This window comes from Lacerta agilis, chromosome 12, assembly GCF_009819535.1.
Source record: "Lacerta agilis isolate rLacAgi1 chromosome 12, rLacAgi1.pri, whole genome shotgun sequence".
Taxonomy (NCBI): Eukaryota; Metazoa; Chordata; class Lepidosauria; order Squamata; family Lacertidae; genus Lacerta; species Lacerta agilis.
The window spans coordinates 50,412,765-50,971,248 of NC_046323.1; the positions used below are offsets into that span (position 1 = coordinate 50,412,765).

Consider the following 558,484-nt stretch of genomic DNA (forward strand, 5'->3'; position numbering starts at 1 on the left):
GAACACGATCCGTTCCGAGGTGCCGTTCGCACCCCGAAAAGTCCGCAACCAGAGCGGTGCTTTTGCGCATGCGCGAAGCGCAATAGAGCACTTCTGTGCATGCGCGAAGCACGTAGAACGCTTCTGCATGTGCATGCATGGAGAAACCTGTTCTTAACCTGAAAAAATGCAACATGAAGCGTTCGCAAGAAGAGGCATGACTGTATTATATTATTTATTTCTTTTTCTTTCCCCTCCTCTCTTTCTCTTCCTTTCCTCTTCTTTCCCTCTTTTATCCTTTGTCTTTTTAAGTATTGTTTATTATTATTAGACTAGTTGGGTTTCCATTGTATCATGTTGAAAATCCCCCCCTCTCTCTCTCACACACACACACACACACTGTTGCTTCTCCCCCCCCCCAAAAAAGTCCAGCCACATACATTATTATTCAGAAATCGGGCAAATGTCCTGGAAAACCAGCAGCGGAGGTTAAATAGTGCCAAAAAATGCCTTTTAAAAAGCTCCGAAACTCAAAAATTCCTCAATAACTTTGGGGTTTGTCAGGGGGAAAAAAGCTCAACAATTTGGGGGGGGGGGTTCCCTAAAAAATGCTCAGCTACTTTCAGTGTGTCCTGGTGTTTCCTTTTTAAAATATAGCAACCCTAGTGTGTGCTCGCTGTGCTGCCCCCAGTCAGATTACTAGTATGCCCCCCACCCACAAAGGACACCAGCCACCCTAGCCCCAGATAGATTTCTGCATTCCATATTAAACTCCCATTCAACAAACAGGCTATTATAGGGGTTGGGGTGGGGGCACAGTGCAGCCCTGGTTAGAAGACAGTCAAAACGTCCTCCAGGCCACCTACTACGCAAATGGGGAGGGGGCTCCCACACAGCTTCCATGCTGACTCAGTTGCAAGCCCTGCACACCCCTGGGCTTCCTCTTAGGTTAAATGTGCAGGACACGCTCTTGCAGCCTTAAGAGGGACTGAGCTTTCCGATTCAAGCACGAAATAAGAGGAAGGAGCCAGGGCCGGATTTTGGTTTGATGCGGCCCTAAGCTACTGAAGGTAATGGGGCCCTTTGTATGTCCAGCTGTCCTTTGTCAACAACAAATTCTCGCTGTTTTGTTTGTGTTGAATATATGCTATATGGTAATTTACGGACCTAACGGGTATCTCAAGCCATTTGCACATAACAAAATACGTATTTTATCAAAGTAGTAATGTACGGAAGTGAGAGCTGGACCATAAAGAAGACTGATCGCCAAAGAATTGATGCTTTTGAATTATGGTGCTGGAGGAGACTCTTGAGAGTCCCATGGACTGCAAGAATATCAAACCTATCCATTCTTGAGGAAATCAGCCCTGAGTGCTCACTAGAAGGACAGATCCTGAAGTTGAGGCTCCAGTACTTTGGCCACCTCATGAGAAGAGAAGACTCCCTAGAAAAGACCCTGATGTTGGGAAAGATGGAGGGCACAAGGAGAAGGGGACGACAGAGGACGAGATGGTTGGACAGTGTTCTCGAAGCTACTAACATGAGTTTGGCCAAACTGTGGGAGGCAGTGAAGGTGCCTGGCGTGCTCTGGTCCATGGGGTCATGAAGAGTCGGACACGACTGAACGACTGAACAACAACAACAACAATTGTTGAACTGAACTACAATTAAGAAGAAGCACATTAATAGTGAAATAATTATTAAGTTCTAACTTAAAATGATTGGGGGCCCATTATTTACATCATAGGAGCCTACACAACACAAAACACACTTGCTGTATGTAGGTTTTATTTTATTTGTTTTTTCATCTTATACTCTGGAAAAGTACAGGGTTATTTTTTTCTTTAAATTTTTTTGGGGGGTCCCCAAACAGAGTGGGGCCCCAAGCTAATATCTTGTTTAGCTTATACATAAATCCGACACTGGAAGGAGCAGCCACCCCTGTGCAGGCCGGCTATTTGGTTGGGTGGGAGCGCGCCTTGCAAAAGTCCCTTTAAATTGAAAAGGTCCGCGCGCGCAGGCGCACCGGAGGCGGCGCCTCCAATCAGCTGGTCCCGGGTTCTGGCATTGGCAGCGCGCTGCCAGGCTGGCCTGCCTCTTCCTCCGGGGCTGACAGGGCGATGGGGGGGCCGGAGTGAAGCAGCAGCCAAAGGGGCGGGCGGCGGGAGGGGAGGAGGAGGAGCGGCGGTGGCAGCAAGCTAGCCAGAGGCAGCCGCGGCGGCGGAGGAGAGACGAGAGCGCAGGGCCCCCCCGCTGCAGCCGAGCAGAAGGAACCACTGCAGAGGAAAAGGGGGAAGGAAAAAAAAAAAAAACAGGGAGGAGGAGAAACACACCTTTAAAAAAGAAGAAAAAGAAAGATCTAATCTGTCACATTCCAACATTTTCATGGAGATCACAACCCCCCTGCAAGGAGAGGAGCACCGGGGCTCAATTGACCTGAGACCCTCGCATCAAAATGGTACAGGATGCGATACTTCATTTCTCTCTCGCTCCCTTTCTCTTTCTCTCTCTCTCTCTCTTTCTGCCTTGTTTCATTATTTATTTTGGGCCGAAACAGTTGCTCTCCTTTGCCAGGGCGTTGCAAACTTGCCTCGATCGTTGCAATTATTCTGTGTCTCTTTCTCCCCAGCTGCCAACACCCCCCCCCCTTTCTTACTTCTGTGTGTCCACATTGCAAAGCGCAGATGTGTGTGCGTGCGTGCAAGCCAAGGTGGATCAGAAGGGGGGGGGTAGGGCTCTTTTTAATTTTATTTGCATGCATAATTATATATCTCCCCTGCATATATAGGCTTTCTCCTTTTTTTGCAAGTGGGGGGAGATGTGCAGAGATGCTGGAAGAGCATACAATAGCTGTCTTGTTGCATGCGAAGAGTTAAAATTCCTTCATAGCTGGGCCGACGTTGTGGCAATGGATTAGCTCACCCCCCAAATGCAATCGTTACAAGTTGACGGGGGCCGCTTGCAGTCGTATAGCCATCGGAAGCCTCCCCGGCTTGTTTTGCCTTTCTGGTGAACTCGGAATGACATTCGTGTTTAGATGAATTGTCTAGGAGCTTTCAGGCAAAGTGTGGGTTCCGATGGGGTGGTGTCGGTTTAGGAAGAGAGAGAGAGAGAGAGAGAGGGAAAAAAACCCCATCTGCTTGGAGGTATTGAATTGCAAGAGGGTCTCTATCGGATTTGTGACAGTTTCCTCTCCCAGCTCCCCTTTTATCTAGCGAGTCTGCTCAAGTTTGCATCGGTTTTCGAGGGGGATCCCGCCCCCTCCCCCATGCGACACTTCTCCCTTTTCTGCTTTTGCGGAAATGAAGGTGTGTTTCTGCACTGGAAAGGTGGGAGACCTTGCGTTTGCAATGGCGAGAAGGTGCCAGCTTAAAAGAGGGAGGGCTGGAGCCTTATAACACACACACACACACACACACACACGGCTCAAGGGCAGGGAGGGACAAGATCAGGAATATACATTTTATTGGAAGTGACACAATCTGGATGCTTGGGATGAAGGGCGCTGAAAGGGTTATTTGGCCATGAGAAGCCTTGGGTTGCAACGAAGGCCTACAGTCCTTCAGCAGTGCAGATCTTCCCAAGGGAGAAATCTTACCATGGGTAGGATCCGGAACCGAAAAGTTGTATATGGATTTCTGGGTTTCGGTTGTGTGTGTGTAAGTTCTACATCTGGTTTGCAAATGGGGATGTTGGTGATGGGGGTTTTTTTTTTGGTGTGGAAAAGCTGTAATCCAAAACTCAGATCTTCAATCTTTGCATAGTTTGGCCTGCAGGGTACAGCTTGTTCCTCTCGCAAACACTTGTTCACTCCACAATTGCAGCACTGTCAAGCTGGCTGGCATGTGTGAATGGACCATCGCAGGTCAGGCTAAATTCTTAGGTCATCTGATGTCACTCGAAATGGCGTCCCATCTGGCTAGTGGTTTAACCTCCTGGATTCAGCTTTCTAAGGTGCTAAAGACACGCCTTTTTCCTGCCCTGGCCTTGTGACACTTGAGGTGTGTGTTTTCAGGACCTGTTCCCGTGACTGTGATATGTTTTACCTGGTTTTAATTCAGGCTTTCAAACTGTTCCAACCCGCTCTGGGACCCGCTGGTGAAGGAATAATGGGAATAGGAATAACGGGTGGGATTCGGCTAGCTAGTCCTGTAAGCAGAAACTCACAGAAAGGCTTCTGTGTGAGCAGGGCTTCCCCTCACCTGTAATTGACTTGGGGGGTAAAGGTAAAGGTAAAGGGACCCCTGACCATTTAGGTCCAGTCGTGGACGACTCTAGGGTTGCAGCACTCATCTCGCTTTACTGGCCGAGGGAGCCGGCGTGCAGCTTCCGGATCATGTGGCCAGCATGACTAAGCCTCTTCTGGCGAACCAGAGCAGCGCACAGAAATGCCGTTTACCTTCCCGCCGGAGCGGTCCCTATTTATCTACTTGCACTTTGATGTGCTTTCAAACTCCTAGGTTGGCAGGAGCAGGGACCGAGCAACGGGAGCTCACCCCGTCGTGGGGATTTGAACCGCCAACCTTGTGATCGGCAAGCCCTAGGCTCTGTACAGCATATGGAGAGAGGACAGATGTTGAAATTCAGTAGGTGAAACCAAGTGAAGATGCCTGGGCGCCAGGATGGTGCCTGACACCTCCACGCTCTGGAGGTGCATGCCTGGGGAGCATTGGATCTTGGCTCCCCCCCCCACTAATACTCCATCCTGTAGAATTCCATCCGTTCTATTTTATCTGCACCATCAGGAATGAATTTCAGGAACTGAAATGCTTTTTCTGTGCAGCCTGAGCAGGAGCAGTGAACAATGTTATAATTAATTCCTGTGGCTTGTCTTCACCCCACTCACCGTTATGAATGGTCTGTGTCACCGTTAAGAAAAAGGCAGGAATAGGCCAATATATATGTGGGCAGTTCCTGGATAAAAGTGACTTTTCTTCTTTTAAGTTCTCAGAGTTCTTAACCTGGCTCAGGGTTGTCCTCTGAACTAGCCAGGTGTTTAATTGAGAAACAATCAGTCCATCATTTGAAAAATAAGACTTTAGAGCTGTCTTTCCCCCAAATGGCAACTAGACATTCCATGTTGGCAGCCATATCATTGGCTTAAGGTAAAAAGGTAAAGGACCCCTGGACGGTTGAGTCCAGTCAAAAGCGAGTATGGGGTTGCGGCGCTCATCTTGCTTTCAGGCCGAGGGAGTCGGCGTTTGTCCACAGACAGCTTTCCGGGTCATGTGGCCAGCATGACTAAACCGCTTCTGGCGCAGCGGAACACTGCGACGGAAAGCAGAGCGCACGGTAACGCCGTTTACCTTCCCGCCACAGTGGTACCTATTTATCTACTTGCAGTGGTGTGCTTTTGAACTGCTGGGTTGGCAGGAGCTGGGACAGAGCGACCGGAGATCACCCCGTCATGGGGATTCAAACCTCTGACCATCCGATCAGCAAGCCCAAGAGGCTCAGTGGTTTAGACCATAGCGCTACCCGCGTCCCCTAGCTTATAAATCCAAGTTTCTAACACGGAGGAGATGGGGGTTTGGTTCATCTAGATGGAAACATCAGCATAATATGACATTGAATTTCTCATCATCATCATCATCATCATCATCATTATTATAATAATGTGTGCTTGTGAATCAGCCTGTAGTTGTAGAGCAGGGGTGAGAACTTCAGGCACAGGGGCTGATCTGCTTCATCCCCCAAGCTGTGTCCTTGGACTTTGATAATGCCTCTTGCTTGTCTGGACGGGAAGTGAAAGAGATGTGTGAAAAACTAGCTTACTGTAACAAAGGTAAATTTTAAATTTGCTGCCCCGCCAACTTCTGCATCTGGCCCTGCCCGCCACTGCCATGTGGCCCTTGAAACATTGCCTGGGAAGGAATGTGGCCCTCTGGGTGAAACAGGTTCCCCACACATGCTGTAGAATCATGGATCCGGGAAGTATCTGAGTGTCTATCCATGATGGAACTTTCCTTGGCTATGAAATGGAAACTCCCTCTGCAGAGATAGCATATATTTGAATATATGGAGATACTGGAGGCCAAACAATAGGAAAGTGTTCTTGCCTCCCTTCCTAGGTTCAACACTGGCATGCAAAAAAGTGGGGGTGGGAGTGGCCAGGGCCCCTGTGCCTGTACTCACTGTGGGATTGAATCCAACAGCTGGAAAGTTAGCGATGGGGAAGATCGCCACCTGTTAGGTCCCTGCCTGACACACCATGGTTAACAGGAATTATGTCGGGAAAACAGGTGGCAATCCTAGAATCATAGAATCCTAGAGTTGGAAGAGACCACAAGGGCCATCCAGTCCAACCCCCTGCCAAGCAGGAAACACCATCAAAGCATTCCTGACAGATGGCTGTCAAGCCTCCACTTAAAGACCTCCAAAGAAGGAGACTCCACCACACTCCTTGGCAGCAAATCCCACTGTCGAACAGGAAGTTCTTCCAGTTCCTTACTGTCAGGAAGTTCTTCCTAATGTTTAGGTGGAATCTTCTTTCTTGTAGTTTGAATCCATTGCCCCGTGTCCGCTTCTCTGGAGCAGCAGAAAACAACCTTTCACCCTCCTCTATATGACATCCTTTTATATATTTGAACATGGCTGTCATATCACCCCTTAACCTTCTCTTCTCCAGGCTAAACATACCCAGCTCCCGAAGCCGTTCCTCCTAAGGCATCGTTTCCAGGCCTTTGACCATTTTGGTTGCCCTCCTCTGGACACGTTCCAGCTTATCAGTATCCTTCTTGAACTGTGGTGCCCAGTAACAGAAAACAAGGGTTGTCTATGCAGCATTAAGATTTAGGGGAAAAAATAGTCAAAACTAAATAAAAAAATCCTTCCAGTAGCACCTTAGAGACCAACTAAGTTTGTTCTTGGTATGAGCTTTTGTGTGCATGCACACTTCTTCACATGGCAGACCAACACAGCTACATACCTGTAACTAAAAAAAATAGTGGTTACGGTGGATAACAGTCTTAGCGCAATCCAGCTGTGGTTTTTCAGGGGGAAACTGATTGAAGCCATGATAGGTCATATTGTGTGGGAGCTGACTTTTAGAACCCTAAACGGCCTTGGCCCTATATACCTGAAGGTGCATCTCCACCCCCATCGTTCAGCCCGGACACTGAGGTCCAGCTCTGAAGTCCTTTTGGCGGTTCCCTCACTGCAAGAAGTGAAGTTACAGGGAACCAGGCCAAGGGCCTTCTCGGTAGTAGCACCCATTCTGTGGAATGCCCTCCCATCAGATGTCAAGGGGATAAATAATTATACAGTACAACTTTTAGAAGACACCTTAAGGCAGCCCTGTACATGGAAGCTTTTAATGTCTGATGTTTTATTTCTCGCCTAGAAGATAAAACCTGTAAGGAAGGTCTGAAAGATCAGGGAAGAAGAAGAAGATTGGGCTGGCGATGAAGCTTATCCATCACATTTGCCTAGGATAGGAAAAGCAGAAGATACAAACAAGACTTGGGCATTTCTCCTTCTCCAGTGCTTAACTTTGCTCTGCCTCTACTCAGCTAGATTTTTAGGAAGACTAGGACATCTCCTTCTCTTCAAGCCGCTATTGGACAGACATCTGTTAGGGATGCTTTATGGGCCTTGACTTGGAAGAGATGAGGACTATTCGTATTGAGATGGAACCCCCATGGACACTACAGTGGTACCTCTGGTTATGAACGGGATCCGTTCCGGAGCCCCGTCCGTAACCTGAAAGGTCCGCAACTCGAAGTGCCGCGTCTGCGCATGTGCGTGATGTGATTTGGTGCTTCTGCGCATGCGCGTGATGCCATTTTGTGTGTCTGCGCATGCGCGAACTGCCGAACCCGGAAGTAACCCGTTCTGGCACTTCCGGGTTCGGCAAGTTCGTAACCCGTGATGAACGCAACATGCAGTGTTGGTAACACAAGGTATGACTGTAATGGAAAATTTCCGACCAGTGTAAATAAGTTTGGATGAGGGATTTTCTTCAGCACCGTAGCAGGGGAAGGAATTGCTTTTAACTTCCCCCTCTGACTGCTGGGGTCCCAATAATTATCAGGGGGCCCCTCCCAATCTGATGCTATTTGCAGTTTTTTTTTAATGTGCACATTCAATCAAGTTTACTTTCCATTGTAAAATGGATCCTCTGTATAGGAGGTGCAACAGTTGTGAGGGAAAACCAGCCTAAAGAAATAAGATTTAAGACCCTAAATGGCCTGGGACCAAGATGCCTCGGGTGAGTCTCAGATGTAGTTGGACTCCAGCCAGGATGGCCAGGGACAATGGGAGTTATAGTCCAACCTCATCTTGGAGAGGACCATTGCTAGGTTCTTAAAAACAACAACCCACCTTAGAGAGACCACTAAGTCCTGAGTGTAAATTACTTAACCGCATCACTGATTTTCAGATCTGGGTCTGAGGTGCGCCAGGAACAAAGACCCATTGAACGAGTCACTAGTCAGGAGCAAGGATGTAGAACCACATCAGAGTTCAGGAACACCTTTTTGGCTCAAGCAACGCTCAGTTCGTACAGGAAGCCCTCTTATCCTACTTCCTGTCTTGGAAGATCCAGTCGCCAACCTGGGTGGGTGGAATCAGCCCAGGACCTGAAGGTCCTGAGAAGCTACCTCTTGTCATTCAGTGGTTTGTCATGTAGGGTAAAGGTAAAGGGACCCCTGACTATTAGGTCCAGTCACGGATGACTCTGGGGTTGCGGCAATCATCTCACTTTACTGGCCGAGGGAGCCGGCGTACAACTTCTGGGTCATGTGGCCAGCATGACTAAGCCGCTTCTGGCAAACCAGAGCAGCGCACGAAAACGCCGTTTACTTTCCCGCCGGAGCGGTCCCTATTTATCTACTTGCACTTTGACGTGCTTTCGAGCTGCTAGGTGGGTCATGTAGGGTAGTTGTCCACAAATCCTAGTAGCTTATTGCAAGTGTATATAATATATGCAGGTAAAAGTATAGCATATGGGGGAAGAGCTTCAGGGCTGAATGTGGTCCTCTGGGTTTCTCGGGCCTCTGGGCATGTCCACACACCATGTTGTTTGCCCTCCTTGAGTGCTTTGGCCTGGCTGGGATGTGTCCAACTGTGATCATGGCTCTTCCTTGCTGGGATAGAGAGCTGCATAGGATCCACAAATGTATATGGCTAGAAAAGTAGCCTACTGGGCAAAGGTTAGAGTTCCATGCATTGCTATGCCCACTTTTGTCTCTACCTGTGCCTACTGTGGACACATGGCCCTTGGAAGTTTGCCTGTAAAAGGATGAGGCCCTCGATGTAGATTCCCCACCCTTGACATAGCATATGAATCCAACAAGCAAGCAGTTGTATTGTTGAGGCCTGGTCATCAAGAGAGCCAAGATTGGCTGCCGTTCTCCATTGAATGCACAACCAATGGTGAATCCAGGTATGTGACATACCCATTTAGGTCTCTGTTATGTACTGAGCTGAATCCTAGAACAATAGGATCCAGAATGCAGCAGTCTGATTGGTCCACAGGAGCCACCCAATCCAGCTCCAGGTGGAAGTGAATCAGCGACTTGATTGGCCTGCAAGAGCAGCCAATCAGGCTCCTGGAGGAAGTGAATCCGCAACCTGATTGTCCTACAGGAGTAGCCCGGAATTAGCCAATCACGTGGGGCCCATTGTGTAAATAATGTATATATAGCAGACGTTTTGGGGAAAGACTCATTCCTTGCTACTATGAGCTGAATAAAGAGCATGAAGTTCACACTTGACTCCGAGTATATTTCAGTCTCATTCGGAGAGTCTGATTAGGCTGAATCCCCAAGCCTTGTTTGTGGTCAGAAATGGCATGTGTTTATTGGGCTGTGTGGGAATTTGAGCATATAGAACAAGGGCCTGCCTTCAAAACTATGGCTGGGGACGACTTCTCATCATCGCATGCTCTTTTGGGTTGGCTTTGAGTGTCCTTAGAAGGAGAGCAACAGATTGGCAATGTTTAGGTTTGATTGATAGGGAGGCTTCTTTTAGTCTACTCATCCCTGTTTCACTGAGCATCCGTTGCTCGAAAAGCAAGACTTTGCCAATACTGGCTTGCTTCTTCATTAGGCCTGATGTGGAATAATGTGGTATTTTATTTCCTGGCTTTGTTGTTGTTGTTGTTGTTTGTGGGGTGCAGTTGCTTCTTGGCTAGGAAGTAGAGGGGTGTTTTTGGCCCTGGCAAAACGGCTTCCCTCTTTGGGTTTTCCCTTTTTCTTTCGGTATGTCGGTCAAAAGGTGCCAAATGTGTCTGTCCATTCAGAGCGAGAGTCAAGCATTGCAGGAAACATGTCTGTCCACTGGGATGGCTGTTTCATACCCCCCACCCCCAGTTCTTTGGCATCCTTTCCAGGTCAGATCTGATTGGCTGCCCTATAACACGATGTCATCCTGTCCACTAAGTGATCCCTGATTGGCTAGGAGCACTGTCTCGAGGAGGAAGGCCATCCCACTTTTCAAAAGCTGCAGAAAATAAGGGATTTGGGGGAGCAGGCAGAAAATAAGGGATTTGGGGGAGCATTTTTTGAATGTGTGTCCCCCCCCCCTAAATCTGAAAGAGCTCCAAATGAGTGAGCGGTAATGCAACCTACTAAAAATGCCAACAAAAAGCATTTGGTGAACACCAAACAATTACTTGCTTCATTGTGGGCGCCAGCTATAACCAACAGAGCATTTATGCTGAATCTCACATTTAATTTTAGCAATAAAGGAGTTCTGTACTCTGTGGAACGAGGCATTAAGCTACGGCTGCCCTCTTCCTTTCGCTTGGGAGATAGAGAAAATGTGATTGTCCTGCTTAGCAATTACGTAGTGTTCAAAGCAGAGTCCAGACATGATCTAGTAATCGTTACACCTGCCCTGTTAGGTTAGTATTGTCCCTATATTGCAGGGGAGGGGACTTCCTCGATTCACAACCCCTTCTTTCCCATGCCATCCCCCCCACCCCCAGATTTATTTCTTACAGGCTTGACAAGAGCTTGTATACCCCTTTGCGACTCCTGCTAGGACTGGAGGACCCAAGGCCGTGGGCAGAAGTGGCAAGGGGAGTTCCAGTAGCGCCGTTGTGGATGCACGAGCACATCAAGGGAGGATGGCGGCTGCCTGCATGGTAGAGACAGTGTGGCCTAGTGGCAAGAGCATTGCACTAAGATCTGGGAGACCAGGGTTTGAAGGACCTCTACTGGGCCACGAAGCTCACTGCCTCTCAGCCTAAGCTGCTGTGTTGATTAAATGAGGAGCAGGAGAGCTGTCTCGGCCTCCTTCAGAGAAAAGGTTGTTGTTGTTGTTCAGTCGTTCAGTCGTGCCCGACTCTTCGTGACCCCATGGACCAGAGCACTCCAGGCACGCCTATCCTTCACTGCCTCTCGCAGTTTGGCCAAACTCATGTTAGTAGCTTCGAGAACACTGTCCAACCATCTCATCCTCTGTCGTCCCCTTCTCCTTGTGCCCTGCATCTTTCCCAACATCAGGGTCTTTTCTAGGGATTCTTCTCTTCTCATGAGGTGGCCAAAGTACTGGAGCCTCAACTTCAGGACCTGTCTTTCTAGTGAGCACTCAGGGCTGATTTCTTTGAGAATGGATAGGTTTGATCTTCTTGCAGTCCATGGGACACTCAAGAGTCTCCTCCAGCACCATAATTCAAAAGCATCAATTCTTCGGCGATCAGCCTTCTTGATGGTCCAGCTCTCACTTCCGTACATTACTACTGGGAAAACCATAGCTTTAACTATACGGACCTTTGTCGGCAAGGTGATGTCTTTGCTTTTTAAGATGCTGTCTAGGTTTGTCATTGCTTTTCTCCCAAGAAGCAGGCGTCTTCTAATTTCGTGACTGCTGTCACCATCTGCAGTGATCATGGAACCCAAGAAAGTGAAATCTCTCACTGCCTCCATTTCTTCCCCTTCTATTTGCCAGGAGGTGATGGGACCAGTGGCCATGATCTTAGTTTTTTTGATGTTGAGCTTCAGACCATATTTTGCGCTCTCCTCTTTCACTCTCATTAAAAGGTTCTTTAATTCATCCTCACTTTCTGCCATCAAGAGAAAAGGTGGGATGCCGTAAATAAACAGCCTGTGTGTTTGCTATTGTGCCAACACATGGAGACCAGCTCTGCGACAAATTGTAGAGGCGACTGCTTCTGTGGTGCAGAGGTGCATTTAGGAAGTGTGTGTGTGTGTGTGTGTGTGCTGTACAGCCGCTGCTTTGATGGTGAGTCAAAAAGAGTTGTTGCGCTTCTGCATATTCCATCCAACTCCCAATCAAGTGACAGCTTTGTGTTTGCACAGGGATTTTCTCTTCCCGAGGCAGGCAAGCTAAAGTGCAGAATTCTGTGTTCTTCAAGGTCCCCGGGTGTTACTGGACTACAACTCCCACGATCCCCCAGCCAGCTTACCCAGTGGTCAGGGGGATGATGGGAACTGTAGTTGAACAGCGTCCGGGGGACCCAAGGTTCACCCAGACAGTCTCCCCTGGTGCTAAGTTAGGCACTCGGACCAGAGGTCTCTCAGGAAAAAAAAGCTGGAGTAACTCTGTGCATGCTCTGATGACTCGACCCTGGGGTGCCATACCTTTTGATAACAAACAGTGATCATCTTGGGCGTTCTCCTCTGAGCAACCCACCCCCCCCATCAGCCATGCTGGTAGGCTTCTTTCCAGCTGCCACTCAGACCTAACTTTTGCAAACAGTGGATAATATCGTAGGTGTGTTTCTGGACTGTACCACTCCCAAGTTACAAGTGCTGTTGAGCAATTCCATGTGGGAAGGAGGTCCCCATGTGCAGAAAACCAACATGTCAGGATAAAGACGGGGCTAGGCCCCTTCTTCCAGATACGCTTCTTTTCTATGCTCAGGGGGAAATTTTTTTTTTTCATTTGGCAGTGTGAACAATCTATTAACTACCTAACAATATATTAACTATCTAACTAATCACCCAGGGAAACGCTGGGTGAGATCCCATGGACAGTAATACTAAAAGGTAAGGGAGCTCATGATGGTTGGGAGTTTGTTAAAAGGGAGATATTAAAAGCACAACTTGAGGCAATACCAGTGAGACGGAAACATGGAAGGTGCCTAAAGAAGCCAGGGTGGCTATCTAAAGAACTTTTAACTGAGTTAAGATTTAAAAGGGATATGTACAAAAAATGGAAAAAGTTTGAGGCAGAAGAATGGAGTGTGGGCTAGGTGAAAGTCTGTTGAGACACTGCATGCCACTCTATGTCATATAGAGGAGGGAGAAAGGTTGTTTTCTGCTGCTCCAGAGAAGCGGACACGGAGCAATGGATTCAAACTACAAGAAAGAAGATTCCACCTAAACATTAGGAAGAACTTCCTGACAGTGAGAGCTGTTCGACAGTGGAATTTGCTGCCAAGGAGTGTGGTGGAGTCTCCTTCTTTGGAGGTCTTTAAGCGGAGGCTTGACAGCCATCTGTCAGGAATGCTTTGATGGTGTTTCCTGCTTGGCAGGGGGTTGGACTGGATGGCCCTTGTGGTCTCTTCCAACTCTATGATTCTAACCTGGTGGCTTAGAAACAGGTCTTTTACTTCATCTGCTGTTATGCGAGGAGCAGGCCTTCATGGTCGTATTGTGGAAGCTGAGTGCACACACAGAATAAAATAAAAAATAAAAAAAATCCTTCCAGTAGCACCTTAGAGACCAACTAAGTTTGTTCTTGGTATGAGTTTTCGTGTGAAGAAGTGTGCAAGCACACGAAAGCTCATACCAAGAACAAACTTAGTTGTTCTATAAGGTGCTACTGGAAGGATTTTTTTTATTATTTTTTATTTTGTTTAGACTACGGCAGACCAACATGGCTACCTACCTGCACACACAGATACACACACCCCTACTGAGGTCCCAGCTGCTGGTGGAGTAGTAGTAGAAATTGCACCCTTCTTCCAGAGTAGCAGTTACATTGGAGACCTCTTTTCAGGCTAAAGAAAAAGGAAAAAAAAAAGGTTTGCAGTGCCTCTGGACTCCGGCGTCTTTTGCAACTGTTCCTTCCAGCCCCCAGAGCAGGCCTTGCATTCCAAGCATAACCCTGGCACTCGCATCAAACCGGTGGGAGTCTCTGGCGTTTGCCAAGCCTACAAGGCTGGGCCCCGTGAGGCTAACATGCTTTTCAGGGCAAACCGTGGGATTAACGGCACTTGGAGAATGCAAGCGGGCCTTTGCTCCTGCGGTTCTGCCTGTGTGTGCGTGGCGACGAGCAAAAAGCCCTGTTATGTAAAAAGGGAATTTTTTTTATTTTTTATTTAAGTAATCTGGGCTCTCTAGGAAAGCTGTTCCGAATGGCGGAACCCTGATCCACCGATCTCACGATGATGGTGCAAAGCTCTCCTCGCTCTCTGCCTTCTCTCTCTCTCCTCTGCTCTTTTAATAATAAGTGTGCCATTATGCGATTGCCGGAGACGTGGCATTGTGCCCTTAATAACGCAGCTAGTAATTTGAGCACTTTTCTGGAAATGGCAGTCAAGTGCCAGGCTTTTGAAGGAGGGGAGGGCAATCGTCATTTTTGCTCGAATTAGCGCGGCGCTGAGCTCGGGAGCGCGAGAGATTGCCGCTGTCAGGGACGGGCCGAGGAGAGCCCAAAGCAGAGCCGCAGAGCTGCAAGGGAACATGGCTAGGCAGCCCTGGGTTCAAGGCATCGTGCAGAAACGGGGCTGCCCAAAGTCGATTTTGCTGGAGCAGTGGCTTCTTCCTGGAGAGAGCAAAAGGCAAGCAGGAACGGAGACCTAAACTACTCTGGTTCCTTTTGACTGGATCCTTATAAGTTTTGGACTCTTAACTTTGGCACATTAAAAACCCGTTCCCCGCCTCCCCCTGAATTCTTGGAGGCTCAGTTGGCCCCCGGAGTGCCTTCCATCAGCTTGGGCTGGTGGCCCAGCTTCACCCTTACCTAGACAGGGCCAGCCTAACTACTGTTGTCTATGCTCTGGCAAACTCCAGGTTAGATTACTGTAATGCGTTATACGTAGGGCTGCCTCTGAAGACAGTTTGGAAACTTTAGCTAGTGCAGAATTCAGCGGCTAGGTTGCTTACGCTTACCAGGGCAAGACGGTTTGAGCATATTGCACTGATCCTGGTTCCACTGCATTGGCTACCAATTAGTAGCCCAATTCAGAGTCCTGGTTTTGACCTAAAGGTAAAGGTACAGGGACCCCTGACCATTAGGTCCAGTCGCGGACAACTCTGGGGTTGCGGCGCTCATCTCGCTTTATTGGCCGAGGGAGCCGGCGTACAGCTTCCGGGTCATGTGGCCAGCATGACAAAGCCGCTTCTGGCGAACCAGAGCAGTGCACGGAAACGCCGTTGACCTTCCCACCGGAGCGGTACCTATTTATCTACTTGCACTTTGACGTGCTTTTGAACTGCTAGGTTGGCAGGAGCAGGGACCGAACAACGGGAGCTCACCCCGTCACAGGGATTTGAACCGCCGACCTTCCGATCGGAAAGCCCTAGGCTCAGTGTTTTAGACCACAGTGGTTTTGACCTATAAAGTCTTAAACGACTCAGAACTGCAATACCTCAATAACTGCCTCTTTCCCTATGAACCTACTTGGACCCTGAGATCATCCTCTGAGGTCCTTCTTCATGTGCCTCCTCCACAAGAGGTCCGGAGGGCAGCAACACAAGAATGGGCCTTTTTTTGCAGTGGCTCCCCGTTTGTGGAATGCTCTCCCCCGGAAAAGTCCGTCTGACGCCTTCATTATACACCTTTAGGTGCCAGGCAAAAATGTTCCTTTCCAACCAGGCTTTGGGCTGATTGACATCTGATGCCCTTTTAAATGTATTGTGGAAGGAGGGGGTTATTGGGGACAGTGGACCCTTCATATACGAACTTAATTCGTTCTGGCGGTCCTTATGTACCCTGAAAAGTCCGCAACATGAGGCGCCGCTTCTGTGCACACGTGTGGCACACAGAACACTTCTGTGAATGTGCGAAGCTTGCAGAGCCCTTCTGTGCATGTGCGCATGGCGAAACCCAGAAGTGTATATACTTCTGGGTTTGCCACGTTCGCAACCTGAAGGTAACTTAACCCGAGGGTCCACTGTATTGTGGAAGGAGGGGGCAATAATAAATAAATAAATAAATAATAAAATCTTTATTACGGTCCAGAGACCCAACAATTCATTATAAAACAGTACACAGTTTTGACAGCCCGCCTTCAGGTTGTATAAGCATTATGTACAGACTTAGGAAGAGAGATCATTAGTTCTTGCCACCACCGATAGAAACTTCGCCACTGCTAATGTTCTATCATTTATCCGGTCTTCCAGTAGGAACCTGACATAGTAAGCCTCTGATTTTCCCGGGAAAAGTCTTAACAGGGGTAATATCAGTTCAGCCCCTGGAGTCATCTTGTGATCTTTCAAGACCGAGTGGGGATTTGAAACCCAATGTCCCCTGAATCCTTTGCTCCAGTCACTATATCACACTGACTCTCAAGGGAAATGTACTCTGTGCAAGCTCAGAGGCATGGCTTCATTTAAAAAATTGAGCTAAGCTACTAAGGAACTCTGCCCCCATGATTGATGGAACTTTTCAAACCCAAAGGTGGCAACTGTTATTTGTAGGTTCTTGGCTGCCTAGCTGACTTCTCCGATGAGAAAAACAGGAGTTTGGGCCGTGCTGTGACTGAGCTGATAAGGTTTTTGTTTGAAAGATCCCGGCTTGTCATACCATACATCTGCGGCAACAGGATACAAGGCAAACCCTCTTTCCCTGTGAACTCAATGTGTCAAAACATTAGGCGTTCTTCAAATGTTTTTCATTGAATGCTTCGCTGCAATTTCCCCCACAGCTCTGAAGGATGAAGGCCCTGTCACTTCTACGTTTGCTTGTCTGCATGGGAAAAGAAAATGGTGTGAGGTATTTTGGGGGGGCGGGGCGGGGGAAGGGCAGGTTTCAGTTCTTTCCCCTGTGAGTTGTCATCTCTCTCTTCTAATCCAGATTACATTTACGAGTGCAAGTCACCCAATAAAAGGAGTGGAGGGAAACTAGACTTAAAAACTTGACCTAGTATTCTGGCGTGACAAAAGTGTTGAGCTTGAGCCGGGAAGAGATGAGTTCGAATTCTCAGTTGGCCAAGAGTTGCCTCAGGTTACCGACACTGGGTCTGTTCAGATGTTATGCCTGACTGGTTTGATGTTTCACAAACGGGCCCTGAGGAGCTTCAGCCTTGTAACTCCTCCTTCATCTCAGGAGCCAAAGTTCTGGGCTTCTGACTTTCGTTTGTGGCAACCTGGTTTCCAGGCACGTCCGAATGGGCAAACCACGCTTTGCCCTCGCCTACAATTTTCCGGTGCGTGGTTGCATCCTACTCCAAAATGGTGGAAGCACCTAGAGGAGGGGGAACGGACAGCCTCCTTCGGGCTGGTTCACGTAACACTAAACCAGGCATAGGGAACCTTCGGCTCTCCAGATGTTTTGGCCTACAACTCCCATGATCCCTAGCTAACAGGACCAGTGGTCAGGGATGATGGGAATTGTAGTCCAAAACATCTGGAGAGCCGAAGGTTCCCTATGCCTGCACTAAACCATGGTTTGGCATTATGTCTCGCTAGGCCTCGTTTCCGCCTCCCGGGAATGTATCTTTGAGCTCTGGCAACGCCTCTTGTCAGCGAGGGGTGTGGCCTGAGGAGGGCTATGAGGGCTGGGCAGAGGGTCCTGAGGGCCACATTTGGCCCCTGGCCCTGAGTCTCCCCATTTCTGGTTCGCAGCTACCTATTAGGTGGAGAAGGCGATTGCAATTTGAGGCCGGTTTTTTTGGCGGCTACCTCCTTTTCTCCATCCTGTCTGGGTTCTGTCCTCCGTCTGGTTCCCCCCCCTTCCTTTTTCGCTCCTGCCATGTCCCCCTTTTAGAAAGAAAAGAAGTCCGCCCCCCCCCGCCAAAGCACTTTGTACATAGTGAACTCGCTGCAACCCCTCATGCATCTCCCCCTCGTAAAAACCCTGTTGACGGAGACGGGATGAGGCTGGCCAGCCCTGCCTCAAAAATCTCTTCACGCTGACCTTCACTCGGCCTCAGCGGAGAACCTGGACCGCAGCCGACCCTGGATAAGCAAGGCTGGCTGCTCTCCCTCGCAGGCCCCTCCAAGGCCTCTGGGCTTTGGGGGGACGCCAAGAGGAGAGCTGCAGGCCTCTGGTGTCTTCCTTCGGAGTTGGTGGGCCGCAGAAAGGGAGAGTTTTACAGAGTGCATAAAAGCTGGGCACGTTAGGTCCCCTTTTAAAGGAGAGCCTTTCGCCTTTCCTGGGTCAGTTCCTGCAATACGTTGGGAGGAAGGCGGGCAGCCTGCGTGGCGCTGTTGGGTGGGTGGGTATGTGGCAGCCCAACGAGTCCATTTCTGCTCCTTGTTTTTGCAATCCAACATTCAGTTCTCCATATCTAGTTTGAGATTTATATCTACAGTGGTACCCCGGGTTACGTACTTAATCCGTTCCGGGTTACAGTACGTAACCCGAAAAGGACGCAACCCGAACAATTCGTTCTGCGCATGTGCAGACCGAAAAACCCTGCCAAAAACGCTCTGCGCATGCGCGAATTGCGCGCGCACCGGGTTGCGCTTCTGGGTTAGCAGAGTTTGTAACCCGAAAAGTACGCAACCTGAAGCGTACTACATAACCTGAGGTACGACTGTATAGCTATCTATCTGTCTATCTATGTATATGCCTACGCCTCATGAAAAACCGCCAGCATTTTAGTGTGGAATTCTCCTAGCAGACACGCGCCTGTATGCCATTTGGCATAACGGACAATTTATTTTCTCCTCAAAGCAATTTCCCTCAATATGGTCATTTTTGGTAGGCTCTTTTCAACCCGATCAGATGAGCGGGGTACTCTGCTTTCAGATTTGGGTGTGGCTGCGGACAGAGCAGCCAGCAGTGGTGCATTTGGGGCTTTCAAATTTCAACAGCGCCCTGTGCGTTCGTACCCATAATGACTAGGAAGTTGCATTATTTGGGGTTATGTATTCTGAGATCTCGCTGACACCCAGAGCGGAACTCTTGCTTCGTGAGAATCTCAGCTTGTGCCTTCTTAATATGAGTCTGGTTCTCGTGGCCTACCAGCGGTACTGCCTGGAGGAATCTCAGAAGTTTGTGTGTGTGTGACTACTAGATTTCCTGGGATCGGGGTGGGGGGGGAGAGAGAGAGATTTCACTGCCCTCCAAAGTTCTCTGTCGTTCTCTGAACCTGGCAAAAGAATGTGTAATCGGTACATGTACCTGAAGAAGTGTGCATGCACACAAAAGCTCCTACCAATAACAAACTTAGATGGTCTCTAAGGTGCTTCTGGAAGGAATTTTTTTATTTTGTTTCGATTACGGCAGACCAACGCGGCTACCTACCTGTATCCGGTACATTTTAAGCAGACTTGCTTAATTTGCATCATGTATACAGACTGCACACCACCTTTTTTCTTTTTTCTTTTTGGCTGTTAAATTAAAACTACCTTCTCCTACAGAAGTAATCTCCCCAAATAACTGGTTTGCTCAGCGTGAGCAAGGATCAAAGCCTCATTGCTGGCGATGGTTCAGATACCCATGTTCTTAATTTATTCGAGCAAAATTAAGCAAGAAATTCCTGAACAGTTACCACAGATAATCTCTCCCCCAAAACAACAACAGCAGCAGCAGCAGCAGCAACAACAACAACCACAGGTTGCTGTGACTTCTTTCTTGTTAACTGTATAACGGCAGATGGTCTGAAATAGCCCAGAAATATGTAATAGCTAGGTCTGTGCTGTTGATTTTGGGGGATGGTGAGCAGTTTTCACTGCTCTCCCTTAGACACCCCATAACATTACCTCTCCATTTTTATTTTGGCTTTTGTATCGCATCTTTCAGCTGATCGCCGAAGAATTGATGCTTTTGAATTATGGTGCTGGAGGAGACTCTTGAGAGTCCCATGGACTGCAAGAAGATCAAACCTATCCATTCTCAAAGAAATCAGCCCTGAGTGCTCACTACAAGGACAGATCCTGAAGTTGAGGCTCCAGTACTTTGGCCACCTCATGAGAAGAGAAGACTCCCTAGAAAAGACCCTGATGTTGGGAAAGATGGAGGGCACAAGGAGAGGGGGACGACAGAGGATGAGATGGTTGGACAGTGTTCTCGAAGCTACTAACATGAGTTTGGCCAAACTGTGAGAGGCGGTGAGGGATAGGCGTGCCTGGTGTGCTCTGGTCCACGGGGTCACGGGGAGTCGGACACGACTGAACGACTGAACAACAACAACAATCGCATCTTTTAGTCTGCAAGAAATGGACCCGTTTGCCATGACACGAACAAGCTGCTGTAAGCCCTGAATATATGTACAAAGCCATGAGCAAGTTGAGTCCAGGGTACTTTAAGGACTTATGTTCCAAGCTCCATCATTGATATCATCCGAAGAAGCACTGTTAGTTGTTCCCCATGTTACAGAAGCCCTATTGTCTTCCGCTAAAAGTAAGGCATTTAGTGTCGCCAGTTCCATGCTGTGGAACTCTCTTCCAGCAGAGATGCAGCGGGCACCCTCACTTTTGATTTTCCAGCATCTCTCGGGAAAAAAATGTTTTTGTGCTGACAGAACTAAGTGGTTGTGGTTTTTTTTTTTTTAAATGTCCCTCGAGTAGCCAGTCATTTTAATGATTGTTCTGTACTGATTTTAATGGGATTTTTCTGTTTGGTTTTTGAATCGCTATACACCACTCTGATATAGTTAATAAATGAATAAGTTGACAGAAATGAGCAACGCAATGCCAATAAACAGAGAGTGCAGCATCAGCTAAAAACAAAACAAAAGATAAAGCAGGCTTCCTCAACCTCGGCCCTCCAGATGTTTTTGGCCTACAACTCCCATGATCCCTAGCCAGCAGGACTAGTGGTAAGGGATGATGGGAACTGTAGTCTCAAAACATCTGGAGGACCAAGGGTGAGGAAGCCTGAGATTAAATAACCCTACAATTATAAAATTATAAAAAATTATAAAAAGTACAAGACACCTGCTTCTTGGGAGAAAAGCAATGACAAACCTAGACAGCATCTTAAAAAGCAGAGACATCACCTGGTTTTCCCAGTAGTGATGTATGGAAGTGAGAGCTGGACCATAAAGAAAGCTGATCGCTGAAGAATGGATACTTTTGAATTATGGTGCTGGAGGAGACTCTTGAGAGTCCCATGGACTGCAAGAAGATCAAACCTATCCATTCTGAAGGAAATCAGCCCTGAGTGCTCACTGGAAGGACAGATCCTGAAGCTGAGGCTCCGATACTTTGGCCACCTCATGAGAAGAGAAGACTCCCTGGAAAAGACCCTGATGTTGGGAAAGATGGAGGCACAAGGATAAGGGGACGACAGAGGACGAGATGGTCGGACAGTGTTTTCGAAGCTACCAACATGAGTCTGACCAAACTGCGGGAGGCAGTGGAAGACAGGAGTGCCTGGCGTGCTCTGGTCCATGGGGTCACGAAGAGTCGGACATGACTAAACGACTAAACAACAACAACACCATTCAGCAGAACAGATTGAAACAGGAACCCAAGTCAACCTCATGCTTGATGATGCTGAAAAGCCTGGGCAGATGAAAAAAGGGCCTTCATCTGGTGCCCCAGTGGGTGCCTGGGAGGGTGTTCCCCAGGTGGGTGGTTATCGTGCCTGAGAATGGCCCCTCTCTGGTCGTCGTCTTCCTGACTTGAGATGGCTGGGGGAGAAGGGGAACATGGCAAAATGCCTCAAATGAAGAATGCAAAGTTTGGGTAGACTCAACTGATTGAAGGCAGCTTTTTGGCACAAAGGCTACCCACTTGCCCCCAAAGTGTGAGCAGTGCAGTTAAGCTGCAGCCCTTTTCAGTCTCCACCCCCCTCATTTGAATGGAAGGAGACAGCTTTGCAAGCATCCCATCACACCTGCATTGGCATGTCTGCGAGAGGGGTGCTTGGTGTATTCTCACAGGCTTTCCCCATTATTTGGATACCTGATCATGCAAGGCAGCCTATGTACGAATGGCGAGTGTCCGCTTTGCAGCAGTCCAACTACAGCTCCCATCCACCCCAGCGAGCATAGTCAGTGGCCAGGGATGATGGGAGTTGTAGTTCAGCAACATCTGGAGGGCCAGAGGTTGCCCATACCTGGTCTACACTTAACTGTCAGTGGCTGTCTTGGGTTTCAGAGAGTGGGCATTCTCTGAGCTACATAGAGATGCCTGGACTTGAACCTGGGACCTTCCCCATGCAGATCAGATACTCTGCCACTGAGCTATGGCCCCCAATAATTTATATTTTTGTGGATTTTTCATTAGAACCGTCAGTTTCACTGGTTCCAGCTGTTAATAATAATTTTATTATTTGTAGCTAACCCATTCGACTGGGTTGCCCCAGTCAATCTGGGCGGCTCCCAACAGATATAAAAACATAATCAAACACCAAAAACTTCCCTAAACAGGGCTGCCTTCAGATGTCTTCTAAAAGTTGTATAGTTTTTTTTTTATCTCCTTGACATCTCATGGGAGGGCGTTCCACAGGGAGGGTGCCACTACCGAGAAGACCCTCTGTCTGGTTTCCTGTAATCTCACAGTGAGGGAACCGCCAGAAGGCCCTCGGAGCTGGACCTCAGTGTCCAGGCAGAACGATGGGGGTGGAGACGCTCCTTCAGGTACACTGAGCTGAAGCCGTTTAGGGCTTTAAAGGTCAGCACCAACACTTTGAATTGTGCAACAGTCGTGTGCTTGACTTCTGCTTGCTTTCGCACCTCTTTGCAAAGGAGATGCCAGGATGTACTTTGTACTTTCTGTAATGCAAACCCCTTTGAGTAAAGAACCAGTGTGGTGTAGTGGTTAAGAGCGGTAGACTTGTAATCTGGGGGACCGGGTTCGCGTCTCCGCTCCTCCACATGCAGCTGCTGGGTGACCTTGGGCTAGTCACACTTCTCTGAAGTCTCTCAGCCCCACTCACCTCACAGAGTGTTTGTTGTGGGGGAGGAAGGGAAAGGAGAATGTTAGCCGCTTTGAGACTCCTTCGGGTAGTGATAAGGTGGGATATCAAATCCAAACTCTTCTTCTTCTTCTTCTACTTCTCCTCTCCCTCCGTTCAGTGGCTGGCTGTGAATATGCAGGCAGGGTGTGGGGGCGACTTCAGCTTACAAGTTTGTGCTCCTGTCACTCTGTTCAGCTGTTCAGCTGTGACAATGGCCTTCTCTGGGAACGAGAGAGGGTGGGAGGGAAGTCTCGGGGATCAGAGTGACCTTGAATGCCTCTTGGGAGCGGCGCAAGGCAGCACCAGCAGGATTACCAGCAGGATTTTGCACCCGAGCGGGGCTTCCTCCTCCTTCTGTGACAAGCTCCATCATGGGCTGCTCTTGTGCCCCAGAGGGATGCAGGGAAGCGCTTGGATCAGCTATGATTAATTCCACTCTCTAGGGGGAAGCGTTTGCTGAGACAGCACAGTCAAAGACCTGGAATGGGGTCTTCAGTCACGCCTCGTCAGGCTCGGAGCCATATATATAGCGTGCTTCAAAGCAGCAGAATCTCTTGCACGAGCAAAATGCCGTTAGGGTGCGTGTGTTTCAGGGGTGGTGCAAGAACGAGGGTTGCGATATTGCAAGGACTCATTTCCGCGGCACAGTGGGGAATCTTAGTGGGGGACGTAGCTTAGTGGTGGAGGGTCTGTTTCACTGCCAGGAGGTCCCAGGTCCTGAATCGAATCCTGCCTGAAATGCTGGAGAGCTGCTGCCAGCCAGTGTGGGCAACATGGAGCTAGTGGTAAGGCTGTGTTCCTACTGCCCACCCTAGCATCATGGGTTCTTTATCCTCATTTACTTGGACCCTTTAGTAGCCTGTTTCCCCTCCTCTAACTAAGGAAGTACCCAAAGCCGCTTAACAAGAGCAGAAATGACTAAATAATAAATGCAGAAAATAACGCAAGCAGCAATTAAAACTAATAGAGCCAGTGTGGTGTAGTGGTTAAGAGCGGTAGACTCATAATCTGGTGAACCGGGTTCGCGTCTCCGCTCCTCCACATGCAGCTGCTGGGTGACCTTGGGCTAGTCACACGTCTCTGAAGTCTCTCAGCCCCACTCACCTCACAGAGTGTTTGTTGTGGGGGAGGAAGGGAAAGGAGAATGTGAGCCGCTTTGAGACTCCTTTGGGTAGTGATAAAGCGGGATATCAAATCCAAACTCCTCTTCTTCTTCTAATAAAAGCTGGGAAGAGTCTAGGGAGTCTTTGCACATGCTATAGTGAGGGGCAGATGGGGCTCATCCACCAGGGAAGGGGGCCCATCTAGGAGAAGGAAAACTCTCATCCTAAACCTCTGCTGCCTTGTGGGGTATCTTGGGAGAAGAAAAGCCCAAGGAGGAAACCCTACACAAATCCAGAGTGGATCCCCTAAAGAAGTTGGATCACACCTTGTATGCCTCCTTCCGGCATCTCCTGTAGCCAAGCTGGTGCCCAGTGTCTTGCTCTGCAAGGCCGAGGGGGGGGGGTCTTGTTGCCTGGGCAGCCCAGGACCTCCAGACACACTGTCCGAGTTTGCGCCCCAGGGAGGTCGCTTCGGTGCTCCTAACACAGAGGTTTGACTTCACCCCCGCAGGCACGCTCCATTGTCTCTTGAGACAGGCAGAGGCCAGCAACAACAGCAGTTCAATGTGTGTGCATTGATCAGAGCTGGGGGCCGTATGGCTTTCTGGGTATTGTGGGACCACAACTCTCACCACCTCTGACCATTGTTTATGCCGGCTGGGTCTGATGAGAGATGGAGTCCAACAGCATCTGGAGGGCCACACGTTCCTTAGCTGCGTGGCATTCGATGGATAAGTTAGGTTCTTTTACAACCTTGTCCTGATATATTTCCCCCTTGCTGGTTTTCTGAAGGGTGCTGCAGAGACGGAAGAAAAGCAAACGGAGCCGTAAGAATTGCCTTTCCCCTGTTGCTTAAACCCACAAAGTGCCTTTGCCTGTGAAAGCTACACCTAACGGTTGCCAGAATAGCTTGGTTGGTTAGAGCATGGTGGTGATAATGTCAAGGTTGCAGGTTCAATCCCTGTAAGGAGCAACGGCATACTCCTGCATTGCAAGGGGTTGGTCTAGATGGCACCTTAGGGCCCCTTCCTACTCTACAATTCTATGAGCATGAACTATTGCAGCCAATAGAGTGTGGATTTGCCTACTCTGTTCGGACCAGCAGATTCACTTGCCCACCCAGAATTTGCTCCTGAGGAGCAAGTTCTTTAGTTTCAGCCTGGCCGCAGGCTCCTTTTGCACATTAGTGGGTCACCGCGACCCTCTCTGCTATTTAATCTGGCTCGTTTTCATAATAGTGTGCTGGCAAGGGGCACCTGCGTTCCCCCCACCCCACCCCCAGATGGCTTTAATAACTCTCTTTCTCCCTCTCTACGCTGTCTGGTTGATCAGCTCAGGATCTTTCTCCCCGAAGCATTTAAAAAGCAAGCGGAGCTGCCCGGCGCTAGATTGTGCAATTAAAAACATCAACGCAAAAAGAGAATATAGCGTCCCCTAGTCTCGTTCCAACGCAGCTCAGCTGCAAAACTGTCGACTGCGGAATCAAGTCAGACTGAGGGAGGGAAGAATAAACTCCAAAGAGGCAGTAGAGAGAGAATGTGTGTGTGTCTGCATGTTCAGATCAGGGTCGGATTATGCAATGATTTTTTTTTTTGAGGAAGGCAGCTGCCAAGGAAGAGAGCGCCAAAAACCCACTCGCTCAGCTATGGTCGATTATTTTGCTGTCGTTCCAAAGAAGCTCAGAAGGCAGCTCGGGGCTTATTTCTGTAACGAAGTTTCAGCCGTTTATTTATCTTTCTTGTTCTCCGGAGGCAACCACCCAGGGGGGGAGGCTTCTCTGCCCGCCCTCACCTCCCAGGCCACATAACACACCAGCCTTGCACCTTTCTCGATTCTGTTTGGCAGACTGAAATGTGTCCTTGAATCCTGATCTCGACTCTTGTCTTCCCTGGATAGAAAGCGTGTGTGTGTGTGTGTGTGTGTGTGTGTGTGTGTGTAGAAACTAGAATTCTATACAAAGGCAATGTTTGCATTCGTCGCTCCATCCGCTTTTGCCTGTAGCATGTGGCCCCTAGAAGACCTCCTCAAAAGGAATGCGGCCCTCAGGCTCTCAAGCTTCCCTTCCCTCGTTATGCAATGAAGAACATTCGTCCTGATATCCTTTCGTTGCAGTGTTACATCCTCCCATTGATCATTTGTTCACATTCATTGCATTTCCCCATTACTTGCCTAACTGCAAACCACCTTTTCTATAGTTGTTCAGTGAGTTGTTGTTGTTTTGCACTGGAAGGCTTTAGTCTACCCTAACTGTGCAACCCCAGATTTGTGGGGGACGGGACTGAATCCCTCGTGCAAAATACTGTCGGTCTGCAGGCAACCGATGATGCCTTGGCTCCATCTGCCCCCCCCCCCCCGTCTGCAATCGAAACCCTGGAGAGCTTCTTTCTTTTGAGCAGATTTACGGCTCTGCATCAAATAACTTTTTCATCCCAGAGCGGCTGAGCTTTGCCAGTTGCAAGTTGCAACCAAGAGCTTCTTCAATGTGACTTTTAAAGTTTTGGAGGTGATATTTTGCCCCTGGCAATAATTTATTATTATTGTTAAAGCCCACTAGAGTGTGCGCCTTAACTCATCCTAATGAGGTCTCTTAATGAAGCAAACGAGTCGCCGTTTTTTAATGGGCTGTAATTACCTTGGAGAAGGTGTGCAAGGATCTTCTGAGTGATAGCTGACAGGATCCCTGTGTGACGGTCAGTGGTGCAGCTGTGTGTGTGTGTGTTTGCTAATCTCAGGTGTGATTCTCCCTCCCCCTTGCCTCCCCCCCTGGGAAATCTGGGTCCATTCAAGATAAGATAGGGGTGGGGAGCCTGCAGCCAGCAGACCTAATTTGGCTGACCCCCAATTTATTTATTTACTGCATTTCTCTACAGTTTCCAAGACACTATGCAAGAGGCGGTGTGGTTTAAGCATGGTGGTAATAATAATAATAATAATAATAATAATAATAATAATAATAATAATAATTTAATACCATACCCATCTGTCTGGGTTTCCTCAGCCAATCTGGGCGACTTACAGCAAAATATTAAGATATACCGGTAGTCATTCATCAAATATTAAAAGCTTCCCTAAGCAAGGCTGCCTTCAAATGTCTTCTAAAAGTCAGATAGTTTTTTAGCTCCTTGACATCTGATGGGAGGGAGTTCCACAGGACAGGCGCCACTACCGAGAAGGCCCTCTGCCTGGTTCCCTGTAACTTCATTTCTCACAGTAAGGGAACCGCCAGAAGGCCCTCAGTGTCCGGGCTGAACAATGGGGGTGGAGACGCTCCTTCAGGTCTACTGGGAAGAGGCCGTTTAGGATTTTAAAGGTCAGCATCAACACTTTGAATTGTGCCTGGAAACGTACTCGGAGCCAATGTAGGACTTTCAAGACTGATGTTATGTGGTCTTGGCGGCCACTCCCAGTCACCAAATGTATGGTGTGGTCACCGCTGTGGTCATTGTGGCTAGTACCCATTTATAGCGTGGTATAGTGGACTACAGTGTCAGGCAGGGACCTGGGAGACCAGGGTTGAAACCCTCACAAAGCGCCCTGGGTGACCTCTGGCCAGTCACGATATCTCAGCCTCACCCGCCTCGCAGGGTTGTTGTGAAGATGAAATGGAGTGAACGGGGCAGAAGGGTGTTCCCCACTTTGAGCTCAGTGGTTTGTGGGACCTGTACCGGCCAGGAGGCAAGAAATGGAGGAGGGGGAAGCTTCGGAGATGGAGGAAGAGGCAGGCCAGGCAAGTGAAGGGCCAGGGGCTTTCTCTCCCTCCCCTGCACCACTCTCCCCCAGAACCAGGAGGGGATGAAGAGGGATGATTGAAGAGAGGACGTTTCCACGCAGGCATAGTCTCCGGCTGCAAGCATGCAGCCCGTTGGGGGAAGGTACATGAACTGGTGGAGTGATCCCATGCTGCTGGAACTTCTCCAGACCCTAAGATTGGTGGGGTTAGTGAGGAAATGTCTGTAGAACCACTTGAAAATGATTTACAGGTGATATTTAACTCCAAGCAGACTTGCTAAGATGTACAGTGGTACCTTGGTTTACAACCATAATCCGTTCCGGAGGTCTGTTTGTAAACCAAAACAGGTTGTAACCCAAGGTACCACTGTACATCTTAGCAAGTCTGCTTGGAGTTAAATATCACCTGTAAATCACCAATGGGGCCTCCCCCAAAAAATGGTTCATAAACCCCCCAAAATGTGTTGTAATCCAAAAACAGGTTACAAACCAGGACACGCACTTCCGGGTTTGACGTGTTTGTAATCCAAAACGTATGCAAACCAAGACATATGCAAACCAAGGTACCACTGTATAAGGCTGAATCAGATAAGTGCTGGAGATGTAATGAGGTTGAGGGTATGTTCTTTCATATGTGGTGGACCTGTAAAAGGGTAAAACAGTATTGGGAAATAATTTATAATGAATTGAAAAAAATGTTTAAAAGCACCTTTCCCCCCCCAAAAAAACCCAGAGTCCTTTTTGTTGGGGATAATTCAGATGGGAATTCCCAGGTGTCAAAAAATGTTATTTATGTATGCCACTATGGCGGCCCGTGTTTCGTTAGCCCATAAATGGAAAACGAGCGAGGTGGAACATATGCAGCTTGCGGATCAAACTTATAGAATGAGAGAACAAGAAGAACATACGTTTAAAGAAGACTGGAAAATGTTTCTTGAATATATGGGGAATAATTGTGTACAGTTGTTGGGAGCATTAAGATAAATTCAACAGCATAAATAAGTTTTGATGGAAGTAACAATGGAATACTGAATGATTTAGTGTGCAGGGATTTATGCTATGCAAAATGAACCATGGGAAGAGAAGAAGGGAAGTCAATGATATTTTAAGGTTGTCTGAATAAATATTCTAAATTGTAAAACCGAAAATTTAATAAAAATGAGAGAGAGAGAGAGAGAGAGAGAGAATGTCCAATTGCCCTAATAAGCAAGCCTGCTCCGTTCCTGGTTGTATCTCAGATATCTTGGTGGGGACGTAAGGATGGAAGCCACCTGAACTATCTTGGGCTCCATCCGTTCCAAGGGGAAGAAGAAGGTGGAGTCCCACCAACACCTGGTGCTTCCTAACCTTCCTCTCATTTCCTCCCACAGCTGATAGTCGAAAAGACAACTGACTACCCGGCCGCCGAGTACTCTCTGGTGGAGGATGTAGCCCTCCATTTCACATGTTTGATGGACAGACTGAACGAGCAGCGCCTCTTTCAACCGGACCTGTGCGACGTGGACATTGTCCTACTGCAGCAGAGGAACGTCTTCCCGGCTCACAAGGGTGTCCTCGCCGCCTACAGCCACTTCTTCCACTCCCTCTTCACCCAGAACAAGCAGCTGCAGCGGGTGGAGCTCTCCCTGGAGGCCTTGACCTCCCAGGGCCTCCAGCAGATCCTCAACTTCATCTACACCTCCAAGCTCCTGGTCAATGCCTGCAACGTGCAGGACGTCCTGAACGCGGCCGCCGTCCTGCAGATGAGCGATATCGCGTCCTCCTGCCAGGAGCTGATCAGTACCAGGTCCCTCGGCTTAGCCATGGCCAGCAACATGGCGCTGCCTCCGGATAGCTGCGGCAAGGGTGTCCCGTCTCAGTACTACTGCAACATCAAGCAGGAGATGGATCCGGCGCCGCACCCCAAGATCTACGCCCGGGAAGGGAACGACCCCTACTCTGTGCGGGTTGAGGACGGTGCGGCATGCGGGGGCAACCAGAACCTCCCCGCCGTGGCTGGAAAGAAGTATTACAAGGAGGAGAAAGATGCCGGCCCGCCCATCTGCAAGGTGGAGGGCGAAGAGCCCGATGTGGCCCTGGGCAGCCAAAGCTCTTACAACCGGGGAGAGCAGATCATCGTGGAGGTCAACCTCAACAATCAAACCCTCAACGTCTCAAAAGGGACGGAGGGGAAGTCTCCGGCCGCCGACCAGACGGCCGGCATCGCCGCGGTGATTGGGCGGCCCGAAGGGGAAGGGCATGGCGTGGACGAGGATGGCGAGGAGGAAGAGAATGGGGAAGGAGAGGAGGAAGAGGATGATGGCGAGGTGGGGGAGGAGGAGGAAGAGGAGGAGCACAGCGAGGAGGAAGAGCTGGAAGAGACCACCGAGGAGGAGGAAGAGGAGGAGGAAGAAGACAGCGAGGAGGTGGCGGAGATCAAGAGGGAGAGGTCCGGGCCGCCCCATAAGGCCAGCAGGCCCTCCAAGGCCGCCCAGGCCGCCGTGTCCACCACGTCCCAGGAGGCGGTTGCCGTGGCAATGGAGGACGAGGAAGTGGAGGAAGCGGAGGAAGAAGGGGAAGACCAGAGAGGCAGGAAGAGGAAGAAGGAGCCGGACGGGGTGGGCCAGAAGGTGAAGCTCGAGGAGAAGCAGCACTACCCCTGCAAGAAGTGCCCCCGGGTTTTCAACAACCGCTGGTACCTGGAGAAGCACATGAACGTCACCCACAGCCGCATGCAGATCTGCGACAAGTGTGGCAAGCGGTTTTTGCTGGAGAGCGAACTGCTGCTGCACCACCAGACAGACTGCGAGAAGAACATCCAGGTGAGAGGGAGCCCACCACCCCTCGAGGCACTACTTTTCAGCCAAGCCGCCCTTCGCAGGCTTTGGCGCATGGGGCCATGTGAAACTAGAACGGACGGGAGTCCTTACATAGGAAGCTGCTACACGCTAAGACAGACCCACTGACTGGCCTCAGCCGTCCTGGGTTTCAGGCAGGGGAATCTCCCATCCCTGGAGAAACAAATAATAATAGTTATTTATTTATACCCTGCCCCAGTCACTCTGGGCAGCTTCCAGTGCCTATTAAAAAGATACTAAAACATCAAGCGTCAATAGTAACAATCTGATCCAATATATTACAAAAAATCACAATAACTTTAAAACAAACAAGTTATATCAAATGAAGTAATATTCAATAATCCATTAAAATCTAATAGTAAGCAGTAAAATTAAACATCAGCAAATGAGGGTTAAACAGTTTACACATCAGTTAAACTAAAGAATTACTACTCTGGGTGGCGCTGTGGGTTAAACCACAGAGCCTAGGGCTTGCCAATCAGAAGGTCGGCGGTTCGAATCCCCATGGCGGGGTGAGCTCCCGTTGTTCATTCCCAGCTCCTGCCAACCTAGCAGTTCGAAAACATGCAGTGCAAGTAGATAAATAGGTACCACTCCAACGGGAAGGTAAACAGCGTTTCCATGCGCTGCTCTGGTTCGCCAGAAGTGGCTTAGTCATGCTGGCCACATGACCCAGAAGCTGTACGCCAGCTCCCTCGGCCAGTAATGCGAGATGAGCGCCGCAACCCCAGAGTCATCCACGACTGGACCTAATGGTCAGGGGTCCCCTAACCTTTACCTTTAACCAGTAAGAATAACAGCAAATCGCAATGCATAACATACCACAAACATACAAAATCACGATTGAATCTGGGACCCGTTCTCGGTGCAAAGCACCATTTATGAGCCACTCCCTTCGAAGCTCCTTGACGTGGTAACTCACATTGCAATAAAAACGTATATAAAGCAACTGCGGGATAGCTCTGTCGGTAGAACACGAGACTCTTAATCTTAGGGTCGTAAGTTCGAGCCCCATGTTGGGTGAAGGATTGCTGCATGGCAGGGAGTTAGAGATCAGTGCCAGATTTACGTATAATCTAAAAAAGCTATAGCTTAGGGCCCCACTCTCTTGGGGCCCCCTAAAAAAATTAAAGGGAAAAAACCTGGATGTACATTTCCAAAATATAAGGTAAAAAAAACAAATGTTCAATACGACAAACAACAGTTTGTTGTTGACAAAGGACAGCTGGACATAAAAAGGGCCCCATTACCTCCAGTAGCTTAGGGCCTCATCAAACCTAAATCCTGCCTTGTAGATGATCTTCATGGTCCCTTCCAACTCTAAGAATTGCACACACGTTTTTGCTAGGCTCAGGTCCTCCTGACTCTTCCCCATCTCCTTTGCAGTGTATCACTTGCGGGAAAGCCTTCAAGAAGCTGTGGTCTCTCCATGAGCACAACAAGATCGTCCATGGCTACGCAGAGAAGAAGTTCTCCTGCGAGATCTGCGAGAAGAAGTTCTACACGATGGCGCACGTCCGGAAGCACATGGTCGGTGAGTGGAGCCGGGGAGGGGGTGCCGCTTGCGCAGTAGCAGGTATGCTAACTCCTGAGGAGCACCCAGCACCAGGGTCGAGAGGCTCTCTCTCGCGAGGAGCGCTACGAAACGGTGGTTTGCCTCTGACATCATCAGAGAGCGCCACCCTACCAGCTTGCTTCCAGGGCCACTGGGCCGGGGTCGCCTCCGCCTCCTCGTCCTCCATGGCTGCCGCGATGTTCCGGAGCCTGCTAGTGTTCGCGGGCAGGTCCCGCGAGGCGACTCCTTCTACCGCCGCCCCCTTGCCCGTCCCGCTGCCACCCCACCCTCCTGAGGCCGGCGCCACGCTGGAGGCCCAGTTCAGCTGCCCCATTTGCCTGGAGGTCTATCAGTGCCTCATGGGCATCACCCCCTGCAGGCAAACATTCTGTGGGGAATGCCTGCAGCCATACCTCCAAGTACTGTCTCCTCTGTGCCCACTGTGCCGCATGCCCTTTGACCCCAAAAAGGTGGAGAAGGCCTCCAGCGTAGAGAAGCACCAAGCTGCGTTTCAGCGCTGTGCAGATGGCCCACCTTCTCAGGTGCAAATCAGGTTGCCAGACTTTGCCCTATGAAACCGTTCCAAGACTGGCTTCATCTTACATTCTAACAATTTCACATAATCCCTTTTCAGTGTTTGCTTTTAGTTCAGTCCAGACACCCACCCACCCACCCACCCACACCCAACCTGGTGGCCTGCAGATGTTTTTGGACTACAACTCCCATCATCCCTAGCTATCGAGACCAGTGGTCAGGGATGATGGGAGTTGTAGTCTGAAAAACAGATGGAGACCAAAGGTTGGGAAAATCTGGTTTGGATTACCTTTGGCGAAACACTTTAGGGGTCTTTTGTTTGAGCAATGGCACTCTTGCTGAGCTGTACCACTCCAGATTGCAGAAAGGAGAGAGAAAGAGACCACACTTTACTGCTCACTTGTCTACCATATTTACTCAAATCTAATACTCACCTTTTGTGGCCAAATTACGTTGCGAAAATTAAGGTGCGAATTAGATTCCTTGGTGCGTTAGACTCTAGTAAATAACGGTGTTGCCCACAGATAGAAAGCTACTTCTAGCCTTAATTTTTACTGTACTGTGGCCAGTATTGCTTTTCTTTGCAGTCCTTGCTGTATTTTCAGTTGTGGATCCTGTATCGCTTATGACATTGTTAAAACCATTTTTTTAAATAAAAACAACAACAACAACATTTTCTTGTAACAGTCAGGAAGAACATTTCTAGCACGTGGTTTCTCAAACTTGGGTCTCCAGCTGTTTTTGGACTACAACTCCCATCATCCCTATGTAGTAGACCCAAGTTTTGGAAACACTGTATATTCTCCTCCCTGACCTGCTAGTTTTCTAAGTGCAAGTTTTGGAGGCTGATCAGATTTTGCGCCCGCTCAGCAGCTTGCACGGCCGGACACTGCCAGCTCTTAGTTCCAGCGGGAGCTGAACCCGTACGATTTTGCTGGCTGTGTGTTTTGGCTCATTCCTAACCATACAGATTTACCTGGTAACCGTGATTCTCCCCTGCTTTGCAGCTCACACCAAGGACATGCCGTTCACCTGTGAAACGTGTGGGAAGTCGTTCAAGCGAAGTATGTCTTTGAAGGTGCACTCTCTGCAGCACTCGGGGGAGAAGCCTTTCAAATGTGAGGTGAGAACCAGGTTTCAGCCCCTCTTCTCTCCTTCTGCTTTCCAATTTGCAGCGTGAACTTGGACTGATGGATCTGTATTCAAGTCCTCTTCTTCTGCAGCCCGTAGCCATCCTGCTTCCACGCAGCAAGTTTGAGTGTTGGAAAATTCCTGCGTGAATCTGGGCAGGCTGCATTTTCTTAGTCTGGGCTTCCTCAACCTCGGCCCTCCAGATGTTTTTGGCCTACAACTCCCATGATCCCTAGCTAGCAGGACCAGTGGTCAGGGATAATGGGAAGTGTAGTCTCAAAACATCTGGAGGGCCGAGGTTGAGGAAGCCTGTCTTAGTCCAGCCTACCCAGGGCCATCTTAATCATATCCGGCGCCGTGGTGCAAAACTCCCCCCTATTTCCCAGAGTTGTCGACCTTTTTTTAGGGAGGGCGGCACTGCTGGCGGGGCTGGAGGAGGCGGACAGCAGCTAGAGGGCGGCTCCTCCTGTGGGGAAGAGGCGGAGGCTGGACGCAGCACCTCCCGGCTCAGCTTGCTGCTTCATGTCTCGGTGGCCACGGCATGGCAGAAGTGGGCAAGGGCAGTGAGCTGATGCTGGGAGGCACCGCGTCCAGCCTCTGCCTCTTCCCTGGCGCCCTCCAGAACCTGGTACCCTGGCGCCCCGCGCCACTAGCCTCTATGGGTAAGATGCCCCTGAACTTACCTCGCAGGGTTGCTTTGTGGGTAAGATGCCATGGGAAGGTTAGGAGCATAATACGTCATTTTTAGCTCCTGGGAGGAAAGGCTGCTGAATGAAATGAACCTTTTGGTTTAATACAACAGAGATCTTTCTGCCATGCAAACTTCCTGCCTTTTCTTACCTCATACCTCCATCCTCTTCCTTTCCAGAACTGCAACGAGAGGTTCCAATACAAGTACCAACTCCGCTCTCACATGAGCATCCACATCGGTCACAAGCAGTTCATGTGCCAGTGGTGCGGAAAGGACTTCAACATGAAGCAGTACTTTGATGAGCACATGAAAACGCACACAGGTAAGGGATCCATGGCTCGGGGTGGACGAACCAGCCAGGTTTCCGTTTCTTGCTTTCCCAGTCTTAAGTCCAGCCCCATTTCCACAGCTGCGCACAGTACTGACTGACCAGTGCCTGTAACGCCACAAACCTACCTCTTCTGTCCTGTCCCATATTCCGAGCGGTTTCGCAAAGCATTTCTTTAAAATTGTGAATCCTTTCCTGTTCCAACAGGTTTTGGGGGGAAATTGGCTGCTTTTAATTAAAGGGCTGGTGCTTTATTACAATTATTTTCAACAGATTTTATATATGCATGTAGTTTTAATTCTATCCATGTTTGGTTGTTATTTAATGATTCCCCCCCCCTTATGTTTAGCAGTTCTAATTTTTAATTCTAAGCTGCCTTAAGTCTCCTCTCAGGGGAAAATGTGGTAGGTAATTATATATATCTTCATTATCACTTTATTTGTACGCTGCCTCAAAGAAAGAAATGGGCCCAAAGAAGCTTGCAACAGTGAGAAGAATACATAAGCATCCACTATAATTTCCAAACAGCAACCACAACAAAACCTCAACCTCAAGAAACCATGACTGAATTCTGGAAAGCTGGAGGCCTTGTGGGTTGGTGGGTCCTGTCTCCCAGAATCATCCCCACAACAAACCCGTGAGAGAGATTATTCTGAGAAGTGGTGACCCAGTAAGCTTCATGGGCAAGTGGGGATTCGAACCCTGGTCTCCCGGGTCATTTTGCCTTTTTAAGTTGCGAACTACCCTGTGATCTTTGGAGGAACGGCATTAGTATACAAATTTAGTCAATAATCAGAACAAAGATAAAATAGTCCTGCACTCTAACCACTTTACTAAACCGGCTCTACCATTCATTGATTATATATAATTATATTAAATTAGCCAACTTTGAACAAGTTTCTAGGACTCGGCTTTCCCAAAGGGCCACTGCCCCATTGGCATCACACACACACACACACACACACACACACACACCATTCCTTTTAATCCCAGAGTGTCAGTTTGCATTTCTTAGTACAGAAAGTACATCTGGTGTGTTGAGATCTTTCCTATTCTACTTAATTCAAGAGGGTTCTGGAAGCTTCTCTGTGAGAAAGGAAGAAGCAAACGGTTCTTGATGTTTGTGTTATTCCTTCAGATAAACTGAGTACAGCTGGCATAAACCACTTCTCTTATCTCTTTCAGTCAAGGTCATGCTAACTACAAAAGTAGGGCCAGAAGGAGTCTCTCTCTCTCTCTCTCTTTCTCTTTCTATTTCTTTCGCTTCTGGCATGGTGTTCTGTACATCAGGCATGTCCAGAGTCCGTTTAGGGGCCTAATCCGGCCCACCGGTCGTCTTAATCCAGCCTTTATTTATCCAGCAGTTTATTTCCTGGGGTAAAATCCTAAGAAAAACCTCAACAACTTCAATCCTAAAAAAGGTTAACAGGTTCGGTTGGCTCTTTGGTCGGCCCTCATGGCCATTCACTTCATCAAATCTGGCCCTCTTTGAAAAAAAAGTTTGGGCACCACTGCTGTACATAGTATGCTTAGGGTTAAGGTTTAGACTTATTATAAGTTATTTTAAGTTTAAGTTAAGTCTGCTGCAACTGGACAGGGCCAATCTTGAATGTATTGGATTTGTGACCATTTTGCTCATCTGCCTTCAGTAGCAGTAATGCTCTGCTGGATGAAATAGTATTGCCTCTGGTCTATTTTTTGGGAATCCTGCAACGTGTTTAAGTTGTTCCTCTGCTAACTTTACGTTGGAGTTCTGCTCCGGATCAATATTGTCAGGGATTGCCCGGCTCCTTGCGAAGAGAGGGAGAGGGGAGGCCCTACTTAGGAGGAGAGCCGGGGGGCAAGGGTATTCCTTGGGAGGAGCGAGGGGAGAGAGGTCCTTCTCTCGAGGAGGAGGGGGGACAGGAGGACTACTCGAGAGGAAGGGCTGGTTGGAGGTCCTGCTCAGGAGGAGGGCAGGGGAAGAAGTCCTCCTCGGGAGGAGGACTGGGAGAGCAGCTCTTCATGAGAGGAGGGCTCTCTACGCTACAGGGAACCCCAGCCTCTTCTGTCGACGGACTCCTCCTCCTCTTCTAGCCTCTCACCTGAGCTCTCTCCAAGGGAGGAGGAGGAGGTGCAGAGGCTTGGAGACTCTGGGCAAAGACCCAGCACCGTCAGCCAGAGAGGATCTGAGGAAGAACTGCCGCTTCCGGTGCAAGCACAGCATTGGGGGGTCAGGAGGCACCGCAGACATCGTTTTAGGGTGCCGAGACTTTGGTGTTGGGCAGGAAACCGGAGAGGGGCACTTCCGGATTCTGCAAGTGACTGAGCGGTCATGTTTTGAACTAGCTCTGCACCATAAATAGTAATGCACCATAAATAGTCTTAGCTACTGAAGGCTCTGTCGTTACTCATGAGCAACACTTGGGAAGATCCTGACAAATATCGAGTAGGATTTCAATGATGCAGCCTCTCCCGCCATCTTTCTTCTCCCTTTTCCCCAGGCGAGAAGCCATACATCTGCGAGATCTGTGGGAAGAGCTTCACCAGCCGGCCCAACATGAAGCGCCACCGCCGGACGCACACGGGGGAGAAGCCCTACCCTTGCGACGTCTGCGGGCAGCGCTTCCGCTTCTCCAACATGCTCAAGGCCCACAAGGAGAAGTGTTTCCGGGTGAGCAACCCCGTGGCCTCGGACCCCAACGGCAACAACGCCATCGGCCTCGCCGCTCCCCAGGCCGCCGGCTTGCCTCACCTGACCACGGGCGCCCCGCTGCACGGCACACCACATTCCCAGGCGCTCCCTTTGCCCCTCATGCATGTGCACGCACAGAGCATCCCCCCTCCACCGCTCTTGCCGCCGCCGCCGCCTCTCTTCCCAGGCAGCAGAGTGAACTTGAACAACTAGGCCCTGCCCGAGCCGTTGAGCGTGCGGGTGCAGAACCGGCCTGTAATTCAGTAAGTGCCCAGCAGGTGTCAGTCACGAACGCCATTGGCAGCCGTTGGTTTGGGTTTTTCTTCTTTAACAGGGCCTGGTCTTTTGCCTCCAGCTTGAAGAGGTTGAGGTTCTCAACTCTGAGCAGGAGGACCAACCAAGCCATCTTTGCTGCTTGAGTTGCATAGAATTTGAAGATTACATTATGCTTTCTTCACGTGTGTAAGGCTGTAGACCAAATGCCGCTGCCGTCCTTTTTTGCTCTGAAGATCTTGGGATGCGCTAAAGGCTGTTCAACAGACCTTGTTGGTTTTGATGGCTCGAATGGGAGCATTCTCCACGTCTGGTGGAGAGGAGAGGTTGAGCACATAACAAGAATCAGCCTATCTAGTCTAACATCCTGTTCTCACAATGGCCAACCAGATGCCCTAAGGTGAAGCCCCTGAGCAGTACTCTCTCCCCCATCTGCCATTCCCAACAATCACTTTGCAGAGGCATATTGGTGTCCCTCCCTGGAAGTGTTTATGTTTCCTTTGAACCTGTGGCCTTCTGGGTGTTGCTGGACAACCACCTCCCTTCACTCCTGACCCACTATGGGCCATCAGCACTTGGAGGGCCTGAAGGTCCCTTGTCCCCCACCTTGGAGCTTGTTTGGGGCTGAGAAGCTTTTGTGCAAGCCAATGAGCTTGGAAGAGATCCATTGCAGCTTCTCGTTTCTCTCTCTAAAGGAATGGGGGAAAGTGAAACCTCCTCTTGCAGTTGAGCTGCGGGGAAATAGCAAGTCTGGGGTGTGGTTGGTGCCATGATTTGTGGAAGTGGCTGGATGTTGTGTCCCAGCTTTCCATTCCTTAAGAGCCCAGGAAGCTGCCTCCATACCAAAACAAGATTGCCTACACTGACTGGCAGCAGCTCCCTAGAATTTCAGGCGGGGAGTCTCTCCCAGCCCCACCAGGAGATGCCTTGGGGGATTGAACCCGGGACCGTCTGCTTGCAAAGCAGATGCTCTAACCACTGAGCCTACAGCCCTTCCCTTCCTCCATCTTTTGGTATCGGCGTGACTTGTGACTTCTCGTTCTCTGTCGCTCGAGGGACCCGTTCCTCCCCGCACATTGGGAGAGAGGAGGCTGAACCTCGTTGGTGGTCCGTGAAATTGCACCAGAGGAGAAGCCTTCTCTTGATTTCCCTCTAGGTCCACAGACCCCCCTCTCACCCTTGCCGGTTTACATGGCTTTAAGCAGTCTCTATGGTAGAGTCTTTGTGTACCCGAGAAACGGAAATACGGACACAGGGGCAAACCGGCACTTGATCTACAGCCTTCTGTTAATTCCAGTAATTTGTCAGTGGGCTAATGCACTAAGCAAACTCCGTTAGGGTCATACCTGCCTACTTTCTCCTCTGCCAAATGCTTCTGAGCTGGCCTGGGGAAGGATCTCTGGCCTTTTTTTTTGGTAACATAAAGAATTTATTATTTTAACCTTTTTGCACTTTATTAATCCATCATAGTAGCTCTTCCTCGTTTGGATGCTGGTATGGTATTCCGGACTCTGTTGCAGGCTAATGAAATTAGCAGGCCAGTTCGCCCACGTGCCACTGCTAAGCCGGTTCTGTTCATTTCAAAGACAAGACGCCTCGTTCGAGCCCTACGGAAAACAGGCAGAACCTGAGCAGCCGCAGCGCATGGGCGGATTTGCCCCACCGGCGTTCAAAACAAACAAACAAACAAAAAACCCACATGCTCACGGACGGGTCCGTGTGCGATGGGCAACTTATGAGTCTCGTTGGGTATTTGATTCGGCGATTTCCCCTCCTTTGCCTGAAACTTCACGGCTCCTCTTCAACTAAGACGCCCAGACCACTTTGCCTCTCTACGTATTTGGGGGTTGTGTGTGTGTGTGTGTGTGTGTGCGTGCGTGTGTGTGTGTCTTTAGTGTGAACTGAAACAGGGCTGGTCCCTGGAACAACAGCCATAACAAACGGACAGGAAAAGATGGAGCGAGAAAGTTGTGGCTTGGAGGGTGGGGTGGGGGAAAAGGTCGAGACGGTGCAATAATTGCTAGGTGTGTCGGGACAAAACCCTTTGGGAAGAAGACGTTGTGGGCCTCTTCGTAAGAGAGACTTCCCATTTTGACTGTCCGTGGCAACCTCTCCAAGAGACTTTACAGAGTGATGGTTAGCGTTGGGGAGAGGGGGTGTATTTCCTGCAACACCCCCCCCCCCCGGAAAAATACCCCAACAACCTCGTATCAGTTTGGATAAAGAGAAAAAGGCAATGTAACATGACTCCACATGCCTCAGAGGTAATATTCTGAACGCGTTGCTTTTTACAGCGTTTGAAACCCGTCGCCCAAATCTGCCAAGAACGAAGCGAAACTGAAAAGACGCGTGAATCGGGGACTCTTCTCTTTTAGCGTTACAAACAGAAAATATTTACAACGAAGCACTTTATTCTATATAGATCTGGAGGGGGTGGGGTGGGGAGGGGAGGGGTGGGGAGGGTGATCAGAGTTCTGAGAACGTCGGTTTTTAAAAAAAGAAAGGAGCGGGGTCAGAAACGTTCTGCAAAATATATTGCAAACTTCCGTTTTAACAGTCGTGTGAATAACCTGCATATGCTTTTACTTTGTAACTTGCAAGGGAAGCAGCACTCCGTGGCCAATGACCGCAGCCACTTCTTGCGTTTCTCCTGCTTATCCTCAAATTGAAGGGGGAGGGGGAGGAGACACAGAGCAGCTTTGGCACCGTTGTCCAGTGGCGTTTAGTTCCCCTTGGGATTGGTAGGGCCGAAGGTGGGGAGCCCATCAGTAGGTGGCGCCAGAGCCAGCAGCAGGAAGAGCAAATTCTCACTAGGCTGCCACCTTCTCCCACCCTGCTGAGTTGTATGAGGGCAAAACTGAGCCTGAGAGGGAGGAGGCAGGGCCATTGTCTCTCCCCACACCTCTTTTGGCCACGTAATACTAGTCTGTGCATGTATGGAAGGTGTCATTGGCTGCAAAGGATCCGTGTGTGTTAGGGGCAAGCTTAATCGTTCCCCGGATACCTATCCCCCCCTGGCCCCCTGCTTCTCAGATGTAGCTGGGATCACAAATGGAGACCAACTGCATTGCTGGCAGGAATTGAAGCTGGGGGGGGGGGAGAGAGAATAGGTAGAGGGAGCGTGCCCAGTTTTCTCCCCTTAAAATCAAACCACCTGTATGTAGGTAACATGGAGTATTGTTCCAGAAGCTTCCAGAGAGTTGTGTTGAATTTGCGGCCGTAGCCCCCCAGAGAGGAGGACCCTTAGAAGTGCCAGGGACCATTGATGGTCCCATCACACCCCCAATTATCCAGAAGTGAGTCGTTCTCCGAATAAACCAGGAGACCCCACCCACCCAAAGTTTTGGGTCTCACCATTGCCGTAAAAATGGCTCCCGTTGCCCACATGCAAGCCATTCCTTCTCGGCTTCATCCCTCTCATTCCCTCCCCTCTCAATACGGGGATAATCATACTGACCTACCTTGCAGGGTTGTTGGAAGGGAAGCAGAGCGCTTCAGGCCGCCTTTCAGAGCTGCGATCCCACATCGCAGGGAAGACACTTTTAACCTTTCCTTGGTTGGTGGGTGGGTGGGTTTGTTTTCATCAATATAGTTCACACCCCCCATTTATCACAGGTGAGGAGCTTCCAGCCTGCTGGCCAATCTCAGCCAGCCAGGGTTTCAGTTTGGTGCATGAGGCCGTTCACATGAAACCATATCAACTTATCCATCAGATGACATTACCTCAGTGGGCAGTTGACGTCAGATGGCGGGTGGGTTCAGTGGGTGCTGTCAATCCCTGCAGAGGACGGGCTTCAGCTGATTCGTAAGCAGGGGTTCAATCCTATTTTTGGCTGCCCCCCCCCCCGGGAACTGCCTTCTGCAATCGCTCCCTGCAGAATATCCCATCAGCGGCCGAGCAGCGAGTTCATTCCTGCTTGGCCACTATCTCCCCGCACCCCTGTGGACCATTTGGCAGGTCTTTTGAACCTCCCACCAGCCAATCACTGCGACAGCATCCGACCAAAATGCAGGTGTTCCCACCCACCTGTCGAAAGTTGGCCCATGGTGGTTTGGGGAAATAAAGAGCTGGCCCGTTCTATGTAAGGCAAAAACATTGCTGGGAAAAGTGGCATCCCGGAGGTTGGACTCTCCAAAGTCCAATGCCTGGACGTCTTAAGCTGTGGTTCTGCAGGAGTATTCACGAGATCCTTAGCTTTTCAAAAGCGCTGTTCCAAAAACAAGTCAGGCACATGGATGCCTGCTTTGTTGCAGCTCGGGTTACCCACCCAGAGCCCAGAATTACTTACGCCAGGAGTGAGATGCCCGTTTCTTCCTCCAGGTGCAGTAGGACTGCAACTCCCATCATCCCTTGCCATGGGCTGAGGATGATGGGAGCTGGAGTCCAACCAAACCTGGAAGGGCCGCTGATTCCTCAACCCTACTCTGCCCTGACTGGGAGCAGCTTTTGCAGGGTCACAGGTAGGTCTCCTGCTAACCAGTGATCCTTTAAACTTGGCATGCCATTGGCGGGTCGAGCCCGGGATCTTCTGAAGCCCAAGCAGATGTTCTACAGGTAGATGTGCAGGTAGCATCTGCTGGAAGTCTCCAAAACCAGGGATATGGCTGAATAGGACCTTTTTTGGTGGCGAGGCAGGATCCCTACTGAGTGTGCCTGTGTGGTGCCTGCGCTTCAGAGAACCATAATTGTAGAGTTGGAAGGGACCCCCGAGGGTCATCCAGTCCAACCCCCTGAAATGCAGGAATCTCAACACGCAGTCCGCCATTTTTTTTTCCTCGTTCCAGTTCAGGCGCCTGCCTAACTATTTCCTGTGTGAATCTGTTTTGATCCTGGAAAGGGGAAGGAGGGTTTTCCACATCCTTTCTAGGCTCCTGTGAATGAATGGATGATTGTGTACAGGACGCAGGTATGCCTTTTCTCCTCCTGATTTAGGGAGGAGGCTGGACACTTGGACAATGCTGCATTGTAACACTCTTTTTATCCCTGGCATACCAAAAGGACGTGTGTATCGCAAAGAACGTCAGTTCAGGGAGTCGGGCATGTTTAGCCTGCAAAAGAGGAGACCGAGAGGAGATAATATAGCCACCTTCAAATATATCAAGGGCTATGGAAGAGAGAATGAGCTTGTTTTCTCCTGCTCCGGAGGGTAGGACCCAAACCAAGGGCTTCAGGTGACAAGAAAGGAGATTCTGACTAAACATCTGGCAGTGAGAGCCAGTGTGGTGTAGTGGTTGAGAGTGGTAGACTTGTAATCTGGTGAACCGGGTTCGCGTCTCCGCTCCTCCACATGCAGCTGCTGGGTGACCTTGGGCTAGTCACACTTCTCTGAAGTCTCTCAGCCCCACTCACCCCATAGAGTGTTTGTTGTGGGGGAGGAAGGGAAAGGAGAATGTTAGCTGCTTTGAGACTCCTTCAGGTAGTGAAAAGCGGGATATCAAATCCAAACTCTTCTTCTTCTTCTTCTTCTTCTTCTTCTTCTTCTTCTTCTTCTTCTTCTTCTTCTTCTTCTTCTTCGACAGCGGACTCCCACGAAAGGTGGTGGACTCTCCTTCCTCGGAGGTTTTTAAGCAGAGGTTAGGTGGCCTTCTGCCATGGATGCTTTAGTTGAGATTCCTGCATTTGCAGGGGGTGGGCTGGATGCCCCTCGGGGGCCCCTCCCAACTCTGTGAAGAGTCCTCTTGGATCAGGTCAAAGGCCCATCTAGTCCAGGATCGTGTTCTCACGGTGGCCAACAAGATGCTTGCCCAAAGCTTCCAAGCAGGACCCGATCGCAACACCTCTCTCCCGCTTTGTGACTTCCAACAACCTCCGTTCAGAGACCCCTGGCAGTGTCGGCAGAGCATAGCTGCCATGTCTAGTAGCTCTCGGTAGCCCTTTCCTCCATCAGTTTGCCCAATCCCTCCTTCAAGGCCATCTAAGGCCATTATTGCCTCTTGTGAAGCCCCTAGTCCAGGGGTGCCAACTCCCAAGAGACTGTGATCTACTCACGGAGTTAAAGACTGGCAGTGATCTACCCCCTTTTTGAGGGGTCCAGGTCAAAGTTGTTGAGCTGTTTTTAGGGAAGAGGAAGGCCCGGTTTTTTGGGGTGCAGGGCAATAATGTTAAGCTTTTTTAGGGGAGCCAAACTTGATGAGCTTCTTTGGGGGGAGCCAGCGATCTACCACAGGTGATCTACTGATAGGTCATGATCTACCTGTTGGGCATGCCTGCCCTAGTCTAATAACCTTTGTGTGGGGTAAAGAAGCACTTTGTCTCTCCTGAATCCTGACCGCAGCGTGAGGCAGAGAGCATGCTAGGAAATCCTTCCCCAGGAGATGCGAAAGGAGGTTTTCTACCAGTCAACAAAAGTTTGAAGTAAAGATTCGAAGGATTAGAAGGATTAGAGGCTTCCTATGAATACATTATTTGAGGCGTTTTAGAGCTGCTTGCTAGCTAGAGGTAAAGGCATTTCCACAGGGGATGGGGGGGGCAGGTTGGCCCCATCTCTCCTGCAACATTACAGAAAAGACAGGTGAGCTTGAGTGCAAAACTTCCTGACAGTGAGAGCTGTTCGGCAGTGGAATTTGCTGCCAAGGAGTGTGGTGGAGTCTCCTTCTTTGGAGGTCTTTAAGCGGAGGCTTGACAGCCATCTGTCAGGAATGCTTTGATGGTGTTTCCTGCTTGGCAGGGGTTGGACTGGATGGCCCCTGTGGTCTCTTCCAACTCTATGATTCTATGAAAACATCCTTCAGAACTTTGGCTGACTACAAAATTGAGCCTGTTTCCGCCCCCCGCCATATCGTACCGGCCTGCTAACTTTCTTAAGGTTTCACTATGAAAAGCTCCTTGGTAACAGCTCCTTTACTACGACAGGCTCCTAGGTAACAATGTCGTTTTTTGTTTTTTTTAGGGAAATGGAAATGAGCATTGAGGGTCTCTGATCTGTCATGTGAACCGTAAACATTCCTAATGCTTTTTTTATTTTTTAAAAAATATATAAACATATTATTTAGGCCCTGCTTCTTCCGATTAATATCAAACACTCAATGGACAGTGGGACCTTGCTTAAACGTCACCAAAATGTTCTGTTTTGTTAAGGAACATTTTTTGGGGGGTGGGTGGGTGTGGGGTGGGGAGGAATTGGAGAGCTGTTTCCAAATCTTACACCTAAATAAAACGGAACTTTCTTGATCTGAGTATGCATGCCCTTCTTTTTCCAGGAGGAAAATCTCTGTGTGTGTGTCTAGTTGTTCGCGAACCTCAGCATCTATTGTCGAGATGTTCTGGGGAAAGTTGGGAATATAAGACGGAACAAACGATTTGAGTCTGAGGTTACTGGATCACATGGTTTGACCTGAGGGTTTAGCTACCCCAGGAGAAAGAGAGGGGAATCTGTGGGAGAAGGGGCAGGGTCAAGAGGGCCGGTGCCTTCCCATATCCAGAACATCTTCCAATTGTTCCATCTTCCCTGGGCTACCAGACAAAGAGCCGCAGAGCTGAGGGGACCCTGGAGATTGTGGGGTGGTGGGCAGGGCAGCTAGTAGGAGGCAGAACCAAAGAATCAATGGGGGCGCAGAAAACCTGTTCCCTACTTCCTCTCTTGCAAGGATACAGTGGGCACTTAAGCAAGTGTCAGATTCTGTCACGCCCAGCCACTTAGCCAGGTACCGTATTTTTCACTCCATAGGGCGCACCGGACCACAGGGCACACCTCGTTTTTAGAGGAGGAAACAAGAAAAAAAAAAATTCTGGTTTTCCTCCTCTAAAAGCTCTGTTTTTTTGAGGATCAACTAAAAGTTTTGCAGCTTTTTTGCAAAGGGAAAAGCCCTGGTTTTTTGAGGATCAGCTAAAAGTTTTGCAGCTTTTTTGCAAAGGGAAAAGCCCTGGTTTTTTGAGGATCAGCTAAAAGTTTTGCAGCTTTTTTTTTGCAAAGGGGGGAAAGCAAAGCTCCTTTTGCAAAGGGGGAAAAGCAAAGAGGAAAGCCCCATTTTTATGGGGTTCAGCTCACATTTCTGCAGCTTCTAAAGGAAAGGGAGCCTTTTCTACAGTTTCCAGACAGACAATCTAATCAGCCAGTCACATGTCCTGGGGAAACAAACAACCTCCCTCTGCAGCACATTCAACAAAGGAGGGCGGGGCTGAAAGGGAGCCGGGACTCTTATCTCTCTCCCGATCTCTTGCTGATCAGCTGCTGCACGGGGTCCTTTCAACACCCCCTTTTCTCTTTGTAAAATAAAAGGCATGATCCTCTTTTGGCCCCCGGGCAATTCAGCTCCAGGGACCAGCATTCGCTCCATAAGACGCACAGATATTTCCCCTTACTTTTTAGGAGGGAAAATGTGTGTCTTATGGAGCAAAAAATACGGTAAGTCATCTACAGATTTCAGATTCCTAGGCATCGACACCAAATACCTAGATATACCTGAGGTTTTTTTTTTACCTCCTGTCCATCTGTCTGGGTAGAAGCAGAAAAGACTCCGGGAGTCCCTCAGTAATAGGAAATTGGTGACTATTTCTTCAGGGTACAGAGAACAGCTGGGCTAACGTAGCTTTGGGTTTCGGCAAGATTGCAAGGTCTCGCTTCCCTTCCCTGAGCGAGTCATCTTCTCCGTAGCTGCTGCTCCCTCCCAGGTCAGTAGATCAAAGAGGGCGAAGTTGTGCTAAGATTTAGGGAACCGCCTACCAGCTCCTGCCGAACTTGATTGGTTCTCTGCTTGCACAAATTTCCTTCCACAAATTTCTTGCAAGAATGCCAGCCCGTCCATTATGGCCTTTCATTATCCCAGTGCTCATTAGCGAAACCGAGTAAATAAGACAGGAAGCAGCAAATGTAGCAGTTTTTCAAAATGTTTTAGCTAACCAAAAAGGAAAACAAAAATGACACCCATCAAAACTGACTTACAAAAGAAAGAGAATTTTGGGGAGGCAGGGAGAGAAAGAGATCTTGGTAGCAAGAAGTTAAAAGTGATGTTGGGGTGAAATCACATCTTTGTTAATCGCAGAACGTTGAGCCGCACGGGCAGAAACGTGGCACCTGACGCGTACTGGATCTCTCGGAGAACACCTTCCCACTTCTTCCCTTCTTCGTCGTACCTGGGAAAGTCAGGAACAGAATTGGATGAGACCAGGGTGGGGTGAATGGACCTACAGTTCTTATATTAACTGGTGTAAAATGCACAGGTGCCAGTACATTTGGTTACCGATTTTCATAAATCCTATGCACTTGATCCCTTGATTGTAAAAGAAACGGGGGGCGGGGGGGACGCTCACAGTGCTTTACAAAAAAGATAATAAAATCCAGAAAAATTCACAACCGTACTTGAAGACATTCAAAAGTTAAAATACTGAAACTAAAGTTGCCTTGACTTTCGAAGCACCCCCTGGGTAAGGTAGAGTTAAAGGGACCCCTGACCATTAGGTCCAGTCACGGATGACTCTGGGGTTGCGGTGTTTATCTCGCTTTACTGGCCGAGGGAGCCAACGTACAGCTTCCGGGTCATGTGGCCAGCATGACTAAGCCGCTTCTGGCGAACCAGAGCAGCGCACGGAAACGCTGTTGACCTTTCCGCCAGAGCAGTACCTATTTATCTACTTGCACTTTGACGTGCTTTCAAACTGCTAGGTGGGCAGGAGCTGGGACCAAGCAATGGGAGCTCACCCCGTCGCAGGGATTCGAACCACCGACCTTCTGATCAGCAAGCCCTAGGCTCTTGCGTCCCACAAGCACCTGGGTAGGCTTGTCTAAACAGGAATGGTTTTAGCAGGCACCAAAAAAGAGTGCAGCGACAGAGCCTGCTTGATATCACAAGGCAGGGAGTTCCCAAGTTCCACACTAAAATTCTATTACATCCCTCCATGTTTTTTTTTGAAATGTATTGGGACTGGTGCTTTTTAATTTGTGCATAACGGACCTGGAGAAAAGATGTAAGACCGTGTGGTTCTCTGTTCTGCCCTGTATTTAGTCCATGCGGCAGCGGAACTGATCCCATCACACTGCTGCTCGTCTGCCGCTCAAAACAACATTATTGTTCTCTGTGGCGGAATTATGCAATTTATGCATAATTGCATAAGTTACGTTGCCATTTTAGATTCTTCCACCCCATTTGCAAAGGAAACCCAGTGCAGGTGCGGAAGGGGGTGCAATCAGTTACGTATCTTTGTTGGAATACTCTGACAGCCCCAATCTGCCATGAAGTAGCTGAGTTTTCAGGCAACCTCAAATTCTAGCGAGACGAGAAATCAGGGTCAGACTCGACGGCCCCCGAAAAGAGCTCTCCAAATGGGGAGCGGGGAGATGGTTGATGCAGCGGCAAAGGAGGGCTGCACTATAAAATCAATGATCCACATTGGGGCAAAACCAAGGACTCCCTCATAAAGCTGCATAAAATTAATCTGTGGAATTCCTTGCCACAAGATGGCCACGGTGGCTGTAAAAGGGGATCAAGCGCTTCCATGGAGATAGTGTTTCTATCAATGGCAACTCATCATCGTGGCTCTGTGGCATCATTTGCTGTTCAGAGCTAGTAGGGATAGCTCAGTTGGTTAGAGCGTGGTGCTGATAGCGCCAAGGTTGCAGGTTCGATCCCTGTAAGGGACAGCTGAATATTCCTGCATTGGAGGGGGTTGGGCTAGATGATCCTCAGGACCCCTTCCAACTCTACAATTCTATGGTTCTATGTAGCACAGCTGAAAGTCATCTCTTGGTATAATAGGCACTAGCATAAAAACCCACAATCACAACAAAACACCTTTCATAAATGAGAAATCTCCAGCATTTGCTTTCCTCCCATGAATGCCAGCAAGGCTGAACATCATGTCAGCATGTCTTACCTCCAAACGTCATTGAGCTCTGTTGGCACCAGTTCCCCCGACTCTGTCTCCACGGTGGCAAATCCTCCAATCAGGTAGAGAGTACCTGCCAAGCTGACCAGGCTGACTGAGCTACGCTCCTGGGGGAATTCCGGCAAGGGTTCCCACCTGAAACGGCACAGAAAACCAGGTGAGCATGAGGATGCAGGCCTCTCTGCCTGCACGTTCCCTGGCTGACATCCCTATATGCATAAGAGCACTAGATATGGGGCATGCAATGGGGCACAGGCACAAAGAAATGGGCACCAAACTACTACTACCACTCTGGTCCAGTTTCCTTCCACCGAGACTCTCCTCTGGACAGGGAATTCTGGGTGGGGTTGAACTATCCTGTCTAGTCCTAATGCAGAAACACAGCAGAGGTACCTGGCCAAAGGTTTGTATATCTGCTGCATCTCTGTATGAGTGGTTGCGCAGAGCAGGCCTCTTTCTATCTGTAAGCATCTCACAGATCAGTGACTCACACAGAGTGCAACGGGGAACCTCCTCTGTATGATAATTCTGATTCTTGCACACTTTGCAGATAAACGTCTGCAGCAGAGGAATTTTAGCAGTGGTGGTGAGAAACGTGCTTCGGGGTTCAATAGTTCTGAGAAATCCTGGTCAGGAGGGGAGGGTTCGAAAAAAAAGATTCTAATTACAAGAAAGGAGATTCCAGCTAAACATTTGGAAACACTTCCTGAGGGTAAGAACGATTCGACAGTGGAACAAACTAAATTGGAAGGTGGTGGACTCCTTCATTGGAAGTTTATAAACGGAGATTGGATGGGATTCTTGAGCTGTGATTCCTGCATTGCGGGGGGTTGGACTAGATGACCGTTGGGGGTCCCTTCCAACTCTACAGTTCTGTGATTCTTTGTGCTGCCAGGCAAGGCACTTACTTATTGGCTGCAATGTCATAAACTTCCACCGAGCTGGTCAAGCCGGAATCGGTCACTCCGGCCACCACGTAAATTTTCCCGTTGTGTAACGTCGTCCCGAAGAGTGATCGCGCTGTTTTCATGGGAGCCAATTCCTTCCACTCAAACTTCTTTGGGTTGTAGACAAGGAGTGTTTTCAGGCACTTCCTGGCGTAGAAGGGGCAGGGGTGAGATTTGTTTAGTTTATTTACCTTTTTTTATAATCCCACCTCTCTCCCAAGCTGAGGTTCAAGGCGGTTTACGACGTTTAAAAACAACATTATAAAATACAGAGCGATAAAAAACAAACTGTTTAAAAGCAATAGTTAAAATGCACCAAAACACATTTGGAACCAGTGATTAAAATGCAGTCTTCCCTGAGAGCAGCCCAGTGGTCAGAACCATCTTTCGGCTGAGTTTCCAAAGGCCTGTCTGAACAGGGAGGTCTTAGTCTGCTGGCAGAGGGAGGACTAGGAGGGAGCCAGTCTTCAGGCGCGGAGGAAGCCTCCTCGCTACCCGGGGCGGTGAACGGAGGCACCCCCTGGGGCGGGGCGTCCTGATGTCACGACGCAACGTCAGGACGGAGTGAGCATGCGCCAAATCCGGCGCATGCTCACTCCGCCGCTGGGCCGTCGCCGCCACTCCTGCGGCAAACTTGTGAGCCTTTTTGTCCGCGAAAAGCAGCACGGCCTTACGCCCGCCACTTGCGCTCAGCAGCCCCACGAGCCACCGATAGCTCAGCGGCTGGCAAGGTCGCCGCAGGAGCAGTGGTGGCGGCCCACAAGCCATCCGTAGCGGCACTGATGGGCGGGCCCCGGGCGGGCCGGGAGGTGGCGCAGCCTCGTTCTGTGGCTTGCTTGCAGGCGCCGAGCAGGTTTGCAATTTGAGGCTGCCTCGCTCCGCGGCTTGCTCGGGACCCGCCGGTGGAGCGGGGCAGGGAGGGGCGGGGCTGGCCCAAGTGTCACCCCCCCTCTCCCCTGGAACCCGGGGTGCCCCGCTCCCTACGCCCCGCCCTCCCTACGCCACTGCCAGTCTTAACTTCTCCAGGGAGCAAATTCCACTAAATGGGAGCAGCCACAGAAAAGGCCCTCTCTCCTGTCACCACCAGCTGTGCTTCTGATAGTGAATGGACCGAGACAAGGTGCAGCACATCCGGACACCTCCATCTGCCCCAGCTGCAACAAAACAGGTCTCTCCCGTATCGGTCTCCATAGCCGCAGCAGGCGCTGTAACTGTCCCAGCAATTTGACTGCACCCCCCAAAGGCTCACTCCTCCATTGTCTCCCGACACAGACGGACGCCAGCCAACCAGATGTGAACAGCTCCTCTTGTGTCAAATTCTGTGCCATTTTTCTTGGAAAAGAGGTGCCGGAACTCACCAAGAACACGCCTAAGATTTCAGACTAAAACTGCAGAGTGCAAAGAAAGGAGGACCTTTTTTCTGACCCACTGCTTCCAGCTACTCTCTGAAGACTGGAGAAGAGGCCCTCTTGAGAATATTAGGGGGGTGGGGTGGGCGGGGGAATGACTACTAGAGCATGTGAAAAATAAACATGATATTTTAGCTGCAGTTCATTCAGTTTCAGCTTTGTATTCTTGCTATTTTAAAATAATAATCCCGCCTAGACATTCCGTTGTTGCGCCCATAACCTCGGTTCAAGGTGCTATTTAGCTGCTAGCTTTCATATCTCCGTTTCTATCACTGCTCTCACTTACTTGTCATTTCCTTTGCCTCCGATGGCGTAGATGAGGTCATTCTGGGATACCACGCTGTGGCCATAGACTGGGTAAGGAAGGGAGTCCGCATCGCCCCATTTAAAGGACCTGATGGACAGAAGAGTGATATTATTTCAGCCAGCCTTCAGCCAGTGTGGTGTAGTGGTTAAGAGCGGTAGACTCGTAATCCGGGGAACCGGGTTCGCGTCTCCGCTCCTCCACATGCAGCTGCTGGGTGACCTTGGGCTAGTCACACTTCTCTGAAGTCTCTCAGCCCCACTCACCTCACAGAGTGTTTGTTGTGGGGGAGGAAGGGAAAGGAGAATGTTAGCCGCTTTGAGACTCCTTAGGGTAGTGATAAAGTGGGATATCAAATCCAAACTCCTCTTCGTCTTCTTCCTCCCCAGGCCCCCAACCCTGCCCCACCACTCCCCCGTATGAAAATAACATCCAGAAATGTGTTGCATTAGGGGAAATTGCATGGCAAAAATTGTGTATATTGCACCAAAAAACCATATAAATTAGGAGAAAACAATGGTTAATTTTCATTTAAAAAGATTTGCAAACTAACGTCGAGAACTGAAGGAAAGGAGCCGTGTTGGTCTGCCATAGTCAAAACAAAATATAAAATTAAAAAATAATAATCTAAAAATCCTTCCAGGAGCACCTTAGAGACCAACTAAGTTTGTTATACCAAGAACAAAAAAAGGTATCTGAAGAAGTGTGCATGCACACGAAAGCTCATACCAAGTACAAACTTAGTTGGTCTCTAAGGTGCTACTGGAAGGATTTTTTGATTTTATATTTTGTTTTGAAGGAAAGGAGACACTGAGGAAAGTCTGACATATTTGCTTCTTTGTCTTCCCAGGAAAGTGGCTGTAGGATCGCAGCCTCAGACTTCCCTTCACCCTTCTTTTCTGCATTTCTTTGCCCCTTTCACAGCAGCATACGAAAACTTCTTCCCACTTCCATGAATGTCTTTTTAGGCACCAAGCAAATATCTCCCTATTTCCCCAGGCTTTTCACCTCAGACGTGCTTAAATAAATAAATTAATAAATCTACTGCAATCATTTCTACTGCTGCCTTTTGCTGTGATTAACTCTTTTAATGGATGGCTTTTGTTATCTATTTGCTGCACGATCTGAATTCTCTGGGTGGCTCACGAGGAACAAATTAAATGCAAACGTAGTATGGAACCATAAAAGTGGCGACACGATTAAAGCATAATTAGAAAGTAAGTTATGGGCTGTTATCTGCTGCTGCAAACTACCCAGACGTTGTTTTGTTTTTAATGTTTGTGTGTTATGGAAATGTTTTAAATAAATAAAGATGCTAATCCCAATGTTGACAAATTATTACCCCGAGGCCCTTTTTGATTTCGACAGGCACAACTGAGGCCGATTCGACCTTCATTTTCATATAATCATAGAACTGTAGAGAAGGAAATGATTCTGAGGTTCATAGTCCAACCCCCTGCGACGCAGAATCTCAACTAAACTATCTTTGACAGGTGCCCATCCAAACTCTCCTTAAAAAGGTCCAAGACGCACCGCCTCCCTAGGGAGACTGTTCCACTGTTGAACAGCTCTCACTATCAAAAAGTTCTTCCTAAAGTTTAGCCGGAATCTCCTTTCTGGTAACTTGAATCCATTGGTTCGGGTCCTAGCCTCCAGAGCAGGAGAAAGCAAGCTTGCTTTATCCTCCATTTGATAGCCCTTGAGATATTTGAAGATGGCTCTCCTATCTCCTCTCAGTCTCCTCTTTTCCAGGCTAAACATACCCAACTCCCTCAACCGTTCTTCATAAGGCCCTTGGTCATCTTGGTTGCCCTCCTCTGCACACGTTGCAGCTCGTCAACATCCTCCTTAAATTGTGGCGCCCACAGTTTTGCCTGTCAAAATTTGAACAATGGCCTCAGGGTAATAACGTGGACTGTCCCTCACGAAAATCTGCTTAGGAGTCTGTATTGGCTGGCTCAAGTTTTAGGCCCCAGCCTGAAATGAACGACTTTGTTTCGCACTCACAGCCGATCATAGCACAGGACCGAGTCCAAGGTCTCTTCTCCTTCCTTCAGCTCTTTCCCGCCAACCACAAAGATGGAGTTTTCGGCCTCGCCGAGGCCAAACAGGCAGCGCGGAGATGGGAGGGGAGGCATCCCGAGCCAGTCTGAGTCCAAGTGGTCATACTGCAGAGAAGCAATAAGGCAGAGAAGCATCATGGCAGAACTGAGGACCACATTCCCACCTGCACAACCTTCTAAGGGCCGCATGTCCATGGTAGGCAGGGCCAGAGGCAAAAACAGATTTGATTAGAGTTTGGATTTGATATCCCGCTTTATCACTAGCCAAAGGAGTCTCAAAGCGGCTCACATTCTCCTTTCCCTTCCTCCCCCACAACAAACACTCTGTGAGGTGAGTGAGGCTGAGAGACTTCAAAGAAGTGTGACTAGCCCAAGGTCAACCAGCAGCTGCATGTGGAGGAGCGGAGACGCGAACCCGGTTCACCAGATTACGAGTTTACCGCTCTTAACCACTACACCACACTGGATCTTGTTTCTGCACACCCCTTTATCCTCCATCCAGGAAGCCAAGAGGTACCACCAGAGAGAAGAGGACACTTTCCAGCCAGACCAAAACACTCAAGCAGGATGAGGCATGGCTGTGGCCTGGGGAGAGTCCAAAAGGACTGATAGAAAGGCCTGGAAGGTCACATTTGGACCCTGGGCTTGAAGTCTCTCACTCCTGCTATACAGGAAGAAGAAGAAGACTCCTAAGACCGTGGACCTGTATCATACCCCTCAGCCATCTGGATTTGAGCGGGACATCCTGGAATTACAGAAGCCAACCTTTGCTTCTGATTGGATCCCAGAATGTCCCGTGTTTTTGGCCTCTCATGCTCACCCAAGTCAGAGTTTGGGCCAAAAAACATGAGCATCCCAATTTTGATCAGTGGGATGTTGGAGGGGATGCTGTATATATTTACTCAGAAGTACATCACACTGCATTGACTAGAGTTTACGGCCAGACGCTTCAGGTTACAGATGCCTCAGGTTACAGACTCCGCTAACCCAGAAATAGTACCTCAGGTTAAGAACTTTACCTCAGGATGAGAACAGAAATCGCGTGGCGGCGGCGTGGCAGCAGCGGGAGGCCCCATCAGCTAAAGTGGAACCTCAGGTTAAGAACAGTTTCAGGTTAAGAACAGACCTCAGGAACGAATTAAGTTCTTAACCCGAGGTATCACTTTACCATTTTAAGCAGTCATAGCTTCCGGCAAAGAATTTTGGGCACAGTCATTCATTAAGGGTGCTAAGAGTTGTTAAGAGACCTTCTTGGCCCCCTCGCCAAGATGTGACTGGAATACTGAGCAGAAGCACTTCATACTGCAACCTTTTGTTGCAGGTCCCACTTGTGTTCGGATAAAAGGGAAGCTGGACCCCTGGCTATGTGGATCTCCTGCCTCATCTAGCCGGACAACCGTTAGATTTTGAACAAAGCAACAACTATCTAGGTAATGCAATGCAAGGCGATGCAGTGCCATTGTTCTGAACTTGCCACCGTCCCTGCTGTGCCACAAACTTAAAACAGGGCGCCAGGCCAGTATGAACCAGGGCACATCTGAAACTGGACCCAAACCATCCTGGAGTTGGCTCTGCACTCTAAGGGAAACCTAGCACTGCATGACTCTTGGCCCGGGAGCAGCAAGTTGTGTGCATCATTCACAAGCCAGGAGAAAGAAAACGACAGGTGGTACCTGCAAGAAATAGGAGTTCATGGGATCCTCTTTATTGTCCTCGTTGTAGTAAATTCCACCTGCTATGAAGATCTGGTTCTCGCGGGTGACCAGGCTGACGTGGTTCTTTGGGATCTGAGCGGAGACGGAGGCGAAAAAGCACTCGTTGGCCCCCGGATCGTAAGCCACGGCCCCTGAGTCACTGACCATGAAAATAAGGTCTTGTAGAAACATCCCAAAGCGCATTGTGTCGTTCAAGATCCCTGGGAGAGCCTCCTCCTCTTCCTCTTCCTCTCCTGCTTCTTGCTCTACCTCTCCGTTGATGACATTGTCGCCAGATTTCTTCTCCCCCTTTTTCTTCCCCGTCGTCTTTCTCACCACCGTCAACTTCCCGTCATGGGCATCCTTGACCATCTGGAGCTTCTTGAGGAGCTCTGGGCTGGATTTGACCAAGGCGTGCTTCTCCACCTGGTCCTTGAAGTAACCTTTGTCCATGAGTCGGAAGCGGATGCTCTCAAAGACCACGGGGAGCGCCTTCGCCCGGGCCTCGTGGTCCTTGGCTGTGGCCCACTTCATCACCACCTCGAAGACGGTCTCCTCCTTCTCTACGTTGAGCGAGTCGGTGGAGATGATGGCGATGAGCTCGTCGGGAGAGAGCTGGCTGAACTCCTCGTCCCGGGAGATGAGGGCGAAGCGGTCACTTATGAAATCCCTCGCCGCTATGGCTAGGCGTGCACAGTCCAGCATCAAGCCCAGCCTGAAAATGGCCAGGCAGTTGCTGAGGCAAAGTCTCTTTTGCAGGAAGGAGACGCAGACGGTGAAGATGGAAGGGATCTGGAACATGTTGGCCACCGTGAAGATGTCCTGGACATTCTGCTCGGTGATGTCTAGTTCCGAAGTGTAGATGTAGTGAAGGATCTTCCCCATGACTTCTGGATCGACGTCCTCCAAGTCGATCTCCTTTTTCTTGCTTTCCTCCATGTCCGAGAGGAACATAGCCCTGAAGTAGGGGCTGCAGGCGGCAAGGACCAGGCGGTGGCACGGGAATTCTTTCCCTTTGACTTTCAAGACGCAGTCGAGGAACTTGTTGTGGTCTAGCATGTCTTTCAGACCATCCTGGAGGAGGGTTTGCTGGTAGAGACGCAACTCCTCGGCTTGTTCCATCGGCAAGGCCATGACTCCGGTTGCTTCCTCCTCCTCCTCCTCGGCCTTCTCTTCCCACACTCCTTTGAACCTGTGAGCGTCCGAGGTCCCCCTTTTCTTTGCTCCCAGATGGAGCTCAGAGAATATGAGAGTCTTGCTGCCACTGCAGCTGGCTGTGTGGCTCAGTTTCCACAGCAAGAGGGGCCTTTTATATATAGCTACAGCATTACGGAGCTTAGGGAATCCATTCGGCAGCATATGTAAGCCGATCACCTTTTAATATGACAAACTGGCCTGCCGGGGAGGGGTGGCTGTTGTTGGTGGGTGGGGTGGCACGAGGGGGGCTGGGTAACAGCTGTAAGTGTAATTCTAGACCCATGGCAGACGCTTTCGTGATTCACTATCGGGGAAGCCTTTCCCTGAAGGACTTTCGGCAGAAAAGCTGCTGACCGGCTGCCTTAGTAACGGTGTGTGAAACAGATTCTGCCTTGGAGTGACTCGATGTTCCTAAAATCAAGCTCAGGAGCCGTGGGGATAGTCTTGACTGCACACACACACACACACACACACACACACACACACCATATCCCTGGTCTCCTTTGCTAAATCCGGAGCAAAGATTAATGCTCTAAAAATATACTGCAAAGTCAGAGTTGAGTAAACAGCAAAGAAATGCATCTGACGTTCGGTGCGAAAGGAGGAAATCCGTCCAAGTCACAAATGCTCCTCGTGCTTGCTTCCCCCAGGGATGGTTTATCTGATTTTATTTATTCACATGTACATCGTTGTTTGCACCGTGTTCCCTCAAGTGATCGGCTGTTCCAGAGACAGCCGTACGCAGGATTCGTTTCCTCGCCAGGAGCAAGTGCGGTTGTGTTACGGGGCCCTTCGCAACAAACTTTATGTTTACAAGTGAGCAGATGGGGAAACAGGCAAGCTGCTAGTCCCTAAGCAACACCGGTAAGGTGAGGGCCCATCACACCAAGCCAGAAACCTTTTAGCAGCCTATTCCAGACAGCTTCGAACGGAGGCTGAGTTTCATTGTGTTCAGATTTCATTCCCCATCCTGCTCCTGGCTTCACATTTCCCCCACACAGAACACTGAGATCATAAGCCCTATTTCTGACATTTCCACCATACTAGCAGGACTTGACTGCTCATTTGTCACAAAATGTTGCAGTATGAAGTGCTTCTGCTCAGTATCCCGGTCATCCAGCCATGCCCTGCCTCAGGATACTCCACTCCATTAGCCGTCCCTCCTGCTTTTACATGCCCTGCCCCCCAAATAGCCAGTCAGTATTCCCTTTTTGTATTTCTGCGGACTTTGAGGGTATCCGCAAAGCTGCAGGTATATCCCTCTTGCTTGTCGGTGGTACCATTTTGGATCCATAAGTGCTGGCAACACTTTCTGTCTGGGTGTCAGAAATATGTGGAATGATTGTTAGGGGCCAAGCTGAAGAAGAAGAAGAAGAAGAAGAAGAGGAGGAGGAGGAGGAGGAGGAGGAGGAGGAGTTTGGATTTGATATCCCGCTTTTCACTACCCGAAGGAGTCTCAAAGCGGCTCACATTCTCCTTTCCCTTCCTCCCCCACAACAAACACTCTGTGAGGTGAGTGGGGCTGAGAGACTTCAGAGAAGTGTGACTAGCCCAAGGTCACCCAGCAGCTGCATGTGGAGGAGCGGGGACGCGAACCCGATTCACCAGATTACGAGTCTATCATTCTTAACCACTACACCACGCTGGCTCCCACAGAGAAGCTAAAGGAAGAAAGTCCAGCTGAGACTATATATATATCGCTTTGTCCCAAGCATTCACAGCGGCCTATATATAGCTTATTCAATATCAAACTCAGGCATGGTTCTCGTTTGGGTCCTGGGCTCCCATCCTACTTCACCCAAACCTACCTCACAAGGCTGTTGTGAAGATCACGGGGAGGATGAACTCTCAGCGCTGCCTTGAGCTCCGTAGAGCAAAGGGAAGGTGTAAATCCAAGAATACCATAAAGATTTGTGGATTTGAGTGTCCGAAATGCTGAAAACCCAGCCAAATTTTTAAAGCTCGGGTAATACCGTTCCACTAATAGCTTAGGATATCTTTCAGCTTTTATGGCATTAATTAACGGGGAACTTTACTAGGCATTTACATATTGCATGATGATGGTGGTGGTGATTATGTGTAGTACAATATGCTGATAACACCCGTCCCTGTTGGGCAGTCAGGATTCAAGGCTGACAGCTGACATGGTAGATAGCTAAATAAGATGGTTATTTTTAAAATCCCAGGGGCTTGGGGTTTTTTTTTTTTTTTTAAAGCTGGATCTCAAAAGATGTTTCGCAAGGAAATTAAATATACGTACACACCTCCCTCAGACTTGGGGACCTTATTTCAGTGGAGTGGATTTAGGTGTCCTTGACCACACAGTATTATTTATTTTATTGCAGTTATATCTCACATTTTTTCCCTCCAAAAGGGTTCTCCCCCTCCCCATTCAAACCCCACAACAGCCCTGCGAGGTAGGATAAGGTGAGAGGCAGTGACTGCCCTCCAATGTTGCCCAGCGAGCTTCGTGGCCAAGTGAGGATTTGAACCCTGTTCTCCCAGGACACCTTAGGTGGGTTAATCCACAGAGCCTAGGGCTTGCTGATCAGAAGGTCAGTGGTTCGAATCCCCGCGACGAAGTGAGCTCCCGTTGCTCAGTCCCAACTCCTGCCAACCTAGCAGTTCGAAAGCACATCAAAGTGCAAGTAGATAAACAGGTACCGCTCCAGCGGGAAGGTAAACGGCGTTTCCATGTGCTGCTCTGGTTTCACCAGAAGTGGCTTTGTCATGCTGGCCACATGACCCGGAAGCTGTACGCCGGGTCCCTCGGCCAGTAACGCGAGATGAGTGCCGCAACCCCAGAGTCGGACACGACTGGACCTAATGGTCAGGGGTCCCTTTACCTCCCAGGTCCTAGTCCAACACTTTAACCACTGCACCACATTGGCTCTCAGTAAACAGATGTCCTGATTAGTCCCACTTACAAGTGTAGTCTGGGGCAACAGCTAGAATTCATAATCCAGTCTGTCCTCCCCTTGCCTTTTTTTTTCTTTTTGGCAAACAAAGGGTTAGCAGTTCTTTCCAGAGCAGCGCATTGTCCCGGCTCCGAGCCATGTTCTTAATCCTCTCTGTGGATTATATTTTCCCATCTGCATTAATTTGCCCCTTTGCAAGGGGACTTAACATCTGATGAGCTCTTTAATCTTTCAAATGTCCCTGTCAGCCCATCAGCTGCAAGGATGGCAAATGAATGTGTGAGATCCACATTGCGCAGCCACGAGGGTGTGATGGGACTCTTTCACTACACTTTGTCGATTAACCACAGTTCAGTGCCTTCTCAGTAGTGGCTCCTCCTAGACTTTGGAACTCTCTGCCTAGAGAAACCAGACTGGCTCCCTCCTTGCTGTCTTTCCGCCACCTGCTGAAGAATTTGTTCCCACATGCTTTTGGGAAGCAACTGTGTTCAATGAAAGGGCTGGCGCCATGTTGTTTTTATTACAATTATCCATTTGATTATAATAGATCTTTTATATTTATGCTCTGCGTGGGGGGCTACCTTTGAAGGTGACCCAGAAACTGCAACTAATCCAGAATGCGGCAGCTAGACTGGTGACTGGGAGCGGCCGCCGAGAACATATAATACCAGTCCTGAAAGATCTACATTGGCTCCCAGTACGTTTCTGAGCACAATTCAAAGTGTTGGTGCTGACCTTGAAAGCCCTAAACAGCCTCGGCCCAGTATACCTGAAGGAGTGTCTCCACCCCCATCGTTCAGCCTGGACACTGAGGTCCTCCTCCGAGGGCCTTCTGGCAGTTCCTTCACTGTGATAAGTGAAGTAACAGGGAACCAGGCAGAGGGCCTTCTTGATGGTGGCCCCTGCCCTGTGGAACAGCCACCGACCAGATGTCAAGGAAGTAAACAACTATCTGACTTTTAGAAGACATCTGAAAGCAACCCTGTTTAGGGAAGTTGTTAATGTTTGATGTTTTATTGTATTTTTAATATTTTGTTGGAAGCCGCCCAGAGCGGCTGGGGAAACCCAGTCAGATGGGTGGGGTAATTATTATTATTATTATTATTATTATTATTATTATTATTATTATTATTATTACATGGTTTTAATTATATTAATTTTTAATTGTTTTTTAATCATTGGTTCCCCTGCCCCTATGTTTTAACTGTTCTGAAAGGGAAAAAGGGCAGGGAATGAATGAATGAATGAATGAATGAATGATAAAAAGCAATGTAATAGTGCTATAGCAGAACCCTCTACTGTGGTTAGTCTTACCCATGGCTAGCAGAAACAAACCAGTTTTACATCTCGTGGTTCGAAGTCGGAGCGTTTCGATAAACCACAATTAGTTCCTAATTAGCTGGGCTAACCCCAACGAAGACCTTTCATCTCTGTTGCCGAGAAGAGGCTGCAACCATGTGAAATGGAAGACTTGCCCACCCAGCCCTTCATTCTGCCTGTCCAGCAAGCTGCACTTCCCTCTGATGGTATCTAACTTTAGATCCTTCTGTAGCATTCCAGAAAGCCCAGCTCCTGGTTTAAATTTAGCAGTATTGTGGAGGGACGGCTAGTTCTTCTGGAACGGGGCATGGAATCCGTTCGTCATCGTCGGGCTTTTATCGATGCGTCATGGCGGAGGGCACCAAGTGGTCCCATGATTTCAACACCAGGGACTGGCTGACCCAGTTTCCCTGATGGGGGAAATGACCATTTGACTCTGAAGATTTGGGGGAAAGGGCAGCGCAGCCTTCGGTGTCATCATCTTCATGGTGAAGGCAGCGATTTAGGAGAGGTTGTTTTTTGTTTTGTTTTTAAGAGGAGAACATGAACTTAGGAGTGTTCTTTATAATTAGTGGTGGGTGGAAGGCAAGGGAGACCGACAGTAGGTGGCATCAAAGCCAAGGACAGACAGTGGCAAATTATCTCTTCCACCCCTCATGGGTCAAGTCTGACAGATGAGCGGAAGTGTGTGAGAGCTTTCTTCCTACTCCCCCCCCCCCAAAAAAAAACAATACTTCTTTGCAATGTTATTTTTCTAGAAAAAGAGGAGCACATCCCCTGTTCTCTTATAATGGCAATGACTCCCACCTGAGCACTGCTGGAGCCGAGTTCTGGCTGAAAAAAAGTTTCCTGCTTGGCAGGGGGTTGGACTGGATGGCCCTTGTGGTCTCTTCCACAAGGAGTTTCCTGCTTGGCAGGGGGTTGGACTGGATGGCCCTTGTGGTCTCTTCCACAAGGAGTTTCCTGCTTGGCAGGGGGTTGGACTGGATGGCCCTTGTGGTCTCTTCCACAAGGAGTTTCCTGCTTGGCAGGGGGTTGGACTGGATGGCCCTTGTGGTCTCTTCCACAAGGAGTTTCCTGCTTGGCAAGGGGTTGGACTGGATGTCCCTTGTGGTCTCTTCCACAAGGAGTTTCCTGCTTGGCAAGGGGTTGGACTGGATGTCCCTTGTGGTCTCTTCCACAAGGAGTTTCCTGCTTGGCAGGGGGTTGGACTGGATGGCCCTTGTGGTCTCTTCCACAAGGAGTTTCCTGCTTGGCAGGGGGTTGGACTGGATGTCCCTTGTGGTCTCTTCCACAAGGAGTTTCCTGCTTGGCAGGGGGTTGGACTGGATGGCCCTTGTGGTCTCTTTCAACTCTATGATTCTATGAAAAGCCCGGAATCTTCGTTCGATAAGAACATAAAAATAGCCTGCTGGATCAACCTGGAGGCCCATCTAGTTCAGCATCCTCATCACACAGTAGCTAACCCGATGCCTCTATGGGAAGCCCCAGTGGCATTGCGTCCTTTGCTGGTGCCCGGGACAGGGCACGGAGGGTGAACAAAACCCGTTGTACCAGCCCAGCCCTCGCCGCTGATGCTACCAGGAAGGCACAGGGCATAGAGGGTTTATCGGGCCATGCTGTGCCTCCATACCCTCCAACATTTCTCCTATGAAAACAGGGCCGTCCCCTTTCATAATGATAAGTTTACTGTTTATACCCTACATATCTGACTGGGTTGCCCCAGCCACTCTGGGCGGCTTCCAACATATATAAAAACATAATAAAGCATTAAACATTAAAAAAAAAACCTTCCCTCCACAGGATTGCCTTCAGACGGCTCAGGGGTCGGATAACTCCACACCCTCCAACATTTCTCTGATGGAAATAGAAACGTCCTAAGGAAAAGCAGGACATTCCGGGATCAAATCAGAAACTGGGACGGCTTCTCTAAATCAGGGATGCCCCTGGAATATAGGGGCACTTGGAGGGCCTGCTGGCCAGGAGGCCATTCAGCAAAGGGACCTGGAGCGTGGTGGCAAAGCTAGGCCAGGCTTCGGGGCCAGAGACCCCCGGCAACAGACAAGGTGGGATGCTTAGTTTGCATCACCTCAAAATCATGTTCCTGGGGCTATGGCTATACCCCTGGGAAGCCCACGAGCTGAACCTGAATACAACAGGTCACTCTTTCCTCTATATTACCTACTATTTAATGGTTTATGACAATATGCAACCTTCCCACAGAGCCAGAAGCTGGCCATAGATTAGAGGCACTCACCAAGAATGGCGAGTTCTGAATCACGGCACGCTCACAACATAGCGGCTCTTTACAGAAATAACTTGGCAGCCCTTGTGTTTGAGTCTTATAGAAAATATCTTTTTTAATTTAAATGGGGGAAAGGAGTTTATTACACAGGTGAGCTTGTACGTGGCTACAGGAGATATTCGTGGCAGCATACAGGCGCTCAGGGCTGAGGGGTCAGGCACTTCGGCCTAGCGTGTCAAAAAGCCGCGGCGGCCATTTTGAGGGCTGGCCTCTCTCCTCCTCCTTTACTCTGTCTTGTCCTTGTCTCCTTTCTCCTCCTGGAGAGCCAGGAAACGTTCTCTCTCCTTGATCAGCTGCACACCGCAGTAAGTGATGAACCAGATGGATAATGTGCTGAGGGGGAAACCTGAGGAGGGGAGCAAAGGAGAAGAGATCAACATGGCCACAGGGCAGATATTTCATAGCTGGCCAGATAGCGTCTGTTGAGGAACGGGAATGTCATGAGAGACCAAGCATATTTGGGCCACAGTTTTTAGACTGGTTTAGCTGTCATTCCCTCTCTGCACATGCTCACGTGCACCCTCTACCCTTGGCCCAAAAGGCATGCTCAGAGTTCAAGGACAAATTCCAGATAGGCAAAAACACTAGGGATGTGATGCAGGGACAGTGAGAGGTGTGGCTGGGAGGAAGTCCTGAGGGACAGACAGAGAGGTTTTTTGGAGGGGGCACATTTGGACCCTGAGCCTGAGGTTCCCCACCCCTCCCCTTCTATTAGCCCTACCTTTCTCACACTTGGGCCCCCAGGTGTTGTTGGACTACAAATCCCATCAACCCTAGCTACCAGGACCAGTGGTCAAGGATGATGGGAGTTGTAGTCCAACAACATCTTGGGGCCCAAGGTTGAGGAAGGCTGTGCTAGCCTGAGGTCCCTCATACTCTTAACCCAGTTCTGAGGCAGAGTTTTATGGGGAGGATGGAAGGGCCTAGGACACCCCACACAGGGACCAAGGACAGAAGGAGTAGTGTATGCTACTGGAGAGAAGTAAGGAGGGCAAGAGGCCGAGGAGCCTCAGAAACAGCAGAAGCTCAATTCCAAATATCGATCTGCGTCTCTAGTGGGTTTGTCATGTAAGCTGGCTAAAGGTTACGACCATGGAAAATATGGCTTTCAGCCCATCGAAAGGGGTTGGGCCCACTCTGCCGGAGGAACTTTACCTGTTTGGAGAATTCTCGTGGCAACAAGAATGGCGAATTCGAGGCTATTGAGGGCAAGGATGTTGTATAGAACGATAGCCCAGAAGTTCGCTGCACCAAAGAAGCCCCTGATCCGCCGAGACATTGCCTCCGACATTCCGGCCTGCCCAGGGGAAGAGACTTGTGTGAGAGTTTCTCGTGGGCATAAGTTTAAGGGTTAACACACACCCATAACAAGTATATCCACTTATAAACGTCATCTCCAACTCCTCGAAAGATTCCATCAATGGTGTCTCCGAAAAACGTTACACATCACTTGGGAAGACATGTGATCTAATGCCAGTGTACTGGAAGAAGCAAAGATCACCAGTGTGGAAGCGATGATTCTTCAACACCAACTTCGTTGGACTGGTCATGTTGTGCGGACGCCCGATTATCGTCTTCCAAAGCAACTACTCTAATCCGAACTTAAAAATGGAAAGTGTAATGCTGGTGGTCAACAAAAGAGGTTTAAAGACCCTCTCAAGGCAAATCTTAAAAAAAAAAAGTAGTATAAACACCGCCAACTGGGAAACACTGGTGTGCGAGTGCTCCAATTGGAGAAAAGCCTTTACCAAAGGTGTCATGGGCTTCAAAGACACTTGAACTCAAGACAAAAGGGAGAAATGTGCTAAAGGGAAGGCACGCTTGGCAAACCCTCATCATGATCAACTCCCGCCCAGAAACCTATGTCCCCACTGTGGAAGGACGTGTGGATCCAGGATTGGCCTCCACAGTCACTTACAGACTTGTGTTTATGGAAGACAATCTTACTCGGCTACGAGTGATCGCCAGAGAAGAAAAAGATAAGTGCATGCCGTAACTCCAGTAAAAGATCCATAACCTCTCTGCAATGTGTCTACGAACATACGCTAGTGCTGGCTGCACACATGTAACACAATAACATCTGGAGGGATCCACACCCACAGCCCAGCAGGCCTTAAGGGTCTAGAAATGCGTTAAGGACCAACGCTAATACCTCTATAGCGGCAAACGGCTTCAGCTGAAAGAACTGCTGCACCCACAGCTCGAAATTGAGGCCGAAGCAGTTGCAAATGGACCAGATGTAAACTATTTCGCAAGGACCAAGCCAGAGGGTGGTCACTAGAAAGGTGGCGATGGTGGCCACCAGCTCCTTCAAGATGTTGTCGTGATTGCCCCCGATATAATCGTAGACGTACCTAGGAGTCAAAGCGCATACACACACACACACAGTGAGAAGGCTGGCTCGAATTTGCATGTCCCCAAGATGGAGCAAGCTTCTTTTCTGCTGCTCCAGAGGGTAGAACCTGAACTTGACAATTCTATAGAATCATAGAATCCTAGAGTTGGAAGAGACCACAAGGGCCATCCAGTCCAACCCCCTGCCAAGCAGGAAACACCATCAAAGCATTCCTGACAGATGGCTGCCAAGCCTCCGCTTAAAGACCTCCAAAGGAGACTCCACCACACTCCTTGGCAGCAAATTCCACTGTCGAACAGCCCTTACTGTCAGGAAGTTCTTCCTAATATTTAGGTGGAATCTTCTTTCTTATAGTTTGCATCCATTGCCCCGTGTCCGCTTCTCTGGAGCAGCAGAAAACAACCTTTCTCCCTCCTCTATATAACATCCTTTTATATATTTGAACATGGCTATCATATCACCCCTTAACCTTCTCTTCTCCAGGCTAAACATACCCAGCTCCCTAAGCCGTTCCTCCTAAGGCATCGTTTCCAGGCCTTTGACCATTTTGGTTGCCCTCCTCTGGACACGTTCCAGCTTGTCAGTATCCTTCTTGAACTGTGGTGCCCAGAACTGGACACAGTATTCCAGGTGAGGTCTGACCAGAGCGGAATACAGTGGTGCTATTACTTCCCTTGATCTAGACGCTATACTCCTATTGATGCAGCCCAGAATTGCATTGGCTTTTTTAGCTGCTGCATCACACTGTTGACTCATGTCAAGTTTATGGTCTACCAAGACTCCTAGATCCTTTTCACATGTACTGCTCTCAAGCCAGGTGTCACCCATCCTGTATTTGTGCCTTTCATTTTTTTTTTTTTGCCCAAGTGTAGTACTTTACATTTCTCCCTGTTATGATTCGATAAGGTGGAAATGGTGGGCACTAGATGAATATTTGCTTATTTCTCCACCACCGACTGTGAATAGTTTCTTATGAGAGCAGGGAATCTCCCAGGGACCCCAAGAAACATTAAGCGCCATCGCCGGAGAGGAAACTTACTTGCATAGCCAGTCGTTAATCCCTCTGTCGAAGTGCCTGAGAGACAAATGCAAAATTTCATTAAAAAACAGGGCACATGCCTGCTGCAAAGTGCTCTAAGCCATGCACTGTTGCCAAGGTCCCCGTGGGTGAAGTAACACAACCAGTTTTTATTTTATTTACCAATTTATAATTCACGCTTTCATAAAAAATAAATAAAAAATCCAGGCGCTACACAGCATGCAAGAATAACATCAGCAAAAGGCCTCTGTAAAAACATCGTTGAAAAGCTCAATAAAGACTGATTGGTTAAGAAAGAGAAACTTCATATTTCAAAGGCCCGTCTAAGCAATATATGCTGCAAGGAATCTTTCACTGTTCTCAAGTGTGCCTTTAAATGCTGCCTCCTCCACAGTTCAAGGTCCTTTCAAAGCCAGTCAGAAGAATATAAAAATACCGGAGACAATGAAAAACCCAACAATGCCATAGAAGCAAACAGTGGATTTAGAGTTGGTGGGGGAAAGAGATTTTTATTTTCAAGAGGCAAGCTTTGAACTGCCCCTCTTAGAAACAAGGTGTGTGTGTGTGTATGTTCATGCAAGGAGTTCAAACATCTATTTATTTTTCTGATGGCCAATGGCTTTGTTTTATTGACCGTACCTGCTGCATTTTCATTGTCTTCTTGTTTAAATTATTTTTTGGGGGGGTGGAAATAGTTTTACATTTTCCAAAGTGTTTGGATTCCCATTGAAAGCAAAGAGCACAAGCTCAGTCAGTAGAGAATGAGGCTCTTATTCTCGGGGTCCTGGGTTCAAGCGACACATTGGGCGGGATTCCTATGTTGCAAGGGGTAACCTACAATTCTATGATTCTGTACAAGAGGTTGAACTGGACACTTAGTGGGCCGCAATCACAAGAACACAGGGAGCTGCCTTACACCAAGTCAGGCCATTGACCTCAGGATCACTTACACCAACTGGCAGCAACTCTGCAGGGGTTCGGGCAGGAAGTCGCTCCCAGACCTTCCTGGAGATGCCAGGGATCAAACCTGGAACCTTCTGCATGAAAAGCTCTGCCCCTGAGCTACTACAGCTGCTTCCCATAGAGGAAATTGCCTTATGACAAGTCAGGCCGTTCCTCCCTTCAGCTTAGCATTGTCTTCTCTCCCGCAGGCTGCTAGGAAGTCCAAATTGGCCGGCCAGCCATTTTCCCCAAACCTGTCCATCACTGACGGTGTCAGCTGACAGGTGAGAGGACAGAGTTTAACCCTGTGTTGGTTGCACTGCTCTGTCCTCAGCAGGGAATGGGATTGTGCCATCTAGACAGCAGGATTTCATCTCCACCCTTAAGCGAAGTCCTTCTTCTCCTTTAAGCAGGCGAGCCGTGGGAAGACGTGGGACTTCCCCATCGCCACTACTACAAAACGTCTGGCTGGAGTGAGCCAGCAGGAAATCACACCGCACAAGTGAATTTAACTCTTTATTAGCAAAAACAGGATCTGCGCAGGAGTGTCAGGCCTAAGGAGCACAGCAGCTCATTTCCGGCAGGTCTTGCCCCCACGAAGCGGTTCCTAAGGCTGAAAATCTCCCTCCACCTCTCTACAGCTGCCTAAGTCCTCTCCTCTTCAGGGGTTTCCCAAGCAATTGGAGACTGTGAAGATGTTGGTGGGTATACTCACGTTTCTGCAAAGACGTAGAGCATGGTGATGCATTTGGGCGGCTGAGGGGGGTCCAGGTGATCCAGTCTGGCGATGGTGTTGATGACCCCAAACATCACCGCGGCTTTTACCCAGTCGTAGACCAGGTTGGAGTAAGCCAGGCCAGCTGCGGGACAGAAGAGGAAGGAAAGGGGCAGCAGGTTGACATGCAAGGAAGCTGGCAAGGGCACAGGACTACGTGCAGCATTTTGGGGAACAGCTGTCTGCTTTAGATGCAGAAGGTCCCAGGTTCGACCCTCAGCATCTCCAGGTAAGACAGAGGAAGACTCCCTATATGAAAACTGCCTGTCAGTGTAGACAGGACTGAACTATATGGGTCAATGCCCTGACTCAGTACAGTGGTGCCCCGCTAGACGAATGCCTCGTTAGACAAAAAACTTGCTAGACGAAGGCATTCATCTAGCGGAAGGCTGCCTCGCAAGACGAATTTGTCTATGGGGCTGCCTCGCAAGACGAATTTGTCTATGGGGCTGCCTCGCAAGACGAATTTGTCTATGGGGCTGCCTCGCAAGACGAATTTGTCTATGGGGCTGCCTCGCAAGACGAATTTTTTTTTTCGTCTAGCGAAAACTGCGGTTTGCATTGCCGCTTCGCTAGACGAAAAAACCGCTAGACGAAAATATTCGCAGAACGAATTATTTTCGTCTAGTGGGGTACCACTGTATAAAGCAACTTTCCTTGTTCCTATGGATGAACAAAACCATCCATTACAGTCAGCGTTTCATGTTTTTCCAATGTTAAATCCAGTTCTCCACATCTGCTCAGAAATGTAAGATATTTTGTTGTTGTTGTTTTGAAAAAATCGTCCTGAAAAGCCATCTGCATTTTAATGCAAATTTCTCCTAATGTTCACATCTTTGTATGCAATTTTGACTAATATACACGCTTTTCTTTGCACGCTACTGTCAGTAATGTATGCATTTTTGCACATGTTATTTGGCGTGAGGACTGCACTGCAAAATTCGGAGAAGTGCAAATTTCAGAGCAGAATTTTGCTTTGCTTTGCTGATTAGTTTGAGAAGTGGGAATTGGCGTCTCATTAAAACGCAAACCGCTTTCAACATCTGTCCCCATCCCTGCATTCTACTGGAATGTCTCCTGTGAAAGTAATCTTAAGAGCACGTGGGAATGATCTACGTGGAAAACACTCCGGAAAGAAAATAAGAAAAGGGCTCCCTTTACTCCCCGAGAACAGAACTGAGTACTCACTCACCCAACGCCCAATCTGAGAGGTGGTTGACAAACTTCATGTCCGAAGGAAGGGTCAGAATATAGAAGAAGTGGAAAAAGGCATCCACTGCCATGATGGCCACAAGATGGACGAAAGCATGGACACAGATGTGCCACATCTCATAGTCTTTGCGCCGCATCTCACTGATGTGCACCTGTGGTCAAGGAAAAAGGGGGAGATGAAAGGACATGTGTTTTGTTCATGGACCCAGAGAGAACATCACGTAGCATGGGTGACAGTATTGGGGGGAAGAGGGTTGCCCAACAGCCCCCCATCCAAGAAAGGAGCAGCAAACTATAAGCAATTAACATCACTAGCAGGGTTATCTGAAAATTTGTAAGAAGAAACTGTTACCTATTCAGGATAAATAATGAAATAATTTAGGTAATGATATACCAAAAACAGGGATGCGGGTGGCGCTGTGGGTTAAACCACAGAGCCTAGGGCTTGCCGATCAGAAGGTCAGCAGTTCGAATCCCTGCGATGGAGTGAGCTCCCGTTGTTCGGTCCCTGCTCCTGCCAACCTAGCAGTTCGAAAGCATGTCAAAGCGCAAGTAGATAAAGAGGTACCACTCTGGCGGGAAGGTAAACGGCGTTTCCGTGCACTGCTCTGGTTCTCCAGAAGCAGCTTAGTCATGCTGGCCACATGACCCAGAAACTGTACGCCGGTTCACTTGGCCAATAAAGCGAGATGAGTGCCGCAAACCCAGAGTCGTCTGCGACTGGACCTAACGGTCAGGGATCCCTTTACCTTTATACCAAGAACAGGAAAGGAAGGGAAATGCAGAGAGGTAAAATTTAAGTTTGTAAACCCTTAGGCGGGAGGGAGGGAAGTTGTAAAGGCTCAGTAGAGCCAAAGAGATCTGATACGAAGATATGATGTTATGTAATGTGATTATATGTAAAATGAATAAAAATCATGAAAGAAAGAAAAAACAAAATCGAAAATTCTTTCTAGTAGCACCTTAGAGACCAACTGAGTTTGTTCCTGGTATGAGCTTTCGTGTGCATGCACACTTCTTCAGATACACTGAAACAGAAGTCACCAGATCCTTAAATATAGTGGGGGAGTGGGGAGGGGTATTACTCAGAAGGGTGGTGGGAATGGGTGATAGGCTGATAAGTGTGGAAAACCTGTTGACGACTCTAAACGGCTGCAATTAGTCTTGCAGGGAAAGGCAAGGGGTGAGATGGCTAAAGATGGCTTTGTTATGTATAATGAGATAAGAATCCAATGTCTTTGTTCAAACCAGGTTTCTCCATGGTTTTAAGTTTGGTGATTAGTTGCAATTCAGCCACTTCTCTTTCCAGTCTATTTCTGAAATGTCTTTGTATTAAGACAGCTACTTTGAGATCTTTTATAGAATGTCCTGGGAGATTGAAGTGTTCTCCTACTGGTTTCTCTGTCTTGTGATTCCTGATATCAGATTTATGTCCATTTATCCTTTGGCGTAGGGTTTGGCCTGTTTGTCCAATATAGAGAGCTGAAGGGCACTGTTGGCATTTGATTGCATACACAATGTTGGAAGATGAGCAATTAAATAGTCCTGAGATGGTGTGTTTGATGTTGTTGGGACCAGTAATGGTGTTATCCGGGTTTATGTGGCAGCAAAGTTGGCATCTGGGTTTATTGCAGGCTCTGGTACCAGTGTCCATGTTGAGTCCAGTTTTTATATTATTGTGGGTGAGGAGCTGTTTGAGATTGGGTGGCTGTTTGTATGCGATGAAGGGTCTTCCTCCCAGAGCTTGAGAAAGAGAACTGTCATTGTCTAGGAGAGGTTGTAGATCTCTGATGATGCGTTGTACTGTTTTAACTTGGGAGCTGTATGTGATGACTAGTGGTGTTCTGTTATTTTCTTTTTTGGGTCTGTCTTGCAGCAAGTTCTCTCTGGGTATCAGTCTGGCTCTGTCGATCTGTTGTTTAACTTCATCAGGTGGATATTTTAGTTCTAAAAAGGTTTGCTGTAGATCTCTTAGGTGAGAGTCTCTGTCTGTAGAGTTGGAACAGATGCGGCTGTAACGTAGGGCCTGGCTATATACAATGGATTGTTTGGTATGGTGTCTATGTGTCCATCCTGTATTTTTATAGTAGTGTCCAAAAAGTGTATTTCTTGCATAGATTGGTTCATAGTTAGGTTGATGGTGGGGTGAAAGTCATTGAATGTCTTGTGGAAGGTGTCCAGGGTCTGTTGACCATGTGTCCAGATAATAAAAATATCATCAATGTAACGCAGGTACAAGAGAGGTTTGAGTGGGTAGGACACCACCTTATACTGTAAACCAACTGACCGACAAACATATCTACATGCTTCTAGCTACCATCCCAAACATACCAAACAATCCATTGTATATAGCCAGGCCCTACGTTACAGCCGCATCTGTTCCAACTCTACAGACAGAGACTCTCACCTAAGAGATCTACAGCAAACCTTTTTAGAACTAAAATATCCACCTGATGAAGTTAAACAACAGATCGACAGAGCCAGACTGATACCCAGAGAGAACTTGCTGCAAGACAGACCCAAAAAAGAAAATAACAGAACACCACTAGTCATCACATACAGCTCCCAAGTTAAAACAGTACAACGCATCATCAGAGATCTACAACCTCTCCTAGACAATGACAGTTCTCTTTCTCAAGCTCTGGGAGGAAGACCCTTCATCGCATACAAACAGCCACCCAATCTCAAACAGCTCCTCACCCACAATAATACAAAAACTGGACTCAACATGGACACTGGTACCAGAGCCTGCAATAAACCCAGATGCCAACTTTGCTGCCACATAAACCCGGATAACACCATTACTGGTCCCAACAACATCAAACACACCATCTCAGGACTATTTAATTGCTCATCTTCCAACATTGTGTATGCAATCAAATGCCAACAGTGCCCTTCAGCTCTCTATATTGGACAAACAGGCCAAACCCTACGCCAAAGGATAAATGGACATAAATCTGATATCAGGAATCACAAGACAGAGAAACCAGTAGGAGAACACTTCAATCTCCCAGGACATTCTATAAAAGATCTCAAAGTAGCTGTCTTAATACAAAGACATTTCAGAAATAGACTGGAAAGAGAAGTGGCTGAATTGCAACTAATCACCAAACTTAAAACCATGGAGAAACCTGGTTTGAACAAAGACATTGGATTCTTATCTCATTATACATAACAAAGCCATCTTTAGCCATCTCACCCCTTGCCTTTCCCTGCAAGACTAATTGCAGCCGTTTAGAGTCGTCAACAGGTTTTCCACACTTATCAGCCTATCACCCATTCCCACCACCCTTCTGAGTAATACCCCTCCCCACTCCCCCACTATATTTAAGGATCTGGTGACTTCTGTTTCAGTGTATCTGAAGAAGTGTGCATGCACACGAAAGCTCATACCAGGAACAAACTCAGTTGGTCTCTAAGGTGCTACTAGAAAGAATTTTCGATTTTGTTTTGACTATGGCAGACCAACACGGCTACCCACCTGTAACTGAAAGAAAGAAAGAAAGAGCATGACAGCAAATCCAGCCCACCTGGTCATAGAACCGGTCAAAGGTCATGACAGGTCCGAAGAAAAAGAAGGGGAGGTAGAAATTGTATTTCAGGAGGGCGAAGATGGAATAGTTGCCTTCCTTCCTCTCGCAGTTCTCCAGGGCAAAACTCATGCAGCGCATGATGCTGAAGCAGGTTCCTCCGTAAAAGAGAACATCTTGAAGATCAAAAGTTCCTGTTACAAACCCATTCTGGACAAAAGAGAATAGTTACCACATATACCAAGGAAAGGAGGTTGCTTCAGAGTTTCGTCTGGTGCACAGAAACCTCTCGGTTCGCCCTGCGCACTAGATCTTCCAGGCAGCCCTGACCTGAACATATTTTTGAACAAGCTATATTATAATATATCGCTTATTAACACCATCCCATTGGTGGGTTGAGCAGACAAGACCAAGAGTCAGTCCAACAGTCAAGAAGGCGGTTTCTGCCTGAGCTGTAGAGAGAAGTGACAGGCAGATGGGGCTTGTCAACCTGGGAAGGGAGCCCATCTAGGAGAAGGAAAACTCTGATCCTGAACCTCGGCTGCCCTGTGGTTATACTCATTCTCAAGAAAGAAGAAGAAGAAGAAGAGTTTGGATTTGATATCCCGCTTTTCACTACCCAAAGGAGTCTCAAAGCGGCTCACATTCTCCTTTCCCTTCCTCCCCCACAACAAACACTCTGTGAGGTGAGTGGGGCTGAGAGACTTCAGAGAAGTGTGACTAGCCCAAGGTCACCCAGCAGCTGCATGTGGAGAAGCAGAGACGCGAACCCGGTTCACCAGATTATGAGTCTACCGCTCCTACCCACTACACCACACTGGCTCTCAGGAGGTGGAGCGGCTCTGTGTTTGGTGTGGAGAAAATAATCTGGCTCTTGATACAGCCAAGACCAAGGAACTGGTGGCGGATTACAGGGGGGGGGGAAGGCGGATATTCAGCCCCTGTATATCGGCGGGGACCAGGTGGAGAGGGTGGCTGTATTCAAGTTTTGGGGAGTGACTATCGAGCAGGGTACGACTCAGAGCACAAATACTACTTCTCTGGTAAAGAAGGCCCAGCAGAGTGGGTTCCAACTCCCCTTGGCCCCAGCCAGCATGACCAATGGTCAGGGATGATGGGAGCCCAAGAACATTTGGAGGCCACCACGTTGACCATGTGTGGTCTGGTCCCGAGGACTCGGCCAGCCAAGTCCCTCTTTGGCAGGTGAGGTAGCTGCACACCGACATACCTGCCAGGTGCTGAGCGGCTCCACCTTGAAGGAAGCCAGACTGCAAAGACCCGCCATGAAGCACAGCCACTTCTGTTTAACCAGCGAGACGGTGTAGATGACGAAGCAGTGGGACAGGACAATCATCAGGTAAGTGCTGCCCATTGTTCCCAGCACGGCCAGTAGCCCGTACGCCATGTAGACCACAGACCTGTGCTGTGAGAGAACGAAATAACCTTTTGTCTACTTTTATCGCAGGCCTTTGTGGTCCGTTCTCTTCTGTTCGGGGTTCATAGAGCTAGAATACCTTCCTCCGCAGACCGTACGTTTAAGCAGCACCTTCAGATCTCACCTCACGTTCCTGGCTGTGCGGATGCCTCCCTTCCCATGGGGAGTTTCCCTTTCTCCCAAAAAACAGATTTCCAAGGGAGGAAACCACACATTTCTGGAGATGGAGGAGAAATTTGGCTTGGTCCGCACTGGAATGCAGTCCGACCTTGTTTTCACTCCCCCAAAACAACTGTCCTTCAAAAGTTGCCCTTCTCCAGGTTTTCCATCCATAAAATTTATGCAAAATCAAGTGTACATATTAGTGAAAATAGTGTGCAAAAATGCAGGCTGAAGAAGCCCCCCCAACACTTCCAGTAAATCTGAAAGAGCGTCACCACCCCCATCGTTCAGCCTGGACACCGAAGTCCAGCTCTGGGGGCCTTCTGGCATTTCCCTCACTGCAAGAAGCAAAGTTACAGGGAACCAGGCAGAGGGCCTTCTCGGTTGTGGTGCCCGCCCTGTGGAATGCCCTCCCATCAGATGTCAAGAAAATAAAGAACTATCTGACTTAGAAGACATCTGAAGGCAGCCCTGTTTAGGGAAGTTTTTAATGTTTGATGTTTTATCATGTTTTTAATATTCTGTTGGAAGCCGCCCAGAATACCAGGTTGCACACCTAGAATTCTGGGATAAAGAAGCACAGCTTTTTCATTTGTCCTGGTTCCCCTCAACCTCTGCTTCAGGGGTCTGGAATCTTTGCCCCCTCCCAGATAATGCTCAGCTGCAGCTCCTATCTGCCCCATCCAACATGGGGGTGCTGGGAGTTGTAGTTCAGCAACATCTAGGAAGCCAGAGGTTCCGCACACCTGCTCTGATTTCTGTAACATCTTTCCTGGTGGAGAGTTCTGGAGAACTTGGGGGGCCTGCCACACTTTGGGGACATTGCTGTAGGCCCTTCCATTGCCCAGCCATGAGCATTTGTGGTTTGTGGTTTTCCGCATGGACCAGAATGGCTACATTTTGCATGCCTTGAAGTAATACAGGAGAATCTGTACACAGCAAGAATGCATCATGTCAAAGTCGGGGCTTCCGGTGCAATCTCAACCATTTCTACTCAGAAATAAACCCCATTCCATTCACAGGGGCTTTCTCCCTGGTAAGTTGAGTTAGGATTGCAGCCTTATCCCCCAGGATCTTTCTAGCCCCTTGGCTGCCCAGGGCAGGAAGCCAAGAGGCACCCCTGGGGGCAGGGCATTGCAGCGCATGCGTGCATCATGACGCACGTGATGCCCCGCCCCCGGGGGGGTCAGGCGGCGGCTTCGGGAGACTCCCAAAGCAGCCACCCGGTGGCAACACCCATTTGTGCTGCGGCTGCTCGTGCCTGCGCGAGCAGCCGCCGCACGAAGGGGTGCCGGGTGGCGGATTCGGGAGTCTCTGCAGCCCGCACAGACACCCTAAGCCGCTGCCCGGGCTCCCTTGGTGGAGTGCAAGTCAGGACAGGGAGAGGGATGGGCCAGCGTGGAGGGGTGTCACCCCTCCTTGCTGGCTCGCCCCTCTCCATGCCCTGGCTCTGCAAGCCAGCCAGCGGCGGAGCTCAGCATAGAGGCAAGGGGCGGGCCAGCCTCCATGCCGTGGCGAAAAAAGCTGCTGGAAGGGGGAGACTATTTTCGGCACTGCCGGGGCGGAGCTGCAGGGGTGGCCAGCGAGGGGGGGTGACACCCGTCCTTGCTGGCCACCCCTGCGGCTCCACTCCGGCAGTGCCGAAAATTGCCTTTTAAAAAAATTAAATTTATTTTTTTTAAAGCCCAGGGGCGGGGCCACCGCCTGAAGTGTCACCCCCAGCAGGTTGCTGCCCGGGGCTCCCCGCCCCCCTTGCTATGCCCCTGCCCCCCCCCACCTCAGATTGCTTACTATATGACTAGTTTCTAGGTGTATTCAGTGCAATGATCCTCAGGTCTATTTCTGTGACTGATCACATTGCTTGTTCAATGCTGCTAAAGTAAATTTATTTTGGCAGCTCGGAATTAATTCACTAGGTAGCTCTGGTGTGTGTGTTTGTATGCGTGCCTATTTAACTATCACAGGAGAGTTTAAGCTGACCCGTTTTGATCCATATGTTCAACACATTTAGACAGGCTTGAGTCAACATTATTATATTTACATGAATATATTTATATGTTGTTTCCCTAGAATCCAAAATTGATTCTAACCCTTGCCTTAAAAAAAAAATTCAGCTTCTTACTTCCATCTTTCTTTTAATTTCCACGGATGTGTCTTCATATAATTTTTGTTGACCTTGGTCACGATCCAGCCACAGGTGAAACACTTCTCAGTCCCACTGATTTGTCTGGGACAGACATAAGCAGGCACTGAACTCTTTCACTGATATTAAGGGGACTTAAAAGTGCTTAGGGCTTTGTTTGGGTTGAGTTCCATAGATCTGAACCAATTTGCTCCAGTTGTTTGTAACAAAAACCTACCAGCAGGTGGTGCAGTAAGCGTTACTTAACGTTAAAGGGCCAGAGTATGGTACTTGCTTACTTGAGGAGTCGTCATGGAACAGATCTTGGCGAAGAGGATATGCCCGGATAGGGCAAAGATGATGAAGTTTCTGAAGGAAGAAAACCACATGGCCCATTCAAAGTCAGCTGCATCCTGCAAGGACAGAGAACTAAACCAGTAAGATCACAGAAGCTCAGATTTTTCTGCTTTCCCAAGCGCTGCCTCCTCACACACAATCAACACGGCAGCCTGTTTGCCGGAGAAAAACTTGACCCAACTTTCTGGATGATCCCAGATAGGTGTTTATTGCGGGATCGGTGCTGGTTATCGACACACGTTTTTTCTGGGCATTCACACGGCATCACCAGCATCAAAATTTGATCCTCTCTAACCCACCCGTCCTGTCCATTTTCTCTTGATTTACCCTTTCCATGGAAAATTTGATGTAAAAAGACAAACACGCCTTGTTGCCAGCTACCCATTTGTGGTATCTGATTGGCCAGTTTGAATTATTAAGCCCTTCCTTGTCTGGAAGAAGCAACCGCATCCCTGGTTGCTGTGGAGCCGCATGGAAATATGCAAACAAGGGTTCAAACGGCAGGCAAAACTGAGTGCATTGCTTAATAGGGCCAGCCCAATCATTAGGCAGAGTGGGGTCGCTGCCCCAGGCAGATCTGGCGGCAGCAGTGAACCACCAACTCATGTTTTTAATATTCTGTTGTTGGCTGGGGAAAACCAGCCAGATGGGCGGGGTATAAATAACATTATTATTATTATTATTATTATTATTATTATTATTATTATTATTATTATGCGCCAGGGGGTGTGGAAAGACCTCCCACTGGTACATGATTTTATACTGTTGTACCTGCATATTTAGGGACACAGGTGGTGCTGTGGTCTAAACCACTGAGCCTAGGGCTTGCCGATCAGAAGGTTGGCAGTTCGAATCCCCACAACGGGATGAGCTCCCGTTGTTCGGTCCCAGCTCCTGCCCACCTAGCAGTTCGAAAGCACGTCAAAGTGTAAGTAGATAAATAGGTACCTGCTCCGGCGGGAAGGTAAACGGTGTTTCCGTTCACTGCTCTGGTTCGCCAGAAGCGGCTTAGTCATGCTGGCCACATGACCCGGAAGTTGTCTGCGGACAAACACCGGTTCCCTCGGCCTATAGAGTGAGATGAGCACCGCAACCCCAGAGTCGTCTGTGACTGGACCTAACGGTCAGGGGTACCTTTACTTTTACCTGCATATTTATCAATACCAGTATCGTAGGTTCCAAGCGTGTGGGGCTGTGTGTGCTCCAGCCCCCACAATACTCCCCATGAAACGGCCACACATGCCACAGGGGCAAGTGCACCCGATGTCAGCACACCCAACAGCAGAGCACATGCTTCGACCAAGCGTGCCCCCAAGGGAGCATGCTACGCCCGGCCTGGCCGGGCACACTGGCCAACCGAGGAGATGACCAGCAATGCTGCTGCAACTTTCTTTCCTCTCTCCACCTCCTGGGTCAGACAGACGTGACACAAGAGTGGAGCTGAGGCTGGGGTGAGGGATCTGGCTGCTCCCCCGTGGGGGCAGCTAACTGCAGGAGAGGTTCGGCAGCACTGTTGTGTCTGCCTCTCCTCCACTCTGCCCACCCTTCAATGAGGAAGTTCGTGGGGGGGGGCGCCTACTCACACTCCCTCTGAAAAATGCGCCCTGGACACAATGGGCATGCTGACGACAGGCGCATGCATGCGTATCATCCTGGGCACCCACTGTCCCGGGGCCAAGCCAGCAGGCCTGGCCAGTATTCACGGCCCTCCATGCTGGGTCTTGGGATGTTTTTCAGTGAAAGGCAGCAATGCTGCTTTTGAAGAAGAGCGAAGTGAAGCTATCATCTGTAGTAGCTGTGGCCCATAGCTCTAGGGAAGTTCTTGATTTCGTAGGTGCCCTGGCCCATAGATCTAGGGAAGTTATTGATTTCATAGATCTGTAGTCGTGGCAGGACTATAGAGCTAGATTCATGAGGCAGGATCCTGCACCCAATCATATTTTGCAGACACACCCAGATGCACTTACCCATATGTCTCCCAGTCTTCACCTCTGCCTACACAATTCACACATACTACTACATGCACATCCCTCCTCCATGCACATTCACTGAACAGCCCCTCCAACAGCTCTGGAGGCAACGGCAAATTTTGGCAAATTTTACGCAGGTATGAATATTCATTGCAGCCTGGACCGGCCCAGCTCCCTTCTAAGCAGCCAAAGATTGCCCAGAAAATTGCACCGCTCACCATTTTCCTGCCAAAGTAATGCCATCCTGGTTTAATGTTCTCTCGGAAAGCTTTTCGGTTCATGCTTTCTGAAAGAGAAAATGTGTTACCTTTTGGGGAAAGCACTGGGTTGCATCGAGGAAACACCCTGGCTCGGCCTCTGCCAATCTAGTGCCCTCCAGGCATTCTGAACTATGACCCTCCATCAACCCCAGGCAACTGCGTCAATCACCTGGCATCCTCCTGGCCAGAGTTACTGCACCATACCAGGAAGGAGGGGAGGGGAGAGGCAAGGCAGTGGCAAGGTTGGTGCAAACACCTTGGCAGGATCACCAGATTGGCTCCGCTGCCGTGTTTGCACTATGCCAGTCTCTCCACTGCACCCTTCCCTTTCTCCATGTTGGTATGCTGCAGCAACTCAGCCGGATGGTATACTGCGATGACTCAGTGACTCGCCGCACTGTCCCCTGCCCTTATTTGGTTACCGGGGAAAAGAGCCACGTCCACAATCCATTAAGGTTATTTTGTAGTACACAACTGCATGCTCTGGTACCTGGCATAGACAAAGGGTGGAGCCAGGGGTAAGTCAGGGGGTGGAGCCACACAGGTACGAAAAACAAAGTGTCACATCGCCATGTTGCTACGGCAACACACCATCAACTCCAACTCAACTTGGCTCAACAGAGGCGACGGGGTGGCGGGGAATGAGCCCCGCACAGAGGCCTGCACCCCCATGTGCAATATCTGTGCAATGGCGCGCTGGGGCTGAGCTTAGGAACCCTCCACACTACTGCACATGCCCTGGCGACTCCAGGGAGCCTGCGCAGGTGCCAAAATGCTGACCTTTACTCCAAGCGTTATGGAGCAACTTCAAAACTTCAGGGAATTTGGCCGAAGGCTTGGCTTTTGCTCAACAGGCTCTGTCCTTCCGTTTTACCCTCTTAATCCTCCTTCCCAAATGCAGCCAAACTTTAAGTTGGCGTGACAGCGCTGCCGTCCCAGCCTCCCTGTATCATTGCACCACTGTCTGTGTTAAATCCCAAGGCTTGTGTATTAGCACAGTGTGCTAATAGCACAGTGTAACTAATTATACAATGAAAACTATTGTTTTTTTGTTGTTAAAAGGCAAGGGGCTTTATTTTCCCTGTCTGTGGGCAGCCTTAAGGCTTCTCCAGACTGGTGGTGGTGGGGTTGAGGGCTGTGTGTGTATTTTGTTGCACGTCATTGATACACTCCGTGTCCTTGATCCACCTTAGTGGCGGATTTGCACCAGACCGTCCACACACCGTTCGACTTTATTAGAACTTCATAAAACAAAGCTTTTCAGCTTGTTTCTTACTGGATGACTTTCCGCTATTTGTTTCTGTTTATAATCAGCAGTGACTTTCAGAGACCTGATAGATTTCTGTTTTATGTTGATGAGAATTACATTATATATGCTTAGTTTCATGTCCTGCTTTTGATATTATAAGTTGTGATTACGTATTGTATGTTCGCAATTTGGTCACGTGGCCCCTAAACCTTTGCAGGCGCAGGCAGAATCGAAAGTGTGTTTGCATATATCTGCCTCAATACCATTATAAGAACCTAAGATGAGCTGGATCAGGCCAATGGCACATCTAGTTCGGCACCCTGGCTACAATTTGAGCCTTTTGGGAGGCTCAGTTCTTTGAATCTGCCTTCTTTCACTGGATGGAAGCTGGAATATTATTGTGTTACCAGAGCTCTGAATCTTTTCCATTTTCGTTTCTGTTTATTCAAGTTATTTCATGTATATATCCTACCTTTCTTTTGAGGAGCTCAAGGCGGCATGCAGAGTTCTCCTCTTTCCCATTTTATCCTTTCAGCAACCCTTTGACATAAGTTAGGCTGAGAGTAAGTGTCTCTCCAACGGTCCCCCAGCTAGCTTCATGGCTGAGTGGGGATTCGAACCCGGGTCTCCCAGGCCCTGTTCCAGCACTCTAACTGCTGCACCACACTGGCTCTCAGTATGTTTTGTTTATATGTTTATTTATAAAACCATCTCTCTGCCTGGTTCTCAGGAGTCTATCCAGGCCACGCCCCTTCCCTGGCCACACCCCTTCACGAGCCACGCCCACACCCTGCCTTGCACCCTCGTTGACTGTTTTTGCCTAGCTATAATGTACCTTTGTCCTCTGATGGAACTTCAAGTCTGCCTGGATGGACAATAGAGAGGGAGGCGGAAGTAAATCAGCATTTGTTGCTCCACCTGCTTTGGCTTACGGCCCCACCCACCCTGGCATGTGGCCCCAAGGAGCTTGCCCAGAAGGGAATGTGGCCCTCGGCTGGAAAAAAAAAGGCTCCCCGCCCTTGTTTTATAGGGCAAGTGGGAAAGGGGAGATGTCCTCTCTTCTGGCCCAACTGACTCAAAGTCCCATTCTCTCGGCCTTGACTGGACGGAAACAGTTACCTCTGGAGCTTTCGAAGATCTCCTGCCCGCTGTAAACGATGGCACCAGCCACGACCAGAGCGTAGAGCCCCAGCTCGTAAGTGGGCAGCTGTGCTTTAATGCCCATGTTGGGGGATCGCTGCTTCCACAGGAGCCAACTCCAAGGGGATCAAGATCTGCAGAGGGGAGGAAGGAGGGGGAGATGCCTTCACATTTCACAGAGTTGGTTGTGGGCTCCAAGGCATCGCGAGAATTATTCCACCCGCAGAGCTGTCTTCATTCATACATGCGCAGGGTGACTTTTTTGCCATATCATTTTTATTAAGTTTGTAACAATACAATACAGTGGTACCTCGACTTACGAATTTAATCCGTTCCGAATGCACATTCGTAGGTCGAAAAATTTGTACGTCGAAAAAAGTGATTTTCCCATAGGAATGCATTGGAAATGAAAAATTCGAAAAAATTCATAAGTCGAGTAAACCCCACCTAAAACCACCAACGGATGTCCATTCGTAAGTCAAAAAATTCGTATGTTGAGTAATTCGTAAGTCGAGGTACCACTGTAATAAAATCCATCACTTTATCTTTTCAAAATCTTAACCTTTTGGCTATTTAGGGCCATGACTTCCTTCAAACCCTCCTTATGATATACTAACATTCATCACTAATATCTATATTTCACACATCAATCACTGCTTTCAAATATCATACATAATTTTTTCACTAAAACATCATACTACAATGATCGTCTTATTTATAAACTTACAAAGCTTCTCGCAATCCTACCAACGTATTCAATTGCGTGCAATTGTCTTTCAAATAATCTGCATATTTGGTCCAATCTTTGATGAACTTCTGGTCCCACTGTTCTCGGATTCTTCCCGTCATTTTGTCCAATTCCGCATACTCCATTAATTTAGATAGTGTGCATTCTACCCACAATGCACTGTGATCTGCCACCTAGGCACTCCCAGCTCTGGCTGAGATATTATCCTACCCACAACTGTATCTGGCATCGAACTCGTTGCTATCAGCTGTTCACAATAGTCCCGGCTGCTGTTATCTTCCCATGGGCCATATTCCCATAGAGTTAATAACTTAATGGAAGCCCACACCCAGCCCCAGCCCCCATGCAGACAGGCAACTTCCCAAAGTATGACCAAGCAGATGTTCTTGAGGTGTCCTACAAACTTCATGCACGCAAGGGAGATAGCCCTGTTGGGTTCTGCTCGCTCTTTGGACTGAACAGCACAGTCAACGCAGAAAGGAATAGAAAGGAATAACATGGGAGTGACTCCAAAGCAGAACTTTCCCTGGAATGCGGAAAAAAACAACGATACTGGTGATCAGGGCCGGCCCGCCCATGAGACAGACTGAGGCAGTTGCCTCAGGTGGCAATATCTCAAGGGGAGGCCCCCTGCCACCACCATGGGAAAAGCAAGGAGAAGCAGCAGCGGCTTCCAGACAGATCTCGCGGCGATGTAGTGAGATCTCACCACCACTTCTCCAGGGCTAAGCCTAATGAGTGAGGTTTCAGCAGGTGTGGGGCAGTGGGGGGGGGGGAATGGCAAAATGGGACGGGCCACCCCTGCTGATGAATGCAGCTCAGAATGCGAATCACCGCCTTCTTGAGCCCGCAGTTATTTGTTAGGATATTTAAAAATAAATAAATGATAAGTTGTGTGTTCCCTGTTTCTCAATTTGATCCTTTGACATGGTTTTGCATGTTTTGTGGAATTTTATACGTGGTGATTTGCTGTTATTTTTTATTGATTGTAGATTCTTTATTTTAATCGATAAGTGTAAACTGTTTAATTATTATTTGCTGTCCTGAGGCCAAGGCCTATAAGAGACCAAACATGTCTGCAAGTTGGTTACGATACATGGACATATTGCAGCAGGAAGGGGACTCATTTAAGTTGAAAAGTTACGATCAAGTCAAAAGTCAAGTCCCTGACTGGCTGCAATATCACCAGGTGCATGAAACATTTAAATTAGACAAAAAAATTGGTTTCCAAGTGGAAAAATCAAAACTGGAAACAGAACTGATCGAATCGAACTCTAAAAACCTTTCCAAGATGTATAATTTGTTGCTAGAGTGGCATACGAAAGATGAATTGGTTAAATCAACAATGATAGATTGGGCAAAGGATGTGGGTCATAATATTATGATGGATGACTGGGAGAGATTGTGGCGGAAAGGTATCAACTTTACTGCATGTAATAGCTTAAGAGAAAACGTAATGAAAATGATATACAGATGGTATCTGACACCAGTCAAGTTAGCTAGAATGAATTCTAAAATGTCGGATGTGTGTTGGAAATGCAAATCGTCGAAAGGTACCTTTTATCATATGTGGTGGTCGTGTTCAGGGGTAAAGGCCTTCTGGGATAAGATTTATAATGAGCTTAAGAAGGTAATGAAAATTACCTTTTGTAAGAAACCAGAGGCATTTCTTTTGAGCATGACCAACGAAGAGATACCCAGTCAGGATAGAGTATTTTTTATGTATGCCACGACAGCGGCTAGAATTTTATTGGCAAGAACTTGGAAGGGTGAAGAGATACCGACAATTGAAGAATGGCAGATGAAGCTGATGGAATATATGGAACTCGCAGACCTGACCGCCAGAATCCGAAACCAGAGGGAGGAGAAGGTGTCGCAAGATTGGAAGAAATTTAAGGACTATTTAATTAAGTATGTTAAACTGAACGTTTGAATATTTGAGCAGAAATATATAAAAGAATCGGCTTTAGAAGTTTAAGGTTAGTTATAATGGTCTTAGAAGAAATTTTGATGTGATAGATCTATTTGTAAAAGAAGGTGTTAAGATTCAGAATATAAGTTAAGAAATATATTGGTTTAGATAAATTTAAAGAACATTAGGATATTGAGCATGAGTTAATGGGAAAAGAAAGGAAGCTACCTAAAGAGTATATATGTTTTTGAAGACAGAGGAGGGACCAGGGGAAGTCCCCCTAAGAAGTAAAAGTAAGTCGAGAAACAAAGATAAGTATTTGGCTAGGTTTGTATAAGTTTTCTTTTCTGTATGGCATTGTTGTGTTTTATATTGTTGATTGTGTATTATGTTTTATTGTGATTATGTATGTTTAATGTTGTTCTTGTTTTGTTTTATGGTAAAATAATAAAATCTTATTAAAAAAAAAATAATTATTATTATTTGCTGTCCTTTAATTTTACTGTTTACTATTAGACTCTAATGGATTATTGAATATTGCTTTATTTGATATGTTGCTTATTTTAAAGTTATTGTGATTATACATATATACATATACATATACATATACATATATATATATATATATATACACACACACAGATTGATACTATTAATGTTTGATGTTTTATGATGTTTTCATATGTATTGGAAACCAACCAGAGTGTCTGGGGCAACCCAGCCAGAAGGACAGGGTATAAATATATTATATTATATTATATTATATTATATTATATTATATTATATTAGTAGTAGTATTTGCACAATAGGGTTTGGAATGATGGGAGTTGTAGTTTGGTAACACCTGGGAGCCCCAAAGGTCCTCCATCCCTGGGACAGAGCCAGCCATGTGCTCGGTTCTTTGACTGAACTCAATGCTGCTACTTCTGGCTGGATCGGGGCCATAATTGTTTTTAACAGGAGGAGTTTGGATTTGATATCCCACTTTATCACTACCCGAAGGAGTCTGAAAGCGGCTAACAATCTCCTTTTCCCTTCCTCCCCCACAACAAACACTCTGTGAGGTGAGTGGGGCTGAGAGACTAGAGAAGTGTGACTAGCCCAAGGTCACCCAGCAGCTGCATGTGGAGGAGCGGAGACGCGAACCTGGTTCACCAGATTACGAGTCTACCACTAGCAGGCCCTTGCAACCATGCACACAACTATATTGTATATTGTAGTGTACCAACTATATTGGTATATTGTAGTGTACAGAGGATGCAGCTGGAAGAGCTAACAGGAAGCTCACAGTGGTTAGAGCTATGGGTTGTTGCAGTTCCTAGTCTTTACGGTTAATTTCTGCTTCTGCATAGGGGTTACCATCAGGGAATATCTTTGAAGCAGGGAACGTCAGGGCCTCCCTGCTTAGCTGAACGACAGACCCACCAAGTGTTTTTATTTTCCAAGGACAATCTGGGATTTACAGAAGCCGTCCCGGTTTCTGATTTGATCTCGGAATGTCCTGCTTTTACTTTTCAAAAAGGGTAAAAGGTAAAGGACCCCTGACAGTTAGGTCCAGTCGCAGACGACTCTGGGGTTGCGGAGCTCATCTCGCTTTACAGGCCGAGGGAGCTGGAGTTTGTCCGCTCCGCATACAGTTTTTCCAGGTCATGTGGCCAGCAAGACTAAGCCGCTTCTGGCGCAACGGAACACTGAAACCAGAGCAGCGCACAGAAACGCCGTTTACCTTCCCACCTATTTATCTACTTGCACTTTTTGACTGTGTCGACCACAGCAAACTATGGCAAGTTCTTAAAGAAATGGGAGTGCCGGATCACCTCATTTGTCTCCTGAGAAATCTCTATGTGGGACAAGAAGCTACAGTTAGAACTGGATATGGAACAACTGATTGGTTCAAAATTGGGAAATGAGTACGACAAGGCTGTAAATTGTCTCCCTGCTTATTTAACTTATATGCAGAATTCATCATGCGAAAGGCTGGACTGGATGAATCCCAAACCGGAATTAAGATTGCCGGAAAAAATATCAACAACCTCAGATATGCTGATGATACAACCTTGATGGCAGAAAGTGAGGAGGAATTAAAGAACCTTTTAATGAGGGTGAAAGAGGAGAGCACAAAATATGGTCTGAAGCTCAACATCAAAAAAACTAAGATCATGGCCACTGGTCCCATCACCTCCTGGCAAATAGAAGGGGAAGAAATGGAGGCAGTGAGAGATTTCACTTTCTTGGGTTCCATGATCACTGCAGATGGTGACAGCAGTCACGAAATTAGAAGACCCCTGCTTCTTGGGAGAAAAGCAATGACAAACCTAGACAGCATCTTAAAAAGCAAAGACATCACCTTGCCGACAAAGGTCCGTATAGTTCAAGCTATGGTTTTCCCAGTAGTAATGTACGGAGGTGAGAGCTGGACCATCAAGAAGGCTGATCGCCGAAGAATTGATGCTTTTGAATTATGGTCCTGGAGGAGACTCTTGAGAGTCCCGTGGACTGCAAGAAGATCAAACCTATCCATTCTCAAAGAAATCAGCCCTGAGTACTCACTAGAAGGACAGATCCTGAAGTTGAGGCTCCAGTACTTTGGCCACCTCATGAGAAGAGAAGACTCCTTAGAAAAGACTATGATGTTGGGAAAGATGGAGGGCACAAAGAGAAGGGGACGACAGAGGATGAGATGGTTGGATAGTGTTCTCAAAGCTACTAACATGAGTTTGGCCAAACTGTGAGAGGCAGTGAAGGATAGGCGTGCCTGGCGTGCTCTGGTCCATGGGGTCACAAAGAGTCGGACACGACTGAACGACTGAACAACAACAACAACTTTTTGGGGTGCTTATGAACTGGTAGGTTGGCAGGAGCTGGGACCGAGCAACGGGAACCCACCCCGTTGCGGGGATTTGAACTGCCAACCTTCTGATTGGCAAGTCCAAGAGGCTCAGTGGTTTAGACCACAGCGCCCCCCGTGCTTTCGTCAGAGAAATATTGGAGGATATGGAGTTAAGCGACCCCCTAAGCCAAGAAGACATCTGAAGGCAGCTCAGTATCGGGAAGCTTTTTTTAAAAAATGTTTAATGTTTTATTATGTTTTTATATATGTTTGAAGCCACCCAGAGTGGCTGGGGCAACCCAGTCAGATGTGTGGAGTAGTAGTAGAATAATAATAATAATAATAATAATAATAATAATAATAATAATAATAATAATAATAATAAATAATGAAAATGAGGTACTGGAGGGTAGGCAACAAGTTAGGAGGTGCCCTCAATGCAGCAGAGCTGGCCTGCCACATTTTTTAAGTAAAACAATGCCATCAGGGACGCGGGTGGTGCTGTGGGTTAGACTACAGAGCCTAGGGCTTGCCGATCAGAAGGTCGGCGGTTCGAATCCCCGCGACGGGGTGAGCTCCCGTTGCTCGGTCCCTGCTCCTGCCAACCTAGCAGTTTGAAAGCATGTCAGAGTGCAAGTAGATAGGTACCACTCCAGCGGGAAGGTAAACGGCGTTTCTGTGCGCTGCTCTGGTTTCGCCAGAAGCGGCTTTGTCATGCTGGCCACATGACCCGGAAGCTGTACGCCGGCTCCCTAAAGCGAGATGAGCACCGCAACCCCAGAGTCATCTGCGACTGGACCTAATGGTCAGGGACCCCTTTACCTTTACCTAATGCCATCTAAAGAGAGCCAACCTCCCCCCCCCCGCCTGCACAGACGCATACCGCATTTTTTCGCCTATAAGACACCCCCATGTATAAGACGCCCCTATTTTTGGAGACTCTGATTTAAGGAAATGGGGGGGGGAATCTATCTGTGTATAAGATGCCCCCAAATTTTGTACATTATTTTTGAGGGGGGAAACCTCGTCTTATACACGGAAAAATACGGTATACAGCCCCAGTAAGGCCAGATACCAGAATGACCTAATTGCACCACTGCCTCTGCATCAATTTTTTTTTTTTAAACCACTGGTCCTGGAAGAAACAATCAGGTGTGTTAATTCTACTGGCTGACCTCCTCTCTATCCTGCATCGATTACGCCGAGTGTTTTTTTTTTTTTAAAAAAAGGGAAGCTGCATTATTTATCACGGTGGTGAGGGAGGGAGACAGTTAATGGAGCCGGGGATTTAAATAGCCTAAGTCAGGCAATGCCACTGTAGCTGGGGCGAGGTGGGGGGGACGGAGAGGGAAATCATCTGCAAAGCAGCCGTCCTGTCCAATTTTAGCTTAGTAATTGCTCTATCTGCAGCCCGCGGTGCAATGTGATAGCAGAGGCGATCGCTTTCCCGGGGCAGTCTCCGTGACAGGTGCTCGGAGATGCACCGAGCCTGGAAGTTTTATGGCCCTTTCGAATGAGCTTTCTTTGCCTGTCTCTTTTCCGTCGTTGCTGCTGCTCCAGTGAACACACCTGCATCTGACGTCCCGAGGACCTCTCACCGTTGCAATGACAGTATATCGATAGCGAAGCTTCCGCACCGTGGACGAATGCCATGGCCGGGATCAGCTCCCTCCGAGTTGCCCCTCCGCACAACTCTCTCCTTCCAGCTGAGCGCACATGCCGTTTAACCCTTCGCTAGCCGGCAGCTGTGCCGCTAGCGAGTCCCACACAGAAGCGACGGCAACTTGCTGCAGCTGCAGGGGAAAACCGGCTGGCAACTTGAACCACGCGCCAGATTTTTGCCCTACCCAAACCCCCTTGGCAGCATGCAGATCCCCTCTCACTGACCTTGAGAAACAAGCTGGCAGAGTTCAGCACCACCACCGGCCTGGAGAATAAAGGGGAGGTCTAGGATAAGAGGAGGCAGAGGAGGAGGCTGGGGTAACTTCTGTTTGAAAGTCCCAAGTTTAGATAGACATGGATGAAGGAGAGAGAGAGAGAGAGAGAGATAAAGTCCTCCTGTAAAAAGCACCTGGCCCAGTGGTTTTTGTTTGTGTGTTTGTTTTAAAGCAGCGATAGGCCAGTGGGTGTCGTCCCCCCCCCCTCCTTGGCAGGTCCCTGGTGTCAGTTTAGCAAAGAGTGGAAGGTGGCTGGCTGCAGATATTTTTATTTTGGAGGACCACTGCAGAGAGAGGGGCCGGCCCAGGAGCTGCCTGTCAAAAGGACTGCTGAAGACAGCCCAAAACAGCAGCAGGAGCGGCAGCGGCAGCAGCAGCAGCCAAAGTTAATTCAGGGCAATGTGAGAGAGGAGGACAGAGGAGCAAGGGGAAACCAGCAGCCCCAAGGCACCCGACTCACGGCACACAGATAATCGGCTCGCTGGCAGCCTTGCTACCTGGCCGCTGCTGCTGCTGCTGCAAGTCCCAGGCCAGCAGGATTGAGTTGCTTCCCTGGGGTGCACTTTGCTGCTGCCCGTAAGTGTGGGAGGACAGCTCTGGAGCAGTAAATCAGGGCCACTCGACACCAACCCTGAATATGCAGCTAGGGCAATGCACAAGGGTGCTTGTCTCCAGCGCGACTGTCATTATTTTGCAGGAGGGGTTCAGGCGCATATGCCGGTACAGTTGTACCTCGGGTTACGTATGCTCCGGGTTACGTACTTTTCAGGTTACGAACTCCGGCAACCCAGAAGCGCAACCCGGAGCGCGCGCTACACGTGGATGCACAGAAGCGTTCTGCGCAGTTTTTCCAGGTTTTCCGCGCGCTTGTTTGGGTTGCGTACTTTTCGGGTTACGACCTGTAACCGGGAACCAATTATGTACGCAACCCGGGGTACCACTGTACCTTAGCCATGTGCAGCTCAATTGGATGAAAGGGCTTCGTTGCGCTAGTGCAGGGGTCCCCAAACTAAGGCCCGTGGGCCGGATGCGGCCCAATCGCCTTCTAAATCCGGCCAGCGGACGGTCCAGGAATCAGCGTGTTTTTACATGAGTGGAATGTGTGCTTTTATTTAAAATGCATCTCTGGGTTATTTGTGGGGCCTGCCTGATGTTTTTACATGAGTAGAATGTGTGCTTCTATTTAAAATGCATCTCTGGGTTATTTGTGGGGCCTGCCTGGTGTTTTTACATGAGTGGAATGTGTGCTTTTATTTAAAATGCATCTCTGGGTTATTTGTGGGGCCTGCCTGCTGTTTTTACATGAATAGAATGTGTGCTTCTATTTAAAATGCATCTCTGGGTTATTTGTGGGGCCTGCCTGGTGTTTTTACATGAGTAGAATGTGTGCTTCTATTTAAAATGCATCTCTGGGTTATTTGTGGGGCCTGCCTGGTGTTTTTACATGAGTGGAATGTGTGCTTTTATTTAAAATGCATCTCTGGGTTATTTGTGGGGCCTGCCTGCTGTTTTTACATGAATAGAATGTGTGCTTCTATTTAAAATGCACCTCTGGGTTATTTGTGGGGCCTGCCTGGTGTTTTTACATGAGTGGAATGTGTGCTTTTATTTCAAATGCATCTCTGGGTTATTTGTGGGGCCTGCCTGGTGTTTTTACATGAGTGGAATGTGTGCTTTTATTTAAAATGCATCTCTGGGTTATTTGTGGGGCCTGCCTGCTGTTTTTACATGAATAGAATGTGTGCTTCTATTTAAAATGCATCTCTGGGTTATTTGTGGGGTGTAGGAATTCGTTCAATTTTTTTTTCAAAATATAGTCCGGCCCACCACAAGGTCTGAGGGACAGTGGACCGTCCCCCTGTTGAAAAACTTTGCTGAACCCTGTGCTAGCGCAACGAATCCACTTTACAATAAACCCTGGGGCTTTTATGGTTCAGAAATGAACTGAAGCAAGATGCAAAGCAGGATGAATGGTTCATTGTCTCCCCATTAACTAATTGGAAGAATTTATGTTATTTTATTTATTAATATCCCACCTCCTCTCCCCCCGACCCCCCCCCCCCGGGTCTGGGACTCAAGGCGGCTTACGCAGATAAAGTGAAACAAGCTAAGAAACATAGAGAAGACCATCATTAAAATGTAATTAAACACTGACAGAATTGAAATAGTATAAAAAGATCCATTCGAAACGCAGACATTAAGAATAACGACATCACAGCTCCAGCTCTTTCCTAAAAAAGCAAAAGGGAAATGTCAGTTTCCCAAGGCCTGTTGGCAAAGAAAGGTCTTCACCTGCTGGCAGAAGGACGGAAAGGAGGGAGCCAGCCTAGCTTCTCTAGCAGGGGGTTCCAAATTCTGGGAGCAGCCACCACCGAGAAGGCCCTGTCTTGCATCCCCACCAAGGGTGGCTGTGAGAGTGGTGGAAGTGAAAGAAAGGCAACCCCCCAGAGATCTCAGAGCCCGGGCAGGTTTGTATGTGGAAATACAGACTTTCAGTTAGTCTCCTAACAACTCTCAGCACCCTTTATAAACTACACTTCGCATGATTCTTTGAGGGGAGTCATGGGTGTTTAAAGTGGTTTCACAGTGCTTTAAATGCGTGGTGTGAATGTGCTTATAGTCTAAAAGCTAAAAGCGGACTGTCTTGACAGAGTGGTGCCTGCTCTAGTTATCTCCTGCTTGGACTACTGCAATGCGCTCCACGTGGGGCTACCTTCGAAGGTGACCCGGAAACTACAAATAATCCAGAATGCGGCAGCTAGACCGGTGACTGGGAGTGGCTGCCGAGACCATATAACACCGGTCCTGAACGACCTACATTGGCTCCCAGTATGTTTCTGAACACAATTCAAAGTGTTGGTGCTGACCTTTAAAGCCTTAAACAGCCTCAGTCCAGTATACCTGAAGGAGCGTCTCCACCCCCATCATTCAGCCCAGACACTGAGATCCAGCGCCAAGGGACTACTGGCGGTTCCCTCATTGCAAGAAGTGAGGTTACAGGGAACCAGGCAGAGGGCCTTCTCGGTGGTGGCACCCTCCCTGTGGAATGCCCTCCCATCAGATGTCAAGGAAATAAGCAGCTATCCTATTTTTAAAAGACGTCTGAAGGCAGCCCTGTTTAGGGAAGTTTTTAATATTTAATGCTGTATTGTTTTTGAAACTCGATTGGGAGCCGCCCAGAGTGGCTGGGGAAACTCAGCCAGATGGGCAGGGTATAAATAATAAATTATTATAATATTATTATTATATTATTTGTGGAAGAAAATGAAGCTTTGCAAAGTTCAGCTTTGTGGATGAATGCTGAATCAAGAGGTCCTCCGGTGGAGCCTTGACATATGATATATAAAATCTACTAGATCTACTAAAAACATACGATCACAACAAAAAACGGCATGGCACTAGCCCCCTCATTAAAAGCAGTCAGTTCCCAAAAGTCTGTTGGGACAAGAAGGTCTTCTCCTGCCAGCAGAAGAACAGCAAGGAGAGAACCAGTCAGCTTCTCCAGGGAGGGAGTTCCAAAGTCTGGGAGCCACCACCGAGAAGGTCCTCTCCTGCGTCTCCACCGGAATGTCACCCTCAGGCTGTAAAAGGCTCTCCAGCCTCGATTTAATTATGAGCTATGGCTTTTAGACACAGGAAGCCACTGCCCTATTGTATCTAAGCCAGTTTGGGACCTGGTCATGTCCGGATGGAAGAAAGGTGCAAAGAAGTAAAATTTGTTACCTCTTCCTGCTGTTGTTAAAGCTCCCCCAGGCAGAGAGAATGAAAACTCGTTCCTCCTTCCTTAAAGGGAAGCGAGATCTGGTCCTTGGCTCTGCAGTGCAGCAAAGAGAGGCCTGGAGGGGTGGGGTGGGGTGGCAAGGAACCCATGCAGGGACATGAGCAAAATGGGCAACAGAAAACTCTTGGCTCGCTCACTCTGTCTTCCTGCCAGCCTAAGGCTGTGGTGGAAGCTGATGCAGAGCCTGAGTGAACCCAGAAGACTCTAAAGGTTCCAGCTTAAAGGGAAAGCGTGTGGTTTGCTTCTGATTGTTCAGAACAGCCTTCCCCAACCCGGCACCCTCCCATCAAATCCCAGCCACGATCCCCAAACATTTGGAGGAGGGTACCAGGTTGAGGGAGGCTGGCTTAGAAAAATTATAGCCCGCTTTTCTCATAAAGTGGCATATTATACTGTACTTTCCCGTGTATAAGACTAGGTGTTGTTGTTTTTTTTACTTTAAAATAAGGTTAAAAATCTGGGGCCGTCTTATACATGGATAGTGCATATGCCCATTTTCTACATTTGGGGTCCCCAAAAGTAGGGAGCATCTTATGCATGGAAAAATACAGTAACTACAACAAATGAAGCATTTATAGTGTAAATTGATTCGGAATGAGCCGCTTCGTTTAAAATCTACAGCTAGGGATTTGGTGAAATGCTCATTGGCAGCAAGCTGTGGCTTATCTTGGTGGATAATAATAATAATAATAATAATAATAATAATAATAATAATAATTTATTTATACCCTGCCCATCTGACTGGGTTTCCCCAGCCACTCTGGGCAGCTTCCAAAAGAATGTTAAAATACAATAATCTATTAAACATTAAATGCTTCCCTAAACAGGGCTGCTTTCAGGTGTCTCCTAAAAGTCTGGTAGTTGGTTTTCTCTTTGACATCTGGTGGGAGGGCTTCCACAGGGCGGGTGCCACTACCAAGAAGGCCCTGTGCCTGGCTCCCTGTAACTTGGTTTCTCGTAGCAAGGGAACCGCCAGAAGGCCCTCAGCACTGGACCTCAGTGTCTGGGCAGAACGATGGGGGTGGAGACACTCCTTCAGCTTTGATCTTCTTGCAGTCCATGGGACTCTCAAGAGTCTCCTCCAGCACCATAATTCAACAGCATCAATTCTTCGGCGATCAGCCTTCTTTATGGTCCAGCTCTCACTTCCATACATTACTACTGGGAAGACCATAGCTTTAACTATACGGACCTTTGTCGGCAAGGTGATGTCTTTGCTTTTTAAGATGCTGTCTAGGTTTGTCATTGCTTTTCTCCCAAGAAGCAGGCGTCTTCTAATTTCGTGACTGCTGTCACCATCTGCAGTGATCATGGAGCCCAAGAAAGTGAAATCTCTCACTGCCTCCATTTCTTCCCCTTCTATTTGCCAGGAGGTGATGGGACCAGTGGCCATGATCTTAGTTTTTTTGATGTTGAGGCCCTTCATGGATCACTGCCTTGTCATGGCGAAGGGGCTTGAATTACTCAGGGAAGCTATGGACAGGTCAAGATGGACAGGTCATAGTGGAGAGTTTGGACCAAACGTGATCCACCTGGAGTAGGAACTGGCAAGCCACTCCAGTATCCCTGCCAAGAAAACTCCATGGACAAAGACAACATTTCCACATCAATTTGCATTAAATAAAGAGTTCTCATGAAAATTCAACAGTGAATTTCTCTCAGTATTCATATGTGTGTGTGCAATTTTGCCTATGATGAACATGTTTGCGAAAACATCCCCCTAAAATAATACATTTTATGTCACTTTCACCAATAGTTGCATTTCCATGCACACTTTAGACCAGTGCATGGATGTTTGTACTCATTACTTGACTGGAGAAGTACATTGCAAAATTCAGAGAGGTGTGAATTTTGAAGAATGGCTGTTTTTTCAGTTCGGGCACTGGTTTTTTGAAAGTGTGAATTGTTGAGCTTGCCTTAAAATGCAAACTGGATCAAATTTATCCCCAATCCTCACCCCAGACACATTACTCAAGAAAATGGAACTCAGATTTCAAACACAAACCCTGAGACAAATGAAAATTAGGGGGGAGGGGACATACTGTTAAAAAAATAGTATGTCAGATAATACTGGCAATAGTGGGAAGCACTATGGTCAAAATGGGGAACCAGAGTAAAGAACCATTAGATGAAAGTTCACATGCTGAAACTCAACCAAGGAATTCCACCACAGTGTGGAAATGGAGCTGGCCACTGAGAAGAATAACTTATTATCACCATTGCAGAGAAGAAACTACAAACATAGATAAAGGGAATTTGTGAACTGTGGAACGGCTTTCTAGTTTTGTCAGATGTTAATTTTTCAGAATTTTTCAGAAGCTGAATGCAAAGGGGTTGCACTCTCCATTTAGGCAATGGAAATGGACAAGAGGTCTAGGAGGAGAAATCGCAGGCTTCGTACACTAATACTGGCAATAGTGGGAAGCTTCTGAAAAGCTTTTGAAAAGTCACTGGGGGTTTGCACTTGGGCAGGACTCTCAAGACGTAAACACAAGCAAACAAACAAAGATGTGACTATATTACTATATATCTGTTCATAACCCCTGTTTCAGAATGGACTCCTATTCAGTCTCTCCTGGTTTAGTATTGCTAGACTAGATGGGCCTTTGGTTTAACCCAGCAGAACTTGTTTCCATAAATGTCTGGTGAGACACAATGCATGGCTTGGTGGGTCTGCTCAAAGTGCTCTCAAACTTACCTTGAAATCTCCAAATCAGTCTTCCCTTCTGGTGTGACCCAGTCCCTCTTCCTTCTTCTCCTGTTGCCACCCAAGTTTTGCTTTGCTTCCAAAGCTAACGGGCCAGAGATCTGTCTAGTGACTAACGGAGCTCAGGTGAACCTCCCGTCTCGACTCTGGTTTCAACCTGCCTTTTAGCTTCCGGCCCATCCACAACCTATTTTGGCAAGGGTGCCACAGGTGGGGTGTCTTTGTGGGCATGGAGCGGGTCAGCACATTCTCCCCTCCTGCTAAATGTTCGGGACAGAATTGCCTTCGCAGGTACGTTACATAGCAAGGCCGCTTGTGGAATAGCAGGTGAATTTAAGCAAGGGGAGCTGGAGAAAAACAGGATGAGCAGTGTTGTTGTAACCCAACCGAGCTGGTTCTTCCACAGCCAAAAGGCACAATTGGGTGCATTGTGAAGAAGGGGACATCTGGAAGATGATACAAATGGGGGGAAGAGGCAGAGTGGGAGTGAAGCCGCCAAGAAACTGCCTTGGAAATCAATGGCAAATCAGACCTTTTGTCTCGAAAGAAAGGACTCTTATTGTGACTACAAAAGTGGGGGGGCATTGTCCTGCCGAACTTCTGGAGTTCACTGCTTGATTGGAGCAAAGGACAACCAGGAATTCACCTTGGATCCCGTCCTCTCCCCCATCTCTCCTATGTTAGACCTCAGGCCTAGAACTTTGTGGTTTGTTTTTTGGCATTGACAATGGACTGGGGTGGGTGGAGAGAGTTCTGTGACATCGCTAGGGCACAGCGGTTGAGTTATTGATTTACTGATTTAATTGCAGTAGACCTGTAACTAATGCATGATTTACTTATGCACTTGGGTGGCGGGAAAACAAATAGACAAATGGCGAGCTGGGGGAAACAGTCAGGAGGGGCCATCTAGAGCAGTGTTTTTCAACCTTTTTTGGGCAAAGGCACACTTGTTTCATGAAAAAAATCACGAGGCACACCACCATTAGAAAATGTTAAAAAATGTTAAAAAATTTAACTCTGTGCCTATATTGACTATATATAAAGTAATTTTTCAATTTTTCCCACGGCACACCAGGCAACATCTCGCGGCACACTAGTGTGCCACGGAACAGTGGTTGAAAAACACTGATCTAGAGATCTCACGAGGTCTCATGAGAACCTCCCCAGAGCCCAGTAAGCAAGGCTTAGAAAGCTCATTCTGCGCCGAGTTTTCCTGAAAGGTGAAGGGAAAAGGCGGCTTTGGAATCTGCTCCTCCACACATCCCTCTGCCCCACCCTTTGCTTGCATTTGCCCTGTGCCATTCTTGTTAAAATGAGGAGGTATAAATAGGCGTCCAGGCAGATCACCCGCTGGGCACAGGATTGCGACCACAGCTGCTCTCTCAATCCCTTGTTTGCAAGGACGGCATTCTTTCCTTCGAAAAGGCACAGGCTGCGCTGGGGTCCGGTTTCAAAGGCTTAAGTGGGCGCTGCTCGGAGGCAGACAGCCTGCGCACGTTTTCAGCAATGCCCAGGGTTCAGGGACTTTGCCTGCTCTCTGTGGCCCTCGCCCATGCTGTGCCTGCAGGCATTTTCATGGTGGCAATGTGGTTGCCGGGTTCAGTTTTCACACATCAAACACATCACACTTGTGTTTCGGACAGCCTGCACCAGATCCTTGTCTTGGGTTTGTTTGTTTGTTTGTTTTTAAAAATTACACTTTTCAAATTTATACATTTCACCAATTTTACAATCGTCTTAACATTTCAAAACTTGTCATAGAATCATAGAATCCTAGAGTTGGAAGAGACCACAAGGGCCATCCAGTCCAACCCTCTGCCAAGCAGGAAACACCATCAAAGCATTCCTGACAGATGGCTGTCAAGCCTCCGCTTAAAGACCTCCAAAGAAGGAGACTCCACCACACTCCTTGGTAGCAAATTCCACTGCCGAACAGCTCTCACTGTCAGGAAGTTCTTCCTCATGTTTAGGTGGAATCTTCTTTCTTGTAGTTTGAATCCATTGCCCCGTGTCCGCTTCTCTGGAGCAGCAGAAAACAACCTTTCTCCCTCCTCCATATGACATCCTTTGATATATTTGAACATGGATATCATATCACCCCTTAACCTTCTCTTCTCCAGGCTAAACATACCCAGCTCCCTAAGCCGTTCCTCATAAGGCATCGTTTCCAGGCCTTGGACCATTTTGGTTGCCCTCTTCTGGACACCTTCCAGCTTGTCAGTATCCTTTTTGAACTGTGGTGCCCAGAACTGGACACAGTATTCCTTCCCCCTCTTCCCGCTGTTCCTTAAATTTATTTTTAATACCTCTTGCATATCAAAATCTACTTAATTTGCTTATTTATTCACCCACTTTAAATATATGCTCTTATAATACTGCAGGTTATTACAATAATCCTGCCAGTTTTCTTATCTGTTTACAATTTATCTGTAAATATACAATAAACCATTTCCATTGTTTTATAAAAAAAAATTGTTATCTTGATTTCTTATTCTTCCAGTAAGTTTCGCCGCTTCTGCATATTCCATAAGTTTCTGTATCCATTCTTCCTTTCCTTCCATTTTCGGGTGAGTAACATTCTTGACGCTGCAGTAGCGTACATTTTTTAAAAAAAATTCTATACAGTTTATAATGCATTTTGCATTAACTCTGGAAGTGTTTACACGATTCTGAACAACTAAGCCTCCTAGAATAAAATATACACCAGGAGGCTTAGTTTGGTTGGCTACAGTTCCCATCAGCTCTAACCATTGGCAATACTGCCTAGGGTCTAATGGGACCTGCAGTTCATCCATCTCTGGAGAGCCCAGCTTTGGCTAATTCTGCTCTAGTGAGGGATGGTTTGCACAAAATTTGGGGTGTTCAAAGTTACACAGGGATGGCCCTTGCTTTCACCTATGAAACGATGGAGAGTCTGAGATCTGCCCACATCAAATCATCTGGCACATGAATAGGATGGCAGGGGGAAGTCTTCTGTCGTGCTTTTGCCATACCCAAACCGAACACCCAAATCGCGGCCTCTGATAACTCGCAGAGAGAGGTATGTCATCTCTTTGATGGGCCGCACTTTGGGGTCTCGCCAACACGAGAAACTTTGCTGCGATGTCACACAGAAGGTCATTTGTTCCCATCAGCAGAACGTCAGAGGGGTTGTTGCCCTTCCAAATCCCCTAGGGAGGGATGTGGGATCCAGGCAGCGCTAAAGGAAGCCGGGCGAAGGTGTCCCTTGGGAGGTAAAAATGGCAAAAGGCAGAGTGGAGAGAAATGCGATCCGCCTCTTGGCCTGGCCGTCGCTTAATTTAGAGCTCTCCCCAAAAGGAGCTGCTATCGTAGCATCACTGGGTGGAGGGGGGCAGAAAGTGCCACCAGAATCTTGCTGTTAAAAACCACAGGTGTTTGTATCTGTGCACATGGGACGTGGATGGCGCTGTGGTCTAAACCACTGAGCCTCTTGGGCTTGCTGATCAGAAGGTCGGTGGTTCGAATCCCCACGACGGAGTGAGCTCCCGCTGCTCTGTCCCAGCTCCTGCCAACCTAGCAGTTCGAAAGCATGCCAGTGCAAGTAGATAAATAGGTACCGTTTTGACGGGAAGGTAAATGGCGTTTCTGTGCGCTCTGGTTTCTGTCACGGTGTTCCATTGCGCCTGAAACGGTTTAGTCATGCTGGCCACATGACCCGGAGAGCTGTCTGTGGACAAACGCCGGCTCCCTCTGCCTGAAAGCAAGATGAGCGCCGCAATGCCATAGTCGCCAGGGGTCCTTTACCTTTAGAATCATAGAATTGTAGAGTTGGAAGGGACCTCTGGGGTCATCTAGTCCAGCCCCCTGCAATGAAGCAATCTCAGCTAAAGCATCCATGGCAGATGGCCACCCAACCTCTGCTTAGAAACCTCCAAGGAAGGAGAGTCCACCATCTTCCAAGGCAGTCCATTCTACTGTCCCAATAACTCTTACAGCCATAAAGTTTTCCCTAATGATTAGCTGGAATCTCTTGCGATCTTGAATCCACTGCTTGCCTGCTTGCGTCTTACTTGCACCCAGTCCAGGGTGGTGGCACTGCTTGCCATCTTTCTCGGCGTCAGTGTTGCCTCTGTTGGACTCAACAGGGAAGAGTAGAGAGGCAAAACCAGAATGAGTTCGCTGTGTCTCTCATCGACTCTCTGGCGCCACCACCTGGTGATCGCCCTGCCTTTTGCCCCCGGGAAGAAAGAACGAAAGAAGATGTCGTTCTCAGATCTAATGACTGCTTGTTCCCTCCCCTATTTCTCTATACAGTGGTACCTCGACTTACGAATTACTCGACATACGAATTTTTCGACTTACGAATGGACATCCGTTGGCGGTTTTAGATGGGGTTTACTCGACTTACGAATTTTTCCGAATTTTTCGTTTCCAATGCATTCCTATGGGGAAATAGCATTTTTTCGACTTACGAATTTTTCGACCTACGAATGTGCATTCGGAACGGATTAAATTCGTAAGTCGAGGTACCACTGTATATCAGGCCAATAGCCCATCTAGTCCAGCATCCTGTTCTCACAGTGGCAAACCTGATGCCTATGGGAAACCTGCAAGCAGAACCCAAACGCAAGAACAACTCTTCCCCTCCTGCAGCTTCCAGCAACTGGGATTCAGAAGCATTGCTGTCGCCAACTGGGGGGGGGGCACAGGATAGCCACCTGGGCTAGTAGCCGTCGATAGCTCCTTCCTCCATGAATATGTCTATATTAAAGCCATTTGGATGGGTGGGCATCACTGCGTCCTGTGGGAACGAGTCTCCTAGTTTCACTGATGTACCGTGGCCCGAAGTTATAAGATGCTGTTTTAATGCATTTTCTTAATATACATTTCTCGAAAATAAAAAAATAAAAAAATTCCTTCCAGTAGCACCTTAGAGACCAACTAAGTTTGTTCTTGGTATGAGCTTTCGTGTGCTTGCACACTTCTTCAGATACCTTTTGTTCAGACCAGGTCTCTCCATGGTTTTAAGTTTGGTAATTAGTTGCAATTCAGCAACTTCTCTTTCCAGTCTATTTCTGAAATTCCTTTGTAGTAAGACAGCTTTGTAGTAAGACAGCCGACAAAGGTCCGTATAGTTAAAGCTATGGTTTTCCCAGTAGTAATGTATGGAAGTGAGAGTTGGACCATAAAGAAGGCTGATCGCCGAAGAATTGATGCTTTTGAATTATGGTGCTGGAGGAGACTCTTGAGAGTCCCATGGACTGCAAGAAGATCAAACTTATCCATTCTTAAAGAAATCAGCCCTGAGTGCTCACTAGTAGGACAGATCCTGAAGTTGAGGCTCCAGTACTTTGGCCACCTCATGAGAAGAGAAGACTCCCTGGAAAAGACCATGATGTTGGGAAAGATGGAGGGCACAAGGAGAAGGGGATGACAGAGGACGAGATGGTTGGACAGTGTTCTCGAAGCTACTAGCATGAGTTTGGCCAAACTGCGGGAGGCAGTGGAAGACAGGAGTGCCTGGCGTGCTCTGGTCCATGGGGTCACAAAGAGGTGGACACGACTAAACAACAAAAAATATGCTATATGGTAATTTATGGACCTAATGGGAGCCTGCACAACACAAAACAGTCCCATGGACTGCAAGAAGATCAAACTTATCCATTCTTAAAGAAATCAGCCCTGAGTGCTCACTAGAAGGACAGATCCTGAAGTTGAGGCTCCAGTACTTTGGCCACCTCATGAGAAGAGAAGACTCCCTGGAAAAGACCCTTATGTTGAGAAAGATGGAGGGCACAAGGAGAAGGGAGCGACAGAGGATGAGATGGTTGGACAGTGTTCTCAAAGCTACTAGCATGGGTTTGGCCAAACTGCAAGAGGCAGTGAAGGATAGGCAGTGAAGGATAGGCGTGCCTGGCGTGCCTGGTTCTGGTCCATGGGGTCACGAAGAGTCGGACACGACTGAACGACAGAACAACAAAGACAGCTTACTTTGAGATCTTGTATAAATGTCCTGGGAGACTGAAGTGTTCTCCTACTGGTTTCTCTGTCTTGTGATTCCTGATATCAGATTTATGTCCATTTATCCTTTCGCGTAGGGTTTGGCCGGTTTGTCCAATACAGAGAGCTGAAGGGCACTGTTGGCATTTGATGGCATACACAATGATAGAAGATGAGCAATTAAATAGTCCTGAGGTGGTATGTTTGATGTTGTTGGGGCCAGTAATGGTGTTGTCCGGGTTTATGTGGCAGCAAAGTTGGCATCTGGGTTTATTGCAGGCTCTGGTACCAGTGTCCATGTTGAGTCCTGTTGTTGTATTATTGTAGGTGAGGAGTTGTTTAAGATTGGGTGGCTGTCTGTAGGCGATGAAGGGTCTTCCTCCCAGAGCTTGAGAAAGAGAACTGCCATTGTCTAGGAGAGGTGCATACACACGAAAGCTCATACCAAGAACAAACTTAGTTGGTCTCTAAGGTGTTACTGGAAGGAATTTTTTTATTTTTTATTTTGTTTTATTCGAAGTTGGAGTTAACTCTCCATTAGCAAAAACATGATACTCACAAACTTGGCTGTCAGGCCTAATGAGCACAGCAGAAAATAGAAAAACAAGAACTCAGGCGACAATGATGATTCAATTGATTCAAGTTTTTCAAGTCTTTTATGAATAGGTTTATTTCTTGGTCTCTAAGTTGCTACTGGAAGGAATTTATTATTATTTATTATTTTGTTTTGACTATGGCAGACCGACACGGCTACATACATTTCTCGAATTGCTCTCTTCCAGCATACAATTCCTCACCACGCTCTTTCTGCCGCACATAGCGCTTGACAAACGCCCAAATCTGCTGAAGTGGTTGGAGGAAACAGGCGAGCGACACAAAGGGGTCCCATGGCATTCTGCGTGGTGATGCAGCGCCTCTTAGCTTCACCGAGTGAGGTGTTGGCATTCTGCCCTGTCTGGAGCCACAGCCTGAATGGCAAGTGCTAATTGGTTTGCAGCAGATGTCACCTGCTTCTTTGACCAAGGAGCTAGGTCTCATCAGGACGGGCCACACAAGCAAAAGCGTGCCACAGAGAGGCCCGGCAGAATTATTTCAATTCATGTTTTTCTTAATTTAATAATGCCAAGCAGCCTGTGATTTTGGATGATGTGGAGTGGGGGGGGTGGACTAGATGAGGCTTGCAGCCCCTTCCAACTCTGCGATTCTGCTATATCCTGCTCTCTTTCAAGTTATTTTTTAAACTGTTTTGAATATTGCGTAATATTGCATTTTAATATTCGTGCTGTGTTTTAAATGCTGTAACCTGCCCATGGAGCTTAGGGTGAAGGACAGCTAAAATAAAATAAAATAAAATAATCCACATTGGGCAAAAAATTCCTGCATTGCTTGGGGTTGGACTAGATGACCCTCATGTTCCCCTCCAACTCTACAATTCTACGATTCTATAAATCCATGGGGCCATGGGAGCTTACAACCCGGGAAGGTAGCCCACCTAGAACAGGGGTAAGCAACCTTTTTCAGCCATGGGCCGGTCCACCATCCATATTTTCTTGGGGGGGGGGAATGAACGAATTCCTATGCCCCACAAATAACCCAGAGTTGCGTTTTAAATAAAAGCACACATTCTACTCATGTAAAAACACCAGGTAGGCCCCACAAATAATCCAGAGATGCATTTTAAATAAAAGGGCACATTCTACTCATGTAAAAACACACTGATATCCAGACTATCCGTGGGCCGGATTGAGAAGGCAATTGGGCCACATATGGCCCACGGGCCTTAGGTTGCCTACCCCTGACCTAGGAGAAGGAAAATTCTGACCCTATACCCCAGCTGCCTCGGGGGATATTATAGGATATCTTGTATCCAGCAAAGATTTAAATATAATGGAGGATTCAGTTGCTGAATTAGGCTGGCAAGGGCCATAATTGACCCCTAAGTATGGGTCCTTGGTATAAGAAAGGAAGCTGTTCTGTGCCAGAGGTCAAAAGTCCCTCACCTGGCTTGTGGTGAGAAGGACAAAAGTCAGAGTGTGTATGTGATCTGGGCTAGAAGCAGGCAGAAAACTGGGAGGGAGAGCCGTGCCTGGTTTCTGTCGGATCCAGGGCTGTGGCTATGGGAGAAACGAGCCCTTCTGGGGTGTTGATGCTGTGAGCCCCTCCACCGCAGCCTCAGGTTGTCTATATGCGTGAACAGACCATATCTCATTAAACCACCACAGTCTCTGCCGTCCCTCATTCCAAGCGCCTGCAACCGCGGGAATCTCGCATTTCTCAGAGATTGGGGTGGCATGCAGCGGCGTTAAGGAACTGTGCAATGCTCCAACCGATTGAAACGGCAGAGCCCTCACACAGGTTTATGATCAGTTTCGGAGAGAACCTGGCTAATACAAGCGGCCAGGCGGAAACATCATCCGAATTGCCCCTCGCTGTAAGGGGACGACAGAGGATGAGATGGTTGGACAGTGTTCTCGAAGCAACTAGCATGAGTTTGGCCAAACTGAGGGAGGCAGTGAAAGATAGGCGTGCCTGGCGTGCTCTGGTCCATGGGGTCACGAAGAGTCGGACACGACTGAACAACAACAAATACAGTGGTACCTAGGGTTACATACGCTTCAGGTTACATACTCCGCTAACCCAGAAATAACGCTTCAGGTTAAGAACTTTGCTTCAGGACAAGAACAGAAATCGTGCTCCGGTGGTGCAGCGGCAGGTCCCATTAGCTAAAGTGGTGCTTCAGGTTAAGAACAGTTTCAGGTTAAGAACGGACCTCCGGAACAAATTAAGTACGTTGAGGCATTAAACAACACAGCTACTGCCCTCTAGTGGAAAGCACCTTCTGACCAATGCAAACAGAAGAACTTACTCATTATCCAAAACAAAATCGAAAATTCTTTCTAGTAGCACCTTAGAGACCAACTGAGTTTGTTCCTGGTATGAGCTTTCGTGTGCATGCACACTTCTTCAGATACTCATTATCCGTTTCAGATACTCATTATCCGTTTCTCCGAATCCCTTCTCAGACTCTGAATTATTTGATTATAATCTTGTGGATTCGTGGCCGAGGAGAGTTTCGAAAGAGGGCCTTTAGACTTGAGACACACGGCCACTTTCGCTAGCTCATCTAATACTTTTTTAAAAGATCGTATCTATTTACTACATATTAATACTGCCCATGTGCTTGGTACCTGACAGACCGAAATCAGCAAAAGGGAGGCCCAGAACGCCAGGCTGGATTTTGACTGGGAGAGGAAGAGGCAAAAAGGGAACGGAAAATACATGTAACAATGCGGGCGCAGGGTTCTCAGCTCCACACAAATGCTAATTGGGGGCAGAGAGGATTAATAGCCATCAATAGGGAAAAAAAGAATGTGAAAATGAAGGTTAAAAACCCAAAAAAGAGTGGTGTGAGACTTGCTCACAGCGTTTGTATATAAAACCAATCATATATATAATACTTGCAGTTTAATCAAGAGGTGTTTGTTACCATCAAACCATAATAAAAAGACGATGTTGGTTATAATAATATGTTTAATAAAAGCAGAGTCATTGGGTTAGATTTACGCTGTGTCGATCAATATCGCTCAGAACACCATGATAAACCCGAGGAACGAAAGAATTTTATAGATCTGAAATTCCAGTTTGGTCACAGCTGTAAGGTTACATCTACTAGTTGCGAACAACAGGATAGGACTCACAAAGGCAGGTTGCTGCAAAATCAGCAGCTGCAGGTCTGCTGCCTTTTTAAAAAACATTTTGTCCTTTTGGTTTTTTAATTCCATTCTAAGGACTTCTAAACCTTTTTAACTTATTGATGTTTCAACGCTGCTTCATATCATCGCCTGCCAACAAACCGTTCAAACTAGACTGTTTCCTTGCTTAGGAAAAGAGGGAGCAGTCCTGAAAAAGCTAGAAGGTAACAGCTGTTGCCCAACCAGAGATTTGAAGAAGGCCGATTTAATTGCTGCTCATTATTGGGTTGAATTTTTGGCTGGTGACTTACGAGCGTAGGGGTCCTTTACCTTTTTATTCTGTGTTTTCCATCCAAGCTACCAAAGAAAAGTGTGTTTTGCTTTGGCAATTGCAAGAGAGAGAGAGAGAGAGAGAGAATTCAAGAAGCTGTGTTGCTCTCCAGAGTGAAAAGAAGTGGCAGTTTTAGAATATAATTTTGGGGTAATAAATCATCATCATCGTTTTCATTATAATCATCACCATAATTTTTATTATTTATACCCCGCCCATCTGGCTGGGTTTCCCCAGCCACTCTGGGCAGCATATACAAAAACATAGCAATGCATCAAACATTAAAAACGAAATAAAGATTAAACTATTTACAATCTGCTATTTAAGGCCCACATCGTAAGAGTTAATCTTCCACCACAATTATTTCTAATTCAGAGTTAAGAGAGGTTGACCACCTATCTTCTGAAAAGGCGTGGCACGAATATACATCCCTCACTTTGTTGCTTTGCTGGTTCACAACCAAGAGGAGCAACCTCTGGAGAGGAAACTCTGGACTTCTAAGCCACAAAGTGCCTTAGTGTCGGGTAGGCTTAGTGAAAAAGGGTTGCATGCTGTGACAATTTATCAATTGATGGTCTCACTCAAGACGAGAGAGAACTTTTGCCGCCAACAACCTAATGTAGAGCCACACTGGCGGCGTAGAGTTTAACACTGTGCATGAGATTGTGCAAAGCTGTTATTATTGCAGCGCAATTTCCATGTGAGGTCTGTCTCTAGGGTACATAAGAATTCCGGACAGGCTTCAATTGACCGATTCCTAGGGCTTGGGCTTCACCCAGTATTCTCGATACATGGAATAAATGACACCTGGAAGAGAGAGAAAAGAAGGCGTGTTAGACAGGAGGGTTTGAGTTCAAAGCCATCTTTCTTTGACTGGGGAAAGAAACGGCAACAAAAACTACATCCTTGCTGGAAGACCTATTCCAAACAGTAGGCATCACAACCTACCAAGGAAGTCAGATTTTAACATTGTGATCTGTTCGGTATTCTTACTACAGGTGAAACTCAAAAAATTAGAATGTCGTGGAAAGGTTCATTTCTTTCAGTAATTCAACTTAAAAGGTGAAACTAATATATGAGATAGACTCATGACATGCAAAGCAAGATATGTCAAGCCTTTATTTGTTATAATTGTGATGGTTATGGTATAATTGTGATGGTTACCGGTAATTTCACCTGGTATATAAACTTTTAAGAAATAAACCTATTCATAAAAGACTTGAAAAACTTGAATCAATTGAATCATCATTGTCGCCTGAGTTCTTGTTTTTCTATTTTCTGCTGTGCTCATTAGGCCTGACAGCCAAGTTTGTGAGTATCATGTTTTTGCTAATGGAGAGTTAACTCCAACTTCGAATAAAACAAAATAAAAAATAAAAAAATTCCTTCCAGTAACACCTTAGAGACCAACTAAGTTTGTTCTTGGTATGAGCTTTCATGTGCATGCATACTTCTTCAGATCTTGCACACGAAAGCTCATACCAAGAACAAACTTAGTTGGTGTCTAAGGTGCTACTGGAAGGAATTTTTTTTTATTTTTTATTTTGTTTTGACCAACACAGCTACCTACCTGTAACTCCAACTTTGAATTTTGATCCTCCACCTGATAGAAGGCTCTTGCCACTTACTTTAATTCACAGGAAACAGTTTGCACAGCACAAGAGCAGCCCAAACCAATCCACCCTCTCTCAGGTACCTTGGTAAGCTGAAACGAAGTTTTCAGGGGAAGACTATTTGCCGCTTATCAGATGAAGGCACGACAGTCTCCCATTTCAGTACGTACCGCAGGTCATGGCGCCCACAACAAAGCCCTGTGCTGCGACACGCATATGAATCAGGTGGACGGACATTTTGGTGTCCCCTCTGTACTTCAGCTTGTACAGCCCATAGGCCACCACGGCTGCAAAACCCGAAATGCCTAGAAAAGGGGAACAGAGGGTGAGCAGCGCACTGTAGGTTTCTGAATTCCTTGTTTGCCAGCCATGGCAACACCCTCAACAGAACTCTTGATAAAAGTGTGTGAGAGTGAGAGAGAGAGAGAGAGAGAGAAAGAAAGAAAGAAAGAAAGAAAGAAAGAAAGAAAGAGAGAGAGAGAGAGGGAACTAGCCACGCCTGGGATCCAAAACATTGCTAAGGTTCATGGAAGTTGCTTGGACTGAACACCTGAAAACTCTCAAGGCTACGGCGTCACAAAGTGCTTTTCAAACGCCTCTCAGTTTCAACTGTAGAGTTGGAAGGAAACATTTGATTCTTTTTTCTTCTTTTTTTGCCTTTACTGATTTTTTAAAATATTAGGTCCTTTCACCACAAAAAGAACAAAAGAAAAACAACAACAGATCAGATCAATTACAAATAAAATGTTACATGTAAAATAAGTTTCTCCATATGTTGAGACTTCAGTCACCCTCAGTTTGGGTCCTTCGTTTCCTTGTTGACTCAGCATATTTGTTTATCATTTGACTTATCATAAACCTCTGTAGCGTATTACATTGCCAAAGTTAATCAAAGCACGTCAAAGATTTCATAAGAGAACAATGTTCTTTTAATTATAGTCTGAATAAATCCCATTCTTTGTTAAACTTTTGGTTTGTCTGGTTCCTAATTTTTCCTGTCATCTTTGCCAATTCTACAATATTCAAATAATTTCACCTGCCGCTCCATTTCAGTTGGTATTTTATCTCCTTTCCACTATTTAGCTATTAACATTCTCCCGGCAGTAGTTGCATACATGGAATACCCGGTATGTATGGTGTGGTGTAGTGTAGTGGTCAAGAGCGGTAGACTCGTAATCTGGTGAACCGGGTTCGCTTCCCCGCTCCTCCACATGCAGCTGCTGGGTGACCTTGGGCTAGTCACACTTCTCTGAAGTCCCTCAGCCCCACTCACCTCACAGAGTGTTTGTTGTGGGGGAGGAAGGGAAAGGAGAATGTGAGCCGCTTTGAGACTCCTTCGGGTAGTGATAAAGCGGGATATCAAATCCAAACTCCTCTTCTTCTTCTTCTCAGTTCCTTCAGAATATCTGCATCAATGATACCTTTAAAAAGCCTTCAGTCTTTTGATAAAATTTAAGCTGAACTTTTTTTTTTTTTTTTAAACTCATTATAAATAATTTCCCAAAAGTTTCTTATCTTTTTTACATTTCCTTTGCTTTGCTTCCATGCCAGCTTTTGAGTGCGAAATGAAGGATAATGAGTTGGGAAATTACAGGTGTACAATGGCTTAAGAATGTACTGGAAAATATAATTATGTAGGTTTATTGTTTGGACTACATTCTGTACTAAGAAAGGTAGATGCAAAGGGATTTGATAGGAAGTCGGATTTGTGGAATTATTCTTTGTGGAAATATAAGTTAAGTTTTTTTTAATAGATATATGTATTATTATGTGTATATGTATGCATATGTGTATATATATATGTGTGTGTGTGTATATTTATATAATTTTTATTTTTTATTTTATTTTATTTATTTATTTTTTCTTTTCCTCTTTGATATGGGATTATTTAAGATACAAAAAAACAAAACACAGACAAGACAATGTTGTACGTAAAATTTTATTTTGTAACGTTATACAATAACAGTTGGATTAAGGTGTTCTTTTTTTGTTAAATTAAATTAATCAATAAAAATTATTATTAATTTTTTTTAAAAAAATATTTTTTACATTTCCACCATGTGGTGGTACATTAGATACCACTAGATTCATCTACTCCAACCCCTGGCAATGTGGGAATCTTTTGCCTTACTCTCAAGCAGCAAAAGGCTCTTAGGCCCTGACATGGTCAACAAAGCAGGCCAAAGAAAGACTCTTCATTCGCTAAACTTGAACTCCTCTCTCCCTACCTATGGGTCCAACACCGTCTACCAAACTGTGGCAAACCCAGTGTTTACTTCCAGGTTTGCTGCGGTCGCGACTTGGAAGGGGCCTAAATAGAGCGGGACATAAGTAGAGGTTCTTCTATACTTGGGTACAACAAGGAAGCAACATCTCAAGGGAATTTTGTGACCGCCCAAGACTTTGCTTACACCCATTGCCTAAGAGGGAAATTGCGTTTCTTCCCTAGATCACAACAGGAGGGCAATGGCAAAATGTTTCTGTGTCAGAGCAACTTACCAATTGGGACAAACGGAGACTCCCGGGACTTTCTGATCAGCTTTGAGGTTTGGCTGTCGTCCGTCTCGTAGCTAGAGAGAGGGTTTTCTGAACCGGACGCCATGTTAACTGCAAGGAAGTAAGTGAAAAAAGATGAAAGATACTCATTCCTAACCTACCTGGGGGAAAATAAATCCAGATTTCCCCCTGAAGATATCATATAAGGGACCATGAGGGTCATCTAGTCCAACCCCCTGCAATGCAGGAATCTTTTGCCCCATGTGGGGCTCGAACCTGTGACCCCGAGATTAAGAGTCTCACGCTCTGCCGACTGAGCTATCCCAGCTACGTTTGCTTTCTAATCTTGTTGTAATAAACTACACAAATGCATAAACACTTCACATGGTATTTCAAATCTAGACAGAATAATATGAATATCGATACCAGAAACCCAGGAAATACTGTATTTTCCGCTCCATAAGACGCACTTTTTTCCTCCTAAAAAGTAAGGGGAAATATCTGTGTGTCTTATGGAGCAAATGGTGGTCCCTGGAGCTGAATTGCCCAGGGGCCAAAAGAGGATCGTGCCTTTTATTTTACAAAGACAAAAGGAGGTGTTGAAAGGACCCTGCTCAGCAGCTGATCAGCAAGAGATCGGGGGAGAGATAAGAGTCCCGGCTCCCTTTCAGCCCCGCCCCCTTGCCTAGGCCTCCATTGTTGAAAGTGCTGCAGAGGGAGGTTGTTTGTTTCCGCAGCGACATGTGACTGGCTGATTAGGTTATCTGTCTGGAAACTGCAGAAATGGCTCCCTTTCCTTAAGAAGCTGTAGAAATGTGAGTTGAACCCCATTAATACGGGGCTTTTCCTCTTTGCTTTTCCCCCTTTGCAAAAGCTTTGCTTTTCCCCCTTTGCAGAAAAGCTGCAAAACTTTGAGCTGATCCTCAAAAAAACAGGGCTGTTAGAGGAGGAAAACCAGAAAAAAATTTTTTTCTTGTTTCCTACTCTAAAAATGAGGTGCGCCCTATGGTCCGGTGCGCCCTATGGAGCGAAAAATACGGTAATATCACAGTTCAAAGATACAGTCTAACACGACAAAAGCATTAAAGGAGAGCAATGAGGGGGTGTGGCCTAGGGAGTTCCAAGGGCCAAATGGAGAGGTTCGATCCCCGTATGGGACAGCTGCATATTCCTGCATTGCAGGGAGTTGGACTGGATGATCTTCAGGGTCCTTTCCAAACTCGACAATTCTGTGATTCTAAGTTTTAGGCAGAGTCAGAGTCCAGAACCTTTTATCCAGTGCCGGATTTACGTATAAGCTAAACAAGCTATAGCTCAGGGCCCCACACTCTTGGGGCCCCCCAAAAAAACTTAAAGGGGAAAAAAACCTGGATGTACATTTCCAAAATATAAGATAAAAAACAAATAAAATAAAACCTACATACAGCAACAGTGTGTTGTGTTGTGTTGTGTAGGTTCCTATGATGTAAGCCCCGCCTGCTTGTATTAACTACAATTGCACTGTACACGTTATAACACTTAAATTTCATATTAATAAAGCTATTTATAATTATTAGTAATTTGCATAATATATCACCTATTATTATTTCATGTTATAGCAAGTTTCTAGAGACTAGATTATGAGTCTTTGTAAATTGTGTTTCTAAAGGAACTTTTGCTGTTGCCAAATGCCAATGTGTTTGCATAATTAAGTTTCTTATGAATAAAAAAATCATTTTAAGTTAGAGCTTAATAATTATTTCACTATTAATATACTTGTTCTTAATTGTATTTCAGTCCAACAATTACTTTGATAAAATAAATATTTTGTTATGTGCAAATGGCTTGAGATACCTATTAGGTCCATAAATTACCGCATAGCATATATTCAACACAAAAAAACAGCAACAATTTGTTGGTGACAAAGGACAGGGGGACATATTGAGATACCTTCAGTAGCTTTGGGCCTCATCAAACCTAAATCCGGCCCTGTTTTTATCCCCTTGGAGAGTTTCAAGCAAGTCATTATTATTTCAACCACCATTAAGAGGAAATGAGGAGCAGTTTTGGAAAAAGAAGCAATGAAACTAAAAAAGAATCAAAGCTGTTGCTTATGCAAAACAAATAAATTGCCTTGAAGTCATAACACACTAAGTTTTTTAACACACTAAGGAAGGATCCAGAAGGAAAAGGTGTAAATAGCAATTATTATTATTATTAAAATTCTATACTGTAGCACCCTCCATCCGAGGATCCCCTGTCGGTTTACAATATACATCTTACACTATAAATCTTATTTCTTTATTGATAAGTGGCTGGGAGGAGTACAACTCCACTGAACACTTATTTTTTCAGCAAACTCTCCCCTTCCTCAAAACAGTTTGCCGGAGGATATAAATGCGGCATTGCACTGTTCTGCTATAGGCGCCGGGTTCACCTCCTGTGCATTTCACATAACAGGCATGTCCCAACAGGTACCGGTAGATCGTGATCATCTGGTAGATCACTGGATGTCTGTGGTAGATCACTGGCTCCTCCCAAAGAAGCTCAGCAACTTTGGCTCCCCTAAAAAAAACTCTACATCTTTGCCCTGAGGCCCCCAAAACAGGGCTTTCCTTCCTTAAAAAAGCTCAACTTTGACCCAACCGCCCAAAACATGGGTGGCTTTCCTTCCTAAAAAAAAAAAAGCCCAATAACCTTGACCTGAACCTCCCAAAAAGGGGTAGATCACTGCCAGTTTTTAACTCAGGGAGTAGATCGCGGTCTCCTGCAAGCTGGCCACCCCTGATATACATTTCCCAAGAGAAGCGTAGCCAAGCCGAAGAATGATCCGACGAGTGGATCGTTTTAAAATAAAATAAAATACCTTCTTGGGCCAGGGGGGAGAAAAGAAGACTGGATTTCGCCTTTCTTACAGCAGCAGCGGCTCAAAGAGAAACCCTTCTATTGCGCGATCAAGCGCAGCTGACAAGTAAGTGGCTGGAGGGCCGGACACGGGTTCAAATCCGTGCAATGGCCATGGAGCTACCTGGGCGACCGGGAACACCTCCTCGCCTACCTTGCAGGACCGTTTTGTGAGGACTGAGGTGCGGAAAGAGATCCACGTCCACGCAGCCTTGAGCAAAGTAGGGCATAAGCGTCAAATAGCAGTGCAATTAATAACCCCTGTTTAAAAAGCACCTGCCCGTTCTCTTTAAAACCTGCTTAAAATGTCTCCCCCCCCCCAATAAAAACCCCCACTCACTTCTCCTTGGGGTTTAATTTTCCCCTTTGCACCCGAAACTCACCCCAGCAACTCCCCTCCCCTCCCACCCTGAACGTTGCAGAGGCTCCAGGAGGAAACTACAACTCCCAGAAAGCATTGCGCCGCTACGAAGCTTCCCCCTATTGGTGGGCCAGATTGCCTCCCTCCCCCGCTGCGCTTTTCAGTTGTCAATCACTGTATCCTGGCCAATCATACGGAAGGAACCTAGGAAGCTACCTGCCTTTCTCCCTCCCTCTGAATGAAATCGTTGGTCTATCTAGCCTAGTGTTCCCTACACGGACTGGCAGCCTCTCTCCTGGCGGTTTTAGGAAGCGAGTCTTAACCCAGCCCCGCCTGGAGATGCCAGCTGGGCTTACCCACCCCACCCCCCGGCTGGGTTTAAGGAAAAGTTTAAGGAAGGCCAGCTCTGTTGTTTTATTGGAAGTGAAATATTTTTTAATAAGATGCAATCCTCCCGCTGTGAGAATAGGAGGCCTGCTCGGCACGTGTAGCGTGAGCTAGTGCCGTGCAAGACCTTGATGGCGAGGGTTCAAAATCCACCCCCGGTCACTGAACCAAAAAGGGTTCAATGGGCTAGTCTCTTTTTCTCTCTCTCTGGTCTAACCTACCTCGCAGGGTTGTTGTGTGTGGGAGGGGAGGGGAGGGGGTGTGAGAACCACATATGTTTCCTTGAGTTCCTTGGAGGACAGGTAGGATATAAATGTGCTTTAATAATAATGAAATGAGATTCCAACTAAACACCAGGAATAACTTTCTGGCAGTAAGAGCTGCCTTCCTTGGCGGTTTTTAAGCCCAGGATGGATGGCCATCTGCCATGGATGCTTTTGTTGTTGTTTAGCCGTGTCCGACTCTTCGTGACCCCATGGACCAGAGCACGCCAGGCACGCCTATCTTCCACTGCCTCCTGCGGTTTGGTCAAACTCATGCTAGTCGCTTCGAGAACACTGTCCCACCATCTCGTCCTCTGTCGTCCCCTTCTCCTTGTGCCCTCCATCTTTCCCAACATCAGGGTCTTTTCCAGGGAGTCTTCCCTTCTCATGAGGTGGCCAAAGTCTTGGAGCCTCAGCTTCAGGATCTGTCCTTCTAGTGAGCGCTCAGGGCTGATTTTGTTGAGAATGGATAGGTTTGATCTTGCAGTCCACGGGACTCTCAAGAGTCTCCTCCAGCACCATAATTCAAAAGCATCAATTCTTCGGCGATCAGCCTTCTTTATGGTAAGAATGGATAGGTTTGATCTTCTTGCAGTCCATGGGACTCTCAAGTGTCTTTAACCTTTTTGAGTCCACGGCTCCCTTGACCAACTACATACTTTTTGTGGCACCCATGTGGGGCTCAGGAGCCCAGTTATATGACCCCTTGTCTGCAGAGCTGGCAGCCTCACACCTTTTTTTGAACACCCTCCATTGTGGAGTGTACCCTTAGCCGCCTCTTCCCTCTCCTTCGGAGTCCTCTGTGCAGCCACAGCTGCCACCCCTGATCTCTAAGCTGCCACCCCCTGTCCCAAATAGAAGTGCTTCCTCACGCTGCCCCACAGGGGCCTGGGAAGCACCCCCTGGCCAGCCCCAGAGACACCATTCGCCTGGGGAGCTTGTAGCCAGGGCTGCTGCAACAAACAGCTGTAGGAGGCAGAGATGCGAGGAGGGAGGGAAGGAAAGAGGGACGGAGGCCAGTGTTGCCCGTGGCACAACTGACTATCATTCAAGGCACCCCAGGGCTTGCTTATGCGGCTCCACTTTGGGCTGCTTTGACAAATCTTTCCCCTCTCTGAGATTATTCAAAACCAATTTTTACGTTGTCTCTTGAAAGTCCCTTCTTGTGTGAGTAATGCGGCTATCCGTGTTAAATTGAGGATGCCTTCCCTAGAGACACTTTTTTTCCCCAACTTCTTTCATGATTTTATTTTATTTTATTTTCCAAAGGTACACAATATTCAATTAGCAATAACAATACAAAATAACAACCAAACAGAAACAAAAACGTAAACAAAGACAAAAACAAATCATACACCCCTGTCCCCCAATACTAGTCATCTCTTATAATCTTTAGATTCTTATTAACATTGCATCTTTGGGTCACCCTTAATATATTACTTTTTTCTAGTTCTACTTTAATCTAAACTTAATCTATACATATCAACATGCTGTCCTCAGAACAGGTAATTTCTTCATGTAATCCTCAAAGCATTGCCGTTCTGACCATAATTTTTTTTAAAAAAATATTTTATTTGTTGAATATAAGAACAACATATAATCAAATACAAGCAATCAAATATTCTGTGGAAATGTGTCTTTAGCTATTGGCTAACACTTTGGCTTAGATTACCTAATTACCATCTAGCCCAATGCCTTTGGCGTGATGAGTTTAGCAGCCCTTGGGCCAGTAAGATTCACGCTAAACGTTTATCTATTGGAATTTCGCCCACTGAAGTTTTGAATTATGACTGCCATAGGGGAAAAAATTATAAATCAAAGATTGGACGATATAGAATGGCAGCGTAATCTTATGCTTGGCGGGGAGTCATGCTCTCCTCAACATCTGGGCGTCGTTCCGCCAACTCATGTGCCATCTTACTTATCATCTCTCTCTATTGCCAGTCATCGTTTTGCTTTTATCAAAGCGCGTTTAAATGTTTTCCCTTCGAATTCCCTTTTTAATAGATTCTCTAAAGGTCAAGTTTCGGTTTTATGATAATAGAACGATTGAAACACTTCATCATATAGTGTTGATATGCCCTTTATACTGTGCTGTCCGGAAGAATTTATTGTTACCATTAATTCACAAATTGTCTGGGCACCCAGCAGATTTCCAGCTTACATTTTTATTGCAAGATACAGATCAGTTTGTAACTTTACAAATGGCGAATTTTTTAACTTCCATTTTGACATACAAGAGACGTAATGGGCTGCTGTTTAGGAGCTGAAATCTTATAATATTTATCTAATTTTACATGCTTAATAAGTCTTTTACTGTTACCAATTTTAAATCAAACAGTGCATGTGTATTTCCCTTGTATTTGCCTTTGTTTTTTCTATGAGCTTATAGCTGAAATAAAATCGATTGATTGATTGAAAGCACCCCAGGGTGCCACAGTACACTGGTTGAAAACCACTGCTTTAGCTGATAATTCCTGCATTGCAAAGGGTTGAATTAAGACAACTCTCAGGGTCCATTCCATCTCTACAATTCTATTTATTTATTTAGTTCTAAAGTTAATTAACTTTAAGTAAAAGAACTTCCAGGGTGCCTTACATAAACACCCCAGATTTGTGGCAAAACAACAACAACTGGTGAGAAACAATTAACAAGGGGTAGTGGGGAAAGAATGGCCATATATGTTTAATTCTAATTATGCTTTAGCTGATAATCCCTGCATAGCAGGGGGTTGGACTGGATCAGGCACCCCCAAACTCAGTCCTCCAGCCACAAACAACTCCTCTCCATATCAGCATTACTCCCCCAGAGGAACCAGTGTGTTTACCTGCCTCATTCTAACACAGGAACAGGCAAACTCGGCCCTCCAGCCGTTTTGAGACTACAACTCCCATCATCCCTAGCTATCAGGACTAGTGGTCAGGGATGATGGGAATTGTAGTCCCAAAAACATCTGGAGGGCCGAGTTTGGGGATGCCTGGACTGGATGATCATTGGAGTTCCCTTCAGCTGTACAATTCTATGATTCAAAGCAGTTTGCAAAAAATAAAAGTAAACATTAAAATTCTCAATAAAAGATGGATTTGAGAGCCAGAAATTTTATAAATATAAGCATGGGGATGAGGGAAGAAGCAGTAATGGAGATCTGATGGGGGGGCAAGGAGGAGAGGGTGTACCTCCACCGCATGGTTTGAGTGGGAGGAGATGGGGTGTGTGTGAGGGATCCTATTCCCTCCCCTTCAATACTTCCCCAACAGAGACTCTCCCTAGGTTTCACTGACAACTAGGATGAATCCTTCAGTGTTCATATGGGAGTTGTCTCTGCGGTACCTCAGGGCTCTACGTTTGAAAACCTCATGCCACCTATGGGATCTCCCTACCAGGGTTCCCAACTACTGCAGTTTGCCTCCCCTTTAGGCAAATAAGTGGCACACTTGGCTTCACTGTCCAGCCCTCTGTATGACAGGAGAATAAGCAAACAGTTTCCTCTTCCTCAGGAAAGTTTTGTTCTCTCCTCTTAGTCACACCTCTTAAGGTACTGATCCACTGCCACAGTCAACGAAAGTTTAAACACATTTAACTTTATTGGGTAACTTGAAAACATGGATGTCTCGGGTTATTACTGGTACAAATCTTCTTCTCATGTAATTCAGCTTAGTTATAATATTCCCTGCATCCCTTTAGCAATGGTAAAGACCTTTCCTCCCATTCCCCAAAGCCTAACCCCACATTTTCTCTCTCTAATCCTCCACCCCCAACTGCCAAAAACCCCCAACTGCCTTTTAACGATTGTTCCCCCTCCTTTTAGAATGCCAACTAGCTCCGCCTCCCAGGGAACACCTACCTAACATGGGAGTGATAGGTTAACCCATGATGAACCTGAACCATCAGCAGGCATTATTCCGCCACAGGGTGCATCAAGTTGCCATCAGCGGGGCAGCCAGTGGTGGCATCCAGTCAAGATTCACATCCACTGTGGCTGCTGCTGCTTTACTGCTGACTGAGAAAAGCTGCCCTGCCTCAGTGCCAGGGGAAGGTGGCGCCACGGTGCCTTGAAGTGAGAGCAATCAGCCGCCCTGTTCTCTGTCGGCACTCGGGGAAGGCAGCAGTGCCTCGCAGCTCAGATAAGCAGCGTTATCATCATGCGATTATCAGCGGTGCCTTGAAATCCGCTGGCCTGCTCTCCCTCGCGCAAGGAGCGATATATTGCTGTGTATTGCCGGGTCAAAATCATTATCGCGGTGTGATTTTAGAACCGGTTTTGGCCGACATATTGAAAAATCGCACGGCGATAAAACAGACCATAAAATGTGCAGTCTTACCATGCAAAAATAAGATAAGATAAGATAAGATTTCTTTATTGTCATTGTACATGTTGTAAGAATTTTAAGGTCTTTCACATATATATAATAATTGTTATTAATTTACCAAACAAATAAAGCCACATGTCTGAAAACAGCACAGAAAGACAGGCCTCACTCCATTTTGACTCCTAGCTGGCCAAGTGTTTTCACCTGCAGGGAGGGGGTGAGAAGTCTTTGCCTGAGGATGGGCCATTTCCCTCACAAAGGAACAGCCATTAGCCCTACCGGCCAGGGAGGAAACCTTTTGTTTTGCAGAAATGTGTGTCTGGGAGGGTCAAGGAGGGATGGCACAGGTGTGGGAAATTCCCAAGTTACCTCCTCCGACCATCCCAATTTGTGATGTAATTCTGATGTATGTATGATGTGTGGAGGGTTGGTCTTGAGCTGGAGTGGGGGCGATTTCAAAAGTCTATATAGGAGCTTGCGCGCCTTTGTTCGAGGTCTTTTGCTTGCAAAACACCCTGCTGTAGCAGTCTAATAAACAAGGCTTTGCTTTGGGAGATTCAGTATCGTCTCTATTTCTTGCATTGTGCATCTGACAGGGAGGGAGCCCTGCTAAGACTCTCTCCCTCGGGTTCGTGGACTGCCTTCTGGGGCCGAACCTAATTTTTATTACATACAGTACAATGAAATTGGATGCCATCCCATAAAAACAACACAGAACACACCTCACATACACATACACATACATACATACATACATACATACATACATACATACATACCCATCACAACTCTCTAGTTACAGCATTTAAGATGGTTATAGCTCTTGGATAGAAACTATTTTTTAATCTATTTGTTCTTGATTCAGTTCTTCTATATCTCTTGCCCGAAGGCATAAGGCGCAAAAAGACTATATCCAGGATGAGATGGATCTTTTAAAATAAATGACAGACATTTAGTTGGGGGAGGCAAGGGATGCAGCTGCGGACCCCCTGGGTGCATTCCTCAGACCCCCGGGGTCCCCGGACCCTTAACTGGGAACCACTGATCTAAGAGGTTTCCATCCCAATCCCAACTCTGGTTTGTGCCAGTGTGCAGAAAATGGAGAACAGCAGCCAAATGCTCTCTGATCTTCCCTCCTCTGCTATCGCATTCTGATTGGAAATCAGTGTTTACTTAGGTAGCCACCCATTTAAGCAAAGAGGCCGAACCATCACCCTCCCGCAAATTGATTCCCCCCCACGTCTGATGCTTGCTCTTCAGCAAACTGTTACATGACTGGGTAAACAAAGGATTCTGGGAAAGAACCACCTCATTGCAGTGATTGCTTGACCTTAGCTAGCTGGCTTTGAGCTCTTACCTCTTCCTTGCCCCCAAAAGGTTATGTCCATTCGGACACCGGGAAAAAGTTTTGCAAAAGAAATTTTGTATGCGAGAGGTGACTGAAAGCCTTTCCCAGATGATTTTTTTTTGGGGGGGGGGGAGGAGAGGAGCAGGAGATAACCTGAAAGTTAATTTTTAGCACCAAACAACAAAATATTCGAGTCCCGTCCAGTGTGTGTTGGGAGAGCAAGGTAAATGAGAAAAAAACAAAATAAAAAATAAATAAAATCCTTCCAGTAGCACCTTAGAGACCAACTAAGTTTGTTCTTGGTATGAGCTTTTGTGAAGAAGTGTGCATGCACACGAAAGCTCATACCAAGAACAAACTTAATTGGTCTCTAAGGTGCTACTGGAAGGATTTTTTCATTTTTTCATTTTGTTTTGACTATGGCAGACCAACACGGCTACCTACCTGTAAGGTAAATGAGTACTGCAATGCTGCAGGAGAAAATGGGGCGAGGGGGGATAGAGAACAATTCACTGCATGAGGTGTTTCGGAAATAAAGTAGAAATGCAATTAGTGTTCACTGGGCTACCCCCCCCCCCCGAAAAAATGATAAAATATTGCTTCAACAAGTACTGTATTGAGAAATGGACAAGTATTACACTTAGAATCCATCCATGGGTTATATCCCATTATAGACCTTCTCAGAGTAGACCCATTTATCTCAGAGGACAGCTCAGTCGGAAGAGCATCTGAATCTCAAGGTTGTGGGTTCACGATTCCTGCACTGCAGGGGGTTGAACTAAATGACCCTTGGGATCCATTCTAACTCTTATGATTCTATGATTCTGTGAAATTAACAGGCCTAAGTTAGCCATGTCCATTCATTTCAATGAGTATACCCTGAGCAGAACCAGTTCTGGATTTACGTATAAACTAAACAAGCTATAGCTTAGGGCCCCCCAAAAAATTAAAGGAAAAAAACCTGGACGTACATTTCCAAAATTTAAGATTAAAAAAACCAAATAAAATAAAACCTACAGACAGCAACAGTGTTTTGTGTTGTGCAGGCTCCTATTAGGTCCATAAATTACCATATAGCATATTTTTTGTTGTTTAGTCATTTAGTCGTGTCCGACTCTTCGTGACCCCATGGACCAGAGCATGCCAGGCATTCCTGTCTTCCACTGCCTCTTGCAGTTTGGCCAAACTCATGCTAGTAGCTTCGAGAACACTGTCCAACCATCTCGTCCTCTGTCATCTCCTTCTCCTTGTGCCCTCCATCTTTCCCGAATCCCAACATCAGGGTCTTTTCCAGTGAGTCTTCTTTTCTCATGAGGTGGCCAAAGTATTGGAACCTCAGCTTCAGGATCTGTTCTTGTCCTTCCAGTGAGCACTCAGGGCTGATTTCCTTAAGAATGGATAGGTTTGATCTTCTTGCAGTCCATGGGACTCTCGAGAGTCTCCTCCAGCACCATAATTCAAAAGCATCAATTCTTCGGCAATCAGCCTTCTTTATGGTCCAGCTCTCACTTCCATCCTTTACTACTGGGAAAACCATACCTTTAACTATACGGACCTTTGTCTGCAAGGTGATGTCTCTGCTTTTTAAGATGCTGTCTAGGTTTGTCATTGCTTTTCTCCCAAGAAGCAGGCGTCTTTATATATTCAGCCCAAAAAACAGTGACAATTTGTTGTTGACAAAGGACAGCTGGACATATAAAGGGCCCCATTACCTTCAGTAGCTTAGGACCTCATCAAACCTAAATCTGGCCCTGAGCAGAACTAGCGTTACATAGCATGGATTGTCATCATAAATTTACTTCTGGGTGTTTGTAATAGCTTATCTCTGCAGTCCAATTATCCTTTCACCACAACGGCACTCCCTGCTTTACAAGTTGTAACTTTCTGCATTGCTTTCAAGGTAAGCCTACAGATAGCAAGAGATTAAAGATGAAAGGACAGAGTTCAAAGCTGTGGCAGTACGCTCTCTGCTCTTGTAATATGTTGCGAGGTTCAGACAATATGTCATTTTCAGTTGCATGTATCGTCATCCCCTGGCTTTCCTTTCCTTTTTTAAACTGAATCCAATTTCTGGGCGGCTGCAAGTTTGACTGGCAGAATGTCAGGGAGAAGAGAACATAATGTTGCAAGCCACGCCAATCTCCGAGCGGTGCAAGATTCCAGGCGCTTTGCAGGGGTTCGTTTCCCTTGGAATGAGGGTTAGCAGAGACTGTGGTTTCTTTATGATATATGGTTTATTTAAACATAATGTACAGGTATATACAACTTGAGTCTGAGATGCTCATAGCATTAACACCCCAAGAAGCTCTTGTTTCCTCCCAGCCTTGGATCCCAGCAGAAATCAAGCATGTCTCTCCCTCTTGTACACCTGCCTGCAGCCTGCTTCCAGCCCAGCATTCACACACCTCAACTCAACCTTTTGTCCTCCTAACTACCAGCCAGGTGAGCGGGGGGCACACATTTGCCCTCTAGCACAGAGCCACTTCCTTTGTTACCCATACCTAGACCATAAACAAGAAGCTGTCCTGGCTGTTCAAGCAATTGAACCCTGTTCTGCTTGTGTTCCCCCAACAACTGGTATTCTAAGGCAGGGGAGACATACTAAAAAATCAGTATTAAGATGGCCCCTGCTCACAGGCTCACAAGCGAAAAAGACACGGCACACGAGGAAAGAAGGAATGGGACGGAGGAGGGGAAGGCAAGCTCAAAATCTTAAAGTTACCGTTCTAAAGCTACAGAGAAAATGTCCAGTTCTGGCCATCTTGCTCTTGAGAAAGAGAAGCCCCCCACCCGCCCCACTCCCGCCCGGAAGCATTTGTAGCCTGCTTTCCCAATCAGAATTCAGAGCAGATCTCATAACCCCACACAAGCCTGGGTTGCCATTGTAAGAGTTGGCAACAGACTTGTGAAGAAAGGCTTAGGAATAAAATGCTGGTTTCTTTAAAAAGCCAGCGTGCCTGCTAAAATAATCTAGCTTGTCCATTTCAGGCCAGTTGCCTCCTCAAATTTCAAGAATCTTTATTTTCATTTTTCCCCAATAGGGGCTTTGCACTAGAAGAAGAAGAAGAGTTTGGATTTGATATCCCGCTTTTCACTACCCGAAGGAGTCTCAAAGCGGCTAACATTCTCCTTTCCCTTCCTCTCCTTCTGCAAGATGAGGCCTACTGCAGCCAAGCATCACCACCCTGTTGTTGTTGTTCAGTCGTTCGGTCGTGTCCGACTCTTCGTGACCCCATGGACCACAGCACGCCAGGCACGCCTATCCTTCACTGCCTCCCGCAGTTTGGCCAAACTCATGCCAGTCGCTTCGAGAACACTGTCCAACCATCTCACCCTCTGTCGTCCCCTTCTCCTTGTGCCCTCCATCTTTCCCAACATCAGGGTCTTTTCCAGGGAGTCTTCTCTTCTCATGGGACTTCCTGCGAGAGGCAGTGAAGGATAGGCGTGCCTCGCGTGCTCTGGTCCATGGGGTCACGAAGAGTCGGACACGACCGAACGACTGAACAACAACAACAGGGTGGTGATGCTTGGCTGCAGTAGGCCTCATCTTGCAGAAGGAGAGGAAGGGAAAGGACAACAACACCCAATAAGAAGGCTTCTGGTTTCTTAACGAAAGTAACACCTATGGGTTTTTTTGCCTCTATTATGTGTTTCATCATAGTATCCTATGATCCTTGCAACAGAACTAAACAGTACTGGCCACAGGCGACCTGCTAATTAAAGAGCAGTGGTGTACAGGTAAGTGCCAGCTGATGCAATTTAAGAATGTAGCTAAGATGACACACATACTCCTAACTAGTGCTTACATAGACCACTTGATCATGTTTAGTGTCTTCTGTGAGAACGATGTGGCACAGGATTGAGGACAATGCATAGAACTTCTAATAAACTGCCTCCTTTATTTCCTGAGATGGTTTTCCTGGGATTTTTTTTTACGATAAAAATAAAAATAAAACTACTGGTATGTCTCTGGGCAGGAACAGGAAAACAAGAGAGCCATGTTGGCCCATGTTGCCTGCCGCATTTGCAGCCATCCCACTTCAATCAAAGCCCAGAGGAAGACATCATGAGGTAGCTCATAAGGGATGAAAATAGGGACAACGTTTCAGGATCAAATCAGAAACCAAGACGGCTTCTGTAAATTCGGGACTGTCCCCGGAAAATAGGGGCACTTGGAGGGTCTGAAGGTTAGCTCAAAAATTCTCAGGTGTTCTGAGAAGGAGGCAGAAAAATGGAAGCTTCCTTCACCAGGGGGAAAAAACTTGTTGTTGTTTAGTTGTTTAGTCATGTCCAACTCTTCATGACCCCATGGACCAGAGCACACCAGGCACTCCTGTCTTTCACTGCCTCCCGCAGTTTGGTCAGACTCATGTTGGTAGCTTTGAGAACACTGTCCAACCACCTCGTCCTCTGTTGTCCCCTTCTCCTTGTGCCCTCAATCTTTCCCAACATCAGGGTCTTTCCCAGGGAGTCTTCTCTTCTCACGAGGTGGCCAAAGTCTTGGAGCCTCAGCTTCAGGATCTGGAAGAAAACTATTAGGATGTAAATCTGTTTTCGCATTGTGGACTTCTATTTACGTTCCTCCCTTGCACTTAGCTTGGAAAAGACCTTTTTGCGCTCTCAAGTAGTCTTCCAGTTATTAAAACCACTGACAGAGAAAAATGGTTGGGGTGTGCATGTGTCTTTTATCTTGAAATATTGTGGTGGGTTTGGGCAGTCAGTCTGGATGATGCCCTGAGCCCCTTCCAATTCTTGGGATCCTGTAACCAGTGAGGTTCCTGGACTGGTCAGGCAAGTTTCTTTTTAAGACAATGGACTGGATGAATCCCAAGCCGGAATTAAGATTGCTGGAAGAAATATCAACAACCTCAGATATGCTGATGACACAACCTTGATGGCAGAAAGTGAGGAGGAATAAGACAGTGACCTTAGATGGCCACTTAAGTGTCATCATCAGCATTCCAAAAGAGTGAGCTATGTTGCAAGAGTACAACTAAGTGGCCATCTGCCATAGATGTTTTAGTTGGACTAGATGGGATTCCTTGGGATTCCTTCCAACTCCACAATTCTGTGATGGTGCCCTCTAGGCTAATGGGTGGGCCTTTCCTCCACCTCCCTCACTTAGCTGCTGTGTAGAACAATAGCCAGAGTAGTGGGCATGAGCTGAGCTGGAAGCAGGCTGGAAGCTGGAGTCACAGAGACAAGCTTGCTCTGTGCTGGATCCACAGCTATGACCAGGCCCGGCCCACTGATGAGGCAAGGTGAAGCGGCTGCCTCAAGTGGCAGAAGCGAAGGATGCAGTGCCCGTCTCTCTGCTGCCCGGGGCACTGCCGGAGTACCAGTTTCCGATGAGATCTCGCCAAAATCTCTCAAGACACCCCAGAGCACATGAGATCTTGTGAGATTTCGGCGAGAGGGTGCCAGATCTCACTGGAAGCCGGTGCTCTCTGGCCGCCACCACAAAATGCAAATTAGAGAGGCGTGGCACCAGTGGTGAGGCCACAGAGATGGGGGGCAGCTTGTTCCTGTTTCACCGCAAGCAGCGAAACGGGATGTGCTGCTCCTGGCTGTGACTAGTGGAGAAGCAGAATGTTTTAGGGTGTTAATGCTGTGAATCTCTCCATCCTCTGCTGAAGTTGTATGGTGTTATAGATTTAAGGGGGGGACCCCTAAACCCTAGAAATTAATAAATGCTAGGATTTTGATGAATTGTGATATGGATTAAAGTAAAAGCTGCAGAGCTATTCCAGACAGAAAATTCCTGGGCTGGTTTATGCAAACCAACCTGGCTGGTTTAGTAAAGAGCAAACCTGTTAACATGACAATACATGTTGTTGATGGGCCATGGGGAGGAATCATTTGGCCTGCATGATCAATGTTACCAAGGTGATGGGGGGTGTTTATGTTTGAGGTGACAGAAAAATGGAGTCTGGGAGCAAGGGTTACAGGGAAGAAGGAGCAGGAAGTGGAGCTGGGATCCATCTTGGGCAGGCTGGCTGAAGGCTGCCTGCACTGCTGAGGGACGCAACCCCCTCTTGAAATGATCAAGCTATAAGATCTGGACTCCCTCCATGCAGACTGAAGGTGTAAATAGGTCACTAAACGATATTTCTTAAATCCACGACAGTCTCCGCCATATCTTCCATTCTCCAAAGGAACACAGACCTAGTGGGGGTGTCTAGGACCACATGGGCTCTTGCCACCAGAGGGGCAGGCACCTGACTTTTGTAACAATATATATATGTAAGCAAAACCGTATTTCCTAAAGTACCCGCGGTGTGGCTATCCATATTTTGCAGGCCCTGAAACTCAGGGCCACCTCAGTAGGTTAACTTCTTTTAGCCCTGGGCCTTTGTAAACATTCTGAAATACCCATAGCTGCATGATTTATTACTGCTTTTACCATATTGTGTTTTATCTACCATGATTTTATATCTGTTGTTTTGCAAATGTATCTAACGTATTTTTGTATAATTGCGGCAGGTTTCTGCCTGGATTCTTTTCTATGTGCTATGGCCAAATGGCTAACGGAGTAAACTCTGTTATGTTATGATTTCCTAAAGTCACAACACCTTCATTCCAAGGAAACAGAACCCCGAGAAAGCGCTAGTATCTCACACTGCTCTGAGATTTGGGTTGCACGTAACAATATATTCTGCCCTGGCAGCAGAAAACCTCCTTGCTGGTAGAAAAGGATTCCAACAGAATTCCAACCAATTGCTGTTAAAGCATCGCTTTCAGCTTTGGATTTTGGGTAATAGAGGAGATGTGGTTGTGGAGGCTGGGTGCTGCCTGTGTCCTCAAGGTGTTTACAACTATTTCTCCAATAACTTGGTTTGTGGAATGTCATGTACCAGCCCCGTCCAGACCTTGCTCTTTGTGGCAGAGCAGCAGGCTTTGTGCAATTTAAATTATTTATGCAACACAATGTGTACTGTACATTCAAAATAAGGACCTTTCACAAAGAAAAGGTGTTTCCGGGCCATTGTTCTCAGAAAGGATTCAGTCACACACTGGCAAATTAAGGTCACACAAGTATTGTTGATCAGGAGGTCTTGTGTTGCAAACCTGCTTCCCGCCGCTCAAATCAGACTTTTTCAAAAAGAAAAGCACTGGAAAATGTACTGGGAAATGAAGGACTACTGAAATATACTCGGAGTCAGGTGTGGATTTCATGCTCTTCATTCAGCTCATTGTAGCGAGGAATGCAGTCTGCTTTATATACACTATTTACACAATGGGCCCCACGTGATTGGCTAATTCTGGGATACTCCTGTATGCCAATTGGGTTGCGGATTCACTTCCACCTGGAGCTGGATTGGGTGGCTCCTGCGGACCAATCAGACTGCTGCGTTCTGGATCCTATTGTTCTAGGACCAATCAGACTGCTGCATTCTGAATCCTATTGTTCTAGGACCAATCAGACTGCTGCATTTTGGATCCTATTCACTCAGTACATAACAACTACACTTGGCCTGTGTACACACCATATATGTGAGCAAATTCTACTCCCCAAAGAATCCTGGGAACTGTAATTTACCCCTCACAAAGCTGCAGCTCCAACACCCTTAACAAACACAGTTCCTAGGACCCTCTTTTGTGGAGGTTGGGGACAGGCAGGATATTTAACTTATATGCAGAACTCATCATGCAAAAGGATGGACTGGATGAATCCCAAGCCGGAATTAAGATTGCCGGAAGAAATATCAACAACCTCAGATATGCTGATGACACAACCTTGATGGCAGAAAGTGAGGAGGAATTAAAGAACCTCTTAATGAGGGTGAAAGAGGAGAGCGCAAAATATGGTCTGAAGATCAACATCAAAAAAACTAAGATCATGGCCACTGGTCCCATCACCTCCTGGCAAATAGAAGGGGAAGAAATGGAGGCAGTGAGAGATTTCACTTTCTTGGGTTACCACTATCACCACAACCCATTTCAAAAGGCCATAGATTGTTTAATTAGCCAAAGGCCTGGAAGAAGAGAAATGTTTTCGCCTGGCACCTTCATTACATATCTTTAGTAGCAGGCAAAAACCTTCTTCTTCTTCTTCTTCTTCTTCTTCTTCTTCTTCTTCTTCTTCTTCTTCTTCTTCTTCCAGGCCTTTGGCTAATTAAACACTCTATGACCTGCGAGAGGCAGTGAAGGATAGGCGTGCCTGGCGTGCTCTGGTCCATGGGGTCACGAAGAGTCGGACACGACTGAACGACTGAACAACAACAACAACAACAACATGACCTTTTAAACTGTGTGTGTGTGTGGGGGGCGGTTTATTATTCTTGCTTTTTACTATAGTATGCCTCCCTGGGGAGGGCATTCCACAAGCGGGGAGCCACTGCAGAAAAGGCCCATTGTCGTGTTGCCACCCTCCTGCCCTCTCACGGAGGAGGCATGCGAAAAAGGTCCTTAAACGATGATTGCAGTGTCCATGTCGGTTCATTTGGGTAGATATGGTCCTTGAGAATGAAACTGTGGTCCTGAGAACGAAATGAAAGCGAGGATGAAAACATGGGTATGCTTATATCACCCCCAAAAATCACTTCCAGACCTCATCCACCCCATCACCAGCCATGAAAGGCCCTACTCTCTCTGTTGTACCCTGTGTTTGTTTACTAGGCAATGACCTGTGCTCCACCGAAAGATGACAAAGAGTGATTGCTATGTTGGGTGAACACTTACTTGAAAGGAAGGGGGGATCCCTTATGGCTACTCCTTATAAGGTTATGAACAATTATGGTGGCAGGGTACGCAAATCATTTTTCTACCAGAGTGGTAGCAGCTGAAACCAGACAGAAGGGTCCTGACTCCAACCCCCAGAAACCAGCACTCTGAACAAAACATATTTGCTGAGCCAAAGCCTAGCTCTGATCTAGGACTGAACTGGATTGATTCACATCTAGCGGATAAACCTTATGCAACCACAATGTTTTACCTCTCTCCTCTCTTCCTATTACAGGTGAAACTCGAAAAATTAGAATATCGTGGAAAAGTTCATTTATTTCAGTAATTCAACTTAAAAGGTGAAACTAATATACAGTGGCGGAGTAAGGCTCCGCGGTACCCGGGGCGGCAAAGGAAACGCCCCGGGGGCGGGGCGTCGTGACATCACATTGTGACGTCATGACGCTCCGCCCCCAGGGCGTTTCCGGGGGTGCCGGCGCCGCTTCTGCAGCCCTCTTTTAAGCCGAAGAGCTCGCTTTTAAGCTCTCCGGCTCAAAAGGAGGCTGTGGAAGCGGCGATCTGATGACAGAGTGCGCCTGCGCGTGCAGGCGCACTCCGTCGTCGGGCCGTGCGCTGCCGCTCCCAGGGTGACGGAGGGAGCGGCAGCGCGTGGGAATGGTGGGAGGGGCTGCCGCTGCTGCTCCCGGGGGGACGGAGCCAGCGGCAGCGCGTGGGGCTGACAAGCGCCGGCCCCTCCTACCACTCCCCACGCTGCCGGTCACCCCGGGAGCAGCAGCGCTGCACGGACGGGGTGCTCCCTCGGCCGTGCGCTGTTGCTCCTGGGGTGACGGAGGGAGCGGCAGCGCTTGGGAATGGCGGGAGGGGCTGCCGCTTGTCACCCCCATGCGCCGTCGCTCGCTCCGGTCGCCCCGGGAGCAACAGCGCACGGCCGAGGGAGCACCCCGTCCGTGCAGCGCTGCTGCTCCCGGGGTGACCGGCGTTGCCTGGGGAGTGGCGGGAGGGGCGCCGCTTGTCGCCCCCACCCGCCGCTTGTCGCCCCCATCCGCCGCTTCTCGCCCCTGTCGCCCGGGGGCGTACCGCCCCCACCGCACCCCCCTAGCGACGCCCCTGCTAATATATGAGATAGACTCATGACATGCAAAGCGAGAGATGTCAAGCCTTTATTTGTTATAATTGTGATGATTATGGCCTACAGCTGATGAAAACCGCAAATTCACAATCTCAGAAAATTAGAATATTGTGAAAATTCACAATCTCAGAAAATTAGAATATTGTGAAAAGGTGCAGTATTCAATTCATAACACCTGCAAAGGGTTCCTGAGCCTTTAAATGGTCTCTCAGTCTGGTTCAGTAGGAATCACAATCATGGGAAAGGCTGCTGACCTGACAGTTGTGCAGAAAACCATCATTGAGATCCTCCATAAGGAGGGAAAGCCTCAAAAGGTAATTGCAGAAGAAGTTGGATGTTCCCAAAGTGCTGTATCAAAGCACATTAATGGAAAGTTATGTGGAAGGGGAAAGTGTGGAAGAAAAAGGTGCACAAGCAGCAGGGATGACCACAGCCTGGAGAGGATTGTCAGGAAAAGACCATTCAAATGTGTTGGGGACTTTCACAAGGAGTGGACTGAGGCTGGAGTTAGTGCATCAAGAGCCACCACACAGAGATGGATCCTGGAGATGGGCTTCAAATGTCATATTCCTCTTGTCAAGCCACTCCTGAACAAGAAACAATGTCAGAAGCGTCTTACCTGGGCTAAAGTGGTCCCAAGTCCTCTTTTCTGATGAGAGCAACTTTTGCATCTCATTTGGAAACCAAGGACCCACAGTCTGGAGGAAGAATGGGGAGTCACACAATGCCAGATGCTTGAAGTCCAGTGTGAAGTTTCCACAGTCTGTGTTGATTTGGGGAGCTATGTCATCTGCTGGTGTTAGTCCACTGTGCTTCATTAAGTCCAGGGTCAATGCAGCTATCTGCCAGGAGATTTTGGAGCACTTCATGCTTCCTTCTGCAGACGAGCTTTACGGGGATGCTGACTTCATTTTCCAGCAGGACTTGGCACCTGCCCACACTGCCAAAAGTACCAAAACCTGGTTCAATGCCCATGGGATTACTGTGCTTGATTGGCCAGCAAACTCGCCTGACCAGAACCCCATAGAGAATCTATGGGTCATTGCCAAGAGAAAGATGAGAGACACAAGACCGAGCAATGCAGAAGAGCTGAAGGCCGCTATTGGAGCATCCTGGTCTTCCATAACACCTCAGCAGTGTCACGGGCCGATAGCATCCATGCCACACCACATTGAGGCAGTAATTGATGCAAAAGGGGCCCAAACCAAGTACTGAGTACATATGCACGCTTCTACTTTTCAGAGGTCCAATATTGTTCTATTTGCAATCCTTGTTTTGTTGATTTCGTTTAATATTCTAATTTTCTGAGATTGTGAATTTGGGGTTTTCGTCAGCTGTACGCCATAATCATCACAATTTTAACGAATAAAGGCTTGACATCTCTCGCTTTGCATGTCATGAGTCTATCTCATATGTTAGTTTCACCCTTTAAGTTGAATTCCTGAAATAAATGTACTTTTCCACGATATTCTAATTTTTTTGAGTATCACCTGTATCTTTGGAATTAGCTAGAAAGCATAGCCAACCTGAAGTAACCGGGAGTTACCTTTTGAGTTCATGTAGATAAGATCTGGCTCAACAACATAATTTAGGTTTCATAAACAATGCTTTCTTAATGTTTGCCGCTCCTTAAGGAGGAATCCGCAGGCACATTTCGAGTGGAACAGGATGCCCTTATCCTCCACAGCTGGAGGCATCAACGCTTATGAATACCAATTGCTGTAATCCACAAGAGAGGAGAGCGCTCTTGTACTGAAATCCTGCTCCCTGGTTTCCCACAGGAACCTACTCGGCCTCTGTGAGAAAAGGATGCTGGACTAAATTGGCCTGATTCAGCAGTCTCTTCTTATGTTGTATCCTTCAGCTACCAAATGCCTTGGTAAAAAAGAATGTTTCCTATTACCCCCTTCGTTAACAGTCATCAACAGGTTTACCACACCCATCAGCCAATCACCCATTCCCACCACCCTTCTGAGTAATACCCCTCCCCACCCTCTCACTATATATAAAGGTCTGGTGACTTCTGTTTCAGTGTATCTGAAGAAGTGTGCATGCACACGAAAGCTCGTACCAAGAACAAACTTAGTGGGTCTCTAAGGTGCTACTAGGGACGCGGGTGGCGCTGTGGGTTAAACCACAGAGCCTAGGGCTTGCCGATCAGAAGGTCGGTGGTTCGAATCCCCGCGACGGGGTGAGCTGTTGTTCGGTCCCTGCTCCTGCCAACCTAGCAGTTCGAAAGCACGTCAAAGTGCAAGTAGAAAGATAGGTACCACTCTGGCAGGAAGGTAAATGGCGTTTCCATGAGCTGCTCTGGTTCACCAGAAGTGGCTTAGTCATGCTGGCCACATGACCCAGAAGCTGTACGCCGGCTCCCTCAGCCAGTAAAGCAAGATGAGCGCCGCAACCCCAAAGTCGCCCACGACTGGACCTAATGGTCAGGGGTCTCTTTACCTTTACCTTTAAGGTGCTACTGGACATTTTATATATCTATATCTATATCTATATCTATATCTATATCTATATCTATCTATCTATCTATCTATCTATATTCTATCTATCTATCTATCTTCTATCTATCTATATATTTTTCTATTTCCACCTGAAAGTCAGTAATAATGGAGACAGAAGCACCTCACCAGGGAAGGCATTCTCCTCATAGTGAGAATTCATGCATGACAAAGCATTGTGTGAGGCATTTTTTCTGATCTGGCTTTATTGTTTATTGAGCGTTTATCTGGATTTGTTTGCAGAAACTGTGTGAAGAATTTAGGCAACATTGTTCAATAAACAGCCATTCATTCCAATTTGTTTGTGAGCAGTTTATACAACAATTGCGTCAAGCATGTTATTCCACATTTTCCTGTCACTTTTCTTGTTGCTAAGTTGACCTCTGTAAGAAGAAGACATTGTGCTAGATAGGCCAGTGACCCGATCCAGTTTGTGCAATCCGGATTATCCAGGCTGTGCAAGCCGAATGAGGCTAATGTTGCAATATCAACTGTAATTAATTATTGGAAAGAAATAAAACTCCGAGCTGTTTTGGTTACATCTGATATGCTTATTTGATTTCCTGGAGGTTTTGTTAAATGCCTACTCTGAAAAATCACCCTTACCTTGAAATAGCAGGGGTGCAGTGTGGGGATAGCCAGCAGATGGACGACCAGTAATTCTGGAGTTCCGGACTTCCGGCGGCGACGCCATCGTCGGGTGGTCGAAGGCTGCTTCGGGTCCGAAGCGCCTTGTCCATCCCGGGGGTTAGGAGCCGCGCTACCGCAGCGCGCGGCTCCGGTTGGGGTGCGGGAAGAGCGTCCCGCACCCTGGGCTCCCCGGCTGCGCCCGCGGAGGCTCTGAACCCTTCCCTTGCCCCCCCTGTAAAGGGGGAGTGGGGGTGAAGGGCAAACGGAGCCGGGCTTCGGGGACATGCCCCAACCGGGATGCAAATGCGGCGACAGAGCCCGCGGTGAGCGTCCAAGTTCTACCTGTGAAGAATGGAGCTAAAAGAACCCGGTGGTCGTGAGTAAAGAATTTGATCAGAAATCGTGCTTTTGGAACGATCCGGGGGGAAGGAGAATGGCAGCCTGCCCTCCCTCCCTTCGAGCTCAAGAATCTAACCAATTTGACTGATTGCTGCTACAGAACTGGTTACAATGTATTTAAAATTGACACAGGAGACTGGCAAACTTTTCTTTTGGGAAGTTAACTAGAGGAAAATATCTCCTTTTAAAGTTGCGGTATTTGCGCTCCAGTTCAGGAAAATGGCGATGAACAAAGAGAGGAGTAGAAATATGACACCCGTTTCCTCCTCCTCTGCCAGTATGCTGGGTTTCGTCCTTGAACTGGCACTGAACTCTGGACTAACGGACAAACAGAGACTCACTGCCTTGAAGGTGGAACTGCTTTATAGAAAAGTCAAAGTCTTGTGTGGGGGTCTGAAATGGAACCAATTGCCCACAGAGGAGGCTCACAAAACTTTTGATACTTTGGAAGAAAGCCTTGCCAAAGAGCTGAGAGGATGGATGCAAAGATGGAGTGAAATGAATGAGCTACTTCGGAGAAGAAATTCGCTTTTTGGGGGTGGCAGCCCCAAGGCGACGTTAAGATTTCGTATATCCAGTCCCCGAGGTGTGAGCTCGGGGGCCAGGGACAGAGAATTAAGGTATTTACAAGAAGAAAAGGAATGTTACAAAGAACCGAAGAAGCTGAGAGAGGATGAGAGGGACACCTCTGAACTCGCGGCAAGGAGAGGTTTGGACTGTGCCTGGATCTGTGGACGCTTGGAGAGGGAAGAGATATGGAAGTTCAGTGCTGATGCCATTAGGAGAAGAATAATGGACAGAGGGGGTGTGGGGTGAAGCATTAAGTAAAACTTTAAGCAGCCTGATATGGTAAATTGAAACCGGAGGGTGAATACTGTCAACAACTTTTTGTTATATTTCTTATTGGAACATGAAAGGAGATATTTCAAGTTTTTATGTTACTAGCAGCAACCTTAAGGATAGAAGAGATAGATTAGATGTGAATGATTTGAGAAGATTTATGAGGTGGAGTATAAGCAAAGTGAATTTAAGTGGATTAAGTTTATGGATTTAGAAGATTAAATGGTGAGGTATTATTATGATGATGCATTTTTAGTAACTGTTGAAGATATAATTGAATGTAATTATATAATTGTAGTTAATGTTTTTTTTTGTAGGAGAAATGGTTATAAAATAGACTAAGGATACAAACTCGAAGGTGAAAAGGCAGGGGAAGTCAAAAGTCAAGATATGGAATTAGAAATTTTTTTTCCTAGAAAGATGCAATAAGAAAGCTTGACATTGTTTGTATTTGTTTTATTTGTTTTGCATTTGTTTATTGTAGGTGTGGGTGTGGGTATATGTTTGTTATAGAAAAATGCCAATAAATTCTTATAAAAAAAAAAAAAAATTCTGGAGTTCCCGCTCCCACTGCGCCGTGAAAAGGTCCACTGGCTATGATCTGAAGGTTTTTTGCTGTGAATTCTGAAGGTTGCCTCGGTTTCTGAAGGTTTTCTGCAGAGATCTGTAGGTTCCGAAGATTCCGGAGGTCTCCGGAGAAGAAGTTAAACTAAACTAAGTAGCGACGGCCCAAAGAACGTTTTTTAAAATAAAACGAAATAAACACAAGGAGACTGCAGTCTGGTGAAGAAGCTCTCAACTGCTCTGTGCGGCTGGTTTTGGTTTTGGTTTCTCTCTTAGCTTGCCACGCACCGATGTTCTCTCTAGCTTGTCTCGCGCATTCTCCACACACGCTACAGAGAGCGGAGGCTATTTATTGAACAATCAAACAACATCATAACAAGTACAATAACCAATCACAACCTTGTTACTGTGCTAGCTTTTGGGCGGAAAACTAATTGCTGACCTTTACACTGGCTAATTTACCGTGCTTCCCCAAACGCGGAGGGATCCATGCAGTGAAACTCCCCGCAGGATCTTTTACCCTTTTTCCCAAAAGCGGAAGGATACCTAAAATAAACCCAAACAAACAGGTGCAATGGCACCTTAAAAAACATATTCCCACAGTGCAGCAAGCGTCTGACAAAGCCTTGTACCTGGCATTCACGACAACCAATACATTTAACAAAACCGCCAGGAAATCAAATAAGCATATCAGATGTAACCAAAACAGCTCAGAAGGGGAAAAATTAAAACAGAGACTGAGTACAAGGAAAGAGACCGCGGTGGACCTCTGGGGTGAGGCCAACACTACCTATTGCAGCAGTGTATGGTTGCAGGCCAACCCTATCTCCTAATCCTATGATGGAGGGGCATGCAGCATTAACATCCCAAGAGGGTATTGCTTCTTCCATTCCCAACAGGAATCAGGTATGGTTCTGTCTCTCCTGGATACTCAGCCTGCAGCCTGGCTTCTAGGTCACACAACTTGACTCTCAACTCTGGCCTTTGTCTTTCTAACTATGAGTGAATTTGAGAGAGGTGCCCCCACCCATTTGGTATCTGTCACAGAACGACATACTTTGCTACCTTAATGGCCTATACCTCACCAGGAAGCTAGCATGGCTGTTCCCGGAGTTGAATCCGTGCTAGTTCCAGGAATTAGAAGGGAGTTCAGGCCTACCCCCAACTGCCCAAACTCATAACACTATACACACTAAGACAGGTGTATTTACAAAAACATCTTTGGAAAATCTGTCTGGGGCTCAGAACAGAAAATGCAAAGCAGAGCAACAGACCCAACTGCAGAAAAGTTATGATGGTGTGATGATGTTCCTTTGGCTTGTTGGAGGAGCAGGTTCTTCATGCAGTTATAATGGGGACGCTCAACGACGACAGCACAGACCAGCCTTCACCAATGTGTTGGTGTTATACTGCAGTACAACTATCATCAGGCCAAGCCAGTCTGGGAATGGAAAAAGCGGGGTTGGGTGTGCCAGCTAACCCCGCTCCAAATTTGAGGCTAGGTGGGTGGCAGGAAGAGGAGTCCAGCAGGAGCATCCATTTAAGGGCTGCAGTGACAACCAGCTGCCACACAGCCAAAACATATCTACCCAACAAGCACAAACGTCTCCATTAGATAACTGTCAGGGACTGGCTGGATGCAGAGGAATGGTGGGAGGCACCAGCCGGGGAACCCCCTAGGGAACCCCCAGGAGAAGAAGGCTCAGAGCCAGGGAATTGGTGGTGGGATGATGATGAGTGGTCAGAGGGAGAAGGAGAAGACTGGGGGGGGGGGAGGAGAAGCTGTCAGAAGTAGAAAAGGTGACAGGGTTTAATGAACAGGAAGAGGCTGCAGCAGAGCACAGTTTGGACCTATGCCTGACTCCAGCCCTGACAGCAATGCAGATATGAATCAAAGTGCTAATCGTTCTGAACGTGAAGTTTTTCAAGCCCAGAGAGTGGATGAGCGAGCATATGCTTTGATGTAAACATGAACAGACACATCACAACACACTATGTATTTTTGTGTTTGCAAAATAATTTATTATTTACAGTATATCCCGCCCATCTGGCTGGGTTTCCCCAGCCACTCTGGGCGGCTTTTTAGATGGACATTTAATAAGCTTCGTTGGCAACCAGTGCAGTTGGGTAAAGTGACTGCTTCACAAGAACATGAAGCAACATGTGATAGGAAAGCAATTAACATCTCAAGTAGGAACAAGTCAAATCTCAATCACACGGGCTTGATTTACAGTGTTACACGCCAGCCACAGAAGTGCAAGATTCCGGGGGTTGCAGGGATTTCTGTGCGACAACAAAGCACAGTGGAGTCAGTGGTGTCTTTATGATATGTGGTTCATTTACACATTAATATAACCTGAGTTTGGATTGGGGGTGAGGTGGGAGAATCAGTGGCGGAGGAACCCTCTCCAGCACCCGGGGCAGCGCAGCCCATACGAACTGCGCATGTGCTGAATGCCGCACATGCACACTCTGTACAGGCTGCCGCTTGAGAGCGGCGGCATCCCGTATGGACTGCGCATGTGCGGTGGCCATATGGGATGTCACACGTGGCGCATGAGAGCGGCAGCCAGTACAGACGCCGTGCGAGCGTGCGTCCTCAGCCACTCTACAGCTGGGGGGAGGCAGGGGCCATCTTGTCACCACTCCCAGAGTGGAATGTGGGGCAGCCCACCCCCTCCACCCCTCCCTTCCTACGGTCCTGGGGAGAATACCATCATTACACACAGTAGAGGGTCTCTTGCTCTTTCCATAGGTGCAGCAGGCTTGCTGCTAACCCAGCAAAACTATTCCCCCCAGCCTACATCATCCAAACCTGAATTTCTAAAACCTTCTTGTCTGGCCCTTCTCCACAGCTGGTACCTCTTAATGGCTTCCTTGATGGGCTAATAATGACTAGCCATCATCGGCCTTCTGTTCCTCCAACGACCCCCCCTCCCTCAACTAGTTCCGCCAAGCTGACCTGACTCATCAGCAAAAGCTGAATCAAGGGCTTTCTGTGTTTGGCATAGTTTAGTCAAACCTCAATCAATACTAACTTTTGCTAAACCGAAGAAATACGAGGAGGATCTGGCACTAAGGAATTTAGGAGAACCTATAACAATATACCTGGGACCCAGGTGGCGCTGTGGGTTAAACCACAGAGTCTAGGGCTTGCTGATCAGAAGGTCGGCGGTTCGAATCCCTGCCACGGGGTGAGCTCCCATTGCTCGGTCCCAGCTCCTGCCCACCTAGCAGTTCGAAAGCACGTCAAAGTGCAAGTAGATAAATAGGGACCACTCAAGCGGGAAGGTAAACGGTGTTTCCGTGCGCTGCTCTGGTTTGCCAGAAGCGGCTTAGTCATGCTGGCCACATGACCCGGAAGCTGTCTGTGGACTAACGCCGGCTCCCTCGGCCTATAGAGCGAGATGAGCACCGCAACCCCAGAGTCGGACATGACTGGACCTGATGGTCAGGGGCCCTTTTACCTTTACCTTTATAACAATATACTACAAAACATAATTGCCATGCTACTGGGCTAATACTGAAAGTGAATCATAGACTGAGTGGTTCTGTACCACAGCTGCTGACCCAGGCAGCTGGTAACCATATAATTCAGTTAACAGAATCTTACTCCCCTAGCTAGCAAGCTGTCGTAACATACTGCCAGCAATAATTTCCACTTCATGTGCTTCAGTGGTTTAGCTTGTGAACAAGCAGAACATAAATTTCCTAAACATGTAGGTCTGAGTGAATAATGCAATGCTGTAATGATGCAAAAGTGAGGAGAGCCTGCCAACTCAAATTTGCTGAGGCAGTTTTACGCAGGTCTGCCAAGCAGGTGCATTATAAGTAGAGCTGAGGATTCATTCTATGGGTTGGCTGAGCAGCTTGGTCTTCTGAGCACCAGTCATGGATTCCTGGGAGACTGCGCTTTATGTTTTCTTAACATCCTTCCTAGCAACTGTATTTGGTGGGCTGTATGCAGTAGGAGCATTTCGCAAAAGGAAACCCAAGGAACCTCCTCTGGACAAAGGCTTCATTCCATGGCTAGGACATGGGTTGCATTTCAAGAAGAAACCTGCAGAGTTTTTGGAATGCATGCAGAAGAAACATGGGGACATTTTCACGGTGCTGGTTGGCGGCAATTACTTACATTTTGTGCTGGACCCTTGCACTTACCGGGATATAATAAAGAAGTCAAAAGACAAGCTGGATTTTGATACGTTTGGATTGAAAATAGTTTTTAACGCTTTTAGGTTCCAAGCATCCCAATTGCATCATAAAATTGTGCAACAAAACAGCAAGAAGTATCTGAGAGGCAAGAGTCTAGTTGCCCTGAACCAGGTGATGATGGAGAAGCTGAAGACTGTGATGCTTCATAGCTGGGATTCAGGTGAGAATAAGAGACACTGGCAGCAGGATGGGGTCCTGCACTTTAGCTACAATACAATTTTCCAGGCTGCCTTTCTGGCTTTGTTTGGAACTGAGCCAGACAAAGATGTGGAGAGCGAAGGAAGCGCTAAGGAGAATAAACTAACACAATGTGGAGATTTCTTTGGGAATTTTCAGAAATTTGATCACTTATTTCCCCAAATGGTTTTTGGTATTCTGGACCCTCAGGGCAAAATGGAGACAGAAAGATTGAGGAAATTCTTATGGGACATACTGTCGGTTGAGAAGATCTATCAGAAGGATAACATCAGCAATTGGATAGTTGAACAAGATCAACAAATGGCTGAGATTGGGGTGACTGAAAAGATGAGGACACAATTCATGTTTCTTCTCCTCTGGGCATCTCAAGCTAACACTGGTCCAGCTGCCTTTTGGGTTCTTGTGCATCTCCTGAAGTATCCAGAAGCAAAGAAGGCAGTGTGGGAAGAAGTGGACCGAGTACTGAGAGAGACTGGTCAGGAAGTGAATCCAGGAAGTCCCATCTTCAATGTGTCCCTGGAAACAATAAAGACGCCTCTTCTGGACAGTACAATAGAAGAAATTCTGCGCTTGAAAGCGAATCCGTTCCTGTTCAGAAGTGTGATGCAGGATACAGATCTTAAAATGTCTGATGGGAGAGAATATATTCTTCGTAAAGGAGACCATCTACTTCTTTTCCCTTTCCTTGGACTGCATATGGACCCAGAAATCCACCCTGATCCCCACACATTCAAATATGACAGGTTCTTGAACCCAGATGGCACCAAAAGAGAGTTCTATAAGAATGGGAAAAAGCTCAAACAATACACTATGCCTTTTGGTGGAGGGCCGTCTATTTGCCCTGGGCGATTCTTTGCTGTCAGTGAATTGAAGATGTTTGTGATCCTGATGCTCACCTGCTTTGACATGGAACTGGTTAATGCAGAAGAGGAAATCCCACCAGTCGATGGAAGCCGCTGTGGGTTTGGAATTGTGCATCCTTCTCAAGATATTCAGTTTAGGTATCGATTGCGCTTCTAAACTTAAACCTGACTTTTATACATTGGCTTGCAACAATTAGCTGTTATATACCCCAAATTGAAAATTAACTGGTTAATCTTCCAAAAGTCCTTTTGCTAGTGAGTAGTATAATTACAGAGAGTGTCTGTGTTATTTAGTACAGTATTGGCAAAGGACAAAAAGTACATTGGCACCTCTAGCTTATTGAGTAGGATAAGTTTTCACAGGTTACAACCGCTTTCATCAGATAAAGTGAAGTTGGGAGGTGTGCAGCCTCTAGAATAGGGAGAGGTAGAATAATGCAGTTCTTGTTGGCTCACAGTCAACTTTCTCTGAGCAATTCATGAATTCCTGGGAGTCTGTCAGCCAGGCTCATGGAGGGTGGCGGGCCGCTAGGTACACTTGCCCAGGAATAGGCTTTTTTTGTTTGAATTTATAACTTTATTCTAACAAGACTTCCACCCGGGGCCACAGACAAGCTCTGCACGGGCCTGCTGTCTGCTATGAAAGTAGTGGTCTAAGGCCAATTTATAGATTCATGGCAGAGGCATGATTTAAAGCTGGGGAGAGGGGACTTCCTGATTTCTAGTTTAGTTTCTTAGTCTCTCCCTCATGGATAGCCAATGTAGTACCCTCCGGACTGCAACACCCACCCCCTTTCCATTGGCCATGCTGACTGGGGCTGATGGAAGTTGTAGTCCACAACAGCTGGAGCACACTACCCGATACCAGCACTTTAGAAGTTTCAAACTCTAATATTCACTATTTTAAGGCAACTAAGCTACATGTTTTTGCCTTCCAACATGGGCAGCCGGCCTGTGGCGCTCCAGATCTTGTTGGACTGCCCCTCCATGAGCCCCAGCTAGCATGGTGAGTGGTTAGGGGTGATGGGAGCTGGAGTCCTACAACATCAAGAGGGCTCCAGATTCCTTACTGCTGCTTTACAATGCAGTCTTGCACACCTGTGACTGCTAAGCCTCTAAGGCAACATCGTTTGCCCAACAATGCCCTCACCTTATTAGCAAATACCACTGTCTGTTGCCTTGGTATAAAGCACTTGTCTTTTTGCATATTCCTAACTGCTATGGGTGAACACAAGAGTTTGTGACATCTTGTGTTTGATTAGTACAGCATACACTGGAAGAATAGGTGAGGGAGATGACGAAGCCAGAAACTGGGCTCCTATAAGCCCGTTACTATGAGAGAAAATGAACTACGGTAAATTGTAGAAGAACATGCTTAAAGATATTCATGCAAACTTATTTTCCTGCATTTATGGAGTGTTTAGATTTGTGAGATTTACTGGAGCCAAACAGAAGCATTGATAGAACTGGGTGTTTACTGTGGAATGTGCTTTTTCACATGCTTTCTTATGAGACATTGGCAAAACACTGTGAATATAACATTCCTTCCATGAATCATGATTGCCCTGTTCAGTTTCTGTTTGCTATTTTTAATGCTCCGAAAATCCAACTTTTTTTATTAAAAAAAAATTGCTGTGCAATTTTTCCAGCTTTGTTGCCTTTCCTTCATTCTCTTCACCACTCTGGTTACTGGGTTATTTTCCTTTGGTATCTTCAACAAGAGGTTCCTATGCTATCTTTTAGTTACATGCTTTTAAACTCTGTTATGAATTTATATAATTCAAGAGGCAAGCTTGCTTCATATGTTGTGATGTTTAATATGTTTTGCATTATGCTATTTAATCAGCAGCTGAATAACTTATCTGGTGGTACATGCAGGGGCGTAGCAAGGGGGGCGGAGGCAGTCCACCCCGGGTTCCATAATGGAGGGGGTGACAAATTATCAAGGAACAATTTGTGTTGATTTTTTTAAAAATGCCTGCTCCGAAGGTCTTATCTTACTATACTAGGGATTATATAGCTATATGTGAACTTTCATGCATATCGGTTAATATCTTGACCTTCCTCCACGAAAATAGCTGTTCACTTGGCTGTTTTCCTATGTCGTGAAGGCTGAAATTTCAGTTCAGAGAACACTTACTGTTCCCAATCCTAACCCTGTGGAAAGCCATCTAATTAGACTTTAATTTGATTTTGAGATGTTTTTAGGAGGTAATTTAATTATTGTTTGATTTTATACCAATGTTATGTATCTGACGTTAGCCACTCTGAGCCCGACTTTGGTCAGGGAGGGTGGGATATAAATAAAAGTTTTTTATTATTATTACTTGTTATTATTCCTTTGTAAGAAAATATGAAATAACGTAAAACCATTTTTGCGGGGGGGGGTGGGTGGGTCAATGGGGGGGTTGACAAGAAATTTTCCACACCGGGTACCACCTGACTTCCCTATGCCTCGGGGGGGGGGGTGACAATTTTTTTTTTTTGCCCCTGGGTACCAATTTACCTTGCTACGCCCCTGGGTACATGGTCCTCTTTTCTCATTTTCAGCTAAACTGTTGTAGCCACTTTAGCTACAATCTGTGTATACTTAGGTCTGTGTAACTTAGGTAGGCAAACCCAGAAAGAGATTCAGTGTCATAAATGCTGAGGACGCAGGTGGTGCTGTAGTCTAAACCACTGAGCCTCTTGGGCTTGCCGATCAAAAGGTTGGCAGTTTGAATCCATGCGATGGTGGTGAGCTTCCATTGCTCTGTCCTAGCTTCTGCCAACCTAACAGTTCAAAAGCACACCAGTGCAAGTAGATAAATAGGTACTGCTGCAGCGGGAAGGTAAATGGTGCTTCCGTGCACTCTGCCACTCGTCACAGTGTCCTGCTGTGCCCGAAGCAGCTTACTTATGCTAGCCACATGACCTGGAAAGCTGTCTGTGGACCAACACTGGCTACTTTGGCCTGAAAAGATGAGTGCCATACCCCATAGTCACCTTTGACTGGACTTAACCATCCAAGGGTCCTTTACCTTTACCTAAATGCTGAGGAATTAGTTAAAAATAGGCTACATAACTCTGGTACATATAGCTATTTTAAACACCATAAAAAATAAATGCCACCATCCATAATTGTTGAATCATGCTGTAAGTATCATCTGACACAGCTTCAGTACAAAGATGAGCAAAACCTATGCATGACCTATGTTCAGTTATAGCACAGTCACTTACTTGTATGATTAAACTTACCTCAGTGTGCTAAAATAAGACACCTGGTCAATTAGCTAAAGCTGCAGTAGGGATGACTGTAGCCAATACCAGTCACAGCTGAGCATGCTGAGGAATTAATTCTTATTAAAAATTCCCTTCCTCCTCCACAACAAACACTCTGTGAGGTGAGTGGGGCTGAGAGACTTCAAAGAAGTGTGACTAGCCCAAGGTCACCCAGCAGCTGCATGTGCAGGAGCGGAGATGCGAACCCAGTTCACCAGATTATGAGTCTACCACTCTTAACCACTACACCACACTGGCTCTTAAAATTATGGCTTTCAAAATACTGTGGATAGTAGAGCTGAAACTGGGGCAGTGGCAATCCTAACCACTGGCTCCACTGGCTGGAGGAGTTCAGGAACAAGTGAAGGAGCCTCTCCACTGGAAGAAGGGCAAATCAAATCATCATGTACTGTGAATACCCTGCTATTCATGCTGATTACTGGGTAACTGCATGTGTAGAGCCACTGAACCTGGTATGTGAATTTGGCCCCTTGCCTTGCAGGCACATACACACTGCTACCAAAACAAACAAACAAACAAAAATCCTTCCAGTAGCACCTTAGAGACCAACTAAGTTTGTTCTTGGTATGAGCTTTCGTGTGCATGCACACTTCTTCAGAACTCCTTGAACCCCTCTGAGGAAAATATACAAGCAATAGAAAAACAGGTGGAGTTTCACACACACACAATAAAGCATTCTTGTGTTAAAAGTACTGTCTATAGGAATTTTTTACGTGCTGCAGCTGTAATATGATTATTTTATGCTTATATTAGCCAATTCAGTTTATATTTTTATTTACGGTTACTGTATATTAATGACAAATGACAAAAAGACCAGTAGTGAGTGCTCCTGCACAGCAAAAGACATGCCCAAGTCTCTTTGCAAACTCTTCACATTTTGTATTTGCTATTTTACACACACCCCGCCACCTACTGCCACAAGGGTTGTCAAGGCAGGAGCATCTCAGACCTCGAGGTTTCTGGGCCCAAACCCATGATACAATGTCATTAAGCACAACACATTAAGTACTACAGTGGTACCTAGGTTAAGAACAGCCCTGTGTAAGAACTATTCGGTTTAGGAACTCTGCAAAAGCGGAAGTAGTGTCCCAGTTTGCGAACATTACCTTGGTCTAAGAACGGAAGCCTCATTAGGGAAAGCGTGCCTCGGTTTAAGAATGGTTTTGGTTTAAGCATGGACTTCCGGAACGGATTAAGTTTGTAAACCGGGGTACCACCGTATTTACTTTTACCTTACCTTAAGTTGGGTTGGCAACGTTTTTTGAGGCCGGTCCGGTCCACTCCCTGGCAGACCGCTCGGTGGGCCGGAGCATGTGTGCCCATGCGCGCGCTCAAGCTATTTCCAGCGCTCTTCCGGGTCTGAAGAGTGCCGGAAATAGTGTGTGCGCATGCGAACAAGCGCTCCTCTGTCCTGGAAGTGTGCCAGAAATAGCATGTACGCACACGCTATTTCTGGCGCTCTTCCGACCCAGATATTGGTCCCTGCGGCGAGAAAAAAATAGCGCTGTGGGGGGAAACAGCATGGAATCTCCATGCTGATCCACGGAATGGTCTTGGGCCGGTTCCAAGAAGTTCATGGGCCGGGACCAGCCCATTGGCCTTAGATTGCCAACCTCTGCCTTGAGACCGTGCTTGTTGTGAACAGCTGGTATTAACGAGGTAATTGCTAGTCATGCATTTAATTTCCTTTGGACCTCACTGTCTGCAACACCAATGCTTATGCTACCATGTCATTTCTTGCTCCTTACGGTGCCACAAAGCATTATTGCTTGTTCAGGAAAAACAAAAAAATAAACAAAAACACATTTAAGAGTTCATAGGAACACATAACAGTAACATCAATGTAAGTGAACCATTACTTTGGAGCAAGTGATTTACCTTTGTAAAATCTTTATGTACAAATTACTGATCTGACCTTCTCTGCAACTGTTGGAGACGGAATGTCTGTTGCACTCATGTCATGAACAACATAGAAGCCACACAAGGGTCATAGGTAGTTCACAAGGGACTAGTTTTTATATTGGTTAATGCAAGCAGAACTGATCTCTTAAAACAGGCATAGGCAAACTCGGCCCTCCAGAGGTTCTGGGACTACAGCTCCCGTCATCCCTGACCAGTGGTCCTGTTAGTTAGGGATGATGGGAGTTGTAGTCCCAAAACATCTGGAGGGCCGAGTTTGCCTATGCCTGTGTTAGAATGAGGCAGGTAAACACACTGGTTCCTTTGGGGGAGTAATGCTGATATGGAGAGGAGTTGTTTGTGGCCTCCTTCTCCAAGCACTTCTGAAGTTACCTTTGAGGCACAGAAAGGAGTCGAACTCTGCAACAGCAACTTTGCTCCTGTCCCTATTTTCTGTGGGCTCATGACATGGGTTAGACCCACTTTGGAACTTTGCGATTTGTTTCATTCTTTAAGACTAGTGTATATGCATGATAGGATGCTGCCCACATAAAACTGTTTTGTAACTCACTGTTTAAAGCATTTTATTTTCCTTGTAATAAACCAATTTTACTGCCAGTGCTTGGTGTGAGTTCTCTATGGGGTATAAGGGATAAAATTATCGACGCATTTAAACAAACGCAAGCTCTGTCTGTACGTTAGAGGTTCAGTTCCTCTCAGAAGTGTATGCTGGCGGATCAAATGCACGCTATTATTATTATTATTACAATTATTATTTTCATTTCTATACCACCTCATTTTTTTTAAAGACAAAAAACCTCAAAGAGGTTTACAACTGACATCAAATAAAACAATTCACAATAAAATATTACCAAAGCAACATAATTAAGAGGAAACTAAAATATTACTGCAGGAAGTCAAATATAAAAAGCGCATTTAAAACAGCATAATCAGCAAGAGAATACAATATTATTATAAGCATATAACTTATCTGCTGTTGTTGCTGCCGATCCTACCAATGGTGGTACATGGCAGGCAGCAGCTGTGGAAACTCAGGCTCTGCACTAAGAGACAGCCAAGATGGTCTCTGGCCTCTTCAGTAGCCTCAGCTTTTGTAGCTGGAGTCAGTCCTTGCCCCACTCTCCCTGGCCTGGTGAGAAAAGGTCTGCAAGACAGGGACCAGGTCTTCCCAGACTCTTAGCCAAAATGGCTTGATACGCCTGTGGGTTCAGACATGCACACTGTAATGCCCTCTCATCTCACCAGTGTTGCTGCAGTTTACCTGGACAGGGCAGGAATGAGGTGGTAGCAAAGTTGCATACCCTCCAACATTTCTCTGATGAAAATAGGGACATCCCATTCCATAATGATAATTTTACTGTTTACACCCCACACATCTTACTAATATGTTGTTATTATGATAAAAATGTAAAACTCAATAAACATTATTTTTTTAAAAAAATCACAATGCAGAAATTTGCTGTGCTGCAGTGCCCCCATGCTGTAGGAGATGGATATGTTTTCTGTGCTGCTGCCTCAGTGCAGAAATATTTATCAAGCTCGATTATCCTGTGGCAAGTCCAGAACTTCTCCATTTAAACCAGCAGTAGTAGTAGTAGTAGTAATAATAATAATAATAATAATAATAATAATGCTTTATCTTGACCTCAGATTCCAAAAATAATAATGAAAAGTTCATCCCTCATCCTGAAATTCATACCTTCATCTGCACCCTGCCTAATAATAATATATGTTAATTATTTTAGCGATACTGTGTTCCAAATCTTCCTAAGCAGCAGCCGACAGAAACACTACTAGACTTCAATTTAGCTGTTTCGTCTGAAATGGCTTTCCTTCCCCTGCCCACTCTTACCCACGTTTACTCAGAAGTAAGCCCCACTATATTCAGTTAGGTTTACTCTCAGGTTACGTGTCTAGGATTGCAGCCTCATTCTTCCAGGGAGATGGGAACGCTTCACTGGCTACATTTCTGCTTATTAGCTTTTAACTTTTGAGCTCGAAGGCTCTCCTCCCTCCCTAGCTTATCCTCTCAGCAACCCTGTGAGGTAGGCTAGGCTGAGAAACAGTGGACTGGCCCAAGGTCTCCCAGTGATCTTCATGGCCTGGTGTGGACTTGAACCCCGGTTCACACAGGTTCTGGAGCCCACTGAATAGGCTTCCATCTTACGCCACATTCTCAAAAAGAAGACAAGCTGGCGGACTGAGGGAGATACTCTTCCCGCCCACTTCGGTTTGGAAACTTATTAGCCACTTGACAGAAGCCATTATTGCAAAAACAGATGTGTAGGGGGCATGGCCGCAGCTATAATACCTCTGTTTTTGTTTTAAAGTCAACAGAATTGCTACCCCAGAGATTAGGCCATAAGGCGTATCATCAGGCATCTAAAAATGGCTGCCACTCCTCACTAAGCTGAACAAAATGGCTACCACACAATTTTGTATTACTGTATTCTTATCATCTCACAAAAAATCAATAAACTGGCCCAGAAACATTCTTTCTTGCACACTTCCAAGGCCTCGGCATATTGGTTTTAGCAACACCGTGTCTTCTGAGAGATAACAAAACTTCTCTGTGAGCGAAACCGCAGCTGAGGTAAAGCTGGCTTCTGCGACTGAACAACGAAAAGTCTGTGACCTGCTTTAGAAATATATTCTCCTGACAGAACCAAGAAAATGGCTGCTCTTCTTGGTGAGTACAAACCAAATCCATGGCAGAATTATTATTATTATTATTATTATTATTATTATTATTATTATTATTATTATTGATGTTGTTGTTGTTGTTGTTGTTGTTGTTGTTGTTGTTGTTGTTGTTGTTGTTGTTGTTGTTATACATAATAAAAACAAGAGCAAAAGCAAAAAACAAACAAACCCAATAATGTCCCCCTCAACATATTTAAAAGGATATAGGATGTTAAGTCAGCTGGTTGAAGAGGAATGTTCAATTTCTTCTCAGTGAAATTTGATTTCTGATCAGTGAAAAATGATCTGTCATATAAAATAAGGGAAACAGGAAGGTAGATTACAGAGCCAAGCATAAGGATGCTTTAGTGAAACTGTGCAAAATAGGGGAAACAGGAAATATGGAAACAAGGATTATTTATTATATTCCATAGTGACACCTGAAACATTCTTTTATTCTATTTAAACGTTTATTTATATTCCACTTTATGGATCGCCACCACCACCATGTCTGCATTATAATCCTGCGTTTTTCAGTTGTATTTGCGTACATTTTTATTAATGCTATCTACTGTTGCTTGTTATAAAACATTTAAATGTTGTGTTGGCTGCAAATAAGCATTTTATTAAAAAAAATATGACAATGGATAACATTGATGAAAATGCCACATGCCTATAAAAGGTTTGAGAATCCGAGCATCTGATAAAAATGCACATTAATGCAACTGGTAAAACATGGGGTTATAATGCAAAATCTTGTGCGTGTGTGTGCATTTTTGCACGCCACCCCAGTCTCTGAGTGATGTGAAACCCCAGGTGTTCCAGGCGCCAAGATTTGCATTTCCTTTTGGGAATAAAGCACAGCAGAGGCTGCGATGTCTTTAAGGTACCGTATATCGCGGCGTATAAGACGACTTTTTAATCCCAAAAAATCTTCTCTGAAGTCGGGGGTCGTCTTGTACGCCGGCAACATCCACCCCGCCACTGGCTGAGTGTGTGCGTGCACCGTCTCAGCCGCCATGGAGCCTCTCCCCACCGCTCCAGCCGCCGCTACCGCTGCCTCAGCCGCCATGGAGGCAAGCGCGGAGGGCTCCTGTATGGCGAGGGGGAGGCTCTCCCCGCCGCTGCCGCTGCCTCAGCCGCCAGGGAGGCCGTTTTGCGCTTGGCCGGCAAGCGCGGAGGGCTCCTGTGCAGCGAGGGGGAGGCTCTCCCCGCCGCTCCAGCCGCCATGGAGGCAAGCGCGGAGCGCTCCTGTGCAGCGAGGGGGAGGCTCTCCCCGCCGCTCCAGCCGCCTCAGCCGCCATGGAGGCAAGCGCGGAGCGCTCCTGTGCAGCGAGGGGGAGGCTCTCCCCACCGCTCCAGCCGCCTCAGCCGCCATGGAGGCAAGCGCGGAGCGCTCCTGTGCAGCGAGGGGGAGGCTCTCCCCGCCGCTCCAGCCGCCTCAGCCGCCATGGAGGCAAGCGCGGAGCGCTCCTGTGCAGCGAGGGGGAGGCTCTCCCCGCCGCTCCAGCCGCCTCAGCCGCCATGGAGGCAAGCGCAGAGCGCTCCTGTGCAGCGAGGGGGAGGCTCTCCCCGCCGCTCCAGCCGCCGCTGCCGCCGCCTCAGCAGCCATGGAGGCCGCTGAACGCTTGGGCGGCAAGCGCGGAGATCTCCTGTGTGGCGCGGGGGACGCTCTCCCGCCGCTCCAGCGCTGCTGCCGCCGCCTCAGCAGCCATGGAGGCCGCTGTGCGCTTGGCCGGCAAGCGCGGAGATCTCCTGTATGGCACGGGGGACGCTCTCCCTGCCGCTCCAGCGCTGCTGCCGCCGCCTCAGCAGCCATGGAGGCCGCTGTGCGCTTGGCCGGCAAGCGCGGAGATCTCCTGTATGGCGCGGGGGACGCTCTCCCTGCTGCTCCAGCGCTGCTGCCGCCGCCTCAGCAGCCATGGAGGCCTCTGTGCGCTTGGCCGGCAAGCGCGGAGATCTCCTGTATGGCGCGGGGGACGCTCTCCCCGCCGCTCCAGCGCTGCTGCCGCCGCCTCAGCAGCCATGGAGGCCGCTGTGCGCTTGGCCGGCAAGCGCAGAGATCTCCTGTGTGGCGCGGGGGACGCTCTCCCCGCCGCTCCAGCCGCCGCCACCACCTCAGCCACCATGGAGGGTGGGTGAGTATACCCCAAACTCTGTTTTTTCACATAAAAAGTTGGGGGGCCGTCTTATACGCCGAGTCGCCTTATACGCCGCGATATACGGTACCTATTTTTCGCTCCATAAGACACACTTCTTTCCTCCTAAAAAGTAAGGGGAAATATCTGTGCATCTTATGGAGCGAATGGTGGTCCCTGGAGCCAAATTGCCCAGGGGCCAAAAGCAGATCCTGTTAAATAGTGGGTGGACACAGCAGATGACACAGTGATTCCCAAGCAGCTCTTGTTTATTCTCAGGCTGGAACAGAAGTGAGCTGAAGGGCTCAGCTGCCTGCTTATATAGAACTCAGCTACAAAGCAACAGTAACAACTTTCTGTAGTTACCCAATCCCTGAATGTCACTTTTCAATCCCTCATTTGCATGTGCAGACCTGAGTGAAAACTGCAGCAGAATGAACTATATACACACACCCCTAGTGGCCTAGGGTGAGAACTTCAATACATAACACCCCTCCCCACCGAGATAAGGCATTAGGTTACAATCATAGTGGTTCCATTATATACAGCAATACTCTTGTTGGTTCATTAAGGCACATAGCATATCAGTTTCAATTTTCCCAGTTTGCAAGCATAACTACTTCTATTTACAATGCAGCATTACGTGTGCAAATTGTTGGTAACATAGTCTTTTAAATAAGCCGGGCGTTTGGAAACCCTACCTGACCGCCGTGGGCCAGTATCAGAGTCCGGTTGGCTGCTCGAGTCCCGTTGCGACTGCCGTGCTACCAATGGTGGCGTTGCGCCTGAATTCCCTGGCTCCGCTGCTGTTGAAGGGACTGCCGCGAGCAGACTCGGTGGAAACTCAGGCAAGGCAGTGGTCCGAGTCTCAAGGGAGTCAGGCAAAACCACTGCAGCAGCTTGGCTCGGCTCCATGTCCGCAGTTTGTGAAGGGGGTGTAGGTGGAGCCTCGCCTTCCATTGGTGTCAGTTCTGGAGCTGAGGCTGCAGTTGAGGGCACTGCGATATCGTCCAAATTTCCAACCCGGCGCCTTAGTTGGGCTATGTATTGGCGCCACAAACGCCCGTCCTCAAGTGCCACCTGATATGAGCGGGGCCCAGTGACTCCCACTATCGTGGCTGGCACCCAAGGAATGTCCCCCACATAATTCCTGGCAAAAACCTTATCTCCGGCCGTAAAAGACCTTGGCACGTTAGCAGAGCCCGGGGGCTCAGCTACCCCAAAGTCTGGATGCAACCGGTCGAGCAGAGATCTGAGGCGACGACCCATAAGCAGTTCACCTGGACTCCGCCCTGTGGCTGCATGCGGGGTGATGTGCTGCACGAGCAAGTATTCCGTGACCCGCTCATGCCAGTCCTTCTGGTCCAGGCGCACCAGTGCCTCTTTTGCTGAGCGCACCATTCTTTCCGCCTGTCCGTTGCTGGCCGGGTGAAATGGTGCTGTTAGGGCATGGCGGATGCCCAGCCCCAAGAGGTACCTTTCAAAAGTGCCTGATGTGAACTATGGCCTGTTGTCGGAGACGAGGACATCAGGACACCCATGCGTTGCAAATAGGCCCCGCAGCACCCGGATTATGGCTTCGGTAGTGGTGGAGGGCGTCAGGGCCACCTCCAGCCATTTGGAATAAGCGTCCACACGGACACAATATTTTAGGTTAATGGGCAAAATAAGGCCACAACTTTATTGGTTATGGCGTGTGGGTGGTATTGGCTTAGGCATTGGACAAGAGGGTTAACAACCAGTGGGAGGAGCTTGTTGATGCAAATTCAACTGGAAGCTTCCCCTGACGTCACCAGGGGTCGTGCCATGGCTCTAGCCACTAGCAGGGCATCGGACAGGATCCACGACCGCCGGATCCCTTTAAAGGGATACCCCTAGGAGGTAGGTGATGGGCACAACCTGACCTCCAACACACAACACATATTACATCACCTATTGAATATTCCAATGCCTAACCGCCACCCGAGCCGACGCGAGCAGGGGGCAGAATGGCTGGAAATGGCGCTTCCCTGGCTGTTTGAATCCAGCCACCGCCCCCCAGCCAGCCCAATTAGCTGGCTATGGGGCTTGGCATGGCACGAAGGAGGGGACAAGGCAGGGGGCCGAACACACACCCCTGCAAGCACGGGAAACGGCCCCCGCCCACAACTCCTCCCCTCTGGAATGAGGAGAGGTCTTGTCTGCCATCATGGGGTGGGTGGTTTCACCTGTGCTACCAACCCAAGAAACCAGAAGGGAACTGCTGCCACAGTGTGTATGTGTCTTTACGTGAACTAAATAGAGTGAAAGATTATGAGTCATGGGTGTGGGGTGGGGGTGTATGAATTCAACAGTGCTTAGTTTGTTTTTTTGGTTGCTGTTTTGTTAATGTTGACAATATTGTTTTATAGATTATGAACCCTGTAATATGACTTTTGCCATAATTGTGCCGTTTAGCTTACTTTTTAGTTGTTTTGTTAATCGTGTTTTATAGATTGCAATTGTTTTCGCGGATTAACTAAATAATTTTACTAATTTTATTGTTTTATCTTTTGTAAATTACTTTGAGGTTTGCTCTTTACAATCAAACTGAATATAAATCTAAATAAACAAATAAACAAAACAGTTAGGAGAATGTGATGGAGTGTTTTAAGATATATATCAAGGGTATCAAAGGCCAGGGTATAGAGGTGTATATTTAGCACCCAATGAATGCAAAATATGCACCTAAACAGAAAACATATAATATGTGCATGGAGTCACAAATTAAGAATCAAGTAAAGGTTACATAAACAGGATAAATCACTATCCAAGATCACTTCAATGGAGGCAAAATGCCTTTCCACAGTCAATATCCTGCAAACATTGCTCCGGACGACACAAAAGGGTCTCCAAGCCCAGCAGCAAACGGAAGTTTTTTCCAGGATAATGAACTGTTTCATGCACACTTCTTCAGATACACTGAAACGGAAGCCACCAGACCCTTATATATAGTGAGAGAGTGGGGAGGGGTATTATTCAGAAGGGTGGTGGGAATGGGGGATTGGCTGATAGGTGTGGTAAACCTGTTGATGACTGTTAACAACTGCAATTGGTCTTACAGGAAAAAGCAAGGGGTGAGATGGCTAAAGATAGCTTTGTCGTGTATAATGAGATAAGAATCCAACGTCTTTGTTCAGACCAGGTCTCTCCGTGGTTTTAAGTTTGGTAATTAGTTGCAATTCAGCAACTTCTCTTTCCAGTCTATTTCTGAAATTCCTCTGTAGTAAGACAGCTACTTTGAGATCTTGTATAGAATGTCCTGGAAGACTGAAGTATTTTCCTACTGGTTTCTCTGTCTTGTGATTCCTGGTATCAGATTTATGTCCATTTTATTTATTTTTTTATTTTGTTTTGACTATGGCAGACCAACATGGCTACCTACCTGTAACTGTTTCAATGATAATTCTTCATCAGCAAATTAATTGTCCTCACAGGTACATCAAATAGCCATGGATCAGCGATCACTGCTTTTAAGTTTGGTTTGGAAAAGCATACCTCTTTGGGCAGGGAACTTCGTAGCGTATGAGCTGCCACCCTCCCTCCTCAAATATTCAAGGAAGGTGGAAGCAACAAGAGGGCCTCTTGTAGGGATGGAGACAGTGCCGGAGTGTGTGTCTGGGATATGAGTCTGAGAAGTGTGGTGTTGGATGTCACAGGGATCAGGGAAAGTACAGCCCTGTGGGGAAGGAAGAGGATTCCATTAAAAGAGACAAGGTATCAGGTGCTTGTGCATAGCTTCCTGTTCTGCCCCCGTGACAAGACAGAAGCACTAAAACACACCAGTTTTCTTCTGCCAGTTCAGGCCATAATAAGATTTCACTCATTGATGTTTCAATAGTGGATGAGGGAGATGACCTGATATTTATCAGATGGACCTGTGCCAGTAACCTGGGAAGACTGGATATCAAAATGTCTACATATAGTATAATAGGGTTGGAAGGGGTCCTAAGGATCATCTAGTCCAACTCCCTGCAATGCAGGAATATACAGCTGTCCCTTACGGGGATCATACCTCCTGCAACCTTGGCATTAGCAGCAATCAGCTGAGCTATCGTATGTGCTTATTTTATCATTGTGTGCACGCATATCACATTCCTGGAAATGTGCAAGAATGACCACACAGTATGACCTCTGTCTCTGCAATAAAGCTGGTAAAATTTATGGTTGACAGCAGTAGCACCAGCACGATTGGACTTTGCTTCCATTCTCTTGGTGCATTTAAAAGAACACACTTTCCCTTCTGTAGGGTGGGGCAGTCACTCAACCTCTTAAATCTCCCTCAATTCCTATCTTCCTGGAAACAAAGTTCTCAAGGTGCTGAAGACTGCATAATAGTGCTCATTGCTCTCAGCTACTGCTGGTTAGCAAGCTTTTGAAGTAAAGCAAGTGCTGGTTCTATCATGTCTCTTTGAAATAAACATTTGGCTTTCTCATGCCTTGCCTCCCATAGGGGCAGATCGAGCCACGAAACCAGTGTCACTTGGAACAGCTCCCAGTGATTTTTGGTTTTACTTTAATGCTGCTGGGTGTGCAGATTTCATTGGATCAGGTTTAACCGGTTTAGTTTCTGATGTGACTGCAAACTTTCGTAATCTGAAATTGTTTTTCAACATTTCCCAAACAGCTTTCCTTCGATTGCTTAACATTCCTGTTGAAAGGAAAAGTTTTAATTAGCTGGGCATGTCAACGACAAAAAAAATTGAACTGACTTTGTGAAGTCAACAACAGGAAGGTATGGAGTACTATTAATGCAGATGTCAAATGTTGGAATCTCTCCATAACGGACCACCTGGTGGCTACTAAAATGACAGTACTCCTGAGATTAATACAGTGGTACCTCGAGTTACAAACACCTCAGGTTACAAACTCCACTAACCTGGAAGAGTTACTTCGAGTTGAGAAATTTGCCCCAGGGTGAGAACGGAAATTGTGTGCTGGCGGCACAGCGGCAGCAAGAGGCCCCTTCAGCGAAAGCATGCCTCTAGTTAAGAACAGTTTCAGGTTAAGAACGGACCCCCAGAACGAATTAAATTTGTAACTAGAGGTACCACTGTATACCCTTTCCAAGACTTGCTAGTATGGATACCCGCAAGCCATTTATCCCTTTGGGAGAAAGAAGACAAGAAGCCTAAGGAATTTTAGAACTCCAGCGCCCTGTGCTGCCGACATTGCAGTACTCTCCTCACACCAAACAAGTGCCATTTGAATTTGTCAGGATGTGAAGGGGGTAAACATGTACAGGGGCCCAAACTGCAGAAGCAAAGCTGGAGGAGGACAAAAGAGATCACCAAACTCACAAACTGTCACAAAGCAAACACTAGAAAGGCAATATATGAGAACGATTCCCTGCCCCTCTGCTCACCTGGACTGTGGTACACAGGAGGCACCCTCCACAGGGGCCCATCCTGCGCACCCACCCCAGGCGGTGTGGGCATATGCTCCACCACTGAGGGAATATATTGAATGTGAATTTAAAGAACTCTTAACAAGCTACAGTGCCCAGAATTCTTTGAGGTGGGAAATGTGCTTTGAATGTGGTTTAAAGGTATAGTGCTTACTTAAGCTCATGTGTCCCTGTCCCCACCCCCACACCAAACAGGTAACTATTAGTGCTTCAACCCCTCTGTTGCCACCTATTATATTTCCCTGATCTGAACCACTGCACCAGCGCATGACCATTTTATTCACGGTGATATTGATGGCAGAAATTCCCCCTTGTACAGGGGTCAGCAACCTTTTTCAGCTGTAAGCCGGTCCACCGTCCCTCAGACCATGTGGTGGGCCAGACTATACTTTGAAAAAGAAAAAAGAAAAAAAAGAACGAATTCCTATTCCCCACAAATAACCCAGAGATGCATTTTAAATAAAAGCACCCATTCTACTCATGTAAAAACACCAGGCAGGCCCCACAGATAACCCAGAGATGCATTTTAAATAAAATGACATATTCTATTCATGTAAACACACACTGATTCCCGGACTGTCCGCGGGCCGGATTGAGAAGGCGATTGGGCTGCATCCGGCCCCGGGCCTTAGCTTGCCTACCCCTGCCCTAGTACTTCCCTCCTGGTATCATTCACTCACTCATTCATTCTTACATTTAGATGTCACCTTTCCCCCCAGGAGCTCATATGTAGTTCTCTCTCCTCCATGTCACATTGTTGAATGGAGACTAGAACCTTGGTTTCCAAGATCCTATTCTGACACTCTACCATAACACATTTTTTGTATGTTACTTTTGTGAATATATGCATTTTTATGCACACTTTACCCCAGTATACACATTTTTCTTCACATTAGCTGCCAGGAAACCTGCATTGCAAAATTCGGAAAAATGTGAGTTCCCAAGGACAGCTGTTTCTGTTTACATGTAGCTTCAGGACCTCCAAATTAAGTAACTTAACTTCCCCCTCCCTTATTTGCAAAACCACCAGTCACTTCCAGATCTCCCTTTGCCATGAACTTCTTACCTTATGTTTGATTCCATCCTGCAAAGTCATCGACATTTGCCCCTCCTCCCCTTGTACTTTCAATCTACATTCCCATGTACTTTCAATCTACATTCAAAAAACATAAAGCACAACTGGAATTAAAAACACTTCCATCTATTACAAGCTCTAGTTCAGATATTATTTTAGTGCAAATAAATTAACCTTAGCAAGGGTTAACATTTGCTTGCTCTGCTTACTGGCTCCACCTAGATTCATGATAAATGAAGCAACATTTTATAATCACCTGTTTTTCTGCAAGAGCCGGCTTGTGCTTTTGTATCACAGAGCTCCGAGAGATGGCTTTCTGGGTGATGGTCCTATGTGCCATCCTGGCATGCATATTGGGGGGGCTCTACCTGGTGGGGGCATTCCGCCAGAGGAGAGCCAAAGAACCCCCTTTAGATAAAGGCCTCATTCCGTGGCTTGGACATGCATTGCGCTACCGAAAGGACGGTGTTGACTTCTTGCAAAGGATGCAGAAGAAGCATGGGGATATTTTCACGGTACTGCTTGGAGGATACTATTTCACTTTTGTGATGGACCCACTCTCCTATGGAGCTATTGTGAAAGAAGCAAGAAGCAAGCTGGATTTCAACGCATATGCAACACAACTTGTGGCCAAAGTGTTTGGTTTTCAGCCGGAAATACGCACTCACAAGATAATAGAGACAGCCAGCGTAAAACACCTCAAGGGCAATGGGCTTGTGGTGATGACCCAGGCCATGATGGACAGCTTGCATAGAGTGATATCCCATAGCCTGAGTTCAGCAGGGGGGCAGAAATCCTGGAAACAGGATGGATTGTTCCACTTCAGCTACAACATGGTCTTTAGGGCTGGATATCTAGCCCTGTTTGGAAATACAACCAGCAAAGATGAAAAGAACAAAGAAGATGCTGAGAAGCATGACTTAACTGGCTCTGAAGATGTGTTTGTAGAGTTTCGCAAATATGATAAACTCTTCCCAGGGTTTGCTTGTTCCACCCTGTCTCATGGAGAGAGAAAAGAAGCTGAGTCTCTGAAGAGACTATTCTGGAAAATCATGTCTGTGAAGGATGTATATGAGAGGAGTAACATCAGTGGTTGGATAACTGACCAGCAAGAGCAGCTGGCTGAGACTGGGATGCCTGAATACATGCGGGATAGATTTCTGTTTCTGCTCCTGTGGGCAGCTCAAGGTAATACTGGCCCAGCTTCCTTCTGGCTTCTTGCCTACCTGATGAAAAATCCCAAGGCAATGGATGAGGTGAGGAAAGAAGTGGACAGAGTGGTGGGAGAATCAGGCCAGAAAGTGAGGGCAGGGGGTGCAGTGCTTAATGTCACCAAGGAGATGTTAGACAAGACCCCCATCTTGGATAGTGCTGTGGAAGAGACTTTGAGACTGGCAGCAGCCCCTATGCTGGTCAGGGCTGTGTTAGTGGATCTAGAACTCAAGATGAACGATGGAAGAAAATATCTTCTGCGCAAAGGAGACAGAGTTGCACTTTTCCCCTTTGTGGCAGCACATATGGATCCAGAAATCCACCCAGATCCCCATGTTTTCAAATATGACAGGTTCCTCAGCCTAGACGGCAGAAAAAAAGAATTCTATAAGAATGGAGAAAAGGTGAAATATTACACCATGCCATGGGGTGCAGGGACTTCCATGTGCCCTGGGCGATACTTTGCTACCAATGAGGTTAAACTCTTTGCCTTCCTGATGCTGACATACTTTGATATGCAGCTGGTTAACATGGAGGAGGAAATCCCTCCCGTAATCAAGAACCGCTATGGGTTTGGTGTGATGCAGCCCACACACGATGTTCAGTTCAGGTATCGACTTCGCCACTGAAGTTAGGAGGCAGGGGGAGCAACCTGGTGTCACGTGCCTGTGAATCTTCAGGCCAAAGTAAGTTTAAAAAGAGATCATTGTTATGTTTCTGGGTGTGGGTAAAAGCTCGTGGGAAAACATAATGCTTGCACAGAATGTTTGGTAGAAGCCATTATCATTTAACAAGTCATTTCACCCTAGAGTTTTATTTTCCCATTGTTATGGAATGAAGTGGAGACTGTGGGCCTTATAACTTTTTAAAGTGTGGTAGAATTGATAGCATGTAAGCTAATATTCTGTGCTAACATTTATCTATCTAATGCACCAAGCTCAGGCCTGCTGCTTTCAACGCAGTGGAGTTAAGGGTTAGGAGAAAAACAGTATTGGGTGGTGGTGGGGTGCTTGATCATTCTGACACTAAGATACTTTCATCTGCAACTCCTTCTTCTAGTTAAGGACTTTTAATCCTTAGCACTAACAGCTGAAGACCTCAGTTACAATCTCATCTCAGCTATGAACTCACTAGGTGGCCTTTCGCAAGCCAGATGTATATCATTGTCTTTGGGCTTGTACACAATTCCATTTGTCCCATGCCTAGAAAGCATGGGTCTGAATTGTTTCCCCATTGTCCCACTTCTTTCCCATGGAAAACCCATTCCTTGGATTTAAATCAGAACAAACGTCAATCTGCAGAAAACCCAATAGCAGTTGGCTCCAATTTGAGCACTAAAGAGTGGCTTTCCTCAGGGAAAGCAGCAGGACAAGACAAAGTGTGGATAAGCTCTCTGTCTCTACCCCCAATCTGAAGTGAGGTGTGTGTGTGTGTGTGTGTGTTTGTGTGTGTGTGTGTGTGTGTGTAAAACAAGGAACTCTGTCCCTCCCTTGCTCTGTGCACTATGAACCCACATTTGCACTTGCCAGTAACATGGAATGTCCTAACTTTAGAATTCAAAAGCTTCACCCGGACACTTTTTCTTACCCAGCACATAGGGTGTGTATCCTGCCTAGTAAGCACACAGCTGCAGGAGAATTCATCCCAAAGACCGAGCATACAAGCAAAAAACCTACAAACTTTTACTGCTCCCTCCCGCCACACAAACGTTTAGGTCCTAAACTGTTGTTGTTCTTATTCCCATCTAACGGTACTATGCAATGCCAGCCTTTTCCCTCAGAAAGGCTTGAACTAAATTGAATTGCCATTTGCTCCAGTTCAGCAGCAAAGAGCAGGTTTTTGAGGGGAAAGCATGGGGGGGGGAGAGAAAGAGAGAGAGAAATGCTCACCATAGCTGTCAACCTTCCCTTTTTTTGCAGTGGGAAACGGCACTGGAATAAGGGAATTTCCCGCAAAAAAGGAAAAGTTGACAGCTATGGCTCAGACACAGTGCTTTAGAGTGCAGAACTGACACATAGCTGTCAACCTTTTTTGTGGGAAATTCCCTTATTATAGCGTTGGGAAACAGCAGGGAGGGTTGACAGCTATGTTATAGCAGTGGGGAACAGCAGGGAGGGTTGACAGCTATGGAACTGAGCCTAGAAACGCGGCACAAAAGGAAGTCTGGATGAGCCCTAAGATAGGAATATAGAGGAAATTGCTGTCATCCCAAGCAGCTCATTTCCCAGTAGCTTCTCTCTGCAGTTGACATCTGGAAGCAGAACGGGTGTGTGTCAAATAAGGGCACAAGCTGTTTTGTACAGTAGCTACCTTTCATAACATGTACTGACCTTTGCCTCATTATTTGCAAGGTGCAAGAGTTCCAGGTACATGTCAACATTCATCTTTGCATCTGCAATCAACTTTATCTCTTTTATTTATTGTTGTGCAGGCAATGTCCCTGGGCCAAGCTGTGACTCTGGCTCCAATATCTTGAAAGTCACATATCTATTGATGACATGAGTACTCTTTGGTGTAAAGGCTTAAGCGTAATTAAGAACGCATGCTTTTAACTGCTTTTATTTCCCCCACATCATCTGCTCTCAATTTATATGGAAAATACCACCTCTATGCTGCTCCTATGTTTTGTAATTTTGGTGATTATTATTTTGCTTGTCTGTACCTTTGTTTCTACACGATTGTAAAACCTTTAAAACTGAAAAGAAATACTTAGGAGAAATAAATGGAATTTGAGGAAACAATAAAGATAAAAATAAAGCTACTGTGTTGGGCAGGTTGCTTAGACATGTAATAAAAGGAGCTGTGTCATGATTGATTTGCTAACTGGTTATTTCAACTGTGTGCATTAATTTTCATCCTAAGAAACTCTTTCAATCTATCGTAACATAGTCAGCACCAACAACTGGCATAAAATCTTTGATTAAAATAATTTATTTAACAAAACAGCTAATATTCATAAATATCTTTAGTTGTGCTCAAAATGCATGCAAATAGGAAAAAAGGTAAGTCACTTCATTCACATATACATAAGAAAAGATGCTGTTAGTCCAAATGCTGCAAGTAGAGTAAAAATACAAACCCTACATTAAAATACCTTCCTCCTCAAATGATGTTTACCTCCACATATCAACTAAAACGTCAAACCGATTAAAACCATGGCAACTTCAAAAAAGGAGCCAGCTCGTAAGCGAAGACCTTTCCTCCTTGTGAACTTATGTCAGCTCACCTTGCATGTAGGTTATTTTACAGAAGAAAACTTATGACAGCAGAAATAATTTTCTACATGTATTCTCAACATTCAGACTCTGCACTAACACTTCAGAATTTAAAGCTCAGTGGTCTGTTCTTGTTGGCTTGATTAAAGACATTAAGGCAAAGTGGCTTGCTCAAGAAAAGGAAATGGGATAAACTATACCTTAGTTCTTAGTTTGTTATCTTAAGGCCTAGTTCTTTCACCCAAGTCCATGGATTTCTGCTAGTACTTAACAGCTCACAACTGTTAAGAATCAGTCTGGTTCACAACTGTTCCAAAACTGTTCACAATGCGATTCTCCCTAGAATGCCCCCGCGGAGTTGTTTCTTAACAAAAACTGACAAAGTCTGACGTTTTATCTGTTCCCCACCACGCCACTTGTTTGTTAAGGCGTGCGGGAGGGGGGGGCTTTAAAATAAGCCACTCCAAGCCCTTCCTGCGCCCAGGACAGCTGCCTTGCCCCCCGCTGCCTCCTGCCAGCCCAGCGCTCCCTTGCGTGCGTCTGAGACACACACACCCCGCTTCGTCGGGCTGCCTGCTCATCTTGCTCCATTTACTTCCCCAAGAGTCGGAAGTTGGAACTTGAAAAAGCCTTGGACCAAGCAGGCTAAAATATTAACAGCAAATCTGCAACTAGGAAAAGGTGCACTTGCAGGCTTCCTTCGCCACAGTCTGGAGCCGATTCAAAGCTCCAGGAGCTCTGGGAGGGACCAGCGAGTGGCAGCCGAGGCAGCCAATGAAGGCTCAGCTAGGTGGTTTTTTTGTTGTTGTTGTTCTTCTGCTTTCCTGGCTTGCAGCATCCAATCCTTAAAGGCAGGAGGCGGGATTTCTTCGCTGCAGCCTTCATCGCCCGTGACTTGTGAGCCGGGCAGAAAAAGCAGTCCTTTGAAACTTAATAAACCCGGTATTATACGGGATTTTCAATCATACGGGAGAGCAGCAGGAAACACGTCTAAAAACGGGAGAATCCGGCCAAAAACGTGATACTTGACACCTATGCTTATATCTCCCTTCACACCCTTTCTCTGCTCCCCCTTCAGCTTCCTGTCCAGCTCTTGCCTCCTTCTGACCCTCCAAGACTTGCCTTATGGGCTCCTTTCACCTCTCCCTCTTCTATCCCACCACCCTTTGTCTCCTTCCACACACTGGGTTCCTTTCACTTACTCCTGTACCTCTTCTACCCATTTCTGTTCTTTATCTCTCCATTTCTCTCTTCCCACCATGCAGCTTGCTTGTGCCTCCACCCCAGCTGATTTTTTTGGTTGTTTGCTGATCTTCAGTTTGTCCCACAAACTTGCAGTTGCCTACAGCTACTCTAGATGGCGCTTCTACGGCAGGTGAGGGAAGGAGCCGCCACCCCAAGCTCTGTTATCATGTTAAGCACTTTTCAATATTTATTCATCTCCACCCAACTTTTGACAAGCATCTGATTCTTATTCCCATTTCACAGAAGAGGCTCTCCAGTCTCCATAGGGAGCTATGAAGAGCAAGGTTTCTAAGGCACCAGGAGAGCTTATGGCTAATTGGGTTTAGATAAACACATCTGCCCCACCTCAGGTATTGTCAGGGACTGGCAGGAGACACTGAGGAGTGGTGAATGGATTCTGATGATTCCATACCTGACAGCACCATGACAGGTATCAAAAAGTTGTTGTTGTTGTTGTTGTTCAGTCGTTCAGTCGTGTCCGACTCTTCGTGACCCCATGGACCAGAGCACGCCAGGCACGCCTATCCTTCACTGCCTCTCGCAGTTTGGCCAAGTTGCTTGTCTGCAAAACCCTTCTTGTTCCAAGCCCTTAACAGTGTCTGGGAGGAAATTTCTACCACCACCATGCTTCTACCACTGCAGTCACTCTGCTGTTTAGGGAAGTTTTTAGTCTGTGATATTTTAACGTATTTTAATATTTTTTGGAAGCCGCCCAGAGTGGCTGGGGAGACCCAGCCAGATGGGCGGGGTACAAATAATAATTTATTACTACTACTACTACTACTACTACTACTACTACTACTCAAGGCTGCAGCAGCAACATTGGAAAGTTGGAGATCAGATCATATCCGATTTCATCCTGTGCTGGCTGTGCAAGCACCTTGGGATCCAGTGGGTCTTGGGCTGGCCCATCCCAGTCTTCAAAATGCCCCACTTTGGGGGCTTTGCCCATGGGGATACTTTCACCCACATATTCTGTAGATGGAGGGGCGAGGTCTGCACTGGCGGAGTGACACAAACATCACTCTGCTAGCAGGAGTTGAAGGACGCTTCCACTCCATGCAAACTGGCCCAGCTCAGCTCCATTTGTATGAGTGATTTGGATTGCAGCCTTAGAAATCTTAATCATACACGAATCTGGGATCAGTTAAGAGGTGGCCTTCTGACTCAAATGGACAGTAGAGGAGCAGTGGAAGCAGGAGGGGCAAATAGAGACAAATAATGTTTATGCATTTCTTAGCCATCAGAGGTTAAGAAGCAATTATTACACACTGGCTATTATTGTGTGAAATAACAGAATCCTGGTGAATTTCTGCTCCAAGCCTCCTTTGCATGTTTTCTCCAGATCTGCTGTGCTTTGGTGGATTTTATAGTTAATTATCCCTTTCCCAAACAGCCACGCACCCAAGAAAACGAAACTTGAAAAGACTTACATGATGAAAGCTGTTACTCCAACAGCCCAGATGTCTGTCTGTGGAACAGCTCCTTTATCTGCCAGAAGTTCTGAAGCTAAGAAGACACATTTGAATTAGGGAAGCTTCCTTAGAAATGCAAACGTCGTTTGTGTTGGTTCTCTGACACCAAATCCTACATATACTAAGGAAAAATGAAACATCGCCCCCCCCCCACCCTCCCCCCCCATCCCACCCACCTCCTCCCCCCCTTTCTGCCTAATGTCTCAACAACCAAAATTGATCTGTAAAAATGTTACATGGAAAAATGCGAGAGACATTGTACACTTGTAAACCAAGAAAATCTCCAAAAAAAAAAAAATGCAAACGTTGGTACTTACCATGATAAGCTTCTCCTCTGTAGGGAGGAAGGGGATCCTTTGTGGGCTGCTGCTACCCACCTCTCCACTGGCAGGAAGTCAAACTTTTGAGAGGGTACACCCGCCCTCGCTACCGTGTTTCTCATAAAATAAGACGTACCTATAAAATAAGCCATGGCAGGATTTTCAAGCGTTCACGAAATATAAGACATACCCCGAAAATAAGCCGTAGTGCTGGGCGCAGTTCTGGAGGGTGCCAAGGAAGAGGAAGAGGCTTGTCGGATTGGCGCCCAGAACCGGATGTTGCTGCTGCTGCAGCCCCATCAAAATGCCCAGCAGCGCATGCCGTGTGAAACCCCAAGCCAATGGGACCCAGCAGTGCTCTGTACGGTAGCAATTTGAACCCTCCTCCTCCTGTGGCTCGGGGCGCTCCGCGCGGTGCTGCTGGGCGCTTTGTCAGCACTTCAGCAGCAGCAGCAACAGCCAGTTCTGGGCGCCGAGCTGTGGCAGGAAGAGGAAGAGGCTTGCCAGGTCGGCGCCTGGCAGCGCCGTGCGGAGCGCCCCGAGCCTCTGGGAGACAGCAGGAGGAGGAGGAGGCCTGCCAGGTCGGGCCGTGCACCCCGAGCCAGCTGGACCCAGCAGCAGCAACCCTGGCCACGGCAGAAGGAGGCAGGCGCCCATAACTATACGGTACTTAATAAAAAAATAAGACACCCCCCCAAAAAAATAAGCCATAGGCTTGTTTTCTTGAGTAAGATAAATATAAGTCGGTGTCTTATTTTATGAGAAACACGTAGTTCAATTTGTGTATAAGCTAGTTAACCAATAGCCAAAAAATATACATCAGAAAAAGGTAGGAAAAGAGCACAACCTGTTAAGGGAAAAGAACAGTATTCCCCCTGTGGAAACATAACATTCTGTTACAGGTAGGTAGCCGTGTTGGTCTGCCATAGTCGAAACAAAATAAAAAATAAAAATTTCCTTCCAGTAGCACCTTAGAGACCAACTAATTTTGTTCTTGGTAGGAGGTTTCATGTGCATGTAGTGGAGGAAGGGAATCCGGTGTAGGATGTGTCTCTGTGGGCTCTTACATCAGTGGTGTTCACTACCTGTCAAAGCTCTTGGCTTCCAAAGGAGACCCTGGCTGAGGCTTATCTAGCTTCCAATGCCTCCCAAAGCTGGAAGGCAAGGACCAGGTGGTTGCCCTGCTTATGCCACCCAGAGGAGATTGGGTCCCAAACAGTGCTTCCCAAAGAGGCCCTCACTCATAGCATCTGGTGATGCCAGCTTTCATCCAGCGTGCTAATGACACTGGGGAGGCCTTGTGCCCCCTGGATCTGGGCTGCAAGGAGACAATCATGGAGACAATTCCTCTGTGCACCTTAGATCCTGATGGCCCTCCACATGTCTAGAGAGTGCCATTCCATCTCCCTATCCAACTTGGGTTTTGGACAGAAGGAAGGGAGGACCACTTCTTGAGCCTGTGGAAGATGGTATTAACCTTTGGGGTGAAGATGGGGTTTAACTGAAGTGTGACAGAATCCTTCTGAATGATACCTATCTCTTTGCGGATAGAAAGGGCTGTAATCTCTGATACCCGCCGGACTGAGGAGATAGACACCAAAAAAAGAGCCTTCCAGCTAACAAATGTCAGGGAGACCATCCTCAGGGGCTCACAGAGCAGTATGCTATGGAGGTCCCAGGTGGGGAACCTGTACATCTGCACAGCCCACTTCAAGAAGCATTTGATCAAGGACAGGGAAGCCAGAGGGGCTCCTGCTGATCTGAATCCTGACCCCAAGGTTGCCACCTGTTATGGAGGGTGTTGGGGCAGAGACCTTGGTCCAAGTCATCCTGTAGGAAGGCCAGGATGTCTGGTATCTGTCCCGCTAGGGAATCCATCTTCTTTCTATGTACCCAGCTGACTAAGGTCTACCAGGTGAATTTATAGATGTGCTGGGTGGAGTGGAGTGTCTGCAGGAAGCTAGGATGGTAGTGATTACCATCCTAATTCTCTTAGGCCCTCCCTCTCAACAACAGGTATGGAGTTGTAGCCAATCTGACTCTGGGTGGTGGACTTATCGCTGTGACACCAGGTCCCTCCTGTACGGTAGTGGCTAAGGGTCTGCCACTGATAAGGCCAGTTTTGTGAACCAGCCCCCCGCCCCTCCCCAGCAAGAAGGGAGTCACTACAATAAGCTCATCTGGTGTAAATCTAACACCCCTGAGAAGTCTCGATTAGAGCAGTGGGAGAAAAGGTGTATAGAAGCCCCGTACCCAGCCAGGCAGAGGTCAGGGCATCCATGCCCACCACTCCCTGTGTCCTGAATCAGGAGAAGAGCTCCACCTTTTGAACTTGTGAACAGATCTACTTTTGGAAGACCACAGCAACCCACACTTTGCTGGAACACCTGTGGAAAAAGGTTCCACACCTGCTTGGGAGACCTGTTGGTGGCTGAGCATGTCGGCTCAAATGCTGGAGGTGCCTGATACATGTTCTGCTGATAGAGATTCTAGATACGGTTCTGCCCTAGACAGGAGGTTGGTGGCCTCTTGCACGAGGACCTGCCACTTGGTTCCACGTTCTTTGCATGTATATGCTTTGGTGGCAGTGTTTTTCTATTGGCGAGAGTCTGAGCTGATCAAGATGTTGTCCAGATGTTGTTCCTTAGATGGGCCACCACAGCTACCAGCAACTTCAAGAACATCCTGGGGCTGAGGACCAATCCAAGGTGAGGCATATGTACTGGAGATTCCTGCCCTGGTATGCAAAATGCAGAAATCTGCAATGGGCTGGGTAAACTGCTATGTGGAGGTAGGCATTGATCAGGTCCAGGGAAGCAACAAAGTCCCCAGGCAAGAGGCCTTCTAGAATGGTCTTCAAGGTCTACATTCTGAATTTCTTTTGGTACAAATATAAATTGACCCTCTTGAGATCCTGGATGACCCTCCATTTCCCCAACTTCTTTGGAACCATAATGAGAATAGCGTAGCAGCCAGATTCCTCCTTATGATTCTGGCACAGGCTCTATTGCCCTGATATCCAGCAAATGCTGTATCGCCTGAAACATCAGGAGATGTATCTGTGATTTCTTGGAGTGAGCAGAGGAAATGAAATGGGGGCGGGGGGAGGGAGAGAGCTGCTCAAACTTTATCCTGTAATGCTCCTGGCCATGACTTTCCAGGAACTGAGGAAGTTCTGTACCTTCCCCTACATCAGAAGCGCTGGTCTGAGTCAGGGCTGTTGCTGTTGCTGGGACTGCCTCCTGCCTCCCCTGTGGTTACTACCCTGAGGCTGCTTGAAGAAGGTGTTCTGCCTACACTGGTTTCTTGTTTATATTGCACAAATTGCATTTTTAAAGAAATAAAACAATTTCCTTCTTAAAGGAAATGTCTTTTCTCTGAGAAATGTGAGTGCATCAAATATGTTGCTTACAGAAATGCTTACTGTAAATTAATTATCAATTGTTTTCATTCCTCTCTTACATGTTTTGCAATAAGATTCAGGTTGGCTTCTCCTAGTATACTATTAATCCATGCAGTTACAGTCAAAGTGAATTATTTTCCTTCCAAGTAAAAGTTAAGAAAGCAAGCTTTACAAACCCTTTGAGCAACTACTACGAAGAGTCGGCATCACCAAAACATTAAACAAAAAAAACCAGTCAGGACCCACAAAACAACTGAGGATCAATTAATGAGTCAACTTTAATAGGAGCCAAAAAGTAAAGCAAAGTACTAACTCTCTTTCTCCCCAATCTACCACCAATTATTTGGGCTTCTTATTTTCAAGATACCGCAAGACAGACAAACGGCAATATCCCTGGAGACATGAAAATGGATACTTGTTGACAGGCATTGATCAACAGCAGCAAAACTGAAAATACCAAAATGTATTGAATAAGCATCTTTTGCAAGACAGCCAGGAGAATTGCAAATGATTATGAAATGTTCACAAAGCAGACTGGACAGACCTGACACTCTTTTTACGGTACAACAGGCCAGGTATAGGCAACAATATGCGGGGGAAATGTGACCAGGTGCAGGGGATACAATTGTTTTCTTTTTAAACTTAATTTGGCCTGAAGATTCACAGGTATGTGATACCACGTTGCTTGCTCTGCCTCCTACCTTCAGTGGCGAAGTCGATACCTGAACTGAACATCGTGTGTGGGCTGCATTACACCAAACCCACAGCGGCTCTTGGTTACGGGAGGGATTTCCTCCTCCATGTTAACCAGCTGCATATCAAAGTATGTCAGCATCAGGAAGGCAAAGAGTTTTAGCTCATTGGTAGCAAAGAATCGCCCAGGGCACATGGACCCTGCACCCCAAGGCATGGAGAAATATTTCACCTTTTCCCCATTCTTATAGAATTTCTTTTTTGTGCCATCTAGGCTGAGGAACCTGTCATATTTGAAAACATGGGGATCTGGGTGGATTTCGGGATCCATATGTGCTGCCACAAAGGGGAAAAGTGCAACTCTGTCTCCTTTGCGCAGAAGGTATTTTCTTCCATCATTCATCTGGATTTCTAGATCCACCATCACAGCCCTGATCAACATAGGGGCTGCTGCCAGTCTCAAAGTCTCTTGCACAGCACTGTCCAAGATGGGGGTCTTGTCTAACATCTCCTTGGTGACATTAAGCACTGGACCCCCTGCCCTCACTTCCTGGCCAGATTCTCCCACCACTCTGTCCACTTCTTTCCTCACCTCATCCATTGCCTTGGGATTTTTCATCAGGTAGGCAAGAAGCCAGAAGGAAGCTGGGCCAGAATTAGCTTGAAATGCCCAGAGCAACGAAAACAAAAACCGCCCCTGCATGGATTCAGGAATCCCAGCCTCATCCAGCTGCTCTTGCTGGTCAGTTACCCAGCCACTGATATTTTCCTTTTTATATACTTCCTTTACAGAAAAGATGTTCCAGAAGTGTCTCTTCAGAGACTCTACTTCTTTTTTATCTCTGGGAGACAGTGTGGAAGAAACTAATCCCGGGAAAAAAATATCAAATTTGCGAAACTCTACAAATACATCTTCAGAGTCAGCTAGGTCACTCCTCTCAGCATCTTCTTTGTCCTTTACACCTTTACTTTGTGCATTTCCAAACACAGCAAGATATCCAGCCTTGAAGACCATGTTGTAGCTGAAGTGGAACAATCCACCCTGTTTCCAGGATTTCTGCCCTCCTGCTGAACTCAGGCTATGCCACATCACTCTATGCAAGCTGTCCATCATGGCCTGGGTCAGCACCATGAGTCCATCGCCCCTGAGGTGCTTTGTGTTGGCTGTCTCTAGTATCTTACGAGTCATTTCTGAATGCTGAAACCCAAACACTTGGGCCACAATTTGTGATATATATAAAGTGAAATCCAGCCTGGTTCTTGCTTCATTCACAATAGCTCCAAAGGAGAGTGGGTCCATCACAAAAGTGAAATAGTGTCCTCCAAGCAATACTGTGAAGATATCCCCATGCTTCTTCTGCATCCTTTGCAAGAAGTCAACACCGTCCTTTTGGTAGCGCAATGCATGTCCAAGCCATGGAATGAGGCCTTTATCTAAAGGGGGTTCTTTGGCTCTCCTCTGGCGGAATGCCCCCACCAGGTAGAGCCCCCCCAATATGCATGCCAGGATGGCACATAGGACCATCACCCAGAAAGCCATCTCTCGGAGCTCTGTGATACAAAAGCACAAGCCGGCTCTTGCAGAAAAAACAGGTGGTTATAAAAAGTTGCTTCATTTATCATGAATCGAGGTGGAGCCAGTAAGCAGAGCAAGCAAATGTTAACCCTTGCTTGCTAAGGTTAATTAATTTGCACTAAAATAAGATCCAGTGTACTTTTGCAAAGAAAACCATAAAGATAATTAACAAACTGGGATTTGGGATGGATGGAGGTATGTCTTTTTAATTCCCATTGTAGTTAATTAATTTTTTAAATAAAAAGCCCTATAAATTGGAAGTACTCAGTTTTTAAGCACCTATCTTCTTCGTTCTTCTTAAGCAACATATATTAATAGATCTAATTTAGGAACAAAAGAAGGGAGGCAATAAAATGAGGAAGGGTGGGAGAGGGGGAATGTGGATGACAAAAGGGGGAGGTGAAAATCAAATATAGGACAAGAATTTCAGGGCAAAGGAGGAAAAAGAAGTGGGGGGTTAGTGATGCAGTGGCGGGAAGGGGAGGCAAGGTTACTAAATTCACACTACCTGAAGCAATATGCAAACCAAACAAAGGTTGATTTATTGCACACTTTCCCTCCTCCAAAACTATAAACAGCCATTGTGCACTGTATAGAAACATGTGGTCTTTCCTTCTCCCTGCTCCAAAGGAGTGGCGTTTCTGTCACTCACTGCAAGTGTCTCCTGCCTCTTAAGTCCAGCTGTTCTTTGTTTCCCTTGGATTTCCTGGCTCCACAACTCTGGCTTTTGCCAGAGAGAATGTGAGGACAGCGAATTCCATCTATAATAATGAGTAACTTGCTGGGCTGGAGCCAGGTTCATGGAGCTGAGTGCAATGCTGAAGTTAAGCTATTTGCGATGTGGAGCTACAACTGATAACACAATAGTTTTGATAAGTGGCTCTGTAGTCTTGCTCTGAGTTGGGGGAAGGGCCGCCAAGGTGGAACACGCACTCTGCATTTGGGAAGACCCAGCTTAAAACCCTTGCTTTTCTAGTCAAAGAGTCTTAGGTAGCAGGACTTTGAATAAACCCCATCTGAAGCTTTAGAGTGCCACAGCCAAATAGAGTAGACTGGGTTACATGGCCCAACTGTCCAACTCAAGACGTGATCACCAAATTCACCAGGCCTTTCAGACCCTTGATCCAAGAAAAGGCACATTACTCACCCATAGTTTCTACATAGTCTGTGCACCCATTGAGGGTAATGATTCTGTTGGGTTCATTGAACTGTGCGTTGCCAAAGTCCAGGAGTTTGAGCAGGTTTGGTTCAGTGATAATCATATTTTCAGACCTCAGATCCAAGTGCAGGATATTCTGTGCATGGAGGTATTCAACAGCACTAAGGATCTGCCACAGATAGTCTCTGATTTCCACCTCTGAATAGGATGGCCTAGAAAAGAGAACCTGGTTACACCACAACACTTTATAGTCTTAATGAGAATTAAAAATCAGTTGGTGTTAAGCAAGGGATGCACATAAATACTTGACTGAAAGCAAACTCAAAGGGCATTTTTTTCTAGATTGTGCTGGATGGGTGTTTGTGTGAGCATATCACTAAAGAAAAGGCAGAGATTATTTTAAAAGCTACATTTCTCAGACCTTTCTTACTGTGTGTGTCCCTGTGTGTATAATACATAAATATGCACATGTAGTGTAGATACACACAAAACAAACAAACAAACAGAGAGAGAGGGGTGCGTGTGTATATAATCTGCCAGATTTCTGGGGATTTTAAGGTTTTGGTAACCAACTTGTAAAAAAACAACAACAACCCACTATACTTAAGTAATGTAAAATAAGGAAGTAGTTTTCCAGCCAAAGCCAGGGGTTATTGCAACAGGAGACGCCATCACTTCCTCTTGTTTTAAAGGTGGGGCCTGCTTTGGAAAACATTGAAGACTACTGGTCTATACTTGTCTTCTTCATATACTGGCACCTTTACAATGGGTTGCCTATGGAAATTTTACAATGGAACCTCTGAAAACTGTATTCTGAGGAGGAGGAGGAGAAAAGAGTCCTCCACAGTTTTGTGGCTTTTGCTGGACAAGCAGGCTTACCTTCCAGCTAAAGCATTGAGAAGCTCAGGACCAACACAAAGTTCTGTGATCAGCACCAGGTGGCGTGGGCTCACGTAGGCCCCCTGCAGCTGCCCGATGTTGGTGTGGTGAAGCTTCCTCAGGATGTGATACTCCTGGAGCACATCTTCCTTTTCTTCCTGCCTATAGGGAATGATCTTGGCAGCCAAAGCATTTCCGCTGAGCTTTTCTCTGCACTGTTTGATGATGCTGAAGCGCCCTCTGTCCCGAGGTGGAGCAGCAAAGAAGGGGAAGAAGGGTAACAGAAGTTTGAGCTGAATGTTATTCCTTACCTGGTGATACCCCACCCACCCACACTCTGCCATGCTTTGAGAAGACTCTCCTACTGTCAGCCAGTGTGGTGTAGTGGTTAAGAGCGGTAGACTCGTTATCTGGGGAACCGGGTTCGTGTCTCCACTCCTCCACATGCAGCTGCTGGGTAACCTTGGGCTAGTCACACTTCTCTGAAGTCTCTCAGCCCCACTCACCTCACAGAGTGTTTGTTGTGGGGGAGGAAGGGAAAGGAGAATGTTAGCCGCTTTGAGACTCCTTCGGGTAGTGATAAAGCAGGATATCAAATCCAAACTCTTTTTCTTCTTCTTCTTCTACTACTGGGATGGCTTAGGAGTGGCTAATGGGGGGAGCTGCTGCTGCAGGACCACTAAAAAGGACTCACAGTAGTCGACACAAACTGTTGCCTGCAACAGGTAGGTAGCCGTGTTGGTCTGCCATAGTCAAAACAAAATACCGGTAATAAAAAAATTCCTTCCCGTAGCACCTTAGAGACCAACTACGTTTGTTCTTGGTATGAGCTTTCGTGTGCATGCGCACTTCTTCAGATACACTGAAAGAGAAGTCACCAGACCCTTATATATAGTGAGAAAGTGAGGAGGGGTATTACTCAGAAGGGTGGTGGGAATGGGTGATTGGCTGATGGGTGTGGAAAACCTGTTGATGACTGTTAACGACTGCAATTGTTCTTATAGGAAAAAGCAAGGGGTGAGATGGCTGAAGATAGCTTTGTCATGTATAATGAGAAAAGAATCCAATGTCTTTGTTCAGACCAGGTCTCTCCATTGTTTTAAGTTTGGTAATTAGTTGCAATTCAGCAACTTCTCTTTCCAGTCTATTTCTGAAATTCCTCTGTAGTAAGACAGCTACTTTGAGATCTTGTATAGAATGTCCTGGGAGACTGAAGTGTTCTCCTACTGGTTTCTCTGTCTTGTGATTCCTGATATCAGATTTATGTCCATTTTATTTATTTTTTATTTTGTTTTGACTATGGCAGACCAACATGGGTACCTACCTGTAACTGTTTCAATGATGATTCTTCATCAGCAAATTAATTGTCCTCACAGGTACATCAAATAGCCATGGATCAGCAATCACTGAATTTAAGTTTGGTTTGGAAAAGCATACCTCTTTGGGCAGGGAACTCCATAGCATATGAGCTGCCACCCTCCCTCCTCAAATATTCAAGGAAGGTGGAAGCAACAAGAGGGCCTCTTGTAGGGATGTAGACAGTGCCAGAGTGTGTGTCTGGAATATGAGTCTGAGAAGTGTGGTGTTGGGTAGGAATGTGGATGTCACAGGGATCAGGGAAAGTACAGCCCTGTGGGGAAGGAAGAGGATTCCATTAAAAGAGACAAGGTATCAGGTGCTTGTGCATAGCTCCCTTTTCTGCCCCCGTGACAAGACGGAAGCTCCTGGTTGCTCTACTGCACTAAAACACACCAGTTTTCTTCTGCCAGTTCAGGCCATAATGAGATTTCACTCATTGATGTTTACTCCACCGTCTTTCCCTTATCTTACTTCCCTTCCCTTATTCCTCAACTGCTGGCATACTAACAAAACTTTTGTTATATTTTAGCACATAATTTTTGTAACTTTCCCATTTTCCAATAAATCTTTGCTTGGTGTTTCCTCTAATGCTATTTGTAAGTAGAGCAATCTCAGCTAGTTCTTGTAGTTTAATTTGCCAGTCAACGACATTTGGTGCCTCTTGCTGTTTCCATCCTTTTGCAACTACTAATCGGGCCGCTGCAACTGCATATAAGAAGAGTTCCTTCAGCTTATTTGGTATCTCTTTATCTATTATGCTTAATAGAAACATCTCCGGGTTTTTTGGAAAGGAGATTGTCAACATCTTTTTCAATTCATCATATATCTCCCCCCAAAATATTTTAATTTTTCGGCACCTCCACCACATATGTATAAAATCTCCATTTTCCACTCCACACCTCCAACACACATTCGCAACACTTTTATGCATTTTGGAAAGTCTAGCCGGTGTGAGGTACCACCTATGGGCCATTTTCAACATGTTTTCTCTTATGTTCTGGTTTGCAGTAAATTTAAAATTAACCTGCCATAGTTTTTCCCAGTCCTCAAACATAATTGGGTGGCCCAGATCTTGAGCCCATTTGGTCATTGAGGCCATTACCATTTCGTCCATTACTTCATACTCTAACAGAATCTTATACATTTGGGAGATTAATTTGTTATTAGTATTTAAGCATTCTTTTTCAAATTTTGAAGGTTCCTTTCCAAATCCAATCATCTTGTCTTGTTTATATATGTCATTAATTTGAAAATAATCCAACCAGCTTGATAGGTATTCCTTAATCTCCTCATACTTTTTCAGTTCCTGTTTCCCTCCTCTTTCTGTTAGAAGAAGTTTATATGTGATCCACTCTTTTCTATCATTGTTCTTTCTTTTCAGCGCCACTGCCTCAAAGGGGGAGGTCCATCTTGGTGTTTTCATTTCTATATACCTTTTATATTTATCCCATACCTTATATATAGCGTTCCTTATTATATGGTTAAAGAAGCTTCTATGCATTTTTGTTTTACCATAATTTATGGTAATTCCTTTTATATCTTTATCTTCCCGTATTTGCTTACACAAAATTTCTAACGTTAAGATAAAGATTAGTGGGGAGAGCGGACATCCTTGTCTGACCCCTTTTTTATATTGCATTCCTGTGTTAGATTTCCATTTATTATGATCCTTGCTGTCTGTTTTGAGTACAGTGGTACCCCGCTAGACGAATGCCTCGCTAGACGAAAAACTCGCTAGACGAAGGCAGGAAGGCAGCTTCTTTATCAATTTTTAAATCCAAATATTCCATGAGATTAATGATGTTTGTAGTATTTGTAAAAATATGCCTCCCTGGTAAAAATCCGGCCTGATCTTCATGTATTACAAACTGTAATATCTTTTTTAATCTTTCCGCTAGTACACTCGCATATAATTTGTAGTCATTATTAAGGAGTGCAATCGGTCTAAAATTACTCATTCTTTCGGGGTCTCCTCCTTGTTTTGGAATTAAAACTATATAACTATGTTTCCAAGAGTCCGGCATAGTTCCATCCCTTAAAATGTTATTCATGATGTTTTCTAATGGCTCACTCAAGATGTCTTCAAATTTCTTATACTATGCCGCCGAAAGGCCATCAGGCCCCGGTGACTTTCCTGATTTCGCCTGTTTAATTGCTGTTTGAATTTCGTATGGCGTTACCGGGGTGTTTAAAATTTCTCTTTGCTCTTTGGTTAATTTTGGCAGGCAATTTCTTTTTAAATAATCTGTTATTTCATCGCATGTCTCATTACCTTCGCTATACAATTCTCTATAAAATTGGGCAAATCTTTTTTCTATTTCCTTGGGATTCACTAGTATCTCCTCCCCGACTTTTATTCTACTTACCATTCTTTCTGCCTCTTTCTTTTTTAGTTGCCAAGCCAAAAGTTTCCCTGGTTTGTTCGCATGCTCGAAATTTCTTTGCTTTAAATATCTTAGTTTCCACTCTATCTCTTCATTTAATAACATTTGATATTGAGATTGCAACATCTTTATATCCTTCTTAATCTGAGAATTATTTGGTTTCTGATACAGTTTGCTCTCTGTCTTCTTAATCCTTTCCAGCAATTCTTGCTTCTTTTTCTCCTTTTGTTTCCTTAGGATTATACTTTGTTGAATAAAAAAACCACGCAGGACCGCCTTGCTGGTGTCCCAAACTACTTTTAAATCTGTACCCTTATTTAAGTTAAAGTCAAAAAAATGTCGCTTTGGCCTTGTCAATTATTTTTTCGTCTTTAATTGATGATTCGTTTAATCTCCATCTTGTAAATTTTCTTGACCCCCACTTTAAAGTTGTTTGTGGTCTGAAATGGTTTTAGGTTGGATTTCCGTTTTACATATTTTTGTTATTAAATCTTTTGTTAACAAAATGGCGTCAATCCTTTCTGCTGAATATTGGGGTATGAGAAATAAGTATAATCTTTGTTCAGTGGGTTTTTAGTTCTCCATGCATCCTCCAGATTAAGTAAATCTATTAACTGAAAGAAGGTTGTTGGTAATTTTATTTGTTTTCTTTTGGCTATCTTTGCTGATCTATCCAGTTCGGGGTTCAATACCCCGTTTTGGTCTCCTAAAAATATAATCTTTTCTCCTATGCAATATTCTAATTGCTTAGCCAACTTTTGGTAAAATTCACTTTTTTTTCGTTTGGTGCATAGAAACCGATTACCTTAATCCTTTCCCCTTTTACTAATATTTCCACAATCACAACCCTCCCCTGCGTATCAGTATAAATCAATTTTGGGTCCAGGTGCGGTTTTGCATAAATTACTACCCCATTATTATTTTTTATTTGAAGACACGAAATCTATACCCAGTTTTTTGCTGCAAAGGACTCTAGTGTGTTGCTTTTGAATGTGTGTCTCCTGTAAGCAAATCAGATCTAATTTCTGTTTGCTAAGTATTTGTTCTACTTTATTTCTTTTCTTTTTTTTATTTAAGCCATTGATGTTCCAAGTAATTATTTTTAGGTCCATTGTTTACTTTATTGCTTACCAAATGCTTTTTATTAAAAGAAAAATGGAAAACCCAAAAAGGCTGTGTCTGACTGAATACAATAGATCAATTCGCTCAGTTTCTCTGGCGCTTAAAGCTCTTCATCTTCTGACAATTTTTTATGATCATCCGTCCCGCCCCCCCCAGCTGTCTTTTACCTCCTAGCTCTTCTCTATATGTCCTCCAAAATTTATCTGCCTTGGGCCAAGTCGAAAATCTTCTCCTCTTCCCCTTGAAAAAAAAAGATATTCCCTCGGAGAATTCCCATCTGTGCGCAATCGACTTTTTCCTTAGCACCACCACCAGAGGTTTGAATTTGTCCCTCTTCCTCAAGAGTCTAGGTGGAACTATCTTGTGAATTATTATTTCAGACTCTTGTATCTTAAATCGTTTCTTACTACTGCAGAATTTTATCCCTGATTTCCATATTAACAAAGGTCACCAAGCAGTCCCCTGGCCAATTATTCTCTTTAGCAATTCTTGATTTAATTCTAAACACTCTCTCAATTTTACTTTCCATCTCCTTCTCCTCTATTCCAATCCATTTTGCTAATTCTACAGTCAATTTCTGTTGTATTACCTCGTCTACTTCCTCTGGGATCGATCTGAACCTCAATGTTTTTTCCCTTCGATGCATTTCAATCATTTCAATCATTGAGATAGCATCGAGGAATGCTTCGTGAGTTTCCTTCATATCAGATATCTTGTACCGTCTTGGTTATTTCAAGATTCTTAACCACCAAGTTATTAATTTTCCCTGTCATTTCTGAGACTATTCTTGCATTCTCATCTATTTTTTTGTCCCATTTCATCCAACTTTTGTTCTGTTGATCTCGTATTCTCATTCATCTCCTTTTTTAACTCTGCCACGTCCTTTTTAAGTCCCAAGAGCAGTTCTCTCAATTCCATATTCATTTCTTGTTCCTGTGTCGAGTTCCTTCTGTTGGGGTTCGATGCGGCAGCCAAAGGTGTGGAGCTCGTTGATTTCTTGTTCACATTCGACATAGCAGCAATATACAATATCTACAATTATCTGATATCACCCTCTGTCACTCAGACTAGAATAACTGCCACAATAGTCTCAGTAGAACGTCAGTAAAGCATTGACATAAATCATACAATCAAATCATACAATCAAATACAGTCAAATAACCAAGACTATCTTAAATTCAGGCCTCCCTCCTAGAGAATGACGCTAAAATTAGGTCTTGTTCCCTCCTTCCTCCTAAATCAAACCTTGTTTCTTCCTTTCTCCTAAATTTTTCTTCCAACACAAAAAACACCAGAAACCCATACATTCATTTTTACACATCAATCTCAAAGAGGAAGGTCAATGAGGGCCAAAAGGGTTTGGTAGAAAGTCCGGGAGAAAAATTCACACTTATGTTACAATCAGGTCGATAAGCAAAAGCTTTCTTATCTTTTGCCTCTTCTCCCCCCCCCCTTTTAACCTATCTGTTGTTCCCCTTCCTTCCTATAGGTGGTATCTACCGCTCTTTCTTAGCCCTTTTCCTTTATTCCTTTTTTCCAGTAGGTAATTCCTCAACTTCTTTCACAGGGCATAAGACATGAGACTTTATCTTTATTTTTGCCTTTGCTTTGAATTTTTGTTTTTTAATTTCCAAGTCCAGTTCTGTAGTTCCTTCGTACAAATTCAAATCCCTGTGACCAGTGTAGGTTGGTTAAAAATCCACCGCTTCTTAGTATCCGTCCTCCCAGCTCGCTCCCAGTTCACTCTCACCGAGACTTCCAGGTTTGGGAAAGCTTTCCAATATTTTCCTTATAGCGCTGGTTCTTACTCGCCTAACAAAGCATAGAGCCGGGACTCGGGACGTTCTTCAGAGCTTCAAGCCCATCGAGTGTTTTACACCACAGCCTCCATGGTCTCTTTATTGTGTTTGTTCCGGTTTTGCGTCTCCAAACCTCCCAACTAATCTTCTAATCGTCCCATGACCGCTTTCTGTTTTCCAGTTTTGTTGCAGGCATGCCAGCAAATTTTCAACTCCCAGAAATAAAATAGTTTGTTGTTACTACGGAGTTGTTTACGCAATAAGCCTAGGGATTTCCCTCCTCTTCCTCCTCGTATCGTAGACGCCTGGAAAAGCAGGCCCCACAAATAACCAAGAGATGCATTTTAAATAAAAGCACACATTCTACTCATATAAAAACACCAGGCAGGCCCCACAGATAACCCAGAGATGCACTTAAAAAAAATGACATATTCTATTCATGTAAAAACACACTGTCCGCGGGCTGGATTGAGAAGGCGATTGGGCTGCGTCCGGCCCCGGGCCTTAGCTTGCCTACCCCTGCCCTAATACTTCCCTCCTGGTATTATTCACTCACTCATTCATTCTTACATTTAGATGTTACCTTTCCCCCCAGGAGCTCATGGTGGCATACATATGTAGTTCTCTCTCCTCCATGTCTCATTGTTGAATGGAGACTAGAACCTTGGTTTCCCAGATCCTAGTCTGACACTCTACCATAACACATTTTTGTATGTTACTTTTGTGAATATATGCATTTTTATGCACACTTTACCCCAGTATACACATTTTTCTTCACATTAGCTGCCAGGAAACCTGCATTGCAAAATTCGGAAAAATGTGAGTTCCCAAGGACAGCTGTTTCTGTTTACATGTAGCTTCAGGACCTCCAAATTAAGTAACTTAACTTCCCCCTCCCTTATTTGCAAAACCACCAGTCACTTCCAGATCTCCCTTTGCCATGAACTTCTTACCTTATGTTTGATTCCATCCTGCAAAGTCATCCACATTTGCCCCTCCTCCCCTTGTTGCTTCCCCTTTTGTTCCCATGTCAGATCCATCTATTAATAGGGTTAAATCTGCATTTCTATTGATTAAAAATAAAGAAATATTCAAAAGCTGTGTACTTTCAATCTACATTCAAAAAACCACAACTGGAATTAAAAACACTGCCATCTATTACAAGCTCTGTTCAGTTATTATTTTAGTGCAAATAAATTAACCTTAGCAAGGGTTAATATCTGCTTGCTCTGCTTACTGGGTCCACCTAGACTCATGATAAACGAAGCAACTTTTTATAACCACCTATTTTTCTGCAAGAGCCGGCTTGTGCTTTTGTATCACAGAGCTCTGAGAGATGGCTTTCTGGGTGATGGTCCTATGTGCCATCCTGGCGTGCATATTGGGGGGGCTCTACCTGGTGGGGGCATTCCGCCAGAGGAGAGCCAAAGAACCCCCTTTAGATAAAGGCCTCATTCCATGGCTTGGACATGCATTGCGCTACCGAAAGGACGGTGTTGACTTCTTGCAAAGGATGCAGAAGAAGCATGGGGATATCTTCACGGTACTGCTTGGAGGATACTATTTCACTTTTGTGATGGACCCACTCTCCTATGGAGCTATTGTGAAAGAAGCAAGAGGCAAGCTGGATTTCAATGAATATGCAACACAACTTGTGGCCAAAGTGTTTGGTTTTCAACCGGAAATAAGCACTCATAAGATAATAGAGACAGCCAGCGTAAAACACCTCAAGGGCAATGGGCTTGTGGTGATGACCCAGGCCATGATGGACAGCTTGCATAGAGTGATATCCCATAGCCTGAGTTCAGCAGGAGGGCAGAAATCCTGGAAACAGGATGGATTGTTCCGCTTCAGCTACAACATGGTCTTTAGGGCTGGATATCTAGCCCTGTTTGGAAATACAACCAGCAAAGATGAAAAGAACAAAGAAGATGCTGAGAGGCATGACTTAACTGGCTCTGAAGATGTGTTTGTAGAGTTTCGCAAATATGATAAACTCTTCCCAGGATTTGCTTGTTCCACCCTATCTCATGGAGAGAGAAAAGAAGCTGAGTCTCTGAAGAGACTATTCTGGAAAATCTTGTCTGTGAAGGATGTATATGAGAGGAGTAACATCAGTGGTTGGATAACTGACCAGCAAGAGCAGCTGGCTGAGACTGGGATGCCTGAATACATGCGGGATAGATTTCTGTTTCTGCTCCTGTGGGCAGCTCAAGGTAATACTGGCCCAGCTTCCTTCTGGCTTCTTGCCTACTTGATGAAAAATCCCAAGGCAATGGATGAGATGAGGAAAGAAGTGGACAGAGTGGTGGGAGAATCTGGCCAGAAAGTGAGGGCGGGGTGTGCAGTGCTTAATGTCACCAAGGAGATGTTAGACAAGACCCCCATCTTGGATAGTGCTGTGGAAGAGACTTTGAGACTGGCAGCAGCCCCTATGCTGGTCAGGTCTGTGTTAGTGGATCTAGAACTCAAGATGAACAATGGAAGAAAATACCTTCTGCGCAAAGGAGACAGAGTTGCACTTTTCCCCTTTGTGGCAGCACATATGGATCCCGAAATCCACCCAGATCCCCATGTTTTCAAATATGACAGGTTCCTCAGCCTAGACGGCAGGAAAAAAGAATTCTATAAGAATGGAGAAAAGGTGAAATATTACACCATGCCATGGGGTGCAGGGACTTCCATGTGCCCTGGGCGATTCTTTGCTACCAATGAGGTTAAACTCTTTGCCTTCCTGATGCTGACATACTTTGATATGCAGCTGGTTAACATGGAGGAGGAAATCCCTCCCGTAATCAAGAACCGCTATGGGTTTGGTGTGATGCAGCCCACACACGATGTTCAGTTCAGGTATCGACTTCGCCACTGAAGTTAGGAGGCAGAGCAAGCAATGTGGTGTCACGTGCCTGGAAATACAACCAGCAAAGATGAAAAGAACAAAGAAGATGCTGAGAGGCATGACTTAACTTGCTCTGAAGACGTGTTTGTAGAGTTTCGGGGAAAAAAGTTGCAATCAACTTTATCTCTTTTATTTATTGTTGTGCAGGCAATGTCCCTGGGCCAAGCTGTGACTCTGGCTCCAATATCTTGAAAGTCACATATCTATTGATGACATGACTACTCTTAGGTGTAAAGGGTTAAGCGTAATTAAGAACGCATGCTTTTAACTGCTTTTATTTCCCCCACATCATCTGCTCTCATTTTATATGGAAAATACCACCTCTGTGCTGCTCCTATGTTTTGTAATTTTGGTGATTATTATTTTGCTTGTCTGTACCTTTGTTTCTACACGAATGTAAAACCTCTAAAACTGAAAAGAAATACTTAGGGGAAATAAATGGAATTTGAGGAAACAATAAAGATAAAGATAAAGCAACTGTGTTGGGCAGGTTGCTTAGACATGTGTCATGTCTTGTCATGATTGATTTGCTAACTGGTTATTTCAACTGTGTGCATTAATTTCATCCTAAGAAACTCTTTCAATCTATCGTAACATAGTCAGCACCAACAACTCTGGCACAAAAACTTTGATTAAAATAATTTATTTAACAAAACAGCTAATATTCATAAATATCTTTTGTTGTGCTCAAAATACATGCAAATAGGGGAAAAGGTAAGTCACTTCATTCACATATACATAAGAAAAGATGCTGTTAGTCCAGATGCTGCGAGTAGCGTAAAAATACAAACCCTACATTAAAATACCTTCCTCCTCAAATGATGTTTACCTCCACATATCAACTAAAACGTCAAACCGATTAAAACCATGGCAACTTCAAAAAAGGAGCCAGCTCGTAAGCCAAGACCTTTCTTCCTTGTGAACTTATGTCAGCTCACCTTGCATGTAGGTTATTTTACAGAAGAGAACTTCTGACAGCAGAAATAACATTCAGACTCTCTGTACTAACACTTCAGAATTTAAAGCTCAGTGGTCTGTTCTTGTTGGCTTGATTAAAGACATTAAGGCAAAGTGGCTTGCTCAAGAAAAGGAAATGGGATAAACTATACCTTGGTTCTTCGTTTGTTATCTTAAGGCCTAGTTCTTTCACCCAAGTCCATGGATTTCTGCTAGTACTTAACAGCTCACAACTGTTAAGAATCAGTCTGGTTCACAACCAGTCACATTTTTACAGCCTTGGTAAAGGTAAAGGACCCCTGGACAGTTAGGTTTGGCCTCTTGAATGTGTGTGTGGAATCAAAAGGTCAGAAATAATTCAGCTTCTTTGTTCCAGTGGCACATTCAAAAATTTCAGCAATATAAGGCATATAGATATTGCCAATCAAACTGGCTGAAAACAACAGATTTCCAAGGCAGTACATAAATTTGGTTGTTCCAGAAGAAATACCACATTCAGTCCAGCTAGCACAGCAGAAGAGGGAATATATTGATGGCAACTGAGATTACAATTGTGCCAAACAAGGAATACCTTAGCCAGATAACAGAAACTTGTGTCTGCTTGGAAGTCATCCTCGACTGCAAGACTACTTGTGCTACGGCAAAAGACCTCAAATACACTCGCAGATAAGACTATGAAATATTCTCATATATGGACAAAACTCTTTGCATGCAAAAATGATGCACCTAAATGACATCTTTGACTCTCCAGCTGCTTATAATTAACGGGATCATCAAGCAATGATTCATAGCCGATAGGGTGCTAGAAGTACTTCTGTGGACATGTTGGCCATCCCTAGAAGTACAAGGTGATCTGCATTAACATATCATATTATATTGTACCCACAGCAGGTAAACTCCTGTGCGTCCGTAATAGGTTCCACTATTCCTGCAGGCTAGCACACCTTTCTCTCACATATGGTATCTGGTCACGATCACCATATTTGTTCTGCTAGGTTATCATTCAGGGACTAGCTGCACCCTTGCCAAGTCTGAAGTTAATTAACCACAGAGAACAAGCTAATGGTTCCATTACTGCAGAGCTTTCCAAACTGTATGTTGCAACATGTTGTGTGTCAGCTGCAGTGCGTAGGTGTGTCACACGAAGACTTCCAGCGCTCCTCCTAGGGCTGGAAAGGGGTTAGTTTGACCTCGAGTTTGCTAGTAAAACTGTGTCACGATATAATGCATGTCTAAAAAGTGTGCAACCAACATGAAATGTTTGGAAAGCTCTGCTTTAATGAAATAGTGTTTCTCTGAAATATAGCACAGGTAGCTTGTAACAGAGAGCTATGCAAAGTACTATAAAGGCCATAAAGACTGACAACCCAATCAGCTGAAAACAACAGGTATTGAATGAAGTTTGAAGCAGCACAATATCAGTCAGGCTTCCACAGCAAAAGAGCGTCCAAAACTGGCAAGTACACAATCACCAAAGAAGGAGATTCCAGAAGTTAGCCACAGACTCCAACAATGAACTGTTCTTGAGAGACAGGAAAATTCCCATGATGTTTCATCTAACCCATTATTATTGCCTCCCACCTTAAGTACACCACGATTGTTCCACTCTGTAATGGACATCTTCAGATAATCAATATTGTAGGATAAATGAGAGATGTGCATGACCTGCAACTTGGTATCCATTCATAAAAATACAGATTATGATTACTGTGGATACATAAATATGCAGATGAGCAGCAATCCTTTGACTCACACCTACTTGTGACCATCCCTTTTCAGTCCAGAAGCCAGAAATTATAATAAAACATTCCGAGGTGTGAGTAGGATCATGTGGAGATGGAAGTCTGAGAGTGATTCTCTCTGAATGTGTTTCACTACACGGTCATCAGGCCATACTTGGAACAGAGTAGAGCTCTTTTTCTTTCCCGCTCAGCTAGAAAGTTCCTCAGTTTAGTGGTGGAGAAAGTAACTGTTGCTTGTTGCCTCTCATCCAAACCTGTTTCCTGCAGCCATGGAGACTGAAGGCATTCAGATGCTGTTGGCCGCCTCCTAGTAGAGAAAAAGAATGACAGGTCCTAGGATCAGTTGTTTTGCTATCTCCAAGTGAAGGGAACTAATTCTGCTCATTTCTCATCTGCTCGCAGTCATGGGATAGAATGTATACTTTACCCCTGATTAGTATTAGAGCGATTATTCCACCATGCTTGGGGAGCGGCCTCAGCTCAGCAGAAGAACACAATCGGAAGGTATGGGGCAGGGAGAGAAAGAAATCAAATCTCTCACTTCTCCATTTAAAAGGATTTCAGGTAGATCTTGGGGAGGGGGGGACTCTTGCCTGAGGCATTAGAGAACTACTGCCAGCTGAGTGGGATGGACAGAAGGATGTTGTGATGTATTGGAAGTGTGCTGGCCTGTGAGTGCACTGCACCCAACTAGTGATGTGCTACAGACAAGTGACGTCTGCTCTTATATAACTGCAGAATTCAGCAGAGCCAAGTAGCTGGAGAACTGGCCAGTGCCTAGCACCATTCTTTTGGGGCGCTAGGTTTTTGCTTGCCCAAAATAGGGGATGAATGAGTGGTCCATTGTAGCCTAGTCTCACTATACTCCAACCACACACCAATATTGTTCTCTTCCACCTGGCTCTAAAAGGAGCCCAGGTGGGAGTGTGTTTGCAGAGGGGAGGGAAATGGGGCACACTGGCAATTACCAGCATGCAGAGGAGAGGGTGGAAGATCTAAAAGGTTTTCCTGCCTTCTCCTTCTCTTCCTTTTCCACAATGCAAAGGTGGCACCCAGTCCTCCCTCCCCTGTATTCAGTGTGATATTGGATGGGTGATATTAGCTGGGAATGACTAGGGATTTTTGTCGTCTTCTGTAATTGGCTGGCAGAAGGGGATTTTCCTTTCCTGCTCTATACTGCATGACAACCTTAGAGCAGTGAGCAGTGGGCGCTGAATAATGAGGTCTATTGCTTTTATCGGCTTTTGGTCACTTAGCAGGTGTTGCGCAAGAAAGAGGTGGGCACAAATGGTGAGAACGCAGAGGCATTTTTCTGTTGAACTGTGATTCTAGAGACAAATGCAGGGCTTGGTAACTCATGGGGCTTTTGAAGTTAACCGTCACTTTGAGTTATGTGGCTTGACGGCGGGATGAATCAGGAACACCTCCCTCCTCGCCTTAAGGGTGTTGCAGGGGGGAAAGTTGCTGGGAATAAGGCTAGCTTGACTTCCTGCAGGGTAGACTCACACACTGTCTAATTTCCATTACACAGTTTGGAAGTTTTATAAATTACTAAGAGGCTCCTGTGGCACAATGGATCATTGTTTCAGGCTGTTAACCAGAAAGTTAGTGGTTTGAGCTCCCCCAAGGATGGCTGTGGGCAGAATTCTTGCATTGCAGGGAGTTGGACTAGATGATCCTTGGGGTCTCTTCCAAATAGAATTCTATGATTCAAGCTCCAGTGTTCTCAAGTGCTTAAGCTATTGGTTAATAAACTAGACCTAGTTTACTCCATAACCTGTGTCTTGCCTCTTTATTACTGATCTCTTAGCACAACTGCTTTCATTAGTTAAACTGAGATCACTTGAACAAGGCTCTCTTTGTGTGAGATACAGTGGAGGGGGACACGGAAAGAAAGACACACACACACACACTATATAATAATTAACCAATTCTTGCGAAAGGCTGCCTTAGATAAAGAGGGACCTTCGCACCATGGATTAGAGGATAGTGTGCTTTGTAGGAACGAAACGGCTCCTCCTGAAAGGCCTGCATAGCATTTGTTGAACTTGATTTTCTCTTTCTTCACAAGCCTCCCAAAGTCACAGGCAGCCTCAGAGCTGATCGGGTATTCAGCACTCAGCCTGAGGACAGAGGAGAAGAGTATTAGAAATGGTTCTTTTTGCGCTTTACCATCAACTTGGGCAGAAGCAAAGCAGCACAGAAAAACCTCACAGTCTCCAACACTGATCCAGGGAAGCACACAGATACTGATATATTTCATCAATGCTTTTTTATAACTAGACTTGTGCTCAGTCCAGATGACCCCTGCCACTGTCACGTAAGTTCTTCTGGGAGGGATCTCCTCCTTGGTCCAATTCCATGCAGGGTGCATGGAAAAGTGGAAGCACCCACAGGCCCACTCACCACTTAGTCTTTAAGGGCTTCTCCAAGGCTTCCCATTCCTCCTCATCTATTGGTTCTCTCCCATCACCACCACCACCAGAAAGTGGAGTCGTCACTCTGCCTGGGGTTGGATCATAGCTATCCCCATCATGCTCCCAGACCCCATCATGCTCTCATGGCCAATTCACAGCCTCCCCTCGCTTGCCTTCTCTTCTAGCTACAGTCACAACCAGGGCTTGACTAGCCTGCCTCCTATTCCAAGGAGATCCAGTGGGTCTTGGGCTGGCCCATCCCAGTCTTCAAAATGCCCCACTTTGGGGGCTTTGCCCATGGGGATACTTTCACCCACACATTCTGTAGATGGAGGGGCGAGGTCTGCCCTGGCGGAGTGACACAAACATCACTCTGCTAGCAGGAGTTGAAGGACGCTTCCACTCCATGCAAACTGGCCCAGCCCAGCTCCATTTGTATGAGTGATTTGGATTGCAGCCTTAGAAATCTTAATGATACATGAGTCTGGGATCAGTTAAGAGGTGGCCTTCTGACTCAAGTGGACAGTAGAGGAGCAGTGGAAGCAGGAGGGGCAAATAGAGACAAATAATGCTTATGCATTTCTTAGCCATCAAAGGTCAAGAAGCAATTAGTACACACTGGCTATTATTGTGTGAAATAACAGAATCCTGGTGAATTTCTGCTCCAAGCCTCCTTTGCATGTTTTCTCCAGATCTGCTGTGCTTTGGTGGATTTTTAGTTAATTATCCCTTTCCCAAACAGCCACACACCCAAGAAAACGAAACTTGAAAAGACTTACATGATGAAAGCTGTTACTCCAACAGCCCAGATGTCTGTCTGTGGAAGAGCTCCTTTATCTGCCAGAAGTTCTGAAGCTAAGAAGACACATTGGAATTAGGGAAGCTTCCTTAGAAATGCAAATGTTGGTACTTACCATGATAAGCTTCTCCTCTGTAGGGAGGAAGGGGATCCTTTGTGGGCTGCTGCTAACCACCTCTCCACTGGCAGGAAGTCAAACTTTTGAGAGGGTACACCCACCCTCGCTACCGTGTTTCTCATAAAATAAGACGTACCTATAAAATAAGCCATGGCAGGATTTTCAAGCGTTCATGAAATATAAGACATACCCCGAAAATAAGCCGTAGTGCTGGGCACAGTTCTGGAGGGCGCCAAGGAAGAGGAAGAGGCTTGTCGGGTTGGCGCCCAGAACCGGATGTTGCTGCTGCTGCAGCCCCATCAAAATGCCCAGCAGCGCATGCCATGTGAAGCCCCAAGCCAACGGGACCCAGCAGTGCTCTGTATGGTAGCAATTTGAACCCTCCTCCTCCTGTGGCTCAGGGCGCTCCGCGTGGTGCTGCTGTGCGCTTTGTCAGCACTTCAGCAGCAGCAGCAGCAGCAGCAGCAGCAGCAGCCAGTTCCGGGCGCCGAGCTGCGGCAGGAAGAGGAGGAGGCTTGCCAGGTCGGCGCCCACCAGCGCCGTGCGGAGCGCCCTGAGCCTCTGGGAACCAGCAGGAGGAGGAGGTGGCCTGCCAGGTCGGCGCCCAGCAGGGCCGTGCACCCCGAGCCAGCTGGACCCAGCAGCAGAAACGCTGGCCACGGCAGGAGGAGGCAGGCGCCCAGAACCATACGGTACTTAATAAAAAAATAAGACACACCCCGAAAATAAGCCATAGGCTTGTTTTCTTGAGAAAAATAAATATAAGTCGGTGTCTTATTTTATGAGAAACACGTAGTTCAATTTGTGTGTAAGCTAGTTAACCAATAGCCAAAAAATAAACATCATAAAAAGGTAGGAAAAGAGCACAACCTGTTAAGGGAAAAGAACAGTGTTCCCCCTGTGCAAACATAACATTCTGTTACAGGTAGGTAGCCGTGTTGGTCTGCCATAGTCGAAACAAAATAAAAAAATAAAAAAATTCCTTCCAGTAGCACCTTAGAGACCAACTAATTTTGTTCTTGGTATGAGGTTTCATGTGCATGTAGTGGAGGAAGGGAATCCTGTGTAGGATGTGTCTCTGTGGGCTCTTACCTCAGTGGTGTTCACCACCTGTCAAAGCTCTGCTTCCAAAGGAGACCCTGGCTGAGGCTTATCTAGCTTCCAATGCCTCCCAAAGCTGGAAGGCGAGGACCAGGTGGTTGCCCTGCTTATGCCACGCAGAGGGGATTGGGTCCCAAACAGTGCTTCCCAAAGAGGCCCTCACTCATAGCATCTGGTAATGCCAACTTTCATCCAGCGTGCTAATGACACTGGGGAGGCCCCCTGGATCTGGGCTGCAAGGAGACAATCATGGAGACAATTCCTCTGTGCACCTTAGATCCTGATGGCCCTCCACATGTCTAGAGAGTGCCATTCCATCTCCCTATCCAACTTTGGGGTTTGGGGCAGAAGGAAGGGAGGACCACTTCTTGAGCCCTGTGGAAGATGGTATTAACCTTTGGGGTGAAGATGGGGTTTAACTGAAGTGTGACAGAATCCTTCTGAATGATACCTATCTCTTTGCGGATAGAAAGGGCTGTAATCTCTGATACCCGCCGGACTGAGGAGATAGCCACCAAAAAAGAGCCTTCCAGCTAACCAATGCTCAGGGGCTCAAAGAGCAGTATGCTATGGAGGTCCCAGATGGGGAACCTGTACACCATAGGTGGTTTCATCTGCACAGCCCACTTCAAGAAGCATTTGATCAAGGGCAGGGAAGCCAGAGGGGCTCCTGCTGATCTGAATCCTGACCCCAAGGTTGCCACCTGTTATGGAGGGTGTTGGGGCAGAGACCTTGGTCCAAGTCATCCTGTAGGAAGGCCAGGATGTCTGGTATCTGTCCCGCTAGGGAATCCATCTTCTTTCTATGTACCCAGCTGACTAAGGTCTACCAGGTGAATTTATAGATGTGCTGGGTGGAGTGGAGTGTCTGCAGGAAGCTAGGATGGTAGTGATTACCATCCTAATTCTCTTAGGCCCTCCCTCTCAACAACAGGTATGGAGTTGTAGCCAATCTGACTCTGGGTGGTGGACTTATCGCTGTGACACCAGGTCCCTCCTGTAGGGTAGTGGCTAAGGGTCTGCCACTGATAAGGCCAGTTTTGTGAACCAGCCCCCTGCCCCTCCCCAGCAAGAAGGGAGTCACTACAATAAGCTCATCTGGTGCAAATCTAACACCCCTGAGAAGTCTCGATTAGAGCAGTGGGAGAAAAGGTGTATAGAAGCCCCGTACCCAGCCAGGCAGAGGTCAGGGCATCCATGCCCACCACTCCCTGTGTCCTGAATCAGGAGAAGAGCTCCACCTTTTGAACTTGTGAACAGATCTACTTTTGGAAGACCACAGCAACCCACACTTTGCTGGAACACCTGTGGAAAAAGGTTCCACACCTGCTTGGGAGACCTGTTGGTGGATGAGCATGTCGGCTCAAATGCTGGAGGTGCCTGATACATGTTCTGCTGATAGAGATTCTAGATACGGTTCTGCCCTAGACAGGAGGTTGGTGGCCTCTTGCACGAGGACCTGCCACTTGGTTCCACGTTCTTTGCATGTATATGCTTTGGTGGCAGTGTTTTTCTATTGGCGAGAGTCTGAGCTGATCAAGATGTTGTCCAGATGTTGTTCCTTAGATGGGCCACCACAGCTACCAGCAACTTCAAGAACATCCTGGGGCTGAGGACCAATCCAAGGTGAGGCATCGGTACCGGAGATTCCTGCCCTGGTATGCAAAATGCAGAAATCTGCAATGGGCTGGGTAAACTGCTATGTGGAGGTAGGCATTGATCAGGTCCAGGGAAGCAACAAAGTCCCCAGGCAAGAGGCCTTCTAGGATGGTCTTCAAGGTCTACATTCTGAATTTCTTTTGGTACAAATATAAATTGACCCTCTTGAGATCCTGGATGACCCTCCATTTCCCCAACTTCTTTGGAACCATAATGAGAATAGCGTAGCAGCCAGATTCCTCCTTATGATTCTGGCACAGGCTCTATTGCCCTGATATCCAGCAAATGCTGTATCGCCTGAAACATCAGGAGATGTATCTGTGATTTCTTGGAGTGAGCAGAGGAAATGAAATGGGGGTGGGGGGAGGGAGAGAGCTGCTCAAACTTTATCCTGTAATGCTCCTGGCCATGACTTTCCAGGAACTGAGGAAGTTCTGTACCTTCCCCTACATCAGAAGCGCTGGTCTGAGTCAGGGCTGTTGCTGTTGCTGGGACTGCCTCCTGCCTCCCCTGTGGTTACTACCCTGAGGCTGCTTGAAGAAGGTGTTCTGCCTACACTGGTTTCTTGTTTATATTGCACAAATTGCATTTTTAAAGAAATAAAACAACTTCCTTCTTAAAGGAAATGTGTTTTCTCTGAGAAATGTGAGTGCATCAAATATGTTGTTTACAGAAATGCTTACTGTAAATTAATTATTATTTGTTTTCATTCCTCTCTTACATGTTTTGCAATAAGTTGGCATCTCCTAGTATACTATTAATCCATGCAGTTACAGTGAATTATTTTCCTTCCAAGTAAAAGTTAAGAAAGCAAGCTTTACAAACCCTTTGAGCAACTACTATGAAGAGTCGGCATCACCAAAACATTAAAAAAAAAACCAGTCAGGACCCACAACACAATTGAGGATCAATTAATGAGTCAACTTTAATAGGAGCCAAAAAGTAAAGCAAAGTACTAACTCTCTTTCTCCCCAATCTACCACCAATTATTTGGGCTTCTTATTTTCAAGATACCGCAAGACAGACAAACGGCAATATCCTTGGAGACATGAAAATGGAAACTTGTTGACAGGCATTGATCAACAGCAGCAAAACTGAAAATACCAAAATGTATTGAATAAGCATCTTTTGCAAGACAGCCAGGAGAATTGCACATGATTATGAAATGTTCACAAAGCAGACTGGACAGACCTGACAGTCTTTTTACAGAACGTAGATTATGGTACAACAGGCCAGGTATAGGCAACAATATGCAGGGAAAATGTGACCAGGTGCTGGGCATACGATTGATTTCTTTTTAAACTTAATTTGGCCTGAAGATTCACAGGTACGTGATACCACATTGCTTGCTCTGCCTCCTACCTTCAGTGGCGAAGTCGATACCTGAACTGAACATCATGTGTGGGCTGCATTACACCAAACCCACAGCGGCTCTTGGTTACGGGAGGGATTTCCTCCTCCATGTTAACCAGCTGCATATCGAAGTATGTCAGCATCAGGAAGGCAAAGAGTTTAACCTCATTGGTAGCAAAGTATCGCCCAGGGCACATGGAAGTCCCTGCACCCCATGGCATGGTGTAATATTTCACCTTTTCTCCATTCTTATAGAATTTCTTTTTTGTGCCATCTAGGCTGAGGAACCTGTCATATTTGAAAACATGGAGATCTGGGTGGATTTCTGGATCCATATGTGCTGCCACAAAGGGGAAAAGTGCAACTCTGTCTCCTTTGCGCAGAAGGTATTTTCTTCCATCGTTCATCTTGAGTTCTAGATCCACTAACACAGCCCTGACCAGCATAGGGGCTGCTGCCAGTCTCAAAGTCTCTTCCACAGCACTGTCCAAGATGGGGGTCTTGTCTAACATCTCCTTGGTGACATTAAGCACTGGACCCCCTGCCCTCACTTCCTGGCCAGATTCTCCCACCACTCTGTCCACTTCTTTCCTCACCTCATCCATTGCCTTGGGATTTTTCATCAGGTAGGCAAGAAGCCAGAAGGAAGCTGGGCCAGAATTAGCTTGAAATGCCCAGAGCAACGTAAACAAAAACCGTTCCTGCATGTATTCAGGAATCCCAGCCTCATCCAGCTGCTCTTGCTGGTCAGTAACCCAGCCACTGATATTTTCCTTTTTATATACTTCCTTTACAGACAAGATGTTCCAGAAGTGTCTCTTCAGAGACTCTACTTCTTTTTTATCTCTGGGAGACAGCGTGGAAGAAACTAATCGCGGGAAAAGATTATCAAATTTGCGAAACTCTACGAATACGTCTTCAGAGTCAGCTAGGTCACTCCTCTCAGCATCTTCTTTGTCCTTTTCACCTTTACTTTGTGCATTTCCAAACACAGCAAGATATCCAGCCTTGAAGACCACGTTGCAGCTGAAGTGGAACAATCCACCCTGTTTCCAGGATTTCTGCCCTCCCGCTGAACTCAGGCTATGCCACATCACTCTATGCAAGCTGTCCATCATGGTCTGGGTCATCACCATGAGTCCATTGCCCCTGAGGTGCTTCGTGTTGGCTGTCTCTAGTATCTTATGAGTCATTTCTGAATGCTGAAACCCAAACACTTGGTCCACAATTTGTGATACATATAAAGTGAAATCCAGCCTGGTTCTTGCTTCATTCACAATAGCTCCAAAGGAGAGTGGGTCCATCACAAAAGTGAAATAGTATCCTCCAAGCAATACCGTCCCCTTCATGGATCACTGCCTTGTCGTGGCGAAGGGGCTTGAATTACTCAGGCAAGCTATGGACAGGTCAAGATGGACAGGTCATAGCGGAGAGTTTGGACCAAACGTGATCCACCTGGAGAAGGAACTGGCAAGCCGCTCCAGTATCCCTGCCAAGAAAACTCCATGGACAAAGACAACAGGCATATAAAAGATATGACGCTGGAAGATGAGCCCCTCAGGTCGGAAGGCGTCCAACTTGCTACTGGGGAAGAGCGGAGGACAAGTACAAGTAGATCCAGAGCTGATGAAGCGGCTGGGCCAAAGCCGAAAGGACGCTCAGTTGCGGATATGCCTGGAAGCGAAAGGAAAGTCCAATGCTGTAAAGAAAAGTATTGCATAGGAACCTGGAATGTAAGAACCATGAACCTTGGTAAGCTGGATGTGGTAAAAAATGAGATGGCAAGAATAAACATTGACATCCTAGGCATCAGTGAACTAAAATGGACAGGAATGGGCGAATTCAGTTCGGATGACTATCATATCTACTACTGTGGGCAGGAATCCCGTAAAAGAAATGGAGTGGCCCTCATAGTCAACAAAAGAGTGGCGAAAGCTGTACTGGGATGCAACTTCAAAAATGATAGAATGATCTCGATACGAATCCAAGGCAGTCCTTTTAACATCAGAGTAATCCAAGTTTATGCACCAACTACCAGTGCTGAAGAAACCGAAATTGATCAATTCTATGAAGACTTACAACACCTTATAGAAATGACACCAAAGAAGGATGTTCTTCTCATTATAGGGGATTGGAATGCTAAAGTAGGAAGTCAAGAGATAAAAGGAACAACTGGCAAGTTTGGCCTTGGAGATCAAAATGAAGCAGGGCAAAGGCTAATAGAGTTCTGTCAAGAGAACAAGCTGGTCATCACAAACACTCTTTTCCAACAACACAAGAGACGACTCTACACATGGACATCACCAGATGGGCAACATCGAAATCAGATTGATTATATTCTCTGCAGCCAAAGATGGAGAAGCTCTATACACTCAGCAAAAACAAGACCTGGAGCTGACTGTGGCTCAGATCATCAGCTTCTTATAGCAAAATTCCAGCTTAAACTGAAGAAAGTAGGAAAAACCACTGGGCCAGTAAGATTCAATCTAAATCAAATTCCTTATGAATACACAGTTGAAGTGAAGAACAGGTTCAAGGATTTAGATTTGGTGGATAGAGTACCTGAAGAACTGTGGATGGAGGCTCGTAACATTATACAGGAGACAGCAACGAAAACCATCCCAATGAAAAAGAAATGCAAGAAAGCAAAGTGGCTGACCAATGAGGCCTTACAAATAGCGGGGGAGAGAAGACAAGCAAAATGCGAAGGAGATAGTGAAAGATACAGGAAATTGAATGCAGATTTCCAAAGAATAGCAAGGAGAGACAAGAGGGCCTTTCTAAACGAGCAATGCAAAGAAATAGAGGAAAACAACAGAATGGGAAAAACCAGAGATTTATTCAAGAAAATTGGAGATATGAAAGGAACATTTCGTACAAAGATTACCACAATTAAGGACAAAAGTGGAAAGGACCTAACAGAAGCAGAAGACATCAAGAAGAGGTGGCAAGAATACACAGAGGAATTATACCAGAAAGATATGGAGGTCTCATACACCCCAGGAAATGTGGTTGCTGACCTTGAGCCAGACATCCTGGAGAGTGAAGTCAAATGGGCCTTAGAAAGCCTTGCTAACAACAAGGCCAGTGGAAGTGATGATATTCCAGCTGAACTATTTAAAATTTTAAAAGAGGATGCTGTTAAGGTGCTGCACTCAATATGCCAGCAAGTTTGGAAAACTCAGCAGTGGCCAGAGGATTGGAGAAGATCAGTCTACATCCCAATCCCAAAGAAGGGCAGTGCCAAAGAATGCTCCAACTACCGCACAATTGCACTCATTTCACACGCTAGCAAGGTTATGCTTAAAATTCTACAAGGCAGGCTTAAGCAGTATGTGGACCGAGAACTCCCAGAAGTGCAAGCTGGATTTCGAAGGGGCAGAGGAACCAGAGACCAAATTGCAAACATGCGCTGGATTATGGAGAAAGCCAGAGAGTTCCAGAAAAACATCTACTTCTGCTTCATTGATTATGCAAAAGCATTTGACTGTGTCGACCACAGCAAACTATGGCAAGTTCTTAAAGAAATGGGAGTGCCGGATCACCTCATTTGCCTCCTGAGAAATCTCTATGTGGGACAAGAAGCTACAGTTAGAACTGGATATGGAACAACTGATTGGTTCAAAATTGGGAAAGGAGTACGACAAGGCTGTATATTGTCTCCCTGCTTATTTAACTTATATGCAGAATACATCATGCGAAAGGCTGGACTGGATGAATCCCCAACCGGAATTAAGATTGCCGGAAAAAATATCAACAACCTCAGATATGCTGATGATACTACCTTGATGGCAGAAAGTGAGGAAGAATTGAAGAACCTTTTAATGAGGGTGAAAGAAGAGAGCGCAAAATATGGTCTGAAGCTCAACATCAAAAAAACTAAGATCATGGCCACTGGTCCCATCACCTCCTGGCAAATAGAAGGGGAAGAAATGGAGGCAGTGAGAGATTTCACTTTCTTGGGTTCCATGATCACTGCAGATGGTGACAGCAGTCACGAAATCAGAAGACGCCTGCTTCTTGGGAGAAAAGCAATGACAAACCTAGACAGCATCTTAAAAAGCAAAGACATCACCTTGCCGACAAAAGTCCGTATAGTTAAAGCTATGGTTTTCCCAGTAGTAATGTACGGAAGTGAGAGCTGGACCATAAAGAAGGCTGATCGCCGTAGAATTGATGCTTTTGAATTATGGTGCTGGAGGAGACTCTTGAGAGTCCCGTGGACTGCAAGAAGATCAAACCTATCCATTCTCAAAGAAATCAGCCCTAAGTACTCACTAGAAGGACAGATCCTGAAGTTGAGGCTCCAGTACTTTGGCCACCTCATGAGAAGAGAAGAATCCCTAGAAAAGACCCTGATGTTGGGAAAGATGGAGGGCACAAGGAGAAGGGGACGACAGAGGATGAGATGGTTGGACAGTGCTCTTGAAGCTACTAACATGAGTTTGGCCAAACTGCGAGAGGCAGTGAAGGATAGGCGTGCCTGGCGTGCTCTGGTCCATGGGGTCACGAAGAGTCGGACACGACTGAACGACTGAACAACAACAACAACAACAAAGCAATACCGTGAAGATATCCCCATGCTTCTTCTGCATCCTTTGTAAGAAGTCAATGCCATCCTTTTGGAAGTGCAATCCATGTCCAAGCCATGGAATGAGGCCTTTATCTAAAGGGGGTTCTTTGGCTCTCCTCTGGCGGAATGCCCCCACCAGGTAGAGCCCCCCCAATATGCATGCCAGGATGGCACATAGGACCATCACCCAGAAAGCCATCTCTCGGAGCTCTGTGATACAAAAGCACAAGCCGGCTCTTGCAGAAAAAACAGGTGGTTATAAAAAGTTGCTTCATTTATCATGAATCTAGGCGGAGCCAGTAAGCAGAGCATGCAAATGTTAACCCTTGCTTGCTAAGGTTAATTTATTTGCACTAAAATAAGATCCAGTGTACCTTATGCAAAGAAAACCATAAAGATAATTAACAAACTGGGATTTGGGACGGATGGAATTATGTCTTTTTAATTCCCATTGTAGTTAATTATTTTTTTAAATAAAAAGCCCTATAAATTGGAAGTACTCAGTTTTTAAGCACCTATCGTCTTCGTTCTTTTTAAGCAACATATATTAATAGATCTAATTTAGGAACAAAAGAAGGGAGGCAATAAAATGAGGAAGGGTGGGAGAGGGAATGTGGATGACAAAAGGGGGAGGTGAAAATCAAATATAGGACAAGAATTTCAGGGCAAAGGAGGATAAGGAAGTGGGGGGTTAGTGATGCAGTTGTGGGGAGGGGAGGCAAGGTTACTAAATTCACACTACCTGAAGCAAAATATGCAAGCCAAACAAAAGTTGATTTATTGCACACTTTCCCTCCTCCAAAACTATAAACAGCCATTGTGCACTGTATAGAAACATATGGTCTTTCCTTCTGGGTTACATGGCCCAACTGTCCAACTCAAGACGTGATCACCGAGTTCACCAGGCCTTTCAGACCCTTGATCCAAGAAAAGGCACATTACTCACCCATAGTTTCTACATAGTCCGTGCACCCATTGAGGGTAATGATTCTGTTGGGTTCATAGAAGTGTGCGTTGCCAAAGTTCAGGAGTTTCAGCAGGTTTGGTTCAGTGATAATCATATTTTCAGACCTCAGATCCAAGTGCAGGATATTCTGAGCATGGAGGTATTCAACAGCAATAAGAATCTGCCACAGATAGTCTCTGACTTCCACCTCTGAATAGGATGGTCTAGAAAAGAGAACCTGGTTACATCACAACATTTTATACTCTTACGGAGAATTAAGAATCAGTTGGTGTTAAGCAAGGGATGCACATAAATACTTGACTGAAAGCAAACTCAAAGAGCATTTTTTCTAGATTGTGCTGGATGGGTGTTTGTGTGAGCATATCACTAAGGAAAAGGCAGAGCTTATTTTAAAAGCTACATTTCTCAGACCTTTCTTACTGTGTGTGTCTCTGTGTGTATAATACATAAATATACACATGTAGTGTAGATACACAAACAAACAAACAAACAAACAAACAGAGATAGAGAGGTGTGTGTGTGTATATACTGTAATCTGCCAGATTTCTGGGGATTTTCAGGTTTTGGTAACCAACTTGTAAAAAAACAACCAACCCACTATACTTAAGTAATGTAAAATAAGGAAGTAGTTTTCCAGCCAAAGCCAGGGGTTATTGCAACAGGAGACGCCATAACTTCTGTGACTACCACTTCCTCTTGTTTTAAAGGTGGGGCCTGCTTTGGAAAACGTTGAAGACTTCTGGTCTATACTTGTCTTCTTCATATACTGGCACCTTTACAATGGATTGCCTATGGAAATTTTACAATGGAACCTCTGAAAACTGTATTCTGAGGAGGAGGAGAAAAGAGTCCTCCACAGTTTTTGTGGCTTTTGTTGGACAAGCAGGCTTTGTTGTTGTTGTTGTTGTTGTTGTTGTTGTTGTTGTTGTTGTTCAGTTGTTCAGTCGTGTCTGACTCTTCGTGACCCCATGGACCAGAGCACGCCAGGCACGCCTTTCCATTACTGCATCTCACAGTTTGGCCAAACTCATGTTAGTAGCTTCGAGAACACTGTCCAACCATCTCATCCTCTGTCGTCCCCTTCTCCTTGTGCCCTCCATCTTTCCCAACATCAGGGTCTTTTCTAGGGAGTCTTCTCTTCTCATGAGATGGCCAAAGTACTGGAGCCTCAACTTCAGGATCTGTCCTTCTAGTGAGCAATCAGAGAATCTAGTGAGAATGGATAGGTTTGATCTTCTTGCATTCCATGGGACTCTCAAGAGTCTCCTCCAGCACCATAATTCAAAACCATCAATTCTTCAGCGATCAGCCTTCTTTATGGTCCAGCTCTCACTTCCATACATTACTACTGGGAAAACCATAGCTTTAATTATACGGACCTTTGTCAGCAAGGTGATGTCTAGGTTTGTCATTGCTTTTCTCCCAAGAAGCAGGCGTCTTCTAATTTCGTGACTGCTGTCACCATCTGCAGTGATCATGGAACCCAAGAAAGTGAAATCTCTCACTGCCTCCATTTCTTCCCCTTCTATTTGCCAGGAGGTGATGGGACCAGTGGCCATGATCTTAGTTTTTTTGATGTTGAGCTTCAGACCATATTTTGTGCTCTCCTCTTTCACCCTCATTAAAACGTTCTTTAATTCCTCCTCACTTTCTGCCATCAAGGTAGTATCATCAGCATATCTGAGGTTGTTGATATTTTTTCCAGCAATCTTAATTCCGGTTTGGGATTCATCCAGTCCAGCCTTTCGCATGATGAATTCTGCATATAAGTTAAATAAGCAGGGAGACAATATACAGCCTTGTCGTACTCCTTTCCCAATTTTGAACCAATCAGTTGTTCCATATCCAGTTCTAACTGCAGCTTCTTGTCCCACATAGAGATTTCTCAGGAGACAAATGAGGTGTTCCGGCACTCCCATTTCTTTAAGAACTTGCCATAGTTTGCTGTGGTCGACACAGTCAAATGCTTTTGCGTAGTCAATGAAACAGAAGTAGATGTTTTTCTGGAACTCTCTAGCTTTCTCCATAATCCAGCGCATGTTTGCAATTTGGTCTCTGGTTCCTCTGCCCCTTCAAAACCCAGCTTGCACTTCTGGGAGTTCTCGGTCCACATACTGTTTAAGCCTGCCTTGTAGAATTTTAAGCATAACCTTGCTAGCGTGTGAAATGAGTGCAATTGTGCGGTAGTTGGAGCATTCTTTGGCACTGCCCTTCTTTGGGATTGGGATGTAGACTGATCTTCTCCAATCCTCTGGCCACTGCTGAGTTTTCCAAACTTGCTGGCATATTGAGTGTAGCACCTTAACAGCATCCTCTTTTAAAATTTTAAATAGTTCAGCTGGAATATCATCACTTCCACTGGCCTTGTTGTTAGCAAGGCTTTCTAAGGCCCATTTGACTTCACTCTCCAGGATGTCTGGCTCAAGGTCAGCAACCATATTACCTGGGGTGTATGAGACCTCTATATCTTTGTGGTATAATTCCTCTGTGTATTCTTGCCACCTCTTCTTGATGTCTTCTGCTTCTGTTAGGTCCTTTCCACTTTTGTCCTTAATTGTGGTAATACGAAATGTTCCTTTCATATCTCCAATTTTCTTGAACAAATCTCTGGTTTTTCCCATTCTGTTATTTTCCTCTATTTCTTTGCATTGCTCGTTTAGAAAGGCCCTCTTGTCTCTCCTTGCTATTCTTTGGAAATCTGCATTCAATTTCCTGTATCTTTCACAATCTCCCTCGCATTTTGCTTGCCTTCTCTCCCCCGCTATTTGTAAGGCCTCATTGGACAGCCACTTTGCTTTCTTGCATTTCTTTTTCATTGGGATGGTTTTCGTTGCTGTCTCCTTTATAATGTTACGATCCTCCATCCACAGTTCTTCAGGCACTCTATCCACCAAATCTAAATCCTTAAACCTGTTCTTCACTTCAACTGTGTATTCATAAGGAATTTGATTTAGATTGTATCTTACTGGCCCAGTGGTTTTTCTTACTTTCTTCAGTTTAAGCTGGAATTTTGCTATAAGAAGCTGATGATCTGAGCCACAATCAGCTCCAGGTCTTGTTTTTGCTGAGTGTATAGAGCTTCTCCATCTTTGGCTGCAGAGAATATAATCAATCTGATTTCGATGTTGCCCATCTGGTGATGTCCATGTGTAGAGTCGTCTCTTGTGTTGTTGGAAAAGAGTGTTTGTGATGACCAGCTTGTACTCTTGACAGAACTCTATTAGCCTTTGCCCTGCTTCATTTTGAACTCCAAGGCCAAACTTGCCAGTTGTTCCTTTTATCTCTTGATTCCCTACTTTAGCATTCCAATCCCCTATAATGAGAAGAACATCCTTCTTTGGTGTAATTTCTCTAAGGTGTTGTAAGTCTTCATAGAATTGGTCAATTTCAGTTTCTTCAGCACTGGTAGTTGGTGCATAAACTTGGATTACTGTGATGTTAAAAGGTCTGCCTTGGATTCGTATCGAGATCATTCTATCATTTTTGAAATTGCATCCCAGTACAGCTTTCGCCACTCTTTTGTTGACTATGAGGGCCACTCCATTTCTTTTACGGGATTCCTGCCCACAGTAGTAGATATGATAGTCATCCGAACTGAATTCGCCCATTCCTGTCCATTTTAGTTCACTGATGCCTAGGATGTCAATGTTTATTCTTGCCATCTCATTTTTTACCACATCCAGCTTACCAAGGTTCATGGTTCTTACATTCCAGGTTCCTATGCAATACTTTTCTTTAAAGCATTGGAATTTCCTTTCGCTTCCAGGCATATCCGCAACTGAGCGTCCTTTCGGCTTTGGCCCAGCCGCTTCATCAGCTCTGAATCTACTTGTACTTGTCCTCCGCTCTTCCTCAGTAGCATGTTGGACGCCTTCCGACCTGAGGGGCTCATCTTCCAGCGTCATATCTTTTATATGCCTGTTGTCTTTGTCCATGGAGTTTTCTTGGCAGGGATACTGGAGTGGCTTGCCAGTTCCTCCTCCAGGTGGATCACGTTTGGTCCAAACTCTCCACTATGACCTGTCCATCTTGACCTGTCCATAGCTTCCCTGAGTAATTCAAGCCCCTTCGCCACGACAAGGCAGCGATCCATGAAGGGGCAAGCAGGCTTACCTTCCAGCTAAAGCATTGAGAAGCTCAGGGCCAACACAAAGTTCTGTGATCAGCACCAGGTGGCGTGGGCTCACGTAGGCCCCCTGCAGCTGCCCGATGTTGGTGTGGTGAAGCTTCCTCAGGATGTGATACTCCTGGAGCACATCTTCCTTTTCTTCCTTCCTATAGGGAATGATCTTGGCAGCCAAAGCATTTCCGCTAAGCTTTTCTCTGCACTGTTTGATGATGCTGAAGCGCCCTCTGTCCCGAGGTGGAGCAGCAAAGAAGGGGAAGAAGGGTAACAGAAGTTTGAGCTGAACGTTATTCCTTACCTGGTGATACCCCACCCACCCACATTCTGCCATGCTTTGAGAAGTCTGTCCTACTGTCAGCCAGTGTGGTGTAGTGGTTAAGAGCGGTGGACTCGTAATCTGGTGAACCGGGTTCGCGTCTCTGCTCTTCCACATGCAGCTGCTGGGTGACCTTGGGCTAGTCACACTTCTCAGAGGTCTCTCAGCTTCACTCACCTCACAGAGTGTTTGTTGTGGGGGAGGAAGGGAAAGGAGAATATTAGCCGCTTTGAGACTCCTTCAGGTAGTGATAAAGTGGAATATCAAATCCAAACTCTTCTTCTTCTACTACTACTAGGATGGCTTTGTTGTTGTTGTTCAGTCGTTCAGTCGTGTCCGACTCTTCGTGACCCCATGGACCAGAGCACGCCAGGCACGCCTATCCTTCACTGCCTCCCGCAGTTTGGCCAAACTCATGTTAGTAGCTTCGAGAACACTGTCCAACCATCTCATCCTCTGTCGTCCCCTTCTCCTTGTGCCCTCCATCTTTCCCAACATCAGGGTCTTTTCTAGGGAGTCTTCTCTTCTCATGAGGTGGCCAAAGTACTGGAGCCTCAACTTCAGGATCTGTCCTAGTGAGCATTCAGGGCTGATTTCTTTGAGAATGGATAGGTTTGATCTTCTTGCAGTCCATGGGACTCTCAAGAGTCTCCTCCAGCACCATAATTCAAAACCATCAATTCTTCAGCGATCAGCCTTCTTGATGGTCCAGCTCTCACTTCCGTACATTACTACTGGGATGGCTTAGGAGTGGCTAATGGGGGGAGCTGCTGCTGTAGGACCACTAAAAAGGACTCACAGTAGTCGACACAAACTGTTGCCTGCAACAGGTAGGTAGCCGTGTTGGTCTGCCATAGTCAAAACAAAATAATAAAAAAATTCCTTCCCGTAGCACCTTAGAGACCAACTACGTTTGTTCTTGGTATGAGCTTTTGTGTGCATGCACACTTCTTCAGATACACTGAAAGAGAAGTCACCAGACCCTTATATATAGTGAGAAAGTGAGGAGGGGTATTACTCAGAAGGGTGGTGGGAATGGGTGATTGGCTGATGGGTGTGGAAAACCTGTTGATGACTGTTAACGACTGCAATTGTTCTTACAGGAAAAAGCAAGGGTTGAGATGGCTAAAGATAGCTTTGTCATATATAATGAGATAAGAATCCAATGTCTTTGTTCAGACCAGGTCTCTCCATTGTTTTAAGTTTGGTAATTAGTTGCAATTCAGCAACTTCTCTTTCCAGTCTATTTCTGAAATTCCTCTGTAGTAAGACAGCTACTTTGAGATCTTGTATAGAATGTCCTGGGAGACTGAAGTGTTCTCCTACTGGTTTCTCTGTCTTGTGATTCCTGATATCCGATTTATGTTCATTTTATTTATTTTTTATTTTGTTTTGACTATGGCAGTCCAACATGGCTACCTACCTGTAACTGTTTCAATGATAATTCTTCATCAGCAAATTAATTGTCCTCACAGGTACATCAAATAGCCATGGATCAGCGATCACTGCTTTTAAGTTTTGTTTGGAAAAGCATACCTCTTTGGGCAGGGAACTCTGTAGCGTATGAGCTGCCACCCTCCCTCCTCAAATATTCAAGGAAGGTGGAAGCAACAAGAGGGCCTCTTGTAGGGATGGAGACAGTGCCGGAGTGTGTGTCTGGGATATGAGTCTGAGAAGTGTGGTGTTGGGTAGGAATGTGGATGTCACAGGGATCAGGGAAAGTACAGCCCTGTGGGGAAGGAAGAGGATTCCATTAAAAGAGACAAGGTATCAGTTGCTTGTGCATAGCTCCCTTTTCTGCCCCCGTGACAAGACAGAAGCTCCTGGTTGCTCTACTGCACTAAAACACACCAGTTTTCTTCTGCCAGTTCAGGCCATAATAAGATTTCACTCATTGATGTTTACTCCACCGTCTTTCCCTTATCTTACTTCCCTTCCCTTATTCCTCAAATGCTGGCATACTAACAAAATGTTTGTTATATTTTAGCACATAATTTTTGTAACTTTCCCATTTTCCAATAAATCTTTGCTTGGTGTTTCCTCTAATACTATTTGTAAGTAGAGCCATCTCAGCTAGTTCTTGTAGTTTAATTTGCCAGTCAATGACATTTGGTGCCTCTTGCTGTTTCCATCCTTTTGCAACTACTAATCGGGCCACTGCAACTGCATATAAGGCGCCCTTGAATTTATTCGGTATCTCTTTATCTATTATGCTTAATAGAAACATCTCCGGTTTTTTTGGAAAGGAGATTGTCAACATCTTTTTCAATTCATCATATATCTCCCCCCAAAATATTTTAATTTTTCGGCACCTCCACCACATATGTATAAAATCTCCATTTTCCACTCCACACCTCCAACACACATTCGCAACACTTTTATGCATTTTGGAAAGTCCAGCCTGTGTGAGGTACCACCTATGGGCCATTTTCAACATGTTTTCTCTTATGTTCTGGTTTGCAGTAAATTTAAAACATGCCATAGTTTTTCCCAGTCCTCAAACATAATTGGCTGGCCCAGATCTTGAGCCCATTTGGTCATTGAGGCTGTTACCGTTTCGTCCATTACTTCATACTCTAACAGAATCTTATACATTTGGGAAATTAATTTGTTATTAGTATTTAAGCATTCTTTTTCAAATTTTGAAGGTTCCTTTCCAAATCCAATCATCTTGTCTTGTTTATATATGTCATTAATTTGAAAATAATCCAACCAGCTTGATAGGTATTCCTTAATCTCCTCATACTTTTTCAGTTCCTGTTTCCCTCCTCTTTCTGTTAGAAGAAGTTTATATGTGATCCACTCTTTTCTATCATTGCTCTTTCTTTTCAGCGCCACAGCCTCAAAGGGGGAGATCCATCTTGGTGTTTTCGTTTCTATATACCTTTTATATTTATCCCATAACTTATATATAGCATTCCTTATTATATGGTTAAAGAAGCTTCTATGCATTTTTGTTTTACCATAATTTAAATAGGCGTGCCAACCAAAACGCAAATCGTGGCCCTCCAGGTCCAAGATTCTCCAATTTTGAAGTATACACCATTCTTTTAACCATGTAAAGCAAGCGGCTTCATAATAAATCTTGAGGTCTGGGAGGCCAAGGCCTCCTCTGTCTATAGTGTTTATCAATATCTTATGTTTTATGTGAGGTCTTTTGCCATTCCATAAAAATTTGGAAATTTCTTTTTGCCACTTGTCTATAATATTGGTTTTTCCTATGATTGGCATTGTTTGGAACAAAAAAAGAAACTTAGGCAACACGTTCATTTTTATTGCTGCAATGCGTCCCATCAGTGAAAGATTTAATTTATTCCATATCTCCAGTTGTTTTTTAACCTCATCCCAACATTTGGAGTAGTTATCATTATATAGGTTTATATTTTTTGATGTTATTATTAATCCTAAGTATTTTATTTTGGGATAGATCTTAATCTGTGTTGCTTTCTCCAGTTCGTCTCTCTGAGCCTTTGAAAGGTTTTTAACTAATAGTTTGGTCTTGGTTAAATTCAGCCTCAGGCCTGCAACTCTGCCGTATTCTCGGATTAACGCCAATGTTCTGATCAGGCTTTTATTAGGTTGTTCCGTTGTGATTATTAAATCGTCTGCGAATGCCCTGAGTTTGTAGCTACTCCACCCCAGCGTTATTCCTTTTATATCTTTATCTTCCCGTATTTGCTTACACAAAATCTCTAACATTAAGATAAAGATTAGTGGGGAGAGCGGACATCCTTGTCTGACCCCTTTTTTATATTGCGTTCCTGCGTTAGATTTCCATTTATTATGATCCTCGCTGTCTGTTTTGAGTATATGGCTTCAATTCCTTTTGAAAACTGTTCTCCAAATTCCATTTGTTCTAATACTCTTGTCACAAACCTCCAAGAGACTCGATCAAAGGCCTTTTCTGCATCTACCGCCATGAAGGCAGCTTCTTTATCAATTTTTTAATCCAAATATTCCATGAGATTAATGATGTTTCTAGTATTCGTAAAAATATGCCTCCCTGGTAAAAATCTGACCTGATCTTCATGTATTACAAACTGTAATATCTTTTTTAATCTTTCCGCTAGTACACTCGCATATAATTTGTAGTCATTATTAAGGTGTGCAATCGGTTTAAAATTACTCATTATTTTGGGGTCTCCTCCTTGTTTTGGAATTAAAACTATATAACTATGTTTCCAAGAGTCCGGCATAGTTCCATCCCTTAAAATGTTATTCATGATGTTTTTTAATGGCTCACTCAAGATGTCTTCAAATTTCTTACAGTATGCCGCCGAAAGGCCATCAGGCCCCGGTGACTTTCCTGATTTCGCCTGTTTAATTGCTGTTTGAATTTCATATGGCGTTACCGGGGTGTTTAAAATTTCTCTTTGCTCTTTGGTTAATTTTGGCAGGCAATTTCTTTTTAAATAATCTGTTATTTCATCGCATGTCTCATTACCTTCGCTATACAATTCTCTATAAAATTGGGCAAATCTATTTTCTATTTACTTGGGATTCACTATTATCTCCTCCCCGACTTTTATTCTACTTACCATTCTTTCTGCCTCTTTCTTTTTTAGTTGCCATGCCAAAAGTTTCCCTGGTTTGTTCGCATGCTCGAAATTTCTTTGCTTTAAATATCTTAGTTTCCACTCTATCTCTTCATTTAATAACATTTGATATTGAGATTGCAACATCTTTATATCCTTCTTAATCTGAGAATTATTTGGTTTCTGATACAGTTCGCTCTCTGTCTTCTTAATCCTTTCCAGCAATTCTTGCTTCTTTTTCTCCTTTTGTTTCCTTAGGATTATACTTTGTTGAATAAAAAAACCACGCAGGACTGCCTTGCTGGTGTCCCAAACTACTTTTAAATCTGTACCCTTATTTAAGTTAAAGTCAAAAAATTCTTTCAATGTCGCTTTGGCCTTGTCAATTATTTTTTCATCTTTAATTAATGATTCGTTTAATCTCCATCTTGTAAATTTTCATGACCCCCACTTTAAAGTTGTTTGTGGTCTGAAATGGTTTTAGGTTGGATTTCCGTTTTACATATTTTTGTTATTAAATCTTTTGTTAACCAAATGGCGTCAATCCTTCCTGCCGAATTATTGGGGTATGAGAAATAAGTATATCTTTGTTCAGTGGGTTTTTAGTTCTCCATGCATCCTCCAGATTAAGTAAATCTATTAACTGAAAGAAGGTTGTTGGTAATTTTATTTGTTTTCTTTTGGCTATCTTTGCTGATCTATCCAGTTCGGGGTTCACTACCCCATTTTGGTCTCCTAAAAATATAATCTTTTCTCCTATGCAATCTTCTAATTGCTTAGCCAACTTTTGGTAAAATTCACTTTTTTTTCGTTTGGTGCATAGATACCGATTACCTTAATCCTTTCCCCTTTTACTAATATTTCCACAATCACAACCCTCCCCTGCGTATCAGTATAAATCAATTTTGGGTCCAGGTGCGGTTTTGCATAAATTACTACCCCATTTTTATTTATTTGAAGACACGAAATCTATACCCAGTTTTTTGCTGCAAAGGACTCTAGTGTGTTGCTTTTGAATGTGCGTCTCCTGTAAGCAAATCAGATCTAATTTCTGTTTGCTGAGTATGTGCTCTACTTTATTTCTTTTCTTTTTTTTTCATTTAAGCCATTGATGTTCCAAGTAATTATTTTTAGGTCCATTGTTTACTTTATTGCTTACCTAATGCTTTTTATTAAAAGAAAAATGGAAAACCCAAAAAGGCTGTGTCTGACTGAATACAATAGATCAATTCACTCAATTTCTCTGGCGCTTAAAGCTCTTCATCTTCTGACAATTTTTTATGATCATCCGTCCCGCCCCCCCAGCTGTCTTTTACCTCCTAGCTCTTCTCTATATGTCCTCCAAAATTTATCTGCCTCAGGCCAAGTCGAAAATCTTCTCCTCTTCCCCTTGAAAAAAAAAGATATTCCCTCGGGGAATTCCCATCTGTGCGCAATCGACTTTTTCCTTAGCACCTCCACCAGAGGTTTGAATTTGTCCCTCTTCCTCAAGAGTCTAGGTGGAACTATCTTGTGAATTATTATTTCAGACTCTTTTATCTTAAATCGTTTCTTACTACTGGTCTGCAGAATTTTATCCCTGATTTCCATATTAACAAAGGTCACCAAGCAGTCCCCTGGCCAATTATTCTCTTTAGCAATTCTTGATTTAATTCTAAACACTCTCTCAATTTTACTTTCCATCTCCTTCTCTATTCCGATCCATTTTGCTAATTCTACAGTCAATTTCTGTTGTATTACCTCGTCTACTTCCTCTGGGATCGATCTGAACCTCAATGTTTTTTCCCTTCGATGCATTTCAATCATTGAGATAGCATCGAGGACTGCTTTGTGAGTTTCCTTCATATCAGATATTTCTTTTTTCTCCATTTCTCCCTTCTTTTCCCTGTTTTCCTTCTGGAGTTTTCTTACCCCCTCCTCCAGGCCAATTGTTTTCCCTTTTAGGTCTTGTACCGTCTTGGTTATTTCAAGATTCTTAACCACCAAGTCATTAATTTTCCCTGTCATTTCTGAGACTATTCTTGCATTCTCATCTATTTTTTTTGTCCCATTTCATCCAACTTTTGTTCTGTTGATCTCGTATTCTCATTCATCTCCTTTTTTTAACTCTGCCACATCCTTTTTAAGTCCCAAGAGCAGTTCTCTCAATTCCATATTCATTTCTTGTTCCTGTGCTGAGTTCCTTCTGTTGGGGTTCGATGCGGCAGCCAAAGGTGTGGAGCTTGACTAGATTGAAATTGTCATTACTAGGTAGAATTTCTGTGATAAAGATGAATGTTTTGCCAAAAATGTTATTTTTGTTTCAGTCGTTGCCAATTATAGACAAGATGGAATGCTTTAAAAGATGGCAGAAAGATCTAACGAAATTTGTCTGGCAGGGAAAGAAACCCAGGATTAAATACAAGATTTTAATAGACGCAAAAAATAGAGGGGGATTTTCCCTGCTAGATTTAAGAATTTACTATGAAGCAGCTGTTTTTTGTTGGTTGAAAGAATGGTTTAAGTTAGATAATGCGGATGTATTAGATCTGGAAGGTCACGACAATGTTTTGGTTGGCATGCTTATTTATGGTATGACAAATGTAAATTACACAGTGGATTTAAGAAACATATAATTAGAAATTCTCTGTTTAAAATTTGGATGAAATACAAGGTCTTTTTAGAAAGTAAAACACCCAGATGGTTATCACCTTTGGAAGCTAAAGCCCACAAAAGAGTGAATATGGATAGACAATGGCCGAAATATAAATACATTTTGATACAAGAAGGACAGAGTTTTAACATTAAAACCTATGAACAAATGAAAGACCAAGTTACAAACTGGTTACAATACCATCAGATTAATGAAATATTTAAAGCAGACAAGAAAGTTGGTTTTCAGATAGAAAAATCCAAGTTGGAGACAGAATTACTAGAACCGAAAAGCAAAAATCTTTCCAGAATGTACAATCTGTTATTGGGTTAGCATACACATGATGAGTTGGTAAAATCGGCAATGATTGACTGGGCAAAATACCTGGGGCACAATATCATGATGGAGGATTGGGAGCGGTTGTGGAATCAAAATATCAAATTCACAGCGTGTAGCTTACTAAGAGAGAACTTTATGAAGATGATTTACAGGTGGTATTTGACCCCTGTCAAATTAGCAAAAATTCACCATGGTTTAAGCAATAAATGTTGGAGATGTAAGCAATCAGAAGGAACTTTCTTTCATATGTGGTGGTTGTGCCCCAAGGTGAGAGACTTTTGGGAAAAGGTTTATAATGAATTGAAAAAAATTCTTAAATATACCTTTAAGAAAAAACCTGAGGCCTTTTTGTTAGGCATTCTAGGTAAAGACATTTTGAAATGTGATAGAAATTTAGTATTGTATGCCACAACAGCAGCAAGAGTTTTAATAGCTAAGAACTGGAAATTGGAAGAATTACCTACAATTGAACAATGGCAGATGAAGATGTTGGAGTATATGGAGCCTGCAGAAATGACCGGGAGAATCCGTGACCAGAGAGACGAAGCGGTGGAGAAAGAATGGGGAAAATTTAAATTGTATATAAAAGAATATTGTAAGATTTAAAATTAGGTGTATTGAAGAAAAGGGATAGGCTGTCATTTATATAATTAGATTTACATGATTTGAATGTTAGAAGAGTATAGAATAGAATTTAGAATTTAGAAAAAGTTTTTCTTTTTCGAAAGATCAGTTTAAAAAAAGATGTGATTGATTTAAATTGGGAAGTTACGTAAAATGTTGGGTAAGGGACGCAATAAGGGGAAACAGGGGGAAGTCCAATTAAAGAGGTGAAGAAAATTGATATTTTTAATAAGAGAATATTTTTGTTTTTATTTTTGTAAAATGTTTTGTTTTTGTAGTTCTGTACTTTTCTTTTTTTCCTGTATGTTTGTGTTGTGATTTTTTAAAAAACTTAATAAGTATTATTATAAAAAAAACAAAGGTGTGGAGCTCGTTGATTTCTTGTTCACATTCGACATAGCAGCAATATACAATATCTACAATTATCTGATATCACCCTCCGTCACTCAGACTAGAATAACTGCCACAATAGTCTCAGTAGAACATCAGTAAAACATTGACATAAATCATATAGTCAAATACAGTCAAATAACCAAGACTATCTTAAATTCAGGCCTCCCTCCTAGAGAATGACGCTAAAATTAGGTCTTGTTCCCTCCTTCCTCCTTAATCAAAGCCTGTTTCTTCCTTTCTCCTAAATTTTTCTTCCAACACAAAAAACACCAGAAACCCATACATTCATTTTTACACATCAATCTCAAAGAGGAAGGTCAATGAGGGCCAAAAGGGTTTGGTAGAAAGTCGGGGAGAAAAATTCACACTTATGTTACAATCAGGTCGATAAGCAAAAGCTTTCTTATCTTTTGCCTCTTCTCCCCCCCCCCCTTTTAACCTATCTGTTGTTCCCCTTCCTTCCTATAGGTGGTATCTACCGCTCTTTCTTAGCCCTTTTCCTTTATTCCTTTTTTTCCAGTAGGTAATTCCTCAACTTCTTTCACAGGGCATAAGACATGAGACTTTATCTTTATTTTTGCCTTTGCTTTGAATTTTTGTTTTTTTTAATTTCCAAGTCCAGTTCTGTAGTTCCTTCATACAAATTCAAATCCCTGTGACCGGTGTAGGATGGTTAAAAATCCACCGCTTCTTAGTATCCGTCCTCCCAGCTCGCTCCCAGTTCACTCTCACCGAGACTTCCGGGTTTGGGAAAGCTTTCCAATATTTTCCTTATAGCGCTGGTTCTTACTCGCCTAACAAAGCATAGAGCCGGGACTCGGGACGTTCTTCAGAGCTTCAAGCCCATCGAGTGTTTTACACCACAGCCTCCATGGTATAAGTCTCTTTATTGTGTTTGTTCCAGTTTTGCGTCTCCAAACCTCCCAACTAATCTTCTAATCGTCCCATGACCGCTTTCTGTTTTCCAGTTTTGTTGCAGGCATGCCAGCAAATTTTCAACTCCCAGAAATAAAAAGGTTTGTTGTTACTACGGAGTTGTTTACGCAATAAGCCTAGGGATTTCCCTCCTCCTCCTCCTCGTATCGTAGACGCCTGGAAAAGCAGGCCCCACAAATAACCCAGAGATGCATTTTAAATAAAAGCACACATTCTACTCATGTAAAAACACCAGGCAGGCCCCACAGATAACCCAGAGATGCAATTTAAATAAAATGACATATTCTATTAATGTAAAAACACACTGTCCGCGGGCCGGATTGAGAAGGCGATTGGGCTGCATCCGGCCCCGGGCCTTAGCTTGCCTACCCCTGCCCTAGTACTTCCCTCCTGGTATCATTCACTCACTCATTCATTCTTACATTTAGAAGTCACCTTTTCCCCCAGGAGCTCATGGTGGCATACATATGTAGTTCTCTCTCCTCCACGTCACATTGTTGAATGGAGACTAGAACCTTGGTTTCCCAGATCCTAGTCTGACACTCTACCATAACACATTTTTGTATGTTACTTTTGTGAATATATGCATTTTTATGCACACTTTACCCCAGTGTACACATTTTTCTTCACATTAGCTGCCAGGAAACCTGCATTGCAAAATTCGGGAAAATGTGAGTTCCCAAGGACAGCTGTTTCTGTTTAAATGTAGCTTCAGGACTTCCAAATTAAGTAATTTAGCTCCCACCTTCCTTATTTGCAGCACCACCAGTCACTTCCAGATCTCCCTTTGCCATGAACTTCTTACCTTATGTTTGATTCCATCCTGCAAAGTCATCCAAATTTGCCCCACCTCCCCTTGTTGCTTCCCCTTTTGTTCCCATGTCAGATCCATCTATTAACAGGGTTAAATCTGCATTTAACCCTGTTGATTAAAAATAAAAAAAAATATTTAAAAGCTGTGTACTTTCAATCTACATTCAAAAAACCACAACTGGAATTAAAAACACTGCCATCTATTACAAGCTCTGTTCAGTTATTATTTTAGTGCAAATAAATTAACCTTAGCAAGGGTTAATATTTGCTTGCTCTGCTTACTGGCTCCACCTAGATTCATGATAAATGAAGCAACTTTTAATAATCACCTGTTTTTCTGCCGGCTTGTGCTTTTGTATCACAGAGCTCTGAGAGATGCTCCTATGTGCCATGCTGGCATGCATATTGGGGGGGGGGGCTCTACCTGGTGGGGGCATTCCGCCAGAGGAGAGCCAAAGAACCCCCTTTAGATAAAGGCCTCATTCCGTGGCTTGGACATGCATTGCGCTACCGAAAGGACGGTGTTGACTTCTTGCAAAGGATGCAGAAGAAGCATGGGGATATTTTCACAGTACTGCTTGGAGGATACTATTTCACTTTTGTGATGGACCCACTCTCCTATGGAGCTATTGTGAAAGAAGCAAGAACCAAGCTGGATTTCAATGCATACACAACACAACTTGTGGCCCAAGTGTTTGGTTTTCAACCAGAAATAAGCACTCATAAGATAATAGAGACAGCCAGCGTAAAACACCTCAAGGGCAATGGGCTTGTGGTGATGACCTAGGCCATGATGGACAGCTTGCATAGAGTGATATCCCATAGCCTGAGTTCAGCAGGAGGGCAGAAATCCTGGAAACAGGATGGATTGTTCCACTTCAGCTACAACATGGTCTTTAGGGCTGGATATCTAGCCCTGTGTGGAAATACAACCAGCAAAGATGAAAAGAACAAAGAAGATGCTGAGAGGCATGACTTAACTGGCTCTGAAGATGTGTTTGTAGAGTTTTGCAAAAAAAAAAAAGTTGCAATCAACTTTATCTCTTTTATTTATTGTTGTGCAGGCAATGTCCCTGGGCCAAGCTGTGACTCTGGCTCCAATATCTTGAAAGTCACATATCTATTGATGACATGAGTACTCTTAGCTGTAAAGGCTTAAGCGTAATTAAGAACGCATGCTTTTAACTGCTTTTATTTCCCCCACATCATCTGCTCTCAATTTATATGGAAAATACCACCTCTGTGCTGCTCCTATGTTTTGTAATTTTGGTGATTATTTGTCGGGGTTTGGGTGCTGGAGCTCCTCGTGCACGGCCTTGGGCTGGTTATGCACGAGGTACCAGTTGCGGGGAAAGCGGCCAGCGTTCCGCATGCTTTTGAGCACGGTCGCCGGCCAAGCCTCACAGTCTGAAGGATGATGAGTAAGCCAATTGAAGACTCTGGTGGTGTATGAGTTCCTAATCGCCTTCTTTAATGAAAAGTTGCCTCGTGAAATAAAATATATACCCTGACTCTGAATAGGCGGACCAAATTAAAGAAATTAAAAATTTTACTTTACTCCCCCCTTTAACCCCAAAGGAAGACAGACACCGGTTGTATCTTTAGTGGCTTCGGCAGAACCCGCATAGGCTCGTCCCCTAAGCTAAGTTCCCCTAAGCTTAAAGACCCTGCGCGCCCAATCTTCCGCGAGGCTAACTAAATAAACTAAAACCGAAATATCTTCCGCGGGCCTAACCCTAGGCTAACCTAAAAGAACCTATCTAAAACTAAAACCGAATAATCTTCCGCGATCTAACTCTAACTAAAGAAAAACCCATCCAACCCGTCCAGCCCGCTCCTAGTCCCTTAAACTAAACTTGACTTCAACTAAAACCCAACTAAAAGAACATGAACGAACTCCTCTGCCTAAGCGGGGTGCCTCTGCCTTTTATTAGGGAACAAACGTGACATCATCATTAGTACTTTAACCAATAAAATCACTGTTGCTGCCCTCCAAAAAGGCGGGAAGCAAGTTTAACGCTCATTAACAACTTTGAACATGACCGGATCTACAAAATAAAGGCGGATTAATCTCATAAGTGAACCACACTATTCATTCATGCTTTCACTTTCGCTTTTACGCGCAATTATACTAAAAGTAGACCTCGAAAAACTTATAAAATAACCAAATAAATGTGAATCCATGGCGGATCCGTGAAACGTATTCCGACAATTATTATTTTGCTTGTCTGTACCTTTGTTTCTACACGAATGTAAAACCTCTAAAACTGAAAAGAAATACTTAGGGGAAATAAATGGAATTTGAGGAAACAATAAAGATAAAGATAAAGCAACTGTGTTGGGCAGGTTGCTTAGACATGTAATAAAAGGAGCTGTGTCATGATTGATTTGCTAACTGGTTATTTCAACTGTGTGCATTAATTTTCATCCTAAGAAACTCTTTCAATCTATCGTAACATAGTCAGCACCAACAACTCTGGCATAAAATCTTTGATTAAAATAATTTATTTAGCAAAACAGCTAATATTCATAAATATCTTTAGTTGTGCTCAAAATGCATGCAAATAGAAAAAAAGGTAAGTCACTTCATTCACATATATATAAGAAAAGATGCTGTTAGTCCAGATGCTGCGAGTAGAGTAAAAATACAAACCCTACATTAAAATACCTTCCTCCTCAAATGATGTTTACCTCCACATATCAACTAAAACGTCAAACCGATTTAAACCATGGCAACTTCAAAAAAGGAGCCAGCTCGTAAGCGAAGACCTTTCCTCCTTGTGAACTTATGTCAGCTCACCTTGCATGTAGGTTATTTTACAGAAGAAAACTTCTGACAGCAGAAATAACATTCAGACTCTCGGCACTAACACTTCAGAATTTAAAGCTCAGTGGTCTGTTCTTGTTGGCTTGATTAAAAACATTAAGGCAAAGTAGTTTGCTCAAGAAAAGGAAATGGGATAAACTACACCTTAGTTCTTCGTTTGTTATCTTAAGGCCTAGTTCTTTCACCCAAGTCCATGGATTTCTGGTAGTACTTAACAGGTCACAACTGTTAAGAATCAGTCTGGTTCACAACCAGTCACATTTTTACAGCCTTGGTAAAGGTAAAGGACCCCTGGACAGTTAGGTTTGGCCTCTTGAATGTGTGTGTGGAATCAAAAGGTCAGAAATAATTCAGCTTCTTTGTTCCAGTGGCACATTCAAAAATTTCAGCAATATAAGGCATATAGATATTGCCAATCAAACTGGCTGAAAACAACAGATTTCCAAGGCAGTACATAAATTTGGTTGTTCCAGAAGAAATACCACATTAAGTCCAGCTAGCACAGCAAAAGAGGGAATATATTGATGGCAACTGAGATTACAATTGTGCCAAACAAGGAATACCATAGCCAGATAACAGAAACTTGTGTCTGCTTGGAAGTCATCCTGGACTGCAAGGCTGCATGCAGCCCACTACTTGTGCTACGGCAAAAGACCTTAAATACACTCGCAGATAAGACTATGAAATATTCTCATATATGGACAAAATTGCTTGCATGCAAAAATGATGCACCTAAATGACATCTTTGAATCTCCAGCTGCTTATAAATAATGGGATCATCAAGCAATGATTCATAGCCGATAGGGTGCTAGAAGTACTTCTGTGGACCTGTTGGCCTTTCCTAGAGAAGTACAAGGTGATCTGCATTAACAAATCTTATTATATTGTACCCACAGCAGATAAACTCCTGTGCTTCAGTAATAGGTTCCATTATTCCTGCAGGCTAGCACACCTTTCTCTCACATACGGTACCTGGTCACGATCACTATATTTGTTCTGCTAGGTTATCATTCAGGGACTAGCTGCACCCTCGCCAAGTCTGAAGTTAATTAACCACAGAGAACAAGCTAATGGTTCAATTACTGCAGAGCTTTCCAAACTGTGTGTTGCAACATGTTGTGTGTCAGCTGCAGTGTGTAGGTGTGTCACATGAAGACTTCCAGCGCTCCTCCTAGGGCTGGAAAGGGGGGAGTTTGACCTTGAGTTTGCTAGTAAAACTGTGTCACGGTATAATGCATGTCTAAAAAGTGTGTCACCAACTTGAAATGTTTGGAAAGCTCTGCTTTAATGAAATAGTGTTTCTCTGAAATATAGCACAGGTAGCTTGTAACAGAGAGCTATGCAAAGTACTATAAAGGCCATAAAGACTGACAACACAATCAGTTGAAAACAACAGGTTTTGAATGAAGTTTGAAGCAGCACAATATCAGTCAGGCTTCCACAGCAAAATGGGAGGAGGGATTTGATTACAGCTTACGGTAGATTATAATAATATTCAATAAGAAATCCATTTCCTAAACTGTCAAAAAAAGTTTCTTAGCTAGACAGTCATTCTGGCCAACATTACTCCAAGCCCCAAAGGAGGTTCTTGGTTGCATTGAAAGATTACACCTTGCTCGTATTTTACAGACTCCTGTTGACAAATCAATTGTATGTTTTGCAACATTCTCTCTCTCTTTTTAAGCTGCTGAGCACCAGTGTTCTGCTTAGCTCAGAGAGTGTATAAAATTGTGTTCCTAGGAACCTATGAATTACCTTTTTCAAGGCCTTTCTAACATTTTCAGATTGGAGCATCCAAAACTGGCAAGTACACAATCACCAAAGAAGGAGATTCCAGACGTTAGCCATAGATTCCAACAATGAACTGTTCTTGAGAGACAGGAAAATTCCCATGATGTTTCATCTAACCCATTATTATTGCCTCCCACCTTAAGTACACCACGATTGTTCCACTCTGTAATGGACATCTTCAGATAATCAATATTGTAGGATAAATGAGAGATGTGCATGACCTGCGACTTGGTATCCATTCATGAAAATACAGATTATGATTACTGTGGATACATAAATATGCAGATGAGCAGCAATCCTTTGACTCACACCTACTTGTGACCATCCCTTTTCAGTCCAGAAGCCAGAAATTATAATAAAACATTCCGAGGTGTGAGTAGGATCATGTGGAGATGGAAGTCTGAGAGTGATTCTCTCTGAATGTGTTTCACTACACGGTCATCAGGCCATACTTGGAACAGAGTAGAGCTCTTTTTCTTTCCCGCTCAGCTAGAAAGTTCCTCAGTTTAGTGGTGGAGAAAGTAACTGTTGCTTGTTGCCTCTCATCCAAACCTGTTTCCTGCAGCCATGGAGACTGAAGGCATTCAGATGCTGTTGGCCGCCTCCTAGTAGAGAAAAAGAATGACAGGTCCTAGGATCAGTTGTTTTGCTATCTCCAAGTGAAGGGAACTAATTCTGCTCATTTCTCATCTGCTCGCAGTCATGGGATAGAATGTATACTTTACCCCTGATTAGTATTAGAGCGATTATTCCACCATGCTTGGGGAGCGGCCTCAGCTCAGCAGAAGAACACAATCGGAAGGTATGGGGCAGGGAGAGAAAGAAATCAAATCTCTCACTTCTCCATTTAAAAGGATTTCAGGTAGATCTTGGGGAGGGGGGGACTCTTGCCTGAGGCATTAGAGAACTACTGCCAGCTGAGTGGGATGGACAGAAGGATGTTGTGATGTATTGGAAGTGTGCTGGCCTGTGAGTGCACTGCACCCAACTAGTGATGTGCTACAGACAAGTGATGTCTGCTCTTATCTACCTGCAGAATTCAGCAGAGCCAAGTAGCTGGAGAACTGGCCAGTGCCTAGCACCATTCTTTTGGGATGCTAGGTTTTTGCTTGCCCAAAATAGGGGATGAATGAGTGGTCCATTGTAGCCTAGTCTCACTATACTCCAACCACACACCAATATTGTTCTCTTCCACCTGGCTCTAAAAGGAGCCCAGGTGGGAGTGTGTTTGCAGAGGGGAGGGAAATGGGGCACACTGGCAATTACCAGCATGCAGAGGAGAGGGTGGAAGATCTAAAAGGTTTTCCTGCCTTCTCCTTCTCTTCCTTTTCCACAATGCAAAGGTGGCACCCAGTCCTCCCTCCCCTGTATTCAGTGTGATATTGGATGGGTGATATTAGCTGGGAATGACTAGGGATTTTTGTCGTCTTCTGTAATTGGCTGGCAGAAGGGGATTTTCCTTTCCTGCTCTATACTGCATGACAACCTTAGAGCAGTGAGCAGTGGGCGCTGAATAATGAGGTCTATTGCTTTTATCGGCTTTTGGTCACTTAGCAGGTGTTGCGCAGGAAAGAGGTGGGCACAAATGGTGAGAACGCAGAGGCATTTTTCTGTTGAACTGTGATTCTAGAGACAAATGCAGGGCTTGGTAACTCATGGGGATTTTGAAGTTAACTGTCACTTTGAGTTATGTGGCTTGACGGCGGGATGAATCAGGAACACCTCCCTCCTCGCCTTAAGGGTGTTGCAGGGGGGAAAGTTGCTGGGAATAAGGCTAGCTTGACTCACACACTGTCTAATTTCCATTACACACACACACACGGACACACACACTATATAATAATTAACTAATTCTTGTGAAAGGCTGCCTTAGATAAAGAGGGACCTTCGCACCATGGGTTAGAGGATAGTGTGCTTTGTAGGAACGAAACGGCCCCTCCTGAAAGGCCTGCATAGCATTTGTTGAACTTGATTTTCTCTTTCTTCACAAGCCTCCCAAAGTCACAGGCAGCCTCAGAGCTGATCGGGTATTCAGCACTCAGCCTGAGGACAGAGGAAAAGAGTATTAGAAATGGTTCTTTTTGCCCTTTACCATCAACTTGGGCAGAAGCAAAGCAGCACAGAAAAATCTCACAGTCTCCAACACTGATCCAGGGAAGCACACAGATACTGTTTCAAATATATTTCATCAATGCTTTTTTTTAACTAGACTTGTGCTCAGTCCAGATGACCCCTGCCACTGTCAAGTAAGTTCTTCTGGGAGGGATCTCCTCCTTGGTCCAATTCCATGCAGGGTGCATGGAAAAGTGGAAGCACCCACAGGCCCACTCACCACTTAGTCTTTAAGGGCTTCTCCAAGGCTTCCCATTCCTCCTCATCTATTGGTTCTCTCCCACCACCACCACCAGGAAGTGGAGTCGTCACTCTGCCTGGAGTTGGATCATAGCTATCCCAGACCCCATCATGCTCTCATGGCCAATTCACAGCCTCCCCTCGCTTGCCTTCTCTTCTAGCTACAGTCTCAACCAGGGCTTGACTAGCCTGCCTCCTATTCCAAGGAGTGGTAGCATTTTCTCTCTCCATTCTGTCTCTTTCTCTCTCTTCCCCCTTTTCCCCATCTGTTTAAATGCAGCCTTATGACTCCCTTCACACCCTTTCTCTGCTCCCCCTTCAGCTTCCTGTCCAGCTCTTGCCTCCTTCTGACCCTCCAAGACTTGCCTAATGGGCTCCTTTCACCTCCCCCTCTTCTATCTCACCGCCCTTTGTCTCCTGCCACACACTGGGTTCCTTTCACTTACTCCTGTACCTCTTCTACCCATTTCTGTTCTTTATCTCTCCATTTCCCTCTTGCCACCATGCAGCTTGCTTGTGCCTCCACCCCAGCTGATTTTTTTGGTTGTTTGCTGATCTTCAGTTTGGCCAACAAACTTGCAGTTGCCTACAGCCACTCTAGATGATGCTTCTACGGCAGGAGAGGAAAGGAGCCGCCACCCCAAGCTCTGTTATCATGTTAAGCACTTTTCAATATTTATTCATCTCCACCCAACTTTTGACAAGCATCTGATTCTCATTCCCATTTCACAGAAGAGTCTCTCCAGTCTCCATAGGGAACTATGAAGAGCAAGGTTTCTAAGGCACCAGGAGAGCTTATGGCTAATTGGGTTTAGATAAACACATCTGCCCCACCTCAGGTATTGTCAGGGACTGGCAGGAGACACTGAGGAGTGGTGAATGGATTCTGATGATTGGGCACAGAGAGAAGGGGTGTTGGAAGGGATACATGAGCTGGGGAAAGCTGTAGCAGCCAGGAGATGAGAGGCAGAGGCAGGAGAAGCAGCAGGATTGGAGAGTGAAGAACAGGTGCAGGAGGAGGGGGAGATAGGTTAAGCTGGTGTAGAGTCAATGGCTTCCACACCTCCTCTTCCTGCCCCCACCTCTCCTGCTCCACTGTCTCCCAGGACCAGAAGAGGACTGAAGCAGGAGTAGCAAGAGCTTACACATAGGCATAGTCTTCGCCTGCTTGCATGCAGCTTGGGTGGGGGAGATACATAAGACAAGGTTGGGAGGGGGCTCTCAGTTCCAGCAGCTGCCTCTTCAGGTGCACATCTAGGAGCAGCTGAGAGGTGTAGGACTGGTGGACATGCCTTCCCTAATTTGCAAGTGTACTTTTGACAATAAAGAGTTAATTCCTCACTCTGGACATTCCATACCTGACAGCACCATGACAGGTATCAAAAAGTTGCTTGTCTGCAAAACCCTTCTTGTTCCAAGCCCTTAACAGTGTCTGGGAGGAAATTTCTACCACCACCATGCTCCTGCAGAGTAGGAGCTCTACCACTGCAGTCACTCTGCAGTTTAGGGAAGTTTTTAGTCTGTGATATTTTAACGTATTTTAATATTTGTTGGAAGCCGCCCAGAATGGCTGGGGAGACCCAGCCAGATGGGCGGGGTACAAATAATAAATTATTATTGTTGTTGTTATTATTACTCAAGGCAGCAGCAACAACATTGGAAAGTTGGGGGGTGGCGGCAGGCAGATCAGGTCTAATTCCTGCACCAGCTTCAGGCTGGCACAATGATCTGGCTCAGATCATATCCGATTTCATCCTGTGCTGGCTGTGCAAGCACCTTGGGATCCAGTGGGTCTTGGGCTGGCCCATCCCAGTCTTCAAAATGCCCCACTTTGGGGGCTTTGCCCATGGGGATACTTTCACCCACACATTCTGTAGATGGAGGGGCGAGGTCTGCACTGGCGGAGTGACACAAACATCACTCTGCTAGCAGGAGTTGAAGGACGCTTCCACTCCATGCAAACTGGCCCAGCCCAGCTCCATTTGTGTGAGTGATCTGGATTGCAGCCTTAGAAATCTTAATGATACAGGAGTCTGGGATCAGTTAAGAGGTGGCCTTCTGACTCAAGTGGACAGTAGAGGAGCAGTGGAAGCAGGAGGGGCAAATAGAGACAAATAATGCTTATGCATTTCTTAGCCATCAAAGGTCAAGAAGCAATTATTACACACTGGCTATTATTGTGTGAAATAACAGAATCCTGGTGAATTTCTGCTCCAAGCCTCCTTTGCATGTTTTCTCCAGATCTGCTGTGCTTTGGTGGATTTTTAGTTAATTATCCCTTTCCCAAACAGCCACACACCCAAGAAAACGAAACTTGAAAAGACTTACATGATGAAAGCTGTTACTCCAACAGCCCAGATGTCTGTCTGTGGAACAGCTCCTTTATCTGCCAGAAGTTCTGAAGCTAAGAAGACACATTGGAATTAGGGAAGCTTCCTTAGAAATGCAAACGTTGGTACTTACCATGATAAGCTTCTCCTCTGTAGGGAGGAAGGGGATCCTTTGTGGGCTGCTGCTACCCACCTCTCCACTGGCAGGAAGTCAAACTTTTGAGAGGGTACACCCGCCCTCGCTACCGTGTTTCTCATAAAATAAGACGTACCTATAAAATAAGCCATGGCAGGATTTTCAAGCGTTCACGAAATATAAGACATACCCCGAAAATAAGCCGTAGTGCTGGGCGCAGTTCTGGAGGGCGCCAAGGAAGAGGAAGAGGCTTGTCGGGTTGGCGCCCAGAACCGGATGTTGCTGCTGCTGCAGCCCCATCAAAATGCCCAGCAGCGCATGCCATGTGAAGCCCCAAGCCAACGGGACCCAGCAGTGCTCTGTATGGTAGCAATTTGAACCCTCCTCCTCCTGTGGCTCAGGGCACTCCGCGCGGTGCTGCTGGGCGCTTTGTCAGCACTTCAGCAGCTTCAGCAGCAGCAGCAGCAGCAGCAGCAGCCAGTTCCGGGCGCCGAGCTGCGGCAGGAAGAGGAAGAGGCTTGCCAGGTCGGCGCCCAGCAGCGCCGTGCGGAGCGCCCTGAGCCTCTGGGAACCAGCAGGAGGAGGAGGTGGCCTGCCAGGTCGGCGTCCAGCAGGGCCGTGCACCCCGAGCCAGCTGGACCCAGCAGCAGAAACGCTGGCCACGGCAGGAGGAGGCAGGCGCCCAGAACCATACGGTACTTAATAAAAAAATAAGACACACCCCGAAAATAAGCCATAGGCTTGTTTTCTTGAGAAAAATAAATATAAGACAGTGTCTTATTTTATGAGAAACACGTAGTTCAATTTGTGTGTAAGCTAGTTAACCAATAGCCAAAAAATAAACATCATAAAAAGGTAGGAAAAGAGCACAACCTGTTAAGGGAAAAGAACAGTGTTCCCCCTGTGCAAACATAACATTCTGTTACAGGTAGGTAGCCGTGTTGGTCTGCCATAGTCGAAACAAAATAAAAAAATAAAAAAATTCCTTCCAGTAGCACCTTAGAGACCAACTAATTTTGTTCTTGGTATGAGGTTTCATGTGCATGTAGTGGAGGAAGGGAATCCGGTGTAGGATGTGTCTCTGTGGGCTCATACCTCAGTGGTGTTCACCACCTGTCAAAGCTCTTGGCTTCCAAAGGAGACCCTGGCTGAGGCTTGTCTAGCTTGCAATGCCTCCCAAAGCCGGAAGGCAAGGACCAGGTGGTTGCCCTGCTTATGCCACCCAGAGGAGATTGGGTCCCAAACAGTGCTTCCCAAAGAGGCCCCCACTCATAGCATCTGGTAATGCCAGCTTTCATCCAGTGTGCTAATGACACTGAGGAGGCCTTGTGCCCCCTGGATCTGGGCTGCAAGGAGACAATCATGGAGACAATTCCTCTGTGCACCTTAGATCCTGATGGCCCTCCACATGTCTAGAGAGTGCCATTCCATCTCCCTATCCAACTTGGGTTTTGGGCAGAAGGAAGGGAGGACCACTTCTTGAGCCCTGTGGAAGATGGTATTAACCTTTGGGGTGAAGATGGGGTTTAACTGAAGTGTGACAGAATCCTTCTGAATGATACCTATCTCTTTGCGGATAGAAAGGGCTGTAATCTCTGATACCCGCCGGACTGAGGAGATAGCCACCAAAAAAGAGCCTTCCAGCTAACCAATCCTCAGGGGCTCAAAGAGCAGTATGCTATGGAGGTCCCAGGTGGGGAACCTGTACACCATAGGTGGTTTCATCTGCACTGCCCACTTCAAGAAGCATTTGATCAAGGACAGGGAAGCCAGAGAGGCTCCTGCTGATCTGAATCCTGACCCCAAGGTAAGCCACCTGTTATGGAGGGTGTTGGGGCAGAGACCTTGGTCCAAGTCATCCTGTAGGAAGGCCAGGATGTCTGGTATCTGTCCCGCTAGGGAATCCATCTTCTTTCTATGTACCCAGCTGACTAAGGTCTACCAGGTGAATTTATAGATGTGCTGGGTGGAGTGGAGTGTCGGCAGGAAGCTAGGATGGTAATGATTACCATCCTAATTCTCTTAGGCCCTCCCTCTCAACAACAGGTATGGAGTTGTAGCCAATCTGACTCTGGGTGGTGGACTTATCGCTGTTACACCAGGTCCCTCCTGTAGGGTAGGGGCTAAGGGTCTGCCACTGATAAAGCCAGTTTTGTGAACCAGCCCCCCCCCCCCCCAGCAAGAAGGGAGTCACTACAATAATCTCATCTGGTGCAAATCTAACAAATCTGGTGCAAGTCTCGATTAGAGCAGTGGGAGGAAAGGTGTATAGAAGCCCTGTACCCAGCCAGGCCAGGGTCAGCGTCAGGGCATCCATGCCCATCACTCCCTGAGTCCTGAATCAGGAGAAGAACTCCACCTTTTGGTCTTTTGAACTTGTGAACAGATCTACTTTTGGAAGACCACAGCAACCCACACTTTGCTGGAACACCTGTGGAAAAAGGTTCCACACCTGCTTGGGAGACCTGTTGGTGGCTGAGCATGTCGGCTCAAATGCTGGAGGTGCCTGATACATGTTCTGCTGATAGAGATTCTAGATACGGTTCTGCCCTAGACAGGAGGTTGGTGGCCTCTTGCACGAGGACCTGCCACTTGGTTCCACGTTCTTTGCATGTATATGGTTTGGTGGCAGTGTTTTTCTATTGGCGAGAGTCTGTGCTGATCAAGATGTTGTCCAGATGTTGTTCCTTAGATGGGCCACCACAGCTACCAGCAACTTCAAGAACATCCTGGGGATGAGGACCAATCCAAGGTGAGGCATTTGTACTGGAGATTCCTGCCCTGGTATGCAAAATGCAGAAATCTGCAATGGGCTGGGTAAACTGCTATGTGGAGGTAGGCATTGATCAGGTCCAGGGAAGCAACAATGTCCCCAGGCATGAGGCCTTCTAGAATGGTCTTCAAGGTCTACATTCTGAATTTCTTTTGAGATCCTGGATGACCCTCCATTTTCCCAACTTCTTTGGAACCATAATGAGAATAGCATAGGTATGAGTAATGAATGTTGGAAGTGTAAACAAGTAGAAGGTACCTTCTATCACATGTGGTGGACGTGCCCAAAGGTAAAGGACTTCTGGGAGAAAATTTATAATGAACTTAAAAAAGTGTTGAAAAACACGTTCACTAAGAAACCAGAAGCCTTTCTGCTGGGCATGACCAACCATGAGATTCCCAACCAAGATAGAATATTCTTTATGTATGCCACAACAGCTGCTAGGATTTTAATTGCTAAGAGATGGAAAACTGAAGAGCTACCAACAGTCGAAGAATGGCAAATGAAGTTGATTGAGTATATGGAACTCGCAGAACTGACCGCGAAACTCTGAGACCAGAGGGAGGAGAAGGTGCAAGAAGATTGGAAGAAATTTAAAGACTATTTGAAAAGATGTGAAAAGATAGAAATTTGAAATTGAAATCAGTGGATATAATAGGCGATAGTATAAAATGTTAGTTTAAAATAGGATATAAGTAGGCAGAATTGTGATTTTGTGTAATTTTGTTAAGAATAAGATTATAGATATAAGATAATAGATAAGATTTAAGATTAGTTGTGAAAGAGGAATTTAAAGTGGTTATAAAGTTACTATAGTATATTTGAAATGAACGCAGAAGAGAGGATGTGAGGAAGTCCCCCAAGTAAGATATAAATAAGATAAGAATAGATAAATAGACGTTGTTGTGAGGTTTTGTTTTTGTTTTTGTTTTAGTTATGTTGTCATGTATTGTATCAGTTTTGTGTTTTGTATTTTGTATTTGTATTTTGTATGTATTTTTTGTATTTTTTTTTCTTTTAAAATACCAATAAATTCTTATAAAGAAAATAGAAATGATAACGATGGGCAACGGAACAATTAACAGATTAAAATGGTTTACAGCACATAAAAAAACCATAATGAGAATAGCGTAGCAGTCAGATTCCTCCTTATGATTCTGGCACAGGCTCTATTGCCCTGATATCCAGCAAATGCTGTATCGCCTGAAACATCAGGAGATGTATCTGTGATTTCTTGGAGTGAGCAGAGGAAATGAAATGGGGGTGGGGGGAGGGAGAGAGCTGCTCAAACTTTATCCTGTAATGCTCCTGGTCATGACTTTCCAGGAACTGAGGAAGTTCTGCACCTTCCCCTACATCAGAAGCGCTGGTCTGAGTCAGGGCTGTTGCTGTTGCTGGGACTGCCTCCTGCCTCCCCTGTGGTTACTACCCTGAGGCTGCTTGAAGAAGGTGTTCTGCCTACACTGGTTTCTTGTTTATATTGCACAAATTGCATTTTTAAAGAAATAAAACAACTTCCTTCTTAAAGGAAATGTGTTTTCTCTGAGAAATGTGAGTGCATCAAATATGTTGTTTACAGAAATGCTTACTGTAAATTAATTATTATTTGTTTTCATTCCTCTCTTACATGTTTTGCAATAAGATTCAGGTTGGCTTCTCCTAGTATACTATTAATCCATGCAGTTACAGTCGAAGTGAATTATTTTCCTTCAAAGTAAAAGTTAAGAAAGCAAGCTTTACAAACCCTTTGAGCAACTACTACGAAGAGTCAGCATCACCAAAACATAAAAAAAAAACCAGTCAGGACCCACAACACAATTGAGGATCAATTAATGAGTCAACTTTAGTAGGAGCCAAAAAGTAAAGCAAAGTATTAACTCTCTTTCTCCCCAATCTACCACCAATTATTTGGGCTTCTTATTTTCAAGATACCGCAAGACAGACAAACGGCAATATCCCTGGAGACATGAAAATGGATACTTGTTGACAGGCATTGATCAACAGCAGCAAAACTGAAAATACCAAAATGTATTGAATAAGCATCTTTTGCAAGACAGCCAGGAGAATTGCACATGATTATGAAATGTTCACAAAGCAGACTGGACAGACCTGACACTCTTTTTACGGTACAACAGGCCAGGTATAGGCAACAATACGCGGGGAAAATGTGACCAGGTGCAGGGCATACGATTGTTTTCTTTTTAAACTTAATTTGGCCTGAAGATTCACAGGTATGTGATACCACGTTGCTTGCTCTGCCTCCTACCTTCAGTGGCGAAGTCGATACCTGAACTGAACATCGTGTGTGGGCTGCATTACACCAAACCCACAGCGGCTCTTGGTTACGGGAGGGATTTCCTCCTCCATGTTAACCAGCTGCATATCGAAGTATGTCAGCATCAGGAAGGCAAAGAGTTTTAGCTCATTGGTAGCAAAGAATCGCCCAGGGCACATGGACCCTGCACCCCAAGGCATGGAGAAATATTTCACCTTTCCCCCATTCTTATAGAATTTCTTTTTTGTGCCATCTAGGCTGAGGAACCTGTCATATTTGAAAACATGGGGATCTGGGTGGATTTCGGGATCCATATGTGCTGCCACAAAGGGGAAAAGTGCAACTCTGTCTCCTTTGCGCAGAAGGTATTTTCTTCCATCATTCATCTGGATTTCTAGATCCACCATCACAGCCCTGATCAACAGTGGTGTTGTTGCCAGTCTCAAAGTCTCTTGCACAGCACTGTCCAAGATGGGGGTCTTGTCTAACATCTCCTTGGTGACATTAAGCACTGGACCCCCTGCCCTCACTTCCTGGCCAGATTCTCCCACCACTCTGTCCACTTCTTTCCTCACCTCATCCATTGCCTTGGGATTTTTCATCAGGTAGGCAAGAAGCCAGAAGGCAGCTGGGCCAGAATTAGCTTGAAGTGCCCAGAGCAACGTAAAAAAAAGTCGCCCCTGCATGTATTCAGGAATCCCAGCCTCATCCAGCTGCTCTTGCAGGTCAGTTACCCAGCCACTGATATTTTCCTTTTTATATACTTCCTTTACAGACAAGATGTTCCAGAAGTGTCTCTTCAGAGACTCAGCTTCTTTTTTATCTCTGGGAGACAGCGTGGAAGAAGCTAGTCCCGGGAAAAGATTATCAAATTTGCAAAACTCTACAAATACATCTTCAGAGTCAGCTAGGTCACTCCTCTCAGCATCTTCTTTGTCCTTTTCACCTTTACTTTGTGCATTTCCAAACACAGCAAGATATCCAGCCTTGAAGACCATGTTGTAGCTGAAGTGGAACAATCCACCCTGTTTCCAGGATTTCTGCCCTCCTGCTGAACTCAGGCTATGCCACATCACTCTATGCAAGCTGTCCATCATGGTCTGGGTCATCACCATGAGTCCATTGCCCCTGAGGTGCTTTGTGTTGGCTGTCTCTAGTATCTTATGAGTCATTTCTGAATGCTGAAACCCAAACACTTGGTCCACAATTTGTGATACATATAAAGTGAAATCCAGCCTGGTTCTTGCTTCATTCACAATAGCTCCAAAGGAGAGTGGGTCCATCACAAAAGTGAAATAGTATCCTCCAAGCAATACCGTGAAGATATCCCCATGCTTCTTCTGCATCCTTTGTAAGAAGTCAATGCCGTCCTTTTGGAAGTGCAATCCATGTCCAAGCCACGGAATGAGGCCTTTATCTAAAGGGGGTTCTTTGGCTCTCCTCTGGCGGAATGCCCCCACCAGGTAGAGCCCCCCCAATATGCATGCCAGGATGGCACATAGGACCATCACCCAGAAAGCCATCTCTCGGAGCTCTGTGATACAAAAGCACAAGCCGGCTCTTGCAGAAAAACAGGTGGTTATAAAAAGTTGCTTCGTTTATCATGAATCTAGGTGGAGCCAGTAAGCAGAGCAAGCAAATGTTAACCCTTGCTAAGGTTAATTTATTTGCACTAAAATAAGATCCAGTGTACCTTATGCCAGGGGTGGCCAACTCCCAAGAGACTGTGATCTACTCACAGAGTTAAAAACTGGCAGTGATCTACCTCCTTTTTTGTGGTTCGGGTCAAAGTTGTTGAGTTTTTTCAGGGAAGAGGTAAAATGTTGAGCTTTTTCAGGGGGGCCACAGTTGTTCAGCTTCTTTGGGGGGACCCAATGATCTACCAGTGATCTACCGCAGACATCCAGTGATCTACTGGTAGATCACGATCTACCTGTTGGACATGCCTGCCTTATGCAAAGAAAACCATAAAGATAATTAACAAACTGGGATTTGGGATGGATGGAGGTATTTCTTTTTAATTCCCATTGTAGTTAATTAATTTTTTAAATAAAAAGCCCTATAAATTGGATGTACTCAGTTTTTAAGCACCTATCTTCTTCATTCTTCTTAAGCAACATATATTAATAGATCTAATTTAGGAACAAAAGAAGGGAGGCAATAAAATGAGGAAGGGTGGGAGAGGGAATGTGGATGACAAAAGGGGGAGGTGAAAATCAAATATAGGACAAGAATTTCAGGGCAAAGGAGGAAAAAGAAGTGGGGGGTTAGTGATGCAGTGGTGGGAAGTGGAGGCAAGGTTACTAAATTCACACTACCTGAAGCAATATGCAAACCAAACAAAGGTTGATTTATTGCACACTTTCCCTCCTCCAAAACTGTAAACAGCCATTGTGCACTGTATAGAAACATGTGGTCTTTCCTTCTCCCTGCTCCAAAGGAGTGGAGTTTCTGTCACTCACTGCAAGTGTCTCCTGCCTCTTAAGGCCAGCTGTTCTTTGTTGCCCTTTGATTTCCTGGCTCCACAACCCCTGGCTTTTGCCAGAGAGAATGTGAGGACAGCGAATTCAATCTATAATAATGAGTAACTTGCTGGGCTGGAGCCAGGGTCATTGAGCTGAGTGCAATGCTGAAGTTAAGCTATTTGCGATGTGGAGCTACAACTGATAACACAATAGTTTTGATAAGTGGCTCTGTAGTCTTGCTCTGAGTTGGGGGAAGGGCCGCCAAGGTGGAACACGCACTCTGCATGTGGGAAGACCCAGCTTAAAACCCTTGCTTTTCTAGTCAAAGAGTCTTAGGTAGCAGGACTTTGAATAAACCCCATCTGAAGCTTTAGAGTGCCACAGCCAAATAGAGACTGGGTTACATGGCCCAACTGTCCAACTCAAGATGTGATCACCGAGTTCACCAGGCCTTTCAGACCCTTGATCCAAGAAAAGGCACATAACAAATCACTGATTACTCACCCATAGTTTCTACATAGTCCGTGCACCCATCGAGGGTAATGATTCTGTTGGGTTCATAGAACTGTGCGTTGCCAAAGTCCAGGAGTTTGAGCAGGTTTGGTTCAGTGATAATCATATTTTCAGACCTCAGATCCAAGTGCAGGATATTCTGAGCATGGAGGTATTCAACAGCACTAAGAATCTGCCACAGATAGTCTCTGACTTCCACCTCTGAATAGGATGGCCTAGAAAAGAGAACCTGGTTACACCACAACACTTTCTTAATTCTCCATAAGACTATAATCAGTTGGTGTTAAGCAAGGTATGCACATAAATACTTGACTGAAAGCAAACTCAAAGGGCATTTTTTCTAGATTGTGCTGGATGGGTGTTTGTGTGAGCATATCACTAAAGAAAAGGCAGAGATTATTTTAAAAGCTACATTTCTCAGACCTTTCTTACTGTGTGTGTCTCTGTGTGTATAATACATAAATATGCACATGTAGTGTAGATACACACAAAACAAACAAACAAAGAGAGAGAGGTGTGTGTGTATATAATCTGCCAGATTTCTGGGGATTTTAAGGTTTTGGTAACCAACTTGTAAAAAAACACAACCCCACTATACTTAAGTAATGTAAAATAAGGAAGTAGTTTTCCAGCCAAAGCCAGGGGTTATTGCAACAGGAGACGCCATAACTTCTGTGACTACCACTTCCTCTTGTTTTAAAGGTGGGGCCTGCTTTGGAAAACATTGAAGACTACTGGTCTATACTTGTCTTCTTCATCTGGCACCTTCACAATGGGTTGCCTATGGAAATTTTACAATGGAACCTCTGAAAACTGTATTCTGAGGAGGAGAAAAGAGTCCTCCACAGTTTTTGTGGCTTTTGTTGGACAAGCAGGCTTACCTTCCAGCTAAAGCATTGAGAAGCTCAGGGCCAACACAAAGTTCTGTGATGAGCACCAGGTGGCGTGGGCTCACGTAGGCCCCCTGCAGCTGCCCAATGTTGGTGTGGTGAAGCTTCCTCAGGATGTGATACTCCTGGAGCACATCTTCCTTTTCTTCCTGCCTATAGGGAATGATCTTGGCAGCCAAAGCATTTCCGCTAAGCTTTTCTCTGCACTGTTTGATGATGCTGAAGCGCCCTCTGTCCCGAGGTGGAGCAACAAAGAAGGGGAAGAAAGGTAACAGAAGTTTGAGCTGAATGTTATTCCTTACCTGGTGATACCCCACCCACCCACATTCTGCCATGCTTTGAGAAGACTGTCCTACTGTCAGCCAGTGTGGTATAGTGGTTAAGAGTGGTGGACTCGTAATCTGGTGAACAGGGTTTGCGTCCCCACTCCACATGCAGCTGCTGGGTGACCTTGGGCTAGTCACACTTCTCTGAAGTCTCTCAGCCTCACTTTGTTGTGGGGGAGGAAGGGAAAGGAGAATGTTAGCCGCTTTGAGACTCCTTCAGGTAGTGATAAAGCGGAATATCAAATCCAAACTCTTCTTCTTCTTCTTCTACTAGGATGGCTTAGGAGTGGCTAAGGGGGGGGGAGCTGCTGCTGTAGGACCACTAAAAAGGACTCACAGTAGTCGATACAAACTGTTGCCTGCAACAGGTAGGTAGCCGTGTTGGTCTGCCATAGTCAAAACAAAATAATAATAAAAATTCCTTCCAGTAGCACCTTAGAGACCAACTAAGTTTGTTCTTGGTATGAGCTTTCGTGTGCATGCACACTTCTTCAGATACACTGAAACAGAAGTCACCAGACCCTTATATATAGTGAGAGAGTGAGGAGGGGTATTACTCAGAAGGGTGGTGGGAATGGGTGATTGGCTGATAGGTGTGGTAAACCTGTTGATGACTGTTAACTACTGCAATTGCTCTTACAGGAAAAAGCAAGGGGTGAGATGGCTAAAGATAGCTTTATCATGTATAATGAGATAAGAATCCAATGTCTTTGTTCAGACCTGGTCTCTCCATGGTTTTAAGTTTGGTAATTAGTTGCAATTCAGTAACTTCTCTTTCCAGTCTATTTCTGAAATTCCTTTGTATTAAGACAGCTACTTTGACATCTTTTATAGAATGTCCTGGGAGATTGAAGTGTTCTACTGGTTTCTCTGTCTTGTGATTCCTGGTATCAGATTTATGTCCATTTATCCTTTGGCGTAGGGTTTGTTGTCAATGAGTTTTGTCAACCACACTTTCCGACTGATAAAAACCAGGCACAGCTGTAAATTTGTAAGCCAGGCAATGAAAGACACCCTAGGAGTGCCTGACAGCACAAGGTCAGACTTATCTTCTACCCTCCCCCTTAGAAAAAAAGAAGAGGTGTGGAAGGGTTTATGGCTATCTCCTCCCTCTCCAGCTTTGACTCCTCCTCAGTTTGCAATCCCCTCTATTGGCGGACCAGATACAGATGCAGTACTGCATATCCAGGCAAGCTATTACCATTGTAATAGGGGGAAATGCACACCCCCTTATTTACTTAATTTATTACCAGCCTATCTGGCCTATAAAGGTAAATCTACCTCTGACCGTTAGGTCCAGTCGTGTCCGACTCTGGGGTTGCGGTGCTCATCTCGCGTTATTGGCCGAGGGAGCCGGCGTACAGCTTCCGGGTCATGTGGCCAGCATGACTAAGCCACTTCTGGTGAACCAGAGCAGTGCACGGAAACGCCGTTTACCTTCCCGCCGGAGCGGTACCAATTTATCTACTTGCACTTTGACATGCTTTCGAACTTCTAGGTGGGCAGGAGCTGGGACCAAGCAATGGGAGCTCATCCTGTCGCGGGGATTCGAACCGCCAACCTTCCGATCGGCAAGCCCTAGGCTCAGTGGTTTAGATCACAGTGCCACCAGCGTCCCCTACAGAGGCCCTTAAATACTACATAACCAGAACAGGGGTGGGATTTGGTGCTGCTGCAGGGGGGCCTTTTTTTTTTTTTTTTTAAAGATTTTATTATTTTCCAATAAAACACCAAAAAACACAATTAAACAACAACACAAGGTATAAAAACAACAATAAAAATAATAACAATAACAATACCAATAAACATAAAAAGAAAAAAGAACATATACATACCTTAACCATTACCTATCTTTATACTTTCCTTGTTACTAACTTCTTAATTTGGGGGACTTCCCCCATTCCCTCCACTGTCTTCAAAGTCAAAAACATCTTAAAGGTAGCTTTATATCTTGTTCATTTAACAATTGCTCGAATTTTTGATATGCTTAACTTTACACAATCATGATCTTAATCAACTATAAATCTTATCTTAATGTCAAGACTTAACTCCTATTTAACAAATAAATCATTCATTCAAAAATTTTCTTTTGCCAGTTTTATCAAATATAACCCTACTAAAGCCTCTAATTTATCTCTGCTCAAATATTCAATTTTACTGATTTAACTAAATAGTCTTTAAATTTTTTCCACTCTCGTGACACCGTCTCCTCCCTCTGGTTGCAGGGGGGCCTTTTAGAGAGCAAAGAAGGGGAGTAGGGCATTTCTTTAGGGCACATTATTCCTCATCAACACGTATACGCACTGAGCGAATCATGCCTGCCCAGAGCAGCATTTTCCTTTCTTAAAAAACTTGCTTCCTGCTTAGCAGTCTGAATTTCTCCACATATAAAACTTGGAGGAATCCGACTAAGTGGTTACTAAGGAGCAGTGAGCCAATTGAAATCTGTACCTTTTAATTTCCGTCTGGAAGGCATACGTCTGGTGGGTTGGCTGAGCAGGAGCGGTCATTTGGCTGTCCTCTGGGTCCACAGTCTGGAATGCTGCGGGGTTGGGGTGGTATGGGAGAAGCAGAGACAGAAGTAGGAAAATGCCAAAGCACGCAATCAGTGTTGAAAGAGAAAAATAGCTGTTGATGCAATGAAAATCCCCAGCATCGGTTTCCAAGGCTGCTTTCAGTCAATCAAGCCCTAGACAATCAAGAGTGTTGTTCGTTTCCCAAATATCCCATGACCATGGAAGGACGTTTCAACATCCCAGGGGCATTCCAGGAAGGGTGCCAGCTGGAGAGGTGTCTTGCAGAGATGCCAGAAAGCAATGCAAGGTTGTTGTTTTTTTAAAGTAAAAAAGGAAGACCACCCCTTAGCCACCCCATGACCACTGATTAATGAAGTTGTTATAAAGTTCCAAATGCTCATAAAACACGCCTGAAAATGTCACCAAAACTTTTAGAAAAACGACTACCTCTTTTGAGGGGCTAGGAGGTGAGGAGGACTTCTGTGAAACTGTTGGATGGAGCTCAGCACAGCATTAATGTGCAGTTATTTTAAAGAAATTATAAAGGCTTCCATGTGTTCTGGGCTATCTATGCTATGTTTATTTTATTGTTCTAAGCCACCCTAGGACCTTATGGTAAAGGGTGAGTAAGAAATCTGTCAGGGTGCTGCCCTCATCTCAAGGCAAAGGGTTGCCAGGGCTTTCTCACTATCGCGAGCCCCCTCCCCACCTGCTCATCAATTCGTCTTCCTCCAATGAGGGAGGCAATGGTCCCTCTAGTGGGGAGGGGGAGACGGGAAGGGGAAGTAGGAGTCAGGGCTCTGACAGGGAAGGAGAGCCCTCGCATCAAGCAGGGACTGGAGGTGAGGCGCCTCTTCCGTCTCCCCACTTGCACAGGGGGGGAGGGAGTACGCAGAGGGGGGAGGCGGGGGTTCCGCATCCCACGGCTTTTAGGCTGGGCAAAGAACCGGAAAGAGTCATTCCCGGACTCTGCCGAAGGATGAGCTAGACGTACTTTTGTGGCTGCACTGTACATATCTGCACAATAAAGAAACCTAGTTTTAGAAACCTCGGCGTCAGGCTGGTTACTCATGAGCAATCACTGAAAACCCCTACAAAATCTAATAATGCTAATAATAACAGCAGCAGTGCACCCCCCCCAAAAGGCAGTAACTGTCATGCCAAATGGCACATCTGAGGCCTATGCTGCTAATATAATATAATTGCAACCATCAATATTACTATTACTGGATTTATTGCGCACCCATCACCAGCAGATCACAGGGTTGGTTACACCTATTCAAAATTCAGAACAGTTAAAACAAATGACGGGAATAGGGTGGGCTCTGAAAATACACATCTCAGGTGTAAAAGATCAGGGTAAAGAGGAGCATTTTCGGCATTCCCCCGAAAGCTGTGTAGCGAAGAAGTCACACACATCTCTGTGTGGAGGGAATTCCACAACTTAGGGGCTGCCACATAGGAGAAGGCATACCACTCGAACTTCTGAGGGAGGTGGAACTACCAAGAGGACCCCTCTGTCTATCTTAGCACCTGGGAGGGTCTATGGGGAATGAAGTTCCAGAGCTCACTGCGTGATGTTTAAAATAGTGAGCTCTCAGGCACTGCCAGCAGAGTTCCTACATATGCTCTAAAAATTCTAAGTTGCCTATTCCTGTGGCAGTGCCTCCCTAAGGATAGGCAAATCTGTTAATTTCCGTTTCTCTCATTTTCTCATTTTTCCAATCTTAGGTTCACTTTGCCACATTTTCACATAGGTTGTGATTTTAAACAAGATAAAAGGTCCTCATGATAATTCTCCTAATATGCATTCTACTAATATATTCTTGTATATAATTGCATGATATGCATTGTTTTGCAAAGCATTCCCCCCCCCAAAATAATGCATTCCTGCATGTTATTTTCACTAATTTATGCATTTATATGTATAATCAACCCTATTATATGCCTTTTTCTACACATCACTTGCAAAATTCGGAGAAGCGCATCAAAGCACAGCTGGGTTCCCATTTGCATATCGTTTCATAAAGTGTGAAATATGTAAATCTGTCTTTAAATGTCAGCTGAATTGACTTTCTCCCTAGTCCCTCCTGCCCCATAGAAAGCTGCTCCTGAAAACAAGATGGTGCTCAGACTTGACCTCCAATGGGGAACAAGGAGCTGAAACTGGGACAGCAGCAGCAGCAGCAACAACAACAACAACAACAACAACAACAACAACAACAACAACAACAACAACAACATGAAGAGAAGGCCTGGGCCTTGCACATGCAGTTGGGTTTGTCTCCTGGATTCCGGTGAAATGGCAGAAGTCATGAGACCTGTTCACCCCCCCCCCCCCCTTAGCTGTGGTGTTTGGGAGCGTTCTTTCCATGGAGGAACAAAGGCAGAAATGTAAAGATAAGGATTCCAGCCTGAATGAGAAGGACGGAGGAAACAACAGAACCCTGTCAGCGCATGTGGCTATAAATGGCATTTCCAGGCTTATGCTGCTGAAGAAGAAAAGTACAGGAACTCTACTCAGTGTGGATTATGTTGTTACCTGCTGGATCCGTGTCACCAATTCTCACTTTGGCAGTTGGGTTGCTATACGGCCCTACACCACTTTTGCTGATGCAGGCAAACCGGAAGGATAACACCAAACCCCGAGGGAGATGCTCAGCAGTGTAGCAGCACTCCGAGATGTCACTGGCCAGAGTCTTCCATTCACCATCTGGGCCAACAAAAGAGAAGAATGAAGTTTAGTATTTAAATACAGCAGGCTGCACGTAACAATGTCATATTTTGAGCTGATGTGCTTGGATTAGGATGCACAGGGAGGGAGATTTCCAGCTATTGCAGAAATGAATATTCTGTCTTCTACCACTTTAGACAGGTGCACTATTAAAGAGATGTGTGTGATCTCTCAAAAGCACAATATTCAGTTCTGCATCCGTCCTTCTCCCCTCTCTATGTGATTTCATTTTTTAAAATGAATTTTATGTTACTTCAAGCTGTTTCCTTGAAAGCAGCCTCATACTTTGCGTGGCCAGGCAGAGTCCCCCAAACCCCATGCAGCCCCTGAGCAGAATAATGACACAAGACAACGTGCTATGGGATTAAAATTGGCCACAACTTTATTAAGATTCAGATGTAGGAAGACCTTGGCTAAGGCATTGGGCCTTTATCCTTCCCAGCCCCCCAGCAGGGGGTCTGGGTAACTTCAGGGTTATCCAACATGTGTGGGGATTGGGCTAAGTCTGGAGAACATGTGTTCAAGCAGATAGCCCGCCCCCCGTTTGCCGCTGTTGGAGGGGCAGGGCAATGACAATCTCTGGGCGTATGGCCAATGCCTTCCCCCAAGCCCCTTTAATGAGAACCCTGTTATTGCCGCCGCACTGGGGGCATGGAGTTACCGCCCCATGCCTCCCATTTAGGGAGATGAGTAAAGGATTCCGCCCAAGGCCTGCAACCGCCAAAGTTGTGATGAATTGCTACGGGAAAGGCGAAACCTGCCAATGCAGGGAAAATCCTTTCTGGCACTTCAACAGCGGCCTTGGCATAGCAGCGCCTGCATGCCTGTGGAAAAGAGGTTAACCTGTAAAGTAAGCGTTAATTGAGTGAGTGGGGGGTGGGAGAAGCTCTGGAGCCGACTGCTGCTTCTCAAGTAAGCTACACCCTCTATTGTGCGGGCTGGGTAGTCCCTCCTCCCACCTGGCCAATCCCCATGGCAACACCTCCCCAGGCGGGATTGGCGGCTGACTGGGGTAGGCGGAGACCACAGGTATCTTGCCCGGGAAGGTGGTGCCAGTCCGAATTGCCAGGTGCTGCTGTGGGGTCTAAGGGGGCTGCGCGCGACCACGCAAAATGTGCACCCCATTTGATGTGGGGAACGGTCATTCTCAAGATTGGGAAAGGAACCAGATTGTTTTTAAAAACCTCTCTCTGACGTAGAGAACTGGAAAAGTTTAGAATGCAAATCCAGATTTCTCAGGAGTGCAGAGCTTTCATTATGGAAAGCATTTCAGAGAATCCAGAGCAATATGTACAACATTCACTTTCTTTTGTCCTGTTGTAGTCCTTTGTGCAACATATTTTGTAGGGTTTGAAGCAACAAGCACCCCACACTCAATTAATATTTGTTAGTAGAATGGGGAGGGTGGGAGCTATTGGCAAGGCTGGTTCTATCATGTTTGGCTTTTATCGAAAGAGCTGTCACATGGAAGATGGAGCATTGGAGCAAGCTTGTTTTCTCCAGCTCTGGAAGGTAGGACTCAAACCAATGGCTTCAAGTTACAAGAAAGGAGATTCCAGCTAAACACTAGGAAGAAATTTCTGACAGTAAGAGCTGTTCAACAGTGGAACGGACTCCCTCGGGAGGTTGTGGACTCTCCTTCGTTGGAATTTTAAGGCAAAGGTTGGATGGCCATCTGTCATGGATGCTTTAGCTGAGATTCCTGCATTGCAGGGGGTTGGACTAGAAGACCCTTGGGTCCCTTCCAACTCTAAGATGATATGATTTTATGGCTTGACCTTATGGTACCTGTGTTGTGGCAGTGGATTATACTGCTTTGGTTTATTTTATGATTCTGTAGTTGTGGCGGGGCCTGGGAGATGCCTCGGCAATGTTTCTAGTACGGAATGACAATGCAGGAAGTCTCTTCCTACAGAAACCTCAGGCTGAGTCACAGAATCATAGCTGGAAGGGTCAGTTTGTACAAGGAAGCTGTTTGTACAATGAGTTATCATTTATTTACCATCTTTTTTGCATAGTACAGAGTAAGTAACGGGGGTGTCCAGCTCCACTGGCTTCCAGGCTAACTCCACTCCATCTTCAAGAACCTCAACAATATCAGGAGATGGTGGGTTGGAAGGTGTCTCTGTCAAAGTGGAAGACAAAGTTTAAGTCTGTGACTGGTAGAATGAAGCCACCCACAGTGTAAACTTAGGACCAAACTTTAGCTCTTGTGCTTGATGCTGTAAAGGGCCCTGTGATATTCGGATGAAGGGTAGTACAGTATATCAATTTAATAAACAAGCATTTGTCTTCCCCCCCATGCCACACACCCAATGAAAACACTCCCCTTACAACTACTATTTGCCCAAATAAATTTCTGCCACCAGTAGAAGCTATCCTTCTGTGTGACTACGTACTGCTTTCAGTGAGGGGTCAAATTTTCATTAGGGAATTGTCATGGGGAAAAGAGCTAACCCCATCTTTTATCATATGGTACTGATTATGCTTGAGTTAAGGGACCCAGGTGGCACTGTGGGTTAAACCACAGAACCTAGGGCTAGCCGATCAGAAGGTCGGCGGTTCGAATCCCTGCGATGGGGTGAGCTCCCGTTGCTCGGTCCCAGCTCCTGCCCACCTAGCAGTTCGAAAGCATGTGAAAGTGTAAGTAGATAAATAGGGACTGCTCCGGCGGGAAGGTAAACGGTGTTTCTGTGCACTGCTCTGGTTCGCCGCTTTGTCATGCTGGCCACATGACCTGGAAGCTGTCTGTGGACAAACGCCGGCTCCCTTGGCCTATAGAGCGAGATGAGCGCCGCAACCCCAGAGTCAGGGGTCCCTAATGGTCAGGGGTCCCTTTACCTTTACCTATGCTTGAGTTGCCTCATACACAGATCATCACTCGTAAGTCCAATTTGGCTATCCTATGCCAGTGCTTGTTGTTTGTCACTTATTTAGCAGGTAATAATTCCAAACACCTCAGGACTTGACAAACACATTGCTCAAGCCCGTCTCATAAGTGCTGCCCCTTTCTCCTTCCTGCATGAGTCATACTAATAGCCTGAATGTTCTCAGGGTCTTTATGGAGGTATAGACATGGACTTCCAGTCATAGCTTGTAGCTCAGCCTCCCATTTTGTTTTACTGGAGCAACTAGGAGGCTGGGGCCAGTGAGAAAAGGGGAGCTTTAGAGGTGTCACATCAGCTTGCATTCCAAGATGGGACAAGACTTTTGTGAATGATTCCTGATAGACTGCATTGATTCAGAGAAAGCAGAAAGGCTCTATTTCTGAATGCTGTCCTACACAAAAAATATTGCTGCACATGGAAAGTTGGCATGTCAGAGAGAAAGCTGTGCTAGGACTTTCCTTCCAAAGATCATTTGGGAAATGCTATGCTACAAGGTCAAAGGATCAAAGGAGAAATAATTTGTTCCTTTACCTGCTTTCCTTATTACACAGGAGGTGGAAACTGTGCCCTGGGCGTTGGTGGCTACACATGTATAAGTGCCAAAATCACTGGATGTGGCTGCTAATATTGTTAAAAGCTGGAAGTGTTTCAGCGTTGAGGAGATCAGGATCCTCTCCGTACTACGAATGGCTGCTCCATCTGGAAGGTGGAAATGAAATGCCAAATATATATATATGAATGGGTCAAGGTTAGATGAACCTCTTATGAAATAACAGACAGATGTACGTGAAGAATCTTGAGTGGAGGCATTACGTCAGCCCTAGAATGTAGGGAGCAGAGGGTGGGAGCGACTCTCCTCTAGAGTAGGCCTGGAAGCCATGAGGCTTGAAAAGAAATAGGAATCCTTCCTATTCCCTCTTGGTTCCTGGGTTCAGAATAAAGGATGATTTTCTTCCCCCTGGCTGGGATGGATGACAGTGCCTATGTCCACTTGATAACAAAATAGCCTTTCATTTTATAGGCTCTAGATTTGCTTAAATAGGAAATTTATAAGCTACTTGATCAAGCAGTTCTCCAAGTGGTGTACAAATAAAAATGGAAGACTAATAACGGCTAAGATTCAGTCTAAGCAAAAACAAATATCTGCATAAAACTAAAATTTGAAAACTAATAAAAATAAATCAAGAAGAATAATAAAAAAGAAACCAGCAAACTTTTAAAAGATGTACAGTCATACCTTGGGTTGCGCTCTTTGCGGATTGCGCGTTTTCAGGATACGAACGCACTGAACCTGGAAGTACCAGAACGGGTTACTTCCGGGTTTCGGCACTTGCGCATGTGCAGGAGCACTAAAACGCGCTTTGTGCATGCGCAGAAATGCTGAATTGCGTCATGCGCGTGCGCAGACGCAGCGGCGTGGGTTGTGAACGCTGTGGGTTGCGAATGCACCTCCCGCACGGATCGTGTTCGCAACCCAAGCGCCCACTGTATAGGTAATTATATTATAACCCTGGGTAAGTTTGCCAAAGCAAAAAGTTCAGGAGGTATCTAAAACAATATAGCAAAGGTGCCTGCCTAACTAATTATGCATATTTCAGGTAGGGAAATGCTGGCTTCCCCCTCCCACCTCATTCATTCGCTACCCTCTTTCTCCCACCATTGCATCCCTGATCATGCACATGTAATGCACATGTTAACGTGTGGGAAGGGATTTGTTGAAGAAAAGGGTCTAACAAATAGAGAAATGGTCCCGCCATTCCCACCTTGCTTTGCCCCAAACCATCCCCGTTACAGATTCATCGCAGGTGCACAGGTGTGGAGGTTACATCACCTTTGAACCATTCAACGTTGGGTGAGGAATGGGCAGATGTCCGGCAGGACAGCGTCAGAGACTGCCCCAAGGCAATGGTCTGGTCAGTGAGCTCTTCTGCAAAAGAAGGTGCTGAAAAGGAAGAGAGCTTTAGAGAACACAGATCAGTGAGGCAGAAAGCAGATACCTGAAATGTGTTGGGTTTTACCTTCTCTAGCACACATTTCTAAATGAACAAAGAGCACCAGAGGAGTAAGCTGCATTCTCTCCCATTTCCAGATCTCCAGGTTGCAATCTAGCAATCCTAGCTGGTCCTTTGTGTTGGGTGCAATTTGTATTATGGCTAATTTAATAAAGAAGCTTCAATCGTACAACGTTTCTACAGTTTTCAAGCTGTGCTTTCCCAGGTTCTAGTTTTAATGCAACAAACAAACAAACAAAGTGATAGTACCTTTCTCCTTTGTTTTGAGGCTTGGAAGAGTGAATGAAGGGAACCCTGTTTTCTTTTTCAAACCTCCAGAAGCCTCTGTCAAGGATGCTCTTTCTTGTAGCTCACCCTTCCGCTCCTCTGAGCCTGTTGAAAATGAAATGAACCACTGTAAAGATAACCAAGTGATGGGTGCTTTAGGTATTAATTAGTGATTTAACATTTTTAGGACAGCCTGGATAGCTCAGTTGGTTAGAGCATGGTGCTGATAACACCAAGGTTGCAGGTTTGATTCCTGTATGGCTCAGCTGCATTGCAGGTGCTTGGACTAGATGATTCTCAGGATCCCTTCCAGCTCTACAGTTCTATTATTCTGTGATTCTACATCATTGGCACCTGCCCTGAACTCATACAATGAGGCAGCCAAAAAAACCAATAGAGCCACTTAAGCCTGTAAAATGGTGTATACATAATTACATGCTTGAGTGAAGATGGAGAAGAAATTATCCTACTCCAGCCACTGCCTTTTCAGTTACTCTGCTTAATCACAAGGTGTGTTTGGGTCTTTGTAGGATATACTTAAGTATGGTCATGTCTTCAGAGCAACATTTTAGGGTTGCTACAGCAGGTTCTCAGATACCTGGTAACTTCCCATGGTCACCTCTCACTGAGCCAGGTCTTCATACCTCCTTTACACTGAGCCTAAAAAAGGAAACATGCACAGATTGCATCCCCTCAACCCATATAGAATTATTACCTTCCCTGCTTTCCTGATCAGAAGATGACTTTCTTGTTAACATTCTTGAGAGGTGGGTGACTGATGCTTTTACCTTCTTCTTTAGACTTTGCTCTACCAACTCCATTGACTGAGATCTGACAAAGGGCTTGAAGAGCCCTACTCTGTCTTGTAAAGATCTCCTCCGCTGTTTGGCTGGGTCTTCCAGGAGACCGTAGATTTGTTGAGACCCAGCCGGTATGTTACCTTCCGAATCAGACCTATTTCCTAGCCGGGGTGCTTTGGCTTCTATTGGCTCTGTGTCCAACTCAGGTGGAGTTTTCTCTTCATCTCCGGGAGCTTCCTGTACAGCCTCACCTTTAAAGTTATCATCCCTGACACATATTTTTTTATCCTGATGTGAATGAGATTTCAATCCCGGTAGCAACTTTGCTTTTTCGCCCATAGGCAAACGTCTTTTGCTGGGTAGATTCTCAGGGGCTTTTCTGAAGCTAAGGAACTCAAATGGGAAGTACACAATGTCATAGAGTTCATACAGGTTGAGAAAGGCAGGCTCTACCTCAGAGATGTCAAATTTTGCTGTCTTGCTGTCAGGACGTGGCATGTCCTCTGAGAGGTCCTGAATCTGCACTAAGCGGATTTCGCACATTTGGTCACTTCTTTGGCTGTCACAGTAATAGGAGAATCTGTCCCCAAAACCAGAACTAGCAAAATGAGATACCATGGGCATTTCTGCGCCTACATAACCCATGCCTTCAAAAGGGGGAGACATCCTGGCTTTCTTGCCCATGGAAGGTAGCACACTGAAATACTCTTCTTCTCCAGGGTATATAATATCTGCTTCTGAGGGATCTGCTAAGCCAATGCCCCCTTCTCTTTTCCCTCTCCGAACAAGATATCTGGTGGCCGGTCTTACTGCTTGCCCAGGTGAGCCTTGGTAGAACACCTCCCTGGATGGAGAAATGTGTCTCCTGGATCCCTCTGGATCAGAAACAGACTCTGCTAAAGCAGTCATCTCTTTTGACAGGTAAACCATCTCATCAACTAAGTACTCCAGGGCTTCAGCCTCTGTGTCACTATAAATAGCAGGTTTCTGATGACCATGTCCCCTGGTTCTCCCTTGTCCAATGGAATATGGGGTTTCCTTTTGAGTCACTGGGATTTCTCTCCCAGAGGCTGAAAATGGCACAACTCTTGCTTGGGAGAAACCTGAAACAGATGGCCCTTGGTCTTTCTGGAAAACAGACTCGTCCTCACTGGAAGCAAGTTGTGCACGGTAGATGAGTTCTTGTTTATCCAGTTCAGAGAGAGAAATTGGAATAGCTTTGCCTTGTGAAGCCATTAAGATTTGCCTCTCTCCAGGAAAGGCATCAAGCTTTCTCTTTCCTGGGGCAAAAGGTTTCTGGTGTAGATGTTTATGGTGTTCCCCCTCATGGATCAATGCTTGGACAGTATCTGCTTGTTGAGAAGGCTCTCTCATCTCACCAGGAGTAGGCACTGCTTTGCTGTGAATGAAGGACTTCGGAGGCTTTTGGCTTTCTCCATGAGAGATTGATATAGAAGTAGGCAAAGTCTCTAAGCCAGCAGGAACTTCACCTTCTCTAACAGGAACTTTCATCTCACTGTGTGTGGGAGGTCTTTGGTATGAATGCTTAGGCTCAGAGTTTGAAACTGGGGCAGGTTTCGCTTGAGAAATAGTTAAACTAGCTGTGCCTTTGCCCTTTAATGCAGCTGATTTTGCCTGGCTGGGTGCTGATGGTTTCTGTGGTAGAATCTGCTGCTCTTTCCCTCCAGGGACGGATACAGCTGCCTGTGAGCCCGGAAGACTTGAGCTTTTACTCTCCGGGAGAACTTCTGAAGGCTTCTGATGTAAAACCAAAGAGCCTTCCACCACTGGCATAGTCTGCAGGACCCCTGGGCTTTTGCCCTTTGTCTTAACAACTTGTTGAATTTGCTGAACCTGAAGAGAAGGGACTTGAGGCAACTGGTCTCCACTTTTAAATGCCCCCTGAAGAGCAGCAGGCCCTTCTTTGCCCTGGACAGAAGACAGCATTGCATTATGAGGGAGGCCTTTCCCCTTCCCACTGTCTTGGGACACCAGTGGGGCTGTCTCTGGCTGAGTGACTCTCAAATCTGAGCTCTCTCCCTTTGGAAGAACAGGAACTGTGTCCTTGCAAAGAGGAGCTTTGAATGTCTGAGGTAATTGCCTTTCCTCACTTTCACCCTTTGGGGCTAAATCCGACTGCTGAGCAGTTAGAACCAAGTCTTCCCTTCCTAGGGTAGATGTTCCTGACTTTGTCGCAAGGGGTAGCTCTGGTTTCTGAAGCAGACCCTCTTCTTTTTCAGATGGCGGTGTTGAAATCAATGCCTTCTCTTGCTGCTGAGCATCCAAAGACGAGCTGTGCCTCTCAGCAAGCTGTGCAAATGGCACCTTCACAAATTTCTTTGAGCCTTCCTTTGCAGAAGTCTTTTCTGAGCCCTTTTCACTGCAAGCCTCAAAAGCACTGCCCTCGGGGATTAAGTCACTCTCTTCTTCCTCAATGTATTGCTCCTCAGCAAAGCTTGTAGCTCTCATCTTGTAGTCATCCAGCGAACGGCTTCTGCTGGAAACTTGAAAAGTAACTCGTGGTGATTTCTGTGCAGTATCAAAAGAAGCCGATTTGGTCATCGGAGGGCAAACTCCGCCTTCTCTGCCCCACTCAATTTCTTCATCCCCAGACAATCCTCCCTCTCCCAATTCGAACTGTTCTAGAAGGGGTTCACGGAGGCCACTTAAAGCTGATTTTGAATAACCGGCTTTCCTATAGGTTCTCTTTGCTCTTTCTAAATGCTTCCTGTGCTCTTTGCCTGGTGATGAAGGCACATCTGCAAGACTCTCAGAAGGCTGGCTGTAGAAAGTACTTTTTATGACACTATGTCTGGGGACGCATCCAGGGGATCTTCCTGCTTCAGTGCTTTCAATTTCCCCTTCTCCAGGTACTAATAAACCAGCTTTATCTTGTGAAGAAGCTGTGTCAAACATTGGTCCCGGAGGCATTAATTCTTCACTTTCTTCCCATGTCTGATCACCCTGCTGCCTCTCTGCTGAAGCCTGTTTAGGTCTTGTAAGCAGTGGTGGCAGCGAGGATTCAGAATGCTTAGCCTCTGCTATGGACTCCTGGTATTCTGGGAAATCTGATCCCTCAAGCACAGATAAGTGAAGTCCTGGCGTAGGGCCAAAGTGCCTTCTTCCTGTGGAGACTGAAATCTCATTGTCTGAAGATGATCCACTGGTGCTCGATGAGCTGCTCTCTTCCAACAGGTGTCGGGAGATGCCAAGTGAGGTGGTCTTATGAGTTTTCTCCAGAATTTCTGGGATGGGTCTCATCACCAGCACAGATTTATAGCTCATAAGAGAACGCTGAGCATTGGAATAAAACACAAGGCAAAGGGGTTAAAACAACTGGAAGGAGCAAACCACTTAAGGCACAACAAGAGGCTCTAATGGGTGTTCAGATGAGCTTATTGGGAAACAGAATTTTTGATCCGTGCACATTAGCCGACAGCACTTTTAATGTTTTTGTTTTTTGTTTTTTTTTGCAAATAAGGAAACTATATAGTGAACCAATGGCAATCAAAGTCTGTTATTTGCAATCTCATATTGAGCTCCTTTTGCGTTTGTGGAATGCTCTCCCCTGGGACGCTCACCTGGCAACTTCATTACATATATTTAGGTGCTAGGAGAAAATGTTTCTCTTTAACCTAGCCTTTGGCTGATTAACATTCTATGCCCTTTTAAATGTGTTTGTGGGAGGAGGGCTATTGTTTCATTTTTGTTTTGTTTTTATTACATATTTTGTGTTCTCATTTTATATTTTAACCACCCTGTGATCTCTGGATGAAGAGTGGTATACAAATATAACAACAACAACAACAACAACAACAATACCGATAATAATAATAATAATAATAATAATAATAATAATAATAATAATAATGTGTTTTTAGGTGTGCAGCTAAGATTTTTTAACATGTACTGCTAAAGTTGTAATGTGAAAATATGACAAATGGGCAGCTGAAAACACATATGTTAGAGAGAAAAACAGATCTCCTGAACTGCGGGTTCTGCAATTCTCTAGAAACTGAATAAGGAACAAAAACATGTTTAAGCACAGTGCAGTGATTGGGCTGGTGCCTACTAACCTGCCACTTGCTCCGGGACACAAAAAATTTGAGCTGCTTTGTATCTATGAAGTGAGCTTCTTCAAGTGGGAGGTTATGCTGTAAAGGGTGTGGGGGGATAAATTAACATTAATATAAACATTAAAATGTCAATTTAAAAAGAATTTGGCATCACATGTTTCAGAAAAGTGACACTAGCACTGATGGTTAAGGGTCCATCTATTGAATGGGGAACTTAGGAGGGCTTACCATAAACCATGTGTGGGAGAGACACTCCATAGCACTAGGCCTTGCCCTGGGAAGAGAGAAAAACAGGTTTTAGCTTCAGTTACAGGTAGGTAGCCGTGTTGGTCTGCCATAGTCAAAACAAAATTAAAAATTAAAAAATCCTTCCAGTAGCACCTTAGAGACCAACTAAGTTTGTTCTTGGTGTGAGCTTTCGTGTGCATGCACACTTCTTCAGATACTTCTTCAGGTTTTAGTTTGTGTGTCATGGTATGATCCTGTCTACGAACAATATTTTCCAATGTGCTAAACAGCCAAGAATCCTGGTTTGCTTAGATGAATTGTTCTAGTGTGGCGGCTGGTGAGCCTAACTGTGCCACTCTGCAGCTACTTGCTGTGCCTGAATGGCTATGATTCTAAGAGCTGGAGAAGTGACAGACAGACAGACAGACAGACAGACGCACGCACACACACACACACACACACACACACCCCTGAATTATATCACTGGGAAAATTAAAAAGAATACTCACTCTGGAGACGGTTGCAGTATCGTTCTGATAAAATCCTGTGCTTCTTTGCTCAGATGCACAAAATCAGGAATATCCCATGAAACTGTTCCATTCTGAATATTTAGTAGGGTTGCTCTGTCATTTTCCCCGGCAAATGGAGACTTGCACGTCAAGCTAATTGTTTGAAATGAAATATAGACATTTTAAACATTTATCCCCACCTTACAGGTAGTAACAATGGAGGGTAAACAGTACAGCCCTGATCCACAGATCTGTACATGTATGTGTGTATCACCCTTGTATTTAATCCCCTTTGCAGTTAAAAATCAAACTTCCTTGATGAACTAGAAACACTCTGGGAACTTCGTTGACCTTAGAATTCATTTATGCTCACAGTGGCCAGATAGGACATGGGTCATTCCACATCAAATCAATGCAAAAAACAACAACAAGGGTTTTGGCACCCACCATCTCGGACTTTGATGAAACTTGGTCTACATCCTTCCCTTATGGTTGAAAGAAACTCCCTAAAAAAATTCCCTCTATCTCAAACGGTTTTAATTTTATAGCACTTCAAAGTTTCATGAAATCTGTGTTTCTGTCCCTCTTGATATCCTTAGCCTTGTGTACATTTCCTGCCCCCCATAACCAATGATCAGATCTCTTTGAAATTTTACACAGAGCTCAATAACATGATGAGGATTTCTGCTGGCCTAGCTGTGACAATTCTTGTGCAATACCATTTCCTCATATGCTTGGTATTGTACAACTCCCACAGACAATTACTGGCAGAAGAAACATCTTTCCCAACGAGTGTATGGTGTTGATGGGGAAAAAAATGAAAAACTTACAGGTGATACTGAGGCTACACCTGTAGGGGGTTTCTTTCTACCATAACGAAAGGTGTACACCAATTTTTATCAAAATCCGAGGCGGTGGGTGACATGACTGCGTTGAACTGACATGGAATGTCCCACATAGCCACAGGTTAAGTACCAATAAACCATCCAAGTATGATATTGCTCACATAGTACAGGACTCAATTCTGGGTCACTTATTTTCAGCATAAAAGTATCCAGAATTTTTAGCCAGCTTTTCAATTCCCAACTACTTATTTATAAATAGAAACAAAAATTTGAAGAGAAGTGTCATTTTAACTGTTTTAAGTTCCAGCTAATCACAATCACTTAATTTTCACCCACCTTCCAATACCAGATTGTATGTTCAGTTTTGAAGTAATTAATATTTGCAATATTGCTTGTGTCCAGACACCAGTTTTATTCCAAGATACCTGACTAGATTACTAGATGAATTTATACTAAAATTCAATCCTGTATTCCTTTAATAAAGAAGATCACTTAATGGTAACAAGCTCTGACTTTGGCCAATTTATTTTATATTCTGATATAAGACCATATTTTTCTATACTATAAAGTGACAAAGATGTATCCGCATATAATGCTATTTTAATTGGAAGTGCTTACCTTAAATAGCAAATAACACCAACAGGCCTGAAAGGGGGAGAAAGGTGTGTATCAGCAAAAGATTTTAATTTGCATAAAATATGTGCTGACAATTTCATTATGTTAATATGGTGATCATCTAAATGACCATCTGAGTTGATCCTGCAGCAATCATATTAATGGTTGACCTAACAACAACAACTATGTCATAGAATCATAGAATCCTAGAGTTGGAAGAGACCACAAGGGCCATCCAGTCCAACCCCCTGCCAAGCAGGAAACACCATCAAAGCATTCCTGACAGATGGCTGTCAAGCATTCCTGACAGATGGCTGTCACAGTCTTGGAACTTTATTGATAAGAAATCTAATAATTGGGCTGAGCCAATTATTTAGGACACAACTATTAATGTAATGTAGGTCCAGAAACAGCTTGGCAAGCCCTACAGAAGCCCTTTAAGGAATTCAAATAGTATATTATTGAGATGAGGCTGGCATATTAAGAACTGTGTTGTTTGACATGTTTGTTTCACAGCAAATTTCGTATTTTGCTTATTTTCTTATTTTGGAGGCTGGGTGGACTCCACCCCCCTGGTCACTCTGATTGCCTCTTTCTTCAATTTTCCCACTCCTGCACACGCTTCCTGGATGCAGCAACCAGACATGGGCACAATATTCCAAGTGTGGCTGCACCTCAGGAAACACTGCCCTAAACAGGCTTTGCTTGTCCTTCCCTTCCTAACTGGCCAGGATCACCATGGTGACCTACGGTATATGCAGAATTGGACAAAATGACGGGAAGAATCCGGGAACAGCGGGACCAGAAATTCATCAAAGACTGGTTAAAGTTTACGAACTATTTAAAAGACAATTTACAATTGAATACACTAATAGGATTTCAAGAAGTTTTGTAGTTAATGTGTAGAAATATTATTGTAAATATGGTTTAAAATAGGAAGGAATTTTATGATAATGTAAGCAATGGTTGATTAAAGTAGTATAATATTAAGATATAATTCCGAAAGCCATGTGGAGGGATTGATGGAAATCATGGCTTTGTAAGCCAAAGTGGAAAATGTATGAAAATGTTTGTTTTAATTTTATATTGTAGTAGTATAGTGTAAAAAATACCGGTAATAAAAATTTATATTAAAAAAAAAGGATCACCATGGTGACCAGTACAAGAAACTTTGCCCTCAATCTAGATTAGCTTTGTTTGCCCTCAGTGACATCAACATGTGGCCCAGTCTACAAAGCCCCATCCCATCACCCCAGTCCCCATCTCTGGCTGGATAGGAGCATGATGTACTGAAGGGGACGGAACACTTAAGCAAGGAGACTTAAATGTCACTGAAATAGTAACAGATTCAGGAAATGACTTCAATAGTCATGGAAAATGTTGGATGCTTCCTGGCATAGGATTTTTTCAGGGAATACTCTGGACTCCCTCGAGGCACTACTTTCACTTCTAAGACTGAGACTGGTTGTCATTCAGTGGAGCCCGCTGTGGGTTAAAACACAGAGCCTAGGGCTTGCTGATCAGAAGGTCGGCGTTTCGAATCCCCGTGACGGGGTGTGCTCCCGTTGCTTGGTCCCTGCTCCTGCCCACCTAGCAGTTCAAAAGCACGTCAAAGTGCAAGTAGATAAATAGGTACCAATGCAGCGGGAAGGAAACGGCATTTCTGTGCGCTGCTCTGGTTCACCAGAAGCAGCTTAGTCATGCTGGCCACATGACCCGGAAGCTGTACGCCGGCTCCCTTGGCCAGTAACATGAGATGAGCGCCGCAACCCCAGAGTCGGACATGACCGGACCTAATGGTCAGGGGTCCCTTTACCTTTACCTTAAGGAGTCTTCACAGAGTGACAGCACCCTGTTCTTTCTTCTACCCCACTGTGCCAGTCCTAGTAGCCAGGAGAAGCCCAAGGGCCAACTGCAACCTGCTCTGTCATACAGAAGTACCCATTCCCTTGACCTAAGCCAGACAATTGCTTTCCCTTTGGGATTCAGAGTTTGCCTTCCCTTGTGTCCTACCTCCTGTGTTGTCTCTTGTCCAAGGTGCCTTATTCTAACAAACCATCCACACCCAGCAGAAACGAAATGTAGAAGCAGAATGAGCCTCAACCCAACAGTCTTCCCAATAACAGCCAGGGTCGTTAGACAGCTCCACCCTCCTCTGCCCACCACCAGCACAGTCAAACACTGGGAGTTTCAGGGAAATAAATCAGCCTGGTTGCTACTAATCAGACATGGTACCACTTAAACTAGAACAGCCATTTAGTTGTCTCAGGTCTGCACCATGAGGCAAGAGACAGGGCCTAAATTTTTACACCAAAGGAGCATATGCAGGTGAGGAGGGATGAGCTCTCTCTGTGCATTCAGTCACCCTCCTGGTACCAGAGCCAGGCTAGAAGAAAAAGTGCCTGAGTGTGAGGTGAGAGAAAGTTCAGTTCTCCTCATCCACACAAGCCTCTTTGGGGAAGGGGTGATAACTAGATGCAAGTGCAGCAATCTGAACATTTGACAGCGCTATAAAAATGCTAAATGGCTGCTAGTCATTCCACTACCTCCAGTTTATTCTTCAACTGACTTAGAACCCTACATATATTTCCATTTAAAAGCAAGCAAGCAAACAAACAAACAAAAAACCCAAGGGGAAAATATATTTTACCAAATGTCAGATGCTGTTGATACAGGTGACTGGGAGAGAATTTCAGGTGAGACAAATTCTGGAGACCCGTATTTACTGTACTGAGGCTCAGATGGGTTTATCTTTTGAGCGAATCCAAAATCACAGATCTTAATGTCATCTCTGTCATCATAAACCATTAAGATGTTTGCAGGCTGTTGAAGCAGAGAGAAGAGTGTTTTATATAGAGGAGTCTAGGAGATACCACCCGTCAAACAAGCAAGGGTCCTCTCTCTTGTAGTATCAACCCATACTTGAAAGAGCACCCCAAGTGACTTCCTATTCAGACACTAGTCTTCAGCTGAGTGGGGTCCCACCCTGCTTAAGCTTGCATGTAGATGAGCCAATGACCCTGCCCAGCTACAGGAATTCTGAGATTTCAGCAGGCCTCCATGAATAAGCCCCCCAACAATGACAGAGTGGTATCTCAGTTAGCATGGGGTGAGGCTCTGTGTGTGTTTCATTTGAGTCTTAGAGGTATGTAGTCCAGGGAATCTGAAGCTATTGGCAGAACCTCAGGAATGTAAGGAAGAAGGGTGCGCAGAGGCCCTGCACCCCCTGGATCTCTCTCCTAGGAATATGGGAATCATATTCAGGTCGTTGGTCCATCTAGCAGAGAATCAACTCCATGGATTGGCAGCAACTCTCCAGAGTTTCATTCTTCTGCAGCCCTCCCTGGAGATGCCAGGAATTGAATCTGAGACCTTTTGAATGAAAAGCAGGTGCCCTCTCACTGAGTTACGGTCCTTCTCCTCCCTGCCTACCCTTCAGGCCCTTGGCAGAACCCAGGGACTTTATCCTGCTTTTGCAGCTTCTCCTAGAGGGAAAATATCAGACCCAAATGTTATAACATGTTTGTTTTTCAGTGGGAATCTATACTCAGAGCAGAGAATCCCCACACAGGTCAAAACAACCAATATCCAAACTTGGCTTCATAGAAAACTTCCCATATTCCCTGAAGCAATTTGTAAATGATGCAGTGAACCGAACATGCAGCTCCTTTTAAACGTTACCTTAATATCCAAATGGAGCACTTTGTTCTTATGCAGATATTCAATCCCTTCTAAAAGTTGTCTGATGTAGAACTTGACCTGTAAGTGGGAGAGAGGGGGAAATAGAAGGTTATCAGTGGATTTATCTAGATGCCAGAAGTATATCTCTGATTTCAGAACTGTTGTGGGATACAACAATAGTATCTTGACTAAAAACCCTACATCCTCCCCAAAAGAAACACAAGAACGGAGTATCACCTCTGCTTCAGTCACCACATTCTTCTTGAATAACCGGTCCAGAAGCTCTTCATTGGAGCATCTATCACACTAAGGAACACAACATCCTTTTTGTTATGGAGCAATAAAAAGCAACTGATCAATTATTCTCTGGCCCCAAACATCTCTTGAGTTTCTAGTACAAATATACTTACTTAATTGTTTGTTTGTGTATGAGAGTGAGTGAATGAGTGAGTGAGTGAGTGAGTGAGAGAGAGAACAGTGAGGTGAGTGGAATGATTATGTTATTAGCAGTAAGCACCCACAAATAATGTGTAGCTGATAACAGAACAATTCTAGAAATAATTAGTGGGTGGGAATTAATCATAATTATAATAATAATAATTTATTTTTTTTGTACTCCGCCCTTCTGACGGGGTTGCCCCAGCCACTCTGAGCAGCTTCAGAATAAACGGAAACACAACAACAAAAACAACAACAGAACAGAACGTGATACATTAAAAGTGCACAGAACTGCTTTCAGATGTCTATGGAAGGTGTCATATAATTATTTGTCTCTTTGACATCTGACAGGAGCACATTCCACAGGGAGGGCACCACCACTGAGAAGGCCCTCTGCCTGGTTCCCTGTAGTTTCATTTCTTGCAGGGAGGGAACTGCCAGAAGGCCCTCGGAGCTGGACCTCAGTGTCTGGCCTGAATGATGCAGGTGGAGACGCTCCTTCAGGTACACAGGGCCGAAACCATTAGGGTTTTAAAGGTCAACACCAGGGGTCATCAAACTTTTTCAGCAGGGGGCCGGTCCACTGTCCCTCAGACCTTGTGGGGGGCCAGACTATATTTTTTTGGGGAAAATATGAACGAACTCCTATGCCCCACAAATAACCTAGAGATACATTTTAAATAAAAGGACACATTCTACTCATGTAAAAAACTGCTGAATACCGGACCGTCCACAGGCTGGATTGAGAAGGCAATTGGGCTGGATCCGGTCCCCGGGCCTAAGTTTGCCTACCTACGGTCAACACCAACACATTGAATTGTGCTTGGAAATGTACTGGGAGCCAAGTTGTTTATTGTTAGAGCATTGCTAAAGTTGTTTTACTGTTTATGAGGCTGATGTGTTGTTTTCGTTCTTCCATAAGTTTTATGTTATATGAAATATTATATGACTCCCACCTTTTTTTCTGTGGCACCATGTATGTGCAGAGCACATGTGCTGACCAGGCCTCCCAACCCAGCCACCGCAGGATTGTGACGGGGGACGGTGCCTGGCCACAGTGCCACCTACCCAATTAAGGAGTAAGCAGACTTCTCAAATAAAGACACCTCAGAGGGAGTATGAAATGTAACGTGAAGCCTCAAAATTACAACTTAGCACAGAGTTCTGTTCTGTCATCTCTAGCTTGAACTGGAACAGTTTTAAAAAAATATATAAATAAATCACAATGCATATCAATGCTGGAAGTTTGCATTATCTGCTACACGTTACATGTGGATGTTCACTGCAAATAACATAACTGCCACTGTCTCTACTTCCTACATTTCATTTCCCTTTGACACCAACACATGTGCTTATAGTACCATACCTGTGATGCAAAGGATTCTTCCATAATAAATGTGTTAGTTTTTAAGGAGCCTTGCTTAAAAACAATTAATTAATTAATTGACAATGCCCAAAAAATATATAAGTAGACCGCGCCAAAGCATATTTGGCAACGGCACAAGTATTCTGTGCATTTTCTGTTTTGATTCCAGGTTTGACGTCCAGGTTCATTGCACTGTCTTCAAAGCCTACACCAGTGCTGAACACCATCTCCCTTTGTCATCATACCGCAAGCGGGGTTAACATACATTCCCCCTCCAGGATTTAGAAAAGAAAAAAAAGGATACAGCTCCAAAATCAGAATCAAGGTTTTCCGTGTTTCAAACTGATCCAGCAGCTGGGTGATCCTGTCATGGGACAGTGTGGCTAGAATATCCCTCTCCTGGTAGGCTTGATCCCTTGTTTTGCTTCGCAGGGCAATAAATTTGGCTGCGCATGACACTCGATTGCCTTTGTGAACCACTCTCTTAATCAATCCAAAGGAACCCCTGTGAAGATTTAATAATAATAACAAAAAGACAGAGTGATTCAAATCTCCAATCTGTGGCAACTTTCCTATTCAGTTCTTTCCCATGCCTCAGACACCCACACAAAACAATAATTATGACCCGAGTGGAATATCAAGTGAAAAATAGTTTTTACCTTCCTATTTCTTGCTTAACCTCATAGAAAGAATGAAGCTTTCTTCTATTACTCTGTTTCTTTGCCTCTTGGCTTTTCTTATCTATAGCAATTCAAACAACAAGGACAAGTAAAGTAACGGGCCTCCGCACGATCACGCTCTTGCATCACGTGTCAATACTGAAAACATTCTACACATCGTACATTGCATCACTTTTGTGAGGGGAGTGGTATCCAAAGCACTGCATTTTATATGAGGGAAAGTGATTGTCATCACAAAGGGGCACCTTTCTTTGGAGTTATGTTGATTGTAAAAAAACAAAAACACTTAAACAATCAGATCTGTTTTTAATAATCCTACAAGCTAGAATAAACCTATAAAATAGGTCAGCGTGATTATCTCCAAATTTCATATGGTCACAAGACATTTTGGTGGAGGCAGTTTGAGGCAGAAGAATGGAGTGTGAAAGTCTGTTGAGACACTGCATGCCGCTATATGTCATATAGAGGAGGGAGAAAGGCTGTTTTTTGCTGCTCCAGAGAAGCGGACACGGAGCAATGGATTCAAACTACAAGGAAGAAGATTCCACCTAAACATTAGGAAGAACTTCCTGACAGTGAGAGCTGTTTGGCAGTGGAATTTGCTACCAAGGAGTGTGGTGGAGTCTCCTTCTTTGGAGGTGTTTAAGCGGAGGCTTGACAGCCATCTGTCAGGAATGCTTTGATGGTGTTTCCTGCTTGGCAGGGGGTTGGACTGGATGGCCCTTGTGGTCTCTTCCAACTCTATGATTCTATGATTCTATGAATAAGTAGGTAAGAACTAATGAGAAAAGCAAATGTAAGTAGTGCAAGGACCAGTTCACACTTCTATAGTTACCTTCTTGGACTACGAGTTCAGCTTTGCATAAGACCTCCCCTCCTGTATTTTTAGCGATGCAAGTGTAGACACCACCATCTTCAGTTCTAGCGTTGTACAGAATCAAAGAATATTTTGTGCCTTCACTGAGCTGATGGACTCTTTCACTGTCTATCAACAATGAAATACCCTGGAAGGATGAGAGAAATATAGCACATGAAGGCCCCTGAGGAAGGCAGATAAAACTAAACCAAGACTACCTAGGTATATAAAACCTTATACACAATCCATCACGATCTCCTGGACAACCCCATTAAAAATGTTTTTAATTCTTTTCTTTTTTTTTTAAAGGATAAATTTCTAAAATACACCTCCAGAAGAATCACAAATTCCAACATTTTGAGCTCCACTCTGGAAAATCCATCTGGTGATATGGAACTTCAGAATCCAGTGAGGGCTCTGGCAGAGGGGGATACTGTTACTTGGTGAATCCCAAGGCACCACTGAAATGTATCTTCATGCTTTCAGTACATCCAATGAGTATCATTTTTCTGTCCACAAATGCAGAAGTGGAGACTGTTATAGGAACCTATCTCTTATCCCATGCCCATTTTACTACTCTGTAGATTTATTGGCGCTGTGAGTTAAACCACAGAGTCTAGGGCTTGCTGATCAGAAGGTCGGCGGTTCAAATCCCCGCGACGGGGTGAGCTCCCGTTGCTCAGTCCCAGCTCTTGCCCACCTAGCAGTTCGAAAGCACGTCAAAGTGCAAGTAGATAAATAGGTACCGCTCCAGTGGGAAGTTTCTGTGCGCTGCTCTAGTTCGCCAGAAGCGGCTTAGTCATGCTGGCCACATGACCCGGAAGCTGTACGCCAGCTCCCTCGGCCAGTAAAGTGAGATGAGCGCCGCAACCCCAGAGTCGTCCATGACTTGACTTAATGGTCAGGGGTCCCTTTACCTTTACCTAGATTTATTCAATCTCCTTTCCCTTTATTCACACCTCTGTCTGGGAATGTCTGCTGCCTACCTTAAACCATGCAATGGTTGGCTGAGGGTCTCCTTCAATAATAGCATGAAACTTTGCCATCTCCCCACACCGAACCTGCACATCTTCAATTGTCACCTGCATGTACGGTGGGCCTGATGAAACAAAAGTGTTATGTTTCAGCTGTTTAAAAAAGAATAATATTGGAAACAAGGATGGATGAGAAACAAATTGCAGTTGCGACCAAATTTTGCACAGTTCTTGGAAGATGACTTCCAGGACATTTGTGCTCCTAGATATAAGTCCCTAAACCTCTTCCTCCTAGACTTGCTAGCTATTGCCATTTCTCTCTTCTGGATGGCTGCAGAGGTGCCTTTAGCTGCTACAATGCCTCTAGAGCCTAGACTTTAGTGTTTCTGAAGCTTTTGCGCTCAGTTCCCCCACTTCTAAAACCATTCTTACTCTGGTAAGAAGTCTCTGGTAAATAACCCAGCAATAGCTGAACTTTGAATTCGGCTTCAAAGCATACTGGTAGATTGTGCAACTGGAAAAGAACTGGTGTTGTATGATCTGTTTGCCTCAAGCACTGTCAACAGTCGGGCTGCCCCATTATACTAACTGAAGCTTCTGCATCATTTTCAATGGCAGCCCCACACAAAGCACATTGCAGTAGTTCAGTCTAAAAGTTACCAGAGCTTAGATGACTGTAGCCAAGCGATCCCTGTCCAGATAGGGTTGTAGTTGGGCCACCAGCCCAAGTTGGTGGAAGGCACGCTACAGTACCAACACTGCCTGTGCCTCCTTCAGAGGAGGTGTGGTCCCCATCCGCAGCTGACTGCATACCACTCAGCTGGAGAGAGGAACCTCCCACCGATAGCATCCCAGTATTACCTGGTTTAAGTTTAAGTTTATTGGCCCCCATCCAAACCCTTATTGCAACCAAGCACTGTTTAATCACATGAGCCGTGAGATCAAATAAGCAGTTCCTAAAAAACTTTTAGCTAATGAGGCAAGTAGGGAACAGATTCTCATACAAATCTAACATGGACCCTCCAATAGGAAGTACTGAAACCATGTGTCTTGAGCAATTGTGGAAGGAAGGCTCCACCTGCCTCAGGATTCCATTTCTTCTTCAAATCTTGCACAGTCCACCATTTTTTCCACACTGTACCAGTGTTTACATGCTCAATTTCAAGAGGCATTTCTACCTCTCAAGAGTAAGAGTCACTGTACTCCAAAAGATACAGCGATCATTTTGGAGCCGGGAAGCCTGGAATTGCTGCCTGACTCACACATGAGCTCACAGGCTGGCCAGAACAGTCACAGGCAGTGATCAAAAAAATGAGAGATAATTGTGCCCAAGGTTGAAGCTGGAAGGCCACTGAGACTTGGCTAATTTGGGGGGGGGCACTTGCCCCAAACTTTACCCAGAGTGTCTGAAGGTTTTTGTTTTCTGAACGTAGCCTTGTTTTGTTCCATACACACAATGGGAGTTAAAGCACTCCATTGACCTAAGGCAGGGGTCCCCAAACTAAGGCCCAGGGCCCGGATCCGGCCCAATCGCCTTCCAAATGCGGCCCGCGGACGGCCCGGGAATCAGTGTGTTTTTACATGAGTAGAATGTGTCTTTTTATTTAAAATGCATCTCTGGGTTATTTGTGGGGCCTCCCTGGTGTTTTTACATGAGTAGAATGTGTGCTTTTATTTAAAATGTATATCTTGGTTATTTGTGGGGCATAGGAATTTGTTCATAATTTTCCCCCAAAATATAGTCCGGCCCCCCACAAGGTCTGAGGGACAGTGGACTGGACCCCTGCTGAAAAAGTTTGCTGACCCCTGACCTAAGGACTTGATGGCCAAAGTGAAAAACTCCTGAATGCTGTGTTTGGGAGGAAGAAACTTGGCATAATAGCGTTTCAGATTTCGAAGACAAAATGCAATCTAAAAGTTTTGACAAAACTGATTTGTCTTGACTCCAGGCAAGGTCATGCAATACGTTGGCTTACTTGCTGCACTCTTCTCCGCTGTTTTATAGATGTAGGTTCTCTCTGTGGTCTCAATATAAACCTGCCTCTGTACCTCCAAGATGACATCTGCCGCGTCGCTCTTGGGCCACTCTGCTCCAGCCACGAGTTGAGGGGTTCTTAAGCATTAAAGCAGGAAGGAAAGTCACAATGGAAACAAGAGTTATTGGAACACAGTCAACAAACCACAAGCAGGTCACAATGTTGCTGTTTATCCCACATACTACTGATGAGTGGGGGGAGCCCAAGGAAAGATTCTTCTCCACTTGCCCAGCACCAATGAAATGGAAGCTATCTAGTAAATTAAGGCTTGGAAATTAATTTGCATCAGTTTCTAGACTGATCTATTTCTTCACTCACAACTAAGTTTCCTGAAATCTATCTCATATTCTGCTGGCTTGCCCCTCCCATGGCAGAATTTTTTATTATTTTTTTGTACTAAATGTATTAACTTGCTGGCTGTGCTGAAAAATTGCAAGGGGTGAACACTGGCTGTTTTGAAGTGGTTCTAATCAGGACCAGTGCTAGGGCTTCTTGTGCCCTAGGCGAACCACCTTCTGGCGCCCCCCGCCAAAGCCTGCTTTAGCGGGAGGTGGGGGGTGGAGACACAAGCAGCAGTTTCTCCGCTGTAGCGGAGAGCTGCTGCTCGCCCGTCCCGCCACCCGCCAAAGCCTGCTTTAGCGGGAGCTGGGTGGTGGTGTAGGGGGCAAGCAGCACCTCTCTGCTACAGCAGAGAAGCTGCTGCTAGCCCGTCCCGCCCAAGCCTGGCCAGCGCCCCCTCCATTTTGGCGCCCTAGGCAATTGCCTAGTTCGCCTAAATGGATCTGCCAGCCCTGGTTCTAATATCCCTCAACCCCCCCTCCCCAACTTAGATTGCATGAATATTTGCCACTTTTTGCTCCTTCATTTCCCCTGATGGCTGGGCTCCTCTTTGAGTTGGAGATATGGATAATCCAACTGCTTCAAGGGGATCAATGAGTAAATGGGGTATTATATGAGGTTCTTAGCAGTCATCAGAACATCAGATGTTCTTAACAGATTTCATAGTACAGAGGTGAGGAATCCTAAGGCCAAATCTAGCCCGCTAAGACCCTTTATCTGGCCCTAGGCCACGCTTCTCCATGGTCACTGCCCCTCTCCCCGCCCCAGCATACTTTTGCCTAGCTGGAATTTTTCCTATTGATTTCTGAACGTGCCTCTTACTTACGTGGATGGGCACATACATGCATACATGCCTGACTTGTGTGCTTAGAAGTCAAAAATTAAAGAATCCAAGAAGTCTGACCAGGCGGGAGATCAATTTTAAAGTCTTCAAACAGTTTTATTAATATAGAAGCAAATTCTATATTACTATATACTACTATATTACTGCTATATAGAATGTAGTATACTGTAAAAAGACAAGAGCGTCAATCCTTTTTGCCTCTGGGCCTGCCCACCCTGGCATGTGGCACTTGGAAGGCTGTCCATGTGAAGGTGTTCTAGAAGCCTTCCACAAGAAATACCCCTGCTCAGTCAGAGATATATTTACAGTCCTTTATTATTTACATATGTACAGGTTTGCGCTCATAATTCATGCATCTGACCCCTCGCTCTCAGATCCCGGGAGTGGAGATTTATGGCTACGCCTCCAGCACAGCAACCTGGGTACCCTGAGTCTCCGCCTCTCCTCTCGGCGTCTCAACCCCCTTCGCTCCTTTGCCGACGGAGCAGACACCACCTCCCCGTGGCAGAACTGCTCAGGCATCGCTGAGGCTCCTTAGCATCCGGAAGCCCCTCCACCTCTGAGCTTGTTTCCTGCCTGTAGCTTTCTAAGGGCTCATTGCCCTCCCTCGGCTCCAGGCAGCTCCCTGGCAGCCCCGTGACAGTCCATGAGGGAACAAGACCTTCGGGCTGAAAGGTTTCCTCACCAGTGTCATATTACATATTAGTTGTGTTGGGCTATCTATTACATATCCTCCAATCTTCCTCTGATGAAAATAGGGACATTCTATGCTACATCAGTATCTCTGCTTGAGCATTTGCTCCTGGACAAGTAACAAAAGTTATTAGAGGAAACACACACAACTGCAGTATTTTACACACAGAAACCTTTGAATTTATGTGCTGTGTTAGGGGAAAAGGAAACCCCAAATGGAATAGGACGTCCCTATTTTCATCTGAGGAATGTTGAAGAGTATGATAGAATAACTTCTCTGAAGGCAAGTGAGAGCAAAGGCAGGTGACAATTTAAGTGAATAAGCAAACATTTCCACAATAAGTGCTGAAAGACCGCCAATAAGAGAAGATACCTTTTTGACCCAGCTGAAAATGTGTGTTTGTGTGGTGGGGAGAGATTAATTTCAGTTCAGTCCAAATTCACCTCTCTCCAGATCAGACATTGCAAATGTGCACCGGATAGTAAAGATATTGCTATATATCAGTGTTTGTAAGCCTCATGTAGGATTGACTTCCGAAGAACTGTATCCCATCAGAATGCAGGTTGGGGACTGAACGTATAAAAGCTAATGTAACCCATTTCCTCCTCACACCAATATGCACACCCAAAACAAACAAAAAACACATCCTGATATATAGACAACTAGTATTTTAGGAAGAAAACTAGACTACAGCTGTTCTTTCAGACAACCTGGTTTTCCAAAGGTAGGGAATTTTAATGCTGGTGTGAATTAAACTATATGATGTACCGCCTGCATTTTGAAATACGTAGTGATCAAGGATAATTTTTCGTGAGTATAGCAGGCAAATCATCTAGATATAAAAGAGGAGCTGAAATGCAGCATACTTTACCTGCATGGCTTTCAGTGGTACGGTATCTGAACTGGTCAAGGAAGTTACCTTGTAATAGGAACAGCCCGTTCGTGAATCCCATCACCTTGAAGAATTGTGTCCTTTTGAGTGGTGCCTGGCCTTTCCTCTGGAATTTTACCAATAGCTTCCTGCTGTTTGGCTGGCAGTGAAAATGCAGGTGATTAGGTTGTGCATACAGGGATGAGACAGAGGAAACAACAAGAGACCACCACCAGCAGTACTGTCTACCCCGTCGAGCCATGAATAGATAGGATAAAAATGTTTTAAACAAATTTATTTTAAACAAACATAAAGAATCGGCTTCTTCCAGAAAGCAGTAGCAAAATTTATATGAAAGATACCCAGACTGCAACCTATTACATTTTACCAGGCTCTCAAGTGCACCGTATAGCACTCAGCCTGGGATCTAGCATTTCCATTCCCTCTCCACAAGGAGAGGGACAAGTCGGGCATAGCTCTCTCAGATCATGGTCAATTGTGCATTATTCAAGCTGAAATCCGAGTATCCTCTGTGACTTTCCAAAGGATCTTGAAGCACACCTCTCCAATTGTACACAACTTCAAATTGCGTGTGTTGCTTATGGAATTTGACTGCCCTAATAATTCTAACCCCAGAGGGATATATCTGGGAATAGCAGCTTGAAAGCGAGCCCAGTGGCCAGATCAGTAGCTTCCAAACTGTGAAACTGGACAGGTCTAAAAAAATAATGAAAATGTATTTGATAGTTTATAGGGATGTGAGCGAGGGAAGAATGAGACCATGCAATTTCTTTTTTTTAAAAAACTGAGATAAAAGGATGTTGGATATTTCCTGAAAGGAAAATAAAAAGTGGTCTTCATACTGAACTAAGGAAAGTAAGTCAACGCATCCAGAGTAATGATCATTGGAGCTGCATTTTTAGGACAGCAATTAATGCCATCTCCTGGGAGTTGTCAATAAATAAATTAAGAGAAGTATCGCTCCTGTCTTTCGTTGCGAATATTAAGCAATTTATCTGTTGCAAGTTTTGACAAGAAAACCATTAGGCCATATTCAAGCACTGATGTGTTGTCAAAATCAAAACAAAAGCATTCACACAAGCCTATATGCTTTCTGCATTTGCCAGGGCTGCCCAATCATAGCTGTCAACCTTCCCTTTTTTTGCGGGAAATTCCCCGATCACTGCTATGGTCTATAGTATAGTACTGATAGGGGAATTTCCCGCAAAAAAGGGGAACGTTGACAGCTATGTGCCCAATACATTTTGGAACCTGAGGCAAACCACAAAATGACGCCGCCCCCAACCAGGGAAGAATGGGGCGGGGCACTGAGGAGACGGCAGATTCGGCATCCAAGGAGTGTGTCACAGTTGCAGTGGCGGCAGCAAGCGATTCATTCCTGCCACCTGAGGTGGTCGCCTCACCTTGCCTCATGTATGGGCTGGCCCTGGCATTTGCACACCAGCAGTCTGCTGCCCCAGAGAACATGGGTCTGGTGTTTCAAATGCTATATAGATATAGGTTAGGGGCAGAGAGTAAGTGCCTTTTAAAAATGTTTCCGATGCCTTTCATAAGGAAGAATTAACCAATTCTGGATTAACCAATATATACTGAATTCAATTTAGATGCTATACCGTATGTCATACCCTCAGAAGGTGATGGACTCTCCAACAGAGGTTTTTAAATGGAGGTTGGGTGGCCATCTCTCAGGGACTCTCTAGCTGCAATTCCTGCATGGCAGGGGATTGGACTAGATGGCATTTGGGGGCCCTCCCAGCTCTACAGTTCTATAACATTGACAGCTAAATACCACGAAGCGTGAAAAGGGGATCTACATCTCCAAAACTTGGGGCAATGTGCTGGATTGTAGCCCATATCTTCTTGGCACATGTTTATCACATGTTCTCAACTACTTTGAGACATGCATGCTCTATTTGTATTTTATAGTGCCGAGTCCTGCTAACACCCGTGCACACACATCAAGGACATTTCCCCTTGTATGTGAACTGGCCCCTTGACAAGGTTTCCTTGGACAGCTATGCCGTCTATTGCTGCGTACGCACTCCCATTTACTCTGCATCCAGTGAACCTTCACTGATGGTTTGGGTAGCGGTGCACACATGGCGCTAGCCACAATCCATACATCCTGTTGTTTCTTGAGAAATAATGAGTTTTGGTGTGTTTTCCCACAAACCAGTGCCAGTCCAAATTGAGGGAAAGGACAACATAGCTGTGTTTTACGGCCTTTGTGCCTAGCTTAGGAAATTGAGAGCAACTTGCTAATGTCCCCATAACATCTCTTTGAACTGAGAAAATTAGGAGATGATGACAGAGGCGAGATGCAACTGCTATTAACAGGCTAAAGAATGAAAGGAATGCATTGTACGTTAATCTCTTCATGCTTAAATCATAAATTGTTTTCTTTGGAAGGCACACCTCAGTGTGGTTTTATGAAAAGTAATCCCTTTATCCTCCCAAAAAAAATGGCAGAGCACTATTTAAAGTCACCTATTCAGTGCAAGTAAAATCTTAACAAAATCACAGATCCAAAGAACTACAGTGGAAAGCTGAGTTCAGAAAGTGCTGTAGAATCAAAATCCTATTTCATTATATGTATGAAATATTTTGGGGGGGCCATAAGCAGTAGTGCAACCTTGCCAGATAGAACCCACAGACAATCAAGTGCAAGGGTTACTGCCATCACACCCCGAAAAAACCTTAGGACTTCCACTGCACCCTTGGTCATGATAGAGTGGCATGAGGAAGTTGAAAGAGTGACACTCTTTCCCACTTCCTCTTTCTTCTTTGTGCTTATCGAGCCTCAGATTAATTCCAAATTAGATTATCTGTCTGGAAACTGTAGAAAAGGCTCCCTTTCCTTTAGAAGCTGCAGAAATGTGAGTTGAACCCCATAAAAACAGAGCTTTTCCTCTTTGCTTTTCCCCCTTTGCAAAAGGAGCTTTGCTTTTCCCCCTTTGCAAAAAAACTGCAAAACTTTTAGCTGATCCTCAAAAAAAAAAAAAAATAGGGCTTTTAGAGGAGGAAAACCAGATTTTTTTTTTCTTGTTTCCTCCTCTAAAAACGAGGTGCGCCCTATGGTCCGGTGTGCCCTATGGAGCGAAAAATACGGTAAGTGTGTGTGTGTAAGCGGAAGAGAAGTGATTGGTGTTATGTGCCCACGGCAATCACTAAAAAATCCAAATGTGGCCCCTAAAACAGTGTCCTCTAGTGCCACACTCTGTCTCTCAGGAGTGAATGATTTGATGCAGGAGTGGGGAATCTATGGCTCTCCAGACATGGTTGGACTACAACTCCCTCAGCCTTGACTATTGTCCATGCTGGCTGGGATTGGTGGGAGATGTCCCTAGTATGTTGCAACCAGCAGTGCCTCCAGCTGGCTTGAAAATAGGTATTGGCAGGCAGAACTAATGAAACATAATGTGGACACAAATCTTCGTTGAGCTGGTGTCCGTACAGATTCACTAATTCAAAACCAAAGATGGGACCAAGCTAAGCACAGTTCCAGGCACAAAACCTTTCATGTTTTGATCTCTGCTTTCGTTTTTATTCTAACGACAGAAATGCCTGCAACATGCTTGGTGGCCTTTGGGGTCTTGTGGTTTTCTTCCAACCCCAGCTCAGGACTGGGGGACCCAGCATGCCTAGCAGAGATTTGAACTGATAGTTGTCTTTGTGAACTACCATAAGCAGGCCTAATAAGTAGCCCTGAAGGCAAAAAAATCAAGGCCACTGATCTGCTGGCTTTCCCTCTTGTGACTGGAGGAAGCGATGCTGTTGGTAACACAGAGTCCATGAGCCACCTTTACCTCCTTATCTGCATGTTCGAGTGAGGCCCCGACAGAATCCTGCAGCTCTGATCATGACAAAGGCATCCCCTACAGCTTTTCTCTCTTCAGTGTGAAAAGAAAAGGGTTAGCGTCAAGGTCAACCCACTTCACATCATTCAGATCACAAGATGATACCTAGAGATGTGCCAGTCACTCGTAACAGTGAACTGGTAGACACAGACAGACCCTTCTAAAATTTGGACCCAGTTTGTAGTGAGCTTAATTCACTGCCTCCAAGTGCACCTTTCACAAGGTTGTCCTTATGGAGGGGGCATGTTGAAGCAGCACTGTTGTGGAGGGGGGGTATTGAGGCAGCACTGTACTTATAAAACGCCCATTGACACTGGGAAGCATGGGAGAGAAAGTTGCAACTGCCAAGAAAGAGGTGCAGGTAATAATGAATCCCTTTTGAAATTTATATCTGCAAAATCAAATAAAAACAATTTCAAAAAGAAAAGAAAAGAAATCAGTCAAATATGAACGTGGGGAGGAAGGCGGTTCTCTCTGCCTTGCCGTCAATGCCATTGTGGTCGCAGTTATTGTGCTTTCTACCTATGGTGAAACCCTGTGATTTAGAATACAGTTCAGCTAACAGCATCTACAGCAGGGTCCCCAAAACTGCTAGGCGTTCATGACTCCATCTGCTGACAAGCTGGAACGTGTCCAGAAGAGGGCAACCAAAATGGTCAAAGGCCTGGAAACGATGCCTTATGAGGAACGGCTTAGGGAGCTGGGTATGTTTAGCCTGGAGAAGAGAAGGTTAAGGGGTGATATGATAGCCATGTTCAAATATATAAAAGGATGTCATATAGAGGAGGGAGAAAGGTTGTTTTCTGCTGCTCCAGAGAAGCAGACACGGGGCAATGGATTCAAACTACAAGAAAGAAGATTCCACCTAAACATGAGGAAGAACTTCCTGACAGTAAGAGCTGTTCGGCAGTGGAATTTGCTACCAAGGAGTGTGGTGGAGTCTCCTTCTTTGGAGGTCTTTAAGCAGAGGCTTGACAGCCATCTGTCAGGAATGCTTTGATGGTGTTCCTGCTTGGCAGGGGGTTAGACTGGATGGCCCTTGTGGTCTCTTCCAACTCTATGATTCTATGATGCACCAATATTACAGGCACCTTCTTAAGCCCGGGAAGACCTCTGTCCCAGAATCAAGAGTGTTGACTGTGGTGCATAATGCACTTACTCCTCACTGAACCTTTTCACTGTATGATCCACCATGTTACAGTTAGGTACCCCATTTATGAATTGTTTACGTGTTCCCTAAGGAAGGTGAAAAACCTGCCCATCCTCAGCCAATCCGAACAGCATGGAAAATTCCTTCCTGCTCTCAACGCATTATAATCCTGGCTGGCATAGAGGATGGGTGGCCTCTGCTTGTGCAATCTGCTGAGCCAAACTGGAGACAAGCTATGTTGGACAAAGCCTGGCGTAGGCATCTCCAAGATTACGTCACACAAATCTCACAAGGCTGAAAAATTCCATATTGGAAGGTTTTGTCTCCCTGTTCTGGGAGCTCCCAGTCATTTTGGGACTGGGAGCTGACAAACCTTCTCAGGTGCTGTGCACTGTGGTCACCCTTCCGAGAGAGCAATTGGATGGGAGAACTGTGTCACTTCTGTCTGCTTGCAGCCATCACCCTCTTTACAGGCACTGTAAAGGTCTCTATTGCAGGGATAAATTTGGGGAATAGGGTTTTCTAGTGGCAGGGAGCTCCCCTGGATCTGATTCTACAGGCCTAAATGTAAATAAGTTAATCTAAGCACAAGCCAAATCAACTGTCTCCAGTTGAGAACATGGTGGAATCTACACACATATAAAAAACGCTGTGAAAATGCTTTAAAAAAATTTTTTGGGAAAAAAATACATTGAATTTGGCATAGCTCACTGATGCCATGTAGTGTCACGTTTGTGTATTGCACTTTACAACACATTGAAAACATTTTATTTGCAGCTGTATAGCTGAGTCCCATTAGACGTCAAGCCTGCAGGAGCTTGCCCCTTATTACTGCCCCTTCTCTCTCCTTACCACTCTTCTCCAAAGCTATTTTCCGAAGAGTTTTAGAGAGGTACCCCATTCAAGCTGTAAGAACACACCTGCCATCGGATGCAAAATCCAGAAAACTAAAACACCAAAAAGCTATTGTGTGAGGGAACTACACAAAAGCAATACACAAGAGAGTGAATAGAATGTCAGCTAATATTAGACATTTATTGATATGAATCTGCGGCTCTAACAGCACAATATGACTTTAATTATGTCTGAGGTTTGTCTCATCTCTCAAACTGGTTTCTACTTTATATCCTTCCTTCCATGGGAATATGCAGTCAACTCAAAAAACAACAACTGTTAATCATGTACAAGCAAATGCTCTTTTGGTTTCTAGGAAAATACTTTGAAAATACAAATATAGGACTCTCCATCGTCTTAAAAATGTTTTAAAATAGTGGATAGGAGGCATCATTCTGCCAAGTTACTTTTTGGTTGTTATTTTTTCAAAAAGAAAATGTAAACTGATGGAGGGGGTTGGGTCAAAAGAAATGCAGTTATTCCCTGGATAAAACTATTGTTCAGTTAGCAAACCATTACTCAGCAAAATAAAACAGCAAGATTAGCATTTCTGCACGTTTTATAGAAAGAACACTCTTAAAATTTCTGCACGTAAGATTACAAAAGGCACACTTCTGTTGTTTCTTAATGACAATTCTCTCGATTTCCACAAGTAGTATCTAAAACAAAAACCTGGCCCTAATAATTAAATAATCTTGCGCAGAGAGGTATTTTCATCTTTAGCAGTGTCTATAACTTTCCAACATAAAATGCATAGTGCAATAGACACTGACATATTCATGTACCTTAATTATATACAGCATAAACCAATGAGGTGTTGTGAAAATTGAAAGTTACAACATGAACGAGGTTCACCGAAGAAGACCAATGAGACATGCCTAACCTTCTACTGTAGTACACAGGTACTGTACGCAGCTTACAAAAATTAAAACTGGAGTTAGAACTACTAAACGAAGCCACGATGTTCAAGTGCCATTCTTGAGATGAACATTTATGTGGATTATTTTTAAAGCTGTGTTCAGAGATTGTCTTGGCAATATTTGGTAGGCTGTCCGTTGTGGGAATCTCAAGCAGCAAAGTGATGGGCCAAATTATTTATCCAGTATAAAGTAATAATAAAAGGGCAGTAACTACTGTTAGCCCTCCTCAAAGTAGACCCAATGAAGATAACGACCATTTCTATGGTCTACTCTGAGGATAACTTGGTTGGCTACAAGTCAACCCAAAATCTTTAAGATGTGCTGAACTGTCTTAGTGTATCTGTAACTTTATTGTTATTTCTTAATATTCATACAACAGGCTTGCCTTCTCCAAGTATGTTTTCAAGCAGTCATTTCTTCCCTGGTGGAACTGTAGTCCCAAACATCTGGCGGGCACCAAGTCAGAGGAAGGCTGTTTCAGAGAAACAGCCAATGTACTAGTTTCATCCTCAGGCTTTTGTGTTCACACTAACTATGCAGGTTGGATATTGCTAGCCCTTGTAACACCACATCTGTATGCGAAGATTTTTTTAAAAAAAAAATATGGATGCAAACTTTGCTCCTTCTTGGCTATTTGGGGGTGCAGGACATGGGAATGGAAAGGAGTGAGGTAATTACTCTTACAGAAAAATTCATTGGGGTTCCCCATTACAAATGGAACAAATGGTTGGACTGAGAAGTCATTTCAGACCATTCTTGATGTGCTGTACCCCCAATATTTAGTCAGCAGCCAGCATTTTCCCCCCAGCTGCTTTGTCCAAGTGAGTTGCTACTGAAAATATCTGCGAGTGCCCATTTCATTTGTCCAGTTGTGTGTGTTTGAGGTTAATAAGGATGGCTCTTGTGGATGAAAAGCATCATTTGAACGAGCCCAAAATATTATGGAATACAAGGGATGTGATCCACCACATTCAGGCTTTCCCCATAGATACCACATGAAGAGAATTTAGTACAACTAGAATAGCAGTCGTAATACTGCAAATACTTTGACTATAATCTTGTTTCCTCTGAATTAAATGTCAAAAACAGCACTGAATTTCTATAGAATAAAGGCTGGACAGTCTTGTCAATTGTCCCTATTTAACTCCATCATGAAGAAAAAAAACATAAATTGTACATTCTGAAAGGCATGCGTGGAATCTGTGTTGTCCACACACACAAAGTGAAAGTAAATCATTTTTTAAAGCACACTTCAATGTGCAGAAGCAGTTTGTGGTCATTACGTTGTTTACTAAAAGTGTAAGCTCAGCTATTTCATGAGAGCCTGGCATATACAAATAGCAACTTGAAACATGCTCTCCTTTACCGGTAGTTGCCAGAAGGTGCTGACAAAGAGCAGTTGTGTAAACTTCCTTCTGTAAGGTTACATTTTAAAACATAAATGCAAACTTAATTAGATCTTGTCACTAATTATGCCCTAGGTCTACGTGACCTGTCCTTATCGCTTCACAATGGAATGGTGTGCTTAAAAAAACCCACCACAAATCAAAGGTTGCATTATATATACTGAACTGACAGAAGTGTTCCCTTTAAGACTAGAAAATCTCCACATTTAATTGTAATGCACAGTATTTCACTTGAGACAGTTTTCTTCTAGCTTCTTCTTTATTATTCCCATCACAGTTTTCTCCCTAAGTTTCTCGGTGTTGCTTATGGCTGTTGCTTACGGTGAGGTTTATAACTGCTAGAGAAATAAGAGCTCACTTCTGCTCAACTTTAGGAGGAGTCTTCCTTCTTGATGCACAGTGTAACGGGTTCTCCGACTGCGCCATAGATGCGGGTTCTTGTGGAAACCTCAGTTTTGAAGCTGGATTGTCCATTGTCTGCGGACAGCTGGACTTCGGTACAGAAAGATGGTGCCGGCGTGAATGCGGCCCCTGTGGCAGAGGCGTGTGGTTGTGGTGTTGCCACTGCTGCTGTGCAAGACTCGCTGACATGGAATGAAATATTCGACGGGCCCCTGGACTGCATTCCGGCCACTCTGGATGCTGACATGAAGACCCCTCCTGGGTGATGCCCTTCAAACTGGCTAAAATAGGTCTGCCTTGGCTTAGAAGCCACTGGCCTGCCTACATTCAATAAGACAGGTTTCCCAATGGTTGGTTTGTTGATTTCGGTCTGGAGCACAGCTATTTCACAAGGTTTGTCTTCTGCAGAGTTAGGATTCCTGCACCTGTATGTCTCCCCTTCCTCGGGGACATAGTCTTCAAGGTCCTCCAAAGTTAATGCTTTCCCATTACGAGTCAGGATTTTAAGATCTCGTTTTTTAAGGTCATCCAGCTCCTCCGCATCTGGTTCATCAATTATAACGTTTTCCTCTGGAAGACCTTCATCTTGCATGGGACCTGAGGATTCATCCTTGGCAGCATGCTCTTTAAACTCTAGATCTCTGTGTGAATGCAGACAATAATCCTTGTCTACTCCACTTGCCTCAAGTGGTTCATCCACAAAAGTAATCACGGATGGGGTAGCCAATGAGTCAGCCTTACTAACAGATTCTTGGTGGCAACTCTTTCCTTCCAACCTATCAAGAGAAGTTTCATTTTCATCGCTGATTAGTGCTTCTTTGCAGTCATCACCAGACATTTCAGCATCTTGGGGCAGGGAAGACTTGTCCTGCTCCACTAGTTTGTTGTTTGAGTTATTTGTGTTTGGGTCATCTTCAGGTGAACGCCTGGGTCTTGGGCCAGACAGACCATAGCCTGACACTGATTCATCTTTATCTGATCTTGCAGGAGATGCCCCCCTTTTCCTTGTGGTTTGGGTGGGCTTCTTCACATTGAACTCAATTATTTCCTCTACTTCAACCCATTTGGGCTTCTGTTCCTCCACAGTGGTTTCTACAATGATACCTCTGACTGCCGCTCCTTGCCTCTCGTCTGGCTCTGTCACAAAGAGTGTAGGGATGGCTGATCTTTGCATTGCCTCTGGGTCTTGCCTATGGACAGGCTGCCTAATCTTGGTCACAAAAATGGGCTCGGGTGTCGAGTACTCCGATCTTGGAGAGCGAGGGGAATATCCTGAGGATGGGCGGGCAGGAGATAGTCTTCGCTTTACCCTTGGGGTCTTCACCACTGTTGTTATAGTTTCCTCTCTGATGATGAAAAGTTTGAAAATTGTGTTTGTGTGTGCAGCGAAATGCTCCCTGCCCGCATCCCACCCTTTTAGGAGGCACACTTTGTCACATGCGAACACTGAAGAGGTGAGGGAAGCACAGCAATGTTAGTTTTGTGAGCTTTTCAGCGGTGTGTGGGTTCTACTGTTTGAAAGCGGCCATGCAACACCCTGCAAATCCACCTCATATTCAGAAACAGAATCTCTAGTCAACCAGAACATTATCCAGTGTCCTTCTGGTTTTGTACTTTTTCTTGAAGGTACACGAATGTCCCAATCCATATCAGGTTTTAGTTGACTATTTAGAAACAGTGGCTTTCAAACACTTTCATTCCTCAGATATATTGAAGATGTTGCTATTCCCCCCCACATCCCATGTTTTAAAATGGAAAACTATTTTATTAACTTATTGTGACCCTAAGTTACTAGTGGCCCACCAGAATAAGCAGTGTTAAGTACTCTGAATGTAATAAATAGCTGATAGCTGATAGCAGTGTTGCTTCAGTTATAATTATCTTTGCTCATATAGTGTTGCTTCCAAAAGCAAACATGAAGTTTAAATTACTCCAAGATATTATAACAACAATGCACCCTTTTAGTTAATTATTTCTGACAGTTGTTACTTAAGAAGGTTGCATTTGTATGTGCAGGCAAGCAAGCAAGACTGTGCAACATCAATCAGTTAGAATAACAGCATCAAGAAATTAAAGTAAAGCCAAGTATTAAAAAAGAGATGGGTGTTGTGTCCAGGAGACTGAAGCATATCCAAGATGTGTTTCATATGACATTTAAATACAAGGAAGAATTTCAGCAACCCTTTCCAACTAACATGTTCAGACCTTCGGAGTTTATATGGCAGAACTGTCCATGGCACTGACTAAAATGATTTGAGAGCACAGTCTGAACAGCAGAACCTGTTTGGAAAAAGAGAAGAGATCCCATTTCCTTCATGGGATCCTTGTGTACCAGAGAGAACATGAAGTAGGGCTTAGCTCAATCAGGGGGGCTGTTGTACTCAGTTTCTGCACCTTCCTTTGTTTTCACCAATGCGGGGCAGGAAGGGGCACAAAGCTTGTATTGAAGCAACTGAGCCAGCGCTACCCATTTTGCCATAGTGTGCTAGCAGGAAATGAAACTTCCAAGAGTGCAACAAGGCAGAGCGCTGGCCTCAGCAATGGACTAACATGCTCCTTCATCGCAATTCACAGTGACCTCTGTGGCATTCCCAAGTAGGCAATCTTGACTGGCTACATGGCATAGAGATGTCACCATGCTGGCTGTGTGGTCCCTTGGTTACCTGCCATCACACAACCAACAGCAAGATTTATAAACGATGTTGACGCTGCTGCTAGCATAGGCAGGTGTGGAAAAGGTAACCGGAAGGGGGAATTTAGGAAATGCGTTCAGTCCCCCAGAGTCCTTCTATCATGCTGAATCTTCACTGTCTCCCAGTTTGGTGCAGTACCAGCATGAAGCAATTGTGTGCCAAGAATGAAAACCAGGTTACATCGCCAAATTTTACTAAATCCTTCATTTAAAAAACCCAAACCAAAAAAAAAACTTATTTTGGTAGATTTAATAGTGGAGGATGCGAACGAGGAAGAAATATTGCAAGTTAAATGGCATGTTAGTACGCTTTAGCACATTGTTTGAAATAGTAGTGTTCAGAGATGGATTCCTGGTGTTCCTAATGGGTTGATTTTGGCCTGCTGGAACTCCAGTTGACTTGCAGTTGACGGAACATATCGCAGGAAGAATTAGACAAAGGCTATGCCTATGCGCTACTGCTGTTGGCTCTTGCAGTGAGGGATGGGCATCAGGTTTGTTTTGCTCACCCATAAAACCTATTGCTTCCTTCTCTCATAACACAAAAATACCACAAGATCTGATGGGATGGGAAAGAGTCACACTTGCATGGCCAATAAACACAGGCTTGTTATTGGGACATGCAGAGGCAGCACATCACAACACGAATGTTAAAAAATATCAGCACTTACATGATGATGGTTTTCTTGGGTACTTTAGTCTCTTGCTCAGTGACTACAAAGAAAACAGTATGAACAGCATGGGGTTAAAGAAAGGCAAAAAGCTGAAAAGATTACATTAACTTTGTTAAGTGAATCAAGAAGAAAAAAAAACTTGATTGGAAAGAATAATGATTTAGGTAAAAAAAAAAAAAACACCAAAAACAACATACACCATCCCATCACTGATTTCTGTGGTTATTTCAAGTGTTATTTCTAATATCCCTAATCATTACTGGTTCCGAGAGTCAGATCCACAAATCACTTAAATTGGCAACGCACTTTACACTTAAAACTGGCTTAACTCATTGGAAACCAGTGGGGCCAACGTCCTGTGCAATGTTGGCGTGCCATGCCAATTTATGGAGCCCAATACACTACGCATAAGCCAGACTCCAAGCAGGTGATCTAACATGGTATGCAAAATATAGACACTAGTTCCTATTCCCCACCCCACTCCACTCCTACAACCCATGCTGATGGATTTCTCGTTTCTAATGTCAGTCCTTCTGTGGACAAAGCATGGGGTAGGAATGGGGATGGGAAGAAACACAAGGAGTCGAGGCGTTTGGTCGTAGATTGGAGGATGAACAATGCTGCAGGTTAAGTTAGGGCTTATCCACACTTACCTTTCCTCTGTGCTTTCCAGGCATAGTCAGTAGATTCTTAATCTCAGGGTCATGGGTTAGAGCCCCACATTGGGCGAAAGATTCCTGCATCGCAGGGGGTTGGACTAGATGACCCTGTTTGTCCCTTCCAACTCTACGATTCTATGTCCGGGTGCTCTTTTCTTCTTCTTCTTTTGTCCCTGAGTTTCCCCCTCAAAAACCTGCTCTATAAAGCTGAATTGGAGCAAACACCAATCCGCAGAAAACCTGAACTGCCGTTTGTTGCGCTTCTGTTTTAAAGAGCAGGTTTTTTGTGGGGAAAGCTCTGGGACATTGAAAAAGGGGCACTTGGACACAGAGCTTTAAGTACAGACCTGTGCCTGGGAAAAGCTGGGCAAAAGTATAGTGTGCATAAGCCCTTATTCGGTGTATATGCAAGTGCAGTGATTTAACTGATTTGTGGATCACAACCTAAAACTCCTTAACCGGTCAACAGTTTTGGTTGGCAGTGAATGTATGATGGTTTGTTTATTTAGCACATTTATATCCCATGTTTCTTCCACACTGGAACTCAAGGTGGCATAGGCAGGGCTCATAAGCACCCCCATTGAGGCATTGACCAGACCTAGACTTCCTTAATTGCATCATGGTTGCTGCATCATGTGCCTTCAAAACATGCACAAGTAATTTTAATTTCAATCTTTCCCCTTTCTGAGTCCATTTTTTTGTATTTTGAATTGGGGCAAGGAAATAAGATTAAAACCCTTACACAACTTCTCATTTTGAATAAGAGAAAGGGAACTTATTGCATAGCTTAAAGGATTAGGGTAATTTTATCCCTGAAGGGTGAGCTCCTCAAATCATTTACACTGAAGTGAGGCCACAGGATTCCCACAGGGGGAGTTACAGATCACAAGCAAAAGCCTTTCAACAAAAAGGAGGAATGCATAAGAAAATAAGTCCAAGACAATGTGGGGGGGGTTGTTTTTGTTTTGTTTTTTTGTGGGGGGGGGGAGGTCAGTTTTTTAAGCAGAAACTCAAAATGAATCTCTTTCTCTGCAGGTAAAATGTATTCATTGGTGAGGGTAGGGTGGCCTTTTTCCACACACACAATCCTCCCTATCTGCAGGCCAAAATAAAATTTACTGCTCTAGCGGAACTTTAAAAATGTCTGTCAAAACCAAAGCCACTTTTTATTTTAGCTGAAAGGGGAATATGTTTTAAATGAATAACTAAATGGAGGCACGTTAATTTTTTCTCTCTCTCTCTCTCTCTCTCTTTTAAAAAAGGTGAATTTTTTAACTTACTTATGTCTGTATATTGGCTTTTTATTAAGAAACAAATGTGTACAATGTCTTTGAAGCAGGAATTAAGCAAAGCAGAAACACTACATCAAATGATTTAATGAGTTAGTAAGCTCTGTAGGGTTATTGAGTTTCTTAATGTGTTTTAAATAACCCACTCAAGGTATTTATCATGTTACCCCAGGCTCATTCCCATATTTGCAAAGCACATGTACAAGCCTTGCCCCAGTGGGCTTCTCCAACACCGAACTGCTGAGTGCAAGCAGATCTGTGTGCCAAAGAGGCAAATTCAAGACATTTGTACGTGTCTTTGCAAAGACAGGGATTTGGGGTGGAATTTGTTGGATGCTTTTAAAGCATAAGACAGTAAACAGCTATGCACATAGTTTTAGGCAAACGTCCAGATGTTAGAAATGAGCGCCCAGAATTACCGGTAAGTGAAACTTAGGCACGTTGGTGTTTCACATTGTGTGAATTCAGCAGACACAACCGCAAGATGGGAAACTGTTGGTGAGCATGACTGGGCACAAAGCCCATGTGGCAACATTAACTATGATCTTGGCCACCAATATAATCAACATTGGATTATTCAGGCTCTCTCTAGCTTGAGCTGCATTTAATGTGATTAAATGGTACCAGCATACTCTTGGAGATACAATATGGCTGACCAAATCCTATTTTCAGAAAGAAAAACAGGAAATGAACACCAAGAAGCCGACATTCTCTTCTAGGGTTTTCAGAACCACCTTCAAATGTTTGGTTGTGATATTGCGGCAACATTTAGCTTTGCAAAGCAGAAGATCCTGATAAGCGCATTAAGAGCTGTTAGGTGTGAAGGCTAGCCCCCAGAATCAATATTACAGGCTTTCCTTGTTAAAATGTTAAGCCAGCTAATTCACACAATGTAGGGCAATACAATGGATGTGTGTGAAGAAAAATAAAACTCAGAATTCTTTGAGCTGCACAGAAGGTGGTTTTCAAACAGACTTTATTATATATCCTCTGGATGACCTAGGGAAACAAAATGTCAGCTCCATTGTACATTCCACCAGTTTGTTACACCAACAGAACTAAAAGAATTGCTATTTCTGTTTTGAATAGGTGACAAATAATATACTTTTAGGCATAAACTTCCAAATTAATTCAACTGTTGGGTATTAGTCGAGGGAAAGAAAACATTTTCCAATATGCATAATATGAAATTTACAATAATTTGTATTTTAAAGGATAGTCATAGCTGAAAAAGTAAGGTAAGTTATCCCTCCAGGAAAAAAAATATTTCAATTCATTTATCTATTTACAATGAATCAACAACTTTGAAGACCGGCACTGTTAAAATAGTTAAACACCAAACGCCTGTTATTTGAAACATTCTGACCAACAAAAAATCTAAATAGATCCTCATGCATTTGTGTTTTGAAAACAACCACTACCATGGTCACTAAAACAACAAACCAACAGTCAGGAATTACAATCAAAAGCTCCAATCCCTGCTTCTGGATAAATAACTGACACATATGTTATAACAGTTATAACGGCGTTTCCGTGCGTTGCTCTGGTTCACCAGAAGCGGCTTAGTCATGCTGGCCACATGACCCGGAAGCTGTCTGTGGACAAACGCCGGCTCCCTCAGCCTATAGAGCGAGATGAGCGCTACAACCCCAGAGTCGCCCGCAACTGGACCTAATAGTCAGGGGTCCCTTTACCTTTACCTTTATGTTATAACAGTATCTGCAATTCTAGATAGACCACAGAAAAAAATGTGTTCAAAATTAACTATATGGGAAGGAAATGTGTGATCACCTTAACCAAACTTTCTTTAAAGAGCCACCAAAATATATCTACCGATCATCATCTGCCAATGCACTTATGAAGAACCAATTAAAAAACAACTAGTACTAAGAAGAACCACAGAGCTAGTGAGATGAGACAAAAATAAAGCTTTCCATTGTAATAATGAAGTAGGCTCATTTCCTTGCCAAGTGAAAACCCTTATGTTTCTAGAGTTTATTCGGACAACCAGTCAAAGCGTGTTGCAACTGTGCTTTAGGCTTTGCAGGGTAGACCTGTAAATTCTGATCCAAAGGTTATCATGCAATATGCAGAGTGCATGCCATGGGTGGGTGCAGCCTTGCTCCAGAGGGCACTGCATGCTGCTGTTTTTGAAATCAGGACAGATGCGAGCTGCCTAGCACACATCATATGTCAGGGACGAGCCAGAGGTTTCAAGTTTCCCAGAGGGAGGGGGGGAGATGCTGGGTTGGAGGAAGGAGAAGGCATGCCCAAGGGAGATGAGAGAGAGAGATTTACTGCAGTCAGCCCAGGGGAACAGACAGACAGAGAGAGAGAGAGAGCTGGGGAGGTTGCAAGATCAACAGGGGTTAAGTTCCGGGTCAGAATCAGGGGGCAGGTTAAGGCCAGCGCTCACATGGCGAGCAGAAAAGTGGAAGCACAAAAGAAAGAGCGGGAGAGTTCGCCATTTTCTGTCTTGCGGGAAAGGGATACACAGACCTCAACAGAGATCTGAACAGAGTGATTCAGATGAGTGACCATGAAGTACTAATCACCGCTTGTAAATACTGTAAATAAAAGCCTTAAAAACGCCAGGAGAAGTGTGTGGTGTTTATGTGAAACATGGAAGCCCGTCAGCCGTGACGCCATACAACTAAAAATAAGATTAAAAAAACAAAATAATCACAAAATGGCAAGGCATTCTTCTATGCGAAGGAGGGAGATCTGCTGTTCATAGGCACTTTTTAACAGGCTGCAAATTCTACATTTTGGAGAAGAGGCAGCCATGAAGCTCTGGTCTAGAATGTGTTCCTGTCAAAAAGCACATTCAGGGGCACCATGGGAGCCATACAAATGGCTGGCTTTCAGAAAAGTGCTGTGGGGTCCTGATCCCGGTCAGGAACATATTCTGGATTGGGACATCGCAACGAATTCCCTGCCCTGTAATACTTGCTGTGGAAAACCAGCCCAGTCAGGCAAGTGAGCAAAGGCCTGTTGAGAATTCTGAAGTCTCCTCCACCGAGAGGCAGCGAAAGCTGGACAGAAATCACACAGAGAGTATAGAGGAGTTTCTGAGCACTCCAGTCTGCTAGCAATGGTGGTGGCCCAAGAGGAAGAAGAGGCTTCTTTGGAAGGTCAGCAGAGGTCATATGCTGCTCTCAACCTAATTGGTGCAGGTATTCAGCAGTGGCTCTCACTACATAGCCCCACTAAGCTTGCAGATACGGAGCCCTAACCCCCAGTGTAAAATGTTACTGCAGCCATAAATTCAGTAGGTGGTCCTAGGCAAGCCATCCTCCTCCAGAGGGAGCCTAATCAGTAATATGGGGATAATACAGAGGTATCTTATGGGGTGCCCCACTGACACCACCACCGAGAGGTGTTGTGGTGCAGAGTGTTGCTACTCATCTTCCCCACACTCGGGCGGAGAAGCCAAGTGAGGGGCAACACTTGCAGGAGCATCGCGGCTCCTGCTGAATTCTGCAAGAACCAGAGTGCGGCAGCAGCAGAAGTGCAGCACAGTGGCAGGGCAGAAATTCCCATTTTGCCTCAGGTGGTGAATCAGGGTGGGCTTTTGAAAATTCACTTCAGATATGAGAACTGAGCCAAACCTCTCACAAGGAACATGGCACATTAACTGATGGATATTACAGTCATTCCTTATTTGCATAGCTGTCAAGTTTCGGTTTTGAAAATAAGGGATCAGCAGTCTCACCTATCCCGGGGACAGTCACATGTCAGTGGTGGGCGGAGCCAGAAGCAAAAGTGGGCGGAGCAGCAATGTAAACTCCAAGCGGCCTCGGGCTCGGAGCGGAGCAAAGAGGAGGGCAGGCAGCAAAGAGGAGGGCAGCCATGTGCTCCGCGCGATGGAGCCCCATCGTCTTCTTGTCTGATCCCATCAAAACAGGACAGGAAGCAGCAGCTGCTCAAAGGCAGCCAGGATCCGCCCGTCAGCTGACCCTATTGGCTGGCTGAGGGGCTTGGCGGCAACGGATAGGGGCTGATGCAGGGGGAGGAATACACCCCCCTGTAAGCACGGGAAACGGCTCCCACTTGCTTTGAGGACTGAGGCTTTTCTCTCCAAGTAGGTGAGGTCTTCCCACCCAGTCCCTGGCCAGCAGGGGAGGAGCTGCTTCCATTAAAAACGGGAAATTTAAGGGAAATAAAAAATAAGGGAGAGCAGCGGGAAACTGCTTGAAATAAGGGAGAATCCCGGGGAAAACGGGATACTTGACAGCACTGCTTATTTGCTAAGTTGGTGCATGTTGATTGCACTTGAGCACACATTCGTATTGTGGAGCGTTAGAGTTTGATGGAGCAAGAGTTTTAGTTATTTAGTTACCAGCTGGATGAACAGGTCTCTGCCACTTTGCATTGCTTTTTAATTTCGCCTTCTGCTATTTTTTGCACCGGTTTTAAACAGGCTTTTTGCTGTTTTCATTATTTGTTGTACATCACCTCAGGAATATGTCAAAGGCAGCAACAACAACAACAGCACATCCAGGGGAGTCTCAGAGTGAGAGTCACAAGTCTCAATCATGTATGACAGAAATTGAGTAAGATTCTCTAGGATGTACTATACATGTACTATATATCATGTACTATATATCATAAGAATGATGTCAGTGACAACATACTGGGCTGATGGTGACATGCTTTCAACTCGGGGTAGCCAAAGCGATTTCCTCCAGATGTTGCTGGACTTCCAACTTCCATAATCTCTGACCATTGGTCAAGCTAGCTAAGGCTGATGGGAGTTGTAGTTCAGCAACCTCTGGAGGCTGCTACTTTGGCCACCCTGTTCTAACTTCTGTTGACTTTCCTCAATGGTTCTTACACAGCAATCTACCTTCAGAGCTGACACACCATAGATTCCGAGCTCTTCCATATTAATCAAAATCTGTCACTTTCCCCTGTTCCTACCTCAAACAGCCTTCTGTGCTCAATGTGCAGAGCAACAATAAGGTGAAATGCTTCACACGGAACAGTTATGCTATCAAGAAAATCTGTGCACTCAGGCAAGTAATATGAACATAACCGCTTCTGAGGTAAGACAGTACTTCGGAGCATGACTTCATGGCAACAGGGATTTAATGGCATTACCACAGAGCTGAAAAAACAAACAAACCCAGCCATACCTTCAATTGTAATGGCTTGATCCGGCCTCCTCTCTTGAGCCAGTGCTGCTGCACTCTGGTGGTAAAGCTGAGCACCGCTCTTTGCTGTCCCTAATCTGTTTACCAGCTAAAGGAAAGTGTGCAATTTCAGTTAGAATGCATGAGAATTTCTGGATAAAGAAGATAAAACTAACTCCTGTGTGTCAGGGCACCATATTACCAAAGATTACCAAAATCCATCCCTGGGGGTGGAGAGATTAGGGTCATGAAATTGGAAGAAGAGGTTTAAACTCCTTTTCTCTGTCCTATATTTTGATTACAGGTAGGTAGCCGTGTTGGTCTGCCATAGTCAAAACAGTATATCTCACTATATATAAGGGTCTGGTGACTTCTGTTTCAGTGTATCTGAAAAAGTGTGCATGCACACGAAAGCTCATACCAAGAACAAACTTAGTTGGTCTCTAAGGTGCTACTGGAAGGAAATTTTTATTTTTTTTATTTTGTTTTGACTATATTTTAATGTATGGGACTTGTATGTTTCCCTCAACAGAGCACACATTGGGAATAATAGAATGGGGGGGACAGGACAAAACAAACAAAACAAAATCCTGTAGTGCTACAATCTCCTCCAACCCCCCAAGTGACTTAACTTTTTATGCATCTCCCCATGCATCTTTTAATTTTGGCTCTAAATCCTACTGACTTCAATATGGCTCACTCCCAGATCAGTCTACAGAAGACCATTTTTACCTCTGCCATCTAAACTAAATTCCTGCGTCGCAACAATAATGGAAACAAATTCAGAAAGCTATGAGCTGCTCACCTCACATTCATAGAACCCCACATCATCCTTGCAGGCATTTTTTATTACAAGAACTATTACACCACTCCGGGGTTCACTAAAGCTTTGGTGTTTATTTGGGTCTGTCAACAGATCTCCATCTTTATACCACCTGTTGGGGAAAGAAAAATTGAGAGCTAGTAGACCACAATAAGATATAGCATCGTGGGATGACATCCCAGAAGTAGAGATGACAGAGAATTCCATTGGAAATTGGAGCCAAAACTCCTACAACCCACATGCTCCTTAGAGGCCAGAAATGGAAATCACACCACCAGTTGCAGAGAGGGAACTGAATGTGGTTTCCTTACTTACCTGATCTGTGGATAAGGTGCTCCTTCAATGGTACATGTAAACTGTGCATCTTCACCATCGGCATAGTATGCATGCTTAACCTTGTTTACAAACCGGGGAGGCACTAGAAAGAAGAGAGAAACCTGATGAAGTCTGAAACCACATGATAGAAGGCATGGACTGGATGTCCTGCACTGCTTCATGAAGCCTAGTCGATCACAGGCAGCCATGGTTACACGGGTTTAGACTAAAAGTGCAATCTGTCTGCTCAGAAGTAAGCCCCATGAACTCAGCAGGGCTTACTCCCGTGTAAATGGGGTTAGCACCGCTGCCAAATTCGGGAGAACACGGTTTTCAAATGTCAAAAACCTCAAAAGCTTCACTGCCAGGGGAAGATAATTTTAGCAGACTGGTGCCATGATGGTAAAAACATGTGCTTGAGTAACAGTTCCCTTTAAAAAGGTAAAGGTGAAGGACCCCTGACAGTTAAGTCCAGTCACGTACAACTCTAGAGTTGCGGCGCTCATCTCGCTGGAGAATGAGGTGACCAAATTATAGTTTTTATATTTGCAAATATTTAGCTGAAGCCTGCTATGGTATAAGTTTATATCTTTTGTATAATTCTTATTGTGAGCTGGTCAGTACTGTTAAAAAAGGCTCCCTCTTACAAAAGGGATTTTAGCATCCCAAAAACTAAATGCAGTTAAGTGAGAGGCTTGCCATTCCACTTTCACCTAAAAACCTGAAGACCCATTAGTGTTCTTTCTGAATGTCCTGCTCTGCTAAGCATTTCAGATAATAAAGAAGGTCTAAAGTCACCAAAACACAGGAAGGTAAAGCAGGATAGATAGCCTGCTAGAAAGAAGGACGAGAATCCCTTATCACAGAATGACGTATTACCCAGCTAAAATCCAGCTAAAAGCATAGACAAAATATAGGGGTTGGAGAGGCCTCTCAAGGATTCTAAAACATTGTATTAGGGTAGGAGGTTACCCGTGTCAGCAAGGTATAGACAATGCGTGTAATGATGGGCTGCAGACCAAGGTCTCTAGACAGCGTGACTCTGATGAACATCAGACCAAGGTCCCCCTCTATTCCTGTATACAATAACCCCTGACCCTACTTGCGTGCACCCACTTTTAGGTTGAGATTCCAAAGGTGGGGGGAATGAGTTGGAAAACTGTATAAGAACTGCTGGTAAACTGACTAACTTTTGTACTTGCTTGGCTATCTAAACACCGAAGTACCTCTGCATGCAGAAATTAAATCTTTCTCTCTCTGAAGCCAGAAGCCTCAGGTGTTTTTTTCTGCTTCCATGTTTTCTCACCGGGCGCAACAATGGGAACCCGTAGGGGCAAATAAGGCTCCATCGCTTTACTGGCCAAGGGAACCGACGTTTGTCCGCAGACAGTTTTTCCGGGTCATGTGGCCAGCATGACTAAGCCGCTTCTGGCGAAACCAGAGCAGCGCACGGAAACGCCGTTTACCTTCCCGCCGGAGCGGTACCTATTTATCTACTTGCACTTTGACGTGCTTTCGAACTGCTAGGTTGGCAGGAGCTGGGACCGAGCAATGGGAGCTCACCCCGTCGCAGGGATTCGAACTGCCAACCTTCCGAACGGCAAGCCCAAGGCTCAGTGGTTTAGACCACAGCGCCACCCGCGTCCCTGTAACAGTTCCCTTTATCACGGGGGGGGGGGGGGAGGGATAGGATATAAGGGGAAAGGCAGCTTCTCCGAAAACCTGATCCCGAAGACATATACTGAGTTAGGAACAGGTGGGTTTTAATTAGTAAAGAACACTGTCTGTCTATCTATCTGTATATGAAAAGCTGTGGTCCAGAGCTCAGATCATCCATGGTACAACACTGGTTACTGAGGAAAGACCTTAACCACACATCCTGGTTTGGACAACATGCTAAAATGAAACCTGGCTTAGCACAGAGTGATTGGAGAGCAAAAAGAACCAGACAGGAGTAAAGCAGCTGTAAGCTCCACTCCAGGAACCCAGTTACAGGTAGGTAGCCATGTTGGTCTGCCATAGTCAAAACAAAATAAACAAACAAACAAATAAATTCCTTCCAGTAGTACCTTAGAGACCAACTAAGTTTGTATAAGTGGGTACTCCAGGAACCCACACATTCTTGCAAAGACTAAGATTTGCTTTCATGTGCCATGCAAACCAGGCCAAAGAGCAAAGCAAATGGGAGGTCCACGGGTAAAGGTAACAAGGCAAATGAAATTAAGCACAACAACATCTCTCTACTGCTCGGTGGTTTAGTGCGTGGTGCTCAGCAGGCAGGCGTTTAGTCCTATTTGACACTGAAATAATGTTTACCTTGGACAAGGATCTTTCCCAGGGTGCTGGCATTGCCAGCTGGGCTTGCAGCAAAGCACATGTATTGCCCGGAATCAACACCCGTCAGGTTGTCAAGGATCAATGTGCAGGAGCCATCAGGGTCTTCAATGATGATGTGATGGGGATCCACCTCCACAGGTTTGCCATCTTCAAAATTAAGCAAAGAAAATGGCCTTCAGCAATCATAGTTGCTGCATTTAGGGTAGGAAACGGATTCTTTGACCACTTTAGTATTGTTGCTGAAAGGTCAAACCAAATAAAATTTGGAGATCGATTTTGACCAACATTATAGGAAGGTTAGAATGCTTAACCCGCACTGGTTATACCTTTATACCAGCTGACACCTGGTTTGGGTGTGCCTGTTACTCTGCAGGCTAATTTGACAGTTTCACCAAGTTCAGCGGTACAGTCAGCCAGTTCTTCCTCAAACTCTGGCGGATCTGAAAGTGAACAGATTTAAAATAAGTGCTACTCACTGGAAAGCTGGATAAGGAAAAGCTGAAGAAGGGGAATATCAGCCAGTGCAGACGTGGCACAGAGTCAGTTGTACTTACCCCATACAGGGAGGCTGATGCGTTGCTGAATGCCACAGATTTCCTTCAACCAAGAGTTCTTGATGATGACGGTCCTGGCTTGAAACAGATACTTGCGGACTGAGTCTTCCCGCTCATGCCAAATCTCAAAGGCCCGGTCATCTCCTTCCACAAGATCATTCACGTCTATGTTTGGTAGCTGGGTAGTCAGAGGGCGATGTTAAAGGCCATTTGAAATATCTTCTCATTTATTGCAGAACATAAAGAGGCATAGATGATAATCTATGAGGCCTCAAGCTCAATCTATGCACTAAGGACCTACAGACGCATTAGTTTAAAGGTGTTATTTGATGAAATGTGACTGTGTTTTGTTTTAAAAATTAAATCACGTCAGGGAAGTGATCAGGATTGAGACCACAGCATGTAGGAGTGGAGTTTTAGCCCTTCCTTATTTTGCTGTGGTTCTCTCCCTTAGCAAATAGTGACAGTAAAAACAAATGAGCAAAAAAAGTATCAATTGGATCTTTTTTCTTTTACTATTGTTATTTTTACTATTGCTATAGAGGTTTTTTTTTTTTAAAGGATTGCATCAGGAGGGGGAAAGGGAGGGAATTTTCACAAAAAGCCATCAGCATTTTACTGCAGATTCCTCCTATTATACATGTTTGTTTGCAATTTTCTCTAAATACATGTCTTTGCAAAGCATTTCCCCCTGAAATAAGGCATTTTGGTATGCTGTTTTCACTGATATATGCAATTTAATGCACAATTTACCTTACTATTATAATTTTTTTCCCTTCTTGCTTTTTTCTTTCTTGCTACTATGATATTTGAAATTAAATGCTACTGTAAAGAGCAATGCAATGTTTTCCTGGCAGACAGCTTGACCTGGGCAGGTAAAGGGAGAGGAAGTGGGAATCTTGTCGTCAAATAAAGAACCTAATGGTCAAACCTTCATCATATTCTTGAAGATGTAGCTGTAAGTATCTGTCTTGGTGTCTCGTTTTGGCTTGCAAACCAAGATATAATTCTTGAAGAGGAAGACATGTCTCTTGTGACCCTTCCAAGCCATTCTGGCACCAGGTGCCCCTTCCCAAACAATGAACTGGCCCTGGAATGAAAAGCAAAATTTAGCCAAGTTGGTCTTTTGCTGACCAGAACCCTCCTTCTCTGGGCAATTCTACTTGTGCTCCATATAATGTTTCGTTTTGGTGCTTCGTTTTGTTCTCCAAAACTCCACCCTACCCCTACATTCTGCAGCAGAGGCAAAACCCATTGTCATCCTGGATACTATTCTATTCATTGTAGGGATTTAGATCTCACACCTTTTGCAGAAGCCAGAAGACAAGCGGCAACCAACTCAGTCTGAAAAAGATGAAAAGCTCTATGTCTTAAACTCAAGCAGGAACACGTGAGGTTCCCCTTATATACTCATGGTTACCTTCCACAAGACATTTTTCCTATGTGAGCATGGACAGAAAATATATGCACTGTCTATATAATTAGGTGTCTGAATAGCACTCGAACGTTTATTTTTAAATGTTAAGTCAATTTGAGACCAAAAAATGTAGTGACAAATAGATATAATAATACATAAATACTGATGTGCATGCATCAATTGTGCTAATTTCAAAAATATAATACACTAGGTAAATAACGAAGTGTATGTTATAAAAAGCAGAGCTCAGCCAAAAGGAGGGGGCTTTTTTATTTTATTACCAAAAGTATTGTTTTCCTTCAGCAATTTTCAGGTGATTGCTTCGTGAGTCACATTTTCAGGAAGCCCTCACTTTCAGTTGATTTTGCCTGCCCTCAGTGACTATCTCCTATCACCAGAACTGATTTGCTATATAGATTTGCTATGTCATGACGGTCACTATATGATCCCTGATAGGTTGGAATTGCCCATAACATGAATCCAGTGGTTTTCAACCAGTGTGCTGTGGCACCCTGGGGTGCTTTGAATGGTGGTCAGGGGTGCCGCAGGTAACACTGGCCTCTGTCCCTCTTTCCTTCCCTCTCTCCTCTGATGCCCTCTTGCATTTCTGCATCCCAAAGGCTTGTACAGCTGTTTGTTGCAGCAGCACTGACTACAAGTTCCCCAGGCGAATGGTGCCTCTGTGGCTGGTAAGGAGGGTGCTAGTTGCCAGGAGATGAGACGGTCTTGGAGTAAGCAAGCAAGCAAGCGGGCGAGGAAGCCCCAGCCAGCCAGTCTGCCAGCCCTTGCTGTTGGGAATGGACAGACAAGTCACAGGCCCCTCTAGGGCAGTGTGAGGAGGCACCTCTCTTTGGGGTGGCGTGGGGTGGCTCAGACACCAAAGGTGGCAGCAGCGGCTGCCCCAAGGACTCCCAAGGAGAAGGGAAAGGAGAAGATGCTGAAAGAACACTCCACAAGGGAGGGTGTTCGAAACAGGGTGAGAGGCTGCCAGCTCTTCAGGCAAGGGGTGACATAACTGGGGTGCCACAGAAAGAATGTAGTTGGTCAAGGGAGCCATGGAGTCAAAAAGGTTGAAAAACTCTGCACTAATCAAACCAGAAGCAATAAGAAGAAGAGGGAGAAGCAGCAGTGGATAGAGGAAGCAATAGTAGCCAGCAGGATTGAAAAAAATGTGAACTTTCTCATAATCTAGGAAATAACTGAAAAATACTTGTTTGATACAGGGTTGTTCCTCAAAGCAATGGGCATTAACCTTGTCAAAGCAAAGAGCTTAGAGCAACAATTAATATAAATCCAGCATCTCTGGTGGCTCAATGCGAGGAGCCAAAATATATAATAAACACAACTCTCTGATATCTATTAGACATGTGTTGACTTGATCAGAACGAGACTCTTTGCCTTCCAGTACCTGTCGGATGGGCTCCCCTAGGATTTCTAGGGTGCCTGGATAGTTCTCAATGAGAGACACGTGTAGGTTGTTTTCTGCTCGTCTGTTGAGTGCAGACACAATAGCATAAGCCTGCTCCAGCAGCGCACAGTTTTGACTGTTCCTTGCTTTGTTTCGAATTAGCTCCTGCGAATACATAAAATTGCACCACCAGCATGATTTGTGTCAACCAGTTTATGAATACTTTCAACTAAGACATCTTCTAACAAATCACTAATATCATTTATTTAACTGGAAAAAAAGAATTCTAGGAGATCCCAATGAATGTGAAAAAAACAACTTGCACTTTTTCAAGAGCACACCCCACGCTTCTCTCCTCTCTGATGGATGTTTGGCGGGATAACTCAATTGGTTAGAGCAAGAACTGTGCTCTGTGGAGCACTTGGTACTCTGTGAAGCATCTCCAAGTGCTCCGCAAAGAGATTGGAACGAAAAATAAATTAAATAAATGCGACAAGATCTCAAAACTGTGAATTTGTGTGGCCATGAACTGTGTATAGGTAAATATTGGGTAGAAATTATTTATCTCCAGCAGTATGCTGTGAAGCAGTGTAGATAGCAAGTATTATAGACCAAAGTGAATGTCCGGCATCACGCCAGCTTTGCCCAGCAGCACCTTCTCGGAACCCCGCAAAACATCAAGAACATCATTTAAGCACACAGACAGAGAAACTCACCCGTACCACACTAACCTGGTCTCCTCTGTGAGAACTTTGCCACGCTTTCAGATCTGATTGTTAGCTTTGACGCTTTTCCAGAATTATCTGGAAAGTTTCTATTGCTTATTAAAAGCTCACGTTTCCTCCCACCTTATGCCTTTGGCATAAGGGTGACAATAGTGTTCCGTGACAATATTTTCTCCTGAAAAGTGCTCTGCGACTCAAAAAGTTTGGGAACTGCTGGCTTAGAGTGTGGTGCTGATAATGCCAAGGTTTCAAGTTCAATCCCCAAATGGGACAGTTGCAAATTCCTGCATTTCAGGGAGTTGGACTAGATGAGCCTTGGGGTCCCTTCCAACTCTACAAATCTATGATTCTATGAATTGACGGGTGCAGATTTGTTTGCTAGCTTTCCCTGTGGCAAAGAGAAAGCTTGGCACTTTGTAATAATATAAGAATGTAAGACAAGCATGCTGAATCAGGCCAGTGGTCCATCTAGTCCAGCATCCTGATCTCACAGTGACCAACCTAATGCCTATGGGAAGCCCAGAAACAGGTTCTGAGCATGAACAAACTTTGCCCTCTCGTGGTTTCCAGCAACTGGTATTTAGAAGCGCTACTGCCTCCAACTGTGGAGGCAGAGCATACAGGCGAAACTCAAAAAATTAGAATATCGTGGAAAAGTCCATTTATGTAAGCAATTGTTTTCATTAGCTACTGGGGTTTAATATATGAGATAGACTCATGGCATGCAAAGCGAGATATGCCAAGCCTTTGTTTGTTATAATTGTGATAATAATAATAATAATAATAATATTTATTATTTGTACCCCGCCCATCTGGCTGGATTTCCCCAGCCACTCTGGGCGGCTTCCAACAGAAACCAAATACAACAATATCAAACATTAAAAACTTCCCTAAAAAGGGCTGCCTTCAGGTTTTTTCTGAATGTCAGGTAGTTGTTTATTTCCCTGACCTGTGATGGGAGGGCGTTCCACAGGGCGGGCGCCACTACCGAGAAGGCCCTCTGCCTGGTTCCCTGTAGTTTTGCTTCTCGCAGTGAGGGAACAGACAGAAGGCCCTCGGCGCTGGATCTCAGTGTCCGGGCTGAATGATGGGGGTGGAGACGCTCCTTCAGGTATACAGGACCGAGGCCGTTTAGGGCTTTAAAGGTCAGCACCAACACTTTGAATTGTGCTCGGAAACGTACTGGGAGCCAATGCAGATCTCTCAGGACCGGTGTTATGTGGTCTCGGCGGCCACTCCCAGTCACCAGTCTAGCTGCCGCATTTTGGATTAATTGCAGTTTCCGGGTCACCTTCAAAGGCAGCCCCACATAGAGCGCATTGCAGTAGTCCAAGCGGGAGATAACCAGAGCATGCACCACTTTGGTGAGACAGTCCGCGGGCAGGTAGGGTCTCAGCCTGCGTACCAGGTGGAGCTGGTAGACAGCTGCCCTGGATACAGAATTAACCTGCGCTTCCATGGACAGCTGTGAGTCCAAAATGACTCCCAGGCTGCGCACCTGGTCCTTCAGGGGCACAGTTACCCCATTCAGGACCAGGGAATCCTCCACACCTGCCCTCCTCCTGTCCCCCAAGAACAGTACTTCTGTCTTGTCAGGATTCAACCTCAATCTGTTAGCCGCCATCCATCCTCCAACCGCCTCCAGGCACTCACACAGGACCTTCACGGCCTTCACTGGTTCTGATTTGAAAGAGAGGTAGAGCTGGGTATCATCCGCATACTGATGAACACCCAGCCCAAACCCCCTGATGATCTCTCCCAGCGGCTTCATATAGATATTAAAAAGCATGGGGGAGAGGACAGAACCCTGAGGCACCCCACAAGTGAGAGCCCAGGGGTCTGAACACTCATCCCCCACCACCACTTTCTGAACACGGCCCAGGAGGAAGGAGCGGAACCACTGTATAACAGTGCCTCCAGCTCCCAACCCCTCTAGCCGGTCTAGAAGGATGTTATGGTCGATGGTGTCAAAGGCCGCTGAGAGATCCAGCAGAACTAGGAAACAGCTCTCACCTTTGTCCCTAGCCCGCCGGAGATCATCGACCAGCGCGACCAAGGCGGTTTCAGTCCCATGGTGAGGCCTGAATCCCGATTGGAAGGGATCCAAATGGTCCGCTTCTTCCAGGCGTGCCTGGAGTTGTTCAGCAACCACCCTCTCAATCACCTTGCCCAAGAATGGTAGATTTGAGACTGGGCGATAGTTGGCCATATTGGCCGGGTCTAAAGATGTTTTTTTAAGAAGCGGTTTAATGACCGCCTCTTTCAGCGGGGCTGGGAAGGCTCCCTCACAGAGGGAAGCATTCACCACCCCGCGCAGCCCATCGCCCAGCCCCTCCTGGCTAGCTTTTATAAGCCAGGATGGGCAAGGATCAAGGAGACAGGTGGTTGGTTTCACTCGTCCAAGCAGCCTGTCCACATCCTCGGAGGTAACAGACTGAAATTGATCCCACGCAACTGGACTAGACAGGACTCTGGCACTCTCCCGCCCTGGCCCTGCTCCCACGGTGGAGTCTATCTCTTTCCGAATCTGAGCGATTTTATCTGCAAAAAACTTTGCAAACGCATTGCAGGAGATCTTGGGGTCCCTACCAGGCCCCGATGACGAAGGTGGCTCCGATAGATTCCGAACCACCTGAAAGAGTCTCCTGCTGCTATTTTCCGCAGATGCAATAGAGGCGGTGAAGAAAGTCTTCTTCGCCGTCGCTATCGCCACTTGGTAGGCTCGACGTTGAGCTCTAACCTGTGTTCGGTCGGATTCAGAATGGGTTTTCTGCCACCGGCGCTCTAGCCGTCTCAACGATTGTTTCATCGCCCTCAGCTCCGGGGAAAACCACGGGGCTGTCCGGGCTCCATGCAACCGGAGAGGGCGCTTCGGAGCCAAACAGTCAATAGCCCTGGTTAGCTCCACATTCCAGCGGGCCACCAGGGAATCGGCTGAAAGGCCATCAACATGGGATAAAGTATCCCCTACCACTCTCTGGAAACCATTTGGATCCATTAAGTGGCGGGGGCGGACCATCCGAATTGGTCCCACCTCCCTGCAGAGGGGAAGGGTTGCGGAGAAGTCCAGTTGTTAATTTGGGGTTCTCATCAGCTGTACGCCATAATCATCACAATTATAACAAATAAAGGCTTGACATATCTCGCTTTGCATGTCATGAGTCTATCTCATATATTAGTTTCACCTTTTAAGTTGAATTACTGAAATAAATGAACCTTTCCACGATATTCTAATTTTTCGAGTTTCACCTATAGTCATCATGGCTAGTAGTCATCAATATCCTTTCCCTCCATTAATCTGTCTAATTTGTAAGGTTTCGTTAATCTTACTGGTTTGCCCCTGGGAGTTGTTCAGGCCTCAGGAATTTGGTAAACTGGCTTAGATTGTGATCAATGCTGAACCAGAAACAAGCTGACGAGGACTAAATTGTGAATAATCTCGGTGAAACCAAAGTAATAAACAGGTGTCAAGTCAAGGTAAGAGAGAGAAATATTTGCCTACCCACACCCACACCCACCCAAAACAATGACACCAAGAATTAAAAGGAAATGCTTCTGACCTTAATTACAGTTTGATACTTCTGGATCCTGTTTATCGGTCTCTCTAGATAGTGCTGCAGAGGAAGCACTGGGGGCTGAGATGAGTCCTCAGAATATGTTCTCTCTATATATCGCTGCACAAGAGGGGGGGAAGGGTAAAGATTTTTCAGACTGTCAGAACTCATATCACCATTTAAAAGTCTTGGCTGCTTTGCAAACATCTGGCAAGCAGCAGAGAGTGAGAGAGAAAATGAATAAGATTAAATAGGTGTGAGCTTCAGCAGAGAAACAGATATCTAATTTGAATTCAAGTTTGTTCTTTCATCTCCCTGTATTTTATTTTATTTTGCTATGCTGCAAGATTTGAAATTTTAAGCCTCTGTACTAATGTACTGATCAGTTGCAGTATGTATCTGTCAGGGCCTTTGGTGTGAACAAAGAAACACAACAAGTTTACGGGCTTGTTTTTAGGAAGCGGAACACTCTCCTTTGCAGTAACGTGCAAGTGAAAACATACACATAGGTGAAGAATTCAGGCAGGTTTCAATGCAAGGTTAGTACTCAAGCCTAAATCTGGTTTGAAGAATCTCTTGCCTGACAATTAAATTAATCCACTAATACTGTTATAATAGGGTTGTGCAGTGAATGGAGTTAATGGTACTGGACATGGGACAGCTATCCCAGCCATGAAGCTGAGTGGGGCCGGATGAGGTAGGTAGGTGTGTGTGTGTGTGTGTGTGTGTGTGTGTGTGTGTGAGAGAGAGAGAGAGAGAGAGAGAGAGAGAGAGAGAGAGATGTCTGAAGCTCCATGTATGCTGAATACCTGTAGGTCTACTGAACTACTCAAAAACATGACCCAGAAGTTAATCCCTATATATTCAACAGATGATACAATCAAATACTCAAATGTGTTTCCCAGAGGGAATATTGCTGGCATTATAGTAGCCAGCAATATTTACCTTATAGAACTCCTGAACAGTTTTGCTGACGACGACAGATTCAGCCTGTATACGGCCCACCAGGTACTGGATGTACCTGTCAAATTCCCCCTCATTCTTGATGAAGCACATAGCCACGTCGTCATCAGTGTCACATTTCTGAAGCTCTGGGAAGAATGTCCTGTGGGGGGAAGGGTCATGAGAGGCAGAAGGATAAGGCCATAACAACCAAACTCTGGTTGGAATCATTCCTACCGACAGAATACACACAGTTTTTTTACAGCACTGCTGACATAATAAGCACAATACAGTTGCAAATGAATTCACTAACAAAATACTATTCTTTTATTTCCAAAAGAAAACTCAAAGCAGCTAACCGCAAATGGAAACAACAGTTATAATATTCATAAAAATCCAGCCTTAAACTAATAGCACACAAAACATAAGAAAAGCCTGGCTGGTGGATCAGGCCAAAGGTCCACGTAGTCCCGCATCCTGTTCCCACAGTGCCCAACCAGATGCCTACAAGCAGAACCTGAGCACATAGGAGCCAACTCCTAGGGGCGTCCCCTCCCCCAATAAAATGTTTGAGGGGGCTGCCCCCCCAAAAAAGTTGATGGGCATTGCCATTCAAATGGTGTGTGCACCATGTCATGTGATCAATTATACGGGATGGAGCTGACTTGCCCCCCCCCAATATTTTATTCAAGTTGGCACCCCCACTTGAGCACAACTGCACTGAGCCACAAAAGTTTCCTTTACTCCCCTCCAACATAGCAATGGATAAAACACTTTGCTTGTCCCATGGCTAGAAAGCATGGGCCCCGAGTGGTTTGCCCAGCTGCTTGCCCCAGAGAAAACCCACTCTTTACCACTCTTCACCTCTGAATGAGAGCAAGCATCAATCCATAGAAAACCCAATTGACGTTTGCTCCGATTCAGCAGTAAAAAGCAAGTTTTCCTAGGGGGAAGCAGCTGGACAAGCAGAAGTATGGAACAACCCATAGTCTAGTCAGCCTCCACCTTAAAAAGCCAAGTCTTCGCAGAGCAATAAAAACAGAGAAAGAAGCTGGAGGGTTTCACAGGAAAGAGCCCCATCAATGTATTGATTTGTGGTTTTTTAAAATCATATGTAGCATTTCCCTGAGTTGCCAAACTGCCTCCTCCCAAAGTGGCTTGTCCTCTAGAAAAATGCCTATTGGTTCAGACATGTACTGCTAGTTGGGCCTCTGTCTCACTGACCATGCAGTCCCCCCCCCCCCCCCAGTTATACGTACATGGAATGGAAGTGGGTAATATCGGTGATGTTCCTGAAGATAATGAGCTTCTGACTGGAAAGAGCCACAGGGATGACAGGGCAGGTCTCGGTGAACTGAATGTGGTGCGTCTGGAGGAACTCTAGGTCCTTGACAAACTCCTCCTCAGTGTTCAGCAAGTCCTGAATAATGAGGCTGGTGGAAAGAGAAAATCGGTGAATCTCACACATTAGGGAAGTAGCTCCAGTTCCAGCCCATAAAATGGTGCCTTCCACTATAACTAGCATCTGGGAAGGGGGGGGGGGTTGGCAGGAAACTGGTGTATTGCCCCAGTCTGGATTGAGAGCACAATTTGGGTTGTATCCAGCACTAGCGAGAGTAGACCCACTTAAATTAATAGGCATGACTGGTTTAGTTCCATTCATTTCAGTGGGTGTTAGCTGGACACAGCCCTCTGGAATGGCCCCAAGACTGGTTTTTAATTCAGAATAAAAGTGGAGAGTTCATGGATAACATAACCCCACCCGTAGAGACAAATGGAATTGGACCTCTCTTACAGGAAGGACCTTCATGCAGTGCCCACCTCAGCTTCTTTTTATATTCATCCTCTGAAACTGATTCTCCATGGAACTCTGGAACCTCTGGAATGCCCCACTCAGCAGACAGCTAAAAATAATAAAGGGAATAAAATTTAAGATCTGGTCATTTCTGCATCTACTGGGAACACATTTGTGGAGCTACCTCAGGCCATGTGCTTCTCCGATATCCTGAATGAAGGAGAATCTAGAACTGTTCTTGTTTATTATATTTATATATCACCCTTCCTCCTCAAAGAGGTTGGGGCGATGTACAATACAGTCGGCTACCATATTTTTCGCTCCATAGGGTGCACCGGACCATAGGGCGCACCTCGTTTTTAGAGGAGGAAACAAGGGAAAAAATATTTTTATGGTTTTCCTCCTCTAAAAGCCCCCCTTTTTGAGGATCAGCTAAAAGTTTTGCAGCTTTTTTTGCAAAGCGAAAAGCCCTGGTTTTTTGAGGATCAGCTAAAAGTTTTGCAGCTTTTTTTTGCAAAGGGAAAAGCCCTGGTTTTTTTGAGGATCAGCTAAATGTTTTGCAGTTTTTTTCTGCAAAGGGAAAAGCCCTGGTTTTTTAAGGATCAGCTAAAAGTTTTGCAGCTTGTTTTGCAAAGGGGGAAAAGCAAAGCTCCTTTTGCAAAGGGGGTTCAACTCACATTTCTGCAGCTTCTAAAGGCAAGGGAGCCTTTTCTACAGTTTCCAGACAGATAATCCAATCAGCTAGTCACATGTTGCTGGGGGAAACAAACAACCTCCCTCTGCAGCATATTCAACAATGGAGGCCTGGGCAAGAGGGCGGGGCTGAAAGGGAGCCGGGGACTCTTATCTCTCTCCCAATCTGTTGCTGCTCAGCTGCTGAGTGGGGTCCTTTCAACACCCCCTTTTCTCTTTGTAAAATAAAAAGCATGATCCTCCTTGGCCCCTGGGCAATTCAGCTCCAGGGACCACCATTCGCTCCATAAGACGCACAAATATTTACCCTTACTTTTTAGGAGGAAAGAAGTGTGTCTTATGGAGCGAAAAATGCGGTAAATTGTTTATACAACTTTGGCTTGTCTGTATTTCCCCGAGGAAATTTAAGGACCAGAGAAGCAAAAGGAATATGATGTTGGAGAACTCAAACATGGATGATTCTCACCTTTAACCTCTTATCCAGATAGGCAGGAGAAACCCAACCTTGCCTGGATGGGTTGGACTTGGTGGGCTTGGTCCTCACTAGCCATTTCAGAGGATGAGCCGAATCCAGGACTTCCACGTATTGTCCTTCCTTCAGGCTGATGGTTTCACGATCAGCACCCATGGGCAAGTAGTCTGCTGTAACCATGTAGATGTCAAAAATCTGTAGGAAGACGGTGTTTTCAGTATATGTTTTTATAGGAAAAGGACACCAATTTGCAGAAAGCATACTTGATATTCAGATCACATCCACACCATACATTTAAACTACATGGCTGCCCCCCAAAAAGTCCTGGGAACTATAGTTTGCCCTCCACAGGGCTATAGTTCCCAGCACCTTTTACAAGCTACAGTTCCCAGTATTCTTTGGGGGAAGCCATGTGCTTTCAATGTGCAGTGGTGGATGTGACGTTAGAAAGACTGACTACCACAATCAGCTGCTTCTGGCTGCATCTAGAATTACAGAGAGCGTTAGTCTGGTTTTACTGGACTCAGCCCTTGATTAAATCCCACCCAGCCAAGGATTGGCTAGATCAGTGGTTCCCAACTTCTTCCCCTCAACTGAAAATTACTGATGGTCTTTGTGGACCACTTATCAATGATTCCGCTTGTTGCGGCAATGTGCAGCACCAGATGCTGTAAAAAAATAAGGAGGAACATTTAATACAAAACCCTGCACTACAGTATATGGTACTTCAGCTAATCCCAAATTTGCTCTTACTTGAACGAAATACATGGCAGTGCAAGAGGGTTACCAAAAGCAATAGTGGTCCGAATGTCCATAGGCTGCCTGCTTCTAGCCAAAACGGTATCTATCTCCAGCCACAGATCAACATCACCTAAAATTTTACACTAGAGTTACTAATCTCATGATCGGGAGCTCTTTCTATTGTGAAACAATTTTCACCTCAAACGTACTCCGTCCAACCAGTTTCTCAAGCCCAAAAACAGTCTTCCAAATTACCCTCACCGCATGAAGAACACACCTTTATGAACTGGTGATAGAAAGTCTGCAGTGCTTTTTTTCTTTAAAAAAATGTTTAGGGGTACACTCATTTTCCTAATCATATTGAAATACTGCCCCTCAATGAGGCCAAAATGTTCAGGGGTGTGTGTACCCCTGTATGCCTCCAGAAAAAAATCACTGAAAGTCTGTACTAGGAATGTACACCTGTAAGGCAAACTGGCTTCATTTGGGATTGGTGGGGAAGGGAAGCATTTGGTTGACCCATTGTATTATTCCTGTGGATCAGACAATAGGTCTCAACTCTCTGGCCCAACACAGTAACACCTGTCCACACCGATTGCAATGCTAGTTTGAGATACAATGCTGCAGTGCCTTGTTATATTCTGGGGAACTCATGGAATGTTCTGTGCTAAATCTCTCTTCCTTGGGCATGCATCCAGTTCACTTATGCAGACGTTATACCTCTCCCCTTGCATCCCCCTCATCAGATTCAGAGGAAGACTCCTGAGCAGTTGAGGAAGGCCTGGACCTGCCGTGTCGTGGGGATGGAGACGGCGTTTTTGATTCATCGTCACTGTCGGCTCCAGGTACTTGAAGTGTGGCTGAAGTGGAAACACAAACAGTGGAAACACAAACAATTACAATACACTCCTAGCAAATAATTGCTTTGTTTTATGAAAAAGCATGCTTCTGTTCAAACACTTAGTTTATACCCTACTTCTTAACTTAGAACCATGTCCTCAAGGGAACTTGCACTATAAAGCAATCAAATGCCTTTAAATCAATTAAAAACCCCAAACTAGCCACAGTGGAATCAAATCCAGAAACAGCAACATAAAGACAAGTCTAAACTTTCCAGTCTGAATACTTGGCTGATGTTGGATGTGACTGTTAATTATTGTCGTGATTAGTGCCAACCTCCTCTTTCCTAAATGCCAATTCTGAGATTTCCACACTAGCATTTTGAAATTTGCGTAGGAAAGTATATGAAAAAGGTCCAATGGCAAGCCAATAAACATGAGCTAGTCTGGCATGTATGCTTCTGTCTCAGACTGAAAACTGACTGTCAACATGCTCAAACAAGCTGTTACCTTGGCTAATCTTTGCAGACACCATTTCTGTGATCTGCGATGTCAGTTTCTGGAGGAATTCTTCAGTCCCAACTTCAGCAAGTGAAATGTGGCTCCGAACAGCTTCACCTTCCATAAGTTCCCCTGTCAAAGAAGAGTGAGATGCTTAAGCCACGAAGTCATAGGAACATAGGAAGCTGCTTATACCCCTCTCGATCAGTAGTGTGACTAGGGCTCAACAACTTTAACAACCCCCCCCCCCCAAAAAAAGCTCAATAACTTTGTCTGTATTTTCACTTCTGGGAATATGGCAACCCTAGCAATGAATGCCAGAGACTCTATAAAGGAGGGAAGCAAACACAGACACAATTCATGATTGACATAATTCTGTGTCCAGGGCAGCTGTCTACCAGCAACATCTGGGACACCAGCTGAAATCCTACCTGCCTGTGCACTGTTTCACCAGAGTGATACATGTTCTGGTTAGCTCCCGCTTGGACTACTGCAATGCGCTCTATGTGGGGCTACCTTTGAAGGTGACTCAGAAATTACAACTAAAACCAGAATGTGGCAGCTAGACTGGTGACCGGGAACAGCTGTTGGGACCAGTCATAAAGGATATACATTGGTTCCCAGTACTTTTATGAGCGCAATTGAAAGTGTTGGTGTTGAAGAAGTGTCTCCACCTGCATCGTTCAGGCCTGACACTAAAGACCAGCTCTGAGGGCCTTCTGGGGTTCTCTCACTGTGAGACGTGAAGTTACAGGGAACCAGGCAGAGGGCCTTCTCGGTGGTGGCGCCCACACTGTGGAACACCCTCCCATCAGATGTCAAGGAAATAAACAACTATCTGACTTTTAGAAAACATCTGAAGGCAGCCCTGTTTAGGGAAGTTTTTAATGTTTGATGTCTTACTGTGTTTTATATTTTGTGAGAAGCTATCCAGAGTGGCTTGGGCAACCCAGTCAGATGGGTGGCATACAAATAAATTTGTTGTTGTTGTTGTTGTTGTTGTTGTTGTTGTTGTTGTTGTTGTTGTTGTTGTTAATAATGCAAAACCATGAGAAAAATAGCCCAAGCTCTTGCTACAGAGATGAGCAGCCAATAAACATATTACGAGTGAGAAGGCAAGCACTGGATTACATATATGGGGAAAGAGATACACAAACACAAACACACACACACACACACACACACAGTAGCATGAAAACATTTTTACCATCCTTTCCACTTTTTATGGCGTATTTTTCCTGAGACATCTGTACTTCACTACAGATGCCAGGATACAAGATGTACAAGCCTTGCAAGAGGTATAATGGTGCACAGTTGCATAAATCAAAACAATCACTTCAAAATACTTGAAAGCAGGAATCAGAAAGGGTGGAGTCCTGCAGGGTGGTATTTTGAAATGAGAACCCCTATTTGAGAGGCATGAACACCCTCCCATGGTTGACATGATGCAAACACATTTAGTAGTTTAGTATCTGTTACCCTAAGTGTCACCAGAACAACTGACATGATACCTTGCCTGAGAGATACAATTCCTGGTTGAATGGGAAGGTAGCTAGTTGCAGATTTAAAGCATGGGTGGGCAAACTAAGACCCGGGGGCCGGATCTGGCCCAATCGCCTTCTCAATCCGGCCTGCGGACGGTCCGGGAATCAGCGCGTTTTTACATGAGTAGAATGTGCCCTTTTATTTAAAACACATCACTGGGTTATTTGTGGGGCATAGGAATTTGTTCTTTTCTTTTTTTTCAAAATATAGTCCAGCCCCCCACAAGATCTGAGGGACAGTGGACCGGCCCCCTGCTGAAAAGTTTGCTGACCCCTGATTCAAAGCAATTAATTTAATTTGCATTTGAACTGCATGAACCTGAAAACCCATAACCTTTAAACCAGGCCTCTTCTCTCTTTTCCATTTTTTTTCAGTGAAAAAAACATTTATTTAATCAAGACTACAGCTGTAAACTACATAATTCATATTAGAGAATGATATATGGAACAGCAAACTGTGATCGATATTAGTAACATTTTGAAGTTAAAGCACAGGCGAAGCTTCTCATACCTTTTCTGCCTTGTACAGAAATCCCGACTCTAAGGAAGAGAAAAGGGAAGGCATAAATATATGGGAATTTATAAAGCGCTTAGTAATTTTTTAAAAAAATCCCTAAGCAGCATACATCAAAACAATTTACAATGTTTATCAATGATACACAGATAAAATGAGCAAATTTTAAAGTAACTGTGCACAGATTATATGTCCCGAGAGGCTTGTTGAAACAAACAAACAAAAAAGTGTTTAGCGAAGTGGTTGAGGAGGCATACAGAGGCCAGGCAATCTCAAGTACACTGGTCCCAAGCTGTGATAAAATTTAAAAATTCATAAAACTTATACACCACTTGATTGCCCTCCCCCCCAAACAAAATCCCTCAGAGTGGTTTGCAAAAAGAAGAAAACAAAATTATCAGTGAAAACGGTTTTAAAAAATCTGCTTAAAACATTCAAGAAAATAATAAAAATCAGTGATCAACTGAAAACAGATTAAAATGCAAACCAACACTCTACATTTCTGGGAAAGTTTCCCTGAAGAAAAATGTTTTTAGCAGGGGCCAAAAAGAGTGCAGTGAGTTCAATAGGCAGGGAGTTGCAGAGTGTGGGTTCTGCCACACCATCTTTACAGGGGGAAATGCATTTTAAAGGATAGCAAAATTAGAATTCAGTAATTGAATAACACAAAGTTTTAAGCATCGCCAATATCACTACGTGTTAACAAGAACTTTCAGACATTACCCATGTTCTTTCTTTTCCTTTTCTTCATACCTGCAGCAAAAACAAAAAGGGGAAAGGGAGGGGGAGAAGAACACGATCTGCAGTGAGGTTCCAGTCTGAAAATCTTAAGACGCGTTCAGTTTTTTTTCCTAGTCTCCCCATGCAGCATCCTAACCTCTGGCCACACGGCCTCCCACTTACCCAAGTGATGTCATGATGGCCTCTGTCACCATCACACGCTCCTGGGTCAGAACCTCGGCCTCTTTCACTGCAAGGGAATGAATGACAGCAAACCTATCAGCAGGCGTGTCTCAGGCTGGGGAACATTTCTCATCCTTCCCAAGCTTTGTTGGTGTTATGGGTGAGGGAGGCTGCAGATATTGAAATTCAACTACCCTGCCTTGGCTCAAGTTAGATGTCACCATTTTAACTGAAAGCAATTTTGCCTTATAATGATGGGTGGCCTGTAGTGCTCCCCTATTTCCAGGCCTTTTGTGTTCGGTGTCCCCAGCAGGACCAGAACTGACTTCTTTTTGTTGCAATCTGTCTCGAGAGACAATGGAAAGAAGTCAACCCACTGCATTAGCAGCTCTGCAGTGACTTCCCCGGTGCTCAAGTCTGGCCAGTGTGTCTGGAGGTCCTGGGCCGCCCAGATGACAAGACTCAGCCTGGCTGATGTGGTCCAAAGGAAAGTGGAGCAATACAGTTGACACCAGCTTGGCTGCAGGAGTTGCTGGAAGGAGGCGTACAAAGCGCCAGCCAACCATCTTAGGGATTCCACTCCAGATGTGCGTAGGCCTTACAGTGGTACCTCTGGTTGCGAATGGGATCCGTTCCGGAGCCCCATTCGCAACCTTAAAGGTACCTGAAAGGTCTGCAACCTGAAGTGCCGAATCTGCGTTCCGGTACTTCTGGGCTCGATGCATTCCTAACCCATGCCGAACGCAACCTGCAGCAAACGCAACCAGAGGTATGACTGTACTCCTTAACCTTTCCTTCTCATGAACATGTATACAAGTGAAACTCGGAAAATTACAATATCGTGGAAAGGTTAATTTCTTTCAGTAATTCAACTTAAAAGGTGAAACTAATACAGTGGTGCCCCGCTAGACGAATGCCTCGCTAGACGAAAAACTCGCTAGACGAACGGCATTCGTCTAGCGGAAGCTGCCCTGCTAGACGAAAAAGTCTATGGGGCTGCTTCGCAAGACGAAAAATTTTCGTCTTTTTTTTTCGTTTAGCGGAGCGGGGCTGTCATTGCCGCTTCGCTAGACGAAAATCCCGCTAGACGAAAATTTTCGCAGGACGAATTATTTTCGTCTAGCGGGGCACCACTGTACATGAGATAGACTCATGACATGCAAAGCAAGATATGTCAAGCCTTTATTTGTTATAATTGTGATGATTATGGCGTACAGCTGATGAGAACCCCAAATTAACAATTTCAACTTTGGGGTTTTCATCAGCTGCGTGCCATAATCATCACAATAATAACAAACAAAGGCTTGACATATCTTGTTTTGCATGTCATGAGTCTATCTCATATATTAAACTCCAGCAGCTAATGAAAACAATTGCTTACATAAATGAACTTTTCCACAATATTCTAATTTTTCGAGTTTCACCTGTAGAACTTACAGATAAACTAAGCACAGAGCTCTGGACTCTGGGCTGCTGTGATATCAAAGCAGTTCAGCTTATGGCAAGGGAGAACTCGAAACCTCAGTAGAAGCTCATTTGCATCAGATTTTATCCTTCTTCCAAGATCCTGTGACTTTTTCACAAGTTGGGGGAAGCAATATTGTTTTTATTTTTGGGGTGGTGGGGAGTATACAGGCTCTGTACATGTTAAGTTGTATTTCCATGGCTATTGGTGACCACGCAGAAACCCAGAGGTTATGACTAGTGTGAAGCCAATTTTAATGAAACAGCCAGCACATATAAATATGGAAATAGAGAAGTTGGTGAAGCGCTTACCATCCAGGACTTCTAAGGAGGAGCTACAGATGGACTGCCCAGCCTGATTGGATGCAATGCAGGTGTAGTTTCCGCTGAACTCCTTCTTCACATCGAGCAAGATGAGACTATGATGCATGTTGGAGCTGGCAAGTTTATAGCCTGGAGTATCCGGCTTGATCCAAAGGATGTCTTCTCCATGGTACTCTTCCTTCAGCCAAGTCACTGAGGGTGGTGGGCATCCTAAAAAAAGTGGGGGGAATGAGGGTGCTATTAGCATATCATTTCTTTTGGTCTACCAGATAACCTCCCTTCCCAAGTCCCTCCATTTGCACAAAGTCTTTGCTTAGCACCCCAGTCTTCATCCACAACTCTGGAAACCTCACCTGGCCAGAAAAGAGAAAAGATGGTCAGATTGACAGTTCTTTCTCTTCTCTGTGGGTCATGTTGCATGGCTGTTCTTAGTTGGTAAAGTGACTAGTCTTGTTAATTCCAACAATGAACAAGCCTCTGGCATGCTAATGAGCTATGCCACCCCCATACAGTCTGTGTTTTTAGACATATCCTAAAAACGGTGTTATTCAAACAAACCTTTCCTTTTTACCAGCCAGTTTCTATTCATGTTTTGGCTGGTGCTGTTACTGGTTTTTCTTTCTTTCTTTATCTTATTGTAATTTTATGTGATGTTTTCTTATGAAAGTGTGGTCTATAAATATTTCAACAAATTATGATGATTTATTAAATTTGTACACCACCCTTCATCCAGAGGACTCAGGGTGGTCCACAGCCTAAAAATGCATTGGGGGGGGGGAATGCTGCACAGTCTTAATTCATTAAAATGAATCTACTCGTATTAACTCCTTGCTAAAACACTGCCCCTTTCCTTCCCTTCCTCTTCCCAGTGTCAAACTTTAGAGGCAAGATCCTTGGGGCAAGGACCTCTCTTTGTGTATGCTGGAAAGCAAAGCATGCATTGATAGCCAAAATCAATGGGGGGGGGGAGGCAATTGGAGTAGGGAGAATGCCTCTAAGTTCATTTACCTTCAACTTTCACTGAAAGGGTGATGCTGGCACCTCCCCTCACTTTTTTGTTGGTATATCGTTCCAAGAACCTTGGCGGCACCAGCTGCTCATGAACATCTGAAAATTAAGTTGTTCAGAGGAAAACATATAAATGTGACGTGGCAATAGTCAAGGAGGACTAAGCTCCACGGAGCTGGGGCTGCTCTAGAGTTCGCAGCTTTGAAAAGGCAGCCTCAGAGCAAGGAGAGCCAAGACCTTTGTTCCCACCAGCTCCTCTTGTTTCTTTTCTCACCTCTTGTGGGCTTCTCTTCTTCCTCACCAGGCCCTGCAAAATTGAAAGAACAGCAGCACCATCAGGTGACAGATCCCTAGATCACATGAGCCCACACGCGCTGTACAAAATGCAAGTGCTAGGCCTCAATTTCCACTAAAGGGGCTTTCATACTGTTGCTAATTTTGAGTGGGATTCGGTCACATACCAGCAAATTCAGGCTGCACAATTATAGCTGGCTGAGAGGTACTGTGCAAGAAGCCTGCTTCTGCAAAATATTGGCCTTTTTGTGATCAGGAGAGTGGCAGGAAAATGCACTGGAAAGTGTGGGGTCAACACTTGTTTTGACACATCACCTAACCTCTTCACAACCAAATCAGGACGAATGCTCATTAAATAACCAACTGTCAGGGAACTGTCCCCGGCTCAGCGCAGGGTGGTGCAAGGGCTTTCGGGATGCTACAGAGAGCCTCAGCAACACCTGAGAAGCAGCACTTCCTCTTCCAGCAGGAGCAGCAGCGATGCCTCAAGTGGGGAAGGGGAGGAGGTTCAGGGAAGTGGCAGCCAAGGCTCTGGGGATTTTAGAGAGACCTCACACCCCGCTGGCGCAGAGGGAGGCACGCCACTTCCATCCCCCCAATTGCGCAGAGGGGTGCAACGTAGGGAAAGAAGGAGGGGATTTCGTATCCCTAGACTCTTATGCTGGGGGGGGGGGGACTGGAAAGGGGCACTCCCGGATTCTGCTGATGGATGAGACAGACGTGATTTGTTAGCTCTGCACTGTAAATAGTTTTGCACAATAAAACCATTAAAAAGAAGCTACGGAGTTTGGCTGGTCACTCATGAGCAATTAACTGAGGACCTTACACCAACATTGTTTAATCTTCCTTTGGAAATATGGCAACCCTAGCCTGGAAGTGATCCATGTGTCTAACGAAGATCCCCATTTCTTTTTTGGCACCACATTAAACATCCAGCTAACCCACCAACGATTTGATGGGTTGTGTCCATCTGCTCTAAGGCATGGCCAACTTTTGAATTCTTGGAGGGTGGGGCTGTTCTCTTCTTTAGACAGAGTTCTGTGGGTCCATTTTGCTACAAATCCAAAGCATTTCACAGGTGGTCAGATTCTTTAAATGGTCCCGGTTACCAGTAAGAGTTCAAAACAATAGGGCACAAACATTTGCATTACCTATAAAACCCAAAGAAATTTTAGCTTCTGGAGGGGGAAATTCCCCTTGTAGGAAAATTGTGGATCCACTTTTTACCAAACAACAATTAAAATTAGAGTAGAGTTGAAGCTATTCACATTTTTTTTAATGAGTGCCTTGAGAAAATGTCTACTTAATTCATTTTCATTGCCTTTGCCTGCTAGGGTCTTCATTCATCTCCGTGACATCAACACACAGCCAAACCTAGTGGGCCATAGAGACTTGTTCCATGATTAGATGGATCACCTTTGACTAAATTATGTAGGAAGAAGATGTGGCTACAAAGTGAAACCATGGCATTTAATAAGGAGAATATTAGCAAAGAATAATGTGAGTGGGGTGTGGGAGACAAACTACTACCCTACCATTTTGCTAATTTCTAGCTCAAAAATAAAACTAGATATTTGGTGCACCTCCTACTAGATATTTGGTGCCCAGGAGCCAGGGGAATTGGTGCCCAGGAGCCAGAGGAATTGTTCTGCCAGTTGGCTATCCCTTATTATTATTTTTTAAAGTATTTTTTATTGAAGATTTTCTTGATTTGCAAAGGTAGTGCAATGTCTCTCTCGTATTTTTTCCATGTAACATTTTTACAAATCAATTTTGTTTTATCCCTTATTTTAATTTTATATTTTGTTTTGTAGACTGTTTGGTACTGGGGAAGCAATATATCATGCTTTTGTGATTCTTGTTGAGAGCGTTCGGCCTCACACACACTTCTGGGCACACCATAAGCCACCATTTCAGCATCACCCAACTAACCTTTGACAAGCAACCTGGCCGCTGAATACGCTGAACCAGCAGAGTTCCTAATAAATACAGAATATTGACCAGCGTCCTGCTTTGTAACGTTGAGAACTTCAAGGGCATGAAACTCTCTCTTGTCTGTCTTCAAGAGTCGGTCCGATGCATGCAGCGGCTGACCATCTTTGAACCAGTAGAGGCGAGGCTGTGGGTAACCTATATGAAAGGCATGTAAAATAAAATAAAAGTCAGAAGAGATTGGTTATATTTCCTAGCCCCCATGTTTAGCTCTTGTGAACACACATGTACCCTTCCAAGGAAAGAGTAGTAACAATAGGCGCTATTCAACTAAACAGATTTGTTCACAGAAGGTTGAGCAAAATAGCTCCCCCTCCCCAAGCACCTTCTGATCTGGGCTCCCCCCCCCCCCAACTCTCCAGAGCAGATTTGGGGAGGACACAGGAGGCATGGAAAGGAGAAATTTTGTTGTACAAGCAGAAATCCTTGCACTAGAGTATCTATTTAGCTAGATGACACCCACTGGGTCAGAAATTCATCTTTAGAATATGAACATAGCTCCAGCTACATCTCACATACTGAAGAAATGTACTGTGACCTGCTGGTGAAGGGTGGGTAATAAATATAATCATAATCATAAATTGTAGATACGTGTTATGAAAAAGTAAGTGGGTTCTGCCAAAAGTTGACACACAGCAGAGGTGGGGAGTTTTGGTTACCTTTCACCTTCAGGTGGAATTTGGCCAAAGCTGCTCCGGGAGCTACATGGATGTCGTGAAGTTCGTCTAGAATCTGTGGCAGCTGCTCCTCTTCAGTCATCGATTCCACTCCTTCTTGTTCACGGCTGGTTCAGGCGGGGAGGAATAAATGAAACGTTTGACATACAACCCAATGCTCCGGTGAAAAAGACAGCTTCCCATGAGCTGTGGCCACTGCAGAAGGTTCCTGTGACCACAATCAGCTGCTGGATGGCTCAGTTGGTAGAGCATTAAACTCTTAATCTCAGGGTTGTGGGTTCAAGCCCCACATCAGGCAAAAGATTCCTGCATTGCAGGGGGTTGGGCTAAATAACCCTCGTGGCCCCTTCCAATTCTTTTATATACCAATCTTTTATATACCAATATTGGTTTTATATACGGTACTAATATTGTGATGACAATGTAATGTTTTCCAGTGTAAAGGTGGTGCTTACCTGGAGAGATACCCTTTGGCGCTGTAGTAGGATGAAGTTTCTGTTGCATCTGCTGCTGTATCGTAGTCTGTACTGGTCACTAACAAATGGAAAAGAAAAAATTCCAAACATTGTGTGTTGCTTCATGTCAGGAGTACTAACAGAGGCAACTGATGGGAGGCCCAGGCAGTTGTGCAGAGAGGAGGTTGTGTTGGGATCAGTGGCAGAGGAAGAGGAATGCGGGGGGAGCACACTGCCCCCAGCAGTGCGATCCCGGTGGGGTGCCATCGCGGCTGCCCCCCTGCCCATGCTGGGCGCCATGCCCCCGCAGGCAGCGTGCCCCGCCCCCAGGACACCTGCCACCCCCTGTGAGTGGTGCGCCACGCCCCTGGGAAGCGCACCAGCCCCACCCCGCCTGCTCTCCGCCCCCCGGTGCCGGAGCATGAAGCTCCGCCACTGGTTGGGACCTTGCACCAGTCCTCTGGCAGCATCAATGGTTTACTCTCAAAATACAGGTGAAACTCGAAAAATTACAATATTGTGCAAAGGTTCATTTCTTTCAGTAATTCAACTTAAAAGGTGAAACTAATAGATGAGATAGACTCATGACATGCAAAGCGAAATATGTCAAGCCTTTATTTGTTATAATTGTGATGATTATGTTGTACAGCTGATGAGAACCCCAAATTAACTTTGGGGTTTTCATCAGCTGTACACCACAATCATCACAATTATAACAAATAAAGGCTTGACATATCTCGCTTTGGATGTCATGAGTCTATCTCATATATTAAACTCCAGTAGCTAATGAAAACAATTGCTTACATAAATGAACTTTTCCACGATATTCTAATTTTTCGAGTTTCACCTGTATACTGCCACTTAAGCAGCAAAACGGAGGAAGTGCAAGTGGAGTTACTGAGAGCCCCAGAAGGTGTTGTTCAAAAGACCTTTCGGACTGTTCCAACACATTGCAGGCAGGGGTAAGGATCCATCTTCTAGGGAGGCTCACAAGAGTACAAGGAGAAAATGTTTGCTGTCCACAAGTTTTTAAAATCCTTCAGTTGCATGTAGGAATCAGTGTGTGTTTGCAGCCATATGTTGAACACTGGAGTCCCTTCCAATACTACAATTCTGATGCTATGGCCCCTTCCAACTTTACAATTCTATGATTTTATGCCTCTATCATAAAATTTTATGTGGGGAGGGGTTGCTGATTATATTTAAGGTAGAAAACTGTGATTGACTGCGGCTTCCCAGTACAGGTACTTGTTGTTTACAATGATCTGCATACCAGGAGCTTGTTCATGCCTCTCACACAGGAATTTTGTGGTGTGTGGAGTGCCCTGAATGCATAGCAAACTAGGGATGGATTCACCCACAATGAGCATTTGCCTATTTCTAAACTGACAATGATCTCACCAACCTCTTTGAATTTGACAGCCCCCTATTCATTTACTCATGTGTGATAGGCCACACTGGTTGTGATGCATTTCACACTTCCTACATGGGGCTGCCCTTGAGACTGACCCAGAAACTCCAGCGGGTGCAGAATGCCGCGGCAAGACTCCTTACGGGGTCCTCGCCACGGGATCACATTCACCTGGTGCTATACCAGCTGCACTGGCTCCCGGTGGAATACAGGATCAGGTTCAAGGTGCTGGTTTTAACCTTTAAAGCCCTCGTACATACGGGACCGCCTCTCCTGGTATGTCCCACGGAGGACCTTACGGTCTTCAAATAAAAACATATTGGAGATCCCAGGCCACAGGGAGGTTGGGCTGGCCTCGACCAGAATTAGGGCTTTTTCGGCCGTGGCCCTGATCTAGTGGAACGGACTCTCACAAGAGACTAGGGCCCTGTGGGACTTGACATCTTTCAGCAGGGCCTGCAAGACGGAGCTGTTCTGCCAGGCCTTTGGCCAAGGCACAGACTGACCCCCTCTCTCCTTCTGTAATCCTCATAGAACTCTAACCCAATGGTTGCCATTAATTTGATTCTGAAGTGATTTTAGAATGTATTTTAATAAACTGTGTGATTTTATGTACAGTGTGCTATTCTTACTTGTTGTTAGCCGCTCTGAGCACAGCTTTGGCCGGGGAGGATGGGATACAAATAAATATTATTATTATTATTATTATTATTATTATTATTATTATTATTATTATTCCAGGTCATCATTATTGAACTTGAGTATTTCTGTGTCACTGGGTAATACTCACAGTCCACTCTCAGCTCGGCTTTAGTTGAAGACACGCCCATGCTGTTTTCAGCCAGACAGCGGTAGACGCCCATGTCAAGAGGGACCACAGCAGTAATGATCAGCTGGTGGCAGCCTTCCTGGTCCTCATTGATCATGTAGTGATCGTCCTCTTCAATAACCCTCCCATCCTTGAACCACCGGATGGTGGGGGTTGGCTTGCCAATAACAACGCAGTCAAAACTGACTGGATATCCATCCTGTACCTCTTGATTTTGAAGTTCAGTTATGAAGATGGGAGCTGGAATAGTTTGGAGGATAATTACAAAAATAGAAATCTACATATTTATGTGGCAATAAAGTATCTGGAGCTCCCTCCACCCCTCCCTCTATACATGGTGACTTTTTTGGTTTTTGGTTTCGGTGCCATGCTAAGTTCAAACTGCAGTCTCCTTGTAATCCCAGGAACAAGTGTGACAAGATAAGCCATGGGTAGGCAAACTAAGGCCCAATCACCGACTAAATATTACTCGACTAAATATTACTCAGAGCAGGTCTATTGGAATTAATGGACCTAACATAATTTCAGTGGGTCTACTCTAACTTTGTTGACTACCACCGTGAGATTTCAGGTGATTGGGGAATCTGCATCTGAACTAGGATTTTAAAAAGCTGGTCAAATGGGCCCCACCTGACCTGCTAAAAGCCCTGTATGCGTCACTTACCAGTGTCAGATGTAAGCAAAGGAGGCGGTGGTCTTTTCACCAGGGTTCTCAGTTGCCCTGGGGCAGGAGGTGTGGCTTTCCCAATACGCAGCTCTACCTTCTTGGAGCCTTGATCTAGGATGTCAATCTCAACAGCAATACCCATAGCAGCAAACATTTCTCTAAACCGGCTAGCAGCCGTCTTTGCCTCAGCCATAACTTCAAACTTGATGTAGATGTACCTCTCATCTTCACGGTAGGTCTGGTGGTCCACCACCTCTATCTCTCCCTCATCAGCACTGACAAAGAGTTCCTCATCCACGTCCGAAATCTCTGTGGATATTTTTGACTTGAACAGCTTGTGAAGCCTCCTCCCTGCTTTACGGAAGGCATCGTCCAACTCGCTGCCGGAAGAGCTCTCTTCACTCTCGGGAAGCTTTTTGGCAGCCTTGTGTTTCCGTACGGGTGCTTGAGGTGGGGCACCCACCATCACTTTGGCGCTGTGGGTGGCCTTGCCAAACTTATTGGATACCTCGCAGGTGTATTTGCCGACGTCATTCATTTCCAGCCCAGTGATGATCAAGGAGCAGGTCCCATCGCTGTAATTGTCTATGTGGCAATGGCGCCCGTCCAAAACTTCATCGCCGTCTTTCAGCCAGCGGACCTTCATGTCGGTTTTGCTTTGAGCCACACACTCAAGGTGGAGGGTGCTTCCTGGCTCTCCAAAGAAGTCCTTGAAGGTCTCGGCAAACACTGGGCATTCTTGCTGCTTGATCTCTTTCCTCACTTTGTACCCTTTGAAAGCAGCCTGGATCTTCACAGCTGCATGAGACAAGGAAGGGTCATCCAGATCTCCTTCTGCAGCTTCCGGTTCAACAGGCTTAGCAGGAGCAGCTGGCTCAGGACCTGCTTTCTCCCACTGTTTAGAGACTTTCCCTGCAGAGACAGTCTGGACTTGACCACTGATGCTAACACTGGTCGTGCTCGCCTTTTTGAGGTAGTTAATAAGGGAAGGTGTCCCGGCCCTTGACTCATCATCTGAACTGGTGACAGAGAAGTCTGCTTCTCCTGCTCTAGCTGACTCATCACAAGTAGAGTATTCCTCCGAGTAGTACTGGATGATCTCAGCTTCTTCCTTCTTCTGTTTCAGACGTTTGTCATCCTCTTCTGGCAATTCGCTGATTGAATCCAGAGTTGGCTCCCGACTCATCCTGCGCTTCTTGGCAAGAGCCTCCCATAGGAGGTGGAGGTCACCCTCCTGAGCAGCTTCTGGTGGTAAACTGGGTTGCATCTGGTCATCTGCTATCTCGCCAAGCTCATCAGGCTTGGGGGTTTTCTCAGTGGCCTCTTTTAACATTGACACAGTTGACACTAAAAGAAACAGAATAGTACAGTTTCATGGTTACACCAAGAAGCAGCAGGACGACCAGATTAACATCAAGATAAAATCCTGTGACTTTCAGAGCTATATAATGTAATATTATATAGCATGTAAACCTCTTAGAAGGTTGAAGGAGCAGTTCCAAAAAAATACATTTTGGGAGACAATGCATGCCCATAAGTTCAGCAAAACCAATTGTTCTTTCTATTGCTATCTCTTACTGCAAATGAATAAAAAAAGCAAAGAATCAAATTACCATGAATGGGGGAAGAAATTTGATTCAGGCCTCATTTGAAGCAGAATCACATTCACACTTTTTGAAACGATATGTGGACTGAGCCACAGCTATCCTTTGAAATTTGCACTTTCTCTATGCAGTTCGCCAACCAAACAGTGTTTACCAAAATGCATATATTAGGAGAAATTGCTTACAAAAGGTGTGCACATTAGTCAAAACTGCATATTAAAATGTGTTTATTCGGAGAAATTCACACTAAAATGCTGATGAATTTTTAAGAGGAACCCCCCCCCCCCCGGGGAAAATGCAAATGACAGTAAAATGTGGAGAGCTGTGACTTGAAATATGAAAAATTAAGAAATGAAACAGGCAGATCCTTCCATCCCTAGCATGGATAATGCAATTATGTGCCAGACACACACCTTAGTATGATTTGTGCACATTTTATTATGTCCATATATGCTCTGGTGTTAGATGATGTGTGGTTTAGAAACACTTTCGATAAATGAAAATAAAATAAATTTCAATAGCAGTGTTGGCATTGAGGTGCTGCAGAGAACATGGCAACTGCTTAAGCAAGTGCATTCTCACTTTTCCCCACAGCTATAAGCACTGATACAACTTTATATAGGGGGTGGGGTTTTATGCTAAGCTGAAACTACTCAGTATTTGTGAACATTTTCTATGCCCCCTTTCACAGTTATTTTTCAGCACTCTTTGAGAAAATCTTCACCCAATAAGTTTATGCTGCCTCTGCTCTCAATTGCCCTCCCTTGTGTTCAGTGACATATTCACAAAGTAACACCCAAGAGGCTAACGCAGCATTATGATAGAGCAGTCTTTGCAAATTTGGTGCCCTCCAAATATTTTGGAGTACATCTGACATCATGCAGCACAGTAGGAGGCTGTGTTGGGAGATGGGAGTTAATGTCTGTAACACCTGGACAAAACCAGGTCAGCAAACGGTAGAGAAACAATAGCATGGAACAAAAAAACCCCCCAAAAACTTGAACACTGAAATGTTTTTCAGAATAAATTCCAAGACCACTTTTAGACTGGGATGGTTACTAAAGCAGTGAAAATGATGGCGTAAATGTACCTTCAACAGAAAGTTTGGCAGATGTTTTGACGTCAGGAGAGGCCATGCAGGTATATGATCCTTGATCTTCAGCTTTAAAGCCATGAATGATGAGGGCCTGTTTTTTGCCTTCTGAGATGAGTTCGTACTTCCCGCCAGGCTGGATTGGTTTTCCTTCTTTGAGCCAAGCAACCTCTTTGGTTTCTTTGGACAATTCACACTCTAAACGAGTCTTCTCCCCTTCCACGGCAGACTTATCAGACAAAGGTCGAGTGACTGCGGTCACTGCAGCAGGCTCTGGAATGGGAGACATCAAGACCAATGAGCTTACGTCACAATTCTCCTTTTGTGCTTCATCGAGCAAAGCAACAAAGAAGAAGGGATAACCAGCCAAAAAAAAAAAAAAGTGAGACAAATGTCTAAATGTTCCCTTGTTTCCAGAACTAGGTTTTACATGGACCATGAATGAAATTTCTTAGTGTGGGACTGGAAATATAACATAGCGTTTCAATTATAATAATCTCTCACGTCTGCATCCTTCATCTCTGACCCCACAGAAGTTTATATCAAAGAGGGACTAAAATGCAAAAGTTGCTTTGAGGTAGAATGTGCAGTAGCTGTGATGATGGCAGCAGTTTCACAGGTGTGCCATACGGAACCTACAGAAATCTTGACTTCCGTAGGGTTTCAGAAGCAGCCATGGATTTCAACATCCCATATTCACCAACATACCAACATCTTATATTGCTTCATTGGTAACGTAAGGGGGGAAATGACTATTACTTATACTTAATCTAAGCATACCACAAGGGCTTCTGATTAGGCGTTTGGCTATGCAATGTTGAATATTATCTGTTAAATCTGCTCCACCTTAATTCCCCTTTGTTATTGTTTTTGTTTAAACCCATCCAAGAACTTGTACAACGACCACAAACAAGGAATCATATGCTGCAGATATTACTGCAAATTTATTGCTCTATTTTTGTGATGTACTACTACAACTACTAGAGGGACCCAGGTGATGCTGTGGCTTAAACCACTGTGCCTAGGAATTGCTGATCAGAAGGTCGGCGGTTCGAATCCCCGCGACGAGGTGAGCTCCCGTTGCTCGGTCCCAGCTCCTGCCCACCTAGCAGTTCAAAAGCACGTCAAAGTGCAAGTATCATAAATAGGTACCGCTCCGGTGGGAAGGTAAACGGCGTTTCCGTGCGCTGCTCTGGTTCACCAGAAGCGGCTTAGTCATGCTGGCCACATGACCCGGAAGCTGTACGCCGGCTCCCTTAGTAAAGTGAGATGAGCGCCGCAATCCCAGAGTCTGCCACGACTGGACCTAATGGTCAGGGGTCCCTTTACCTTTACCTGTACTACTACTACTACTAATAATAATAATAATAATTTTCTTATTTGTACCCTACCCATTTGACTGGGTTGCCCCAGCTACCTCTGGGTGGCTTCCACCATATATATAAGCATGATAAAACATTAAATATTTTTTTAAAAAAACCTTTCCCATATAGGGCTGCTTTCAGATGTCTTCTAAAATTTGTATAGTGACGTGCTTATCTCTTTGACAGTAAGTAAAGAAGTTGGAGTTCTTGACTGAAGCTCACATGAAAATGGTACAAGGCAAGAACTCTGGCCACAGAAGTAAAATATTACTGGATAGTAGTTTAAATGATACAATAGTTTCAAATAATCTCTTCTGTAGATGGATATATTTAAAGTAGATCAACCAGCACACGTTGACTCTAAGACTATCTGCTGAAGAAGAATTTTCGAAACAGGGCCCTGTCCTGACATATAAACTTCTATAAATAGATGGTTTGAAACTATTGTATCATTTGAACTATTAATCAGTATTATTTTACTTCTATCTCCTTGATGAGACATGAGAAGACTTGGTCTATTTATTTGTATCATTCGTCATTCTTATGATCCTTGTTTATAAAACACAATAAAAAGAAGTAGCCATGAAAGGTGCTATCACAAAACATATCACCAATTTTATCTCTGAAGTCTTCATTCGGAGAGATAAATAGATGTTGCAGAAAGTGGTTATATGAAGACAGTGTCACAGCCCCGCTAAGTTGTGAAGGATCAGGCTTTGACTTCACAGTGGTGTGTTAGTCTTGTTGCACACTGCTGCCAAGATGTTGCACGTAGCTTTGGTTAGGGAAAACACACATGCGGCCTTGTGGAGATGAAACAATCATAAGCATGGGGAAGCAATAGAGGCCACAATACAGAAATGAGTTCAAATTGGACATGAACTTAGAACCTGAGACTGTGTGTGTGTGTGAATTTTCAGGAGTACAGTCAAACCTCGGCTCCCGAACGGCTCAGTTTTCGAACAGTTCAGCTCCTGAACACGGAAAAACCAGAAGTAAATGCTCCGGTTTCCTACAATTTTTGGGAAGCTGAACATCTGACGCAGCTTCCGCTTGAGTGCAGGAAGCTCCTGCGACCAATCGGAAGTTGCGCCTTGGTTGTCAAACGTTTTGGAAGCCGAACAGGCTTTTGGAACGGATTACGTTCGACAAACCAAGGTTTGACTGTAACAATCTATAGCCAGAACCTGGTAGAGTGGGGAGCAGGGGGCTCATCGTTCAAATCTAATTCAGTTGATGCATCAATGCCTGGCTTGCCCACAACATTTACATCAGGGGTCAGCAAACTTTTTCAGCAGGGGGCTGGGTCCACTGTCCCTCATACCTTGTGGGGGGCCAGACAATATTTTGAAGAAAAAAATATGAACGAATTCCTATGCTCCACAAATAACCCAGAGATGCATTTTAAATAAAAGCACACATTCTACTAATGTAAAAACACGCTGAATCCCGGACCATCCGCAGGCCGCATTTAGAAGGCGATTGGGCCATATCCGGCCCCCGGGCCTTAGTTTGGGGACCCAATTTACATAATGCAGATCCTGAGCGTGGAGCTTGCCTACAAATTGCTGAAAAGTAAACGGATCCTTCTTACAACGGGGCAAAGCACACATGCCATGCAAGATGCTGAGCTGTAGAGTAACTCTCAGGATAGCAGAGGGGTCCACTGATTCTCACCTAGCTGCACACTTTGAGGCAAATGCACTGGCTTCCCAGCACCCCCTTTGCTGACAGCTGAAATGCGGAATCTGTACGTCTTGCCTGCTGTGAGATTGTCCACTACAAACTCTGTGCTTGGGATAACTCCGGTGCTGCATGGCTGCCAGTCACTGCCTGGGCTTTTCATTTCAACACGGTAGCCTATGATGTCAGCACCCCCGTTGTTGAGCGGCTTGAACCAGGACAAGGTGACTGAGTGGCTGGTCTTACTTATGATCTCCGGCTCCTCAGGAGGGTCAGGGAGGGCTGAAGGCACAACAGAGTTCCAGGCATGTATAAAGTAGTGCTGCATGCTTATAAGTATGGCAACACATTCAAGACCAGTCCCGGGGCTTTAAGAGCCAACTACTAGGGGCTGAGGTCCCTTCACACACACCCAATAAAGTATTTGATGGACCACCCACCGCCCCAAGTTGATGCGCATTGCCATTCAAATGGTGTTTGAAGATTGATTATGCAGGGCAGGATTTACCTGCCCCCTCCCCCATATTTTATTCAAGTCGGTACCCCTGCCCAGTGCTGAGTGGGAGGCAGGTCAGACCAATGAGAGCCCCAGACATGGCCAATTGTTAGCACCAGGCCTGCTTATGATAGATACATCGCACCAGCTACATCCAAGATGCCCCAGCCCTATAAAAGCTAGCCCAGACCTCGTTTACAGAATGCTGCTGAAAATAGTCATTTCTGACATATTGTTCAACAAGGAGAGCTGGGTGATCAATGCCAAAACATGGCTTAAGTCAGAAGAACATCATTCTACAGGGGTTGCAGCTCAGCAGGGAATCTCAGAAATGCTCTGCATCTTACCACAAACATGGGGCAGCAAACCAAGTCCTCAACAGTCACAAGTGCTTGAGAACTTTTCAAATCAAACAGAGGCATCGTGTTAAGTCTAATGATGCTCCAGAGAAAATACCACCAGAAGTGGGGTTTTTTAAAAAAATCATCATCATTATTCTACTAAATACAATTCTGGCTTTGTTAGGATATCAGCAAACCAAGGCACAATCAATCTAATTTTCAATCTGATTTGTTGGAATTGGAACAAATCTTTTGAAAAGTGATATAACACATGAGCCACTGTGGTGTTTTGGTGGGTGATCTGAACAGCAAACATTCTGAATTTACAGCAGTACTTATCATGCAGAAAGTTACATTCAGGACAACAAGATTAAAAAATCCCATTGATGTGAAATCCCCCGGCGTTTAACCAAGCATAGAAAGAGTGGCACTATTGTCAGGCCCCACAATAAAGCTTAATGATGCTAAATCAGAGCTAGAATCATCAGGAACTTGGATTCTCCCAACCTACCTATGACAGATAACTTAGCTGACACAATGGCATCCCTTGCAGCAAAGGTCACCTCTCCAGAGTGTTGAAGTTGAGCTTTCTTCAGTATGAGTTTGTAGCTATTTCCTTCTGCCTGGATCCTCCAGTTCTCATCTGCTTGGATATCCACATCATTAATATACCAAGCAACTTCGTTGACTGGGACTGCTTCACTTAAAACACAGGTGAAGGTCGCCTGGTCCCCAGCAGTAACTGTGGTGTCAGTTATTGGCTCCAAGAATTCCAGGCGCCATCCTGAAATTATGACAAAATGCATGAGTAATACCTTCAAAGCAAGGAAAGGAAAGTTGTGAGTTAAGTGCATCACAGGGCAGCCCAACCATCATGGTCATTGTCCTCAGGGATGGTGGGGTTTGTTGTCCAGCAACATCTTGGAGGTCCACAGATTTCCCAACCCTGCCCCTTTGAGTTTCTTAGTGTCCAGATCACTTGCTCAGCTTTTGGTTCAGCACACTTTGTCCCAGCTCCTGCTCCCACACCCTAGCTCATGGAAACAGGGTTATGTAGCTGGAGCCTATAACGTTGCTTCTTCCCACACCAGTTTCCAGGATGAGTGGCATCAATGTGAAGAGCTGGGACTCCTTCTACAAGATGCTTCTACATTCCGAAGAAAATGGGAAGTGGGAAATCAGTCCGGAGAATACAATCCATAATGTTGGTGCTAGTGCTTTCAGTGCGCGTATGATACACAATTGATTATGCCCTATTTGAATTGTGTTTTCTTTACATTGAAATGAACACAACATAACCCACCCACCCCCGACAACATAAAAAACATGGGCTAATTTGACCCAACAAGCTCCTCCTCCTCATACGCACAAACAAAGCTCACTGCAACCAACCATGCTCTGGGCTCTCCAACCTCTTGTACCATCAACAGAAACAAACAAACAAACAAATCAATGAACAAAGTACCTGCCTGACACTCATACAAAACTGCATGTACACTATGCAGAAGAATGAAATATCATTACCTCCCTTCTCTCTCCCCACAACCTCACAATGCCTATGACAGCAGCGTCTCACACCGAATGTAATTGACCTGTAGAAAGGACTCCATGAACTGAAAACACAGACCTACGTTATACTCACCACTGTTATCCATGGAAATCTTTCAATAAAAACAAATTTAAAAAGAAAAAGAAATGAACGGGATGGAATAGCATAATGGCGATATAATGTATGTCATTTTATCATGGCAGACAGCAAGTTTTTGGCAGAAGGTGAAGTGCAGCAGAACTTCAGAGCCACATGAGACAAATGCAGGGAAGGATGCAAAATGTTGCCTTCTTACATCCCTACCCAGGGCTCCAACGTTACTTGCAGAGCACAGGGGGGAGTGGTCCTATAGTAGCTCCCATGTTGAAAAGGTACTACCAGATGGGGTCCAGTTGCATCCATCTCATTCGCTCATTAGTCTGAGTCTAGTAACTTTCAGAAAAAGGACAGAGAATGACAGAGAATGGAAGGAACAATGATATGTTATCTGGGTCAGTAGGCTTGTGGTTATGATGCAATAGTATGATATTACCTTTTACAGTCAGGAATGCAGACGAAGCCACGTCACCGGTCTGGAAAGTCACTTGGCAGCTGTCCTGGGGCGTGAGGTTTTTCAGGAGAAGGAGATGCCGGAGACCATTTTCAAAATAAACCATCTCAATGTTTTCAGAGGTTTTGGCTGGCTCATCGTCAATCAGCCAGTTATAATTGTAGCACTCAGGTTTCGAAAGGTAGCACTCAAACAGAGCTTCACCCCCTTCCATCGCGTCAACGTTCTCTAAGCCCTGGACAATGGTGTTCTTGGCTGTTAGAAAGGTGTTTAAAAAATAAAATAAATTCACAATTAATCACTGAGTTTACACACCTGAACATTACATAGAAAATCAAAATAGGAGATCGCATATTGGTTGAATGTAATTCCTTAGGCCGGAGGTTCTTAAACAGTGGTCTTCAGACCACAGGTGGTCTACTAGTTCTATACAGGTGGTCTATATCTCTTCCGTTACTGAAGAAGCTAACAAAGCTTTGGCCTCGAGCCTGTGATTTTCATAAACAGCGATGATGTTAGCACCAAAGAAAAAAATGTTAAAATGTGAGTTATGTATATGCTTTGATTTGTCAAACAATGAAACTTTACAAACTGGTCCACTGAGGGCCCCCCCCCCCCCAATTTGGTCCATCGAGGGAGGGGTGAAGTTTGAGAGCCACTAACTTAGACTTTCGACACAATCTTCATTTAAAACTCAGCAGTCATTGTGCAGTGGCTGAAGAGCTCTACAATGATGCAATGTTCTGTTTGATGACGCAGCAAAGAGTTACATAATCAACTGATCTGTAATGTCAACATAAGGGCAGTGCAACTCAGGAGCAATTGACATAAGAGCATTAGAAGAGCTGTGCTGAATCAGGCCAAAGGACCATCTAGTCCAGGAAGAGAAGACACCATGAGCCTGGCAGCTGTGAAGCCATCAACCTGGGTGGCTTTAAAGGAAGATTAGACAAATTCATGAATGACAAGGCTCCCAATGGCTACTACCATGGTGGCTCAACTGTGGAGGCAGCAATGGTTCTGAATACCCAGTTGCTGGAAACCTCAGGAAGGAAGAGTTGCTGTTATGTTCAGGTGCTGCTTGAGGGTTTTCCCACAGGCTGGTTGGTCACTGTGAGAACAGGATGCTGGACTAGATGGGCCATTAGCCTCATCCGACAGTCTCTTCTTATGTCAAGCATCCTGTTCTCACAGTGGCCAAGCAGGTGGCCATGGCAAGCCAACAAGCAGGGCCTGAGCGCAACAGCAGCACTCTCCACTTCCAGGAACTGGTATAACAGAGGCATACTGCTTTGATGAGGCAGGGTGAGGCGCCCACCTCAAGCAGAGGAAGCCCAAGAGATGCCACCTGCCTCATCTCCACAGCCCAGCCCACCAGCAGAGAAGTGGCATTGGCAGCAGTTTCCTGTGAGTTCTCACTGAAGTCTTGCAAGATCTCACAGCGGCAAGGGAGGAAGGGACGGGTTCCAGTTTCGCCAGAAGCAGCTAAACGGGATGCACCATCTCTGGGCAAGCAGAATATAGCCATCATGACTCACAGGCACTGGAAGCCTTCTCCTCTGGGAATATAACTAATCCTTCTTTAAAGCCATCCAAGTCTGTGGCTTCACAACTGCCAGGCTCATTGTGCCTCCTGCTTTTTAAAAAATTTGCTTTATTGATTTTAAGTTACAAACAGCCCTCTCTTGGAGACATCGCCAGAAGAAAGGGGGAATACTGACGTCAGCAATAAACAGGGGGAGGGGAGCAAGAGAGGGAGGAAGAGATTTACGCGTCACTTCCGAGGCACCCGGAGGTTCTTGTGCTGGAAAAGGCGCGAAACGGAAGACAGCAGTTAGGATGTTTGTAGCAATGGAGTGAGATGTGTTTAATAGCTCTGTAATTAGTAAGGACAATAAAATGCTTTTGAAAACCGAGAACCGAGCCGACTGTTATCTCACAGCAACAACAAAGGCAAGGTTGCCATGACACAAACGAATTAGCTATAAAATCAAGAGAGAATAATAATACCAGGAATAATCCAGAATAATATCATCATCATCATCAACAAACAACAACAAGAAGTCAGAGTACAGAGCCATCACAAAAAAGGGAAATATAACAGAAGCAATCCCAGTAGTGGTTCAATAAAAACTTGTGAAAACATTTTAAAAATGGTGCACTGATGATACATGCAACCTGTAAAATTGCATAAAATCAGCCAAAATATCTCTCCATTATGGTGGCAAGATTGCAGACTTCCTGGTGCCTCCTCCTTAATTCGGCCCAGGGCAAACTTGGTTTCAGAAATTCAAAGGGGACAGAAACTGTCAGGATTGCACACTGCCATTGCTATAGGTGGCCCAATTGCCAAGGAAGAGCAATTCAGTGCAGGGCTATTGAAAGCCGAAATTGACAACATCAAAATAAATGAGATACTGTTTTTTCCCCTTTTGCAATATGAAACATGTGAAACAATTCCATATCTCCTCCTAACCCTCACCAAAGTTTATGCATTCACCTGTGGTAGCTGACAGTAAAAACCCTTCTTCTCCCAACAGGGAGATTTCCCAAATTGATCCTATGATGTGCAAAAGCAATAAACATGGGTAATGTGAACTGCGCCATTGTGGGGATTGCATAATTCCAAGTAGCTGTTAATGCACAGAATAGCACAAAATATATTGTCCCCTCTCTTGTCATTATGGATACCTCACTTTTACTGATTTTACTTTTAAAATGTTATGAACCACTTTCCCACAGGCTCAAAGCAATCAACAGGCACACTAAATAATAATAATAATAATAATAATAATAATAATAATAATAATAATAATAATAATAATAATAATAATACCACGTTGCTAATAGCAACCAAATAAGAATAAGCCAGGGCAATATAAGTATATTAAACAACAGTATCAGAAGTCTGAGCTCTGGGTAAATGTAGACTAATATAATCAAAGGCAGTATTTATATTTAGCATTTATGAAACAATTTAGGGTACTCAAAGCATTTCACATTTATTTTATTTTCAGTTATCCTTACAACAGCCCTGTAAGGTAGGCCAGTATTACTTTCCCCCTTTTGCAGATGGGGAGGTTTAAGTTCAGGCAGTGACTTACCTAAGCCCACCCTAGCAAGTTCATAACTGAGGTGAGAATTAAAACAGCAGGGTGGCTCCTCAGCCCTCAACTTACACTCAGAGCCACAACATTACAACAGACCTTTAATTATCCAAAATGACTTTAGATTTTGCATGAACAGACAGCCCTAAATTAAAGGCAGTATGTGGAAACAAAAAAAGGCATGTTGGGAAAGTGTTGGAAAGAGGTATCCTGGGGTATCGTTTCAAAGCTCTTGCAAAGACCATGTTTCACAGCATCCCTGCAGTAAGTAAGACTCAGTCCCAGAGGGCACATAAAATTGCTAACTAGGGAAGGAGGAGAAATTTGGCTTGGTTTTCATTTTCATGCAAATCTACCTAATATGTGCTTCCTGAAAAAAACACATGAAACAAAACATAGCTATCCTTTAAATTTTGCAGTTGTGATGCAGTTCTCCAGTCAAATATTGTGTGTCAAAATGTGTACATTATGGAGGCGGGGATAAGCATAAAAATGTATATAGTGAAAATAATATACTCAGCTAACTTATATTAAGGTAAACTGCTTGCAAAAATAGAAAAACTGCATTAAAATGTGCGTATTGGGGTAAATTTCCACCGTCAAGCCTGATTTGTTTAATAATAAAAATTGCAAGCTGATGCGAAACTTTGGAGAACTGAAAACAAGGACTAGAAAAATGTGAAACTGAGAGAAACCAAAACTGAAAGTTTTTTTCATTCCTATAGCTACCCCACCCATGTTTCTATAATATGGAAGAGTCAACAGCTCCTCACAGGATCACAGAACTGTAGAGTTGGAAGGGATCCCAAAGGGTCATCCATCTCAACCTCCAGCAATGCAGGAATCACAGCTACAGAATCCCTGACAGGTTGCCATCCAACCTCTGTTCAAACGCCAAAGGCTGCAGCTGGAAAACAGTGCTAGGCCATGGCAAAAGAAGTAGCTCTGCCCATGGTCGGTTGCTGCTGTGAACGCTCCCTGCACTCCCTTGATAGTCTTCTTTCCATCATGGAAGACCTCACCTTGAACGTCAAGCATAGCCACCACTTTAGTGCCTCCAGCTTCGCAAGAATAGATGCCGGTGTCCCCTGGAAGAGCAGGCTTAATCTTCAGCTTGGCCACATTCCAGTCCTGCTCAACGACAATTCGCCGGCCGTCTGCATGAACTGCCTGCTCGTTCTTCATCCATGTGGCCTGCACAGGCCTGGAATACTGGCAGATGAATTCTGCTGTGCCATCTTCGTCCACGGTAATGTCCTGCATGGGACTGACCACTTCAATGGTTGGATCTGTCAACCGACACGTCAGGAGGGACATGTATTAGTGCATCCTTCGGGGAACCTTTACGGGCGCTCATTTTGTTTAAGTACATTGCTCTCAGTGTGAGTGAGATGCATGAAAGCTGATGAGAAGCACCACTTAGTTTGATGAGTTTTGTGTTTGCTTGTGACATCAGCAACGAGCAGTACAGAAGCAGGTGGATTAGCTGTTAGGGAAGCTGTCGTGTCGTGTGTCCTTGGGACATTACGGTTCTATCTCTGTAGGTGTGTGTTACTAGAGAGTGGGCTCACATTCAGTGCACATCTAATCTATAGACCTGCCCCAAACCAAGACCTTTAATCCCACCCACCCATTCATTGGGTCCGCTGCAGTCAAGGGATGACATAGCATGGGACTGGCAATAATGAAGCAGCATTGTCCTGAAGTGGCAACAGTCACAGTGGTCAGATTAGACCGCATTTGATGGCCCCCTTCACTGATGCCTTACAAGACAATGGGGTGGGGCACAATGCTGGCTAAAAATTGAGAGTCCAAGATCGAGATCAGAGTGAGGCAAGTAGTGTCCTGGGTGAGAATGTTTCAGAAGTGATGTTGGAGTGAAAAACGGTCAGGGGTCCTCAGAGAAGAAGTGAGGTGACACAGGCTGCACTAATTGAGAGGACCTTGTTGTAAATTTGAGTCCAGGCACTTGTCCATTTACTTGCACGCTTAGAGCTAGACTTGGAATTGTGCAGGATTTGGGGCTAAGACACTCACAACAGCTTACGTTAATGCACAAAAACCAAACTGGAATTGTAATGTTGTGAGCTCAACAGAGGGACCAGTGCATCACCAAATAAGCATCATTTGTGCACATGTAAGCCTGCTTATTGTTGGAAAAATAGTGAATGAGAAGGAAAGAATATCCTCCTGACATCTTCTGAGAAGATCTGACCTGGACAGAAAAGACAGGCTGATATAAAGAGAAACGGCAAAAAGCACAGAGATAGCATTACCAGCTGAAACATAAAGGAAGTGTGTGTTAAGGTTCATTAATGTAAGCATAGTTAGAATTTCACTAGTATTTTATTATCCTGGTGAATGAAGCATGGTGCCACCCTCGGATTCTTCATGTATTGTTCTTATTTCAAACTGGATCTATCCCTTTCTACCCATTTTGCTTGATGAATCAAGAGTGAAATGTAACTTGAAAGCCTGTGTTGTCTTACACCAACACAAGTTGATATAATAAAGGGAATTCCTTTACTACTTGTTCATGCCAATTATTCTCTGAAAATATCTTGGGAAGCTGCCTATGATTTCACAGGAACTCTACCGGATTTCTGGTTATAAACGAATTCTTGTGGGATTCTTGAATTGAGACACATGACCACTCTGCTTCTGCAACCTTCGGCACGTTCCCTACAGGTAACAGCCATAGCCTTAGTGACCAAGGTGTTCATGTGAAAGAGAGAGGTGTCACCTTTTCTAACTTTTACAGCCATAAACCTCAATGGGAGTGAAATATTTAGAACTAGTAACCAGAACCCTTTGTCCAGTTCCAATTTCAGCAAGAGGGGCGAAGGTTTGGGGGCTCACTATGCAAACGCTTACGCAACCCAGCCAAATTTCCACCCCAAATGAAACTGGAGAGCGGCAGCCGCCGCACCTGGATGCACATTCAGAAGTGCAGGTGAATTCCGGCAGCAGCTCCTAAAAGCAAGGGCATCCGAGACACACAGTGGAATGTATTGTAAACTACCCTGTGATATTAATATGAAGAGCGGCATGATAATAATAATTTCCCCATGTTTCCAAGACTGGGGCTGGTAAGAGCAACAGGGCGGGGTTTGTATATTCTTATTAAGGATCATTTGCCCCAGTAAGCAAGGTTGCACCTGTTTTGGTTATATGGATGTGTCTTCTTGCGGCTTAGGACCCTCATACCTAAGGGACCGCCTCTCCTGGTATGTCCCAGGTAGGACCTTAAGGTCCTCAAATAATAATTTGTTGGAGGTCCTGATGCTAGGTTGGCTTCAACTAGGGCCAGGGCCTTCTCAGTACTGGCCCCGACTTGGTGGAACAGTCTGGCACAAGAGACCAGGGCCCTGCGGGATTTGGCATCTTTCCGCAAGGCCTGCAAGACGGAGCTGTTCCACCTGGCCTTTGGGTTGGTTTTTGTTTAACCCTGATGTTTCGTTCTTTTGGGGTGATTGGTGGGCTACTTAAAAATGAGGCTGAAGTTTAGATTTAGTTTGAAATTGTATTTTAATCTGTATTTTAATGAACTGTTTTATGTTTTTGTTGTGATTTTATTGGTGTTAGCCGCCCTGAGCCCGGTTTGGCGGGGAAGGGCGGGGTATAAATAAAAAATTATTATTATTATTATTATTATTATTATTATTATTATTATTATTCTGCAAGAAAATTTCTAATTCAATATGTACACTGCCAGCCTTCAATCACCTCTGAAAATCTCACATTTTAATTGCCTTTTCAAGCAGTAGCCTTCTGCCCACCTGTCTACGCTAAACAACTTGGAGCTTAAAAGGGGGTTCATACTTTTCCCCTGGCCCATGGAAGGCTTTGGGAGCAACCTCCGTCGCCTCTGCATGTGCATGTACGCTACACCTGATCATGGAAGGAACACCTGCGGTGAAACATCTTGCAGGAGGCCAGCGGATAAAGTAGTGAGATTGTGCTTGTGCTGGTTAATGCATGCCTTCCAGTAGCCATTTTGCAGAAAGTTGTTAAGGGCCACCTGAAGCCAGAAGCGTAAGCAGCATGGTTTGTGGGGCGGCCCGTTGGGCAACTGCACCCAAAGCCAAAATACCTTTGATTAATAATTTAGCGGAGGATATGAGGGGGCCCGCTCTGAAGGTCACAATTCCTGAATCATTGGGCCCCAGGTCCTTTAGGGTCAAAGTATACACTTTCCCATCTTGCACAGAGATTTCGTTCACGGGGCTGCTTTGAAGGGGAGATCCGTCCAGCCACCACTGTACGTTTTGCATGCCTGGGCGCGAGAGCTCGCAAGTGAAAGTGGCCGATTCACCCGCAAAGACGTCCGTGTTCTGTAAACCAGAAACTATCTGCACTTCCTCTTCTGCGTAACAAAGTAAGAGAATGTATACCAAGGGAGAACACGTGTAAACATACTGGCTTTTACGAAACTGACAACATCCACGACTTAAAAGACGGACATCATTAGGGCACTTACAAACCTAGCAATCAAGATTGATGCTGAAGAACATTACACAATTACTCGAGGCGAATGGTCGAAACTCATTTATCCTGGAGAAATGGTTGCGTGTTGGCACCTCCTGCCATGCCCACTTATGATGTTGCCATGGGATAGTGGTCTTTGAGAACGACCTGCTGTGATTGCAACTGATCACATTCTTTAAAATATTTTTGGAAACTAGATACAACCAAAACATTGGTGAGCTGTAATTTGGTCTAATGTTGGCATGAAAATACCATGAGCCTACAACAGAACTTCAAGAAAATTCAACTTGTTGGACGCTCCATCATATTAAGACGTAACAGATATGGGAACCCACCGTTTTCCTAGGTACAGGGCATGCATTCATAGGACAACACTATGGCATGTTTGGGATTGTATGAATTCTTAATAAAGAATCGTTCTCTTGTCACATTGATTAACTTTCTAACACTCTTCCTTGGAGGTTTTTAAGCAGAGGTTGGATGGCCCATCTGTCAAGGAAGCTTTAGCTGAGATTCCTGCATTGCAGGGGGTGGATGAGATGAGCCTTGGGGTCCCTTCCAACACTACAATCAGGGCCGGTGCTAGGGTTTTTTGTGCCCTTCTGGCGCCCCCCCTGCCAATCCCTAGCACCGGCCCTGCAGAGAAGCCCGATTTTGGGCTGCTGCCCCCTCCCCGCCACTCTGCCGCTAGTGGAGGGGGCGGAGAAGCCCAATTTCGGGCTGCTCCCCCTCCCCGCCACTCTGCCGCTGGCGGAGGGGGTGGAGAAGCCCGATTTTGGGCTGCTCCCCCCTCCCCGCCACTCTGCTGCTGGCGGAGCGGCACCGGGTGGCGGCGGGTGGCAGGCTGGCCAGCGCCCCCTCCTGCCTAGTTCGCCTAAATGGATGCGCCGGCCCTGACTACAATTCTATGATTCTATGACTGTATAAGGAAGCTAATCTGCCCCAAACTTTAAACAAGCTTAAACAAGACCATGCTAGACAGATGGGATTTTGCTTTCACACAATCAAGCAATTAATACTTTTTGTCATAATATTGCACCCTGATATGCATACTAGGCAGATATGCCAACTCTTGGATGTCGCCTTTGATAGGCACGGCTTAGATACACAACAAAACCTTCCACACATCGAGCACCGTAGATAGAACTTTCATAGCACCTCACATTAATGCATGCCTAAGGGCGCAATAAGAGAATGAGTGCTCAACTATTCATCCCATTGTACATTGGTAAAAACCTTTTGACAGTCCTTGGAACCAAACCAGATGGTAATTGTGGGAGATGCATAAACAGTTTCTTGAAACAAGCTGAAAAGTAGCTGTAGGAAGCTGTTAATTTCATGCTGTGCATGAAATACTTAGCCCTTTCTCCTTCCACTGTTACCCACTCAAAATCACACTTCTAAGCAACTTTTCTCCCTGCAGGAGAAAAGGCACAGGGACCTTGTAACTTCACTCCCACAGGTGAGAAAGCAGCCAGGGGTGGGTTGATTTTGAATGGGGAAATGGCAGGAAGCAAATAAGCTATAGAGTCCCTTCTCCTCTCCCCACCCCACCCCCCAAAAATTCCTAATCACAACCTCCAATTGCCAGGAGACCATTCACAAGAGTATCATGAAGCATAAAATGATGCCTAGTAGTAAACTAAAAGGAGAGCTCTGGCTTCTTATTTGGCTTATATATGCTTGAAATGTTCTGCCAATACAGAGTGGCAGTGACTACTGCTTTCATACACCTGGGACTGTGCATGTGAAGGTTTGTTACTCAATGAGTGAAACATTGCGACAGAAACTTGCATGTGTGAATGAGATCTCACACATCGAGCACCATAGACAGAACTTTCATAGCACCTCACATTAATGCATGTGAACAGCATTAAGTGCTGAGTAACCAGGTAGTGAGAAATAAAAGCAATGTGAATCCACTAGACTCAGGGATTTAAGCAAAGCACCACCAAACCACTTTACGCACAGAATTACGATACTGTGTTTCAGCCCACATGCTTCGGAGCCGGGTGCATGTGCTGCTCTGGAAGCAGTGTGGTATTGCACTGCCATATGGTACATGTAAGTTTTGGGTTACAAAATCCAGCCATAGCATGGTGAACGCACCTTGTACATAAACGGAGCCTGTCGACAGCTCATCTCCTGTGCTACAAGTGTAGGGGCCGCAGTCTTCAGGCTCCAAATTGTGAATGATCAGTTCAATACTTGTGCCTCTCTGCCGCATCTCATACTTGGCACTAGGCTGAAGGACGATGGCTCCTTTCCTCCACTCCACAGGAGCATCAGGTTTTGAGATCTCGCAGCGCAGGACGGCCTTTCCACCTGCTTCTGATTCCACGTTCTGCAATTCTTCTTTGAAGAGCACTGGCAGAACTGCAGGGAAGAGCGGATCAGGGCAGTGGCCTATCAAAACGGAGGGCCTGGACGCATAAGTGGACTGAGAAAGATTTGTGGGCGTAGATCATGGCTTTAATTAATGTAGCATAAGGAACTCTGGCAAGATGTGCCCACACCAGCTCCTGCTGGACTTTGCAGTGATGCCATCTATGGCAACACTGTCAGAGATGAGATCGGTAAAGGTATAAGTATACAGGTGAAACTCGAAAAATTAGAATATTGTGGAAAAAGTTCATTTCTTTCAGTAATTCAACTTAAAAGGTGAAACTAATATATGAGATAGACTCATGACATGCAAAGCAAGATATGTCAAGCCTTTATTTGTTATAATTGTGATGATTATGGCGTACAGCTGGTGAGAACCCCAAATTAACAATCTCAACTTTGGAGGTTTCATCAGCTGTATGCCATAATCATCACAATTATAACAAGCAAAGGCTTGACATATCTCGCTTTGCATGTCATGAGTCTATCTCATATATTAAACTCCAGTAGCTAATGAAAACAATTGCTTACATAAATGGACTTTTCCACGATATTCTAATTTTTCGAGTTTCACCTGTAGGTATATGGATATATATTTAAAAGGCGTGGCCAATTCTGGTTGTGCCTACGGGATTATGAGCATTGCCCATCTACCACTGATTTCAAAATTCATCTGATTTCAAGATCCCAGCAGTTGTTACGACCGGGAGAAGAAGGTAAGAAATGTATCTATCTTCTGGCAGTTGTTCCAAGTTTTAATCAGAGTATGCTAAAAAGTTTTCCAGAGTTTCATTCATACGGAAAATGAAATTGTTATGCCAACCATTAGCCATAGACATGGCAGAATTGGTCTGTAGGAGGCAGCGGAGGGGGAGCACCAGGAGGGGGCAAGGGGACAGTTTCCAGCCCCCTCCCAATGAACCATCAACAGCATCAGTGAAGTTGGCTCTTTCTTCAAGGAAACAAGGTTGACTCTGGATGCCAGGCCTAGTGAGCTCAGCAACTCGTCCCAGTAGCTCTTGCCCCTATTTTTAAAATGTTTTTATTTTAAATTGTTTTTTTATCTATGTCATTTTAAATTGTTATTGATATCAATGTTGTATTTATTAGTTTTAGATTTTATGATTTATGTTGAAATTGTTTTCCATTTGGCTGTGTACCTTTCAAGGTGCTTTAATTATTGCTTATGGCTTTTGCTAAGTTGGTAATTATGTAAATCTTGTCATGCTGTAAGCCGCCTTGAGCATTGTTTTCACTATGGAAAGGCGGCATACAAATAAAATGATGATGATGATCATAACCCACAGAGTCCCAGTTTTCACTTATTTTTTCTTTCTGCTGTCCCACTTTTGGTTGTTAGTACCTTTATAAGAGTTTTTCTGTTTCCCCGCCCCCTGATTTTACATTGTAGGTTTTGTATGTTCTTTTTCTCATGGTCTCTCTCTCTCTCTCTCTCTCTCTCTCTCTCTCTCTCTCTCTCTCTCGCATTTGTAGAACCTGAGATATGAGGCAACATGTACAGGCACTATTCTTGCCATTTTTCTGTGAGGCAGTAGCCTGTTCCCTGCTTTCAGTGCTTTACTCTCTCTCTCCCCCCCCCCCAATCCAATGCTCAAAATTCCTCTGGGCACCCAAATCTGCAGGATGCGCTCCCACTGTGGCTTTCCTACCAATCCAGGGTAAAACATGATGACAGTGATGCAAGACAAATAGTGGAACTGTTGATAAAAAATGCACACCCCCAGGCCACAAAGGCAAGCATGCAGAAGGACTGGGAACGAGCCCAAGCTTCTCCTACCTTTGACTTTCACGGTGGCTGTTGTCTGTTGGTCTCCTGAGTCGCAGGTGTACTCCCCAGCATCCTGAGCTTCCACGTCATAGATGAGGAGCTCTGCAAAGTTCCCTTCCTGCCTGAGCTCATACTTGTCGCTTGACTGTAGCACCACTTTCCCTTTCTTCCAGACTACTGGGGCCAAAGGCTTGGACAGCTCACAGCACAACGACACAGTGTTCCCCGTCTCAACCTCTTTGTTTTGGAGACCACGTTTGAAAAGGACAGGGAGAGCTGGAAGGAAATGCACACACTAAAGAGAACTTGTATCTGAGAGAGTAATTATGATCAACAAGACTTACTCTTTCTTAATCATGCCTCCTTCTGGCTCAGAAAAGGGTTTTCACTGATCCTCATTTAAAAATCAAGGCTTCTTCCTCAAATTGCTGTGAGATGCTTCAGGACTTCAGAGCACTAAATCGCCCAGTGCCATTTTGTTCTCAGATGACTGACAGGTGGACAGTCCCACCCACCTGTTAAATTTGGCCCAATCCTAATAAAGGTGTGCTCCATGGAGCAAAGAAAGGTTCCCCACGCCTGTTAGTCATAAACTCCAAAGAGAGGTTCTCACCTTTAACCTTTAACCTAGCTGTGGTCTTCCTGTCAGCTGTGCTGCAGCTGTATTCTCCTGAGTCTTCGGGGACTACAGTGCGGATGATCAAACTGTGGGCAGTTCCTTCTACTTTAATTTCAATCTTCTGGCTGGGCTGGACTGCGGACGAACCCTTCTTCCATTCCACATGGACATTGGGTTTGGAAAGGTCACAGCAGAAGATAGCTGTGCCGTTCTCATCTACTTCCATATTCTCCAGCTGCTTTATGAAGATTACTGGAGCACCTGTACAGAGGGAAAAACAAAGCCTTTGTTGGAATGGTATGTATATGCATATGTTTACGTACACACACACACACACACACACACACACAATTTTAACCCAAGTTTCATTGTTAATACAGCCCCAGAGTGAGGAGAAGCATTAAAATGCAATAAAACAATATTAGCTTAAATGCAACTTAATCCAGTAGGATTAACAACTAAATGAGGGGTACCACTTTAGTCAAATGCTTGGATGAATAATCATGCTTTTACCTGGTGTCAAAACTCCATTACCATAGATACCAATGGTGCCTGATAAGGGTGGTCATTCTAAAGTGTGGGTGCCACTACTGAGAATGTCCCCCCAGGGGTTATCACATACCATTATTTCAGAGAACTGTGACACAGTAAGAAGGGCTTCATCTCCCGATGGGCTGCTTAATTGTTCAGCACGCATAAAAATTAATTACTTTTGCACTATTCCCGGGGGGGGGGCAATATTTTTTCTGCAAAAAATTATAGAGGACTCACACTGTCCAACATCTAATTAGGACATCTTCCCTGGCTGTAAAACCTTTTATCTAATAAATCCTCTGTGAGTACTGTAATGATTATTTTGTTTGGTTGCATTGTTTTGTACATATTCTAAAAATGGAGAGATTTGGGATAACTGTCTATTTGTAAAATACAGAACTTTTTCAGGTAAAGGACGCCCCCATGTATAAGACAACCCCTATTTTTTTTAAATCCAAAATTAAGAAATCAAGTTTTTTGGGGGGTGGGGGAGGTCACTTCCGCCAATTGCTCACCCGCCTGCCCACCACTGCCAATCGCATATCTCACCGCAGCCGCCAGTTGTCTGCCCACTCGCCGCCACCAACAGCCCACCTGCCCACTTGCTGCAGCTGCCAATTGACTGCCCATCTCGCCACAGCTGCCTATCGCCTGCCCAATTGCCGTAGCCACAGCCAATCGCCAGCAGGCCTTGCCGCAGCCACCAATCACCTGCCCAATCGCAGCTGCCAATCTCCTGCTTGCTGCTGCCATCAATCGCACGTCCCCCCTCTGCATTCACTATCCGTGTATAAGACGACACCCAATTTTTGTCTAATTTTTTTAAAGCAAAAGGCATTGTCTTATACACAGAAAAATACAGTATGTATGAAACAATGCAACCACACACATACACACACGCACACATACAATCATTAAAATAATTGTTAAAAAAACATCACTACCCACAGAGGTTTCATTAAATAAAATTATGACAGTAGTCTCACATAAGCACAGTAGTCCTGGGACCTTGTATCGCTGCTTTGCAACCCCAATATTCGCCTCAAAGGAACCCCAGAGTTTGCACTTATAATAAAGAGATCTGTGATTTGAGTAGATGAGCACATTTTTCAATCAACAGGACTAAGTTTCTTCTGACAGACACAATAGGGTATTGCAGGATCCAGATTATTTTGACAGAAGGGAGAGTTCTCCCTCTAAAGGACTGGCTTACTTGTGCTGCTCATTTAGCTGGGCCTCATTTGGAAAAAAAAGGTGGACCAGTTTGAGGGTCAATATAATACATTCCCCTACAAAGAGTTAGCTCACTTACGCTGCACGGTGAGCTGGGCCTCAGAAGAATTCTGTCCCACTTTGAAAGTGACGGAGCCGGAGTCTTCGAGTGTCACCTTCCGGAGGGTGAGCATGTGAACTTTCCCTTGAACCTCAATCTCGTTCATTTCATTGGACTGGAGAGGCACCCCACTCAGGCTCCATTCCACGTCCTTTGCCTTCTCCCGAGAGACCTTGCACTGGAACATGGCATCTTCATTTTCGTACAAGGTGATATCTTTCAGTGCCTCCACTATGGTGGCTGGTGCTTCTAAAATTAAAGCAAAAAAACTTTTCTCCCAGTTCCGTTTTTCTTTCCATATCTCTTGCTACAGTATTCACAGGCACCTGTAAAATGTGGTCTCTAATATTCATCAGTTGCAGGAAACACATGAATAACCACGACTTGGGTGTTTAGTGCACCCCTTGGCCATTAAAGCTGAAATAAGAACCCATGGAAACAATAGGAATTGATGAATCTGACTATTGTTTCCATGGGTGAATCTGTCTATCTCAATATCACTTTCTCATTTTCCCTGAAAAGTAGGTGGGTTCCCATGAGGCAAGACACAGCAATAACATTTATTGAACTACATAACTGGGAAACAGGGGGAAAGCAACTGCTTATATATATTCCTGAAAGCCTGGGCCACCCCCACTCCCAACGTGATTGGCTATCTAAACTTCCAAGCTGCGAATCACGACTCAGATTTCAAGGGCCAATGGCAGAAGCCCAAATCCTGAAATATTCTGTATCGAATCATGTATCAAATCAGAACACAGAAGCTCAGAATCCTTAGTCCAGACCAGGCATAGGGAACCTTCGGCTCTCCAGATGTTTTGGACTACAATTCCCATCATCCCTGACCACTGGTCCTGTTAGCTAGGGATCATGGGAGTTGTAGGCCAAAACATCTGGAGAGCCGAAGGTTCCCTATGCCTGGTCCAGACTCAAACTCAGGCACTGACCAATAAATACATTACATTTCCCATCTTAAGTTCAGTTCTCCTCATTAGTTTGTGGTTTTTTAAAAGGTTCTTGTGATAATAAAGCCCCATTTAAATGTGAATTTCTCCTAATAGATTCATTTTGTACGCAATTATGCCTGCTTTACATGTCACGGCTAAAAATTGGCCAGTGTTTCTTTAATGCTAAAAGAACTAAGTCAGCATGAGTCAGCGGGCTACAATGACTCATGCAAACTTTCACCTAATTGTACCTGTATATATATAGAGTGGTCAATGTTAGTGTTTGTTGTGGGTTGGTTGGTTAAAGCTGGTAGTGTTGATGTGTGTACAGTTGGTTGGTCATTTTGCAGATAAAGACTTTTAAGAATAAAAGCAGAAAATACTCTGCAAGGGCACTCTCCTTGTGGACTTATTTATGCTGACAAGGGTCCGAGGACCAGGCTGAGGAGACAAAGGAAGTCAGGACCTTTGTTTTGTTTTTTTCAAACACTGACATTACATGTATCTGCAAAGCCATTTCACAAATGTAATCAAATTTTGCGTGTTATTTTCACCATGCTTGACCCTAGTAGATGTATTGTTGAACAAATTACATGGCTGGGGAACTGCATTGCCAAATTAAGAGTATGCGTTTTAAAAAATGAAACAAAATAGAAAATTCTTTCCAGTAGCACCTTAGAGACCAACTGAGTTTGTTCTTGGTAGGTATGAGCTTTCGTGTGCATGCAAGCTCATACCAAGAACAAACTCAGTTGGTCTCTAAGGTGCTACTGGAAAGAATTCTCTATTTTGTTTCGACTATAGCAGACTAACACGGCTACCCACCTGTTAAAGAATGAAGTGTTCCAGTTCGCATATTGTTTCGGGAAGTGAGAATTAGTTAAGTCTGAACTGAACTGAGCTTCTCCCCCACCTCTATTTTGTTATAATGCGTTGTTCTTCTTCTTCCCTTTTCAATTTTACGTTACACTCTGTGTCTTTAAAGTTTTGTAAACTGCTAAGAGGCTTTTTGCATAGCAAGCAACCAGTAAGTCAGCAAGTGACGAATAAGTCATCATCTCTCAGGCGACTAAGAGGAGATATGAGAGCCATCTTCAAATATCTCAAGGGCTGTTGTCTCATGGAAGATGGAGCAAGCTTGTTTTCTCCTGCTCTGGAGGGGTAGGACTCGAACCAATGGATTCAAGTTACAATAAAGTTACTAAACATCAGGGGGAAATTCTGACAGTAAGAACTGTTTGGAGGTTTTAAAGCAGAGGTTGGATGGCCACCTGTCATGGTTGCTTCAGCTGAGATTCCTGCATTGCAGAGGGTTGGAACTAGATGACCCCTGAGGTACCTTCCAACAATTCTATGATTCTCCAAAAGAATGTCTGAGGCCTTACCGTTCACCACCAGTGAAGCAGTGGTCTCCTGGTCTCCTGTGTCACAGCTGTATACTCCTGCATCATCGGCAGTCAGCTCAGAAACAATCAGTTCCACAACAGTGCCTGCTTGCTTCATGGTGTACTTGCCACTGGACCTCAGGAGAGATCTATCCTTTTTCCACTTCACAGGTGCACTACCTTTCGAGATCTCGCAGCGCAAGGTGACTGTGTCGCCCTCTACTGCCTCCTGATTCTCAAGCAGGTTAATAAAAAGTACTGGCAAAGCTATAAAAGGACAGAAATGGGAAAGGCAGAGAAAATGACGCAGGGTGTTTCATGACAGTAACCAAAGGCACCTAAAAAGTAACACATTTATCGCAGCTAAACTTTGTTACCTGTGTCGTTATTTTTTTGTTTTATACATATAGATTGTTTTTGCACTAAAAATTATAATCTTGAGGAAAATTAATGGGGAGCTCAATGTGGATATTTAATGTTCCAGGCCAAGGGGAGTGGATTGCGTAACACTTTGGTAGTTTTTTTGCCTTATGTGTGGAAGTGGTGGTTCTGACTTCACCAGCCCATAGTTTGTTCATTGAACATTAATTAATGTTGGGGAGTAGGGACAGAGTTACAAGAGACAGTAGAGGCACAGGCTGTGTGTGTTGGAATGTATTAGCCAAAATATTGGTTGCAGACCTCTAATATATTTTAATTAACTGATGTATCAGTTGCTTCTTCATTTATTAAAAAATGCACAGAAACGCACAGAACATTTTAAAGAAAGACCCAGATATTTAAAACTAGAAGGACATGGGGGTACAATTATCCAGCCCAAGCTAAACTTAAGTTCCACCACCCTTCTGAGTAATACACCTCCTCACTCTCTCACTATATATAAGGGTCTGGTGTCTTCTCTTTCAGTGTATCTGAAGAAGTGTGTGTGCACACGAAAGCTCATACCAAGAACAAACTTAGTTGGTCTCTAAGGTGCTACTGGAAGGAATTTTTGATTTTATATTAAGTTCCACTGATATCACCAAACTTAACTCTTCCACTTGGGGTCAGTGGGACAGAGATGGCTTAAGAGTTGGGTTGGGTTGTATCCAGCAGATGGAGACCCTGCATTTTTATGAGGAAGTATCTGGTTATTAAAACACCTTGCCAGTGTTCACTAAGCAAAGGCGTAGCCTAGCAAGTCCCACTAGGTGGGGAATTCCACAGCAGAGGAACTGGCTGCGCTCAACAAAGGCCAACCCCGTTCCCTCCTTTGGTGGACAGGGTACACATGTGACCCAAGCCATTCAGGATTTGAAAGAAAATAGCCATCACCTCGAGCTGAGCCCAGGAGCCAATGCAGTCAAGCTAACTTTGGCATAATATGCTCTCCAGGGTCTGCTCATTGATATTTCCATGTGCAAGACCAGTCCCAGCAGCAGCAAAGCTTAAGGAAATGTGCTCCTCCTCTCCTCCTCACCTTTGACAAGCACTGATGCTGTGGTCTGCTGGTCCCCAGAGTCACAGGTGTAGTCCCCAGAGTCCTCTGGCTGCGCATTGTGAATGAGAAGCTCAACAGTGGAGCCCTTTTGCCTCATCTCGTACTTCTCGCTGGCTCGCAGTCTGACTGAGCCTCTGCTCCACTTCACAGGCACGTCAGGTTTTGAGAGCTTGGCAAGGAGGGTGACCACCGAGCCTTCCTCAGCCTCCTGGCTCTCAAGCTGGGCTTCAAAAAGGGCTGGGAGAGCTGAGGGCCATATGGGAAGAATGAGATAATTGAGAGTTGAAGACAAATGGTTATTTGGGAATTTGTAATGCTACAGATAAGGAGAGACAGACTGGCAATTGCTCTCGAGCCTAATGTTCTTGATAAAAGTTTTCAACAAATGCCAAAAAACTAAGAATGTTGGGCCTTGCTTCACTTGTAGGCGAAGTGAATTCTATAGAACTTGGTGCCGCTCGAAGCACATGCTCACATTCGTTTATTTCATTATAGTGGTACCTCAGGTTAAGAACTTAATTTGTTCTGGAGGTCCGTTCTTAACCTGAAACTGTTCTTAACCTGAAACACCGCTTTAGCTAATGGGGCCTCCCGCTGCCACTGCGCCGCCAGAGCACGATTTCTGTTCTTATCCTGAAGCAAAGTTCTTAACCTGAAGCGTTATTCCTGGGTTAGTGGAGTCTGTAACCTGAAGCGTATGTAACCTGAAGCGTCTGTAACCTGAGGTACCACTGTATATCTATAGAAATATTATTATTATTTATTACCTTTGTATAATACCCATCATTCGCAGATCTCAGGGTGATTCACAACATAAAATTGCAATATAAAAACCATCTTTATCTTCCAGTGAGCTCAAGGGGATGGGTGCATGGTTCTACGCGCCCCCCCATTTCATCCTCACAACAACCCTGTGAGGTAGGTTAGGCTAAGAAATGGTGACTGGCCCAAGGTCACCCAGTGAGCTTTGTGGCTGGGTGGGGATTTGAACCCTGGTCTCCCAGTTCATAGTCCAACACTCTAACCAATACACCACACTGCCTCCTAAATCACAGTGCAATGTTGCTTCAGGGTAAGCTATGCTACATCCGTAGATCTAAATGACAAGGGTAGGATGCAGTGGTAAGAGGAGGCTTCTCAGAAACTATGTACTAATAGTTCAGTACATAGATGTGTTTATGTTGACTAGTCTTTTATATTCATTCATGCACTATAAAGCTTATAGCTGCCAGGTTCTCATCAGCACAGGGCTCTGAAAACCTGAATGTTAACAGTTAGGAAGAATAGTTAGTATCCAAGGCCAGTTAAGGCCTTTTAGTCTAGAATGAAAGACAACCAGGGTCCAATAATTTGCAGTACAAATCCTAGGACCTGTTGACTTAATAAAACCCCTACCTTCAACGGAGATGGTTGCTGTGGTTTTCTGGTTCCCAATGTCACAGGTGTATTTGCCAGAGTCCTCTGGTTTTAAATTGTAAATCTTTAAGGTGAGTATTGTTCCTTCTTGCTGGATTTCATACTTGGAACTTGGAGAAATCACTTGGGCTCCCTTCTTCCATGTCGCCAATACGCCAGGCTGGGAGACTTCACATTTCAAGATGGCTGTACTGTCCTCTTGCAGCTCTTTGTTGGCCAGCTCCTCTTTAAATGTGGGAAGTGGTGCTAAAAATACAAAATATGAACGGTATTTTAAAAAGCTGCTAGAGGGCCTAGCAGAAAATATGACCCAGTTGCCTCATAGTGCCTTAAAGCAGGTTCCAGGCTCGTGTGATGAATTTTGCAGATTCAGAAATCATTTCATGTTCTTCTTAGTCTGTTTTATTTAAGCTTATTGCACAATAAATACATTCAGCCCTGCATGATCGCAATGCTCATTAGAGTACAAAATATTTTTCTCCCACTTCTCTCACATGTGCTGATCTGTTTCTTTCTCCTTCATCTTAGTCATATGCAGCCTGTCTTGTGGAATTATGTCTTCCTGTCTCACAACATTTTACAGTAGTAACGGGAAGCCAATTGTGCTAAAAAATATTCATATATATTTTCTCCTTTCTGCCCATCACAAAGACAAGCTCAAGATATAACATAGTTGGTTTTGTCACAACACCCCTCATGGGATTACCTTTCACTTTGAGCTGTGCTGTGGAGGTATATGGTCCAACCCGGAAGGTGACAGTGCCTGAATCTTGCTGGGTCACCTTCCTCAGCTGCAATATGTGGACCCTGCCTTTTTCAACGGAGATCTTGTTCATCTCATTGCTCTGGAGAGAGGCCTCCTGAAGCTTCCACTCCACATCCTTCGCATTGTCGTGGGAAACCTTGCACTCAAAGGTCACATCTTCATCCTCAAAGACCTCAGTGTTCTTCAGCCCCCTAATGATGGTGATGTCAAGTCCTGCAAGTGTCAGCGATGGTGGAAAGTGAGGGAACAAAGTTCTTATAGTGTGGACCATCACAATTTGATCCAGCCAGTGCTTTGTTCTCTGTAACTATCCTACAAGCCAGGGCATGCATATTTCTTTTATTAAACAATACAGTGGTACCTCTGGTTACAAACTTAATTCGTTCCAGAGGTCTGTTCTTAACCTGAAACCATTCTTAACCTGTGGTACCACTTTAGCTAATGGGGCCTCCATTAGCTAAAGTGGTACCACACTTCTCATCCTGAGGTAAAGTTCTTAACCCAAGGTGCTACTTCCAGGTTAGCAGAGTCTGTAACCCAAAGTGTTTGTAACCCGAGGTGTTTGTAACCTGAGTACCACTGTATTGATATATTGATTGAGTGTAGGAAAACCTCTAAGTGCTTTACAAGAAATGTTTAAATTAACAGTTGAAAAAGCAGTTGAAAACAGTTTAAAATGCTTTAAAATAATTAGCAGTTAAAAAAAGATTATAATGCGTCAAAATCTACATGTCTGGATAATATATCCCTAACGGGACTCAAGGCAGCTGGAAGGGTGGAACAATATTAGGTGGCGCCTGCAACAGTGTCACTTCCACAGATCTAAGCATTTGAGTGAGAACCCATGGGGTAATTGTGAATATTCTACCATTCAAGAAGGAACACAGAATTTACTACTGTGCCACACATCGGGCCTAGGAGGCGGGTCAACACTCAACCGCCACAGGTTAAGAGGCTCCAGAGAAGCTTCCGGAACACTGCTGCTGTTGCTGCTGCTGTGAGTGTCTGGGAAGACTGCCCCCCTCCTCCGGCCAACTTCATCGGGCCTAGGAGGCGGGCCAACACTCACCAACACAGCTTAAGAGGCTCCAGGGAAGCCTCCGGAACACTGCTGCTGTTGCTGCTGCTGTGAGTGTCTGGGAAGACCGCTCCCTCCTCCGGCCAACTCCATCGCCAAAGCAAATTCCGAGTATATTGAAAAATGTACTTTGCCAATAAATTATTATTCTATTCTATTCTATTCTATTCTATTCTATTCTATTCTATATCTGGAGAATATAAAGCTACAATTTCTCTTGCTTTTTAAATTGCCTGCATTCCATCTATTTTTTGAAAATTAAATTGGAACGTACCATAATCTAGCTAAAGCCTAGCCTGGATCCATTGTCTAATGCGATGGCCATGCATTTTGAGCTATACATTCTTTGCATACAAAAAGATAGGGTTACCATACGTCCAGGAATTCCCAGACATGTCCTCTTTTGGGGGTCCTACATGTCCATCCAAGGAGAATTTAAAGTGTCCTGCATTTTGGGTTGTTGTTGTTTTTAGCTTTGGGGGGGGGGAACTCTGCTTCAGGCTCTGGCACAGATGACCTGGGCTCTGGCAGAGGGGCTATCAGACAATTGCCCTAAAAAAAGCTCAACAACTTTTTGTGCCTCTTGAAATATGGCAACCCTAAATAAGAGAGGTAAAGGTAAAGGACCCCTGGACAGTTAAGACTAGTCAAAGGCAACTGTGGGGTTGTGGTGCTCACCTCGTTTTCAGGCCAAGGGAGCTGGCGTTTGTCCACAGACAGCTTTCTGGGTCATGTGGCCAGCATGACTAAACCGCTTCTGGTGCAGCAGAACACCGTGATGGAAAGCAGAGCGCATGGAAACACCGTTTACCTTCCTGCCACAACTGTACCTATCTATCTACTTGCACTGGCGTGATTTCAAACTGCTAGGTTGGCAGGAGCTGGGACAGAGCAACGGGAGCTCACCCCGTCGTGAAGGATTAGACTGCCAAATTGTAATGGCAACAATTGCCAGGAATGCTGCCTCTTACCTTTAATTTCCAGCTTTGCCGACGTGGTTTGATCCCCAGTGACGCAGGAATACTCTCCACTGTCTTTGGTTTCCAAATCGCGAACAAGTAGCTCGTGCTTGGCACCATCCTGTTTCATTTCATATTTAGGACCGGGATGAAGCACCACGCCATCTTTCCTCCACTCCACTGGCGCCTTAACCACCGTCACCTCGCAGCGCAGCCTGGCTGTTCCACCTTCTTCTCCTTTCTCATTCTTCAGCCGTTGCTTGAATTCAGGCTTGAGGGCTGTGGAGCCAACAACAAGAGATGAAGACAAAACATGGGCCATAATGCTCATAGGGGCAAGATGAGGAACCGTTCTGGGAAGGCGAAACCCCGGCGGAGGCTCCTTCCTCATGCAAAAGAAAGAAAAGAAAGAAAAAGCTGTTTGGAGGAAAGAAACAATTGGTGGAAACAATGGAGAAGAGCATCATTCACAACTTTATAGAAATTTTGCTGCAATGTGGGGAACTGTTACCGTTAACCATATGTAAGGGAGTCTTCAATGCCCATGGTGAATACCTGGTTTTCCCTAGTAAGTTTGCTTTTACAAGGATTGCAGTGATAACTTTAAGGAGTTATACTTAGTTTGTATCAACTTGCCCGGTGGGACAGTGGGGAGAACAGCAGTCAATCAGGACTTTTATCTAGCAATAATAATAAGTGTTTCAGACAGCAAACACGTGGCATTCACTACAACGGAATGCAAATGACTATGATGACCAAAACAATAAACTATACTTATTGCATGACTGAATAGCTCCCACCTCCACCTAGTGGTGTTTTACTATAGGGCAGAATGGGACATGTTTTTGGTGGTTACTGGAAACATTTGACACATGCCCCCGCAGCCCTCACACCACCTCCCCAAAGCCTAGTAAGTGAGGCGTTGGACTTTGGAATAAAGGCATGAGGGATCTGGCAGGGACCTAGAGTCTTCCTGCCTCCTTCCCAAGAACCTCACACTTGGAAGTCATATTTTGGGTGACAGCAACAAGGCCATATGCCATGCTCGCAGGTTCCATGCTCAAGTACTCTTGTGGCCCACTTTGGTATGAAAAGTTGGGCTGTTTGCAGTAGGAGCTAGCAACTGTTTTGACATTAAAACTTGTCTCATTGTTGAGTTGCCAGAAAACCCACCCAGTTCTCAATTCTGAAACTAACCCACCTCTCACAACCGCCTTTTCCTTATCTTTCACAACATTGGGGGGGGGGGGAGGGTTATAGCTCAGAGGCAGAGCATCTGCTTTGCATGCAGAAAGTCCGTACAAACAAATAAAATACCAGGAGATGAATCAGGGGTCTCCCACACACCTACAGGTGCATTTTGGCTCATAATTGAAGGTGGGGAGCTATACTTCCAAAACCATTTCCTTCTTTTTAAACTGCTAGCTATCTAGCTGTTGGGAACAGAAAATCCTAGGTAACCCCAAATTTCTATTTACTGAATTAGAAACCTCTGAAATGCAAATGTTGGTGAAAATATCCCATATTTACTGAAGATGCATGCCTGGTACACAGATTTGGATAGGAAGTCTGCTGATTATCTATTGAAGAAATGCAAAAGCTGCAATATATACATGAGATATGTATGGTTTACCCTGCATTGCAGGGGAATGGACTAGATGACCCTTGGGTCCCTTCCGATTCTATGATTCTATAAGCCTGACTTGCTATTTATATAGCAATGTAAAGCATCACATTTGCATTTGCAGATATTAACCAAATCTGAAATGAATGCAGAAAACTGGAAGTTTCAGATCTAGTTCAAACACCATTAAATTTGATCTGAAAGAGCATTTCACATTTCAGTGTTTTGAAAATTGCCATTCTTAACAACGTATAAGACCCCAAATTTCAAAATTTAAACACAAGGCATCTCAAATCTTTATGGTTTAAAAATTCTGTGAAAGTACCAAAAAGAAAGTATAAATTGCCAGAAACTGGTCTTATGGTGTTATAAGTTATTATTACTATTACCACCAACTCCACTACTACTATAGGCCTGGTTCACTACAGGCACACATATGTTCATTACTTGATGACTGCAACATCTAAGTAACAACTTTCATGGCCAAATAAGTCATCCCAGATGAAACCTTGCAGGCTGAACTTTCAAGTCACCCAGTGTCTTCTCCTGCTCAATGCTGATCACTAGTGCAAACATTCAGCTGCCTGTTATCACTTGTAAATCAATCAAGAGCAATTAAGTAATTAATGTATACATGAGCAAACCATCCCACAGAATGAGACTGAAATATTTACTTTGCAGCCCTACCATAATCCCAAACTTATTTATAATCCTAGAATTGGACAATCGATACATTCATTGGCTGGATCAATTTCACACACTTTACCATTAACTGTTAAGACAGCAGTGGTCTTCTGGTCTCCACATGTGCAGGTGTAGCGCCCAGCATCCTTCATGTCTAAATCGTGGATCGCCAGCTCTGTGACAGTTTCTTCCTGCCTGATTCGGTACTTGTTGCTTTCTGCTAGTTTCTTTTCTTCCTTCATCCACTCCACTGGAGCGGCCTTGGTGAGCTCACAGCTTAGTATGGCCGTTTCATTTTCAGTGGCTCTTACATCCTTCAGTTCCATTTTGAAGCGTGCTGGGAGGGCTGCAGAACACAGATTTATAAATGTACGAAGACCTCACACTAGTAGCTGGATGATATGAGAGGAGGGAAGGTTGTAGGTAATATAAAGTGGCATGGGGAATCTATACAAAGTCCAGGTCCAATGCCTGTTGATTTTCAATGGAAATGCCTCCATTGGCTTCATCAGGCGTTGGCACACGGCCTTGAAAGGGAGACAGCACTTTGGGATGATGGGAGGTCATCTCTACACACTCCTTCTCGACAAACGAGACAGTGACATGGATGCATGCTACCGAAACGCAATGGAACACAGAGACAAGAGAACAAAAAGACCAGGAACAGGAACACAGGAAGATGTACAATGTATTTCAGGAACAACTTGCAATGGAACGATGGAAGTTCAAGTTCAAATCCATGGACTATAAAGCAATAAAATACTCATCCCACAGTACTTGCACAATGCAATTTTTCTGTTGACTGTCAAGGAGACCGTCTTCTTCTGGTCTTCATGGTTGCAAGTATATTCTTCAACACTCTTTGAATCTACGTCAGAAACAGATGGGTCTCCCTGCTTAATGAAGCACTTGTTGCTGGGTCTGAGACCTCTATGCTCCTTCATTCCCTCCACCAAACCATCACCCTTTGTCAACTCAAGTAGCAGAGTGAGTCTTCCACCTTCTGTGACTTCCTGACTATGCAGCTCTTGTGTGAAAAAAGGCTTTCACCCCATTTTCTTCATGCCATTTGAAATTCAATCTGTGATTACTACTACAGTGGTACCTTGGTTTACGAACTTAATCCGTTCCGGAATTCCGTTCTTAAACCAAGGCGTGCTTTCCCAAAGCAGCAGGAGACTCGATTTACAAATGGAACACACTCAACAGGAAGCGAAACATGTTCTGTTTCCAAGGCAAAGTTCACAAACCAAAACACCTACTTGCAGCGTTATTAATCCAGGTTGTTCATAAACCAAGCTGTTCTTAAACCAAGGTACCACTGTATATCTATGCAGCAGCCCTTGATTTGACAACAATGGTTTCCCATCATATGATGGATTCCTTTGGGCGACATAATTCCACCCGATTCCCATCTGCTTGGTGGCTGCAGAAGACATTGCTTGCTTGGCATATGTGTGATAAATCTTCTGTGGTGCTCAACAGTAAGACATAAACAAACAGAGACATGTGATACACATAAGGTGCACAATAGCTGAACACATGTTGCAACCAGAACTGCTCCATGCATTACCTGTGGAACACACACACACACACAAAGTTTAAGTAGGGATGGAAGCCAGGGAAGTAAGGGAAGAATCCACTGGAAGACAGCAACACAAAAGTAGTTGACGCAAGGATATCAAGAGAAGCCAAAATAGTAATGAGGAAGGGATCTTCTTGCATATACACAGCCACCAGTTCAACAGAGACAGAGGGTGGTATTCCAAAGGAAAAAGAGGTGGAAAGGGACAGTAGTGAGATGAAGGAGAGGCAAACAGAGAGGGTGGAGTTTGCTTCCAAAATTGCGATGTTACAAGGCAGCGTGAAAAGCCCGTTGTTTGTCAAGTAGCATTGTTTACCATTGACTCTTAGGGTTGCAGTGGTCTGGTGGTCTCCACAAACACAGGTATATTCTCCTGTATCCTGTTCATCAGGACTGTGGATCAGCAGCTCTGAAATGGCGCCTTCCTGCTTTAGTGTGTATTTCTCACTTTGCCTGAGAACCAGCTGTCCCTTCCTCCACTCAACTGGTGCCACCTTGCTAAGCTGACACCGAAGAACAGCAGATCCACCTTCGGTGGTTTCCTGGTTCCTTAGTTCACCTTTGAAATAGGCAGGTAAGGCTGAGGATGTAACAGATAGCGGGACTGTTAGGCATTTATGCAAGTGGCTACTCAGGGCCACAGGAGAATAAGAGAACCAAATGAAGAATAAAACTGAAAATCAGGTAAATTAGACATGCAACAGTAGCTTCCCATTATTATTTTACTCTTTTATTTTAATTCAGAGTAGAATCCCTATTAAAGAAACCAACAATGACGGCAACAAGGAGCAATTTTAATTCAGGATTCAAGCTTGCCATAGACATTGGTGTTTCAAGCTCCTACGAATCCATCCCGCTCCCTGCACAGTCCACCAAATTTCTATTGGTTTTAGAATGGTCTCATCAAAGCAAGAGGGACTTTGTAAATCCAGAAAAACTAGGAGAAAATCTTGTCTTGTCCCGTTCCTACAGATAACTTGGTGGCGGGAGAAGGGGGAAGACAAAATAATTAAAAAATATAAAAATAAAATTATAAAAGAATATTAGAGAGTTGAGGTAGGTATTGCACAAAACATAAGTTTTAGAAGTGATACTAGGAAGTCATCTAAATCAAGGTTGGCCTTTTGCTTTTACCATGGACATTTAAAGCAGCTGTTGTCTGCTGGTCTCCGCATACACAGGTATAGTCTCCTGCATCCTGCAGTTCTGCATGATCAATAGTCAGCTCTGCAGTAGCCTCTTGCTGCGTCATGATGTACTTGCCACCTGCGTTCAGCAAGTTGTGCCCTTTCTTCCACACCACTGGGGCATCTTTGCTCAACCTGCAGCGTAGTGTTACTGAGCCTTTTTCTGCAACCTCCTCACTCTTTAACTCTTCCTTGAAAAATGCAGGGAGAGCTATGGGACATAAAAGAAGCAGAGCGCATGAACATCTCCAAAAGTTTGGACCACAAGGTACAGTGATGACCTGTGCTAAATGCATTATGAATCAAGCTTTGGAGGTCCATGGCACTTGGAACTACATGCTCACTATGCTGCAAACTAGAGTGGGCACTGTCTTATGCCTTGTGTCTTTCAGATATTTTGGACTACAATTCCCACCATCCCCAGCCAGCACTAGTTTAGGAAAGGCAGATACTGTACAGCTATTTAGGGTGAAATTGGAAAATTTTCTGAGAAGTTAATTCGCAACCCATAGTTTACCATTGACTGTCAAAGATGCTGTAGTTTGTTGGTCTCCACACACACAGCTATAGTTTCCCATATCCTGAAGATCTAGTTGATGGATCTCCAGCTCTACAGTGCCACTATCTTGCCTCATGATCCACTTTTCACTAGCTTGGAGCACTTGGCCATCCTTCTTCCATTCCACGGGTGTGACCTTGGTCAGCTGACACCGCAGTGTGACCACGCTACCTTCTGCTGCTTCCATGTTCTTCAGGTTGCGTTTGAACCTTGCAGGCAAGGCTGAGGATCACAGAACAAAATAATTGCACTTAAAACAGCAAGTGACTACTTGGGAGGAGCACTGTGGACCACACAACATGAGTGAACAACAATCAAAACGTATAGTTAGGCTTTCAAGGCAGGAAGCTGATAACAACTTGTAATTGCAAACACAGCTTCCTGTCTTCACCATTTATGGGAAGCCAGTGGAAAATTTAACAAGACAGAGAATGTTATCTTGTGGAAACACCACCGAAATAAATTGGGAACATGTAACTTATTTCAACGACGATTGTTCCTAGACAAATGTTGACAGGCCATGCCCAACAATCAGAGACGACATCACAGAAATGACATACCGTATATACCCGAGTATAAGCCGACCCGAATATAAACCGAGGCACCTAATTTTCCTACAAAAACCTGGGAAAGCTTATTGACTCGAGTATAAGCCGGTTCACCTTTGCCGCTGTGGAGGAGGAGGAGGAACGAGCAGCCCGAAAGCAGCCCTTTGGGCTGCTCCTTCCTCTTCTTCCTTTGCCAAGTTTGCATTTATGCAAGCAGTTCAGGAATGGAACAAACTGCCTGGGGAGAGTAAAGAACCGCCGTTCTTGTACACTTAAGGAGTGGTTGACTGGGGAGAGCAGGTGGCGGCACGAGCGGAGAGAAAGGGCTTTTTTCTCGCCACCCCCACCGCGTGCCTCACTCGAGTATAAGCCGAGGGCAACTTTTTCAGCACAAAAAATGTGCTGAAAAACTAGGCTTATACTCAAGTATATATGGTAGATACAGACGACGAACACAAACATGTGGAAGTTAAATCCAACTCCAGATAATGTACAGTTAGTGGGATGGTAGGTGACCACGCATTTAGCTTCTTTACCATGCACCGTCAAGGAAGCTGCTGTCTTCTGGTCTCCACAGACGCAGGTATATTCAGCAGCATCTGTCAGTTCCAGATCTTGAATCAGCAGCTTAACAACAGAGCCTTCCTGTCTCATTTTGTACTTATCACCTTCCTTGAGCAAATGCTGCCCCTTCATCCACTCCACCGGAGCAGCCTTAGTTAGTTCACAGCATAGAGTAGCTGTTCCTTCTTCTGTAGCTTTCACATTCGTTAGGGCCTCTTTGAAGAGGGCTGGTGGAACTGAGGGATACAACACGTAAAGCCTGTTAAAGCACACTTACCCAGATGCCCACTGCGATGGACATGACAAGTCCAAAATGGGTGTTCTTCAAAGACAAGCAACATACAAAAAAAAATGGGCAAAGGGATGGTGGAAAACATTATGGTTCTTTTAAAATATATGGCATTACCATGTACTGCTAAGGCAGCTGTGGTTTGCTGGTTGCCACACACACAGGTATAATCGCCAGAATCCTCCTCTTCTAGGTAATTAATCAGCAGTTCCACTATGGTGTCCTTCTGCCTCATCGTGTATTTTTCACCATGCTTCAGTGACTGGCTGCCCTTCTTCCATTCGACCGAAGCAGGCTTGCTGAGCTTGCAGCGCAGGGTGGCCACCTCGCCTTCCATAGCTTCCGCACACTTCAGTTCTTCTTTGAAAACTATGGGCAAGGCTAAGAAACAAGGAAGCAGCAAATACTCTCAGCAACCTTGTGTTCTCTCAGTGGGGGTGAAATGAACAGATCTCCACAGCTGCTACTGTTTAATGCAGGTTCATGCCAGTATGCTTTCCAGCTGAAGTGAGACTACAACACACCACAGAAGTGGACATGCCACAGAGATATCATTAATGTGCATTAGCCAGACGACGGAACACTCCATGTCAAAACAAAGCAATGGGAATGCATGAGGTCTTTCAAGGAGAGCAAGAATACAAGGCAGCTCTAGAATTATGGGTTTCAAACTTTTTAACTTTGAGGAACCTTTTCTATATCTATTTGTCTACTTGTTGGTTTGCTAGGGAATCCTTACTCATTGCAGAGGTTACAGGAAATGTTCTAGAGGAACACACAGTCCTGATAAGACCCAAGAGTAAAAATTCTCTTGCAGCTGCTGGTGGTGGGCAAGCTGTCTATCAGGGAAGCTCATCTTCCATTGCAGAGCCTCTGAGGAACCCTCAACAGCCTTCTGAAGAGTTCTAGGTTCCCCCAGACTCTGAAAATCACCACTCCATAATAGAGGGGAAACAGTAGATAGACCAAGGGGGTGATCAGTGCAGGAACATGCACTGGGACATCCAGTGACTTAGGAAGTTGTGACAAAACACACCACAGAGGAGAATGCAACATCAACACACACAGAGGACCGGCTGGGAAGAATGACCAGAGTTTTCCAGACTACCCAGACATTTAGGACACGCTGATTTACCGTGCACTGTCAGAGCCGCAGTTGTTGTCTGGTTGCCGCACACACAGGAATACTCTCCAGCATCTTTAAGTTCTAGGCCGACTATCACAAGCTCTGAGACAGCACCTTCCTGCCTCATTTTGTACTTGTCACTCGGTTTGAGTGACTTATGCTTCCTCTTCCACTCCACTGGAGATGCTTTCGTCAGCTCGCACTGGAAAGCAACCGTCCCATCTTCCAAGGCTTCTTGATCCTCCACGCCTTTCTTGAAAAGGGCAGGGAGGGCTAAGAAGTTTAGAATGAATATATTGAGTGAATGTCAACATCTGAAAAATGTTTCTTACATACATTGAGAGTCTGGGAGGTTTAAAGACACTCCTCCACAATTCTCTGCAATTCCCAGCAAGAGAATCAACACACCAGTAAAATCAGTATCAGTTGTATATTACCAAGATTACTCCATGACCACCTGGTTATGTTAACAATGGAGGATAGCAGAAGTGACAATGCAGCAGAATCTTCATTATGCTGGATGACTATTCAGTCCAAACCTACTGTGTGCCTCTTTTATAGACTTCTGTATCACCTACATACTTGAGAATGCAGCACTCTTGTTTCCCTGGTTTCTGCATGTTTTGGTTGTGGCCCTGGGTCTCATAATACAAGTGATAATACTCATCCTATCAGTGTTGTAAACCTCTTTAGATCTCTTAGCTACATGGGAGAGTCCATGAGGACAGACAGATAAGGATGGCTGCTTTTCCTGCGGTTACTCATGTTGCATTTGACAAGTAGGAAATAGAACCATTAAATGTACCATTCACTCTCAAGGAAGCCAAGGTCTTCTGGTCACCAAAGGTGCAGCTGTAATCTCCAGCATCTCCCAGTTCCAAACTGCGGATGACAAGCTGAGCAACGGCACCTTCTAGCTTCATTTCGTATTTGTCGTTCGGCTTGAGCACCTCATTGCCCTTCCTCCACTCCACTGGAGCTGCTGCCTTGGTCAGCTCACACCGCAAAGTAGCTGTTCCGCATTCTACAACCTCCAGGTTGCTCAGCTCTGTTTTGAATCGTGGAGGCAGGGCTGGAGATCACAAAGAGCACATTAAAATTCACAGCGGTTGGGAGATTCCAGGAGATTCCTCTTATCCATCACTTACCCTAGTATTTACAGTATGGCTTTTCTGATTTCCCAGAAGGTATCAACATGAGGGAGGGCAAATGATACACTCGTTCATGGAACCTTAAGTACACCATGCTACTGAGAAGAAAAAGGAGCTTATAGCTGTCACCAATTTTTGGCCATGGTTCTTGAAGACAGATAGTTGCTCACTCCTTGGACTTCTCATGCTCATATTGCTAGAATTGCCCAGTGAGCTGCAACATGAGGGTACCCTGCACAAAATGAGCCTTGTGGCTCAGGGTTTACTTGCACTGTACACCTCTGTGTTTTGCATGGTCTCCATGGCATATTTCACCAACTGAGGTGTGTTTTAACTGTTTCTGTAAGTAGGAGGAGTTCCGAGAATATGCTTTTCATTCCATATCATCCAACCTGTAGGCTCCTCTCCTTTCCTCTGCATTCCTCTTCCATCCAAACCCCAGAGAAAAGCACACGTGATACTATATGCCCCCTTATGCCCCTACTTCTGTTGGAAAGCTCTAGCTAGCTTGATAATTATGCAACCATGTGGAATTAAATGCTCCTAATGAAGCCGTCTCTGCCCCAGCTTCACATCTGTAACAGGAAAACAGGCCAGAAAGAAGCCAGTTCCTCCACTCCCACCTCCACCAAACATACATGCACACATCTGTTGGCAGCATTCACCCAGCACACTAAACCAAACCTTGGGTTGGGAAGACTACACAAATGCATGAGCTCCCAGAGAGGAGATTGCAGCCTCTTTGATCCTCTTTCTAGAGACTTAGCATGCCGTCCAAATTGGGACTTGTCACTAACCACAAGCTGTAACCAAAGTTTGACTTACCTCGTCACGTGAACCACTGAGCATCTGGGCTGAGGATCTAGTTGACGGTATTGAGAACCTGCAGCTGCTTTGAGGAAAACCTCCTCTCCGACTGCCCACCCTCCACCATTCCCAGCATACAAAGTCTATATCAGGGCCAATGAGAGACTTGTGTCCAAAAATGGATTATGTACCACCCCATGCTACAGCTCAGTGAACTATAGGAGGAGACTATGGTTGGAATGATTCAAGTTGCTTAAATAAATGTTATTATCCATATAGACACAGAGCATGGTTAAATATCCTGCCTTATCTTGTTGCTGTTGATGTCTGGGCCATGGGAACCTCAACATTGACTAAGTTGCTCCCAAACAGTATGAGTAAATTATAGCTAGAGCATTCGCATCAATTTTGGTACACGTAGTAAGAGAAACAACAAAATGGGACTTAGGAAAAAGAAACAGGATAATTACCACTATCAATAGAAACCCACTATAGAACGGTGGACTATATTTCACATGGTCTGAGGAGAATCTAGGTATAAAGCACATCTTGTAGAATGTTGTCAGTGCCACATGTGTATAATATTTACCATGCACAGTTAGTGAGGCAGATGTTTTTTGATCTCCGCACACACAAGAGTAATCTCCAGCATCCTGCTCTGTGACGTCTTGGATGATCAGCTCAGCAACATTATCCTTCTGTTTGACTTTGTATTTATCACTCGGTTTGAGCAGCCGCTCACCCTTCCTCCACTCCACTAGGGCAGCCTTACTCAGCTCACAGCGCAGAGTGGCCGTCCCACTTTCCGTGGCTTCCTGGCTTTTAAGTTCTTCTTGGAAACGTGCAGGCACAGCTGAGGGGAGTAATATCGATAGAGAGTGTGTCATATGACCCAGATATTCCAGAACCACTTGAGCTGCTCACCAAGCTTAGCTCCATTGGAAGGGTCTTTGGAGAGATCAGAGCTTTGTTGATGGCAGATTCTGGCCTCTTTCCACCAACAACAGAACCATGTACAAAGCATTTAAAACTCTTTTGAAAGAGCAATGCCATTTCATTATATGCCAAAAATAAAAATGAAACATGAAAAAGGTTCTGGGAATTTTAAATATCAGCTATTTTCTAGCTTTCAGGTTTTTCAACAGCATTTTGGACATAAAACTAAATGGAAATGTGGACCTGATCATTTGTTGAAATGAGATCACAAGTAATGATTTCATTTCATCTAACCTCAGAACACAAACTCTTACAGACGGATGATAAGCACCACAAATAATTTGTTTGTGAGTAGCATTCAGCATTCCCACAAATGAAATATGAATGTGTGTGCATGCACACATGCGCGCGCGCACACACACACACACACACAAATGAAATGTAAATATGAACATCATGCAAACAAAACAAACAAACAAAAAGGACAGTAAAAGCAGTAAACACTGCCAGACATCAAAGACGTTTCACCTGCCCCTTAAAATGGGGGGAAATATAGACTCATTAGAATTTTCCATGGGGGGGAAATTGCAAGGAAGGATGAAAAAGGAATGCAATAAGCAGAACTGAAAATAAGAAATAGAAGCAGAAAGCCTAAACAGTGAGTTTTAAAGACAAATCAACAGAAGTGGGGGGGGGGGACACCAAAACAGTGAGTCTTCAGCTGCAGTGGTGATTACACTTGGAAGTGATTTCTGCTAAAATTAATGCCATTGGCTTCTCCAGAAGAAGATTTGACATAACTTTGACACATGGAACCTGCAGATTCCCGTGTTTTGCATGTCCAATAAGGATCTTCCTGCCCAACATGCACCATGAGCCATTTTTTTCATCGATGTGCATCTTGTTCTGTGCAATCCCAGAAGTTACTCAGAATTATGTCCCCTTTGGACTTACTTCCTAGCTACAAGGCCTTAGGGTTTCAGCCTAGGACACCAATGCAGGGACTGAAAGCTAAAACCAGCCCTGGAAAAGCCTCATAACTAAGCTGATTTACCAGCCTCCTCAGGTTCTTCAAAATGTTATGGAACTTGAGCAGTTGCATAATTGTGCCAACAGCTCCTCTGAAGCACCTGAAACCAGCAATTTTTAGGCAGAGCTGCAGAAGGTAAGAGGCATGCCCTGGATCTATAGATCCAGATTCGTACCAAGTTTGCTACCAAATAACCATTAGTAACCATTCCCCACGATGCCCTACAGTTGTAATATTTAGCAACTCAAAGCCTGATTCTAACATTATTATGCCTGCAAACAAGTATTTCTAATGGGAAATAGCGACCACTAGACCACTAGACTTTCACAGCCATTGGGTTAATGCCCAACAGCATGACAAAGGACAAAGGAGAGAGTGTAAGTTGCCTTGTTTGGGAAACAGATACTATCAGAAATGTCTGTCATAAAAGACTTTAAAGAAAAGTAGATTAAAACGAATGAAATAAAGTAAGATACATGCTACCCGAGGACTTTCCAGCCATCATGGAGCCATTGGCATGTGGTTTATACTGTGGGACTACACGTCCCAACAAGAATCTCAGAGATTGCCATGCTAGCATATAGCCAGCACCCAACATGTCATGCCCAAATGATGCAATGCAGTTAACAACTGAAATTCCAATATACTTTGGGAAGTTTCCAAGTAAAAGACTCTCAGATATATTTTATTCCAAGGAATGTCTTATTTTAGACGTGGAACTTTGTGGTTTTTTAATAGTTTTGCTCCAGAAACCATAACACAGGAGGTAGGTTATGATGAAAAAGAGAAGATTTCAAAGATGAAGAATGTAGTTTGGTTAGTGGGAGGGAAAAGGCTGAACAAAAGCCATGGATGATAAGCTGAAAGAAGTGGTCCAAGGCAGTTGGACTACATTGCAAAAGGAATGCAACCTTTTCGATTGACTTGTAGGCAAGTAGGTTGAAAATATATAGAGGAGGGAAAGATAGCACTTTACCAGGTCCCAGAGAAGTGCACAATCCAAGTCACCAAGCTTAAAACAAAACGTTAACTATCAGTGAAAGCTTCCAAATGCTAATGAGCAAAATAGAAAATTGTTCTAAATTTGTGGGGAGGCAAGACTCCCCTAAAATATCTGGATTCAGTAAGGTGGCTGGAATTTAACCAAACCTCGTAATTCCTGGCTTTCATAAGTGCTGACGTTTATAATCAATGGATTTAGCAGTGTAAAAATACAGGCTGGACTTGTTCTCCTGACCAGGGAATTGCCTGGAGATGGGCCATTATGAAACAAAGGCAGAGTCATTAACCCATCAAGAAATCCATCAACAAGGCAGAAGACTCTATAGGGGGGAGACCCCACCCTGGGCTCTGGGTAATTAGCAAAAGACAATCCCAGAGTTGGGAGCGGGAAGGTCATACATGATGTTTGGGATCTCTTGGAATTGGAGGCTGCAGCAATGGGAGGAACAGGACCCTCTTGGGATGTGAACTCTTTGCGCTCTCTCCATCCAGACGCAGGTCGTGTATATGTATTTAAAAAACCACATATCATTTTCCCAAAAGGTAACACAGACTCCGGTAAGTATGCTTGCAACACCTAGAATCTCATACCACATAGAGATTGGGGTGGCATGAAACAATATTATAAAATCGGTTGTATCTGAGTTTTCAAGAAGTGTCCAGTTAAAAATCTTCCAGAGATGGTTTCAGTCCGTAGAAAACTACCGTGGTGATGTGAAAGAGCAGCACGGTCCCCGATTTCCAGTACTTATATCATAGCTTCTTATTGCAGGGTAATTTCCAACAACACATAAATAACAGCCGCACAGTAAGTAAGAAGTGTGTAGGAGGAAGCATTCAAAGTGCTCTATTGACACACCCCTTCACAGTTCTCCAGAATTGCAGAGATTCTACTCTAGTGCTGCCAACAGATAATGAAGACGCAAATTTTTACAGCTGGGATTTCAGTGCAAACCACTGGCTGCAACTTTAAGGATCTATTTATGACACAGAGCTTATCCACACTTCCTCTCGTCCCACTGCTTCCCCCCAGGAAAACCACTCTTTAGTGCACAATCAGAGCAGGCAGCCATTCAAGTTTGCAGCGGATTGCTGTTTGTTCTGATTGAGAACTAAAGAGCAAGCTTTCCCTGGTAAAGGAGTGGGACAAGCATGAAACCGCTTGGATCTGAGCTTTCTAGGCAGAGGACAAGCAGAAGTGTGGACAAGCCCACACTCACTCATGCTGGAGACAATACAAGGTATGTTAACAAGCAACCGACAGAGAAAGAGACAGATCAAGACGGACAAAGGAGGGAAACAACAAACAAAGGCAACACAAAGTCAGTAAATCTACAGAGAGAAGGCAGATTCTGAAACATCACCGTCGCAGCATGGAACGTTTGGTTACCATGAACAGTCAAGACAGCCGTTGTCTTTTGGTCTCCACAAACACAGGTATAATCTCCTGTATCCTCCACTTGCAGGTCTCGAATCAAGAGTTCAGCCGCATCACCTTCCTGCCTCATTCTGTACTTGTCACTTGGCTTGAGAGATTCAGGCCCCTTTCTCCACTTCACCTCAGCACCAGCTTTGGTCAGTGCACAATGCAGAGTGGCGGTAGTGCCTTCTACGGCTTCCCTGTTTTTCAGTCCTTCTTTGAAAAGCACGGGGAGGGCTGAGAAGGTGGTAATAAGGATAGAGGGCAAAAGTAAGCGGTGGGGGGAGAAAAAGAAATTGATGCTTACCCCTGCATGCAACCACTGAAGTCCCATCACTCAGAGGCAGTGAAAGGCACCACCCATTCAGGGAAATATTGGCCGTCTCAACCTACCTAGAAAATCCATTTCCTCTGAAAGACAGGAAATAGAGGAATGGATAGGTGTATGTGGAATTAAAAAGGGCTGTGGCCTTAGAAGTAGCACCCAAAACATCTGGATTCCAACCTATCTATCAAGACTCCCTCCCCCCACACACACACTTTTGAAAATATTGAGTTCTATCAGCCATGAAATGTCCTGCCCTGTAACAGTGGATCTGGATTCCAAAAATAAGCCAAGAAGGATAACGGCAACACCTTTGACAATAGAATGGGTAGAAAATGTAGAAACTAGGTTGGTGAGTGGGTTGTGAGATTTTATTTTTTTTACCCTTGACTTCCAAAGATGCCACAGTCTGCTGCTCTCCACACACACAGCTGTAACTCCCAGCATCTGTTAGCTCCAGGCCTTGGATGATAAGCTCAGCAATGGCGCCTTCCTGCCTCATTTTGTACTTGCTGCCTTGCTTAAGGGTCTTGTGTCCTTTCTTCCACTCCACAGTGGCAGAGGCCTTGTTCAGCTCACACCGCAGAGTGGCAGCTTTGCCTTCTGTAGCTTCTTCGTCCTTCAAGGCTTTTGTGAAAAGTGCAGGCAGGACTGCAGGGTGGAGGCAACAACAGGACAGGAGTCCATCAAAACTGGGACCCTCGAGATTGTGAACTACCCTCCTCTTAGCAAACAATTATAAATGTGCTATCGGTGTCAATGCAGTGATTTACTTGGGGCTTGTCTTTTCATCACATTCAATTACTGTATGGAGATGCCTATTCTGCCCAGCTGCAGGGTTTCAGAATCGAACTATAAGCTTCAACCTTTTGTGGCCTTGACCTAAAGTGCCTCTTTGATTTTGCTTGCACCATTCTATCCCAGTAGCTTCCAATTAACCCTACACTGAAAATGGCACCACTCCCAGTTAGGGTCTGACTGTTCATTTAACAATCAACATATCTGCAGATGGGAATGAATTTAATACCCCCTAGCAATTCTTCGTGACAAGTCCTAACAAAAGGCCCTCCTCCCGCAGCTCCAACCAATGCAGAAATTCTCTGGCTCTCACTGAATGGAGACTGAGTGAAAATATCTTAACTTGTTTTTCTTAGGGAAACAAAGTGTGATGAAGACCCAGTGAAGCTTTCCAACATTTCTGAGCCTGTAAATTAGTAACTGGCATGTGGGGGGAAACATGCATGCACTTGAGAGGGCCCATGCATCTGTTGTGAGGAAGAAGTTCCAGAATCCACACCAAAGGGGTGTTTTAAGGAAAGGAGGGAAGTGACATGTGTGGATTAGGAAGAGTGCTGTTGGGTTTGATTTCAGAAGAAAAACTGCAAGAGAAGTCTGACTATATATAAGGTACACGTTATATCTCTTTATTTCTTTTCTTTACCATTCACTGTCAAGCTAGCTGTAGTCTTCTGTCCTTCACATCTGCAAGTGTAGTCTCCAGAATCTGCTACATCCAAGTCATGGATCACCAGCTCAGCACAAGGACCCTCCTGCTTAATTTCGTATTTGCCACCTGGTTTGAGTGCCCTTTGCCCCTTCTGCCATTCCACGGGGGCAGCCTTGCTCAGCGTGCAGAGCAGTGTGGTTGTCTCACCCTCTGTAACCTCCTTGCTTTTTAGTTCTTCTTGGAAAAATACAGGCAGTGCTAAAGAATGCAATATGGGTAGAGAGAAAGGGTCAGATCACCGGAGGACCTCTGATGTTCGATGCTTTAGCACACTGGGAAGGTCCATGTTGCTAGGAAGCAACCAACCTTCGTTTAGCTGCACCGCAACCATCGCCAGACCCCTATGTAGCAGGAACACGGGCGCATTTTGCAGGGAGAGGTATAACTGCATTATTTTAGGTATCAAAATATGGGGGGAGTACAGGGAAGAAAAAGAAGCCCCGGGAGACCAACAGCAAGAGATCCACAAAGACATGTTGCAAGAATGGCTAGAGCGCGATTAAGCATGTTTGGTAACAGGCTTTAACTGTGGGCATAAGGTCCATTACCATTCACTTTCACGGCCGCAGTGGTCTTCTGATCTCCACACACGCAGGTGTAACTTCCAGCATCCGTCAGTTCCAGATCTTGGATGGTTAGCTCAGCAAAGCGACCTTCTAGCCTCATTCTGTATTTTTCACTCGGTTTCAGCACCTTTTGATCCTTTAGCCACTCAATGGAGTCAACGGCTTTGGTCAACTCGCAATGCAGAGTGGCTGTTCCACTCTCCGTTGCTTCCTCATTCTTTAGTCCCATTTTGAACTGTGCTGCCAAGGCTGAAGGAGACGCAGAATGAACAGATACTGTGTCAACAACGACAAGGCATGCGGAGCCTCTCTCTCTCTCTGGCATGCTGCTGAATTGTGCAATTCACCCCCCAGTTATGGGGAACCATCCTGAGCATGCTGCCAACAAATCCTGCCCATTTCCAACTTGGGGGACAGAAAAGAACTTCCGAATGGGATTATCCTTAGGAATGAAGGGGTGCCCCATTAAAAGGAGGCTGGCCAGAGAATTGAAATAATAACTCAGATATGAAATTGCCAACCTTTTCTTAATGAGGATGATAGAACCACACAGCATATCTCATACCTTGTGCACGTCATGCCATGTCATTTGCGAGAGGAACTTTGCAAATCACGTAAGCATGCGACAGCAACGCCTTACATCCTGCGAAACTGGAGAATAGTAAAGCATGGGGGCTGCATGCCGGCATGATAGCGAAGGACAAGACGAAGGAAAAGTAGAGCCGAAGACAGAGCTTTGTAAGAACATAAATTAAGCGGGTGGGGGGAGATGGCGGAATCACTCCAAAAGGCTGGTAGTGTTGTGTTTTTACCATTCACTGTTAAGACAGCTGTTGTCTTTTGATCTCCAGAGGAACATGTGTAATCCCCAGCATCCTTGAGGTCTAGATCGTGGATCGTCAATTCAGCCACAGTTCCTTCTTTCTTCATTCTGTATTTGCTGCTGGGCCTCAGACCTTTCTGCCCCTTCATCCACTCCACTGGAGCAGACTTATTCAGCTCACAGTGCAGAGTAACTATCCCACCTTGTGTGGCTTCTGTGTTCTTTAGCAGTTCTTTGAAGCGGGTAGGAATGGCTGGAGGATGAAGGGATTTTAAATGTATATATACACACACATGAAGATGACTTACCAGCATTAGCATCTGATTCAGTTATACACGACACTGCCTCCAACCCAAGATTTAATATGGTCATTCCAAATCAAACACCTAAACTTTTCTCACCTCTGCAGCCACTGGGAAGTTATGCCTCTCTTCTCTGACCTTTCTTTCCCCTGGTTTTCATCCCCCCCCCCCACTCTGGACCTCTCTTCTTCCTATCATTCTTTTGAACTCTTCCATCTCCCAACCCTCCTTCCCTTGGGCCTACTCCTCTTTTCCTAGGCCCCAAGGCTCTCCATGAACCACTCAAACTCCCAAGCAGTTTAGGCTTATTATGGCTGCCATCACAAAATTGCCTAGCTCATTATGATAAAGATTCAGGGTGCTTCCAGACTATTGCTATTGCAACACATACCGGCAAATTGAGGTTGTTCAACTGTAGTTAACTGGGCAGTCTTGCACACACACAGAAATCACCTCCCTCAAAGACTGGACTTTTAACAATAAGGAAAGTTATGGGGAAGTATGGGACAACACCTTTCATGCAGCATTGTCTAACAAATCAGAATGGTTGCTCATTAAATAGCTGATGTCATCTAATCTCTGCACAAACAAATCAGGATGAATGCTCGATAATGACCGCTCTCCCATCAACCGGAGGGTGCCCTTTGCATGGCCACACGCAGTACCCCGATCCCTGAGACAACGGCAGAAGTTCCTGGTCTGCCTCCCCATGTCACAGCCCTTTGAGGTTCCCGCCCAACCTCAGTTCTAATGAACCTATCTGTGGCTGGCGTAGGCAGAGCTCTCTGTGTAGTTAAAAGGGGCAAAGCCTACCTGAGAGCACGCACTCAACAGAAAAGCCAAGATACAAATCTTCCAAACATGCAAGGGGTCCTCCAGATGTGCTTTTTATTGTGCATTCATGATGAATTGTGCTCGTGATGGTATCGGGGCAGTTATACGCAATCCCATTTTCAATGTTTTTTGCGCCTTCAAAAGTTCCGGTGAAATGCCATTCCATGTAGTCGGGAGCTCTCTCAGCTCCGAGAGGGCTCCGGTGTTTTCGGGTAAGGAGCAACCGCAACCGCGCTGCGGGCTCCGTAAAAACCACAGGAGGAGCGTCCTGAGGACCTGGGATCTAACGGGTGCCAGACGTGCCGTCCTGGCTCTCGAGTAGACCTAGTAAGGTCTGCTTGAGCGAGCGGGGCTCCGGCGTGGCACTGAAGATCTACCGCTTTCCCTAAGTCACTTCCTCCTGAAATCCTATAACGTTTCATACTCCCCAAATGACCTGGGCTTTGCTTTTTTGTCCCACTCTTGTAGTGCAAGAATTCCCCCTCCAGGCAGCAATAATGCAAGAACGCTGCAGATGCATCGCAGAACAACATTGTGTGGACAGTCCAGTATAAATCCACCACTAATGCACTATTATTGCATCAACGGACATGTTGCAGAATAGACCCAACCCCCCCAAAAAAACAAAACCCTAGGGGGAAAAACTCCCCACTTTGGAGGGGCCCTCTGTAATAAACACAGCAGGGGAAAACCCCAATGAACTTCCTAAAAATATCAAGCTGGTAGGATTCTATACCACATATTTGCTCAGCGAGCTAAAACTCAGAGGAAATACATATAAAATGGGAATAAATGAAATAATGAGATGGATGCATCCCCATTACCCTACCATGGATTTTGACCTGAGCTGTGCTCTGCTTATCTCCGGCATCACAGGTGTATCTCCCACCATCCTCTGGCTCTGAATTGTAGATGAACAGCTCAGCCACACACCCCTCCTGCTTCAACTTATATTTGTCACTGGCCCGAAGGACCATCGCTCCTTTCTTCCAGGCCACGGATGCGTCCGGCTTGTTGAGTACGCAGCGCAAAGCTACGGTGTCTCCTTCTTCCTTTTCCACATCTTTAAGCTCTTGCTTAAAAAGAACTGGCAAGGCTAAAATGTACAACCAGGGTGGAGGGGAAATGGCAAATGTTAAGCACCGTGGGGGAAACTGCATGTAACAGCCGCACGCAGCAAGGACCACTCCCACCCCACTCCCCACCAATACGCAGGATTGGAAAACTCAAATTCTCTCAATGGTTTTGGCTTCAGGGAGGTAGTGTCTAAATCCTAGTTCTCCCTGCCAACAGAAAACTAGCATTTCAGGGAGAAAGTCCAGCTACAACCCATCTCCCCGACACTTGGCGTTCGGCCCTGTGAGCCCCCCAACCCAACTGCAGCGGAGCAGCTCGGAAAGAAAATGGCTTGCTTGGGAGTCTGGCAAAAAGACCTCATCATCAGAGCCATCACTTTGGATCAAGGGTGGAGAACCTCAGACCCAGAGGCCACATGTGGCCCTCAAAGCTTCTCTATGTGGCCCTTGGGGCTCTCCACAGGCCACAAACCCTTTCCCTAGTTATGCCCCTCAGAAGCCCAATTTTGCACCCTCTTTGGGTGTTTTTGCCTGGCTGGAATACGTCCTTGAACTCTGAGAGTGCTTCTTGTTTCTCTGGATGGAGGATGAAGAGAGGTGTGCAAGTAGGTGTAGAAACTCGCCTACTGTACCAAGGTAAAATTCACACCAGTTGCTCTGCTCCCTTTCGCCTCTGGCGCTGCCCACCACTGGCATGTGGCCCCTGGAAGGCTGCCTGGGAAGAAATGTGGCCCTCGATCTGGAAAGCATTCCCAACCTCATCTTTCAATTGCCATATGTCCGCTGCAGAGATGGTTAACTTGGATCCTACAAACATGTTACAGGTGTTGGTCTGCCATAGTAGAAACAAAATAGAAAATTCTTTCCAGTAGCACCTTAGAGACCAACTGAGTTTGTTCTTGGTATGAGCTTTCGTGTGCTGAAGGTATCTGAAGAAGTGTGCATGCACACGAAAGCTCATACCAAGAACAAACTCAGTTGGTCTCTAAGGTGCTACTGGAAAGAATTTTCTATTTTGTTTCGCCTACAAACATGGAACTTCTTTAGACAGGCTTAGCCCTACAACATAGGCCGAAGATTCAACCATGGGTGATGGAAGTAGAATGGTATGGTTAGACGCATGTAGCCTAACGCATACAAATGCATTTTGGGATGGAAAGCAGGCATCCACAGAGGTCGATTTGCATTTACGCAGCATGCTACTGCAGTGAGCAAATTTAGCATGCATGGCATTTCTGTGAAGGCCCACTATTAAATTATGGCATAGATAACTGAGCACCGCAAAGCTAGTGGCTCTTCCTACCCGTCACTTGCACTCGAGCTGAGGTCTTTAGCTCGCCAGTGCTGCAGGTATAATCCCCAGCATCAGAACTCTTTACATCCCGGATTACTAGCTCTGCCACAGTGCCGCGCTGCTTCAACTCATACTTGTCGCCGGCCTGCAGGACTTCGTTTCCCTTCATCCACTGCACCGGCAGGTCTGCCTTGTTAAGCTCACAGGTAAGCCGGACCTTGCTTCCTTCCTCAGCTTCCCTGTTCTGCAGTTCTTGTTGAAAAAGAACTGGCAGGGCTAAAATGCAGAATTGAAGATGGTGAACACGGGCAGGAGGAGGGGCTTGAGAAAAGTTGCGGGTTCTTTGCTTCCCCAACAGCTTTTGCAGGAAGTAATTTGAAGCAAATAATAAAATTCAACTGATGGAAATGTCAATTAACAACTGTTCTAACCACCTATTCTCCACATGGGGAAAAAGCTTAAGAATATTACAGTTACCTGCTTGATAACTTGATGCTTTTTATAAAAAAAATGAAATAATGCAATTAGTTTCACCTGAACTGTAAGGTTTACATTCCCCACCCACTGATTTAGACATATGGTAAAGACCAAAGCAGATAATATCTAATTAACACATAGCACATAACATAAGACACACATCTAGGTATCTATGTGGACTTTGGCAAAATAAAGACAAGTGGGTTTTGGCATAACAGACAAAAGCGAATATGTAGATACTCTGATAGTTCAAAAAATAGTTTCTGTTGGTAGACAGTGAGGTGGAGTTACGGTACATCTGTAGTCAAAGGACTGGAAAGAAGCTTATGAGTTATGTATCTTTCTTTCTTTAAAAAAAAAGGTAAGATTTGCCATTTGGTAATTTTACATCACATTTCAACCTCCCTTCTAGCACAAGATTATTGAAGAGGTACATCTCTTCTGAAGCAGACACTTGCATCCAAGCCAAAGGACTACCCCCCCTTCCTGCTAGTCAACACTTTCTGTAGACAGGTCACAAGAACACAGATGGGCATCTTCATCCTCTGTGGTTTTATTAGTCCAAGTTCTTGGATGTAGTCGTCCATAGCTGCCAGTACAGGAAGGGAATGCCAATGAAATATTGATGATTGCCACAATAATTCCGTTGGTAGAGGCTCTTAATCTCGGATTGTGAGTTCGAGTCCCATGTTGGGCAAAATATTCCTGCCCAGCAGGGGGTTGGAGTAGATGACCCTTGTGGTCCCTTCCAACTCTGCAATTCTATTCTATAATTCTATGAGAACACTTCTGTTCTATAATTCTATTGAGAACCCTTCTCAGCATGATCCCATCATGATCTACTCTTCCAGCACGGTTTACCATCTTCCATTTCTAGAAACTTGCCTTCCTTCTGTAACTTCGTTTAGAGGAAAACTATTTCCAAGCAAATAAAACTGGGTATGTATTTAGGGAGCTGGGAGTGTGGGTGGGAGGAGCTGCTGTCTCTCAACAAATTTTCAGTTTGTTGACTCTCCCCTTACGTACCTTGAATCTTCAGAAATAGGAGTTTGCTCTTTAAATAACAGAACAGGTGGAAATTAATAGTATACCAACATTAGCAACAATCCTTCTTTTGATTATGGAGGCAACATCCCATGCACAATGTGAATTCTTTCCAGGCACATGAAGCTACCAATTATATTCTTCAGAGATCTGTATAAGCTGATAAAGTGCATCCATTATACATACTCAAGGAGAATAATTTCTTTCAAGAAGAATACTCTGGATCCTGTTGACACCTGGAGTGCTCTCTGGTCCAAAGAGAAATACTTCAGTTGATTTCATATTCAACTATGAAGTGTACTGATGAAATCATGTAGAATAAACTGAACCAGTAAGAGATAATTTTCAACCCAGTTGCAAACTTAGCATTGATAATCAGAGTGCTTAATACAACACAACTATCATTTATTTCCATTATAATGAGAATATTTGCTCTCCTGGCTTGACAGTGAATCATAGAATTGTAGAGCTGGAAGGTACCTGAGGGTCATCTAGTCCAATCCCCTGCAATGCAGAAATCTCAACAGGTGGTCCCCCATCCAATTTGAAACCATAGCAGACCCTTCTTAGCTTTGCAAATGTGCTAGCAGTTTTATTGCTGCACCACTGGGAGACTCCAATTTCTTTGTATCACCTTATATATCTCACCTTCTATTTCATACATGAGAAGGGGTCTTCAAATCTTGACAGGTTATTCCGGAAGTTAAAGATGCGCCTCCCAAAATGGTTTAGAACTTACAGATTATTTGCAGGCAGGTCAATAATAAACTTGGAGGATAACAGCTACTACCCACAATGGTCATGTTTTACCTCCACTGTTGGAGACAGTATGCACCTGAAGAGTAGAGGCTGGTCCACTAGGGTGAATGGCACACTGCCCCACCAATCCCAGTCTGCTCTCAATCAACTCTTGCCTGCCTGCCTGCCTTCTTACTTGCATCCAGTTCAGGGATGCCACTGCCTGTCAGTTTCTTCACCCTTGGTCTCTGTTTTGCCTGTGTAGAACTCAACAGGGAGAAGGATGGGGACAAAACTAAAACTAGCTGGCTCCGCTTGTCATTGGCTCTGGCTTCCCGTCTTCCACCCCATCAGTTCCAATGGGCACTCACCACCACTGATCCTTCTTTATATTTGCAAGTAACAGTAACATCCAAAGGCACTTTCTGGACCAATACAACAATTGCTGGAATGGAGGCTGTATGCTTCTGAATGCCAGCTGCTGGGAATCACAGGTGGGGAGAGTGATATTGCGCTCATGTCCTGCTTCTGGGTTAGGCACAGGCAATTGGTTGGCAACTGTGGGAAACAGGATGTTGGACTAAATGGGCCTTTGGCCTGATCCAGCAGGGCTCTTCTTATGTTCTTTTCAGGACCTTGGAAAGCTCCAAGGTAATGCAGACGTTGCTCCAATCTAAAGCCTAAAATTGGTCTGTTGAGACCATACAGGGAAGCCAAGAAGTTTTGGGTAGCTAGTATGATGACAAAGAGCAGAATTGAGTCTGCTTGCTTGAGTGGTCCAAGTTGCTGGTCTCCAGGTCAGAAACCAAGGCCAGACAGAAATGAGCTGTAGTACTACGTGAAAAGCATCTCACCTCCGATGGGGCACTGCCTTGTTTAGCAGCTTTGAACTGCAACTTCCTCACCCTTTTGCTTTCACCATCATACAAATTAGAAGAATCTAGTGCTTGCCTTCATCTAGTTTACCCTCTATTGCAGTCTTCATGGCTGGATCATTTTTCTTCAGTGGCTTCCTCATTAAATGCCTCAAAGTAGCAGATTCCTTGAGTGACAATTGCATCTGAAAGTAGCATCCCCCTGATCCAACCCACTGGCACCTGATTCAGCTTTATTCCAAACCTATTGTGCATCGTATATTGTGTTGTAGGGATCAACCACTTGGGTATAGCAGACATCTTTAAATCAAACATGCATGTTCCAGGCCTTTTGTTATTGGCCTGGAAAAAGGAACATGAGCACACAATAAAGCATCAAGAAGTTTCCATTGTAAGGCCACGAGCCTGTAATATAAAGAGACTTAGGTACACGTCCATGATTGCTGATAAAGGAAAGAATATGAAAAAGTTACATGTTGTAATAAATACAGTATATGCCAATACAGATTTCACTGTGCATGAGAATAGTTTAATTAGACAAATCATAGTGGTTCACTCAGTCACCACCGTGCGAGCGGCAGCTCATGGGGCTGCCCCGTCCGTCCGTGGAGCAGCACGGACGGGATGCCGGGCGGCAGGGAGTGGTGGGAGGGGCTGGGGAGTGTCACCCCCCCTCCCCTGGAACCCGGGGCGCAGTGCCCCCTATGCCCCACCCTTCCTACGCCACTGCCGGCATCTTCCGGAAGGCATGAGGTTGGGAATGGCTGATCTACAGTGGCTTGGGCTATTTGTTGCACCAACTCCATCTTAGACAAAAGGACATTACATTAATGTAAGAACTGCTCCAGTGTTCTGGTTTCCTTACATGCTCTGGAGAAAACATAGGAAGCTGCTTTATATCAAGTGAATTCATTCATCTGTCTAGAAATTTTGACAGTAACTTGCAGTAGCTCTCATAGAATCACAGAACTGTAGAGTCGGAAGGGACCTTGAGGGTCGTCTAGTCCAACCCCCTGCAATGCAGGCATATTTCCCCCCCAACATGGGTCTCGAACCCACAACCCTGAGATTAAGGGTCTCATGTTCTACTGACTGAGCTATCTCGGGGTTTCAAGCAGGAGACTTTCTCAGCTGCACTGGAGACACCAGGGTTTGGGCCTTGGATCTTTTGCATGCGCAGCATGTGCTCTTCCACCAAACTATGGCCTTTTTCCAATTATTTGACAAAATCTAAATGCTGGGACTACAGGCTGAATTTCCCACCCCCATGGCAATTTACTAACTAATGTGACAAACCACACAGAGTTCGTACCTTGCACTACCACCTTTGCGCTTGACTGGGTGTCGCCAATGTCACAGGTATAAATGTCACTGTCGTCTTCCTGTAAGTCGTTCACTGTGAGTTGCAGGACTTTCCCCTTCTGGCTGATCTCGTATTTCTTGCTTGCCTTGAGGTCGGTAATCCCTTTCCTCCACGTCACAGCAGAAGCCGGCTTCTTGGTTTCGCAAGTAAGAACTGCTTTTTTATTTTCCTCCAGCTTCAGGTCCGTAAGGTCTTTGATGAAGCAGTTTCCTGCTTCTGAAAGGAAATGCAATAAAGTGATACCTAAGTGAGCACTCACGTCAAACACAACGACAGAGATAAATGAAACAATGGCTCAAGGGTGGTGGCTACAGTATATGCCTCTCTCGCACTTCTCAGAAGCGATAGACAGGGAAGATTGTTCAACACCACTTGGCACTCGCAGGATATAAATGGAATGATGAAAGAGAGAAGAGAGCGAAATGCTAATCATCTAGCCTGGTGAGAAGACCCCCTCCCTTCTGAACTGTGTTTAAGACAGGCTGCTGGAGCACAGTGAGGTCATTGCCAGCAACTGGACCATTTCTGCCTTATTTTATACTTCCTTTCTGCTTGCTGCTTTCATATTTAAGTCTAGATTATTTCTTTCTGCAATATGGAATCCGCCCCTATATTTGGCAAACTGATGATGGCTGTGCTTTGAATTGCACATTGTTTCAGAAACTGCAGATGTGGTAGGTTTGCCTTTAAATGCAAATTGAATCTAGTTTCTCTCCAACCACTAGGTGGAACCAATCTGCATTTCAGGGGGGAAAAAATTCCTTTCCAGTTGCTCACTGGATCTACTCTTTGCAGGACACCACCACTCACCTTCCACAGTAAGCGTTGCTTTTGTTTTAGAGATTTCGGTCTCGCATGTGTATTCCCCACTGTCCTTGACTGAAGCATCGTGGATGATCAGTATGGCGCGGGTCCCCTCCTCGCGCAGGTCGTACTTTTGGCTCCTCCGAATCTCTTTGCCATCCTTGCGCCACTTAATGTTGCCGTCCCACTTGGACAAGTCGCAACTCAAGCTAGTCTCCTGCCCCACCAACGCCGTCTTGTCCTCCAGCTCACGTACAAATTCTGCTGGCTTTTCTAAAGGGAAAGGAAGCAAAATAATCTTTCCATTAAGAAGCAAAATAACTCCTCAGGTTTATTTATCCTTTTTTTACGACGTTGGAGAATTTTTGCGGGGAGGGAATCTGTAGTAAAGGAGCAACAAGACAAGGAACGGAGATTGAGGAGCCAGCTTCTGTTTCATCTTTTAAACAAGTGCTGAAAATGTTGCTGTAAGGTCCTTGGATGGTTGCTCATGAGAAACCAGGCAAAACTCCAGCCATTCCTTTAGTAGTTTTATTGTGCGTACTATGTACAGTGCAGAGCTAAAAAGTTCATGTCTGTATCAACCGTCTGCAGAATCCGGGAGTGGCCCCTTCCGGTTCTGACCCTAACGTAAGAGTTTCGGTATACGAAATCTCCGCCTCCCCTCTTTTCGTTTCACCCCTCTGCGCACTTGGGGCGATGGAAATAGTGTGTCTCCCTCCTCACCCGCTGAGTGAGGGGTGTGCAGGGTCTCTCCAACATCCCCAGAGCCTCGGCTCTCCAGCTCCTGGGCTGCCTGCCCCTCCCCGCTGGAAGAGGAGGTGCTACTGGTCAGTTGGGGCTGAGGCTCTCTGTAGCATCCCGAGAGCCCTTCCACCACTCTGCGCTGAGCTGGGGACAGTTCCCTGACAGTTTCTATTCCATCATGCTTCTGCAATTAGGAATAAATCTTTCCAAAGCAGGTAGCTTTGATTTTAACATGTTTATATGGTTGTATGAATTTATGAACAGTTGTTGCAAACCGCTCTGATTTTTAAAAAAAAACAAATAGTGGTATATATTTTCATAAATAAATAAACTAAATAGTGCCACTTTATAATCTGTCCATGTACCAGACAGATGTTCCTCCTTAAGATGCACACCCAAATTTCCTCTACGCACCTTTCACGACTAGAGTGGCTTTGGAGCTTAAGTCACCGAGCGAGAAAACGACCTCTCCAGCATCAGTGGCCATTGCTTTTTTAATATTGAGAGTGTATTTCCTCCCTTTGTTGAACGCTCTAACCCGTCCCTCGCGGCCCACTTCAGTTCCGTTGATGAGCCAGCGGCAATCTTCAGCGCTTTCGTGGGAGAGAACACATTCGAAGCTACAACTTTCCCCTTCCAGGACTTCTGTGTTCTTGAGGCGTTTGGTGATGCCGATATTCAGTTCTAAGAACGTAGACAAAAGGGTTATCAGATAGGCTTCACAAGACAAGTGCAATGCAAGAGTGAGAGCAGGGGAACCCCTGTGCAAACAGAGAGCGTGGTTAAGGAATCCCCAGGGCATTTCCACAGAGGAAGTATAAACAGCAAAAGCTCGTTTGGATGCATTTGTTCTTTAAAAAGAGTATTGTCCTCCATAACATTCTGGGGCATTAGAACCCTAGAAAGGACAAGAAAAATGGCAAAAGATACCGGCACACATTTGTTTTGGCCCTCCGCTTGTGGTCTGGCTTGTGGGGGTGCATGTTTACACCCTGCAAATCTACAGTTCTGGACTTCACAATGCAGCAGTCCCTACCTTGGACGCTGACTCTAGACTTGGCCACCTCTGTACCAAGGTCGCATGTATACAAGCCCGCATCAGCCTTGTTGAGGTCATGGATAATGAGACCCAGCGTCTTCCCAGCCTGCAGCATCTCGTACTTGTCGCTTGGGCTGAGTTCCACACCCTCCTTCTTCCAGATGGGCTTGACCTTTGCCTTGGAGACCTCACACTCCAGGCTGACTGTGCTGCGCTCCTCGGCAGCAACATCATCCAGGGACTTCATGAAGACAGCAGGCTTCTCTGAAGAACGGTGCAACAAGGAAAGCAAACTGCAATGTTTAGATTGAACTTTCTGGTTGTTGTTTATTTCACAAATTCATACAGCAGCTTGATTGTAAGGCAAGTGGGGACCAAGGCCCTTAGGTGAAAAAAGGAAGCTCACCTTTCACCTTCAGCCGAGCACTCTCAGTGACTTTCTTCTGAACCCTGATAGTCACTGAACCAGCATCTTCTGGCATGACGTGTTTGAGCATCAGGCTGTGAGAGGTGCCCAGCTTCTTGATCTCATTGAAGTTGTTGGGGAAGAGGTGTGTGTCATTGAGGAACCATTCCACATCGTCAATGTCTTCAGACAGCTCACAGGAGAAGAAGGCACAGTTCTCCTCTTCAATTTCCACATCTTCCAGATGCTTCGTTATCTCCACTTTGCGTTCTGTTTGAAGGGAGGGATTAGGCACACAATGAGGTTCCACAGCAGAAGATGCTAACTTACCACAACCATCTCCAGCTCTACAAACTTATTGCTGCCTCCATTCTATATGCAAAGGCAGTTTTCCACATAGCATTTTCAGAGAATCCAAAGGGCCGCTATAGCAAATAAAATATTTTTCTGAACATCTCAGATTCTCCAGCTGCTGCCTAAGAAATGTCCTCCCCTCTCTTGTGGCTTCTTCCTCCCCACACTCCAGATAAGCAAGCTCATTCCATACTCCTGAAGGAAGCACCATTCTCCAATACATTACAGGTTGTCACAACACACTCTGCATTGTAAATTCCCTTTCTAACCTGCAACCTGAGCAGGTAGCACCTTCTCGGGCCAGTGGGCACACTTGGAATTTTGAGAACATCCCATGGGTGCCAGTAGCAAAATGGCTATTGTGGGGTCATGGTATATGACGGATCGGCTGACATGGAGGTGTGTCATAGGGGCTTCAGCTTAGGAGAGGCTGAGTCAAGGAAACAAGAACTGGGAGAAAAGAGGCAACAGTCTCTTGCATTTGAGGGGGCATTTATTGACATCTTTCAAAGGTGCCAGAGGATGGTGCTTTTTCTATGCATTCTTGCTGCCTCAATGCGGCATATAGACATGTCACTAAAAATTATTTACTTAATGTGGGGTGGCCAACTCCCAAGAGACTACGATCTACTCACAGAATTAAAAACTGGCAGTGATCTACCCCCGTTTTTTGGGGGGGTTTGGATCAACCAGTAGATCGCAATCGACCTCTTGGACATCCCTGAAACGGATTTCACCCAATTTCTAATAGTAAGTATACACATGAGAAAATTGCTAATTTCTTTTCCTGCACATAAAGCAAGGCTGGACTCCCCTCACCTTCCCTCCATTGTTTCACCTACGTACCCAGAATGGTCAGTGAGGCCTTGGTCTCTGAAGTCCCAGCTTTGCATTTGTAAACACCAGAATCTCCAACAGACAACCTCAGGATTTTTAGCTCTGCTATGTTCTTATCCCTCTTGGGCTTAAACTTCTCTGAGGGCTCGATGAGGGTGTGGTCTTTGTACCATTCTACAACCTTTGGAGAAGGCTTGAACTCACAAGAAAGGACAACGGAGTGGGTTTCCTGGACAACCTTGTCTTCTAGGTGCCTGGTAATAGTCACTTGAAGATCTACAGAGAGAAGCAGCAGAGGTCATCATGGATGTCAGGTCTGCATTAGGGTTGCTCACGAGTAATCAGGCATGAGTCCGAACTGTCTTTTAACAGTTTATTGGTGCAGACTATTTACAGTGCAGAGAACGTGAAAACATAACCGTCCTAGTCACTCGCAGAATCCGGGAGTGCCGGTTTCCGGCTGTGACCCCAACATAAGAATTTTGGCACCCCAAAACGCCGCCTCCCCAGTCTCCTTTTGACCCCTCTGCGCAACTGGGGCAACGGAAGTGGCGCGCTCCCCTCAGAGTGAAACTCATGAGGTGTGCTGGGGCTCTCAGCAGCATCTCCAAGCCCTTGTCTTGGCTGGCTGTTTCCAGCCTGCCCCTCCCCACTGGAGGAGGTGCCGCTCTTCCTGCTTAAGGAGGTCTCACTACAGAGGAGGTGTCTGGGCTCTCGGTACATCGACAAGACCTCCCGCCCTGCCAAGGGCAGTTCCTTGACAATGGACAAAGAAGTGGCATTGAATTAGATCTAGGGGAAATGTGTGGGAGATTGGCAGGCGAGCATAACTACGCACAACTTCTAGTTAATGCATGAAGGGGTGAAGAACCACAGAGTATTGCTAGATAGACTCATACTATCCTTGACTGAGGCATCGTGGATGATCAATATGGAGCGGGTGTCCCCCCCTTGAGGAGCTCGTACTTTTGGCTCCTCAAAATCCCTTTGCCATCCTTGCGCCACTTAATGTTGCTCATCTAAAAGCTCCACCGCCTTCTCCTCAAGGGCAACCCTGAACAGAACTACAGTGCTGCTGCTGCTGCTGCTGCTGATATTTCAAGTTCTGAGGAAGAAGTGACTTACCTTTCACCACCAAGTTCGCTGTGGACTTTGCTTTGCCAATGGCAAACTGAATAGTGCCTGTCATCTCTACGTCAGTCTTCCTCAGGATCAGGCGGTGGAGCCTCCTCTCCTGTTCTATCACAACATCCTTGCCGGCCTGCAGGAGTTCTCCGCGGAGGGACCATTTGGGGGGCTTCACAGACTCGATGGAGATTTCGCACTCAAACCTGGCTTCCGCTGGCTCACTGACCTCCACATCCCTCAGCTCCTTCACAATATTGATGGATTGCTCTGAGGAGCCGAAGAGAAAAGGGTCAAATGTCCATCCTGCTGCCCCCATGCAGACTGTGCAAGTGGCAGCTTATTAACAGCTATTTAAAATCATCATAATGTTGGGATTCGAAAATTGCTGGGCTCCTTGGTCCAGCTTAGGACAAGAGGAGCAGGAAATAAAACCGAATGTGCATATTCAGCTTGTCCACTAAGAGCAAAACTAGGCATTATGCACATGGTTTGCTGGCAAAACAAGGCAGCCTCCTACCAAGTTCTGACTCCTCTCCCTGCTCTTGTTGTAGGCCCAGAGTGGGTAGCCTGTGGCCTTCACGTCAATGTTGCTGGACTACAACTCCCATCACCCCTGACCAATGGCCATACTGGCTGGGCTGATGGGAGCTGTAGTCCAGAAACAGCTGGAAGTCCACAAGTTCTTTATCCATATTGCAGGCAGACTTTCTTTGTTGGTTCTCTTTATTGACCGTGGCAGCAAATTATGCAACACAATGATACATGTAAATATTGGGGCAGGCGGTTGGGGGGGGATTGACCCAAAGCTGCTATTTTCAGCGGCAACCCCATGTCAATCATCAAGCCCAGTTCTATTGTGGGGTTGCAATTCTAAGCACATTTAACCTGGCACATCTTTTCCCATTAAAAGTGCACAGGCTTAGATTGTAAGGACAATTCTTATATACTATGATATGTTCTTCTGGATTATACCGACACCTTATTGGTACCCTTTTTGCTGCAGCTTGGAAGTTAGGGAGATCAAGACGTTTGATGACTTGAATTTTGTTGAAAGGGCACTTTCCCACATGATATTGTGCAGATCTCCGATGGACTGATTCCTTTACTCAATCTGCTCAGTTCCTTCCATAAAAAGGGGTGCAGAACCCAAGACACAATTCATGTATGTGGCAGAGAGAAGTACAAAGCCTCCTGCAGCATGGGGAAGTCCTTTTAAGAAAAGTCACTTCCTGCACTTCAAGTTGTGTGCCTAACATTCTGGATCAACAGCAGGAGAGACTGCCATGTGAAGCTATCCTAATGTTCTGGGATAAGGTTCAGCGATAGTAGCATTTTTACCATTAAATCTGCTTCAACCTCAGTTCAGAACCAGCAATGTGATGAACCTGGCTCTAGTTCAGTAATGACTATTTGTTAGCCTGCAGGGAGGACCCAAAACTGCAAAGTACATTTATCCAACCTGCTGGCGGGCTTGTTAAATAATGATTAATTAGGTCCAGTTGCCGACAACTCTGGGGTTGTGGCGCTCATCTCGCTCTGTAGGCCAAGGGAGCCGGTGTTTGTCCACAGACAGCTACCGGGTCATGTGGCCAGCATAACTAAGCCACTTCTGGCAAACCAGAGCAGCGCACGGAAATGCCATTTACCTTCCCGCCGGAGTGGTACCTATTTATCTACTTGCACTTGACATGCTTTCGAACTGCTAGGTGGGCAGGAGCTGGGACTGAACAATGGGAGTTCACCCCGTCGAGGGGATTCGAACCACCGATCTTCGGATCGGCAAGCCCTAGGCTCTGTGGTTTAGACCACAGCACCACCCGCGTCCCTAAAATAATAATTAGAACTGAGCAAATATTTTGCCTGCATTTCCACAATACCTTGTCTGGAAAGAAGGGCAGTGGTAGCAGGAACAAGTCTGAAATCTAAATGATGCTCTTCTTGGCTATGGGAATTCCACCCACCCATCTTGCGATATTTAGGTAAATGGCACAACTACCCAGTTTCATGGGTTCCGTCCACATATTCCAGCTGAGAACAAGTTAGTACCTTCCACATAAAACTGAGCACTGCTTTTGTCATCGATGGCATCACAGGTGTAAATGCCTTCATCAGAAAACTCTGTCTCATTGATAATGAGCTTCCTGTAGACCCCGTCGCTGACAATCTCATACTTTTGGCCAGGTTGGATCAGTTTGTCATCCTTGTACCACTTGACCTCAGCATTGCGGCGAGACACTTGGCACTCCAGAAAGCCCCGGTGCTTCTCAATTGCAATCTTTACACGGAGAGGTTTCACAAACCTTACAGGCAGTTCTAAAGGAGGACAAAGAAACACCATTACTAGCACTACTACTTTGAATTTATATAGTGCTTTAGGAAGTTCAAAACATTTGATACTCATTTTCACCTGGTGCCTAAAAATGTATAATGAAGGTGCTAGGCAAGGCTCCCTGGGGAAAGCATTTCACAAACGAGGAGCCAGTGCAGAAAAGGCCCATTCTCGTGTTACCACCTTCTGGACATTTCACGGAGAAGGCACACAAAGAAGGGCCTCAGATTATGATCACAGGGTCTGGGTCAGTTTATATGGGGAGAGGCGGTCATTGAGATACTGTGGTCCTGAGCCGTTTATGCAATTAACCAAACTGAAGGTGCGTTTTTAAGAAAGACTAATAAGCCACAATGCCATCATAATTACCTTTTACTTTAAGTTTTGCCCGGGATTCTGCTTTTTCAGCAACAAATTTGATTTCTGCTGAATCCTCCATCTCCACGCTTCTGTAGACTAGCGCGTAGCTTTTCCCTGTGAATAGAGACAAAAACTCACAGTTACGGGCCATCCGTTTTGAGATCTGCTGAGTGTACCACACCTTAGGCACCCGCTCCTTAATCCCATTGTAGCCTCTTGTACTGCCCAAGAGGACACAGAAAGCAAAATTTTAGTAGTAAATCCCACAACCTAAGAATCCCCTTACCCCTAGAGGACATGGTCTAACATCCATTTCCTTAGCCCAGAGAATCAGATATATCCATCTGAGAATTCTTAGCACCCGTGTCAAACAACACTTCCCATAATTATTTGGGGAAAGCCACAACACTCAAACTGGCATATACCGTATTTTTCGCTCCATAGGGTGCACCGGACCATAGGGCGCACCTCATTTTTAGAGGAGGAAACAAGGGGAAAAAAATTTTCTGGTTTCCCCCCTCTAAAAGCCCTGTTTTTTTGAGGATCAACTAAAAGTTTTGCAGCTTTTTTTGCAAAGGGAAAAACCCTGTTTTTTTGAGGATCAGCTAAAAGTTTTGCAGCTCCTTTTCCAAAGGGGGAAAAGCAAAGAGAAAAAGCCCAATTTTTATGGGGTTGAACTCACATTTCTGCAGCTTCTAAAGGAAAGGGAGACTTTTCTGCAGTTTCCAGACAGATAATCTAATCACCCAGTCAAATGTCGCTGGGGAAACAAACAACCTCCCTCTGCAGCACATTCAACAAAGGAGGGCGGGGCTGAAAGGCAGCCGGGGACTCTTATCTCTCTCCCAATCTCTTGCTGATCAGCTGCTGAGCGGGGTCCTTTCAACACCCCCTTTTCTCTTTGCAAAATAAAAAGCATGATCCTCTTTTGGCCCCTTGGCAATTCAGCTCCGGGGACCACCATTAGCTCCATAAGATGCACAGATATTTCCCCTTACTTTTTAGGAGGGGGAAAGTGCGTCTTATGGAGCGAACAATACGGTAACTGATATGCATGTGATCTGAATGTCTGCCATCAAGCTTTAGTTATGCAAGAGACCTAAACAGTTCAGACTCGCTTTCCAGTGGCCTTCCCCCACGTGCCATTCCAACTAGAAAACAAATCCAATGTTTCTGCTCATCGGCTGTCCCCTTCCCTACCGTCCTGACGCAACCTGATGTTCTCTCCGGCCCGGATCTTGTTTTCGTTGCTGAACCACTGGGTTTCAACCTCGTCATGTGAAATCTCGCAGGTGAAGGAAGCGCTCTCTTTCTCGCTCACCTCCACATCTTCCAGCGGCTTCACTATCTTGATATCTCGGGCTAAAGGGTTACAAAGAGGTATTTACTGAAGGATATTTGCTCCTACTGACTTCTGGAATAAGTTGCACCCAGGTAAAATGTGTTCCTTTTGGCCTGTTCCTCTGTCCTTCCTCTTTTTTCTTTCTTTCTTTTTAATTTTTTATTGCAAATACGTACAAATCAAAACTTACAAACTTGAAAAAGAAAAAATAAATCAAGAAAGGTTACAAAAAAAGAAAAGGGAGAAAGAAAAGAAAAAAAGAAAAACGGAAACATAAATAAATATCATAAACCGATACAGTTAAATCTTAATAAAGAAAAAAGAAAATCATAAACAAAATGACATTAAGTCATTCATTATTAAACTAATACTTTACAGATCAAACACATATGTTTTAAACAATTACCTCTTCTGCGTCATCCATTTTCCTAATAAACTGACATTTCTTAAATATTTCATTTTTCTGTGTTTTCTGTTCTTTTGTTCACAACAGTTCATTATTCCTAATTGAAACCAACTTACCGGTATCTTTATTTCAGTGCATCCCTCATCTTGGTATCAGGGAGTTTTTTGTTTTGTTTTTTACTTTTGCAGAGTTATTCTAGACACAACCAGGTCTTCACTTCTGAACCTTGACTTATCAAATATTTATTTAGGTACTCCTATTCTTTCTTAACTGTCTTATTTGACTTGTCTCTTATTATACCTGTCAGCCCTTCCTCTTTTTTCTTTTAGCTGTGAGTAGGGAGGTGCTGCAAAGAGCTGGGTTCTGGGGACTGGCACGGGGTGGTTTAAATCCCCCGCGAGTGGACCTGAGGGAAGCCCGATTGTTCCCTCAGGCCCACCCCCGACCCCCCAGAAAGCCCGGCCCTCTGCGCCAGTCTGCCATTGGCCAATTTGGCAGGCTGATGCAGAGCAGGATTTCAAGCCAGGAGCGTGCTCTGGCAAGGAAGAGACCCTGGCACACAGCCCTGCATCATCGGCGAGGGAGAGGCGCTGGTCATCCCGCAATGCCCCTGCACCCCTAAAAGAGGGTAAGTGGACTCTCAGGGGGCTGCCCTCACAAGCAGGCAAGGCGTTGCCAGGGCTTTATCAGTATCGCGAGCCCCCGCCTCAGCTGCTGAGCAATTCCTCTTCCTCCAGTGAGGCAGGCAGTGATCCCTCTAGTGAGGAGGGAGAGGTGGGAATGGGAAGTAGGAGTCAGGGCTCTGGCAGGCAAGGAGAGCCCACGCACCAAGCAGAGCACGGAGGGGAGGCACCTCTTCCATCTCCCCACTTGCGCAGGGGGGGAAAGGCGCAGAGGGGGTAGGCGGTGGTTCCGCATCCCGCACCTTTTATGCTGGGCAAAGAACCGGAAGGGGTCATTCCCGGACTCTGCCGAAGGATGAGCTGGGCGTCTTTTTCTTAGCTGCACTGTATATATTTGCACAATGCAGAAACTTAGTTTCAGAAACTTCGGAGTCAGACTGGTTACTCATGAGCAGCCACTGAAAACCTTACACGGACTTTTAGCTGTGAGTAGGGAGGTGATGCGAAAGGGAAGCTTTGAGGCCCTTTGACCTATGTTCTGCCTCTAGACTGGCTAATCTAACTGAGCTAAAGCGTCGTTTATTTTATTTGTTTGCTTGTTTATCATTTAGTAGTAGTAAAAAAAAAAAAACCACAGTAAGTTTCATCACATACCAAAGCCACAGTTTGGCTTACTGTGAAGTGCAAGCCAGGCCACTGAGCCACACAAACATTCTACCTGTGACATTTATGTCCTCTTTCTCACATGCAAGGCACCACCTGATGCAGCAGTGATGGAATCTTAATAAATACACATGTGAATCGGCCTGATGACTGGGCAGTGTTTTATGCAAAGTCATTCAGAGAGGAAAACATTTTTGTTCTTCCCACTTAAACATACCATGGACCACCAAGGTAGCTGAGCTCTTGTCATCAACAGCATCGCACATATATTTCCCTTTGTCTTCAAATTCGCATTTGTGAATTGTGAGGCTTCTCGTAGTCCCCCGTGCAATGACTGCAATTTTTTTATTTGGCCGAAGCTCAATTCCATCCTAGAAGGAAGAAGTCCAAATCAGGTTTTAACAGACTCACCAAGTCTCTTAACTGCAGTGTTCTTGTCTCATCAAAATCAGTATGGAACAAGAAAGTATTTCACTGTTTGAAAGTACTATAATACTTTCATTCAAGATCCACAAAACTCTGTTTGGACAGGATATAATTCACACCTGAGGCCCCGTTGGAGATTCGCCAGAATTTAATAACTGTCATTGTGCTCCTGAGAAAGATGCCACTGACTCTAGAAAGTCAATGTCATATTTGAGAACTAGAAGCACTTGTCATGTGAATATGCCAACGAGAACAAGAGGATAGACTGTGCCATACATTTCCAAGAGGATTGGGGTTCTTGTAATACAATTTAGTGCAATGTTTCAATGCTTCTGACTGTCCAGTCTTGCTCTGATTATAGCTAGCAATAAAACAGACAGTCACGGGGACCAAAAATTACAGAGACAGAGTAAACTAAAGCCGTGAAAATCTCTAGAACGGGTAGTTATAATACATAATTCAATATAAGGAGAATACAACAACTTAACATTAGATTGCCTGAGAGAAAAGTATATAGAGCCTAAATAAGGATTTTAGAACCTAAATAAGGATTTTCTTGAAAGAAAATAAACCTCCTGACGGGTTGCCGGCTAAACAAATCCCGTTTCACCGAGACTATCAGTTTCCTCAAAGGAAATTAAACTTGAGAGAAGGTATAAGAACCTAAGAGCCCAAAGACAAAGGGTTGGAAACCTCAGTTGTAAAAATCAAATACCAGTCAGTGATTCTGACCCAGGCTACATATTTGTAAGTAAACACAAATACTACACAACACCCTGCACTTTCTGCAACGGAAGTGTCCATGTGACACATCAGACCCCATTTCCTTAAGGTAGGAAAAGTCACATGGCAAGTAGATTCAGTACCTTACGCCACTTGACATCTGCATTAGGCCTGGAAAGTTCACATTCGAAGGTTACTTCATCCTTGTTCTGAGCATTAATGTCTTGCAAAGGTTTAATTATTTTCACGGGCCGTTCTGCCAAAAAGAAAAACAATGGTAGTAGCAGCAGGTAATAATATTAATAACAATAACAATAACAATAATAATAATAATAACACTGTCATATGATAATAATAATGCCAGTGAATGAGAACCAGTCCACCCCATAAGCAGGCATTTTATTAATACGATAATAAACAAACAAACAAACAAACAAACAAACAAAAATGCCCTTCATCCAAGGAACCCAGGGCAGATGATGATGATGGTGATTAAAATTTGTATACCTCCCTTAATCCAAATATCTCAGGGTGGTTCACAACAGAAAAATACAAAACACATAGTAAAACAAACACAAACCAATAACCCTTGCCAGCACATTTTAAAACCCATAGAATGTTTATCAGCCAAATGCTTGGTTGAAGAGAAATGTTTTTATCTGGCGCCTAAAGATATGTAAGGAAGGCACTAGGCAAGTCTCCCTGCGGAGAACATTCCAGAAATGGGGAGCCACAGCAGAGAAGGCCTGTTCTCATGTTGATACTTCCTGGACCTCTTGAGGAGGAGGCACACAAAGAAGGGTCTCAGATTATGATTGCAGAGCCCGGGTCAGTTCATATGGGAAGAGGCAGTCCCTGAGGTATTGCAGTTACCTAGCTATCACAAGGAAGGGTGAAATATACTCGGAGTTGAGTGTTGATTTCATGTTCTTTATTTCAGCTCATGGTAAACAGTGAGTGAGTGCTTTCCCCCAAAACCTCTGGCTATATATACATTATTTACACAATGAGTCCCGTGTGACTGGCTGATTCAACTCCCCTCCAGGAGCCTGATTGGGCTGCTCCTACAGGCCAGTCAGGTTGCTGATTCACTTCCTCCTGGAGCCTGATTGGGCTGCTCCTACAGGCCAGTCAGGTTGCTGATTCACTTCCTCCTGGAGCCTGATTGGGCTGCTCCTGCAGGCCAGTCAGGTTGCTGATTCACTTCCTCCTGTAGCCGGATTGGGCGGCTCCTGCAGACCAATCAGGTTTCTGCCTTCTAGGATCCTACCTGCCTATTGTTCTAGGATCCAAGCTCAGTACATAACAAAGGGTTTGCCAGCAACCTCTGGGTTGACCTGGGGATGGGACTCCTGTGGTTGCTAGGCACCCCCTACTGCGTGCTTCAACTGGCGGTTCATGTTGTGGTCAGCAAAATGTTTGAATGGAACTGATGCTCAATAGAGCCAGTAGGCCCTGTGCTTTGGACATGTGTCTCATGCACCCAACGAACGGGGTTGCACAACAAAGACATCCAAGATCTGAATGCCTACCTTTCACATTAAGTCTGCCTGTTGTGTGAAGACTTTCGGCCTTGAAGGCAACAACGCCCGAGTCCTCAATTTCAAGGGATGAAAGAGTCAACGAATGCTTCTTCCCCTGGACACTAATGCAGCAGTTGTCCTTCGCTTTCAACCTCACGCCATCCTTCATCCAGATAACTTCCACGTTCTCGTGTGACAGCTCCACCTCAAAGGTAGCAGACTCCCCCTCATGGGTATCTAGCGGCTGAAGGCCTTTCACCAGTTTGATGGGTCTCGCTTAGGAACAAAGCAATATCACAAAGAATTAGATGTGCCTGGGACAAAGTAAGATACCCAGGCTTACCATTCTTCCCACTTAAGTGGTATGCCCATCTGGAAACTGCACCAAGGATTCAACTAGCAAGAAATAGGCAAGGGGTAGCTATCTCCTTCAGGCCCTGATTCAAAATTTCCAGGGGCATTTGACTGCTTGAAGGCTGGACTGGGTAGGCAGGAGGACATAAGCACACCAGTTTTCTTGTGCGCTTATGTTCTTGCTGTTGGGACAAAATAAATAATATTCTGTCTTTTACCTAAGCATACATGATTAACCTTTCTAGGAAAATACCCATAAACCTTCCTGGATTAATAATTAAGCTAAGTACACCACAGAGCAGGACTCCCATGGGAGATTCCCACCATGCTTCTCCACAAGCAAGAAAGTACGGTATAGTGTTGTTGTTTTTATTTTGAAACCTCTCACACAGTCTAGACTTCATAATTTCTGATGTCTCTGTTTCCAAGTATTCAGAAGTCTATTATCTAGGGTCTATGGCATTTGATATTTGGATTTGTAATGTTCTGGAAATCTATTGGAATGGGACATCTCACAATTCTGAACTTCCAAAATGTGTACGATGAATGTTTTCAAAACACCCGAAAAGAATATGCACATGTTTGCTCAAGGTACGTCAACCAGATTCAAAGGGTAGATTCTTGTCCACACCTAATACTTCTAATCTATGTCCCCGTCTTCTATAAAAGTGAGCGTGACTTACACCCATAGGCTGTTGATTAGCATTGGGCACTACAATAGGACTTCTGTAGACACAGGTGGTGGCGGAGCTTCATGCTCTGGCACCAGGGGGCGGAGAGCAGGTGGGGGCGTGGCTGGCATGCGTCCTGGGGGCATGGCGCCCAGCGCAGCCGGAGGGCAGCCGTGATGGCACCCCAACAGGATTGTGCTGCCGGGGGCAGTGCGCTCCTCCCGCCCCCCTCATCCTCCGCCAGTGGACATAGGTATTGCTGCTTTCTGGAGGCATATTATTAGTGATGAGCAGTATTTATTGAGCCATCCAATTACAGGTGAAACTCGAAAAATTAGAATATTGTGGAAAAGTCCATTTATGTAAGCAATTGTTTTCATTAGCTACTGGAGTTTAATATACGAGATAGACTCATGACATGCAAAGCAAGATATGTCAAGCCTTTGCTTGTTAAAATTGTGATGATTATGGCACGCAGCTGATGAAAACCCCAAAGTTGAAATTGTTAATTTGGGGTTCTCATCAGCTGTATGCCATAATCATCACAATTATAACAAATAAAGGCTTGATATATCTCACTTTGCATGTCAGGAGTCTATCTCATATATTAGTTTCACCTTTTAAGTTGAATTACTGAAAGAAATGAACCTTTCCACAATATTCTAATTTTTCGAGTTTCATACATAACAAATGGCACAGAGGGAAGTCAGCTTCACAAATAAACACTGTCAACACCCAGGTAAGAGTTCTTGCAAATGCTTAATGGCTGATTCACACACTTACATGTGTTAGGTGTACACCTAAGATGCTGCAGCCAGGCCTAAAAACACAAGCATGTAAATGCAAGTAATATGTGTTTACAAATGTGCATCATACAAGTATACTCACCGGGGAACCAGGTATGATGTCGTGTGATGTGTGGAACAGGCCTAGAAATCTTTTGACCAAATGTATATCTGTCACTTCAGGGCCCCTTTTCTGATATTCTACTCCCTTATGCTTCGGAGCTTGCAGGAGAACTCTCCCCCCCCAAAAAAAAATCCATCATACCAGTTATAGGGATGACCTTTGGACTGGGTCAGTGGATATTCCATCACTCAGGACTGGGGAATGTGCTTGTAGGCACACTAAGGTTATTTTGAGGAAGAGCTGATGGGGAAGGGATTAGCAAGAGCATCGACTCCACACACACACAAGCACTGCCCAAGTAGATGCTAGTCCTGCAGCACAGCAAGGAAACAGAGGCAAAAATGCTTTTTGTTAAGGAAACCAGTCTCACTCACTGAGCACGGTGGGACAGTTAAGAAGACCAAATTCACATAATGAAAATATGGAGGGCGTGGACCATGCGGTCATGTGGAGGGATCGGCAAATCTGCCAATTTCAGCCTATTTCCTTTCCTCGTTTTTCCAATGTTAAGTTCAGTTCTCTGCATTTCCACATTGGTCTGCAATTTTACTGATTTTTTTTTTTTAAAGGTCATGCGAATTTCTCCCAATGGGCACATGTCTGCGTGCAGTTTCCCCTAATGTACACATTTTACAAAGCAATTTCCCCTAATATAATGGATTTTGAAATATTTTCACACACACACACATACACACACACACACACACACACACACACACATATATGCACATGTTATCCTAGCAAATGCATTTTTGTGTGCATTTCTTGGCTGGAGAACTGGACTGTAAAAGCCAGAGTGTGAATTTCCCAAATGACAGCTGTGTTTCGGTTTGGGTCTGGTTTCAGAAAGGGTAGATTAGTTAGGTTTACCTTTAAAAGTGAAATGAATCGAATTTCTCTCCCATACCTAGTCATGTGGCTGCTTTTACCATGAATTAAGGAACCACCTTATACTGAAGGAACCTTTGGAGCTGCAGATTTTGTGGTTTTTTCCACCAAATCCCAGGCAAACTCATGACTAGGTTATCTTTTGGGTCTTTGCCTTGGGTGCTTTTCTGTGTCATTTTAAAATCTACCTTTAGTTGGCTTTTTGTATTGTTTTAAAGCAGGCATAGGCAAACCCGGCCCTCCAGATGTTTTGGGACTACAATTCCCATCATTCCTGACCACTGATCATGTTAGCTAGGGATCATGGGAGTTTGCCTATGCCTGCTTTAAAGTCTGTTTTTACTTGCTTTTATTGTGTGAGTGTGACTCTCCTTGAGACCTATGTGAAAGGTAGTTCATAAATTAATAAGGTAATAGTAATAATAAATGTTATCACATCTAGTATGATCTTTACTTCCCCCCCATGAAGATTTTCTTTCTGTCACTTAAAACACCATCTGACTCAGCTACCAGATGTGAAAGAGATGCAGTTTCATGACATAAGAGGAGGATGGGTTTTATTTTATCATGGGTGCAAGCTCTACACTTACGAACAGCAACAAGCAGGACTTTGAGGAAAGACAAGGAGGGAGGAGGAGGAAAAAGGACGGATAACAGTGCCTCAAACTCTTGTAGCAAATCTATGCATTACATGTCAGCAAAGCCAAGGGTGTGGCTCTGGGTGCATGTGAAAAGATGTTATGGTTCTTGTGACTAATTGCACTATGGATGGTATTCAACAGTAGTCCTACTCAGAGTAGACCCACTGAAGTTAATGGACAGACCTAACATTAATTTCAATGCGTCTGCTCCGGTGGTTCTCAAGGGGTGCAGCACACCACATGCCTGCAGCAAGAGAAGAGGGCAAGTGTGGCAGGGAGACTCAAGGACAAAGAAACATTTAAACATTTCAGTGCAGTAAAGGTAAAGGTAAAGGGACCCCTGACCATTAGGTCCAGTCGCGGACGACTCTGGGGTTGCGGCACTCATCTCACTTTACTGGCCGAGGGAGCCAGCGTACAGCTTCCGGGTCATGTGGCCAGCATGACTAAGCTGCTTCTGGTGAACCAGAGCAGCACACGGAAATGCCATTTACCTTCCCGCTGCAATGGTACCTATTTATCTACTTGCACTTTGACATGCTTTCGAACTGCTAGGTTGGCAGGAGCAGGGACCGAGCGACAGGAGCTCACCCCGTCGTGGAAAATTTTTATTCTGAAAGTGTGGCTCAGAGGAAAAAAAGGTTGCTCATTGCATTTCAGGAGGTAAGCGCTGCATTTGCAAAAAAGCAAACACCCACAAAGTGAAGGCATGCAACCATCCCTGACTCACTTTCCACAGCTATTTTCGCCTGGGTCTTGTCATGGAGAGTCTCGCAGGAGTAATAGCCACGGTCCCCGCAGGCGGCACTCTTAATCACCAGGCTGTGCTTTGTCCCTTCGGCCTTGATCTCCATGTTGTCACCTGGATGGAGCAAGCTGCCGTTCTTCATCCATTTTACCTCTGTGGTTGGCTTTGATAGCTCTACTTCCAGAGTCACCATCTCCTTCTCCTCAACAATTTTGGCTTCCAGTTTCTTCACGAATGATACTGGTGTCTCTACAGGCAACAAAGACACAAATACAACATTGTTGAGAGAGCTTTGGAAATGGCTACAATTAGGCATGGTTATAGTGGGACGCGGGTGGTGCTGTGGTCTAAACCATAGAGCCTAAGGCTTGCCGATGAGAAGGTTGGTGGATCAAATCCCCGCGATGGGGTGAGCTCCCATTGTTCAGTCCCTGCTTCTGCCAACCTAGCAGTTCGAAAGCACGTCAAAGTGCAAGTAGATAAATAGGTACTGCTCCAGCAGGAAGGTAAACGGCGTTTCTGTGCACTGCTCTGGTTCGCCAGAAGTGGCTTAGTCAGGGGTAGGCAACCTAAGGCCCATGGGCCACAAGCAGCCCACGGGGGTTGTTTATCCAGCCCCCGAGCCACCCACTCAGTGAGTCCCTGCGCACTGTGCTAAACCAGTGCAGTGCGGTGCGGGGACTCGCTTCCACGGCACCGGAAATCGCGTCTGCGCAGACGCTGGAAATTGTGGGGGGTTGTGCTCACGCAATCCGGCCCATGGAGGGATCTCCACTGGAGTGAACCAAGCCCAGGCAAGGTAAACTTTGCCGACTCCTGGGGTTAGCCATGCTGGCCACATGACCCGGAAGCTGTACGCCGGCTCCTTCGGCCAATAAAGTGAGATGAGCGCCGCAACCCCAGAGTCACCCGCGACTTCACCAAACGGTCAGGGGTCCCTTTACCTTTTAGGCATGGTTATGCAGAAGGAGAGGAACATTTGACATGAGCTCCTTTCTATATTACCTACTAAGTAATGTACAGTAAGGGTTGCTGCTTCTCCCCCATAAACCCAACAACTTTTGTGACCAGATTTTCACTTTTTGAAATATGGCAACCCTGTGTTTTGTCTATCTAGCAGAATGAAAAATGCAACATTCTAAGAGTGGACACAGTCATTCTCCACCCAAAGCAAAATCCAGCTTTGCCAATAGCATTTTTGAACATCTCCACTGCACATGTGGAACTCCCTGCTTATATCCCCTGGTAGTGCAGCAACAAAACTGATAGCACGTTTCCAAAGCTAAGTAGGGTCAGGCAGGGTCTCAAATTGGATGGGAGACCAGATGTTTGATTCCTGCATTGCGGGGAGTTGAGCTAGATGATCCTTGGATCCCTTTCAACTCTATGATTCTATGAATAAAGCTTTGTGTAGCCCTCCTTGGGTGAAAAACATGATTAAGCAGAGGAAGTGGTGTGGGTGAGTGTGTCCCACCCCCCAAAAAAGCAAACGGTAGCATTCAAAGGTATGAAATTGATGGTGGTAGTGAATAATCATCACTGCAAGCCATCTAGCACATGGAAGTCTGCAATCTACTCTTATAAGCTTTACCATCCCCATTTGAAATCTAAAGTGGTACAATTCAGAAGGCTAACACCTCAGTCTACCGCATTACTCTGTGTAACTTGAACCTGACCTAAACATGTAGCAAAAAAAGGTGGAAAAGTTATAAAGGGGACAGAATGGACAGTAGCATTTCAGACTGCAGGTCTGGGATGCTATTTTTAATTTTTCTCCTGCATAAAACCTCCCTACAACTAGGAAACTGGCACCACAGGGGAAGGGCTTGCTCTAACTTCTTTTTCTGGTGTACTAGATTTCCACTTGCAAATATTGTTTTCCCTCTCCCCACCCCACCCCGCCACCCCCAGTTCGCTTTTACATCCAGAAACAGAAAGTCCATTCTATCTCCATCTGCTGCATGCTTAGTTGCAGCCTTGCAAAATCCACCTAGTGGTGGACATTCTTTGCTACTTTCCACATCTCACCTTCCACTTTGAGGGTTGCTTTGCTCTCTACTCCTTCCGCTTCTGCTGAGATTGAAGCGGAGTCTTTCAGAGTCAAGTCAGTGATGGTGAGGCTATGGTTTGAGTCCTCCTGGGATAGGACATATTTTTTGCTGGCCTCGATTTTGGTTCCATTTCGACTCCACGTGACAGCGGCGTCGCTGGGGGAAACAACGCATTTGAAAACAGCCTCTTTGCCTTCTTCAGCTACTATGTTGTGGAGGCCTTTGACAAACTTCACCAGCCTAGGAACTGGGGGAGGAGATGGTGATTAATTGCCATAATAATGCAGCGCATTCAGCTATGCATATACAGAGGTACCTCTGGTTACGAACTGGATCCGTTCCGGAGCCCCATTCATAACCTGCGACATCTGTATCATACGGTGCCGTGTCTGCACATGTGCGCAACACAATTTGGCACTTCTGCGCATGGTGTCACTGCTTGCTTCTGCACATGTGTGACACGGCGAACCCAGAAGTAACCTGTTCCGTTATTTCTGGGTCACCGCAGTGCGTATCCCGAATGTACGCATCCCGCAGCGTATGTAACATGAGGTATGACTGTAGAATAAAGGCACATTGCACATCCCCTTATCCTGGGGTCAGTGCACTGGTCCATCTAGCTAGGCATCGTGCATCCTGAATGGCACCAGGGTTTCAGACTCGTGACATTCCTAATCCTGCCTACAGAAGGAATTAACCTGGGATCTTCTGCATGCAAAGCAGACACCCTACTGCTGAGCTACAGCCCTTCATCATTGAACATTCACCTCTTCTTCCCATCTGTGTCAAAGTTCCCCTTAAAAGGAACCCCTTATTAGTGTCATCTTGGCCAACTTGAGGTGGGAAGCATATGCTTGCTCAGCTGGCACGTAGATCTTCACCAAGCCTTCCCATATTTGAACATACACACGGTCCTCATGCAGGACCATAACATGCCTCTTGTTCCATTGCCTACCATGCTTCTTCTTCACCATTGCAATGCCATCCTCCCTTTTAGGTGGTCTGTGCAGATCCAGAACCCAGTGAGATACATAGCTTTGCTTTCAGAACATCCTCTAAGCCAGGGGTAGCCAACATGATGCCCTCCATATGTTTTAGGATTACAACCCCCGTCAACCCCAGCTAGCATAGCAAATAACCAGGGTTGATGGGAGTTGTAGTCCAAAACTTCTAGAGGCCTACACATTGGGTAGCCCTACCCTAAGAAGACCCCCATCCCTGACAATGGACCTTTGGGTGCCCATCTCTGGATCAGCTACTGACAACACCTTGGAACATATGAGAGCCAGTGTGGTGTAGTGGTTAAGAGCGGTAGACTCGTAATCTGGGGAACCAGGTTCACTTCCCCGCTCCTTCACATGCAGCTGTTGGGTGATCTTGGGCTAGTCACACTTCTCTGTAGTCTCTTAGCACCACTCACCTCACTGAGTGTTTGTTGTGGTGGAGGAAGGGAAAGGAGAATGTTAGCAGCTTTAATAATAATAAATAAATAAATAAATAAATAAATAAATAAATAAATTATTTATTATTTGTACCCCGCCCATCTGGCTGGGTCTCCCCAGCCACTCTGGGCAGCTTCCATCAAATATTAAAATACATTTAAAATATAGGGAGACTCCTTCGGGTAGTGATAAAGCGGGATATCAAATCCAAAACTCTTCTACCACAAAGACTTGAACCCACAGCCATACCTGTGGGGCTGACATGAATGCTGCACTTATCATCCTTGGTTTCACAGCAATAATCCCCCTTGTCTTCTGCCCGGAGGCCAGTTATGACCAGGATACGCTTTTCGCCCGTCTCACGCATCTGGTAGCGCTTGTTTGCTTTGAGCTCCACTCCATCCTTGCGCCAGACAACTTTGCCCCCAGGTTGGCTTAGTTCACAACTCAGAGTCAGGGTCCCTCCGATTTCAGCTTTAACAGGTTCCAGCTTCTTTGCAAACTTCACTGGGACTTCTGCAGTTAAATTGAGTGGAACAGAAAGTACATCAGCACACATACATGTATGGGGAAATGGGTGTGAGATTTGGGTCAAGGAATAACCAGGAAACAATGGAACTGGATTTGAAACAACTTCCGCTCTAATATAATTTCAGCAGGCCTAAAGGATAACAATTTTAAAACCCTCTGGCAATGCTATTTAACACCTTATAAATTGAATTTAATATATAAGTTAGGAACAACTCCTTCAGTTTTGGCATCCTCCCTTGCATGTTATGCTTAACAAGCAGTTCTCAAAGTATGGGGTTCCGCAGCTCAGCAAGTCCACACTAAGCAACAGGAGGGGTAGGGTACCAAGTCTTTGAACTATTTAAGAAAGATATAGGAAGTGGATTTTTTAAAAGAGCAAAGCTCTGATTTTTAAAGGGAGTCATTAGAAGATAATAAGGAGTTGATTTCTAAGATGCATAAATTAATTCTGGAATGGGAAACTAAGGATGAAATGGTGAAAGCAGCCATGATTCATTGGGCAAGAGATGTGGGTTTTGGGTTGGGGTAAGCCTGGCTTTCATTGCCGTCAAGTTTAGATTGAGCTGGTCTTGCAAACTGCAGAACATTTATATAGGATGGGTTCGGCTTGTAAGGCGTGGCATTTGGGGCCCCGGGAGGGCAAAATCTTTTCCTCACCTTGGACCTGCACCTGGAACTGCTGCTTATCACTCTTGGTCTCACACGTGTACACACCAGTATCTTTGACATCGGCCACCTTCACAGTCAGGGTCCTAGAGGCCCCGTCTTTTTTCATCTCATACTTCTTGCCAGCTCTGATCTCAATTCCGTCTTTGAGCCATTTTACTTCGGCATCTTCAGGCACCACTGAAGTTGACAGGTTGATGCTCTTTTCCTCCTGAACAAAGATTGGCTTCTCTTGGGGAACTTTCCTTTCGAATTTTGCCTCAGGCTCTGCAATTAGTAGATGCCATACATAAGAAATTCCAGGTTCTCCAAAACTCTAGAGAACCTCAAATGAAATTTAAATTAGGTAGCTTCACCTTTAGAGATGAACCGAGTCAAATTTCTCCCCCATCCCAACAAACATATCACTTTAGGATTGCTTCCTGTTGTTGTTGTTTTTTCCTACTGCAGAGGGAAAGGGAGCTTACCTACTGCTTCAACCTTGAAAATCAGTTTCTGGCCAGAAGCTTCACATGTGTAGTTCCCTGCATCATTCTTCTCCACCTTCTCCAAGACCAGTTTTCGGGAGGTGCCATCAGAGACCACCTTGATTTTTTTGCTAGCACTGAGGGGCTTCCCATCTTTGTACCACTTCACCTGGGTATCGGAGGTGGCCACTTCACAGACCAAAGCAGCGCTCTCCTTCAGGACAGCCTTGACCTCCTTCTGCACCTTCTCCTTTTTGGCAAATATATCTGCAACCTCTGTGACATAGAGGAAAAGTAACTGAGGATCTGTCGGCGAGGAATGAGCGTCAACAGGGGCTGCCAGATTTTTGTTGTTTGTGGTGGGATTCAATCACATACCAATAAATTCAGGGAGTGCAATTGATAGGGAAATGAGCTGGATAGTGTGGGATTAACACCTGCTTTGATGCAACTCCATCTAACCTCCACACAAACAAATCAGAATGAATGCTCATTAAAAAGCCAGTATCATCTAATCTCCCTGCAAACAAACCAGGATGAATGCTCAATAAACATGTTGTCTAGAGGTGCCCAACATTACCACTTCAAACGGCTCTGTGAGCTCTGAGAGGCCATTGCATTGTTTTCAGTTAGACAGGTTATATATGTTGTGCAGGCCTGTAGCAGAAATTATAGTGTTGCCTTCCTGCAAAGAATTCTGGGAATTGTAGTTTGAGAGGCATTAAAAGTTCATTTGCCAGTCCCTTCATGAAACCTCCAATACTGATGTTATTTCCGGTTTATGTTTGGTCCCTCTTTTGTTGCAGTAGTGTGCAAGAGTGGCCCTACAGAGGGCATCAATGCAACAACATTGAGGAACCATCACAGACAAACTGGTAAGTTAACAATTATTACTATGACTGCAATTTGTTTTAACTATTTTTAATATCAAATTTTAAATTGTTGTAACTCGCCCTGAGATCTAATGGTGAAGAGCAGATAATATACAGAAATAATAATACAGAATGATATTTGGATGGTTCAGTATTTATCTACCACTAATTTTCTATTAGTGCATTGATGACATATTGTAGAATACACCCTCAATAAACCACCAGCCTGTAGGGGTTCTGATCTTGGGAAGACCATCTCTCATTCTCACCTGGAACATTAAGTTTGAAGGCCAGTTTCTGGTTTCCGGCCTCACAGGTGTACTCGCCAGCATCTTCTTTCTCCACCTGCTGCACAATCAGCTTCCGGGTCTTCCCTTCAGCTTCTACCTTGAATTTCTTGCTGGAAGTAATCCGCTTCCCATCCTTGAACCACTTCACTTCTGTCTTGGCCTGGGCCACCTCGCAGGTGATGGAGGCATTCTCTGAAACAACAGCCTTGATCTCTTTCTGGATCTTCTCCTTATTGACAAATGCATCCTCAACTTCTGCAACTGTGGCAAGGTGGAGGGTGGGAGAGAATAGGATAAGCAAAGATCAATAACTCTAAGCTGCATTCTATAGCTTAGGAATTCTTTCCTATACAGTGGTACCTCGGGTTAAGAACTTCATTCGTTCTGGAGGTCTGTTCTTAACCTGAAGCACCACTTTAGCTAATGGGGCCTCCTGCTGCCGCTGTACCGCCAGAGCACAATTTCTGTTCTTATCCTGAAGCAAAGTTCTTAACCTGAAGCGTTATTTCTGGGTTAGTGGAGTCTGTAACCTGAAGCATATGTAACCTGAAGTGTATGTAACCTGAAGTGTATGTAACCTGAGGTACCACTGCATAGGAATTCTTTCATTTTGTATGGGAACTAAGTAAAACACTAACAGTAGGGATATCACACATAAGACCCACCTGCTGTTTCAGCCACTCTGCGCCTGGAGCAATATTCACACCCTCCCAAAATAATTTGTAAGTTATCTTTGGACAAATAAGTGGTGCTCAAGCAAGACGGAGAGGATAAGTACCAAGAACTACCACTTCATGCCCCAACATGAGCTTCTCTCCTATTCCATTTTAGTTAGCAGAATTTGGAGCGCAGGGTGTGCATTTTTTTTAACAAAGGCAGCCAAGGTGAGAGGAGAAAGTCATGGGTGAGGGTGTTGGCCTTTGGTCAGTGGAAAAGGCAACCCCAAATGTAAAGCAGTAAGGTATAAAAGGAGAGAAGGCAAACCTTTTGCAGCTGTCGCAATGACTTTGAAGGTGAGCTTTTGGCCAGCAGCCTCACAAGTGTATTCACCAGCATCCTCCTTTTCCACCTGCTGCACAATCAGCCTCCGGGTCTTGCCTTCAGCTTCTACCTTGAATTTCTTGCTGGAGGCGATCTGCTTCCCATTCTTGAACCACTTCACTTCTGTCTTGGCCTGGGCCACCTCGCAGGTGATGGAGGCGTTCTCTGAAACAGCAGCCTTGATCTCCTTCTGGACCTTCTCCTTCTTGACAAATGCATCCTCAACTTCTGCAACTGTGGTGAGAGGAGGGAGAAAAGAGGACAAGCAAAGATCTTCAAGCTCCCCTTTTATGGCACTTTAAGGCTTTCCATTAACATCTCATCAGGACCATAGATTCGCGTGTCATAGAATCCAGGGGTCGCCAATCTTTTTGGACTACACGGCATATTTTGAAATTTGAGAAAGTGCTGCTGGCACCGGTCACAAAATGGTTCCCATGGAAAGTTGGCTATGCCCTGTCTGGTCCTTATGGTGGAGATCACACAATATAGATACACACAAACACAGCTCTAACAAGGAGCATTTCCAAGTATGAGGGAAAATGTATAATGTAGCCATTCACTCTCACTGTGCCATATACACACTCATATACTTCACATATACACAGCCGCAATATATTTCTCCCTCTCTGCCCAAGTGCATCTCACCATCTCTCACAGAGATCATTCATATAAGCAGTGCTTTTTTTCTTTAAAAAAATGTTTTGGGGTACTCTCATTTTGACTCAAGAAAATCACCATTTTATAGTTCAAATTGGGAAAAATAAATACAGTAAATGGACAAAAGTACAAATATTCACAAAATGTTAAGGGGTATGTGTACCCCTGCATACCAACAGGGGGGAAAGCACTGCATATAAGCAAACCACACACAAACCCTGCTCTCCCTGTGTGTCTTGGTTGTTTTCTCTTACACCCACACCCACCCACAGAGAGAGAGAGAGAGAGAGAGAGAGAGAGAGAGAGAGAGAGAGAATCCTTGATCACCCACCCACATTTAGAAAACTGAAGGAAATGTCTACCATTTCCAGAACAAACAAAAAATAAATAACACATAAGGTGTGCTAGATTGGCAAACCCTGATATACACTATTAATGCAGGAGGTTCCAACATCAATCTCCGACGGATTAGCACACAAAATTCAGGTTACTTCACAAAGAATACACACAGCAGTAGGGAGGCCGCCCATATAAAGGGCAAAGCCCTTTTTGAATCATAGGTATGAATTCTTCTTAAAATTAGTTCACAGTACACATCATCTAAAGTGATACCCAACAAGGCAGCTGGGCTGACGCTCCAATGGCTGCTATGTAATGCCTAAACACCATCCGCTCTCCAATTCCATTTGAACTTGCAGTATAATTATAAAGGCATGTGAGACTTGTGATTTTTCAGCATTGGTGGCCAGAGAGAAAAGAAAATAATGGACGATAATCACCTTTGGTCACCAGGATAGGCAGCCCCAAATATAAAGTAATAGGGCATAAAGATAAGCATGCAAACCTTTTGCATCCGTTGCAATGACTTTGAAGGTGAGTTTTTGGCCAGAGGCCTCACAGGTGTACTCGCCGGAATCCTTCTTCTCCACCTGTTGCACAATTAGCCTCCGGGTCTTGCCTTCAGCTTCTACCTTGACTTTTTTGCTGGAGGTGATCTGCTTCCCATCTTTGAACCACTTCACTTCTGCATTGGCCTGGGCCACCTCGCAGGTGATGGAGGCGTTCTCTGAAACAACAGCCTTGATCTCTTTCTGGACCTTCTCCTTGTTGACGAACACATCCTCCACTTTAGCATCTGGGAGGGAGGGGAAGAGAGCAAAAAACATACAGTAACTCCACCTCCCCTTTCAAGGCTCTCCAAGGCTTTCCACTAACATCTGGCTCATAGATGGGTCAGAAACAGAAAAGCACATGACAAATGCTCCATGAAGCAGGGTCTTCCTAGATTGGCCTCCTAATAACAAACAGAACAAATCAGCAGAGGTGCCAAATAATTCTGGTTTTTTCTCCATCCTCTTCCTTTCTGAGTTCCAAAAGTTCTCACTTAAGAGTGAGAATGGAGATGACAAGCAGTGCCACCTCTTAGACAGGTTGTGAGTAAGGAGGCAGGCCGGTTGGGTTGGTTGGTGGACTACCATCACATTTGCCCTAATTGGACCATCCTCCACTGGAAAAGAGACATGATATCGCCAGAGGGGGGAATCCACATTTGGAGGGTGGATAGTGGCACTTGAGAAAAGGGCTTAGATAATACAGAGCTAAGAGATTTAGAGGGAGGATCAGGTTTGGAGCTGGCGATTGGAACAGAGGCAGATTTAGGGCAGAGCGTCCAGTTCTGCCACACTGGGTACGAAGCTTAGGGCATGAGGATCTCAGTACAGACAGCAACCCAAGGAAGATTGGAGTTCAACAGTTTGCTGAATGCTAATATGGTGAAGGATGAGAAGGGAAAGAGGAGACTGAACCTTCTGAATTCACGTGGCGAGAACAAGTGTCACTGTACCTGCTGCAATGACTTTGAAGGTGAGTTTTTGGCCAACGGCCTCACAGGTGTACTCGCCAGCATCCTTCTTCTCCACCTGTTGCACAATCAGCTTCCGGGTCTTCCCTTCAGCTTCAACCTTGAATTTCTTGCTGGAGGTGATCTGCTTCCCGTCCTTGAACCACTTCACTTCTGTCTTGGCCTGGTCCACCTCGCAGGTGATAGAGGCGTTCTCTGAAACAACAGCCTTGATCTCTTTCTGGACCTTCTCCTTGTTGACAAACACGTCCTCAGCTTTGGAATCTGGAGGTAGGGTAGAAAAAGAAGGCAAACAAAGATTCAGAACTCTACTTCCCCTCTTTAGGCACTTTATTACTTCTGGTTAACATCTGGCTCATAGAAGAGTGAGTACCACAGAACCATACAGAAAATGCTCTGTATCCTGGCCCCGTGCTGCATAGGGCTTTGTACACCAGAAGCAGCACCTTGAACTCAGTCCAGTAGCTAATTATTAGACAATGAAATTATTTCAGCAGTGGCAAAATGTAATGTGAATATCCTGCCCCAGAGAGCAGTTGAACCACTGGATTTTCTACTACCTGAAGCTTCCTGGTCAGCCTCAGGGGCAGCCCCACATAGAGCACATTGCAGTAATCTAATGTGTAGGTTACTATTGCGTGGATTACAATACTCAGGCTTCCTGATCCAGAAATAGCTGTATTTTTCCATCAGCTGAGCCTTGTAATATGTAGGGATTGTAGCTCATCTGCAACCAGGTGCTTCATGTGATAATTGGGAGTTATGTTTCATGGCTATGTAATGAATTTTGTGCCTCCCCCCCCCCCCGAGACCTATGCTTACAAGCAATTCAATGACTGCAACTCCCAGCCAACTGACATCAGGCAGGTGCCCTTCCTGTACCATTTTCAGTACATGCTTATAACATTTTATTATAGACAAGACTATCTGTACATGCTGATGCATTTCAATCTCTCTTACAGTTCATTTTAGTTATTTTTCAACGCTTTTAATCATTTTAAACTTTTTATTTATATTTTTAAGATTTCTTGTAAACTGCTAGGGCGTTTTACTACTATGTAAAGGTAAAGGTAAAGGCACCCCTGACCATTAGGTCCAGTCGTGTCCGACTCTGGGTTGCGGTGCTCATCTCACATTACTGGCCTAGGGAACTGGCATACAGCTTCCGGGTCATGTGGCCAGCATGACTAAGCCACTTCTGGTGAACCAGAGCAGTGCACGGAAACACCAATTACCTTCCCGCTGGAGCGGTACCTATTTATCTACTTGCACTTTGACATGCTTTCAAACTGCTAGGTGGGCAGGAGCTGGGACTGAGCAACGGGAGCACACCCCATTGCGCAGATTCGAACTGCCAACCTTCTGATCAGCAAGCCCTAGGCTCTGTGGTTTAACCCACAGCGCCACGTGCGTCCCTGCTTACTACTATGTAGCAATATATAAATATTCTTAGTTAAGTAAACAAATAAATGCCAGTTGATCGATTTGAGTCACTTCAGATGCATGCAGGTAAGTTACAAAACTTTCCTTTAACCCTATTTTAAATCATCAGTTAAGCTGAGGGCTAACATATACACAGCAGGCATAAAATACAGACCCTCTGTTGCCACTTTCAGCCCCAAATATGGTAGAGTGTAATATATTATATTGAAATACCTGCTGCAGTGACTTTGAAGGCTAGTTTCTGGTTTCCGGCCTCACAGATGTACTCGCCAGCATCCTTCTTCTCCACCTGCTGCACAATCAGCCTCCGGGTCTTCCCTTCAGCTTCAACCTTGAATTTCTTGCTGGAGGTGATCTGCTTCCCGTCCTTGAACCATTTCACTTCTGTCTTGGCCTGGACCACCTCACAGATGATGGAGACATTCTCTGAAACAACAGCCTTGATCTCTTTCTGGACCTTCTCCTTGTTGACAAACACGTCCTCAATTTCTGCAGCTGAGGGTAGAAAAGAGGACAAGCAAAGATAGGTAACTTCAAACTCCTTTTTTATGGCACTTTAAGGTCTTCCATTAACATCTGTTCAGGGTAATATATCATTTAATCCATGAGGGTGGATCTTCCAGCATCAAACTCTTGAAGATTAATCCACAACATTCATACTACAACACAGGATGCAGTAGCAAGCAGTAGGACAGCCAGCTTTCTGTGTTCATAGAGAACAAATTCCCTCCTTTTTATTACATTATATACCGCCCTTCATCATAAGTTGTCAGGGTGGTTCTGGAGGCCTAGGTTGCTGCCAGAAATAATATTATGGCAGCTGTTTTGAAGACTCTAATTAGTGGAGCTATCAAATCTAAGGCATTTGGGATTTTTCAAGCCCTCAGCCTAGCACATGCAAATTATTATTATTATTATTATTATTATTATTATTATTATTATTATTATTAAATCACCTTCAGAGCAAATAAGTGATGCCCAAATAAGTGAACAGGGGTGGCGCTGTGGGTTAAACCACAGAGCCTAGGGCTTGCCAATCAGAAGGTCGGAGGTTCAAATCCCCGCAACGGGGTCAGCTCCCGTTGCTTCGGTCCCAGCTCCTGCCCACCTAGCAGTTCAAAAGCACGTCGAAAGTGCAAGTAGATAAATAGGTACCGCTCCGGCGGGAAGATAAATGGTGTTTCCTTGTGCTGCTCTGGTTCACCAGAAGCGGCTTTGTCATGCTGGCCACATGACCCGGAAGCTGTACACCAGCTCCCTCAGCCAGTAATGCGAGTTGAGCAACGCAACCCCAGAGTCAGACATGACTGGACCTAATGGTCAGGGGTCCCTTTACCTTTAAATAAGTGATGGGGTGAAACTGCTAATTCCATAACACCAGTTGTTCCATATATGTTTGCTAATTCCAATAAAAGGATAGTTCCCCTTGGAACCGAAAGCATGTCAGAAGTGTCCCACTCCAATTGGGACAGCAGCAGCAGGGCTAATTCTCTCTCTCTCTCTCTCTCTCTCTCTCTCTCTCTCTCTCTCTCTCTCTCTCACACACACACACACACACACACAATGCTCACTTTAAAAAAAAAAGTGCAGATGTGAAAACTGAGACAGATGTTGTGGCTATTTGCCCTTTAGTGTCACAAGTATCTAGGACTTTGGGACATGCAATCTGAGCATTGGCCGCTGAGGAGAAAGGAATTGCGTGGAAGGGGTTTGATAGCCTTTGGTCATAGGAAAAGGCAGCTCCAAATGTAAAGCAGTAGGGTATACAGGAAAACATGCAAACCTTTTGCAGTTGTCACAGTGATACGGAATGTCAGTTTCTGGTTTCCGGCCTCACAGGTGTACTCGCCAGCATCCTCCTTCTCCACCTGCTGCACAATCAGCCTCCGGGTTTTGCCTTCAGCTTCTACCTTGAATTTCTTGCTGGAGGTGATCTGCTTCCCATTCTTGAACCACTTCACTTCTGTCTTGGCCTGGGCAACCTCACAGGTGATGGAAGCGTCCTCTGAAGCAGCAGCCTTGATCTCCTTCTGGACCTTCTCTTTGTTGATAAACACATCCTCAACTTCTGCAACTGAGGATGTGGGAGAGAGAGCAAGCAAAGATCAGTAACTCTAAGCTTATGTTTTATGGCACTTGAAGGTTCCCCATTAACATTAGAAATCCATAGCTCACAGAACACTGTGGACTACAGATTCAGGTATCAAATGACACCCATCTGTGTTTAAGAGGAAACCAGCCCGTTCAGGTCGTCTGCCTAAAGTGCAAGGAATACTTACATTTTGTACAGGAGTGAAGCAAAACACTAACAGCGGAGCTGTGAAATGTAAGACCCATCTCCTTTTTCAGCTCATTTGTTGATTAAGATATGGCCTGCGGTAGTATTCACACTTTGCAAAAATTATGCATAATTCATCTTTGGAACAAATAAGTCATACCCAGGTAAGGCAGAGGGGCTGAATACCAAGAATTACTACTATATACCTTAACATCAGCTTATCTCCTATTCCTTAACACTGAGGGGTAGCTCAGTTGGTAGAACATGAGACTGTTAATCTCAGGGCCATGGGTTCAAGACCCACATTGGGTGAAAGATTCTTGCATTGCTGGAGGTTGAACTAAATTATTCTTGTGGTCCCTTCCAACTCTGATTCTATTATTTCAATAAACAGAATACGGAGTGTAGGGTGTGAATTTTTTTCATTAGCAGCAGCAAAGGGGAAAGAAAAAAGTTATGGATGGGAATGTAATATAGTGGGGTATAACGGGGAACTTGCAAACCTTTTGCAGCTGTCACAATGACTTTGAAGGTGAGCTTTTGGCCAGCAGCCTCACAAGTGTATTCACCAGCATCCTCTTTTTCCACCTGCTGCACAATCAGCCTCCGGGTCTTGCCTTCAGCTTCTACCTTGAATTTCTTGCTGGAGGTGATCTGCTTCCCCTCCTTGAACCACTTCACTTCCGTCTTGGTCTGGGCCACCTCGCAGCTGATGAAGGCGTTCTCTGAAACAGCAGCCTTGATCTCCTTCTGCAGCTTCTCTTTGTTGACAAACACATCCTCAACTGTGGCGAGGGGAGGGAGAAAAGAGGACAAGGTCTGTAACTCTAAACTCCGAATTTACAGCACATCAAGGCTTCCCCGTTAACCTATAATCAGTGTTTACTGCAACACTAGTCTCCTGTGGATTAACACACAAAATTCAGGTTGCAGCACAACACAGCAGTAGGATCTATAAACTCCGTTTGTAGGCAACAATCTCCTTTGCAAATCATGGACACAGAGTCTGCTTAATGATTTGTTCACTATATATATATATATATATATATATATATATATATATATATATATATAAAAAACAACTTCTAAAATGATGCCCAACAGAGCAGTCAGTGGGGCTGACATTCCAGTGGCTGCTACATTATACCTCAACATTATCTGCTCTCCATTTCCATTCAAATTAGCAGCAGACCATCAAGGAATGTGGGATGTGCAAACTTTCAGGGTTGCTAGCCCAGGAGATAAGAAAGAGTCTGTGTTTGGGGGGTGGGATGGACTCTGGTGAGCAGAAAAGGAAGTTCCAAATATAGAGTAGTACCATATAAAGGAAAACATCCAAACCTTTTGCAGCTTCTGCAATCACTTTGAAGGTAAGTTTTTGGCCAGCAGCCTCACAGGTGTAATCACCAACATCCTCTTTTTCCACCTGCTGCACAATCAGCCGCCGGGTCTTGCCTTCAGCTTCTATCTTGAATTTCTTGCTAGAGATTATCTGCTTCCCATTCTTGAGCCACCTCACTTCTGTGTTTTCCTGGGCCACCTCGCAGAGAAGAGATGCATTCTCTAAAAAGGTAACCTTGATCTCTTTCTTTACCTTCTCCTTGTTGGCAAACACAGCCACAGGCTCTGCAGTGGGGAAAATAAAACATGCCAAAGCAGGGCAGTTAATAAACTGATTTCTAACACTCACACGCATGTGCACACACACACACACACACAAACACGCAAAATTTAAGAACTTAAAACTCAATATTTGTGCTGCTTGAAAACTGTAACAATAAATCTATCTATCTACTCAATATTACCTGCACAGAATAAAGTACAAAAATTAAACAGTAAACCAATTTCAGCCGCACAAACACATAGCTGGGAAACACACTACAGAAAAAGGCAATGTTAAAAAACATAAGCAGCTAAAGGATAATGCTGTTGGCACGCTTGCCTAAAATCCAAAGGGAGGGAATTCCAAGAACTGGTGCAGCAGTACTAGAGGCCTTGGTCCTGGTGGTCATGGATAATAATAATCATATTTTTAAAATGATTTTATTATTTGTACCCCGCCCATCTGGCTGGGTCCCCCCAGCCACTCTGGGCGGCTTCCAGCAAATATTAAAATACATTAAAATGTCACAGATTAAAAACTTCCCTAAACAATAATAATTGGAGCAGATCTCAGGAATGTATGGCCAATAGTCCTTCTGCCAAAGACAGCAGTGACAAGGACGCAACTTACAGAGCAAGATGCTTTGCTTTGGCCCTGTCCACCACTGACATGCAGCCCCTGGAAACGTTACCTTATATCCTATTTCCTGATATGGCTAGCCCGGTGCATGTGCATTGTATTCCAGAGGGAGGGGGCGGAATATCTCTTGCAACAAGTTTCCTTGCTATCAGTCCTATATTTACAAAGTAGACCATAAAGTGTTGGTGAAATATGGCCTAGCTGCTTCGATGCAACACAGCTCCCTTGGAAGCATAGCTACATTGGCATGCCACTCCTAGATCTTCTGCTGTCGGATTCCCTATACCTGAGCGTATCCACCTGCTTTCAGTCCTGAACAACCAGCCACCTTACTGTGAGCACTGGAATAACAAAAGTGCCTGTTCAGCTACCAGAAATATATTGCCAGCAAGACTTTTGTGAGGGGAGGATGACTACATTGCTATGTCGTGGCAAAAAGGAAGCAGTCAGATTCCCCTGCTCACCTTCGACCTCAACGTGGAATGTTAGCTTGTCGTCCTTTGTTTCACAGGTGTAAATCCCTTCGTCTTCTTTCAATGCATTGTTGACAATGAGCTTTCTGTTAACTCCCTGAGAGGTAAATGTCACTCTCTGGTCCAGCCTGATAGGTTTTTTACCCTTCTTCCATATGACGGGCTCGTTCTCTGATGAGACCTCGCACACCAGCTCAAATTTCTCTGAGAGCTTGACCCTGATTCCAGGGGTTGATTCATTGACGAACTTTGCCGCTTCGTCTAGAAAAGTAAGTTGAGGTGTGAAACAGAGTTGGCAGCAAAGGGCGCAAATGGATTGAATATACAACTGAAACAACATTTTGCATGAACTGGAAAATCAGGTGATTTTTCCAAATCTGAAGCAGAGTGAGGTTTTATTTCATTTTTTAATTTTTTTTTTAAAAAAGGTTGGACTTTGAGATTTGCATTGTAGACAAATTCGAAATCTGAAGATTTAAGCAACGCTGACATTGCAATGAAGGCATTAGAGCTTTCATGGGGTGGGGGTGGGGAGAACATGAGGGGGGGGTTGAACTCAAAGAAATTCCACAGCAGCAGCAATGTAAAGGGGACCCCATGGAGTAAGAGACTTGCCAGGAGACATTTTGCCGCTGAAGACATTTTAACGCCTGAGGCAAAAGTCAAGATGGTGCCCGCTCCCATTCCATGCATAGAAGTTGACCAGTCAGGCAAATACATAATCTTATTATTCAATGGTTTGAAAAGGGCTAAGAGAACAAGTCTTCACTGGTGAGTTCTATACATACAAACATTGGCTTGTTTAAATATTTTGTTGTTATTCTATAATATTTAAACATCCTATTATTATTATTATCATCATCATCATCATCATCATCATCTATACTTCTCTTCATCCAAGCATCACAGGGTGATTTACAATATAAAAACACAAAAATGCATACCATAGTAACAAACAAAAACAATAACCCTCCCCCGCCACATACACAGTTTTTGTAGTTGTCGTTACTCAGATTATACTTTATATCCACCCCCCCCCCCGTTTAATTTTATGGAGTATTTTGAATTGATACATAATTGTGATGGATTAGCTCTGAGTAATTAGACCACTGTAGGTGGCCTAAGGCTGAAAGGCATTTGGTTTATTGGATATTCAAAGGCCTTGTAAATTTTAATTTGATCATATTTGTGATACAGTTTTATAAAACATTTTATACAGTGTTTTGGAATTTGGGTGTTCAGATTCCAATATTGTTTGCAGCTATTTATTCAGTCAGGCATTTGTACTTAGGCCTTTTTGGTGGCTACATCCTGATTATGGAATGGCCTCCCCAGTGAGGTGCCTACATTAAGATCTTTTTGGTCCCAAGTGATGACCCCTTTATTCTTCCAGCTGTACTAGAACAACTAAGCCCCCACTTTCTCACACATCTGAGTGGTTAAGGCAGAGCTTGCAAGCTTTGAAACACAGCTCTTTGCTTCTGGGTTTCTGGCTCCCCACTCCCCAGCAAATAAAAAATCCTAAGAAATATACATATAAAAATACCTTTCAAACTTATCTTGGCAGTGCTTTCAAGATTATTGGCAACAAATTTCACCTCTGCTTCTTTGAAAACACTTGTGACCCTTTTGACAGTGAGGCTGTGCGACGTTTTGGTTCTTGTAATGATGTACTTATCGCTGTTTTGCACGATGTTGCCATTAACATACCACGAGCCGGAACAAGTATTAGTGAGTTCAACAGTGAAGATTGCATCCCTGCCTGGCGCTACTTCCACATTTCTCAGAGGGCTTTTCACAGCCAGTACTGGTTCTACGGAACAGAAGAAGAAAATGTAGTTGAAATGACCAACCGTTAGATGGTGAATAAAGGTAATGAACTCAGAAAACATACCATCATTAGGTAGATTGCTACTGTATTGAGATTACGTTTGTGGGATAACCAGTCTCATATAACCAACATGCTTAAGTATGCATGAAGAGGTTAATGCCATAGAGTAAGCTGTCCTGCCAGGCTTAGCTAGGTCACTCCCCCTCACCTTGGAAGGAAGGTAATCAATTCTAGTGTTGCAGTGGCGTAGCGAGGGCGGGGCGCCCTGGGTTCCAGGGGAGGGGGGTGACACTTGGGCCAGCCCCACTGGCGGGCCCTGAGCAAGCCACGGAGCGAGGCAGCCTTGTCTTGCAGTCTGCTCGGCGGCCTGCGAACAAGCCGCGGAGCGAGGCGGCTCCGCCCCGCGGCCCACCCACCAGTGCCGCTATGGGGCCGCCGCCGCTGCTCCCATGGCAACCTTGTGAGCCGCTGAGCAATCGGCAGCTTGTGGGGCTGCTGCGCGCGAAAAGCAGCACAGCCTTACACCCGCTGCTCACGCTCAGCAGCCCCACGAGCCGTCGGTCACTTAGCGGCTCGCAAGGTCACCACAGGAGCAGCAGTGGCCCGGTGACAAAGTTCGCATGCGCCTGATTTCCCGCATGCGACTCCGTCCTGACATTGCGTCATGATGTCACAACGCAACATCACGATGCCCCGCCCCCAGGGGTGCCTCCGTTCGCCGCCCCAGGTAGCAAGGAGGCTTCCTCCGCGCCTGTATTGTTGTACATCAGTCTACATTAGAAACTCATCTTGAGTTCCTGCAGAAATAATTTAGGAACTTTCACCACTGTAACTAAGCCAAGTTTTACTGCCTGTGTTTTCTGACTGATGCATGAAAAAGCACATGAACCTGACCTTTGAAGAGTTTGTAAGTAAACCATTTTTTAACTTACCAAATGTGTGGTCTTTTTCTATGCTGAGGAAGAGGGGAACTTTGGGAGGAACTTAGAAGGGCATATTTTAAAGGTCTGCCAGCCTGTGTTTCCATGCTTTACTTTGCTGCATATTTTTAGTTTTAAATCTCTGCTGGGGTTCTTTCCCTTAACCCTACAGGGAAGGTATTCCCCCTTCGTGGTCTTCAGGGCCAACATAACACTGGATGACCTGAGAAATCATTATTGGCTCATATTTTTTGAGCTAAGAACTGTCTTGCAAAAATAGGAGAAATGCAAACTCTAAAGAATAATTACATTTCAATCCACCTATTAGCCCAGGAGGTGAGAAGCAGGATTCACAAAATTCCTCCATCATTCCTACCCTCCACAATACTCTCAAATCTAACTTGTTCTTCCACAGTGGCTCTTAGCCTAACCACCTTCTCAGAGATCCTGCGAGACCAGCCTGAGGAGGTTTAATCCTAAATCATATCAGAACCTTACTAAATCATACCAAGAACCTTGAATAAGTTATTGCTGAATATTAGGTTCACCTCGGAATAGTCAACCCAGTACAGCAATCACTTTTGATACTCTAAAGCTCACATCCAGCTCACTACCTTCCAATGACTTCTTCATTTCATGAGATGTAGCAGGTCTATGCACCCAACCTCAAGGACTGCAAGCACCTCCTATTTTCATACTCACCAAGGTGCAGGGTTCCTGGGAAGTCAAGATAGCCGCTCTGGCCATAGTTGTTGACTGCAGACACTCGGAATTGGTAGTCAGCCTCTTCAACAAGGTTGCTCACGGTGAACTCGGTTTCAGGAACGGGGGATTCATGGCATCTCAGCCAAGTGAATCCAGTCAGTTTCTTACGCTCCACTACGTATCCATCAATAGGGATGGGGCGCTCCATCTTAGGCGGGGACCAGGATAGCATCACTGAGGTTTCTGTTTTATTTTTCACCACTGGGCCAACTGGTGGATGTGATGGAGGCTTCTTTGGAGCTGGGTAGTATGAAAAAAGAGGAAAAAAAATAAGTTGATCAGTTTGAAAAGTCAGGATCATTTAGGGATATGTTAGTTTCAACACCAGGGGTCAGCAAGGTTTACCTCACCTGGGCTGGTTCACTCCAGCGAAAATACCTTTGTGGGCTGGATTGCGCACCTGTGATTTCCAGCGTCTGCATCTTCCGGCGCTGCGGAAGTGAGTCCCCATGCCATACTGTGCCGGTTTAGCACAGCATGCAGGGACTTGCCGAGCAGGTGGCTTGGTTCGGGGGCAGCTTGGGGGCCAGGTAAACGACCCCCATGGGCTGCTTGTGGCCCATGGGTCTTAGGTTGCCTACCCCTGTGCAACACACACACCAATGCCAGAGGCAACACGCTATCAGTCATGTTGCACCAGTCCTCAATCCTTGTCTCCAGCTATCACAAAAATCCACAGCCTTGAAACAACCTTCTTCACCCTTGCTTCAGGGAGAACCAGCTCTTCAATACATTGCAGCTGTTTAAATACATCCAAATTTAAGTTTGCTTCCTTTTAGCCTAAGAGCTCATCCAGACTTCCACTCCACACACACACACACCCCAAGGAAACCTGATCTTTACTGCTAAATCAGTTTTGGGCTCCATGCTCTCAGCAGTGTGCCCCAAAATGTGCAAGATCGCAGAGATCATTTCTGGGCTCCGCGAGATCGCACAGGTCATGAGGAACAGGGCTGGGAAGACAAGCATCCCGGTTTCCCGAGTCAACACGTTGGAGGCTATGCCTGTTGCAAGCCTCTCTGCTGCCATCTCTGTTGTCTAATACAGTGATTGCAGGGTTTGGCACAGTTCACCTTTGGACGAGAAAGGTCCTTCTTGCAGACGCTGACAGAAAGCCAAATTACACTAAGCTCATTGTGTTCCACTGTGATTCACACAGCCATGTTAGCACATGGGATGGGATCCACAACCTAATGCCAGAGTCATGGCTGGTGAGTGTGGCAGTGGCTGCAAAAATGGCTCCAAGTTTTCTACCTAAATGCAGGGCCAGATTTAGGTTTGATGAGGCCCCAAGCTACTGAAGGTAATGGGGCCCTTTATATGTCCAGCTGTCCTTTGTCAACAACAAATTGTTGCTGTTTCTTGTGTTGAATATATGCTATATGGTAATTTATGGACCTAACAGGTATCTAAAGCCATTTGCACATGCAGAATGTAGGCACCCTATATATATATAGAAATGAGCAAACCAGTGATATTTTAGGGAGCAGGCTAGCAGGCGGGACCCATTACTTACATCATAGGAACCTAAACAGCACAAAACACTGTTGCTGTATGTAGGTTTTATTTTATTTGTTTTTTATCTTATATTGTGGAAATGGTCATCCAGGTTTTTTTTCCTTTAATTTTTTTGGGCCCCCCCAAGAGAGTGGGGCCCGAAACTATAGCTTGTTTAGATTAGACCGGTACGTAAATCTGGCACTGTCTAAATGTGACCAGCATGTTGAATTGGAACCACCAGGATTTTCCAAGAAGCAAACAAGGCACTTTTCTAATAGAGCCATTAAACCCCATAAGACACAGAATAAAAATAGGGAACCTTGGCCTGATACACCCTCCTTCCTTAGCTATTTACATAACTATATATATATCAGTGTCACAAGATATACTGTCACACCCCCCCCCCCGAAGTTTAATGGGAAGGCCAGAGCTAGAGAGTGCCTGCCTGTTTAGCATCCAGCTCAGGTTCGGTAGGTTGGCTACATACTGAAATCAGATATTAGGTACTAACCCTTGACTCATTAAGCTTAGTAACATTTAGTCAGATTCCCCACCCCCTCCTCTGAAAGAGCATTCTCAGATGCAAGATCGTTTTGTTCAGTATGAGAGGGAAGCAACATGCAACTGTTGGGTCACTGTTGTCTAGGGTGTCAACAGCTACTGGGTTTGCTTAGCAATCGCAGCAATTTGCATTTTTAAAAATCCTCATTAAAATTCAGCAGCAATTCATTGCAAATTTCTCATAAGAAAAAATTGGATGCAGTTTTGACCAATATGCATGTTCTGCAAGCAATTTCCCATAATCCATTTTTATATATTCTTTTCACAAATATATTAATTTTTATGGCCACTTTTCCCTAGTACATGCACACATTGGATGGTATTTTGGATGGTGGAGAAAAGTCTGCTCGCCCTCATGGGTGGGTAGTGTTGCGGCCAGGCCCCAGACCGTGCAAGTGATCCAGCAAATAGCAGGTCAGATCGCCCGGGAGCCAACTCTTGGCCAATGCTGGCAGCTCTTGGGTGGGCGTTCCCCTGGCTATAGGCGCAAGCAGCCAATGGGGATGCTTGGGCCCGCTCCCAGGGGTTGTTAAACTGCAGCCTGCCTGGCATGCAATGAAGATTTGGGTTTTGACTTCCTTTGTCTTGCCATGGGGATATGACTGGAATGTGGAGCAGGGTGAGTTTAGGATCCATTCTATCATGGCACATCAATCAGAAGGCATTGGGTTCAAGTTGCAGTACAGTAATGGAATCTCTTACACTGCTTTGGTTATATGTTTGGTTTCACTCCTCTTTACCTGCTGCAGCACAAGCAAAGCACCATACATTGGTCAATATAAATCTTTCCTTCTAAATTGTCTTTCATGAGAGTCTGCACGTTTGTGTACACATCAGACTAAAGCAAGGCAGCACACAACCAACTGCCTCACTTCTGCTGCAGAAGAAAGCCACCTGAGGGCACCTACTGGAACATGTCATGAATTATGGGAGACTGAAGTCCTCGGGTTAAGTGCTGCCTCTGGTATATACTCGCTACAAGGACTTTGGCTCAGCTCTGCCCGCTGTATGATGATAAGTTGAAACAGTAGCCAAGAGATTTCTGGAGAATGACCGTGGCATAGTGGAAAGAATGCTGGGCGTGCACTAGGGTGACTTGGGTTCAAATCCACACTGTGCCACAAAGCTCACTGCATGCCTCTGTGTTTGTCAGTCTGACCTAACTCATAGCGTTATTATGGGGATACAGGACAGCAGACCAGGCACACTATGGACATGCTGCTTAGTGTTATTTTGACTAGACAGATGGGCAGCTAGCAGTGCCACCGGGAGGTAAAACTAGGCTGGCAACAGGATGGTAGGCACTTACTCACAAACAGATGGACTGGTGGAGAAGTGCTCCACCCTGCTGCTTCAAACAGCTGGCTGAAACTTTTATTCTTCAGGAGATCTGCTTGTGTTCCAGTCCTCCACAAGAGGGCCAGCTTCATCCTTTGAGAAGCCCTGGAACCTGAGACTTAAAGCTAACCATAGCCACTTTCCTCATCCTAGTGCTGGCCTATACTATAAGCTGCAGAGCAACCATACTCTGTGGGTTTCACATGGAGGAAGAGAGAACAGCTCACCGGACACAGTAAACTGGGTGGACGTTCTGCACTCGTCGGCCACAAACACAATCTCTGCCGAGTCCTCCATTTTACAATCTCGGATTATCATGCTGTACTCTTTGCCGGATGAAGTGATGGCAATTCTGCTGTTGGGCTTCAGTTCTTCCTTGTTCTTTAGCCACCGGAATTTCTGGCACTTGTTTTCCAGCTCCACGCAGAATATTGCTGTGTCATTTATGCTGACTGCAGTCTTCCTTGGCAGTTTCTTGATAATATTCCCTTTGGTGGGGTGGAGATTTTTAAAGAAATTGTTTTTTAATTAAAAAAAATAAAGCAACATTAGCGGAACATTTAAATACAAGGACCTAAAAGATATAACATTGCTTAAATCACTTTCTCTAATTTGCAGAGATTTAAAACTCTGTGCACATAAATTACAGATGTGAACCCTACATAACTATTTGTATTATTACTAGTGAAGTGACAGAGGGAGATTTTGTTAGCACGTAGGGAAATCAGAGAAATGCAGTGAATAACCAAGACCACATCGATATGAGGATTTGCAGTTTAAAATATATGGAAAATGTTAACTGTGTATCCTATGTAGTTGATGTCAAAGACATATTTGTGTCTTTGTTTCATACATACATACACACACACACACACACACGTGTCTATAGCTTTCACAAACACAGACTAGGTTCACGGTATCAGGTACTACTTCAAAGGTCCTTTGGAAAGCCTGCCCATATTTCTAGTAATGAGTGAGATTCACCTGCCTCCGTGAAGACTGAGCTTTCTTTAAAAGTTCTTAAATTTTCTACATATTACTCAGAAGCAAGTCCTACTGATTTCAATGGGGCTTACTCACTAGGTAAGTGGATGTATGCCTGTTGTCTTTGTCCATGGAGTTTTCTTGGCAGGGATACTGGAGTGGCTTGCCAGTTCCTACTCCAGAATTCATGCTTTTGAATTATGGTGCTGGAGGAGACTCTTGAGAGTCCCATGGACTGCAAGAAGATCAAACCTATCCATTCTCAAGGAAATCGGCCCTGAGTGCTCACTAGAAGGACAGATCCTGAAGTTGAGGCTCCAGTACTTTGGCCACCTCATGAGAAGAGAAGACTCCCTGGAAAAGACCCTGATGTTGGGAAAGATGGAGGGCACAAGGAGAAGGGGACGACAGAGGATGAGATGGTTGGACAGTATTCTCGAAGCTACTAACATGAGTTTGGCCAAACTGCGGGAGGCAGTGAAGGATAGGCATGCCTGGCGTGCTCTGGTCCATGGGGTCACGAAGAGTCGGACACGACTGAACGACTGAACAACAACAAATTTTAATAAATAAATAAAAAGAGAGAGAGAGAACCCAATGATGCAATCAAGAGCACAGTGAGAGGTGGTGGTCCCACCTTTCCCTTTTATTTGTCAAGAGGGAACTAAAACATAATAAGAGCTTAGAAGCAGATCTTGTAGGACTCCAATTCCCATCAGCTGCAGCCAGCATGGCAAACGGTCAGGGGTGATGGGGGTTGGAGTCCAACAACATCTGAAGGACACCAGGGTCTCTTTCCTTGCTTTAGTGCCTAATGAAGGACCAAGGAGCAATTCCTTCTCTTTCTGTCCTTCCCCCTTCATCACTGCTGTTGGCACCCTCATTTCAGGAAGTGAGGCGGTGGCATCTCAGAATGGGGCCAAGCTTATTTAAGAGCAGGTCCAAAATTTAAAGCGATTTTGGCTTGCGTCGCAGAAAGCTCAGGAAGTAGGGAGGCAACTTTCCCAACCCTTTCATTTCTGAAAATGTTTTCTATGGTTCCTCACAAACATTATAAAAACAGGAGCAACCAAGCACCAGGTTGGAGAAGGCTGACCTAACCTACCACACCATGTTGCTGCCAGGATAAAATAGCAGGAGGGTGGTGGACAACCTCAGGCCTCTTGGCCAAATGTGGCCTTCAAGCGCTATCTGGACCTCGAGACTCTCCCCAACCACATCCACTTCAGCCAGGCCACATGCCTCAGCAGCCCTACTTTGAACCCTTCCTTGAGTGTTTTTGCATGTCTGGGGTGTGTTGTTGAACTCTAACAATGCCTCTTGCTTGTCAGGATGCAGAACACAGAGGGACATCTCTCTGTGTGTGTAGAAAATAACCTACTGTACAAGAGTTAAATTTACATGTGTCCCTCTGCACACTTTTGCCTGTGGCCCCACCCACCACTGGTATGTGGCCCCTGGAAGGCTGCCTAGATCAGAATGCGGCCCTTGATGCAGAAAAGTTTCCCCACCTTCCTTCTTTAGAGGAAGGGAGGGATGAAAATGAAATAAATTAATAAAGGTGTGTACTGGGGTTGTCTCTCACCCCAGAACCGAGCAAACTCTCTGTAAGCAACAGCTGGAAGAAGGAGCTGTTCAGTTCTTGCCGTACAGGCCAGTGCATAAAGCAGCCAGCCAAGTCCACATGTGTGCCAGCGGAGAGAGCCAGCAGCTGCTTGCGAAAGTGGCCATGTTGTTCTTGTTTGCTAAGAAATCTCTGGGGGTAGAAATGCAACGACCATCCTATCAGTTGCTTGCTAAGGCAAGCTGGGTGCGATACAGAAACTATGCAGGAGACTGCACACTGGGATTACCCCTCTCCTCTTAATATACTCAGCAAGTCGTGCAATCGATATCAAGGCTAGCGTTACAAAAATTTGCTTTAGAAGACCCTGCCTGACCTTTGGCTGGAGCAAACAAGCCAATGGCATTAACTTGGGGCTTGCAGGACAGATTGTGCATTTCTGTCCAACGTTCCCCTGCCTCCCTTCATTCCTCCATTTCCTCAGCTGTATCTTGCACCAAGGGTAGATGACTTGTGGCCCTTCAGTTGTTGACTTGTAGATGACTTGTGGCCCAACAGTCAGAGTTGGTGGGAGTTGCAACCAAGCAACATCTAGAAAGCCACAAGTTCTCCATGCCTGATCTAAGATGTGGCGTTCCCTACTGCATGCGCAAGATGGAAGAACGTCTCTGTTTAGAAGAGCCTACATCTCATGAGAGAGGGGAATGCCCCTTCTAAGATCAAGGGTGGGGAACCTGTGGGCCTCTAGGTGCTGCTGGACTCCAGCTCCCACTGGTCCCCACCCTTGATCTTAGAAGGGGCAGGTGTTTGTTAGCCTCCACCTGCAGTCATAGCTAGGGACATCTGAGAATTTCAGGGAGCATGGAAGTGGAAGCTGCCTGTGTTTGCTAACTGGCCAATATGTCAAAATCCCGTTTGTTTGTTTGTTTGTTTGTTTGTTTGTTTGTTTGTTTGTTTGCAGTGGGTTAACAGTTGTGAAATTTTGGAAGAACTCCAAAGATCTATCGTTAGAAGCATGGTGTAACAAAGTATTGGCAATTATATCAGCAGAAAAACTTGTCGAATTCAGGCACAAATACAAACGAGTCTCAAGGACCATTTAGAGCTGCATTTGGGCCCCAGAATGGAGCACTCTACACCCATTGTCTGCAGAAGCCAGACCAAGAGCTACCAGGCTCACCACTGCTGCCCTCCTAGTGCTCCACTAATGACCAGCTTTGTACCTCAGGAACTGGCTTTTACTGGTCCTGCTCAGCAGCTCGTGCAACAGTGTGACATAGGAGAGCCATAAATCCCTTCCTATGCCCACACAGCATCCGCTTTGTATTCTCTCTCCAAGTGCAAGGTCTGGAAACATTTGGCTAGCCACTCCCAGCATGTAGGATGGAGGAAGTTTTCACATTTCAAAGAGGAGGAGGAGGCATGACAAGCACTTAATGTGACAACGTGGATTCTTGAGGGTGTGAAAGGAGAGATAGTGGAACAACACACAGCTAGTTTTGCCACTGCAGCACTGTGGATTCATAATATCACATAACCAGAGAATTGTTGGGCTGGAAGGGATCCCGGGGGTCATCTAGTCCAACCCCCTGCAATGCAGGAATCTCAACACATGGTTTCCTCATCTAAAAGCTCATTCAGACATGGGCATTCATCACTTGATAGCTCTTGAAGGCTCTTATCTGAACGTGTGTGAATAGATTTCTCTGCAAAGTGTTGTGTCTGTGGGGATCGTAGGGGATATCAAATGTGATTGCAAACACTAGACCGGTTATGGCAATGCACGATAGCAGAAACCAATGTTCACTCTTAAAATGAAGGGCCGGTTAGATAAATAATGGGAAACAAATTTGAATAAATTATCAGCATCAAAACAAATATGAGAGGCAGGATGCCACAAGATAATAGTTTGAAATAGTATGGGGATTATTCTTTAGATTCTGGAATAAGACATACTGAAATAAGACAGAATAATAATATCTGAGCTGAACGCATTATGCTCATTCAGAGAGTACAAGAGTGCTCAGAGCTGTCTTAAAATTGGGGAATATAAATTGAAGACTAATAAAGGGGGTTAGCGTTTCATAACCAAATACAATGTGAAGGCAGAACATTACATGCCATGTGTGCTACAACCCTCAAGGGCACTTGAAACAGGCAAATGTGCTTGAGAAGAGGGTGATTTCACTGGGGAAATGTCAGTGGGAAGGGAGATTAACCCTTCCTCTGTTGCTGCTTCCTCTCTACAAGCTGCAGCTTCTCCTGCAAGATTCAGCATGTGTGAAATGAGATAAACATGTATTTCATACCTTGCAGCTGGGGAAGGCAGGGGGAGAGTCACCCACCACACAGAGACACTTCTCTACTGCAGTTTCTGTGGTGCAAGGCACACCCTCTCAAAACGTTTTGGTTTGAGAAAGCTTTCCCTGAGGTGTGACCAAGTCATTTTTAAAAATCTTAATTGTACACCTGTAGGAATGGTTTAAATATTTTTAGAATTTGTAGAAATGATTTTCATTGTTTTCAGAATTCACACTATTTGCAGTGTGTGTGTGTGTGTGTGTGTAATCCCATTGTACAAACTGCTTTGATGGCCGCAGGCTGTTTATGAATTTGTAAAATAAGTAAATAAATAAAAGTGTATTTGCCTATCAGAAGTGCTCCCTGGAGTTTTATTACGTATGTTGATTGAGGTTGAATCCTGACAAGACAGAAGTACTGTTTTTGGGGGACAGGAGGCGGGCGGGTGTGGGGGACTCCCTGGTCCTGAATGGGGTAACTGTGCCCCTGAAGGACCAGGTGCGCAGCCTGGGAGTCATTTTGGACTCACAGCTGTCCATGGAAGCGCAGGTTAATTCTGTGTCCAGGGCGGCTGTCTACCAGCTCCATCTGGTACGCAGGCTGAGACCCTACCTGCCCGCAGACTGTCTTGTCAGAGTGGTGCATGCTCTGGTTATCTCCCGCTTGGACTACTGCAATGCGCTCTACGTGGGGCTACCTTTGAAGGTGACCCAGAAACTGCAATTAATCCAGAATGCGGCAGCTAGACTGGTGACTGGGAGTGGCCGCCGGGACCACATAACACCGGTCCTGAGAGATCTGCATTGGCTCCCAGTACGTTTCCGAGCACAATTCAAAGTGTTGGTGTTGACCTTTAAAGCCCTAAACGGCCTCGGTCCTGTATACCTGAAGGAGCGTCTCCACCCCCATCATTCAGCCCGGACACTGAGATCCAGTGCCGAGGGCCTTCTGGCGGTTCCCTCACTGCGAGAAGCAAAACTACAGGGAACCAGGCAGAGGGCCTTCTCGGTAGTGGCGCCCGCCCTGTGGAACGCCCTCCCGTCAGAAGTCAAGGGAATAAACAACTACCTGACATTCAGAAAACACCTAAAGGCAGCCCTGTTTAGGGAAGTTTTTAATTTGTGACTCTGTATTGTATTTTGATATTTGTTGGAGGCCGCCCAGAATGGCTGGGGAGACCCGGCCAGATGGGCGGGGTATAAATAATAAATTATTATTATTATTATTATTATGTACATGTTATCACATGTATTCAACCTGCAGGATGCAATGTGTTTGTAAGGCATGCTTCATACCCTCCAACATTTCTCCAATGAAAATAGGGACATCCTAAGGAAAAGTGGGACATTCCAGAATCAAATCATAAACTGGGATGGCAACTCTAAATCGGGGGTGTCCCTGGAAAACAGGGACACTTGGAGGGCCTTTTTCACAAACATTTCTGACTCCTTATTGCCAACTCTTCTCAACTATGAATGTTCTTAGATGGTTGATGTAGAGACCATTCACCTTTGGGAAGAAGGGCAGGATATAAATTTAAACAAATCATGATTTAGTGCTGCCAGATTCACAACTTGCATTAGAACAGGCACCCCCAACCTTCGGCCCTCCAGATGTTTTGCACTACAATTCCCATCATCCCTGACCACTGGTCCTGTTAGGTAGGGATCATGGGAGTTGTAGTCCCAAAACATCTGGAGGGCCGCATGTTGGGGGTGCCTGCATTAGAAGCTCCCCAAGGAAAAAAGCATTTCATGTGCTCCATTTTCACTTACCTTGGACACTTAATTCTGCAATGGTTCTGCTTCCCTCTTTCATTTCGCATATATAGACAGCATCGTCATCCATGGTAACGTTCTGGACTGTAAGCTTCCGAAACGTGCCTTCTTCCTCAATGTTGTACTTTTGGCTCTGCTGGAGTTTTGTCTCCTCTTTGAACCAGGTGGTTTCTGTGCTGGGAACGGGCACCTCACACTGGAAGGAAGCAGATTCCTTCTCCCGAACTTCCAGGTCTCTAAGTTTCATCCTGAAAGGTATTCTCGGTTCTTGGGAGCAAGGAAAAGAAGCAATAAGAAAGAGAACACAAGAGCATAACAGAGCCAGTTAAGGATTGCTCTAAATCAGGCATCCCCAACCTGCGGCCCTCCAGATGCTTTGGCCTACAACTCCCATGATCCCTAGCTAACAGGACCAGTGGTCAGGGATGATGGGAAGTGTAGTCCAAAACATCTGGAGGGCCAAAGGTTGTGGATGCTTGCTCTAAATATACTATGATGAAATAGTTAACAGCAGGGGAGGGAGATCTTGGGCCCAGGGGCTGAATGTGGCCCTTCAAGCCTATGTGGCCCTTAGGATGCTCCCAAGGCCACACCCTCTCTCTCCTGCCACGCTCCTCCAAGCCCTGCTTTGTGTCCTCTTTCAATGTTTTTGCCTGGCTGGACTGTGTCCCTGAACACTGATAATGTATTTTGCTTGCTGAGATGGAGTAAGGAGAGGGGAGATTGTGTGCAGATATCAGCCTATTGCAGAAAGGTAGGATTTGTATTTGTTTCACCATTCATTTTTACTTCTGGCCCTGCCCACCAGTGAGATGTGGCCCCTGCAGAAGCTTGTCCAGAAGGGAATGCGGCCCTCAGGCTGAAACCTCACACCTGGTTTATAACGTACAGACTGATTCTGTAAACTGATACAGCACCTTTATAAAACTGTTATGTCAATGTACAACAAGCTAGTGCTGGACCACAACAAACAGGGCAACTTGCAGTTCCACTTCTTTGGGGCTTATTGTCCCCCCACCCCCACCCCAGACTTCCTCCTCCTGAATGTTTAAAGGTCAGAAGTGAGTTGTGCCACTCCTGATGCCCTCCAAGAGGGTTGGTAGTGGGTGTGAAGGTTATAAATCATTGCCAACTGCATGACAAGAACACCTGTTTTGAATAGCACACAGTACTCCCAGCATGACAAATGACATTCCTTTGTTCTTCCCTCTGTTTGGAATACTTTGAGCATTCAAATAGTCGGTTACTTCAGAAATGAATGCGCTGCACTCTAAATCAAGGGTTGGTCTACACATCCCCAAATGATCATGTAGTATCGTCATCCTGGAACTTCTTGGCAGATCACATCCCTGAATGCTTTCCTACAGAAAATGTCCTTGCATGTGGAAAAATATGTTCTCCTAATATACAGTACATACCCTGAAAACATGGCTTGACTGCATTAGTGGTGCCAGAGGAAGGTGGAAGGGTCAAGCACCCTCCCAACAAGGAGCTCCCTTCCCCTCCACATCACTGGATTCCTGTCACTAAAAGATACTGTTATTTTTCTTTCAGCTATCTACTGTAGCTTGCACACCTAGAAATATACTTTGCCTGTTCTGTGACTCTCCCATTTTTCTCTTTACCATAAGAACCAACAAAACCATATCAATTTATCATACAAAACTGAACTAGCTCACGCATCTGGGAGAAAATTAGTTTGCAACTTTTGACTATGGAAGTCTTGCTTTCTACAGGCTTGCAGTTAATATATATATATAGATATTATTATGGTTTGGAATTTGATGGCACCCCAGTTGTGGATCTTCTTCCACTTGGAGGCCAAAGTGACTACAGTTAAACCTCGGGTTACAGCCGCTTCAGGTTGCATTTTTTCAAGTTAAGAATGCAGCAAGTTAAGAATGCAGTGTTTACTTCCGGGTTTCGCCGTGCATGCACACACAGAAGCATGTGCAGAAGTGCTCTACCGCGCTTGCGCAGAAGCACTGCTCTGGTTGCAGACTTTTCGGGGTGCGGACGGAACAAGTCGTGTTCGCAACCAGAGGTACCACTGTACAACATTGGTGGAGTTTTGACGCATAGTGGAAACCCATCTGTCTTCTAGAGGCCTTCAAGGTCAACTCTGATTTTGCTTGTATCTCTTTTGTACTTTTCGTACTGGAACTCAGATTGTTACTGATTATTGTTGCTCTTGTTATACAGTCATACCTCGTGTTGTGTTAGGTTCATGTTGCGTCTTTTTGGCTTGCGAACACAGCAAACCCAGAAGTGTACGCTTCCGGGTCTCGCCTCACGTGCGTGCACAGAAGCATTCTGCATGCTTCGCACATGCGCAGAAGTGCTCTATCACGCCGTGCGCAAAAACGGCGCTCTAGTTACAGACTTTTCGGGGTGCGAACGGCATGCTGGAACGGATCGAGTCCGTAACTAGAGGTACCACTGTATGTTCATTTCATATTTTATGGATTCTGTTTTTATTGGTGTTACTTTATGGTAATAGCTTTGGGCTCATTTTTGACAGAAAGCAGTATACTGTATAAAAAAAACTTAAAAGCAAGCAAGTAAATAAAGTAGGGGCAATCTCTTCCAGTGGAGAGCTAAGCACTCCCAGAGTGTCTCTGCATAGTTTTTGCTCCTGCACTCCTTTAAGGTGGTTCTGCAGCAGGTCCCACAGTTTCCTTTGGCAGTCCATAGTTGGCCCTAAGGATACTGGTTTGCAGAATGATGGTGGTGCTGGAAAGTTGCCCGTTAAGCTCCCATATGTAATCCAACTAGCACATGACGATGACAGCTCCTCCTTTGTCAGTCTCCTTGACTGTAATGTCAAAACTGCTTCTGGAGGTAGATGGCATTATGTTCTGCGTGGTTAAGATTATAAAAGCAAGCAGTGCTGTTTGTTGACAATGATCTCGGCAAAAGGACACAAGCACTCTAGGCAAAGGTCCAATCTTGTTCAGCAGCCATCAGGCGGGATCCATGCTGAATTTCTCTCTTGGAAGCACTGTGAGGAATGCTATTGAGTGTTGTTGCACTCTTTAAATGGGTGGTGGGTCATAAACTAATCTTTGGATTATAAACGATAGGGAAAATCTTCCAGGTTGCCAGAAACCACATCATATTTGTGAAAATCTGGTGGATGAAATGGAGAACTGAGTTCTTGCCCTGTTTGTAGTGCTTTATAAACTGGGCAAAGCACTGGTGCAATTGAGGAGAAGAAAGGTATCATGTTTCCCCCAACAGCAGACTTGGGTGGCATGAGAATAGTTTTAATTATGGAAAGGCGGCATACAGATAAAATGGCAGTGCTAGTGATGATCAAATCACTACATTTGATTATCCCCATCTGAGCAAATCAATGTGATCAAATCAATTATTCCTTCAATCTCTATTCGTTTAACTTACAGTCCACCTGTGATTTCACAGCTCACTACCTTCTCCATTTCCAAAGTAGCTGAGAGTTTGATTTAAAGGAATGGCATCAAAACATTACATGTTTTAAAACTACTTGGAGTTCTGTAAGCTACTGGAACACATTTTCAGCATTTGAAACGGGCACCTTCCCCATTTTTCCAGTTTGTGGTAGCCTCACAACCTATGCAAACACTTTTTCCAGATTTCTAAGCTGTGCAAGATGAAACCAGGTTACATGTCCACTGTTTTTGACTTAGAATCATAGAATCATAGAGTTGGAAGAGACCACAAGGGCCATCCAGTCCAACCCCCTGCCAAGCAGGAAACACCATCAAAGCATTCCTGACAGATGGCTGTCAAGCCTCCGCTTAAAGACCTCCAAAGAAGGAGACTCCACCACACTCCTTGGCAGCAAATTCCACTGTCGGACAGCTCTTACTGTCAGGAAGTTCTTCCTAATGTTTAGGTGGAATCTTCTTTCTTGTAGTTTGAATCCATTGCCCCGTGTCTGCTTCTCTGGAGCAGCAGAAAACAACCTTTCACCCTCCTCTATATGACATCCTTTTATATATTTGAACATGGCTATCATACTTGAGCTTCACATTCTCATCTTTGCTAAAATAACCACGCTCGTTACGCCAGTCCTGTCAACCCTTTACTGCACATTCTCACAGCTGCTGAGATCTACCCTAAATGAAAGGCAGGATATTTTATCTCACTCACCCGAAGGGAAACTTTGTTGCCCGCGGAAACACCCCAACCTTTCCAGCGTACGGCCTTCTTCTGCCATTAATATCCCTATTTTTGCTGAGACTTTTGAAAGCTACTTTCAGATATGGGGAAATATTTAAGGTCGGCAACAGTGGTGAAGGGACATGCCGCAATCCCTTGTAGACCTATACAGTACTTGTGTGTTGTGGGTTAGTGGTTTTCATTAAACTATCATGCTTTTTGGGGTACTACAATATTTTAAAGGGCATACCAAACTCAGGGGTTCCTAGGATATACAGAAGCACTGTAGCTCAGGGCTCATCCAGGCTTCCTTTTGTGCCACACTCCTAGGCACAGGTCTAGGATTTAAAACCCTGTGTCTGAGTGATTTGTTTTGTTTTCGTCTCGGCCCTTTCCCCGAGAAAAGCTGCGTTTTATTGCTGAATCACAGCAAATGGCAGTTGAGTTTTCTGCAGATTGCCATTTGCTCCAATTCAGCAGTAAAATATGGTTTTCCCAGAGAGAGCACCAGGACCAAAAACAAACACATGCTTGGACATGGGGCTTTAAATCTAGGACCTGTGTCTGGAAACCACGGTGCTACAGGAAATCTTGATGAGCCTTAAGTGGCAAAGTATCTGCATCGCATGCAAAGGTCCCAGGTTCAGTCCACTGCAGATAGGGCTGGGAATCTCCCCTGTCTGAAACCCTGGAGAGGTGCTGCCAGTCAGTGTAGGCAATACTGAGCTAGATGTGGTGATGCTCTGACTCAATATAAGACAGCTTTTTATGTTCCCAGGCGTTCCTTTATGTGGAATGACGCAAAGGATCCCTGCAGTTCAGTCCTCTGACTGGCAACACCCCTCCAAAGTCAGCAGTCTTCCCCATCCTGGCTACCCAAGACTCTTCAACTGCAAATGGAAAACGCTCGACAATAAGACGCAAAGCATGCACACTGCCCCACGGCTAATTTGCCACAGGCATCCTTGCTAAAAGTGGGGCGCCCCAGACAACTCAGCTCTCTGGATCTCTTAGGAGCAAACTACACATGACATTGTGCAGACTTTAAAAAAAGTGTGTGCTTAAACTGGATCATTTTACTTCTAAGAAAAAAGGAAGCTGTGGGGCTCTGATCTGAAACATTCTCCAAATCCAGATTGGGTCCCTCAACCAGTTCCTGCTGACAATCCACAGCCATGCATTTGAAACACCTGGTTTCCACCACGAAAAAAAAATCCTGGGAATCGTAGGTTGTTAAGGGTTCTGGGAATTATAGCTCTGTGAGGGATAGAAACTATAGTTCCAATTATTCTTTTGGGTGCATGTTGTGGATGTGACCACAGGACACACTGTCCTTGTCAGAGGACCCTGGAGGATCTGCCATAGATGTGTTTTCTGAGGTGAAGCATAAGAAAGTTGAGGCCTCCTGTACTGTTTTTCAGCTCAGGCCCGCTGCTGAGTGCACTTAGTGAGGGGATGGCTTCAAGTGGTGCTGCCCTTTGGGGCTGTGTTTGTGCTTGGGGACACCTGTTGCCATGAAAGGCGAGGGAGGCCCTGCGGCTCGTGGCTCACAGGCTGCCAAACAGCTGCCAAACCATTGCAGCCCTTCTGTCACTGCCTGCCCAATACCTGATGGACATGGACAGGCTGGATTTAAGTATCACGCATTCGCTTGCCAGCTCTCAGAGAAGCAAACCCACAGAGACTGTGTGCCTTGATCCTTGAGCACCCTATTGCTTTAATCTTTGCAGATGAGCAGTAAAATCACTTCACTGCTGGAACGTCCCATTGATAGACGTCTGAAGACCTTATTAAGTCATGCCCGCTCTCAATTCTAAGGTGGCTTTAGAAGGCAATGGACTTGCTCATCAGAGGAGGCCAGAAGTCAATCTTGTTCCACCACTACAAGGCAAGACCATTCATTCACCAGACCAACCTCTTCCACCACCCCAACACAATAAACCTGTGCAGTCCAGAAACTGAAAACACACACACTTTGACAAGGGTTGTAGCTCAGTGGTAGATCATCCGCTTTGCATGCAGAAAGTCCCAGCTTCAATTCCCAGCATCTCCAGGTAGGACCAGGTAAGATTCCCCTGCCCAAAACCCTAGAGAGCCACTGCCAGTCAGTGTAGACAATACTGAGCTAAGGGGACAAGTGGCCTGACTCGGTATTAAGTAGCTTCCCATACTTGTGCTACGGAAAGTGCTAAAGAACAAATAGCTCCAGGTGGCTCTGGAAAGGAAACCAACTATGAACTGAAAGTTAAGGCAAAAATCCCAGGTTTGGGACCAGTCTGACTTCAGAAGCAAACCAAGTGGTTGCTGTGGTGAAGAAGCACCCATGAAGAAGCATGTGACCCTAAAACAGGCTTCCTCAACCTCAGCCCTCCAGATGTTTTGAAACTACAATTCCCATCATCCCTGACCACTGGTCCTGCTAGCTAGGCATCATGGGAGTTGTAGGCCAAAAACACCTGGAGGGCCGAGATTGAGCAATCCTGCCCTAGAACCTTCTGCAACATTACCAGGGATTCTGGGGTGCAAATTTGGGATTACTTGGGGCAGCCAAATGTACCATAACTCAGCATCAGAGCAGAAGCTTTACATGCAGAGGACCTCGGGTTCTCTGGCATCTTCAGTTACAATTTTGGTAGGAAAGAATCTGCTGAGATCCTGGAAGGGTCCTAACAGACAGTGCAGACAAAAGTGAACTACATGAACAAACAGTGCCTTGGCAAATCTAAGACCTGTGCACAAGAGCAACTCCTGCAGTTTCCAGCAACTGGTATTCGAAAGCATTACTGCCTGAATCTGGCAGTGAATCAGACTTGGTCCATACTGCAGCAATAATTTACCCCAAATGGAAATGGGACATGCCATTAGCCCAAACCATTGTGAAATACAGCTACTCACCTTTGACTGTGACCAGCACAGAGCTGTATGTTTGCCCTGCCAGGTTGGAAGCCGTACATGTGTAGAGACCGTTGTCAACCTGCTTGCAGAAGAGGATCTTCAGCACAAAATTCTCCTGCTCATCCTCATAGATGATGTGCCTCCGTCCTTCGAGGATGACTTCGCCATCCTTCTTCCAAACAATCTCTGGCTTGGGTTCTCCCGTCACGTAGCAGCTCATCTTGGCGTGTTTCCCCTCTGTGACGGTGAAAGTACGTGTCGTCACCCCGTAGTAAGAACCACCATCGCCCCGGAAGCTCTTTGCTGTCAAGCTGGCGGCCCTCTCGTAGTCAAGGGAGAGGCTCAGGCCGAGTTTCGACCGCCCTTCCATGGAGGTGTATGCCGTGGAGATCAGGGAGTCGGCAGTGGTTAAGTCTGTCTTTCTTATTTCTTCTCGCCTTTTTTGCAAGTGTGAGAGCAATGGGGAGGTCTTGCTGCTGCCGGTGTCTATAGTGTGCCTTGTGCCACCTGGGCTGTAAGAATCTGGTGTGTCCACCACCAGTGCAGCTGCTGCACTGGTGGCCCCGAGGGGGTTCTCTGCACGGCAAGTGTACGTCCCGCTGTCCACCAACCGAGTGCTTTGGATCTTGAGGGCATTTTTCTCCCCCTGGGTCTCAATCTGGATGCGGTTGGACTCTGACCGCCCGCCCAGGTGCCTCCCGTCTTTCTCCCAGTTCACCGAAAGGGGTGGGCTACCCTGGACAATGCATTTGAACATGGCGTCTTCTCCCATGATGACTCGGATAGAAGTGGGCTTCTGGATGAAATAAGGTGCCGATTCTGTCACAGTGGTCTGCTCCCCAACTTTGATGCTAACTGCGGCAAAAGCTTCCCCAATTGAGTTCTTGGCCCTGCAGATATATTGACCACTGTCATCCAGACTCAAGTCATAAATGGTTAAACGATATAGATCGCCATCTTCCACCATTTTAAATCTTCCCCCTGTCTGGATAGGAAGTTTATCCTTCTCCCAGCTCACCAGCGGGATGGGATTTCCAATGATCTGGCAACTGAGCGTGGCATCTTTCCCCATGGATACCACAAAGGCCTTAGGCCTGGTCAGGAACCTCGGGACTCCACTGTAAGAGCTGAAATCCATCTTGATGGCCTGGAAAGAAAAAAAAGAGGGGGGGAAGCAACTGTAAGAGCAATGCCAGGGTTTTCTTTTTCTTTTAACACTCCATAGCACTGAAGTATCTGACAGCAGCCACAAAAAGCCTGAATTTCTGGACCATAAAGTTTCCAGCTTTGAAGCAACACAGCGTCTGAGCTTCAAGTTGGTCTCTCATTACAGAGAATCCTCACCTGATTGCTTCAGGCGGTTAAACCTGAACACATTCAAAGCCAATCTGTCAAGAATCTAAGCAGAATTACAAAACTTCATTCACTTGCGGAGGATATACAGATACAGATACAGTTGGATGCTAAAACATTTACCCTCTCCAAGCTAATGACCATTTCACCACAATTGGAAATAGGAAAGATTAATCAATCTCATATAAGGTATACCTGAAGGAGCATTTCCACCCACAGTGTTCAGCTCCAAGGGCGTTCTGGCAGTTCCCTCACTGCAAGAAGTGAATACAGTGAACTTGGCAGAGGGCCTCCTCAACACCCACCCTGTGGAATGCCCTCCCATCAGAAATCACAGAGATAAATAATTATATGACTTTCCAAAGACATCTGAAGAAAGCTCTATCGGGAAGTTTTTAATGTGTGATGTTTCGTTATGGTTTTTTTTATAATCTGTTGGAAGCTGCCCAGAGTGGCTGGGGCAACCTAGGCAGATGGGCAGGGTATAAGTAAAGAAGAAGAAGAAGAAGAAGAAGAAGAAGAAGAAGAAGAAGAAGCAAGTGGAGGCATGCTCTGGATTTCTTTTTGGGTAAATCAGTTTTTAAATAACTTTTTGTTAATACAGTTGGGAATTGACCACTGAAATTAAAATTGAAGGATAAGACATTGCAAGGTCAGAATATGTTATGACCAGTCCTGTTATGACCAGTCCAGAGGCTGCCCAGACAAGATTGGCTCAAGTGTTGCCTACAGACCATCGGCTGGTGATCTCTTAAAGCAGGGTAGCCAATGGGGTGTCCTCCAAGTGCTGTGGACTGTAACACATCCCTGACCACTGGCCATGCTGACAGGGGCTAGAAAGGCGAGAGGATTTTGGTTCAGTTCACTTTTTAATATGAACATCCCAAATTCATACTTCTTGAAACTTCTTGAACCAAAACACAGTTCTTCTTGGGTATTCACATCTCTGAATTTTGTAGTGCACTTCTCCAACCAAATGATGCGTACAACAATGTGGGAGTGTGCCTATTTGTGAAAATAACATACAAAAATGCATTATACTAGGGGAAACTGCATATAAAAATGTGTATATTAGGCAAAATTTGAACTAAAATGTTGGTGAATATTCATGACGAATTCAAAAATAATAATAATTGCAAATTGATGCAGAAATGTGGTGAACTTAAGAATGGAAAAATTAGAAACTGCCAAAATCTGCCCATCCCTAGCTGAGGCTGATGGGAGTTATGGTTGAAAACATCCGGTGGACACCACAGTGCTTCATATATTCAGCTCTTTGTGTTTTCCCAACCAGGTCCACTAAAAGTTGCAGTATAAAGCCTCATCCCCACACTGAAAAAGCACAAGCACAAACACCACTTATATCCACAGCTCTCAAGAAGACTGAGACAAGTCATCATACCACCAAAAATAGACTATAAAGCAAGTACCCAAAAAGTCTGACTAACCCTTCCAAATTAGGAGTTTGCACCAGCTGATTAACTCAGTGGGAAACTGATATCATTGGGTCCAAATATGTGTCTTTGATGATGTTACTGAAAATCCATTCATCATTTCAACCCAGTTATATCTGTTCATGAATCACAATGTGAAACGATGCCTTTATTTAGACTATCTTGTGCTGGAGACGCAAAACCCAACTACAGTGGTACCTCGACTTACGAGCGACTCGACTTCCGTATTTTTCGACTTCCGAATGACCTCCAGAAGCGAAAAAATGGCCGCCGCTTCCGAAATTTCCGACTTGCGAAGGGAAAGCGGCGGCACGATACCTCAACTTACGAAAATTTGAACACGCTATTTTCGACTTCGATTTTTTTTCCTGTTCCGAGATGGTGCCTTCAACTTACGAAGATTTCGACTTACAAGCGCGCCTTCGGAACGGATTAATTTCATAAGTTGAAGTACCACTGTACTAGCTTTTGTATTTCCGAAAGATGGTTAAATTCTTAGCAACTGAAAAACGTACAGAGGACCCCTACTGGATCAGGCCATAAGTCCATCTAGTTCAGCATGGTGTTTCCCACAGTGGCCAAAACCTCACAAGCAAGACATGAGAACCGTGGTCCTCTCTTTCTGGTGTCCCCCAGAAACTGGTGCTCAGAGGCATACTTTTCCTGAAACTGGAGTTTGAATACAGCCATCATACATTAGTTACCATGCCATGTTCAAGATTCTTGTATTAATTTGCATGTTCCATAACAACTCAAGTCTAGGATACCCCCATATCCTGGTCACTTGAGTGGTTATCAGTAGAGATGTGAAGGCCCGGAAAAACCCCAGAAAACCCCAGAAAAATTCGAAAAAACCAATTTTTTCCATTTTATTTCTGAAGCCTTTTTTGTTTTTTTCCAAAAAAATGGAAAAAATGGAAAAATAAAAAATAGATTGTGGAATGTTTTATTTTAACATGATGAATAAAATATTTTAAGATAAGGGGTTCAAATATTTTATAAATCATTTCTAAAAAATATGTATGGTATATCAAATTATTCTAATTTCTGTGAGGACAAGCAAGACCTAAGTTACAAACTGAACTCTCCAATGCAAGAACAAGATACTTTTCCTCCTTTAGGAGGTGCTGTTGTCACCAGAAAAGAAAAAGGTTTCAGTTTTGTTTTTGCATGTGTGTGGTATGCATTGGTTCTGTTCCTCTTCACTAGGCCTCAAAGCACTGGAAGAAAATAGAGAGCAACAAAAAGGGCCTGAAAGTATATACTTAATTACAGCTCAGAAAATGATTCTGATTAAATTTCATGCCCATTCATGAAATTCCCACTTCCTTCTTCACTTCTTTTTATGAGAATGTTTTTTTAAATACTGTGGAGAGGAAATATGAATAATTGTTACTTCTGAATTTTTAAAAATTGTTTTGTGGAGTTCCCCCCCCCCCACATAAACTAGTAAACAGTTCAGGAGATTGTTGTTCCATTTGTTACAAATAAATATTATTTTTAAAGTAAATTCTGTTTGTAATACCGGGTAATTGTTTGGATACACTATATTTTTAATATGCTAGTCGTGATAATTTTATGCCCATTAAAATTGTCCATAGTTATAGTTTATGTTTCTAAAGTAACAGAATGACTTTCAATCTGGAAAAGAAAAAAGAAGTGCTAATGTAGCATTTTTTTCAATTTTTCTGAAAATTTCCGTTTCCCCCTGAAAAAAAACGGGGGGAAACAGGGGGTTTTCCGAGCTTCAAAATTTCCAGAAATTTTGCATCTCTAGTTTTCAGCAGCTACTAGCAATGATTTTTTTTTTAATATTTTTAAATAAATAAATCACCACTAGAAGCCCCTGAGAGTACCTGGATTTGAAAAGCCAACTAAGGGCTCATCCAGGCTTCCTTTTGTTGCCATGTTTCTAGGAAAAGGTCTGGACTTCATGTCCAAGTGTGGTTTTCTCATTGTGGCTGTTTTTCTGTTTTGTCCTGGTGCTTTAGTAGGGAAAAGCTGGGTTTTTCTTGGATTGGGTTTTCCACGGACTGCTGTTTGCGCCTTTTCAGCAACAAAACACAGGTTTTCGTGGGGAAAGTACCAGGGCAAAACAAGCAAGCAAGCAAACAAACAAACACATTGGAGACAGAGCTTTAAAGTGCACTTCTGGGCCTGGAAAGAACCAGCGCCTGATTTGGGACGGTCCAGGCTGTTCTCTTGCACAGGTCGCCGAGCCAAAGGGGTGCAAAATTGAGAAAATCCATAACTGAGAAGATCCCTTTTGGGGTGGCAAATTTTGGCCTCACACAGGGCGCCGTATTATAAAATATTACCAAAGCCCACCCCTGAAAGCACAGCACAAAAGGAAGTCTGGATGTGGCCTGAGTCGGCGGTCAGCACTGTGTGTTGTAGCAGAATATTTCATAAACAAATCATGTGCATCTTGAAGATTTCACTTTTGTCTCACCTGAAATTCCTGGCAAGTCAGTTTCACTAGTATCATGAGGGAGAAATTCTCATCCTTCTTTATCTCCACACCTTGCACAATATTATAAACCTGTATCCCATCCCCTTTCTAACCATTTTTCCCAACTAAAAATCCGCAAATAAATTTTAATGTGAAAAGTCCTTCCAGCTGCTATTTTTATTTCTATCTATCTATTTTATTTTATTTTATTTTATTATTTACCACCCTTCCCCCCACCCCTCCACACACGGAGCTCATTTTGTGTCCGTGGTTCTTCCCCTCCCCATTTTTATCCTTACAACCACCCTGAGAGGTCGGTTAGGCTGAGACGCAGTGGCAGGCCCAAGATCGCTTCATGGCTGAGCGGTGAATTCGAACCATGGCCTCCCAAGGCCGTAGCCCCAACACAGTAACTCTTACCCCACACTGGCATGAGGTGACTGTGTGGAAATTTCCCCCCCTCACCTCACACGGCTTGTTTGTAATCTTGTGTAATTCAAAAAGCAGTACAGTTGTACCTTGGTTTACAACCATAATCCATTCCGGAGGTCCGTTTGTAAACCAAAACAGGTTGTAAACCAAGGTGCGCTTTCGACAATGGGGCCTCATAATTTGGATTTGTTCGTAATAAAAAAATAAATAAAATGGGTTGTAGTCCAAAAAAGGCTGCAAACCGGGAAACGCACTTCTGGGTTTGACGTGTTTGTAATCCAAAACATATGCAAATCGAGACGTATGCAAACCAAGGTATCACTGTCCCTTTTCTAATCATGGCCCCCCACCACAAATTTGAGGCCCCCCACCACACCCCACACAAATTTGAGGCCCATAAAAGCTTCCGTTGAAGAGGGCAGCTGCCTTCTTCTGCCATGGTGGGATAGGAGGGGGCTCGGTGAGAGAAAGTTACCTCAGAAATTGGTTTTCAAAAACTACAAACTGATCTAGCACCTGGGATCAATAAGCTAATTTCACACTCAGCATCTGAAAGCACTGGATAATGCTTTTTCAAAGGGCAAGGTTGTTAGGGGCGACTCCAGAAAATGTTGTTCAAAATACCTGCCCTCAGAAGGCTGGCAGTTGCCTACAGTATATATATAATTTTTTTCACAGGTAAAATACAATTCATCAAACATTTGCCAGCATACAGCTGCCTATAGTTCCACTTCTGACACAAAGATAAAACATGGAGGAAATATGCAGTACAGGTCACTTGCTGCCATTAGTGGTTTAGTGTTGCCGTCACAAAAACCAGAACTTCTAGGAAGATTTGAGTCAGCATCATTCTCTCAGAAATTCAGGCCCTACATGAGGGTAATGTGGTGTTATTCGGAGTTGCTGGATTACGGCCCAGTTTGCACAGTAAACCACATTTAAAACAAACTAAGCTTTATTGTGAACCCACAGTGTGAACGTAAGGACATAGTGTTGCAAAAATCAACGTTTGAGGGAAAACAAAGGGTGTTTATTGCTAGCAATAATGGCACAGTGGAATCACTCTCCAAAAGCTGAGCAAAACCCCCAAATGGTGGTGCCTCCTTAATATACACAGATAGCTGTTATCTATTTGTTATGTATTGAAGTTCTCACCCTAGGCCACTAGGGGGTGTGTATATAGTTCATTCTGCTGCAGTTTTCACTCAGGTCCGCATATGCAAATGAAGGATTGAAAAGTGACGTTCAGGGATTGGGTAACTACAGAAAGTTGTTACTGTTGCTTTGTAGCTGAGTTCTATATAAGCAGGCTGCTGAGGCCTTCAGCTCATTTCTGTTCCAGCCTGAGAATAAACAAGAGCTGCTTAGAAATCACTGTGTTGTCTGCTGTGTCCACCCACTACTTAACACTATTAAAACAATACATATGCATAAATTTCCTCCAATCTAAAGTTACAACACAATACTAATTATACCAGTGTTTTTCAACCACTGTTCCGCGGCACACTAGTGTGCCGCGAGATGTTGCCTGGTGTGCCGTGGGAAAAATTGAAAAATTCAAGAGAATTACTTTATATATAGTCAATATAGGCACAGAGTTAATTTTGTTAACATTTTCTAATGGTGGTGTGCCTCGTGATTTTTTTCATGAAACAAGTGTGCCTTTGCCCAAAAAAGGTTGAAAAACACTGAATTATACCATGTATGGTCTTTCCTTCATTACCTATTCATTGAGCGAGCGAACAAATAACTCCCTGAGTGGGTTAGGACATTTGAGCAGAGCACATCTCCTTTTCAAATTGTAGACACTTAGCAATGCGTTTACAACCTTGGGAGTAAAGTTGCTCCTAGTGTAAGATTTTTGTTCAGTCGTGTCCGACTCTTCGTAAGGCACCACAAAGAAACAATAGGCACAAGGCCTCTAGCCTGGCTAGTTAGCTGAGCCTATAGGTCTCTATGTGCATCAATAGATTTTGCTTTATTAATTTGTAAAACGCTTTGAGGTTTTTTTGCAATCAAGCGGTGAATAATTTTATGAAATAGGCCCGCACCCTGTTTTCACAGTGGCCAACCAGATGCCCATGGGAAACCTTCAAGCAGGTCCTGGGTTCAACAGCACTTTCCTCACTTGTGATTTTGCACAACTTGTATACAGAAGCATACCGACTCCAACAGTGGAGATAGAACACAACTATCGTGTCAAGGAGCAATAATCATGTCTAGAAGCAAGCAGCCTTCTCCTTTAAAAAAAAAATCATCTAAGTTGCTAGCCCTCACTACTCCTTGTAGGAGCAAATACCCACAGATTAACTGTCTTCTGCATGAAGAAGTCCTTTTTTGTTTAATTATTATCTACTATTTCCACAAAATACACAATTTTATCCACTTCTATCATGTCACCCCTTATTTGCCTTTTCTCTAAACTAAAAAAAAAACCAAGCTTTCCTCTTAGCAGAGTTGCTCCAACCTCTTGATCATTTGGGTTTGCGGTTTTCTGAACCATTTCCAGCTCTATAATGTCCTTTTTGGAGGGTGAGGTGGACAGAACTGTACACAGTATTCCAAGTGTGCACCATCAATTTGTATGATGACATAATGATATTGGCAGTTTTGTGTTCAATCCTTTTTTGTAATTATCTCTCCCAAGGAATTTGCATTTTTCATAGCTCCTGCACACTAGACCGACATCTTCATAAAGCTATTCATTACAAACCCAAGGTCTCATTCCTGGTCAGTCACCAACAGTTCAGACCCTCCCCACATAAGTGTAGATGTGAGATTTATTTTATTTTATTGCCCCAGTGTGAATCATTTTACACTTGCTTGCACTGAATTGCATTTGCCATTGTACTGCCCATTCACCCAATTTGGAGAGATATTTCTGATGCTCCTTGGAATTCCTAGTTGCTTCAACTACCCTGAACAATTTTTTTAATCAGCAAACTTGGCTACCTCGCTGCACACCCCTAGGCGTACAGCATCTACACAGAAGTAGGAAAAAGTGGGTCCCAATACTAATCTTTTGGGGACTCCCATTTTCTAAATCCCTCTGTGTACACTGCTGAAAACGTCTTGCTATACTCCTCCCTAGTTCCTGATGCCGCCATGTTGCTGGGAAACAAGTCAGTCTATTTTGTTGTGATGTCCAAAACCACAAACAGTAACCATGGTTTGTTCTTGGCTTGCAGCTCATGGATTGTTTGGAGGAAGCAAACCACGAGCCAAGGTTCAGGTATCACAGTAAACTGGACTCTGGGTTATTTCCCAGCCGGAATGGGAGGGCTGGGGAGAGGGTTAGCACACTGCATGCTCACGTTAAACCCTAGTTTGCTTTTAACTATGGTTTAACATTATGTGTGAAGCAAGCCTATGGGTAGGTTGTGGGTAAGTGGGATTGGAAAGCTCCTGGTTTCACTTAATTGAGGACACCAACCCAGAGCAAACTATGACTGTAGCCAATTTCATTGAGACTAGCATCTGTACATTTTGCCTCCTATTTCAGGTTCTCCGAATGTTAGAAACCTATTCCCTTTTTAAAATGAAAGCTGGGAAATCTGGAAGTTATGGCTCATTCTTCAGATGAGGGAGCACCCTGTAGATACCCAACCCATGTGCTTAACCCTAAGAAAACCTGGAACGCACCACTAATGGGGCAAAAGAGAAGGAAAACTCCAGGTGGCTGAAAATAGAGGCCCAATGCATTTTGGAATTATCCTTCTTCTCTCTTTTTTAATCCTTTAGTGTGTTTTAAGCAGCAACTCCAACCAAGTGTGCGAACTCATTAATTTATTAATTTTCCATTTCAAGGACCTCCTGACTGTGTCACCCACCCTCACCTCTGAAACCAGGAAGAAAAGTCAAGTACAGGGGGGAAAGCCTGGAAGGAAGGGTTAAGGCACTGTTGGCCTAACTTGGCCCTCCAGCTGTTTTGGGACTACAATTCCCATCATCCCTGACCACTAGTCCTGTTAGCTAGGGATGATGGGAGTTGTAGTCCAAAAACAGCTGGAGGGCCAAGTTTGGCCAACACTGGGTTAAGGGCCCCGTGCCACTGCCTGTCCTTTACAATGATTTTCTCTCTCCACCTCTTTATTACTGTTAACCAGAAGACATATTTGCTGTCAGCACATAGAGTTCCACACCACCCTTAATCAATATGGGGACACCCGATTCTGGCAAGTGTTGACCTTGTGCCCCAAAGTGAGGCCACATGCTCATGCTAGCCATACCAAAAGCCTAGAGTTGAGTTGAGTCAGCCATTTCTGCCCCATATTGCTCATCAGCAAGCACAGATCTGTTTTCTACTTCCTCTAATCCTTATAAAACACTGTCAGCTTTTCTCCTCTCTTGAGCAAACGGCGCTACTTCTCTGATGTTACAAAACCCAACCCTAAGGTTACCAGATATTTTTCAGTGAATCCGGGGACACTTTTCAACTTCCTACTAAATAGATGGATTTTGTCAGGGGACTGAATTGTAAATCCGGGGACTGTCCCCGGGAAACGGGGACGTCTGGTAACCTTACCCTACCCTTCAGAAACACGCTATCGGCCTCTGTCTGTCACGTACCGGTACTTCTTTCTGCCTGCAAACCTCAAACACACATGCACTGTGGTGGGTCTACTCTGCAAGTAACTCCTGAGCTATGTAACAACCTCACTGTTAGCTTCTATTTCTCTAGACCAGGGGTGGCCAACTTCCAAGAGACTGTGATCTACTCACAGAGTTAAAAACTGGCAGTGATCTACCCCCTTTTTGGGGGTTCAGGTCAAACTTGTTGAGCTTCTTTAGGGAAGAGGAAAGCCCTGTTTTTGATGGTTCAGGTCATTTTAGGGGTGCAGGGCAAAGATGTTGAGCTTTTTTTTAGGAGAGCCAAAGATTTTTAGCTTCTTTGGAGGGAGCCACTGATCTACCAGTGATCTACCACAGACGTCCAGTGATCTACCGGTAGATCACAATCTACCTATTGGACATACCTGCTTTAGACAGTCTTCCCAAGGATGCAGAGATCTACACACATAATTTTATTAAAGCACTTGGTGTTTACAAGAGCTAAGCTAAGGAACATATTTGCAACACCAAGATTCAGCCACAGAAACTGTGCATAGTAGTTTCATATGCTAAAGAAAGGGGCAATTTCATATTGTTGCTAAAAGCAGTCCCCTTCAATACATCATATTCTATATTTCAGAGGAATGGGGCTGTAGCAGTCAAATCTATTCAAATACCGGTATTGGCCAATTCGCCTCTAGAATCTATCTTTCATATTTAACTTGTTACCTGGGATTATTTCTTGATCAGAACTGCCAGGCTGATGAAGATGAGAGTACCTTGGAGCACGTGCAGAATGGGGCTGTCTCTTGCCATTGCCACATTACAGCCAATTCACACATATCTGAGATTAGGGGCCAAGTGTAGGTCAAATGGTCTGGGTTTCGGGCAGGTGTGAGCCCCAGCACTGTTTAATTTGGCAGCAAAAATATATATATAATTTCTAGCCGTTTTGAACATATCTTATTTTTTAAGTTGTCACCTTTGAAGTTCTCCCGAGAAAATCTTTACAAACCTTCCCGTCTCGAAGCCCTTGCCCCTGGAAACTTTTCAAATCAGCAACAGGTGGTTCATGGATAGATGGTCCAAATCTGGACTTTGAGGGGTACAAGATAAAAAACCCAGCTGCCTCACACCTGGGAAAACCACGCTTGACTGATGGGCCACTTTGGAAGGCCAAAGCTGGCTGTCCTTAGGCAATAATCTCTCTCTCTCTCTCTCTCTCTTCCAGTGTGTCTCCCAACAAAAGTAAGACAATAAATAAATCTTGATTTCAGTGCAATCATATGGCATTTACACTGTGTACACATTATTCATTTAAAGCTCACTCCCCCCCCCCCAATAAACCTGAGACCTGTAGTTGGTTAAGGGTACTCAGGACTGCATCCCAAGAAGGGTAACTTCCCAAAGTTATTTGGAGGAGGTACTTTAAATGTAGAGTTGTGCAAACAGCCTGGTTTCCAAGAAAGTGGGCATAGGCTTGCAGCTTTAGCAAAAGTCTCATTCGCTATATCTCCTGTGTGTCCCATTGAAAAAAGTGCATACCTTCTATATGGATCTGCATTCTGCATAAATGCAGAAAGTAGGCAACGTTTTCCATCACAGAGACACTCCATGTCACTGAGCTACTGCTCTTAAAATAGACTCAGCTGTCATTCCCCATCTTTTTTCAGAAGCCCATCTGTAGAAATGCAAGCTGAGAGCACAGGAGGAGGAGGATCAAGGAGGGGCAGCTCTGGCGAGGCCAAATACTAGCACAAGAAGAGTGGCGAGGTCAGGCAATTAACCAAACACAAACCTTTTTGTGAGTCTTAGTACTTAGGATGAAAACAAGAAGGGGGGGTGGGGTGGGGTGGGGTGGGAAATCACTCCTTCAACACATGTCCAGTCAAAAAGAATTATCTCCCTCTCTTGAAAGACATTGGCAACCCACACAGGTTAAAACAAATATGAAATAAAAATGAAATATCCTGTTCCTTAAATCCCCCTACCCATCTTCTTCCCGTGCAAATCACTCTGCCGGTGAAACCACAAAAGACCACAGCCACAAGTCATACCAAGCCCTAGGGGTTAACTCTAATGTCTTGACCTTCATCTGTACTGCTAACCCCAATGTTACAGAAAACCACAAATAACGTAGGCACAAGAAACACAGAGAAAGAGAGCTGGTTCCTGAAATTTCAAACTGAAATTCAGGGCCTTACCTGGAAGTCCCGTTAAACCTGGAAGTAGTAAGCCACTTTCATTGGGAGGAGGGAGAGCAGATCTTTACTGAGTTTGCACAAAGGGGGCGAAGCAGGTGCAAAGGAGGGCATGGGGAGACCAAAAGAATTTGGGTCCCCCCCCTACCCAGCGTGAGAATAAAACAGAAACCCCAGTGAGGTCGGGGACGTGCTAAAGGTGATCCCTTAGTCCCACTGCTGAAGCTTCAGCGCTTGGAGTTTAGCCTGTGAGCAGCCCCTCCCTTGGGCTGCCCTCCTCCAGTCAAGTTGGATTTCTGACGTTCCAGCTCCTCTCCCCGCCCTGCCTCCGATTTCCAAAATAGCCTTGGGTGTCATTTAGCAGGGAGATTAAATTTCATGTGGTGGAGAGACGAAAGGGCATCGTTTTAGGAAACCCACCGGGGCAGACCAAAAAGCCCATCTCCAGAGAGCTTGCGTGTAGATGGACCCTCTCCACGGGGCCAGGCCTAGTGCCGTTTCTCAAGTGCTTTCCCCGGAGCCAAGTGACAGGTGTCAAAACTGGGATATGACGAGGGAGTGTTACAAGCTGTTGGGGAAAGTTTATTAGGCTTCTTGCCTACGTCAACTTCAGAAGGGAAAGAAAGAGGGGAGGCCGGGTATGTCATTCCAAGTGGCATTTCTGCTCCTGGATTTAAATTTAAAATATTATTGACTGAACCTTATTCTTGGCCTCCTATAGGCTGTAACATTTTTAGGGACAGGTGATGAACAGGTCTACTCCCAAAATTACTCAGTTCCAGGGTCAGACCTTCAAGCCTATCTATCCCTTGCAATTTAGCAGGAAATAAATAATAATAATAATAATAATAATAATAATAATAATTTTTATTCGTACCCCGCCCATCTGGCCACTCTGGGCGGCTTCCAACATATATAAAAACACAGTAAAACCTTAAACCTTATACAGGGCTGCCTTCAGCTGTTTCCTAAATGTTACGTATATAATGACTCACCTCCTTAACATCTGATGGGAGGGCATTCCACAGTGTGGGTGCCACTACCAAGAAGGCCCTCTGCCTTCTAGGCTTGCTGCTAAACATTCCCCAGGCAGTCACTTCAGACCATGAGGACTAGTCTGGTAAACCCAGGTATGGCTCATTCAGAAGAGGACCTGGAGGAAATTTTGTCCCCTTGTCCTCCACCTCCAGACATTTCTGCAATTTCCCAAGGACAGCCATTGGGTGAATCAAACCTGGGATCCCTTATGGTGGAAAACATTACTTAATGGCCATGTTACGGCTCAGAGCTTCCAGCAACAATCATGTCCCAATAAAACTAGAGGTGTGCCAAATATTTCACCTTGGATCCCTCCTTCCCTTCTCCTTCCATTAATTAGAAGAGAATATTCAAGAAATATTAAAGAGGAAACTCTGTGAAATTTCACGAGGGCTGCAGAGATTTTGCTGTGCTTTACATTTGAGGGGTGACCAGGGGGTGTTCATGACAGTCTTTCATTCTATAAATCATCCCTCTGGCAGTCTGCACTCTGCAGCCTTCCTGGGTGCTCTCCTTTCCTGAAACCCTGATGCCATCCTGAGCTAGGATTCCTGTCTGTTCATCGTGAAGCCCTTTTACTTTTGAAGAAATGGACATGGATTTTTACCGTTTAAAAACAAAATCATGGCAGCTGGTGTCCAGCAACATCTGGAGCATAGCATGTTGGGGGCATTCTACCTAAATGAAGACAACGGGGGAGGGGGGCTAAAAATGAAATAATTACATGTCTGGCCACATTGACTAAAATAAAACAAAAAAAAAATCCCTTAAAGCACAGTAAGGATATCGAAGGGTTTCCAGCATCAGGGGAGAGGGTTTTGTGGGTAAACATCCCTCTCATTTTAGCCAACATGCTGTCAATTCAATGGGCAAGAAGAGAGCACATTTCACTTACTGTACTTTTCAATTTATAAGACGAGGTTTTTTTTTTATTTAAAAAATAATGTTCCAAATTGGAGGTCGTCTTATACACGTGCGAGTGGCAGCATAGGTCCAGGAGGATAAATACAGTATTTATACAGCAGGGAGAATGTACACCTTTTCTTTCAGAGCACTGAGGAGCCTTAGGTTGAATCTTCAGAAAATCCCACACAAACCACCCACCCCATTTTACTAACAAAGACCCACAAGTATTTATTTATTTATTTATTTAGTCATTCATTCATTCATTCATGTCATTCATTCATTCATTCATTTCCCTTGATATACTGCCTTTCCGCCAAGGCAGCTTACAGTTGTTAAGATACTCAAACAAATAAATGAATATGTAAATTGGCCCTGAAGTAGTGGTGTCCACCTGAAGCAGACCCTAGTGTTGTCTCTGCCTGCTTCCTTCCTTGATCTCTTTGTCTTTCAATCCATTACGTCATGATGCTTCCCCCCTCAGCAAAGCCCAACGAAAGGCACGCATTCAGCAAAAAGCAGAACTAATGAGGGGGACTGAGAGTTGAGGCTCCAGTACTTTGGCCACCTCATGAGAAGAGAAGACTCCCTAGAAAAGAGCCCTGATGTTGGGAAAGATGGAGGGCACAAGGAGAAGGGGACTGACAGAGGACGAGATGGTTGGACAGTGTTCTTGAAGCGACTGGCATGAGTTTGGCCAAACTGCGAGAGGCAGTGAAGGATAGGCGTGCCTGGCGTGCTCTGGTCCATGGGGTCACGAAGAGTCGAACACAACTGAACAACAACACAATGAGGGAGAAATGCTTGTGCAAATATAATCTAATGTTTTATGTCATGGGTAGGCAAAGTAAGGCCCGGGGACCCAATTTGGCCCAATCGCCTTCTAAATCCGGCCCGCAGACGGTCCGGGAATCAGCATGTTTCTACATGAGTAGAATGTGTCCTTTTATTTAAAATGCATCTCTGGGTTATTTGTGGGGCACAGGAATTTGTTCTTTTTTTTCTTTCCAAAATTTTGTCTGCCCCCCCCAAGGTCTGAGGGACAGTGGACTGGCCCCCTGCTGAAAAAGTTTGCTGAGCCCTGTTTTATGTCATACCTACCTGTGCGCTGTTGCTGTGAAGGCCTAGGTAATCCAGCTGGCCTCCCTGTTGGGGGAAACTTGCATGCTACTTTGTGATGCTTTCTTGGTCCTAATAAAGCTATTGTTTTGCTGTTCTCTTATGGGATTTTTCTGCACAGAACCACTTCCATTACATGAATGGCAGGACAGAACAGAGCAAGTTAAAAGCTCTTGACTCCATCAGAAACATGCTTCTTCTTCCATACTGTCAATCACTGGCTCAACCACCTGTTTTCTTCACACGCATATATAGGGAGCCCAAAAGCTTGTAGTGGAAGCAAGTCGTTTTGTTTTGGATACCTTGACCTTCGCTTTCCAGCTAGACCTTCTGACACTCTTCTCTATTGCAAGGGAGAAAGAGATATGCCAAACAACCGAGCTGCATTACTGCACTAATGAAACGCAGTAGCTTAGGACTACTGCTTCCACGTTTTCAAAAAATGACTTTGCTGAAACAAAGGGAAGGAAATCCAGGAGCAACACAGCCTGTGGTCTTGTGTTACTGCTCAAGGGTGCCAGTGGTCTAGGTTCTTAGAAGATACTGGGACACACACTGTTACTGGATTAGGGTTAGTCCCTGCTGGATCAGAGTAAGGTCCATCTCTCCGAGTTTCTTGTTTCCAACAGTTTGCTGCCAGATAGAAGTATCTGGGATGTTCACAGAAGGGCATGGAGAAGAAGAGTTTGGATTTGATATCCCGCTTTTCACTACCTGAAGGAGTCTCAAAGCGGCTCACATTCTCCTTTCCCTTCCTCCCCCACAACAAACACTCTGTGAGGTGAGTGGGGCTGAGAGACTTCAGAGAAGTGTGACTTCGCCAAGGTCACCCAGCAGCTGCATGTGGAGGAGTGGAGACGCGAACCCGGTTCCCCAGATTACGAGTCTACCGCTCTTAACCACTACACCACACTGGCACTGGAGGAGAAAAGCCCTCGCCCACGGGACCAGTGGTGGAGGAATGCACACCCGGGGGTGGGACAATCTGCCCACAGAGGTGGGGCGATCCGCCCACGGGGGCACGCTGATCCTCCCGGGGATGCGAGCGCCTCCCACCAGGAGTGCAAACACCGCCAGCCGGGGGGTGCATCCCTGGCGGCCAGTGCCGCATGCTGGGCATATTTGCACGATTGGTGGGCGGCGCTGGCACCCCATGGAGGATCAGTGTAGCGGGGATGCAAGCACCGCCCACCGGGGGGGGGGTTGCGAACGCTGCCTGCTAGAGGGTGCATCCCTGGTGGCCAGCGCCGCTCGTCGATCAGCGGGCGGATTTTCGCTACGGCGATCATGAAAATCCGCCCGCCGGGGATGCGAGTGCCGCTACGTCGATCTGCCCAGGGGAATTTTGTCAACCCCCCCCTAAGCATGGCATCCAGGGCGGAGCGCTTCCCCCGCTCCCACCTTCTTCTGCCGGTGCACGGGGTCGGGACGTCTCACCAACAGGAATGCACTCCCTTTCATGCCTCCTGCATTTTCCAACTTTCAGCTTCATGTCTGCAGTTCCGGAGGTCCAATGCCTCTGAACCTGTCAAGGTCAGCTGAATTGTCCCTTTACATGCCACACAGATGGCACAAGGATTAACATTTGGTCAGAGAAGATGCAACCAGATTTTACCACCTCTACAGACTAGAAGACTGGAAGAGAGCACATTAGATTTCTTTCAGTGTTTGCCTTCCCCCATCCGTCATTGAGTTTGTACAGCATGTGTAACCCCGGAGGCTTCCAGCGCCAACTGGAGCAGCAGGCAAGGAGAATTCTTTCATCTATGTGCTGGTAACCTCTATGTTAGATTACTGCAACGTGTTATATGTAGGACTGCCTCTGCAGGTGGCTTGGAAACTCCAGCTGGTGCAGAATTCAGCAGCCGGCAAGACGGTTTGAGCATATTACATTGACCCTGGTCTAACTGCACTGTCTGTCAATTAGTTTCTGGGACCGATTCAAAATGCTAGTTTTGACCTATAAAGCCCTAAATGGCTCGGGACCACAATATTTCAAGGACCACTTCTCCCCGTATGAACCGACCTGGACCCTGCAATCAGAAACTGAGGCCCTTCGTTGTGTGCCTCCTCCGTGAGAAACCTGTTGGCAGGCCTTTTCTGCAGTGGCTCCACTTTTTTTGAACGCTCTCCCTGTGGAGGCTCGCCTGGCGCCTTCATTACATATCTTTAGGCGCCAGGAGAAAACAGTTCTCTTCGACCAGGCATTTGGCTGATGAACATTCTACGGATTTAAAAATGTGTTTGTGGGAAGAGGGTTGTTTTTGCTGTATTTTGTAGTCTCATTTTGTATGTTTCTGTTGTGAACTGCACTGGGATAAAGGGCAGTATACAAAATTAATTATTAATCGATTGATTGATTAATATTATGGGTTTGGTACGCAAACCTTCCTGCTATAAAGGACTAGCCTTGTCAAACACCTGCAATGACTTCATAAAGGCCAAGGCAATATGCCAGGTTTCTGCTGCTTAGCCTAGGATGAATGCATAGCTGGGAGCCAAACATTTAAATGCTGCTGCTTTCCAGACTTGCTGCCTCCAGCGGTAGAGAACACAGAGGTCAAGTTTCCAAAAGCTGGCAACACAAAGTTCTGCTTTATTCCAGAGTGGGCATGGGAACATGTGCTGCCTCTAAAGGCAGGTAAGCAAGTCATATAGGAAGAGAGAGAGAGGGGGGGTTAATTAGCTAACCTGTATATATTTACCTGAATGTATTTTTAGTCCAGAAGTATAAAAGTGCCTATGTTAAGCTTTTCTGTATGAAACCTCTCTGTAAAGCTGTGAACTTTGATCTGCATTGCACTTCTTTCTGGCAAGCTATGACTAAGAGTCTGGAGATAAACAGAGAGTAACTGTCCTTGCACAGAGAGGAATTGCCTAGGTCACAGATAGGATGGCCTTGCTGGAGTGCGCATGAACCAACTCAGGGCTAATGTCCTTTTGCCTTAAATGCACAACAGGAAATGTTCCTTATATGGACAAGAGGAAGATTCCTGGGGTGGGAAGAGAGCCAGAGAACTGTCTACATTAAGAACTGTCTGAAAATTGACTAGTTTTGTACTTGCTTGGCTGTCTGAACACTGCAGTACCTCTGCAATAAATAAATAAATAAATATTTTTTTATTATACTTCCGCCCATCTGGCTGGATTTCCCCAGCCATTCTGGGCAGCTTCCAACAAAAAATTAAATACAATAATTCATCAAATATTAAAAACTTTACCCTAAACAGGGCTGCCTTCAGATGTCTTCTAAAGTCAGATAGTTGTTTATTTCTTTACATCCGATGGGAGGGCGTTCCACAGGGCGGGCGCCACTACCGAGAAGGCCCTCTGCCTGGTTCCCTGTAGTTTCGCTTCTTGCAATGAGGAAACCCTCGGCGCTGGACCTCAGTGTCCGGGCTGAACGATGGGGGTGGAGACGCTCCTTCAGGTACGCTGGGCCAAGGCCATTTAGGGCTTTAAAGGTCAGCACCAACACTTTGAATTGTGCTTGGAAATGTCCTGGAGCCAGTGAGTATCTTTTAGGACCGGTGTTATACGGTCCTGGCGGCTGCTCCCAGGATTAGTTGTAGTTTCCGGGTCGCCTTCAAAGGTAGCCCCACGTAGAGCGTGTTGCTGTAGTCCAAGCGAGAGATAACCAGAGCATGCACCACTCTGGCAAAACAGTCCACGGGCAGGTAGGGTCTCAGCCTGAGATCCATAAAACGCCACATGAAGCATTGTGGACACCCTCCCAAACTCTACAATGCAAGAGTATTTTTGCAGGTCTCACTTAAGAAGGTAGGAAAAGCCCTGCTGGGATGCACTTATGAATCCCAGGAATGGGTAATTAGAAGAATATTGTCTCTGACACAAGTAGCTCGAACACAGCCATTATAGATTCATAGTCATAGTCATAGAGTTGGAAGGGAACCCAAGGGTCCTCTAGTCCAACCCCCTGCAATGCAGGAATCAGCAAAAGCATCAATGACTAGCAGCCGTTGGTAGCCTCACCTTCCATGAATTTGTCCAATCCTCTTGTAATGCCATCCAAGTTGGTGGCCATCATTGCACCCTGTGGGGTAAAATTCTCTTGTAAACGTTGTTATGGAAGAGCAGCAGTTAAAACCATTCGCAAAACAAGATCGGGAAATATTAAACAATTTTCAGGCTGTGATTGGGGGGGTCAGATGGCCCCACATATCCACTGATTTCCCCCCTCAAATAGAGGTGGGGGAGGCACTGTGAGATGGGGAGAAGGGATAAGCAAAATATCGTCTCCCCTTCTTACTGAAGATTGCATGCCTCCCACTGAATCAAAAGTTCATGTGTTTGCATAAGGCACCAGTTGAATATTACAAGTAGTGGGAAATAGAACTGGTTGTAGATTCTCTTAATCTGGGTAATCCTCTATTGAGAATTAAGGTAGGATGCCCTTGTTCTCCCATCACAGCTGGAGGGACTCCTTAGATAAAGTTGTCTGGGGTTTGGGACTAGGTCCCCCACTTTCCAGTAGATCAGGGGTGGCCAACTCCCAAGAGACTGTGATCTACTCTTAGTGTTAAAAGCTGGAAGTGATCTACCCCCTTTTGGAGGCTTCAGGTCAAAGTTGTTGAGCTCTTTTAGGGAAGAGGAAGGCCCATCAATTTTTTAGGGGTTCAGGTCTAAATTGTGTGGCTTTTTTGTAGGGAGGAGGAAAGCCAGTGATCTACCACAGACGTCCAGTGATCTACCAGTAGATCACGATCTACCTGTTGGATGTGCCTGCAGTAGATGGTTTCACACTGCCTCTTCAGAAGGAACAAACTGAACAGCTACTTCTATGGCAAAAATGACTTAATCAAGGGTATGATTAGAATTACTATGCAGACTCTGTTCTCTCCAACACTGTTACTCGGCTTCAATTGGCCAAATGGGGAAGGAAGCAACTTTTGGTAATTCCTCCTTTGCAGTCCTCAAAGCCCCTTAAATCTTTTCCAGAAGACTGTGGCATATTTAGAGGTGGTACATGTAAGAGTGGGAATGCTCAAAAATCTCTTCCCTCCCTCTTCTGCTGACAAAAGCCTTACCATCAGCAAAGCAGTTACATACAACCTTACAGCTGCAGTCCAAAAGACACTTAACATTAAAGCACACATATGTAGGATATTAAGGGATTCTTCCCACTTTGATTTCCCTTATTTCTTCCTAATGGGAAATTTCTCTTCACTGATTTCTTGAAATCACACAACCAGAATAATTTAAATATTAAATACTTTTAATTGTTTAAGTGTTAGCCAGCACACATAATAAGCACTGAGTGAAAATTACAAAAAAAGAGAAAATAGTATATCTTATATGGGAACCAGCAGCAGATAATGAAATGTAGATAGAACTGAATACTTGTAGCAATCAAGCTCGTACCAAGTTAACATTATATATAAAAACAATGCTAGAACAGGTCACTCACCATGATTTTTATAGGATTCACCAAAATTCTTTAACAAACCTTTTTCAAGACATCACAGCTTTTGTGCCTTTCTACAAGCATACCATTTTCTTAATAAAATGGACAAGTGCACACATGTTAAGTGACTTCACACAAGTGATGATTTAGCCATAGCCACATGGCATCCCATTTCACTTAAAGTAATACCACAGGTCAGTGTAGAACAAACACCACCACCATCATCATAATCATCCAGAAAGTTACAGGAGAGGTAGAAGTGAGATTTTTTGCAGGTTTCAGACCCACAATTGTTTCCAGATACAATGAATCAGCACCTGAACTGGCCAGTGGTAAAGTATCTTATGGCAAATGACCTCTCTGTCAACATGTTTCAGTTCAAACTAGCCAATCAATCAAATCACAATAGGTTTTTTTTCAATTATGTAACCAAAGTGTACACATTTTTACCATTCAGCAAGATCAGCTGAAGATGCACAAGGCATTAAACAACATAGTATGTCTTCACATTATCTATAATAAAAACAAATTTAAGCTTCTCTTCCCAAATGCAGTGGAAATGGTCTCATTTGAAAGAAAAGGCTCGTGTTTCTGCACACCAGACATCCTGTACTCACTTGTTTTGAGCTGCCCTCCTGCCCAGTCATCTCTTTTTCTTATGAATTTTGCCAACAAGTACAATAAATTATAGTTTATTTGGCAAAGCAGGCAAGATATATTACTAATAGTTGTTTTGTTAAACGTTTCTCAACAATCAGCTAAACCTGTCCATAAGCTGAATAAGTAACTTAACACTTTTTCCCCACTCAAAACATTAGTATTGCTAATAAGTTTAACAAAAAATACCCACATTTTTCTTTTAAAAAATGAAACCTAGAACAAAAAATTGGCTTTTAAAATTACTTACAAGACGCTACGAAATTCTGTTGTAAAAGCATTTACAAGTACAACTATTCATTTTCATAATTTTATATAAATGTTTACCAAAAGTTTAAGTGTGCTGGTGATTAAGACCCATAAAACCATGCAGGGTACAATTTCAAGCTGGGTTTCCAGACAGGCAAGTAAAAACACACACAGAGAGAGACACAAACACACGATGCTGAATTCTCAAAAACTTGTAAATTTGTAGGCTGACTAGGTGTCTACAGTAGAATATTTAGGCTTAAATGAAAGCAGTCTGTTTTCCTCATTCTAAAAGTGTTTTTTTAAAAACAGATAATCCTGTTTCTAGCATTTATTGGTGCAAAACATTAAAGGAAAACCAAACACTATCAAACATAAAAATAGGTAACTGAAACAATGGTCAATAAGAACCATTAAAACCAAAATAATGTTAACTCTAATTAGGCTACAAGTTTTGCCCGTTCACTGTAGATATTATTATAGCCAAAGTTCAGAGAAAAATGCAAAGTATTCCATATGCTCGGTAGAGCTTTGATCAAAGCAGAAGGCCCCCCCCCCCATGCCACACCACTGTTGGGAGACTGTGAATTTTAAAACTAGTTCACAACAAGGCATTGAGAGAAAGTGTCGCTCCAAAGATGAACGAAAAGCACAAGTGCTTCCGGGCACATGCAAAGCAACATTTGCCTGGTGAATTCTGTATCTTTAGGTAACAGAATATCAGGGTAGGTTTTTTTTAAAAGCGGAAATGGACCCAGATATTGGTCGGCGGTCTTCTGTTTACAGAATTAAACACTTTCCTGCTATAAATGTTCTGCAGAGTCGGGCGATCCTTTGGAGCAGCTAGGGTGGGAGCAGAGGAGATGGAAGGAAATCACCTCCCCGCTGCCCAATTTCAATTTGCAGAAGGGCTCCCCCTGGAGCCAAGCCATTAACTCACTATGTATCTCATCCTAAGGCTAAATGTTGCAACGTTCTAGTAGCATTTTGTCTACAAGCCCTACATAAACAAAATGCCTAATAATAAACCAAACTAGACTCGGTCCACATTTAGCTTTATATGGTCATCTGGTTACTATAAGGTTCCTCCAGTCTTTGCTACTCTTCTCAGTTTCCATCATCCAAGCGTAAGAAAACAACAGAACTCATCCTCACAAAAAGTTTGACACACACACTTTCAGACAAATCTCTTAGATGTGTTTTAGATTAGGAACCTCTAAATATTGCATAACTAAGCTGCATAATAATTTAACACACCTGATATCAGTGTTATCCCAGGGCAAGTCCAGCAGGAGCTGTTAGCTGGGACATCACAGTGTGCTTTATTTGGAGCATTGGTACATATTGACATGAGTCAGAGGGGGAAAGAACTGCATTGGTTCTGAGCATGCCTTATCTTCCAGCTTAACGTATATAGGCAAAGCTCAGGATCAAAAGCAATGCGACTGTTCAGTATCTCCATATGAAGAGCCCATGTATTGATTCTACAACACATGTAAGTGCATGCCCTGTGGCATTAGTACCAGCTGAACTTAATACTGCTAGAAAAACATCCTGCAGAAATCAATGCAGGTGCAATAGAACTTTTTCCCCCCAGTTCCAAAGCAGAAAACTGAATTTCAGTTCACATGCATTAAATTTAATTTTATCTTTTGGTGGGCATATGTTATAGCCGTTTTCTACTAAAATAAAAAAAAGGCCAGCACAAAAGAAAATTAAATGAGAAAGGATGCCTTCATAGGAAATACAACTAAAACAGACACATTTTATATAGTCTAAAGCTAGGGAAACCTATGCTGGAAACTGATTATGAAACATTCATACTGTAAACTACAGCTATCAAATGCAGCTTGTTATAATCCCTTTAAATATATTGCTTGGTTGCAACAAAAAGTGAGTACACAGTTATATTTTATCTTTTAAGACTTTGAAAGGCACGTTACTTATAACCACCAATTATAACCACAGTTTTAAACAGTTTTCACAAATTAATAACTCGAGTGTCTAATACACCCATTACTACAAAGCAGTCCTGGAGAAGTCAACAGAAAAAAGTAAAGGCTACCAAACCACTGCTTTTTAACACAGTAAAATTGGTAAGAGCTAAATATGATCAACTCCCCCCACTGTAAAGTAATTCTAATCCACAAAGCATATATGACCTCATGACATTTAGTGAAAAATGCACAAAGCATAATTTCTCAGCATTAACCTTCAAAGTAATACAAAGGCTGAAAATACCAAACTAAGAAAATGGCACTCGGATTATTATGCCTTTCAATGAGTCCTTTGTTTATTAAAGTGAAGAGGGAGAGCATGAGGTATCTGCAAGTTCCTGCTGCACTCATCTTGCAGTCCTTTTACTCATTATTACATTTACTCTAAACATTCACAAAGCCAGGCTCCTATTTGAATTACTGCTCCTTTTGTGCCAGCATTTGCTGGGAGGGAGACTGGGTGAAGGTCGTGCTACACAGGGGCGTCTTGCCCATAGAGGCAAGTGGCGCGGGGCACCAGGGCTCCAAGTTTGCGCCAAGTTCTTGAGGGCGCCTGGGAAGAGGCGGAGGCTGAACGCGGCGCCTCCCGGCACCAGCTCACTGCCCTCGCCTGCTGCGCTGCGCCCAGAGCCTCCGCCTGCCGTGGCCACTGCGGCACAGGCACCAGGGAAGAGGCAGAGGCTGGGCGCGGCGACCTCGCCCACCACGCTGAAGCAGCGCCGCGCCCGGAGCCTCTGCCTCTTCCCCGCCGGAGTAGCTGCCCTCCAGCCGTTGCCCGCCTCCTCCAGCTCCACAAAGCTGCTGGCAGCGCTGTAAAAAGGTGAAACGGGGGGTGCCGGAGGGATCTTTGAAGGGGGGCGCCAGAGGGATCTTTGAACCATGGCACCGGATATCCTTAAGTCGCCCCCTGGTGCTACACATGGTCACCACAGCTATAGGTGGCTGCCTAGTTCTGCCTGTCTCTGCAACCCTTCTCAGCTAATCAGGAAGTGGCTGGGAGGGGGCAGAGTTTGACCTAGATGGGCCAGAGGTAGAACTTCTTCATTACCTGTACACAATAGGGCTCAAAGCTGGGCCTGGGGTGTGGGGAGAGAGATTAAGTACATTTATGACGAATCCATTAATCATGCTTCCGGGAGCAGTATCCAATTTAACAACTTAGTAAGCAAGTAAAATCTGTTCCAAGCATTCAAACTATGTTTCTTCTACCAGGATCCCTCACATTTCCAAAATGATTCTTTGAACTGAGCCAACTGTTCTCCAGAATTTGCCATGGACATATAAAACACGCACACATTACTTGTTTATCAGTATATAGAGGTATTCTCACATTTTACAAGATTGTTAAAACATTAATACTCCTAAGTGATAAGAACCCAAACATTAACGCCCCAATCCAGAGATTCCTGTCACACACTGAAGCTCAGCAACATACACACCACTTCCTATATGAACTAGGGTCTCCTCTCGCCCAATTTGTCAGGGAGCAATTTATGTGTATGCATCCCTTACCCCATTATTTGTATGAAGCTGTCCCCAACATTAAAGTGGAGGGAGAAGCCCGAGCTTGCAGTGAGCAAAATCAAAAAGTACCAGTGAAACTTTTGGACTGGTGCCTCATCTGTTCCAGTTCTTGCCTTATACATTCACAATGGCCATATAACATATCTGATTGTCAAAGACACAGTATGAAGCCTAATAATGATGGTGATTAAACATACAAAATTTCCTCATGCTAAAAATAAATCAGCCAGCTTTGGTAACCTAGTACATATTAGTTTTATATAGATATTCCTACAAACATCCCATCTCTACAAACATTATATACTGTGTATATTTATAGGGTATATACACACACACATACAGACCCTGAGCAAACATAAGCCTGATTATTAGGTCTTGCAATAGATCAAAACATATATTAAAATAAAATAAAAATAATATATTAACCATTAAAATAAATACTCAAATCATTAATAGCCATATGTTCATTAAGTGCATAACAAGTTAAATAGTAGTTTTAAGCCACTAAGGCATCAATATATTCTATTTCTAAATCTAAACAATTTAATCTCACTGGCTAATGCTCACTATAATGCAATACTTAATGCTACACATTTATAACTCCTTTTGATTTTCTTGCAATCCACAGATTCTACCACACTTACGGAAGCTGAAGTTTTGATTAGTGCAGCTTGACACCTGTGTTGCTAATACACCTTCCAACACTCCTTCCAGATTTAACACAACTACCGTGTTTCTCCTAAAATAAGACATAGCCATAAAATAAGCCATAGCAGGATTTCTATGCATTTGCGAAATATAAGCCGTTCCCCGAAAATAAGCCATATCCCGAAAATAAGCCATAGTGACGTGGCACGTCCCATTAAAACAGCCTGGAGAGGCGTGGCTATGCAGCGTACCGATGTGACACGGTTAAAATAAGACATCCCCTGAAAATAAGCCATATTGTGTTTTGTTGAGGGAAAAAATATATAAGACGGTATCTTATTTTAGGAGAAACATGGTAACATGAGCTGTTGATTTAATGTACCGCTAACTACTGTGACCCAGACCATTGACAATTTCTTCCTCAGCTCCTGACAATACCACAATAAATGTGCATTATTAATTATCAGTATGAAACAAACAGTATTCAGTAATGACTTTGGCACTTAAATACAAAACCAAGGAATGAAGTGGCACTATGTGTTAGATTGGTATCACAATTAGCTTTGCCACTTGCTAGTTTCCTAGTTAATGGCTTGAGTTACAGCTTTGGATTGGTGGCCAAGAATATGAACTACTATTGCTTGACTCCACTTAAATTGACCCTTTCGATTTTACACCCTAGACATATACCACCAATATTAAGACTGCTGCAATACTACTACAGAAATGCATGTCATCTAGGATTGAATCTCAGCAGTGGAAACGCAGCACAGATCCACTCGACTTGCTGGCAGCCTGACGTATTTTCTACGCTGCTGCAATATCTGCTTGGATGCGTTCACTGTATGACCTGTTGAGGCAGTTCGTGGTTCTCTCTCTTGTTTTCTTTGTCTTCATGCTCCACGATGGCCTTCACTTGCAAGCTGCCAGTGACAGGACAGAGCTCTTGCAAGGCCCTTTCCACTTCCTCCTTTTTTGCTGGCGTGTTCATTGAAGTTTTTGACAGGGTCATCTGAAGAGCACACCATAAAGCTGTACGTGTTTTTCGTGTGAAGAAAGCCAAATCTTTAATGGCAACCGCCAGAGCCAGGACATCTGTAACAAAACCAGCATAGCATCATTTACAATTTCGAGAGGGATTTTTCTCCCCAGTACTGTAATATAGAGTCTGCTAACATTTTCAAAGAACCAGCCTTCGGATGTGAATATTTTATTTATTTTTATTTCATAAAATTTATATTGCTTGATGGTAAAAAAAACCAAAAACATCAAAGTGGTTTACAAAAAGATAAAACAAGAAAATCAAGAAAAAATTGCAACTGTACTTTAAACATATGGAAATTAAAATGCTAAAACAGGTTAAAATTACCTCAACTTCCTACGCATCTGGGTAAGGTAAAGGTAAAGGGACCCCTGACCATTAGGGCCAGTCGCAGACGACTCTGGGGTTGTGGCGCTCATCTTGCTTTATTGGCCGAGGGAACCAGCGTACAGCTTCCAGGTCATGACTAAGCCGCTTCTAGCAAACCAGAGCAGCGCATGGAAACGATGTTTACCTTCCCGCTGGAGCGGTACCTATTTATCTACTTGCACTTTGACGTGCTTTCAAGCTGCTAGGTTGGCAGGAGCAGGGACCAAGCAATGGGAGCTCACCCCGTCACGGGGATTCGAACTGCCGACCTTCTGATCGGCAAGCCCTAGGCTCTGTGGTTTAGACCACAGCGCTACCTGCGTCCCTACGCATCTGGGTAGGCTTGTCTAAATAAGAATGTTTTTAGCTGAAAAGAGTGCAGTGAAGTATTTCACTGCCAAAAGTATGCATTAAGGACTTTCCAAATCGATATCACATCATTAAATAGATGCACAAACAGTCAGTTTGTGATATTTTCATGCATCTTACAGCATAGGAATTAAGATGCAGGTTTCTGCAGGAGACTGTGCTGTAAGCAACACTACAAATGAACATTTCAAGATTCTACTGCAGGGCTGAAGAAACTTTTCATCCTGGCAGCTGAATCCAAACTATGCTGCAAAAAAACTGATCCTGGCCAATCCAAGCAGGGATTGGGAAGCTCCTGAGTGGAACCAACCTCAGTGAGGTTTGCATTTGGCATCAAATTTAAAAAGCAGTGTATTACAAGCCCCACTTGCCAAAGAACAGTAAGGGGTTGCAGCCATGCCTTTACCTGCCTCACACCTGAGCGGGGCTTCGGGAAAAACAGTCTTGCAGGCCAAATTAGACCCCCTTTCAGGTTTAATTAGGCCTGTGGGTCGGAAGTTCCCCTCTGCTTTACTTTTGTATTCAGCATCAACACTTGCATCAGCAGGATTGAGACCTCAGTTACTGAGTCTTACGTGAATATTTAATGCTTGGACATAAAATAACACTGAAGTTTTACAATTATATAACAGAATGAACCACCCATTTTCTATTTGCTATTTGAACACACCTGACACAAGTTTTGACTCAGGATCTCTTGTAAACAAAAACAAAATGCCTCTCTGGAGCAACCTACTTTTCTCGTGCATCCTGATAATTTTAATATGAAAAGCTAGGTATCAGTTAATGTTAAGAAGAGCAAAGAACTATGCGATAATAAATATGATGTATCTAATCACAATATTGGCATTTACATGTCATAAAGCAAAGAGCTATGTGGTAATCTGTGTCTCAGTTCTACAAGGACCTTCTTCAGGATTTTTGTTTGTTGACTAAGAAGAGGTCTCTGATGAAACTCCAGATATGAGTGCTGTACTAAAATACATTACAAATACAAAATATAAATCCAGACTCTTTGCACCCAACCAACTAAACCTGACAGTAAACATGCAGCAACCTCTCAAAGTGGAAAGCTGCCACTTCAGCAACTTTCCTTGTATCATGATGTTACATGTTTTCTCTTTGACCAACCACGACAAGCAAGAAGATGCATAATGCTGCAACATTATGACATGAAACAAATTATATTAGAAAAGAAGGAACTGCAACAAAATGTATTGCTGCTTGCAGGGAGTTGGACTAGATGACCCTTGGGGTCCCTTCCAAGTCTACAATTCTATGATCCTACCACTAACCCTTAAAAGGAATTATCCTAGATCCAGCCACCTGGCACAGGGCTTTGAGGCCTCTTGTAGGAATTAGTGGGATGGGTGGGGAAATGTCTACTCTAACATAACAGGAACATAAGAAGCCTTATGACTTATACAGAGCCAGGCCACTGGTGCATCAGACAGATGACATTCCCAGTCATACCTGGAGATGCTGAGGACTGATCTGCAAGCAAAACAGCAGCTCCACCAATGAATTACGACTCTGCACCCTAATGCCTGCTGTAACAATGTGATCATTATATAAAACAGAGTAGGCTTTTCACTTCAGAATGCAGATTTAACCAAAACCCATATTAAGATTTCTCTCTCTGAATGGTAACATGAATACAAAAGTGCGTTTTGCAGCTGCCACATAGAAATTACTTGCCTTTTTCATTGTTGTAACGAGATATTCCTTGCCTCTGATGATTAGCAGCATTAACAATCTCATCCTTGCGTCTCGCTCGGGTAGCACAGATGGCTTCCAAATGACATCTCAAAGCGGCAGATATGTTACCATGGACAGGATTACCACAAAGGCATTCCATTTTCCCAAGTAAAGTGTGTACCTTAAAAAGAATAATAATATGTCATTAAGACTTTTTAATACTTAAAAACAATCAGATAGCCAAAATCACGTGACAGCAGCTAGGCACTTCACGCTGAATGTGAGAACACAGCTAATCTAAATTTAGTAGAAAATATTTTGGAGAAGCAGTCAAAAGCAATTCGGCCATGAATAGAAGCGACACTCCTCATTGCAGCATGAGAAACATAAAACTATGTTATGAAATTACTGACAGGCAGGCAGGGAAAGCAGAGGAAGCAAGGAAAACAGTGAAGTGGCCCTTCAGGGTTCAAGCATCCAGCCATCCTCATTTGTATTGTACATTCATTTATATTTCTATCCCACCTTGCCTAAGCTTGAAGGAACACACAACACACAAAACAGCCACTTTCAACCAGAACCCCAACAGTTCCCAAACCCCTTTTTAAGATGAGTCTTCCAATCCCTTCTAAAGGCCATCACAGTTGTTCTTGACCATGCTTCCTCTGCAAGGCTGCTGCCCACCTCAGACTCGGCTAACGTAATTTCTCAAAAACGTGATAAAGCCAAGCATCAACCAGATCTTGGGTGAGTGTGCTTACTTTCGCCTGCTCTCGGAACTGGTCCACAATCAGGCGATCCACTCGGGAAGGCTTGTCAGGAAGCTGGGAGAAGGGAGCGCTATTTGAGCTGGATACCCGCTTCCCTGGGAAGTTTCTGGCCAGATCTGCCTCTGCCTGAAGAGAAAGCAACAGAATTACTGTAATGGAATATGTTCCTCTCTATTGCTCTTTTCCATCCTCTCCACCCATCTGTAGCTGGTGAGGAAAAAAAAGTAAAAATGCTTCTCAGTTTCCTACCATCAATCCACAAAAGCCTACAGACAAAAAACATTCATGAAGTGAACAACAGGCACTATGCAGTTTAATCATTCTTTGCCATGTAAGAAGGCATTTTCAGTCTTGCCCCAGTCTTCCTGGAAGCTGCGGACAATGAAGAAGCCATGCAGATTATGTTATCCAAACTTGGAAAAAGATTCGTCAGGTGAGATATGGTCCCCAGTCTTAGTTTTCCTACCTCTCCGCAATGTTACCAGTAATGCTATTAACATAAAAGCTAATGTCACTATTGACAGCAGTCACGAAATCAGAAGACACCTGCTTCTTGGGAGAAAAGCAATGACAAACCTAGACAGCATCTTAAAAAGCAAAGACATCACCTTGCCGACAAAGGTCCGTATAGTTAAAGCGATGGTTTTCCCAGTAGTAATGTACAGAAGTGAGAGCTGGACCATAAAGAAGGCTGATCGCTGAAGAATTGATGCTTTTGAATTATGGTGCCGGAGGAGACTCTTGAGAGTCCCATGGACTGCAAGAAGATCAAACCTATCCATTCTCAAAGAAATCAGCCCTGAGTACTCACTAGAAGGACAGATCCTGAAGTTGAGGCTCCAGTACTTTGGCCACCTCATGAGAAGAGAAGAATCCCTAGAAAACACCCTGATGTTGGGAAAGATGGAGGGCACAAGGAGAAGGGGACGACAGAGGATGAGATGGTTGGACAGTGTTCTCGAAGCTACTAACATGAGTTTGGCCAAACTGCGAGAGGCAGTGAAGGATAGGCGTGCCTGGCGTACTCTGGTCCATGGGGTCACGAAGAGTCGGACACGACTGAACGACTGAACAACAACAACAACAATGTCACTATTAACTTCTCCTAGGTTTCCCCTTACTAGAGACTACATTACCTTTTTCCGCTCCCTCTCAAGTGCTCTCCACTGTTCGTAACAATCTTCTAGATGACTATGAAGTTCGTTTGCAGCTCCACTGCGATGCTTTGGAGGTCTGTAGTGGTTAAGAGGTGGTGGAAAGGCAAAGTATTGTGCAGGCAAATCTCTGCAGAAGAGTTCGTTAAATAAAGGACTCAAATAGGGTAGGTCATCATAGTGAAGGAGGTCAGCAAGTTCAGACAATGGAAATGGCAATGGGGGAAATGCAACATTAGCTGGTGATGAAAACGTGGGAGGATTAAATGGAGGAAAATTAGGCAGATGTTTATAACCAGGCATTAATGGGAAGAGAGGTAGGAAAGAAGGATTGATGAAATCAGACAAATTGCTGCCGTTCTGTTCTTCTGCTCTTCTCAATATATCAGGCTGCGTTTGATTTGGGCTTGCGTAGCCTGGGTGTGGAATCCAATTATTTTCACGTCTTCTCTCATTCTGCCTAGTTCTCTCATCAGTACTGAACTGGCTTTGCTTTTTATGAAAACTATAGTGTTTCGCAGACTCATTTATGGAATGCTTTTGTGACAGCCACCTGGAGGAAGCATTAGTGGATACTTCACCACAGTATCCCTCTCTAGGAGCTAAGGAATCCTTCTGGGTGTGTCCAATAGGGTTAGGTTGCTTCCTATTTTCATTGCAGTTTGAAAACCCTGAGCTGTTAGGAATGTTAGCAGAGATGTGTTTCCCATCTTTTCTTGAGTTCAACATTGGTGCCACCTGTGAATAAGAAGGCTGGGCTATAGATTGACTGGTGGAGGAGCCACCAGACTGAGTTGAACACCTTGAAGACAACTGAGAACTCATTTGCTTTTGCTTCCCATAAGTTGCAAACGATGTAGCCACTGGATTTAGTATCTTACTATCCAGCCATGTATATCCATTGTAAGATGAATTCATATTCTGTAGTGCTGGTTTAAGAGGCAAGTGACTACAGGATGCTTTCTGGTGATGTAAGGACATCTTACATTCAGTATTGCCAAAGTTCCCCTCTGTAGAGATGCAACTGTGGTTATTTTGTGGGTGGCTTTCCTGCAGTTTTGCATTCCTTCCTTCTGGAAAGCTATTCTCTTTATTAAGTGGACTGAGAAGGTATGGAGATGAGCAAGTAAACTGTTGAGAGTCATAAGCAGCTGTAAAACCTGTATATCCTATATTTTGCTGGATCACTGGATCCCATATTCCATCAGCGGGAGAATTAAACAATTGAGTGAAATATTTGCTTGATCCTTCTGTGTCATTTTTCCCAAGCATGCCTCTTGCATGGTCAGCTTTCTGGAGTTCTTTAGCAGTATTTGTGCTATCTTTTATTCTAGTATGACATGAGAAACTGCTAAAATCTGTATGGCTCTTCCCATTGCCACTGTTTAACTGATTTTTGTTATAATTGGATACATTCTGATAAGCAAGTCCACCTTGGTGATTGATTCCATTACTCTTAAAAGCCTTGTTTTCTGAATCAGCATTCTTCAAAATCTCATCAGGTGACTGACTGCAAGGATCAGAAGTCACAAGCCACGATCCTATAACATGGAGATCTTCAAGTTCTTTCTTTAGTAATTCTACAGATGATGACTTTTGCAAGTTTTCTTCATAAATACTTTGAGTACCAACTAAGTTTGTAGGATCTTCATTTTCCAAGCATTTTGTAGGAAAAAGCCCTGAGAAGTTTTCAGTTTTTTCAAAGTCTGATGACCACACAGGTGGAAATAATCTTGATAGAGAATTCCTGTAACAAACCAACAATTTAGTGCTAAAGACATTTTGTTTCTACAACATAATAGATGAAGCTGCTTTATACATTCAAATTAATGAACCACCTGCCACTGTATTATCTACATTTAACAGGCAAGAGGTATTTTCCAGCCCACTGTTTGAGATCCCTTTTCAACTGGAAATGTCAGAGACTGAACCCCTAATAATCTTTGTTTTCATAAATTCAGAAAAACATGCCATTTATGCTAAAAACATTAAAATGTGAGGATTAATATACTATTTTGCTGAGCTGAATGTAATCTTATGAGTTTTATTATGGTGAAAGAGCACAACAGCTTGACCTACCGTGTTTCTCCTAAAATAAGACACCGTCTTATATTTTTTTTCGCTCAACAAAACACAGTATGGTTTATTTTCAGGGGGTGTCTTATTTTAACTGTGTCACATCGGTACGCTGCATAGCCACGCCTCTCCAGGCTGTTTTAATGGGAGGTACCACGTCACTATGGCTTATTTTCGGGGTATGGCTTATTTTTGGGGAACGGCTTATATTTCGCAAATGCATAGGAATCCTGCTATGGCTTATTTTATGGCTATGTCTTATTTTAGGAGAAACAGGGTATATAGAAGATCTGAGGGTAGAGGTGAAGCAATCTTAGCCTAATACAGAATTGTAGAGTTGGAAGAGACCCAAAGGGTCATCTAGTCCAACCCCCTGCAACGCAGGAATCCCAACTAAAGCATCTATGACAGATAGCCACCACCCTCTGGTTAAAACCTCAAAGGAAGGAGAGTCCACAACCTCCATAGGGAGACCATTCCACTGTCAAACAGCTCTTACTGTCAGAAAGTTCTTGCTGATGTTTAGTCAGAATCTGCTTTCTTGTAACTTGAAGCCTTTGGTTCAGGTTCTACCCTCCTGAGTATATATGCTTAGATTAATCTAACTACCTAGGAGACCTTTCCTGCCAGCTAAGGCTAACTGCAGAACCAGGGGAAGATTTTTATTTTTGTAATCATGGCTGGACAGGGAAGGGTTAAACCTCTGCTCCCCACAAGCTAGTTTGATTAAAATTACCCTCTGTGCCTTATATTACATTTTTAAAATCCTGATGTATGTAGTTGCTAACAACACAACTAACTCTGACCCTTAGAAGCAGACCAAATAGGCTGGTTTTACAAGGAATGTTTAGTTATTCTACAGGGTATTAATTGTTTTATAAGGAATAGCACATCACTACACTGGGCAAGCCATAGAGTGCTGCCCTATGTGATCAGTGAAAGTATTCTTTTTTCTTTCTTTTTTGACTCTGAAGGAATCTCACTCCTAGTTCTGAAGTAGTTAGCATTTTAAGTGCTAACATTTTATTTACCAGTTTAGACTGCAACAGCAAAAGAAAGAACCATTTAAACAAGTCCAACCTGCTTCTTTTCCAACAACTGTCTAGAGTGAATTAGGCTCTGGCTGTTATTCTCAAGTCCTATTGAATTCAATCTGATATTCTGAAGGACTCCTCTAGACAACCTGTTTAGCAAGGCCAAGAGGGGGGGGGTCTTATCATATGGGCAGCCCAGGACCTCCATACACACTGCCCAGGCTTGTGCCCAGGGAAGGTAACTTCAGTGCTGCTAATGCAGTGGTTTGACATCACCCACGGATGCTCACTCTATTGTCTGTTCAGACAGATGGATGCCAACCTCCTGATCTGCTCACACCCAACTTACAGAGAGGTTAGACTACATCTGGGCTTCATTGAGCATTTGTTCTGATTTGTCTGTGAGGCTATATGACAATGAGCATTCATTCTGATTTGCTTGCAATGTGTTTACATGTCTTTCCATTAACCATTTGTTTTCAAACCAGTTTCCCATCACCTTATAAAGTGCAAAGGTCTGGGCTTTTTAAAGTGGATGGTTATGCTATGTCAACAGAGACTTTAATTCATTTTAATTGTGCAAACTTAGGGCTTGTTCACACTTCTGCTTGTCCAGCCACTTTCCCCTAGGAAAACCTGCTGTTTATTGCTGAATCAGAACGTACGTCAATCGTTTTTCCTTTAGCTTGATGTTTGTTCTGATTCAGTGGTAAACTGCAGGTTTTCCCAGGGAAAGTGTCAGGGCAAATGAAAAAATGCTCTGAAAGCACGGGACACAAATGAAAAACCTCTTGGATCCATGGAACAAGCAGAAGTGTGGACAAGCCCTTAAAGTTTTGATATGCCCTTGAATTCCTTCCACTAAAGACTTAAATGTGCTTAGGATCAAGAGTTAGCAAAGGTAAGGAGAGAACAGTTTTCGTGAAGCTTATAGGCGACCTTAAAATAGATATTTATATAAATAGTCATCAGCTTACCAGCCTGTAACAGGTTCTTGCTTGTTTGGCTCCTCTAGGATGCTTGTCACCAAGCCAAACATATCAGGGCCATTGCCAGAATAAGATAAATTTACCTGTGTTCTGAAAAGAGAGATATTTGAGTATCACCTGTACCGAGAATCTAAGAAGAATGAGCCTTCTAAATGAAGTACCTTTAGTTTAGGTTTTTTTTTCCAGAGCAATATTTTCATGTTACTGAACAGTTCCGTAAGCCACCTCAACCTTGGTGGAGGCAACATTAAATAAATAAGGTAAGCAGAATAAATAATTAATAAAAGCGTTTGGGAAACTGGGAAGCAATATTTACTGAAATTAATAAGCACTTCAAATATGAAAAAGCTCAAGTATTACCCCACTTGGACTTATCATGAAGATCAGAGAGTCACTAATGCATGGGAAATAGGAAACACAGTGTGTAGCGGTGAGGTGGTAGGATGAGATGTGAGAATGGAACTAAAACATGACAAGTGAATTGTCTTCCATTGTATCTTCCCACCACTTTTAAAGCAGGAGAGAACAACATAACCAAATGAAGAACCTTGTTTTGTTTTCAATCTTATACATAATCACACTCCCAAATGACATGAATGAAGAAAGTAAGAAAGAAAGAAAGGGTATGTACAGAAATTCTAAGCCAAACAAGCCACAGAGTAATCTTGATTTTAGAAAATGCATAGAAATGAAAAGAAGCGAAAGAAAACCAAACCAAAATCAGCAAATGAGAGCTTGCAATCATTTCATAAGCAATCAAGCCGAAGTCAGACATTGTGAAGTAAATTCAGCACCAGTTTGACAGCAGAGCTTTGGAGCAAGAGACAAAACGCAGATATTACAGAAAATACCAGTAAATGAAAAAAGACAGAAAAGGAAGCAACAGTGAGCATTGTGCACAGTGTACTATGAAGACTCGCAACCTGGTAAAATTAAAATGAACTCCCTTCTTAACCTGGCTTCTTTCCAACTTATTACTTCATTAGGCAAAAAGCCAATATAGCTCCTGCTAATTGCTTTAATATGGCATTTTTAACAATGTCATCAAGCAATTTAAAACTGGGATACAAACGTCAAGCAAGGAGACTTGATTCATCAGAACAGCACATGGAAATAGGTAAATTCACTGTATCACTTATATCAAAATATTGCTCACAGCAAACTTGTGAGACATGCAACTTCTGCAAAAGGGGCAGAAGTCTAAATATAATGGATTAGTTCTGAAAATGGAGAGGATATGTTTCCTAAGTCACTCTACTTACTGCATTAAGCTACATTGTCATGCACTGTCCAAATTACAACTGCATCAAATTTGGCCATACATTACAGGAGAAAAAAGTTTTATTCTGTAACAATATCTTCACCGCAAACAAGTAATGTTAAGGAAGAGTACTATATAAAACTTTGCTGAAAGGTGTACCCAGTAGCGTAGGAAGGCAGGGGAAGGGTGGGGGTGTACCCAGGGCTCATCCATACTTCTTGTCCCACTCCTTTCCCTCGGGGAAAACCACTCTTTAGAAGCTCAACTGGAGCAAACAGCAATTTGAGATTTTCCTGGGAAAGGAGCAGGGCAAGGGGCAAACTGCTCAGATCAGTGCTTTCTAGGCACAGGACAAGCACAAGTGCGGACCAGCCCTCTATCAATCCATTTGTAGATTTCTAGAAAGAACCACAAGGTGGCAATCACTTCATACCTTTTTTTGGTGCAGCCATGTAATGAGGCAATAGCATTGGCATCATCTCCACATGTTGACCAGCTGCTGTAAAACTGGGGAGACTCCACAGTGGGCGGTGTGTTGGTTATTCCTCCAAACAAAGGAGAGAAGAGCTGTGTGTCCATTTCTTGCTTAGTGCGGTTTACCTGAGTTGAAATTCAAGAGGGAGACATTTTAAGGGGGAAGAGCTTTTTACAGGCCAAATGACCAGACAAGCTCACTTTGTTGCCTTCCCTTTTGATATTAGAAAATGAAACAAAAGAAAGTTATTCTTGTCATTACAGTACTGTTTTACAATGATGAAGCGTGGTGAAAAGGTACAAGTACTGGCAGTTATGACATGCAACGCCTTGCTTTAGAAGTGTACTCACAGATCAACACACTCACACCACATTTTGGTAGAGCATGTATGTTCCTACAGAGCTATTAACTGCACATATGGGAGTCTTCTGAGCAACAGCAGAAAGAAAGTAATAGAGCACAAATGAGACCTAGCGGAAGACTATATTCACTAGTGGGCACAAGGAGAGTGTCAGGTCAACACAGCCCTCCCTCCCAAGACAAATTTAAGATTAGTACTGCATTCTCTACACAGCTACTATTGTTCAAGAGTGTGTGACTTACTTTGATAGTATTCATACATGCTTAAAAAGGGGGAACATGTGATGCTGTCCCCACCCTACCGTACCCTATTGTCAGAGAATACAGAGTACTCTGTGCAAACTACAATAAATAACCAGTTGGTAAACAGGACTGCATTTATGCTTCACGTAGAGTTAAAATGTTGAATTGCATGGAATGAAGCAAAGTAACATTTACTCGATTTTTGCCTAGAGGTACTTCTTACTGTTCAGGGAGAACTTGCAAAATGCATTTGGGCACCAGAAGGGAACCTCCAGGCTGCAGGCCTAATTAGGCTTCCCCAATGTGGTTTTCAAAAAAAAAACCCACTCTCACTTGTTGATTACCTGACATCAGGCGCTAGACTGGTGAAGCTGTGGCACGAAATTGCAATAGAAGAATTAGGAGCACACTTTAAGTTCACTCCCAAGTCTTCCTTTTTCTGCTGCCCCTGCCTCCAAGACGGAAAAAATATGGCAAACTCAAAAAACCAATGGATTCAAGCTGAAAGAAATAATCAGGAAAGCACTTGGTGCATTCCCGATTTGGCATTTTCAGCTGCGAGTGAAGCAGAGTCATCGGACACCCATCCTATGACACCAAGTGAATAACAGGTGAGTGGTCCTGCCCACTTGTCAAGCTGGAATGCAGAGTGGGCCAGTTCTAGAATTGGCCCACCAGTTGGATCCAACCCCACACCCCTGAATTAGAGTGAAAATAAAAATATACCTAAGAATTAACAAATAGGGCCTGCAACTAAAGGTTGCAGCCTACCCCATTCTCCTAAAGAAGGATGTTCCTCTTCAGAATTCCAGATGTTCAAGAACAGTAGCCTTGTAGTTAGGTCTGAGGATGCTGGAGGGGCAAGGCATTTCCTCTGCCACACTACGTAATTTTAGGGGCTCAGGTTTAGCTGCCAGCACTACACTTGAGGAGTTTGCTTGCTTGGCTTCCATGTTAGGCATGAATGGCCAGCACACCCAGTGGGTGGCATGGGACAGAGAGAATTATCAGTTCCTCTTTAGTCAGCCTACTGCATTTCACTGCTGGCTCCTTCGGGATCCGACATGGAAACAAAGCAGACTGGTGGAGAAAGAGGGACATAATGGCCTGTGCCTCTTCCACCAACCTGTTTACTTGCCTGCATGAATTCCTTGTGGCCGACAATAACCAGGCAACTAACTAAGCACAAGGCTGATTTGCAAGCCTATATACATCTATACCTAGCAAGTCATCAGAGCATGTCTATACTACCACACTCTTCCGGGACAATCCTGCTTCATTTCCGAACTGCTACATACATACACACAACACACCCTGCATTTGCCAGGAGGGCGAATGATTCCTAATAAAATTCTATTTGCTGTGGACTCACCTGTGGCTCATAATGACTGAATGTGGTGCTTTGCTTAACCATATCCTCATTTTCAGTGTACAGATTCTTGTTACTAAAATGAGTAGCATTTCCAAATAGACAGAGGTTTGAAGTCTTAACCACAGGTCTCACCTGTTCAAAAATAATCCAGCATTACAGTTAATAGTAGCTTGCAAAACATTTAATAAAGCTAAACATAATTAAAAGTGAAGTGGCATTCTCCCCAGTATTTTGATGAAAAAATCTGCAAAAGTTAACAAAAATAATGAGAAAACATTCAATATACAGTACTATCATCCTTCATTCTAAGGCTCCGTTGCTTTCCAACCCAGTAAGAAACATTCCTTGACAAGTACAAATACTTGGTGCTAAATGTGCACTTTGAATTCCAAAACAATCTGTGAAATGCCGTACTAAAGTCTGCAGACTGGCAGATTAAAGACTAAATTACATGTGATGCCTGGCTGGGTGGAGCTTGTCCCAGCCTTTTTACTTTTTACACACACAATGCTGTTGCATAGGCTACAAATCAAAGTGCAGGGCCAACATGTCTTAAACCCCTTCCCTTTGTGCTCTTCTGGGGACTAAAACCGAAGCCCTCCATTTCCCTTTTGCCCTCCAAGAGAAACAATATGGCTACCTTCATTTTCCCAATGCAGCAACACAATGCAGCTGAAGTGGTGCTGAAAAGTTCTGCATCATAACTTTGTATCTTGCCAATGGTAAGCCATCTATTTCTTCTTCCTTTCTTCAAACTTATATCACTTATCTACTTCAATTAAACTCTCTTCTTTTATTATAGTTAACTTCATATTTATAGATTTTCCTAGTGGCAATGCCTCTACTTGCATTGTTCACTGACACCTACCCACCCACCACTTAAACTTCACCAACCCCCCTCCCCTTACAGCTCACCCCCTGCCCCCTCCTATCACAGCTCACCAAACCACCACTCCTTCTATTTACACTGAAGTAGCCTGCCTGACTTCCACTTCTTTCCTCTTCACCCTCTGCTGCTGAAGGTTTCTTTCATTCTTTCTTTTTTTGAGGGAGTGAGCTTTCATTGAGCTGCAGTTCGCAATGTCAGCTGTCTATGGCTAAGCGAACTGCAGTGTGACAATATCCTTATGGAAATATCTGAATACATTGTTCCTCACCACCCCAATCTCCAAGCAATTCCAGGGGTTCCAGGCTCCTACCCAAGGCTTGGTTTACTTGGAATGAGGAACAGCAGACTGTGGTGTCTTTAGGCTGTATGGCTTACAACCTGAGTCTACGACACAGGGGCTCACAGCATTAACATCCCAGAAGACCTTGCTTCTCCCATAGTCACAGTCTTGGAATTAAGCAGTCATCAAACACGGCTCTCATTCTTTGGCTTCTGCCAGTAGCCTGCTTCTAGCCCAGCTCCCACACACTCAACTCTGGCGCTTATCGTTTTACCCTCCAGGTGAGAGAGGGGAACCCTCTGACATAAAGCTACATCCTTTGTTAATACAAAATTAAAAATTCTTTCCAGTAGCACCTTAGAGACCAACTGAGTTTGTTCCTGGTATGAGCTTTCTTGTGCATGCACACTTCTTCAGATACATTGAAACAGAAGTCACCAGATCCTTAAATATAGTGAGGGAGTGGGGAGGGGTATTACTCAGAAGGGTGGTGGGAATGGGTGATCAGCTGATAGGTGTGGAAAACCTGTTGACGACTCTTAACGTCTGTAATTAGTCTTGCAGGGAAATTAGTCTTGCAGGGAAAGGCAAGGGGTGAGATGGCTAAAGATAGCTTTGTTATGTATAATGAGATAAGAATCCAATGTCTTTGTTCAGACCAGGTTTCTCCGTGGTTTTAAGTTTGGTGATTAGTTGTAATTCAGCCACTTCTCTTTCCAGTCTATTTCTGAAATTTCTTTGTATTAAGACAGCTACTTTGAGATCTTTTATAGAATGTCCTGGGAGATTGAAGTGTTCTCCTACTGGTTTCTCTGTCTTGTGATTCCTGATATCAGATTTATGTCCATTTATCCTTTGGTGTATCCTTTAGTACCTTAGAAACCAACTCAGTTGGTCTCTAAGGTGCTACTGGAAAGAATTTTTTATTTTGTTTTGACTATGGCAGACCAACACGGCTACCCACCTGTAACTCCTTTGTTAATGTATTTTTAATCTTTTGTTGGAAGCCGCCCAGAGCGGCTGGGGAAACCCAGCCAGATGGGCGGGGTAGAAATAATAATAATAATTCTAAGGACCATACTTAGGTGGTAACTAGATGTTGCTATTAACTATTATCTATATAGGAACACCATCTCTTTGACCAGGAAGCCTCTTGATATGCCCTAAAAGGGCCTGTATCTGCTGCTGAGGGAGAGAGACAGATTGGGGATGCACAGGCCAGGTTTTAAAACTTTTATTACTTCCCTGTATTAGCAAACTGCAACCTTTCTCTCCACACTCCGCTGAGGCAGACAGAAAATTTTCTGCTTCCAAATACAAGTTTTATGGATGGATATAATGCGAGTCAAATTGGGCAATTTAGAAATCATACAGGAACCATGGGTGCCTATATAATAAATATAAATGCAAAATTATTTGGGCATGTTAAAATTAGTGTGTTAACAGCTTTCAGTGTTTTAATTTTCTCTCTTGGAATTTCTTAGAACATATGTTGTTAAGTTATCATGGCCTTAAAATATCTACAAGCATTCCTTTAAAAATAATTTCAAATAAAGCTTTGAATTCGTTTGAGTATTTTGTGAAGATGAAGCAACATTCATGCTGCAATCCTATACACACATACCTGAGAGTAAGGTCCATTGAACTCAACAGTTCTTACTTCTGAGTAGACATGTCTAGGATTGTGTCACAAGTGCAGTTTATTTGAGCAGGGAGCAAAATCAAATTTCAGTTCAAATACTTGCAGCTACTTGGGGGGGAAAATAGAAATTATAAGGCATATAAAATTGACATTGACTATTTTTTTTATAAAACTAAAAATATACACTAACATGCTAAATTAGAGCCAAATCTATTTAGGGCATTGCAAACTTTTCACAGTAAAAGTTTTCCAGAAAATCCACATCACTTCCCTACTCAAAAGTGGTTTCAAGTATCTGGTTAACATACCCCATGACATTTAATCTCTCATGTCTTCAGCATTTTGAGTAAAGAAACTCAGCAACTCCCTGTTTAGAGAAATGACAACACCACCACCTTTCTACAGCAAATTCAGCTTATTTAAATGCAACTTTGCAGAAGTTACTCTTTACATTTTACACCTTCCCTCCCCAAATTCAAAGTGCAGAAAGGGGTAGAAATTAAATTCCCCACCCCCACTTAAATGTCCAAACAAACCTGCAGAGGGTTTATATTACAGTAGTTGCTTCTTGCATATACACCTTATCATGAACACAAACCTGAGACAGAAAGTCAGGCACAGGCTTTACATACATTCAGCTCTGGTGCAAAATTCTATCTAACAGCTATACTGTGTTACATCGCACCTTGTTCAACTGCCCTCAATGCTGCTATGTGACGCTTACACATGACAACTCACTCAGATACAGAAACTGTTGCCAGGCTATTGTGTTTCTTCTCCACCCACTGGAGAAGCAAGATAAACAAAGCGAGGAGAGTGCAGGATTGGGTCTAAACACAGACACAGATTCAGAAGAAAAACTAACAGCATTATCAAGTACTGTACTCATATGCTGTAAGAACTACATTTAATCTGCACACAACCAACCCACAGGAAGCCTGATGGTACTATAAAACCACAATGCATTTTCCAAACATAAATTCCTATTTGGAAAGATCTGAAGTGATATGCCTCCCCACAAAGATTTCAGAATGCCAAAGGCTCTGTCTGCCTTTGCAAAAACAAGAGAAACACTGAGCTTACGTTTTTGGCCTTCTTCCTTTACAGCCAGCCTCAGCTGTGCCTGATGTCACTGGAATACCAGTATGTGAAAGTATTATGGGAATTGTAGTTTTCAGACTATTGTGAAATAGCTATGAAGTACAAGGCTCTATTACTGCAGTAATTCCCCCAAAAACCTGCAAGAGCTGTCCTATTGTACATAAAAAAATGAACTGGGAAGGGGCATAAATTAACTATTCTGTTCTCTATGACTGGCTAGAATGTAGTTTCTATGTGAAAAGAGCTCTCTTCTGCTTTCTACCCTTTTAACATTCAAAAGAAACAATAGAGTACACTACTATATAATACTGAGCTAGTACCTAGATGAACCAATGGTATGATGATGTAAGGCAGTTTCCTACATTCCTAGGAATCTGAAAGACTTTAAAGTGACTAGTGGTAGCGAACACAAAAGTCAAAATTACTTTGGAACTGAAGTATCATGTCTGCCCTATTAGAAGCAGATTCAAATTGCTGTACCCATAAAAAACAAAATCAAAAGTAACAGTTGCATAATACCTTTATTGAGCTAATAAAACAAGCAGGTTTTTAAATTTCTCTCTAGCCCACAGGTCCCATGTAATGCAGAGAGTGAAAGTAAACAACAAATGTGGTTGCTGATACACTGTATTACCGAAGGAAATTAATTTTAGGTGGTAGAATTAGATATAACATCAACAGAAGCTGAATTTGGGTAGTGTCATCTAGTGGCTAGAGAGGACTAAACCAGTTCTTTATTTCACTTTGTGTTTTCTGCCTCATAGGTTACCTGCATGTCCCAGATAGGAGTAGAGACACAATCCAGTTAACTGTTTCAAAGGGAGAGCACATATGCTTCTGTCCTATAACCTTATACACCAAGCGTTCTCCAGCCCAGCTAAATCTGCATTAGCAGTTCCTTCATTCCATCTTATTATTAAACTACATTCTGGAATTTATTTTCATCTAGCAGACAACGGCTTTTATTCCTTTTAAACGTCTCTTTCATAACCCAAATGAGGAGTTTTAACGAACACAAAGCTTGCTTGCTTTTGCTTTCTTCATACAGCCCCAATGAAGGCACTCCCCTACTTTTTCTTTCTTTTCTTGGATGAGAGAAGGCACTACAAAGCCACTCTTTGGAATGACAGGTATGCGGCTGTGTGAGAGGTTAGCAATCCACAAGTCACTGGGAAGGCCCTGGCTGATTTAAATGCAAACCCACCTGCTCAAGGACTGCAGTTTATTCACTGTGACAGACTTAGATTTTTATCAGCTTGGTGGCAAGATGCTTTGCTGTGCATCACTAGTAGACAACGTTAAATGAGATACCACCCTGCAGCTCCTTGGAGAGGTGGTATAAAAATGTAATAAGCAAATGAATGAATGAATGAATGAATGAATCAATATATGAGGGGAGTAGCAAAGGATATGTGATTACCAGGGCTGGCCCAAGACATTCTGGTCATGCACAGGAAAGTTCATACCAAGAACAAACTTAGTTGGTCTCTAAGGTGCTACTGGAAGGATTTTTTTTATTTTTTATTTTACTATGGCAGACCAACCTACCTGTAACCAAAACAGGCATAGGCAACCTTCAGCCCTCCAGATGTTTTGGACTACAATTCCCATCATCCCTGACCACTGGTCCTGTTAGCTAGGGATCATGGGAGTTGTAGGCCAAAAATCTGGAGGGCCGAAGGTTACCTATGCCTGCCGCACCAAAACGACACCCCCACCCACCCACCAGGGAAGGAGAAAGGAGTGAAGATCGACACCAGGATCCGCTGCCCCTGTGGATTCTGCCGCCTGAGGCGCTCACAGGTGGGCCGGCCCTGACTTCAACTATCCCGCCCCACGTCCCCTAGAGTAGACCCTGTCACGGGCACAAATAGGGCCGCCCCTCTTCCCCTTCCTCGCCGCGCCTCCCGCAGGGCCTCACCTCTGGCGGCCGGGTCCCTCCTGAGAGGGGAACAGCCAGAGCACGGGCGCCGTCCGCCACCATCTCCTCCTCCTCCTCCTCCTTTTCCTTCCCGCCTCAGCAACAGGGGCGGGCGCTGGTTGGACGGAGGGAGGGAGGGGGGAAGTGGGCGGGGCCTACCCCAAATTATTCTCTTTCGCCGCCGGCTACCGCAAATAGATGGCGAGGGGACGCGTGCGTGCGTGCGTCTGTCTCTGGCAACTCCGCCCACCTTGACACCCAGCCGGGAGCAGCCCAGGCGGCTGGGGTGCGCGCGCTCCGCCCCGCGAAATGCGAACGTTCGACGCGCCTTTTTTGAACGGCTTGCGCGCGCGCGCCACTGCCCCCGCCCGCGCCACGCGATGGAAAAGACGTTAACGGCCGTTAGGCTAAAGCTGCCAAACGGGATGGGCTTGGAAGAAACCATTTTGGTCGCGGGGGAGAAGGAAAACGGGGAATGTAGAGGGGGAAGAGAGGTCATTTTATAAGTTTATACGCATCAATAACAGTCCTTCCTTTCGCGTTTTTTTCGTTCCCACAATCTTTTGGGAACTGCTTTTAATGAGGGGGCTGTCTTTTTATCGTAGCTATTCAAATGATTTTAATAGATTTTATATATGTATGTAGCCTTATTTCTATCAATGTTCAATTGTTTTGAATGATGGGTTTTTTAATTAACAAAAAATGTTTTAGCGGTTCTTATTTTTATATGTATGCCCTCTTGAGTCCTAGTTACAGGTAGGTAGCCGTGTTGGTCTGCCATAGTCAAAACAAAAACAAAAACAAAAAATCCTTCCAGTAGCACCTTAGAGACCAACCGAGTTTGTTCTTGGTTTGAGCTTTCATGTGCATGCACTTCTTCAGATACACTGAAACAGAAGTCACCAGACCCTTTTATATATAGTGAGAGAGTGGGGAGGGGTATTACTCAGAAGGGTGGTGGGAATGGGGGAATTGCCTGATACAGTGTTTTTCAACCACTGTTCCGCGGCACACTAGTGTGCCGCGAGATGTTGCCTGGTGTGCAGTGGGAAAAATTGTGTTTATTTGATTCCTATTCAAGAGAATTACTTTATATATAGTCAATATAGGCACAGAGTTAATTTTTTTAACATTTTCTAATGGTGGTGTGCCTCGTGATTTTTTTCATGAAACAAGTGTGCCTTTGCCCAAAAAAGGTTGAAAAACACTGGCCTGATAGGTGTGGAAAACCTGTTGAGGACTGTTAACGACTGCAATTGGTCTTACAGGAAAAAGCAAGGGGTGAGATGGCTAAAAATAGCTTTGTCATGTATAATAAGATAAGAATCCAATGTCTTTGTTCAGACCAGGTCTCTCCATGGTTTTAAGTTTTGGCTTACAACAGTGGCACAAACTTTTGTGACCTCTTGCTCACAAAAAGCTCATGCCACAATAAACATGATTCTTTCTTAAAGGTGCAAGTAGATTTTTTTTGCTGCCCCAATGGAATCCCTCCCATTTATAGTTTTCCTGAGAGGGCAGATTTTCTGACTTCTGGGACCGTTGGAAGCAAAGCAAACTGCCCCTTCTACACCTACTATTTGATGAAGCTGTTTCAAGTACAATATGGATTGAGTGCTGTTATTTTAACTGCTCTGAGTAGGTAGGCAGAGATACAGTAAATAAACACAAACTGGCAGTGTAGTGACTGAAAGCTCAAGTGTAGGCTAAACATAAATGCTGAATTACAAAAGACCAGACAGCATTAATTGATATGTAGAACATTTAATCAAAGAATTGTAGAGTTGGAAATGATAATGTAGTCCGACCCCCTACTGCAGGAATTTTGGGACTCTTGACAGTCAATTATATGACTCAACTATTTTCACTTCCACTTACATTTTATAGCAATAGTTCACAGCAGAATGGAAGTGCTTTTTGCACAGATGTTCCTGTCAGTTTGTTAAGACTGGGCCCTTTTAAAGAGCAACTTTATTTCTCCAAAATTCCTTCCAGTAGCACCTTAGAGACCAACTAAGTTAGTTCTTGGTATGAGCTTTTGTGTGCATGCACACTTCTTCAGATATTTCTCCAGACATATATTGCACAATTCTGCTTAAAACACAGAGTCGTATTTCCAAAAGCGCTGGCTCAGATGCACGCTCCTTGAACAGTGTAACCCAGTTCCCATGCTCTGATAAGCCTCATCCATCAGCTTGTGGTGAAGGGGGAATTCTATGCCAGCAGATGCTCCAATTCAAGCTGCCATTATTTTCTCAGGTTAACAAATATGATAGCATCATGTAGATTGAACATGCAATGACCATTGTTAAGATGCCATACTGAAAGGAGATAGGATGGCTAAATAGTCACTGATGTAGCTAAGAAAGGTTCATTGGCAGAGAACAAGGCAGGGGCTTAGCAGGCAAGTCGCACCAGCCCTATCTATTGCAGAACAATCACCACCTATTGAATGAGAATTATGAAGAGATTCCTTTAAAAAGTGACCTACAACTTGTAGGCCAGCCTGAGGCTTAAAATTAGAATCTAGGTATTTGGGTATTTATGCCATATTGAACCCATCTAGTCACATACCACCATCATGCTTGTTTTAAGCAGGAGCCAAAAGCTAGCTGCTACAGTCACCTGGAAGCTTCTCTGCACCTGACATCACATTCATTGGCTCCTGCCACCGCCCCAGAAGTTTCCATGGTTGCATGCACCTCTATAGAACAACACACCCCCACATAATTTGTGCACAAGTTGTGGAAGTGTTTCTATCCAATTCTATATCTTAAAATTGAATTTTTTTTCTAAAGTGGTTTAAATCCTTTCCCCCTCCCAACAAAGGTAAATTATGCAATAGGAATCTGATTCAACATCTTTGAACTTCTCGTTTTGAAAAGCAAATCCACAATTTTGGTAGGGTTTTATGAGCTGCAACTAGAGTTCTGGAAATTTAAACCTCAAGCAAACTTTGTTTCCTCTGATTAACAACAGCAATGGGCTGCGGAGAATAAGCCAGCAGTCGATAAATTCTCATTTAAAAGTATTTGCAACCCTAGTGATAAACAGAAACATGTTTGTAGAAGAAAATTACACAGCGCTTCACTGTTGGGATTTTCACGGTGGCAACAGTTATTCTCTTTAATATTATTCCGTATGTCATAGATTAATATAATTCCTTATGTCATAGATTGTTACATTTTTTATATTGATAAATTATAATAGATACTTTTATCACACCCCAAAAGCTGCTGTGCAGTTCTGTAGAAACACTGGGTTGTATCAAACATTAGTTATGCTTATAGCAGACCCACTGAGATTAATGGACCCAAGTTAATCATGTCCATTCACTTTAATAGGTCTACTCCAAGTTTGATGGTTGGAAATAATCCAGTGTAGCTGTAGCTACAGCACACTTCTCATCACTCTAATTAAATAATAAATCACAATCATACTGCACACACATGTTTTTTTTCTCCATCAGCAACTTCCCCTACTCAGACCTCTTCCAACTGCAGCAAGAGCAGCTGCTGCAAGAGAGGAAAAACCCAAAAAGCAGTTCAATCATTTCTTCCTTCCTTGACTAGGAAGTTGTGACTGTTCTGAGGGTAAATCACCACCAAGGGCAGGGATTCTCAGCTTGCTTGGAGCTGGAGCAAGGCACGGCTCTGAAATACACTCTCCATGTGCAAATCTGTATGCTGGCTGTTGCAACTGGAAGCCAGTACAAGTCAACAGAAGCTTCCATAAATGCGGTACTTTAGGAGGCTAACATGTGAATCGAGGTTTTAGCAATGTTCCCTGTTTATCCATTTGCTTTGTAACATGAAAAACCTTAACAGAAACTTTTTTTTTTTTTTGTAAAAGTGGCCTGGGGTTTTAAGAACTCAGTTCCACTTTCACGTGTTGTACTGAACTTTTCTGGAAGGAAGGCATGGATAAAAGTGAAGGTTGTTTGGCTAATTTAGGGGAAAAATATATAGTCCTAATAGGAAACCTAATAGAGCCAATGCAAACATACTTTAGTCTTCCCTGCTGACCAATGTAAAATATGAGTGTAACTGGCCAGGAACTGCTCCTTGACAAGCCACACTGAAATGAATTATGTTGTGTAAGATGAATTGATCCATCGTGAAAAGGAGCCACCGTAATTCTGGATGAACTTTAAGTAAGCTCTTTGGGCATCTTCAAGACACAAAGCAGAGGATCCTCAGCACAAAGCTCCTCTACTTATTGACAGGCTTGGGCCACCATTGTGGGATGGAGGCAGTGACTCTCACGTGCGAATCTCCTGATATTTTTAGATGCAGTGGTTCATTTATGTTAGCCAGTCGCAGTAATGCCATTCCAAGTTCATCTACTCCGGCACGGTACTTTCCAGCCGGCTTTCCTGATTCTAATACAATTTCAGCTCCCTCGGAGATGCTCTCGGAAGGCATGGGAGTTGAAAGCTGTATGGGCAAGAGGCGTTTACGGATGACACCCATATGATGGGTCCTAGCTGTTAACTCCTGGCCGATATAACAGCCTTTGGTAAAACTGATGCCATTCATGTAAGTCAAGTTGGATTCCAAAGGGAGGGCTATTCCAGAAGGGAGGTCTTTAATTCCTTCTGGGACACCTGGAAAAGGGAGAAAATAAAGAGGTAAGTGTTGAACAACATACCTTGAGTGGGAGTTAGACTGGCATTTGGTGCTGCTACTAGTGAGCAGCTAAGTGGATTATGGGGTAAATCATTATGATCCAATTCCCAAAGATGATAAGTCAGTGGGAAGAGCACCTTTGTTCTGGCACCTGCACTGATTCTCAACTGGTTCTACACACAACAGATTTATAACAATGCTTGGGACAAATCACTTCCTCTGCCAGTCACTGTAGCTGTGATCATATTGTGGGCTGGATACTATTTACCAATGAGTACTGAACAAGCAGTATTTTCAATTACAACCTGTTGTTGTCTCTTGATGGCCCATCTCCTTTGAGTGCTTCAGCCTTCCCAAATGTGGAAATAATAATAATAATAATAATAATAATAATAATAATAATATTTATTATTTGTACCCCGCCCATCTGGCTGGATTTCCCCAGCCACTCTGGGCGGCTTCCAACAGAAACCAAATACAACAATATCAAACATTAAAAGTTTATTGGAAGCTTGTAAAGTAGAAGATCAGCAACTCAGGGAAGACTGGGACAGGAAATTAGAATGAACTACACAATAGTGAGAGAAAACGAATACAGGTTTTTATTAAAAGAAGAACATATACCTTCCCAACTTCAGAACTGTTTGTTCATGAGAATGTTACCGAACTCCCTTCAGGCCTTTCCAACAATTTCTGTGTTTGCCAGAAAGCAGACTTTTTCTGGGATATAGAATCATAGAGTTGGAAGGGACCCAAGAGGTCCTCTAGTCCAACCCCCTGCAATGCAGGAATCTCAGCTAAAGCATCCATGGCTTTACTTGAACGTGATCCTTCTTGTGGCGAAGATACTTCTGTTCTGTGTGAACCAGTACAGAGGTGGACAACGCCCTCCAGAATAACAGCTGCAGAAATAGCTAAATTGTTGTCTTTTGTTCACATTAATGCCGTGATAGTGATTACTTCCAAAATAAAGTGTTTGTTTGGAAAGTACCTGCTGTCATGAAGCTGTGTTTCCTTAGAATCCAGAGACTCATAATTCATTTTTTAAAAATTATGTTTTGGAGAACTGGCAATTATGGAAACTGTGTACACTGTGCACAAATACCAGCAGGAGGTTCACACAATTTACATTAAATTTTGTATTGACCAGGGTTGGGGGGGGGGGACAAATCGGATCCGAATTTAGCAAGCTGTCACCACTACCCCACACTCAAGTGTCAGTCTCAATGTCAGCTTCATCGTTTACAAACATTCCATTCACAAAGTGGATAGCTGATAAATGTCACTTTAAATAAATCGTTCCAGTAGCACCTTAGAGACCAACTAAGTTTGTTCTTGCTATGAGCTTTCGTGTGCATGCACACTTCTTCAGACACGAAAGCTCATACCAAGAACAAACTTAGTTGGTCTCTAAGGTGCTACTGGAACGAATTATTTTATTTTTTATTTTGTTTTGATTACGACAGACCAACACGGCTACCTACCTGTAACTGGAACTTTAAATAATGTTCAGGAAAGCTGAGTCTTAGGTTTTGTTTCATCCAATAGGCATGCTGCCATTCCCACTAACAAACTATTTTTAAAACTTAGTGGAAAACTTTACTAAGAAAACCACAGCCCGGTGGTCATATTATGTTGTAATTTATAAAACAAAATAATATATGTCAGCCTTCCCCGACATGGTGCCTTCCTAATGTTTTCAACTACAGCTCTCATCATGTAACTTATGGTTTGTAAGTTGCTTTGAGATTCACTTGAATGGGAAGTGGCATCAGTATCTGAACTGATGTTTTGAAGGTGTTATTATTGCTTTACTATATGCCTGCTGCCCTGAACTTATTCGGAAGAAGGTGCAAGCTATAAACTTAATGAATACAATAATAAATACAATAATCATTCAATTGATGTGCTAAGTGTTACCGTATTTTTCGCTCCATAGGGCGCACCGGACCATAGGGCGCACCTTGTTTTTAGAGGAAATAAGAAAAAAATATTTTACTGGTTTTCCTCTTCTAAAAGCCCTGTTTTTTTGAGGATCAGCTAAATGTTTTGCAGCTTTTTTGCAAAGGGAAAAGCCCAGGTTTTTTTAGGATCAGCTAAAAGTTTTGCAGCTTTTTTGCAAAGGGGGAAAAGCAAAGAGGAAAAGCCCCATTTTTATGGGGTTCAACTCACATTTCTGCAGCTTCTAAAGGAAAGGGAGCCTTTTCTACAGTTTCCAGACAGATAATCTAATCAGCCAGTCACATATCGCTGGGGAAACAAACAACCTCCCTCTGCAGCACATTCAACAATGTGGGGCTGAAAGGGAGCCAGGACTCTTATCTCTCTCCCGATCTCTTGCTGATCAGCTGCTGAGCGGGGTCCTTTCAAAACTCCCTTTTCTCTTTGTAAAATAAAAAGCATGATCCTCTTTTGGCCCCCGGGCAATTCAGCTCCAGGGACCACCATTCGTTGCATAAGACGCACAGATATTTCCCCTTACTTTTTAGGAGGAAAAAAGTGTGTGTTATGGAGCGAAAAATACGGTAATTCTGCAAACGTTCGTGTGTTTAGTTAACATTGTGCAATGCCCACATAAGCAAAACTTCTGCTTCCAGAACAGCTGTTCAAAGATGGGGGCAGTTTTACCTTGTTTATACCTGTGCCTATGATAATCCTTAACGTTCCCAATCTGGCATCCAGGAACAACCTCCAGTGGTTCTGTGCCTTTGCTGGTTATCAGCCTCCAACCCATAACACCCACTCTGGGGTCAGGCGTTGCAACCACTGCTTTGCTAGCACACTGTTGGAGTTTACAGGCCCCCTCCTGAGACAGTTCCTTTGGAATGACAGCCCACAAGGAGAGGTCAAGGCAGGGGGTGATGTTTACTTTCCTCCGTATTCTATACAGTTTCAAATGCTTTTGAAGGGACTCCAAGACGCCGGCATCACACTCCAACAGGATGTGAGGCTCTTCTTGCTGGTTTTCGTGAATTCTGAAAAAGATCCAAGATCAGGAGATAACAAAGAGTCGTTAACAGGAAGCCTTGATCCCAGTTCTGTCCCTTTTCCTTTGCTGCAAAGAACCTCAAACTTTTAAAAGCTCTTCTTCCTTTTATTGTGCCAGATTGTTTCCTGTGGCAGAAAACAAAGCAAATTAAGGCTGCACCGTATAGATGCAAGCCTAGGGCTTGCCGATCAGAAGGTCGGCGGTTCGAATCCCCGCGACGGGGTGAGCTCCCGTTGCTCGGTCCCTGCTCCTGCCAACCTAGCAGTTCGAAAGCACGTCAAAGTGCAAGTAGATAAATAGGTACCACTCCAGTGGGAAGGTAAACGGTGTTTGCGTGCGCTGCTCTGGTTCACCAGAAGCGGCTTAGTCATGCTGGCCACATGATGGCTATTCTTTATCTCCACAGTTGGAGGCAGAAACGTTTCCAAATACCAGTTGCTGGAAACCATCGGAAAAGAGACTGCTCTTGTGCTCATGTTCTGCTCCCTGGTTTCCCACAGGGATCTGGTTGGCCACTGTGAGAACCGCATGCTGGACTAGATGGGCCAGTGGCCTGATCCAGCAGGCTGTCTGTAAAAGTTTTAAGAAGCAAGGAACAAGCTTTCCTTGGTTGGGCTGAAATCAGAGCTATAAAGTGCTAACGACGAATTAAGATGGCAATGATCATGTTTGGCAATCTGCTACACTTCAATAGTTTCTTCTTGTTTGCTGCCTGTTAGCACAATCTTAACCATATCTATTCAGAAGTAAGTTCTACTGAATTCAATTGGGCTTGCTCACAGGAAAAGTGGGGTTAAGACTGCAGACCAAGGCATTCTTTGACATGAATCCAACTGGGCCACCCTTCCACTGAGTTTTGTTAGTACAGAATATCTAGTAGTTTTATAGTTTCCCTAATTTTCCAGTCACAATAATAGCTGTTTATAGTATAGATTTCAAGGATTGTCATCAGCCATGAGCACTTATTTCAACAGTGCCTGTTTGGGGCAGGCATAGGACAGACTGTGAGCTGGATTTCCATGTTGGGGTCAGAGGAGAGGTGAATTGCTTCATCTCTCTTCTGCCAGCCCACTTGTCCACATTCTTGGTCACTTATGGCTACCGTTCCAATATTTAAATACAAGGCTGTCAGAACACTATGTTCTCTGATCCAACAGAGGCCCAGTTTTACTGGTTTGGAATCTGCATTTTTTTTTTCATCCAGGAACTTCAGTTCTTTGGGGAATGTATTTGGAAATATTACATATGTTCAGTATACCATATGTTTTCCATTATATCTTACAGTTGTTACTTTTTTTTTTATTTTAATTTGATTCCCCCCCCCCCAGGTGGACTTTCTTGCCTATTAGTCCTATGCGGTCATAGCTAGGTCTCTTGGGTTCTTGAGAGATCTCTGCCAAAATTCATATTCTACACAGGCTGGTCACAACAGGCAAAACCCTGGCACCCATGTAAAGAGTCCTTTTTTGTTTTGCAATCTCTTATTTTGCACCACTCTAATTGGAGGAGGTGCGTATGACTGAGGATACGATGCCTGAGGGGGTCAGCAAATCCTGGAGCCAACTCTGCCTTTAAGAAAACTGGCACAGGACTGCAGCCTCCGGCCACAATGTCATGCATGCTGACTTTGGAGCAAGACCCAGAGCATTCAGTGGAACTTCCAAGAAAGCACATGTGGACACTGGCTGTCAAAAGTGCCTTCCTTTGCTTTTGGCCACCCTGCATACATGTTGCAATAACCCTATACCTAAATAGTTATTTGTTCTATTGTTACTTCATGTGGTGCATTCATCAGCCTTTGCAATAACTGTTACTAAAAAAAATGACAAAATATCTGTACTACTGAAGGCACTTTTTTCATTCTGTAAAAAAATTATACTATACCGTTGTTGATATTTTATGTATGTTTTATATATAACTGTAAACCGAACCTGTGATATTCGGATTAAGGGCCGTATATAAATTTAAACTATTATAACAATTTTTTTTAAAACAATACTATTTTTTTAATAATTAAAATAATAATATACAGCAGCAATTATTATGCCTATTGGGGAATAGAAAATCGCGTCCCCAACTTTGCATTCACTAACGCGCTCGCTCATCCCTTTCCCGCCCAGACAGCTGCAAGCAGGGAACCCGCCGACTGACCTGTACAGAATGACGTCATAGAGGCACCTCCCCTGTACGTTGAGGGCATGCGCGTAGATCGCGCGAGGCGCGTCCGCAGCCCCGCCCGCCGCCGCCAAACGCGTCACGTCATTGGTCAGCAAGCCCTGGAGGAAGGTCACCGCCTCCGGGCCTTGGAAACGGAGCAGCGCGCGGTTCAGCGGAAAGCAGGCGGCGGTCTCTCCCTCGCCTGGTCCGCCGCTCAGCCTCCTCCCTCCGCTTCCGAAGCGCAACCTGCGAGGGAGGCCCCTCCGCAGCGCTGCGCTCGCCCTCACCAGCATGGCGGCCCGGGGAAAAGTGCCAAGGGTAGAGGCGCCGGTCTGCTTACCGCCATATTGTGTGTGGCGGAGAGTTGAGGGCGGTAAGAGAAGTCTTGTGCGCAGGCGCGCAGGCTTCCTTTGCTGCACCCTCCTGGCCGTTCCTTGTTACTGCAGCGTGGAGTGAGCACCGAGAGGAGGCGGGGCTGTCGCCTCAAACACCGCCTCCCATTGGCCCAGGCGCTGCTGCTGCTGCTACATTGTGCTGCACGTGCTCCTAAGGTCTCTGCAGCTCCAGGGAAGCAAACCTTCCCCACGGGGTGAGACGGCGTTACTCCCAAGTAAGCGTGCATAGGGCTACAAGCTGATTGGACTCAACCATTTGGGGAACGTGTTCCTGTACCTGTAAGCTGACTGATTCAGTGCACTAATTCCACACCCTATGCAACCTGCTTGTCTGTCTCCACAGGGAATCAATGAAGCACTGTACTCGAGACACTTTCTTCTCTATTCCCACAGTGATGGGTCCAAATTACACAGCATATGGATATTTGAATAATTATTACTTGGACAGTCCTATTGAAAGCTGCCCTGAGCCATGCTTGATTCTCTTATTCATAATATGCTTAATAAGTCTTAATTATTTCAGAAGATTTGTTTCTTGTTGCTTGGATACTGTGCAGTATACAAGTAACTAGCATGCAGTATGAAACCTCTGGCATAGAATAATAGAATCTTAAGAGTTGGAAGGGACCCAAGGGTCATCTAGTCCAACCCCCTGCGATGCAGGAATCTCAGCTAAATGTAAAATTAGATTTTCAACTGTTTGTCACTCCACCCGTTCTGCTGTGACAGGCCAGCCCCACCAGGCCCCCTCTCCCTCACCTGTCATCTGAGGGGCAGCCATTCCGTCAGACTGCCTCAGTGGGAGGAGATACAACAAGTAGGGCAGGCACCTCTGCCCCTGAATTGTTCCAGCTGGCCATTATAGAAACAATTGTTTAGAAATTGGTTGCCCTGAGTTTTGATTTTCCTCTTCTCTCCTTGGCATTTCCCCCTTATGTCTTGCATTTTCTTTTTAGATTGCTAGCCTGCATATAGGGACTGTCTTGTTTTGACTGTATTTAAGTTACTCGGGCAGCCTTTTTGGCTGAAGTCCAAGATATGAATGCTCCATTGAGGCTCCAAGCCTGTGTGTGTGTGGTGTGTACGCAAATGTGCATGGGTGGGGGTGATGCCAAACTGGGTCTTTGACTCAGATAAAATAAAGCCTAGTTTTACCCCTGCTTAGTATCCTCAGCACTGATTGGCAGCAGCTCCTCTGGGTGTCAGGCAGGGGGCATTCCCAGCTGGACATGGCATGGATTGAACCTGGAACCTTCTGCATGCCAAGCAGTTGTTCCGCACCCAGATTTGAGCACTTGGTGAAACATCCCAACATGTTCCAGATTCATTCCGGACCGCTTCGAACATACCGGTAGGACTATTGCTCCATCTAGTTCATTGTTTATAGGCTGAGTGGCAGTGGCTCTCCAGGATTCCAGACAAGGGGACGTTCCCAGCCCTTACCTGGAGATACTGGGATTTGAACCTGAGACATTATGCATCCAGAGCAGATGCTCTGCCCCTGAGCCGCAACCCTTCCCTTCTACCCCCCCTGTAGGAGGAAAGAGCTTGGATTTTGGACTCTTCCAGATGGCTGCCATTCATAGCCTCTTAGCTTAACCTACGTGACGCAGTTTTTGTGAGGATGAAATGGGGAGGATGAGAACCATGTACACCAGTGCTTGAGCTCATTAGAAGAAAAAGGTGGCATATAAATTCAATCAATAGTCCCAGGCACCTCTCTTAGAATTGTGTGCATTTTAATTGTGATCTACATTAACAGCCAACATTTACTGGAAAATGTGAGGTATAACTATCATAAATAGACATCCCATGTAGACTAAGCCTATGTGTGTTTGTTTACAAATTAAGTGCTGCATTCATGTGGGCTTTTCCCCTTACAGACTTCTTCCAAGGACCACAATTTCAAAGAATGTAGAGTAGGATTTTTCAGAAATCTTCAGTGTGTGTTCTATATGATGGGTGGGTGTGCATCCCAACATACAGAGGAGTAGCTGTGTTATGTCTGTGACTGCAAAGCGTCTTGTGGTACCTTAAAAACCTTTTAAAAGTTTATGAAAGCTTATGTTGTTGTGCTTATCACAGGGCTCGGTCATTCAAGATGGGAGTGATAATCCAATGCAATGCCTTCGGGTCAGAAGGTCTTTATTAAAAGCATCTTTGCTCCACTGTTCGGCCAAAAAGAACCACAGAGGAGCTTATGTATTAGGGCTGTGCACGGGATGTTGCTAGAAAGTCCAAACCGAATTGGGTTGATTCAGGGGAATCTGGGCTTCAGCCAATTTGGGTGCTGGCATGCAGAGGCTCCCGTTGCTCGGTCCCAGCTCCTGCCAACCTAGCAGTTTGAAAGCACGTCAAAGTGCAAGTAGATAAATAGGTACCGCTCCGGCGGGAAGGTAAACGGCTTTTCCATGTGCTGCTCTGGTTTCGCCAGAAGCGGCTTAGTCATGCTGGCCACATGACCCAGAAAAACTGCCTGCCATCAAACATCTGCTCCCTCGGCCAGTAAAGCGAGATGAGCATCGCAACCCCAGAGTTGTCTGCAACTGGACCTAATGGTCAGGGGTCCCTTTACCTTTACAGAGAGACTGCAGGGGTCTCTGTTCTTCCTGCGTATTCCCCACAAGGGAAGCAGGCTACAGCAGGCTTCAATCCTTTGCATGTGCCTTCCCTGCGGGGCATCTGCCATGGCAGTGGAACCTTGGGAATGGGTCACAAGAATCTTCCCTTGGGGCAGGGAGGGAACTTGGAATCCTGTGAGGCACTGCAGGCAAGCCTGCACCCCACAGGACTGAATTCTCCACTCGCCCGCTGCTGGGAGGAGGATTCAGTCCAGCCGAGGCCTGCCTCCCCAGCATGTTTTCGGCGGAGAACACACTAGCATAACCAGGGTTAACCCAAGACATTCTGGTACCTGGGGCAAACCACAAAATGGTACACACACACACACCTTGCCACCAGGGAAGAAGGGTGACTGAAGATCTACCTCAGGAACTAGGGGGGAAATAAAGATCTACATTGGGATCTGCCGCCCAAGTGGATCTTGCTGCTTGAGGCGGACGCCTCACCTTGCCTCATGGGTGAGCTGGCCCTGAGCAAAGCAGACCCCTTAAGGCTTTCTGCTGGCCCCTTGAGAGTCCCAGATTGCTGTGGACACGCAGGGCGATCCAGGAGTCTCGTCACCCATATTGGGCCCAGTGCAGTTCTAGATTTTAGGCTTTGGCCGGATCCGATGCCACAGCCTTAGCAGTTGGGGGGGGGAGTTTGGGGGTTCGATCCATACTGACCATATTATGTAAACGGCAAACAAAAACAGCTTCAAAAAACAGAAAAACTTTCCCCCCAAAACAGAAAGCCCCCAAATGGATGAAAAACTCAGTTTCCCAGGATCCTCAGCCCTTGCAAAGGAACTACTCACCATGCAAGGGAACTGTTTCCAAAGCAACTTTGCAAGGATCAACCGTCGCAACACACACACACAGTGGCTGGCTGCCGGTGAGCAGAGCTCAATTGTTATTTAGATTTTGGGAGAGTGATAAAGACCAGTAGTTGAGCTTTTTTAGGAGAGCTTTTTTTCCCTTTTAGGCTGCCGATAACCATTTAATTATTATTATTTTTTGCTTCGGGGGGGCAGGTGCCCCCCTGGGCACGCCCATGTTCAAAAGTAATATCTGCTGGTTTCAGTGGGGCATATTGACACACAAGTACATAGCTGTGTAGTATAGTCATATCTGTGTTTTCTTGGCAGATGTTTTAATGGGACTTCCTCTCATTTTGTTCTAATGAGGCTTATGCCTTAGCCTTTTCACTTCTCACTGCAATAACAATGAGAGTCAAACTACAATGTGCTACCCCAAAGGAGTGCTGGTGCAGAAATGCACGAGGTGTCCTGTGTCATTCCAAAGCTTGCATCCAACATCCTTTAGCACTACTTGGACCAAATAAAAGGTATTTCTTCACGTGTTCTGTTGATGAGGACACATGCAACTTCATTAGAGCAGTGGGACTAATTTAGAACTGCCCTTGCTGCATCTGCTTGAACTTTTGCCCCCAGGACGGAACCTGAGAAGGAATCATTCTTCAGCTTTGCAACAAGAATTAGTGAGCCCAGCACTGATTGACCAGCACATGTGTCGTCTCTTAAGAAGCCTCTAAAATTTTCTGAGCAGTTTTGTGATGTTCAAATATTCCCTTTTGTTTTAATGAACTTAATGAACACGCAGAGCTTTTTAAAAGGGATGGGGAGAGGGCAGGCTTTCTGAAGGGTAACAACAACAGGGAAGATTGACAGGTGAGCCAATGTTCCATATGCTGGTATTTTAGCTGTTGTGATTGACATCAGTAGGAAGCTTGGCTGATGGGTGGCAGCAATCTTTACATCAAGTCTGTCTTTACCCTGTATTTTATTGTTAGGAGTTATAATCTAGCAAACATGGAAATGAAGTCCTCATGGCTGCATTAAAAACAGACTTTTGAAGGACACACACCAATCCTTCTACATAATTGTATTGCACTTCTTATACAACAAACCAGATCAAAAGTTTGATTCCATTTTATTAGTATTGAACAACGAACATCCAACAGTTTTGTGCTGCTGCTTTTTAAAATGTCCTATCATTCTAAATACAATCCAACGGCAACAATTTACATGAAAAATATTTACAAAGAAAAGAGTCAGTTTTGCACTCAAAACGTTTCCCATACAACTTTGCAAGTTAGTACAAAAAATAATAATATAACAGCATAGATTTGTTATGGCCTTTTAGTTAATTTCAAGTATTTTCCAGTGGAATGGAATGTGAGTGACAGCATAATCTGGCTTCCGTTCTGGTTTTTAAACTTGAAACCTTTTAAAAACCATATTAACTGTTATAGCTTCCCACATGACAGCCTGGGAACTGCAGGGAAAGTGTTGCAATTTCTTTGTGTTAGATCTCGGTCTCCTTCATAAAACTACAATTCCCAGGCTGCCTTGTGAAGAATTGTTGACTTTTTATAGTTAAAACGATGGGTTCTTAAAAACTTTCTCTACTGCAGATCATTATTGTATGTTGCTTATTCTTCACGGGGAATCACATTTAAAAAAAAATAAATGCAATGGATACCCACATGATAGGGTCCCTTGAAAGGCTTCTGAACGAAAACTCATTATGACTTCTACATTCCAATGCAGGTGTAAAGTGAAGAAGCATGCGCACAAACCTGGCAAAACCTGCCCACTTTCTATGAACACTTGCTATTTTCCTTCTCCCACCGGGGTCATTGCAGTAACATTGGAGTGTAGAAGGAGTTGACTAAATTTGCATCTATTTACCTTCACTGGGGCAAGAGTCGGAAAGGATACTTCCTCCACCACCCTTACGTGAACCTACAGGGAGTTCATGGCCACTAGCCATAATTTTCCCTGTAATTTCTGTTTTGTTCTCTTTGCCTCACTTTGGGAACAGGCGATTAGCCAGCGGCCACAGACTTGGAGGAAACTCGTGGGAAAGTTTTGAAGGAACTCAAGAAGCCTCTCTGTTAGCTGTGATGAAGTCTGATGAGGAATGTGGCATGTTGACACAGCCATTTTGACACTGAAGTCACCGCTGCAAAGTGGTCCCCCCCCCCCGGTTCCACTGTTTTTGTTTTTGCTTCTTTTTTCAAAAGCAGAAACTTGGTGAACTGTTGTCTGTAGCAATATTGTGCTGCTGCTGACCACAATGCTATTCACACAAAGATTTTTTAAATGGTTGCGGCTTCAGGGACTAATTACACTGGAGAGTTATAACTTTTAAAAATGTGTTATAAAAATGTGACACCAGGGGGCGCTGTAGAGCAGCGATTTGTCGCCAAAGATAAATTGCATTGGGAGCTATAGTTTTTTATGGCGTTTTCCAGATCAGTGTAGATCGAGCCTTGATTACAGTATCAAAATGGTCATGTGAATTGAAACTTTGAAAGGGCATTTTATAATGACACCCAGTATTGGTGCCTAGTGTGATTTACGTTTCCGACAGGAACAGGGAGCTTGTGGACCTTGAGAGATTGTTGGATTTGAACTCCCAACAGTTCCAAACAGCACAGCCGATGGACAGGGGGTGGTGGGAGTTGGAGGGCCACAGGCCCCTTGCCCCCGATCTAGGACAACCTATTTCCCTAGGGAATGGAAGGTTGCATTGCGGAGCAAGGAGTCTCCTTGCCATGAAAAATGGCAGATACGTTAATTTTCTCTCACCTTCTGAAATTTCAATTTCAATTTATTTTTGTTAAACCTCCTGTTGCTTTATTCTCACCCACCCACAACACTTTTGGAAAAAGAGCAGAGATTCAAGTATACCTGCATTCAGAATTGGAAGCCTTTCTTCCTAACACCTGAATGAGAAAATAAAGAGGCTCCTCCGTGGCAACAAGAGGAGCAGGGAGTGCACTCTGTGTGTGCTCAGGGGTAATCTTTTCAAATCTCTAGAATGCCTTGTATCAAAGTTTAAGCGAGCAAACAGCCCGGTGGCAGCTGATTCGCACAACTATTTCAGTATGGGGAAGTCCTCGTGAAACGCTGCCCTCCTGTTTCTCAGCACCACAATTTCCGCTGGCGCTCAGCCCAAAGGCTCCGAAACTAGAACTGTCTGCTTGAGTTTTGAATTTTAAAGGAAGTGAAAAGAGTGCTAAAATCAGCAAATTACAGAGGTATGGGGATTTTTTGCTGGTTGTGGGGAGACATGTAGCTGCAGCTCCTCTGGGCAGCCACCAACATTTTTCTCCCCAGTAACCCAGGACTGATATTAAGAGCTTCTGGAGATTTGTGTGAAAGAAAGAAACAGGAAGACTTCCAGGCCAGCAGTGGATAAGAACATAACATAAGGAGAGTCTGCTGCATCAGGCCCATCTAATGCAGCATCCTGTTCTCACAATGGCTGACCAGGTGCCTGTGGGAAACCAGCAAGCAGGATCCGAGCCCAAGAGCCCTCTCCCCTCCTGCGGTTCCCAGCAGCTGGTATTTAGAAGCATTGCAACTTTCAACTGTGGAAGCAGAGTACAGCCATCGTGGTTAGTAGCCACCAAAAGCACTCTCTTCCATGAAGCCCTCACTTCATGACCCACAGATTTGCCATGAGGTTAATGTCTTCTCCATCATTCCATCAAAATATAGGCTGAGCCATGAGCTTTCACTGAAGGTAGGTGCTGGGGCTCAGACCTGGTGAATCCCGGCACAAATTTAGCCCTGCTTCATCCCTGGAATATTGATTTCCTTCTACCGAAGATTGGAAATGGAGCCTAGATTTTGTCCCTGTTCTGTGTTCTGTTCCCTGAGATTAAAGTGCCCTTGCCTGATGGTAAAGCAATTAACTTTTATTTTACTGTTTCCTTGATTATATGTAGTTACAGGTGGGTAGCCGTGTTGGTCTGCCATAGTCAAAACAAAATAAAAAAATTCTTTCCAGTAGCACCTTAGAGCAGTGTTTCCCAACCTTTGGTCTCCAGCTGTTTTTAGACTACAATTCCCATCGTCCCTGACAACTGGTCTTGCTAGCTAGGGATGATGGGAGTTGTAGTCCAAAAACAGCTGGAGACCCAAGGTTGGGAAACACTGCCTTAGAGACCAACTGAGTTTGTTCTTGGTATGAGCTTTCGTGTGCATGGTATCTGAAGAAGTGTGCATGCACACGAAAGCTCATACCAAAAACAAACTTAGTTCGTCTCTAAGGTGCTACTGGAAAGAATTTTTTTATTTTGTCTTGATTATATGTGTAATTTTTCCTCCTCCAACTAACTGCTTGTCGACAAGTTAGCTAGGGTTGCCTCCTTTTCTAAGACATGCTTTCAGCAGCTGCACAACAGGCAGAATTTCAACAGTGTTTGTGTTCCCCATCATTTGGGGGGGGGGCTGCACCTGTCAGATTTCTGCCTGCCACGCAGCTGCTAAAACCACAGACTCCGATTGGAATAGGGGAGTTGGGCACCCCACTGCATTTACAAGCCCCCTTCTTATGTTGGCAAAGAGACTCTCTTCCTCCAAAATGAATCCCAGTTTATCATAAATACTGACCACGATTTAGGCTTACCCATAATATGGCAAGGACACTACCCCTGACCTCAGTTCCTGAGGCAAATTGGTCTCTCCCTGTATCTGAAGTTTGCAGTCTCTAGACTCTGAGGACCAAGTGGAGCAGGGGCAAGAGACTGTGGTCATCCATTTGTTGCAGGACTCCCAGTAAGTAGTCTGTCCAGCCATCATGGTCAGTGGTTAAGGATGCTGGAAATTTTAGTCCGGCAATGAGAGCCATGGGTTCCCCATGCCTGAAACAGGTTTGATTTCAACCACACAGAGATCTATTGCAATTTGGCAAGGGGAGAACAGACCCAGCTCAATATTTCATTTTAAAAATATAATACATATTGCCTGAGTGCTTTCACACACCCAGATGTGTAAGTGCTTGCAAATGCAACACCACGATAAATTTCTCTGCAAATTATGGGTACTCCTCAGATGCCGGCTTTGTCCAGATGTCTGAGCATCCTCGTGAGCCACTGGTATGCTGATTATCTGCAACATCCATGCTCAGGTGGAGGAAGGTGAGGACGGCCACATTGTGTGGGCACAATGACTTCTGGAGTCCCAGAAAATCTGCAGAGCCAGCTACAGGTTCTCCCCCATTCCCGCTCTACACAGAGACACAACAAAGATACCACAAGTGTCCAGGTGTTCCATCCTTGCAGCGTTACTAAAGGCACTTTTGGTTAGGGTGTGGTACAAGCAGTGGTTAAAAACCCTTCTTAGTGACAGCGGCCGAAGGGAACGCTCCGTTTTCCACTGCAAAGGAAGAAAATGCTCTGGTCCTTGTTTGCTTCTCAGCTCACTGCCAAGGAACAAAGGAGTAAACGCCGCACATCTCTGAAGCAGGTGACTCTACTGAAGTCAACTGAAAATCCCACAGACATGCTAGATTTGGGGTTTCAACCTTGTCTTGGAAAGCTGACTCCTGCTTTGTGGAAGCCATTAAACAGTTCAGAGGAGGGCATGGCTACGTATATGGATTAGTAAACCTTTAGCGAGTGCAGCAGTGGTTTTCCTGCAAACACGATCAACCACTCAGAGCAGTGTTGTAAGATGTTGCGGCAGCTTCTGCAGGCAGGGAGGTTGCGTTCCACCAATGAGGTTAGAAATTAAAAGGGTTATTTCAGTCATTTAAAGCGGAAAGGGGAGGCATGGTTTGGACTGACAGTTGCTTAGCACAGACAACCCCCTATGGAGGAACAGTGGTCTTGATGCAATAAAACTTTGGGCTCAGAATTCGCACACTGGTCCTCAGACTTGACGCAGCACACTCTTTCCTCCGTAAACCCAGGCCCTGACCACAAACTTGCAAGCTGGTGTGGGCTGCCGTTGGAATCGGTGCAGCCAGAAGTGACACGGCTTCCAGTTCATGCACAACCTATCGGGTACCAAACTTAAGAGAAAGGATAAAACGGGGGCATAAGAGGCAGCAATGGGTAGATTGGCAAGAGTGTGGAACGCAGAAAAGGATGGATTGGCAAGGAGGAAAGCAAAGGAACGGGGAAAGCAGAGGAAGGGAAGACATCCCAAATGCAACCAGCACAGCAAGGGAGGTGATACCTGAGAGCCATACTGAGCAAATCTGGATAGGAGTCCCAGACCCTCTGCATCATGGGGATAAGCCATTTAACTGGAGGACATGCCTTGCAGCCAGCACACCCTCTCCCCGTTCCATCTGACAGGGGATACTGCCCAGGAATATACTCTGAAAGCATCGTGGCACAGCCTCGTGACTTCTCTTGAGGAGTAAGAAGACATGCGCAAAGGGTTCTGCCACTTCCAGGTAGCTGACTCGTGCATCGATGGGGCAGGTTTGGTGAAGGATGGCGGGGAGAGGCCTCTTGCCAACCCCACTAGATGGTCCTGAAATGCACTGCTCACAATGGCAAGACCAAAACAAAAAAGAACCCCATTGCTAGCGCTGTCTTGGGACCGGTTCCGTTCCCGACAGAGAAGCCACCCCCCACCTCGTCGTCGTCAGGCTATATACCTTGTTAGATCCACACGGAGTTCTTCCCATCCTTGCCGTTTGAGCTACCTTTCTCTGAGCTGGCTTTGGGCTTAGCCCCTTGCTTCTCCTGCGCGGTGTTGGCCCGGTTCTGCTCTGCCACCATCCCGCCGGACGCCGAGCTGCTGGTTCTCGGCGGCTGCCCGTTCGCCTGCGTGTGGTTGTAGCTCTGGAAAGCAATGTCCAGCTGCTCCTGAGCCACCCGCAAGTGTTTGTGGAGCGTGGACAAGTCCGGTGGGAGGTTCTCGTCGGGGCTCGTGCACTGCTGCTCCTGGGCTACGTTGGCCAAGTTCTGCTCGTGAGCCATCAGGCTGTTGGGGACCTTGGCCTGCTTGTCCGACTTCACCACCAGGTTGTATTCCGGGGGGCAGGAGATGTTCTTCGGGTAGGCGGCGTAATTGTAGGGCGGCTGGCGGAAGCTGTGCACCTTCCGGTCGCGGATGGCATCGCGGATGGTGCCGATGCCCAAGTGGCACATCTCGGCTACGTTGAGCAGCAGGCAGAGGCAGCTGACGACATACATCACCAGGAGGAAGATGGTCTTCTCCGTTGGCCTCGAGACAAAGCAGTCGACGTCATGGGGGCACGGCTGCCGGGTGCAGAGGTAGTACGGCGTGACCTCGAAGCCGTAGAGCATGTACTGCCCTATCAAGAAGCAGATTTCGAAAGAGGCTCTGGTGAGGAGCTGGAAGACGTAGATCTTCATCAAGCCCTCCTCTTGAATGTGTCTCCGGCCGTCGTGCTTCTTCTTCTGCTGCTCCTGCTCCTTCTTCTTCTCCTCCTTCGTCTTGACCTTCTCTTCGCTCTCCGCCACATCGTCCACGATCATGGGCTCTTCCTCCTCGGCTCCCAGGGGGTCCTCCAGGTTGCGGACGGCTTGCCAGTTGAGCGCGAACTGCTTCTTCTTCTTGAAGCCCCGGAACCTCTTCTTCTCCTCCTCGGAGGACCTGGCGATCCTGTGGATGGCGTAGCCCAAGTAGATGACGGAAGGCGTGGAGATCATGATGATCTGGAAGACCCAGAAGCGGACGTGCGACAGCGGGGCGAAGGCATCGTAGCAGACGTTGTCGCAGCCGGGCTGCTTGGTGTTGCAGGTGAACTTGCTCTGCTCATCCGAGTAGATGGACTCGCCCCCGACGGCCGTCAGGACGATGCGGAAGACGATCAGGACCGTCAGCCAGATCTTCCCCACGAAAGTGGAGTGATTGTGGATTTCTTCCAGCAGGCGGGTGAGGAAACTCCAGCTCATGTTTGTCATAGGGGCTAATCATTTATAACCTTCAAGAAAAAGGACAAGGGAGATCGAAGCACAGTTAATGCCAGTCTGTCCCACAGAAGGTGCTGCTGCTGCACCACAGAGTCATATAATTGTAGAGTTGGCAGGGACCACTGGGGGTCATCTAGTCCAACCCTCTGCAATACCGGAATCTTTGTGCCCAACATAGGGCTCGAACCCACAACCCTGAGATTAAGAGTCTCGTGCTCTGCCGACTGAGCTATCCCACCTGCTTCCTATTGGGAGTTTCCCAAGGCTTATATATGCTCTGCCTCCCCTGTATAAGAGTAACCTAAATTACGGATAAAAAATGACAATAAATCATGTGCAGCAGGTACTGCATAAATCATACCCAAAAGGGGCCTTTGCATAGGTATGTTCCCTCCCCTCACCCTTCTGCCAGGGGGCAGGATAGATGGGCACCAAAAGGGCCACAGCCGCGGTAGTGCATCTACTCTGCGTGCAGAAGTACCCGGGTTCAATCCCAGACATTTCCAGGCAGGGTTGGGATCTGACCCACTCTGAAATACCTGGAGAGTTGCTGCCAGGCAGTGTAGACATTACTGAACTAGAGGGACTAAGGGGGTACAAGGTAGTTTCCTGCAATATTAGTAAGGAGAAGGGCTATAGCTCAGTGATAGAACATCCCCTCTGGATGCAGAAGGGGTCCCAGGTTCAATCCTCAGCAACTCCAGCTAGGGCTGGAGATGTTCTCTTGCCTGAAACCTGAGAGAGCTGCTGCCGGTCAGTGCAAACCTCACTGAGCTAGATGGACCATCAGTCTGACTCGGTACAGTGGTACCTCGGGTTACAAACACCTCGGGTTACAAACACTTCGGGTCAGGGGCGGAGCAAGGGGGCAGGGGGGGTAGTCCGCCCCGGGTACCGCCATGGAGGTGGTGACACTCTGGGGGCATCAACTTTTAAAAGGCTGCAACGCGCGAACAGCAGCACAGCGTCTGTGCTGCTGTTCACGCGCTGCAGCCTTAAAGGTTGCCGCACCGCACGGAAGGGGTGCCGGCCAATCGCGCCTGCCATCTTGGCTGGCACCCCTTCCGACCGGTGCTGCGCCGCGCTGCGTTTTAAGGCTGCAGCAGGTGAACAGCAGTGCAGCCCAGTGCCAGTCAGAAGGGGTGGCGGCCGGTCGTGCCCGCCCTCTTGGGTGGACTGCGCATGTCCACACATGCACAGTCCACCCAGGAGGCTGTGCACGCATTGTGATGTCAGGGCACGCGCGCTAGGGAGGGATGGGTGCCTTTAAGTTTGCCAACCCGGGCGGCAAAGGGGCTCGCTACGCCTCTGCTTCGGGTTACAGACTCCGCTAACCAGGAAGTAGTACCTCGGGTTAAGAACTTTACCTCAGGATGAGAACAGAAATCGTGCGGCAGCAGGAGGCCCCATTAGCTAAAGTGGCACCTCAGGTTAAGAACAGTTTCAGGTTAAGAATGGACCTCCGGAACGAATTAAGTTCATAACCAGAGGTGCCACTGCATAAAGCAGCTTTCTACAATTCTAAAAATAGAGGCACTGAGTCAGAGAGGGATGTCGCACCAAAAGTATGAAATCTCCCAGTGACACATAGGAACTTTGTACACCCTTTTTTCCTTACAAGAGGAAACCCAGGGCAAAGCCTGGACTTCCCTCTTGATAAAGACCGGGCAGAAACATCAGAGGCTGGGTAAAATTGCTTCGCAGGCTGGAGCCGAGTGCCGTTGGCGAATCCTGTTCTAAGACCTGCTGGCAGGTTTGGGCTGTGTTTGCACATCTCTAATAACATTTACTTATCATTTCCACAGCGTTTGCCAAATCTCAGTAATTCGTACAACGGCCCTGTAAGGTAGGACGGTATTATTCTAAACCGGTGGTTCTCAAAAGGTGTGGCAGGAGAGGATGGGAAGTGTTGTGGGAAGATTCAAGGACCGTCAAGCATTTAAACATTTCAGTGTAGTGTAGTGTAGTGTAGTGTAGTGTACACACACACACACAACCAAGAACAGTAGCCACACCTTTCTTCCAGAGCACTGGCTTTTCCCCTAAAGTTCTCCACGGCATATTTTTGTGAACGGGGATTTTCCATTCTGACCAATAAGAAACAGAAGGAAAGAGAAAGGCTTCTTCTTTGAAATTGATGCAGAGACGAGAGTTAGTTTGTCTCTAATTAGACCCAATATACCTAAATGAGATTATCTGGCAAAAGCAAGCTCACACCTCTCACTGACTTTGCATACATGCTTAAGGTGCATATGCAAGAGGCTCATTTAGAATTGTATTTTGGGAAAGATTCGCTTTCTTATGTATAGTAGCTGGGAGTCGATTCTTTATATTATCAATTAAAAAAATTCACTGTGGCATGAGCCCAATTTTATTCTAAAAGTGTGGCCCAGAGAAAAAAGTTTGAGAAACTCTGTTCTAAGCATATTGTACGGTTGTGGCCAAGAGAATAGGGAGAGGGGTTTGCCTAAAGTCCCCTAGCGAGGCCAAACCAGAGGTGGGTCTCAAGCAATTATGCATTTCCTGGTTTGTGCGCCATGATACCTAGCGTTCCTTAGTAGTGAAGTCCAGACTTCTAGTATGGGGCGGGCAGGCTGGGGGCAGAGCCCAGAGCAGGCCTCAGGAGGAGCTCCACGATTTGGGGCAGGTTCAGGGATGGATTCCCCTAACCTGGTGCAGAGCCCTGAACAGATGCTGTCTCTTGTTGACATCCGTTGCTGCAGTATTTGTCAACTCCTCTCCAAATGGTTCCATTCCAGCAGGCCATTATGGGAATTTTGTTTAATGACCCCCTCTTTCAGTGGGCCTGGGAAGGATTCCTCACATAGGATTCACCACCCCTCAGAGCCCATCACCCAGCCCTTCCCGGCTTGCTTTTATCAGCCAGGATGGACAAGGGTCAAGAAGACAGGTGGTCGGTTTCACTCGTCCAAGCAGCCTGTCCACATCTTCGGTGGTAACAGATTGAAATTGATCCCATATAACATGACTAGACAGGGTTCTAGCACTCTCCTGCCCCGGCCCTGCTCCCATGGTGGAGTCTACCTCCTTCCGAATCTGAGCGACTTTATCTGCAAAAAAAAAAACTTTGCAAAAGCATTGCAGGAGATCTTAGGGTCCCTACCAGGCCCTGATGATGAAGGTGGTTCTGATAGATTGCGAACCACCTGAAAGAGTCTCCTGCTGCTGTTTTCTGCAGATGCAATAGAGGCGGCAAAGAAAAAATGCTAATAATAATAATAATAATCACAAAATAATAATAATAATAATAATAATCTTAAAAAGCAGACATCACCTTGCCGACAAAGTTAAGGCTATGGTTTTCCCAGTAGTAATGTATGGAAGTGAGAGATGGACCATAAAGAAGGCTGATCGTCAAAGAATTGATGCTTTTGAATTATGGTGTTGGAGGAGACTCTTGAGAGTCCCATGGACTGCAAAAAGATCAAACCTATCCCTTCTGAAGGAAATCAGCCCTGAGTGCTCACTGGAAGGGCAGATCCTGAAGCTGAGGCTCCAGTACTTTGGCCACCTCATGAGAAGAGAAGACTCCCTGGAAAAGACCCTGATGTTGGGAAAGATGGAGGGCACAAGGAGAAGGGGGCGACAGAGGACAAGATGGTTGGACAGTGTTCTCGAAGCGACCAGCATGAGTTTGGCCAAACTGCGGGATGCAGTGGAGGATAGGGGGTGCCTGGCGTGCTCTGGTCCATGGGTTCACGAAGAGTCGGACACGACTGAAAGACTGAACAACAAAAATCACAAATAGCAGCTTTCTGAGGAAGACAGTATGGTTCATTGCTAGAAGGAAACTCTCCTCTGGCTCTTTCTATATCCTCTTCTGTCTTTATTCAGCCAGCGGGAGAAACATCAATTAAGCTTCCCGCAAGATATCCAATGTGAATGGATAGTCTGCTGTTAACAAAGGACTCAGCTACACAGCTGCAAATAAAAATTTTTAAATGTGTTGTAAAAGTGCAATATACAAATGTGACACTAGAATGGAGACAGTGAGCGATGCAAAATTCAATTTATTTTTTTCAAAAAAAGCATTTTCACAGCGTTTTTTATATGTGTATAGATTCCACCAAACTATGTTTGGTCAGAGGGACTGGCTTGGTACAAGCCAGTTGTCACTCAGGGTGGAAAATGGGACTGATAATAGCTCAGCTTCTAAGTATGACTGCCATAAAGACTTCCTTGTATAACGAATAATTATGCATTGTAAAAACCATGAGTCATGATCATTGGTGACTTCCTTCTATCTCTCCCCTCAATTTTTTTTTATATTAGAGCATGACTTCATTGGCCTGGGTGCAGGGACGGAACAAGGGGTGTGTGGTGGGTGCAGGCCGCCCCGGGTGTCACCACTAAGGGGGGGGGTGACAAAATGACGGGCGGCACTCACCGCGGGGCCTGCAGCACGCCCGAGCCACACGTCTCTCCTGGGAGAGACACAGTGGCTTGGGCGTGCGCAGGCTCTGCGCTGCCCAAATGGTCCACCCACTGCCTCCCCCCCCCCAGCTGTAGGGTGGCTGAGTGAGAGGAGGCCCCGTGGTGCGCCCTGCCCCTATGGGCGGCTGTGAGGGACCCTTAGTTTCCCACCAAGAGCCCTCACAACTGTAAAACGTTTCCCCTGACTGTGTCTCTCCCTAGGGTTCACCGACGACTAAAATGAATCCCCAAAATGATGTTATGAGAGATGGCCTCGGGGTACCTCAGTGCTCCACGTTCTTAAAATGAAACTCCTGCCACCTTGGGATCTCCCGCCCTGGGTTCCCAAACTGCTGCAGCTTGCCTTTCTTTCTGGCAACTGCGTGGCACCTTTGGCTTCACTGCCCAGTCCTCTGTGTGTTAGGAAAATAAGCCACCCGTCCCCTTTTCCTCAGGAAACCTCTAGTGCTTTTCCCCTCAACCACTCCTCTAGAGGTACTGACGCACTGCCAGAGTCCACGAACGTTGAAAAACAAAATATGTTTATTGAGGTAACTTAAATATCATGGATGTTAAGGTAGAATGCGGTTACAATGTTTTTCTATTAGGTACATAAGCTTGGTTACAACATGAAACAGGATAAAAACTTTCCTTTCCTAACCTAAGCCTAACCTCCAACCCGCTCACCCTCTCACCCTCACTCCCTGACCCACAACAACCGCCCAACTGCCATTCTCTCCCTTTTAAAAGGTAGAAAAGACCCGCCTCTGCGATTGAGCTGCCAGTCATCTAGAGTGGGTGTTAACTCTTCGAGTGCTGGGCACCTGCTCACACCCAGACACAGGGTTGGTCCATTACAGCGGCTCACCCCGCCCCTGGGCACGCTGCCCCAGGCGCCCCAGCTGCTTCCTCTGCCACTGCCTGGGTGGGCCAGTGCTACCATGTTGTTTTCAAAGACTGTCGTTTTCGTAAGCTGTGTTGATTCACGGGGTACATATGTGAGACCTGGGGACACGGGATCAATCTTTTTACGCATTTATTTATTACTAAAACGTGGATCCAGATATTTTATGCTCTGTGGATGGGAAAGTTTGTGCAGGGACAACTGTGATCAGAACATAATAGGGTCGCCATACGTTCTTGTGGAAGTATGGGTGGAAGTAAGGCTATGTACATATTAGCTGAGTGCTCACTAGAAGGACAGATCCTGAAGTTGAGGCTCCAGTACTTTGGCCACCTCATGAGAAGAGAAGACTCCCTAGAAAAGACCCTGATGTTGGGAAAGATGGAGGGCACAAGGAGAAGGGGACGACAGAGGATGAGATGGTTGGACAGTGTTCTCGAAGCTACTAACATGAGTTTGGCCAAACTGCGAGAGGCAGTGAAGGATAGGCGTGCCTGGCGTGCTCTGGTCCATGGGGTCACGAAGAGTCGGACACGACTGAACGACTGAACAACAACAACATATTAGCAACTTACAACACAGTGTAGTTCCCCCTCCCCTCCCGTTGTAAGTCACATTTGCATGCTGCCGTACAAGCAGTAGAGAAGGAGCAGGGATGTCATCGCCCAAGAGCACAGAGAAACCAGTGTAAACGATAATGTGTACAATGCCTTGGACTTTTAGTCTGTTGCATTAAAACAACTCAGGATCCTGCCGTAGCCCATTCAAGACTAACGAATTATGGGATAAACTTCCGTAGGCCCAAGAACACAAACACACCGCTATCTATTTTTGAGACTTTAAAATACAGGCTTTAAGAGAGATACAGGACTCGTCGTTGGGGTTGCAGCTTGGGTTGTAACAAGACCCCGTTAAACTGAGGATGCTACCAGAGTGTTGCTATTCAATCGCATGCCAGCACATTCAGGTTGTGCAGTTGAAGGGTGGGGTGTGTGTGTCTTGTGCAAGAAACCCACTCCCCCCCCCCAAATAAGACCTTTTACCATAAGAAGATGGTTGAGGGAATGCACTGGGAGGTGTGGATAACGCTTGCTTTAATGCAATGCCATCCAAGTTCCCTGCGGACGAATCAGGACAAATGCTCAACAAACCACTCTGGGAGGCTCACTGAAGAGTGAATAGGATTGCCCTGCAACTTTAGGAGTGGGGTGTGGGTGGACGGAAGCTCGATACGTTTGGGAAACTGCCTTAAGAACTGTGTGCCGCGGCCTGAGCGCTCAAAGGCAACAGACCTTTTCTTTGACTGCGGGAACGCCATAGTTGAGATCTCTGTCTTCCACACCATTACATGAGCTCCAAAGGCCGGAACATAATGCAAGGAATGTGTTCCGCAGATAACGGGGGAAGAGAAAGGTGGGGTAGGCAGATCAGGAGAAGTCCACACCCTCCAGTATTTCTCCGATGAAAACAGGGACACCCTAAGGAAAACGGGACATTCTGGGATCAAATCAGAAACCGGAATGGCTTCTGTAAATATGGAAAATAGGGACACTTGGTGGGTCTGGAAAACTCTATGTACGATGAGGATTAAGGAAAAGTGGGTTTTGAGGGGTTGGAAAAGAAAGCAGGAGAACTAAAATGCGGTGGTTTGATAGCATTTTTATATCACATTCCCACCCACCCCATCTGGGCATCCCCTCCACACCTCCTCCGATTCTCGGAGGATTCTCATGCCGCGAGACGAAAACAGGGAGAAATTGATAGGAATAAGTTACTCACAAAAGGCATGATGTTCATGGCTGAAGGCTCCCTTGCCATCCAGATCTTCCCAAGGAAGTTTTTCCACAACCACAGTTTCTTCAGGAAGGCAGGGGGGATATGCATCCCCATCAGGAAAATGTCTCGTGAAACTAACGCCCCACCAGCTTGAGAAGGAGACTTTTCAGCGAACTTTTAAACACATCCTGCCGGACTCCGCCTTTCTGACAACGAAGCTGCCACCCCTCTTCACCACCACTACCCTCACCCCCCCCCAAAAATCCTAACAACCCCGGGGGCACCGGTTAAGAGCAAAACCCACGTCGTTTTCCTTCGCAGGAGGAAAAGGAGAAGCGTTCGAACAAAAGTTTCATCGGAGTGGACGGGAAGGTATTCCAGTGTTTGCTCTCACTGGGTCTGTCCAATGCGTCCTGTGCTGGAAACAGCTGACTGAGCAGGGATTTTATAAAAGGGGAGAAAGGAAAGGGGGGGGAGAAGACCCCACTCTGAAACTCTCCTTAAAATCCTTCTGGTTTAACGTTGCTGTGTTTTGCTTTCCCCTTATTGGGTGGAAGTTCAGAGCGCCAGTCTAGGGCATCAGTAACGGATTTGGAGGACGGAAAGCGTGACTAATGAGAAACATCTGGGAAGCACATGGGCAGGGATGTGGAGGGGAGTCTCTGGGAGGAAAGAAAGACTAGACTCCTCAAGGAAGGAGCAGGAAAGACATTTCTCAGCTTAAACACTGAGAAGCTATTGGCAATTTCCGGGGCAGGGGAGGAGTAGGCCCATACGAAAACACTGCCTGAAAGAAGGTGCCTTCAACCTGAAGCCCAGAAAGCCCGTTCATAAAGTAAGAATTGGTGGTGCCTGAAATTCTGCATGGTTCCCCCCCCAAAAAAAACCCCCACATTTCTGCAACTGAAGGAAAGCTTTTGGGGGAGGAGGGGCTTACACACTTTGCTTAGTCTGCAAATAAATTAAATGTATTAATTGGCAATCCATTGCATTCACAACAGTCTGTGCAATTAGCGGGGAAACAATTCAATACTTTGCCCTGTGTTCGGGGATAAAGTTTGAGACTCCCAAGACCTTTAAGCTAGAGAAAGGGTGTGTGTGTGTGTGTGTGTGTGTGTGTGTGTGTGTCTGCCTGCCTGCCTGCCTGTCAATCTCTCAGTTGGAGCCTTCTCCAACCTCAGATGTTAAACTATTAACTCCCATCACCCCATAACTGTCAACCTTTTCCTTTTTTTGTGGGAAATTCCCTTATTATAGCATTGGGAAACAGCAGGGAGGGTTGACATCTATGCATGACCCTCTGGCCAGAACTGATGGGGGTTGGAGTCCAACATCTGGAAGTCACCATGTTATAGGAAATTGCTTTATACCGGGTCGACGTTCTGCCCATTTGCCCCCAGTACTGCACACTCTGGCTTGCAGGAGCTCTCCAGGGTCTCAGACAGAGGTCTTTGCCATAATTTGATTCCTGATCCATTTGCTAGGGATGAAACCTGAGACCTCTGTACACAAGCGCATACCCTCTACCGGTGAATAACAGTCCCTCCCTCTTGAGATGCTAACAGCCCAGTCCGCTGCACACCTACTCAGAAGTAAACCCAGCAGAGTTCCATGGGGTTTACTCCCCGATAAGTGCGCAAGACAGCAGCCAAAAAACGATTTGCAGGCATTTATTATTTGTATTTCTAAGACACCTCATTAAAAAAGTTATCTAGGCACTGCACAATAAAATGCAGCAATAAAACCAAGATGCAATAAAAACCCGCAATGAACTTTTAAAACTCCAGCCACCATAAAAACCAAACACAAAATAAAAAGCAATTTTTAAAGAGCACAGTAGTGAAAACCAACTGTCAAATACAAGGGCTAAAACCCAGCAAACAGAAGTTAGCTCCCCCACCCACCAAATATCTTTAAAGCTCTGGTAAAGCAGAAGAATTGGAACCAGGAAGCTGCCTTATACTGAGTCAGAAACATTGGTCCAGCTAGCTCAGTATTGCCTGCACTGACTGGCAGCAGCTCTCCAGAGTTTCAGGAGGGGGATTTCCCAGCCCAACCGGGCAATGCTGGGGATTGGGACCTTCTGCATGCAAAACAGGTGCTCTACCACTCAGCTACAGCCCTTCCCTAAAAATCTTAGGGAAATAACCACTATGTGGGCACCAAGTGAGCTTTCCTGGGGAAATTCTACATCCAGGGGGGCCACCACAGAAAAGGCTCTTACGCTGCCATTTTCTGAACTTCAGATCAAAAGGGCACACTGAGAACAGCCTTTGTGGACAATGCTGAGGTAAGGGTAGGGGCATATGGGAGAAGGAGATATGTACCAAGGGCTTTATCAGTCCTTGAACAGAACCCAGAGATGAATTGCAAGCCAGACAGAAAATGTTAAGAATAAAATTGGCGTACTATGGTTTAGAAAGGCAGGGAGGACCTGGAAGTTGCCCATTAGCTGTTAGCACCTGAATAGCAGACTGAGCAGGCAAACCAATCACCTGATCGCAGCATCCCTACTACACTACCAGCTCCATCTGGTACACCAGCTGAGACTTTACCTGCCTGCGCACCGTCTCGCCAAAGTGCTCCATGCTCTGGTTATCTCCCACTTGGACTACTGCAATGCGCTCTCTGTGGGGCTGCCTTTGAAGGTGGCTCAGAATCTACAACTAATCCAGAATGCAGCAGCTAGACTAATGGCTGGGAGCAACCGCTGGGACCATAGAACACTGGTCCTAAGAGATCTACATTGACTCCCAGTATGTTTCCAAGCACAAAGTGTTGGCACTGACCTTTCAAGCCCTAAACGGCCTCGGTCCTGTATACCTGAAGGAGCATCTCCACCCCCATCGCCCAGCCCGGACACTGAGGTCCAGCTCCATGAGCCTTCTGGCAGTTCCCTCACTGCGAGAAGTGATGCTACAGGGAACCAGGCAGAGGGCCTTCTCGGTAGTGGCACCCGCCCTGTGGAACGCCCTCCCGTCAGATGTCAAGGAAATAAACAACTACCTGACTTTCAGAAGACATCTGAAGGCGGGCCTGTTTAGGGAAGTTTTTAATGTTTGATGTTTTTAATATTCTGTTGGAAGAGTGGCTGAGGCAACCCAGTCAAGGTGGGTGGGGTACAAATAGATGATGATGATGAGATGAATTGCATTTCTTCCTAAGTTATGGCAATTGTTTCTGAATCCCCCCCCCTCTATATATATGCTAATGTTATACATATCTCTTGTCCTTTCTTTTTTGTGGGGACGCCTAAGCGGCCACTGTAAAATTACATGCATATGTATTATGTATCTTAAGAAAGAACCCTGCTCTGGTGCTGGTCTGATTTTCAGAAGCAAGAGAGATCTGGACATTTTCTCTGAAACCTAAAATGAGGGACTGACTCCAGAGTCTGCCAGAACCTCCAGGAAGTTTTGCCATGCTGGGATTTCAAGAGGGATGGAAGTTTCACCCCAAGGAACAATGCAAGCGAGAAACAGGATTAGTGCTAGAAACAAGAAAATAAATGCAAAGAAGGGAGGAAGCCTCAAGGACCAGAAGAACTTTTTTTTTTTAAAAAAAGAAAAGAATAGAGACAATAATGTTTATGTGGGGAGAGACAACGGCAGGATGTCATGCTACACAGCTAGGAAGAGTAAGGGCAGATTTTATTGTTTCAACCAAGGGTTGTGTTGGTGTCAGATAGGAAGATAAAAAGCCTCTGGGGGAGATCATCTGCCCTGCAGTACTGATAAAAGAGATGCACAATTTGGCGTGGATGAGACTTTAATTTGCAAACCTGCCTAATTTGCAACAGAGAACCAGAATACAGCCATCCTATGAGCTTTGCAAGGGAATTCTCCAGCCAAGTACAAAAATGCATATACTGCGGGTGAAGTTTGCATTTAAAAAATGCACATATTTGTGAAAATAACATACAAAAATGCATGATTTTTTTGGGGGGGGGCGATTGCTTTGCAGAAATGTGAACACGAGACACAATTTGCATTAAAAATGTGTAACGCAGGCAAAATTCACACTGCAATGCCAATTCATTTTCTAAGCCTGGAAAAGTAGCTCTGTATCTGCCAGCCGGAGACTCCCTCCTGCAGCTGCTGAATTGTAGTTTGCAGCCCTTTATCAAGGCCATCATTGTCACCGCGGAGTCCTAAAATGGTTTTTAAACAAGATATTTTTCAGACATAAACATGTGCTTAGGAGATGGGCACCCTCCTCCTTAAATAACTTCCTGCATTTCCTGAATTTACCTCTTCCTGGCGGCCGCTGTCTTGGGGGGGGGGTCATTTCCCTCTCAAACACAAAGCTGATGTGGACTTGAGGCAGACACAGGAAGATGAAAAGGGAAGGGACATACCACTGATAGGGCATGCTGTGTTGGAAAAGTTACAATCCCATCTTTCCTTGAGCACAATCCAAGGGAACTCTCGTGCACGAGCTCCCCTGAAAGGGAGGTCCATGGAAACATCTAACCTTGTTTGCAGCAGCTCCATGTTATTGGGATCTAATACTTCATACATTTTGGGCAGCCTATTACAGGATTTAAGGATGTATCTGGTAGGTGAATGCGAACGTTGTGTACATATATGGGGTTGCAATGGAGCCTGCTGGTCTCAGTGGTCCAGTTACCTGTGGGGGACAGGTAATTCTGCTCTGCCTTCAGTCCGGTTGGAGCAATTCAATGAAGAAGAAGAAGAAGAGGAGGAGGAGGAGTTTGGCTTTGATATCCTGCTTTATCACTACCCCAAGGAGTCTCAAAGCGGCTAACATTCTCCTTTCCCTTCCTCCCCCAAAACAAACACTCTGTGAGGTGAGTGGGGCTGAGAGACTTCAGAGAAGTGTGACTAGCCCAAGGTCACCCAGCAGCTGCATGTGGAGGAGCAGAGACGCGAACCCGGTTCACCAGATTACGAGTCTACTGCTCTTAACCACTACACCACACTGGACCACAGAATTACTATTGCAGAAATTAATACTGCACAGCTTGAAGCAACTGGATGCTTAAAAATAGACTCCTTTGGGGATGAAGCATTGTCCAGACCATGGGTAGGCAAACTAAGACCCGGGGGCTGGATCCAGCCCAATCGCCTCCTAAATCCGGCCCTGGAATCAGCGTGTTTTTACATTATTAGAATGTGTGCTTTTATTTAAAATGCATCTCTGGGTTATTTGTGGGGCATAGGAATTCGTTCATTTCCCCCCCTTCAAAATATAGTCCGGCCCCCCCACAAGGTCTGAGGGACAGCACTTAGGGACAGTGCTGAAAAAGTTTGCTGACCCCTGATCCAGACCCATTAGACATTATTCAAAACTTTACTTGCAGAACTTTCTTCACAACAGAGCAAAAACATCAAAGATACACCCAAATAATTCCATAAGACATCTTGTGCTGTCTGGCACAGGTTCAGCATCTTAGAAAATGTGAAATACTCTGAACAGACCCATAAGCAAAGCTCTTTCTCTCTTTACAACCCCCATTAACCTGAGGCTATGCGCTCCCTGAGTGAGCTCCATTAGACATCCTTAGACATCCTTACTTCCACGGAGCTTGGGAACAATGACTAAAGGCATCCTTTCAAAATGGAGATTTGCAACCAAATACCTTTGTCACCTGATCTAAGGTTAAACACTCACGTGTTTAGCTAGCAGAATACAGCAGCAGGCATTTTCCATTCCGGTGTCAATCAAACAATTATACTTAACAATTACCAGCTGTCCAAAGAGCCTGCCTTTTGGATTTCTGCCTGAGACCCCACTCTGGGCTTGCATCCTTCTAATCAGAAGGCATACTGAGCAGTGATTCATACAGAGAAGCAGCAAGTAAGTTCCATTAGAGTAAACCTGCTCTGAAATAAGCTTGAAGTCTATGTCCAGTTTTAATTCAGAATAAAAAGGGTTCCTTTGCTGTCAAAAGTTTCGGAAGCACTAGGTATTCTTTGGAAAGCTTTTGCAATGGAAACGCATAAATCCCCCCCCCCCCCACAATGCCTTGAACAAAGGTTTATTACACTAACTGGATATGGACCACAAAAACATAGCATTTCTGGTACAGTGTTTGTGTATGGAGCAACAAAAAATAGCAGGGAAGTCATAAACACTGGCCAAATATTTGGTCTGGCAGGCAGCTAACCATGTATTTCAGGCAGAAGCTCAGATAAACACTAATTAGATACGGAAGGTTAAGCTGTCAGCAAGAGTTTAACAAGAGAAACCTTCACCCAGCAGGGCAACAGCTCTGAGAATAGAAAACAGGGTCAGATTCTCTCTAGGATATCAGATCCACCTCTCAAGTATCAACAGTGTGCAAGTTCTCCTCTCTCCAACACCAGCTGGATTACTCATTTTGCAAGACTGACATCTGGCTACAAATCAATGCAAATTCATTGCACATAAAAAGCTAGGCAAAAGTTCCGACAGGTAGAAAAAAATGACAGACTGAGCAGTTCCTGCCAGCATAGCAGCCTATTTTAAGGCTTGAAACGTTGTGAGGTTTCTTTGAAGCTCCTTTGCTGATTAATCTCTCCTTCTTGCTTCAATTCCTCTGCCCTTTAATCTTATTTCCAGTTCATTTTCCTCAGCTTGTTGTCTACTATACACCCTTCCTTTAGACACTTTGCCCCTTGGTTCCCTACATTCCAAACAATCTCCCAGTTAGCTGCCCGTGTGAGATTTTCATCCCAGTCAAACTGACAACTTTTCCTTTCCTCACAGAACTTGGACTTCAAACTGCTGGGTTCCTGGAGAAATTGAGCATTCCATTCCACAATGTCAGCTCAGCCAATCAGTGTCCAGGGCTTCACTGCCACAAGCACAACACAGAACAGACTAAGCTTTTTTCCCGAGCAGCAATGCAGTAGAATCTTACCCTTAGGATTATTCTTTTAGTATTGTTAAATTATGTACGGGTTGTATATAGAAGTGTGTGTGTTTCTTTTTTGTGTGTGTTCTGAAATTGTTATGTATTCTGTTGAGTTATGTGTATGATTTTGCTATTTAATAAAATTAATAAAAATTAGAAAAAAAGAAGAAGAAAAAGAATCTTCCCTTGGAAACAAGGCAAGGCAAAAGGAAATAATATTTTTGGGATCGAAAAAGAACTACACAAACACACACACAAATGAAGTTCACAAGGGGAAGGACAGAAAGGAGAGGTCAGAGGAAAAGCAAGGTCAGAGGAAAAGCAAGAGCTCAATTTAACATAATGCAAGGAATGAATGCAAGTATAATACAGAAGTGGTTACATCTTCTTAAGACCTAATGCCATTGGTAGTCAAGCTGAAGGTTGGGACCATGGCTATGGACAAGATTTTGGACACAGGTTCATATCCACAAATTTGCCCGTTTTTGCCTATGCTAATTTATATGTGCAGATGCATATTTACATGCCACAATAAACAAGGCAACAAATGTCCCATCTAAGTCATATATTTCCACACACCCCAATCAGGATCCATCCAGCTCAGCTGTTTATTCAGCATTCATCCTGACTTGCTTTCACAAAGCGTACATGGAGGTTAGACTATGTTTAGTTTTAGTTGAGTATTCGTTCTGATTCGTTTGTAGGGGTGTTTTACAGCCTCTCTCATGGGTGTAGCCAGGATTTATGTTGGGGGGGGGGGCAGAACTGAGCTATCTGCAATGTGATTTGGTCAGTTACTTAAGTATTTTTTATATATATTTACTTGATTCAAGGCGGGCAGCTATGCACACGGCCTCTCTCTCTCTCGGCACCCCTCCATTCCACATCAAAGTTAAAATGCCGTTCTGTGTCCAGAGGAGGGTGACAAAGATGGCAAGGGTCCTTCTGCCCAAGTCCAACGAGGGAAACGTTGAAGGACTTGGGTATATTTAGAGTGAAGAAGGGATAACTAAGAGGTTATGTGGTGTAGTGGTTAAGAGCGGTAGACTCGTAATCTGGTGAACCGGGTTCGTGTCTACGCTCCTCCACATGCAGCTGCTGAGTGACCTTGGGCTAGTCACACTTCTCTGAAGTCTCTCAGCCCCACTCACCTCACAGAGTGTTTGTTGTGGGGGAGGAATGGAAAGGAGAATGTTAGCCGCTTTGAGACTCCTTAGGGTAGTGATAAAGCGGGATATCAAATCCAAACTCCTCCTCCTCCTCCTCCTCCTCAACATTAGGAAGAACTTCCTGACAGTGAGAGCTGTTTGGCAGTGGAATTTGCTGCCAAGGAGTGTGGTGGAGTCTCCTTCTTTGGAGGTCTTTAAGCGGAGGCTTGACAGCCATCTGTCAGGAATGCTTTGATGGTGTTTCCTGCTCGGCAGGGGGTTGGACTGGATGGCCCTTGTGGTCTCTTCCAACTCTAGGATTCTATGATTCCTCCTCCTCCTCCTTCTTCTATCTGGTTGTTCTCTCTGAACAGGCCTTTCACAAAGATGGTGGAGCAAATCTGTTCTCTCTTTGCTTCAAGACCCAAACTGATGGGTCCAAATTATAAGGAAGGGGGTGGACTTTGAGCAAATATTATTAGGCCAGTATTAGCCGTGTGACGATGGAACAGACTGACCCTTCTTCCTTAGAGGCTTTTAAGCAGACGCTGAATATCCACCTATCGTCGGAGCTGCGGCAGGGAGACTGGACTCGAGGTCCCTGCCAGCTCTATCATCCTCCTCTCTCACATGGCTCCAGTTCACCCCAACTCCACCCCTTGAGTTTCAGGGTCTTAAGTAAGAACCCCCCCCTCCTGCCGGCTCATATGACTCCATGTTTTGCACTCTGCTATCAAACTCAAGTACAAAGAAATCTTTTATGAAGCTGACCTTGGCTCTCTGTGATTTATTCGCGGCAAGGTTTTCCCCTTCTCTGAGCAATCTGGGCTCCTTCCCAAGACAAGGAGGACAAAATGCTCCAGCTTGTTCCCCCCCCCAAAAAAATATTTGCCCCAAGGAAAGAAAGCCCCTGCCACACTTCGAGTTGTTGCACGGCAAAGCTGCTCGCTGGCGGAGCTCACACACGAGTTGTCACGGGAAAGACAAGACACTGCCCTTACACAACCGGCCTCTACTATTTTTGAGCTGCTTTGGGGGGAGAAGAGTGAGGGCTGCGTCTCTCGAAGCTGGAAAGGGAACGATCTTCTCCATTCACTTCACAGGCAAAGGCTTCTTAAGGCATTTGGTGGAACCAACATCGACTACATCAGACGGAGGGCTTTCAGTTCTCTGGGGCAGATAGGAGATTTGGGTGTATCTGCAGTAATGCTTAACAGCATTTCCAGTTGCAGCCCTGGAAGGAAATACCTATATACTCGAGTATAAGCCAACCCGAATATAAGCCGAGGCACCTAATTTTCCTACAAAAACCCGGGAAAGCTTATTGACTCGAGTATAAGCCGGTTCACCTTTGCCGCTGTGGAGGAGGAGGAGGAGGAACAAGCAGCCCGAAAGCAGCCCTTTGGGCTGCTCCTTCCTCTTCCTCCTTTGTCGCTGTGGAGCTCACCCCGTCGCAGGGATTCGAACCGCCATTCTTCTGACCGGCAAGCCCTAGGGCTCTGTGGTTTAACCCACAGCGCAATGTTCCCTTGTGTTATACAGAGAAGGCTGGGATCCTGTCCTGTTTAAGCAGGAGCCAGGGAAAGTGAGCACCTGTGGCGTTTTAATACTTCCTTAACTGATAAGCTTTCTGTCTTCTGGGGTCTAAAGTTTGCATTTATGTGAGCAGTTCAGGAATGGAACAAGCTGCCTGGGGAGAGTAAAGAACCGCTATTCTTGTACGCTTCTTAAGGAACGGAGAGAAAGGGCTTCTTTCTCGCTGCCCCCACCGCCCGCCTCACTCCAGTATAAGCCGAGGGCAACTTTTTCAGCACAAAAATGTGCTGAAAAACTAGGCTTATACTCAAGTATATAAGTACTTCATTACAGCGATGGAAGAAATGATCAGCAGCTCAAGTCTGGGATTGGGTGTAGGGCAGGCTTCCTCAACCTCAGCACTCCAGATGTTTTGAGACTACAATTCCCATCATCCCTGACCACTGGTCCTGCTAGCTAGGGATCATGGGAGTTGTAGGCCAAAAACTTCTGGAGGGCCGAGGTTGAGGAAGCCTGGTGTAGGGGCACAGATTCTCACATGCTTGAGAACCTCAGCTTTTCTCGTTTCCCCCTCTCTTTTCTTTAAATAAAAAAAAAATTACTGATATAAACACGTACAAAATACAGTAAAAGTAATAAGTGTAACCAATTGAAATGCTTGCAGAGATAGAAAAAAATATATGAAGATATAAGAGGGAGGAAAACCTTGTTGGCGTCTCCAGGTGGGATTGGGAAAGGCTCACAGCCACGAACTCTGGAGAGAGAGCTGCTGCCAGACAGTGTAGACAGCATTGAGCTAGACCAGTGGTCTGACTTAGGCTGCATACACATTTCTGGCTTATGTTGCAGCTAGCTGTTCTTTTTCCCAGTTTGGATTGAATCTAGTTTGGGGGACGGTGCATCAAAATGCGGTATTTCCTAAGAAACGATGGGATAACTACAGGATGGGCATGCTTCTCAAACCAGCAGTGGAAGCACAGTAAATGGGAGCATGCAAAAAAAAAAAAAAAACCAACATATCTCTGATGAAAATAGAGGTGCCCCCACCTTCATTTCTCCAGGGACATCCTAGCATACCCTCCAACATTTCTCTGGTGAAAATTGGGATGTCCTAAGGAAATCAGATCCTGAAGTTGAGGCTCCAGTACTTTGGCCACCCCATGAGAAGAGAAGACTCCCTGGAAAAGACCCTGATGTTGGGAAAGATGGAGGGCACAAGGAGAAGGGGACGACAGAGGATGAGATGGTTGGACAGTGTTCTCGAAGCAACTGGCATGAGTTTGGCCAAACTGCAGGAGGCAGTGGAGGATAGGGGTGCCTGGCGTATTCTGGTCCATGGGGTCACGAAGAGTTGGACACGACTGAATGACTGAACAACAACAACAACAAGGAAATCAGCATTCCAGGACTGTCCCTGGAAAACAGGGACACTTGGAGGGTCTGGAGCATGTACAAAGTGTAAGTATAAAACACATATTATAAAGTACATTCCTTTCCAGCACATCAGCACACCTCAAAGCACAGTGAGAGAGGAAAACAGGACATGAAGGAAGATGCTGGGTGCATTGATCATGACTGCCTTGGCACGCTCTTTAAATGTTCCCCTCTCCTTTTCGTCTCTTCTCTCTCCAAAAACAGCAGAGCTGGGAGAAAAATGTCGGCGGCCTTCTGGTAAGAGGCGATGTCAATTAATTAGCTGCTTTGCTTCCCTTTCCTGAGATTATAGGGATCATTGAGGAGATGTGGTGCCATTGGGGAGCTGTTGGAACAAGGGCTGGCTCTGGGTCTCCCTCTGATGCGTCCATCGCGGCTCCTGAAACCTTCATAACAGGAAGCAATCATGTTTCCCATATTTTCATTTGACCATATCCCCCCTTCTTTTTTTCTTTTCTTTTTTCAAATGAAGTAGAGCCAGAGACCATATAACTGGAATCCCTTTCTGAATGGAAGGAAACGGGATCCCCCCCCCATTGTAGTCCTTGCCAAAGTCCACCCAGAGCTGCCCTCTGCTCCATCTTCCATATTCACATGCAAAAAGGGCTCCGTTTGGAGTTCAAAGGCGAGAAAGGCTTTATAATAGTGAGAAAAGGAGGGGAAAGGAAAGACAATGGGCCTAGGGGAAAGGGAGGGAGGGCTGGCACTGTTCAGACCTGCCCGCAATGAGAGGGGGGGGTTCGTCTTTTTCGGCACCTGTGCAAAGGGGGTCTGGGCGGCCAAGGGTCATGGCTGCTGGACCAGGGTTCTGGGCAGCCAGCGAGAAAAGGAAGCAGAGGCGTAAAGAGAACAAAGCAATGGAAAGAGCTTTTGCAGCAAGACCGCCGGCGGGAAAGGGAAGCCAGCCCCTTTCGGAAGGTAGCTTTTGCAACAACAACAACAAAAAAGGAAGGATGCCCTCTCTGGTCCCTGGCCTTTGCAAGCCTGCCCACTTTGCATGGTGGGAAAGGAGCTTGGCCAGGTGTCCGCCGTGCATTCCTGAGCCCACATTTGTTCCCAAATGTTTCGCGGAGGGAAAGGGAACCGGCCAACAGAATCCGGAGCAAACTTGCCGGTTACATCACCAGCTCAGGCATCATCCGCCCTTTGCAGTTCCAGGTGGATTTAGATGATCCAGAGCTTCAAGGCGCTTCTGCTGCAGGGTCTACGCACCTTGTGAACCAGTGAGGCAAATGCATGCAGCAAACCCCATTCAGCAAACGACTTTTTTTTTTTTTTAATGGGAGCAATTGCAGAAGTCTGCTTCAAACAGTGGTCCAGCCAGAAAGCTCATGAGTCAAGATCAAGTTTTATTTGAGTTTCCTATGCGAGAGAGTGGCGTATGCCGATATGTGTGTGTCCGGCACGGTGCTGTTTGTGTGTTTCCTGTGTGCAGAACCAGGTCCCCGGGCGAGGCAGAGACACCACACTAGCATCGCGGCTTACTGAGAGAATGGTGGGGAGGGCAAGTCAGTGGGGAGGTCAGTGTGAGCGCCGGGTGGGTTCTGCTGGTGCATTTGCACTGTGTCAACCTCCTTGCTACCTTGCCCCTCCCCGTCCTGGCAAACAACAGTGGTTCGCCTGCTGGGAAGCTGGTGTAGAGGCTCCACCCAGTGGAAGTCCAGTACATGTTCTGCATGCAAGAAGGTGCCCCCCCCCCCCCCGTTCAACGCCTGCAAATTGTGCAAGCCCTGACTACCAGCCGATTGTCAGGGCTTGCATAGCTCCATGCCCAGCACTTTGTAAGGTCCGATGGGCAAGAATAGAGTCACCTGGAGTCAGCAGAGCTTATCTTTTCTGGCTCATGAGATGTATTTATTTACCTTTGGTCAAGCCTCCAGAGGAAGGGTGATGTCAACGCACTTTTAAACACAGGAGAGTCATTGTGGCACAGTGGTTAGAGTGCTGGACTAGGACCTGGGAGATCAGGGTTCAAATCCCCACTCACCGAGTGACCTTGGGGAGCAGTAAGTAATTCTCAGCTTAACCTACCTTGCAGGGTTCTTGTGAAGATAAAATGGAGCTGGGAGGAGAAAAGCTCCTTTGGAGAAAAGAGGGGATATGGATATGGTAATAAAATAAAATAAACATTTAGGTAAAGGTAAAGGGACCCCTGACCATTAGGTCCAGTTGCGGACGACTCTGGGGTTGCAGCACCCATCTCACTTTATTGGTCGAAGGAGCCGGCGTACAGCTTCCGGGTCATGTGGCCAGCATGACTAAGCCGCTTCTGGTGAACCAGAGCAGCGCACAGAAACGCCGTTTACCTTCCCGCTGGCGTGGTACCTATTTATCTACTTGCACTTTGATGTGCTTTCAAACTGCTAGGTGGTTAGGAGCTGGGACTGAGCAATGGGAGCTCACCCTGTCGCAGGGATTTGAACCGCCAACCTTCTGATCGGCAAGCCCTAGGCTCTGTGGTTTAACGCACAGCGCCACCCGCGTTATAAACATATAAGCACACACAAAAGATGCACACACAGAGGCACGCAACCCTCTGCTCGCCTGATCTCTGCAGAGCACTTAAGGAGAGAGGATTACTGACAAATGGATCAATCTGATTACCGGAGAGGTGGCAATTTGCACCCCCCCCCCATTTTGGCACTGAGCTCTGCCCAACTCCCCACAGCGCTGTATCTTCTATCATTTTGTAAATGTCTTTGCCACCGCCAAAACCGGCAACGTCTTCACGGGTCAGAACAATTTACTTAGTGGAGAGTGGGATTGGGCCCACAAACTGGGGGTTAGCAGCCCCTCTGATTTAAGGCTTTAAAAGCTGACCATCAGAAGCAGACCAGCACCCAGCGAAATTGGCAAAGAGTGGCTTGGTGTAATTTGAGCCAGCTTGCTGGCCGCAGACAAAACCTCACAATCACCTTCTGTATCAACTCAATTTAAGGGACTGTCTTCAAGGGCAGCCCCGCCCAAAACACACCTACCTAGATGGCTATATCTGCCTGCATAAAAAAGCCTCATAAACCAGCGCCTGAAGAATATCGAACAGCAAAATAACCTGGCCATCATTAAGAAATTCAGTGCATGGTACATTCATCTTCCCCCCCCTCCTACCTGGACTCCCAGGTGGCATACCTGTCCAATTTAACTATTCCAAAATATAGACGAGCTTTCACGCTGGCCAGATTAGATATGCTACCTTCCGCTGTTCTTGAAGGCCGATTCTCAAAAACACCATTCCAGAATCGACTCTGTCCCTGTGGAGTCGGTAATGTGGAGACTGTGTCACATGTACTCCTGTGTTGCCCCTTATATAAAGACTTGAGGGAAGAGATCTTCATGCCCCTTTCACTTGCCATTCCGGGCCGATCGCCAGAGGACATACTGTTTTTCCTCCTGGCAGACCAGAATACCCAGACGACAGAGAAGGTAACCAGATTTGTTGAGAGGGCCATGAAATTGAGGGCTGCCGGCTGAATGATAACAGCGCCCCCTCATAATTAAGATCTCATTTATTCTTGTTTTAATTGCGCCGAATCCCGATTCAGCTCATTTTATTGGTTTATATTATAGGGTTTTTTTTATCAGTATCTGTAATATGTGTCTTTTTGATGCAATGGCCTGTAGGCTATGCAAATAAAGTTTGTTCTTGTTTTTGTATCTGCCTGCATAGCGCAAATAATATTAATTAATAAATAATAATAATAATAATAATAATAATAATAATAATTAATAAAATTATTATTATTATTATTTATACCCCACCCTTCCCGATTTTTAAAACATTGATTAAAAGTGACTTAAAAAACAGCTTAAAAACAGCATAAAGTACAACAGAAATGCAGCATCACCAGGGTTAACTGGCCAAGTTGGTCCTGCTAGGACCAGCAAGGAGACCAGGGAAGAGTTTAAATGTGGCGTCCCAGAAGGGTTTCTTCATAGAAAAAGGGAAGGGAAAAAGGAATGAAGGATCAGGCTAAATTGAAGGCCAGGCAGAACAGCTCTGTCTTACAGGCCCTGCAGAAAGAGATCAAGTCCTGCAGGGCCCTAGTCTCATGGGACAGAGTATTCCACCAGGTCGGAGCCATCACTGAAAAGGCCCTGGCGGAAGATAATCTGGCTTCTTTAGGGCCCGGGACCCTTAAGCTATTATTATTCATGGACATTAGGGTCCTCTGCGGGACATAGCAGGAGAGGCGGTCCCAGAGTCCTAGGCCACATAGGGCTTTAAAGGTCAAAACCAGCACCTTAATCCTGACCCGGTACTCCACCAGGAGCCAGTGCAGCTGGTAAAGCACTGGGTGAATGTGGTCCCACGGCAAGGACCCCGTGAGGAGCCTCGCTGCAGCATTCTGCGCCCGCTGGAGTTTCTGGGACAGTTTCAAGGGCAGCCCCACGTACAGCAAGTTACAGTAGTCAAGCCTGGAGGTGACCGTCGCGTGGATCACTGTGGCCAGGTCGGGGCGGGAAAGGTAAGGGACAAACTGCTTGATACGGCAAAGATGGAAAAATGTCGCCTTGAGTGCTGCTGCAACCTGCGCCTCCATGGAAAGGGAGGCGTCAAGAATTATACCCAAGCTCTTAACGGAAGGCACTGGCACTAATTTGAGCCCCCACAAGAGAAGGGAGTTGGTCCCCCAACCCTATACCATCCTGACCCAGCCACAGGCACCTCTGTCTTCGAAGGATTTAGTTGCAGTCGGCTGCATATGTCTTGCAAAACGTGTGAATAATTAGCAATACAATAAACTGTAGCACCATGTTATACCATATCACCTGAATTATATATAATTATAAATAACCACCCCCCTCCATGTTTGCAATAGGCACCCGTTTCTAACACGGAAAACTGTTGCGTCCGCGGTAAGTCCAAAAATAAATCCACTCTCCACAGTTTAAAAGCCCCCAAATTATTGATAAGACTGTCTTAAAAATACTGCAAGCCTTTTGTTAATCTTCGTTCCCAGCAAAAGCAAGCTAATAACAAACAATGGAATCATAGATTTGTAGAATTGGAAGAGATCCCGCAAGTTATCTAGTCTGACCCCCCAGCAATGCAGGAATCACTGCTGGAGAATCCTCGACAGACAGCCATCCAACCTCTGCCCTGTGATCCTCAGAAGAAGGGTGGTAGAAAAATTCAATAACTAATCACTAATAATGACACTCCGTTTCGCTGTTGAGCAGCTCTCACTATCTGTAAGACTGTGCATCAAACCTCATTAAATATATGTGTGTGTGTTTGTATGTATGCGCACATGCATTATATATAGGAATAGAAATAGGAATAGGAATAATTTATTATTGGCCAAGTACATTTTCCAACATACTTGGAATTTGTTTCGGCTACATTGCAATGTAAACATACAGACACTGTTCCTCTCACAATACAAAGAAGCAAAGAAACCCCACCCATATCTTACCTCCCCTTAAGCTATACAACTATGAATTTAACAATTTAATGGCACAAGGGAAAAAACTATTCTTGTGCCTGGCCGATTTTGTATATGAAGTCCTATAGCGACGTCCAGATGGAAGTAAATCAAGCAGATGATGACCGGGATGTAAAGGATCTGCTACAATTCTCTCTGCTCTCTTCCTAACTCGGGTAGCATAAATTGTCTCTATTGAAGGCAAGCTAACACCAATTACCCTTTCTGCAATTCTTACAGCTCGTTGGAGCCTTTTCTTGTCTCTCTTGGAGGCTGTACCATACCAAGCTGTTATAGAATTACAGAGAACAGTTTCAATGATGCCTCTGTAGAATTGGGTCAACACTTCCTGGGACAATTTAAATTTCCTTAGTTGACGCAGGAAATACAGCCTCTGGTGGACCTTTTTAATAATACTATTGATGTTGCTTGACCAATTTAAGTTATCAGAAATTATAGAGCCCAGGAACTTAAAGGACTCTACTACTAGAACAGCATAATCAGGTCCGCGCACACCCAGTATTACCTCTTCCAAATTGTAACTTACGGGGAACCAAGTTCATAAAAACTCCCTCAAATCTCAAACTTCAAGAAAAATAATTAAATTATATAATCAGGAGCAGGAAGGTTTCAGCGGGCAGCAGACCATGCAAAGAAAACTTCTGCAGAACTATTTTCTTTCCCACTCAAGCTTAGGGATTGTTGGCATGATTTATTACCGAAAACGAGCATTCCCTAAGCTTGCATTGAGAAGAAAATAGCTTTCGGAAATGCATTTGCTCCTTGCCAAAGGCTGATGCACGAAACCCCTGAAAGGTTACAGGTGGGTAGCCATGTTGGTCTGCCATAGTCGAAACAAAATAGAAAATTCTTTCCAGTAGCACCTTAGAGACCAACTGAGTTTGTTCTTGGTATGAGCTTTCGTGTGCATGCACACGAAAGCTCATACCAAGAACAGACTCAGTTGGTCTCTAAGGTGCTACTGGAAAGAATTTTCTATTTTGTTTCCCCTGAAAGGAGTCGCTTTGCAAACCCCGGTACCTTTTCCAGAGAGCTGGTGGGGCAGGCAGCTCCGAGCAGAGCAGGAGAGACGCCTCTTCTTTCTTCCGAAGCTCAGGTCCCGCTCGCTCACAGCTGGATGGCAACAAGGCTGATGTGCCAGCGGCAGCAGGAAGCCGGAGAAAGTGAGCTGGAGTGGCTTCCTGAAAGTGTTTACATAGGTGTCTCCAATCTCCACCCCCCCCCCCCAATCCCAAATGACACCCAGGAGGGCTGGCTCTGTTCGTGCAGGCAAGCAGGAGGGGGGCGGCTTGTCCATCACCGCTCCCAGGTGCGGACGACTGACGGTTTCCATGCAGGCAAATAGGTCCCAGGTTCATTCCCTGGTGCCTCCAGGTAGGGCTGGGAATTTCGCCGCCTGAAGCCCTGGAGAGCTGGAATTTTCAGATTGGGAAAGGTTATGGAAAACTGACCTGACATTCTCACCATGCTTGCTGTACGTTGGAAGGAAATTATATGAAAACGAGGTACCGGTGATATCTGACTGCAAGTAAGTTAGCGAAAAAGGAACGCGGGTGGCGCTGTGGGTTAAACCACAGAGCCTAAGGCTTGCTGATCAGAAGGTCAGTGGTTCGAATCCCTGCAACAGAGTGAGCTCCCGTTGCTCGGTCCCTGCTCCTGCCAACCTAGCAGTTCGAAAGCACGTCAAAGTGCAAGTAGATAAATAGGTACACCTCCGGCGGCATTTCCGTGCGCTGCTCTGGTTTCACCAGAAGCACCACATGACCCAGAAGCTGTCTGCGGACAAACGCCGGCTCCCTCAGCCTATAAAGCGAGATGAGCGCCGCAACCCCAGAGTCGTCCGCGACTGGACCTAATCCCAAGACCCAGCAACCTGCTCAAGTCCATTTAAAAATAGATAGATAAAGCTGCCGTCGAAACAAAGCACATTAGCATTTCGCTTGCCTGTTCTGGTTACAGCCCATCTTTCCTCCGAGGAGTTCAAAGGGGGGGTGGTTCTCCTCCTCCCCGCTCCCAACCCAATTTATCCTCACAACAGCCCTGTAACATAGAGACTGGACCAAGGTCACCCAGTCAGTTTCATGGCCGAGTGGAGTTTTCCTTCTGGCCTCCCAGATCCTAGGCTGAGACTCTATCCACATTTTGTATTTTTTGAGAGTGTGGAAATAGCTGAGGCCTGGACAGTCAGTCCTGTCCCATTTCAATAAGTCCCCCCCTAAAAGGAAGTTGCCTTGCACCAAGTCCAAGCATTGTTCTAGCTAGCTCAGAAATGCTTACACCAGGAGTGGGGGATCTCAGGTGCAGGGGTTATGTGTGGCCCTCAGGGTCTCTCTCTCTGGCCCTTGGGCCTTGCCCTCTGGCCACACGCCTTCTCCCCAGGCCAGGAGCCCTCCCTCACACCCTCCTTGAGTGTTTTGGCCTGGCTAGAGGGTGTCCGAATTCTGGGTGTGCCTCTGGTTTGCCAGAGGTTAAAGAAATGTGATGTCACAGGAGAATAGTGGGAGGAACCAGCTGGTGGTGGGATGACGATGAGCGATCATAGGGAGAAGACCGGGAAGAGAAGGTGTCAGAAGCTGAAGAGGTAACAGGGTTTAGTGAGCTGGAAGAGCCTGGGGCAGAGAGAATGCCAGAATCAGAGGCAGAAGCTAAGGCCAGAGAGGAAGACAAGGGCAGAGATGAGTCAGGCTGGTGAAGAGTTGCAGGTGTCTCCCCCTCCTGCTGCGACAACCTCCCTGCCCCACTGGTCTCCCCGAACCAGGAGAGGCATGAAAGGGGCAGGTATGTTTGATTCATGCAGGCTCAGTCTCAGATTGCCTGGGGGGGGAACCCTGAAGAGGAGGGGACTTAGACAGCTGTGGGGAGACGGGGATCTTCAGCCTCAGCAACTGCTTCATGGGGGCAAGACCTACCGGAGACGAGTTGCTGTGCTCATAGAATCCTAGAGTTGGAAGAGACCCCAAGGGCCATCCAGTCCAATCCCCTGCCAAGCAGGAAACACCATCAAAGCATTCCTGACAGATGGCCGTCAAGCCTCCGCTTAAAGACCTCCAAAGAAGGAGACTCCACCACACTCCTTGGTAGCAAATTCCACTGCCGAACAGCTCTTACTGTCAGGAAGTTCTTCCTAATGTTTAGGTGGAATCTTCTTTCTTGTAGTTTGAAGCCATTGCCCCGTGTCCGCTTCTCTGGAGCAGCAGAAAACAACCTTTCACCCTCCTCTATATGACATCCTTTTATATATTTGAACATGGCTGTCATATCACCCCTTAACCTTCTCTTCTCCAGGCTAAACATACCCAGCTCCCTAAGCCGTTCCTCCTAAGGCATCGTTTCCAGGCCTTTGACCATTTTGGTTGCCCTCTTCTGGACACATTCCAGCTTGTCAGTATCCTTCTTGAACTGTGGTGCCCAGAACTGGACACAGTATTCCAGGTGAGGTCTGACCAGAGCAGAATATAGTGGTACTATTACTTCCCTTGATCTAGACGCTATACTCCTATTGATCATTCCTGACACTCCTGTGCAGATCCTGTTCTTGCTAATAAAGGGTTAACTCCAACTCGCACAGTGTGATTTACTGCTGGCTGGCTCCTGACAGATTTACACAGAAACAAGCCTACTGTATGAAAGCAAAATTCACATTTGCCTCTGGTCTCAGCCACCACTGGCACATGTGGCCCCTGGAAGTCTGAGCGGAAGGGAATGCGGCTCTCAGGATGAAGAAAGTCCCCCACGCCTGTCTAAGTACAGTTTTTAATTTGTGTGCATATTTAATGGGGGGGCAATAATAATAAAGTATCCTTCGGCTGCCGTCTGAAGTGGTGTAGTCCTCGTCTGCCCAAGACCAGGCCGCAAGCCAAGTCCTCTTTCCTTCCACAACTGGAATCTGGTGTTGGGGTGTTTCATCCCAATATAGAAATATGAGCGCATTTAACCGCACTGTTAACAAGCCACTCCAGAGAACAAGGAGTAATAAAGAGCCCCCGGGAGAGGAGAGGGGTGGGGGGGGGGAGAGGAGCAGCTGTAAAAACAAAGATTAAAATGAGCTAAACTCCAAAAACGTTCGAGTCAGCGGCCTCCGCATGGCAACAAAACCTCCACCCGGTTCAACGCTGCATTTTTCCTTCGTTCGTGGGGTGGCATGATTTTCATGAATGAATGAGCATCTATGAATGGTGGAAGGAAGGGATCAGTTGTGTGCTCAAACCGGGTCTGCTCCCCCCCCACAAACTCCTATTTGAAAAAAACGGAGGTAGGGCCCAAAGCTGTCTGCATAAGGCAGGCACAACGAGGTGACAGTCCGTGAGGATGGAGCAACAATGCCAGGAGCAGCAGGCAAGTCCGATTAATTTTCATAGAATCATAGGGTTGGAAGAGACCACAAGGGCCATCCAGTCCAACCCCCTGCCAAGCAGGAAACACCATCAAAGCATTCCTGACAGATGGCTGTCAAGCCTCCACTTAAAGACCTCCAAAGAAGGAGACTCCACCACACTCCTTGGTAGCAAATTCCACTGCCAAACAGCTCTCACTGTCAGGAAGTTCTTCCTAATGTTTAGGTGGAATCTTCTTTCTTGTAGTTTGAATCCATTGCCCCGTGTCCGCTTCTCTGGAGCAGCAGAAAACAACCTTTCTCCCTCCTCTATATGACATCCTTTTATATATTTGAACATGGCTATCATATCACCCCTTAACCTTCTCTTCTCCAGGCTAAACATACCCAGCTCCCTAAGCCGTTCCTCATAAGGCATCGTTTCCAGGCCTTTGACCATTTTGGTTGCCCTCTTCTGGACACGTTCCAGCTTGTCAGTATCCTTCTTGAACTGTGGTGCCCAGAACTGGACACAGTATTCCAGGTGAGGTCTGACCAGAGCAGAATATAGTGGTACTATTACCTCCCTTGATCTAGATGCTATACTCCTATTGATGCAGCCCAGAATTGCATTGGCTTTTTTAGCACCGTTTCTAGCATGGACCCCCCATGTGAATGGAAATGCGCCCCCAGAATTCTCCGGCTGTCGGGAACTCCAGAGCTTGAATCGGGAACCTGGCGGGAGTGAGGCTGCCTGCCTGGGAAGGCAGTATCAGTCCCTACAGTTAGCAGGAGGTTCAAAAACTCAATTGACCAGGCCTAGGGTTAGGTGTGAGCAAATTTGTCAATCTCGGTTTTCTCATTTTTCAGCTCTGAAGTTCAGTTCTCTATATTTGCATATCAGTTTGCAATTTTAAAAGCCCCAGGGGACATTCACCAGCGAATTTGTCCTAATATGCAATTTTGCCCAATCTACGCATCTTTGCAAGCCACAGGCACCATCCACCACTGGGCCTGGTATAAACCCCTTTATACCAGGTCCCAATAAGGTGGTATGACCACTGGTGCAGGAAGGGGGGCCGTGGGGGTGGCGGTATGCCCCGGGTGTCATCCCTGAGTTGTGGTGACGTCACTACCCTGCCCCCTGGGACACTTGCCGTGGGCAGCACCCCCTGGGATGCTCTCCACTCGCCGCGGGTGGCTAGCTCCGCCTCTGGGTAGGACCCTGAGATTTAAAACGAGAAGCACATACAAAAGTCACCCCAAAGAGAAATTCAAGGAAGACTCCAATGCCCACCATAAGTTCCCTTGCAGAACCAGAACCTCCAGCAGGCAAGCAGATGCCAAGTGTGGTTCTCCAGCTGTTTTGCGACTACAACTCCCATCATCCCTAGCTAGCAGGACCAGTGGTCAGGGAGATAATGGGAACTGTAGTCCTAAAACAGCTGGAGACCCAAGTTTGGGAAACCCTGAACTAGAGGCCGCTGAGGAACCGCACATGAAAACCCAGCAGGGACTATTGCTTTTTTTCCAGCAATCCCTGCGCATGCATGAAAGACAGTGGGGTGATTATGGCAAGATGGGGTTGGGGGGTCCGGGATGTTGGCAGCCCTTGGACTTCACTTGGAGGTGAAACGCCAGCTCATCATTCTCAATCCCCAACTAACCTTTGCATTCCTCGGCTAAGGCGAGTCTTCCCGGCGTATCCCCAGACAGTTGCCCCAGCCCACTGGAATTCCAGCCTCAACGCGCACACACATGGAAAGGAAGAATAGGTAATAAACCCTGTGTGTCATCGCAGCTTCCTCCAACAATGGAAGGGTCAGTTCCTGTGAGCCAGGGACGGCTGCCGGCATTTCAATAGCTGGAACTAGGTGTAGCTCAGCTCCCCACATCATGAGTCAAATACACAAGCAATTCAGGGTCCGGAGCTCTCTACCGGCCAGTATCTTAATGCTCTGGCAAGGGAGCAGGAAATGAACAAGCCATTCCTAAAGGCCATAATATTGCTGTTTCAATCCTCCTTTAATTTTCCACCGCCGGTTGTGAAACTCCTCTCTTGGCCACTGCCAAGGGGTAATTAAGAGCAGGACGGCAGTGCTTTCGCCAAGGGGTGAGGCCAACCTCATGCTGAATCTAGTTTCACCTGGATTTTTCACCGGGAAGCCAGTGGCAGAGCGCGGGCGTGGCGCTACGTATGCAGAACAACTCTGTGCGCAAAGTCCACAGGTTCAACCCCTGCTGTCCTACACTAGTGTAATGGTTAGAGCAGGGTGGGGTAGGGGACTGGTGGGCCAGATTACTACCTTCCCCCACCCATTGCGGGGCTGGCCATTTGTCAATCATGTGGTGTCACAATGAAATCGGGTGATCTTTCTTGCCCAATGAGGTCCTCAGGTGCCCCCTTCAAGGTGCTAGATTGCCCAGAATTATCCATGAGGCTTTGCAGGCCCGGACGATCAGCTGAGCCTGCAAACCCCCTTTTGGCTGAACCAGGCTTTCACCTGCCCCACACCTGATGTTCAGTATGGCATCAGGTGTAAGACAGGTAGGTGAGGCTTCATGGGTCCAAGCGGTTTAACATGTTGGACCAGGGCCCGGGGGGGTCAGGGTGCAAATCCCCACTTAGCCATGAAGCTCACCGGGTGACCTTGGCCCAGTCACCAACACTCAGCAGGGCCTACCTCATACGGCTGCTGTGAGGATGCTGTGGAAGGAGGAAGAACAGTGTGTGCAATTTTGATCTCCTTGGAGGTAAGATAAATATTCATATTTATAAATAAATAAATAAATGGGTCTCAAGTAGCAGGGCTGAGAAGGAATCCTGTGGGAATACGTTTTGGGGTATTTCCCGCGCGTTTGCCGCTTTGCTGATCCTTCCGCGCAATGCACGGAAGGAAAGAAGATCCGGCCGGAGTTGGAGCCTGGATCCCTCCGCGCCTCCCCGAAAGCGCGCCAGGAAGCGTCCTGGTAACGGTCACAAGGCTGGTTTCCCGCCCGGAAACACTGGCTATTGCAATGTTGTTATTGGTTAATGCTTGTTTGATGACATTGTATGATTTGTTAATAAATGGCCCCTGCTCTCTGTTAGCGGAGAGAGAAAACGAAAGAGAACACGAGAGAGAACACGCACAGAGAGTAGTTGGGAGAGCGCAACCCAACAGCCGACTGCAGTCTGTTTTATTTGGCCTCCTTCCTGCTTCTTCGGCCACACCTTTTACTTTACTTCTTGCTGCCTATCCTATCCTCTTAAAACCCTTTGCGACTTCCGAAAACTCCTCACGACCTTCAAGAAAACCTCATAACCAGCGGACCCATCATAACCAGCCGGAGCAGGCTCTCAGACGGCTGGTTATCCCAGAAACTGGTTATCCCGACAGAATCCTGCCAGAGATCATTAGAATTGTAGACCTGGAAGGGACAACGTGGGTCATCTAATCCAACCCCCTGAAATGCAGGAATATTTTGCCCAACATGGGGCTCAAACCCGTGACCCTGAAATTAAGAGTCTCATTTATTTATTTCTATCTATCAAGAAAGGCTTGTTAGAGCCATGTGGTGAAGCTGGAGCCATCATCTTACCCTCTGCACATGCTGAGTTCATCAGGTATACCAAGAAAGAACACTAGGCCTGATTACCTAGTTCCTCCCAATGTGAGCTAAGCCTGGCAGGACAGCTTACTCTATGGTCTTAACTCCTCTGTGCCTTTAATTAGACTTAAGCATGTTGGTTATATGAGGCTGGTTATCCCACAATCTGGGTTTTCTGGGTGCCTCCAGCCGCCCCCTGTATGCATTTCAATACATGTGCATTAAAGTGGGTTAAAGGGCTCTAGAAAGAAGAAGAAGAAGAAGAAGAAGAAGAAGAAGAAGAAGAAGAAGAAGAAGAAGAGGAGTTTGGATTTGATATCCCACTTTTCACTACCCGAAGGAGTCTCAAAGCGGCTAACATTCTCCTTTCCCTTCCTCCCACTTCTGTGAGGTGAGTGGGGCTGAGAGACTTCAAAGAAGTGTGACTAGACCAAGGTCACCCAGCAGCTGCATGTGGAGGAGTGGAGACACGAACCCGGTTCCCCAGATTACGAGTCTACCGCTCTTAACCACTACACCACACTGGCTGAAAATGCTCTGAAAAGTCTGGAATGACTAAATTAGTAACGAGAAGACATGAAAACACGCCGCAAGCAAGTCAGGACAAATGCAGGATAAATTGTCATATATAAACTACCCCCTAAATCAGGGGTCAGCAAACTTTTTCAGCAGGGGGCCGGTCCACTGTCCCTCAGACCATGTGGTGGGCCGGACTATATTTTGCAAAAAATAAAATAAAATAAATGAACGAATTCCTATGCCCCACAAATAACCCAGAGATGCATTTTAAATAAAAGCACACATTCTACTCATGTAAAAACACACTGATTCCCAGACCGTCCATGGGCCGGATTGAGAAGGCGATTAGGCTGGATCTGGCCTCTGGGGCCTTAGTTTCCCTACCGATGCCCTAAATGAATCAGAAGAAGAGTTCGGTTAAGACTGTGTGCGCAGTCTACCCTCCTTGTAAGCTTTCTGCAAGAAAATTAGGACAAACACTCAGGAAACAGGTCGTCTGTAACAGCCCTCTGTCTCTTGAAACTAGGAAAGTCAAGCTCCAGGGGAGTTATACTGGGATGTGGGGAACAGGAGCAGGCTAAACAACAGGAGTGTGAATGGAGGAGAAGGAGGAAACAGCTATTCTCCCCAGGTCCAATCTCCAGCGTCTCCTGGAACGGCTGGCAGCGACGCCTGCCTGACACTCTGAAGAGCTGCTGCCAGTCAGTGTCAACAATATTGAGCTACATGGACCAATGGTCTGACTCTGAATAAGGCACTTTCCAGTGTCCCCCTTGTTAGGGCTTGAAGCAGAGAGCCAGTTCTTGCCAGTGACCCTTGCCCTCCCCTTAGCACATCCTCGGCACTAGTTGCTGAATGAAGCCAGCATCCCTTTCCACGCCCATCGGAGCACACGCCTGCATCCTGCAACCCCTCCTTCGGGCAATCTCAGCCTGTGCTGCAAATATTTGCTTTGGCACCCCTTGGCGGGGAGCTCCCTCCTCATCAGGAGCTACAACAATGAGGATGGTTGGGTTTCTTTAAAAAAAATATTATTATTATTATAATAATTGGGAAATGCCCCTCTCCACATTCCTCGGGTCGAAGTCTCCTCCCGGGCCAAAGCTTTGCCTGGTTTTACACACGCGTGCACACGGAAGTGGTTTCGTTCCAGAGCAGCCAATCCAACCATCTGGAACAGATATCCCTCAAAAACAGGACCTGCTTCCCATTGGATTGCCAAGTTGGAAAGCCAAAAAAACCTAGAAAGAGGAATAAAAAAATAACTGGAAGAATAAAGGGGTTCTTCTTTTATTGCCGCATGTTTCGCACATGATTGTGTGCAGGAACATAGTCCTGTTATTAGGCCGACCGAGATGGTGCTGGGGATTGAACTTGGCACCTTCCGCATTCAAGGGAAGTGTTATTTCACTGAGATTCGGCCCATCCCCTAATAGGAACATAGGGGACGCGGGTGGCGCTGCGGGTTAAACCGATCAAAAGGTCGGCGGTTCGAATCCCCCCGACGGGGTGAGCTCCCGTTGCTCGGTCCCTGCTCCTGCCAACCTAGCAGTTCGAAAGCACGTCAAAGTGCAAGTAGATAAATAGGTAGCGCTCCGGTGGAAAGGTAAATGGCGTTTCCGTGCGCTGCTCTGGTTTGCCAGAAGCGGCTTTGTCATGCTGGCCACATGACCCGGGAAAACTGTCTGTGGACAAACAACTGCTCCCTTGGCCAATAAAGCGAGATGAGCACCACAACCCCAGAGTCGTCCGCAACTGGACCTAATGGTCAGGGGTCCCTTTACCTTTACCTTTACCTAATAGGAACATAGGGAGCTACATAGTGGCGGACTTTGTGCGCTCTAATTAAATTGGTGCCCTGTACAATGCTAAAATTTGGCGCACCCCCTCCACCTCTCGCACTCCATTCTAGAGCATTGTTTTGGTGCCCCCTACGGCATGGTACCCAAAGCGGCAGAACCAGTCGTGCTATCCTAAAACCCCCTCTGAGCTACCTTATGAAGAGTCGGACCACTGCAATATTGTCAACACTGACTGGCAGCTCTCCGGGGCTTCAAGCAGCATTCTCTCGAAGCTGCACCTGGAGATTGCAGGGATTGAACATGTGACCTTCTGCCATGGCCCTTCCCCAAACACCCGACGCATTTGGATAAACCAATGCAGTGGTCTGCAAAGCATTCTTGTGGGGAAAGGCCAGTGTGCCCCTCCCAAGTGACCTTTGAACCCGTAGCTGGCTTCACAAGGCAGGAAGATAAAAGTTGGCTTGGACCAGATTCCACAGGGCAGTCTGTGTCTTTGATATCTAAGACATGGTTTGCAAAGCCAGAAGGGCAGAAGTCGAATAGTTAATTGGGAACAGGCCATACAAACTTATTATGTAGGTTATAAAGGTAAAGGTAAAGGGACCCCTGACCATTAGGTCCAGTCGTGTCCAACTCTGGGGTTGCGGCGCTCATCTCTCTCTATAGGCCAAGGGAGCCGGCGTTTGTCCGCAGACAGCTTCCGGGTCATGTGGCCAGCATGACAAAGCCACTTTCTGGCGAACCAGAGCAGCGCACGGAAACGCCGTTTACCTTCCCGCCGGAGCGCTCCCTATTTATCTACTTGCACTTTGACGTGCTTTCGAACTGCTAGGTGGGCAGGAGCTGGGACCGAACAATGGGAGCTCACCCCGTCGCAGAGATTCGAACCGCCGACCTTCTGATCGGCAAGCCCTAGGCTCTGTGGTTTAACCCACAGCACCACCTGGGTCCCTTATGTAGGTTATAGAGCCTATTAATTTTAATAGGCTTTTAATAGGCTCTTTTTATGTAGGTTATGGAGCCTATTAAAAGTAAAAAAAAAAAAATGCCATCTTAAGTGCTTATTGCAAACTAACCAGGGTTACTGTCAAAATGCTGGAAGAAATGCTCAACACGCTTCTTTGAAGGAAAACTGCAAGTTAAGCTGCAAACATTTTGAACTGTGCGCTTGGACTTCTTTTAAAGATTGATGTAAGACTTTTTATATCCAAATAATAATAATAAAATGAACAAGGAAACCAGATGTCTCCACTGCTCGGTGCTAGACACCCCCCTCCTCCCATATTTAACAAATCTGAATAGACACTTACTCAAAGTTGCCAAAACTTCTGTCTCTTGCGGTTTCCATTTGACAAACAGATTTCCAGCGGCATCTGGGCTGCAGCACAGTCAGTGGCACACGCAGGACAGCGGATGGCAAATATATATTTGAGAGCCTAGCAACGCTCCGCCGCTAAGGCAAGAACGACCCCCGCAAAGGAAAACAGAGCGCAGTACCCCACGTGTCCCCAATTACTGGGACCTAACCACGGCTGGAACATCCATCTCATCTGCTCGGTTCCTCTTTCTGTTTTCGGCTTGGCATCAGGCAAGCACATCTGGAATCCTTAAGCTCCAAAGGCAGATCCTCTGACCAGGGGCGGATGGTGGCAATTTCACAGATGTTTATATTAGGCAATCCCCGATCCATGTTAACAGCATCTGGAAACATGGCAGTAAACGAGTTCTGAGAGAACCTTCCTACCACGATCCAAGGCCACAGATCATCTTCGCGGCTCCGGAGAGAGCAATAGAGGCATCAAATCGTAGCTGAGCAACGGGAGGCAAGTTTGCAGAATGCTCCGCTTTGTTCTGGGGCGGCTAGCAAATTTCGTCTGCCACACGCGCTCCTATTCTCCATCCCTTTGCTGAGAAAATAGTTCGTGCCCTGTGCTCGATGGTCAGATTGTTCAGGGACCTTTGACCACAGCCCATCCGTGTCAAGGGAGTCTTTATCTGAACTCCACAATTGGCCCATTGAAAGCTTAATCTCTGGAGGCCGTGTGCTTTGGAGAGTCTGCAGCCTGCGCAAAACTGATACATCACTGGAGGTGGTGTGTGCGCATAAAGAAAGTCATCTTCTTCTCTGTGGTGCGGGGATGCGCGGAGGAAGGAGCTGAAACTGCAGAATGCGCCCATTGTCTTTTTGACCACAAACCCCGATCTTTAACCCCAGAGTCGCCGTTTGATGCTCATGCATGTGCAGCACCCGGAAATCAGGGCAGGGCATTCCCCACATAAACGTATTAACTTATGGGATACGCCACACACAATGCTCAATTAACGTAAGGGATCTCTTGCTGCAAGATGGCCCAATACCCACCAGCTAATTAGATTCCATTTTTCAAATAAAAATGAAAGGTTGAGACAAATTTGTAGGAGGTGTATCAATAGCTATTGATTGCGATAGTTATGTCGAACCTCCATGTTCAGAAGCAGCTTAGCTCCGAACACCAGGCGATGGTGCAGAGTAAACAACAGCGCGGTGTGGAATAAAGGACAGCCTTTGTGTTCTCCCCCTATGTGTGATACAACTGCACACGATCCAGTAAAACGATTATTTCTTAGAACTCGGGGGCGCAGAATATGAGAACATGAGACACTAATTTTCTAAACCACACGACAGGAGAAAAGACTGAAAATGTGCCGGCAAGTTTTTCTTGATAAGGTTCCGAGGATCTTCAGCCAGGGGACCTTTAAGCGGGTCCCATTTGCCCTATTCTGAGCCACCGTGGTGAACTTGTCAACTTAGAGAGAAAACCTCACCAGCTCACTATATCAATAGGAGTATAGCATCTAGATCAAGGGAAGTAATAGTACCACTGTATTCCGCTCTGGTCAGACCTCACCTGGAATACTGTGTCCAGTTCTGGGCACCACAGTTCAAGAAGGATACTGACAAGCTGGAACGTGTCCAGAGGAGGGCAACCAAAATGGTCAAAGGCCTGGAAACGATGCCTTAGGAGGAACGGCTTAGGGAGCTGGGTATGTTTAGCCTGGAGAAGAGAAGGTTAAGGGGTGATATGATAGCCATGTTCAAATATATAAAAGGATGTCATATAGAGGAGGGAGAAAGGTTGTTTTCTGCTGCTCCAGAGAAGCGGACACAGAGCAATGGATTCAAACTACAAGAAAGAAGATTCCACCTAAACATTAGGAAGAACTTCCTGACAGTAAGAGCTGTTGGACAGTTGAATTTGCTACCAAGGAGTGTGGTGGAGTCTCCTTCTTTGGAGGGCTTTATGCGGAGGCTTGACAGCCATCTGTCAGGAATGCTTTGATGGTGTTTCCTGCTTGGCAGGGGGTTGGACTGGATGGCCCTTGTGGTCTCTTCCAACTCTAGGATTCTATGATTCACTGAAGAAGTGTACATGCACACGAAAGCTCATACCAAGAAGAAACTTAGTTGGTCTCTAAGGTGCTACTGGAAGGAATTTTTTATTTTATTTTGTTTTGACTATGGCAGACCAACACGGCTACCTACCTGTAACCAGCTCACTGTTGTACTTCAGCGACACTACTGCAAACAGCCAGAGGGTGGCACTGTGTTCAGGGACTGACAGGACTCTGACAAGTGTTGACCGTGGAAAGGAGACTGGAGTCTGACTTGGGAGAGAGGTTACAGGTGGGTAGCCGTGTTGGTCTGCCATAGTCAAAACAAAATCGAAAATTCTTTCTAGTAGCACCTTAGAGACCAACTGAGTTTGTTCCTGGTATGAGCTTTCGTGTGCATGCACACTTCTTCAGATACACTGAAACAGAAGTCACCAGATCCTTAAATATAGTGGGGGAGTGGGGAGGGGTATTACTCAGAAGGGAGAGAGGGGCAGTGGTTTATGGGGACCTGTACCAGTCAAGAGGCAAGAATCAGGAGGCAGGGGAAGCTCCAGAGCTGGAGGAAGAGGCAGGCCAGGTTAGTGATGGGCCAGGTGCTTTCCTCGCCTTCCCTGCACCACTGTCTCCCAGAACCAGGAAAGAAATGAAGTGGGAAGAGCAGAGGATGCTTCCATGCAGGCATAGTCTCTGGCTATATCAGGGGAAGGTACATAAACTGGTGGAGGGGGAGTGGTCCCCAATTGCTGCAATCGCTCCATAGAGCACAGAGCTGGGAACAGCTACCTAGATCAGGGGTCCCCAAACTAAGGCCCCAGGGGCCGGATGCGGCCCAATCGCCTTCTAAATCCAGCCCACTTACGGTCTGGGAATCAGTGTGTTTTTACATGAGTAGAATGTGTCCTTTTATTTAAAATGCATCTCTGGGTTATTTGTGGGGCATAGGAATTCGTTCAATTTTTTTTTTTTCCAAAATATAGTCCGGCCCCCCACAAGGTCTGAGGGACAGTGGACCAGCCCCCTGCTGAAAAAGTTTGCTGACCCCTGACCTAGATGCTAGACAGGTGTGAGTAAGTTTCCAGAGTCGCAGAAGCGACTCTGTTATCTTTGACAATAAGAGTTAACTCTCTGCTCTTTCCTTGGCTGAGAAGCGCCCGGGATTCACTGCAGCTACCAGCTCAGTAGAAGTCAGTCCCCCCCCCCCCAATCCCCCAGTCTTATAAAGTCACAGTCTCTGGCCTGGCTCATTATGCCCAGAGCATCGTGCACAGAATGAGGTCAATGGACTGCAATGGCCCACCTTGGCTCGAGACCGTGAGCCCCCATGTTGCGTAAGGATCAGATCTGGGCATCCCTATAGAAGAGGGGTGGCGAACCGTCCTCTTCTGCTAGTGGTGGGCGGGGCCAGAGGCAAGAGTGGGTGGGGCAGCAATTGTAAATATGGCCTTTGTGCACTAGGCTGGTTTCTACATGCAACACGTAGACCAATACAGTGGTACCTTGCTAGACGAATGCCTCGCTAGACGAAAAACTCGCTAGACGAAAGGCATTCGCTAATGAAAGGGTGACTACCAAGACGATTTTCCCTATGGCCGCGACTCGCAAAACGAAAATGTTTTGTGTTTTTTCCCCGTAAAGCCGCGCTTCCTCCGACCGTGCTTCGCAAGACGAAATTTCCGCTCTACGACAGCACTCGCGGAACGAATTAATTTCGTCTTGCGAGGCACCACTGTAAATAGTAAAGGCACTAATTCTTTCAACGCAACAAACATAACATAATACGAGACCCAAATGTGCACGCTCTTGCAAATATGATACATCGCACAAAAGTCTCTGAAAGCAATGTAAGTCTTTAAGTAGCCAGCAAGACAATATCCGTCTGTCGATAAATAAATCAGTCCTGAGATGCACGCAGATACACGTGGAGTGGTGCCAAGGTGGTAGTGTGCAGGACAGTGATCCGGAGAATCACACTGTTTCGAAATAATCTTCCTCAGCACGACTACAAAAAGAATAACAACAACAACAACAATGATGTCCCACATATTGTTTGTTTCATTGTTTGCTGATCTACTGTTTGCAACACAAAGGTTAATTGTTAGTAACTTGGTTTCTACATACAACACCTCTCTCTGGCCTCCATGCTGGCAATTATCATTTCACGGACATCCCAATTCTCCTCCAGGAAGCTCGGAGGAGCTTGTGCGCTGCCTCCAGGCAGGGTCATGTCCAGGGGCGTTGCTAGGGGGCGGGTGTGTGTGTTACACCCCGGGTGCCAGGGGAGGAGGATAACAAACAACAGCCCCTCCCGCCACTCCCCAAGAGGAGCCCCTCCGCCCAGCCCCCTGTCTGTGAAGCGCTGCTGCTCCTGGGGCAACCGAGCGAGCGGCGGCACGTGGGGAGTGGTGGGTGGGGCCGCCGCTTGTCACCCCCACATGCCGCCGCTTCCTCCATCACTCTGGCAGCAGCAGCGCACGGCCCAACGACGGAGTGCGCCTCCGCGACATTTCACGCAGGCACACTTCATCGTCGGGCCACCGCTTCCACAGCCCCCTTTTAAGCTGCAGAGCGAAAAGGCGGCTCGTGGGGCTGCTTTGCGCGATCGGGGGGGAGCCGGTGATAGCGCTCGGCAGCCCCACAAGCTGCCTTTTCGCTCTACGGCTTAAAAGGGGGCTGCGGAAGCAGCAGCGGCCCGCCAATGGAGTGCACCTGCACGACATTTTGCGCAGGCGCACTCCATCGTGACGTCACAATGTTTCGCCTCATTTCACCGCCCCGGGTAGTGTGGAGCCTTCCTCCGCCCCTGGTCATGTCCAGATGCTTGCCAGGATGAAACCACTTTGCCATAGGAATGTAACAGCGCCACTTGGGCCAATGCAGATGTGACAAGCAAAACAGATGGGGTGGCGGATACACGGCTGTCCATCTACTTGCAAGCGCTTCAGCAAAGGAAGCTGAAATTTGTCACCCCTTGAAGAGGGCACGACTTAACTGCTTCTCCCAGCAGAGCTCAGAGGAAATAGCTAGGCAGAACAACAAACGGCTCCATTGTCCTACACGGGAAGGACGACAGCAGCCATAAAAGTACATCAGAAAAGGGGTCTGCTGAAATTCCTCTCTGGGCAGGAGTCAGATCGGCAGGCGCTCAGAAAGAGGAGACACATCCATCGGCCAGACTCAATGCACAGATGCAAGAAGACACTGTATGGTAGCATAACCTATCGTGGCACAGAGCACGACAGCATCATTGTACAAACTGGGTGTGAGCATTCAAAAGCCAACATTTAAAGTACTCCTGCACTGCTTTAGCAGTCGTGGCTTCCCCACCAAACAAGAACCCTGGGAACTTTGGTTTGTTAAGGGTGCTGGGAACTCTAGCTCTGACAGGCAGTCTCCTAACAACTCTCAGCACCCTTAACAAACTACAGTTCCCAGGATTTTTTATTTTTTGGTAGGGGAGCTGGGACTGTTTAAAGTGGTATAATAGTGCTTTGAATGAATAGTGCAGCTCATCCTCATGAACAAAAGCATATATTTGATAAACTGCTTTTGGGTGACCTAAAACAGTTGAAGTCAATTTCAACAACGCCTTGTGTCAGGGGCTTATGTGGAATTTAGCTTCAAACGCAGGAGCTATTCTCTAAGCGGAAACATGAGAAACTCTGCTTTCATTTTTCGTTTTATTTTTAAAAGGGCAGTTTTCAAGTCCTCAAGATTCTCGACAAGGTTTTTCGCCGTATTCTTATTATTTTATTTAAGCAGATTTCTAATCTGCCTTTCAGGGCACAATGCCCCCACGCAATGTGGTCTGCAGTTTTAGTCATTTATTTTGTAAGGGCGTTAGAACAAATTACAATTTTAAAAGCCATCAGTTAAGAAAGAGAGAGAGAGAAAGAGAGAGAGAGAGAGAGGGCGCACAGCACATTAACAAAATACAGGCTGGGGTTAAAAATGGGTGTTGAGAAAGCTTAAATATGGATGAGTTCTTTGTAGAGCAAGCCTGTTTAGCACAGCAACCTAACAGGTCCTAATGACACCACATTCCCTGACCTCCCTCCTTTGCAAGTTTAGGACATGATCCAGCACTTTAAAGCTGCCACTAACTCTGGCTTCAGTTAGTGGAAACGAAAACGCCATCGATTTAGCTGCTGACTTGAACTCCGGTCTCCCAGGGTCTAGTTCCCCTCTCCAACCACGGCGTCACATGCACCGATTCAAAAACGATTTGCAAGCAGCATTGAGATTGTTTAGAACCGCCCTGACACCAACCTGAGCGCAAATAATCATAAAAAGCACAATAAAAATGATGTTGGGAAGACCTCTGAGAATAAAGAAGGGGCTCTCTTAAGATAAGTCTGCCATGCAGAGCTCCAAGACCCTCCTTAAGTCCCCACCCACCCTTTCAATTTGCTATGACTCGCTCCAATTCTGCGCGATTTTGATTCGCTGCCATAGTTTCCATTTGAGTCACTTGCAGAATCAGATTTTCCTTTGACCAAGGAATGCTCTGGTTCCCTGGGCAGCTATGCGTTAAGAGAAGAGGGGTGTGCTCCCCCTAGTGGTGCTTAAAAGGAGATGGGGGGTGGAAAGTGCTGGGTCAGAACAGGACGTGCGCAGTAGTATCTCAAGTGTGGCCGCACCACTGATATTCATAAGAACAGTATGATATTGGGGGAAATCCACAGCAAAGAATCCTGTGACATCTTATAGACCAGGCATGTCCAACAGGTAGATCGTGATCTACCGGTACATCACTGGACATCTGCAGTAGATCACTGGTAGATCATTGGCTCCCCCCAAAGAAGCTGAACAACTGTGGCTTTCCTTAAAAAAGCTCAACATTTTACCTCCCCCCTGAAAAAACTCAACAACTTTGACCTGAACCCCCCAAAAAGGGGGAAGATCACTGCCAGTTTTTAACTCTGTGAGTAGATCGCAGTCTCTTGGGAGATGGCCACCCCGTTATAGACAAACGAATTTATTTATTACAGCATACCCTTTCAAGGATTACGGCATCAGCTTTCACCGCAATAAATTTGCCCACGGGGTCCCATCTCCCCTGCTGAAATTAGGCACATTTGTACAAAATGCGTATTTGGTGAATGTGTGCATGGAATTGCATATATTAGTGAAAATTACATACAGAAATGCATTCTATTGGGGGGAATTGCTTTCAAAAGTGTGCATGTTAGGCAAAACTGCACACCAAATTGTGTATATTGGGGGGGGGCGGAATATGCGGGTGGGTTTTCACGGGCGCTTGTTTTTTAAAAAAATTCACAAAGTGATATAGAAATATAAGAAACCGAATTTAAGGTTGTACAAATGAGATACTGAGAAAACGAGCAGATTTGTACACCCCTCCGTACTGTTGCCGTATTGGAAACCATTGCTCAATGGGAGAGCAATCACCTGCAGAAGGTCTCAGGTTCAATCCCTGGTGTCTCCAGTTATGAAAAAGGGTTCTCAGGTACCAGGTAATGTGAAAGAGGTCTTTCTCATTCAACCTTTGGGGAGCTTCAGTATTATCAAAGTAGAAAATATCATACTAGTTGGACAGTCTGACCAATGTAAAACATAAATAGCCAATGCATTTTCAATCAATAGCCCTTGATGTTGCTGGGCTGCAGCTCCTACTCCCCTGGCCATTGTCCATGCTGGGTGGGAATGTGCACTCCAGGGGTGGTTGGCCCGTAATCCTCCAGAAAGTTATTGGACTACAACTCCCATCAGCCCCAGGCAGCATGGTCAGGGATGATGGGAGTTGTAGTCCAGCAAATTGGTTTTCCTGGGCAGGGTCAAAAATAAATGAATGCCTTCATCATCGCACCTTTAAACTCCACTTAAAAACTGGTGCGCACACACCCGCATGCTGGCAGATCTGTTGTAAGTCCTTCACTTCTCCAGACCCATCGCCAGTTCAGAGAGGGTGACGGGGTGGGGTGGAGTCCTTTGAGAAGCTTAACAGCTTCCAGATGCAACTCCGCTACGTTGAGGCCTCTCAGAACCACTTCAATTCCTCCTCTTCAGCCATCTCGCGGGCAGTCTGTTTGACAGGCCGCCCTGAGCTATCCGTTTCCCTCCACTCTTGTCATTTTAACAGGGTCATAAGGAGCCAAATGTTCCTTTCCAGCTGTAAATCAAGGAGATTCTTTCCTTGGCAAACACTGAAGGCCTGGGACCTTCTGCATGCAAGTCATGCCCTGCCACTAAGCTACGGCCCCTTCCCCGTGTATCACATCTGCACAGTTATCAAGCTATTGAGATGTCACTGGAGGCAAAGAAATGCTTGCATTTACACAGCCTTGACAACACTGCACTGCTGAGTACCTGTGACACTCCAGAGGTGGGCCAGGTACTGGACACCTGTAAAACGAGCATCATCCCTGCTTTCTTCCTACCTGAGAGTTTGCTTAAGGGGAAGGGATGCAGCTCAGTGGGTGAGCACCTGCCTTGCATTCAGGAGCTCCCAGGTTCGATCCCTGGCATCTCCAAGGAAGGCTGGGGGTGCCCCCTGCCCTGGAGAGCAGCTGCCAGTCAGTGTGACCAATACTGAGCTAGATGCACTAGTGACCCGGCTCTGAATTAGGCAATTTCTGATGTCCCAATGCACAATCTTAAGCTTGCTATTTTGCCCACAGTGCTGGTACAAAAAGAAATAAGGAAATCTGTAAGAAAATCTATTAGAAAAATCACATTTACTAAAACCTGATCAACTTCATCGCAGTGTCTAGGGCAGAAAAGAACTACCTGTGTGTGGGTTGAAAAATAATAGAATTCGAAGGATCCACAAACATCATCTAGTCCAACCCCCTGCAAAGCAGGAATCTTTTGCCCAATGTGGGGTTCGAACTCACGACCCTGAGATGAGATCCATGCTCTTCCAACTGAGCTATCCCAGGTCCAGCTGTGTATTATCATCATCATCATCATCATCATCATTATTCACCTGCCCTTCAATCTAAGGTCCCGTGGTGGGCTAAAACATTAAAACACGATGCCAAAAACAGTTTAAAGTAACTTACTATCACAGAAATAAGGTGGGTGCTAAAAAATATAGATACCTCAAGTGTCCAGGATAAAGAGGAGCTCTCTTTCTCACTCTTAAATGGCACAAACACACCCACACCCGCTTCCTGTCGTTTAAACCATAGCAATGATATTTCCTGCTCATGCAGTCGAGAGAAACCCTGCTTCACTCATAGATTTGCACTGTGATACAAGAGAAGCCTCCAAGTTGCTCAGCTTTTAGATTGCACGTACGACTGAGGACTTCAGAGACATTAAGGCGACGGAGTGAATCTTCACTAAGGGACCTTGACTCCACCGCACCCTGGCTGCATTGTATAAAGGGTAGATCAAAGTCGGCCAAGTGGCACAATTAACCCTTACGAAGCATAATGAATCCTCTTGCACGCAAGCACACATTTTAGGATTGGGGCTGGGGGCTGATCTGATCCAGCTTGCCTCTGAATCTCAAACTGCCCCCCCCCATCTCAAGACAGAAAATTTAAAAAGGAAGAGGAATTATCAAATTTGCAAACAACATTCCGAGGTATGCTGGTTATTTGCAAAGCATTCTGAGAGAGAACCAGTAGCAACATTTAAGCAGCTTAGAAATGCAAGAAGAGGAAGAAAAGAGACATACTAGGAATTCCTGGCCTTATCGCTTTGCAAAAGCGTCTCATCGTCTTTCCGGAGCTTGTGAAATAAGTTCCAGTCTCCAAACGGCAGCCCCTTCTGGGTTTCAAACTTCGTTTCCTTTTGGCACGGAGGGTCTCTGCTCTCCAGAAGGCTTTTGACAGAGCGCGCAGTCAGAGCAGACCTCTGAGCTCTCGGCTTGTTCCCGGTCCTCCCCTCCCTCCCACCCCCCTTCAAACCAATCTCCCTTCCCGCTACAGACGTCTTGGAGAGTCTGGCTGGAAAGTTTGGCTTCCTGAGTGAGCGAGCTAGGATGGGATGGGAGAAGGAGAGGGGATGTTTGGCTCCCTCCAATAGGAAGTTGAGACTGCGAGACCGACTCAAGACACAAACGGGTTGCACGTTTTCTCCTGCTGCATTTGTATGCCTCAAAGGCTGCAGTGTTTGGAAATTTTTAGAGACAAGGCAAGTTGGGGTGACATGATAGAAGTTTATAGAACCATGCATGGCATAGAGAAAGCATTCCTCTTCTCAAAACACTAGAACGTCAAACGAAGCTGAATGTTGGAATATTCAGGACAGATGGAAGAAAGTAGAAGAAGAAGAAGCGGTAGACTCATAATCTGGTGAACTTGGTTCGTGCCTCCGCTCCTCCACATGCAGCTGCTGGGTGACCTTGGGCTAGTCACACTTCTCTGAAGTCTCTCAGCCCCACTCACCTCACAGAGTGTTTGTTGTGGGGGAGGAAGGGAAAGGAGAATGTGAGCCGCTTTGAGACTCCTTTGGGTAGTGATAAAGCGGGATATCAAATCCAAACTCTTCTTCCTCTTCTTCAAGGAGCTTCACATCAGAGGGGAGGTCAGATGGTTCTCTCTGCTTTTGGTGCAATGCTCTAGCCACTGATTCAACCATTTCCAAACGTTCGAGTTCCTTCGAGGCTTGTCCAAGAGAAGCCCACTAATCATTTATATTGAATTGTAGTTTTCTGTGGTACCTTTTGCATTTTTGGCATTTGTCTTTCTTGATAACATTGGATAACAAAGATTTTTGCAAGTAAAGAAAACGCACACATATTGCTCTCTTCACACCACAACCACCTTGTGGAGGTAGCGATGGATGGATCTGTCAATTCTAGCTCTCTTGGTTTCTCAGTTTTCCAAACTTAAATTCTGTTCTCCACATTTCTGCAGCAATTCGCGCGCACGCACACAAACATATATCCTCATGAATATTCGCCAGTGCGAATTTCTCCTAACAGCATTTTTTTGCACGCCTTCTTGATTAATGCAGCCATTTTTGAAAGCAATTTCCCCTAATAAAGAATGCCTTTCCCCACACAAACCATCAGCAGCCATCATTCGGGCTAGCCTTGGTTTTCAAATATAATCCACTGCGGAAGACCGTTCCAACTTCCAAAACGTTCGAAAACTGAGGCGCAAAGGCCTGTCGGCAAATTCAATTGAGAAAATTGAGAAACGCGCTTCAAAAGCCGTTTGACTTCTGAGGCGCATTTGAAAACGGAAGAATTTACTTCTGGGTTTTTGGCATTTTGGGTTCAGAAACATTCGTCAACGGAGACGTTTGAGAACCGAGGTTCCAGCGTACGAAGATGCGAGACATGCAAAACTCAGCTGAAGCAGCCCTGCCTGCTCATTTCTGCTTTTGACAATTCAGCTTCGAAGTTCTCCGGACCTGTTTGGTCCTTCCCAGCTGGGATCTCTCCCTGTGCAATGTGTTCCAAAATCAGAGGATTTAAAACCGCAACAACAACAAACCTGCCAGGATGTTGTTTCGTTACTATGTAAAAGTTTGGGTTTATGCTCTGGGACAGGCGTGGGGAAACAGCTAGAGTCTGTCACACGGCTGCTGTCAAAACGCCTCCACGTTCAACTCTCCTCGGTTGAGAAACCAATGGCGCAGTCTCAAATTACTCCATGCGGCAGGCTCTGTTGCCTACAGTGGCAACAAAATGGCAGCGCCACTGCAGTCACTGCGAGGCGTGATCTTCTCCACAGAGGGATGGGTGAGTCATATTATTCAGCTTATGTTTAAAGGTAAGCCTACCTTGTTCGTATTTTCTGGAAGAGAGTGAGAAGTGCAACAGCCACCCTTCAGAATTCACATCTCTCCGAATTTTGCAACGCAGTTCTCCAAGCAACCAGTGTTTACAAAAATGCATTGTGCTTGCTGAAAGTGTACATAAAATGCATACGCTCGTGAAAATAACATAACGGAAATCGTGGGGAATCACTATGCAAAAATTTGTATATCAGGCAAAACTAACTGTGACCATGTATATTTGGAGAAAGCTACCGGTACCCTAAAATGCTGGTGAATTTTCATGAAGACTTTAAAAAAAAAATCCACAAACTAATGTGGAAATGTGGAGAACTGAACTTAAAATTGAAAAAATGAGAAAATGAAAAGAACCAAAATTGGCAGGTTCACCCATCCCTATGTGCAAATGGGACACACCCTGACTCAGGGGTCTCCCACCTTTTAAAGCCCATGGCTTACGAATTATTGAATTACAGGTGGGTAGCCGTGTTGGTCTGCCATAGTCGAAACAAAATAGAAAATTCTTTCCAGTAGCACCTTAGAGACCAACTGAGTTTGTTCTTGGTATGAGCTTTCGTGTGCATGCACACTTCTTCAGATACCATGCGCACGAAAGCTCATACCAAGAAGAAACTTAGTTAGTCTCTAAGGTGCTACTGGAAGGAATTTTTTATTTTGTTTCGAATTATCGAATATCTGAGTGGTTATTCTCCCACCAGATAAGCACTCCGTGCCCTGCCCCATGCCCAACACATGCAGGCAGAGTAAGGAAGAGATCTTTGTTCAGGCAAGTTAAAAGTACAGGCTTGGCAGCAGACACTGAGCTCAACCATTCAGAACTGAACAGAAGCAATGAAGATGTCCCAACGGTTTCTACACCCAGCCCGCCCAAGCTTTCAAAGATGAGTTGCGATGCAAGTGGGGTAAAGGGTCGTTCTTCCAATTTCCTCCTTCATCTTTATGTACTTTTCAAAGGAAGAAAAGGGGATCCACTCTTACCACATCACGACCAGGTGGGTAGTGAGGCGGGGCTCAGAGGATTTGTGGGTGCCCAGGGAAGACTTTATGTGAGTCATTGCACCCACAGCTGCCACATTAGTGACCCCTGACATGCACTTTTGAAGAGGGAGGACCTTAGAGAGATGATGCCCAACCCTCTCTTCTCTGGGATCGTTACCACCAGCAATCACGGTGCAGCGAAACAGTTTGTCATCCCGACTGCAGACAGAGTGATTCTTCTGATTTCTCCCACGCTATCTGCCCTGTTGAGACTCAGCTGATGTTGCAATTGCTGAGTTCTTCACAGTTTTGGGGAGGAAAAGCCAGGGAATGAGAACGAGGTTGTGTAAATAAATGATGCAAAGATTCCATTGCTTCTGCTTAAGAAGACAAGAGGTAAAAAGAAAAGAAAAATGCAATTCCTGGTATCCTTATTCAGGCTTGATTCCCAGTTCGCTTGGGATGTGCAAAACTGGTCCTTTTATTTCTATAGGTACCTCTATGTTCCCACACACTGGCACCATAGGTTTGGGACACTTATCTGCAAGAGTAGAAATTATGTTCCTGCAACAGAGGTGTAAACTACTGTTGCCCGTCACCCAGTAAAGATTATCCATATCTGCAGACCTTAATCGCGGCTGCACATTGTGTGTGCTTCATCACACAACATCTGGCAAACCCAGCCACTGATTCTTATTTATGTGTTTATTGGCAGATCCAACAACATTTCTCAAACCACATGCCTGTTCAGGAATGCTTTTCTGCCACGGTAAACGATATTAACCAAATCCCAACTGTTACCTCACTGAACTAAACCTCCAAATTAAGCCTGAGTGTAAATTAAAGGGATGTGTTTGTTTGTTTGTTTGTTTGTTTAATTTACATTCTGCCTTCCTCCAAGGAGCCTAAGGAAACCTCCACAGTCCTGCAACCCTTCAAATTATCTTCACACCAACCTTGTGGGGTAGGTTAGTCTGGCCCAGGATCACCAAACCAGCTTCATGAATGAGTGGGGATTTGAACGCTGGTCTGTCTCCTAGATCCTAGGCGGAATCTACACACGTATAAAAAAAAACACTGTAGAAATGCTTTTTTTAAAAAACGTTTTGAAAAATACATTGAAATGGCCATAGCTCACTGTCGCCATCTAGTGTCACATTTGTTTATTGCACTTTACAACACATTTGCAGCTGTATAGCTGAGTCCCTAGTTCTATACACTAATCACTACACCACACTGACTCTTGACTGGTCCCTCACTTTCCTTTTTGGATAAGAAGCAAAGCGGCTGTTGACACAGCAACATAAAGATGGAAGACCTGAGAATAGATGTATTTGTTCTATACAGTTAACAAAATTTAAATACCACTCGATTGCAAGGAAAGCTCTCAGTGGGTTGCAAAAATATAAAGCAAAACATTCAAGATTATTGATAAATAGGTTAAAAAAATGAGTATTTAAAAACATCTGAAGGATGATTAAAATCAACAGGAGCTAAATAGAATGAAAACATGGCTGGGTAGGCTTGCCAAACAAAAAAAATGTTTTAAGCAGGCACCAGAAAGAGCAGAACAGAGGCACCTGCCAGATGTCAATAGGCAGGGAGTTCCAAAGTGTATGTACTGCCGCACAAAAAAAGAATGATTTCTTAAAAGTGCAAAACAAGCATTATGTGTTTCTATCTGTTTTAATTGTATTGTTTCAGTACTGGCTTATTTGCTTCCCTGGCCTCTTTTGATGGAAGCTTAGGATATAAATTTAACCCACAACACTCAGACCATGCTCCTGTTCAGAACACTTCTCTGCAAACAGGGAGTATGCAGTTTCCTTTCGCCGGGGAAGGAAATATCACTGGTGCTAACTTAGAATTTTACTGTCGGCTTGGCTGAAACGAACCTCCAATTGCAGCTTGACTGAAAACTGAAAAGGCACAGAATTTGACCGGCTCCTGATTTTCCTTCCCTGATAAGAAGCAACGCCGGCGAGGACCAGCAGTTGTTGATGCAGCCGCCCATTAAAGACAACACAAGAGAAAGTCCAGGCTCGGGACACCCTGACAGCACATCAAAACATCCACGAAGGATGCATGTAAAGATTCGGAGCTAAGCGCCGCTTTGAATAAACACAGCGTCAAAAGTTGCCAGCAATTCTGCCTTTGTAAGGTGCACATGAGAAGGCCTGGCTGAAAGATCAGGAGGGGGAAAGTATGTGCAGGATGGTGCCAAGTTGCCCAGAATAAACGGGACTTTGACGTGTTAATGAAGTGGGTGGTATATTTGTTATGCAAATCCTGTTTCTCCCAAGGTGGTTTTGGAGTTCGTAAGTTATTATTGTTTACTGGAAAATAATGATAAGGCTGTTTTATGTATATATATAGTGGACGCTTGGGTTGCAGACGTAATCCGTGACGGAGGCACGTCCGCAACCCACAGCGTTCGTATCACTCAGCGCTGCGTCTGCGCACGCCCGTGACGTAATCCAGCGCTTCGGCGCATGCACGAAGCACGACTTAGTGTCTCTGCGCATGTGCGAGCGCCGAAACACGGAAGTAACCCGTTCCGGTACTTCCGGATTCAGCGCGGAGCGCAACCTGAAAAGACGTAACCCGCAGCGGCCATAACATGAGGTATGACTGTATATATGAAAAAGTAACATGACAAGTATGAAACAACAGCACAATGGATCTCCTAACTGCAAAATAAACCTTCTTTGCAACCCGGCAGAGGCAAGGAATCTTCCATTTATTAAGAAACACAGGATGCATTCCATACCTTTCACAGACAGGAAAAATGGGTGGTTCTTAGCTGCAGATCTTCCTTCTTTTTTCCCCACAGAGGGTTCGTGCAGCACAGCTTCACCGCCTTCACCTCTGACACAAAAGAGAAGAGAAAAGGAAAAACAATCCCTCATTATCTGGGAAGGGTATCAGCAGGCTCGCGCCACCAAGCACAACGAGGCATCGTTCCACAGCCCTCTTTAAAAGGGCCCCATTGTTGCAGGGCGGCCAAGGCTCGTGCGCACGGAACCGCACTCAGCAGTTCTGGGATCCCGCCGTTGCGCTTCTCGGCTGATTCGCGCCTCGCTTCGGAAATGGGTCGTCTTTGTGGGCGCATGGCCGCGCTTCTACAAAGCTTTCGGGAAGGGGGACAGCCAACTTTTCAGAAAAGCATGACACAAGTCTAGTCCAGAGTATGAGATGACTGTGTGTAGCGCATGAGGGGAGAAGAAAGCGAGAGTGTAAGGTGTAGAATCTGGCACCCTCCAAATTTGGTTGGACTGCAACACCCATCATTCCTGACGCACTGGATCTGCTGGTTGGGGATGACGGGAGATAGAGACCCTACCTGCCCACAGACTGTCTCGCCAGAGTGGCGCATGCTCTGGTTATCTCCTGCTTGGATTACTGCAATGCGCTGTATGTGGGGCAACTTCTGAAGGTGACCCGGAAACTACAACTAATCCAGAATGCTAGACTGGTGATTGGGAGCGGCCGCCGAGGCCATATAACACCGGTCCTGAAAGACCTACATTTCCAACCACAATTCAAAATGTTTGTGCTGACCTTGAAAGCCCTGAATGGCCTCATCCCAGTATACCTGAAGGAGCGTCTCCATCCGCATCGTCCAACCTGGACACTGAGGTCCAGCTCCGAGGGCCTCCTGGCGGTTCCCTCACTGCGAGAAGTGAGGTTACAGGGAACCAGGCAGAGGGCCTTCTCGGTGGTGGCGCCCGCCCTGTGGAATGCCCTCCCATCAGATGTCAAGGAAATAAACAACTATCTGACTGTTAGAAGACATCTGAAGGCAGCCCTGTTTACGGAAGTTTTAAATGCCTGATGTTTTATTGTGCTTTTAATTCCGTTGGAAGCCACCTAGAGTGGCTGGGGAGGCCCGGACAGATGGGCGGGGTATAAATAATAAATTATTATTATTATTATTAGAATCCAGTAATTTCTGGATAGCTACAGGTTTTGCATCCCTACTGCCCCCCTTCAGAGAACCATTTCAGAGCCTCTCTTCCATCTGTGGCACATTTTCTGCAAAGCAACTCCCCCAGATGTAACGCATACTTGTATACTGTTTCCTCTTGTCTGTGCATTTGCACATGCACCTCAACCTAGTGCAGTCGTGCCTGCGCACATTGCGAGGCTTTCTAAAGTCTAAGAAGTGCGAATCTCAAAGGAGGCCTGTGTTTCGGTCCACATGGCGTTTCTTAAAGTGAGAGTTATTGTGCATGCATAGGAAAGCTCATACCAATAACAACAAGAAGAAGAAGAGTTTGGATTTGATATCCCGTTTTTCACTACCCGAAGGAGTCTCAAAGCTGCTAACATTCTCCTTTCCCTTCCTCCCCCACAACAAACACTCTGTGAGGTGAGTGGGGCTGAGAGACTTCAAAGAAGTCTGACTAGCCCAAGGTCACCCAGCAGCTGCACGTGGAGGAGTGGGGAAGCGAACCCGGTTCACCAGATTATGAGTCCACCGCTCTTAACCACTACACCACACTGGCTCTCAAACTTAGTTGGTCTCTAAGGTGCTACTGGAAGGATTTTTTTTAATTTTTATTTTGTTTCGACTTAAAGTGAGAATTAGTGATGTTTGCCTGCAAATGAGAACCGAATCCAATGTCACCCCCGTCCAAGCCGCTGAGCTATGGGGTTTAGTAAAGAACCAGAAATAACCCTGTCTCACCCAAAATCTGCACTAGATTTGCAAAAACAAAGGAGACAAGCTCTCTAAGGGTACATCCATACCAGCTGTTGTTTTTGGACTACTCCCAGGACACATGGAGTCTGTCCCCAGCCTCTGGAGCAGAGGTAGGGTCAGGGTTTTCGCAAAAAAACACCAAACTACCTTCATTGCAACATCGCTCAGCTGCAGTTGGTTTCCTCTGCGAAACCGCTATTCTGTATATAAACACACACACACACACACACACACACACACACACACACTTCATGTCCTTTGTCCTAAGGTTCCCCTTTAACCTCATCAACCTCGCCACATACTCTATTGGCTACATGATGCCCCGGAGTCATGTTTCAGTTCTTTCGTGACCTACTTCAGGCGTAACCCCATCTGCATCAGCTCCATTGAGCAAAGCCCTGCCTCTTTATAGACTTCCGCTATCACGTAAATTGGGAGTTCGGGGACTGGTTTAAGATGAAGCGACTTGTTACGAGACCGCAAGCGGAGGCAGGGTGCTTTTTTTAAAAAGGTCCTGAAGATGGTCTTCAAGAGCATGAGGCTAGCAAGGGCCGCAAGGGAATGCCTCTGAATTCCAGTTGCTGGGAATCCCACTAGTAGGGGAAACGCTCAGGTCTTCCTTGCGGGTTTCCCATAATAGGTTGGCCACCGTGAGAACCGATTGCTGGACTAGATGGGCACCATCTGGACCTGATCCACCAGGGCTCTTTTTCTGCACTTATGCATGCCGAAGTATCTGGAAGCAGAACTGTAGGATGGGCAAAATATAAGATGGGGGACACTTAGGTTGCCAGAAGTACATGTGAAAAGTATCTAGGGGTCTTGGTGGACCACAAGCTCAACATGAGTCAACAGCGTGATGCAGCAGCAAGAGAAAGCTAATGCTATCCTTGGCTGCATCAACAGAAGTCTAGTGTCCAGATCAAGGGAAGGAATAGCCCCACTCAATTCTACCTTGGTTAAACCACACATGAAGTCCTGTGTCCAGTTCTGGGTGCCACAATTTAAGAAGGAGATTGGCAAGCTGGAATGTGTGCAGAGGAAATTGACCAAGGTAATCAGGGGTCTGGGAGACCAAGCCTTATGAGGAAGAGTTGGGTATGTTTAGCTTGGTAAAGAAAAGACCGAGAGGAGATATCTTCAAATATCTCAACAGCTGTCACAAGGAAGATGGAGCGAGCTTGTTTTCTCCTGCTCTGGAGGGTAGGACTCGAACCAATGGCTTCAAGTTGCAAAAAAAGGAGATTCCGGCTAAACATCAGGAAGACCTTTCTGTCAGGAAGAGCTGTTAGAGGGAACCAGGCAGAGGGCCTTCTCGGTAGTGGCACCCGCCCTGTGGAACGCCCTCCTATCAGATGTCAAAGAAATTAATAACTATCTGACGTTTAGAAGACATCTGAAGGCAGCCCTGTTTAGGGAAGTTTTTAATGACTGATGTTTTAATGTATTTTTAATCTTTTGTTGGAAGCTGCCAAGTGGGCAGGGTATAAACAATAAATTATTATTATTATTATTATTATTATTATTATTATTATTATTATTATATATTCAGCAGTGGAACAGACTCCCTTCATTGAACGTTTTTAAGCAGAGGTCGGCTGGCCATCTGTCATGGATGCTTTACCTGAGATTCCTGCATTGTAGTGGGTTGGACTAGATGACCCTCGGGATCCCAGCTCTACAGCTCTATGATTCTATGTAACATGTGCTGCTGCCAGTCAGGGTAAGCAGTGGTGAGCCAAATGGACCAATGATATTACTCAATACAAGGCAGTTTCCTCTGTTCGCTTGGAATTCAGAAAGTTGTTATCCCTGTCTGGCCTTGGCACAGAGGCTTGCTCTAGCAATAAATAATAGTAAACCTAATTAGCAATTGGATGTCGATCCATAAAGTCTCTGGGCTTGCTTTCCTAGCTAAAAGGGAGGCAACCTCAGATTGCACTGTGGATAGCTGGCAAACAGTCCTTTCATTTCCAATCCATTCAGGAGTGCCACAATTTGTAAAGCAATTGAGCAGGCCTTTCATCTTTATCGGGCTCTATGTAAAAAGCTGCTTTGCCTATCCAATCGCAAGCTTGTCTTTAACCCACAAAAGTGCTCTAAATTTGATTTAACATTTGTATTCTGTTTTCCCAACAACAGGTGCCGAGCTCAAAGCGGCTCGCAACCATCACGATAGCATTAAAAAAAACAACAACCAACAACGTCACAATCACTATACTATCAAACAGAACAGAGCGTAAATAAAGCAGATAACAAGAAATTCATCAGAATGATCAAGGCAAGTCAAGCAAAGTCACAGGAATTCAAAATATCAATAAAATAAAATAAAATCAGAAATCAAAACGATTTATGCAATTCAACAAAGTCATAGCAACTCAAACTCAAATTGCTCAGATGCCCTCCTCACGTTGTGTCATGCATAGTTGAATGAAGGTCTACTTTGAAGTAAGTCCCGCAGTGCTCAGTGGGGCTCATTCCCACACACCCTGCCTTCAGCTCCTTGGAGGAATGGAGGGGTTGTTGTTGTTGTTTGTTGTTTAGTCGTGTCCGACTCTTCGTGACCCCATGGATCAGAGCACGCCCAGCACTCCTGATAGCAATGCAAAATAAATAAGTAACTTGTATGGACTGCGGGTGGCGCTGTGGTCTAAACCACTGAGCCTAGGGCTTGCCGATCAGAAGGTCAGCGGTTCGAATCCACACGACGGGGTGAGCTCTTGTTACTCAGTCCCAGCTCCTGCCCACCTAGCAGTTCGAAAGCACATCAAAGTGCAAGTAAACAGGTACTGCTCTGGCAGGAAGGTAAACGGCGTTTCCGTGCGCTGCTCTGGTTCGCCAGAAGCGGCTTAGTCATGCTGGCCACATGACCCGGAAGCTGTACGCCGGCTCCCTTGGCCAGTAAAGCGAGATGAGCACCGCAACCCCAGAGTTGTCTGCGACTGGACCTAATGGTTAGGGGTCCCTTTACCTTTACCTTTTTACGGACTGCTTTGCAAGGCTAGTCTTCACTCCGGGGGTTGCCAGCTTTTCCGCTGTGTCTGGACCAGCAAGCAGCCTAAACACCAAGAATCTGAACAAGCTGGAGAAAAGCTGGCTAAGCAATGACCAGAGCCTGGCAAACGGAAGCCCTTCTTCGCAGAAGCTGCTGGGTCTCAGCGCAGCACCCCCAGATGGTGAGCCACTGAACTGCAGGCGGGCACATTCTCCATGAAGGGACCTGACTCCGTCCACCCAGTATAAGAGGACTTCCTGTTTCACTGGGGTCCGGCTTGAGCAACATGGTCTTCCCAAGCTCTGGCTCTCTGGTTATTCTTTGGTGGTGGTTTCTGGCCTGCTCCTTGACCCTGCCTCCTGTTTGTCCTGCGGTTCCAACTGGTCCCGACCCCTAGCTTGCCCCACAACCTCTGGCTCTTGGCTCACTGCAGGCAGCTGCCCATGACCTTCCTCAGCTCAGCTCAAGCTTCTGAGCCAAGCGCTGTCCATGCACTTCCAAACTCACTTCAGGGAGCTGAAAACATTTTTGTTTTTTATAAAGTAGACGTTCTCCAGATGCTGAATCCTGGAGGAGACACCAAATTCTGAACATGTGCAGTTGCAAGCACATGTGAGCAGGCTATGAACAGCAGGAATGGGGGAACCTCGTAATACTAGAACCCAGTAGGGCCTGCCGAGAAAGCCGAACATTGGGAGATTCGGGCACCAGCTTGGAAGGCTTTAAACAGGATTAGACAAAACTATGGTGGGCAAAGCTATCAATGGCTGTTAGCCACAATGGCTATTATACCTACAGTGTCAAAGCTGGTATGCCTCTGAACACCAGTTGCTGGGAACTGGGCACCACAGTTCAAGAAGGATACTGACAAGCTGGAAGGTGTCCAGAGGAGGGCAACCAAAATGGTCAAAGGCCTGGAAACGATGCCTTATGAGGAACGGCTTAGGGAGCTGGGTATGTTTAGCCTGGAGGAGAGAAGCTTAAGGGGTGATATGATAGCCATGTTCAAATATATAAAAGGATGTTGTATAGAGGAGGGTGAAAGGTTGTTTTCTGCTGCTCCAGAGAAGCGGACATGGGGCAATGGATTCAAACTACAAGAAGATTTCACCTAAACATTAGGAAGAACTTCCTGACAGTGAGAGCTGTTCGGCAGTGGAATTTGCTACCAAGGAGTGTGGTGGAGTCTCCTTCTTTGGAGGTCTTTAAGCGGAGGCTTGACAGCCATCTGTCAGGAATGCTTTGATGGTGTTTCCTGCTTGGCAGGGGGTTGGACTGGATGGCCCTTGGGGTCTCTTCCAACTCTAGAATTCTATGAATCCCAAACTGGGAGAGGGCTGCGGTGTCCAGGGCCTGCTTGCAGGCTTCGCAGACACATCTGGCTGTCCCCTGTGAGAAAAAGATGCTATACTAGGTGGGCTTTGGGTCTGATCCATCAGCCACACTGTTCTTACGTTCTTTTGAAATGACTTGCTACCCTAGGAAGCAAAAATAAAATACCCAGGGAATGGGTGTAGATGGGTGTAGGGGGGTGTAGGGGGAAATAAAGAGATAGACTGCCCCATAAAATTTCTCTGCAGTACCGGTTATGACTAAATAAAACCTGGATCTCAAACAGTTCATGTTCTGCCACAATATTTATGGAAGTGTAGACACGTTCCAGACAAATGGGAGTCACAGAACCTCCAGCTTGATGCTCTGCATTTATTTTATTTTCCGTTCCTGGATTCCAAGTGTTTGTATACTGTTATAACAAAACGTCTATTGTCAGGGAGCAAACAGACTTCAGTCGATGTTCTCGCTTTTTCCGCCGGTGGTAAAAGAAAGAGACAGAGACAGAAAGTTCCAAAATCTAAACTAAACTCACAAAAAGTCCACTTGGCAGCGTTAAGCTCGAAGGTGGAAAAACCATAATTCTGCACAATCGCGTCCCGAATTTTGGAATACTGCTCACAGCGCGCGGCGTCCATCCAAGCGGTTCCAAATCCTAAGCAGTCTTGGATCAATAGCAGAGGCAAGCCTCTGTGCTTGGCAGGGGGTTGGACTAGATGACCCCTGGGGTCCCTTCCAACTCTACAATTCTATGACTCTAGCCACAATATGTTCTACCTCCACAGCTGGAGGCAGCAATGCTTGCTTCTGAATACCAGTTTCTGGAAACTGCAGGAGGAGCAGATGCTCTTGGGTTCGAATCCTGCTTGTGGGCTTCCCGCAGGCATCTGGCTGGCCCCTGTGTGAACAGGATGCTAGACTAGATGGGCCAGTGGCCTGATCCAGCAGGCTCTTCATACGTCCTTCCCTTTCTCTGGGGGCTGCCAAGTCCTACCACCCCAATCCTGACTTGGCAAAATCTGCTATTTTCACAAAGATGCCAGAGCCAAGCAAAGAGCTAAATGACATTAAGCAAAAAGATGCCAAGTGAAGCCAGATGCAAAATTAAACAGATGGGGCCCTCACCTGCATGTGAACCGAGGCAGCCATAGCTCCAGCTGCCTCCCTCCGTCCCCGATGGACTGACACAGCGGAGAACGTCTGCAATCAATTTTGCACACACTTAGAGAATCTTCAAGTGCTTCAAGAGGGTGAGAGAAGAACGGATGTTTAGAAGAGGCACCCAGAAATGGCAGGGGCTCGTGGGCTTTGCTCCTGCTCTCCTAATACCACAGCTTGCGGCCATTCGATGAAGCTTAATGCTGGAATATTTGAGGCACAGGAAAGAAAGTGCATAGTTTTTAAACTAAATTCGTACCTTGGTTTTCGAACAGCTTAGTTCTCAAACGATTTGGCTCCCGAACGCTGCAAACCTGGAAGTGACTGTTCCGGTTTGCGAACTATTTTTGAAAGCTGAACATCCGATGGGGCTTCCCCGGCTTCCAATTGGCTGCAGGAGCTTGCTGCAGCCAATCAGAAGCTGTGCTTTGTTTTCTGAACGTTTTGGAAGTCGAACCGACTTCCAGAACGGATTCTGTTCGACTTCCAAGGTACGACTGCATGTAATTCACTCCCACAAGAAGCAGTGGTGCCTGCCCAACTTGGATGGATCAGACAGATTCTTAGGCGGTTCTCCTTCTGGGCATCCCATAGGGATCTGGTTGGCCACTGGGAGAACAGGGTTTATTTGGCTTGATCCACAAGGTCTCTTCTTGTGTCCTTAAACCCAGAGGTGGGAAGAAGGAAGTTCAAGATCTTCTGACAGATCTCTGGATGGTTTGCAGAAGATTGGCAAGGGCTTCTGACTCCCGGTGGCTTAACAACAGCAAGAGCAAAACTATTTTATCCTCCTAAATTATGCTGATGAAATGAAGATAACCAGGAGCAGGGATAGTCATGAAGCTGGTTAAAAGCAAGCTCAGAACTGAACAGTTTGGCTCCCCCCTGCACAGGGAAGATTCCACAAATGGCCTGTGGTACTGATCTCTCCATAATATTTTAACCTCAAACTATCTTTCTTACACCCAGGTAAGCTGGTGTAGGCTTGGCCTCATCCCCTGAAGAATAGAAGAGAGAGAATCTGAATACAGTGAGAAAGGGTGAAACTGAAAGGAAAAAATTGGTTGTTTCAACAATGGCATAAGTTTGAGTGAGGATAGAGAGACACTAAGAGGGAAATGGCGGCATTAAGCAACAGCAGAGGTCTGAGTAAAGCAGGGGTGGGATAGAGTTAATTCATTTTATTTATGTATATTGAATTTATATAAAACACATGCACACACATCAATCCCCAATTAGAGCCAAAGGAAGTTTTGGCAGCACACAATCAGCATTGCCACCAAAAACATTTATGACCCTGGAGGTCAACTATGGGAGAAATTTCCTATCCCACCACTAAAAGTGTGTCAGCACCACAACAAAACACCTCAGAGTCATTTGTGGCGCTACAACTGGACTGTTTTAAAAGCTCCCCTGTGAATGTGGCAGAGAAATACAATTACCAGGCTTCTAGTAGGGAAGGGACCGCAGCATCTCCAGGTATGGCTGAGAGAGACTCGCTGTCTGAAACCCTGGAGAGCCATTGTAAGTCAGCACAAACCATACAGGTGAAACTCGAAAAATTAGAATATTGTGGAAAGGTTCATTTCTTTCAGTAATTCAACTTAAAAGGTGAAACTAATATACGAGATAGACTCGTGACATGCAAAGCGAGATATGTCAAGCCTTCATTTGTTATAACTGTGATGATTATGGCGCACAGCTGATGAGAACCCCGAATTAACAATTTCAACTTTGGGGGTTTTCATCAGCTGCACGCCATAATCACCACAATTATAACAAGCAAAGGCTTGACATATCTCGCTTTGCATGTCATGAGTCTATCTCATATATTAAACTCCAGTAGCTAATGAAAACAATTGCTTACATAAATGGACTTTTCCACGATACTCTAATTTTTTGAGTTTCACCTGTAGATCAACCAAATGTCTGACTCTACACAAGGCAGATTCCTTTGTCCAAACATGGCTGGCCACTAACCTGGAGCATGCTGGGAAGTTTCAGCAACTGAAGAACGCTGGCTTTCAGTTCCTGGAAAAGGAAAAAACACAACGTCAGATCCATGTTTAACTTAGGGTTGCTTTTGTTTCTTTTGCCTTGCAGGCACCATCACGGGTTGGCCTTAATTGTTCTCCAGCATAGTTCAGTACCCTTTTAAAGTCATCGTGGTCATCACCGCATCTTGTGGGAGTTTAACTATGCGCTGTGTGAAGGGCGACTTTCATTAGTCTGCCTCGAACCATCCAACGCACCATGGCTTTCCCCATGAGAAGTTGTTAGGAGACCCTAACCCAGAATGGTTTAACAACCGATCACTCTTCCAAGAAAACTCTGGGAATTATAGATCTGTGAGGGGAATGGGGGTCTCCTAACAAACCTCGGCACCTTTAACAAACTACAAGTCCCGGGATTCTTTGAGGAAGCCGTAACTCTCTAAAGTGGTTCGATACTGCTTCAAATAGTACTGGTGCAGACAGAGTCTGGTGTAAGTCCTCAAGGGCGAAGAGGTTGCTTGAGAGATTCTTTCTCCTACATACATAGAGCATGTTCTGAGGGGTTTGTTTCCTCTGGATGCCATACCCCAATCGCTGCACTTACGGGTCTTGCTAAAAATAATTTTTTGAAACACTCCTCCGTTTTAACCCTGCCCTTACATAATTTCCGCAGCGTCTAATATCTACTGCCGGAGGCGACGGCTGAACCACTTTAAAACAATTTGCTGAACATTTTCCTGGCACTGGTTTTGGCCCAATAAATAACACAGACAGTGGGTCAATAAAGCAGGAAGGGAGCCAAAATCGGTGTCGGGTTTGCCACTGTAGCAGAATGAACGCAGGGAACGCAGAGAGCCAATGCCTCCCCAAACCTCATACACCGAGGAAGCACCTCGCGAGCAGGACTGGCTGCGCATTTCTCCATTGTATAAAGAAAGTCCGAATACATTTATTAATTGCAGGGAGGGAGAGTGCTTAATTTGGACGCCTGGGCAAACTATATTGTTTTTTCAGGATTCCCCCCCGCCCACACACACACACAATCAATTTTATGAAATAAGAAATAAATACTAAAAGGCTTGTTCACATATTATATTGAACACAGGTACAAGTTCTCTCTACACATGTGCAACTACCGTATTTTTTGCTCCATAGGACGGACTGGACCATAGGGTGCATCTCATTTTTAGAGGAGGAAACAAAGAAAAAAAATATTTTTCTGGTTTCCCTCCTCTAAAAGCCCTGTTGTTTTTTTGAGGATCAGCTAAAAGTTTTGCAGCTTTTTTTGCAAAGGGTAAAGCCCTGTTTTTTTGAGGATCAGCTAAAAGTTTTGCAGCTTTTTTTGCAAAGGAGGGAAAGCAAAGAGGAAAAGCCCCATTTTTATGGGGTTCAATTCAAATTTCTGAAAAATCTTAAGGAAAGGAAGCAGTTTCTACTGTTTCCAGACAGATAATCTAATCAGCCAGTCACATGTCCTGGGGAAACAAACAACCTCCGTCTGCAGCACATTCAACAAAGGAGGTCGGGGCTGAAAGGGAGCTGGGACTCTTATCTCTCTCCCGATCTCTTGCTGATCAGCTGTTGAGCGGGGCCCTTTCAACACCCCCTTTTCTCTTTGTAAAATAAAAAGCACGATCTGCTTTTGGCGCCTGGGCAATTTAGCTCCAGGGACCACCATTCGCTCCATAAGATGCACAGTTATTTCCCCTTACTTTTTTAGGAGGAAAAAAGTGTGTCTTATGGAGCGAAAAATACGGTATATATGTACTGTTGTGATGGGTGTGTATGTATGCGCATGTGTGGCTGAAAATGTGTCTTGTTTTTATGGGATGGCATTCAATTTCGTTGCACTTGTACAACGTTGTACTTGTACAATAGAATCATAGAATCAGAGTTGGGCCATCCAGTCCAACCCCCTGCCAAGCAGGAAACACCATCAAAGCATTCCTGACAGATGGCTGTCAAGCCTCTGCTTAAAGACCTCCAAAGAAGGAGACTCCACCACACTCCTTGGTAGCAAATTCCACTGTCCAACAGCTCTTACTGTCGGGAAGTTCTTCCTAATGTTTAGGTGGAATCTTCTTTCTTGTAGCTGGAATCCATTGCCCCGTGTCCGCTTCTCTGGAGCAGCAGAAAACAACCTTTCTCCCTCCTCTATATGACATCCTTTTATATATTTGAACATGGCTATCATATCACCCCTTAACCTTCTCTCCTCCAGGCTAAACATACCCAGCTCCCTAAGCCGTTCCTCATAACGCATTGTCTCCACGCCTTTGACCATTTTGGTTGCCCTCCTCTGGAAACGTTCCAGCTTGTCAGTATCCTTCTTGAACTGTGGTGCCCAGAACTGGACACAGTATTCCAGGTGAGGTCTGACCAGAGCAGAATATAGTGGTACTATTACTTCCCTTGATCTAGATGCTATACTCCTATTGATGCAGCCCAATGACAATAAAGAAATCTTATCTTATCTGTTGTGATTTTTCCAGTGAAAACTGCACTGTGATGCTCGTACGAAGGGTGGCATATAAATTTCACAAACTAGAATATTTTAGTATACAGCCCAACTGTTGCGTACAAAGTTTGCACATTCGTTGAATGTAACGTGTGACGCCACTCTTAAATTTGTTTCCTTGTGCTTGTTTAGGGCTGGGTTGTGGGCAACAATCTGCAGTGAGCCAGAAGTCCTGGGAAGAAGCCAATAGTCAAAGCTGAAGAACAACAGACAAGAAAGAGCACACCGCCGCTCAAGAAGGCCGTGTTGCTCAGGCCAGGCTCAGCTGGCCACAGGAAGCCCCCTTACACCCCTTCCTGCTGAGGCAGATCCAATGGCCAGCCCGAGTGGGCCAAGTCAGTCCAGGGCCTGAACGTCCTTCATGAAGAAGGCTGCCATGAAGAAGGCTGAAGGTTCACCACATGGTGGAGCTGCACACAGATCCCAGAAGATGGCGGACTCTCATTCAGAAGAACATCTGTCAGGGATTCTTTGGCTGAGATTCCTGCATTGCAGGGGGTTGGACTAGATGACCCTTGGGGTCCCTTCCAACTCTACAATTCTGTGATCCCTGTGGAAGTTTGCTCACAAAGGGCTTTAGAAGAACAGCTTCCCCCACTTCGAAGTTTGAAGGAGAAATGCGGGTAGGGCCCCCATATGTCTGGATGTTCCCGGACATTACTGGGATTTCTAAGGCAGAATTGATGTCCGGGGGGGGGGGTGGATTTCCGAAATGCAGCGCTTTGTCCTGGGTCTTAGGCAAGTCAATTGAAAAAAAATTGTGGGTTTTTTTGGTGTCTTTGTTTTTAAAAAGCTCAGTAACTTCAGGGTTTGCCTAAAAAAACAAACCTCAACATGTTTGGGGTCTTCCTAAAACAAGCTCAACAACTTTCAGGGTGTTTTTTTCCACTTTTTGAAATATGGCCACCCTAAATGTGGAGGAATTAAGGCACACTCCCGTCCTCACCTCAGCTGATGGGCATGTCAGAGCACACCTTTCTGGATCTGAGAAGGAACTGGTAGCTTGAAGCTCACAATTCTTCCTTAGAAATCTGGCCCTTTCCCGCCCCACATCTGACATCAAGCATGACACAGGTGGGTGTAGCTTCCTAAAAATGGCCTGGGAAGCAAAATGAAGACACCTGGGCAGACCGCGTTGGGTACAGGCTCAGTAGCAAACACGGTGCTCAGGAGTCACACAAGGCAGGAGTTCAGGATCAGACCAAGATGCTCAGGACTGGATGGAAGCGACAACGATGTCCCAAGAAAAACGATCCCTCCATGTGGCCAGCAGCTGCGCTACTCACCTGACCTCACCTGAATCACTGCAGCACACTGGGACAGAGAGAGAAAGGGGCACGGCAGCAGGGAGGTGCAAACACTCTGGCAGGAGTGCTGAATTTCTCCCGCCGTTGCATATGCACCATGCCGGCCTTGCTGCCACCGTGCCCCCCTCCTCCCCTCTCCTGCTGTGCTGCAGCAACTCAACCGAATGGAGATTGGGTGAGCAGCACAGCCCCAAGACACCGCTCTGCGTGTCCTGCTGTGTCCATGTGGCAACAACTTTGTGTGCAACGGCTCACCGATGCAAATCCGGCCGTTTCTTCTGCGCAAAAGGAAAGGAGTTTATCTTTCGCCCGAGGCACCCACTTCCCCAGGAATGAAATAAAACGCAGCCCTGGTTGAGGACACCTCAGAGATAAGGTGCCTTCCCCACCCACACCAACTTTTCTGGGGATGGCACTGTGGGTTAAACCACAGAGCCTAGGGCTTGCTGATCAGAAGGTTGGCGGTTCGAATCCCCGCGACGGGGTGAGCTCCCGTTGCTCTGTCCCAGCTCCTGCCCACCTAGCAGTTTGAAAGCATGTCAAAGTGCAAGTAGATAAATAGGTACCGCTCCAGCGGGAAGGTAAACGGCGTTTCCGTGCGCTGCTCTGGTTCGCCAGAAGTGGCTTTGTCATGCTGGTCACATGACCTGGAAGCTGTAGGCCGGCTCCCTCTGCCAGTAAAGCGAGATGAGCGCCACAACCCCAGAGTCGTCTGCGACTGGACCTAACGGTCAGGGGTCCCCCTTTATCTCAGGGAAAGCATCAGGTACAGCTGCTTCCTTCCTCATCTCGTTAAAGTAAAAACATCACCTGAATAAATGTAAGGTACTCTTTTCACTTTTCTTCCCCTCCCTCTTATGCAATCTACTTTTTCTCCACTCTCCCTTGCATCAGTATATAATAATAAAATAATAATAATAATTTATTTGTACCCCGCCCATCTGGCTGAGCTTCCCCAGCCACTCTGGGCAGCTCCCAAACGAATGTTAAAACAATACAGCATTAGATATTAAACCATGTATGTTCAGTGTTGTTCGTATTTTGTCTTTACAACAACAACAACAACAACAACAATAATAATAATAATAGCAATAAAGTTTCTTCCCCCACCCCTGAGGAGTGTTTGCTGATTACACTCCAGAGGCCACCAACCCATAAATTCACCCCTGGCTTCTCAACAGCACACAGGCAGACCTTGACAGTGGCTGTTTTCTCTGCTTTCTATACAGAGCAAAGGTTTATCATTGTTTTAAGAGCTCCAGAACAGGGCAATTTCCAGTTCTTCCAACACAAATCCCTCAAACATTGCTTTGTGGGATGTCTGCCTTCCTCCAAGTTCCTCCTGAGTCCACCAGCAACTCCTATCTACAGAGCAAACGAAGCAGCGAGCTCTAACCACAGGCCAGAGAAGTTTTCTCCCTGCCATGAAATCTAAGCACAAACATGCAGCATGGCTGTCTGTCGCCCCCTGTTGGTTTCTTGTGGCAATTCCCAGACAGAGGCATTTATTCCCCATTCAATCTCTCTCTAAAAATATTCCTCTCTAGCCGTTGCTGATTTCACAGCCCAAGAAAACTCATGTTTTGCATAAAAAGTAGATCATGCTCATGTTAGAAATACGTATTTTCCCTTCCTTTTGCTTTCTGGAGAAAGCAAGCAGCCTCTCTGCTGCAATAATCAGCGTTCTTGTTCTGCATCCACCATAAAAGGTAAGGGAACCCCTGACCATTAGGTCCAGTCGTGTCAGACTCTGGGGTTGCGGCGCTCATCTCGCAGTACTCATCCACCCCCCATGAACATTGTTAGAGCTAAAACTGTGTGTGTGTGGTTTTAGCTCTATCAATGTTCATATATCTATATCTATCTATCTAATCTATCTAATCTATCTCCTCACACACTTAAAACATCACCCACACATGTTGGATATGCTGTAGTCATTTGCACACGCAGAAATCACATATCACATGTTAGCAGATGGCAGATGAAAATGATGGAATATATGGAGCTCGCAGAAATGACCGGGAAACTCCATGACCAGAGAGATGACACGGTGGAGAAAGAGTGGGAGAATTTTAAATTGTATTTGAAAAAAGCATTGTATGATTGTAAGTTAGATATAACCTGAGGATAAGATAAGTTGTAGAATAGAAGATAGGGAAATAAAGTTAGAAGATGATAAATAAGATAAGATACAAGGTAAGAGGTATGAGAAAGTAATGATTTTAGTGTAAAAATTAGAATAGAAGAAATTAGGGAAGTTATACAAAGGTATTCACAAGGGACGCAGGAGGAGGAGATAGGAGGAAGTCCTGTGACGATGTGAGGAAAGATTATATTTTTAGAGAAGTAATATGTTAGTGTTTTTGTTATGTATTTTTTATGTTATGTTTTTGTTTGTGTATGTTTTAACCAAAAAAATTCATATATATATATATATATATATATATATATATATATATATAAAATATCACATGTTAGCAGTTTCATATATCACACTCGATGTTCATCTATGGCCAGCATACACTGTCCATGCATCTAAATTCATTAAATATTACACGTGCACTAAATTTTCTTATCACGGATGTGCATGCCTTAATCGAGTGTGCATTTCACCCACCCACCCACACAGACAGACAGACAGAAGGATGCTCTCAAACATAGTGGGTGGCCGTCCTCCCTCCACCTCACGTTTCCATCCAGATTTTCAGCACCAGCCCCTCCTGTTTACTCAGACCCGAACCTCCCTGTGTCCCGGGAGAGCGCGCCACCAGCCTCAGGCTCCCTTGGTTTCAAAGGAGATCGCTAAGCGAACGCTTAACTCTCTTCGACGAAATGCTTCGACACCTCTCTCTCTCTCTCTCTCTCTCTCTCTCTCTCTCTCTCTCTCTCTCTCTCTCTCTCTCTCTCTCTCTCACACACACACACACACACACGGCACGATGCACGCGCGGCTACACAAAGGATGCTGTACGCTGCCCACTCGCTCCCAGCTCGTCTCCCGCCCCCTTCCCAAGCTGGGCTCGGTTTTCCTAGCCAGAATTTCGCGGAGGGAGAAACCACGCGCTCAAACGTGTAAGGGGGAGCCTTTCCCGCGTGGACTACTACCCTGTCCTTCCACCGTCTCCATCCCGTTACGGACGTGTCTCAGAGCATGTGCTTTTGCACGCTAGTTCAATCCCAGGTTCAGTCCTCGGTGGCGTCTCTATGTAGGGCTAAGCATGCCCGCCGCCACCCCTCTTCCTGAAGCCGCTGCCAGTCAGTGTCGACACCACTGAACTGTTGGATCGATGGACTGACTCGGCATGAGGTGGCTTCCTCTGTTGCTGGGAGAGATCGGTCCACTCACCTCTTTGGTCCTGTGCTGACTGTCCTTTCTCCAGAGAGCATCCCAGGGTTAGATGCACGAAGAGGGGCGAGTGTGCGCGTGTCGGGGGGGGGGGGGAGCGTTGCTGCGCAGGGAAACCCACTGGTGCGAGAGAGATAGGGAGGAGGATTTTCAGTCTAGCAGCAGCTCAGCTGTAGATTTCGCCAGGCGGGGCGACAGGCTCGCTAACCTTCCTCGGCGCGCAACAGCAAGGCGCAATCGCGCAAAAGTGCAAAGCGATCCAAACTTTGCGCGCTTCAGGTGCGTCTTTCACCCGGAGCCTGACAACGCCAGCCAATCGTCCTACGGGGTGGGGACTACGGAAAGGGTGGATCTACAGATCCACGGATCCTGAGCTGAAGATCTGAGGAGGGGGCGGAGGAGCTAGACCTGGAGACACCGCCCCCACTCCCATATCCGACAAGGGGGGTTGTTCTGTTTTCTGTCCGGGCAAAAATATTTGAGCTGATTAATTACCGAGAAAGTGGGGATTTTCCTTCGTTCTAACCTTGATCCCTTTTGAATCTATGGAAAGCACGTGTCTGAGAGCGGAGGGAGGAGGTGCGAGCAACTATCCGTTTTCCCTGCCAGTACCCCCCCAGCCCGGGTTAAAGTTTTCGAAGTTTTGCCCTTATAAAGACTTAGCTGCAAGGAAACGTTTCTAGGCATTTCTGGGTTTTCCTCCCCTCCCTTTCTCTCTAAGCAAAGGAGATGCATGATCCAACGTCTTGCATGCAGAGTTTATTTGCACCGAAGAAATCGCTCAAGACGAACATTCCCTCTCCTGGGAGGGGCTACTAAAACAGAAGCGATTGCAGCTGGGTTAGAGGATAGGGGTAACAAAACAGAAGAACAGCGACCTGAGCAGGTAACAACAACAGGTGCTTCCCTAGGGCAGTGTTTTTCAACCTTTTTTGGGCACACTTGTTTCATGAAAAAAACCACGAGGCACACCACCATTAGAAAATGTTAAAAAAATTAACTCTGTGCCTATATTGACTATAATATAAAGTAATTCTCTTGAATAGGAATCAAATAAACAATTTTTCCCACGGCACACCAGGCAACATCTCGCGGCACACTAGTGCAGTGTTTTTCAACCTTTTTTGGGCAAAGGCACACTTGTTTCATGAAAAAATTCACGAGGCACACCACCATTAGAAAATGTTAAAAAAATTAACTCTGTGCCTATATTGACTATATATAAAGTAATTTTTCAATTTTTCCCACGGCACACCAGGCAACATCTCGTGGCACACTAGTGTGCCGCGGAACAGTAGTTGAAAAACACTGCCCTAGGGACTCCTGGCAGTAACAGATTCCACCCCATGAAGGAGAACTAGGCTTTCCAACTATTGGGGCTGCCTTTAGAAACATTAGGATCTCAGCCCTGTTCTTAACTAGAAGAAGGGGGCATTTTGATCCTATTGTCGTTGTTTATTGATTTCATGCACCGCTGTATACAGGAGGAAGTCTCAAAGTGATTTACAACTCCGCCAAATGCAAAAGCAGGTGGAATAAATTAAAAAAGCAAAGAACACAACACAAGGAACAAATTTCCCTAAAGAAGTCATGCGCCGATGCTTTGAGAAAGGACCGTCAGGATATGAGGTGCGTAAGTGGCTTGCTGGGTGAGGCAGAACCACAAGGCTATAGCCACTAGGCTGGGTGATTGTTGCCCATCAGGAGAGGGGGAGCTTGAGGTGGCAGGGAAGTCAGAGCGGTGCACTAGTAGAGAGCCCATCTGGCAGCACTCCTAATTCGTTTGCATTACCCAGCCTCTGGGCTGCCTGGAGAGCAGCTTCTGATAAGAAGGGTGTCACCCCAGAGGCCAAAACCGTACCAAAGTATGAGTCAAAATGAGCAAGTCAAAGCCTGGCTATACTGGAATGTCTTAGCCAAAGCTGGCAAGGATGGCACCAGGTGTTTCTCCTTTGGGAGAGCACTCCACCAACTCATTGCCACCCATCTTACCTCTCTCAGAGGAAGTTCGTGGAGAAGAAGAGTTTGGATTTGATATCCCGCTTTTCACTACCCGAAGGAGCGGCTCACATTCTCCTTTCCCTTCCTCCCCCACAACAAACACTCTGTGAGGTGAGTGGGGCTGAGAGACTTCAGAGAAGTGTGACTAGCCCAAGGTCACCCAGCAGCTGCATGTGGAGGAGGGGAGACGCGAACCCAGTTCCCCAGATTACGAGTCTACTGCTCTTAATCACTACACCACACTGGCTCTCAAGAGCTTCAGCTTTACCAGCTGAACTAGTTCCCAGTCTCGTTCTGGGCCCAGTTGTTATCGTCATAATTAATATTGTGAAATACACTTAAAATAATAGAACTGTGGAGTTGGAAGGGACCGCAAGGATCATCTAGGGCAGCCCCCCTGCAATGCAGGACTCTTTTGCCCAATGTGGGGCTCAAACCCACGACTCTGAGATTAAGAGTCGCCTGCTCTACTGACTGAGCCACATGTTAGTTATTTGTTGTCCAAGGTTTCAAAACATTACACACACACACCCCACAACAGAACAGCCCCAGGGAGTTTACAGTACCAACAGTAACAACAAAACAGTATCAGCTCAGCTGATATTGGGGGTTAGTTTTTTATCTGGTACCAAAAAGATGTCAGTGAAGGTGCCAAGCAGACTTTGCAAGGGATGGATGATGGGGAGCCACAACTGAAAAGGCCCTTTCTGTTTGTCATCACCATCCAAGCCTCCCTCAGAGGGGTGACACAAAGAAGGGCCTCAGATTTCAAAGTGCCTACTTAAAGCCCTAAAGAGCTTGGGACCAGGTTAGCTGAAATATCACTTCCTCCCGTATATACCTGTCTGAATCTTAAGATCTTCTTCGGAAGCCTTGCTCCGATTGCCCCACCAAAGTCAAGTTGAGGCTGCCGGGGTCTTCTCAGTAATGGTGCCCCTGTTATCAACTAGCTTCTCTGGAAAGGATTTCCTGGTGCCTTCTTTGAGGTTCTTTCCTGTGACACCTGAAGACCCGGGCTTTTAAACTGAATTTCAAACTGACCTTGAGCTGTTGTGGTCCAACACGGTTTTAACCAGAGCTGTGTGATGTTTGTGATGCTGTCTCGTGGCTCTTCGAGACAACCTGTTTGTTGAGCATTCGTCTCGATTCACTTGCCCAAAGCTTACATGGAGGTTCGATGATGTGCAATGTTTATATGAAACATTGCTTTGTCCGTGGGGAAGTTAAACATCAGTGAGCAGTCATCATGCATTCATCCTTACACGCCTTTCCCTTATCCATTCATTCATCCCACACTTTTCACTGCATTTCAAACTGCAGGAAGTCTGGGTTTTGCATATATATATAAACAGAGTGCTTTATTCCACTTTAATTGCACAAACTTAATTTTTTGGTATGTTACTGAATCGCTCCTGCGAAATGCTGACAGTCTGGAGACTTCCTTTGTTACAATAATACAGCATGTGCTTAGCTGCACATCATGTGCATAGAGAGAGTGATGTAAATAAGAAAAAAACCAACTCCTGATGCAGTTGTTTTTTTTGGGGGGGGGGGAGATTTACTGCAAGGGACACATGCCACTTGTACGTAACCTTAAAAATCATCATCATTGGAGATATATACCTTAGGCTTGGAAAGAGGGAATGCACAACTTTTTAAAAACAAATTGAAAATAAAAACCAATTCTAAAAATAAATAAAGAGGAACAGTCCTGAAAATGATGGGTTTCTGCAGTTGCGTGGGGGTGAAGGCAGAATGGTTGTTGTTGAGTGATCCTGCGCTCCAGCAGCAGAGCAAAGAAGGTTAATCCATCCCAGTGTCCTATCCCAACATCAACCAACCGGATGCTTCCGAAAGCTCAAACGCAGGGCATGAAGGTGCCTGGCATCCCTTGCCATTTGGTCGCCAGCTCCTGGCATTGTGCCTTTGCAACTGGGGGGTTCTGTCATTAAGCTCTAGAAGTGATCATGGACTCAGGGAGAGATCTTCTGTAACATGGGCTTCCAGCTGTGGTTGTACTAAAAAACCCCATCAGGCCCCAGGCCCCCGGTCAGCATGCCCAGTGCTCACGGGCAGTGGGAGTGGCACTCAGTCAGTAGAGCATGAGACTTTTAACTTCAGGGTTGTGGGTTAGAGCCTCACGTTGGGCAAAAAGGCTCCTGCATTGCAAGGGGGGTTGGAGTAGATGACTCCTGTAAGGTAAAGGTAAAGGGAGCCCTGGCCATTAGGTCCAGTCGTGTCCGACTCTGGGGTTGTGGAGCTCATCTCGCGTTACTGGCAGAGGGAGCCGGCGTACAGCTTCCAGGTCATGTGGCCAGCATGACAAAGCCGCTTCTGGCGAACCAGAGCAGTGCATGGAAACACCGTTTACCTTCCCGCCGGAGTGGTACCTATTTATCTATTTGCACCTTGACGTGCTTTCGAACTGCTAGGTGGGAGGAAGCTGGGACCGAGCAACAGGAGCTCACCCCGTCGCGGGGATTCGAACCACCGACCTTCCGATCAGCCAGCCCTAGGCTCTGTGGTTTAACCCACAGCGCCACCTGCACCCAGATGACCCCTGTAGTCCCTTCCAATTCTACAGTATGATTCTATAGGAAACACCCTTGTTCTTCATCCCTCTTTTCTCTACTTCATGGCTGGGGGACCATCAGGCGTGGGTCCCAAATGCTAAACCTCTCCACCTGGCCCTTGCAGTTCTCCCTCGGCCACCCCCCTGGCCCAGGCCACACTCCCTCACTGACTCTGATAAGTCTCATGCTTGCCTGGAAAGAGGAGACAGAGGGGCATGCGTGAGGATTAGACAGCTTTGTGGCCATCCTCTTGCTTATCCCTAATATCTGGCAATAAGAGAGATGCTTCTATAGGCTCCCTATTGGGATATATTCTTAGCCAACCCCTTCTCCTCTCCACCCCCCCCTGCCCCGCCCCAACCAACATTGCCATTCTGCATCTGGATTGTCTTTCTAATATCTAAAACATTGCATTCCTCGGCTGGGATGCAGTCATCCCAAAGCAAAACAGAACATTTTGTCTCTTTCTTGTAAGCCTTCCTTGCTGAAGATGTTGATATTTAGGAGCCGATGAGCTGGTCGTTCACCCTGGAGTCGTTTGCTGCCAAAGGCTGTTTGCTGTGCTCGGCAACATGAGATCATTGGGGGGGGGGAACCAGCTATGTCATGCCAGCAAGGCGAAAGGTGACCTCTGACCTTCCCTCGGGGGGGGGGGGCTTGAACACCAGGGCAGGCTTGTCTCTTTGTGCTCACTCGAGATTTCAGCCGTGGTGGGGTGTTTTTTGTTTTTTTGTTTTGTTTAAAGCAAATTCTAAAATAAGCCGATTTCCTTGCGTCTGCCTAAAAGCTTCTTGGCTGCTTAAGGGCATGTGCCTGTAAGTGCTTCCCAATTTTTCTTTTTTTATTTCAAGACGAATATTAGCAAGAACATGCCGCTAGTCC

The 558,484-nt window shown here is 45.5% G+C and overlaps 16 protein-coding genes and 1 pseudogene across 19 annotated transcripts; 5 read left to right on the forward strand and 12 right to left on the reverse strand.

Moving 5' to 3' along the window:
* Positions 1-2,288: 2,288 nt before the first annotated feature.
* ZBTB47 (zinc finger and BTB domain containing 47) lies at positions 2,289-38,658 on the forward strand. Its single transcript, XM_033165770.1, has 6 exons — positions 2,289-2,437; positions 29,114-30,544; positions 31,967-32,114; positions 33,677-33,792; positions 34,669-34,813; positions 37,303-38,658. The coding sequence occupies exons 1-6, from the start codon at positions 2,435-2,437 to the stop codon at positions 37,704-37,706; spliced, it is 2,247 nt and encodes a 748-aa protein (XP_033021661.1). The 5' UTR covers positions 2,289-2,434; the 3' UTR covers positions 37,707-38,658.
* A 7,982-nt stretch (positions 38,659-46,640) lies between these two features.
* On the reverse strand, positions 46,641-56,185 carry KLHL40 (kelch like family member 40). The gene is made up of 6 exons (XM_033165750.1): positions 54,985-56,185; positions 53,256-53,416; positions 51,231-51,338; positions 49,497-49,682; positions 48,577-48,723; positions 46,641-46,839 (listed from the first exon to the last, which is right to left on the reverse strand). Exons 1-6 carry the CDS (start codon positions 56,137-56,139, stop codon positions 46,728-46,730), a joined length of 1,869 nt encoding a protein of 622 aa, XP_033021641.1. The 5' UTR covers positions 56,140-56,185; the 3' UTR covers positions 46,641-46,727.
* A 6,589-nt stretch (positions 56,186-62,774) lies between these two features.
* On the reverse strand, positions 62,775-88,820 carry HHATL (hedgehog acyltransferase like). Of its 2 annotated transcripts, none has more exons than XM_033166051.1 (11): positions 88,672-88,820; positions 78,864-78,931; positions 76,618-76,731; positions 73,828-74,022; positions 72,600-72,809; positions 69,050-69,221; positions 67,798-67,942; positions 66,141-66,176; positions 64,898-65,099; positions 63,901-64,042; positions 62,775-63,091 (listed from the first exon to the last, which is right to left on the reverse strand). In XM_033166051.1, the coding sequence occupies exons 2-11, from the start codon at positions 78,924-78,926 to the stop codon at positions 62,970-62,972; spliced, it is 1,401 nt and encodes a 466-aa protein (XP_033021942.1). In that variant the 5' UTR covers positions 78,927-78,931; positions 88,672-88,820; the 3' UTR covers positions 62,775-62,969. The 2 variants fall into 2 exon arrangements, with proteins under 2 accessions (XP_033021942.1, XP_033021941.1); XM_033166050.1 differs by lacking the exon at positions 88,672-88,820 and adding an exon at positions 81,274-81,424.
* A 16,610-nt stretch (positions 88,821-105,430) lies between these two features.
* Positions 105,431-112,573, reverse strand: LOC117055672 (HIG1 domain family member 1A, mitochondrial-like). The gene is made up of 4 exons (XM_033165398.1): positions 112,526-112,573; positions 109,306-109,413; positions 106,977-107,111; positions 105,431-106,000 (listed from the first exon to the last, which is right to left on the reverse strand). Exons 2-4 carry the CDS (start codon positions 109,406-109,408, stop codon positions 105,951-105,953), a joined length of 288 nt encoding a protein of 95 aa, XP_033021289.1. The 5' UTR covers positions 109,409-109,413; positions 112,526-112,573; the 3' UTR covers positions 105,431-105,950.
* A 24,927-nt stretch (positions 112,574-137,500) lies between these two features.
* LOC117055769 (7-alpha-hydroxycholest-4-en-3-one 12-alpha-hydroxylase-like) lies at positions 137,501-139,108 on the forward strand. The gene has a single exon (XM_033165583.1). The coding sequence runs from the start codon at positions 137,501-137,503 to the stop codon at positions 139,040-139,042; it is 1,542 nt and encodes a 513-aa protein (XP_033021474.1). The 3' UTR covers positions 139,043-139,108.
* Positions 139,109-155,676: 16,568 nt separating this feature from the next.
* Positions 155,677-159,348, forward strand: LOC117056111 (5-beta-cholestane-3-alpha,7-alpha-diol 12-alpha-hydroxylase-like). Its single transcript, XM_033166229.1, has 2 exons — positions 155,677-157,305; positions 158,971-159,348. Exon 1 carries the CDS (start codon positions 155,716-155,718, stop codon positions 157,246-157,248), a length of 1,533 nt encoding a protein of 510 aa, XP_033022120.1. The 5' UTR covers positions 155,677-155,715; the 3' UTR covers positions 157,249-157,305; positions 158,971-159,348.
* A 2,900-nt stretch (positions 159,349-162,248) lies between these two features.
* On the reverse strand, positions 162,249-170,928 carry LOC117056009 (striated muscle preferentially expressed protein kinase-like). The gene is made up of 3 exons (XM_033165997.1): positions 170,585-170,928; positions 169,694-169,917; positions 162,249-162,588 (listed from the first exon to the last, which is right to left on the reverse strand). The coding sequence occupies exons 1-3, from the start codon at positions 170,926-170,928 to the stop codon at positions 162,509-162,511; spliced, it is 648 nt and encodes a 215-aa protein (XP_033021888.1). The 3' UTR covers positions 162,249-162,508.
* Positions 166,532-168,569, reverse strand: LOC117056113 (5-beta-cholestane-3-alpha,7-alpha-diol 12-alpha-hydroxylase-like). The gene has a single exon (XM_033166232.1). It carries the CDS (start codon positions 168,508-168,510, stop codon positions 166,981-166,983), a length of 1,530 nt encoding a protein of 509 aa, XP_033022123.1. The 5' UTR covers positions 168,511-168,569; the 3' UTR covers positions 166,532-166,980.
* Positions 170,929-178,574: 7,646 nt separating the features above from the next.
* On the forward strand, positions 178,575-180,139 carry LOC117056112 (5-beta-cholestane-3-alpha,7-alpha-diol 12-alpha-hydroxylase-like). The gene has a single exon (XM_033166230.1). The coding sequence runs from the start codon at positions 178,585-178,587 to the stop codon at positions 180,115-180,117; it is 1,533 nt and encodes a 510-aa protein (XP_033022121.1). The 5' UTR covers positions 178,575-178,584; the 3' UTR covers positions 180,118-180,139.
* Positions 180,140-182,356: 2,217 nt separating this feature from the next.
* On the reverse strand, positions 182,357-200,290 carry LOC117056011 (obscurin-like). Its single transcript, XM_033165999.1, has 5 exons — positions 199,945-200,290; positions 195,813-196,034; positions 186,043-186,118; positions 184,820-184,969; positions 182,357-183,153 (listed from the first exon to the last, which is right to left on the reverse strand). The coding sequence occupies exons 1-5, from the start codon at positions 200,288-200,290 to the stop codon at positions 182,979-182,981; spliced, it is 969 nt and encodes a 322-aa protein (XP_033021890.1). The 3' UTR covers positions 182,357-182,978.
* LOC117056115 (7-alpha-hydroxycholest-4-en-3-one 12-alpha-hydroxylase-like) lies at positions 190,233-191,626 on the reverse strand. The gene has a single exon (XM_033166234.1). The coding sequence runs from the start codon at positions 191,595-191,597 to the stop codon at positions 190,305-190,307; it is 1,293 nt and encodes a 430-aa protein (XP_033022125.1). The 5' UTR covers positions 191,598-191,626; the 3' UTR covers positions 190,233-190,304.
* Positions 200,291-207,008: 6,718 nt separating the features above from the next.
* Positions 207,009-211,682, forward strand: LOC117056012 (annotated as a pseudogene).
* A 3,451-nt stretch (positions 211,683-215,133) lies between these two features.
* OBSCN (obscurin, cytoskeletal calmodulin and titin-interacting RhoGEF) lies at positions 215,134-431,880 on the reverse strand. Its single transcript, XM_033166000.1, has 117 exons — positions 431,758-431,880; positions 419,312-420,458; positions 412,271-412,540; positions 405,874-406,134; positions 402,185-402,487; positions 400,278-400,544; positions 398,723-398,992; positions 397,358-397,642; positions 396,520-396,801; positions 395,522-395,812; positions 393,952-394,233; positions 392,278-392,559; positions 391,279-391,569; positions 389,718-390,008; positions 388,713-388,994; positions 387,572-387,847; positions 387,096-387,371; positions 386,157-386,423; positions 384,443-384,712; positions 382,397-382,663; positions 378,213-378,479; positions 376,824-376,936; positions 375,749-375,902; positions 373,698-373,859; positions 372,507-372,611; positions 371,855-372,121; positions 369,806-370,075; positions 368,690-368,956; positions 367,490-367,759; positions 367,081-367,347; positions 366,459-366,728; positions 365,304-365,570; positions 364,443-364,709; positions 360,006-360,272; positions 358,456-358,722; positions 356,480-356,743; positions 355,650-355,916; positions 355,036-355,299; positions 353,979-354,245; positions 353,240-353,506; positions 349,471-349,734; positions 347,729-347,995; positions 346,933-347,196; positions 345,915-346,178; positions 345,481-345,744; positions 344,355-344,618; positions 343,785-344,048; positions 342,967-343,230; positions 341,148-341,411; positions 338,770-339,036; positions 336,661-336,933; positions 335,934-336,200; positions 334,518-334,784; positions 333,059-333,325; positions 330,706-330,975; positions 328,854-329,120; positions 328,250-328,516; positions 326,176-326,442; positions 323,672-323,944; positions 320,601-320,867; positions 316,454-316,726; positions 314,884-315,156; positions 313,530-313,817; positions 310,486-310,761; positions 307,789-309,138; positions 307,086-307,364; positions 304,885-304,963; positions 304,412-304,536; positions 303,693-303,890; positions 301,741-301,773; positions 301,467-301,565; positions 300,447-300,668; positions 298,671-298,737; positions 298,491-298,520; positions 297,765-297,793; positions 295,719-295,841; positions 295,090-295,229; positions 293,623-293,823; positions 292,490-292,572; positions 291,928-292,101; positions 290,672-290,831; positions 289,733-289,846; positions 285,448-285,612; positions 283,554-283,712; positions 282,623-282,800; positions 282,395-282,508; positions 282,048-282,215; positions 279,732-279,834; positions 279,399-279,528; positions 278,597-278,702; positions 271,508-271,550; positions 268,116-269,490; positions 260,919-261,001; positions 256,687-256,823; positions 254,723-254,835; positions 253,716-253,884; positions 252,860-252,941; positions 252,505-252,705; positions 250,634-250,694; positions 250,397-250,474; positions 249,366-249,538; positions 246,719-246,745; positions 245,256-245,408; positions 244,747-244,792; positions 244,519-244,596; positions 240,358-243,736; positions 239,625-239,747; positions 239,195-239,305; positions 237,895-238,062; positions 236,478-236,600; positions 234,284-234,454; positions 231,677-231,767; positions 228,891-229,130; positions 228,001-228,224; positions 219,846-219,921; positions 217,059-217,208; positions 215,134-215,770 (listed from the first exon to the last, which is right to left on the reverse strand). Exons 2-117 carry the CDS (start codon positions 420,447-420,449, stop codon positions 215,596-215,598), a joined length of 29,880 nt encoding a protein of 9,959 aa, XP_033021891.1. The 5' UTR covers positions 420,450-420,458; positions 431,758-431,880; the 3' UTR covers positions 215,134-215,595.
* Positions 224,884-226,593, reverse strand: LOC117056114 (5-beta-cholestane-3-alpha,7-alpha-diol 12-alpha-hydroxylase-like). The gene has a single exon (XM_033166233.1). The coding sequence runs from the start codon at positions 226,552-226,554 to the stop codon at positions 225,025-225,027; it is 1,530 nt and encodes a 509-aa protein (XP_033022124.1). The 5' UTR covers positions 226,555-226,593; the 3' UTR covers positions 224,884-225,024.
* A 13,983-nt stretch (positions 431,881-445,863) lies between the features above and the next one.
* LOC117055748 (meiosis-specific coiled-coil domain-containing protein MEIOC-like) lies at positions 445,864-464,457 on the reverse strand. The gene is made up of 8 exons (XM_033165550.1): positions 464,360-464,457; positions 458,527-458,658; positions 456,510-456,676; positions 454,804-454,905; positions 450,699-452,463; positions 449,554-449,688; positions 448,793-448,973; positions 445,864-446,409 (listed from the first exon to the last, which is right to left on the reverse strand). Exons 1-8 carry the CDS (start codon positions 464,420-464,422, stop codon positions 446,153-446,155), a joined length of 2,802 nt encoding a protein of 933 aa, XP_033021441.1. The 5' UTR covers positions 464,423-464,457; the 3' UTR covers positions 445,864-446,152.
* A 3,466-nt stretch (positions 464,458-467,923) lies between these two features.
* On the reverse strand, positions 467,924-475,309 carry IBA57 (iron-sulfur cluster assembly factor IBA57). Its single transcript, XM_033166002.1, has 4 exons — positions 475,288-475,309; positions 474,128-474,566; positions 471,616-471,962; positions 467,924-468,965 (listed from the first exon to the last, which is right to left on the reverse strand). Exons 1-4 carry the CDS (start codon positions 475,307-475,309, stop codon positions 468,571-468,573), a joined length of 1,203 nt encoding a protein of 400 aa, XP_033021893.1. The 3' UTR covers positions 467,924-468,570.
* Positions 475,310-484,444: 9,135 nt separating this feature from the next.
* GJC2 (gap junction protein gamma 2) lies at positions 484,445-536,541 on the reverse strand. Of its 3 annotated transcripts, none has more exons than XM_033165631.1 (2): positions 536,444-536,541; positions 484,445-485,852 (listed from the first exon to the last, which is right to left on the reverse strand). In XM_033165631.1, the coding sequence occupies exon 2, from the start codon at positions 485,830-485,832 to the stop codon at positions 484,561-484,563; it is 1,272 nt and encodes a 423-aa protein (XP_033021522.1). In that variant the 5' UTR covers positions 485,833-485,852; positions 536,444-536,541; the 3' UTR covers positions 484,445-484,560. The 3 variants fall into 3 exon arrangements, with proteins under 3 accessions (XP_033021522.1, XP_033021523.1, XP_033021524.1); XM_033165632.1 differs by lacking the exon at positions 536,444-536,541 and adding an exon at positions 530,624-530,709; XM_033165633.1 differs by lacking the exon at positions 536,444-536,541 and adding an exon at positions 510,400-510,490.
* Between the last annotated feature and the right edge of the window lie 21,943 nt (positions 536,542-558,484).

Excerpts from the sequence above, each read along its gene's own strand:
- ZBTB47 (XM_033165770.1), top strand. Across the intron at positions 30,545-31,966 it reads ACTGCGAGAAGAACATCCAG|TGTATCACTTGCGGGAAAGC; the intron begins GTGAGAGGGAGC and ends TCTCCTTTGCAG. Across the intron at positions 33,793-34,668 it reads AGAAGCCTTTCAAATGTGAG|AACTGCAACGAGAGGTTCCA; the intron begins GTGAGAACCAGG and ends CTTCCTTTCCAG.
- LOC117056111 (XM_033166229.1), top strand. The coding sequence starts at position 155,716 with ATGGCTTTCTGGGTGATGGTCCTATGTGCCATCCTGGCATGCATATTG.
- LOC117056009 (XM_033165997.1), bottom strand. The coding sequence starts at position 170,928 with ATGGCAGAGTGTGGGTGGGTGGGGTATCACCAGGTAAGGAATAACATT. Across the intron at positions 169,918-170,584 it reads CTCAATGCTTTAGCTGGAAG|GCCATCCTATTCAGAGGTGG; the intron begins GTAAGCCTGCTT and ends TCTCTTTTCTAG. Across the intron at positions 162,589-169,693 it reads AGACTATGTAGAAACTATGG|CTTCAGAACTTCTGGCAGAT; the intron begins GTGAGTAATGTG and ends GTGTCTTCTTAG.
- GJC2 (XM_033165631.1), bottom strand. The coding sequence starts at position 485,832 with ATGACAAACATGAGCTGGAGTTTCCTCACCCGCCTGCTGGAAGAAATC.
- LOC117055769 (XM_033165583.1), top strand. The coding sequence starts at position 137,501 with ATGGATTCCTGGGAGACTGCGCTTTATGTTTTCTTAACATCCTTCCTA.
- LOC117055748 (XM_033165550.1), bottom strand. The coding sequence starts at position 464,422 with ATGGTGGCGGACGGCGCCCGTGCTCTGGCTGTTCCCCTCTCAGGAGGG. Across the intron at positions 452,464-454,803 it reads CAAGAACCTGTTACAGGCTG|GAATTCTCTATCAAGATTAT; the intron begins GTAAGCTGATGA and ends GGTTTGTTACAG. Across the intron at positions 448,974-449,553 it reads AGTTCCGAGAGCAGGCGAAA|GTACACACTTTACTTGGGAA; the intron begins GTAAGCACACTC and ends ATTCTTTTTAAG.
- LOC117056114 (XM_033166233.1), bottom strand. The coding sequence starts at position 226,554 with ATGGCTTTCTGGGTGATGGTCCTATGTGCCATCCTGGCATGCATATTG.
- KLHL40 (XM_033165750.1), bottom strand. The coding sequence starts at position 56,139 with ATGGCCTTGCCGATGGAACAAGCCGAGGAGTTGCGTCTCTACCAGCAA. Across the intron at positions 53,417-54,984 it reads TGAACTCCTATTTCTTGCAG|TATGACCACTTGGACTCAGA; the intron begins GTACCACCTGTC and ends GCTTCTCTGCAG. Across the intron at positions 46,840-48,576 it reads GAGCTCAATGACGTTTGGAG|GTACGACGAAGAAGGGAAGA; the intron begins GTAAGACATGCT and ends TGACTTTCCCAG.
- LOC117056011 (XM_033165999.1), bottom strand. The coding sequence starts at position 200,290 with ATGGCAGAATGTGGGTGGGTGGGGTATCACCAGGTAAGGAATAACGTT. Across the intron at positions 186,119-195,812 it reads GGACTATGTAGAAACTATGG|CTTCAGAACTTCTGGCAGAT; the intron begins GTGAGTAATGTG and ends GTGTCTTCTTAG. Across the intron at positions 183,154-184,819 it reads ACACTATCCTCTAATCCATG|GAGGCGGCCAACAGCATCTG; the intron begins GTGCGAAGGTCC and ends TTTCTCTACTAG.
- OBSCN (XM_033166000.1), bottom strand. The coding sequence starts at position 420,449 with ATGGATTTCAGCTCTTACAGTGGAGTCCCGAGGTTCCTGACCAGGCCT. Across the intron at positions 244,597-244,746 it reads TCTCCCACACATGGTTTATG|CATAACCTCCCACTTGAAGA; the intron begins GTAAGCCCTCCT and ends CACCCTTTACAG. Across the intron at positions 229,131-231,676 it reads TTCCAGACGGAAATTAAAAG|AGGGCGCTTCAGCATCATCA; the intron begins GTACAGATTTCA and ends ACCTCGGGACAG.
- LOC117056113 (XM_033166232.1), bottom strand. The coding sequence starts at position 168,510 with ATGGCTTTCTGGGTGATGGTCCTATGTGCCATCCTGGCATGCATATTG.
- LOC117056112 (XM_033166230.1), top strand. The coding sequence starts at position 178,585 with ATGGCTTTCTGGGTGATGGTCCTATGTGCCATCCTGGCGTGCATATTG.
- LOC117056115 (XM_033166234.1), bottom strand. The coding sequence starts at position 191,597 with ATGGACCCACTCTCCTTTGGAGCTATTGTGAATGAAGCAAGAACCAGG.
- IBA57 (XM_033166002.1), bottom strand. The coding sequence starts at position 475,309 with ATGGCTGCCCCTCAGATGACAG. Across the intron at positions 474,567-475,287 it reads GGCTGCCCCTCAGATGACAG|GAACGGCCAGGAGGGTGCAG; the intron begins GTGAGGGAGAGG and ends TGCAGTAACAAG. Across the intron at positions 468,966-471,615 it reads TAGGCACAGGTATAAACAAG|GTGTCCCAGAAGGAATTAAA; the intron begins GTAAAACTGCCC and ends TCCCTTTTCCAG.
- LOC117055672 (XM_033165398.1), bottom strand. The coding sequence starts at position 109,408 with ATGGCGTCCGGTTCAGAAAACCCTCTCTCTAGCTACGAGACGGACGAC. Across the intron at positions 107,112-109,305 it reads GTCTCCGTTTGTCCCAATTG|GCATTTCGGGTTTTGCAGCC; the intron begins GTAAGTTGCTCT and ends CCCCTTTTCTAG. Across the intron at positions 106,001-106,976 it reads TGTGGGCGCCATGACCTGCG|GTGTCATTTATTCCATGTAT; the intron begins GTACGTACTGAA and ends TCTCTCTTCCAG.
- HHATL (XM_033166050.1), bottom strand. The coding sequence starts at position 81,379 with ATGGGCATTAAAGCACAGCTGCCCACTTACGAGCTGGGGCTCTACGCT. Across the intron at positions 76,732-78,863 it reads ATTACTTTGGCAGGAAAATG|GATGCAGCTGACTTTGAATG; the intron begins GTGAGCGGTGCA and ends CTGTCCTTGCAG. Across the intron at positions 66,177-67,797 it reads CTCTACGTCTTTGCAGAAAC|GCACTTCGACAGAGGGATTA; the intron begins GTGAGTATACCC and ends TTTGTCTCTCAG.